This window comes from Vanessa atalanta, chromosome 10 (genome assembly GCF_905147765.1).
Source record: "Vanessa atalanta chromosome 10, ilVanAtal1.2, whole genome shotgun sequence".
In the NCBI taxonomy this organism is placed as follows: Eukaryota; Metazoa; Arthropoda; class Insecta; order Lepidoptera; family Nymphalidae; genus Vanessa; species Vanessa atalanta.
In genome coordinates this window covers 6050505-6627220 of record NC_061880.1, presented here as the reverse complement: position 1 = coordinate 6627220, position 576716 = coordinate 6050505, and the positions used below count along the sequence as shown (strand labels likewise).

Genomic DNA, 576716 nt, shown 5'->3' with positions numbered 1-576716 from the left:
TTGTGAATATTGAGTGAGTGAGGTGTTACGCGGTTGTATAATCAAAATTATTATTATTGAATCTTCCGGTTGTAGCGGAATTGACGCATCCGCTTCACGATGATGGGGACCGCAATTTCCTGAAACATGTCAAGCATTATCATAAATAGCATATCTATAAATAACTGACTTAATACGAAACAGTAAATAATAATAATGTGAATACTTTAGACTGCTTCAATAGTAACAGATCATAATAAATATTTACTATTGATTGGGTAATTGAATGAACTAACAATAAAAAATTATGTAGAAGCATAAAAGGTTTATTTTCATATTAAATTAAAAGTATTTTTCTAGTATCGTCGTGAACAATCGGATGTGTCTTAGTAAACCGCCGGAACTTGCCGGTTCTCCTCGGTAGAATCTACATTCCGAACCGGTGGTAGCTTAACTTAAAATAGTTTGTAAATGACGATTCTAAAGTGCTTGTAAAAGCCTACTTGAATAAAGTATATTTTGATTTGATTTGATTTGTAACTTCGACTAGACTAAAATAACTGTGTTTGTTTGGTCTTCCTCCTTCATCTTTATTTCGGGGAAGGCGCTTCATCAATAACTTATTATTACAAATTACATTCCAGGAATATATTAAGAACTGATATAATATATAGTCGTCCAAATAATATTTATCCCTTGTAACTATTATTGATATAAGTTTGTACGTGCTATAACGGTATGTCTGATGTTCAAACACGTTAAAACCGCTGAATTTATTTAAATGGGCATAGCGATGTATTTAGAGAGTTCTCGACAAAATTAAAAAATATAAAATGTTGTACTGTAATGTGAAACTTCATCGATTGATTGACCAAGAATTTGGAACTTGACCAAGAACGGATAAATTTAGATCACACGCGAATCCAAATCCAATTATGATTATCAAGGGTTTTACTATAACTTTAATCAGACTTAAACTCTCTCCTGTTATCTCAAACGATGTGCTTGAACAGTAATGACGAAACTAACAAAAACTAAGCTACATTATTTGACGCCTGGACTAGACTTTAATAAACATAGTCTATACAAAATTAATTGATGAGAATTCCCAGGCTATAAAACTAGAGTATAAAGTTAATAATTAAATAAACGCTTCGCTACTGAGAAAATACCTTCTTAGTCCTTGAAAGGTTGATTCAACTGCTATTCTAATTATGTTGTAATACATTGTATCCAATATATCTTAGTTTTTTTTTTTTTATTACAGCAAGCATAAGCGTGAGATAATATCTTAGTGTCACAGCTGTAACTTTAAGACATACATTAAATAATATAATTGATTATTATATAATACAGTATTATTCAATAGCTTGGCAGCATTGTTCAAATGCACTATGTATTCCAACCTTAAAATCGTGTGTACCAACTAGAAAGATTGACAAAATGAAATAGTTTTTTTGTCAATGTGCTTTATATGCTATGAATAAAGGACTCGACAGATACAAAGGAGATTTTACTCAATTCAATGACGTTTGTTATTATTAAAAACCTGCCTATCATTATTTAAATAAATATACATCATTATTATAATAAGATATCAGTTTGAGGCGTGATTACATATTTTTAGATAGTGGATGGATTCATGTAATGTTACTTTCGTAATAAACATGTTTCGTACAGCATAAGACAAAGTTCAATCAACTATAAAAGAGTTAAAAAAATTTGAATAAGGTAATACACAGTGTTATATTTATAACGACAATAAATGCAAATAGATTAATCAAAGGCTTAAGAGCAGTAAGCACTTTAAATAATTGAATAGTGAGGGTTTTGCTAAGCTGAAAGAGGACACTCGTTCGCATATAAATTATTTAAGGGAAAAGAGTTTTTTTGTGTACGATTTCGTGGATTTGACTCTGAACCTGTACGAGTAGTACATTGGAAATGTAATTTCATAAGCCTGCACGTGATTAATTATATAATCGTAGTACTAAAGTTCAGTAAGTAACACAGCTGCGGTGTTGAAATAGACTGACGTCTCATCAATAAATCAATAAACTAGACCGTAGTCCAGTGGGTATTTCAGCCGTAGCTGCCATGAATATAAGGTAGCAGTTGTCACATCAATTACCTTAATAAAGATCAACGTTAAAAATATCCAAAGGGACAGACGTATGACATTATAATAAATAATGAAATAACTTATAGTAGTTCAAACATATCTTTAGAAGAATAGACAACTTTATCAGCTTATGTCTACATTAGCATTAGCAGCCCGTAAATGTCCCACTGCTGGGATAAAGGCCTCCTCTCCCTTTGAGGAGAAGGTTTGGAGCATATTCCACCACGCTGCTCCAATGCGGGTTGGCGGAATACACATGTGGCAGAATTTCTTTGAAATTAGACACATGCAGGTTTCCTCACGATGTTTTCCTTCACCGCCGAGCACGAGATGAATTATAAACACAAATTAAGCACATGAAATTTCAGTGGTGCCTGCCTGGTTTGAACCCGATATCATCGGTTAAGATGCACGCGTTCGAACCACTGGGCCATCTCGGCTTATGTCTACAGATTATCAGTAATGATTCCAAACATATTCAAATTAAATTGAATCAAATAATTATCATAATTAAAATATTCTGCGGTATGCCGCACGTACCACTCCAGTGGATTCAATGTAATTTGTTATAAGGACTACACGGTAGTCATTATAACTTTACATTAGAGTCACTTGTTCTTTGTGATACTGATTTTCAAAAAGTATTTATATATTATTTCATTATTAAACTCTGTATTTCACTTATAACTAAGTCTTATTACTATGTAAAACATTTCCTTGTTATTATTATTTAATTTATACTAAAACTCTATTATGATCATAAACCTTAACGTAAGCGGAAGTTCACAATCAAATGGATGGTATTGTTTAAAACAACACTTCTCGTGTAAAATTATCCTTTCACGAAGATTTGGAATGTTACAAACGCAATATTACAGCCCCCACAACTCTCTTCAAAATTCGGTTCGATTGATGAAAGACATGGATTCAAAAACGTCAACTAGTCATAGCTCAGTACGAAACACTTATACAATTCCAGCATCCCGGTAAATATAAAATGAATGTATTATATATGTATCTGCAAAGTTTATACAACTACATACAAATGCAATAACTTCTAACCCCAAAATCATTCCACATCGATTGCACATCAATAACCGAAGGAGGCACCACGAAAGATACTAATGCAGCGACCATATCAAGCTATCAGAGATAACTTTATTCAGTCTAGCGCTCGCACAGTACCTACCTTTTCACTAAATAATATTAAGATGTTTTTTTTTTTTTTATGTTATAGGGGGCAAACGAGAAGGAGGCTCACCTGATGGAAAGTGACTACCACCGCCCATGGACATCTGCAACACCAGGGGGGTTACAGGTGCGTTGCCGGCCTTTAAGAAATAAGTACGCTCTTTTCTTGAAGGTTCCCAAGTCATATCGGTTCGGAAAAACCGCCGGCGAAAGCTGGTTCCACAGAGTGGTCGTGCGAGGCAGAAAATGCCTTAAAAATCGCGCTGTTGTGGATTTAAGAGTTATAATTCTCTTAATGAGATCATTTAGCGTATATAAAATAATTGTATTTTGTTGTTTTAAAAAAGTAAACGTATAGTTAGTCCTGGATTTAGTATTTTATTACCAAATACTTTACATAGGCTTAAAGATTATTTATTCTCATATAGGCAATTACATCACTTACATGAGAACACAATTGAAAAAAATAAAAACAATTTACAAAAATAAAACACAATCATCAAACACAAAGCTATCCATTCTACATACTCAGACAAATATTTTTGTAATAATATGAGACAGTCGGTTTTTGAATATATCGAATGAATCAATATTTTTAATGGCTGAGCGTATCTTGTTATAAAGACGCGCACCATCATATGTTATTGCGGTTTGAACTAACTTTATACGAGTTTTAGGCAAAACAATGAGAGTCGCGCGTCGAGTGCAGGGTCGACCAAATTTTTTTTTAATTAAATTTTAGTTCGGAATGGACATCTTTATTAATAGTTTTACGTATGAATGTGCAGTTGCTGTAATTTATTCATTTTATGCTCATTAATTTAGTTTTGCGATAAAATTGTTTAGATGACATCCAAATCAGTTTTCGAATATTTACTGAACTTGCGACCGTAAATCGTCTTTATTATATATATAAAGGCGAGAGATCACCTTTGTCAGGATTAGCCATGATTTATGACTTCTAGATGCAATTGGATAACAAGATAAAACGTCAAAATCAATTGTTTAATCAATTTGCTTCTTCAAATATAATTAAAATCAGTGTTTAGTCCAAAAATCTAATTAATAGTCTCAATATTCACTTTATATCACAAATGAATCGAAATTAACAAAAACTATCGTAGATTATAAGAAACAATAGCGATTCGTCATATTAGTGGTGCATTTACGATGACGGTTTCTCTTCCCAGTTGAATGCCGCCATTATGTGTGTGTTAACCATCCACACGACGCTCCGCTAGATTTTGACAGTGACGAGTAGTTGTCAAATCTAGTTCCGACGTAATTCAACATATGGCGCTACGCATGCTCCTTCATATATAATACTAAAAATGTAAGGTAAGCATTGTATCCCAATCTAAAACTGCGGGATTTTAGTATTACGGGAGTTTGATGATAATCATTATTATCAAACAATAATGGTTATTATCAAAATCTCATACAGACAGAACAAATATTAAGGATATGTTACAATAAAGATACAGACGTGCATCTTAACCGATAATTGCTGATTCATATCCAGATGAGCACCACTGAATTTTCAAGTGCTTAATTCGTATTTATAATTCATTTCGTGTTCAGCGATGAAGGAAATCAGGAGTCGTCAGGAATAAGTTCCAAATCTTCTCCTCAAAGTCAGAGGAGGCCCCACCTCAGCAATGGGATACTTACAGACTGTTATTTTATGACAAATTAATGTAAAAAAAGAAACAATTAGAATTTATTGGATACAATTTAAGAATGTTTACAAGCGAGTTTTATTTTTAAGAAGGTAAAGTTACGTGAGATGGTTGTTTAAAAATATTTTAAAATGAATGTGAAATAAAAATACGACTTGTGTGGAAATTACGTTGAGACAAAAACTGACAGGTTTTACAAAATGGCGACGATCGACTGCCATACTTTTTGCTTGCTGTCATATTTATGATTCCATAAATTCCTCTTCCAATATCTCATTTGTGAATATTGAGTGAGTGAGGTGTTACGCGGTTGTATAATCAAAATTATTATTATTGAATCTTCCGGTTGTAGCGGAATTGACGCATCCGCTTCACGATGATGGGGACCGCAATTTCCTGAAACATGTCAAGCATTATCATAAATAGCATATCTATAAATAACTGACTTAATACGAAACAGTAAATAATAATAATGTGAATACTTTAGACTGCTTCAATAGTAACAGATCATAATAAATATTTACTATTGATTGGGTAATTGAATGAACTAACAATAAAAAATTATGTAGAAGCATAAAAGGTTTATTTTCATATTAAATTAAAAGTATTTTTCTAGTATCGTCGTGAACAATCGGATGTGTCTTAGTAAACCGCCGGAACTTGCCGGTTCTCCTCGGTAGAATCTACATTCCGAACCGGTGGTAGCTTAACTTAAAATAGTTTGTAAATGACGATTCTAAAGTGCTTGTAAAAGCCTACTTGAATAAAGTATATTTTGATTTGATTTGATTTGTAACTTCGACTAGACTAAAATAACTGTGTTTGTTTGGTCATCCTCCTTCATCTTTATTTCGGGGAAGGCGCTTCATCAATAACTTATTATTACAAATTACATTCCAGGAATATATTAAGAACTGATATAATATATAGTCGTCCAAATAATATTTATCCCTTGTAACTATTATTGATATAAGTTTGTACGTGCTATAACGGTATGTCTGATGTTCAAACACGTTAAAACCGCTGAATTTATTTAAATGGGCATAGCGATGTATTTAGAGAGTTCTCGACAAAATTAAAAAATATAAAATGTTGTACTGTAATGTGAAACTTCATCGATTGATTGACCAAGAATTTGGAACTTGACCAAGAACGGATAAATTTAGATCACACGCGAATCCAAATCCAATTATGATTATCAAGGGTTTTACTATAACTTTAATCAGACTTAAACTCTCTCCTGTTATCTCAAACGATGTGCTTGAACAGTAATGACGAAACTAACAAAAACTAAGCTACATTATTTGACGCCTGGACTAGACTTTAATAAACATAGTCTATACAAAATTAATTGATGAGAATTCCCAGGCTATAAAACTAGAGTATAAAGTTAATAATTAAATAAACGCTTCGCTACTGAGAAAATACCTTCTTAGTCCTTGAAAGGTTGATTCAACTGCTATTCTAATTATGTTGTAATACATTGTATCCAATATATCTTAGTTTTTTTTTTTTTATTACAGCAAGCATAAGCGTGAGATAATATCTTAGTGTCACAGCTGTAACTTTAAGACATACATTAAATAATATAATTGATTATTATATAATACAGTATTATTCAATAGCTTGGCAGCATTGTTCAAATGCACTATGTATTCCAACCTTAAAATCGTGTGTACCAACTAGAAAGATTGACAAAATGAAATAGTTTTTTTGTCAATGTGCTTTATATGCTATGAATAAAGGACTCGACAGATACAAAGGAGATTTTACTCAATTCAATGACGTTTGTTATTATTAAAAACCTGCCTATCATTATTTAAATAAATATACATCATTATTATAATAAGATATCAGTTTGAGGCGTGATTACATATTTTTAGATAGTGGATGGATTCATGTAATGTTACTTTCGTAATAAACATGTTTCGTACAGCATAAGACAAAGTTCAATCAACTATAAAAGAGTTAAAAAAATTTGAATAAGGTAATACACAGTGTTATATTTATAACGACAATAAATGCAAATAGATTAATCAAAGGCTTAAGAGCAGTAAGCACTTTAAATAATTGAATAGTGAGGGTTTTGCTAAGCTGAAAGAGGACACTCGTTCGCATATAAATTATTTAAGGGAAAAGAGTTTTTTTGTGTACGATTTCGTGGATTTGACTCTGAACCTGTACGAGTAGTACATTGGAAATGTAATTTCATAAGCCTGCACGTGATTAATTATATAATCGTAGTACTAAAGTTCAGTAAGTAACACAGCTGCGGTGTTGAAATAGACTGACGTCTCATCAATAAATCAATAAACTAGACCGTAGTCCAGTGGGTATTTCAGCCGTAGCTGCCATGAATATAAGGTAGCAGTTGTCACATCAATTACCTTAATAAAGATCAACGTTAAAAATATCCAAAGGGACAGACGTATGACATTATAATAAATAATGAAATAACTTATAGTAGTTCAAACATATCTTTAGAAGAATAGACAACTTTATCAGCTTATGTCTACATTAGCATTAGCAGCCCGTAAATGTCCCACTGCTGGGATAAAGGCCTCCTCTCCCTTTGAGGAGAAGGTTTGGAGCATATTCCACCACGCTGCTCCAATGCGGGTTGGCGGAATACACATGTGGCAGAATTTCTTTGAAATTAGACACATGCAGGTTTCCTCACGATGTTTTCCTTCACCGCCGAGCACGAGATGAATTATAAACACAAATTAAGCACATGAAATTTCAGTGGTGCCTGCCTGGTTTGAACCCGATATCATCGGTTAAGATGCACGCGTTCGAACCACTGGGCCATCTCGGCTTATGTCTACAGATTATCAGTAATGATTCCAAACATATTCAAATTAAATTGAATCAAATAATTATCATAATTAAAATATTCTGCGGTATGCCGCACGTACCACTCCAGTGGATTCAATGTAATTTGTTATAAGGACTACACGGTAGTCATTATAACTTTACATTAGAGTCACTTGTTCTTTGTGATACTGATTTTCAAAAAGTATTTATATATTATTTCATTATTAAACTCTGTATTTCACTTATAACTAAGTCTTATTACTATGTAAAACATTTCCTTGTTATTATTATTTAATTTATACTAAAACTCTATTATGATCATAAACCTTAACGTAAGCGGAAGTTCACAATCAAATGGATGGTATTGTTTAAAACAACACTTCTCGTGTAAAATTATCCTTTCACGAAGATTTGGAATGTTACAAACGCAATATTACAGCCCCCACAACTCTCTTCAAAATTCGGTTCGATTGATGAAAGACATGGATTCAAAAACGTCAACTAGTCATAGCTCAGTACGAAACACTTATACAATTCCAGCATCCCGGTAAATATAAAATGAATGTATTATATATGTATCTGCAAAGTTTATACAACTACATACAAATGCAATAACTTCTAACCCCAAAATCATTCCACATCGATTGCACATCAATAACCGAAGGAGGCACCACGAAAGATACTAATGCAGCGACCATATCAAGCTATCAGAGATAACTTTATTCAGTCTAGCGCTCGCACAGTACCTACCTTTTCACTAAATAATATTAAGATGTTTTTTTTTTTTTTATGTTATAGGGGGCAAACGAGAAGGAGGCTCACCTGATGGAAAGTGACTACCACCGCCCATGGACATCTGCAACACCAGGGGGGTTACAGGTGCGTTGCCGGCCTTTAAGAAATAAGTACGCTCTTTTCTTGAAGGTTCCCAAGTCATATCGGTTCGGAAAAACCGCCGGCGAAAGCTGGTTCCACAGAGTGGTCGTGCGAGGCAGAAAATGCCTTAAAAATCGCGCTGTTGTGGATTTAAGAGTTATAATTCTCTTAATGAGATCATTTAGCGTATATAAAATAATTGTATTTTGTTGTTTTAAAAAAGTAAACGTATAGTTAGTCCTGGATTTAGTATTTTATTACCAAATACTTTACATAGGCTTAAAGATTATTTATTCTCATATAGGCAATTACATCACTTACATGAGAACACAATTGAAAAAAATAAAAACAATTTACAAAAATAAAACACAATCATCAAACACAAAGCTATCCATTCTACATACTCAGACAAATATTTTTGTAATAATATGAGACAGTCGGTTTTTGAATATATCGAATGAATCAATATTTTTAATGGCTGAGCGTATCTTGTTATAAAGACGCGCACCATCATATGTTATTGCGGTTTGAACTAACTTTATACGAGTTTTAGGCAAAACAATGAGAGTCGCGCGTCGAGTGCAGGGTCGACCAAATTTTTTTTTAATTAAATTTTAGTTCGGAATGGACATCTTTATTAATAGTTTTACGTATGAATGTGCAGTTGCTGTAATTTATTCATTTTATGCTCATTAATTTAGTTTTGCGATAAAATTGTTTAGATGACATCCAAATCAGTTTTCGAATATTTACTGAACTTGCGACCGTAAATCGTCTTTATTATATATATAAAGGCGAGAGATCACCTTTGTCAGGATTAGCCATGATTTATGACTTCTAGATGCAATTGGATAACAAGATAAAACGTCAAAATCAATTGTTTAATCAATTTGCTTCTTCAAATATAATTAAAATCAGTGTTTAGTCCAAAAATCTAATTAATAGTCTCAATATTCACTTTATATCACAAATGAATCGAAATTAACAAAAACTATCGTAGATTATAAGAAACAATAGCGATTCGTCATATTAGTGGTGCATTTACGATGACGGTTTCTCTTCCCAGTTGAATGCCGCCATTATGTGTGTGTTAACCATCCACACGACGCTCCGCTAGATTTTGACAGTGACGAGTAGTTGTCAAATCTAGTTCCGACGTAATTCAACATATGGCGCTACGCATGCTCCTTCATATATAATACTAAAAATGTAAGGTAAGCATTGTATCCCAATCTAAAACTGCGGGATTTTAGTATTACGGGAGTTTGATGATAATCATTATTATCAAACAATAATGGTTATTATCAAAATCTCATACAGACAGAACAAATATTAAGGATATGTTACAATAAAGATACAGACGTGCATCTTAACCGATAATTGCTGATTCATATCCAGATGAGCACCACTGAATTTTCAAGTGCTTAATTCGTATTTATAATTCATTTCGTGTTCAGCGATGAAGGAAATCAGGAGTCGTCAGGAATAAGTTCCAAATCTTCTCCTCAAAGTCAGAGGAGGCCCCACCTCAGCAATGGGATACTTACAGACTGTTATTTTATGACAAATTAATGTAAAAAAAGAAACAATTAGAATTTATTGGATACAATTTAAGAATGTTTACAAGCGAGTTTTATTTTTAAGAAGGTAAAGTTACGTGAGATGGTTGTTTAAAAATATTTTAAAATGAATGTGAAATAAAAATACGACTTGTGTGGAAATTACGTTGAGACAAAAACTGACAGGTTTTACAAAATGGCGACGATCGACTGCCATACTTTTTGCTTGCTGTCATATTTATGATTCCATAAATTCCTCTTCCAATATCTCATTTGTGAATATTGAGTGAGTGAGGTGTTACGCGGTTGTATAATCAAAATTATTATTATTGAATCTTCCGGTTGTAGCGGAATTGACGCATCCGCTTCACGATGATGGGGACCGCAATTTCCTGAAACATGTCAAGCATTATCATAAATAGCATATCTATAAATAACTGACTTAATACGAAACAGTAAATAATAATAATGTGAATACTTTAGACTGCTTCAATAGTAACAGATCATAATAAATATTTACTATTGATTGGGTAATTGAATGAACTGACAATAAAAAATTATGTAGAAGCATAAAAGGTTTATTTTCATATTAAATTAAAAGTATTTTTCTAGTATCGTCGTGAACAATCGGATGTGTCTTAGTAAACCGCCGGAACTTGCCGGTTCTCCTCGGTAGAATCTACATTCCGAACCGGTGGTAGCTTAACTTAAAATAGTTTGTAAATGACGATTCTAAAGTGCTTGTAAAAGCCTACTTGAATAAAGTATATTTTGATTTGATTTGATTTGTAACTTCGACTAGACTAAAATAACTGTGTTTGTTTGGTCATCCTCCTTCATCTTTATTTCGGGGAAGGCGCTTCATCAATAACTTATTATTACAAATTACATTCCAGGAATATATTAAGAACTGATATAATATATAGTCGTCCAAATAATATTTATCCCTTGTAACTATTATTGATATAAGTTTGTACGTGCTATAACGGTATGTCTGATGTTCAAACACGTTAAAACCGCTGAATTTATTTAAATGGGCATAGCGATGTATTTAGAGAGTTCTCGACAAAATTAAAAAATATAAAATGTTGTACTGTAATGTGAAACTTCATCGATTGATTGACCAAGAATTTGGAACTTGACCAAGAACGGATAAATTTAGATCACACGCGAATCCAAATCCAATTATGATTATCAAGGGTTTTACTATAACTTTAATCAGACTTAAACTCTCTCCTGTTATCTCAAACGATGTGCTTGAACAGTAATGACGAAACTAACAAAAACTAAGCTACATTATTTGACGCCTGGACTAGACTTTAATAAACATAGTCTATACAAAATTAATTGATGAGAATTCCCAGGCTATAAAACTAGAGTATAAAGTTAATAATTAAATAAACGCTTCGCTACTGAGAAAATACCTTCTTAGTCCTTGAAAGGTTGATTCAACTGCTATTCTAATTATGTTGTAATACATTGTATCCAATATATCTTAGTTTTTTTTTTTTTATTACAGCAAGCATAAGCGTGAGATAATATCTTAGTGTCACAGCTGTAACTTTAAGACATACATTAAATAATATAATTGATTATTATATAATACAGTATTATTCAATAGCTTGGCAGCATTGTTCAAATGCACTATGTATTCCAACCTTAAAATCGTGTGTACCAACTAGAAAGATTGACAAAATGAAATAGTTTTTTTGTCAATGTGCTTTATATGCTATGAATAAAGGACTCGACAGATACAAAGGAGATTTTACTCAATTCAATGACGTTTGTTATTATTAAAAACCTGCCTATCATTATTTAAATAAATATACATCATTATTATAATAAGATATCAGTTTGAGGCGTGATTACATATTTTTAGATAGTGGATGGATTCATGTAATGTTACTTTCGTAATAAACATGTTTCGTACAGCATAAGACAAAGTTCAATCAACTATAAAAGAGTTAAAAAAATTTGAATAAGGTAATACACAGTGTTATATTTATAACGACAATAAATGCAAATAGATTAATCAAAGGCTTAAGAGCAGTAAGCACTTTAAATAATTGAATAGTGAGGGTTTTGCTAAGCTGAAAGAGGACACTCGTTCGCATATAAATTATTTAAGGGAAAAGAGTTTTTTTGTGTACGATTTCGTGGATTTGACTCTGAACCTGTACGAGTAGTACATTGGAAATGTAATTTCATAAGCCTGCACGTGATTAATTATATAATCGTAGTACTAAAGTTCAGTAAGTAACACAGCTGCGGTGTTGAAATAGACTGACGTCTCATCAATAAATCAATAAACTAGACCGTAGTCCAGTGGGTATTTCAGCCGTAGCTGCCATGAATATAAGGTAGCAGTTGTCACATCAATTACCTTAATAAAGATCAACGTTAAAAATATCCAAAGGGACAGACGTATGACATTATAATAAATAATGAAATAACTTATAGTAGTTCAAACATATCTTTAGAAGAATAGACAACTTTATCAGCTTATGTCTACATTAGCATTAGCAGCCCGTAAATGTCCCACTGCTGGGATAAAGGCCTCCTCTCCCTTTGAGGAGAAGGTTTGGAGCATATTCCACCACGCTGCTCCAATGCGGGTTGGCGGAATACACATGTGGCAGAATTTCTTTGAAATTAGACACATGCAGGTTTCCTCACGATGTTTTCCTTCACCGCCGAGCACGAGATGAATTATAAACACAAATTAAGCACATGAAATTTCAGTGGTGCCTGCCTGGTTTGAACCCGATATCATCGGTTAAGATGCACGCGTTCGAACCACTGGGCCATCTCGGCTTATGTCTACAGATTATCAGTAATGATTCCAAACATATTCAAATTAAATTGAATCAAATAATTATCATAATTAAAATATTCTGCGGTATGCCGCACGTACCACTCCAGTGGATTCAATGTAATTTGTTATAAGGACTACACGGTAGTCATTATAACTTTACATTAGAGTCACTTGTTCTTTGTGATACTGATTTTCAAAAAGTATTTATATATTATTTCATTATTAAACTCTGTATTTCACTTATAACTAAGTCTTATTACTATGTAAAACATTTCCTTGTTATTATTATTTAATTTATACTAAAACTCTATTATGATCATAAACCTTAACGTAAGCGGAAGTTCACAATCAAATGGATGGTATTGTTTAAAACAACACTTCTCGTGTAAAATTATCCTTTCACGAAGATTTGGAATGTTACAAACGCAATATTACAGCCCCCACAACTCTCTTCAAAATTCGGTTCGATTGATGAAAGACATGGATTCAAAAACGTCAACTAGTCATAGCTCAGTACGAAACACTTATACAATTCCAGCATCCCGGTAAATATAAAATGAATGTATTATATATGTATCTGCAAAGTTTATACAACTACATACAAATGCAATAACTTCTAACCCCAAAATCATTCCACATCGATTGCACATCAATAACCGAAGGAGGCACCACGAAAGATACTAATGCAGCGACCATATCAAGCTATCAGAGATAACTTTATTCAGTCTAGCGCTCGCACAGTACCTACCTTTTCACTAAATAATATTAAGATGTTTTTTTTTTTTTTATGTTATAGGGGGCAAACGAGAAGGAGGCTCACCTGATGGAAAGTGACTACCACCGCCCATGGACATCTGCAACACCAGGGGGGTTACAGGTGCGTTGCCGGCCTTTAAGAAATAAGTACGCTCTTTTCTTGAAGGTTCCCAAGTCATATCGGTTCGGAAAAACCGCCGGCGAAAGCTGGTTCCACAGAGTGGTCGTGCGAGGCAGAAAATGCCTTAAAAATCGCGCTGTTGTGGATTTAAGAGTTATAATTCTCTTAATGAGATCATTTAGCGTATATAAAATAATTGTATTTTGTTGTTTTAAAAAAGTAAACGTATAGTTAGTCCTGGATTTAGTATTTTATTACCAAATACTTTACATAGGCTTAAAGATTATTTATTCTCATATAGGCAATTACATCACTTACATGAGAACACAATTGAAAAAAATAAAAACAATTTACAAAAATAAAACACAATCATCAAACACAAAGCTATCCATTCTACATACTCAGACAAATATTTTTGTAATAATATGAGACAGTCGGTTTTTGAATATATCGAATGAATCAATATTTTTAATGGCTGAGCGTATCTTGTTATAAAGACGCGCACCATCATATGTTATTGCGGTTTGAACTAACTTTATACGAGTTTTAGGCAAAACAATGAGAGTCGCGCGTCGAGTGCAGGGTCGACCAAATTTTTTTTTAATTAAATTTTAGTTCGGAATGGACATCTTTATTAATAGTTTTACGTATGAATGTGCAGTTGCTGTAATTTATTCATTTTATGCTCATTAATTTAGTTTTGCGATAAAATTGTTTAGATGACATCCAAATCAGTTTTCGAATATTTACTGAACTTGCGACCGTAAATCGTCTTTCTTCTCCGTATTTTCACATGCAACATGAAAGCTAAAGCTGTCATCTAACTTACCTGTACATGTATATCTTACTTCAATATAACTGAAGGATCTTTAATAAGTATGAATTGTCCCTCATTTTTATTTGATTATTAGGTAGCTATTATATTTTATTATCTTGATATGTCTAAAAGCCATCAATGTAATCCTCAATCATCAGTATCGCCAGAAGGCTACCATTTAACCGTAATTATGACGGTATTTTGCATTTTATTCATTCTTATTTTATGGTATTCGAGGCAATACGCGGCCATTAGTCACATAGCTTTTACGATTTAATTTCACACTTTAATACGATGCCAGATTAAAAATATTCATGTGACCGACATTACGTTGCCACTATACGTCATTGTGAATAATAATTGATATTATTTCAAGATACATTCCAGAACTATGAAAATGTCACCTGGAATCAACGACTTCTTACGCAGACAGACATTTATACACTACATAAATATCATATAACGAAAAAAAAACTCAAACTTATTAATAATTAAATATAAGAAAGCACAAAATAAAAATTACAAATTAAATAAAAGATACGCCAAAGGTACGAACATATCGTGACATATAACTTCAATTCTTAAATTGATATATTCTTAGAGATGTCTGTAAGTAAAGTTATTGTCAAATATATGTTTGTTTATTTACACTATCGCCACGTGTCATTGGTTCTTACTCTGCGTTACCCCATATGTGAGAATAATCATAGTTTGTAGCTGAGACCTAGCCTAGGCTTCAAAGCCTAGCTGTTACATAGTCTCATTCCTATGTGTAAATTATAGCGTTACTGCTTATGGTCAGGCGATGTATACACTAAGTTTTATTTATTCTTTATTTATAGCCAGATTGGGTAAACACTACACTAGTCATCCGGCACTCAAATTTTGTGTTTCCGCTGAAGAGTTTATAGAGGTAATGTACTGGCAGGATTAAGGGAAATGAAATCTTATGATCAGATGGATTATTTGTCCGTTTATTTTACTGTTTAAAAAAAGTTTGTCATAATATTTAAAAACAAACATTCATAGGAGTCCAAACAATAATACGTGACCCTTTGAAAGAAACTATTCTATTTCTTGCCTTATTCGTTTTCAATAATGTTCACGTCTCTACGTATGATTATTTATGAGGTGTTCAGAAGGGCGACTATTGATTATACCTTGACGCGTCTTGACATCGAAGATCTTATTAAATGTCACATTTTTATGAAATATTTTGAACTCAATTCTTTAGCAGGAGATTTCGGTTCGTTCATTAAATTATTGAAATTTTTTTTCTGGGAAGCTTAAATAGTGACGTTTACTAAATCATTCTCGATTTTAATTATTTTAAAATGAACAGCAGAAATGTCTTGAATTTAATTTTTACACCTCATGATTTAACAACTACATAAAAATGTAATTCAACAAGCAATGCGATGTTAAGCGCTTATTTAATAATGTAAAAGATAAAGGTACTCAAAATAAATAACCCATATATTTTTTTTAATACTGACTCAAAATGTATCAAGTAAATATATATGTATGGGTAAGATAATGATAATTAATAACGGACAAACCACTCAGTCACACTCAAACTAATCTTTATTAGTTCAACGACAAATAATTAGAAAATTCCTTCATATTTTAGGTAAATATGTCAAACATGATTTCATCTCAAACAGTCCCCTTCCACTATTTTTAAGCTACTGTGTTTAAGAGAAGAAGAATGATATAAGTAAATCACCTTTTATCCTTGTATATTTTATCCTACAGTTAGTATTCGTACTCATTCACCATGTATCCGCGTAATTTAAAAACAAACTGATATAAGTTATAAAAATTAAAATTTCATCTAATATATAAAACATTGTATATAATACGTGTAACTTCATATAAATTGTTCAATCTGGAAATATGTCTGCGATGTTGAATTTATGGTTCGTTGATTATTCGCTTTCTGTTCCGTCTGAATCTGTAGCGAAATACTTGAAGCGATAAATATACGAGGGCAAATTTATTATGACATCGATATAATAATGTCAGTGAAAGATATTTAACACGTTTATTAAATATAAGTACCTGTATTGATTACACAATCATTGTGAGAGATTTTAATACCTGTTTAATAAAAAGATGTTCAACGTACCAACGATTTAAAAATATAGGTAATAACAGTAAATTTAAGGTGCTTTTAAAGAATGCAACTCCTTTTTTTTCGAATTGGACTTCATGGAGGTTACTTTCTTAGTCGTGTTGATGTTCATGTCTTGCTTCCTGCTGGAGTCTTCCTTTACTATGATTTAGTTCATTTATCTTATTATATTTAGCATCAGGGTTGTAAACCAAAGATAGTCACGGAGCGAAATATCCTATATAAATATGCTACAAAGGTAGTATAGTATATGAAAGAACAATCAATAACCTGGCAAAAAATAACTAGTGCTGTTGAAACTAGTCTCAGTAGTCAGAGATCTCACTAATCGGGGCGTCAATGGGAAAAACCTACAAAGCCCATTCCGTAAAATTAAATTTATAAATAAAAAACAAATCTGTGAATATTTAGTCGTGGTAGAATTGAGTCATGTAACTACGCGAGGGACACGATATTTTAATACCCAAGGTTGGTGGCGCAGTTGGCGATATAAATTTGCGGTTACCATTTCTTACAGTTGTAAAAGTCTATGAACGGGGGAAGACACTTACCATCGAGTGGCCCGTTTATTCCTATATGAAATAATTCCATATATAATAGTTGTATATAACAATTTTGGAATGGTTATTATATTATATTCGTTCTCTCATTACGTCATAAGACTTATACCACTTTAGATATATCTAGGATTGTAATGAAACCTTATTTGTCAATATTGGTTGAGGCACTAACGCTCTAAGTGGGGTAGTCGCAAGTATGCCTCATCTAATATATATATGACAGATCGTTTAATCAACTCGTACGTTAAACACGTATATCGAGTAGGGTTACAAGGACATAAGGACAAGATATCGTATACAAATTACTTGACAACCCTTATCACTTTTGATTAGTTATCTAATTACGTAGTTAACTCTATTAAGCCACTACCCACAAAGGCCCACAGATACGCATAAACATGTTTATCGTGCGGTTGACGAACGGTTAATGACAGTCCTGCATAATTTGTGAATTGACTTAATGCAATGTAAAGCTGACGCGCTGTTGGTAATAACATCTTTAGATGATATTTACAAATATTACTATATAGGTAAAACATAGTACTTTTTACTACATATTCGTATGTAATAATAAAATTGATTCATTAAAATTGAATCTAGTTGAATATTTTTTTTTCTCCTCTATGTACTGATTTTCCTTTTTATACTGTTTGACAGTTACTAAAAAAGTTGGAAATAAGAGTAGATAAAAAAAAATATTCTAAACTTGCAAATTCATAAATATTTTTCTCTACTTTTCAATAATGATCAAGGTCGATGTCATTAGTGCTCTGGGGATAAACTATATTGTTCTTTATAAAGAATTGTGGTAATTCCCCATTATGAGAAATTACTAATACTATTTATCTCTCCAATTAAGCTTAAAGCTTGAAGTAAAGACGGCAACTAGTGGTCGGGATCGATAGTTCGACTTTTTACATACTTACTTTTTTCATACATACATTTCATACAGTTTAAGGGCCGTATGCACCAACCCGCATTGAAGCAGCGTGGTAAAATATGCTACAAACCTTCTCCTCAAAGGAGGCCTTAGCCCAGCTGTGGGAAATTTACAGGCTGTCAATGTTAAGGGCCATAAACTAACTTAACTTCTAATAAACAATTAAAAAAAAAGGCGATGATGACGCGTCCGCTATAGGTATATATATGCATAAGTATATGTCAGCTGGAACATTTAATGTATACAAATTCCTTATGATTTATATTATAAAATAATAGCACAACTTTAAAAAAAAACATTTATTTATTTTTCTTATACAACAAAATCGTGAATTGCATACATACACATATTTAGACATTAAATAAATAAATCAATTACATTGAATACAATAAAAACCACAATGCAATAACTAATACATTAAATTCTCTATATTTTTAATATAATTTAATCTACATTTGAATATAATCTATGGACAATATGGAATATAAATATAAGTACATGACTCCTACTCTGATATTAACAAAACGTTTAGAATATATTAAAATGTATAATTGTATTTCTCCTACATAATTTATTGTATAGTATATTTTATGTACCACTGATTAAAGAGGTAAGTAATCTACTTATAATTTTAAGTACGTTCGAATTATGTCAAGTGAATATTAAAAAATAAAATCTTGTGAATTCTCCATTCACATTTGATAATATCAAATAAAATAAATTTGAATTGTGACAATGATTATTAAATAAATACATAATATATAAAATAATAGATTTCATTATTACAAACGTAAAATTAATTATTTATTTTAAAATTAGCATAACAAAGATATTTGCATATTTGTATACACAAGACGGTCAATCAATATGAGTATTTAATACTCATATTTATGAAAGGCTTTGTATAAAGTATTTGATAGGACGTGTTTAAGGGAGATTATTTGTTGTAGTTAACTCATTTAATTTCATTGTTTATCTTTCAAAGTCGATATTATGTTTTTGAAAATAAATAAAGCACGATGAATGAAATTAAAAAAAAATTCTATCCGATCTATTTGCCGTTTTTAATCGAAATAGTACTGACATAGTTTTAAAGGGATTTTCATCGTGCACTGGAAAAATTTGAATGAACTCCGTTGACATGTGACATTCGAAATTGTATATTTTGTATTTGAAAGACATATTTGGAAAGGTATGTCATCTGTTTTTTTTTAATAATACTTTTAAAGAAAATCTCTGATGTTATTCCTTAATCTGCCAATAATAACTGGGAATCGTTAGAACTAATTCGATATGTCCTGAGCTTATAAGATTAGTCGAAGATAAGTATACCAGCTTTACTCTCAATTTTTTATATTTTCATATATTTTATGACTTTTACGACGATCTTTACAATCTTCCTCAACTTTTCAACAGAATTGCATCTACTGCAATAGTATCTAACTATAACATCACGAAAGTTTTAATGTACATGAAAATAGTATAGTACTGTATATTTTATTGCTAAAAGATTTACAGCACTGTCCAATCTAGAATATTAGTCTAGATAAAACAATACAATATATAGTCAGGTAATTGAATATCTGGTGAGTAGATTAAAGCCTTTAAATCTGGACAAGTCCCAACCAATTTCGTTATTTGGCAATATCAGGAACTGTATTAATATCAATAGTATATAAAATTACTCCAAATTTTTCAAATAAACTCAAATTTCATCCCCTTTTTACAATTTCGAGGATCTGTCTATGCAGTTAGCCATAATCATAATTCAACCCGCGTAGGGGTCACGTCAAATTAAAACTTTGAAACAATCAAAACAATGTCGGAGTTTCTTGTTTTAGATCCGTCTCGTTTAGTAAATTAATTATTTAAATGAATGATGGACAGATTGTTTTTATGAATTTAAATTGGTTACTCTATATATATATATGTGTATATTTATGTAATCAAATTGAACCGTATTTAGTGGCGAGTGAACCACTGTAAGTATAACAATTTGGTTTCCATGGTTGGCACATTGACAGCCAGCGCCAATGTCTACAATTATGCTGACCTTTTACCTTAACGTTAGTATATTTACTTGTCCGCCTACTAATTACAAAATTTAACATAAGTTTTATTGTTCATCTGTAATTTCGAAGCGAACATATTCGACCATATAAGAGAGAGCCGAGATGGCCCAGTGGTTAGAACGCGTACATCGATGATTTCGGTTTCAAGCCCAGGCAGGCACCACTGAATTTTCATGTGCTTAATTTGTATTTATAATTCATCTCATGCTCGGCGGTGAAGGAAAACATCGTGAGGAAATTCTGCCATGTGTGTATTCCACCAACCCGCATTGGAGCAGCGTGGTGGAATATGCTCAAAGCCTTCTCCTCAAAGGGAGATGAGGCCTTACTGGGCCACTACTGGGCGTAGTGGGAAATTGTCATATGGACAAGGTAACAAGAGAGAAAACATATGTTTGTCTGTAAGCGAATTATGAGACAACCAATTTCAATACAAATTAAACATTTAACAAAGTGACGTATTACGCCGCGAGGATAAAGATATAAGAAGAATATAGAAATAAGAAAGTACCTCTTCATTTTACCGCCCAAATTAATAAAATCTAAAACACAAATATTTTTGCATTACTTGGCATGTATTTTTGCAAAGCAGAGCGCAAAATCAATTAAAAAATTATCACTTTATCGCAATCGAACCGAAACGTAGTCGTTGCCGTTCAGCCGTTTTCCATCTCTACTAAGACAACTGCAACTGGAACAGCTTGAACGGAATATAATCGTGATCGTATCAAAAGCGATATAAATCAGTAGAAGCCCTCAGTTATGATAACTCAGTTTAAGAGTTTAAATTTTGTGATGGATTGTCAAAACTTGATCGGAATAGAATCGGGAACCTGTAACCATTATATGTTAGTAGAATAACCAGGCTATGAAATCACCTGTGCCTCTAATGGTACTAGTGAAAACAATCTGTATTAAAGTTTGTGTTATTTTAATTTTATTATATTTATCCATAGAAAAGGAAAACTTGAAGATATTTCGATAAAGAATCGAACACACCTGTGCGACCTAGCGGAGTGAAAGCAAGCCCGACGTCTAATCATCTGTAAAGTTACAGCCACACGGGTGCTGCCAAGCGAGATAACTCACTATACAGAAACGTTGGATTTTGGTTCTTCAGAAACGAAATATTTTCATATTTTTGTTTTTATAAAACTAGCTTCAATTTTTTTCATATTTGAGTTTATATGCTCATTGCAAACAGCAATAATGGTCCCCTTGCAATAGTTCGTGTGTTTAACGCTTATTTAAAATAGTAACCGAATTCAAGTAATCCCTGATTAAAATCAACGTATTTTCTTAACATCTTCAAAAATATTGTAATAAATAGTATATTACAATACGCTTTAAGCGGTTGTTATTATAATGCTGTAATTGTGTTTGTAGGTAATTGTGCAGAATCATCTGGTACTTAGCCACCTATTCATCAGTTAAGATAATATATATTGTATTGTGTTGTTTGAAGGGACAGTGCGCTAGTAATAACAGGTTAAATGGAAACTCAGATCTCGTTGTTAACAGTACGTAGATAATTTAGGTATTCGTACAATACTTACAGATGTGATCACTTACCAGCATGTGACAACTTTTATTCTTAAGATAGGTTCTTACTGATAAAATTATAATAATATAATATGCTTTATTTTAAAAACAAGTCAAGCGGGACAAAAATAATAAACGGTAACATTTAGTTTCTCAAAGCATTATTGTAAATCATTTAAGATAAAACAATTTATTAAAATAAATAGTGGAATGATTTTCAATAACGTATTTCCTCAGTATTTAAACTTTAATTTATTTATGTTATTTTGATATTTATATGTGCTTGCGTTACTTACACATCCTTTGAATCTGTCATAATTTTATACAGTTCATGTTTATTTCGGTCTAAAATATTTTAATGTTAAACATTTTATCTCTTAATCTATATAAAATCCATAACATTTTTAGGACGTATTATTAAGATCCCAGTAATTTTGAAATTAACTCTGTTTAAATAAATAAAAAAATTGTTGCGTTCGACGAATTAGAATTTTTTTTTTTTAATAATCTTTATAAATCAAGTAAACAAAAATAATTCCTGTATTGAATTCAATTTCTATTCAACGATTTTCCAATATTTTATAGCAACAAAATATATTTCAAAACAACGCATATAGTTACCAGAATTGAAAATAAATTGAAATAAATTCCAATTTGTCTAATGGAATTTTGAAAACGAATTTCTAGTTCGTATACTAAAAGCTTTTTTTACGTAAAATAATATATTGTATGTGACAATTCACGTTATATATACTAGGTTGGGTTTTTTCACATTTTTTTTCATCACAATTCCTAAAATTAACAAAGAATTTGTAACTTATATGTAATAGGTATAAGTTTCATCAAACTCTGTCAATTTTTAATTGAAATTAACGAATAATTTTAACAGGTAGGTTATAAACAGTAACAATGTGGAGCGGTGAGGGTTAATTTATTACATCTGCCGCAGCGTATTTCATATTTTATGGAGGTCACGGGTTTGAGGTTACGACCGTAAAATACTATGTTACGCTTCGAAAATGTCACAATATCGGCTTATAAAATACAAACGATCCTCCCTGGCTTGATCGCTAATCAACAATTGAGGTCGTTACACTTTTTTCTATTTAACGAAAAAAAGCCATCTATTTTTACGTAGGTTTTATATTATATCTATTATTTTAGCAAATTTTATATTTTGAATTAAGAACTTACGTCTTTTACTTTTTTTTTAAACCAAATGATTGACAATGAAACAATATTTCGACTATTAATAATTTAAAATAGTATATATGTAGTTGATAAATTAATAAATTTTAACGAAATGTTTGGAAGCAGTAGTAGTAGTACTTTCACTAATTAAATAGGTATTACATCGTACCGCACGACCTTTCCTAATTATGCTTTTAAGCGTCTTTTAATATCTATTAAATTGAGAAAAATAATAAAGTTCAAACGATATTTTTAAAAATGTTATTAATTTAGGAAAAATATTACGTTACGTAAATTAAGCTGAAATCACTTTTAATTATTTGGCTATAGTTTATTTTTTTCTCTTTGCCTTTGTAAATATAAATATAGTTTGTTATGTGTGGATTTTCAATTTGCTTGTGCCCATATCTCGATTATATACCAATATTGTTTTGACAGACGTAAGTGTTTATTATAAACAAAAATGATACTGTTTTTATTCAGTACATAAATTACAAACAATTATAAAAAGTATTGATTCGAATTAAGCCTTCATAAATTGTGTTTTAATTGAAATAATTTTATATAAGTTAAAAAATAAATTTTATTTTTATTAACTTTAAGAATAATATATTTCAATATAAATTAGCATTTTTAATAAGATACTTTGATGTATATTATATTTGGATCTTTAAATGAATGTATATTTTAGCAAAGACTCCGTAAAACTAGCAACCTTAAATTTAAACAGAAGGTAACAAGTTCGGACCGAAAGTACAGAACACTGTGAAGTAACAAGCGTCCATCGAATGACGGTCGAATGATATTATATCAATTGTATATCCATCAATAAGCTTATCCTCAAGAGGGAAGGCCCTTTCCATTTTTTTCTTCTAAATTAACATGCTGTTAGTCATGTATATTTTGAATAATTTCGTATTAGGAAGTAAGAAAAAGTAGTACAATATCCTAAATCCCATTGTCTTTGATGCCAAGGATTAGATCATGGTCTATGCAATTTGACTCTGTCGTAAAAATCACTATATATTGTAAATAGTAATTACAGAAGACTAAGAACTCTTTTGAAATAATTATACATTTAGATATAAATTAATAAAAATGTTCTATGTATGTATGTATGTAATGTATGTATATGTGTGTAAAGTGGGGGATATAATAAAATTATAAGCGAAAGGCTTTTTCACACTATCCTTTAACATTGTATTCAATTCGCGTCGTTGACGTTATTCCCTCTCAAAGAACCTAGAGTCAGTAAGCTAGGTAAGCGGAAACTCTTGAACCAAGAGCGTAGATCATCAGCCTTCTAAAGAGTATATGTTTTGTGTCTTTAGACAACGGTGGAAGATGTAATGTTCGTATTATAATATTTATTCTCACATATATTTAAATCGAATTAATGTTCATTTAGGTGATATATATTGATTGGAAAATAAACCACAAAATCATTTAAAAACACCAATAAAAGTTTTGTGACAGTAAGACATACTTATTTTATTATATATTATCTAATAATTACACAGTGATTATTTATGTTTCATAACTTCGATTTTATCGTATATGGTATAATATTTTTATTTATGTTCATAAAAATACAAGACTAATACTAGTGATTTATAACTACTATTAAATACAATTTATTGTAATGTTAATACTAATAACTCTAACACGAAACAAAATAGCTTAATTCGATTATTAGACGTATTAAAGATATATCAATTTAAATATGTTCAATATGGAGATCAAATTGTTGATCAATGGTACAAGATGGACCATATCAGCTTATGAGTCATCTCTAAAACAGTCTATGCAATTTATAATACATTAGATCAAATATTTATATATAAAAATACTACATAAAACTATGTTCCCATTTCCAGAAATAGTTTTTTTGATAGATTAAATTTTACAAGGAAAAAATGTACGTTAATGATTAACCTTTATGAAGGAATGATTATAATATTTCTTAGTACTAATCACTTAATCTATACTAAGATTATATAATATTTACGGAATATATTTTTATCCAATTAATTACGAAAGCGTTATAGAAAAAAAATGCCGTAACTCAGGCGAATATTTTTTTATAATTACATGGATTTACTTTGAAAATTATCAAAAGCCTGCTTCTAATTCGAATCGTTTATTATCGAGGTACTTACCTACTCTACATTTCATTGATATTAGGAATATTTCTTCAAAGATTTATCATACAGAGTTTAGACACAAGAACGGGGGCGGTTACAGTGCTATTCTGTAAGAACTAACGTTGTATATCGCTTGTGAAATCTTGAAAACCATCTTACGGTGATACGATTTTTTAATATTACAATTGTAATAGACAATATCGCATATCATTTTCTGACATTTGACGATCGTATTCTGCGTTGTTTTTATTCAATTTTCCTTACAAAATAGCTCTTCAGTGTGCTGAAATTTTACATTACATCTTGAAGCTGCACCTATGACTAATAGTAATAAAATATAATTATTACGTATAACTAATAAAATATTACTTCAGTTACACACTACGGAAATCTATACTTTTCCTATATTTTTTTTAGAATTATATATTTTATATATGTATCTACATAGTTATCTATACAGAGATTTCAAATCTAAAGCATTTTGCTAGACATAAATACACTTATATTATATTTAAATAATTAAACACCTATAAATAATAAATTCCATTAAATTGGTACGAATATTGTATAGATAAGAATAGATAAAGATAGATATATATAAAAAGCTTTTTTTCATAAATTGGTCTATTCTGGGACGATTTAAAATTTGTTTGAAGTTTTGTTTTAATCATTTCTATAATTTAATTGCTTAAACATATATAAATAACCAAGATAGCCCTGTGGATTTTAATAAAATATTTCAGATTAAAATCTGGAAAACATCACTGAGTTTTAATCATCTAAATTTGTGCGTATAATGCACCTTGTGCTCGAGAATCACAAGGAAACACATTTGTCTTATAAAATTATTTTACATCGTTCTCTATGCTAAATTAACATTTATGTGTCAATTTAAATTAACATTGATCTTACTAGAAAAAATCAATAGTTCTTTTGTTATATAATAAAGCAATTTGTTTTAAATGTGCAATATAAAATATTTGGTTTATTAGCTTGTGATAATATGATAATTTTATGTTGTTATTAATAAAATTATTTAAAACAAATATTATTAAATTCGTATTTGATATGAAAGAATACTTTTCTTGTATATATCTATTTTAAATATATATCCTGTATTAGTACTACAGTAGTACAGTAGTAATACAAAAGAACAAAAACTCTCATAAATACTATACATATTTGTTGTCGCTCGTAGTTTGTGTTTGTTATCTTACTACTTTGCCATAGAAAATAAATATTCACATGGTAGTCTTTTTTATAATATACTTTTTTTTTTAATTATTTATATTTCGAATTGTCGACAATCAAGTTCTTTCCGACCGACTCGATAAGTAGACTCTGCGCCGAGATATTGGATTACTCTGCTTACTCTGCATCTCTTACCACATTTTTCAGGATCGGACATCCTGTCAAAATTTCAAATTCAATTTAAAAATGTCGGAAAATCCACATATGTGCGATTTTTTCAGGCAATTTTTACCTTGCACAGCAGTATTTCCAAACTGCAAGAACCCTAGAGTTTGCAGATGCGTTGGCTTGCAGATATCCAAGGGTTGTGGCATTTTCCATTAGATTAGAATGAGCCTCCTGCTCATTTGCCAACTATTAAATTCAAAAGTTGATTGATGTCGACTATAAAATGACCGAAACGAGATGAACGAATGCTTTCATTCAAAATGAAATCTTATATAATTTCATTATTAAATATTTCGAGTTTTTATATTGTAAAAGTTTCGTTTCTCACGGAATATTTTCAAAGATTTTTATGTTGCAAATAATATCAATATAAATATATTATTCTAATACTAAAACTATGTAAATAATTTCAAGTTTCGATAAGCACACCAAAACACAATATCCAAATATCACCTATTTATAAAAATATCATGTTACCACGATTTCTATTAAAGCCTGTTCCACGCAGTTACTATGATTCCATTTCTCTGAACCCTGAGATAATTAACCCCAATAGAAACTGAAATAAGCAATAACGTTTGGTGACATTAATATACAGTAAAATGTAACGATATTTTGCCAGTACATAACTTACTTTTCAAATAGATGAATAAAAATGTTGGTATTTGAAGTGAAATAAAATAGGATTTTGTTATGTTTGAAACACCAGTATCAACTATATAGTTACATTTATCATTATCATCGTCATCGCAGCCAGAAGACGTCCACTAGTAGACAAACGTCTCCGCCGAGGACCTCCATAACGGCAATCTTGCGGAAGTTATATTATAATTGTAACTTCCAATAGTTTATTTTTTAAAGCAATCAAAATGTATGAAAAACGCTTAATGAATATAAAAAACCATGAAGATAATGATCTCAAGAGTCAGATTCGAATCACAAATATATAAATTTGGACAACACATAATTTTACAATATTATTAATAATTTGTATATTAAGAATAATCTATTTGTGCTTTTATAATTTTATACAAAATAACATACACTACTACACGCAGTTGTTATAGGATATGTTTACAAAGGTGATTATATCATATTATATTAAAATTGGCCACATATAGTTCTACTATAATTACAGGTATTCGTTGTTACATTCAATTATTCACAGCAAATAATACATCTTACATAGCGCGAAACAATAACTCAAATTGATTATATCACAAAGTTATTATGATCGCTTTGGTAATGAGCACGCACTTATGCACTACTGCAAAAAGCAATGCCAGTTGAATGACGTTCATTTCACGAGCAGTCTTAATTAGAAGTAGTATATTCTGTCTGCCCCTTCGAAGTGCACGTGCTTTTTGCCGTGCGGCGGTAGCACGACCAACAACCATCAGGCTTGACTAACACTATTTCTTCTACTAACATTTTTGATATCATTTTTTGAACCTTCGTCATCACTCTTATCCGGTTCGTTTATTTCTGGAATCTTCATTTTAGTGTCTGGTGCATCTTTATCAGCCTGAGTAAGAACTTCTTGGACGTGGATGGTTAGTTCAGGGCGGACGACTTGGGTGAAAGGTAAGAGTGCGCCAGCTACGTCCATCGTGTTGTTGATATTTCTGTGCCACAGCTCAAGCACGACACTGCGCCGTTGCTACTTGTATCTCGGTGGTCCCAGCCAACCGCAGCCGAATACCTAATTAAAAAAGTTAAAGGTAACCTAGGCAATGGACAAATAACCTTTATACAATATAATTTATTTATTAATTTCTTAATTTATACAATACAATATACAAAATGTATATTATTCATAAATTCGGATTAAAAATAAAAAAGCGATAAATGGATAGAATATCCGTAAAAACAAACCTTCGAAACCGAAGTCTCTACGCAACTTTACTTGATATTCAAATTTATAAAATTATCTTACTTGACAGATCACCAGAGCCGATATTATCATCAGTATCAGAGCGATCACACCCCATACCAAGCCCAGCTGAGTCAACGCAAACACGTACAGAGTGCGGTGGCACCATTTGTTAGGTTCAAATAGAGTTGGTGCAAAATCTGGCCACATGATGTTTAGTATCCAGAAGTTCCCAAAGCCGAACCTGTCGAACAGATAAGTAACTTCAACTCACGCAACATTAATTGGACGTTATTGAAGTAACTTATGAAGATTAATAGTATGTCAATTTATTAGGAAATTTTAAAAAGTGATTTTTTAACTCAAAAAAAAAGCATCTGCCTTTCTTGTAAGCAATATTTGAATGTATTTAATTACAAAAAAAAAACAATGCTATAACTTAAATCAAAACGATTTAAACTTATTTTTAACCGAGTATTGGACTAGAGATTAGAGTAGTAACAAAAATGTAATAAATACATGACTATTAAACTATTCAACAAACTGTCATAAATCTTATTTATTTCTTTTGTATTACTATTATGACGATACTGTTATTTTTAAATTGACTTATTAAAAGATTTAAAGCTCATATAAAAATACATTGAAAAATTTTAAGATATACTTTATAAGACAAAAAGGTTAGGCTTTGTATTTTTTTAATTCAAGGTTATGCATAAATTTAACTTAACTGACATAATTTGTAATAAAAATTATGGATAAGTGTAACTACAGTGTAACTACATCTTGTCGATTGTTCTCGGTTGGTATATTTACATTTAATTCTACACTATAATATGACGATTCAAAAGTGATTTTATGAGCCTACTTGAAAAAGTAATATATTTATTTTAATTGTTCACAGGTTACACAATCATTGATTTCCCGTATAATATCGGCACGTCTATTTGTTTATAGTTAATTACTGTGGCAGCTGCCAGCTGTCATCGCTCGAGGGTCTTCGGCGTGACTGATTTCATTCGCTTCAAATATCGGATTTAGTGATTTAACTAAACAGGTTTAGTTGCCGTGTTGGTTTTAAGGCGATTTCTATTTGATTCGATGATTAAACCTCAGGTAAAGATTATTATTGAACCAATTTATAATTAAAGAACCCTTAATCTCTTGACTATTATTTAGGAGATTGATTGATATGTTATTTTTATGATTTTTATGTCATAATACAAATATTATTTTATCTGAAATTCAATATGAGTTCCAATGAAATTCTCCGATAACTTCCTTTAATATCAGTAATGGGAGAATAAAATATTTATGTTTAGACGTCAATTTGACATATGATTGTACGGTTTCTTATAAATAATCTGTGCCTTTTTGGCACAAATAAAAGCCAAAAGAAAAAAAATATGATAAGAATTGTTACTCTTGCACAGATTCATAATGCCAATCAGTTTTACTACACCATAACTCTAATGTTAAAAACATTTTAGTCTTTTGTAAAATATAATCAATAATCACGTAGAATTGCAATCATAATATCAATTTTTAATATGGAATTATAATTGCATACAATTGCAGTTATAACCAATATACAGAAATATCGAATTACCTATGTATAGTACAAGATACAAATAATAAACACAAGACAGACTATTATAAAGAGTAGCTACAATATTTACACGCAAATTCCAAAGTTGTTGTTGATTTTATCAACTGAAATTGACTAATTAATGTTAAAACAATATAAACATCATTCCCGCAAAATGAATCGCTAACAAACGCGTTCGGATGAGAGCTCCCGAGGGATACCAATTAACATGACACGGTACCGCAAAACAAAAGTATGACTTTGACATGGAACGAATCGGATCCAAAAAGTAACATAGAAAATCAGAAGAAATAATACATGAAAGAGCCGACCTCAAACTTTTCTTGCTTACAATTCATCTTTTTGATGAGTCGGATGAGCTTCTGTCACATGTGTATTAAACCCGCATTGGAGCAATGTTGCGGAGTACGCTCCAAACCTTATCCTCAAGTGGAGAGGAGGCCTAAGCTGAACAGTAAATCATTTAAAGCTGTTACTTTAAGCAAGAAAAAACTTTTACTATTTTATTTATTTAGTACAGTTGTAACTAATAGATTATTACAAAACTCCACTTGGTGATAAGGCTTTGTACAAGCCCGTCTGGGTAGGTACCACTCACTCATCAGATATTCAACCGTCAAACAACAGTACTCAGTATTGTTGTGTTCCAATTTGAAGGGTGAGTGAGCCAGTGTAACTACAGGCATAAGGGACATAACATTTTTGTTCCCAAAGTTGGTGGCGCATTAGCGATGTAAGGAATGGCTATTATTTTTTACAGCGCCATCGTCTATGGGCGGTGGTGACCACTTACCATCAGGTAGCCCATATGCTCGTCCACGAACCTATACCATAAAATATAAATATAAAAAATATAACTTGATAAAACATAAATATTAAAATATTTCTATTATCCTTCATAACATTGCCGAAATATAAGTTTTAAATTTTACATCGAGTTTAAGAAAACCTTCGTATATTTTCAGTCTATTATTTCTCGAAAACTTTTCACGATTTCTATTCACAATAGCCATTAAATTCACTTGAACGTTAAAGGAATATTTTTAAAACTTTGAATGAAATGGTTAAACAGCCTAACTGTACAAAAAAAAAAACTTTAGTTTCAGACTACATTATACCCTCGATTTCGTTTGGAATTAGTAGTTTTGTATGAAAGGGATAATAAAATAGCGAGCTAAACTTCGAATACTAGCTGGCTTACCGGCGAGTAATAATTTTTATAAACATAAGAAACCAACAAATTTACGTAATATGAATCCTATTTCCTACCAAAATTAGTCGAGATGACCCAGTTAATAGGAATCGGCGGGTACGATCTGGATAAGCACCACTAAATTTGCATGTCCCTAAGGAAACCGTATATAGTTTTATCGGATGAAATTATTTCATGCTATTATTCTGATTATCCCGACTGAATGAGACATTTACTGGAGGAAAATAAGAAACCGAGGAGGAGGAGTTAGTATTTATTACTTTAATGTCTGCTTAATGTAAAGTAACCTATACGGATGATTGGCGGGGGTTTCATATTATTTACCTATAGATGAGAAATATAGAAATGAAATAAGAGTAAAAAATGAGGTAGCACTTTTGGTAGTTCTGGGAAAAACTTTACTTTGTTCGGCGGAATAATTTTTCAAGATTATTTTTTATAAATTTGATGACGTATATAATTGTTAATGATCAATTGAGATGAAAAAAATATATGTAAAAACAAGACATGCTCGTAAGTATAATGAACAACTGTTATAAATACAATTATTTATTAATAACCTCTATAAAAATACTTTAATAACAGATAATACTAATAACTAGAAATTTATTTTAAATTCAGATACTTTAAATTCGAAATCTCGTTATTGACGATCGACGGGTTAAAACTACAACAATTACTTAATATTATATGTAATTATTGTAATAAGTTTACTAGCACGAACAAAAGCCATCAATTATTTTTAGATTTAGAGAATAAACTAGAAATTAGACATCCTTTGCAGTTCTAAAAGGAAACTGCTTATATGTAATATTTTGATTTGGATTTTTTATTAAACATACTTATTTTTAGATTTCATATCCCAAACGATTAGTTTACGTGACTATTAAAAATGCGTTGATGGTTGATTTATACCTTTTAATTCCAATAATATAACAAAACTCGTTCTGTAATTACGAATACAATTAAATTTTGTAACTATACCACAAACTCTAAAATCAAAACAAGTAAGATTAATTAAGATATAGAACTATCGACAACTGACGTAGACTTTTACTAAGAAGAACCACGATGAAACCCTATAAAGTTCTATAACTATTGAACCGTATAAGGTACTACTCGTTCCCATTATACACACATTTATTTCATAACTAAACTTACCAACATATAAGAAATATAGTCAGGGTGTAAGCGAGTATCAGCTCGGGGATGCTAGCAGGCGAAGTGGCACTCCTACTAGCAAGCTGAGCCCACAGTAGCCAGAAAATGCCAATACCTCCAGCTGCACCGCCAACAACCATGTACACTGGTATTCGAGGCTCGGCTGGGCAGTCGCGAATGTACTGAACACCTGCATACAAATAAATAAGCTTAAATCACTTTTGCAATTGTTTTTAAAATGTTAAACAGTGCAATAGTAGTAATATCTATTATTATTTTTTTAGTATTAGTAGCCTGTAAATTTCCCACTGCTAGGCTAAAGGCCTCCTCTGCCTTGAGGAGAAGGTTTGGAGCATATTCCACCACGCTGCTCCAATGCGGGTTGGTGGAATACACATGTGGCAGAATTTCGTTGAAATTAGACACATGCAGGTTTCCTCACGATGTTTTCCTTCAGCGAAATCATCGGTTAAGATGAACGCGTTCTAACCACTGGGCCATCTCGGCTCAGTAATATTTATATGAAACAAAATTGAAACGGTGTAACCGACACAAGTTTAATGCCAGTTGATGTCGCTTAGAGAGATTCGAAAAAAGGAAACGATGGCACGGTGTTCCACTTTCACAGTGTCGATGTCCCAATCACAAGTTGTCAAATAGTTTGCAACATGACAATACAAGCATTGAATTTAAAAAAGGAATGCGAATATCATTTAGCGTATCCACAGACGCATAATAGGCGGAGTCGAAATAACAAAAAATTATAAACCAATATTTATATCGTTCTTAACATCTAATAAGATAATATATATTTTATGAGACAATCTTAATTAAATGATCATATCGGTATCTCGGGGAATTATATTGAATTCGACTCGACATATTTACTTGTTCCCAAGATATAATGCGATCAACAAATTTAAAATTATATTGTAATTTAAAATAATAAACGTAAAATATACATAAAATACAAAAAGAAACACCAACAAAAGTCTAATATTCCAAATAGAATTATAAGTGACCACTTTATTTGCTAACATTGTCAAAATATATATTTAAATAGTTTAAATGCTAAAGAATATTATATAGTCCATGTATTTTATTGCATATACAAATGTACATAAATATAGTTATGAATACTTGCATAATACGAGCTTCATTGTGTGATATTTGAGTAGTTTCGTATTCTAGCTGTTCGAAATTTCCATGTATGTAATAATTTTAAGATACCTTTACAAATTAATTCGAGTATTATTTTATATTCAAAATAAATCGAAATATCAGGAAGACAAAAATGTATTGCAATATTCGTTTTTTTCTTCTTTATTTGAAATTTTTATACGAAGGTTCTAGTTCGTAAACAATAGTTTCGGGCCAGACATAGTGTATTATGGTAAGAACTCCTTACGTAAAAACAAATGTACTTCTTAATTGCGAAACATTAAACGTTAGAGATACAACATAGTTCTTAGGCATCATCATAGATGTTAAGCTCAAATAGAGCTTCTATGTTAATAGCTTGGCAAGTAAACTCATCTCAGGAGCAGTCGCAGTAAAAAACTTAAGAATGTTAACTGATGTAGATACGGGCTGCCTGTGTAATTTAGTTGCTTTACATTATAACGACCTCTTAGTTTTCACTGTGAGTTAATGCAGTCGACCTCAATACGTTCATTGTCCTGCGGAATGTCTTTCTAATGACGGAATTTATAATCTGGGCTCTAATCTTTCATCTTTAAAAAAAATACTCAATGTAATTAAAATATTTATTTTATATTAATTCACTATATATTTGATAAAAATAAAAACAAAACAGATTTACCCAAATATAACGTATATTCGATTAACAGAACAAACAGGAACTGACATAATCTTGTAAAGTCTCACTAGAGTCGGCAACTCTTTTGTGCGACAATGTTATGCACTTTTAAATCACCGACAATTACACGCACAAAAGACACAAAAGATGTTTAACCATATGAACTAGAAATTAAGCTGGACTCAGTAGTTAACCCCAATAATGTGTAACAATTCATCATACGTCGTATTGTAGTAAATTGAATAGAACGCGCTTCTCTTTACATCCTGTTACACAACTCGATTCGAATTGTGTGCTGCGAAATTAGTTCAAATGCTGCATACTGATAGCTAAGATGGTACACATCAAAATGAAAGAGACGTACGTGATGAATAAACCCGATACCTTCGGCAGCAGAATATACCTATATTATATTATATATTATTACATATATTATATTGTTTTAAATAATAAACATTACATAAATTATTCAATTACTACCATTTAGATAAATAAAGGAGACGTTTAAACTACGGCTAGTAACAGACAAAAGGTCAATGATATAAATATATATATGTATGCTTTGCGGTATAATAATTAATTAATAAGGTAATAAGGCTTTGTGTACCCGATTATTAATAATTAATAATCGGGTACATAAAGCCTTATTACCCTTGCGTTTATTTCGTAAGAGATCAAATTCTCAATTGACGAAACGTTACGTCTAGAAAAAAAAAAAAAAAATCTTTTTGAGTACAATAAAGCAATCGTACTAAACAATAAAGTATAAATTATAATAAAACTGTCTTTAATTTTACAAAGGATTCGTATAAACAAAATACGGAATATGATATTTAATGTTCTTGTATCATCGAGAGTTAGTTGAGATTTTTCATTAGAAGTAAAATAAAACAGTTTCATTGTCTTGCCAAAATGGAGAGTCGAATTTCAAACGCTTAAAATCCGAGATTGCTAGTGATCTCATTTAAGGTGAACGCAGACTTATAACAATATCTTTTAATATTATTTTTATTTAAGCATTGATATTGTCAAAGTTTAATTTTTAACAAATTATTTGTTTTGAAAATGAAGGTATAGTATATTTGGATTAACTTATTATCAGAAGATGTTTTTTCCATTTGTTTATGAATCATATATTTCAATGTAAATAATAAATAAATGCAATAGTGTTCACACACACACACATACATACATACATACAGTATTCAAATATGTTTATTAAAACAGACACTAACCATTTAGAATCACCAGATGAATTATAACTAATCATATATACTTTAATGTGATACATTTTTTTGTTTGCCTCGAGTTTGAGCTGCTTACAAAATAGCCTTTTCTAACTCAGTTTGCTACAATATTATAAAAGGTAAACTGGTAGGTATTTTAATAAAATCTCTTTCGATTCTTAAAGACAATTAAAATCATGTTACGATGAGTTTTATTATTAAATTCTTTAGTCCTTGAGATTTTTTAATGCAAAATATGTATTAATTTAATATACACTTATTAAATGTATTCTTTGTATAAAAAATAGTAGGTTTACAGGTAGTTTTTTCACTTTTATGATGTTGATATATATTTTAAGTCTTCTTGGTATTCTACGTGGTATATCGAAGTATACATACATTATTACCTTCTAACTTACCATAGTTGTGTTCCTGTTTGAACCAGACACAAGGGACATAACATCTTAGTTTCCAAGGAAGCATTGACGATATTGAGAAACTGAGTTCTAAGTTCAAATTCAGTTAATTCTTTTTTTTTGTTTAATATTTCGAATACAAATACCACCAACGATTATTCACATGCCTTGAATATTAAGAAAATATAATTTATTTTTTAATTTCATAGTACGATTTATATTTTGCGAAATTACTACTTTAAATATGCAAAATCTGACTAAGGGAATGGATTATCATAATTACACTTTCTATTTAAAGTGAGACCTCTACCTTATTATACAAGTCATTAATTTCAAAGGTCTTTTCAATCACAAATCATATATCATGTACTTGGTCCGGAATGTTGATCCTTTTGGTGACTCATCCGTCTTGCCAACTAATTTAATACTACGGGTTTCAAATTATTTTAATATGTATATCAAATTATTATATATATTCGTTTGATAAGTATTTTCATTTAATTTTTTTTTCCTTTATTAGGTCAACATAGAAGCGAGCAAATTGTCGGTGGGTATTTCACAAGCTTGCCCGCTGTCAAAATTATGACAGACGAACTTTGTTTGAACGATTTATAGATGCCTAAAATGTCAACAGAAAAGTCTGTGGGATATGTGCTGCTTTTCGCTGATAAATTACAAATTATATAACTGTATGTCATACTTTAATTTACATATTGATTATTTGGTATTTTTAAATACCTGTTTTTTAAAATGTAACGAAGTAAAAGTTTAAAATATTCCGTCCAATATAAGGGCGCGCAGGTAATTTTTTTTATACATTTTGATCCGTAATACATACGGAGTTAAATGAATTTTAATTACGAGCCCGGATATCGTTAATCTTACATAGCTCATTAATAATTCATTAATTGAAAAAGGACAAGGACGTTTTTCTGAGTTTAAAAAGTAAAATTTTCGTAGTGTTATTTAGCTTGAGATTTTAAAAAAGCATTATATATATGTACGTTGTTCTATGTATAACTTACGTTTAACTTACCATATTTTGATAGATTTGATTATTATAAAATACTACTTTCGCCCACGGCTTTGCCCATATGTATTTATCTTGTGTATGATAATATGAAATGTATGAAATTTCATGATGAACGTTTGAGTTGTTCAGACATCAAAATGTAAAAAACAAATAAACTCAATTATTAATTTATAATATTATTTGCTTCTCCCAATTTTGGTAAATAAAATATATATACACACATCTATTTAATATTAATTTAATATGACTGCGATTTCCAGCTGAGTGAAGGCACATCTCACTCAACCCGTGGGTATCGTAAGCCAACGTACTCGTTGTTAATCAACAAACCGTGCGGTGTCAACCAAACCTAGCTAGCCAACAAAGCTATAAAAAAATCTTGCATTTTTACGAAACAGACTGCCCCGACCTAGGATTAACTGGGATCTTTCTTTCTCTATATTATTGAAATTTTGTCGCAACATAATTAACTAACGTATCGCATACATATAAACGAAATTGATCATTTCTGTAAAATATAATTTGTTAATTTCAGACGATAACTTGGATGTAAACAGATGAAGTTATGTAATAACTGCTACGCGAAACTTGGAACCAACGACTTAACTGTGACTAAGTTATAGATGCAGTATTTAATACAAATATTTAACAATATGTAATATGCTATGTTAAACATAATAACTATTAAGAAAAATGCAGGGCTATTTAAGTTTTAAATCGTTCAAAGCGTACCGTTTTTGACTTCACTACTATGTCACAAGGTTGTAATTAGGAATGATTTATTTATTTATATATTTTGTCTTTGAATTATGTGAATGCATTTAATATTCAAATGTTAAGGAGCTATGGAGAAATGTCAAATAAGAAATAAAAGGAAACAGTGGATAAAGGAAACTGAAATAGCACAAACGTGAGTCTGGTTGAGATGCAAATATATTTCATACTAGCAACCCGACCCGGCTTCGTGCGGATTTAATTTGTTAATACAGAAAATGATATGATATAAAATATTTTTTACCATATAGCACTCGGGAATAATGTAAAAATCTACTAATGACAAAAATATTAGAAATGGATCATTAGTTCCGGAGATTTTTTTTTATTTATTTAAGGTACCCCCTTAAATACAACAAACATATTTTACAGCTTTATAATATTGTTATAGATAATATAATATAATATATGGTAAAAGTAGTAAGGTGTGTAGGACGATGTAAGGATTGGTTAATATTTTTTACAAAGTCAATGTGCATGGTCCACCTAACATCGACAAATAGCAGACCGATCGTCCGGCTACCTATATTTAAAAAAAATAGTAGTAAAAATACTAGCAAAAGTTGAAAATATATCCAAAGCGTTATAATGTAGCTCTATTCGAAAAAAAAAAAAAAAAACATTTTTCCAACAACTTTAAAGATATTCAAATTTAGAATGACGAATATTTGGTTTGCAAAGCATTTCAAAGGCTTAAAGTTTCGACTGTGTAAGATTTATTACAATATAATATTTAAGCTTCGCAAATGTAAGAAGGGTAAGATAATAAGAAACATCAAAGGCTAAGAAAGTAATGCTCTATAAAATGGAGGAAGTGTGTGGAAGGTACAGTATAGATTACAGAAGAGAAAGTGCCAGGAAGTTCCGTTAAAGTAAGCTAAAATATATACCATAAAATCTATTTTAGTACTCTGTTTGAGAATGGTCGAATATATAAAGTCCAAAAGTAAAGCGAATATACAACCTTTTTATAAGTAATAATTCACAATAGCTCGTCCCGATATACTACAACAATGGTAACAATGATTTTGTTCAAACAATTTTAAATGTACTTAATGATTATAAAACCTATCTAATGATCCGCTATGTTTTTATTTGCATCGAAATGATTTTTTATTCTTTTCTCTCATATTTTTAGAAGACCATTGTATAGAAGTTCTTTGAAAACAGTTTTCGGACATGTGGATAAACAAACAGAACTAAATTGTATGATTTCCGTTTATGTCTCTGGCTACGGTACGATGAAAATTAAATTAACTCCCTAATGGGCTTGCAGCGTTAGAGTTAAATTTTCCCGTTCCTAATTATAAATCTTACAAAGTTAAAACTTCATATAATTATTCTTTAGACTACAAAGCAAACACTTTAAATTGGACTCCTAAACATTCATAAGGGATGAATGAAAACAAAGGAAGTAGACATTTTCGAAATTCTTCGTTTTCTGAACTATAAAGCCTCGAACCTTGAAAACCAGGAGTTGTAGGTACGGGCTTGAAAGTTAATTTAACTGTAATGAGCGTTTGCATCACCGACAGGCGTCAAACATCACAGTTCGTCTTAATCAAATACTTATTTTAAATTCTTATACTGATAGGTCTTAGTCAAAAGTTAGTAAGGATTTTTTCTTCGTTACATAGACAACTTTGTAACCTTACAAATATTAACAAACGAAACGGAGTAAAGAGACCGTTAATATTCTACACAAATCAGAAGAAAGAGCAATATACATGTTCACCTTATAAGTACCAATACTTTATAATTCTTTATTACGGTTTCAATGGTGACACTGACTTTCAGGATCCATTCATATTTGTTATAATTTAAATAGTTTATATTAGTTAAACTACCAATATCTATGGGAGAACATGACCAGCTATGGCCCTGCGGCCTGTTTGCTATACAACTTTCCTAAAATAAAAAAAAATACTACATACAATAATTAGAGAAAAACATCACTTTAGGTTGACCCATTATATTTAATTATGTACAAGTTTCAGAATATGTAATTATGTCAAGATTTATATGGTAACTATTTTTAATTTATATTTGTATATATTTAAGCACTTAATATTATGAATTTTTAGAGTTTAGAAATAATAATTATCTAATCAAAAAAAAAAACGTTTCAGCATATCTTACGATATCTTAGTATAAATCCAAAATTTTTATTTTTCCTTTTTATCTGCTTGTAAACCAGACCAATTTTGTTTTTTTTTATCTACTTGTAAACCAGACCAATTTAAAATAATATCACCTCAGTTGAGGCCATCCACTTTTATTTAGATTAAACCAGTAATGTCAATTCCTAATTTAAATAAACGGAAGCTATAATTTTCTTTAGTTATACAAATATTCATACTTACCCATAATTAACATGATCACCGGTAAAGTTGAAAGACAGGCCAGGAATACGGTCATGACAACTGTAACAAAAACAAATTACTTATAATAATTATCCAACTAGAACGAAAAGCATATAATATTATTGCTATTGTTTCTTTTCAGCTTTACATGGACTGTCTTGTAACGAAAGATTATCAACTAACGTCGAAATTTAATATACTTCTATATAAGAACAAAAATGTATATGCCGTATACAAAAATTGATCGTAAATTAAGCAGTCATTCGAATAACTAGAGACTATACCGGCTATTAAATAAAAATACTTATAGTGTATTTATGGTTAATACATAAATTGAAATGTTACTTCTCGTCCATGATGTGATTTTAACGTATGACGAATTTTCCTTGTCATATAAAAGCTATTGTAACGCACTTAAATCCTTCTCCTATTCCACAAAATGTTATTATCGATCACTGGAATCGTGTTCTTCAATCATTAAAACCAAGGAACCGCTCTTCTAAAGAGTGTTGTTCCTTCACGAGTAAGAGCCCGTATTTCAAGGTAACAGCCGTCTTGCACTTTTGAAGATAAATACATAATACAATCCACTGAACTACAATGAATTTAGAAATTATAATGTTTGCTACAGTCTAAAATCCACTCCTAAAAAATGCGTAGAATAAAAAAATGCTTTATTGTTGAACTATTGGTTTTGACTTTCAGATATGCCAAGGTATAATGGCTTAAGTCACGTAATCTCTAGCACACCAGAATCACGATGCGGAGTTTTAGGAAGGCTGGAACTACTTTTATCATGGATAGAACTTATTACTTATTTTGAAGGGATAAGATTTACCTCGGAAGGCAAAATACATTTTTATGGGTACCAAAAATAGCTTTACTTGCACTACTATGAGAAGCCAATTTAATTTTTATACAAGCCTTTTTAAGTACTTTTAGGACTTGACATCAACTTTAAATGCATTTTTTTTTGTTTAGATTTACATCTTTCAAGCACGAACATTGATCAACAAATGCTCGCTGCATATGTCCATATGTAGCCAGAATAAGGAGGGATTATTACAATACTACAATTTTAAAATAAAAAAAGTTTAACCTTTACCATGTAAATTATTATTCATTCATTATGGGGGATAACGGTAAAGTTTAGATAGAAGCAATAAAGGTTGGGAGGAACTATTCAACTTCAAAGCCGTGATTCCAAAGTATTTCCGGTATTCGCGGAAATTAAAACAGACTACCAACCGCTCATATAACGAACACGTGAAGGTTTTAAAAATGTAGATTAGATTTTATATGACAAGTTGTTAGAAACATATATTTTTATTTAGAGTACAGATACAGATTTAGATTTAAGAGTGATTTATTTTTCACGACATGTTTTGTCTTTGGTTCGAAATTAATGTACTGATAATTCTACTTCCATTACTTTTATTATATATGTATGTATGCGGACGTGTATATGACTTATCGTGATTTTTAATGACGTAGCATTGCATAATATAATATAAATAAAACAAGCAAGCAATTACATTAATTTTCTAGAAAGACTACTATTAATTTAATTAGCATAAAGCAATAAAGCGAATTTTATTTTATTTTTTCCGAGAAAACTTGAAAGAATTTGTTTTCAGTAAAATCTAATATGTTGTAATAAAACGGAAATTTAATGATATTATTTAATATATTAACTATTTTTTTTTCCAGACAAGCTAATTTTAAGTTACTGCAGACGACATACGAAACATCGTGATACCATATTCTCAGAATTGACTTTTAAATCAATAGACAGTCCGTGAACTATTGCGAATTAATTAAATTATTTTAGTATGTAAATAACTTACTTGTTCTATTCATAATCTTGGCAGCTCTGCAAATGAAGTCAATTGTACCTGTTGCCTCCATATTTGCATCTTTGAGCTGATAAGCAACAGAACCGTAAGTTGTAAGACCAACTCCCAGGCCCAGACCCAGACCACTTCTTTCGGTGTATTTAGCATGTTCTCCGCATAGTCTTCGTTGCTCATCCCCAGATACCTTTATTGCCAGATAACAAAATATTTGCTGTTAATTATGTAACTTTAAAATTGAATATTTTTTTTTTCTTTTCATTCAATTGATTTAATGTTTCCAGTTCATTAAACATAAAAAATAAAAAATGGAGTTTGTTGTTTTCCTTCAATCAAATAAATAATATAAAGGATATTTTTAAATGTTCATTTTGTCAAGAATTTAAAAAAAGTATACTACATAACATACTTGACTAACAGAACTGGATGCTCGTCGTGAACCAGTGTCAGATAAAGCTGTTGCTCCACTTTGCCGACCACCCATCGATGCTCGATATGGTGACACACTCCGTCCTCTGTTACCTATAATATAAAACGTGTTATTAGAAAGCGAAACTTATCCAGTAATTAGACGACAGACTATTGAACGAGAGATTGTTGGTTCAAATCTGGTGCTAAATTTGAGCTTTTAATTAATCTCGTCTATGTCAACCAGATGAAGCAACGTATTTAAATAAGCTCTAAAGTTTCTGCTTAAGCAGAAGGCTATATTTTGATGGTACAGTTACGGGTTACACTTACTTTTCTTAATTTTATTTAAATAATAAATAAAAAAAACAGACTAAAAGCTTTTTGAATTATTCAGGAAAAACAATGAAATGTGCTTCTTGATGGATTTATAGTACAAGGTAAAATTAATATTAACTCACAGGCACATTGACTATCTTCACTCGCCCGTCGTTCTCTAGACACCAAGGGTTCTTGAAATGTTAGTGTGAGACTTCCTCTGGGGCTGATTCCTCTAGCTGCTTCCACGTCACCAGTAACTAGACTTCCTCTCGCACTCCTCTCTGAAGGAGCAATACTCCCTCTTGGACTTCTTTGTGAATCTGGAATTAAGGAACCCCTTGGACTTCTGTTTAAATCGGGAAGTTCTTTTTTTATCGTATCTGGAATTATACTTCCTCTAGGACTAGTTCGAGGACTTGGTCCTAGTTCTTTTTGAGCCCGAGCAGGGTCAATTTGTATATTGGCAACAGAATGTCGCGGACTACGTCCAACATCTGGAACTAAAGAATTTCTTGGTTGATTCCATGATGTTCCGTCTGGAACTAAGCTTCTTCTAGGACTCCTAGCTGATATATCAGGAGTTAAACTATTTCTTGGACTTCTATTAAAATCTTGAGGATTTAAGCTTAATCTTGATCCGTAAGATTGTTCTACGCTTAAATTATTTCTAGCCGGAGCCAAAGTATTTCTAGTTAATGCTGTTTCTGGCGTAATGGAATTTCTTGCAGATCTTGTCTCTGGTACAAGGGAATGACGGGGGCTTCGATGATATATTTCCAGTGCTGCATCTGGTGCCAAACTCGCTCTAGGGCTTCTTTGAGGTGTTTGTTCTAGTTCATCGTCAGTTTCGGTAGTTGCCAAAGAAGCCCGACGAGAAGATTGAGCTGAAGGTCTTGGAGATCTAGTTTGAGGAGAGGTTGCAGCACTGCGAGACGCTCGGCGTCGACGTGAAGAAGATGTTCTGTGCAACATTGTTTGTAGACTTCAAAAACTTCAAATGTTGCTAAATTTACTTTGTTGGTTATATGCTCTTTGAGGAATCTGTAACAAAACCGTAAATAAATATAAATAAAGCACATAATTTACACAGTAACAGAAACAAAATCATGAAAGTCGATCTCATTTAAACTTGAAAAGAATTTGTATTCAGTTTCGATGTTTACAGATTTATAAGGAAAGTTCTTAAGCCACTTCTAAGGCCTCAATTTAAGTTCTTGGTTTACAAGCGCAACCAATAAATCTAAATTATACTTAAAAACTTCGCTCTTGAGGTAATCGCCCTTAATTTAACGCGAATTCCATCAGGAGCACCTCGAATGTTAGAAGATTTTTTTTATTGCGAACGCTAAACGTGACTTTAATTTTAATACATTTTATAATTAATTTTTGAACAAAATAAAAGTGTGAGTACTAATATTGTTTTTATAAATATATTTTATTTAAGACAGCTTAAGATGAGTAAATAATTAAAAAAACATTTACTGTTTTTTTATTGTCTAGTAGAGAACCTACTAAAAACCGTTAAAAAAGGTATTTATTGAAATGCATTAAAAATCACTAGCATTAATGGCAAAGGCAAAAATATTTCTGTACCTTCTTAACATTATCTTTTAAACAGTATCGACCTAACTTTGAAAATTTATATCTTCATTAACATTCACCAGATACAGAAAAAGCACTACATTTTCGGCCTCACAGTAACAGTTTTTTAATAGCGCACCATAAATCTTTTTCCCCTGATGTTTTAGGGCCGGTACAAATTGAAACGCGACCGCTTTAAGAAAATCTGTATTCCGTTTGTAAAGAAAGATAGAACGGTTAGTTCTGATTAAACTTCCATGTCAGAAGTCGTGGAAAGGTCTCTCGTACTTTTTTCTCTTGCAGAAACAGATTCGCATATAGTTTAGGCATAAACTTAAAGAAATAAGTCTATCGTGCAAAGATAATAAATCTTTCAAAATAACATTTATTTTTATTTCATACTTAAACAATAACTATTATGCTAATCTTATTAATGGTTGTTCTTGGCAAATAGTACATATTCCTCAATATTAAAATGTTGATTCGATTTGATTTCATTTGATTTGATTTGAATAACATGTAACCAATTGTAATTCGTCAAACACTATTCTCAAAAGTAGTTGATTTTACATGCGCAATTGCAACAAAAGTATGTACAGTTACAAAAGTACAGTCGTGAATCATAAAATTCGTTATCAAGCTATTCCTCATTTATTTTAACTGGGTCTGCAAACAGCAGTTACTATTTGGCAGTAGAAGTTTTTTTTTATTATATATCAACTTCGATTCTTACTTAGTCAAATTAATGACATTGAATATTTTAAAATAAACTTCAGGGAACTTGTTCTTTTTAGGAAAGTTTTTTAAGATACATTGATATTAGGCCGTCCGTTTTAGAGCAGCGTCATGGAGGCAAGTCCGTTTAACGTTTTCAAACATTATTATACATGTTAACACTAGATAATTATAGTCTAGTTTATTAAAAACACGTTTACACACGTTAAATATATTAGAGCGCGTGTAGCACAACTATTGTGTACAGAACAGGTGTTTACTAATAACAGATTATTAGACAAAGTCTATCGTGAACTAAATCATATGTTATGTACATATATATATATATATATATATATATATATATATATTTATGTATATAATAAAGTGAAACCAAAACAATGAACAGTCTTTTGTTAGCAGAAGAACAAACAGATTTAAAGTACTTATGTATTTTTAATACATAGAATATTAAAACCATTTTTAATTGGTTCTAACTATTAGTTGTAAGAACATATTTTGATTTAAACTTGAATTTTGTCAATATAATTGCTACACATAATAAAATAAGTCAGAAGATATACTGTAAGTTGTTTTCGAAATATTTCAGTTCCGCGTACATGATATGAGTCCCTTAATATCGATAAAGAGCCTTATCAAGCCCAAACTTAAACAAGATGAATTTCCCTCCAATGTAAAATATATTAAATCGTTCAACATTGTTCTGAGTAGATATTACATTGTTTGAAATTAATCTTACGTACTTTTTTTTCATATATGCAAGCAATGCCGTTGAAATAACTTTACTTTTCAAATGTTGGAAAAGAGTAACTAGAGAGTTTCTTGCTGGTTCTGGTAAAATCTATTTACTTTTCGAACCGGAAACTGAAAATTATGATGATTCTAAAGTGCTTATAAAGACTACTTGAATAAATTATAATACGTTGATTTTAATGAAATAACAAAAGGCTTGAAGTTAATTTCATCGAATTTCCGTTAATTTTTAACGGAAATTTGATTTGAGTTTGTTTATTGTTGAATCATGATGTATTTAATTGGTAATAATAGTAAAGTAGGTTATTATTGTAGAGTCTACGTTTCCTACCGATGCTAGCTTTACGTTTAATTTCTGCAATAATGACGTTCAAATATGTACTTAAACATTTTTGATAAATATTCGATATTTAATTTATTATATAATCCAAGAGTTTCACCAAGATTTCATATAAATAATATGAAATCTGAGTTTAACATTTACATTTTTCATAATTTAATGCGAACGTCACATATGTATTTCTAGTTCAGCATAAAGCTGATCACCATCCAAAAAAAAATCATTTTATCATTATTATCAATGTTCTTTGTAAAATAACAATTTTAATTAAATTTCTTATGTAAATAAGTGAAAAATATAAAGTTATTCGGTTTTATAAGATTAACGAAATAACTGAGTATTTCAACAGATTTCCCAAGTGGATAATTACCTAAAATATCTCCCTGTTGCGCCACGTTGCTCTTTCAGTATTGCTCTAAGTTTATATTGGAAACACCTGATACGATCGTAAACTCCACGTAGGGAAACTATTCTAATAAATTCTATCACTGATTAATTCAAAACTGGTAACGGCACTTAGATTAAAATCTCTTAATATAAAACCTGCAAAAAGAATATATGTATGATATTATGTTCTGCAATAAATTATACAATAAATTAATAAGTCAAATACTACAGAAAGTAAAACAAAAATATATATTTCTATTGAACATTTTTCCCATCCCAAAAAAAGACACAAAAATAATGGGTCTGCCATTCGTCAATAGATCTTTTGGGTGTAATAGATCGTAATAGAAAATAGTGAAAAAAACGCGCCAGCTAGGTCGTTAAAATGGCGCTGGAATATCCTGCTTACGTGATTACGAGGGAAGTGAGACGGAAATTGTGAAACCCGCACGCACTACGCATCCCAGTTTAAATGAGTTTTATGGTAATTCAGTTTGGTCACTACGCCTTCAGGTGATAGTACAGGTATTTAGTAACGCCGATGCCAAAATAGTGACAAATTAGCTAGATTTTTTTAAATTGTAAATCTTCTGTTAGATTATAAAATATTAAATAAATAAAGAAATATTACTTAAATCAAAATTGTGAATTTCAAAATAATAAAATGTTACATTACTATTGCTTCGAAAACTATATTTAGTATCACCAACTTTTCTCACGTGTAATTTTAACTGGACCGGACATAGATTTTGAACATCAGTAAGTGAATGAGCGGTGAGTGAAACCATCATTCTATTCTGTGTTTTAACGATGAATCATTTCAATACCAGCCAAAAATACTTTACGTTTAGGTAATAAATAAAACTGGATTACAATTATTAGAGCATGTACTCTAATGTTTATTACCTCACGTTGAACATGTTATTTTTGTAACTTACAGAAGCAAATACATCCTTTATATATTCCACTGCTGGACAAAGACCTTCTTTCCTTTATAAGGACACGGTTTAAAGCTTACTGGAGTACGTTGGCAAGTGAATACTAAATATTCAGAAAAGTTTCATTTTGAAACCATATTGAAAAGCTAAATAGTCGGTACGGCTTTGTACAAGCCCTTCTGGGAGGGAATCCCATATACTCTTATTAGATATTCTACTCCCAAACAGCAATATTACTATTTCTGTGTTCCGGTTTAAAGGGGCATAACATTTTAGTTCCTTGCAGTAAGAATGTCTGCGGGCGATGGTGACAACTTACTATTATTTGCAAATCTGTTACTTATTTTAAATAAATGAAAAAGTACTAATATAATTATATAGGACAATTGCACACGAAATTTAATCTTCAAACTAAGTAAATGCAGCCTGAAGAGAAAATAGACTTAATTGTAGCACTATATACGTCATTCTTTACTGTTTACATTCGGTGAAATTTTAAGCTGATATTTTGGAATTTATTCTGGATAGCGGAAAAGTTTCCAAAGAGCGTACCAAAACTCTATTTCTCTACTAAAACTTTTCGAAAGTGAAAAGTTTCGGGTCCAACTTGTAATCGAATCGGGTTCGGGAATGTTTCAATAAAAGACAAAAGTCCGAACCCAATCAGATATAATTAATCGAACCTCTCATTAGTTTTCCATTACAAATTGATTACAATTGTAACATAGACAAGTGGAGGGTTTTAGAAAGAAAAGTTCTTAGGGGTACTGTTCGAAATACAAGAACACGAACTATGTTTGTATCGCAGTTATACATAGTAATATATACATATACTAATATTATAAATGCACGCTTTTATCGCTAAACCAATTTAGATAAATTTTTGTATAAAGATGGTTTAGGTCCGGAGAAAAATATAGGCTACTTTTTGTCATTCATTAAAATGAAGTGGCGCTTTGTGCGCTATAGGTATTTTGTTTATAAATTACGGGCGGGTAAAGCCGCAGGTTCAACTATCTATACTAATATTATAAAGAGGAAAACTTTGTTTGTTTAGTTGTAATGAATAGGCCCAAAAACTACTGGACCGATTTAAAAAAATCTTTCAGCATTCGAAAGCTACATTATCCACGAGTAACATAGGCTAAATTTTATTTTGAAAAAAATAGGGTTCCGTAAGATATTTGGGTTTTCGGATTCAAGGTGTAAAAAATCAACCAAAAAAGTTACTTATTTTGCGTGCGTTTAAATGAATAGTTCTAATAGATGATTACAACAATACAGAGGAGTCAGGAATAAATCTTAAATTTTTATATCACTATGTGACCTATATCGTTGCTTAAAATTATTTTCTCCCATATAAATGAATCCAAAATAACCAAGTTCTAAACTATGTAAGACATCATTTGTTTGGTTAGCTGTATAACTCAATCTATGTAAGCCGAACTTAAACTTGCATCTCTAAGTTCGGGAAACAGATAAACTTGAAATGTGTTTAGGAGCAAAAGTTTTACATAAATATTATTCAAAATTCAAGATGCACAATACAGCATTACAAATATTTTGTTTCTACTATTTGAAGTCAATATCAAACTCATAGTAAAATAAAGAACAACACAGATACTATACTATACTTTATGACATTGCTTATTGGTCCTTTTTTATATAAAAAAAATATATCTATAGGCGTTACTTGGGTGTAAATCTACTTACTTCCTTAACTATCATTTATTAACGTAACATATGATTTCATGTGAATCTTTTGGCACGCCTTGGGGGTAAGTCATATGCCGTGACGATAAATGACGTATTAAGGCTTTTATGCCGCCATACATATGCCGTATCTACATAATATATTTTTTTACTAACTATCAATTTTGAAGTTTTGTCAGGCTGCTCGTGACGAACTCATTTTCTTTAAATGGTCTGTTTTTATATGTGCGTACAAGCAAAAAATCGCTAATGAACTTTAAATTAAATACATCGTTTCAAAATCAAAATAGTAGAATACATTTATTTCTATATGTTATAATTTAGAAGACAAAAATTTTAACTCATTGTCGGAGTAAAACAAATTATGTCGCAGATACTGATCTGAAAGAATAGAGATAAACGAGGTTACTTAATTGAGCCTAAAAACTGGAAAGCATTCTATATGAAGTAAGACAAAGACAAATTACGCATCAGTTCTTTCGCTCAGTACTGAAAACTATCAGTTCTTTGAGACATGAAAATCCTTTTTGCGTCGGGAACCGTAACTGACATGACCTTGACTTGACCTTCCTTATGTAACTGGGTAATGTAGTTTCGTATGCAATAGTATGTTATACAATTCAATCAATCCTCATGGACATTATCTGAATTATTTATGATACGTGAATATCGCCCAGTAATTGTCATTAAGAAAGTTTTTAAATAAATAAATATTGGACAACATAACATACATTACACTGATCCCAATGTAAGTAGCTAAAGCACTTGTGTTATGGAAAATCAGAAGTAACGACGGTACCACAAACACCCAGACCCAAGACAACATCGAAAACGAATAAACTTATTCTACGTCGACTCGGCCGGGAATCGAACCCGGGACCTTGGAGTGGCGTACCCATGAAAACCGTTGTACACACTACTCAACCATGGAGATCGTCAATAATCTTGTAATAGTGAAGACGAATAATACATGTATTTTTATAGAAATGTTGACAGAGGAATACCTACCAACTTTTAATAAATTTGCTTGGATGTTTAAAATTCGAATGCAACATTAAAGGATAAGCCGCCTAATTGTATAAATTAGAGTACATCGATTAAATAATGTTAATATCGTTTGTAGGAAATACCAAAATGTTTAAAAATTACAAACACACGTATTTATTATGTTCTGTGAACAAGTGTTACGTAAGTAAGACTATGATATGATAGATAACACTTGGACTAGAATCGAATGCATTTCTACGGATATCTATTATCCAAATATTATCATTAGTGTCCGAATAAATGTATTAAGTCAAAAGCAATGACTAATAAGACGCCATAGTTTAAAAATAACGAATTATTCTTGATTCATATTTTGACTAGTATAAAGCTATACAGCCAAGTGAAGTTTTTTTTCAGACATTAGTTGGCGGACGAGCATATGGACCACCTGATGGTAAATGGTCACCACCGCCCATAGACAAAGGTGCTGTAAGAAATATTAAACATTCCATACATAACCAATGCGCCACCAACCTTGGGAACTAAGATGTGCCTGTAATTACACTGGCTCACTCACCCTTCTAACCCCAACACAACAATACAGTACTGTTATTTGACGGTACAATATCTGATGGGGATTTTTAACTAAATTACATGTGACGTCACTAATAAAGCCTTCTCTTTCAGTCATATTGTAAAATTAATTGTACAAATCGATGCAGTACATCAGATCCGAGTGATTGGATGAATGATTGAATTTCAAATGTGTACACATCGCCTGACCTCCGGAATCCGCAAATAATGACACGAGTTCGTTAACGATCATAATAAATAGCCCTTGTATTTTGAATAATTAACTACCCTTGAATTGAAACATTGATTAATAAGGCGTATTACTAAATAAAATATTATATAAATGATAAAATGTGTGGTATTAGCATTCGTTGATTTTATACAAGTTAATAACAATTAAACTATATTTAAATATTAGTGTAACTTAATAGTGGAACACGGGTAAATATTGAGTTTCTTGTCGGTTCATCTCTGGGAATCTACTTTCCTTAACTATAAATTTAATTTCAGTTCGGATCGTACATTTGTTTAGTGCGGTTGTGTTATTGCGGAGTGTTATCGACGTACTAATTGTTTACTAAGAATCAAGGGCCGTCACGGCGTTATCTACACGTGCGCAGCCGCTGGCGGCTCCCGGCCGTATGGTGCAGTATAATGGAGTTGAATAATAATATTCTAGTCACGGAGAATGTAAACCTTGTTGAAGAGTGCACTATTAGAAACGATAATATTATTATGGATACGGAATTATTACATTCCGATGCTGAATTAACATGTATGGATGATGAGGATAGTAGAAGGGCAAATAAGCGTTTGCGGTCGTCAGACTCAACAAATGAATGGACAACCGTTGATAGGCAAGTAAAAAGAGTACAGACTAGAAAAACAAGATCTCAAACTAATCTTCAAGATGATATTATAGAAATTTGTATATATTCCAAAGAAATATTACCTAAACAATTTCAGATGGCTAAGTTATTGAAAAAAGAAAATATAATGAATATCACTCGAGTTAAATACATTAACCCTTACAAGGTTCTAATTCAATTTAGTAAAGAAGACAGCGCGAATAAACTTATTGATTGCACGACCTTTTTAGAAAGTGGGTGGAGAATTCAAAAGACATATGAAGTAGGATTATCATATGGTATCATTAGGAATGTTGAAATTGAGTTGTCAGAAGATGAGATTAAACAGAATATAAAGACTGAAAATGAGTTAGTATCAGTTAAAAGGCTTATGCGGAGAAATGATAGTGGAACGGGCTGGATTGATAGTGAAACAGTTCGTTTAGGATTTAAAGGTACATTTCTTCCTCAGCACGTATATGTGTATGACATAAGAGTTAAGATAGAACCCTATAAATTTTTTGTTACTCAATGTTCTAAGTGTTGGCGATTTGGTCATAGTAAAAAGATATGTCCAAGTAAGAAAACAGTATGTCCGAAATGTGGTGACAATCATGACAATTGTGAAGCTACAACTTTTAAATGTATTAATTGTTCAGGCCAACATTTAGCTTTGAGTAAATTATGTCCTGTCTATAAAAAAGAAAATAAAATTAGAGAAATTATGTCAGATTTTAATGTCACGTATAAGAAAGCCCTAACAATGTATGTGCCTCCCACTCCACCAGTGAATAAAGTCATTCATCATAAAAGTCCTCTACGAAAATCCAATCTGTCTCCTGCTATTTCGACTGACTCCTTAGCGCCAAGAACCTATGCTGAATGTTTAAAAGTAGGTAATCCCGAATCAACAAAGCCGAGTAATATCTTTAGGAAATCTACGAAAACCAAAAATAAGAAAAGCTACAATAGAGAAAAGGTTAATGATTTTAAGGAAATTGATAGCGAATCGAGTACAGAACATTATCCTCAAGAAAATGAAAAAAACAAAACAGAAGACGTAACCAAATCAAAAATAACATGTTCTGAATTAATTGAAAGGATTGCTGATATTATTTTTATTAAGAAGTATTCGGGAAGAAAGAAGATACAACAAATTTTAACATTAATATTTGAATGGTTTGTAATTATGTTCGGAAGCAAATTATTGAGTTTATCTTTTGTGAAGAACCTACTTTTTAGTAACACAGATGGCTAGTGAAGTTAGAATACAGAGGCTTAACATAATGCAGTGGAATGCGCAAAGCATCAAGAACAAATTGGCAGCAATTAAACAGTTTTTGTATTTAGAGAAAATTCATATTGCTGTTGTTTGCGAAACCTGGTTAGACTGCAATTCAAATTTAAGAATAAGCGGATATAATATTTTTCGAAAAGATAGGGACGATGGTTACGGAGGTATCGCTATTATTACGCATAATTCAGTAAAAGCTAACGTAGTACCAATACTAAATTTCACTAATACGGCCATTGAGTTACTACACTTACAAGTCTATAACTGCTGTGACGTAAAAGATATTATTGCAGTCTATTGTCCTCCCTCTGTCAGAACAAGTCAGAGGGACTGGGAGTTTTTATTTTCATTAGCTAATAAGAATTGTCTTATATTAGGTGATTTCAATGGCCACCACTCGAATTGGTCTAACAGGACGGATATGCGAGGTACTCAAATTTGCGATGCTCTGTTTGATAGTCATTTTGTCACATTGAACAATAAAATGCCGACCCGTTTAAAACTAGTAAATGGCGTATTACAGGAATCTTCCCCAGACTTATCGATAGTTTCTACAGATGTTTCAATAAAATTTGATTGGAATGTTTGTAATGAGACATTGGGAAGCGATCACCTTATTCTGAAAATGTCTATTGGTTTTAATCCATTGTGTAAGCCTATTATACGAAGAAATTTTAAAAAAGCCGATTGGGCTAATTACAAGAACTTTTTAGCTGAAACTTTTTCTAATTGTATACTACCTGAAAATCCTCAGCATGCATACGATCTCTTTATCGCTTGTTTGAATGATTCGGCTGATAAATTTATACCGATGTATAAAATTAATCAAAATCCTAATAATAAATTTACTCTTAAACGCTATTGGAGTGCGGATCTGTCAAAAGTAGTTGCTGAACGTCGTTTAGCTCTCTCGAAATTTCGAAAAAACCCCATTCCAGTTAATTTAGATTTATTACAGGACAAAATAAGGGAATCTCAGAGGTTAATGCGGAGGGCTGAATGTAGATCTTGGCATACTGACTGTGCATCGCTAAACGAAGTTTCAACCTCTAAAGAAATGTGGGATCGTATGCGTTGGTTCAAGGGCTATAAAAGTCAAAAATCACATGTAACTGTAGATTCTGCAAACAAATTTCTCAAAAGTTTTACCCCCGATTATGTTCCTATGCCGGCACCCATATTTGAAATAAATAACCCTCAATTGGAGTGTCCAATCTCAATACAAGAAATATTAAATGTGATGAAGTCTAAAAATACAGCTCCAGGGTGTGATGGCATATCTTATTCTATGATAAGAAATATGCCTAGGAAGGGTTTTCTAATTCTATTACAATTATATAATATGTTTTTATCGCTAAACGTTGTTCCTCATCAATGGCGCAACATAGCTATCGTCCCAATACCAAAACCAGGACGAAATTCGAATTTAAATTCATCCCTAAGACCGATTTCTTTAATATCATGTTTATGTAAAACATTTCACTCTATTTTAAATAAAAGATTGGAATGGTATTTTGAACACAATAAATTATTTTCTGAGTCAACAATTGGATTTCGAAAGACTAGGTCATGCCACGATAATCTTTGTCAATTAGTTTCTAATGTACAAATTGCTTTTTCTAAAAACGAATCAACTATTGCCTGTTTTATAGACCTAACTAATGCGTATAATAATGTCGATATTTATAGTCTCTTAAAACTTCTTCATGATTTTGGTGTTGGAAGTAAAATTTGCAATTACTTGTGGAACTTTTTTAGTGAACGTCGGCTTAAAATTCAAACAAGTGATTGGGAGGTCTCTAGAATGACTTCTTTGGGTTTAGCACAGGGGGACCCTTTGTCACCCCTATTGTTTAATGTGGCAACAATCAATATTTGTCATCAAATTCAAAATGTGAGTATCTCTCAATTTGCTGATGATTTTGTCCTTTATTATTCAAATTCAAACTTAATTTTTGCTCAAAATTTATTACAAACAGCATTAGACTTATTTAAAGATATAGTTAATAGAATTGGTCTTGATATTTCCCCAACTAAAAGTAAAATTTGTTTATTTTCTAAAGGTAAAAGACATGATGTAATAGTTCTCAAAATAGATAATTATAATTTAGAAGTTGTCGAAAATATTAAATATCTCGGGATGTGGCTGAATCGCTCTTTACGATGGACTAAACATATAACGGAAACGACACAAAGGGTTTTACAGTTTCTTAATATATTTAAAGTATTAACAGGATCCAATTGGGGTGTTCATCCTAAACATCTGAGACGTCTGTATATAGCCTTGATTCGAAGCAGGTTAGACTATAGTAGCTTTTTGTATGATAATGCCGCAAAATGTCAACTTAAAAAACTTGATTTAATTCAAAATCGCTCAATGAGAATAATAGGGAACTTTATAAAAACTACTCCTATCCATGTTATGGAGAGTGAGTTATATCTACAACCATTATGCATACGTAGACGTTTCTTAGCAGGAAAATTTTGGCTTAAGTCGAAAGCTCTTAATAACAATTATAATATAAAATTATTAAATGAGTTGTCTCATCTTTGCGAAACTCAACGATATTGGGCAAATAAACGTAAACCGCTTTTAGTTTTGATTCATCAAGAATTAAATTCCTTTCCTATACATCGTAGTAATTTACTTGATATGTTCTCTCTGCAGACGTGGGTAAGTAATGTGAATGTTACCAAGTTTATTAAAAGCGGTATTTCGACAGTTCACGAGGCTAAAAAGAAATACAGCACACAGCAATTAAAATCTTTGGTCGAACATTTTATGAGAAACACCTATAATAATTGTTACGAAATTTTTACTGATGGCTCTAAGGAAAATAATGAGTCGGGAGCTGCATTTTATGATGCACAGAATAATTGTCATATGAAACTTAAAATAGATCAAAATATTTGCATAATGGTTGTAGAATTTGTGGCTATCTTAGAAGCTTTAGCATATATTGATTCTATCGACAGTAATGAATTTGTAGTATTCACCGATTCAAAAAGTGCCCTGCAACATTTGGCTCGTTGTACCTCGACTTATCGAGGCACACCGATAGCTTATAATATTTTAAACCAATTGTTAAAACTAAATTCAGGTGGAAAATCTGTGTATTTACAATGGATTCCATCACATGTTGGTGTTAGGGGCAATGAAACGGTTGATTACTTGGCTAAACAAGCTTGCTTCGAAGGTGAACACATATCTATAACGCCATTTTTTACGGATCTTATTTGGCATATAAAAGTTAAGTGTAATTCTATGTGGACTGAGTATTTTGACAAGCGATCTAAGGAGAAGGGTATTTGGTACAAGACGATGCAGCCTCATCCACTAAAGATATGCTGGTTTGACAACCATAGACTTAGTCGCAGAGATGTAATAACGGCTCTAAGGCTTCGCGCCGGGCACATTCCAACTAATAAATTAGCCTTTCTTATAAAGAAATCGGAAACACAGAATTGCATCCCCTGCGGAGTAGTAGAGGATATTTACCACGTTTTGTTGGAATGTGTTCGGAACGAGGGTCTTAGGATGACTATAGCTACTCAATTTAATATTAATGATTTGAATATAATTGATTGCATGACTTTTTTGGCGTTTCCATTAAGTGCTGAAGCTAGAGCATTGTATAAGTTAGCTAACAAATATTTTAGGTTAAGGAAATAAATATGTAATTTTAAATAACAGAGCGACATAGTCACACATGGTGACAAAGCTCTTTAAATAAAGAAAAAAAAAAAAAAAAAAAAAAAAATAAATTTAATTTAATCTTGTAAAACGACCGCTAAAAAGCTACTCCAAGAGCGTACTTGAATAAAGAATACTTCACTTGGTGGTAGGCCTTTGTGCCCGTCTCGGTAGGTACCACCCCCTCATCAGATATTCCACCGCTAAACAATAGTACTCAGTATTGTTGTGTTCCGGTTAGAATGGTGAGTGAGCCAGTGTACAGGCACAAGGGACATAACATCTTAGTTCCCAAGGATGATGCCGTATTGACGATGTAAGGAGTGGTTAATATTTCTTACGGCGCCATTGTCTATTGACGGTGGTGACCACTAACCGTTCTGTTCAGACAGACTTGTCTTGGTTTTTGCTAAACAAATTGATTGAAAAAAACAAATGCAGTACACATTACTCAAATGACTTTTTGGAGTTATTTTTAAATCGTACAATACAAAGTACATACACAATATAGATTTAGCGAATACATATATTGCTAGTAACGCTTATAATATTAATGTTTTATGTATTAACACATATTCAAGAAATACAACTTCAATGTTATCGATACCAATAATTATTAAACATATAAATAACAATTACCGTTAACATTCTAAAGGAAAACACTTCTTGTTTGTTGTTCTTTGAAATTTTATTGAATTTTGAAAACTTTCCGCCATTAATCAAAGCGAGCTGAATTAATTTGCCACTTCGGATCATTAGCTGCTTTCATTCGGTTTTAAATATAATCCATTATATTATACTCAAGAGTGATAAGGGTTTTGTTTTTGTTTCTTAAATATTATAAAGTATTATATAAATGTTCAAACATTAATAGTACAATTTTGTAAACAGATTTTACCAACATGTACAAATATTGTATATACCTATCTGTATCACAAGAGGAGAAAAGACAATTAATCAACTTTGTCATTGAATTGAGGCATTTGATCGATCTTAAATAACGTAGACTTTTCAATGATTACGATTTCATCTAAAAATAGCATTTTGAATATCGACGAAGTTACTATCCGAACTATGGAGTTAAAATTGTAGGGAATATGAATGATGAAGAAGAAACGTATGGTACTTTAAATAGATTTAAATTAATCAAGAACTATTTGTACCTATTAATCTAGTAGAGTATTAAATTCTGGGGATATACGAGTATACCTTTTCCTTACACAGCTCAGGCTCCACCAACCTTGGGAGCTAAGATGTAATCTCCCTTGTGTCTGTAGTTTTTTGGCTTACTTAACCTTCAAACCGGAACACAAGAATACTAAGTATTGCTGCTTGGCGTTAGAATATCAGTGAGGAGTTCCTCCCATTGGAGTCATTCGAGCTTGCATAGAGCCCTACCACCAAGTAAAGAAACAAATGTTATTTATATTTACTTCCTTTTCGTATATGTATATCCATAGTGCCACGATTATACCTTCATAATCTCAATTATCTGGTTATTCATTGCAACGCGTATTTTTTATTCGATTCCAAGCGTTTTATTCCTTTAAACTTTATTTTAAAAGTATCAGTGTGAACAAAAGCCCGAGCGAGCTCAATAAGACCATTTGAGCGTTCGGAAACTCGTGATAAAGTGAAAAAAAAAGCTTTAGTTGATCAGGGATTTTGTAATTGTTGAAACTACATCGTACATTGTATTGTATCTACCAAATCGACACTTAAATTTTCTGCTGTGAAATTTTATTTTCTGTTATTTTCACTTTCATAATATATCGATAACATTGAAGTTGTATTTCTTTTTATTGAGGTTTTTTGGAAATTGAGATCAATTTATGTAATACATTAATTTATTCCGATGCTGACATTAATATACAGTTACTATATGATAATATTTCTTTGATATAGTATAATAAAAATCAAGTTAAAGCTATCAAATTCACTCATTTTACTATTTCTTAAAAGACACGAATAGTAATTGCATCTTTTATAAATCTGGTTAAATTACTTTTAAGACGAAGTATCCTCGTACTTTTTACAAAGTTTCGGTGTAACTGAATTAATTTTACACGACCTAATTATATTAATACGATGTTCAGTTATACCTAAGTCTGGAGCTGTAGAGGGTTTTTAGAAACTTATATAAATATGAATTACTTATGACCTTACTTTTTTCCTGAATTTGTATCCAAGTTATTCTACCGCAAAACCGCAAAAGCTAAATACCACTGGCTGACTCATGACGAGATCTCCAAAACTATAAAGGTCGGATAACATAGAAAATTTAGCATAGTTACTTATTTCGTGATATAGAGGACGAGGGGTAACTTTGTATAAATTTTACCCATACGAAGTCGAGACGGAAAAGTAGTACTCTATAATGATGTAGTCTTGTTTAAAATTAAAGTGAGCCGTTATCTTACAGGTACAAGAGACATAGCTTCGTGGATTCCGTAATGTAAAGTGAAAGTTAAATACGATGGTGGGCCATTTGGCAATTTATCTTCCTGCCTTCCTGAAAATGACGTACTATAATGAACCCGAGTTTTCTGTAACTAATCGATGAATAAATAACACTCTACCTTTTCCAGCTGTGGCGGATAATTTAATGCTCTAAGTTTATTTCCCAATAACGAAACCGATAAACATTTGTGGGTGAAACTAGATTAGGTAATAAAGGCAAGTCGCCGTTAGAAACAATCCAATCCTTTTCAAGCGAAATGGTATCATAAAATTCGTTTCATTACATCAATCTATATTGTCGCCGTTTTTTTCGTTTTTATTTATCTTACGGTATAATAAAATAGGTATTGAGTTTTTATTTACATTCGAGATTTGTTTTGTAAACAATAGAACTTAGATGGGATCTCTATGTGAACAATTATAATCCCACGAAAATTTTGTACGTATTTTGACCTGCAATCAAAATCTTATATTTTCAAGCAAGCTCTTTGAGCACTTTTGAAAAGTCTTGATACAGAATTAATTGCTAGCTAGTATAATCAATGTTAAATTGAGTTTGTTCTGTTGAAATCTTAACTGCTCTTCCATGCGTGTCTATTATATTAAACACAAAAAAATTGCACGAACACGACTTGTTACTGCGCATAACACTTATTGCTCAATATTAACTATCTCTCTCTCTCTCTCTCTCTTTCTCAGCCGAAGGACGTCCACTGCTGGACATAGGCCTCCTCCAAAGTTCGCCACAAAGACCGATCTTGTGCAGCCCGCTACCAGCGGCTTCCCGCGACCTTCACCAGGTAGTAATATCAATATCAATATGAACTGCAATAACATATTGAGAATCTTTCAATCATGTTTACAATAGAATTATTAAAAAATACTATACATACGCTAGTTTTTATTCGATCCATGTATGTATATGTATTCGTATTATCAAAACGAATTAAAATTTAATTCTAAGATTACATTGTCGTCGGCTTCCTAATTTCGTTCAATATTTTATTTTAATTGTTTGAAAGAATTAGCTTAAAAAAATTGACAAACGATATACTAACTAAATAAACATTTGTAGAAACAAGTAAATGGTCACAAAGTTGAATATCAGCACTGCCCAAATACATTGTACAAAGAATAAATCTTATATTGTTAACGGACATGTCTATAAAAGGATATAAAATGTCCTCTGCACTTGTAATTACACTTTCTTCCTTAAGCTACACCATTGTTTCTATCGGGCTCAATTGGGCATGGCTTTGTATTTGCTAAATTGCTGTAGTAAGACACCAACCTATTATCTAGACACGCGGTAGCGTGTCAAGCCAAGTTCAAGTAAAAGAACTGGCGAGCAGCACTGTGTGTAATATTACACGAACCATTTGGAGCCACTTTTGACCCCCTCAAACTCAAAAACTATTTCACATAAACGTGTCAAATTTGTATTCTCATATATTTAGACTCGCGAGATACATATGTACTTCAAATTTTGGGATTCAAGGATTCTCTCGACAACAATTTTGAAGCATCTTTTTTTATCCCGAGTACAGGAAAGTTTTTGCTGAAAAATAACTAATCAACGTGTGGGTGTGTATCAACCTTCACGCGTCGATATGTAGGAAGTGCACACACCTACATGTTTGTAGTAGGATGTATGTCACATATTCTTATATATTGATAATTCCTAAATATAGTTGTGGGTTTATTTTCATACTGAATATTTTTATTATTATATTTTTAACTTTTAAATACTAAGTATTGTCATTTAAGGTATGTTCATATAATATTCATCTTAGATGATTGTATAGGTACATTATATCATAATATATTTCGTTATATAATTCTATTTTTAACCAACTTGCCAAGATAAAAAGTGAATTCACACTTCACACTGCATAAAATTCACTTCAGAAAATTCACACTGCATGCAATACATAGTCGAGTATCTAAGCGGAACAAGCTTAATAGGAAATGTACTTTTTTCAGATGCAAAGGTATGATAATATAATTTTTTTTTTTTTTTATGGTATAGTTGGCGGATGATCAAATGGGCCACCTGATGGTAAGTTGTCCCCACTGCCCATAGACAATGGCGCTGTAAGAAAAATTAATCATTCCTTACATCTCCAATGCGCCACCAACATTGGGAACTAAGATGTTATATCCCTTATGCCTGTAGTTACACTGGCTAACTCACCCTTTAAACCGAAATACAACAATACTGACTATTGCTTTTGATGGCAGAATATGTAATGTAGTGAGTAGTACCTACTCAGACGGGCTTGCAAAAATCCCTACCACCACCTTAAGTAACCTTACCACCAAGTTTAATTAGGTTGCTAATATGTTTATCGTATAGAAAACAAGCATGAAATTCTAATAAAACAGGCTTCAAAATTTTACAACATATTTGTTTTTACAGCAAAGGTTTAACGTGAAAAGTAATAAACTACGCAAATTATATGGAGATCGGTTTAGTAGTTGGAGAAAGTTAAACAACCTTTCACATCAACGCTGTATACAATAGTAATCAGTTTAAAATAATAATATATAAATTTAGTATTACGTAATATATATAGACAGAAATACGCATATTTGATAACTAAATTAATTAAAAATATAAATACATAATAGCAAATAGAATGAAACTCGACAGATCACGTAATTAGTAAAGACGAAAATTAATTTGGCAAAAAACGTAGCGTTACAAAAGACATAAAAAATAATTAAGCATTCTTATTATGTAGATGAAGACTTCATGTAAATAAATATTATTTACAGTTACTAATTCTTTGAATACGATATTAATAAACAATCGAGAGAATTTGCCACTGCTTCGATTCCCTTATCGATGTAATTTTCGATGGACAATGGACCTTTAAGATAAATATTCCTAAACATAATTACCGCTAGCAAAATAATCAGCTGAAACGCTTTCATTTTTAAATTTAGGTATAAAAATTCTATTAGAATATTTAGCATGTTGGCTCAAAGTAAAACGGTGCTGTTATAATAAAATTAATAAAATGGGCCATTATACACACGCTGAAATATTTTACAGTAATGACCTTTAGCGTACAGTATTTTTATATTACAACGAAATAGCCCACTTAAGAGTAATTGGCCATCTTATTGCTATCTGGCTTATTTGTAATTTGTTTTTTTTTTTAAATCCCTGATCAAAGATATTGTCAATCACACAGACATTTGCAGTATCATACAACTCATATTAGTTTACATAATCATATTAAGCATTAGCACAACCAGAGCCTCTAACGCATACACTTATAAATAACATTCGTACGTATATATATATTTGTTAGTGTGAGTGTCTTTTTTATAGTATAGGTTAACGAACGAGCATATGAGACAACTGATGGTAAGTGGTCACTACCGTCCATAGATAATGGCACTGAAAGAAATATTAACTATTCCTTACATCGCCAATGCGCCCCCAACCTTGGGTACTAAGATGTTATGTCCCTTGTTCCTGTTGTTACTGGCTCACTCACCCTTCAAACCGAAACGCAACAATACTGAGTACTGTTGTTTGGCGGTAGAATATCCGATAAGTGGGTGGTATCTACCCAGACGGGCTTGCACAAAGCCCTACCGAGTGGAGTTGTCTGTTTAAGTTCAAACATCAAAATGGGTTGTAAAATATTTTACAAACAAAATTTAGAACAGTAATATCATCTAAACATTTTCATGAACGTTAATTAAATATTTTTGTGGCTTTCAGGCCACAATAAAAAATATTAACAAGCAAAGTTATAATAACAAAAGCACTGCGCAATGGAAATTATCGTTGTAATTTAGATGTTGTTATACACGCCCCGGTTTACAACGGGTGTAATTTATTAATAAAGAAAATAATACGTTATATATATAATTTATAACCTAAAGAATTTACGAATTATTAATACGAAGTTTTCAATTATTTACCTTGAATCGTTACTGTTAAAATTGGATGAGTTTTGAAAATTTGTCATTTTCATGTCATGAACAGATAACTTTGAAGATATTCAAAACAGAAGTTTTCCTGGCCGATTTTCAGCTATACTGATATCTTAAAACTAAGTTAGTTTACACATGATATAATTTATTTATTAGCATTTGTTTATGATAGATGGATTTGTAGTGTACAACAGGGTGAGTGCGTGAATGTCTCAATAGAGTGTCGACAAGAGTGCGATAATAATCTCTCCAGTGAAAGATGGAACGATAATCCGATAAGATTGAAATTTTAAGATGATTTACGTTTCTTTTTTAATGCATGTAAGCGTAACGCAGCCAATATCCTAATTCTGCAAGCTGAAAATGTCCAGTAAAATCTTCTATTACAATAAAATTAGATACTTATATCACAGTCTGCCTTTATAAAACAGTTTCTAATTTAATAATACAATCATGAGGAAATACTTCTTTGCAAGAAGATAATTGTGTTATATGTTATTAAATATTGAAGTACTTACTGCTTTTCTTGTGAATAAAAATGTATATTGTTATTACTATTCGATTAACTGTGATAATCTCAACATTAAGTCGAGTCGAGAGAAAATTCTTAATTTATATAGTGAGACAGACAGACATGGAAAACTAGAATATTTTTATAAAATCGAGTTTAATGGATATAACTAAATAAATAAAAAGCCAGATAATATTTACAATGATTCCATTTATAAGACTAAGTTTATGTAAAGATCATTAAACATAAATTTCACTTATAAGCATAACATATTACAATATAAATAAATATTACTCATAGCATCAAAGCTAAGTACGTATGATCTGAGTTCCTCTTCTATTTTTAAAATAAAGAAACACTATTACAGGTACTTATATGTTTTTCATTATCTTCATAATCACGGGACGCTTAGAGGAAGACGAAAGACATAATCAAAAGGTTGGATTTCAGACAAACAAAAATGTTTGACAGACATTTTTTTTATAAGAAAATTCGATCTTTTTTTTATTATAACTATTTTTATATCGCAAATAGAGTATGCAAACTAAACATTAAAAATGTTTTTTTTAACTCTGAACTTAAAAGTCGTCAGACGCGTAATACTAGTAGCGAGGGTAGTCCAATAAATCGATACGGAAGGCCATTAGCCTAGAAAACGTTTGTCTTGTAAACATACCGGTAATTACTGTCCTTTAAATATATTGGCTATTATAAAAGAAACACCACCGTATGTTAACAAAAGTTCATATAGCTTTATATAATCAGTGTAACTTAAATAATATAAATCGTTACCTAGTTATTAAATATTTGATAAAATGTGGCAACTCTATCTTAGTTACATCACCGGCTACTTAATAGATTATTATATTTATTGAGAAACAGAAACACTTTTATATTGTATTGAATTGTAAAAAATGTAAATATTTTCATGTCTGGGATAATTATAGCATACCAAAATGTTATAATTATAGCATTGCATCGCATTAAGACACATTACACCACAAGGCTTAAGACAGGAAAATAGAAAAGTAAGTATCAGATATCTTTATTTTTATATACAATTACAGATAACTACTAAAATGACAAAGGAAGTTCACAGATCCAAGGTACTAACCCCAAATCGAGTAAAGCGATTCTAGACCAATAAATTCTCAGTAGTAACCTAAACTTTGGAAGTAGCAGTGTTTACACTCCCTCGCTTAGAAATCACATAATAATAGTTAGTCTCATACAAGGGTCAAGTTAAGTTTGCCAACCCATCAGATTATAGGAGTGAATGAATGAATACAATAATTATAGTGAGTGAATGACTACAGATGTGTTTCAGCACAAAGATGCTGTACTCGTTTGAGCCACAGCCATAACCTCCGTGGCTAAAATCGATCAGGAGGTGATGCCCTCCTATATTTATAACCCTTAACAAAACATTTAACCGTACTAACTCCTGCAATTTTCTCATTACGCTGACACTAAACAAATTCGTTTTGAGAAAATAATACGAATTAGGTTATGTTGAGGAAAATTAACATAATTTTACCTGTCTTTGTGAAGTAAAGGTGGACGAAGTTTTTACGAAGACATTTACTTGAATTACTTAGGGTCAGAACTCAGCAGTCTTTTACCACAACTTCTTAACAAACAGTCTACCAGTAAGTAATTATACTTTATTATCCTGTTATCTGGTGTTCCGTTTTGTGTGGCATGAAATTTTATACTTAAAATTCTTAAGGAAACGTTATTTAGAGAAAACCTAATCGCATTACAGAATAATAGGTAGAAAATATATGAAAAATTGATCATGTAATATTTTGTACTATAAAAGTAAAAAGTAACAGTCTCAAAATGCCCCACAACTGATCTTCAAACTCATTTTCCTTATGGAGAAGGTTATGTGCTTAAACCAACACGCTGCTCCATTGCGGGTTGATGGATACTCATGTGGCTTGTTATTAAAATTAGACATGCAGATTTCCTCACCATGTTTTCCTTCACCGCCGAGCACGACATGAATAATAATCACATAATTAAGCACATAAAAATTCAGTGGGTTTGAATCCGCAATCCGCGTTTAAGATGCACGCATTCTAACCACTGGGCCGTATCCTATAATAGTTTCCAATTTGAATTGACAAAGTTAAAAAAAAAATCAATTATATTGTAAACGACAACAGGAGTCATCTCTTCTTTATATCTTCGATTTACTTTAACCGCAGTACATAAGTTCCGCGGTAGAACCCATTAGCGGTATAAACAAAACAATTATAGCAACGCATCGCAGTGCAAATTGCGAGCATAGTTTCCCGTACATTATCTTAATTGCACTCCCACCACCAGTAAATCCACAGCCGCAACTAATTGAATCGCATTATATATATACGAATTCATACTCGCGACATATTCATGATTTTTTTTAAAGAATTGTACATAATAATTATTAACAATAAGTCTAACTTAAATATATAGAAATATGTAATTAAAAAAATATTATAATAAAAACATCTTTTTATTCTAAGATAAGCCATCATCATCATCGTCATTAATAAACTTCTCTCATTTAAATCTTCTGCCAGATTGTGTTAGTCTAATCCATGGACAACCCACGACTATATTGTGGACCTGTTTTGCTAGACCATATCGTCTTACATTCGTTTAAATACATCCATAGTTCATCACTAAACATTTTCTGTCATCCATATTGGCAATATTGACGTTTAGGTACCTCGTACCTAATAAGTTTTTATAATATGACTCTACGGTGCTTTATATAACTAATGCAGATAGCTTAGAAATAAATTACATGACATAACAAAATTTGGCAAATAATAACTCATAATAATTCAGTACATTTTACGTTCAAATCTACTAACTAATTTAGGCCGCATGAATTACGTTTTAAAATTTTACTACACGCTGTTTCGACTGTAGGTCAACTTTACTGACACTTACTCGACGGCTGTTTTGACCGACAAAAACTTTAGTCCTTTAGTCAAAACCGAATTATGTTTAATACCAATTTGTTAAGCCGTTATTTTAAGCAATATATATTATACATATAAACAACACAGGTTCGTAATCTCTGATGAACATATTTTATTATCCTTTTTGTAACCAATTTTAAAAAGAATTATACAAACCTAGCGACCCGCCCTGGCTTCGAACGGGGCAATTCTGCAACTAAATATACTACAGATTGTCTTACAACGTTCAGAGTTTTTCAGTCGTTAGACAATACACGCCGCTATATCCCTGTGATTTAAATCTAGAATATCTTCGAAAATATTCAATTAAATAATATGCTGTAAAGGGCCATATTGATCTATATTAAATGCATAATGTATTTAAGGTACTTAATTGGATTAGGGTTAATACAGTATTGTTTAAAATCGCTTCGTAAATAATCCATTATTTCTCGTAAAAAGTAAAGGATAAAAAGTAGTTATTGTGGGTTATCCCTAAAAGATAGATATGTACCATCGCGGACTTTTTTGAAAACCTTTTTAAGGTCTACAATACTGTAGTATATTATTTTCATCTATTTCGTAAGGTTCAGCTAGCGTTTGCAATGTAAGCGCAAAGAATAAGTTTATTTACGATACACTTTAGAAACCTCTCAAATTATCAGTGTTTCTCTACTATATTGTGCGTGTATTATACATATAAACCTTCCTCTTGAATCAATCTATCTATTCAAAAAACCGCCTCAGAATGTTGTGTAATTTTAAATATCTAAGCATACATAGGGACAGACAGCGGTAATCGACTTTGTTTTATACTATGTAATGATATTGTCTTAATTAATAATGTGGACCGACTTTTATGATATTTTCAAATTGAACAAGTTATAATAGCTTACAAGAACGTTTGAGCTAGAGGTTTCTTTACAGGATAGGCTTTACGATGAGGGCGGTCTGATTTAAAATGTTAACTACCCGTATTAAGATTTCGTAACTTCTTCTTGTGAATGACATGTCATTTGATCAAAGTGCTTAAAAGATTTTTCTTGCAATAGAAGTAACAAATTAATAATGATTTTATATATTGCCAGTATAAATTGTAAAAAATTAATAATGATTTTATATATTGCCAGTATAAGTTGTAAAAAATTAATAATGATTTTATATATTGCCAGTATAAATTGTAAAAAATTAATAATGATTTTTATATATTGCCAGTATAAATTGTTCTTTAACTTAATTAAAAGTAAAATGAATTCGAAGTTTAAATACACTAGGTGGCAATGTTGTTATTTTTTTCTTAAGATAAATTCCTATTGGTAGAGCCTTAAGAAGCTTAGCCCTTATTCGATAGAAACCATAATCAGTTAATCTGCTGTCCAAATATTAATTATTCAGATCAGTGAGATGGATAAATGAACTGTAAACCACAAAGTATATTTATATTAAATTTTGACTTTAATTAGGGACCTAGTTCCAATTTCTAGGAAAATTATTTAGGTAGAGGAGTTTAATATCTTAGATCTCGTATCTAATAGCGTATTAATAATGGTATTAATTATTTATACCTCTTATAAAACCACTGTGAATGGACAGAGACTTTGCGCCTGAACTCTTTCCAGTCGCGTCGGATATACCGTTCCATGGAATAATGGTAGTGGGGGAATATACAAGTAGGAAGACAATGGAAGGCAAATGTGTGTGCGCACACACTTGTGTGCTATAAATCTGTATACTATTTTTTTTAAATGGTCGTCCTTGCTGAAATTATTATTTAACACTATACATTTCAGTGAGCAAAATAAACTTTTTTTTATTTAACTTCTATTAAGATAAATATTACATAAATAAAATGTAAGATAAATCGAATAAATTGAAGGGGAAGCCTAACGAAGCATAACTGTCAAAAACAGTAAACGTCACAGGAGATATTGCAATGTGTATGATCCAGGGATGTGCTAGGTGTTGTGGAATTGACGACTCGGAATGTTAAGGTTTAAATAGTTAATTTATTTAATAATTAACAATTATAGGTTTGAATACTATTCTGCGTCTTGTCTCGGCCAACCCGATATTCTTTGCGCTGACGGTAATATTTGTAAAAATGTTGTAGGTTAACCGTACACAATGCACAAATGGATGCAAACACCGATGGACTCTCTATTCTACTACAACTCTAAGATGCTATAATAATATATTTAATGCTATTGTTTGATATAGATTAATAGATATTTTTTAAACTAATGAACTTTAATGTAAACTTATAATTAAAACTCTCATGACATATTCTAACGAGATGGAAATCTGATGCGTACAAAAAGTAAACGAAACGTAAATCCTTACGTGCTTCTCGAAACACGGAAGTGTAACAATGTTAACTATATAACTCTAAAATGCTGCTGAAAAATTCCAGACGAAATAAACCCAATTACTTAAATTGGTTATTGTAACTTTGGACCTCTGTAGTCCGAAAATCTAACCACTGACCTACAAAACGGCAAAATCAAGTATGTACTCGTTAAAAATAACAAGCACTGACATTTATCAGCTATATTACTTATTAATATTCTTTTAAAAAGACTTATAACGCGATTCATAGCAATGCAAATTTAATGTGAAGTGCGCATTATCTTAATAGCACTTCGCGTCTGTAAGCCTCATGCTCCGCGGAGCACGGTTGATTGGATTACACTGAAATGTTACGTCATTTATACGGCAACATTTTTTAAAACGTTTAAACTTGACCATTAATGTTGTCAGACACACACTCAATGTACATTTTTATGCGCTAAGAATGTTAACCTCTTTATAATACTGTCGTTGAGATGCTCTACAAAGTGCATGCACTCTTACGTCAAATAAATCTTACAAAATCAATTCAAAGAAAAAGATTTCTAGAATAATGCTTTTTTGAGGAATCCTTTGGCCCAATAGAATTAATATTTCAAGAATCATGTGTTGCGTACTAACGTAGGCACTGTCAATAACAAGTCTCCCAAAATCAATAATTTAAAAAAGATCATCAATCATTTACAGACACGACAGTGTTCCATTTTGTATAAGATATTATTCTATATACCGAAATGAATCATTAATGTTATGTATAAAATTTGTTGAATAAATAGATAATAAATATATTATTATATATTATAATAGAATTAAATTAATTCAAAATAAATCTGTTAAGAACATGTCGAACAGTATGGAACAATGGAAGATTTTATTTTTACTATTTTCGCAATCTCAGTAGCTCAGCCGTACACTCGACCACTTGGACTATTATTGTGGTACCCATTTCTCCTCAATCTTTTCCTCCACAAGTTTTAGGCTTAGCTGAAGGGTAAAATAGAAATAATAATATTATTAATAATACTAATATTATTCTTACCCTCCCTCTCTATACTCTTCAAAATAGTAATGAAATATTTCAAAATTAGAAAATAACTAATTATACACAAAATATTTATTTTAGTTTAAAATATTATATATGTTAATAATATAATAGACGTTTCTAGTATTATACTGAGAATTAGTTCTACTAGTATTTGTATCTAAAGAAAATCATACATTTAGCAAGAATAAATACGTCTTGCTATTATATTAAATGCTAAACAGAGACATCCTAAATACTCTATACATAAGGAAATTTATGATGAAACAATCTTTATTTGTTAAATTGCTTGCAACATCTTAAAATGACGTTTGTGACAGGTTCTAATAAGTAACAGCTGGTAAATGTTCCCTTGCTAGACTTCTTATCTATGTGATTGAGTCTAGAGTTCATTGTCACGTTACTCTAATTCTGGTTGGTGATGGTATTTTACACATGTGACATGAATTATGGCACAAGATTATATGCACAAATTAAGCAAATCAAAATAGATTTGAACCTAAAATCGTCGGTTATGATTCACGTGTTCTCACTACTGGCTGACTTGGTCTTTTTAGTTTTGCGCTATAAAGAACGCTATGTTTTCATTCAATTGGAGTAAGTTGTTAATTATAAAATTTAATTAAGTTTTGATGCATGAAACATATTATGTTTGAAAAATAAAGAAAAACTATTTCAGTGCTTCCTCGCCAACAGGCTTTAAAAACATATTATATTTATACATCACATTAGTTGCATTTTTATATAAAAACACTACAGATGTTGTTACCCTTAATTTTAATTCACTGGCAATAATTTATATTTTTATAGAACAAATTATATCTAATAGAATTAATCATTTAAAACTCTAAATACGATAAGCGTTTACAGATTGTAAAATCGTGTCAGATTTTAGAATAAATTTTATAGTACTAAACAGCTTATATAAATGCACTTGTATGTATTATATATCTAGAGAAATATTTGTTCTGAATCAAACATACTTAGATAATAATAACCCCTAAGCTCATTAATGAAAACGTTAATGATATTAATGTGTCAGAATCTCGTTTTACTTCTACACGTATTATTATGTAGCTAATGATTGTACATAGTTACGTGTTAATGTGTCTGGACAAACAAATGAAATTGTTATTAGTAAAAGAAAGATGTTACAGGTTCCGTCAGATCGCAAATTGGATACGAAGCGCGTTGCTCATTATCATAATTACTTAACGTTACAAGATTATTCAGTTTTTATGATAGAACTCTGTATCAAGTGGAGTTGACTTACTGGAAATAAAATGAGTCCAAACTCTAAAAAGTTACAATTAGAATTAATAGTTTTTTTTTTGTTTTGTTATTCTACTGGCTCACTAGCTCATCAAATTCGAACAGATCTAAATATAGCCTTATTGTGAAGTCACACCGTCTAAGTTAACAAACAATTTCATAAATAAAGTGATGTTGAAAACATTCTGATAACAAATAAAAAATTAATTAGATGACGTAATCTCAAACAATATTACGAGATTTGAAATAGAATTCCAATACTAATATTCCGAGAATTTGAAAATGATTGACCAATCCGACTAGCGGAAAATATTTTACAGTTGGCAGCGTATTGACGATGTCAAAGGCTCAGCCAATGAGCTGGAGTTGCAATTTAAATCGGCAGACGTCAACATTATTCACAGTATCCTCTATTTGATCTTTCTACGGAAAATTGAAGTTAAAATAGATATGACGATTGAGACTCATTGCAAGCAGAGTTTCAGATAGAACGAAAGTAGTATTCTCTTTGTAAAGAAGATGAGAAGTTAGATACGTTCAATACTTTACAAATGTTTGTCATATTTTGCTTTAACGTTTTATCTTCTCCGTACAGCGCAAGTACCTAATGCTGAAAATGACCATTTTGAGTAAGTAATAAATATCATATAACTAGCAAATGTTTTCATGATTTTATATCTTATTACTATTTCAATAAGGTTCTTTGTTCTTCAATCAGATCGTAAGAAGAAGCAATAATACGATACATTAAATTCTCAAATCGAAAATTAAAATCGCTCAGCTTACCTAGCTAGTTGAATTACGAAACAATTAAAACAAACGAAAAGATATAACTTCAAAAATGAAATATAAATAGACCGTCAGAAGACGCCCAGATATGAAACATCGAAATTTATGTTTATTGAAATAAATTGAACAAAACCAATAAATATTGAAGAGAATAATTAAAAAAATCAACTGTCATTACTAAATGAAATATATTTTTCATATTATAATAATATTTAGAAATGAATATACAACATTCTGAGTCGAAACTCAGGCATTACTGCATTGAGTGCTTAATTTGTGCATACAAATTGGTTCTCGTAGTAGTAAAGGAATATATCATGAGGAAATCTGCATACGGCGAATATTTACGAGAGTCCACTAATTTTTATGAGACGAGCGATTGTATTGGACGAGTAAGCTCCGAACCTTCGCCTTGAATAAAACAGGAGGCCTTAGCCCATTAATGTGACTTTATACAGTATATTACAGTACATGCGCAACGCTCAACACGCACGGAGTAGAAATCCCAATAAGAAAGCGTTAAGCTATTTGGTGACACGGCGTACTGTCAAGGATCTCAAGATGTGTCTTAACAAAAATATGTAAGTTCTATCTTACATTGCTCTTTTTCGAATCATTTTGAGTTTATTCGGCTATGACTATTGAAAACATTTTTTTAATAGTGAGTATGTAGATACATAATTTAATATTATCATAGCCTACACACAAAGAAGAGGAACTTCACGACAAATACAGTAATTAAATCATTCAAAACTCTCAACCGCGAATGTATTAGTATAATCGACTTTAAAGCAAAGCCGTGTAAATTACGCACCCCTTATTAAATCTAACTTTGCAATCTCAGTTGAATGTAATTAAGATCCTAGTCAATTTATTATATTACCCTGAGAAATTCTATGTGATCAGAATTATATTATGAATTTGACACTATTACAAGATAAAAGAAATCTATTACATTATTATTATTATTTTTATATTGGACAACATCATATACATTATTCTGATCCCAATGTAAGTAGCTAAACCACTTGTGTTCTAAAAGATCAGGTGTAACGACGGTACCACAAACATCCAGACCCAAGACAACATAGAAAACTAATGAACTTTTTCTAAGTTGACTCGGCTGGGAATCGAACCCGTGACCTGGGAGTGGCGTACCCATGAAAACCGGTCCACACATTACTCGACCACGGACGTCGTCAATATATAGGAACTTTAATAATTAAGGAAATTATTAATACTAATAATAATAGTTAATACTTTAATAAATAAGGAAATTTAATATGTTTGTTATTACGGTAATAATCTATAAAGTTCTGTTTATTCTCTCTTTTAAGGACAAGGATTCAAACATAAGAAGTATTAAGCATCAAATATGAATTAAAAATAGTAACAGTATAAATCTTGACCGCATGGAAAGGTGGAAAATGCCGCAGCATTTCCCCGTTCGAAATTCCGATCCACTGGGCAAAAAACTTCATGGCCTGACTGTTGATACTAAATTGCAATAAGAGATATTAATATTAATTGGCGAGAAGACAGACGATGAATACTGCGGCATTTTAAATTAAAAAGATAAAACTATTAACCGATATTGATACGACTCGCTTAGTATATATATACACAATCTTACTGCAGCATCTGTTCAAGCGATATTTATGCTGCAGACTCTTCTGCTAGTCGCTAATCAAGGAGCGCATTTGAATAGTACTTGCCCAGAGCCGCAACTTTCGGTTAAGTTCCACGTCTAGTTCCTAGTCTAGGTAGACTAACGATTTTTACTTATACCTACTAGTGATACAAAATATCATGATCAAAGTTAGTGAACCTAAAGTAACTCAAAGAGCTAAAATTGTGCGGGCGGATCTATAATACCGAGAAGAAAACTTTTGTTTATTGATTAAAAATTTAAAATGCTCAAGTGGATTCTACTAAACTTTAGAATCGAGGATTTAGAAGATTAATAAACTACCCGTTCGGGATATAGAATCTACCGTTATAAGCCGTCAGGAATCTTTCTAGTTACTATTTAATATATGTGTAGATAATCGTAATTAAATACACTATCACATAAGTTTAAAAAAAAATCATAAGTAATATAAATATACCGTCATTTTAAATTATATTCTCAAAACAACTGTGATAATTTAAGATTTATTCGATCTATGCAAAAAATCTCAGCTGTTACTTTGTGAAAATAGAAAAAAAAAAACATTTAATGATACTAATAATATTTATTTTAATAAAGTCAGAATTTTCTTATCATTTAATTGGTCTTATTCAAAAGGTCAAAGTTCTAATTACTGGCAATCTCATATTCCACAAATAGGCATTCCCACAAGTATTCAAGCTAATAAATAACAATGATATTAAAGAAATATTACAAGATTAATTACAAATAAACCCACCTCTATTATATTACACGTAAGAGTAATAAATATTGTTTTCCGTGCACGTAGAATGCTCGTACATTACCAATGGTATCGCGTCGGACCTCTCGACGAACATTACAAATATGAGCGTCTACTGCGAACATATTTATATCAGGAATTTTTCGAATTAACCCATTAGCAGACGCATATTTGACATATTTCATTATATGCTTTCGGTTAAGATGATACTGTAATTGCATATTTGAAAACCTTATATAGTTTTTTTGTGTAATATGATAACGCATGGTAAATACCTGTAAGTAGTAGAACTTTTGCCTTGATAATTTTGAAATGTAATTTTTTATTTTTTCTTTTGGATGTGACATTGTATCTACTCTTGGTTGTTCTAATGAAAATAAAATAAAATAATGGGTGCCATTATTTTTAATTAAGAAATCGAACTTTACAAAATTAATATATATTTGTAGCGTTGGATTCTGTTGTCAAGCTAGATAAAAACCAATCATATTACCTTGCTATAACAAGGAAAACTCTCTAACTGACGGTATAACCATTTTTAAGCTACTTACTATTAACTTTTTTGTAGATACTTTTCCAATACACTAAATCTATACCAAGTACTTTAACCATATTTTGTAGTTCAGCCTGAGTTTTCCGAAACAGCGGACTGGGGACTGCGACTGTGTTAACATTAATGAGCTCTCATGAAATATACAACGGATAAACACACTACATATAAAACGTTAGTCCGTAATGTAAAAGTTTTATATCGATTGCTTAAAAAATATGAAAATTCAGTTAAAAGATTATTTTTATCGGATTTTGATGAGCGATCAATCTATAAGGTAATCGCTTAAATCATCCTTATGAAGAAACGTTAATTTAATAATTGTAGGAAAATTATGATGACGATAACTTGTAAAACTTTTTCATCAACCTCAAAAATTCGTTCATTTTAATTATTAAAAGATTTTCATTTTCACAAACAGTATTTATCGATCGCAAGGCGTAGTATTTAGCCAATGATTACTAATAAATTGTTTTGAATATTCACTAATAATTTCTAAAATGTTTTTTATTTTACTTAAAAAACTTCGTTCTATTTTAAATTTCATGATTTAATCCTCAAATAATCCTCGTAACGACGTAAGCAATAGATATATATCCTAAAAAAACGGAGGTATAATTTGAATTCGCATTTCTGGAGTATCGTACACGAGGAGTCAATTAAACTTCTCGTCTAATTGTAATTGAATTAAATTTAATTGCCTGTCGTGACAAAACTCGATAATAACGGAACATGCCGTTGGACTTTATTTTTTCATATATTCCCATCCCTAAAGTACGACAGAATTTCTAACTTATCTGCGCCATACAATCCGATTATGAGTTCAAACTATTTACTAACACATACAAATACTAATAAATTATTATTGAATTAGTGGATTCGTCTGTTTGTTCTGCTTACAGGCTTATTATATTATTAGACACGATAAATATACGTATTTTCTCGTAAGATCGAACCGGAAACTTTAGCTTAATTTTTTTATGGAATAGGTAGATGAGCGGGAGAATAGGTCAGCTGATGATAAGTGGTCACCACCGCCCATAGACATTGAGGCTGCAAGAAATAATAACCATTCCTTACATTACACTAATGCTCCACCTTGGGAGCTAAAATGTTATGTCCTATGAGCCTGTAGTTATACTGGCTCGCTCAGCCTTCAAAATAGAACACAACAATACTAAGTATTACTATTTGGCAGTAGAATATCTGATAGGTACCACCCACCTACCCAGACGGGATTGCACAAAGCCATGCCACCAAGTGGTCATAGCCAGCACAGAGTTTATTTTAGACATATTAAAGTCGACGTGACCGATTTCGGAGTAGACTGAAGTGGGAGCTTCTGCAATTATATATATTAATACAGGTGTATGTTCAAATCCCTATCACACAATCGGATGGAATGGCAATCAGACTAGAGAGATTTGAGACGCATATCGCAAACAAAAGTGTAAACATTTGCAACCCGAAATTTTTATTCGATATTTGAATTCATAAATTTGAATTCTGTCCATCAACTTGTAAATAAAGTAACAAAGAAGTTAAAATAAATTCAGAGGGTCGAGATATCTACTTCTCTTTATTCTATTAATATTTTTTACATAAAATAACTTAAGAAATAAAATCGCTCTCTGTACCCAGATAATCCCGTGAGATTTTCGTGGTATTTAACGTGCAAAAAAAAAACGAAAAGTGAAAATTACTGTAATGTATTGGACAACACTAAAAAAAATATTTATTAGTGATCGCCAGATAAGAGTACATACATTCAATATAGTAATATTAATTTTATTAAATATCTAAAAGTATTTTGAGAAGAGAAGCAGTTTTTACTGACAGAAAAATTAAATAGCACTTATTTCAATTAAAGTTTTGTTTATATTTCTTTAAACATAAGAAATTATTGTCGGTTAAAGTCGATAAACCGCATTATCGTAAACATTTTATAAATGTACAAACAGATCGTAAACGGTTTTTTTTGTACGTAACTAACGATTTTCTCTTGGGCTACGTTTGACATGATAAACATTATCTTAAAAGTATATATAGCTTCTATAACCCATGTCTGTCCTGATCTAATCATTCATCATAATTTGAAGGTAAAAAAAATTAAACAAAGATAACTTAAAGGTATAGAATATAAGCATAATTTATTATAATATCAAGCTACGCTACAATTGTACTTTAGGCTTAATTAAAATGGGAAACAGAAAATACATTGCTAGTACACTTATAAAACAAAATTATTATTATCAAGTCTTACCGATAACCTACATTTTTAGTGAAGTTTTTAATATATATTATCACAAGAGAGCATAGGTGGCGTTGCTCCAGGCGGCCGAGTCAAAAGAGATTTTCTAAGAGGGTGATATATTGTGGGTACATAAACATCACCAACAGCCTAAACATGCCATTACGAAAACATTAAAACTACAACATCCAAATCAATGCTTGACAAAATAGAGTAATGGGTACTTGGGCAAAGGCTATACACTTTAAAGCTATACACAACATAAATCCTTCTTTGACCGTCTAAAAGGTTAAAGGCTTTATTGCTTGAATGGTTAAAGTCAAACGTTCAACAAAGAGCGGATATTTGTATGGATTCCAAGAGCTTTGTGAAAATTACAACAACATATACTTGTATGAAAAATATCGTTGAATGTACTCCGTTAACAATGAATTCAACTTCGTATTGAAAGAGGCTTGATTTCTTTTGTTAACCAACTACAATTTTCTGTGAATTTAACCTGGCTTTATTTAATAATTTTTTATATTCATACACAGACTACTACTACTACTAGAAGCATTTGCATATTAAATATAATATAAATATATAAAAATAATTTATATAAAATAAATACGCAAAACAAAATTAAACAATACTCTTGAAACCACGTGCATGTTAAATGGTGGTTATAACTTGATCAAATCATTGTGGCAACTTATTTTATTTATTTCAAATAGGTAGCGTACTGGTAAATAGACATTGCCGCCCACACACATTGGTACTACACTAAACCACCTTACACCAAGTACTACTACTACCACCAAATACAACATTCCTGTTATCAGTAGAGATTAAAACTGTCACTGTAACTGTGATACATTGATGATTGGGTGCATTTATCGATTATATGAACAGGAACACATATAAATTCACGGGTCCACAAAGTTATATGGTATAATTTGAGTGGAAACAAAAAGAAAATTAAACCAATATATGATTGGTCTCGCCATGTCGAACTGACTCATCAAATACGTGCAAATAAAAGAGAAGTGACTTAAAGTAAAGTCAAAAACAGTGATCAATAAAGTTGTCACGACCATGTATGAGAGACCCTTAAGCTGTCATCAATTTCAGAAGACATAATATTGTTTCTGACACTACAAAAGTAAAATCTTACTTATCGTAGGCTGTTCTGAAAAACCCGAAAGAGATTTTCGGTGAATGTTTGAGATATTCTTTATTATTTTTTGGAAAGTTTTTATGATGAAAATACTTGTTGTCTATAAAGCATTCATATAATATAATTATACACTATATTATTAGTACCCGATACGATACTCCATGAAAAAATACTGTGCCGTTGGTGTTTTACTCATAAACATAAGCCTAAACATCGTTTTCCATGTTTCTAACTTAAAACATAACGAACTTCCTTATAAACTTTTATTCTCAATATTGCCTCCTTAAGGTTGAATTTTCGAAATACATACCGTATTCCATATTTCAAACATTGCATCTAAAGGCGAACTTCGATAAAACATTCAAAATTTCATACTCTTGGGTGATGAATTTTTAAAAGCGCTGAAAAAAGCTCACTCTTAATCACAAACATAAACATAAATATGGGTATCCATGTTTCTAACTTTAAAAATAATGAACTTTGATATGAACTTTCATCCTTAATTTCACCTTCTTGGGTGATAAATTTTCAGAAATGCTTTTACAGGTCTCTTTTACTCAAAAACAAAAACTTTAACACCATTTTCATACAAACTTTCATCTCAAATTTAAGACTGTCATTCTGTAAAATCACGATTTAAAAGTGTGTGTAAAATAAAAGCCTACTAGGATAAGGTATATTTTAATTTGTTTGACTAACATTACTTACGTTAAAGTGATCTTTAGTAATTAATCTTGAATAATTAAACGAGAATATTGGGAAATCATCGTCTCCGATTATTTTTTTACGTTATACATCTCCGATCTTTACTATTTGTAATTAATATTGTTGTTTAAATTTTGTTTGCGTGTAATCGTTGCGTGTTTCCCATAGTTTCCTGAAGTCATGCATTATATGAGCGTTGGTTAACCTTTACTTTGTTTATAAACACCCAACTAGACGTTCAATAAATATAAAACCGATAGCCAATTCATTAATGTGTTACTAGGTGTGTCTCGTCAAGTAGGACAATCTTAAATTTACTTTATATTTTTAATTTGCTTTAAATTTTTACAATATATTTTAAGTAGCTAATTTAATGTTTATCCAGCTTATGTTATATTTATAACTCAGGACAACTCATACCCTCATATAGTTCATTTTCTTTGTTTATAATTAGTTACATTTTAACAACGCTTAATTAAAATCAAACTGGAAAGTGGGCTAAAAAATTAAAAGTAAACGATTTTTAATTTAGCTTAAATATCTAAGGGCTATTATATGTACAGTGACTTTCAAGCTAATCATATAAGCTGGCAGGTCAGGAGAGATCAGAGATTCTAAAAACTCAACTGGATAGATAGTAAAATAATACTTCATTACCCCTTGGAATAAATAAAAGAATTTCGATGTTTATTGCAGCGGCAGATAGTACGAGGTCTTGCATCTATAAAACTGTACAGCAGACGTTTTCAAGAAGGAGAAGATTTTCTCGTTTCTGTGGATAGGAATTGTCGCCATTACCGAGTAACAAATCCGAAAACTCTTATACATTTTCATTGCCTCCGATCCTCGCTCGGATATTAATTGTGAAATGCAGAGAGATAATGCAACACCACTGGAACACTTTAAAAAGGGTTTAACCACATCAGTCCTGGTTCCACGTGGAATTAAATGCTGAGTGACGAAAGTGACTACAAAAACGTAATACCCATGTTTTGGTTCTATCTACTGCTCCCACAAATTTACGGTTTGCCATAATGCTTTCATCCCATATTATAACCGCTGTTTCTTGAAATATTTTTGTGCGATCGAAATCGAACAGATTCTTAAACGAGTACAATAAGCCTCATTCCATGGAAGAGTGGTAGTTTCCGCCTAACTTTGAGAGTCTTCTGGTGAACCTAATGATCTTCTATTTAGAGTAAGTCGAAGTCGATTAGCATTTAATCGTGATTGACGTTGGTCTGTTGTTTATTGATACCGTATTTCACTTACGCTTTCTCTCAGCTTATTAATAATGTTCCTCACTCTGACGGGTTCGTTTGTTATTTACGTTAGTTATCTCTAGCTGTTTGTAATCGTTGCCAATGTTCGTATTTTGATACTTGGGAGTTCTGAGGTCGTTGTGATGTCCACGATCGGCTACTGCAGCTAACCTAACCTAGCAACTTCTGGATTGTTCAAATTCGAGAGTCTTTGTCAATAAAGGTGATAAAATATGAGCTTCGCGATCGGCAATCTGTTACGCTCTACGTTCTTCAGACGTCTCCTGAGACCGAGCGTTCGCCATCTGAACTCTCTGAGAGTTTAAGCGAGAGTCGCTGTTGATGAAGGTTTCGGATTACGTGATAATATGTGATATAACCTTCGCAATAGACAGTTAGACGCGCTTCGCGATCTTCGGGAGTCTCCTGAGACCGAGCGTTCGTTTTCCGACATCGCTTAGAACTTAACCAAGATCCTGTATCATTTAAAAGTTCAGACTCGCGAAGGATAAAGATAGAAAGGACGGTTAATCGGCACAAAAGAAGAGTTACAAACGGCGTACGACACTTTTTTGTGAAGCAGTCTTGTCATGCGGACGTTATCTTTGATTGTATCCTAATTTACGTTAATTCGATGTTCTTTGATTGTAGATTTTTTTTCTTTTTGCACTAAATAGTAAACTTTTTATATATTTTATGTACTAGATTGAAAAGTTTTTTTATTATATTTATGTCACGAAATCAATATCTAAGTTATGAATTAAGCATAATATTTCTCATGTCGTACGTAGAGTTTATTGGATTTTTTAGTGAATTCTTTTTTCAAACTTTTCTTACAACTAAGATACTTTATAACTTGTTTCGTTGTTTGTTGTCAAACAACGAAAAAAAATACATTTGACCTCTATGGTTTTGTGTTAAGATACATATATACAAACATGTCGCAAAATATAAATTATTTATATTCTTTATAGTTTGCTTTGAGGTCACAATTTCAAAAGTAATTTAATCAGAAGAAGTATGGGTATATATTTATATAAAAATTTGCAATTAGCGATTCAAAAACAAATACGTGTAATAAGGGGGCTGGTTACGTCGCCACTATTGTACTAGAAGATCGCAAGAAGGTTACCGCTGACTGGTATACCACTGTTTCGCAAGTCAGCATCGGAAAATTAGAAAAATCAATTCAAGGCGTCGTATGATACTGCACTATGACAATGCAAGTGCACACACCGCCCGCCAAATATGTTTTTGGGCACCCAAAATGTCGAAAATTTGGATTATTGCCTTACAGCCCTGACTTAAGTCCTAACAATTTCTTACGTTCTTCAAAATTAAGCAAAGTCTTCGTGGCCAACGTTTCAGCTCACCCAAAGAAGCTGTTGACGCATACAAATCGGCCATTTTGACTACCCCCATTTCGGAGTGGAATAAATGTTTTAAAAACTGGTTTGAACGCATGCAAAAGTGTTTTAATTTTCGCGGAGAATTCTTTAAAAAACAATAATCGGTAATAATATATAAGATTATCTATACTTATTTCAATGACACAACTTATGAGGCAGCCCTCGTAGCCTACTAAATTAAGATAGCGTGGTCAATTCCTCTGAATTTTTAATTTGTCCATGAAACGTCAAGACGTTGAGATACGTTTGGGATATTTGGTAATTGGTTAATGAGGGTTAATTTGTTACTAACTTATGCCCGTAAAACTTTTCCATTATCTTATCACAAAGCCAGCTCACGGGTCATAAAGTTAGTTCTCCTTTCCACCAATAAACGACTTGTTTACGGATCAATACTATGCTTCTTGAGACAACTTGAGAATATTCAAAATCATCTGCAAAAGTAACTACTTTAACTAATTTTATTTCCATTTCCTAGAATGAATGTAAGTACCCGGAGCGTTAATTTTAATTTCAAACTCGCTGTCTGGGCTCAGTGAAGCTTGAAATTTGTCCTTTATAGCGCTAATGTATCACTTATATAATTTACCTGTCTATACGTATCACATAAAATACCTTAAAACATTTTATTTTAATCATAATAAAATAAATTAAATATTTTAAAATAAAAAATCTAGTACCGAATAGGGTACTATAATTATTATGAATCGAATCTCAGAATCTCACATGGTAATTGCATAAAGTTTTTAATGAATCTCACTATAGTAATAAATAATTGGCATCACCTGCTACTTCGTTTGCAAGAAAGTTGAGTTTATAATGCACAACTGTTTGACAAATCGAAAAATTTAATATACCGACACACAAGCTTTCTACTGTTTTATTAGATATATAGATGGGAAAACTGGAAATAAAAATAATAATGAAGCATAATGGATATGAAAAGATATCTCGAAAAAGTGCAAAAATATAGATAACAGCTATTTTATCTTATCTGTGCTAAAGAAAACTATTTTAAATACATAACATGTATATGCAATTCACTTGATTATAGTTCTAGGTTGTTCATATCTCAATAGATTTATTTTATCGTCTAATACCGATTTTCCGTATCATGAATATAGTAATAATATAAATGTATTTAATTAACAAAATAATTGTAATTAAATTATTACTAAAAAGGATAACTACTGAGTTTATTACTATTATTATGGACAGTAGATATATTAACTTGATAATTATTTTAATCTTTTTAATCTCGATTTAAAAGAGTATCGTAGATTATATGCGAGATATAAAGTATATTTAGATTTTTGGTTCCAAAATTACTATTTAGAATCATCGCTAGAGCAATACTTGTGAGCTTTATAGGATGCACGTCTCTGCTGTAAGAGCCCATTAAGTGCTAGATTCTATCAGACCCGTCGTAAGTGGTCGTGTAAGGCATGCACTGCACGTGTGCGGTACATTTAGAACGGCAGAAAATTATGCTATCTTGGAATTTTCGAATATATTGTCAGTGTTGAAAATGGTTAGAATTTTATTAAATGCAATATGTATTTAATTTAAACGTCACATCTATTTATCTTTGAAAACTTAGAAAAGTAAAACTAATTAAAATCAATATTAAATCTAAATGTTACTACTATACGTTTGAGATATACACAATAAACATTCTGACAGATTTTGTCCAACATAAGTACTAAGAATTGATTTATTTTTGTTGACTTAATTTATTGAATTGATTTAATAAAAAAAAATACTATCCTATTTTACAATAATTATGAAATACCAAACAAAAAGTTTTATAGAGCAGAAAATGAAAGCTGTATATAAGAAATGCTTTTACTAAATTCATACATTCATATAATATACGTATAGGTAACGACTCAGTTTTCAATTGATGCTTGCATTCACGTATTAATCATAACCTTACATATCCTAAAAGAACAAATTTTATTTGTGAATAGACTTTGACGTGATACATTATGATAATATTATAATAAAGAAATAAGTTATGTTCTCCGCAGACATCATTACCGTAGACTCTGGACTCGCCGGTGCCGAGTACACCGGAATATACAATACAAAGTAAGTGATACCCATTCTGTCTCTTTTAGGCGTGTAACGGGATTGCATGTGCATGCTACTGTGATGTCCCGATGATCACCTCGTCTCGCCAAGATACAGAGAACCAGCTCCGGTGAGAAAATACGCTTACTGGGTGCAAAAGCAGCGCAAAGCGCCGTCGTCTACTCCTTAAATGTCAGCGTACCGCGACTCCTTTCGACCCAGTGACTCAGAAGGGGACGGGTCACCTCCACTGTAGCCAGTCCTATTGAATGGGACCCCAAATCCTCCTTTTACCTACGAATTAGGGTCCTTGGACCAGAGGTCTAACCCACTAAACCCTCACTGACTCTGGATAGTAAATATTAGCAAGCACCTCCTATAGGTCCCGATCCGGATCACTCGCAAAAATATCGCAGCTGTCGTACTCGCTAGTAACGTGGGAGGGCCGGAAACACCGTGGAGAAAGAGGCGGCCTGAGGCGTCAGCAATGTTGATAATCCTAGGGCTGATTTGGACAAAAAGTTGCCAGAAACTCCGTCAAGGATCAATCTTTGCGCCTTAATAAACGTCTCCTGGATAATAAATATGACCCTCAAGCGCTACCCCGACGTGGACCGGAGAATAGGAAAGACTTCGTTTTTGTGACGAAGATCCTCAAGCCTAGCATCTTGATCCGGTCCACTGTGAACGATGATGCTCTGACGAGTGGATAATTCTTACCCAGGCCGGTTTGCACACAGCTTCACCATAATTTAAATAAACGATCAATGGATTAAAACAATATTTTAAAGCTGTACCAACGGTGACTTTATCATTCAGCTCAATGTAATATCATCAAATCTATTTTTTAAATAATAATAATTAAAGTATAAATAAATACAGGATATGCAACAAACGACCCTAATACTAACATAATTAAACGAAATCCGACTACGAATATTTCCTGAGTCCAGATTCGTTAACTTGAATTAATTTTCGTGTTCATTTTACCAAATTACAAGATTTTTAGCTGACGTTAAATTTAAATACTGATGTAAATGTGGAAGTTAACACTCAAATATATTACCCCACATTTGACCCCACTGATCCATTCCTGGTTTTTAAAAAATAACCTGTAATAGTCGTCAAACACGTCACGCTGCATAAAATGTTGCATCGCATTTATAATATATATTATTGAAGATGGCTATTATTAAGTCCATCTATCAATAAAAATATGTTAAATTCTCAGCCAAAAACAAACACGTTAAATGATAGACTACAATATAAGAAAGTCCGTGTATTTCTGTACGTCTTAATTTTAAGAAATCACGCTATTGTTGTTTATATCTCTAGAAGTAAGTACGTAAATAACCACTGTTTATATATATTTATATATAGCTAGCTACATTAATTGCGATGCAGAAACCCGTCCATATTCTTACGTTTAATGGTCTCATTGATCGTGGGCGTGTCTTCTTATACAATAACACAGGTTACTCTAAGCCGTTTCGTGTTGAGAATTCTTATAAACATGGTATATGTTAATTATGTACGTGTAGTACTTTTTGTTAAATATAACAAACATTACTTATAATGTATAACGTCGCTCATTCTTTAACAGCTAAATGCAATACTGTTTAAAATATAATGACCTTGGTTACGAGAGTATCAAAATCTTAAATTATTAGTTATATTTTCAGCTTTATTGACACTTTCATTTGGCAGGATGTATAGAATAATTGATAAATTAAAGTTTTGTTTAGATTTTAATGTTTCAATTAAAATTTGTTTATTTGACCACCTGAATTGCGCAAGACGGCTGGCAGGAGCTGAATGCTAGTTGCCGAAGAAAGACCACAGTGGCGTGCATTTGGAGAGGCCTATGTCCAGCAGTGGACAAATATGGACTGATGATGATGATGATGACCACCTGAAGGTGCCCATTCATAGTAGTGCCGTAAGACTTTTTAACCATTTCTTGCCTGTGCATCACCGATGCGTCACTGATCTTGGGAAATCAGATGTTATGTTGTGCCTGTATAGTAACATTGGCTTACTTGCCTTTCATACCCTCGAAGAACAATAATAAGTATTGCTACTTAAGGTTGGAATATCTAATGAGCGTGTTGGGCCTATCCAGCCGGGCATGTACAAAGCCCTACCATGTTATAATTTATTAAAGAATTGTCATTGGCAAACCTAACCCTTTACTTCCTATTTTCATTAGGTTGGAATATTAACTTCAGTTCTTATAATTACATTAAATTACGAAATAAAAGTTAGAAAATATCACAAATACGATAATTATTTTAAGTGTTATTGCATAAAAGCGTTTAATGAAGATAAATATACATAAAATAAACAAATAAAATAACCTCCTAGACGTTATCAAAATTTATCACAAGCACATATCATATTTAAAGAAAATTCTGCACAGGCGTTTTTAAAGAGATAAAACCGACTTCGCAAAGTTAATACATCCTTCTTGGGGCACAGTATTCGTTTCAATAATAAGATTACTCAGCTATTTTTATATTGGCCTATTAAAAAATTTAAAGGTCATGTCAAAAAAACATTGATTAATAAGGTATATTACTCAATACAAGACTATATTAAAGATATAAAAGCGTGGACTTAGTATTTATTGATTTCTAGTTAATTTCTAGTTACTTTACTGACATATGCTGTAAACAAAATGTGGGAAAGAGTAACTACTTTCCGGACCAGTAGTAGCTTTATATTTTAATTCAACACTGTAATATGATTTAATATCAAATTCATCCAACTATAATGATAGGGATACCTCATGCTTACCCAGAGAGTTCTTACTGTAGGGGCAAAAAGGAGGTAAAAGAAACAAGCAAGAAATACTGATCGAGAAATGCGTATGAAATATTTTTAATCATTAACTCACATATTTAATAAACGTGTTCTCAAGTAAACCGATTACTTAATGCTATTCAGGCAATTTCTTAGAAACGTTCGTCATTCGAGTCATAGCGAGTATGCCTCTGCTCATAATTTATTCATTTTCCTAATGGATTTTCACGATCATTCAGAAATCATAAACGAACCTAAATTTCTATTATATTAATAAATTTATTCGTTATTATATCGAATTATATAAATACAACTGTTTATTGTATTTTGAAAGATAACAATGTTGTTTGTTTACTAATGGACGGCAAGTTTTTGTAGCGAGAAATACGGTGTCCCACTCTAAATGTACACCGATGCTTTCCCACAAAGTGAAATAATTAATTCATAACCTCTACTAATATATGCAATTCAGTCGACATAAGTTGGTTCGTAACAAATATATGATATGGGGCAAAAACGTTTTTAGTTAAAGCTTCAATACAATTAGATATTCTGGAAATTAAATAAAACGAACAAATTCGATGCAAAAACTCTTTCATGCATTAATTAAAGGATAATCCCCTTTGCCGTGACCGTAATTAACTTAGAGAAATACTTGTAAAACCACAGAGCATACTAATATTATCAGATTTTCGATTTCAGGCCCCTTCTGTTCATTATAGAGACGATTTTGTACGGAGCTAAAATAAAATAAAAAAAAGTAAATATATTTTTATACATACATAAATCCTACATTAATGTATACTCTGTTTTTGTTTTTCTACTATGTTAAGATTCGCAAGCTAGCGCCGTAGTCAATTAACATATTTTTTACCAACAGACAAAAGCCATTCATATTTTTAATGTATTATATTGATTCACATAATTAAATATTGAAAATATACATACATGTGGTAAAGAAAAACACCAATCTAGATATATATATATATATATATATATATATAATTTATTTGTATATACCTACATCAAAATCGATGATCATTCGATGTGTGGATATTTGGTATCTATATATAATAAAGGCAACAAACGTTAAAAAAGTGTGCCATAAGTTTGTTATGGTTGATAAAAAAAATGCCCGAATTTCCTCTGGTGTTTCCTGAACCCATGACTGCATCATTCACTCCACTAGCCAATGTGAAAAATAATCAAATCCACGAGTTAACCATTGAGCTATCTCGGCTCGCATTGAACACTACAAGCAATATATTTTTAAATTACATAGAATCAACTATATAGCACAATAAATGATTAATCTCGTCGGTATTTTCATTTGTAGAAATGTAATCTCGCGTAGGCTAAAAGTTTTTGCTGAACTTTCGTATACCTTCATTAGACGGGTAAGTAATTGGTGTTTTACTCCATACCTTTTTCCCAAATCAAGCCTTCGTAAGGAAATCTTTAACACTCTTATTTATTGAGCTTATTTATATTTGTGCAAGTTAGGACTTTATATTACGCGTGAAGGTTTAATAAGACTTTTTTTATGCTTTTGGTACCTTGTCACTGTTTTGGGGGGAAGATAATAAAGTGGGAAATTAATTCATTTTAGCAAAAGGTGTCCCTTTGCGCAATCTTTATTGAGCAAAGATTGAACAACATAAAATGTACGTTTAAGCTATTTAAGTGAAATAACAATATTTTGATTTTGGTTCAGCGACAGGTCAACAAAACTTTCTCATGATTGTAACATCATTTTATTTTTAGTCATTATTATTATAAAAAGGAAATTATTGTTAGCTTACTTTTTCATACTCGTGTGCTAATACTAAACTGCATTTTTTGTTAATAATAGTGGATTTAATTATTAACAGGACATACTAAGCCTCAATTAAAATACGGTTGTACGAGTTGGAAGTCTTAGGTAATCTCGTTTACTCCAGTGCTGGTAGAAGCAAGCTGTGCTGGCAGGTAAGCAAGTGTATAAAAAAAACATATTACTCAATACAGGTTTTTTTTTTATTTGATAGGTGGCATACGAGCAGGCGGCTCACCTGATGGAAAGTGACTACCACCGCACATCTGCGGACAACAAAACCAAGGACATCGCCTACACCGGGGGCCTTGCAGGTGCGTTGCCGGCCTAAGGAAGAAGTACGCTCTTTTCTTGAAGGTTACCAGATTATATTCATGAGAAATAAACCTAATATACATTTAATTGTAAACCTTAAATTTTTATCAATTTATAAGTTTAACCATATAACGCTACTAACACGACAGAATAAAGCTGGGGTTTGTTATTTGATTATATTTGAACAGGGACGATTTTGTAATCGTAATTTCAATTGTTTACACAATAACGTATCATTGACAGTGGAAAATCCTTTTATATTTAGGAGCTTGATAAAAGCAATCATTATGAACTTTGTGTGATATATGAATTGATTTGACAATTGTTGTGTATGTTTGTTCTGATGTTACACATAATATGAACGTAATTATGTAACATTAGTCATTAATTTTAATTGAAGTTAGAAACTCAGAACAAAGTGAAATTCGAACGATTATTATGATCAATGATGACAGACAAATTAATTAAAAGCACTGTATTATTTTTATATTTTCAATCCATCATTGTCAAATTTAATAATAAAAATATTATTTTTTCTATTTGTAACGTACATTAAATGTATGTTTAAATTAACATCATTAGTTACTACTACTAGTAAAAAATAATTTGAGGTTATTTTTGATCAACATTTATCGTGGGAACCACATATAAACTAGTAACATAAGTAAAAAAATGTTTTCTGCTGTAGGGTCGCTCCGAAGGTTGCGAAACTTTCTACCAATTCCCACTAAAATTTCACTTGAACAGAGCCTCATATTACCAATTCTCGATTATGCTGACAGTTGCTATGTTTGACTTAAAAGAGGAGCAATTAAACAAACTTGAGCGTCTTCTAAATCTTTGCATTCGTTTCATATTTGGTCTTCGTAAATATGATCACATATCCGGCTTTCGCAAAAAGCTCAATTGGCTCCCAATTCGCTATCGCAGGAATACTCATATTTTCCTAATACTCATATTTCCTTTACTCAATTATTTTTCATCCTTCAACTCCGTTCTATTTAAAGGAGAATTTTAAATTTTTATGTACTACTTACTCATAATCGAACGCTTCGTTCTGAAGATAATTTACTTTAAAAAATTCCTCCTCATTCGACTTCATTCTATACAAATTCCTTCACTGTTCAGGCTATTCGTCTGTGGATCTCTCTTCCTGTTGAAATAAGACGTGAACAATCACTTACTACATTTAAAACTATCTTGAAACAATACTATCTTGCACTTTAATGTTGTATTTTGTTCGAGAGAATTTTAGTTTAATTTTATATATAATTTATATCTAAAGAGATACATACATTGTATGCTTGTTAGCTACCAGGTACTGTACATTATTTTATTTAAAATATATTATTATTTCACTATATTGTATTCATATATTATGTTTATATCTGCCTTGTACACCCCTACCTCTTTCTATTTCTATTTCTTTCCTCTATCCTAAGGTTGCCTGGAAGAGATCGTTGTTTAGCAATAAGGCCGCCTCTTGTATGGCCGCATCTTTATGTTTACTGGTGTACAATAATGAGTATTTTGATTTGATTTTAGTTCAAAACTATCCTTTATAAAACAAACTTGTAACCAATAGACGAAGTGATTAATGAGGAAGATTTAGGTGCATAGTATATGAAGGTTCTGTGTAAATTCACCGAAAATTCATTCTCGACGGAATCTAATTGACGTGCGCTGCGTAGAACAATACAGGTATACGTATCATGCTTATAAACCCTTATTCTATCCATGCGAAGCCGGAATGGGTAGCTAACGTACAATAAAATAAGTAAATATATTTGGATTTTTTTCTATAATCAAACCTGTACTGATCGTTGTAAATGTAAATTATACTTACGGAAAAAAATAATAAAGATTTTCATTATTATTAATAGAATTTAGTTTAGTCATCATTTAATGTCACCATTAGCATTAGCATTAGCAGCCTGTAAATTTTCCCACTGCTGAGCTGAAGGCCTCCTCTCCCTTTGAGGAGAAGGTTTGGAGCATATTCCACCACGCTGCTCCAATGCGGGTTGGCGGAATTCACATGTGGCAGAATTTCGTTGAAATTCGCACATGCAGGTTTCCTCACGATGTTTTCCTTCACCGCCGAGCACGAGATGAATTATAAACACAAATTAAGCACATGAAAATTCAGTGGTGCCTGCCTGGGTTTGAACCCGAAATCATCGGTTAAGATGCACGCGTTCTAACCACTGGGCCATCTCCGCTTCTCACCGTTAATGTCACCAATGAATCTTAATAATGAAATGATATCTTCAATGAATGATGAATCATTTTAATGATAATTAATTTATACTTTTTCCAATTTAAAATTACATAATCGTACAATTTAGCGACTCCTAATCTATAATACTAATCGACTAAGTCTGCGTTCGACGTCCGGACGTTTTAATTTACAAAATCATTTTTCAATTCAAACATTAATCTGCGCTTCGGTAAAGTTGTAGACAGTAAATTGGCTATTTCCCGTAAATCACATTTCGGGTTTGAAATGTCGGATATTTGACAATGATTGTTTTTATTTAGTAAACGACTCTACAAAGCAGTTGCTAAGCATGTGTGAAGATGTTCACAATTAATAAAAAAATAAATTCAGATTTTCTTTTAGTATAGATACAAAATGCATTAACGTGAATCTAATCTCTAAAACATTTCATTATACATTTGACAAAAGGATAAGTTCCATTGTTAAAAGACCAAATTACAAAACGAACTATTCATATTTCCTAGTACAAGCCATATTTTTAAAAGCAATGTATTAGTCGATAAATTACAAGAAAAAATCCACCGTTTGCATTTGATCTTTGATATAAATTTACTTTCGTTTTTATTTTTTACAATTTACAAATGTATTACTATTTACTATTTTCGATGTTTGAAAACGTCTTAATAAAATGGAAAAGCTTCCATTTTATTAAGACGCATTTCAGCTACTATTTTTGATTAAATAAATTTTAAACTATTTTTTTAACACAATAGTATGAGTTAATCTCTTAAATCCATTTTTATATTTTTTACGTAAAATATATTCACTGTATCCCATATATCACAGAATAAGAAAATTTGCCCGATTATAAATATAAATTATAACATCAATAATATATAAAACAGACATTAGTGTCACCTCAACTGGAATTACAAAAATTAAATCATATGTTATGTATATTTAGGACTCATCATCATCATCATAATAAGCCTGCATCAGTCCACTGCTGGACATTACCTTCCCTACATCATCGCTCCATCGTGCCACAGGGCGTCCTACACTATGCTTACCGATTCGCGGTCTCCACTCTAGAACCTTTTTGTCCTAACGGCTATCAGTTCTGCGACATATGCGACCACTACCACTTCAGGTGGCTAATCTTCTGAGCTATGTTGACCGCCTTGGTTCTCTGTCGGATCACCTCTTTCCGGATTTGATCCTTCAGAAAAACGCCAAACGTAGGTCTCTCCATAGCCCTCTGAGCGACTTTAAATTTGTGGACCAGTCGCATGGTGAGTGTCCACGCCTCGGTTGCCTAGGTTTTAGGACTCTGTTTTTTTTTTGCTTCAAATTCGTAAAATATATTGAAGAGTCTTAGTAACGTCGTAAAGTTATTAAATAAGATAAAACTTGTGTGATGGGTACGCTTTTTTAATTATATGCATTACTATATGCCTCCCTTTGGCTCGCGTTATAGTTTGTTTTTAGTAAAAAATAAATCATACATTCATTAAATACAACTACGATCTTATTAAGAGTACAGAAACGTAAAAGTATATAAAACAGTACGAAAACACAACTAAATAAATTGATAAAAATCTCAAACAGAAATACATTAATTTATATATTTATGTAGTAGTATCAGCGTTTTTGAATGTGTGCGTGTTTCTAGGTGTTATATTGTGTGTATAAACATGTGTTAAATTTTATATTTACGACTATACAAAACCTACACATTGATTCACTTAGGATTAACGTTCATTGGACCCTCTTCAGACTTCGTGGTTGAAGGTTTATTATAATGACACTTGAATGTCAGGTGTAATCAGAAGCCAACAGGATTTAGAAGTAGAGAAATAATACAACGTGACATTTTTCACTGGTATTGTTTTGCATATTTTTTAGCACAGCGAGTTTTTAATATTAACACAATATTTTATACGAGAGAATGGCATTTATATATTTATTTTAATACGATTTAATGAACACACTAATAAAATAGGGATATCAAAAATAAATTCACCGATTAAGCAAAATCTATACATATAATAAAATTGGAGTGTCTGTTTGTAATATTAAAATAACCCATTTTTACTTAATGCATGTGTATGTATACACGGTATATATACCAAAATAATTTTTTTTTTAATTTTTGTCTTACTGTCTGTTTGTTCTGGCTAATCTCTGAACGGCTGAACCGATTTCGACGGGACTTTCACTGGCAGATAGCGGATATAATTAGGAGTAACTTAAGCTACTTTTATTTTAGAATTATATATATAGAATAAAAATAAAATCACGCTACAATATCCAAATAAATTAAATTCAAATAGCGCTAAGTCACACATTTGGCACACAATTTATAAAACACGTTTTCGCCGTTATCAATACGACACAAAACCTAAATATTTATGTATACTTACTACTATTATGAATATTTTATATGACGTATATACATATATATAAAGGATTATGAAAAATTGCTGAAAATCAAAACCTCTTAAAAGATACCAAGAACGCTAAGGAGCTAAGGCCTATATCAAAGAGAATCGTGGGCACAGAAACTCGATCAATATAAAACTATCAAACTATTCTGTTACAAAGCACTTCAACCAGAACACGCCTCATCGTGTAACCCTGCGTAGTGTTGACACGACACTCGGAGACCCGACCGCAGTATCGTAAATGATCTACGTTAGAGAGTTCCATTGTCGAAACCAAAACCCTTATAAACCTATACTAAACATCTAATATGATTATTATATTATTTGTTTATGTCAAAATGAATACAGTCGGTCAAAAATGATACCAGATGGTATATAGTCAAATATACATAAAGTAATGGCCAAAGATGAAAATCATTACATAAATAAAAATCAAATCAAAATCCATTATTATATAATAATTCAAGAATTATCCATGAATTCACCAAACTATTATATATGTATATATGTATATAGTTATGTATCTATCTTTCAGTGGGCTGTTAAGCCGCGCGTACAATGGACTGAGAATCATTCATCAGCGACAAAACAAAGCTTTCTTAGGACATACATACATTCTTATCTCTAAATGTTCCACAAAGAGAACAATACATCAGCGTGACTGCTTTATTAAGAACTTGAAATGTCTTTTTTTTTTCATTTTCTAAATTAGAATTTCAAATTAAAACTTTCACACGCTGATATGAATTTCAAATTTAAAACTTTTATGCCTCAGAAATGTGTTTTAAAAAATATTATACAACAGAACAATCGGAATTTCTCGTGTTAGTTTGTTAGGTTATTACGAGTATTCTTGACTCTTTTTGCTAGTATCATGTCACATCTACCTAAAACATGTAGTGGAGCAACTTAATAGAAAAGGTTTTAAATCCTTGTTCTTTGAAGAAAGGGAATATTTTGTCCAGCGGTGTGATACTCATGCGCTTTTCCTCCTTTTATTGTTATAGTATTTTATACAGTACATTAAATAAGTAATAAAAAAATCTTCAATTCCTTCCAGGCAATTTATGGGTTTGAATATTTGAAGATTTAAATTAAGGTGGATTGTGTATATATTTATACACATATCAATAACTACATAATAGAACAGAAATAAATACCTACTACAAAATATATTAATAAATCATACTACAAAGTAAATTATAAATATAATTGTGTTCATTTGTTTTGATCGTTACTTTGTTCTGATAAACGTTGAAAATGTAGAGTACACACATAATATCAATTTATTTTTAAGATATCTACGTTATATAAGTATGCAAGAATTGATGTTTAAATAAAATTTTTGACTATACAGTACATTTACAGTACAGTTTTTCTTGTCGAGATATTGCATCTGTTATAAAATCCCATTATGGAATTTCGTACACTTTAAACTTTCGCGATGTATTTTATGTATTGTACCTACGTGGGGCTTAACAGCGGTCATAAGTCATAACTTTTCTTTATTATTGTTATTTTGCTCGACCTTTCGATGGAGAAACTAAATTAATTTATAATTGTTATTTTAGAATGTCATCTCATGAAACTTTGAAAGTAACTGCAAAATACCTCGCTTAATTATAACTCCGACCTTTCTAAAACCAACTTAATTTTTCGATATCGATGGTCGGTGAGACGTAAAACTTTTTTAATTAGCGCAAAGTTAATACAAATGACCTCAACTCTTAGCGGTAAAAACTGCAACTTATGCATAGCAAAAATCCAATTGGAATGATTAATTCTTTATATATAAATACAGTATGCACTAATATATTTTTTCCTTTAGCCCTGTACCCGACAGAATTTTCTATCGGAAAAATTTCTAACGTTTATAATTATACTCATAAATAGAAGCCTAAATATCGCGACCCATGTTTCAAACATTGATACAAGAGGAACTTCTATAAAAACTTTCTCAGCATCACTCTCGTTGGTGAAGAATTTTCAGAAAATTTCCTTTCACAGCTGTCTTATACTCATAAACAGAAACCCAAATACGAAATTTGGAAACTTTGAGAATTACGAACTTCCATACAAATTTTCATCTTAAATTACACTCTCGTAGGTGATGAATTTTCAATAAAATAACTTTAACATCTGTCTAGAGACAGATGAGTTAGAACTCATAACCATAAAAACCGATTTCTATATTCTAACATCAGCAATGACGAATTTCCGTACAAACTTACATCCTTTTTTAGGAGATTAATTTGGAAATATCCTCTTCATCATTCTTAATGAAAATAAAAACAACAAAAAATATCGTAAGAAATTTCAGAGCTAAATTACATCCTGTTCAACCCATTGATGTAGACCGTGCGTTGACAGAAAAATGACTTTGGAGTATAAGCATTATACATCATATTCACTACTGAATTCATAAGGAAAGATACATTTAGTACGTTTATTTATTTAGTAATTTACTAATTGTTCTAATTGTACAAAATTATATCTTTATAAATATAGAATAGAATTTGTTTGTCAAGTCGTTTCTATCTTCACTAAATTCGAAACCATTAGAGACGACTGTCACAAAAAAAAAAAAAATTACGTTCATTCTGCTACGATTGACAGGCCTTTAATTGTAACGTGTTCACTACAGCTTTCAAAACGACGAGCAAATCGTAATCTCTCTCAAAAGAGAGTATTATATTACTTACTAAGAAATAAAAGCGGCTTAGGAGTTACAAAAAATAAAATTCGGTTTATTTCCAGTTAACGATCATCCACTGTAACCATACCAAAGAGTATATAACTAATATTGACTAATAAACAAAAAGCATATACATGAGTGATTTGTTTGGGTATGTAAAACTGTCTTTCACGATTTTTTGGGCAAACGAAAATTTCTAAATTAAAAGCTCCTTGGACAAGCGTTTCTACTGTAGCATATTGCTTCTAATTTGAGATTAAATAATTGTAGGCACGACAGTTAACATTTAAATAACAAATGAAAAATAAAAGGACTTCTTACATCATTAAAGATTTCATTATTTTTGAATCAAAGCAAAAAAATAACCGATCACAGCCATATTTCACTCCTTAACGACATCGTTATTTGAAAATGATATTTTCAAAATCAAACAAACCTTGAGTAAAATCTTATCACAAGTTATATAATAAATAAAGTATAGTCATAAAGTTGCACAAATTTAATTTTGAAATTAAAAGTTTATGAAACTAGCTTTATAGAAGTTATTTTTCATTAATCTAAAATTATTAACTCGAACTGCAGAAATAACTCGCCATCCTTTCTATTATTTCCTTTGTTTCTCTTGTTTAACATCTAACATTGCATCAAATGGAATTTCGCATATTTAAAATTCTATTGAATTTTAAATTGAAAGTCATGTGAAAAGATTCTTATCGTTTAGAAAAAGTAACGAAACGTGACATGGATATCTTATCTTTTAAATATTTATATCTAAATATATATATTACGGTCTAGTACTGTTATCGTTCAAATGACGAATTTAAACTAATTAACGCGCAATATTAGCTTCACTTGTAACTAACTTTGTATGTAAGAAAATCTCGGATTTTTAATTTGACCCACTTCCCGGTCTTCGATTAGAATGAAATTTTGCACACGCTCTGAGTTCTGATGACAATATATGACTAGCTAAGATATGTCATTACAAATCCAACATGGCGGATTGGCTATTTGAAATGCACCCCCATGATATGGGTATTAAATGAAAGGGCATACTTTTGTAATTTTTAGTGCGTGCTAAAACCGTGTTTTTTAGTTTTTTAAACTATTACTTGTGGACAAAATGTTCCTTTTGTAATTTTAGTGCGTGCTAAAAGCGTGTTTTTAGTTTTTTAAACTATTATTTTTTATTATTATTTTTAGACCGCTTGCATACGCCTTATTCAGCGTACAATATTGTCCGCTAATAAAAGCGCTAATATAAGTGTTGCAAATATAATATAATTAAACGCGTTAATCAATATTGATATTTTAAATAGTAAATGATTTACCTTATTTCTTAATTAAATATAAAAAAAAATTGTTACTCTACAATTCATGAGCGCCTGAAATAGTGGCAAGAATGCTAGAAGCATTTCCCAGTTGAATTGCAATTCCGATCTTCTAGGCAAAAAATAAACCAGCCCTCCTGTCACTAGTGGAAGCAATAAGGCGATGTGTTTGATAAGGTTTTTTCTCAATTACTTCAAGGTGCAAATGTTTCAACACCGAATGGGACAAAGACATAATTTGGAATAAGAAACGAATATTTGGATCGTTTGTTTGCTCGAGTTTTTTATACTGGCGGCTCCGCCTCTTAACTCTGTTTTCCTAATATGAGTATATATGTATATATATTAGGTCCTTACATATGAAATTGGCGCTTTGTATGGGAGGAATATAAAGTCATTTTTTTTTGTAAAATATATTTAATTGATCAAAGTATGTTATCTATGTATTGTTATCTATGCACTTTAGCCATCTCATAGGTACATAGTTCATTGATCCCTTTACTAAAAAACCATAGGGGCGAGAATCAATAAATTATTTGAAAGCGGTTTGGACTGCCGCATCGGAGTTGATTTTTTATCCTTGTAAGAAGTTGTCAAAATTCCGGAATAATTGCCAATCAGTTGGAGCAAGGTCCGGGTAGTACGGTGGATGTCACAGACATTCCAATTGTAGCTCATCAAAGTCTCTAACATCTAACTTAATTCATAAATTTTAATTTGGAATTCTTAATCAAAGAAGAGACATTTCAGATCAAAGTGGTCAGTATAACAAAACGCTAATTTTATATCTAAGGACCTATATATATATACTTAAATAAGTCACACAGTAAAATCAGCTACAAAAATACTTATTGCATAAGATCTGTGAAAAACCGAGAATTTGAGTCAATCAGTTACTTCTTATTAACTATTACTTTCGTCAAAAAATCTTACAAAAAAATCTAGTCCTAAATTCAATCATATTTCGTTAAAATATTACAGAAGCTACAATAATCTGGCTGAGCGATACGACAGTCTGTATCAGTAATATGCATGCGTATAGTATTAGATTATGTATTTCAGTTCAGAAGAATGGAATTACCCCTCAAAGTTGTTCATGAAAAATAGCAAATATTAAGTTATGACAAGATTGAATCTTGAATGAATAATTTTATGTTTGTTCTCTAAGGTTGTTCGACATGACAGGAGTTTCAAGAATGTAGGTAGACAAAGAAGATTAGATTTTGAAGGAACAAAAGGATTACATTTAGCTTTAGTAATACTAGATGGCCTATGTACCGGCTGCATTTAGCATTAGCTGCATTGGCATTTTTATATATATTATTATTATTATTATTCGATTTACAATATCAAAAAAATATATTTATTTTTATTTTTGATTAAATGTGTTAAATTAATAGGCTATTACTTTGAAAATATTCTAATACAGCTTGCAAGCAATTAAACTGTACCAAAGATGTAATCTGTTAATAGATGGTACCTCTTTTTCCTAAACATAAATATATATACGCGGCTAATGACTTTCATTCATAGTTTTGTTTATCGGCAAGAATGGATCCAGTAGAGAACAGTAAATGAGATAAAATCATCATCATAAAGACTACTTAAAAGTCCAGTAACAATTAGATTAGTTTTTGCTTGTATCCGGAAACCAAACAAACGAAACGTAAATTATCATAATATTAAAATTATTTGTGGAATTTGTACTATGTTATTGAATGTTGCCGTTGGGTAATATGAATTGGTCTAAATGTCGATTTGGTACAGAGTATCTAACACGTCCCATTTAACACGTGTTGAGGTAGTTCATCAATTATTTCGCAGATTTGTTTTTTGTTTATAATGAATTATTATATATGAAAATATAAGCCAAAAAACAATCTATTCTTTTTTTAATGATTTTCTAGCGAACACTTTTGAATCGTCATTTTAAATATGAAATTGGATTTAAAGCTAACGATCATTTTAATAATGTGAAATAAATCATTCGTTAATAATGCACTTAAACACATATCGCAAAGTGTACGAAGCAAAAAATACATTTGTTGAACGCATACATAAATACTAAAATCATTACTCACACAAACATAGACACATATGATCTTGAAAAAATGATATTTTGCAGATACCTCCGTGGTCGAGTAATGTGTACACCGGTTTTCATGTGTACGCCACTCCGAGGTGCCGGGTTCGATTCCCGGCCGAGTCGACGTAGAAAAAGTTCATTAGTTTTCTATGTTGCCTTGGGTCTGGGTGTTTGTGGTACCGTCGTTACTTCTGATTTTCCATAACACGAGTGCTTTAGCAACTTACGTTGGGATCAGAGTAATGTATGTAATGTTGTCCAATATTTATTTATTTATTTATTAATAAAATTTATTTATTATTTATTTACGCTAGTTTTCTAATTAGTTAAATTAGCTAAGAAACGAAAATCCGTTGTCCTATGTATTATTTATTTATATGTTTTATTTCCGTAGCATTCAAAAAAATTATAAACACAAAGGACTAAAAGTATTATCCTTTTTAATCTCACTCTAATATTCTTGTTTCAAAAGATGGTATAAATAACTTTTCATATTGGCTTAATCATTTATTAATTATTTGTACGAATTCCACGTAAGCGATATCGATCCGATTGAATCGGGTGAGTTGCAGGATTAATATCGGAATGAACGTAATACCTTTTAATTACATCATTCGTATTCATATTAAACCTTAAATTAATATAGAACAGTACATTATGTAGAACTGTTCTGCAGATTTCATTCGGCCACGCAATAATGACAACTAATTATTCAATGAACATACAGAGATTTTTAATGAGAGAAGTTTTAATTAATAAAATATCATATGGAAAAATAACGAAAATATTTAAAAGTCAGATCTTTGAATGTATTATATTAAATGAAGCTGATGGAAAAAATGTATTTGTATATTTTATTTCAAACTTTGTTATTATTTTTGTTAAAAAATATCCGTAACATTTTTTGTTATGACTCTAAAATATTATAAAATATTTTCGTCCTTATTGGGGACGTTACGCCTAATGAAATCGTACAAAATACTTAACGTGTCTTACAAGAATTATCATTTTACAAGGTTAAACATATCTACTACAAGTATCAGCAATAGACTAATAATAACTGAATTTTATATAATCTAAATAATCTAATGACATAATTATACTAATTCTTTACAAATTATTCTGCAAGAAAATCAGCAAATTCGACCTCCCCGTTTCTTATTCTTATTCTTTGTTACGCGATGTCGTTGAATCTTTTTTATTTGACCCTCATTTAATTACGAAGAAAAATATCAGTACTGAAAGTAAAAGGTCAACGACTTCTAAATTTTGCCCTTTTATATTATTTTAAAGAGTATATTATTTTGGTAATTGTAAAATTGTCGTAAGATTTTATTTTAGAAGTATTGGCCTAACGCGAAGTGAGTAAAATTTAAAAAAAGTTAGCCTGTTTTCTAAATATTTCTGTTATTTATATTTGTCGGTCTACACACTTGGTGAAAGGGCTTTATGCAAAGCCCTTACTGGGTACGTCCCACCCACTCATCATATATTTTACCACCAAACGGTAGTATTCATTATTGTTGTATTCCGGTTTGAAGGATGAGTGAGCCAGTGTAACTTCAGGCACAAGGGACATATCATATTAGTTTCTAAAGTTAGTACCTAATCGATCTACCTAAGCGAAGCGAATAAGAAATGGTCAATATCTCTAACAACGCCATCCGCAGACATTTTTAATTTTGCCGTTTCATAGATTCTAGACAATTGTAAAAAATACATTGGTAAAGAAGGCATTTTATTCGATACAAGATTATATTGATGATAAAAAAGCGTGGAGTCAATGCTTGTTGGCTTCTAGGGAGGAGACATAACATACATTTATAATGGTATTTAACTAACATGACTGTATTTTTATATGTTGAAAAAGAGTAACTACTGAGTTTCTTGCCGGTTCTTCTCGGTAGAATCTACATTCCAAGCCGGTGGTAGCTTTACTATAAATAGTTTGTTAAATGACGATTCAAAAGTGCTTAATCCATAATTTGCATCCAGCAGATGACCTGATTATATATGGGTGACCACTTACTATCCTATAGAAGGCCCATTTGCTCGTCCACTTACCTGTATTAAAAAAAACGAAATACAAGACATTTAAATGAACAAATTTATTAAATATATATATTGGTGCAATTTTATTTAAACTGTTCAGGCGACGTGAACGTCGTTAAGTGTTAAACTTATAACAATACTCCAAGGGATAAACATATCGTATTGAACACAGATCTTACATCTTTTAAGACAAACAGTTAACCATTGAGGTATTGATACATTTATTTATGACTTCTTTAAAGATATTATGTCCTGTGTATAAATATTTATATCAAACAGAGGTTAGAATATGTAATGAAATATCAGTGGTTTCAATACAAGTAAAAATTAATGTATGTAAAAACATCGGAAGGAAATCATTTGCTGGATGCAAATCTTTCGCATGTCACCAATCTGCATTAGAGCAGGGTAGTGGAGCATTGGGACGTACAAAAGCTTCTATTTTAATTTTAATTTACTATTATACAAGTAACTAAATTAAATGTATATGTAAACACGAATATGCTTAAGAAAACAAAGTACGGTCGACACAAAAAACAACACGATCGTAACAACACTGTGACTTCAAAAGACGTCTTGACATAGTAACGAGCTGTTATTGTAACTGCTTGTTAAAAGAAGCCGCCTAATGAGCGAGTGTTGAACTGCTAGGCTTGCCTGCCTACCTTGTATAATACATGACCCCTGTAAATTGTCTCGGACGTGAAATAGCAAAGTTAATTAGCAGATTTTACGGATGGGTAGATATCCTACGAGCCCTGGGACTCGACTATCTACTTATTTAAAGTAGTACTTGGCAGCTAAAACTTGTAATACATAAGAGATTTTATTGTCTACTTGCCCAAGGCTTATAAGTGTTTCTATAAAAAATATATATCATCGGATCTCTTGCTAATATAAAGCTAGCTAGTAATAATGCCTCATGCCAAGGTTAGTTTATATTTTTCAATTCTGTGTAGGTTATATAGTCGAGATGGCCCAGTGGACCACCCACTTGTCATATATTTTACCGCAATACTTTGTGTCGTTGTGTTCCGGTTTGAAGGGTGAGTGAGCCAGGGCAACTACAGACACAAGGGACAAAATAACTTCGTTTCCAAGGTTGATGGCGCGTTGGAGGAATAATTAAAATTTCTTATGGTGGCAATGTCTATAGGCAGTGGTGACCATTTACCATCAGGCGGCCTATTTGCCCGTCCACCTATGTATTTCATAAAAATATATTATTATTCATAATATGTAATTAATAATACCAGGTTTTAATGTGAAATGTATCTGAATTTATAAAATACACGAGAATAATTCCATGAGTATAATTCAATTTATTTCACACATGACAAGTGAAGTTATTTTAATAATAATTAATTTATTTTATGAAAATGTATACATTTTTAAGTCGTGTTTATCCGCTGTATAACAAGAGATGTACTCGAAAAATACGCCGCAAATCGAAATTTCAGCTCAGTTTTACTTTTATGTATCAACAAGGGTAAAACGACTATTATGTTCAAATACTTTGCTTAAAAAATATACAAAAGAATACGTTTAACGTATATATATTCATTTAATTGCATTTGTTTCTTGACTTTATGCCACTCGAATAGCTTTTATCGCTAAAGAACGACCATTTCCAGACTACCTTCGTGTTGAGGAAGTAGTCTGCTGTCGGTATTAGTGTACATGATAACTATACTACTGAGTGTATTGCAATTTTTTTTCACTTTTATTTATCGTTAAAACCTCTTTGCGACATCTTTAATAAAAAAAAAAAAACTCCTACTACTTGAATAAAATCTATTTTGAATTTGATATTGATTCTTATTTTATGGAAATAAATGCGTACATTGACAAAGATATTTTCAGTTGAAAGAAAGTCGATTCTTCACTTTCGTTGATCAAATAGTAATAGCCAAACAAATATCCTTATAATAATTTTGGAAATTTAGAAATGTATTTATTAATTTGTACTAAAATCGCGACCCAGTCTTGTAAGAAAATCTAATTATAATTGACATTTTGTACATTTATGAGTGTCGTTCGTTTACAGAAGTACCATCGATTTTCTATTTCCAGACCACTTCTTTGTGTGACGTGTGTCACCATGGAGCTGTGATATCTACATCGTCACTTTTATACACTTGGTCATTTATTATTCACACCTTTGTATACTTCATATTAAGAGAAAATAAAACATCTTCCAATGTGTAATTCAGGCTGTCAAGCAAATATTTATATCTATATATAAAGCTATGAAATTCTAAGAACTAATATTATATTTAAAAATAATAATAACCCATACCATTACCTAGCTCCTACTAGCGCTTGGCTACGGCCCGTGTGTTTAGGATTTAGTTACCTTATAGGAGAGAAAAAGTAAAACAACAATATAATAATAATAAATGAATAGCGTATATTGAGCATACTTTGACGTTTACACTAACCTTATCTAAGTCTACTCTCAGCTTGTCAGTGAGCTAATTACCAATCCCTATCTAAAAATTTTGAAAATAAATAATAAAGCTATCGACTTAACCATCATGATAATGTATTCATTATGTACTATTGTACAAACTAATTTGATCAACATGACGCCTGCAAACTGTAGGATGGAAATAAAGATGCGTCTACATCATAATCTGATATTTTGGTCAAGGCGACTCGTCTCGATAGAAAAAACAGAAAAATACCTAATAACTTTTTACTGGCACAACCCATGGCTTGTACCCAGGTCCTTGGGATCAGCATAAGTTAATATTAATAAAATATTACCTTCTCCAAAACCGTCTGAATGGTTCACTCATCGGTTATTTCATTACTAAGAGCGTGTGGAGTGAAGTGAAGCTGAGTGTGTTGTTTTAATAACAGACACGCTATACTAAATATAAAGCTCCTATAAATTACCATTAGAAACTATGTACGTAAAGTACATCTCTTAATCTCTTTGGTGTTGGATAATTGACCTTAGATAATTTTTATATGTCTAGATACATATCGCTGTACAAAAGATCTATAACAAACTAGCCAACTTTATTGTCTTAGTGTGCGTGACAGATACGTGAAATCAGTGGCCACTTATTGGCCACTATTTTTTTCGACGCGGTCACAGTTTTGCATGTATATCAAAACATATAAATAATCAAAGTAATAAACATTTTTTTCGAATTTTATTCTGCCATACTTAATAATACCTGAAATATTGCCTTCAATTTTCACACTGGAATTCGTTAAGGTATAACGTGTGAGTTTCCTGAATCCTGTCAAATATAACCCTACTCAAGATGGAACCGTCATGATCATTTACTTAAATGACATATAATAAAACGACCTAAACGCCTATATACCTAGTGTATATATTTTACGGGTGTACTTAATGAGATGCTAAAATACTTGACAATTTAAAAGTATTTTTAAAAGTATATTTAATTAAAAACATTTTGATTTCATTTCATTTGCATCTTATGTCGAAGGATCTTTTGGGATTTTCTGACAAGATATATTCAGTAGCATCCCGCATTTTTCGATATGACAATATACTACCATCGTTTATACCTTAACTCGAAATTACTATGTACGCATATACTTGAACTCATTGTCTCCTGTTACAGTTGGGTAGACTTCGTTGACAATGTCTGTCATAGCTAAAAGCGGTTGAAAAATCACCATTAAGTAAGTTACTCGTAGATAGAGCATATTCGTTTAATATCGTTACAGAATGTCATAGTATTTTTTTGGATAAATAAAAAAATACTATCTTTGAGCTTCAAATTACGCGTAAATTTATTCGTTTAACAAAATTATCATAAGAAAAATACAGGTAAGAGGATTAGGATTATGCCTTTATCTCTTATACTAATACATACAAGTAGAAAAGTCGACAATACTAATTCTGTACTATCATATGATGTGCTAATCATTTTGTGTTACATAATCTTCTGGGGATTTATACGACAAATAATATCCTTACGTGTATCCTTATTACGAATACGTGTATAAATTTGTTAATGTTATTAGAGTCGATGTTTAACAATCGTATTCCGCTGATATAGCCCAATATTTAGGCAGGCACCACTAATTTTTCATGTGCTTAATTTGTATTTATAATTCATCTCATGCGGCTAAAGATAACATCGTGACGAAACTTGCATGTGTCTCATTTCAATATAATTCTGCCACTTGCGTATCCGCATTGGAGCAGCGTGCTGAAATTAGCTCCAAACTTTTACAGACTGTTACTTTCTTTTTTTTATTCTATAAGAACAAATTCAAAAGTCTCAAGTTTGTTCTTAAGGATCGATGCAAGATACTATCAAGGAAAATCCTCGTTGAATCGCGTTTCCAATTACGTTGAAAACTAAACCAGCGCATCCAATCCAGCCTTATTTCATCCACCAGTAGACAAAATAATATGTTAATTTAAATTATTTAATTTACTTATAGCCATATTACTCCAAAGTAAAAATGGATAACTTCAATATTTTGAAGCTCATAAAAATCAACGTCAGAAGAATGTCAACATCGTGTTATCAAATTTCTAAATCTGATTTCAAAAAGGTTTCATCTAACGTGACGAGGCAAAAATTTTAATTTTGTTTGGGCAACAAGTTATAATTTTCCAAATAAAAATCAATTGACTCTGTGATTTGCATCTTATTTTATTCACGAATTTAGCGTAATTATGTAACGAAAAACAAATATAATTCTTATATTATATCTGTATTAAAGCGATGCTTCAAGTTCACAAGGATATTAGTATATTGAAAAACTCTAAAATTATTTAAGCTTGCCTGATTGGAACCCGTAATAGTCAATTAAGAAACATATGTTCTGAGCCATTGGGCGTTTTCGACTCATTATATAATACTTTATGCATACTATTATAAGCAACACAAATTGCCTTGCGAAGATTTCAAATCAACCTTGTTTAACTATTCAATTCCTCCCAAAGTTTCTGAAGCAGTTTGGATTTGCGTATAAACTGGGCAGTGAATATATATATATGAGTATCTATGTAGTGTTAGACAAATTGCTCGACACGATACGTTGGCACGTACAAGCTAAGCGCGGATTCGAATATAATTATTAGGTATAGAGCCCATTAATAACAAAATAAGATATTAATTTATAGGAAATTTCTCCTTTTGATTTTTTTTATCCCTTGTAACTTTAAATAAATAATATTGATTTCTGTTTGGCGATAGAATATGTAAACCGTGGGTGGTACTTACCCAGACGCGCTTGCACAAGATATCAGATATACGTATTTTAAATATTATTTCTTACTATTTAATATAACAAATATGTAATTCTTTATAAATATATAATCAAAATGATCGTTGAATTTAATGTAGGGACCCTTTAAATCACCAGGGCGCCTGTGACACCTCATAAAGTGTGACGTAAAATAAATTGACCTGACTTAACCTTAATCACCGTCATTAACTTTGTCTCTTAAGTAATTTTAACGAAACATTTATGTAAATAAAATAAAAGTAAAGTAAAAAAGTAAATTTACCACTTTACGACGTAGACCTCTTTTTCGAATGTTTCGAGCTTTTTCTAGCTAATGTCATATATTTACTATTTATTTACCTTATTGACTATATATATATATTATGAACATACCTCAATCATTTGAATACGTTGCCGTGACGTCATACAACAGCAACTATAAAAATAGTTGCCTATCCGCTCAAGGGGCTTTTGCCCCTCGGCTTTCGTAACGTATAGACGTCGTTTCATGAAGAGCGTGTTAATCATTTTTGCATTCAAATTAACGATTGTTTAAAATTTAAGTTGTAATTTTTGTTTGATTTTAAAATTGTAATAATTTTGTAATTTGTTAATGAATATAAGTCAAAGGTTTGTCTCTTTTTTTAAATAAATAAGTTTGTTTCTCCTAAATATATATTTATATATATAAAGTCAATAAGTAAATTACAATAAAAATATGCTTCTTGCATCCTGAATATGCATTCCTTAATTGAAACTCTAGCAAAAGATAATTATCGATAGAGTCAAGCGCTTTAACTTAATTGGTCTTGTTTTATGGCCAATAACGATAAAAAACTGTCCATATCGTGCAAATAATTATATAAACTATGCTATTAAAAATTCAATTAACTTAAAACGTTATAAAAAATTAATGATATCAAACTTTGCATAAGGTCTACTGTAATATTTTCAGTAGGTATCCATCTGATTAAACGTTTATATAGGTTCGTTCAAAGATGGGTATCTTAGGATTATTTATTAGGATTTTTTTAACCGGAATAAGTTTAGTTCTAACGACGTAACTTATGATATATGTTCTTACTGAGAATGACCTCATTATATATATACTATTTAAGTCAATGATTGTGTATAATAGTTAAATAAAAAATTTACACCATAAGCCCCAAAGCATATCCTGAACGAACAAGGAGGCCCAGCAATGAGTCATTTACAGTTTGTTTCTTTATTCTGCGGCCATTTGTTCCCATATTTTTATAATTAATATATCTTAGACACGTCCCAGGCTATCTCATTGTGAAATTCCTTATGTTCGATTTAATGTAATAAATGTTTTAGTCATGACAAATGTTAATAGAGATTGATAGTTTTGCATAATATTGGATGACTGAATTGGACTCTGAAAAAGTAAGCAAATAAGCAAGCCTTTTGGTAAACAATCGTCCATACACAAAATTGCGGCTGCGTTGTTGGGTTCGCGGAAAGTTAAGACACCAAAATTATAGAGCGGAGGGAAAATTATATAAGGAAGGACATAAATCATATAACAATTTGCAAGTACGCGAGAAGAACCATCGCGATGCACGTACATTCAACGAATGTTAGTCATCTATATGATTATTACGATTATAGCTAGTAGTAACACCATGTATAATAATTTCTAGGAGCTTGAAAACATACTTTACATTGTATAGTATCCTTTATACTAGAAAACAACAACTTCGTTTAAAATGTAGTATTATAAAATAATTACGTATTTATCGTATATGTAGAAAGTAACATGACTAATAACAAACCTGAAATAAAACATTCTTAAGAGGACACCAAATTACTTGACCTTATATCTCACTGCTTGGTAAAAAGTTTGTTTAAAAATAGCGGACATTTCATACAATGTACAAAATCCTAAAAAGACGACTAAATTAACATTTATCCAAGTCAGTATTTCTTGATTAGTTAAAATTATAAGCAAAAATCCATACAAATATTATAAATGCGAAAGTAACTCTGTCTGTTACCTCTTTACGCTTAAACGCTGAACCGATTTGGATTCACCTCTCCAAGAGATCAAAAGTGAAGTGACGGCTTGTGGGATATAAGCAAAATTTATAAATTTCACGCGGGTAAATCTGCAGCTTCAGGTAGTTTTTTAATACACTGTCAAAGGAAATTTAATTACTTTTATACATAATTTATTTTTAAATGTCATATTTTATTATATTTTTATTTTATTAAACGTTTTAATAATTAATATAATTCGAGATATTCTCCAGCATTCAAACACCTTCACCAATTTTTCCTGCGCCTTAAATAACAAGATAAAAATTAAAAAAACAAAAGACCGCCATTACTAACTACGCAATTAGCAGAGATATCAATAACAATTGTAAATGTTTTGATTCACAACTCTCACAGTTGTCCACTATTGTATATCATTTCAAAATATTTACATAAATATTCGCTTATTAATCATAAATACTCTTATTGCACTGATTCCGAATTCGATAATTGAAAATTGCGGTGGTTATTAGATTAAATACATTTAATTAAATAAACAATAAATTAATGATACTCTGGCCTCTCTGCATTTGCCCGCAAAGGTTCCTGTCAACAAAATCAATATTTTTTGCCTGTATACTGTTATCTTTAAATGTGAACGTTTTATGTAGACCCTTGTACCGTGAATCCGGGACGGACAGATTTATAATTTAAAAATACACAATAAACCAAATGATTATTATTGAATAAACTGTTGTTCCTGTGTATATATTGGTACCAACCAGCTGTAATCCATAAATATATATTAATACGAGATTATACGGATGATGGAAAAATGTGTAATTAATATTCTGAGAAGTAATAAATGTTTTTTTTTTATGTACAGTATATTTTTTTATGTATATTTAGATTTATGATTACGTACTCTAATTACGGTAATCCTGTATGTCAAAAGTAAATGTATTTTATTCAAGTAAACTTTACAATAAAACATGTTTGAATTGTTAACAATTCAACTATATCGCATAGCGAGTGGCTTCAAGCGAAAAACAATGGCTATCAATTCGCAGTATATTAAGTATGCTATAGTAGTTGGTGCATATAGTCGTAAAATTTTCACTAGCTGCTCCTTGTAGTTCTGCTCCTCCATTTCGAGCAGCAGTGTGTTATTAAATAGCTAATAGTCGTCGTCAAAGAATTGAGATGATCAAGATATATTAAATTTAAAAAATATGATTCAAATCCGACATCTTTCAGAGACAATCGCGTTCGAACAAAAAAATTAAACAAATTTTGTACAGAATATTAAAGCTAATGTTATTTTATAGAGGTGGTTAATTTTTTTCTTAAATATTTTATTTGTATTATAATTAATATATAATTAAAATTTTATGTATTGTTTTTATGTCTGTAATAAATGTTACTATTAGTATGTATGAATTAGTTGTTAATTTTATTTAAATCCTTCTTGCATGCGTTGTTTACCTACATAGCTTATCATTGTGTTTCAGTAGTTTATAAGTCATAGATGGAAAAATGGTTGTCTGTGATAATAAATAAAGAAACGAAAAAATCATGAGGTTATTGACAATACATGATGTAATTCTGTTTAGCACCAAAGTATATAAATAATAATAAATAAGCATACCAATAGCACAAGTAATAATGTCTTAAACAATAAAACGTAACGGCCAGTTAGAAGGGGATTCACTTTATTACCGTCCAGATAAAATAGTAAATGAAATCCTCTCCCCTCTTACCTTAAATACGAAGCACTATTGTTAAATCTCATAAGATTAAGTAGGTTGTTTATTACAAGTGAGCAATGTATTTTAATTTGTTTGTTAGAGTTTAGCATATTCATGGGAACATTTTTATATATATTGAGATCTTAAGATAAAAAGTACCCCATTAAAGGTATACAGTATGACGTCATTAATGCCGATGCCAAGGAACGATCTTTCTCTTGGTCGGTGTTTGTTCAAAAGAAACCATATTCTAAAAATTATATATTATTTTGAATTAGGAACCTTACAATCCTACATATTGTAGCAATTAGACGCACTAAGACGATACGAAATTACTTGATCTATGAATCCCATTGTTAAATAAACACGCAGACATTTCATACAATCTTCAAAATCTTGAAAAGATGAGTATCCTAACATTTTTTCCAATTTAGCTTAAAAAATTATAAGTTTTTTTTTATAAATTGTCAAAGGAGGTTTAATTACGTTTTAATTACTTTTTAGTTTAATTTGTTTTTAAATGTTTCTTTTAGTTACTTAAATCTTTGTTTTATTGCACGTATCTCAAAAAATTTATAATCTGTTTTTATTAATTTCTAAAAAACTACGGTTAAAATGAATTCAGATTATGTCATGTTAAATCAACTAAATATATCGGTTCTAAAATAAATATACAATACAATGTTACGATTTATTTTAATGAATTTCTCCTTAATACCATAATAAGTCTAACGAAGCGACTTATTGAATTTCTTTTATTAAAATTATTCAAATAAAGCTACGCTGAAATTAGCCAGATTTTTATATTTAGGCCTTTGTAAAAGTTAACTTTTTCGTTTAAGAAAATTTTTCATATAAGAATAAGATAATATTGATACTTTGACGGGTGGTAATTCTGACATACTTTAATTGAATCTTTTAATTGCAACAAAATAAAGCCGATAAAGTTGGCACATGCTGGCTGGCACACCTTTGACCAAATATAAAAAACAGTTATTAAACATTTAGACTGTTTTCGTACTTTTATTTATACGAAATATTAAAAAAAAAAAATAGCTGTTATGGTAACAGAAAAGTATGTATAGATTGTAAATATTTTTTTGTTATATGAACTACAAACTGACAACACCTACAATCTACATATATTGTTGTTTCATGGTTGAGTAACTAATTTTATATATTAGAAAGATTAGATTATAATTAGTTCTTGTTAAGTTAGGATTATACTGACAGGTGAATACTAATTTAGTTTAGAATTAAATCAATTAAATTGACATATTACAAATATAATATGTAAATTTATACTAATATTATAAATGCGAAAGTAACTCTACCTCTAAAATGCTGAACCGATTTTAGATTAAATTTAGTATCGAGATAGTTTGAATCCTAGACATAGGCTACTTTTTTCAATTTACCTCCTGAAGGGGTAAAGTGGGGGGTGACGGTATACATATCGTTAAAACTACAGTTTACCTATAGTCCACAGTCCAAATAAAGGACAAAGCCGTTGGTACAAATATCTCCAGAAGTAATCAGAACCCAAGTTCTCAATAAACGGCTCTTAGTAAACACTCCATTGAACATTTTTAAATTATCTGAATAATCCACGGGCCATTTCCTTAAAAATCTTTTCACGTCATGAGCAACGATTTCGTGGGAAATCTGCCTGATAGTGTATTGTGAGATAAGTGGCTGTAATTTCCTTCACTTGTTTTATTTTATTTAGAGTAGTATTAGTATATAAGATATCTAATCTAATTTTAATTTATAATATGCCTTTTTGTTATTTTATTTTTATTCGTATATGTATGTTTACTACAATATCTTCATATTTATAAAGAACATTGAATCAGTTTCTTTCGAGCCTTTGAGTATGATGAAGGGCTACCCTTTGTCCTTTCAGTGTCAACAAAGACCGACTATTCATTCTTAGGTGCGATAGGAATTTCGATCTAATCTCAGAAGGTCATTACATCATAATTTTATGACAACTCCTTGCAATTTCATGTTAAGTTATTTGGTTGTACTTGCACTAAAAATATGCTTAACTCGCTGTAAAATTCTCCACAAAATCTATGTCCAAAATATACCAAATTTATATTGTATGATGTATTACTCAAAGGTTAGCTGATAGAGATCTCTTATTAGAATAACTGGACTGACAAATGGGTCAACTGATGGTAATTGATCACTACTGCCTATAAACTCAGTTATCAACGTTGGGAACCAAGAAGTGAACGCCTTTGTGCGAGTGAGCCAGTAACAGTAGAGCCAGGAACACATCAATGCTAAGTATTCCTATTTTATTATGATGTACCTCCAATAAGGTTAACTCCTTGTTTACTCATTTATGTGTAATTAATAAATCTACAACAAAAACGTCCACATTATAATTACCTATCGATAGTCAAAAGTCAATTACCTCCTTAGAAAAGTCCTTTTTCGATTTTTTTTAACGATAGGCGGACGAGCAAATAGGCTATCCGGTGTTAAATGGTCACCACTGCCCATAGACAATGGCGCTATAAAAAATATTAACCAATCTTTACCACGACACCAAGCAAATCTGAATAGGAAGTTATGTATATGTATCTCTATAGTTACTAGGTAACACTTTATGAATCTGTGTCAATGTAAAAATAAATGGTGTTTTTACGAGATGCCAATTAGAGGAGGAGGTGAGACTTACATATATGAATAATGTATTATAAGTTTATAGCTAACCGTTATTATCGTATTTCAAACTTAACAAAATAAATAATAAACATTCATTAAATGTATATAAAACAGAACAAATACACTTTTAAACAGTATTATGATAATGTTTTGGCTAGGTTAAGTAGGTACGAATCACTTCACGCGATCATTTCCTTCTTATGTTACTAACTGCTACGAAACAAGACTACATGTAAATAATGGATTATAGAAACTTAATTATTCAATGTTGATTAAAGTTTGAAATGATTTAATATTCAATATATTAATTCTCTATATACTATGTGTTTCTGTGAATTTTTCTTGATTGAATTATATGAATTCTTATTTGGGTTAAAATTGTTCTGTTGTATGAGTTCTTTTTATTTTCACTCCCAAACATTATTTTTTGCTCGGTCTGAAGTGTCATGGCAGAGAATGCTTTTAGGAATGAAATCACATTCGTGCAATATATTTTTCTGTTATGCAAGAAAGATTTTAGTGAATATATTAAGATGTTATTTTTTTTTTGTTATGGAAAATTCGTACTTCGTAATCCACCAAGTTAAAAAAAATAATAAATTTGCTACTCATAGAGATTGTGATTACCCAATTGCAAACATAAAAAAGAAAATAAACTATATAATTTGTATATTCAAATAATACATATCTCCTTACTCTGGGCAAAAATAAACTAGTCCTTCTGTCACAGCGGTGGCAATTTATATATTTAATAAAAAAATTACAATACTACTTCGTTTCAACTGCGAACTTATAATTTGGAATAAGAGTGAAATATTTGCATAATTTGTTCGCTTTTGCAGCCTTTACCGTCGGTGATGGCAAGAGTCCATTATTTTGTTTCATCAAGTAAATCGGAAAAGCCTATCTCAACTATTTGTACAAAATATATCCCTAGAGCACAAACATCGGTGCTCAAAGCACTGCTGTGTTCCTAGTCGGGGACCTATTGTTGGAATTCGAAAGTATTCAGTGTCTAAAAATGTCCCGAGACTTTTGTATGCAACCACTGATCTGAGTCATAAGTTGATAAAGATAAAAACGGGCACTTTTTTTGGACCGGCGTGTCCCAAAGCTTTTATTTGTTAAATTCTTTAGGGATATTGTCATTGCGACGCTTTACCTGCCAGTTTTCTATCGCCTCTGTAACATCTTTGTGATTTGGACTGAATTTCATTTTAGAATTTGTGACACAGAGGCCTGTAGTACTACGTATAGAAATGACGCAAAATGTTCCTCACTTCGATGCCACCATACCGAAAGGGATGCTACATTTAGCTCTGGTCCATGAATACGCATCAGAAATAAAGTTAAAATTTTACCTACATGATTATATTACTGTGTAGTAATGTAATTTGAAAGATTAAACCCTTTACCCCTTGATATTTTTAGTTTTAGTGTTAAGAGATTATATGGGATTGTGTATTATTTAAATAAAAACTGAGGTTAAATATCTAATGTTTACAGTTTAGAGAAAAGTTTATAAATTTCCATCAATTGCTCAATAACACGAAATCCTGCCCAAACGAGTCCGGCTCACACTTAAACGTTTTTATAACAGCGTAACACTGCCTCTATTGTAACCATATACCCAGACAAAGTGTATTTACCCGCATTGGATTACATACATTTATTGTCAAAGTGTTAGTAATACGTGGAAGTAACTAGGAGTATACACATATAACGACGTATATAGAAATCTAATATCCTTGACAGCAGTTGTTTGATATTCTCGTTAAATAATATTTATGTCGGCATGGAGATTTAAAATTTAATAGTAGAAATAAAATAAAAATACAAAACGCAATAAATATAATTCGGAGCGAAATAAGCGTGACATTCGTGATTATGCAATAAATTCCATTACTCGCCCAATCACATTGATCAATGCAAAACTGATTTGCTATCTCTTCCTCTCTCACATAAATACAGTTCTTCTGTCCTTGTTGCGACCCAGAAGCTAAGAAATGTCAGGTGACTAGACCTTGCATTGATTACCATTGCAATTAAACAAGATTTACTTTAAACGTACATAAAATATAGTACAAAGCATTAATACGAAGAATATTATTGTACCTACAGTAAAAATAATCAGTTATGGATCAGTGATAGCGTAGCATTAACGTAAATTAAACAGTGAATCAATCAACTTATGAAGGCTAAATCGATTACTGCAAATACAAACGATAATCAACAATGCCAACAAAACGGTCTACTTAAAACATCACCTGATTAATATATGAACAAAGAACAAATACTTAGAACTTGTTCCAGATATTTATCTACTTTTAAATATATGTATTTTAATTTAAGGATGTGTGTTAGTAGACTGACATTGTATTTGTATTTTTGCTTCAAGTGGTATACAGTTCAAGATACAAACTCAATGTTAGACTCATTATAATCTGTTCATTGTAAACTAACAACCGGTAAATGTCCCACTGTTGGACTATTAAGCTCACTTTCATTTCGGGATGTTTTAGATCATATTCCAGCACGCTGGTTACATATGTCATTCTCATCCAGCACATACAGGTTTCTTTTACGATGATGCAAGAGATCATGAAGATTTTGAATTAAATTAAAAAAAAACAAATGAAAATTTAATAATGCTTGCCTGATATTACACATATAAACTTTCCATATTAAGAGTAGTATTCTTATCACATCTTCGGTCACTACTCATTTATTTCTGTTCTTCAATCAATTCCATCAAGTATATATGCGCACAGATAGATTAAAAATATTTTAAGATTATATATTTTATATTTTTAGGATTATACTTTTAAAACAATACTTTAAAAGCAGACACTGCCAATAGTAGCCAAGGTATTTAAACTATCATCTTTATAAATAGTAAGTAAAACAGTAACAGACTATTAATGTCCCACAACTGGGCAAAATCGTTCTTGCCCTTTTGAGAAGAAGGTTTGGAGCTTACTCCATGGTTTACTCCTCAATGGTGTATGCACGTGGCAAACCTCTAGGTGGGCGTTTGTTATAAATATCATAATCGTTTTAGATATTAAATTTTAACTTTTTATATCACTAATCTTATTCCCATACGTAGAAAATAAATTTCGAGATTCTTATAAAAGCTAGTCATATTTTCAGGATTAAAGGATTGCCCAGTCGTGCCGCAGCTTCATAATCCTCTAATGAAGGATCCTACATGAGGTATTATTGTTCTATCTTCGTAAAACTCAGATATAAAACAGATGGTATTAATATTACAAAAAGAAAACTATACTGTTTCTTATTTAAACATTTTACTTACGTAAGAATTTTTTAATTCATATAAAGATTGTACGCATAGTATTACGTGTACCTTACACTTAACAGTATGTCAAATCCAAAATAAAAATCAGTTTTACATACAGTACAAATATATTATATAATATATTGAACAAAGAAATAAACTTCCACTAAGATACCTGTGTACAAATACAGAAGACAAACACCCGTATAGAAGGAGTTATACAATTGTTTGTCCACAGTGGGAACCGAGTTGACCAACGTACGCAACAAAGTTACAACGATCACTTCACAAACTAATGACAAATATTGATAATTTGATTCTCTAGAGTGAGATTTAATAAAATTAAAGAACTTTTGTATTCCGAATAATAAAACGTTAAACACGTCATTAAATACATGTCTTTAGGAATTAATGTACAAAGTCAATGATTGTCTAAATGCTTAATGTTCAATACGCAGGCCTTTTATTTTTCTATTTTAGGTATGGCTTTTGTAGGTCGATCTGTATGTACCAATCGCTCATCAGTTCCAACGCATTTGAAACATAGCCTTTTAATCCGAGTATGTACCATTTACCCGATCCGATCATCGTATCCATATCGCCTACGAACATCATGATTGATTATGTGGACGGTAGATACTTAATTATGAGGTGCGGTATCGATACGCTGCTCTGTTACCAGATACAACCAGTTCTATGAGTCAGTTATTGTCGAATTGTCAACACATGCACGAGCGAATTCGATACGTCTCTATAATTGTACCACGAAAATAATAAATAAAATTTATAGGTTAAGACCGATGATTGCGGGTTCAAACCCAGGCAAGCAGCACTGAATTTTCATATGTTTCATTTGTGTTTAAGATTCATCTCGTGCTCGGCGGTGAGGAAACCTGCATGTGTCTAATTTCAACTAAATTTTGCCACATGTGTATCCAACAACCCGCATTGAAGCAGCGTGGTGGAATATGTTTCAAACTCCTCAAAGGGAGAGGAGGCCTTAACCCAAAAGTGGGAAATTTACAGGCTATTGATGTAAAAAAAATAAAGAAAAAGATATGCTGAGTGAACCCAGCTAATAAAAACTATTGTAATAGGAATCTGAAATAGCAATTGCATGATGGAAAGCTGACACAGAACTGGACAATTTGATACACGATCATGATATGTTATGAAGTAAACTGAAAGCCTTTCACAATGAAATAAGAACCTTAATATGGGACGACCAATGATACGGTGATCGATTCAAGCAAAGGTGTCTAAACCCGGCTTAAAATCACATAACTTTTAGACAATGAGTGGCAGATGGTGGTTTTCGCTTCAAATTGTGCCGATGTCCAATGACCACTAACATAAAATTGAATTCCTAAAATTACCTTGTAAAGATGTTAATTTTTCCTTCAATATAGTTTACAAAAAGTCAAATTTACGTCAAGTAATGCTGAATGTGATCAAAATGAAGTCCTGCAGTTATAAAGATTATCGCAATGAACATTTTATTTGAGGAGGAGAATACCAAAAATGTAGCTGCTTTTAGTAGAAGTCGACGAGCAAATGTATAAACTAGTCGTAGGAATTGAGAATTTGCTAATTTTGTATCTGAATAGTTATAATCTTCGTGGATGTCATTAAAATGTCTTACGTTTTATATCAGAAAAAAATACAAAATATTCAGAGTATTTGGTAAACGGCACTTTACCCAACCATCAAATAAATTACGTTTCGTCGAACAAATCATTAAGCACTTTGTATAATATAATTAAAAACAAAGTTTTATTTAATCTATTATTAACAAGCAAAGTTAAATGAAAGTTCTATCTATTAAGGAATCAGATGTCCAAATGCCGACACTCTATAGGCATGTATTAAGAAATTCTGATAAAATCCACGTGCTCAAAATATATTAGACCAAGATATTTCCAACCGTCACGGGAGATTTAGTGGGGCTTACTATCGTATAAATCATTGGAAGAATTTATAGGTTTTCGGTATGTACGCTCGAGATATTCAAAGTTTTATACGAGTAAATCTTGATGAAAATTATTTTTGTTCTTTGTTTTTTTTTTAATTTTTTAATTAGGTCACAATGTTAGGTTATGTCTTAATTTGATCTCTACCTATATATGAACGAGGAAGACGTTTACAACTAAATATAATTTAATTTCGAAAAACTCACCAAAAATGTCATTTTAAAATTATAATTCCACTTTTACATAACAGCAAAATTCAACCAGTCTACAAATTTATATGTCCGAGTATCATCTGTGACAGTCCTTGTAAAACGGTAATGAGAGTATCACCGATCAATCTCTACCGTGTCTTCTCCATCCCCCGTGACATTGGCAAAATAATTTGTGCCTTTTTGGCACAAATAAAAGCCAAAAAAAAAAAAAATTCGAGCATAAGTTATAGCTTTGTCAACGTTATGAAAAGGTCTTCAGAAAAACCTACGTAAGTATTTATCTAGTCCCACGCTGATAACTAACGGTAAAATATTACCAGAATTAGATTTATCACCTAAACGAATAATATTTGTAGGCATTTTATAGAAAAAGAGGTTTTAGCTCCTATTTTAAAATCTAATATTTTTTTAAGATAGAGAGCAAGCTCTTAAATGACACAATTGAAGAGAAAATTAATACGACAAATCTTAACTGAATGTCAGAAGTTGAAATAAAAAAAAGGTTCTCTTAATTTTAGGTGTAAGTATCTAGAAAAAATAAGAAATGTAATGATAAAATGGTTAATATGCTTTGCTACACGTCGGCGAATTAGGCTCTTAATATATATAACGGAAAAAATAGCAGAACAAAGGCTTTTAGAGCAGTGACCTTTTATTATTGTCAAACATATTTTGTATACGAAAACTCTCATTGGATAATACGTCTAAGTATGTAATGATTAACATAGTAGAAGGAAAATAAAATCTGAAAATAAGAAGAAGGTTGACAGAATAGATCCAAACCATTTTTTAAGTTTTATTTTCTTAATATTTTAACGTTTACATCTGCATACACTCTTGCTGATCTCAGGGGGTCATCCCAGCGGAAATAGAAGCTATTTCACAAGACATATCACGTCAATTGCTGATAGATTTCAGATATCGTCTAACACTATATTCCAATTGATCGCAATGGAGACCCATTGAGATACGGCTATAATGCATTAAACCGTTTCATATCTAGATTTCTAGATATCACACGTTATAATGTACACTCATAGAACTCTTTTAGTTTATAACTTAACAAAAAAAAAATCCAACGCTTAACATTTAGTTTTTCTTTAAGAAAGTTAAGGTTAAAAGTTAAAGCTAACGGACACATCTTCGCTATATTCTTGCGATTCTCAAGAGAGTAATCCAAACGGAAGTAGAAGCATTCCACAAGACAAGTTACATTGGCTGTTTTCTGATATCACACACAGACAGACTAGTAATGTGGACACATTATAACATGAAATAATCAAACTTCTTGAGACTACACTACCCCGATCGAACAAGGAAACAAGACACTTCTGAATGTTAATACCTTTCTAATGATACATAATTTATTTATATCGGATCAGATACCAGCATCCATGTAAATCAACCACTACTACCTCAAAGCTTTTATTATTATGTAATCTAAAAAAAGAATGATGTGACCCACTATTCTATTGAATAAATATATTATTGATTGATTCATCTGTTTAACGGAGTTTTTTTTACATAAAATTCAACAACCCATTGTTTTAATACTATATACATAGATTACGTGATATTGATTCCGCCGTCAATACTTTATGTATACAAATAAATGGAGCTCAATAAGAACGGTTGAATCGATATATACTCAAAGGTAGAGTTATAGTTCGTTATAAAGTACATATTTAAAAATCATATTGCGCAACAACTACATATATTTTATTGCCACTTTTATTAACATTTTTTTTACGGAGCATCAACGAGGTGCTCTTTTAAGGCCCTTACTCCCTTTTGAGAATAAGCATCGGAACCTAATCTACCACAGTGTCAATTGCAGCTACGTTTGAATTATTCCTCTCCCTATGTATATCAACTCCCTATCCTTTACCGTCGAGTTCGAGATAAATCATAAACACATTAATTTTAACATGCATACTGAGTGATGGAGCTGGAATCATCGATTTAGGTTAGACCACTAGACCATCTCGGCTCGTACCTAATACCTACACAGATATATCAAATCATATTGTATTTGACTATTCCTTTTGTGTGCCTTATGAATACTAGCAACGTCTGACTTCGGCCTACGAGGATAGCAATAAACCTTCGAATTTCATAGTAGGTACCTATACTGTATAGCTGAGACAAGTATACTAGAGATTCTTAGACCATCTCGTCTTAAAAAATATTTTAAGTATATTAATATGTGTTATTTAAAACATATTTTATTAAAAACGAAATAATTAACTTAAAGAAGAACTTAGTAATTTTTGTCATATCTTTACATTACACTTTATTAAATTTAGTTAAAGGGCTGTCTCTTTATCCTGCAGCACAAGTGGATGTGTTTTTAGGTCACCACTTGAAAACATGATTGCTATCTGACCTCTGCACTCCAATGAGGGCAAACTAGCAATTTCTTAAGGTTATCATCAATCTAGTGTTCGCGATCTGATGTTTGACGTTTAGAATGGCGTGGCTTTAATGGAGATTGCAAATGTTAAAATTCAACACATTAATGAGCTGTTTTATTACTTTTTGCTAAAAATTTAGACGAACAATCGTCAGTTTCCATTCGGGTTTTGAATCAAGGTCAAGTCTCTGCTCGGCGAAAAATGTATGTCTGTTATCAAATAACAAAAAACATCGTTTGTTTCAATTTTATATTTATTTTTGTTTCGAGCATAGTTTGAAACTTATTCTTGTACTATATTTTATTAATCTAGCAAATTATGTGATAACGCATGGTAATTATAAGCTAAGAATAATATATAAATTAAGAATATTAACAATTTTATCTTCCTGACCAATTTTAGCTACGGAAGCCATTCAGAAGTTAGCCAACTATGCAGGAAATATTTTAGTGCATGTGTGTGTGTGCACAAACATAAGGAAACCTAAATCTCATGATCCATTTGGAGGCAATCTAGTACAGCGTATGACACGTTTGACACAAACCAGAGAATGTTCAGGCGCACGAGCAACGTACTTACACGCATGGCAATGTAAACTTTGACAGCACTAGGCTGCTTCTGAGAATTTCATGTTAAATCTTATAAACAAGCCACTAGATAACAATGTATTTATAGTTATAACGTTGATATTCACTCATATATAGAAAAATTAACCCACGCGAACCCGTATTTGCGGCGAGTACAACAAATACATTGTTTACAATTACCCAAATTGTGAATAATAATTCAACAAAACCTATACACCGGATATGCTCTGTCCATTAAAATATAAAAAATAATTACTTTAGAGAATAAATACCCTTTTAATTCGCTGTAGGAGATATATGTCATATAATACTTAATAATTCAGCATGTGTTGCAATTATAATAATAGACTTTATTAGACACAACGACAAAAAGACAAAGGAAATTTATTGCTAGTGATGCTAAAGCGGTATCGACAACGATGCGACCCCCGCGCCACCTATTTTGTGTTGTCGATACTGTGCCATAAACATCCACGCGAGGTCAATAAAATAACAAATGCACAAAGCTTGAACTCAATCGGAATACGAACACAAAAAATTGATCAATAATTAATAAATCATTTTTTATTAATTAATTTTCATGTTTTTAACTTAAACGAAAAATATTTTAATTTCATTAAATAGTTGAGACTATTTAATGAAATTAAAATATTCCAATAGAAGTACAAAACAAAAAGCGAAGCAAAGATATAAATATTCTAATAGAGAAAACAAATTACGAGCCTTTCAAAGAAAATGACCTAGATTTCTAAGTTATATTGAAGAAATATAGAGAAATCTGTACTGACCGAGAGAGACAGAATTTAATTATCGAGATTGCAAATAAATAAAACTAAGCAAGAAAGTTTTAGTCGATGGTCCTTTAATTCAATTAAATTCATTGTCATATACAATTTATACAAAAATTCATTGTTGTATATATTTCCAATATAAATTGGAACGCGACTAAACTATAATTGACTAACTGAAGTATAATTTCCTCAGGGACTTAGGCGTAATATTAAAGAGATTGTAGTTTTAATATATTGGTTCTATGAAACAACCCTGATACGTGGCTTCCTTAAATATGAAAAAACATACAATCCACATTAATAAAGATTAAATGGGGTAGTTAGAGACCGATACGTACTTATATATGTCTCAATATTGGTCGCAATTGATTACAATTTATAACCCTGAGGGTGGAAACTCAAAATGGCTTGGTATATTTTTATATACCTAATATCTAGTGGCTAAGTAGAATTTATTTATTTCTTTATGGAACTCAATGTAAGTTTCAAACGATATGATAGTTATCTACGCCTTAAGGTTTAAAACAATAACAGTTATATAATTTTTTTCTTTGTTATTTCATGATCAACTTCCGATTATAGTAGGGATATTAATTTGCGAGATACGAAACGAATTACAAAAAAAAAACGTACCTGAATGACTGTTACTTGTTAATTAACTCATTCGAATAATAATAGTTTATTTACAAATATTTTTGAGTTTTGCCGAACTTTAATGGATTCATGATACAATTAAACGATTATTTTTTTTCAATATAAGTCTTACTATTTAAGCCAATATTTGCTTAATCTAAAATTCTGTTATCTCTCGAAAATCTTATCAAATCTTATAAATATATAAAACGTGTTACCCTTATTCAACAACAAAATTCTAACAATAAAACAATTTAAATATAAAAATAAAAATCATTCGCTTCCTGATACACCTGATATTCCTGATATAATTTTATCGTGGTAAATATGTAGCCTCTCAGCTTATCATTCTTATTTATTTAAATTATAAAATTAAAAAAGTACTGTCCACCCAAATCTAACGGTTACTCAGAAGTACATATATTTAAAAAGTTACGAAACAGCAGCGACTATTTGAAATATCATTAAAACTTAACGAGAAACGCCGAGCGATCGAATTCAAGTACAATGTATCGTATAGATTTCAACCAACCGTATTTTCAATTATATCGACATCAATCTGAACCGGACATTATTTACTTACCATTATCGCCAGCCGATGAAATCAATCAATATGTAATCACATCGATCTGTCCATTTCAAACATTTTAACTATTGTTTTTATGAAAAAAAAGAATCCAAAAAAATATCTTTGTAACAATTTCTCAACACAAACACGTATGGGAAAAGCGATTCTGAAAGAACGTAGCGCTTCACATTTAATGCGTAGACGTCAGCTACGAACGGCCGCTGTAGATACACTGAGCGTCGTGTGCTACGAACTTCTAAGGCTATTATTTATATGTATGATAAGAGTCGTTCGGTTTCTTATTTTTATTTTAGGGTTCTTTAAATCGTTATACATAATATATTAAAGTTTCTTTTATTGCATACATTTTGTGAGATCAATTAAACCCCAGTTTTGGTGTCATGAAATTTTAACATTGGTTTAATCGTTTTTTTTTTATTATTATTAATAAAAAAAACATTATAAAATAGGCATATTACTCAATACAAGGTTATATTAGAGATAAAAAACATGGACTTAGTATTTACTGACTTTTAGGCAGGACATTAAAAAAAAACTATTCTTTACTGATATACTCTGTAATTAAAATGTTCGTATAGAGTAACTACTGTTTCATGCCGGTTCTTCTCGGTAGAATCTACTTTCCTAACCGGTAGTAGCTTTAAATTTAATTCAACAATGAAGCATTCACGATTCAAAAGTGCTATTATGATAGTGTCTAGGGATGAAGGAGGAATATACCATTAAATGGAATTTCGTCAAATTAATTTCTACATTAGGTTTATTATAAATTATTTTATAAAATATAGTTAAATAAATTGTTTGGAGTAGGATCAGCATCTGAAATTAGAAGGAAACTTCGACGATTGTATAGATTTTTCTGCCATTAACAGGTAAGATACGGAGTATGTATATGTTAATTTTCATCACTATTTTACACATTTTATTGTAAATTATTAATAATGATAATTTTACTTAACTTTATCTGTAAAAAAATTACAGATAAATACACTGATATTTTTCTTTTTTGGGAAATTATATTCTAAACCGGTGAAATCTTCAATTTATTAGTATGATATAATATTATATGTCAGTAAAAAGCTATAAAATGAACCTCAAAAGCAATTCCAAGTTTCATAGTTTGTATTCAGCTTATCATTTTCATGCCACGCTAGACTATTACAAGCAGTTTGAAGACACGTCATCTAACAAACTTTTGATGAAGATTTTTAGTAAAGTTATTTTATATGGTATCATTCTCAAAGCTAATAAACTTATTATTTAATCATAAATATTTACGACTTCTTTTTGATTTTACGTTAGAGTTAGGTGGATCTGATGTGGATCGATGTGATTGCTGGTTCATATCCGAACTCAATTTACTTATGCTCAACTTTTATTAATGATGTAATAAAGAAAACAACAATTATAAGTATTCTCAAGCATTGACACTCATAAGTAACAATTAAATTTAAAAAACTGCTTTTCGATTCAACTAGAAAATTAACTTATCATAGGCGGTCGTGAAGTTGGTAACAGTGTATAAGAAAAATGAAATAAAAAAATATATATAGTGACGTGTTTAAAAATGTATTTTTAAATATTTTGAAAAATCCCGCATTTTTTTAATCTTTGGGTAATTTATTAGAAAAGTAGTGATCCTAATATGGAGCAACTTGGAGTACACCGAATTCCGGGCCATTACGGGGCTTACTTTGATACTGACGGGCTGTTACATATTGGGAAATTTTACTTAAATACGACTCAAGTGCTATCCAACTCCTGATATTCTTATGCCTTTAAGCTTTAGTAATAATCTAATCTGTATGTAAGCTGTTTTTAAATATATCCGAGGATATATTTTTCAATTTTATATTAGTATAGTAAAAATAAAGAACTAAATCATAGATAAAATCTAAATAAAATATCAAGAGCCGTATTTATATAAAAATAAACTAGATATTATCAAGTTATTATTAAAAAACTTCATTAGTTTTATCCTTTATTATCGAACAAAGAAGAAATTTTAGACGGGACAGCTAAGTTACCCGGTTGTAGCTATAAGAAAAAGATCTTAAGAAACTTACCATGACTTTTACAGACTTTACGATGGGTATTCAATGTACCTTCAGAAAATAGTTGTATTAACGAAATAAATTCCGCGAAATTTTGTTTTATACATTCCGATCCTTTATCTAATAAAAATAAAAATAGTGTCTGTGAAACCGTCTGAAGTATCGGTTATAGAAATAACAAAACTTAAATGCCATATATTATACCCTATTCAAGTTAGCTTGATCTTTTTGACTGAAGGGCTAGAGATGAGAAACAGAAAATATAACAGTCGATGGAACGATGGAATGCGTAATTCGAATTAGAATTCAATTTTCTTATCTAATATTCTAGAAAGAGTTATACCAGCTAAAGAGACCCCAACCAAAAGGACTCCCGTTAACAATAACTTAACAATGATATTTAATAAGTATTTTTGTAATCGATATTTGTAGAGGTTACTGCCTGTTATTCTCGTCCCTAACGTCCGACCGATGTAACATTATACAAGCGTCTATTATTTTCAGTGCTTCTATTTAAATTTTACTTTGAAGCAATAACATATAATAGAAAAAGTCTTAAAATTTTCGGATAACACTTGAATCTTTAGGAACTTTTGTATTATATGTATTCTTTAAAATATTTTTACAATTTTTAAAATCATTAAATTAAGAAAATAATATGTTCGTCATTGCAAAGTTATGTCGATCAGAAAAATTTACACCTATCAAAAAGATCAAACTATCTTGTACCAGGTATAAAATATATAGTATAAAAGTGTAAAATAAAATGTCCAGAACAAATGATTTGTGTGTTAACAAAAATAATCGCAATCTGTGATTCATTATGACTGTATGAGTTGTTAAATTAAACAGAATTGATCTTTTATTAAGTAAAAATCGAAATGACGTAGATTTTACTTTTGAGCCCATGTCTAATAAATAAAATATTATTATTAGGTTTTGCGATGAAAAAAATACGACACGCGTAAAATTAATATAAATCAACAACTTCGATATTTGACCCGTTTCAAATGAATTGTGTTCTAACAAGTTGACAATTAATTATTACCACATTATACCATTTTAAAATATATCAAATGAAAACAGCCTTTCTTAAAAAGTGAAAGTTTCAATGACCTCAAACATAAAAATATATCTGTACTGAAAATCAGTATTGATTCTTTGCATACTACACATAATTATAATTTCACTTCAGAAATGTTACGAGTTCAATTTTGAGCAGCACTCTTAAGTTTCAAGTACCTAATTTATATTAAAACCGTCTCGTACTCCATGTTTGAAGAAAATATCGTGAGGAATACTGCATGTCTACAAAGAAATTCTAGAATATTTTATATCTGCCAAACCGCAATACAGCGTGGTCAATTAAACTCTGAATCCTCCTTAAAAACAAACTTAGAGGCCCAGCAACGAAATATTTTTATGCAAAAAAATGATGGCTACATTTAAATCAGGTTATTTATATATTTTTTCAATTTGTATTTTTAGTTTACACATTCCAAATAAAAAAGAGATGTTATCGTTTCAAAAAAGGCTTAGTTATATTGTTAGTAAATAAATTATATAATTTAATAGGAAAGAATTTTTAGCAATAAAAAATAAAAAATCATATAATAAAAAAAACCAAAATAGATTTTACTTACAAAAAGGTTCACAGATTAGCCGAATTATATTATTATTTGATGCATTTAGTTAGTTTATAAAACAATATGCTTAAAACGATTAGTTTAATTCAGACTATTTTAGAATAATCAAAGCTACATCTTTTTATTTACTTGATTAATATTATGGAGCCATCATGTTAATAACAAAAGAATGAATATTTCATTCCAACTTAATTTTGTTAGTGTCTACGTTGTATGAATCATCACCAATATCATCATAATTGCATAGTATAAAACGTCGCTTACCGCTGTCTGTCCCTATGTATGCTTAGATCTTTAAAATTACACAACGGATTTTGATGCGGTTTTATTTAATAGCTAAAATGATTCAAGAGGAAGGTTTATATAATACATGCACAATTACTATATTGTGCATGTATTATATAAACCTGAAAAACACTGATCATTTTAGAGGTTTAAAGTGATGTCGTAAATAAAAATTTGATTTTCACTTACAATGCTAACGCTGGCTGAACCCTAAGAGACAGACCAAAATAATGTGTTACAGTGTTATACACCTTAAAAAGGTCTTAAAAAAAGTTCGTGATGGTATATGTCTATCTCTTAGGGATAGCCCACGACAACCATTTTTTAGCCTTTACTTTTTACAAGAAATAATGGCTTATTTTCGAAGCAATTTTAAGCCATACAGCATTAATCCTTATCCAATTAGGTACCTTAAATACATTGTGCATTTAATATAAATCAATAGGACTCTTTATAGCATGTAATTTAAATGAATATTTTCGAAGATATTACAGATATAAAAGACAGATACATAGTGGTTTGTATTTTCTAACAACTGAAAAACTGTGAACGTTAAAGATATTCTGTAGTATATTTAGTGACAGCATTGCACCCATGCGAAGCCGGGGCGGGTCGTTAGTTGTAAATAAAAACAAAAAAATGAAATATTGAAATAACAGTAGAAAAATAATGACTACGACATATGCGGGATCATATTAAATAAATTCAATATGTCTATTTTTAAATTGAATAATTAATTAATGATAATATTTTGGTTGCATCTTTCCTCCCGCTCAAAATTGCCTATTTTAATAAACGAACCTTTTTTTATTAAATGTGAAGTCGACTTTTCAAACCTGGGTTCCAACACCAAGTCAGGCCGAAAACTTAAAACTTTTTTTTCTGTTCAAATTCTAAGTTCCATACCCAAGAAAACATATAAGGCCCTGCACTTGCACTCATTGCATTCGTATCGAATTTGCCGTTCCATTAGATTATGACAGAGAGAGAATAGAGAATACACCCGTGTTTGCACACACAATTGTGCACTTTAATGTCCTGCGTAGTTCGCTCGTCTCCCTTGAGATTACCTGCCATGGTCGAAATCAATCAATATGACATCATCATCATTAATTCAATCTCTTAAATTTTTTTGCTTGAAAACAAAATGGATAAATTTATTCACAATTTAATTTGTGACGTTTTAGTTTTCGCAATGTACATTGTTTGTTGATATTGCCGAAACTCGGATTCGAGATAATGGAAATTCAGATCTGAAACTCAGTAGTAGCGAGTGATTAAAATTAAATCGGTTTCTTGTAACGCAATTTTCTATTTATAGTACAGCATGTTATAACTTACAGGAAAACATAATCAAAGGACTTTAAATGAATTTCGTGGAAATCCAAATTATTATCTTACAAAGGTTTCGTGTCATTCTATTGTAATATTTTAATAGAAGAGGTTACATGATATACATACATTAGCAGCCTGTAAATATCCCACTGCTGGGCTAAGGCCTCCTCTCCCTTTGAGGATAATGTTTGGAGCATATTCCACCACGCTGCTCCAATGCGGGTTGGCGGAAATAATAGTATGGCCATCTCAGCTCTCAAGAAGAGGTTGACGAGATAAAAATATTACTATAATTTTGAAAATGTAAAATAAATTAAATCCGCCTATCTAAGTGGAAATATATTTACTGATAAATACGCGTGAAATTTTAAATCACAAATTATTTATTTGAGGGGAGATATCTCTAGAACAATTTACAGCTGATCTCCGAAATACAGTGAAATGGGGACAATAGTGACAGTCGGCAGAGTTCGCGGCGCGCCACGACAGGAATTGAGAGTTACTAGCTGTCATCGTTGATTTTAATTTACTTTAATTTATCGCAGTGAAATATCGCTGTGCTTAGGCTTAATAATAAAAATAAATTAATAAATTTTATACTGTATTTTTAAAACTAAACATCATCATACTAATATTGTATAGAGCTATGATTTAATATAATTTGCATATTAATTATTTACATTATATAGTTACTGTACAAATCATGACATCACGAGACGCCGATGCGTTAGCCCAGTCTTGGTATCGTTCCCATTTTCGGCGTGAAGCCGTTTTGCAGAAACGACCAAACCAGGGCTGGGACTTGCCACCGATGGGGACCGCAGAATACGGAATGAAGAGTTCCATACCCTGAAGTACCACATCGGCGACAGAGTCAGCAACAACGCTCGGATCATCCGGCGAGAAACAAACCTGCCCCCATGGGTAGGATGCAAAGAAGGAATGGTGGCAAGAATGCTAACAGCATTTTCCCTGTTAGAACGAAACGCTAATCCTATCCTCTGGGCAAAAAAGGCTCATATCATAAAAACATTGATAAATAAGGCCCACTCATACAATAGTATATTAAAGATAAAAAAGCGTGAACATCGTATTTATTCACTTCTAAATAGAATATTTAAAGAAATAATTGTTGTTTACTGACGTACTCTGTAATGAAATGGTGAAAAAAGTAACTACTGAGTTTGACCGGTGATAGCTTAAAATTTTTCAATTCAAAAAATTTAATAATGAATTTTTCGATTTTTGATACATACATTTATTTAGATACATTACATGTAATAGGAGGTATGATTTATTATTCATATTCATTATTTCCAGATTCACGCCAAACTGCTAATCCGATTGATATAAAACACATTATGATTTATGAATAAAGCCTCCGATTAGAATTACAAAATATATTTTTGTTATTCTACTGATATTGTATTCCGTGCAGGTGGAACGGGCAACGTGTTATCTACACAATATTAGCATGGATCGCCTTTATTCACGAATTTTTCAGTCACGAGATTAAAGATAATGGCATATAGGTTATTTTTGTCCAATCGCTAGCATCTCTAATACAAAAAGACAATATTAAATATTTAATTATTAAAATAATAGAGTATCATCAAATTATTCTTAAGAAATCATTAATTTCATATTGTTGTTTTATAGTTCTCCGGGCGGCAATCACTTAGTTTTTGTTTAGATATGTATAAAAGCACTCGAAAATATTAAAAACACATCTTGTTATTTACACAAGGATATTTAGTCTGTTCAAATATATCAAAATATTTTACTACAAACATTTTATTTATTCTATTCAAAAATAATGAACGCAAACGCCGTACCTGTTTTCGAGGAAACCACAAATTAACGGCTAATTTCCGGCGAACCGGACTATGAGTGTGTGAGAATAGATACATACTGTTACTATGAAATTTTATCCTAACAAGTCCTATACAACATAAAAAAAAATTACAAAAATAATTAGATCTTAATCTTGTATGTAATTTACAATTCTATGGAGATCTTTCTTGTTTGATCAAACTACAAGACAGATTATAAGGCGAATACTTTGGCACTAATATTGGAATATCTCTGGTTAAAACACACAAGCACAACCACATACCGAAATTTACTTGACGAAATAACTTACAAATTATTTCAACTAATAATTTTCATTGACCCCAAACTAAGCTACGAGTATCCGTTACATTTTTAATTTTTTTTATTTAATTGTTCACAAGTAGCGGTGAGCCGGTTTGACCTACTTGATAAAATAGAACGAGCAGTTCTGTTTTCAAGCGCTTAAATTTTTTTTTTTCTAAAACAACAATTCTGTCACATGTATTGTGACAACTGTAGACATATTCTGTAAGAAATCACTTCTTACTCATGAAATGTTGACAACCAACGTAACCTTTATATGTTATAAACACTGTCGTCAATGTCGCATACAACTTTTTGATATTTTAATTTGATTATAACTCTACCGTACTTGCAGTTTTTTTCATTACACTGGTTGGTGGATGTGCCCCTGTTGCCCATAGTCACTTGGCTCACCCGTCTAACTGGAACACTTTAGTACTGACTATTGCTGCTTAGCCTTAAAATATATGATGTGTGGATGTTTGATACCTATCCACACGGTCTTGCACAAAGCCCTACCAAGATATTTTTCAGAAACTTTTGTTTTACGTGAAGGTGTAAATATATAAGTATCTGGTTACTTCTTGGAATATATTTACTGTTACGCCACAATTTGTAATTTAACTCCCACGATAAAATAATTCTACCATACACACAGTGACGTAAATATTTGTCTCGTATATACAGTACACACATACATACTATATTTAGTACATAGAAAAAAATATTTGAGGTTAATTAATAGAAACTTGAAAGAAAACTCAAAACTATTCATGTTAGTCAACAATGTGTTGTAGAGTCATTGACCTTACTCTATATATTTCAAACAAAAACAACCCGTTTTCCAGTCACTCGCAGTCTAGACTGGATAATCGACGGCTTTACCCTAATGACTATCACGATTCATATAAATAAATATTTATTGTAAACAATGGTTTTCTTTTAAGGACACAAATAGGGATTTATTTCATATTATTGTTGTAAATAAAAATGGATGGTATATATGTTTGAGATTAATAGGCTCGACACTGAACGATTACATGACATCACTTATATGTGGGTACTTTTTGATGTAGGAGGATTTTATACTGACCACTGTGTTGTAAATTAACAAAAGATGACGGCGATTCACTTGGTGGTAGGGCTTTGTGCAAGCACGTCTGGGTAGGTACCAACCACTCATCAGATATTCTAGCGCCAAATAACAGTACTCTGTATTGTTGTGTTCCGGTTAGAAGGGTGAGTGAGCCAGTGTAATCACAGGCCCAAGGGACATAACATCTTAGTTCCCAAGGTTGGTGGCGCATAGGTGATGTAAAGAATGGTTAATAATTCTTAGAGCGCCTTTGTCTATGAGCAGTTGTTACCACTTTACCATCAGGTGGCACATATGCTCGTCCGCCAACCAATGCAACAAAAAAAAAAGATAAAAAAAAAGATAAAGGAACACGTCAGCTTCTATATCAATAAAACTATCGCCAGGTTAAGAATATATGAAATAAGTTTATAGGTATACTATATATATATACATACTTACACAGGCAATTGATTGATTCCCCATACAAACTTCCATCCCTCTTTTTACCCACCCTAAAGAGATGGTTTTCGCGATAAAAGCTATATTAGCCCTCGGGACTCAAACTATTACCGTAACTAATTTCATCTATATTGGTTCAGCGTTAATAGATAACAAACAAACTTACTTTCGCATTTATAATATTAGTAGATATTATACCGCCAAACATTAATACTTTGTATGACTGCGTTCTGTTTTAAGCCCGTGTACAGTCTACAGACTCGAGTGGTATAAGAAAGTTGAAAGAAAAATTTAAACAACTTCGTCAACTAGTTGAAGCAACTTACAAGCAAGGCTCTTTCATTGAATGTAGATCAACATTATCATACGATTTATTTTATGGAATAGGTGGCAAACGAGCAGAAGGTTCAGCTGACTGAAAAGGACTACCAAGGACCAAACACTTGCAACAGCAGGGAGCCGGCACGTGCGTTGATTTTATGTTAGGAGAAAATAGAAAAATATGATAATATTGTTCAGTAATTGCAGTTACTGAATAAGTTATATGAGGTTCTGAATTTTGGGTGACAACATAGACCGTGGGTTGTATATTCGTAGGCATTTTATTCAACCCAATTACTAAAACCGTTCGTTAAATTTATTCGCCCTAAAGATTAAATATAAGAATTTTGATCAAACACCTACGAGTATAATGTCAGTAAAATTACAAGAGTACGCGAGGGCTGACAATGTTATTAAGTTAGTTAACCCTTTGCGTAGGACTGATAATATTCACGCGACTTGAATTTAAATAGCTCTTTTTACTTTTACCATATAGTATTTAATATAATGTTTTAAATGATAAGCTGAAAACTAGTGTACAATTTAAAACACGAATATTCATTAACGAAGATCGAATTGTTCCAAATTTGAATTACGATTGCCAGATTTTAATTGGAATTATTACATTTGGTGTTGTCAGAGAACTTTTGTACATCATGCTTCATGCATTTGTAAAGTAAGAGCTGGTAAATTTTCGAAAACTAGGCTAAGGCATTTTATCCTCTTGAAAAGATTATGAAATCACGCTGCTCCAAAGTAACCTACATTTGCTGGACGGATACACTTGTTACAGATTTTCATGCAACACTATTCACGATGTTATCTTTCACCGTCTAACATGAGATGAATCAATAATAATTAAGTAAATCAAAATTTACTTCGCGGATTTTGCCTCGTCTTGAACTCACTACCTTCATTTAGGGTTAATCTTAAAATAATTAATTACTTAGCTAAAATTAATTCGAACTAACCTAACCCGACTATCGGGCTATCTGCACAGCGGTTTAACTTTAAACGTGACGTTAACAATTACCGAATTATTTTCTTTGGTCAATCCAGTCTTATGAATTTAGATTAAGAATAATTTTAATTTTCTTTTACAGTTGAATAAATTATAATTAATTAAAGAAACAATATGGAGGTTACACGTTCCATGGCAGAAGAACTGACGAGAAAATAAGTCACTTGTCTATCTTGACCAAAAAAGTCATTCTCTGAATTGCCATTGCGTAGCCAAACATGGGATCTAAATTTGTATGATTCTAAGGATTTGTTCGTTCAACCTCAATAAAAGAAATACAGTTATATGACATTGCAGTTCCGTACTAAATTCAGTGTGTGTAGTGATATGTAAAAAATATTGGAAATCGATAACCAAATCTGAATAGAGAGAATAAATTCACTACTACCTTAATCTACATATATACGGTTTTTTAATTCAAAAGCTTTTAAGCTCTTTTTCCGTGAAAATTGGAATTAATATGTATATTCCGAAATCCAGTCAATAAATGTCATGTTATTTTACAACATAAAATTTAATTAATAAAAAAACGAACGAAATGTTCGAAACGAAATTCTACTGGTTTGAGTGTGTGGATAGTATCTCCTCAGACGGGCTTGCACAAAGCCACCACCGAGTAGATATAGTATTTTAACCTTTCTGACTGATAAAATTACTAGCTAATAAGGCTGCAAGTTGTGAGGTAATAGGCTCGAACCCAGATCGGACCATTTAGAATTATCAGCAGCAGTCCGGAATTAGGATTACTTTGTGTGTAGCATAAACAGGTCGGAAAATATGTAGTCATTATTCCTGCTGTCTGATCACTCTCCGGTTATTGGACTATGCGTTATTGTGCGCTATTATAATGTCTTATTTTTGTTTAGCCTTTGAGCCAAAATCTATTTAGGTAGATAATTCATAATAGTAATTAATAAGAGTTTTAATATAATAAAACTAAGCCATCAAACAAACAAACAAGCGGCTCTTATGTGTGATAACCTCCATCATCGTTTCCTGTCGCAATAATCCCAAGGATCTGGCATACTCAGTCTGTATAATACTGGTTAAATATACCTAAGCGAGAAGACAGTATACACACATGCGAGAAGATTAAGCCGTAAGGGCCGTAAGCCGTAAGTAGTCCTTTCCCTTATAGATAAAGTTTTTTGTAGTAACTGTCTAGAAGTTCTTATCAAGTTAAACTTTAAAAAATGCATTTGTAATATCGGCTAATCGGCTTATATTGTATTGATAATATAACTTTTTACCATGAAATATAAATGTGCAGAGTATGATGAGAAAAAGTAACTACAGAAACCGCACCAAGAAAATCATTGGAACGTTAGCGCCCTCTATCGACGCTCGACGTAGTCAATGATTTACCAGCTGAGCGGCACACTCGACATTTCTCAAGCAGCAGCCGAGCAGTGCGGTTGAATATTAAAACCGACGCGCGTTTCAAATTATAACTAAGATAACGATTTAATATTGTAAACGAGTTGATTAATCTGTGCTTCGTTGCTCCAACGTTACCTATCGACGCCCACTGCTTGAAACTTATCATCTATGGACCATACTGATGAAACTGAGGCTCAACCTCCGTCATATACATAGGTAAATTTTTGTTGTTATTAGCCTTTGTTTATCGGAATCTATTAAATGAAATCAAATAAAAATATCGGTACACCCATAGATAGAAATGACAAAATCAGAACGCAGATAATCTATAAAAAGTACACTCTAAAATACTTAAAGCAAAATAAATAAAAAGTAGTTAAAAATTCTGCCCCTAAATAAAGCATAATTTTCCAGTATCATTTCAAAATACGCATATATTCGTAAAATAAATGTATTTGGAGTACTTGTAAATATTAGATGGCTTCATATTTACAAGTAATTATTTGTTTCACAAAGATTATATTATTTATTGTTCGACTAAACTTGCCGGCCTTGGGGGATAACTTTGCCGAATAAAGGAAGCCTACTATTGATGTAAGATGTCTTTTGTACTTTATATAATTTAATTACTGACTTGTCTATTTAATGATAACATTCAGTACAGTACAGGGTGCGAAATGCGGATTGCAAAATATTTATTTTATCGAAATGGACGTACAGTAGAACGCCGATTAACCGAATCACCAATTTTAATCAAAACGGTCTTAAGAGTAATATAAAAAATTAAAACCAAGTCATTTTTGTTAATTTTTATACTTTATATTTTTGTTAAAACCTGATGAGGTTGCAAATTCCTCTGATCGGGATGTTCAAGCGTGCATTATTATAGAACAGTGTTTATAGTTTATTCTATGCGTGAAAGTTTATTTTTCTTTATTCTATGTCCGATTATCCGAATCGACCCCGGTCCCAATTAATTCGGATAATCGATAGGCGTTCTACTGTAGTGTTGAGATATTTGATTAATCTGGACAATAACGTGTGATGGAACAATGGTACTCATTTCTTAAATGAATGAGTGTATTTCTTAAACTAACTGACTTTTATATACTTTATTCAGTATTATATCAACGTGTTTTAACTTCGATTGTACTTTTTATATTAACGACTAGCCGTATATCCGATAGGATATCACATCAAACATTAAATGCTGTAACAGCAATCTTTTACTCAGAAATAATGTCTAAACACCAATTTCTAACATCAAAAAGGTAAACTTCTATACACTTTCATTTCCAATTTCACCCTCTCATGGGATGAATTCACAGAAAAACTTTATCGATGTTTTACTCATAAATAGAAGCCGATTTATATACATATTTCAAAGATTGAAAAAAGGTAAATATTTTATAGAAATTTTTCCTTTCCAAATGTTTCCCTTTTTGATGAATTAATTAAAATGTTTTCTTACTACGTACCTACGCTGAATGTCAGACAGTCATTTTAATTTTATTGAGTAAATTATAGCTTATTTGAAATTTATTACCGTATTAACAATGCACCAATATAGTAATACCGACATTTTAAATGTAGGTACGTAATTTGTTAAAGTATAACAAAAAACAAAGTTTATCGAAAAGTAAAAAATATTCTCAAATCAAGTGTTATTCATTGAATCCGAAATGGACACGTGAAACGGGCCTTCGTTTTTGTAACCCAATCAAATATCCTTTGACACGGTCGGGTTTCATATGCTCGTAAAAAATCATTGTGAAAAATTTAATTATTTGTTGATTTATTAAATTCACCTTGCTAACGTTTGTTATATTCTGATTATATTAAGTATAATTCTGTAGTAAATGTAGGATTTTGAAAATTACCCTAAGTCGGTACAAATGTTCAGTTAGGTAGGTACATTACGGTAAGTACGCCCCGACCCGCCCTTTAGGGTAGATTCCTTGAACTTTATTGTAATATTATATGTCCATGGTATATATATGTATATAACTATAACAAAAGTGTGTGCAAAATTTCCAGATCAATAGTTTGGTATATTTATAATTGAAACTATTAAATAAAAAAAATATGTGTAATATATAATATCTTTTTTTACATTTCATATCCCACGTACCTAGGTAATATTCTTAAATAAATTATTTTGTTAATATCTTCAATGATTTGCGTATTCAACCTTTATCTTGAAAATCAGAACTCAAATGTTTAGGCACTAATTCCGTGATCAGGGAAAATGTTGTAATTTATAGGATACAAGTTATCTTCCGCGACTCCGCTCGCGTTTTAGGGGTTGGTAATCAGGTATTAGGCATAAAAAGTAGCCCTTGTCCTACCTTGAAGTAGCTTCAAACCAAGAGTTACTTCCGCATTTATAATATGAGTAAAAATAAGATATATAAATAAGTAGTTAAGTTGATTAGTGTTGTATTATAAATAAAGATATATCAATCTACTGTCGTAAAATAGAATTGATAGCAGCTTGGATTTTTTGAATGGTAACATTCTCATGATATTATTATTATTGACAAACATTATATCTTACTACGATCAGAATTATTTTTTAAATTGCATTTTCAACATCTTAGTAGGCTTACAGCTTTTTAGGATGACGCGGGTACTTACTTACCGGACACGTATCATATGCTTCGGCAAGTACTATCTGCACGGGATAGCGCGGCGGGAGGTGTGACCCACATGCCACAAGTGCGATGCGCAAATGGACACGGCGTACCACAGCCCGACTGAGTGTGCTTCGTGGGGGCCCTACCAAATGTCATCAACGCTATGCTCGGCTGCGAGGCGTAACTACAGCTTGTTGCCAGTAATTACATATATTGATTATAACTTTTTTTTGACATGAAGTTGTGTGTTGGGTCGTGTTAAAAACCACTTACATAGGCACTAGGGCCAACTTAGAGCTCTGCATAACAATAGTTGTCATAATACATCTATTTAAACAGGGGTATTATTTTAAAATAAAATTACAATATTTTGAATATCGTATATTTTTGTAGAATTCATACATCCAAAGTATTTTATTTTAAAAAGCCTGTACAAGAATAAGCGTAGAATTTATTGCAGATTCCATTTTGTCCTTTATAAATTACATTGATCTAGAAATAAAATCAATCGAAAGGTATAAATAAAACGCTTGTAAGAGCATTATTTTTAAATTTAATCATAAATCATTTAAAGTTAGGTACAAAATATAACTAGTATGTACAGTATAAAATACATTATGTAAAGTTCGCGTCATATCTTCAATAAAAATATCAGATTAAAATCTAGTTAAGGCAATTCTAGCATCCTGGAAAACAAACATCTATGGTATTGAATGTTGCTATATAGAAATATTAAATTAATAATAGGATTGTCATTATTTAGAAATTACGGAGTTTTTGGAAATTAGCTTTTTGGTAGTTTTAGAGCGACAAAAATATTTTATTATTATACAAATATATTTACACTTGCTATTTTACAATTGCTGTAAAAAAAATCAGTCGGAATTTATTTCATCAGCGACCTGTTGCCATTTCGCAACGAGAGTAGATACAGATTTTTGTTTCATCCCTAACGACGATGATACCTTCATCTGAAACAAATTAAGAACATACACATTAGGAATGCCATTCATCTGCCAACGCTCATCACACATAATAATTACATGTTACGTGAAACCCTGTGCGGACAAAGCTACGCGTTCTGAAAATTTAAATCGTGAGATCGACATTTTGCGTCTTAGTCCAACGTTTTGCACACTGAAATATCGCTGCTCCCTAATAATGTCAATATTTTAATATATAATTTAAAATTTATTCAATCCGTCGTTATAATAAAACAATTTCTAGCAGTTTCATCAAGTTAGGTGACAAAAAACAAAACGGATTATTTTTACCTTGGGCTTCTTTTTGACCACTTTGTTCTCTTTATCCTTGGATTTGTCGCTGATCTCCGGCGGCGGCGGTGGCTCGGGAGAGTTCGGTTCTGTGGAGCCCGAAGTTTTCTCCAGCTCAGCTATATCGTTGTAGAACGATTGCAATTCATCGCCTATTTCTTTCTTTGGTTCTTGCTAAAGTAGAAAAGTTTATATGTAACATATAATAAAATATATAATATTAGTATATTTGATATGGCATTACTTTTTTAATTATTTAGAACATAAGGACACTGTTTTATTTCTATTTGATTGATACGAATAATCTACGTCACATTATTTTGAATAAACGTAATGAGTGTGTCTGTTTTTTGTAAAATATAATCAAATAAGCATCATTAACATAGCAAACCAACTCACGATCCGTGGCGGCGGAGGGGCCTCCGGCGGCACCGGGTCAGTGCCGGGTGGCGGGGGGGTGCTGCGCCAACAGCGCGGGGGGGACGGGGGCGGCGGTGGAGGGTTCACCTCCTGCTATAAATTCATACGATTCACATTTGTAGCATCTGCGTTTCATGGCTTGTGTTAGAAATTTAATTGTACAAAAGGCACGTGCGTCATTTTAATTCACAATCATCATATTTTTACGATTTGTTCTGTTAGATTTATATTTGTATATAACATTTAGTGCACATGCATTATGCCAATGTCAAGTTGTCTGGAAATTTCAGAAGACAATAAGAGCTTATACAAACTTCTAACAGAGTTTGTCAATACAAATTAATAAAATTTTAGTCCTTAAAGTTTACGGTGAACAAAATTATTTATTACATATACATCGCAAATGCAACACCACACTTGGGAGATGACATGTCTCTTGTGCCTGTGCCTGGATCATTCATCCTTCGAACCGGAACACAACAATACTAAGTATTTCTGTTGTGCGGTAGAATATCTGATATCCGAAGCCCTACCACCGAATCAGGTGAGGAAATAGACTTTGATTACTATAATATGCTATGGCTGGGCCGAAATTAGTCAGAAGAATAAAATGACTATAATGAACAACAGAACCAGCATATCTGTGCATACCAATCGTACCTAATATAAATATAATAAGGGTACACACCTTCGGTTCCGTACTTGGGTGAGGTGGTGTGGTACAAATATCCATGTCTGTATTGGCGACAGCTGGGTATTCGTACTGCACGAACCCGTCCGACTCTCGACGGTAGCAGTACCGCCCCTCAGACCTGCAGTCACAAGGGAACAGTAGAAATATTTAGCGCGGAGAAGTTTTTAGTACACCGAGTTCTTTTAAATCTGCGACTGTTTTAAAACGATAAAATAAATCTTACAATATTGTTGTTTAAAAATGTTTTTACATTGAATCCTTGAAGATTGATTTTCTTTTAGATTGCATATTTTACTTTCAAATAAAACACAAACTATTTAATGTTTACTTAAAACAATCGCATATTAAAATCACAAGGCAGTCTTAAAACATACACATGATTGTAACAAAAACTCTTCCATTGTCGATTAAATACTCGTGTGTAATGGAAGAATTCTCGCACGACGTGAATATTATAAAAATTCTGTTCATACTTAATCCCTCTAGTCAGAATTCCAGGTCGTGTCTGCCGCGAAATAATTTAACCTAATTTCCTGAACTATATTTATAAAACTTTCAATTTCCGATTTTTAAAATATCTTTGACCCAACAACACCAAACGCAAAACGTTTGTTTAAACACCAACAAATGTACAACTACTAACATTTTTTCAGTATACACCTGATACGTAATTTTTCTGATATTCGCAGACACAAAATGTAAATCGCCACACTAAAGGCCACCTGGAAAAAGATCAAAGTGTATTACCAAGAAATAAAAATGTTAAATAAATTATTTGCATTCTCACCACGGTCCGCGGCGCGTCGCCTTCTCTTGCCTTCTCTTTCCTTCCTTAAGCTTCTATCTTCTACATTCTTTCTTCCATAAATTTCACTACATATAGCTACATACTTGTATTGGTGTTAAAATGCTTTTGATATAAATTAGATTTTAATAACAATGAACAATCTCCTTAAAAAAAAACTGAATCGCCTACTAAAATTATAATAATGTAATTATTAACTCAGGATGATAAAAAGGTTTAAAGAAACTACGATTATTAATAATGATTTATTAATCTATTAACTATATCAGGTACTTATATATCACAGAAGCAATGAAATACAGGGTGTTACATAAACGCATGAAAAACATATCCCTACCAAATGTTCTCTTTTAAATTATACAATACAAAAACAACAAATGTATATAATAATTGTTATCAGTCTTTAATAACTATACACGTATTCACCAAGTTAAAATAGTAATATTTTCATCATATTAAGCTTACACCACAATAAGTCTGTCAAAAAAAATACACCACGTAACAATTACCTTCAGAGTTCATGGCTGCTAGTCACACCGACACATAATAGATAACATCAATAATTGATATTTTAAAGACTTCGTGAATTCAGAAATTAGATTTTTATAAATATGTATACAAGTGACATTGAAAACATTAGCATCTATTGTAGCTAATATTGTATTTATTAATTAATTTTTTTAGGACTATAGGTTTACCACTTGCGTATAGACGGAATGTCGATGACAATGGGAGAGGACTGAAGGATATTTTTTTAATGTATATGCTTCTTAATCATTAAAGCGATAAAAAAAATCGAAAAAAGTAATAAATGAAAATCAAATAGTTGCGCATCTCGATATTATAATGAGTGATATACAGTGCTCTAAACTAATGTAGTTTATCCAAATATCTTTGGACATAATACACTATATATAAATAGTTTATTTTTAACTCATTTTGAAAGTTGGGCCATTAATTATTTATTTAAACCTCAGCAATTGATAACAAAAATATCAAGTTATCTAGTGAATTGGTGATTGAGGAGTTATAGGACAATCTACACTTACGACTTTTAATTATCATTAGTTGGATATTTAGATGATACTAGTAGATAGTAGTAGGAGTATAAATGGAGGCTGAAAACTAGTTAACTATATTTTAGACGCTCACAATGTTACTTCTTTAGAAAATAAACTCAGTAAATTGGTGATATTAGATATAATAACTGTAGTGATGATTATCACCCTCTGAATTAACAGAATGAAGACAGCTCTAAAGAGCTCTGATAACACATTAAAATCAGGTCAGAATGCATCCCGAATAAGTTTTATAGCAGTAAAGTCATCTGATAACAGCACAGCGACAGTGCATCTATAAAGTTCAGCGAACAACAGTCGGCCATTGACAGCACTGCGTGGTAAAGGACTGAACAGGGGAAACGCGTAATAAAAGATGAATATATCTCATTAATTAATTATTATAAATGGTAGTCTTTGTGATAAGAGTTCAAGGTCATAAATCTATCAAGAATAATGATTATTTAAAAGAAAGATAACTAACGGGGTTCTGTTCAACCGCGAAGCACACTCGTATTTTAAAAATAGTAATGGAGTGGCTGTTATAACAGGAAATATATTATATGAAAATGAAATAATTTCGGCCCTAATAAGGTCGCACCGAACACCATGTCAATTGTACACATTGAATAATGTTAAAATCGCGGTTTTAAAATCATGAAGCAGCGATCCAACGCGGTCGGTGTGACTCACGGCCGTCGGGCGTCAAGACGGGCGGGCGGTTATGTAAGGGACGGGCGTACCTCTGGAAGACGCAGAGCCAGCCGGGCGGCGCGGCGGCCGCCTCGTGCTGCGCCAGCGCGCCCTCCGCGCCGCGCGCCCAGCGCCGCCAGTACGCGCCCGACAGCGCGCCCGCGCGGAACGCCGACACCAGCGTCTGCAACCGCGACCGTGCACGTGTGTTACGACGATTTCGGGGATTTCCCACCAAATTTAGAGGGAATCCAATTGTATAGAGGGTTTTTTAGGGGATAATTAGTAAAAAAATATCCAAACATATTGTATGGAAAGACTATGAGATAGGAGCAAGAAAATGCAAATGAAAGTTAAGAAAAATTAAATTTGAGAAAAGAAAAGTTAAGTTCTTTTCAAATAGGGTTAATAATAAAAACTTTGGGGGAGATTTAATCATTCTAAGGGCACTGGCACTATCTATGATTCACAAGTATCCTATGCACGAAAAGATCCAACTATTTACGATGCAATATAAACATCAAACAACTTAATCCTTTGAAATCGTAATATTGATAATATTCAAAACTTTTTATAATAAAGATATCAATTTATCTATATCTGTTCAACATACCTGATATAATATTCGATAAAAATAGAATTATATACAAAACACAAACCTGCATCTGGATCAACATTTCCTGCAGCGGCGACAACACGCACGGCTGCAACTGATTAAGAAACTTCAACTTGGCTTCCACTAAATCAGTCAAGTCATCTAGGTCTTCATCTTTTTTTTCCTCGTTCAAAGTTTCTCCTTTAGTAAATGTTAGACCATTGCCATAATTTATCATGTTCTTTGGACTACTTCCAGTGTCTTCTTCTTTAGTGAAACCCAAACCGGTTCTTTCATTCGAGAACCCTTCAATAAATTGTGAATATTTCGTTGTATAGACAGGTAGTTCAACTTTCTCCTTTCTCCGATCTGGCAATACTGAATTAGATATCCTCAATTTCTTTCTACCAACATTTTCTATTGGTACATCTAAATTCGTTAAGTAGACATTTTCCTTTTTTTCCTTTTCTACAATGACTGGAGTCTCTGGTTTGATATCTAGTTTACTTTCGTCTATATTAGCAGCGCTTGGAAACAATGACGTTGAAGGTCCATTGGTGTTCGGGAATAGTGCATGAAGTTCTTCTAATGGTGGTGTTCTGTCACCGCTTTTTGGAGAACTGCTTGTACTATTTCTGTTCGATTTCTGCCTTTCATTAATATCTTTTGATTTAACTTTAGGCAATTCCGTTTTCTCGATCTCTTGTAATAAATCGTCAATGTCGAGTTCAGCGGCATTAGATTCACCTCGTGGAGAGGCGTTGTTAGATTTGGTATCGTCTTTTATAATTTTCTGTAGATCGGAAGGCAACTCACCACCGAGTTTCTCCAATAGTTTTGCCTTATCTTTTAATTTTTGCAGGAGACAATTTTCATCTTGACCGTCATCATCGATGGACTTTGATGTTTGAGGAGCATCCTGTTTTGATAGTAGAAACAGAATTTTTATATATACTTTTGCTATAATTATATACATATACATAGTACCTTAATTACATTACTTTTTTACGAAGATACTTAGCCTCTCTTAGTAGTTTAGTTATGTTAAATAATTAAATGATTTTAATATTAAGTAAATTATGTCTATGTGTTTTAAGAACAACAATATAACATATATAATACAGACATACAAATATTAAGATAATATTTTTGAATGTATAGCTTAATAATTATTAAACATCTAATATATACTATACAAATGCACCTCAGATTGAAAACTTTAGCCATCACAACGCTTGATAACATATCCAATTTCACTGAAATCCCTTTTAGTATTGCTAGGACATGAGACACATTTTCTTGTTAAAAAAAATATGGCAAAAGTCCAAAAACAATACAAAGAAAACCATGTGAAAACAAAATCTGGTCGAAATTGATTTCAAATGGTTAATCATTTTACGTTAGCTATTATTTTAATTAAAAAAATATTATTCAAAAATTAAACACATTTATATTTCTAAAAAAGATATGAGTTTCCAGAGCCCTTGGATTGTTATTCTTTGAGCGAATATCAGATTTATTTCTCATCATTGGTGCAAAACGGAATTGAAAAATATTTCACAATCATAACAATGCAAACTTACTTGTTTAACTGTAATATCAACCTTATTTTCTGGTGATTTGAGTTTACTTTCGTTTTGCAATCCCGTTGGTAGTTCCGGACCAATTGGCACAGTGTAATTTTGATTTGGTGGTAATGGTGGACCAAATTCTACTTGTGGTTTAGTTTTCTGTTTCTTCTGCGGATGCTTCGGTAACTTGTTTGGTGGTTTTGGTAGAGGTGGTTTGACTGGTGGAGTCTTCTCTGATTCATCATTGGATTCTGAGTCAGAGTTATGGTAGGATGTGATAAGTTCTATTTTCCTGTAAAAAAATAAAGAAAAAGATGCAAACAAGCTTCTTTGGAATCAAGTCTTGTTAAAAAAATATTAAGCAAACCAATATGCAGTTTGCTTATAAAAATGCGATCTGCTAAACTTCAGTATTTTATGTGTGTTTTTTCTAATAAATTTATCAACTTACTCCTCCTCGTCATCACTAGCAGCTCTTTTCTTGAGACTCTTTGAATTTTTTTCCTTTGTTCCCTTCTCAGGTTTCTTTGTTGTATTGATAGCAGTCTTAGCAATAATCTTGTTTTGTGAATTTTGTTTCTCAGCTAGTGCTTGCTGGTAAAGTTGCCATTCCTCAGCCGACACTTCTGTTGAACCTGTGGTTTTGAAAATAGCTCTTGCATAACAAAATATAATTTATTATGTCATTAACAATTTTATTATTATTGTCTTAACTACTAAGTTAAAAACATTGATTAAAATAATTTCATTATTTTATTCTATTTATGTATGCATTTAATATAATTTATCTTAATTCTATAAGACTGTTAAACCACTTCCTGTAATTTTAATACCTATTGTTAACAAAATTAATTTATTATATACCTGACGCATGTAACTGCTGTTGTGCTAATTTGAGAGCAAGCATGTACTCTGGTGGAGCTTCCCATGTCACTGCATTAGTTTGCTGGTTCCAGTAATATGTGAATCCGCTGTTCTCATCATAGCAAGCGGACCATGCTGTAAGCAATAAGCATGGATCATTATAAAAAAAAATGAATAAAAATAATTCCTCTTTTATGTCATTTGTCATTTATATGTCATATAACACAGAAAGGATTGTAAGTCAGATAAGTTACCAATGTTTTGTTGTACATTTTTTTTAAATATAGACCTCAATACTAACTTAACTCCCCTTAACTCTTTATGGCTGATGTAGGCATTTTAAGACAAAAAATGCTTTTACACTTATATCACTTGTTAAGTAAGCACCTCATCAAACTGGAACTAAGTTATACAAAGTGTAACTTTTTGGCAGTTAAATAGTAGAATTGGTACATATGAACATGGACCTTTACCACCAGTTTTCATTTATAAATAAAAAAAATACTTTATTCAAGTAGGCTTTTACAAGCACTTTTGAATCGTCATTTAACAAACTATATTAAGTGAAGCTACCACCTGTTCTCAATGCAGATTCTGCCGAGAAAAAGGGGCAAAAACTCAGTTGTTACTATTATCTAACATTTAAAATACAAAGTCATGTCAGTTAAACATAACACATATTAACATTTGTATGGAATGAATTGTTTGTATTATAATAAATTTATAGTAAGTTTTTTTTCTCTTAAATTGTGTGTTATTTGAAAAATCATTGTGACCAGTGTATTTATGTTATTTTTATTATTTAATAATGTTGTTTGTAAAGTATATTAATTTTTTTTTATTAAATAACTTCGACATATTTGTTATTTACAATTGTGCACTTTAATACTGCACGTTTCTGAGCATCTAAATTCGTTAAGGGCATTATTATAAGTATTTATTTTGACAACACTTTAATTGTCATGGCTTAAAGTTTTAAATTACTTCTTTATAATAACAAGCAAATATTTATTATATTAAAAGTTGCTATATTTATTATCATTCTGCAGCTAACACATATGCTGAGGCGCAAAATTACTTACGACAGTGCGGTATGGGTGCTGGATGAATGCCGGCAGGTGTGTTCGGAGTTTGATAACTGGATTCATAGCCCGGATAAGTCGCTGGTGTTTTCGCTAGTCTGCTAGTCGCATAATCATTATGTTTTGCAGACAATGGTGATCCTTCATCTATGTCTTCATCCGAATCACCGTAATTGACTAACAGCCCTAGTGGATTTAATTTACTCATTCTCGATACGAGATAGTATTACTGTCATTCACTAAGTTAACGAACTTTAATAGAACGCTGAAATGCAGATTTATTTTTTGTAATTACAAATTGTAAAAATATCTAGCCATTATGCTTAGCGAATAGTTAGACGTGAAATTTGACATTAATGACATTAGCGAATAATGATTAATTCGACGCCATGACGGCTATTTGTATTTGACATATAGCCATTGCGTAGTACAGATAAGGAATTCAACAGTTAATTAAAAACCTTATTTTTTTATATATATTTTTTAAATTCTATTTTAATATATAAACGAAGTTATTTTATGTAAACTGGGTCTGTTTATATTTTTATTAACCCAGAACAATTTTTTGGTGCTAAATATTACATACATTTTATCTAGTTTATCATTATTTTAACCATTGTATTTATAATGAGAACAATTTATATAAACGAGATTGTTTTTTTTACTGCCAAGGTTAAAGGTAATATATATAATAAATAATAATATAAATTGGTAATATGGTATACATGACTGGTGGTCTATCTTGAGATAGGCTTACTCGGCCAAAATCGGAAAGGACGCCATGACTCGTAGATATTTGTCTATTTTAATTTATAAGTAGTATAACTTAACTAAATTTATTTTTTCAACTACGATATTCCTATGTAGTTATGTAAGTTAAATTTGTATTTTTTTATTGTATAGGTGGAAAACGGGCTGTTTGCTTTCCACCCACGGACATCTGCAACACCAGGAGGCTTGCAGATGCGTTACCGGCCTTTAAGAAAGGTGTAGGCTCTTTTTTTTGAGGGTTCACAAATCGTATCGGTTCGGAAAAGCCTTTAGAAATCGCGCTGTTGTGGATTGAGATTATTTAAAAGTTAAAAACTTTATGTAATGACAACTGAATGTAAGGCATCCTACTGCCAATTTTAAATATGCTGTACCAGAGCTGAAGTAATTTTAGCTGAAATAATCTACATTTATCTTCAAATAAGTTTTTGGGCGCCATCAATTAATTAAATAGCAATTTCTTCCAGACGACCTTGTCCTTCATGGTAGAATTGTAGTGTAAGTTGGTAAGGTGGAATCCTCTCGTATTAGACTCAACATTAATAATTTCAATTAATAAGCCTTTGAATCTAAGGTCCACATTATTTAATTAAAATAATAAATATATTTCAAGACCTAATTAATAAGCTTTTACTTAATTTTTAGAAAATATGAACAGATTGAGCGTGTCTGAAAACAAAAAGGGATTTTGTGTAAAAGGATAAGTGAGGATTAAATAAATAAAAAAATTAAATTACGGCTTAAAGAACGGCTATGAGAGTCGTTCATATATTCCAAACAGTGTTTTAAATAGTAGGGTGTATTAGGTCAATCCTAATACACCAGTACTGTTCCTGTGTATGCGAATTAGGAGCCTTAAAGAATAGTACAGCTATTTTTAATACACCTAGGCCAAGCGAATATGACTAATAATAATGTTTAGTAATGATTTATTAGTTTACAAATTACTGTACAATAATTATTAAAAATATTATTACACTGGGAAATACTTTTATCTAATACAATTTTCTAATACAATAATTATTATACTGGTAAATAAAAATTATTTGAAGAACTTTTAATTATTTATTTGTAACTTAATGTGTATTATAACAGGCATGTTTTATTGTACAAATATAAACAATATTATAAATATTTATATCTAACTTATATGATGTTTACTTACATATATTTTACAAGTTGTACCATTCTGCTTAACAATTATATTATATACAGTTTTGTGTTACTTTAACAAGTAATATTGTATTTGAAAATAACATTTCAGTTAAAAAAAATATGATCAAATAAATAGGTCACTTACCTACTTTTTCGATCGTAGGTAAAATATACGTAGGTTATCTACATTCTGTGACATTATATTAAGCTGAAAAGTTCGTTTTATTTATTTGAATGCGATAATCACCAGATCTGTCAGTCCGGTCAAGAAAGATGGTTTGCGTTAAACAGGCTTTTGACTGAGAAATGTTATACTATACAATAACGAGCGATTCAGGTAAAACCGTGCGGTGCAGATAGTAATAGGATAAGAGCGCTTTTTAAAGCTGGATTTAATACGTCATCAGAAACGATTTTTATACGGATTATTTTTTATGATATTAACCATTTATCATTTGATTATTATAAAATAATTATGCAAACATCACATTTTTAATAATAAGGGTAAGTGAAATTCGATTTTGACTTGTTTACCTACAGATACTAACCATACAAGTGTCATTTATTTTAATTCAAAACACCTCAACTATACCTTTATTAAACTTTTTACTTAAATAAATAAGATATATCGTTCTTTGTCAACTCAACTTAATGAAGTAGTCGTATTTAATCAACGACAGCTATTTGCATTATTTTTTGCTGCAATTATTGTGAGGAATGTCAGTGAAAAACTTAAATATATGAAGTCATTATTTGATATTTAATGTTACCGCTTTACAATGCACGGTTCGCAAGTTCCAGGGTTAAGGTATGCCGGATGACAGTGAGGACAAGCGGGATTTTCTCCATAACTAGCCCTACCAGGTCTAGACACTTGAACCTGGAATGACGTATGCGCGTCTTCATCGTCATATCCTGGGTGAGGTCCATCTAATGGAAACACATAATCCGGGACAAAGTATGAACTAATGTTGTACTCAGTATTACTGGGTGTAGGATCGACTATTTTTGGCGTGGATCGAGTTATAACACTAAATGGTCTCTTCCCAGGTTTAACTGGTTTAGGTGTCGTTGTGTTGGTTTCGTTACTTAATTTAGGAGGCTCTAAGTCGAATGCTGGTACAGCCCATTTCCATTCATAGTAAATAGGCGGTCCCATGGTTGTCGATGCCAATTCTGTTATGTCAGTCTTGGGTGGCAAGAGTTCCCTGGATGGTTTTGGTACTTGGACATTAGAAGATTCTATGTTTGCGTCGGAGTTTGACTTTACGTTAACTGAATTAAACCGCGACCCATCAGTAGAGCTCTTCTTTTTATCAGCCTGCAGTACATTGAAATTATTTCCAAAATTCTTGTTTTTGCGCGGAGTCCTATCTTCTTCTGAACTTACCTGACCATCAGGTAAATGGTGATTCAGATCAATAATTTCCGTTTTCGTCATCGTTGTTTTAATTGAGTCTGGAGAGTTCGGATCGAAACGTTTTATGAAATTAAACACGGGGTCTGGAGTGGGCTTAACTCTGATATCTAGTCCTAAATCATCATTTCTTTCAGTTGTAGTTGGTGGCAAAAATGGTGGACTCAAGTCCTGTGATGGTGGATTAATATTTCCACGTGGTCGATTATTAGTAGTTGAAGGTAATTGACCAGGACTTTGTGAAGATATTTTCTTATTACCACCAACGCCTTCATTAAAGTTTAGTCTAACATTGTTAAAATAATTAGAATTCGAAGTACCGGTGTCAATATTAACTGGACGTGGTTTCTTTTTGGTGCTCATTGACCAGGAGGTTGGTGGTCCATACCTTGGTTTGTCACTATCTAAGTCGTTCGAGTTTAAAATTGAATCTGATATTCCAACAATGCTGTTATCAGGATGAATTGGAAACTGAAATATAAAAAATACATTTATTAAAAATATTATCTTGAATATTTAAATCTTTACTACAAAATAACATGCTTTCATCTCTAGGAACCATATTATGCAATTAAGAAAAAGCGTAAAATGTACATAGTTCGCCTTATTGTGTGCAAGGCGCAGAGACCTACTATTATTACTTATTTCCGTTCCTATTCTCAACACAATCTTTAGGTAAAATGGGGGAAATGAGACCATCTGTAAATTGCCTTTATATGGTGTATACATTAAACAAAATTAATAATGTATTTGAAAAATAAATTTTAGGATCGATAAACATTTACTCTTATTTTATATACTATTATAAAAAATATTTCATTCTTTCAAAAAACAATTTGGCAACTAGGGTGTGAAATATAAATATTAATTATCAAATCAGAGATTTTATCATTTTCACCTTAGATTCAGCTTCTCTTAACCCATCGTAGTACTTATCATTCGGAGGCACAGATAGTATATCGGGTCTAGGAGTTCGGAGACGCATCTCCTCGTCAGACACAAACGGCTTGTCCCTTTGACCTGAAGTGAAAAATAGAGCATAAATTTTATTTTAATTATCATAGTTTAGCATACAAATGTATGTGTTTATGCACAACAACAGTTGCCTTAAAAGCTGTGGGTTATTTGTTTTGTTACGACTTGCTTGGTATTGGTATCAAGAGAATTAAGGTTTGTACAACATGCAATAATAACAGTTACAATAATTGTGGATTAAATGAAACTATTTTCATGATCTGAAAAATACCGCCACGACTGCCATCGGTGGGATTTATTTCGCAACGATTTTTAACCTCCGTTGTTCAATTTTTATTCGGACTATGTCGACTCAAATTATTTTTATAATATGGTCTGGTATATATAAGTTTATAAGTTAAAAAAAATAATCTAAAAAGTTTAATCTTTACAATTTGAATGTAATAAGCATAAACTTAAAGTTATGGTATGGTACGTTTAACTTTTACCAGCGAAATACATAATAATAATTATAATGTTCGACAGTTTCTATTGGTCGGGTTTTTTGTGGCTAACATATACGCATTGCATACACAAAAAAAAAATATTTTAGAACCGTAATGCGAATAAAAAATACGATAAAATGATTTGGTAAATTTAAAGTCACGTTTCTATAAAAAATAGTCTCATGAATTAATGAGTCATATAGAATAAATGTGGAAGACTATTTTGGCAAAATATTGACTCATACGATAGCGTTGGGCAATTTTGACGATTCATCAACAATTGCTTTATTACACGTCATTTATAATTCAGAAACTCAACGGTTCTCAACCTTCGCTAACATACGAAACCTACGTTATATTAATAATTGATTATTAAAAATGTATTAATTACAAAAGAAATATTTGAAGCTAATAGCAAATGCTGTCTTTGTAAATACACGCAGGTATTCGTAATGTTATGGCATGTCACACATTGATGCGAAAATTGGAATTTAGGCTTTAAAACTTAGTTATCCATACGCACCGCAAACATTAGATACTACCGAAAATACTATAGCTTTTTAATTTTTTGTAAACGATAATTTATTTAGTAAGTAATTCCAAATACGAAGATACACTACCAATTTCATTACTTAAATGACTAGACTAGACTTATGTAAAAACACGTTCGTAGTCAATTTATTATTATGATAAGTGGAACCTGATTGTTGAAAATGTTGATTTATTAAAAATTGTAAAACCAAAGTTGTTGCTTATGGCATTAGTATCAATATGGTTAAATCTTATATATATTCGGTCATGGTCTCAATTTAAAGAGCGCTATCCGTAGATTTACATAAAATTCATGAGGATTCTTGATTGTAATTTACTAAATTGTTACAATTTAACAAAGAATTAATTTAAGAGAGGTACTGGCCGATTACAAAACGGTACTACGGCTGTGTAAGAAAAAATAATTAAAAACTTAAACAAAATTAAAATAAATTGTTAGCGACAAACTCCAATTCTAACCGAACTAATGTATACCATTTGACATTAAAAATATCATTTAAAAAAGGTTTCATCATTTTAGCGCCACATACAGATAAGTGACTTGCAGTTTATAATGAAATGAAATCAAAACAAAACCTATTTATAGGTATCGAAATTCCTAAAAAACTTCCGAATAAACGCGAAATTTCTCAGTAGACCCACTAGTAATAATAAATACAATTTGAAAGTTTACACATGGTTTACAGTTTATAATTTATTCACGCGCATACATTAGATCTTTCCATAACAGTATGTAAAATGACACTAATTATTAATGTCCATGCACAGCATACAAAGGGCGTATTACGGGAAAGATCAAGGGCAATGAACTAGAGTTTATACATGTAACCATTGAATGGCAAATTATTCTTGGTAATATGTATGAACGTAATTATTACATAAGTGTCTGGCCATTCATACATGTTTTTGCGCGTTGTGCAATCGAGTGTGGTTTTGTGGGTGGACATTGCAGTCAGATCGCTGTGTTTGTTGTTTTTCTAATAACATTCCTAACTGATGTTTGCTTTAGACAATATTCAAGAATTCCTGGTTTTTTTTGTCTATAATTGAAATAAATGTGCGATGACTACATCGAATGAATAACTTAGTGTTGTTTGTGAATCACAGGATTACCGTTGAATATAACTTTACTATAAATTACTATTAATATATGAATATCATGTATGATTTACTAATGGTGGAACAGTAATCAGTAAGGTTTTTTTATATGATATAGGTAAAGGGACGGGCAAATGGGCCACCTTATGGTACGTGGTCACATGGTGGTAGCGCTAGTAGAAATATTAACCACACATTGCCACTGTGCGGAACACTGCTGTTTGGCGATAGAATATCTGATGAGTGCATGGTACCTACGCAGGCGGACTTGCACAAAGCCCTGACACCAAGTGAACGCAACGTAAAACTAACTTTGTAACATTTAAAATAAAAATATTTATAATAGGGTCAAGTATCAATTTGTGTTTCTGTAGTTTAAAATGTTGGACGTCATTTAATCGTCGTCATTAGAAAGAGTAACTGTTGAGTTTCTTCCCAATAGAATCTCCATTCCGAACTGGGAGCAGAGTGTAACATGAAGGTTAAAATTCAGTGGCGCAGCTAGATGGGCAAGGGCCCCGGTGCATAGGAAATAATCGGGCTTTTAACTTATATCGCCCTTCAACATTATGGATAGGAAAAAACTTGTGAGCAGGGTCGTGGTTTTCTATATTCAGGAGCTGGCGAGTTGGCTGACCCGCTCTTTTCAAAACTTGACTTGGTGGTAGGGCTTTGTGCAAGCCCGTCTGGGTAGGTACCACCCACTCATCAGATATTCTACCGCCAAATAACAGTACTCTGTATTGTTGTGTTCCGGCTAGAAGGGTAAGTGAGCCAGTGTAATCACAGGCACAAGGGACATAACATCTTAGTTGCCGAGGTTGGTGGCGCATAGGATATGTAAGGAATGGTTAATATTTCTTACAGCGCCTTTGTCTATGGGCGGTGGTGACCACTTACCATCAGGTGGCCCATATGCTCGTCCGCCAACCAATGCCATAAAAAAAAAAAAAAACTTAGGTTAGAGTCCCAGAGCTCTGGGGCCCTGGTGCACTGCACCTACAGTCTACATGAATAAATGATATTTCAATTTTGATCGCTCGTATGATGTCAGATGATTAGATTGATTGATAGATCGTGGTTATTATTATCGACCATCAGTTAAGAATAGCACCAAATTGAGGCTGTATCGTGGATATACACGAAGACCGACAAGGTTGATAACATGCACTCGCGCCGGCCTTTGTATTGAAGGTAACGAACAATACATGGATTTCGAATTCTGATAGTATTGTATATAGATCGTATTTTTAATTTTATTAACCGATTTTATCCTTGCTTTGATTTTTTTTATAAAATCATCCTTAATAAAATTATTTCGAAATAAGAAGTAAGTGTTTATAATAATATTATTATTAAATGTTTTGTTATTTTTTTATGATTTAAACCTGATGGTAAGTGGTCACCACCCGCTACAGAAATATTAACAACTCCTTACATCGCCCATGCGCCACCAACCTTGTGAAGTTAGATGTTATGTCACTTGTGCAATACAAGTGAGTTACACTGGTTCACTTATGAGTGATTGTTATGTAACCAGACGGGCTTGCACAAAGCCCAACCAATAAGTGGTTTAACTTTAGAAGTTATTAAAGGAAGAATGCTGAACGTTTGGGAAAACTCCGGTTCTACTTATTAATGAATTGAATTACGTAAATGAAACCGAAATGTTTAATATATGATCTTCAAAAAAATACATTTTTATACTAATAATAAGATGGCCGACGGGACCAGGTCCAGTGACTAGTACATGAATCTTAATGAAACAAAAGATTGCGGGTCCAAACCCAATCAATAAATAATGAAATGACCAATGAAATTAAATCATCACTGAGTTTTCATGTGCTTAATTTATCATTATAATTCATCGTTAAGAAACGTGCATGTCTCGGATGTAATCCTATAACATCGTATGAGCAACCCGCTTCGCCACAGTAAAAGTTGAAATAGATAGAAGAAGCCTTTGTTATCTACTGGCTATTATTGCTAACAAGATTGTTTCTACTTACGAGGTATACCATATGGGTACCAAATAATACCAACGTATTATTTAAACAATAGGACTTAACTTGTCACTTCTGAATAGTTCACTCCATTTGAGGCGATAATACCCCAAATCCATCCTATACTAAGCATCTTCAATTACGTGTCTTAGTCTAACATAGGTTATACTAATTACATAAAATACGTACGAACTAATTTGATTAGTGAAAGTCTATGTTTTGCGTAACAACAGTTTATCTCTTACAATAAATTATAGCTATCGTACCACATTTATCTGACTAACCGGCTAGAATAATAACTAGTACTAAGTATAATTTGCCTAACAACAAAAAGGTTTTGCAACTTTGAACAAGTATACAAAAATATACATATAACGGTCCGCTAATAAAATATCAATATTAATAAATGTCTTCTAGGTGGTAGGTATATTAATAGAGATCCTCACACCTTTAAGTGAAACTGTCATCTACTTATCACCTTTACGTGTGTTTGTACAACGCTGAATTGTCACACTTTCTCAAACTTTTTGTCTCACAATTTGACTATCTAAAAGAAATAAAAGCCTTATATATATCTATTTGCTTAGAAATTTTTAGAATTTTTTTAAGAGTAGAGTGAACAGGTTTCTTTTGGATGGGCGTGTACCACCTTCGTCTTCATCTACACTTTCCATCAGGTGCGATGGAAGACAAACGCCTGTTCCACTACAACGATAAAAAAAAGATATATATAATATTTCTTAAAAGTTGTTCCCGAGATTAGCTTCTTAAAAAATTAACGCCAACGTTATTATCGACGATATATTTTTGACGAGTAGTGTGGTCCGCGGTTCGTGGTCCTCCGTGGTCGAGTAGTGTGTACACCGGTTTTCATGGGTACGCCACTCCGAGGTCCCGGGTTCGATTCCCGGCCGAGTCGATGTAGAAAAAGTTCATTAGTTTTCTTTGTTGTCTTGGGTCTGGGTGTTTGTGGTACCGTCGTTACTTCTGATTTCCATAACACAAGTGCTTTAGCAACTTACATTGGAATCAGAGTAATGTATGTGATGTTGTCCAATATTTATTATCGCCCACAAATATTACAGTAAATAAAATATATCTTATTTACGCTTAGATAGAGTTTTTGGAAATACAGGGACAAGTTTCTTATTTTCATATAATTTATTTCTTTCCTTACACAAAAGGATTCGGAATATGAATTTCTTAACAAAGTTTTTCATTGCTCATCGTGATAAGTATGTGAAACGTATTAAATAAGCAAAAGATTTAGTTGGAATAAAGCCTGCCAACTTAACTTTGGTAAATTGAATTAAGGCTGCAGATCTTGAGGCAAAAGCCCCAGGTCGGCCAAAAAAATTTATATTTTTGGTAAAGAAAATTTCAGTAGTAAACTAAAATTTAAAAGTTAGTTAGTTAAAATTTGTATGAAAATACGTAATGCCGTTGATCCTATGCCTAAAATCGCCACGAACGCGTCGAATGACCGGACCATCATATTATGAGTATTGTAATGGAGATTGCATCTATCATTTTTCTTATGTATTGGTTTGGCGGTTGAGCAAATGGGCCAACTAATGGTAAGTGTTTACCACCACCTATTGACAATGACGTGGTAAGAAATAATAACTTGTGAGCTAGATGTTGTCTCTTGTGTCAACAGAATAGTACTAAGTATTGATGTTTGGCGGTAGAATATCTGATAAGTAGGTGGTACGTACCCAGGTGGGCTTGTACAAAGCCACACCATCAAGTATTGCGCTCATTCACGCACTATAAGTTTTTCTACATAGTTTGCTAGTCTCCATTGCAAATAACAAGTAAACTCCTGTCAACTATCTATCATCATTTATTTAAAATAAGTAGAGCCTTACCAATGAGAAGATTAGCGTCATAATCGCTCTCGGAATTGGAGCAGTTGACCATGTACCAATGGTCACAGATGAGCATGCGCTGTTGAAACAACGTCGTGTTTGGACAGGAATAGCTGAACTGCCGACCTAGACCATCGCACATATGGTAGACCTGGTGAAAAGAAAACGTGGAAATTAATCACAAATAAAATATTTTTTCATAAAGTACACATAATGATACAATTTAGGTTTATATAACTCTATATTTCTACAGAAGATTAGTTTACTAATTTTAGTAATATAAAACACCTATTTTTATGAAGATAAATGTCTAATTTGTGCTTGTGTGTGTGATTTTAAATAGTGTGTGAACGTGACTCTATCTAGACAAGAAAACATTTCAAAACATTAAAAATCCTTGTTTCTATATAAACTCGAAACGTCTAAATGTCCGTGCCTACATTGAAACTCAAAAATAACTTATGTCAAATAAGCCGAAGAAAAATATTTACCAAACACCATTTATTTTTGAAGACGGTTTTATTTAAGTTGGAGAAAAAACAATGTTACGTTGTATATATATATATGTCTATAAAGATTTGCGTTAAACACAAGTTTAAATAAGTGTTATAGTTTGTTTATTAAATATGTTTAATTTTTTAATTAATAATTTCTTTATCCCGAACGCGCGGCTTCTATCTCCCCTGATTAATTTATAATATACGTCTATTTGAAAATTACAGTATAACACAAATGGTTGTAATATATCCAGTTAAAAGAAGGATCATTAAGACTGGATCACAATCATTAAAGCTATTAGAGATCCCTTGACCTTACTGAGGACCGTTTCTTTTTGGAACCCTGCTAAAATAATAAAAATATTTTGTTAATATCTCGGTTTAAATAAAATAAAATAGTCATGGCTTAGGATATCATTTAAGAATAGTTGCAGTTCATCAATAATAATTGTATTTAAAGGACTTACAAACAAGAAAAAAAGAATGTGCGCTTCCTTAAAATATTAAAAATGTAACGAGGCCGTCCGTAATCATTTTTTTAAATATCTTTTAAATTGAAAGCAATTGATTCGGCTCCTTGGCCTTTGATTATTTTTATGACACCCAATAGTCTTATTAAATAAGAAACATTTATATTTTGCATAATTATAACTAAGAGACACCCAAAGTTTCGATATACTTATAGTCCTAGATCTAGAGTTCCACGAACAAGCGTCATAAAATAATACACAATCTTTTTTGTTTTAGTATAATAACAAATACTTACTCAATAAATAATAAAACGTAACATTTTAACTTAAGGTGTTAACATCAAATAACAAACTATGAAATATTATTCAAATTTAAAAATAACTAACCTTCAAATTTAAGATAATTGCTAACATAATTTACAACTTAATTACTTTTGAATACCGCATCTATGCATGTATTAACCGTATGTAAACATTTCCGACTATGTTTGTACATAGGTATTACATAACCCATAAAGTGTTTAAGGAAACAAGTATTATGTATTGTATCATACACGGATGATGCGCCTATCATTAAACAGTAATTACTTTTTTACGCTAAATTAATTGTAATGATTTGTAAATCGCATTTTATTCAATTAGTAAACTAACCGCTAAGGTGAAGTCTTATTCAAGGATGTAATAACATGTTTTATTTATTATTTCCAGCAATTTGTTTCATACAATCAATAGTTCTGGTTACCGATAATCCTAAAAAAAATAATTGATTGTTTATGCTTTTTTTTTCGTTTGTCGTCATTGAAGGTGTGATGTAATATACACTTTTGCAGATATAACTAATATGCAAGGTATATATTATGTCGAAGACAATAATGTTAAATTTTTATACAATTATTAGAAGATTTTAACGTTACGCCGATTTTCTTAGATATATTTCCTTTTTCGAACCGGCGGTAAATTAAAAATAATTACGACTAAAGAATATACATAGGTATAGTTTATATATATGTATATAAGGTTTCAAATCTAATCGAAAATATTATGCTAATCACTAATCACAGTGAAACAAGCTGAGTGCTATAATCCATTCTTTGTTAAACATTTATACGATATATATATATATATATAATTATATATATATATATATATATATATATATATATAGTTCGCTAATCTCCGTTGTAAATAGCCGGTAAGCTCCGGTCACCTATCAATCATCATTTATTTAAAATACGAAGAGCCTTACTAATGAGAAGATTAGCGTCATAATCGCTCTCGGAATTGGATTAGTTGACCATGTACCAATCACAGATGAGCATGCGCTGTTAGAACAACTGATTGTTTAAATAATAATATTATAATGTTTTGGTATAAAAAAACTATTTTCAATATTTTTATTTAATGACCTAGGAAGGCGGACGGGCGCATTGGCCACCTTATGGTAAGTGATCACCACCGCCTATAGACCTTTCCGCTTTAAGAAATGTCAACAATGTCTTAGATCGCCAATGCACCACCAACCTTGGTATTGTAATTATACTGGCTCAGTCACCCTTTAAACCGGAACAAAAAAAAACAAAGTATTGCTGTTTGCCGGTAAAATAGGCTGATATGATGAGTGGATGGTACCTACCAACCGGACGGGCTGGCACAAAGCCCTACCACCAAGCTATGAACTTTTTTTTTGTCTCATATTTTAATCTCGAGTCATAATGTTCACTCAGTTACTTATTCAACCTACCTCATTCAATCTTAACAATTCTTGTAAGAATATTAATCCCTCCCCAACATACATATCTCTCAACGATAATAATTGGTTGTCTATGCATTTTTATAGTTTTACTAAACGAAAATTATGTGTGCTTGGAGATGAAACTATCTTCGTTCGCATAGCAAGGCCAAGACAACAATGGAATTTTGTGTTACCACCCACATTAACTATAGTTATTTTATCTTACTGTATTATTTAAGAGCAATATAGTCGATCGCAAGCAGTAGTTACAAAACAAAAGTTGACACTAAATCAAAACAAAACACATAGATTTTTACCATTACTACTGTTGTAACCATCTTCAGTCATAATATTTTTATTGTGAAGCAATCCGCTAACGATCTCATAGTACACGCAACTCATTCGGTGAGAATCAGGTCTAGCGTATTTTTTTAACGACTAACGTAAACGACGTACTTCTACAATAAATTGAAGGTACACAAGAAAATAACGGAATATGACCAATAATGTTATTTGAGTTATAAACTTCTGCGTTAAAAATAGATCTACGTATCATTTTGCTTAAATCAATGTAAAAATGAAAAACTTACAGTAAGTCTTAGATGGAGTTATTATATTACTTTTAAGAGTGTTAATTGTAATTACTCTATCAAATTCCCATTTGACGTATAAGAGAGCTAATTAAATTAACAAAAATCTCGGAAATTACTCAATTAAGTGTCGGTATTAATTGGTTTGTTTTTACCGTTTGCCTTCAAGATAAACAAAGCTAAACAAGTTCACCGTATTTCACACATACAGCGGCTATCCATCTATAAAAAACAATTGACCGCTGAAATTTGTCATTATTTATAAAGCACTCTAATATACAAGTGAATGAGTTCTATCTTTTTCAACTATCTTCTTCACGAACATAAAAAATACAAGCAGTATTTTTAAAATTTTAAAGTATTATTTAGTAGTATTGCAGTCTTAAAAACTACTTGCTTTACGAGTATTGTGCGAGTGAAAAATTACAGATCAAAAATCATTCAATCCAAACGAGCAGACGACACTCGATATTTTCTAATATCAATAGACATGATTCCCAGACATTAATCTGTTATGAAACCGTCTCTATTGAAATGTTTTTACCATAGAAAAGATTACCGCAATCAGGCTCACGATTGGTTCAGAGAGTATATGTTAATTATTCTATTTGAAATAGTACCAAATACACGTCAGTTTTTACTCATTAAATAGAGTATAAAAGTAGGTGCATTATCATAATTAAACTCAATGACTTATATAAAAAACCTCTTATTTCAAGTACTCTATATACACATTTTTCAATACTCATTTTAAGAGATTATAGTAAAGCTATCACCGGTTACAAAAGTTTATTCTACCAACCGAGGAGCCACTCTTCTTAGCAATTAAATAACATACGTAACTTTTGTTATTTGATAAAAGACAATTAATTATACACCCGATTACTGCGGATTTAATGTGAATTTGAATCTTTACTCGAAAGGTTCCTACCCTTTTATATATTATATTATTTATATTTTATGTATAATTTAAATAATTGGCAGCTTTGTTGGTACAGTTTCTTGTAAATAATCTTTAATGATTGCTTATATTATTTTTATTTTTATATATTCGGACTGAGTATATTAGTAGAATTTTCACTCACAATATTCGATTCACTATACATTGAATCTATAATTTTAGTCCTAAAATATCAAAAACAAATATGTTACAATAACAAAAACTGGATTAATCCAGATTAGCGTAAATTACAAACAAATTTTTGAAGACTTCATATTCTTCCTTCAATACCAATCTGATAAATAATTGACCTTACTGAAGTGCGTATAGGTCATGACACAAAAAAGGTATAACATTTAGATCAACGCATTATAAAAAATCGAGCAATGAGTTTCTTTGATATTCAATTTTGTATCATATACCTTAGAAAATAAGATAAATAATTTGCTGTTGTACGTGCGTTGTATTTCAATTATCTTCGACGACGGTATCAAGACGGTATCAATCTTTTTGTTAGAACTCCTAACAAATATCTTCCTCATTCCAAATCCAATGTATTATAATGTTACAAAATTTATGTAAATAAATAATAATTAAATTGTGCTTGCGTCTTCATCCGCGTAGGCTTTGTATATAACGTACCGTATTTAATTTGTTTTTGATTTTGGGAGAGCAACAATTCATATAATTTGTATGTACTCATATCGAAATTATATTTTTTGTGACGTCGGGTCGGATTGTTAGTATAAACAAAAGCTTGAAAGAATTTGGGATATATTTCATACTAACATAATATGTATATTCTGATAAAAATTGTTCGGTAGACACAAATTGAATCGGCTATTTACTAGTACCTACATACATATATCTTAGTTCTCAAAATTGATGGCGCATTAAATATGTAAGCGATTGTTATGTCTCTTATAGTGTCCATAAGCATGGGCAGTGCGAGTATACCTAAATATATTAAATAAAAATGGAAGCGTAAAATGGAACGTAAGCATTATATAGTTTAGGAAGGATAAAAAAAAGTTAAAAGTTAAAGTTGAAGTTAAGCCTAACCTTTTTCCCCCTATAAAAAAAAATAAATACGTCCAATAGTCCAAATTTCAGTTTTCTAGACTATTTCAATAGTTTTGGCTGTGCGTTGAAAGTCAGTCAGGACAAACTATTTTATAAATATACATCTATTTCGCGGATTCTTGTTAGCGATGTGATAATATATTAAAAACAAGTTGATAACAAAAAAAAATCATTCATTTTGTAACTAAACTATCGACGTAAAGTGCTTTGAACTGGTGGCTTAGATTGGTGTTCCACCTTGACCTGAAAGCAAAGCGTTAGGCGACAGCGTGGGCTTGAGGATGGATATCCTGTTATTTACATCTTACTTCATTAACTATTATTGTTATGAGTAAGCTTAGAATAGTTGACTTTACCTTTCGGATAAATATATGAAAATGTAGAGAATAGAGAACATCATTGCAGATATTTGTGTTATTTTGCGAACCACTCGCACAATAACATTGTGGAATTTAAATTTTAAGTATGTTTGCAAGTGCACGCCAAATGTCGTTTCTTCGTATTGAATACTATGTTATAATACATAGAATAAATTTTATAGGTACATAGAATCTTTTTACGATTGTATATCATTACTAAAATTGTACTGTTCAGATTTTTTATAAATATACCCGTCTCTTTCTAGAAATTTCCACAAACGGGCAGCAATTATTTCGAGACCTCGTTTATTTAATGTGAAATTAAAGAAATATCTTTTTGTCAAGTTGCTTGATTTATAAGTTTTAACTCGTGATTTATATTTCGAGAATCAAAATTGACGAACACGTATAATGGTTTGTCGCTTGTCAGAACTTAAATCGAATATTTAAAGATCAACAGTAACCCACAGCTGTTACGTAAGAGAAGCGAAAGTTCAAGGTGAAGTCGATCACTGGATCAGCGGTGTCGGACGCGCTCACTTTCATCTTGGTAGCACGAGATGTAATAGTAATGAGTGTTACCGCATGTATTACCTTGCTCGTATGTTATGTTGACAGTGACGAGTTAATTATTAAAAAGTAATTAATAATATGACTTCTGAATCATCGATTTTGGATAAAAAAAAACTGTAAAGTTATGTAAATGACGCCTGACAACAATTTTTTATATAACTATGGATACTATGTATCACACACACAAACTACAAACACATATACAAACTCTATGACTGACCTATGCACGGTAACTCTATTTCATTAAAACAACACCTCTCGACTCAGAAATACCAGATAAAATTAAAGCTGTCGTATTAGTTTCAAATAACTAAAATATAATTATTATTGTACGAGCAAAATGGAAAAAAAATAAAGATTTTTGACTTTGACTTGATTAACTATTTCATATCCATGGAAGTGTTAAATAATACACGTCATTTCTTATATTTTATTCTCTATATCTATAAAAAGATCTTGGATGGTTTTTGATCGCGCATCAATCAGTAATTGGACAAGATTTTTTTACCATTATCTCACCTTTTTATATATTATTAAAGTAATATGATTCAATCTATAACGTAGCCAGAACCACGCGAAGCCGATCTGCTTGTTTTAATAATTTATTATTCTTGAAAACAAAACAAAATACACGTATTATTTATTGTTCCAAAATTATTTAATTAATCTCTTACAAAAAATCGCCTTTAACACCTTTCCCGATATAGTCTTTAATTTTTAATTTCAAGTGTATATATTTTATATAATTATTTGAATATTAAACAAACCCAAAGTGGAATGTTTTAAGATTTAAGTGACTAATTTTAGTTTTACGTCATTATTCCATGGTATGCCGATGGTAACCCCGCCTGGGTTTTCATGCGCTTAATTTGTGTTTATATGTATGAGGGCGGTGAAGAATTATCGTAAGCAAAATTGGATGTCATATTGGCACATGTGTATTCATCAATCCGCTTTCCGCAATCTACAATCAACAAGAACAGCGTGGGGAAAAAAACTGTAAACCTTCTCCACACGAGAGGACTTACTTACCCAAGCCGTGGGATTGCTACTTTTATTCGCTATATACATAAACACATACTTATTTACAAAGTTATTTTTACTTTAAGAGTTTTTTTCATAATTTCTTAACAATAGGCTAGTTGACAAAATTTGGAAATTAGTTTAAAACTATAGCTTAGCATCTATTTCACCCCAAAAATATACTATTTTAAGAAAAATAGGTTTTTTATGTTAGTATTTTGAGTTTTTAGAAATGAACTTGAAATTGACCGCGAAAAAGGCCAAGACTGTCATGGCGTCTTGAATGACGTCACACCTCGCGAAACAGCCGTGTTTGTGTATGACAGTCAATTGTGTTTTGTAATAAATAAATACTGTATGGTGCCCCAATGTGAAAGTACAATGATAAAAACGCCAGACAAATTATTCATATACGTACCAAACAATAAATAAATACGAATAAAGTGCTTAAAAATGGCATGGAGGCAAGATGCTCTTATTTTGTCAACTAATTCCACAATTTATTTCTGTGAAGATCATTTCGATGTAAGTATTAAATACAACTTTATATATCTAGTTATAAATGTATCGTAAAAGAAATGAATTTAGCAAATATAATATATTACACATAACCTATTTAATGTTAGGACTAGAATAGGACTTTATAATTTGTTTGAGTTAAAATATTATTTTCGTTTTATAAAATGTAATAATTCAAACTCTTCTTATGTTTTTAGTTGCCAAATGATATGACTAATTATACAGAGTATCATATTATGGGTAAAGACACAAGTGCGCATGAAACCAGGTTGTATACCAACGAAGTTCGAATGCCAAGAAGATATATGTTGAAAAAACAAAGTTTGTCAATAATCGCAGAGTGTTTGAAAGATCCAGAACCAAGTAGTACCCCCAGTTTATCTGCCATAATGATAATTGATAGCAACAACGTAGCGTTCTGCGCTTGTTTCGCGAGGTGTGACGTCACGCAACTCTGATTGGTGTTTAATGTCACGTGATTAAATGCCTCATTTTGTCGATTTTATTTTCCAAAAATATAATTAATCTTTTATTATTTTTGTAGAAAAGTTGTTTTTTTATTTACTAATTATCATGGTTAATCATTAGAAACTCAAAGCCATCCGATTTATTATTAGTGGAAACAAGCCTATTGTTATATAGCCCCTTAATATCTTAGAAAAGTATATTAAAACTGAAGAATAAAAAAAAGCATCCAATCCTCCAAGAAGTTGCAACGAATCGACGACTGCAGAGCTATTCTGTGCACAAACTCGAAACTCGATAGAGAAAACGATCGTGAAATGTCGGGAAGTGTTATGCGACATTGACCATATTAATTTTATTATTATATTTGAAGGATAAACGCATATTGTTGTACCTTAGCAAGTCGGAATGACAAGTTCGACGAATAGAAAGTGAGAAAGAAGTTGCCATTTAAAATTTGCTACTTACAACATTCATTTTAAAGCGTGTCTCATCAACGATGCTAGCCACATATTAAGCTGTAACCGTTACAATAAAAGGAAATAGATTGAGCGTTCTGTTTCAATCGCTTACATAAAATTTTGACACAATCTCGTTGTGTGATTTCGTCAACATGAATAAAATTCGCAAGTGGGTCATTTTCTTTTATTGATGTTGCATTTCAATAGGCTCTTGCGATTTGATAAATTTCTATTAAATTAATTAATTATTTTTTTATCCTACGTAGCTATATACGTTTTTTTTTGTTGCGGCAACGATAGGCTGAAGTTCAAATCAACATACGGTATTTTAAATTATATCTATATGAATGGTTTACGTAAGTAGTTTATTGTTACATTACGAAGAATTGCCTCATGGCTTAGGTTTTTTTTTTGTTTCGGTAATATGCCATCCGAATCACAGGTCGTAAAGTGATTGGCATATTAACTTGGACGCGTTGTATGCAAGAATAGTTTAAGACATTTAATAATTATGTAGTATTTGTTAACTTCGCAAGGTATATCGCTAGGTATATAGTACTTTTGTAGAGTACATATTATAAATGTTTGAAATAAAATGTGTTTTTTTAGTAAAACGTAATATCGCTATTAAAACATGATTTGTCTTATAGTTAGACGGGCGGACAAATGGGTCCCCTAATGGTAAATGGTCTTCAACGACCATGGACATTGGTAGCGTAAGAAATATTAGCCGTTTCTTAAAACACCAATGAGCTACCAATTTTGGGACCTAAGATGTTGTGCCCCTTGTGCCTGTAGATGCACTGTATCAATCATCCAAACCAGAACACAACAGCACATAATATTGCTTTTTGCCAGTAGAATATCTAATGAGTGAGTGAATATTTATCCAGGCAAACTTCCACAAAAACCCTTACTCTTATTTGGGATCATTAACGGTTTTTTTTTCTGTACTTTCTAGTTCTGTTAGTACGAATAGTCAGAGTTCGTAGTATGTATTCAATATTTAAAGTGTACATTAGGAACTTACATGTATAACGATAAGAGATAAAGTCCAAGTCTATTTCAAGTACCTACGGATAATTATACTCGTAGTTTTACTTAAACAATAGAAGTGGTAAAATATAGCCACCATAAATACACGCTGGCTTAGGATAATGTCAATCCTGTTTTAATTTAATCATATAAAGAAGCGATCATACACCTTTGGGCAGATGAGAGTAACAACATAATCTTCTGTAAAGTTACGAACACACGAGCGCCCCTAAATAGAACATCCAACTTCCATTTCATTAGTACTAGAAAATTAGCATAAAATTAATAAAAAAAATTAAACAATGACAAATTTTATTTAAAACCCATTCTGCAGTTACCTTTTAATGAACGCTAACATATTAAAATATCAATGTTTATAAATATAACATACGTTCACCAACAGATTTTTTTTTTTAATATTATTCTAACAGATAATATAATAATATATTATCTGTTAGAATTGATAAGTAGTGTGTACCCGTGGCTGTTCTGACAGGCGTCTTGGAATGCGCACGTTTTTAATTAAGTATCGAACTTAATATATTATAATAAGGGCGCTTGCTTAACCCAATTGCAATCTGTTTAATACTTGATAATCTAATATCCAAACATTAGGATCTTACTGGAAGTTTTTTTTATAAAATTTCTTAATTATTAATCCGATTAGATTGAAAACTCCTTTATACTTACTATAAATTACTTGTTTTTGTATTAGGAAAATGTCTTATAAATTTAATTTTAAGAAAATTGGACGTATCCTCGTAATTAGAAAATATGGTCACTGTTTACTTATTAAGGCGACCTTACTTTTTATAATTATTATTGTCTACGCTGAATTACTTTTAATTATATTGAAACATTGGTTTTAAATGAGGTTTATATTTCAACATACTAGATATCGGTGCGACTTTGTTCTATTAAATTATAAGTAAGTATATTGCACAAGTATTTAAAATATAATCAGCAAAATGTTTTTAAATTTATATGGAAATGTTAGGTTTTTTTTGTATTTAAATAATATTAGATTTAGGTATACTTTAATGTGGTATGATTTTTTTATAAGTATTTAATTATTGCAACCAAATAAATTAAAAAACTCTTAATAAAATCGCTGGAAATGTCTAAGTACAAGGCTTCCGGTCAAAAACATTTTGCTACTTGGTGTATGAACGTATATCTGTCTCAAAACTAACTAGTAAAATGCAATAAAATGCTTCCTTAAAAATTAGATTTTTGAATATTTTTGTTAAGTTTTTTATCATTTTTATATGTATACAAATTCACAGATTCAACTTCCACTGGGCTAACTCGCGGGGAACGGCTAGTCAGCAACCAATGAGGAGTAAGGATACAATTATTTCAAATTGATAAAAAATGGATATATGACAAAAAAAACAGTTACAAAATCGTTCCAATAATGGCTGTCGTGTTTGGGCGTACTTATGTTAACCAGCTTAAAATTACGAGAATATGTTTAAACCAAAAAAAAAGATTACACTTGTCAAATAGAAAATATTTTTGATCTGATGATATAACTTTTAATTATTATGAAAACTGTTTTTGTTATAAAACTATTTATAATCAAACACCTTATAACAATTTAATGAATACAAAGTAATGCTACACAATTAATTATATTAAACAACAATAATGCCTACATTCCACCGCAACACACCTTCGATGCTGAGATATAAAATGTCAAACCTCCCGCAACACGAAGATGTTACTCATAAATAAAACGACGTTGATTTTATATTCATGAACATAACAATTAAATTGCACATTAAAAGTAAGCATATTAAAGTATAAATTTGTTCAAGGCATAAATAGCATTCATTTAATCAAAGACGAAATGTTAGAATACAGGTCAAGTTCCTTGAAATAATTGTTACTATTGGTATTAGAAATAAGGTCACGTGTAAAAAAACTAGAACAAGACTCTATTATGAATTTCCTGAATTGTACTCGTTCCCATTTATGGGTCTGTAAACGTACCGAAAAATCAGTTCAACGGTTTTTAAACTACTTTTAGTTAAGGTCAAGGTTAGGACAGATTCATTATGACTACAGAGCAAGTCATCCAGTGAAAATTGTATTAACCGATAAAAATGTTTTATTATTATCATTTTGTTTCCATTATAGGTTTATTATAAGACGTACTTTAAAATAAATTAATTTGTATGAGTACATCAAACTTAAAACTGTATTTTTTTAATTCAATAAGGAAGCATTAACCTTACTAAAAAGCCGGAGATTAGCAGTGAGAATCGCAGCTGCTGGCTATGAAATCAAATTACTATTCAATATATACTTGCTTATTGATTGGTAAAAATCTACCAAAGATTTGGAAAGAAATACTTCAGACCGACGAACGAACTTAGTATCATTCTAAATTGTCCTCTACCCATAGTTTTTAAGTTTTAGATCATGGTTTGAACGTTTGAATTTAAATTTTATTTATGCACATACATCGTGTGTAACTTAAAACTGTGTGTTTTGAAAGAAACATTACATGTAACCTTACATGTAACAGATAATATCATGTGTTAAATTCGTTAGTATTATAAGTATTTGTAAACAGCGTCATATTACCCATAGATAATATCTCTACTATGTGAAGAGTCTATACATGACGATAGCGTGTGAAAACTCCCATTGTTGCAAGTACAAGTTTACGACAGACATAAAATCTCTTGCAAAATTATATGCAACATACAAACTTAACAATACATATAAAGCCTAACAAATATTAGGAAAGCGTACACAAAGATTGGTCATTTTGTTTATTAATAATAATAAACGTATATCGAAAAGAAGACGATCAAATAAACTTCTAGATGATATTTATGTATTTTTCTCTTTTCAAATATGTTAGCATTGTAAGCATTAGCAATACATAATTTCAATGAAATAACTTTGTTTTTAAATTCATGACACTATTTAATTTAATGTTTATTTTAATACTTAATTTAATAATAAAAAAATATATCCCGCTGAGTTTCTTTCGCCGGTTCTTCTCAGGTCTGAGGTGCTAAATTCCGAACCGGTGGTAGATTTTTGACAATCAATAAGCAAGTGTAAACACTTCTATATTGAATAAAGATTTTTGACTTTGACTATTTTAAAATGAATGCCTTGAATTTAAATAAAAAAAAAATGTAATTTGATGTTGCCAATTGTCATATATATATATATATATATATATATATATATAATATGTATAAACTTCCTTCTCGTTTAATAATTCTTTTGTATTTACTGAGATTCATTAATTAAAGATAAAAAAATTACAAGAGATAAAAATATTTTTAACAAAGAGTTTTGGGCTGATTACAAACGGTACAAATTAACGAATCGACTAATCAATCAATCATTAAACCAAAATTTGTTTCTCTAACACTCGTTAATAGCCAATCAGTTAACCCATTCAACAAAATTTGTTAACTAACATTTTTCGTTCTGTTAAATTAGTCAGTCACCCGCTTCTAGTAGAACAATTAAATACATGTTAAGCTGAATAATAGTATGAATAATTATATAAATTATCTATTTTATGGTACAAGTTTTATCAGCCAGTTGGTCAATTAAAATTAAAATTTAATGATAATCACCTTACAACTCTGTACAATATACATCTAAAGGGGAATTAAAACGAAATTAAACAAATTTAACTTATTTATAAATTGCGAGCAAATTTCATTCGGAAGACGGTAACCGCAATTTAGCACTTGACTGTAAATTTGATATAATTCGTACACAATGGCGTCGTGAACATAAACTCCTTGAGAATTGAGGCACTATACAAAATTCCATCATATACATGAGATTGGGAGAGATGACAGTCAATTGTATATGCAAATTGTATATAATAAAATTCCCCCATTACACTTGTACACAAAGACAGTTCTTTCAGACGGTGAATCACAAATTCAACCGCCGAACATCCAATGCGTAGTATTCTTGTGTACCAGTTTAAAGGGTGAGTAAGCCAATGTAACAAGGACAAAGGAACATAAAATCTTAGTTCCCAAGGTTGGTGGCGCATTGTCGACATGAGAAATGGTTAATATTTAAAACAGTGCCCATGCCGTTATGGTGGTGGTGATCACTTACTACCTATGTGCCAATCAAATAAAATAATAATGTGTTTAGCTATTTTCCAAAATATTGAACGAGTTTTATCAAAGTTTAACACAGCCAAACAAATTTTTATATATATGTGTGTGTATAATATAAACAAACACACATTAATTTGTTTAATATTGATAAGTATTATAATGTCAATGGCCATGTTATGCAGATGTCTCATTACAATCAAGTAAGTGTTACCGATTATGGGAAGCAGATCACCTTCAGAATGGGCTAAGGCATTGCATCACACGTTTTATAGTCTTCCATTAAAATAAAAATGCAAAATTGTTTTACTGCTATTACGAAAAAATAACATTCATAAATTATTTAAGGTTAATTGGATAGATCTTCTAAGTTTTTTCATACTTGCTATAATTAGAAATCTATTTTAGCTTGACTTTTTATTCTTACTGCATATTATAATTTAAAACTATAAAGATAATTATAAAATATCTGTTAGAGACTGGATGACCCACGTGGTTAGTTAAAAGTTTAAATTTGGAAAGAACTTTGTTACTTAAAAAATATAGACAAATGGCTACGAAACTTGTGTTTTAAAATAAAAGTACCTTCTTAAAATATGACTATGAAAAAGTACTGAATAAATAATTTTAGAAATAAGCCCAAAATGTTAAGACGACCAATTATTTTGTGTGTATATTATCCAAAATAACGAAGATATTTGCCTTTCGTTCTAATCTAAATCATTTTCTCAAGGGTTATAATTTTATTCACCAATGTAGCAGCAACCTTACCTCACACACTAATATTTATAAAAAGTAATTCTTCATGCGTTACGGTGATTAGCGATGAACTTAATAAGTAATTTCCCGGATAAATAAAATACCTTTTTTAATAGACTTGTTTACACATCTTCGTATAATAATTGATACGGTAAACACAACTAACATTCTTGTTGATTAATTTATAGGTTTTCGATATAATTAATATAAACATTATATTTATATTTTAATAAAATATTACACACACACACTCACAAACACTACACATGCACACAAAGTTTAGAAGCTTTAAAGTATTTATATGATATTCTATGATGATATCACTTTTACAATGTTATTATTATTCTTGTTAACAATTTACATATAATTAACATAGAAGCGCTTGTGTCAATTAATAAAAATATAATCTAATTTTAAAGAATCCTGTTATTGAATAATGTTCAATAGTTTTGTTTTAATATTTAAATTAAAAGAACATTAGTGATTACATAAGTTTTCATCGACCTTATCAATTACCTATCAAGTAACATTAATTCTTTTTTTTTTTTTTGTTTGCTTGTTGGCTTTTATTGCCAAGAGGGCACATATTATTTTACCAATGTCACGTGCGATGGAAAAGACACGACGGAGAGTGAACGGTACGGTTGAGATTTCAGGCTTAATTTAATTTTGAAAGCATAATAGTAGTAGACTCTCTGTTAACTTATAACTTAAAACAACACATTAATAAATAATTGTAACATTAATTCACTAAAATACGTCATATAGGTACGTATGTCACCCGCTTATATCAAATTAAAGTTATTTCAAGTACATACTATTTGAAAACCTTTAAGATCAAAACTACTTTAATAATATTTTCCCCTTATTTTACATTGACTTATATTGTATAGAATTGTATAACATATTATGTAGCTGATACTCCTAACAAACAATGAAATTATTCGGTCATAATAGCTGTAAGTAAAAGGCTATAATATATAAAGTATTTTATAGATTGTAGTCTTTTCATTCTCTTATTAAAGTTATGTATTCATTTAAAAAAATGACTACGGAAAAAGTACTAAATAAAATTATTTTAGAAATAAGCCCAAAATGTTAAGACGACCAATTATTTTGTGTTTATAGTATCCAAAATAACGAAGATATTTGCCCTTCTTTCTAATCCGAAATCTTTTTCTCAGGGGAAATAATTTTATTCACCAATGTAGCATCAACCTTACCTCACGCACTAAAACTTATTTACAAAAAGGAACATAAGTAAGTAGTCTTTAGTGGCAACAAAGTTATAATTTGCGACAGTTATATATACTCAAAATTGGGTCAAATTATCGCTAATTCATCTCATCGTTAGATACAGGTAGTGTCTTACACAAATACAAAACGATGTAACAATGGCTCTAATTGAAAAGCACACAATAGGTCGCTATCTCCAGATCAGCATTTATTAATGGAACATTCAAATTGTGAAACCGAAATTTTGTAAAGTTTAATATGAATCGTAAATTTAGCCTAAGCTTTGCCCGATGTTGATGAATACATTATACTAATTTCATTATTACAGTATTAGATAATGGTATAAAAAGTAAATAAATATTTATGTATAATTAATCATATATAATTAATTTTTAAGGCAAATGATATACTAAATAAAACGTTTTACATGCAAAGCGCTGTTGTACAATACGTTCTTTCGAAGTAAAGTGAAGGGTCGAGTCCATTGATGTTTTTGTTCTGTTAATATGATCAAATAATTATAACCTTTAAAATTATCCCTTTCGCATATATAATTATTAATAATTCGTCTAACATGTTACCAGTATGTTAGTAATATGATAGCTATGACCGTTATATCAGAACGGTTTTAATTGTATATAATTATTTATTTTTTTCGCTCCTTTCTCAAGACTATCGAATATATTTTTTTTTATTTTGCACTGGTATTGAGTACAAATAACCATATCTATCAATACTAAACTCACGATGATTTTTACATTTTATAAATGTAACTTTATTTAATACAAAAAAAGTACTTTCTCTTTCATTTTCAGGATCTTTACGCATATATGTATATACAAATGCGACGGTATTTGAAATATTATTTAAAATTTACTATACATTAATTAATAACTTATAAATCCTTTATTTAAAAAATTGTGTTTGGTAATTACATTTTCTCGTAGTTGCGTAGTCCCGTAATAAGTCAAGTGTTAATAAATAGCAAAGATGCGTTCACTAAATACAAATCAAAACGATTTTGACATAGTTAAGACACGTTCATACATTTCGTGTCTTGTGAAAGATACATAAATAGTAAAACATAATAAAGAAGCCGTCACTATAAATAAACTTTTTGAAAAGATTAATGGTTTTGTTTTTAGATCATGGAATTACTTTTTTATAATATTCCAATGTCATAACAAGATTGGAATAATTTCCGAACAGTCATCACGTTAACAGTCAACGTCCCGCGTATTTCCTTGAAATCTTGTAAAAAATCTTGAAAAATTGTATTGAACAAAAGATTTATTACTCCTCAGAGCCTACAATTGTATGAATTATTTTCCTCTAAGACCAATATTTATTACAATAAATGTGAAAAACATTTCTTTTTTTTCTTGATATGAAAATGAAATTCGCGAATTGGCGACGCGGCGCCTATGACGCGGTTAGTAAGTGGTGATATATCATAATGCCATCATAAATGACTACTGAACATCAGGTAGCTTGTTATATACCTTTAATTACTAAACAAATAAACATTAACGACAAAAGACTTAAAGTTTAAAAACTTTAAGAAGGCCAATAAGATAAAAAGGGGTATCATATTATTCTTGTCGTTTAGAGTGGGCAATAGGCTGTAAATGTTTTGATGTCAAATATATTAAAAGGTTTATTAAAAAAGCGTTATAAAAATATCAAAACATATTCTTTGTTTTTTACATTTGGAAATATGTATATAAATCATAAGACCGATGTTTTTAGAGTACTTCGTAATATCAGTTTCGAATTAATTTGCTGAATGATGGCACGATAAAAATGCTTGTAATGTAATACTTAATTTAAAAAATTCAGAAAAGGTCAACAGTCCATAAATCTATAATTGCTTTTAATTCAATGATTTAATATTTTTGGAAAAATAATACTAATTGAGAAGCAAAATTTATGGTTACAAAATATACATACGTAGTAGTTGTTGGTTATGAAAGACTTCGACGGCGGTTTCGATATTCCCGAAAAATCAGAAAACATTTAGACGGTACGCCATAGTACGCTTCAATACGAACTTTTTTTCTCTCGCATTCGCCGTAAGTAATACGTGATTTAATAATTAGGTACCACTAATTGGTTAAAATTTGACACTAACCAGTTTTGAAACTTTTTGAAAAACGTGTTTAAAACACATCTTTTATGGCTCGATTTTAAATACAAAAAAAGGTTTAATAGTTGCCGAAAAAAAAGAAACGTTTGACAAACGTTGAACGTGAAAACACGGGAAAAAAGTGACGGACCGGTTTTTACTTAAAAAATATTGTTACGAATTGGTAATGGTTATACCAAACAAAAACTAAAAATTGTTTGTTTTCGAAAATTAGAAAATGATAAACGTGATCGAAAATGTCAAAAAATGACGCACACACAAAATCGTAGTGGTTACACAATAAATGCGAATAAATGATAGTAAGCCTGTTGACTCTGATCATCATGGTCTGCAACAGGTGAATTCTTTGTACGCTTCTGTTTCTTCAAAAAATACACACGATGCTACGGTCTATAATCTTATAATATCTCACCTGGCAACCGGTCTCGACGTCTGCGTAATAGCCGGACGCTCGACCTTGACACGTGAATCTTGTCGCCGGACTCTTCACTCGATTACCCGTCTGGAAAAGAAATTATAAATGTGAAAGACTTATAAAAACAAACTGACGTTTTTGTAGACTAGAATTATTGCCTTGTGTATGCATCTATGCAAAACATGAAAAACAAATTTAATTGAAAAGGACAAAACAAAATGACACATGTTCGTTAATAACTTGTAACGTAACAGTTGTTAATGTAATTCTATTTTTTTTTGTTCTTATACACATATATGTTACAAAAAAAAATTAGTAAGAATGTAATAATACTGTAAGTACCTTATTTACATTTTTTCACGTTATACAATATTAATGTAAGAGGTATCTATCGTGTTGTTTTATAAGTAACTTGTTAGTGAAAATATGGATAGTATTACTTAATCTATACTAATAGGTACGTATTATAAATGTAAAAGTAGCTCTTCACACTTAAACCGATTTTGATAAAATTTTGACTTGAGTCCCGAGGAAGGAGATAGGAGATGTATTTCACCACTAGAGGGAGTGAAATACAAAATCTAAATTATTTAAATTTCACACGCGAAGAGCCGGAAGTTCAGTTTCTAGTACACGATAAAAAACTGTCGTCAGTACATACGCTCAAAAATAGAATTCAAATAATCACTTACACTAGATATTTTACAAGCTAAAGTGAAACAAATGTTTTTTTTTTTTATTTTACAATGACAAATAAAACTTATCGAACAAGGGATATTTAAGATTTATGACTCATTAACTTAAAAATCAAAAATACATCAAAATAAATGTTTTAAAAAGAGAAATTCAGGTAAAATTTCTTAAATATAGATAAATTAAGGTCACATAGTTAAATCTCCACGGTTCCGTCGTAATCGGATAAACTGCGAGACTAAATCTATTAATCGGTATAGACATGCATAGGCGAATGCAACACGCCCCGTTACTGCGGCGCAGTTAGATAAAAGAAAGTAAACCTCCTTTGTAATCATGAAACTATCCTTTACGGAAGATTTGTCGGTCATTTTCTACAATCAGCCGACCTGCTCTATATACCAGTAACCGGTCATTATCCGTAACGCCTTCCGTTCGTAATACAGTCACGAGATGCTTACGTAAACACGAGACCAATTCTAAATTAAGGTACAGTTAGAATCGATAAAGTGGGTGACGAGCAGTCTTTTCTTACGAGTACTTTAATTTTGTTGGCTTGAAGTTGCAGAGTTAATAAGTCAAAGGTTACGTAGCGATAGTAGATGGTATCTATATATCTCGTACTACATATTGTACATTAGCTCAGGAAATAAAAATTATAGATTTGAATTAATGAATTAACTATATAATAGTGAGTCTATGTAAGTCTCTTGGTGGTAGGTAGGGCTTTGTGCAAGCCCGTCTGGGTAGGTACCTCATCATATATTTTACCTTGTTATTTTCCGGTTTGAAGAGTGAGTGAGCCAGTGTAACTACAGTGACATAAATTCTTAGTTCCCAAGATTGGTGGTGCAATGGCGATATAAGGAATGATTAATATTTCTTATAGCGCCAATGTCTATGGGTGGTGGTGACCACTTACAATAAGGTGGCCCATATGCTCGTCCCCCAACCTTTATTATAAACAAAAATTAATTGAATCCAAACCAAAGACTGGACCTAACTGGAAAGAGCCTACTAAATTTGCATGTGGTTAATTTATGTCTAAAAATCATCTTGTCTGGTGGTGAACGAAAATATCGTGAGGAAATGTATCACATAAAAATCTGTTATATCTGATCTATCTCTGTTATTCTCCTCAAAAGAGAAAGCTTTTGCCCAACAGTAGGACACAGTATTACTTACCTTACACTCACCTGTTTCGCTGGGCTTAATTTACGGTTTAGCATACCAATGCTAAACATGTTTTGTGTCAATTAAATAAAAGGTAAAATTTGTCGAAGACATTGACCCAAAGTACATAATATAATTTTCATATAGCTACTATATTATTGTAATCAATATCGATAATATTTACAATACCTAGCTTTTTTAATGGTACAATCAAACTTGTATTTTTTAATAATAATTAATTATTTTTTTTGTAGTATTCACTATTTTAAAAATAATTTTAAAATAGTGCACATAATATTATGAACATAATTAAGTTTGTTAAAAGCAAAATTTTGCTTATCAGCTACTACTTCCGTATAGTTTAATTAAGATAAAGTGCTTACTTAAACAAACGTTTTTAAACTTCCACATACATATACACTTCCTGTCTTTATCACCTTGTCACATTAATAATAATATGCAATGTTTCCTCGAGTTATATGAAGGAACGATAAATAATATAAGAATTAATAAAAACTATAAACAGTTGTGAATTAAAATGATTAACTAAATTTTTATGGAGATCTAAGTTTACGTCTAGGATGAAACATACGCAAATTAATCCATCACGCTTTCTTCTTCGGATTGGGGAATATATTAGCCAGAAATAAGAATGTCAATTTGAATATATTTTATTCGAGTGAATTTTACAATTAAGCGTTTATGAATCACCAATATTTTAATTCTACCTCCGTTTTTGGAAAGCAGCCTCTAGAGAAAGGAAATATAAAAAACTCGCTTTCATAAAAAAAAATGTTTTTATAGTATAAAATTTATACTTATATTAATCGTCGGACATTGCAATCTCACCAATATAACATCCTCCTAATAAATGAATATATATAATTATTCGATGAATATAAAATACTACTAGAAATCTAATTAAAAAATATTATTATGTATTGTCGTTTATTTACTCTTATTATCATAAGTATCTTAAAATAAAGCAACAATTCAGTTTTATTAAAAATTAATTAACTCTCGATATTCATTTTCAAAAACAAATATTGTCTTTAGTTATGAAATGTAATGATTTATTTTTTATTTTGGATGAAAATTACGAAATAATAATATAAGAGCAGAGCAGAGATAATGAGGCAAGAAAGAAGCAAGAAGCTTTGTATATAAATTAAGTTAATCAAATGAAACCACGTGAATTTTACTCAACTATGTTGTAGTACATAAATTAACAAAATTTCACATAATTATATAGACAAAGAGTAAATGGCGAAAATCTCAGTCATATGTAACAGCGAAACAAAAAATACTATGAACGTATGCAATACTGAGACAATGGCCGGTAATACTGAATAGAAAACAAACAAGCTTTCAATCAAGATGCATCTGCCCCATTGAATTAATTAGGTTACGTTAAGAAAGAATTGCTTAATTAGTTCTATATAGCTTACTGCCTTCATTAGTTTTGGTCCATTTTTTTTGCAAGATCCTCCTGTCATTTGCTTTACACAAAAAATATATTAAAACTTCATCTACTAAGTTTACGCGTACCTAATATCGTCATAATTTATCTGCCCTTTCATTATCATGTCACGTTTTTTTATACATAATGAAGTTCCAGCCATCTTCAACATGTCAATATTATTTTTGGGATGCTTTAGCTAGTAAGCTGGTTATCATCTTAGGGGTTATTGATACATCTAAATGTGCAATTGATGGTTGTGCTTTAAAAAAATCCTTATTTAATTATAAAATTAACGGCAATATTTTTCTTATCCTTCTATTAATGATTTTTTTATTGAACAAATACCATAATTTCGCTAAGTCATGTAAATTGAAGAATTCGTCAAGGATATTGTTTAAGATGCGGTATATATGGTAATCAGGAAAATATATTATTACTACTTCGCACGGGTGCAATGCTGATATTTAATATACTAAAGATAGAGAGATATTCTTATTTTTCTATAAGAATATCTTACAACGTTCACAGTTTTTCAGTCCTTAGACAATATAAATGGCTTACGACCTTGCGTTTGAAATCTTTAATATCTTCGAAAATATTCATTGAAATAACATGCTGTAAAGGACCATATTTATCTATATTCAATGCAAAATGTATTTAAGGAACATAATTGGATAAGGATTAATGCTGTATTGCTTAAAATCGCTTCGAAAATAGGCCATTATTTCTCGTAAAAAGTAAAGGATAAAAAATAGTTGTTGTGGGTTATTCCTAAGGGATAGACATATACTATCGTGGACTTTTTTGAAGACTTTTTTAAGGTGTACAATAATGTAGTACATTATTTTGAACTATCTCATATGGTTGAGCCAGCATTTGCAATGTAAGCGCATAAAATGTGTTTATTTACGACATCACTTTAGAAACCTCTAAAGTCACCAGTGTTTCTCTACTATATTGTGCATGTATTATACATACAAAACTACCGCTCGAATCGATCTATCAAAAAAAAACACATCAAATTCAGTTGTGAAATTTTAAAGATCTTAGCATACAAAGGGTCAGACGGCGTTAAGCGACTTTGTTTTATACTTTGTAATGATAATGATATCTTAACCTAACTCCGTAGTTGCATGTGTATTCAAATACACATATTAAGAAATGAAGTGCTATAATAAAGGAATTAAATTTTAAGTCTTAATAACATACTCTTACTCATTAAAGGCAAAAACGAATGACTAATATTTGTGTAAGTTATCCGATGTCGCATAAAATCTAAACAAAGCGTAATCTTATAATCGCACTGGTATTCAACAAATATCATTTCAAGATTCAAACTCGTCTTATAACTTGTTTACTTGTTAATCAAAGTGTCATTTATGTTTGTTTTACATTAAACTAGGATATGTATTAAAGATGTTGAGATGAACGTTAAGAACGCTTTTAACTAAAAACAACAAATTATTGTATATTATTTGTACATATTTTACGGATTTGTTGACTGAAAATTCATAAAAGGCATTAAAAGTCGATGCAGAGGAGGGAATCATTTATTTTTGAAAAATTACAAATCTTCTAAAAGAATATAGGAACCAAAATAGTATGTATATATTGAATTAATGTCTACGCTTAACTTCAAAAAACATTAAGAAATAAAACAAGTTATTCAGCTGTTGAAAAGACATGAAATTAAGTAGTATTCGTTTGACTTTTGGACATATGATATAATTAAACAAATTTTATTTTAATTTGATGGAACATCTATATACAGATCTGTATACATACGCAAATTTACCTATGTTAATTAAAATATATTCCAACGAACCGTATCCAATGAAACTGGCTGACACAACCTCTGAGAAATATAAATAGATACAAAATCAAATTAAAACCTAATTTATTTAAGTTTAAATCGTCATGTATCGATTTAATTTGATCGTAAATCCAGCAATTCGGAATTCTATAGAAAAACTAAATACTATACAATGCAGCCAACAACATGAAGAAAATAATATTATATTTTTTTAAATCGGAATATATCAATTACTTAACTAATTAACTTTAGCTTTACATTCTGATATTCGAAAAAAAATATGACACATATTCAAATCGTATTTTATATATCCTTTCTAATCATTTTCTAACAAAATAAATAACCTGTAGTTCCTACCCGGACTTGTCACAAGGTTTAAAGACAACTGACCTACGAATACGAACACATTCTATTCTTGCGTAAATGCTTCTTTACATATAATTATTATGTTAACAAATTGGTACCACCGACCGTTATTTTATGCGAAATCATTCACAATCTCAATATCGTTCATTCTGACAGTTAGAACTGTCTATCGGCTGTTAAAGAAAAAAGTTTTTACTCTCCCTATCAGTAAAGTTGTCCTGTAAGAAGAAACTCGAAATTAACCGCAGAACACGATCGTGAAATTTCAGAAGGTGATATGCGACATTGATAATAAATAATTATAACATCTACACGATATCTATTCAAATGGCGTACCACTGGTCCTTAACATTTCGACTTGGTTGTTGGACTTTACGCAACTGCATCTGTATTGACAGATAATCTACCGCCAAATAGCAATACTTAATATAGTTGTGTTCCAGTTTGAAGACTGAGTGAGCCAGTGTAAATAGAGACACAAGGGATATAACATCTAGTTGCTAAGGTTGGTGGTACATCGGTGATGAAATGGGTGGTTAATATTTGTTACATTGCCAATATCTATGGACGATGGACCACATATAAGGTAACCCATTTGCCAATCAGTATAAATGTTAATTCCGTATACACTGTATTTTGCAAACACATTTATATGTTGATAAAATCAAACTGCAATATCGGTGCTATGTGAAGATACCACGGGCTCGGAATGTAGATTCTATTTAGACGACCCAGTAAATGACTCAGTAGTTATGCTTTAAAACTAGTTTTAATGCAAATTTCGATGAGTTACTGATAAATGTAACATCTCGCATGATAATTAATGAACATAAAGATTACTCAGTTTCAATTTTATAACTTACCTACATGTATTAGTAATAAAATTATTCAAATATTAGTTAGCTTCTTATACGTATTCTGTTAATAGTTTAAAGGTTATTAGTGCATTATATAATTAACTTCCTAATAATTTGTGGAAATCAAACACATACAACAACACATAAACTTAAATTTTCTGTGATAGATATTAAAAAAATCCATTCTGTTCATATATTAAATCGTCAAAGTTTTGAAATAGATTGCTCTTGTTGACACCCACGCAAATGATTTACATTCGAATTGTGTGTTATTTTTTAAATAAAACTTAGGTTATTTATTGGTTTGAATATCATTCTAAGGATTACGAAAAAAAAAATTAAGCTGTTGTTACGAAATTTGAATAAATAAAAATTACAGACTATTACATTATACATTCCATTTATTTTTGCTTTCATAGACTACATTATTTAGAGGACACAAGTAGGTACCTAATAAAGCATTTTTTGTCACAAGCAAATATTAATTTGGAATTTTGAATTAATAGAGATCACTCTTTGTGTGAGTGTGGCCTAGACGAAAGTTCCTTACCCCATATACTGTTCTCTTGCCCCAAACTTCTCCTGTTCCTCGCCCTATTAATGTTGAATGTTTGTTAATGTTTGTGTTTAGTCCATTTTGTAAATTTCTATGTAAAATATTGAACGTAATAAGATTAAGCTGTAAATAGTTTTGTGATTGTTTTTATGTGTTTAAAATTTAAATTGCAATTTTTTTTATGTAATTATTATTATTGTGTTGTTTTAGGTTGTGGGTTTTTTAATTCCGTCTACTATTATTATGCCTTCAAAATTAAATTGAGCCTGTAATCTCGACCGCACCGATCAATCTCTACCGTGTCTTCTCCATCGCACGTGACATTGGAGAAATAATCTGTACCTTTTGGCACAAATAAAAGCCAGAATAAGAAAAAAAAAAATCTGACTTAGATTATTTTGTCATGTTTCACCTTGAACTAAGTAACAGTTTTTACTATAATGAATAGGCATAATATCTTTTAAGTATCTTAAGCTTGGTTACTAAATCTACGGCAACCAATTAATGTGTACCCACCATATTAAAACTAATGTGGGCGTACTATTCCATACTGGGTTTTTTATTACTTTTAATTACTAATTTGTATATTCAATACAAGGCAACATTTCCAATATTTTTTGACATATAGTATTCTAATTATACACGCAATAAATCTGTTACGCGGCTCGATCTATCAACTACATTAAATTTATATTAAGATGCGTATACAATCAGAACTATCGGTTCGGTTAAAAATGTTAACATTAATTCCTTAAGGAAAATGATTTTCTACCCCATCAACAACCATTGACTTCCTCTTACACATTTCCGTCCCTTTTCTATGTATGTAATATGCGCAATTGTAGATGTTCATTGATTGATATTCTGATTTCTTCATTTAACTGACAATTTAATACATATGAAATACTTCTACGTGCAAACGTTTACTGACTTATGTAACTGATAAGGCTACGCATTGCTCAGTTTAATCCCGAGTGAAGCTAATACTATGGACTTTTTCGGTCCAATGTCCAATCAAAAACTCATCTCGATTTCAAGAAAAAAGAAATAAAAAATCGGTTATTTTCTCTAAAAAAACAACAATACAATTCAAGTAGAGTGTCAACCTTTAAATGGGTCTACTTTGCGGAAGAATACAAGTTATTCTATCAAACTTAAGTTTATTTTTAAATTTAATCTATTATGTTTAAGTTTTAAATTTAATCTATTATGTAGTTTATTGCGAAATATTTAATTCCCAAAAGTGTCACAAGGAATCGCCCTCGTTATGTTTGTATGTAACTACTCATCGACACACATCGGGCAAATGATCCAAATCACAACTACTCATCGACATTGCTGCCGTAAGAAATTACAACAATTTATCTCATTACCAATGCACTACCAGCCTTGTGAACTTAGATGTTATATCATCACTCACACTTCAAACCGGAACTAAACAATACCAAGCATTGCTGCTGGTTTTGCCTGCTTTTAAAACCGTTATCTTCGACATGACGCACGTATACTCCTCTACCTGACAACGAGTCAGCGGCTACAGATTTTTAATATTTTTTTTCCCTATATAACCTATTACGGTGTCTTTACATAGTCTGGTTTCGATCCAATATTAAAATTGGGTTAATCTGTTTATGATCATACCGTTAATACAAATGACACACATCGTTCCGCCATATTTGGATGGCAATATTCACGTCAGAACGCTAATTGTAATAGTCAATATAGTAATTTACTATTATATTATAATTACCCAGATACCAAATATAAATATGAACCTTATGAAGACCTACGAAAACCGTTTTATAAATCTGTAAGGCTGGAAGTGTTACATCTATCTTTGAAAGCAAAAGAATATAGTTCTCTCGATTATAAAGAGTTCTACAGTTCTAGAGTTTTGAGCTGACCCTGTTTCTATTGGATGAAGTAAACTATATTTATTGATATTATGTGTTTAACCGAACATTGGCTTCTGAATTATCAGGTCATGTTTAACTTTAGTGGGCACCAGATGGCTAGTTTGTTCAGTAGGAATAAAGCTATACGCGGTGGCTCTTTAATACTTATGAGTAAAAATTTTAAATTTAAGGAACGTAAAGATATTGTGAGCCTTTCTATTGAGCAAACTATAGAAATAGCCTGTGCAGAGCTTGAGCGTGTCATTGTTGTATGCGTATACAGGCCCCCTAGTGGATTATATGAATTGTTTGAAAATGTACTGGAAAATGTTTTATCGAAATTATCTGAATCTAATAAAGAAATTATTGTATGTGGAGATTTTAATATAAATTTACTGCATAATACAACCACAAGTATTAGATTCAGATCATTGTTAAGTTCATATAATCTGGTAAATCTGTTCTTAGAACCAACTAGAATAACAGATTCCACAGCAACTTGCATAGATAACATATTTGCAACCCATATTCCACAAAATAAAATTATAATTAATAAACTAAATTCAGATCATTGTGGACAACAAGCTTTATTTAACTTCCATGTTAAAAAAATAAGCAATTCCGAAAAAATAATGTTTGTTCCTTTGACCACTAGTCGTATTGAGAAGTTTAGAAGTAATATTTTGGCTAATCTACCACACTTATCTTTTAGTGATAACCCCAATGCTTTGTATAATAATCTATTTAAATTAATTAGAAACAAGTTTGATGCAATATTCACTTCTAAAACAGTTAATACAAAAAACTTTTTAAAATTCAATGATTGGGCTACTATTGGAATTCATAAAAGTAGGCAACGAATGTACGAGCTTTACAATGAAAGGACGTACAATCACAGTGCCACTTTTGCCAACTATGTAAGTAACTATTCAAAATTATTTAGAAAAGTGTGCTTTTTGGCAAAGTCTTTAACTATAAAAAATAGAATTAAGAATGCACATGACAAAATAAAAATGACTTGGAAAATTATTAATTGTGAAACTGGTAGAGGTGGCAGTCGCAGCTCCGAATTGAACTTAAATTATAATAATAAAGTCATAAATAGTGAACGGGAAGTTGCTTCAGTTTTTGAACAATTTTTTGCTGACATACCAGTTTCTACAACTAAGTTACTTATTTCTTCTCCAGCAGTTGCCGAATCATTAATGAAAGAAAATGTACGTGAATGCAAATCAAAATTTAATTTTACCCCTGTAAACACCAATGACATAATTTGTACATTTAGGTCATTAGACATTAAGAAAACTGCTGATCTATGGGGTATTTCTGTAAAGGTGATTAATTCAATTATTGATCTAATTGCACCTTATCTTGCGATAATATTCAATGATTGTGTTCAACGTGGTGTATTTCCTGACCTGATGAAACATAGTAAAGTCATTCCAATATTTAAATCTGGTAGCTCTTCAGATCCTAACAATTATAGGCCAATCTCGATACTACCAACCCTCAGCAAAATATTTGAAAAAATTATTTTAAATCAATTATTAGCATATTTCAATAGATACAATCTGCTTCATAGAAAACAATTTGGATTTACGAGGGGTCGCTCGACTACCGACGCAGGTATCGAACTAATAAGAAATATCTATGAAGCCTGGGAGAGGTCGCAGGATGCCTTAGGGATTTTCTGCGACTTATCCAAAGCCTTTGATTGTGTTCAACATGAAACTCTGGTCAGGAAACTATATCACTATGGAATTAGAGAATGTGCACTCGACCTTCTGACTTCTTATCTTAACAATAGAATTCAGAGGGTTGACGTTAAAGGGACAAGGTCTCCTGGGGTCTTAGTTGGTATGGGGGTCCCACAAGGATCAATTCTTGGACCTTTTCTATTCCTCATATATATTAATGACTTGCCCTTTCTTGTTGGGAACAAACATGATATAGTATTGTTTGCTGATGATACCTCTTTGGTTTTTAAAATTAATAGGAAACAGGTACAGTATGACGATGTAAACAATGCTATGTCTGATATAGTACACTGGTTTAGCGTAAATAATCTTAGGCTGAATAATAAAAAAACTAAAATTGTAAAATTTAGCACACCAAACGTGCAAAATGTAAAACCCGATGTACTTATCAATGGGGAATCGATGGATCCAGTTGAAACAACTGAATTTCTTGGCCTTACTCTTGATGCCAAATTACAGTGGCTCCCCCATATAAACGGATTGGCGGGTAGACTGAGTTCTGCGGCATTTGCGGTCAAAAAAATTAGATTATTTACCGATGTTGATACGGCTCGCCTAGTTTATTTCAGTTACTTTCACAGTATAATGTCGTACGGTATTATGCTTTGGGGTAACGCAGCCGCTATCCATACTATATTTGTGCTGCAGAAGAGGGCTATTCGCGCAATCTATAACCTGGGAGCCAAGGAATCTTTGAGGTATAAATTTAAAGAAATTAAGATATTGACTGTTGCTTCTCAATATATATTCTGTAATGTTTTGTATGTACGGAAAAATATTAATGTTTTTATGAGAAAATGTGATTCTCATAACGTTGGTACAAGGAACAAACACAATCTTGTTACTCCTGTTACTCGACTGCATAGAGTCAGTAACTCTTTTGTGGGGCAATGTATACGCTTCTACAACAGGATCCCAGAAAGTGTTCAAAATGCTTCTGTTGCGAAATTTAAAAAAATTGTTAAGGAACGCTTGTGTGCGAAAGGTTACTATACAATTAGTGAGTTTATGTTTGATAGCACACCTTGGGAATGAAACGATCGCCTCCTGGCTGTTTCTACTCATATATAATTATGTATATAATTAATTTGACGTAAAAAAAAAAAAAAGTCCCGCTGAGTTTCTTTCGCCGGTTCTTCTCAGGTCAGGGTGTTTTCTTTTCCGAACCGGTGGTAGTGTTTAACTTGACAATCAATAAGAAAGTGTAATACTTCTATATTGAATAAAGGAATTTGAGTTTGAGTTTGAGTTTGATCACGTTCATTGAGAGACATTTGATTGGTTACAGTTTGCGCGCACCTTTGCTAACCTCTCAATAGAGATCACCGATCAATACCAGCCGAGTCTTGCGCACCACGGTTTTATCAGAAATTCATGCATCGCTCTCACCTTACCGTGGTAACAATCACGCGAGGCAACTTCATATTATATATACGCGGTTATCACAAGCTAAGCACTGTGATACATAACCATACGTGGTAATCACATATTAATTATTGATGATAAAGAAAAAAAAAAATTTTTTTTGAAATAAAAAAGAAATATAGTATCTATCAATCATGATAAGTTTTTGATTTATTTTAATCATTATATCATTCCTTATAATATTTTATTACAAGGAGTCTTATAAGGAGTCTTGTAAGGAAATAATCTTAGTAAAAATTATAGTAGCATTAATTCGTTACATTCAACCTTGTCGGTTAATGGCTCATTAACAGACACGAGAGTACCCAAGGTCAAATATTTGAATAATTATAAATAAATATCCAAAACTCATCTACTAAAACCAATAAATTGAAACTCGTTCCGGGCGACATTGTTAGATGTCTACCCACAGACGACACGTAATTCATTGTAAAATGATTCACGATTTTGTGAAAGACCATTAAAATTTGTAATTATCAAAATTATCGAAAAGTTGATATATGTTAAGTTGGCGGCCCTCATTTTTATTATTTTAAATTTATTACGAATTGAGATGGCCCAGTGAGTTCAAAAACCACAGAGTTTTTGTGCTTATATTGTGTTTAAAAATCTCGTACTCAGTGGTGAAGGTAAACATCGTATTGAAATTGTGTTTGGTGTTATTCTTCCTCATTTGTATCCACCAAACTACATTAGAACAGCGGCGAACCAACCAACAAATTTTCCCTTCAATGATATAGTAGACATTTGAAAAGCGATGGAACATTTGCTGACTGTATAACTTTATTTTTAAATACTTAAGTGTTATTTAATTATATCTAAACATCTCTCTCTCTCTCTCTCTCTCTCTCAATTATTTGGTCCGGTATTCATTATTATATAAAAAACTAATTAAATAATCGGTACCAATAACACCAAATCATTATGTAATATATTTAATATTTAAAATAAATTCATCCTACTTCACAAACCCACGTTAGCCATAAATGAAAATGTGTCGTCAAATACATACATTCAAGTAGGCTTATAACAAAAGTGAGCTCATCTCTAAATATGTTAGTATTTGATTTAGTATAACAAAGTTATATAAGGAATTTATTAGACTAACACACTTCAAAAACCGTGTGCAAGTTATAACCTCCTTGAAACTGGTTTCTGCTGACATAAATATCGTATTCTTTTGCTTGAATAATAAGTATTATTACTAACATTTTTTCTAACATCCTTATAAAAGCCCAAAATACTGTTATAATATAGTAGTTTGCGGTGAAGATATTCGTGAAGATTAAATTTATATGAATGAACAAAAAGGAGGAAGGAAATATGTATATAAGTTTTGAAAAATAATAAACAAAAAATTTTATCAATTGCAAGTGTAAATTCAAGTTTTTGTTTCGAGAGGAAACGAATATTAGCGATAATTAAAGAGTGCTTCATAGTAAAGCCAATTGGATATTGAAAGTTAACCTCAAACAAATATATATCTCTTTGATTAAACTTATGTAGAGTTTTCAGAAATTGTTACAAGGCTCGTTTGGCTAGAACACGTGAATCTTGATTTAAGTGAACTCCTGTTATTGCGGGTTCCTTTCCTTACTGAACTGACTTAATTTTTTTTTTAAAAACATCAAGGTATTATCGATGAAGAAAAACATCTTGTGGAAAACACCATGTATCGAATAGAAGATACTAGAATCGAATACTAGATATTTATCCCCATTGGAGTGGCGTGGTGGAATAAACCGTAAACCTCACATCACGAGGATATTTACCCAGTAATATGGGACATAAAAAACAGTTTTTAAAAAAATAGTTACTATTAAAATACCTTTTTAAACATAGCATAGTTGTAAAAAAACACTAGGTCAATCATAAACAAGGGTCAAAACTTGACCCACTGCTAAACACTCTCACTCGCGTATTGGAAACAATTTACATCTAACCGCTTTTTTTACCCAGTGAGGTCACTTAAAAGATTCGCGTCCAAATAGTTTCAAAAGCGGGGCTAGAAATAGAAACGTTTTAATATCAGTATTATTTGAATATTTCACGTTGATCTATACGGTAAAATATTTCTCTATGAGTTTTAATTTCTATTGTTTTTAATAATGATATAAATAAAGACAATTTCACATTGGACTATTTAAAAATGTATTTGTATTTTTTATTATATATTTAGGCGAAGATAATATTTTAATTCGATTCCTCTATCGTGTGCAGGAAGTAGCTTTTGTATTTTTATTTTAAGAACATAATCTATATTTATAAAATCGTTAGTCATCTAACTTTAAACACACTGCCAGAACTAATGAGTCTAAAAAGCTGAAATGTGGCACATAGATTTATTCTATAACGTACCATCCTATAAAAAAGATTTTTAACATTTAAACTAAAGTTTAAGGGAGGAAAACGGGAGTTACAAGTTACGAAATTTATACCTAAAAAGTCGGGATGGGCTTCTTCTTCTTGCTAGTACTTTTACTAAATAAAAAAGACACAATGCAAAATTACACTGCACTTATCTTTAATAACAAGTTACATGTGAACATATTACGATGTATTGTTAATTTATCACACAATAATTGAAAAGATCGATTGTAAGAATCTTGACAATCGTTCGCAAAAACAGAGGAACTAACTACGTAATTTTCATCTCATAATGTCCCTTCTTTTAATTGTTAGATAATAGGTTTAGGTAAATCAATGAGGTAAAGTTAACAATGTGAAATACCTCAAAAATGTTATTAATAAATACTCATAGTAAAGTAAGCGATGTATGATGAAAATACTACAAACGGTGTCTCTATTTGAACAAGACAAATTTAAAAAATGAGAAAAATACTACAATTGACAATTGTTGTATTTAAAACGCTCGAGGGTAACTAAAATAATGGATACTCAAAACTAAAAACAATCGTACCATCTTTTGTTAATTTGATTGATCTAATAGCCAAATAAATACAATCAAATATTATTGTTCTATACAAAAATCAATCAATTTTGAATTAAATACACAAGAAGAGGTCGTTATTATTATATATGATAATATTGGCGAGTTAACGACTTCGACGTCATTTGGCGTTGTTGTATGCAAAGGCATTTTGCAACACAAATTAACTATTGAATAAAATATTTGTATTAAGAAATAGTAATTATTTATGAGTTTTTGATGTATTTTCTATTTCAGTCTGGCCACGTTCAATGAAAAGGCACTTACATGAAAACATATTGTATCAACATAATTATAACTATGAAGTTATATATATTAAACAAATTAAAAAATAAATAAAATGGGTATTAATATATTAGTTATTTATATATTGTATATAACGCGTACATCTTAATTGAATATTTCTTGTAAGTACCTAATTTGTATAATTCTAATTGGTATGTTTGGCGGTGAATGTAAAAATCTCATGTATCATCCACTTTAAAATACCTGCCTATTAATTCAGGGCATTAGAATTAGATTCCAGTATAAAGGTCCGATTACTATAAATAAAAAAATAACGCTATTTATATAAGAAACAGAAAAAAAATATTTATATGGCTTCGTTTATTGTAACTTAATGATAAATTTAAATTCTATACAATAAAGGGACACAAACACATCCACATCGTGACCGCGTTGAGATGAATCTCTAACTAAAATCCGCGTAATGTCTATGAATAAAACGTTTTAAAGGTCAGTCACTGTAGTATTGATTTGGTTTTTTTAGAAAAGGAACACGTTCTTATTTACCTAAAACTTTATTAAAATTCATGATTAACGTATATACATACACAAAAGTAAAAATCGTAAGTATAATACTACCTGAGCGGCTCGACTTCGTAAGGATAAAATTCGTACAATTTGCTTAAAAGTTGAAATATCCAAAAATTTTAGTTTATGTTTTATTTCATGCTGTTTCTGTGAATATAATAGTCAGGACTAACGAAGTTTTATCCAAAAAAATTGGATACTCTTATACTCTAAGCAAAGCTGAAGGTAGATCGACTGCTGCCTCTATCGGTCATCAAATATTGATTACGTGGACTATCAAATAGTATAGCAGATTCTTGTAAATAAAAAAAGTAATTGATATTCAAAATTGATCATTATACACGATAGATCACGATATTGATATTATAATAGTAATTGTTATGACATTATATATAAATATAATTTATACAAAAAAAATATTTCCTGTTTAATTAAAACTATTCTTCGTTAAATTTAAATGAACACCGTGAAATTGAATTTTTGGAAATCATCAAACTAAATCAGAGTGATGATTCAATAACAATTTGTAGTCATTGTAAGAATGGCTTAAGATAAGAAAAAAATCACGAAACTGCCGATCCATTGACTATAAGCACATTTACATCATTTTGAACGTTCATAATGGTTAACTTTGCCAATTAAAAATTTAAATCTTTTGATAAAAAACATTTATAGATAAGTCATTATATAGATGAATACCAGTTGCACGCGGCTTTGCTCGCGTCGAAGTTGAATATATTTACAGGTTTATTTAAAATATTACCACATCGGTGTGTATTTCACCCCGTTGAGGTAGAATTTCCACAATTCCTTCCTTAGTGAAAGTCTACTCAATAAAACTATCCTACTCATCAAATTTGTTGGACGTAATTTTAATACTTTATGCTCGGCGCTGATGAATCAGTCAGTCAGGACATGTAACTACTGAGTTTTTTTATTCCGAACCGATGACAGCTTTGATTAAAATTATTCTGTATTTTAATGTAAATCTACCGCCAACTCGAAATGTTGATCAACTGAGAAGAACTTATACGAAAGTAAGTAGTTGCTACTTACTGGTAGTAAAATAAAATGATATAAACAAACCTGATTTACTTGATGTTTCTACGCTTATTTACAACAAAAGTGTTACAGTTAAAATCCGGTATAAGATAGATGAAATGTTATTGATATCCACTTCCAAAGCGTTCACTAATACTGTGGCGAATTTCATTCCAATTCGTCGATTTAGCGCCTTAAAGCAACCGTGAAACGCAATTTATATCATAATGGACAATATGTGCATTTATTTCATAATAGTTCGCCTCATGATTTTGACTTACATAACTACAAAATAAATTTAAAATTCACCAAAATAAATTCATACACATATTATGGGAACATATTTTTTTTAAATATTCTTTAGTTTATATTAGGCTCATATATAATGAAGCTGTTTTATTTTGTAAGCTTTCTATATTAATCATATATGAAAATTTTATATATTTATATAGAATATAATTATAATTTTATTTTTGTATCGATTTTGGCGTTGTTAATTTGTTGAATCGAATAACATTCTTATACCCAAAGGCTATACCTATGCTATGCTAATGGTCATAGTATATTTTCTGAATAAAATGGATTTGACGGCAAATTAAAATACGTAAAATTTACTTTTTAACTCGTATGTATGAGCCTAATATGATATGAGATACGTTCAAATTTATAAATCTTGCATGTTCGTACACCTAAAAAACATTTTTTTATTTTTTATTTATATGATAGGTGGCAAAATGAGCAGGAGGCTGCAGGAGCACCTGATGGAAAGTGACTACCACCGCCCATGGACATTTGCAACACCGGGGGGCTTGCAGATGCGTTGCCGGCCTTTAAAGAAGGAGTACGCTCTTTTCTCGAAGGTCCCCAACATTATAATTACCATCGGTTAAAGGTTCGTGAAGCAGCCCATATTTATAAAGACGAACCATATAATTAATCAATACATTTCATATATGCTAGCGTTTGCCAACAGTTTTTTTCGCCTTAGCGAAGACAATGGCAATATTTTTTTTATGGCGTCGCACAATATTATAATGGATAAAAAAATATCATCTGGTTTAGGAGTAATTTTGAAAAAATGGTCTTACTCACTATTCAATCACCTAATTATATTAAATTATACTGAGAAACTATAAACCACAATATAATATTACGAAGAAAATTATCCTGAGTCAACATTGTATTATTTTTAAGTAACAAAGTCATTCTGTTTTACATATTGAATATTTTAAGGAAAATAACATAATATACTAAAATCTTTTCTAGAAGAAAAGTCGAAAAGATAAATTCAGAAGTAGGACGGGAAAAGCCTCAGAAAAATCTTGCTATAATTGTGCTTTTATTTAAAGTTCATTATTGCATTTTATAAGCACTCATTGGTAGGTTGCAAGGTGCCCATTGATGAATGATGATATCTGGGTCTGGGTTTTCAAACCTACACGTTTTTCCGGGAACTGCTCGCAGTTTTTCCCGATGGACAAGTACCGACCCGCACAGTGAATACATAGAATCCATGGAATGCAAATGTTTTCTGACATTCAAAATCAGGCACACTTCAATCTCAAATGTTATGGCCCGTGGGATTAAGAGAGCTTAGTCCCATAGAGCGTAGACATCATTTCTACACGACAGATAATTTTTAGAAGTTCGGCATTGCTTACAAGAACAATTATTTATGCACTCGAGATTATATAATTCGAGACCTTATGACGAAAAATCTAGCCTAACCACTATAGATCAACAAGCAATTACGATTTTAATAAGTAATCAATTCGACAAAAAATTTACACAAAGTTTTTCAACATTCACACACTAGCAATCATTGTGTCAAATTGTCTTTTAAATTGGCATTTACGTCCGCCGACCGTTACATTATAATAGTGAAAATAATGATAGATTATAATATTATTATGAAATGTAATGTCAAAATCGTGTCAAAATACCTATCAGCCGTCAGCTGTCATTGTGACATCCCTATGATCACATGATTAATTTCTTTATCCCATCAAAAACATAAATGTAAAAATGAGAGCCAAGTTAAATATTATGATATATACCTTGGTTGTTGTCTTCAACGACAAAAGAAGTGAGATCTAAATTTGTGCCAAGTTAAATAGTCCTTTCTGAAATTTATTTATAACTACATAAAATATCATTTCTTCTTATAACTTGGGGTAATATATTGTTGCCTAAGGTCTGACTTGGCTAGTTCTTATATGTTTATAAACACAAATTGTAGTTTGTGTTTAGAATAACAAATTATAACTCAAAACATCTAAGAAGAATGGAGGACAGCTCAGTATTGCTTAGTTAGTATTAACGTACATTAAGAGCTGCGATGGTCCAGTCACTAGAAAACATGAATCTTAACCAGATAATGTAAGTTCATATCCAGACAAGTACCATTGAATATTTGCGTGCTTAATTTGTGTTTATAATTCATTTGTAACAGGCTTAGAACTTACGAAGGCTATAATATAATTTGTATATGAGAACTAGCCAAGTCAGACCTTAGGCAACAATATATTACCCCAAGTTATAAGAAGAAATGATATTTTATGTAGTTATAAATAAATTTCAGAAAGGACTATTTAACTTGGCACAAATTTAGATCTCACTTCTTTTGTCGTTGAAGACAACAACCAAGGTATATATCATAATATTTAACTTGGCTCTCATTTTTACATTTATGTTTTTGATGGGATATCACTACTTTTTGTATATAAATTATTAGTAGGTACTTATTAATAACAAAATTAATACCAAATGGTTTTTGTTAAGCTATTCTATTTTCTTATGTTTACGGGCTATAATTGTCTTTTTTTTATACGTTCTTATTTTTCTTGTAGGTACCTCTGAAATGTTCGAGTGAATTGCCCACTCAGTGTCCAGATATTTTTTACGCGTTTTCTGTTTATACTTAATTTGCCCAAGTAGGGTAGGTGGTATAATGTGCGCAGACGGTTGTACTCTACAATAGAGTTCTCTTGTGTCTTGATTTGACTTGGACCTAAATTGATAAGATGTACTCCATCTAAGTTTTTAACTCTAGAGAGGCCAAAGTAAGCCTGCTCTTTACTTAATATAAAGGAGCCTATGTCGAAAAGAGCACCGTCAAGGCGAAGGCCTTGTAATTTGTGTATAGTAGTAGAATATGCTAAGCAAATAGAGAATTGTTTCCTTTGAACATATATGTACATTACTTAATATCTAACTTGGTTTGGCTTCTAGTTCACAAATTAAATTATGTTTAAATTGAATTGTTATTTTACGTGCGCTATTGCTGTTGTCGACGTCCTCAATGTACTTTCTCTATTTTTCCATTGGACCCATTCACCAGTCCTTTGCTGAGATCAGCATGCTCACTCGATACTGTTCTTCCAAGCAATAAGGATCCCCGTTTGTAGCGCTAGAGTACAAACTTAAATCATTCCTGTTACGATATACATACTCTACTACAGTCTCACGAAACCTATTTTATTGTTGTATACTAGTATACTCAAACAAACAATATGCAGTCGAATAGACTAGGCAGCTTCCATCGGAAGGCATTGAAATAATTCTTATGAGCGCGGTTGCCACTCGCTCAGACACGTCCGCATTAAGGTTTAATCGCAACGCTCCTTTCCCGCTGCTCCGGCGTCGCGTCGCGCGCCGTGTACCGAAATGCCTATTATTATTATTTTTTTAAGTATAATGATTTTGCACCATTAATGTGCGCTAAATGCCAGTTAATAACGTAATAAATACGAAAGTCGGCTATACTCATAAGTACTAAAACGGAAATATTTGGATTTAAAAAACTTAAGGGTGGTATTCAACTTGTTATATATTCACGTGAAGACCTTAAAATCCACATTAAGACGGGCTGTCATAAGTTTTGATTGCTGGTTCTTACATCATTTTTTTTATTACAGTTATTATAGGATTATAGGAACTAAGTATATATTAAGTGTTCCTAAGAGACCCAATAAATGAAAAATTATAATAAAATGATAAAAAATTACCAGTTTCAGATTTTTTCCTTTATATTGGCCTAATTATCTACCTGCATGCCAAATTTGAACTTTCTAGGTCACCTGGAAGTAGGATATAGTTTTGATCTATAGGTCAGTCAGTGATAAAAATGACGATTTTTAGACGTTAATATCTAAATAACCATTTGAGATGCGTTTATGAAATTTGGAACACATATGTATCTCGCGAGTCTCAATATATGAGCCAAATTTGACACATTTATGTCAAATACTTTTTGAGTTATGAGGAGGTCAAAAGTGGCTCCAAATGGTTCGTGTAATATTACACACGGTGCTGCACGCCAGTTCTGTTACTAGAACTTGGCTGACACGCTACCGCGTGTCTAGACATCCTAACAAAACTCATTAACAATACACGTGTAAAAATAATATTACACACTTGAATCTGTCTTTTATTTATCTATATTTTACGATTTTTAAATTAAAAGAATAATAAAGTATAACACAACGAATATTTTTAAAAATAATTTAATGCAGACACGGCTTCGTGATAATGGCTATCGTATAAAAGTATATAGTTTTATTATAAATATTTAATTATAATAAAACTATTTTGTAATTTGGCACAAAATTCTTATGGAACGGAGGTAAACACTAAAAAAGTTTTTTTTCTCAAAAGTACATTTCTATAAAATAAAGATTATGGTGATTTATTTCGGTTTATTTGTTGTGTTGTAAAATAAAAAGCTTGCAAAATAAGGTGAGGAATATCAAATATTATGTAGATAAATGTTTATCAAGAACAAATATATTTTTCTTACATAAACATTTACAAAAAAATCCACTTTATTATTATTTATTTACTACACACTAAAATTGCATGCTTATTTGTATACCGACTATTTTGTAAATATTATATATCATGGACAAAAAAGTTAATCCTAAACCACACTTATTAAGATTAATGTCAAAGACTAAATTGTACCTATTCAAGCCACGGACTTCAAAATACAATCGGTTTGTTATTATGTAAGTTTGACCATGTTGCGTAACTAACGTTAAAGTTATTGTAAAAGAGCAGTCCCGCTACTTTGTTCGCTAAATCTTAGTACACAGAGATTAAATATATTATACATTTTCAAATAATCCTCCACAACAAAAGTAAAAATTTTGCTAAATTCGGATACGGTAAGGTACAAGTCATGATCCAACTAGAGGCTGGCATCGCTATGCATACGCAATGGTCTGTTTACCATAGACTTGTAAAAGATCGAGATAATTATAATCTATCTAATGGTTTCCATGTGATGCTGAACATAGACACGCAGACAGGTATTATCGGAATTATATTTTTTATCAGTGCCCATAAAGTTCACGACGATTAATCATTCCAAAGAATATTATGCAAATGAAACTGCAGACAAATCTATTAGTTTTATTATATGAAAGAACGTATCAACAAACTATTTTAATTGAACCTAAGTGAAGCAATATAATTATTTCAAAAGACTATTTAAAAAAGAAACATAAGACGCCTATGTCATGTGTTCTATATGTCATTTTAACAAATAAACTTTTAAGAAAATTTAAACTGTTAAGTGTATACATTAGCATAATTTTCTGTACCGTAGTCGAGTACTAATCACGCAATCCAATAATTAGGTTAGATTTCATTGGTCTTCATGGTCATGATTATATAAAAAAATAAAATGAATCACATCGTGTAATGTCAAATATTATTTTAGTCGTAAATGAAAACAAAGAGCACTCGAACACCACAATTATTATTATTATAATAAATTTAATTGCGATACGAATGTGTCCCAATTGTAGTTCGATAGAAAGGCTAAAGAACGGGTCGCACAGAATGTATTATATCTATTTTTGGTGACATTACTGAATAATTGCGTTCAGCCAGCGTAGATAAATGCCATAAAAAATGCACATTTATTTATTTTTGAAATCACATAAACATTTACATCATCATTGAGGCTTTTTCCATTTATAGTGTATCCAATTGCTAGACGTGGCGACTCTGATATCATTTGTAATGTTTGCATTCAATTTTAAATGATTGAGGCGCCATTTGATTTGATGTCGTCTCTTATAAGAACACAATTGCGTAATCCCTTTACTGAAAAACCATGCTTTGAGTAAAGCTGAACAATTGCCAATTAAAAATTTTTTAGTAATAATTATTGTTTTTTTTTTTATTGAAATATGTACAACATTTACCTACTATAGTTTTAGAATGAGGTTGAATAAAACTACGTAGTTACTACTTGGTTTATAAATTTCAATTAATTATTGTTGAGATTAATCTTTAAACGTACATTGAATATTTTTATACTAGTGTAAATATAGCCTTACATCAAATCGTGCGAACAACAATTCAAATCATTTCAAATAGTATAATATCAAAATTACTCGACAACTGTCCATAATATGATAATTGTGTTATATACGAACGTTTCGAATAATACGTGTTCCTTACATCAATATTTTAATGACTGTAATTATGTTTTATACATTTAATCTCGTAACAGACTTATGAGCCTACTTGAATAAAGAATATTTTAATCTTGTTTATTTTTATTTTAGTATTAGGACTCAGTGGATAGAACACGTTATTCTTCACGGTCTGTACTACACGGAATAAAAGTTCAAATACATATGTAGTATTTTTACACCACTGGCCAAAAAAGGGTGTAATATTTTGTAATTAATGTACCACGAATTCAAAAAGTCTGAACTGATTTGGATATATGGGGTATCGTTAGAATCCTTTCATCCCATATTATACGCTATAAATTAATTAATTCATTAAATCAAGGACAGTCATATTTACTTTAATTAATATTACTCATTTAAATACAATAAACTCCGAATTGTACTTAGCCTCGCCTTTTGTCTAGCTGTAGGATATTTGCGGAATCTCACATACTTGTTTAAAAAAAGCCTGGGAGGAATCAGGTTAAATAATTGTCCTAGAAAAACAGGTGATGTCTAATATCTAAAACACCTATTCGAATTTGTCTTTGTTAAGTGTAACAAAGATTGATTATTACTTGATTACAGATAGAGCCGACACGTGCTAGAATGGAGACCACGCTTAAGTAAATTTAGTGTACGACACCCTGTGGCGACGATGACGGACGATTTAAAAAATATGTCAGGTACAGGATGAACCCGGGCTGTCCAAGATCTTTCGGAGGTTTTCGTCTAGCAGTGGACGGAAAGCGCTGATTTATAAGTAAAATGCATTGATAAACTTCCGAATAGACATCGCGGAAGTCTATGAGACACATTTCAAATATCATCATAGACTTAAGAACAATTAGATACCGTAACCTCTTTGTTGTAACCAAATATCGTCTCTCAGTCTTCCGTGTCGTTAAAATAACCTTTCATTTTGCTAACTTTCATTTTAAGATTTATCACGTTATTTTTTACAGGAAGTAGAAATCGCTTAGTGGCGACTTTAATGATAATAAATTGCACTAGCAACCAGTCCTGGCTTCGCACGGGTGCATATTATTCAAAAAGAAAATGCCATGATCTAAATATAATTGACACCCTACGGCACTTACGTAGCTTCCTACCTGTGATTTTTTTTAGAATTGTATCATTAGTTTCAGATATTACGGCCTACAAATAAACAAATAGACGTTTTATAGGATCATATTATGATGAATATACTTGTGGCTGTAATTACACTGGTTCTCTTGTGTTAATAATATTAGCGGAAGCAATTCAAAGCACCGTTGTAGCATATAGTGAGTAGGAGGTTTATTCTCATACAAACAAATCAAAATTATATTATTTTAGTTGATGATAATAATTACTAGACATATTTATTGCTAGGCTTGGCCATTATTTCGACGCAGGCGATTGTAAAGTTTTTTTTAAGAAACATACATTTTTTTTGTTATTTTTAAAACCACCGATACACCTAACAAATAATATATATATTTTTTTCTATAGAATAGAAGGTTATATTTTCGATTCATTGTATCTTATGTATTATTACTTTTAATGGAATTAGTTATTGACTTCAATAAATATTTATTTTATTTGCATAAAAATATAAATTAAAGTTGAATATTCCAAATACTGTTACATTATTATTCCATTACTATGAAGATGACTTTTTAACGCCACTCTCAATTTACCATTAAATTGAATAATTATATTATAAATCTTTCTCCTAATAATAATTTTCGTAATGCAATAAAAAACGTTTCGAATCTCGATTCCAATCGATTCCACCGATTATATTAAATTATGAAATGTAAGACAGGGGTATATTGTTTATGTTTAGTCTTTTTTTTATAATAACTATTGACTAACGATAACGATTTTAATAGAAAAGAAATTTGCGCTTTATAATATTTTACAATAAATACAGTAACTATTTCGTTTAAGACCGTTCTTCAAGTACTCGATATTCTAAATATTAATTTAGATTAATACAAAATCAATGTTACATAAATTATTTTGTGTTATTATTTATTAGAAGGTCATAAGAAGCAACGTCTGTATATTTAGTCTAATATAAATGAGGTTGCAAGATAACATCTTGGGTAATGTAAATAATATACTTGTTTATTGTTCCATCTCTTTATCAGAGGTCAATAACACGTAACCTCAGTGACAAATATCAATCAAATTGTATGTATAAGTTGTCTTACTAATAAATATTGTTGTAGTAAAAGAATAACTTTACTGATTCCGTCTGGCATGATTAGTTTGACATTGTAAAAAAGAAGATAAAATATTGTACAGGCAAGAACTAAACTATAGTAAGTTAATTTTATTAATATAAATTAACACTCTATAAATATTCCAATATGAAATTGAGTTATTTTATAGAGTGATAGATTATAAGGAATATCGAAAAATATAATTTTTATAAGATTCAACGTATAATTACTGCGTCATAATTACGAACACACGTGTTGACTCCATATATCACCAAAATATATTTATTTGATTATAATTAAACGAAACGGATTTTATAACGAGGCTATTTTTTAATTTTTTTGATTTTATATCTAGACTATTAATACTAATAATTTAAGTCAATTATTCTTAGTTTTATTTTCAAAATATATCCTGTTTTCAAACAAGGCAATTATTAGACTTTATTTGGAATTTAATAATGAATCAACTCAATAGTGGCGAGAGCGTTATTTAATAATTTACCTTAATTTAATTAATTACATTTCGAACAGTCATAGTTATATTAAAACATATATTTTAACGGATTTCAAGTTAAATTAGAAGTATTAAAAAAGATTCTTAATAAGCGAAAGCCAAGAACTATGAATCATCTGAAATGCACACAACCCTTTCGCAATTGAGGTGTGCATTAGATCCTGAATATCTGAAACTTATGGTATTTAAATTAAGAAAAATAACACCTTCTTTTATTTTTAGCTTAGAGCGATATAATTTTATTAAAAATATTACGTATGCATCACTTAAAAAGACACTGAAATTACATGGTTCTGATATGATAATATATGTAATGGTTGAGTTATTCGATACTTTAAGTCGGATTTTCTACTGCTATTTTTATGGTATCGGTAGGCGGACGAGCAAATGGGCCACCTGATGGTTGTGGTCACCACCGCCCATACACAATGGCGTTGTTAGAAATATTAACCATTCCTTACATCACCAATGCGCCACCAACCTTGGGAACTAAGATGTTACATCCCTTATGCCTGTAGTTACACTGGCTCACTCACCCTTCAAACTGGAACACAACAATATTGAGTACTGCTGTTTAGCGTTAGAATATCGGACGAGTAGGTGGTACCCAGGCGGGCTTGCACAAAGCCCTACCACCAAGTAAAACTACTAAAATTAACCTAACACAGTACAGATGAATTTTGTGTAATGATTCAAATGTATAAAATGTTTATTTTTACTAGGTTTTAAGTATTTTTTTCACAAACAAGTAGGTAAATTTGCCGCCTCATGATGAGTAGTTACCATTATTATCACACATACCAGAATTGCGCTGTAAGAAATAGTAATCATTCCCTACATTACTAATAAAACCCACTTAAGAACTAAGATCCCTTGTGCCTTTAGGTACATTGAATTGTCACCATTCAAACCGGCACAAAACAATACTAGGTACTACTGGTTGGTGGTAGAATATTTGATGATTGGCGCAAGCCCTACCATCCAGTAGTCTGAAGTAGTATGATGACTGCCGTTCGCCATCAACGAATAACCTTTCTTTGTCTTTAGTACTGTCACTTCAAAATGTCATATTAACAAGATTTAGAAGCAATATATTTAGCTAATATGAAATTTAATAATATAAAAACAATTTTACTAGCTAATAAAATAAGCTGACTAGATAGATAGGTTACTAATATTCACAAGAGGCAATTTATGTTTCGCCATTCACAATATTGAATTAATAATCCCATCAAAAACATAAATGTAAAAATGAGAGCCAAGTTAAATATTATGATATATACCTTGGTTGTTGTCTTCAACGACAAAAGAAGTGAGATCTAAATTTGTGCCAAGTTAAATAGTCCTTTCTGAAATTTATTTATAACTACATAAAATATCATTTCTTCTTATAACTTGGGGTAATATATTGTTGCCTAAGGTCTGACTTGGCTAGTTCTTATATGTTTATAAACACAAATTGTAGTTTGTGTTTAGAATAACAAATTATAACTCAAAACATCTAAGAAGAATGGAGGACAGCTCAGTATTGCTTAGTTAGTATTAACGTACATTAAGAGCTGCGATGGTCCAGTCACTAGAAAACATGAATCTTAACCAGATAATGTAAGTTCATATCCAGACAAGTACCATTGAATATTTGCGTGCTTAATTTGTGTTTATAATTCATTTGTAACAGGCTTAGAACTTACGAAGGCTATAATATAATTTGTATATGAGAACTAGCCAAGTCAGACCTTAGGCAACAATATATTACCCCAAGTTATAAGAAGAAATGATATTTTATGTAGTTATAAATAAATTTCAGAAAGGACTATTTAACTTGGCACAAATTTAGATCTCACTTCTTTTGTCGTTGAAGACAACAACCAAGGTATATATCATAATATTTAACTTGGCTCTCATTTTTACATTTATGTTTTTGATGGGATATCACTACTTTTTGTATATAAATTATTAGTAGGTACTTATTAATAACAAAATTAATACCAAATGGTTTTTGTTAAGCTATTCTATTTTCTTATGTTTACGGGCTATAATTGTCTTTTTTTTATACGTTCTTATTTTTCTTGTAGGTACCTCTGAAATGTTCGAGTGAATTGCCCACTCAGTGTCCAGATATTTTTTACGCGTTTTCTGTTTATACTTAATTTGCCCAAGTAGGGTAGGTGGTATAATGTGCGCAGACGGTTGTACTCTACAATAGAGTTCTCTTGTGTCTTGATTTGACTTGGACCTAAATTGATAAGATGTACTCCATCTAAGTTTTTAACTCTAGAGAGGCCAAAGTAAGCCTGCTCTTTACTTAATATAAAGGAGCCTATGTCGAAAAGAGCACCGTCAAGGCGAAGGCCTTGTAATTTGTGTATAGTAGTAGAATATGCTAAGCAAATAGAGAATTGTTTCCTTTGAACATATATGTACATTACTTAATATCTAACTTGGTTTGGCTTCTAGTTCACAAATTAAATTATGTTTAAATTGAATTGTTATTTTACGTGCGCTATTGCTGTTGTCGACGTCCTCAATGTACTTTCTCTATTTTTCCATTGGACCCATTCACCAGTCCTTTGCTGAGATCAGCATGCTCACTCGATACTGTTCTTCCAAGCAATAAGGATCCCCGTTTGTAGCGCTAGAGTACAAACTTAAATCATTCCTGTTACGATATACATACTCTACTACAGTCTCACGAAACCTATTTTATTGTTGTATACTAGTATACTCAAACAAACAATATGCAGTCGAATAGACTAGGCAGCTTCCATCGGAAGGCATTGAAATAATTCTTATGAGCGCGGTTGCCACTCGCTCAGACACGTCCGCATTAAGGTTTAATCGCAACGCTCCTTTCCCGCTGCTCCGGCGTCGCGTCGCGCGCCGTGTACCGAAATGCCTATTATTATTATTTTTTTAAGTATAATGATTTTGCACCATTAATGTGCGCTAAATGCCAGTTAATAACGTAATAAATACGAAAGTCGGCTATACTCATAAGTACTAAAACGGAAATATTTGGATTTAAAAAACTTAAGGGTGGTATTCAACTTGTTATATATTCACGTGAAGACCTTAAAATCCACATTAAGACGGGCTGTCATAAGTTTTGATTGCTGGTTCTTACATCATTTTTTTTATTACAGTTATTATAGGATTATAGGAACTAAGTATATATTAAGTGTTCCTAAGAGACCCAATAAATGAAAAATTATAATAAAATGATAAAAAATTACCAGTTTCAGATTTTTTCCTTTATATTGGCCTAATTATCTACCTGCATGCCAAATTTGAACTTTCTAGGTCACCTGGAAGTAGGATATAGTTTTGATCTATAGGTCAGTCAGTGATAAAAATGACGATTTTTAGACGTTAATATCTAAATAACCATTTGAGATGCGTTTATGAAATTTGGAACACATATGTATCTCGCGAGTCTCAATATATGAGCCAAATTTGACACATTTATGTCAAATACTTTTTGAGTTATGAGGAGGTCAAAAGTGGCTCCAAATGGTTCGTGTAATATTACACACGGTGCTGCACGCCAGTTCTGTTACTAGAACTTGGCTGACACGCTACCGCGTGTCTAGATATGAAACAAGCAACGTGTGAGACGATACGTTAATACGAACTTCGGTTTAAGCAACTACAGCGAATTTTTACAATTATTTATTAGACTTTTTTACATAGGTTTTATCGAAGTAAATATTTTTGTGTAACAAGTAATTAGTGTAGTGAAAAATTAATTTCTAATCATCAATAAATAATTTAGATAATCTACACAAACAATCAATATATTTAATAATTGTTTTGTCGGGTGAAATTATTTCAAATGTGTATCTGCCACCAAGCCCGAAGTGAAATAGGTAAGCTCCTCGGTGGGTTATTGTGGGCTTTGATTGGCCAAACCCTTAACATTTACTCTATTTATACTGATCGGATTTTTATGAACAATTTCAACTTAGTTAAGCACATTTTTAAACGAGATAACAAGTTTACAAGTTGTAGTTACAGATAGAATTTTATTTCAATAACAGTGAATTAAACGAAGCTTCTCCGAGCTGGTTCAACTACTATGACCTTGCTGTGGGTCATGTCAATATACCGTAAGAAAGATTTAATATATTGTCGTAATCTTTCCGTGTACTAATTAAGAAGCGACATGCAATCTAAATTCAAACGTATAACAACAATAATATATACATTTTTTTCGTATTCTTCAATTAAACGACAACCCTACAGATACGAAGTACGCAACATAACCCTACGATCTTAATTTATATACTAACAGTATATAATAAGTGTTAGTGCAATCAATCTTATGGTAATTATGTTCAATGAGCGTTAACGGTTGATACGTGTCTCGTTTGTAATAAGTGCTTGCAACATACGTCATAAGGGCTTCCAAGGGTATGAATGACATTCCCGAAATTGCGTGTTCCATCTGCCTAGGTACCTCATAAATATATTTTCCTCGTCAGTTCCCAGAATAATCCAGAAAATACTTTCAAATGCAATTGACCCGGAACGTTTTGGAAATTTATAGTTCAATATCAATTTTCTTACCTTCGCACTAGCAACGAAACAGCATATCAATGTTGCGCACCAAAATAAGAAAACTTTACGTTCCATGTCGACACTACGCGCACTTGATTAGTAACAGTCAAATTTTCATCACTCCGTTATCTGCAATACGAACTTATGACCTGGAAAGTTCTGGCAACTAAAAATTCAAACAACTGTTTATTCAAAACATACATCAAACTGGTTAAACATTAAATAATTTTAAAATGAAAAACAAACGATCCGCTCTTGTTTACTTTTACAAATACAAATACACATAACCTATAATATTTTGTGTATTCATATATTCTATATTAATTAACACCTGGTATTAATTATAGTACGAAATAGTAAAATATACATAAATAGATCACATTAATGCAGTGATAAATTATAAATAATCAACTCGTCATAAATATTTCATTCATAAATATTATAATTGATCTAATTTTAAAAGCATTGTATAAATTTAAACATAAAAAATGATGCCTCTGTTTTATTTACGCTAATTTGATCGACATTAAATGGACATCAATAATAATTTAGCATAAATTTATAATAACTTAAGTAGTTCAACTAAGTTCAATATAAACAAGAATTCCTAACAATAAGGGTGAACTCGTACCTTCACTGAGCTTAACCTTTAATAACGATTACATAAAATTGCTTTAAATATGAGTATTAATATGTGTTAACGGCACTGGAAATATCACTTGTTTGAAGTTTTAACTATAGCATTAAGTGTTTAAATTATCGATGTTCGTTTAATGTATTTTCGCGACGCGTGCGCTTCTATCTTCGATGCGTTAGCGACTGATATTTTATTTAGAATCGGCTATTCAACGCGTTCCCTACTCCGCCTGCGTCCTTGAATGTAGTTTTTAAGTTTGTTCGTGGTTGGGTTAGTGGTTCATCCGCTGTTTCGAATATTAATGGTTATTGTTCGATTATGTCTCATTTTCGTATTACGGATGTTTTTTGGTAAGAATTTGAATTTTTATTGCACTTATTTTTATTAGAACATGATGTATAATATTACTCCATCTTTATTCTTAATATCATGTAAGACCAGTTTAAAATTTATGTCTCTAAGAAATATGGTGCGAATATTCTAGATATTTACATTTAATAGCTTAATTTTGAATTAATACCTTTTTAATGCACATATCATTCTGACATTTTGTTTGATTATTATTTTATGTGAAAAACGACTAAATAGAGTAATTATGAGATAAGTATTCTTAATCCTATTTCGATCGGTGGCTGGTTTAGATAGGTATGTACATATATGAATTGCAATAAAATTCAGATGCAAATCTTGGTAATTCACGAATGATAGTATGGAAGGACCCAATGCCTTTCATCGTAATAATATGTTCGTTTACGACTTATGTTATGAGAGATATGCATGTTTCCAGAGGAATATTTAATGTTTGAACAATTAGCAAATTACATCCTTTTCAAGGTTCTAGACCAAGTTTGGTCGTTTGTTTCACAGCGCAGCTTCATTCCAAATGGGCTACCCACGTTAAAAAAAATCTTTCGACACGTACCGGTTTCATTATTTAATGAAATATATAATAACTGTATGACAATTTTAATAAAACATCTTAACCTTTATAGAAGAAAGCTTTTTATAACAATATTTAAATAATAAAAATTAGTGTTGGCCAAAACAGGAGTTAGGTATATATAAATACCTATATTGAATACTATATATATATTATACCTATATTGAATATGAAAATTCGGTCAAACATTAAGCAATATTTTTTTTGATTGATTTCATTAAATATTGAAAAGAAAAATATTTCAACACATTCAGGTATATCCTGAAATTAGGGTGTTCAAACAAGCAGACACTTTATATAATTTAAGTAGTATAGACTTGTCAATACAGCCAGCAACAAATTATTTATCTTATTAAAATACCTATGTATTTATATTAACCATTACATTATATTTTATTGAAATATCATCAACACCATATAAAGATCGCTATAAAATATTAGAATTGTTAACATATTACTAACACCAGTAATAATCATTTTTCCCACGCGTATTGCCCTTTCCAGACCATTTATAAGAAATTACTAATGGTAAGATTACTGAACACATTTTTTTTTATATAAGGCTCGATTATATTATAGTCTTTTGTTGATAAATTCGGATAGTATGATAATATTGTAAAAAAATATTTCTGCATCCTATTTTTTTTGTTCCATATTTTTTTTTATAAATATAATTTAGCTATAATCAAGGTTCAGGATTCAAGGTGATTTTAGATAAATCCAAATCAAATAAAACAAAAATATTATGTCTGTAATTACATATTTCAGTTTAGTTAATGCATCGTAATTTTTTTTTAAATTGAAAAATTAAATCAAAGAAAAAAAATCACGTGTGTACGCGGGCTTATACTATTTGTTTAATAAAAAATATAAACCGCCTAGTCTGTATTGATAAAATGTCAAAATTATGAAACTATCGAATCTCATGACTTTTCTTCTAATTATTTTTTTATTTAATAATATAAGTAATACAAATTTACGATCTGTCGCGGATCGTGTCGAATTGATGTGCCATCGGACTATGGGTGCAAGCAATTTCAGAATGCTCCTGAGATTGTGACGATACTTTGAGTATATAGTACGCTTTCGCCGGCGGTTTTTCCGAACCGATACGACTTGGGAACCTTCAAGAAAAGAGCGTACTCTTTCCTGAAAGGCCGGCAACGCACCTGCAAGCCCCCCGGTGTTGCAGATGTCCATGGTAGTCACTTTCCATCAGGTGAGCCTCCTGCTCGTTTGCCACCTTTTGACATAAAAAAAAAATATATATATATAGTATACCTTTTGGATTGTTTACTAGTCGTTAAGAACGATCGTGGCCGAAATTCACTGACGGAGATTTGTTCAGGAATTTCTCCCTTTTTATTCAGGAAAAAAAATAAAGGAATGTATGGATGTCCCAGGAATTATATGACAATCATACACAACTATTATTGGTTGATACGTTAACAACTGATCCAATAAAATGCTCTAATCTATGATCAAAACATTGTCCTTTCTTTATTTGGTAAAGGCGATAACTGTCTCATATAATTTGAATACAAAACTCATTGAAGATATAACTTTGTAAATCTTGCCAGAAAGTGTTTTTTTTTTGCGTGGTCTGGGGCTTTAAGCAGACTGAATTAGAATAATTATGCTATAGTGCTATATTGTAAAGATCTAAAGTCAGGAAATAAATTAATTTGCTAGCTTTACAGTCTGTTGAAGAAGGCTGAGTAAAGATGAGTCAACTAGAGCGAATAACGTCAAATCTCTTTTTGAGTTTAAAAGTAATTGAAGACTAATAAAGTCTGTCAGCGCGTACTCATATCACTCGACGGGACATCGGCAGCCGCATAGTTACACCCGTAGTAAAAAACCCGCTATAGTTATTTTATTTCCATCATCTTGTAGGACGTGCTCCAAATGCATGGGTCGGATAATTTTTACTTTTCCGTGTAGAAACCGTATCGGTTTACGGAAAAGTAAAAATTACTAATTATAAATAACCAAGATACGAACTATCGTCACTTCCAATCAAAAGGACCATGTCTAACTAATGAAAAATGAGTGAATATTTAAATTAAATGTTTATTCAAAATAATCAATCTTCATATCCTACGTCATCTAACTTCGTTCATTACCAAAGCTCAATATGACATAGTACTTGACAATGATGACTAAAACTAGATGGAATTTGTCACCCATACTTAGCTACACGACCAAGGGCAGTTCATAGATCAAAGGATCCCTCTGGCGAACAGACAAAAAGTCGAAGCTAATTAAAGTAAATAGTCGCGGGTCAAGGTCTGTATTGCAGATGATTGACAAACAGACAACTAAAGCGTGATTAATGGAAATGTGATTAGGGGACATGTTTACGCACACCGAGTTTTATGTAGTTCTTTTATTTTCATTTTGCGATTACAATATTTTTTTTCTGAGTATACAATCTCTTTTTATGTACATCTAAATTTATATCAATTTAGTAATCAGATTTAGTTGCCAATAGGCAAACTTCTTGCTTCTGTTAAGAATTATACTAATACATACTACTAATTATACTAGACATAATATTCTCAAGGTTAATATTTCTTACAGTAAAAATGACGGGTGGGCGACGGTCACCACTTATCATCAGCCCATTTACCAGTCTGCCTACCAATATGGAATACAATAAAGTACTTAGCTATATCTAATACAATTTGATAATTTTATTAATCATAAGTAAAATTTGCTTTTCATCGCTTATTTGGTCTAAATATGGATTTGTATAAAGTTCTTTTGCAAGCAGTGTGCAAAGACTCTTTATCGGCGAGTGAATCAAAAATATTTGCATAATTATTTAATCATTAACATCGCACTTGACACATATGCACATTTGTAATCGGGGTCTATATTTATAAAACAATTAAATTAATCACTTTTAATAAGTTTTCGAACCGAATGAGGCTCAATCAATTTTCATACTCAAATAGGTACCAGATACTAAATCTATTAATTTTGTATTATTTTTACTTATTTTGTCAACGTACTATACCGCAGTAGGAGTTGGTCAGACCAATCAGGAAATATTCCACATACTCAGCAAGTAACCAATTAAAATGGTGTCGCATACTTGAACATCACACTTGAACCAATGCTATTAAAGGTACGGGGTAACATTTATAGGCAAAGGTGTGTGGTCACACATACCTTCAGGTAGCCCATTTGCTCTTCGATATTTCCAAAAAGAAAATTGAATAAAATACAAGCTATTGTAGCGTTCCCATTTGAAAATTTAGACAAATATTTCTTCGAATTCCAATTGAGAACATCAACAGCGTGTATTTATATTTATTAGCCTTTTGAAATGATTTATAAATTGATCTTATATATTAATAGCGTAAGCCGATTTTTGTCCCAGTGATTATGGGACGATAGCTACACGTAAAAAATCGGTTATGGTTCACAGAGCTCCAGTCGAAGATATACAGAAAAATATAGAGGATTCCTGATTCCTACAATCTAAAAAAGAATTAATTTTGCTGGCCGGTTAGTGTATAAGAAAAAAAATAAAAAACTTAAACAAAAAAGTAATTTGTTATCGACAAATTCCAATTCTTAACAAAACTTATCTAATATATACTATTTGACATTAAATATTAGATTTAAATAAAGTTTCATTTAATTGGCGCCAAATGTAGATAAGTAACTTGCAGTTACAGTTTACACTGAAATGAAATCAAAACAAAAGCTGTTATAGGTTTCGAAATTCCTATTTTTTTTTTTTAATAAAGGCGAAGTTTATACATTATACATCTTTCTTATCTTGTAAAAAAGTTAATACTTTGAAACATCAAATAAAGAATCAGCTGTGAAAAGGGGAATTTAGGATTAGTGTTATTTCTTACTAATATAAGAGACAGTCTCTTTATCTCCATTCTCAATAGTGACCGTCCTTCTATATAACCATATTACGTAAATATTTCAGGGTAATTCAAAAATGGTTATCTTAGATCACTTAGGTAACATTAGACCCAACTGAATTAGGGTTGAGAAACGCATGTTTTCCTAAATGTATTTTGAAAGCTATTTTTTATGCAAGTAGTATGCACTTTAAAAGTAGCCGATATCTGCTCAGCAACAAGCCAGTAACAAAATCATTTTCCTAAAAGCTAAATGAGTTCCATTGGCACAATGAATTTCCATACATTACTAGTTATTTGAACCCGATCAAGATTACCAGTGAACAGTGACAATGATCATTTTAGGAAAATTAGTTGAATTATTTATTGGTTGATTTTCTTAGAAGATATTGTTTTTTTTTTTAATATTTCAACATTCGCTTTATTTATATTTTAATAAAATACTGCATATTAATATTCTGGAAAAAGGCGATAGCAACCCTAGTATGACCACGTCTTACTCAAATGGAAACATGATTTAAAGAGTTTTAATCGCCTAATCAAACGAACAATAATGATTTTATCAATACATTCTTGCTTCGAGCTATGTTATCCATTTGCAAATGGTCGCAAGTAGGAAAGTGGCTGTCTATAATTGTTGAGAAACGATTTTAGATATTAACCGCACACGTTTAAAATAACGATAACGCATATGTATGTGTAATATATGTGTTATCTTCAAACGTAGTGTTATATGAGTAGATTATAAAACTATCCCCCAACTGGGTTAAGTCTCATCAAAGGTTATTCTTTCACCCTGCTCCAATTTGGGTTGGTTGACAAACTTAGGCATATTTTCATGTACCAAATTGTAACGGACTGTACTATACTATTTACATAAATACGTGAGAATGAATTATTGTTATTTTAATACATTTTTATATATATAAAACATAACATCGATCGCAGCGCCACCTACCGGGTTCAATATAAGCCGTCCGTAGACTCAGTTAAGCACATATTCAAATTTAATCAAAATTGGTCAAGTTGTTTTGAAGAGTTTACATACATGCATACATACATACATATATAGAATTATATGTCATATATAGAAACATAAAAACATACATAGAAATAAATTCATGAGATTGCATAGTAAATGTATACATATACATGGAATAATAAATTAATGACATTATATTAAGCTTACCTTTTTTCATACGTTTTTGGTGAAATCGTTCGTGTATTCATGGATATGTTCGTGTATTGGCGAAGAAAATGACGTGCCACTTTTTGATAAAAAATCTCGGCGCCAGCCTTTTTCCATACAAAATTCTATAGATTTAAGGCTGACCTGCGCCGAATGTCATACTCTCGTGAAAGCATATATAGGGGTATGATGCTTGGCAGCTCGGTTCAAATTGGACGCGTGGAGTGTTGCGCTCGCCGCATCGGCCGCGTGCAATAATGCATATCAAATTACATAATAAGAAATGATACTAGGCTGTGCAGCTGTGCGGGTTATACTGCGAGGCTGCTAGCTATGGTTGATTATTCTGAAATATAGGAGTGGCGCAGATCCGTGTGTCGGTGTAGTGCCTACTCATATATTAATGGTGGATGCATGGCAAAATATAATTATAATGAGAATGTGCTTCGTGCACTTTACCTATAAATAATACAAATGATTATTACAAATGACGGTAAGGCAGGCCGTCATATGAATGAGTGTTCTCAATGAGACATTATATTTATTATATAAAAGCGATATAAAGAAGGTCGGGGTTAACCTCGAATAAAATATAATAATGAAATTAATATGATATAGAAACGGTTTGATGGTAGCCGTCTTGCGATAATATCTAATTGAAAAAAAGTATGTACTGGGCGATGCATACTGATAGTAGAGGGTTACCTCGGTGACTATTAATTATGAAATTTAAATCAAGTATATTAACAAATAGCAATAAGGCTATAAATAATGATTGAACTTCTTTCAATAATAATTAATTTGTAAAATAATTAAACATATTGCTTGTCAACTTTGTCTTCCATGTTGCAGATTCTTGTAAACCGTAAGCGGAGCAAGTTGTAGCGATATTATATTGTAAAACTGTGACGATCGACGGATGTAAGTTCGTATAGCGGTCGAAATCAATGATCTTCATGTAAAACTGTGACGATCGACGGATGTAAGTTCGTATAGCGGTCGAAATCAATAATCTTCATGTAAAACTGTGACGATCGACGGATGTAAGTTCGTATAGCGGTCGAAATCAATAATCTTCATGTAAAACTGTGACGATCGACGGATGTAAGTTCGTATAGCGGTCGAAATCAATAATCTTCATGTAAAACTGTGACGATCGACGGATGTAAGTTCGTATAGCGGTCGAAATCAATAATCTTCATGTAAAACTGTGACGATCGACGGATGTAAGTTCGTATAGCGGTCGAAATAAATACTCTTCATGTAAAACTGTGTCGATCGACGGACGTAAGTTCGTAAACCGGTCGTTCTAAAACTCCACAATTATTATCAGTAAACAGATCCAAGTTTGGTATAACTGTTTGATACGATCACGACGACAACGATCTAATGATGTTGATGTTTTAAGATTTTTATTGTTAAATAACAAAACCTTTATAATATATTTGTACTATGCACATGCAAAATGATCACGCACGAGTACTGTACTGAATATACTCTGGTGGATTCTTGATGATTCGACGCGTGGTCTGAGGCTGTGTGGCTCGACCGAGAGTCGCTGCATTAGTGTCCCTCGTGGCGATGTCGTCTTGAATTTGCTTAGGTGATGCAGTTGCGAGGTGTGATGTTACTGTATAACGTCTTTGGCGATACGGTAGTGTCCCTCCTTCTGTTACCAATGAGGCTGCCTACGTGAGATAGTTTCGGGGTTTGAGGTTACTGTATAACGTCTTTGGCGATACGGTAATGTCCCTCACTCTGTCTTACCGGGTTACTAGAGTAGTGTATGTGCTATGTGGTACTGAGCTATGGCTGGTTGACGTTACGATGTCGTTATTGATGTCTCTCATCAATCGGTAGTACCAGAATCACGACCGAATGTTGCAGGGCGTTGCGGAGGCTGTAATAATGCTGAAGTGATACGTTCATGCAGTGAAGGACCCAAATAATGGATTTCATCCAGGCTGGCATCACTATACATATATGGCGCACTAATCGCTTTATACGAGAAGTGTCGTTTGTAGCAAAATGTTCGTCCTTTTAGGGACGCCTCCTTAGCCTAGTGTTAAGGATATTATAAGAAATATTGTAGTAGGACACCTAGTTTAGTAATAAGACTGCGTATATCTCTTTGAAGTTAATTATCACGTGCAAATAATGATCTGAGTTCGAAGCTGGTTTAGGTAATCGACTGTCGGGTGTGTGCCTGTTGTAGAGTTAAGTATATCCACTGTATAGTTATAGATTTAAGTAAAACGTGATACGCGAAGCGTTTATAAGGTTTATAAGCTAGTTAAGAAAACGTTCGATTTAGTTTTAAGTCTTAGTTATAAGTCTTAGATATAAGTCTTAGTTATAAGAAAGAATACGATTATACGTTTATGATACATGATATATATTTTCATACTTTATAACCTACTACGGTAGAAAATATAGCAAATTATGCTAAATCCACTTAAATGATTCCTACGCGGTAATCTATGAGTTTAATTGAATATTATTCCACTATGTTTGGAATTAATACGTATTATCTTACGATAAAACGACACTCTGCGACAGTGGATATAGCAACGAATAACGTTGTGCTTGCATTAGGCCGCCTGATGGTCGTGCACTTGAACTGGTATGAGAAACAGTGATTTAATGCAATGATAATCCAGGGTTAAACCCATTGACTACATATTTCCTCAGCTATGACTGATTGACTATTTATGGGACTTTGATCCTTATTTTTATTATTATTGTTGTAGCATTGGCTACTTTATAAACACCGCAGTTACGACTGTGAAACCCACTGGACCACGGTCTAGTTTGTTGATTTATTTATAAGTCTAGTCGTCGATTTGAATAACATAGTTATTACTGTGCTATCCGCTAGACTACGGTCTTGATTTATTTATAAGACTATTAGTCTTTTATACACCTTAGCTACGGCTGTGATACCTGCTGGACTTTAGTTCTAGTTCATATATTATTTAACAAAGTGTTTGCACACTATAAAATCGCACTTCCCATGTTCGAGGAAGGTTCGCCGATCTATGGTTGGAATCTACAGTTGATGGCGGGCGCGGGGCCATTTCAACCTCCTCCCCCTTTTATATTTTTCAAAAGAGTTAAATATATAAAGATGGGTAGGAGCGACATCCTTCAGCTACTCGTAAGAGGTGTTAAAGGAAATGGGACCGGTATCTCATACTTTCGATTATTATTATTCAAATTAATTAAACAAAATATTTATATTAAAAACGCATTTAAAAGATATACCTGGTTTTATTTGACTCCTCTATAGTCGATTGAACTTATAATCTCTGACGCTCTAAAAGAACACGGTTATTACACAAAGTCAACGTTATATGGATCCTAACTAACTAGACGAAATCACGAGCCAAACCGATATTTAAATATAAGAAATTTAAACGTAAAATTATATTTTAACTAAGTTAGGCAGGGAATAGTCACAAAATGTAGATCTCCTTCACGATGTTTTCCGTCATAATCAAGTCCGAGATAAATTTAAAAAAAGAAATAGGCACGTGTAATCTTAGTAATGCTCGGCTTGAACTCGCTGATCCATCTCGATAGTAAAAGTAGTACAAATTAGATTCCGTCTCATAATTCGATTGTCAGAAAAAAATGTACACAAGCATATCGATTACTATCGCCGATTGACCTCATCTCGATTAAAGCGAACGCGTGTGCATCGCATCGTAATCAATTATAATTGTTTATTCGACGTTACATTGATTGTTTATTCATGCTTAGATTACATAGTTATCAATAAGAAAAAATGTTAATTATAAACTACACGCTTTATTACGTATTGGTATAATAAGAAGTTTAAACTTATTTTATCTCATGATCAAATTGAAATCAAGATTACTAAAAGTATAAAAAGTAAATTAGTAAATATCTAATTACTGATCTCTTGGTTAGGAATAACTAATAGTTGGAATTTAATACGAATTTATTCCATACCGCTTCCTCGAGGCACCATACACTTACTTTAATTATTGCCAGTAAAAAAAAATATTAATTGAAAGACATTTCAGTGGTGAAATATTAAAGTTCAAATAGTCATCGGCGAAGCTGTGTTGTCGTATTCTAATAATAAACGTGGTTGTGTACATAATTATTCATAAACATTAAATATTTGTTACACCACACTTTTGGTTGATGATTGATAGTGATAAGTGAACCATTAAAATAAACTGGCTAGTGATTCAACTAAAAGGGAGTAAAAGGCTAAAGTGTATGTGTGTGTTTTATTTGTCTTGTTATCACTACTAATATATGTCATAATAGTTAGTATAATAGTATACTAACTATTATGACAGAGTCCTTTGGCCCTACTCATACTTAGCATTTTGGCATACTGTTAAATATAATAGATACTAAGGAAGTACACGTAATAGAACCTATTAAAGACTTTGACAGTTAGTCATAGACAATTTTACTACTTCTTAGTGATTTGATCAAATAACAGCCATAAAAAAAGGTTATTAATTGAGAAAGTTTCTATTGTTTTTTTTATATGTATGTATATATATATATATATATATTAATGTTTAATTGGAAAGCCTTATATATAATTATATGCTCTCTTTTGTTACAGTAAAATAAGAGCATGAGGCACAAATGAATACTATCTAGGACGTAGTATGTGAAGTTATCAGTGGCAAAGGAAATTACATAAATTTAAATATATTTATCTTTCATATAAAATATGATTAACCTTAATACGAATGTCTACAGTACGTATAGGCAAGGCATGTGTCTAGTAAAGAAGGAAGAGTCTCTATTTGAGTGGCAAACGATATGGCTAGGACATCTGGAAAGTTTAAATATACTTATATTATTACAATTTAAATGAATAATGACGTATTATACTTGTGAAATGTTGTAAACGACTTACGGTGATACGCCATTTAGATACATGTATCTTATACATTTTATTATTATGTCGGATATCACCATCTGACATAGCACGAGCGGTGAGTTTTTTTCTTACAGAATATCTCTACTGGTGAGAAATATTCATTCGTCCACATTCAGTGAAATTAATCTTCGTTTGATGAATATGTCTGCGAATTCAACAAATAAAAGTTATTATTTTTACCAAATTTCACATGATTTGACACATTTCGTAATATGTCTTAATACACATATATATGTATGACTAAATTATGCCATGTGCCTCTTGACATTTGACCCGAGTGGTCTTAGAGTGGACGTTGCTAAGTTTGTTGCGACAGGATCTCACCAATGAAAACAAATATAAAAATTTATCTTTGTTCATATACAAGTTGTAAAACTAAGCCTCGAACGATTTAAATTCTAAATATGCGATATACAATAGAATAATTATGACAACTAACGTATATAAGGGTCAGTATCGCATAGAACAGTTTTTACATTTAACTTTCAAATCTATCAATGAATTTCGCATTTGTTCCAATGGAATGCATTAGCATGTCATTGCATGTTTTGCAATTTAACTCAGAGCAATTGATTAATTAAGTTTAAACTTATTTCATTTATTTTGAGAACGACCTCAAGTAACCCTTATGGTATGTAGCTTAAAGTCTGCGTCGCGCTTCCGAGCTTTGACAAATTTATTCGGTTCAAATCGAATTATATTGTGTTTTGTAAAAAATTTAATCACACGACATAAGAAACACTTATGTAAAAAAATTGTCAATTGATATTAATACATGTCTACTTCCTTTATCTTACTCGGCGTCGTCGTCGTCATATTCGATTCTTCATAAAGATAAGTTAGTACACTGCGAATAAGATTAATCAAAATGACCTGAATTTGCTCTCAAGCACATATCGCAAAAGCAAATAAAGCCAATTTTTAATAGAACTCATAGAATAAAAAAAATCACGATTTTTCATTACTTACGTTTAACAACTATCCGATACCTTTTTTTCGATTAATAGAATATCTTGCATAGCCTTATTTAATAATTCGTACAACAACTATAAAATAATCTCATTATATAATTAATTTTACTGCTTGCTATCCATATTAAAATACGTGATGTCTGCCTTTTATGAATATATATTTAAGCTGGCTGTGTAGTGAGTCAAGTCAAGTTTGGTCTGATGTTATCGGAAAGTAAGTGAACAGAGCGTTAATGCATTACTTTGTAATAAAGAAACTGCTAAGCCGCATTCGATAGAAACATGCATCATTTTAAGATATCTTATTATAAATATTTAAGATATCATGCAGCTTAAATTATCGAAATCCGTGGTCTCGTATTGAGAAATAAAACTAAATGAATTAACATTTATTGATTATGATTGACGCAAAAAAATGTGCTGAGCATAATGATAATATTTAACCACATACTTGATTAAAAATGATAAAATATAATAGTAAAAAAATAAATCGAATTTAAAAATAAAATCGAACTCAAAAATAAAAAGGTCCTTTGAATACCAATTAAAAGAACAGGTAATCGTATTATTGATGTTGTTTTTATATACTTAAGTATATATTAATTGATTGTGTATATTAAAAGAATACTTCTCACTTACAGTCCACCGAGATAACAATAAACAAAAATAATTCACGACTTGCTTATCGATCAAGGCGGCAGTATATTTACCTGCAGCAATAAATTGATGTATTAAAAATCTCATAGCCTTGGACGAATTGCATAACCAACGTAATCACATGGTACCATCACGACTAGCCGGTGGTGATTCAATAAGCTTTAGCGATAGGTTATTATTTGAGTGAAATTACTCAACAAAAGGTGTTAAATAATGAATACAATTGTGCATCTAATGGATCTGATGAGTGAAATCTCAAATTCAATTCTTAGCTGACACGGGAATACAATTGAATGAATATGACTTTACATCAAAAAGATATAAAATTGAGTTGATAAAACTGAATATAGGCAAAAAAACAACAGTTATTGACAAGAAACAAATTAAAAAAAGGAATCAGTAACGCTATGAAAGGTACATACGTTTGAATAATGAATTATTGTATAATAATAATAATATGAATAGAACCGAAAAGAGAGAAACCAATGAATGGTTACTCTTATTCTGCATGAAAATCAATTAATCCTAATTCCAAGCCTTTGTATTTTGTTGTCATAAAGTACTTGGTTACCATGGCTACCTTAAAAGAACCAATATATAAGCTTGAAGTTTATATATTGCTGAGGGTGAGATTTTGGCATAAAAACCAAAAGAAATAAAACGAGTAATAAAGAGACAAATTGCGTTCTCCGAGTAAAATAATCCGTTTAAATCTCATTGTTGTGTTTTTCACACGCATTGTATCACAAGTGTGCCCACTTATTTGCCAACAATGAGGAATTAAAATTCAAGGTCGCGACAAATTAGTTTAAAACAACTAATTTTTAAAAGGTGATTTTTTATAACCTATTCATACGTACATATTTTGACAAATCTGTAAATTATATTCTTGGTTGTGTTTCGTTTAAAACAGCAAAGAAATATCTTTTAAAAAAAAGGCTTTCCTTGTACATTCGACTGGGTGAGAAAATTAACTGTCAGAGCTTGATATACATTCAATAATCATAACACACTTCTAATTAATTAGAGGAATTTACTTTTATTATTATTTAAACATGGTTCCGGTTTCGTGAGTTTCTTAGAAGGGTCAAATAATATTCCAATCGCCTAAACGACCAGGAAACTACAAACAAAAGCATTTCCAAGGATGTGGCAGTTCAGTTTTTCCCGTGCTCTTTTAAGCTCTATTTACACTGCACGGACACAAAAAAAAAATTAGATAAGTCCATTGATTTTGTAGCTAATATATGCGCTGGCGTAAATGCCCTAATCATTTGCACAATCATGACTTACATATAGAGCAATTAAATAATACTCATATTAACACAGTTGTTAAATATTTTATTTTGAATTTGATTCGATTGTAAACTATTGGAAAATAATGAAATAGATTCACGTTTTTCATTCATTCAGACATGTATTCCGACCTATGGTTTCATTCAGGCTTCTTACATTCTCAAGGTACCTAAATTTTCTATGGGGGATTTTGAATTGAACTATCAATAAAATTGACCCACTTATTGTCTGACAATAGGCAGGTCCAACAAAAGGTTAGCTAACATCCGAAACTAATAAGCGCTTCTGTCAGAGGTCGTATTGCTGGATAATGAAACAATTAAACGATTATTCAATAGATATACTGAAGGCACCATTTATTTCAAACTCCAAGATTGTATTACGAAGAGATCACTTTGGCTTTGATTTAAATGTAAAATTTCTTGGCTACTCTATAAGAAACAAGCTTTGATTTTCCAGAATAAAAGTGACCTTACAGATAGGTACTTCAAGTATTAGTATGACGATGCTTGCGATAGATGACAACTTAGAAAATATATTTTGAAATTCGTCAACAGCAAAATATCATCTTCATTAAATCTATATCTAACGTGAACAGGTGAGAGGTGTAACGTGAACTAACTTACAGGTGAGATAATAAAACAGTAATACACAATGATTTCTATACTTGATTCAAGATGGTGAAATATTTTATATTGAATGGTTACTATAGCTCTGAGACTAGCTCAGAAACTATAAAGTATAGATTTCCTTATTAACGACTTCACCGTTACTTCCGACTTTTGTTATAATGACGTATTGAAAACAAAACTAAATTGCGTAACAGGATTTAATGTACACAATTAAGTCTTTATTTCTGCAAAGGAATTAACTTTGAAAGTCGTCGACAAAACAAGACCTGTAATTATAAATATATAAATAAACATCGACAAAACTAATTGACCTTTTTAACATCTATTTGTCAAGCGATTTTCTATTTTTTTTTGTTTATACTATTGTCGAGCGTTACTGGTTACTTTGGAAATAAGAGTAGAAAAAAAGGTGCTTGAACTTATGACCCGCTATGGTAAAGTACGCGTGAAAAGTTCTACGTCTTCGGAATAATTAAAAATAGTATTTAATTGTTATTATACTAAAATATTAATCTACTTTAGTATTAATAAAATATTATTACCGCTAGTATAACATTCAATCACAGATATAAACATTCGTAACTTAAATTTTTAATAAAATAATCATTGTTAAATAAGGTAGGTGAAGTACTATTTCGAGCAACTTGACACTTAATTGGCGGTTCAGCGAGCAACCTCATCTTGTAGCTTTCATATCACACTGTGCGCGCGCATCATATAAAAACAACTCAATATTCTTTCATAACGCGCTAAAAAAAGTACATAACTTCAAAAAAATCTTAACGTACAAAATTTTGCATAAAAATTTCGATTAGGGTTTATCTATCTCTCTTCATAGGCAAGCGGATTCAGGTTTCATCACAATTCAACATTTAGATAATCTATTACAAGAAAATATTCTGATATTAATTATCTTAATTACATATAAATCACACTGATATACCATATCTTCATATATATTTATTACACCACAAATTATATGGTGCAACATATTGTTCTAATAAGTGCCTACATTCTCAGTGCTCATTGAATATGAAGGTTTAGTTTTTTTTTTAATTTTTTTTTTTTTTTTTTCTCATTGAATATGAAGGTTTAGTTTTTTTTTTAATATTCACTTGCAACCTTTATTCTACTTTGACCAACAGGCATAAATTGTTGAAAGTTATAAAGCATCGGCATTTATTTACATATTATTTAATTCTACATTATATAATGGTAAGCAGGTCTTATAATGTAAGGTTAAGGTAAGTTATTTAAGGTAGTTTATTATTGAAATAAAAAAATATTCCCTCAGATAATATAGCTATAGCCCATACATAAAACATAACATAAACAGCCCGTAAATGTCCCACTGCTGGGATAAAGGCCTCCTCTCCCTTTGAGGAGAAGGTTTGGAGCATATTCCACCACGCTGCTCCAATGCGGGTTGGCGGAATACATATGTGGCTGAATTTCGTTGAAATTAGACACATGCAGGTTTCCTCACGATGTTTTCCTTCACCGCCGAGCACGAGATGAATTATAAACACAAATTAAGCACATGAAATTTCAGTGGTGCCTGCCAGGGTTTGAACCCGAAATCATCGGTTAAGATGCACGCGTTCTAACCACTGGGCCATCTCGGCTCTGTATATATGCTATAGCCCAGTAATGCTTTAAAAATAGTTTTTTCTTCTAAAAGTGATAAGTTACAAATAAAAAAATATGTTGTCGTATAAATGTAGTAAGTACCTACTTATTATAATTTCACAACCTGTGATTGGAAAAAAATTTGAAAAAAAGTTTTAGTTAGTTTCGCGTGATGTGAAAAAAATCAATCCAGTAGGTAAATAAAAGACACTGAATCATTTAAAAATCTGATTTAAGTTATTTTTTTAAATAATAGGTAGGCGGACGGGCTATATATTGGTGGACCACCTTATGTTAAGTGGTCACCATTGCCTATAGATATTCGCGCCGCATGAAATTTTAGCCATTTCTTACATAAGCAAGCTAGAGAACAGATGTATGTAATTTGTAGCACTAATATTATGTAGTACCACTGGCTCACTCACCCTACAAACCGGAACTCAACAATACTAAGTATTGCTGTAATTACCCAGACTGGCTTACACAAAGCCCTACCAACCAACCGAGTATTAATATTACCGCTAAATATTCTTTCAGATGCAAAACAAGCACAATAAATAACAATTATCATAAACGCATTACCATTGAAAGATAATAAATCTCAGAAACATAAATTTGATTTCGGACAAGCGTACGTAACAATACGATTTCGATTTATCGTCAAGGTCAAAGGCTGGTTTTCCACCAAAGGCTGAAAAAGATAGTGATAGTCTGCAAACCGCAATTATAAAATAAGTGTATTTACTACTGTTTATAATAAAGATTCCACGAATAGCTATTACCAAGAGCATACAATTGCGTGCACGGTGTGCATTTTGAGCGTAACAAGTTGTACAATAATATAATCAGAAAAATAAGCTTAGAAAACAATTGCAAATAAGATTATTTTTTATTTGAATAATATTTCTAACTCAGAAGGGGATGCCTTTACAAGATGGTCAGGAAAAGCGTCCATACGTTGAATGTTATATCATTTTAGAAGCTAAAAGCGTGATTGGTTGTTACAACAAAATTTAGAATAATATTTTACTGATCATAAATTACCATTGGCAGATTTTAAATAAGTACATACCTACTAATTTAAAAAATATTTAGATACATATTTATGAAAGTAATGTGCGTTTTCCTTCGTATTCGGTATTTAAAAAATCTAATAAAATTTATCGTTTTAATTTATTTAATACTTACTGTAGTAACCAAATATTTGTGCTGTAAAGAAATATAATTTTAGCCCTTTAATCATAAGATTATTATTGTTTCATTTTTGTTATTATAATACTTAATTATTTATTACTTTTTCATTCAATATTAATTTCGTAAGTCCAAAATCACATTGTGTTGGACTATCTTTTTTAGTAATTAAAGACTTGTGAAATACAAAACTAGTATATAGGATTTACAAAAAATATATATACGGATTAACGCAAATTAGACCGATTAATTATTTAAGATAGATTGTTATCGATATTATGAACGGTCGGTAAGGTTTTGTTTGTTAAAACATTCATCGCAGTGTTTTTTTCTCTTAAACAAATTATTAATATTGCACCACGTCACGGCCATCTGATCCTGTGTAATTTACGTCTCCGTGTTAAGATAATATCGTGATTTATAATCCCTGTTTCTTTATGGCTCATTTAGATGAGGCAGAGCATTCTTTCATGAGTCAAATCATCAATTACTAAAAGCTATAAACGCTTCTCAGATATGTGAAGTTATGGGTTCGATCCTAGATTGTTGGGTTGATTTCGTCGTTTAGTCGTAATTATAATAAATTGTTTGATGAATATATTATCGATGCTCCAAAAGAAAATGTATTTATTATTATGTATGTTGTGTAAAGCTAAACGCAATACGTGCTGAATTCCATAACCAAAGTATGTCCATTTCTATCAGATTATTTTGCATTATAATCCGTTATATTTTTAATTGAGTATTTTTTTTTATTATTTTTTTTAGCATTAGCAGCCCGTAAATGTCCCACTGCTGGGATAAAGGCCTCCTTTCGCTTTGAGGAGAAGGTTTGGAGCATATTCCACCACGCTGCTCCAATGCGGGTTGGCGGAATACACATGTGGCAGAATTTCGTTGAAATTAGACACATGCAGGTTTCCTCACGATGTTTTCCTTCACCGCCGAGCACGAGATGAATTATAAACACAAATTAAGCACATGAAATTTCAGCGGTGCCTGCCTGGGTTTGAACCCGAAATCATCGGTTAAGATGCACGCGTTCTAACCACTGGGCCATCTCGGCTCTGTAATTGAATTGAGTATAACGTTGGTATAAATTACAAAATATATAATAAAAGAATACAAAAAAATCAAGACGAATTTCTACATTCCTTAGAAATAGCCTCCTTTGTCATTTTAAGATCAATATTATCCGCCTCCGACATATATATTATTGAAACCGGATCTAAAATAAAAAAGAAAAATAGCAATTGTACAATTAAGCCGCCGTAAAGTGAGAAAACCTTGGAAATGCAATATTTATGACTTTATTTTTGGATAGTATACCTTGAAACGCACGTACTAGTTTTACTTATAAAACATTTAGAAATCTATAAGACCATTTTTCCCTAGCTACTAAGTCTCTATGTAGAAAAATAAGGACAATAGTAATAAATGAACCATTCCTTAAATTGTTGAGACATCTATAGTAATAAGATTTATAGAGCACGGTTTTTGGTTCTTTTTCCAAAGTAAACTCTAATGTGCATACAACATTTTTGCTCTAAGACAATGAATGACGTAGATAATTTATATCTCAAATCAAATTATTGTCTATTTCAAAGGAAATGAACAATGAACAAATGGAAATGTTTGTTCCCACGTGAGATCTGATAAAAAAGACTCTTGGACAAACGATTTTTGAAATTTATATGAGTAATAATGACAAATTTTGTCATTAGCAATAAAGATTTTTGTCATAAAAATATAATTTAACGTTTATTATTATTTAAACATGTTTATAATGTTGTATAATTTAGAATACAATTAAAATATGAAATACAATTTATATCATATGTGGCAATGGTAGAATATTTTGTTCAATTATATAAAATGCACACAAGATATAAAAAAATACAATTGACTTTTATAAAAGTTTTCATTGTTATGAACTACAAAACGTTCTAAAATTGGCGAATCTCAAATAATGGAAAACTGTGTTTTTCTTATAAATAGAAATAACTTAAAAATTATTAACGAATCTCGTTTTAAGTATTAGGGATAACTTAATACAAAATAGACCCTGAATTGTACATACTTAACATGAATTTAATATGAGAGATTTTTTTATTTTTGCTGGAGTCGTTTTTGGGCCCATCCCATATTGATCGGAGTTTGGTATCGATTTTTAAAAGGCAATGTATCAGAGCGTGTTTAAATGTGAAAACCATTACAAAAGCGCTTGTACAGCACCGTATGTAAGCAACATAACAAAATTAAATATTTACGGGCTCAGTCTAGTTTTGAACCTAGAAACTCGGGATCAGCAGCTTCATTAGCTAGGATCTATGCCATAGGAAGCTAAAAGACTTTTCGTATAAAAAAAAAAATATATACTTAATCTATAAAAGTCACTCCAAAACAATAATAAAAAAATTGGAGGCGCCGGGTATCGATCCCGGTACCTCTCGCATGCTAAGCGAGCGCTCTACCATCTGAGCTACGCCCCCTGTGAGTGAATTGGCGAAATTACCCTTCATATTTGAAAACGAATAAACAAAATATTACACAATTATATTTAGATTATAATTACATAATATGTTATACTTAGATATATTCACTAGCGAAGGCGGGCCCATCCACCTTCAATTATTATTCATTATTATTGAGTGACACTCGTGCTTATAAAATCTACGTGAGATGATTGATTTGAAGAGTAAAGACAGTATAAAATTACAAATAGATTGTATGATTACATTTTTTATCAAGTTTTACGTAGATTGATGCTTATTAGCAAATAGGTATGGGTTATGTAAATGATAACTATCAGATAAGTGTTCTTTTCTTCAAATATGAATTGAAATCAGACCATGTCACTGGCGGACTTTGCGTCTCTTCAAACTTTGCCTATATTTCTATTAAGATTAATAAATTAAAAAGTCAGTATAGTTCAGAAACTTTGCCACAGGTATTTAAAAATAAGGCTTTATTTCGTGTATGTAATTTTTATACTTAAATTTGAAATAGTTTTTAAATATTTTCTATTTTACAGATTCTTTAGCCTATAGAACATTATAATGTAATATATTATTAACGAATGAACTGAAATTGCGGAACGAACGAATTTGCAGTAAATTTCTATCATTATGATTTGAATCGCTCCATTCAAAGATTACGTTTTTTTTAATTTTGTAGTTCAACATACTTTTGTGCCTGTGTTTTTTTTTGAATAAATTTGAAAAAAGTCTAATGGATATTTTTTTATAGGTAATTACCTCTAACTTATTTTTTATTTTATGTTCAAAGGTCTACAAAACAAAATGACAATCAAAAAATACATATGATTACATTTCTTATGATGTAGACACGACATGCGTTTAATAATAGAATAAATTAGCGTCTAGTCCATGACAGCAGCAGAGACCAAGCATACAATTTTCTGCTGACATTAACCTACCATACTTCAGCTGGTCAATTGATTCCTCGCCGCCATAAAGGTGGTTGGCGTCCTTAGGTGCTCGATAAAAGAATCAGCTACAGGCGATTGAAATTAAAAAAATTGTTTGCGGTTTAAATAAAAACTATATAAACAAACAAAAACTATACATAAATTAAAACATTAAATGTTAGATATTTTAATATTGTTTCGTAACTAAAAGCGTGTAAATATTCCAATGCTGTTTCGAGCTTTTCCTCCATGTTTAGTAACTAAACATTAGAATGAAATGTTGCGGGCTTACGCCACCACGCTGCATCAATAAGGGTTGGTGGATAAATGTGGCAGATTCTCATCGACCGCGTGCAGGTTAACTCATGATTTTTATTAAGCATACGGATACAGTCGTGCTTTCCATGAGTTTGAACTCAAAATCATCTGTTAAAATTCACGTCTAATTATTGGGCCATCACGGCTCATTTAAGTCTACTATCATAACCAGTATTTTGATTTTTCTATGTTAAATAACTCTTTATCTACATCAGTAAAATAAATTACATTGGTACTCATCTTACTCACACTCTGGGACGGAGGAAGAAAACAAACGTAGTTTTTTTATTTCAAAAACCTAACCGGCTTTTCCGGACCCCTGGAATGCCCTAAATGTTGTTTGTTTGTTTAGTATTCGTTTTTGATGAAATGGTTTCGGTGTAATATACGGTTTCATGCAGGAAACTATATAATTTATTATTGATTTCATTGCGTCGATCTATTATTAATTTTTACAAATAAATTTATCCTGTAGACAAACGATCTCGTTATGATTTTTTTATAATATCTATGTATAGATTTACACAAAAGAACCTCGGATTGCAAATAGGTACTTTAAAATAATTCACATCAACCTTCCAATGATGATCATTAGATGTAAAATGATGAGTAATTTGTTTTCAAGTGCCTAATCTACTGAAAACGACATAATGAGGGTATCTTTCCAAATAAGAGAATATCATTCAAAATTCAACCATGGACGCATAATTTTAAAGTCAAAATTAGCCTATTACTTTGATGGAATTAAAATAAATAACGCAAGCAAAACTGGACAATAGTACATTCAATTTAAGAGGTGAATTGGTATGTATTTAGTTTTTTTTATATTTGGAAATGATTAAGTCGTTAGGTAATTTGTTGTTTAGCTAGCTAGTAAAGCTGTGGCTACATTATATGTTATTTATACTTTTACATATTGGATATGTAATGATTAAATATTGCTTTTAATTTTTATAACTGTTCTATATTTTTATCACATTATTTTTTTATAGTTTAACAGAGTAAGGACTAATACTTTATATCGTAATGTAATCGATATTTGTAGCAGTTACTGCCTGTTATTCGCGTCCCTATCGTCCGACCGATGTAATATTGTACAAGCGTCTATTATTTTCAGTGCTTCTATTTAAATTTTACTTTGAAGCAATAATATATAACAGAAAAAGTCTTAAAATTTTCGGATAACACTTGAATCTTTAGGAACTTTTGTATTATATGTATTTTTTAAATATTTTTACAATTTTTAAAATAATTCAGTTAAGAAAATAATATGTTGTCATTGCAAAGTTATATCGATCAGAAAAAATTACATCTGTCAAAAAGATCAAGCTATCTTGTACCGGATATAAATGATGACTTTTAGTTGAAAACATAATACGTAAAATTCGTATAATCGAGATGTTTCGATATTAAATCCAACAAATTCAATGACATAACAGTTCAAGGGGCGGCCATGTATGACATTTACGGGTGCGTTCAGAAAGCTGTGTAAAGAATGATTATCGTTTTTTTTTTTCATCACATAAATAGATAAAAACCACATAAAAATATATATGTTTGATAATCACATCGTCTAAAAAAATATTATAGAAAATAAAAGATAGAACGTAGTTGTTTAGTTTAATTCATTTCATCCGAGCGAAGCCGGGTTTTCATCTAGTTATTTATATTAACATTCTTTAAAATTATATAAATAAAAAGTCTTGTGGCATAGCCATTGCAATCGATATTTCGATAATAATAGAGGCATGACTGATTTTTTCAATACATTCGCCCTATATTATGTAGGTACTTCGAAAGATTTGACATTTTAAGAGCACAATGTCGAGATGACACACCCATCAAGATTGAAATACCAAACTTTACGCTAAAAACACTCTTATATTAATATAAAATAAGGTTTTAAATTGCTTACATATTCAGAATCTCCCGGGATATAGCTATATAATACAAATCGTGGTTCTAGAAACTCAACGAATATAAAAAAAAACTGTAATAAAGCTTGTTTATTTAAATAGTTATCATTGGGTAGTAGTAAGTATATTTAATGTTTAGTTAAGTCCTGCGTACCTACATATGTTTTAGTTCGTAAATGTCATAATGGACGATAGACTAACAAATATCAGTCATTAAACGAATATTGCATCAACATTAGACAGTCAGTCACGAAATGTTGAACCGAATACATATTTAATTTAATAATACCTTTGCAATCTCATTTGTTAAAATGATTCCATACATTTATTCACACTTATAATTATACTGCAACTGCAATGCCGTATTTATGCTGTCCCTTAATTCTTAAGCCTACGTCAGATCTCTGGTTATGTTGAATTGAACTTCCATCGGAACATAAAAGTGCTATGTTAGCGCAGTTGGACCATCTTTGAGATGTGGCGCTGTGATAATATTATTATTAATAAAAGTGCGATGAGCTGAAGTTTAAGGAATGGTTGTACAGAAACAATATTTAGGAATATGAGCGAGGTGAATGCTTTCAGTAACAAATGCTACAGTTCCGAATACGCACATTCTGAGGATGCAATTATGCATTACTAGCTACCTGCTCCGACTTCGTACGGATAAAATAAGTTTTTATCTTATGATATAACGGCGACTTTCCTGTGAATAGTAGGTATATCTTTATTCTGTAATCAATCAAAATATACATTATTCAAGTGGGCTTTTACAAGCACTTTAGAATCGTCATTTTACAAAACTGTATTAAGTGAAGCTATTATCATCGAATCGAAATGTAGATTCTACCAAGAAGAACAGGCAAGAGACTCAGTACTCTCAGTAGTTACTTTTCCAACATTTAAAATAGAAAATTATGTTAGTTAAATACAATTATATATATAATATATCCTGTCTGAAAGTCAACAAGAACCTCCTAGCTCCACGCTTTTTTATCATCTATATAATCTTGTGTTGAATAATATGATTTATTTATTAATATACATTAATTTTTATGAATGATTTGAATTTATAAATCGGCTGTGTTAAAAATATATGCGGAATTTTATTATAGAAAAAGGTATCCGACCTTGCCCCAAGAAGAATATGTTGACTTTACGGAGTCGGCAACTTGGCGTTATGAGATTATCCTTACGTCTCGTATACATACAATGATTATCACCGATTTTATCAAAGTGATCAGTACTACTGTGAATATAAATAATATTGTTGTAAATATGTTGTGACTATTCCCACTTTGTTAAAAACATCCCGAAGGGAGTCCGTAGCTCCAGGATTATAAATAGACCGGACTGCTTTCTTTTCTAAAATAAAATAATAATAATTTGTCTGACATCCATGTCAACCGATTACGGCTGGATACCATCGTCGCAATAAAAATGTTGTCGGCTACGTTTGATAATAAAATATATAATAAATATTGGTCAATTTGTGTGTACTGTCATTACGTTTTGTTTAATATTTTGCACTCATTTCAATGTACTTATTTAATGAGAAACGATACATCGCATTTCAAAGATTCATGATGGCAATCTCGTTATTAAATACTTTTATTTTGCCGTAGGCCACGGCCTACAGCCTCGTGGTTTATGGGGCCTTGGGCTTCAAAATTTTAGATCAAAATTAGTCGTATGAAAAATAATGATTGATCCAATTATGAGTTATATGATTTCAAGAACTTTAATGCAGATATTTGTTTCGATTATCTCTATGTTTAGCTTATAAAAAGAACATATCTTATAACACTCTCTAGACTAAAACACAGTCTTTCAGTTAAGTAAATACAATCTCTTCTATTCTTAATAAAAATATAAAGACTTACAAACATACAAGCATCCTAGTAAATAAGTTAAAGGAAATATCCAAATATTATTAAATTATTATTTGAAGTTTGTTAACATGGTCTGGCGCCCAATGCTACTAACAATAATTGCAATCAAATCGCAACGTAATCGTTACCGTTTACCGTTTTCCTGTTCTACTAATTCATCAAGAACGTATTAATGCAAGTAAAGCCCCCGCTGGAAGGATTATGCAGATTTTTAAACTTTGCCAGTTTTATCTATTGTAGCAGAGATATAAAACTGCCAAGATTTGCAAGAAAAAGAAGAAGAATAAGCTAGATTACGATACAAGTATTCAGGAGTTAAGTCAAATGCAAATAGATAACTACTATATTTTAACTATTCATTATTAAGGTAGAGATAAGTATTTTTTATAAATAATAATAAACACATGGTCAATTAGACATACATATACGTGGTCTACATATAATTCCATGTTGTCAATGATATACCACGCAATTTGATTAACCGAAATAGAGACCGTATTGTATTTTCGTGGTCTGAAACTGTATGCTATCGAGGTCCATTATAAACGCAGATCTGACTTAAATTACATGCCTCACCTCAATCACACCAAAATCCTAATTGCCTATTACTGCTAAGTATGATACTTACTGACTAACCCACAACTATGTCAAAACAGTTTATGTATGGTTAATTACAGATCGAGTGGGCGTGACAGATGAAGCTGAGAGATAATCTTTCCTCGGTTGTATTTCAAAGGTCGATCAAGAGATTCTACAGCGAAGACGTATAGCCATCGGCTATTAGAATAAAGCCCATAAGGCTTAAATGGAACTAGTCATATTATAATTATTAAATAAGACTTATTAATATACATATATGTATATTTAGAAATAAAATCGTTGAAGCACGCGAAAAAATGGATCCAGCACCATACATATAGCACTTATTCATCAGTTCTATATTGCGAAATGTTAACGATTATTCCTAATGTCAAATTAATAACTCGAATTTCATTTTTATATAAACTGATTACATTAGTAATTATCAATAATGTTAGTGGTTCATATAATAATTATGTAGGAACAGCAAGATTTATTAACAATGTTAATTTGAACAAACTGAATGAATTTTGAAAATTAAGAGGAGTTCTCGAGTTTAGTTTTTGAGTAGGTATAAATTAGTAAAAGAGTTTTTAGTTATTATGTTTTCTATATTAATAATAATTTTAACGACAGTTATCAATGTGAATTACTTATATTTTCGATTCTAACAATTCAAATGAGTGAGTATTGAGTTATTTTTTATGAAATGTGTAGCAACGATAATGTAAGAGTGTTAAAAAAAAAACAATTATCTCAGACACGCGGTTCATGGCTACGCTATGCGATATACATAGGTTTATATGGGTTAAGTGCATAGGTATTTAAGAGAACAAACAGCATACAAGCCGTGTTGAATAGATGATTTAAATCCATTTCAATGCAGACGTAAGCTGTCAAACTCAATGATATGCTGTGTCAATAGCGAGTGGGTTCGATCTCATTGTAACATCAATGTTTCATATCTGTACCTTTGTCCATTATACGAAAACAAAATCTGTGAGTTATATAAAAAAAAAAAAAAAATTGGTCAAAAAATTATCTGAAATTGGAAACCACTATAATATATTTTTTTGAACCTATGCGAACCTATTTCTAATTTTGATACAAATATTTATACATTTATTATCGATATCATCATTCGTCGGAGATAACGCGATAAGTAAGTAATTTACAAGTAGTAACAAAACTTAATACTTGTTTATATTATAGTATTTTATTTCGAACAGCCTAGTTGGCTGTGGATAATATGTGAAAAAAGTGGATAACCGAAGGTATGGGGCTGAAATCGCAGATTTCTATACTAAAAATAAATATTAGTAGTGTTACACTTTTGTATTTCAAAAATACCATAAAGCTTTTGCTCCAGTGCCTGACTTTCTATCTATCGGATTTTTTGTCATGCCATAAATAGTCCCTTGTGTTTACACACAAATTTTTGTGCATCTATCTACTGCGCAATTGACTACCCTTGGATATTGACTGTCATTGCCTTTATCAGGTCAGGATCGCATCATAATATTTTATGTTAATCTCCACTTATCAGAAACAATTCGTTTTAAAACGTATTTTACTCCTTTCGTATTTCAATGGACACAATCAACGAGTAGATCTAAATCACGAGATAAAACAAGATGCCAGTTACATACTGGGCAGTTACAGTTGCCTGCTGACCCCAGACTCTTGACCTCACGATCCAAAAATACCGACCTTGACGTATCATTATAACATGATTCATAAATCACTCGTGATCTAGAAGGCGCCATATGGACCAAACTTAACTATGATTTTAATATAATACTATTCTATTCCCTTTTGATGGTGTGCTTGAAAAATAAAAATTTGTATTAAGCATATAGACTTTTTTTTAACTGCTTATGTAGTAAAATATTTGTAATTACTTAATATCGTGAATGTCATTGTCTTTTTTTGATAGGGGTTTGTCAAGTCCTACTGGGTAGACAGCACACAATCACTAATTCTACCACTAAAGAACACTACTTAGTATTATTGTGGTTTTTTTTTATTCATTTAATTTAGTATCATTGCAAAGATATTAAACTTAACTTATGCCTTTTCTAGGTTTTATATGGTATCCAGCGAGTATCTTTGGAAAATATCCTGAATTGAATTTGTGCCTTTTCGAAGTTTCATATGGTATTACATACGGTTTCATATTTATTTTGAGAAGTTTTCAAAGTAGTTTTCGGCGCTACATAGTGACTGCTGATTGTTAGTATTTCTTACCAACTAACTAGCCACCAGTACTAGGCCATGGGTAGTGGCCTACATACTATAAATAGATAAAAAATATCTACGTAAAAACGATACAATAACTTAATCCATTAATGCACGAAAACGATTCCAAAGTTATTCCTGGAACGAAATCATGGAATCTGGTTATAGGAATATATTTCTAAGCTTATCATAATATAACCGAACTCCGAGCAATAAAAATATGTGTAATATATCTCGGATATCGGACTAATTTAACTCTAAGAGAGAAGTCGTGTATTTATTTCTCTCATTGATGTTTTCTTAGTCAATCATATATTTAATGAGTTAGACTTACATTTATGTTATAGCAAAAAGCGCTTTACATCACAAAGGTTATAGTTTAAATGACCCTGTGGTCGTGATTAAAATAACAAATAGCCTCAGGTAAATACAGGGGATAGTCAGGAAATAGACGACCCTGAATAAGATGAAACGGCCTAGTATATTGTATAGCATACAATAGCAATTATCTTAACTAACGATCACAGCTTACGCGTTTAATTTATATTTGTAATTCATCTTCTACTCCATGGCTAAGAAAAACATTTGGAGGAAACCTGATGGTGGTTAATTATTACTACGTCCGTCTCACTTGAAACGTGCAGAATTATTCATCGAATCACTTTTCTTAACAGAAGAAGATTAATGGTATTTTACAGTCCTTTATTTAAACGTGGTAATAAATAGCAATAATATAAACCTCACGTCATTAGAGGAGATTGTTTTCGAGTATGATCAATTTTATGCTTCTATAATTAAGATATTTCATATAAGAATAGAATCTAATTTAAATAGAAATTAAGCCTCAAGCATCAATTTAAATGAAGATATAACAAAGACTTTGATTGACATCCATGATCGAATGAAGGTTCTTACTAACAATGAAACTTAAATTTTGAAGAGTAATTTCAAATATTATCTTTAATTATATTAAGGTTACTTGTTCATGAAATTAACGATAATGGATTCAAGATTTCGAAATCGTGTCTTGGAGCAATTATAATTATAATAATACTAAAATTGATGTTTTTCTCCAACATTTATATTTTAGTAGAATAAGTAATACCTCTCATCCGTTTTTCTTCCCCCGAAATGAATGCTTTGTGCTTCCTTTGTTTCAGGTTGAGTGACCTACGAGTGGTATCACTTAAGCCCAGATAGAACACAATTTTACAAATACTGGACTACTGCCAAGTATAAACCAGGCGTGCCCCGCGTTGAATGTGGAGAGGCAGATCCTAATTCGCGAGGTTGGTCGAGACCTCTTCCTACGAGCAAGTGTCTAGTGTCGGCGAAACTCCGCAGTGAATCGGCGTGAGGGCCGTAGCCCCTATGTGAAATCGTTATGGTTCAGAAGGATACGTATGACTCGGGTCCGTGCCGAAGATGGCAAAATTTTATAGCCAGAGCGTAGTGAGCAAGAACCCACATAACCCGGTTCCGTCGAGGAACCTTTCTGAATGTTTCCATTGCGTTAAAAAATAAAATAGATAAAAAACAATTAAGGTCTTATCGTTCGCACAAATACGGATAAGAAAATTTTATTTCCTTAATTTGTGTTTATTATTTATTCGTGGTCGATGAAGGAAAACATCGTGATGGGCAAATGTGTATGCGTCAGATAAAGCTCCGCTTACTTTAACAATAAAGCCCCGGTAATATGTTGAAAAAACGCCTGATTTTGTTTAGAGATTGTACCTACCTAGTACAATTGTTCAATTCTTGTTTACATTTTTTATCGAAATATACATACATTTATCCTGCTATCCGTTATTTGTAAACTTATGATCCTTAAACAGAAAGTCAATGTTAGCTTCGGAATTATGGCTGTTGTTTTTTTTCTATTAGTTAGAAAAACGAATTGTCTCTTAAAAATTGTAACTGACCAAAAGCCGAAATATTTTTCATTGGGAGAAGAGGAGACATTTGGCTAGTAGTGAGACAATGGCGAGCTCAAGTTACAGCTCAAGTCATGTTGCATAGTTGAATTAAATGTAAATCTACCACCGGTTCGGAAAGTATATAAAGTTCGGAAACTCAGTATATAATGCAAACACAGTTGTATTATGTATCTACTCCGCAAAACCCGATGGAATTCGATTTAATTATGCAACCCATCTCAGAATCTTTATTTTATCCAGTACGCCAAAGAACCAGTTGCACACTGGTTTTGTTATTCTTCTAGCCGGAATATATGTAGATACAATACAAAGTAATAATGTTTGTGTTGCAATATAATTAATGGCACAAAACCCTTATTTATTAGGTGAAAAACAAACTTTCCTCACAGTCATAAAACAAAATTACTTTATACAAATTTTATTATAAATAAATATTATTCTAATAATACACTTCAATAAATCTTATCAAATAATAATTTCTATCTATATACTTATAATTGATAACATAATGACTTATTCTGATCATTTTAATTATGTTAGATTAAATATTTTGAAACGAAAAAGAATGCGGAATCGATATGTGACGTCACATATAATAGCCACTGGTCGTCTTTGTTCTGTCGACTTCGTTTCCACGAAATACAACCTACCGATTTACTTACGATTTGTCATTTTATAGCAATTAAATCGAACGTTGCCGTTTAGCTGTTTTAACATAACGATGCAGTTGAGGTACGGTACATTGGGACGGATATTGGGTCAGAATAGAATCAGGAACATGTCGTTACCGTAATAAATTAGTAGAATTGGCCCCTTTTTTAAGGCGTTGTTTTTGTAACAGTTCCAATCTTTCGAATTTTGGATTCTTTTAACAGACTTCAAAAAAGTTGTGAACCGATTTTAATGTTATTTTTTTTATTGCAATAGTCGACTATTGTCACAGTAAATTTGCAGTTACGATAGTAATATCAATGGAAAAGTACGTATACGTCATTTGTTCCCCTGAACAGTACGGACTCAGTTGCACGATCAGCCAGAGTAAAATAAGGCATTATTTAAATGTGAAAGTTGGTTTTAAAAGAAAAACGTAATAATTTTATATGCTGTGTGAAACTTTTAACAATATAATTCAATAATAAATTATTTTTTGAGTTTTTACTTTAGTTTCTCTTGTTAAGAAAATCAATTTGTACTAATAAAACTGTTTTGAAATATAGTTTACTATAAATATATTATTTTATGTCAATTGAACAATTAAATTATCTTATTCTGTATGTATGTACCTACTTAATTTCATTTTACACTTCTTAGGTACATGACACAAGTAAAATAATCCGATGCGCAATAAAAAATCACAGAATGAATATGAAATATTTGGACTTTTTATTAGGTTTTTTTATATCGTTCACCAGTATTTAATATTAATGTAACTATAATTTAGAGGAAATCTTATGATTAATTCTTATGGCTTTTACAATTTGTGAAGCAAAATAAATATATCACCAAGACTTCTGACTGTCTGTGGACGTTGAAAACATGCTATATAGTATTTTTGTTTTTAAGATTATAAGAGTTACAATAACGCCAGATAACGATAACGATAAAGATATAATTGTGAATAACCACGTAGCGGAGATGTTAGTAATCGCTATCAGTTCTTATCTAGATAGCGCGCAGTGCGAGCCGCGCGCTCGAATCGTGAACCATGTGTCCCTACACTTAGTGATATGGTAAATAATTAATTTATTACTTTATTTTCTATATTACTTCAAAGCTTTTAGTTTTCGATGCATTTTATTGTCTTTTCAAAATATGTTAATAAGATATAATTATAAGTTAGCTATCGATCATCTAATGTCTTCAAGATAATTTTTATCTCCAAAACAATGAAAATATAGAAAGAATGTTGCTTTTAATTGTTTCATGGTTAGAATCGTGTATATTTTATTGGTATTTATATATAAATTAATTGTTTTTGTGGTAAACGTAAATGATTATTAATTTACTTTCACATAACGTTCGTAACATTTAACAACTTAATATTTTTATTTGCAGGTAGTGTTAAAGACTTAAGGTAGACATCATGGTAAGTTTTATAATGTTAAAATTTATTTAAACTTTATTTAATATAAATAAATTAAATTTTAATTGCAATAACAAAATCGAATGTAATAAATTATAATAATAATAACATAAGATATTCTGTGTCTCTTTCCGTCATCATTTTTATATTAATCACACGTTGATAATATGTATTGTATTTTTGTATACATCAAATGTATACAAACTGTTATTTTAAACGGTAATTGGAAACTCAGTTTAGTGTTGTAAGTAGTGAAAATTGCAGTACATTTTATGTGATTTTTTTTCTTTTTCGTTATGGAAATGTTTGGATTAAGACTACGTAAATATGTCGTAGATTATTCTACTTATCTTAAAATTCTTGCGATACTTCTATGATTGGGTAATGGGTGATATCATTTTATCGTGACGAATATGTGTAGTTTAAGAACTGGCATGGGAAATAATGTAAACTGATAAAACATTGTTTAAAAATTGTACATAATAACGATTTTATATAAATATTAGTTTTGAACCTTTTATATAAATATGTTATTATAGATGCAATTGATACATAATTATTAGTAAAATAATATTAAAATTTTACATTAATGTTATACATTCGCACAATTTACGTAGCGCCTGTAGTAGAAAACTAGCAATCGCTTTTTTTGTCTTCTATTATTAAAATAACCTAGGAGTTATTACGTGTTGGTTGCTTGGTTGGTTGGTATAAGTATTTACGGAATAAAACAAGAACAAAAATTATAAAGTTATTTTTACATACGAAATGTACCTAAATCAAAAGTTATAGACGAGACAATTCACACGTAAGAAAGCAGCAGTACGATTCTAAGAGAATTCACTTCGTATATTAATCGTGAAATATTCTAAACCTGCTTCCGATGTTAAGCCATAATGATACGTGAATCCTATAATTTCTCACATTTCACGCTCGTGTTCCGCGGTGTGTTTCGAGTTCTTTCTTATAGAATAGCACTAGGTAACTCCATCGGACACTCGTAATATAGTGATCTCTATTGATTTTTTTTTAATATACGCGATACTTAAAAAAATTTGTAGTAACAAAATGAATATTGAAAGATTGGGAATAATGTCAAATAAAAAAATGTTTCCAGGAAATAGAGACGATCATAATCGTGAGCGTATTCAGCGGGGCCTGGCTGATGCTCTTAGTGATGAGCATCGTGCTATGTACCCAAGTCGCCAGTTTGCGCCGTAAGGTTCAAGACCTCAGTGCCAGCGGACGATTACGAGTTCAGTAAGTCAAATGTAACTTAGTTGTACAAATTGTTAGGACTTAAATAAACTTAATTTTTTATATGCGTAAAATTCATGGTAAGTGTTATGTATCACAAATCAATCTACATAAGGAATCAGCTATAATGACATCAGTATCTTGTATTTGGGAAAAACCTTATGCGATTTAATGATCACTTGATAATGAAAAAATTCTAACAAGCGACTTTGCTAATTAACTTCTTATTTAACGTTTTTAACAGAAAATTAAAAATGAGCCAAGATGGAAACCATGCTTTCCACAATCCTGGTTTGACTCCGGACGAGGAGCTGTCGCGTCGAGGCTATTCCATGTACCAGGCGTCGGAAGAGGATATCGAAAGCGGTAGAGGTACAGAACGGTGCGTTGATTTAGTATTGATGAGGCCGACATCTAGTTATAAATTATCTTAATTCTACACGGGTTTGGGCATTCCAAATCAAGAGAGGAAATAGAGATGATGATAGGTCATTTGAATTTGCATTTTATTGAGTGACATAAGTATATATATCAAATCTATGCTTTAGTTATGCTGTTACTAAACAGAACCATGAAAAAAAGTTGCAGTTCAACAATTGATCTAAAATACGATTGAAAATTGTAACTGCTGAAAGGTGAATGACGTTTAGGTAGTTATTGTGTATATGTTTTATAATGAGCAAATTAAATAAAAAGTAAGTATTAACCAATTTTTTATCCAGGCAGACGGGAGGGCACTTTGTAGACGAACTGACGCGTGAATTGGACAACAGACACCAGCGCCAGGCAAACGCTCCACCATTTCTTCTTCAAGGCATTGAAGATAAGAAAAGAAAAACCCCGTCAAATCCATTATCCAACCAAGGGCGACAGAATGACATGAACCCCAACTTCATTTATTAACAAAACCCCTAATAAATGAATTCTTAAATAAAAGTACCCTGGTCAAAAGACGTTGAAAGTTCTAGCAGACTTAAGCACAGAGGACGCACATTGTGCTTATATCGTCTAGAAATTTCATAGTCAAGGGTTTATTTTATTATTGTTACATTATGAGTGAAAATGCAATACTTCTCCATTACTTTTGCTAAAAATGTTTAGGGAAAAGTTAAAATAATATCATTTTGAAGAATTATCATGTTATTTATTAAGATTTAAATTATAACATTATTAAATACATAACGTTTTATTTATCCTTACCTAATACAAAAAATATTTTATTGGAAAAACAGGATATTATATATAGGAAATATGAACTTAATATACTTACACTTAAATAATAAATAAAACGAACAACGTAAAAAAAAACAATAACAACTAAGTTTAAGTCTTATTATGCGTTTATACATTAGTAAAATGTCTTACCGCTACTAATGGCTTCGCACAAGTTAGATACGAATAAATAACTAATCTATAAAAACACTTAGTCCTAAACTAACGTCTAGAGTATCTGTAATGTTGTATTTTTCGCAAATACGGTCCAGTGTGTAAAGAGCTTTGAGTATACCTGCATCTGCCAGAAATGCATCTAGATTTTATGCTATTTCCATTCACTGATCTTACTTTACTCCTGTTTCTGTTTCTCGTATATCGTGCACTTTCGTCATTAAACTTATTTTTAGATTTTGGGCTTGAAAATTCCTTTTCATCTTCCTTGGAATCCCTATTTTTATTCGCTTCGTGGGCGTCTAATATATCTTGAATACTTTTATAAGCCTCGTCTTCTTCAGAATTTGATGCTACGATGTGAGTTTTGTAATGTTTTGTTAAATCATTTTTCTTTTCACTCATTTTCTCTAGATGTTTTAGGTAGCTATAAGTTTCTGGGTCAGTTGATTCACTTATAGGTTTGAAATCTGAAAAGCTTATGAACTGCAACGCAGAAGATGGTTTTGACTTTCCGGTATACAACGATTTCGAGAATAATTTTGCATAAGTATCTCCTAAATCGTAAGGATAATATTCTGAATCTAGAACGTTCTTCCCATTTGATAGATATCTCTCTTTCTTTTCAGAAGCTTCGTGTTGAATTGGTATTTTACTGTCTATGTCGAACTTGATACTCGGTGGGAGAGTCACTCCATATAGTTCCTTATCAGATGTCTTTCCATAAATTTTGTCGAACACTTTGATATCGTCCGACCAGAATTGTGAAATTCCTAAAACAAAATATTTCTATTAAAAAAGGAACTATAACAAAGATATTATAATTTTTACTCAGTAACAGCCTGTAAATGTCGCACTGCTGGGCTAAGGTCTACTCTACGTTTTGAGGAGAAGGTAAGGAGATTCCAATGCTGGTTATTGGATACACATATGGCGAAATTTCATTGAAATAACATGCTAGTTTCTTAACAATGTTTTCCTTCACTGCCGAGCACGGGATGAATTATAAACACCAATGAAATACATAAAAATTCAGCGGTGCTTGCCTGGTTTTGATCTTTATGCTTATCATGTCGTTTAATGCTTCTTGAAAGTAAAATTTATAATAATACAAGTAAAGTTGAGATGGTCGAGAGGTAAGAAAGCGTGCGTCTTAATCACCAGGTTCAAGTATTTATAAAAATTTAGAAAATGATTGTATTTTAATAAAAACCCGTTGAACGTCGTAAAGACGCGATGAGAAGTCGTATTATTATAACGGAAAGTGTATTAATGATTTTATGAGCTATATTAAAAATAAAATCACAATAATGTTGGAAGTTATATAATATTTAAATACCAGGAAATAAGAAATCATTATCCAGCTCATATTAATTTATGAAACCGTACTTTTACCGTGACTTTCAAGAAACTTTTAATAATGTTTACTTTGAATGTAAATTATTACAAATGACTTTCAAATAATACTAAGACGTTTCTAATTTGGCGCTAGTTTAAATGTCAGATGACGCAATATAGAACAACAGTAGAGCTACTCTGTAAGAACAAACTCAGAAATCATTGATCACGGTTATGAAATAAAAAAGATATATAATTAAAGTACTCAGGACACACGAATGAAAATTATTTTGATTCGTGTGTCCTTTAAATGTTATAATTATTAATAGCGTATTACAGTAACTCGGCAGATATTAATAAAGTAAATAAACGAAATATTGTCAATATTTTATTTTGTAAATCCCAAGAGTAAGAAAAAAAGATATTTACAAACCTATCTCCCGTTTTTAATTATCAGTGATATTTTTTATAGTTTTCAATAAGATGTGATAATGTGCAATAAATATGGTAACGAAAACAAACAATTCAAATTAAACAACCAAAAAATGTTTTACACTAGAGAATTAGATCGTGAAATGTCTAACGCAAGTATTTTGACAAAGCATTTTTTTTTCTGTCTCTCATTCCAAATTTAAATTTAATGTTGAACTACTAGTTACGTGAGTGAGTACGTTAATAAGTCTTTTTGGGTTTCTGTTGCTCGATTATATGCAGGCAAAAGATGTTCCTATTTAGTAACTAATCTTGATGAACTAGTTCCTAATTATTTACCTACTTACTCATTTTTTTAACACATTTACGTTATGTTTATTTGTTTTACAAGACATTTGATTAATAAATAATATATAAAATTATTCTTACCTGATGTTTTGCCATAGCCCCCCTGCAAAATTGTCAGAACAATTGTTAGTAATAAAACTGTCCGTCTGAACATCTGCAAGTTTATAGCAAAGGATTGTATTATTATTCCGTTGTACTTTTAAATTATAGCTCGGTAGAGTTGTTCAAAACACTTATTATTTCAAAAAGTATTTTTTGCTATCAAATAAGCCATTGATACATTTTGGAAATATTTTAAATAGGTAAGTGTAAATAATAAAATATATCGCTAAGATATAAACAGTTATATCATTTTTCAGGTATAAAATAATTAATTAGGTACATTAAAACTTTATATTATAGCTAATTTATATTTTTATATAATTTCAATAAATATTTCGTCAAAATTTACGATGAATATTTATATCACTCAAAAAAAATTAAATAAACATTTTAATAAGTTTTTAAAATAATATATGATTTATTAATACTTATCACACTATACTTTATTAAGTATTCACAATATAATTGCATAATACATAACGAAATATTACCTTTAATATGCGTAATCTTTAAAACACTTCACAACCCATCTAAAGCGATGGTTACCGCGCAATGGTAAGCACTGCGATGAAGCATGCAACGAAAACAAACTTATCTTTATAGCCTCGGATGGGGAGAACGAACTAGCTCGACCGACATTGACGGGCTTGCTGCTGCAATTTTCTCTTAATACCTAATTAGAATTATTAAAATTTCAGTGAAAGAGTCGTTACGTTACATCCGGTCAAGTGAGAGGAAGAGTCACGTGGAGAGGTTCTCGTGCTATCACGATAAAAAATACTAAATAAGGATTATTAAAGTCCTCATTCTTCAAATCAATGTTTCTTTTGTAGCATTTAAATTTATATAATTATATTAATTTCAAATATTACTTATAAATGATACTTGGGGGTAGCAAGGTACTCATCACAGATTTTAGCGCCAAACAATTTGAAGTTTAGAGTTGCCCAGCGTATAGGCACAAAATACATTACATCTTAGTTTCCAAGGTTGCTGGCGTATTGTTGATGTAAGGGATGGTTTATATTTCTTACAATGCCACTGTCTATGTAACAACCACTAAAGCCGCTTACCATACCAGGTGGTTGATTTAATCTGCCTATCTATAATCCTATATTATATAATAGACAATAACATATTATGGACCTATGGATGGATGAAGTGTACTATGCGACAAAGATGAGTTATACTTAAATGCATTACATTAACAATCTGTAAATTTCCCACTACTGGGCTAAGCCCTCCTCTCCCTTTGAGGAGAAGGTTTGGAGCATATTCCACCACGCTGCTCCAATGCGAGTTGGTGTAATACGCAGGTGGCAGAATTTTCGTTTCGAAATTAGGTTTCCTCGCGATGTTTTCCTTCACCGCCAAATACGAGATGAATTATAGACACAAATTAAGCACATGAAAATTCAGTGGTGCTTGCCTGGGTTCGAACCCGAAATCATCGGTGAAGATGTACGCGTTCTAACCACTGGGCCATCTCGGCGTCAACGTGCACGCAGAGAAATCGAAAGAGAAAAATCACAGTAGGTAACCATAATCTGATTTTTTTCTAAAAAGGCAATTATTGTATATATCTTAGTTCAATTTATTTGTCACATAGATACTTTTTAAAATCATCAACAAATTAATTTTAATGAATGCATATATGGTGTCTACGGTAAGTTGTATTAACTAGTTTATCCAACTAGAACTAAATAATTTGTTGTATAAAGGCAGTAACTGACAACTTATCTGCGGCGAAAGTCAGGTTCAAAACTCTCGAGCGTCCTAACACTTCCGACTTCCTTTCCTATCAATTACAACTTATAATTACGAGAACTTGATTAGAGCAGGAAATTTTCCTTTAAAATTCCTGTATCTCTCCTAATGGCACTGTTATGAGTTGCAATACAAGTCCGCATCTATTACCCAGGTTAAAAATAAAATATACAGTATAATACACGATATATTATAAATATACAATGGACAAAATCACGCTTTTCTATTTATTTTTATACTTGAAGAAAAGTTTTGGAATACTCATCCAATATAGTCAAGCACCAATAAAGTAAACGATACAGAAAAACAATATTGTACAAAAGTGAAATTAATAAAATTTTATAGCACACAAACCTTCACCTCTCAATTTTACCCCCTACAGGGTTGAAACAAAAAAAGGAGCCTATGTCCTTTCCCGGAACTCAAATAATCAACATAACAAATTTCGTCTAAATCGGTGCATCGGTTTAAGCGTGAAGAGGTTAACAGACAGAGTTACTTTAGTGTTTATAATGTTAGTAGGGATTATCATTATTAGCTTTTAGGCATCTTTAACTATTAATTTATTACATCATACGTATTCATTATTATTATAGAGGTATCCAGCATAGACTTTACTTAACTAATGACACATGTTAAGATTTTCCCATAGACAATTAATTTAATACTTCTATGACTCATTCACAATATAGCTACTCTATATTATAGAGTAGTTTTTTAGTTATAATCTATTACCACCACCACTAATCACCATCCACCTCGGATTAGAGAACTTATACTGAAGACAATTTCTTTAGGTTTGAAAAAAGACGTAACATTTTCTCGTACATTGATTTGATGTACGTATCTCCTGATGTTAACCAGCTTTAGCCTTGTGAACGTACAAAAATCGTTTATTTAGGAAAAATACGTTAGCCATTTTGTACAAAATATCAACCAATGATGAACACAAACCTTCCTTGTTTATTTTACCTTCACTGTTCTTTTAGTAAAACCCCATAAAAATCCATTAAGTAGTTTAGATGAAGTTAGTGCAAATACAGGCTGAAACAGGAAGCGACATTGTATAATACGATTTATTACTATAGATAGATATAGATATGTATTGTAGTTATTAAGAAAGCAGGTAACACATTGGTGCAAAATACTTGGACAGATTAAGTATCACTTTCAATTTCTTGTCCGCAAAGATCGTATATCAGCTTTCTTATAATTTCACTAGAGCAATGTTAGTGCACCGAAAGTGTCGCGGGGCTTAAAAAAAACACCTATCTCATAATGAACTGAAACTTACTTCTTTGTAACATCGCTAATTTATGAAAAAAAACACATGTGTCAGAATAACATACGACATATTCGCATTTTGATGTCTTTCTTCACCGCCATGCATACGACGACCTCCGTGGTCGAGTAGTGTGTACACCGCTTTTCAAAGGTACGCCACTCCGAGGTCCCTGGTTCGATTCCCAACCGAGTCGATGTAGAATAAGTTCATTAGTTTCCTGTGTTGTCTTGGGTCTGGGTGTTTGTGGTACCGTCGTTACTTCTGATTTTCCATAACACAAGTGCTTTAGCTACTTAAATTGGGAACAGAGTAATGTATGTGATGTTGTCAAATGTTTATTATTTATTTATGCACGAAATGTATGAAGCAATAAAGATATTCTATTAAGGTGTGGTACCTTTACAGCTGTTGTAAGTCTACTAGGCTGGACTAAGGCCTCATCTCCTTTTGAAGAGATTTCCAGCTTATTCCACCATCCTCCAATGCGAGTTGGTCGATACAAACGTGACCATCAGACATATGGAGGGTTCTACCGCCAAACAGCTATAGGCACAAGGGAGTTAGGGTTTTATTTTCCAAGGTTGGTGGGGCATTGTCGATGTAGGGACTGAAATGAAAAAAATATTACGGCACCCATATTTATGAGTGATGGTGACTACTCACCATTAGGTGCAAGCGGTTCTTGGACACACAACTTAATTTTCTTTGAACATTTTAGATTCAGCTTATTACAATAATTTGTAATAAAATAATATTCTACACATTAATATTATTTGAATTGTAAATAGTAACTTAGGAACTTTAATCAATGAATAGAAATGAAACAAATGTTACAGTACAAAAAAGTAGTTTATGAGTTTGTACTTTAGTACTCTAATATCACATCACTTTATTATTAATAATTTATTAATAATAATTAAAAAGAATACTAAAAGGTTTTGCCACACTGACATGCGGGGCATAACTTAAAAAAATAAATAACAAAAAAAAATAAAAAACAAAAATGGTGGTCTGTCTCCTTTTTGCAAGAAAAAAAATATTTAAATATTCAAAATTCGAAGGAAGACAGAAAATGGAGCACCCGATAACTATTTCAAATACTGCAAATATACCACACGGTGCGGAATGAGAACGAATGTTATATCTCTTGTTATCTATTATTTTCTACTCGCTTTTGAAGGTATAACAAAGCATCAAAACAAAAATATTTAAAAAATGGCTGTTTTCGCCCATATCTTGGTTAATTTTGTTGTGAACAATCGCTTGTTATATTTCGAGTTTTGTTGCTAATAAGCTATCTTCATACATTATCTAAAAGTACATTTAGCTCATCTTCCTTCTTATACAAAAACAAAAAAATAAATAAAAATCATATTTTCAGTTTGATTTTCTTTACAATACAAAAGTAAGTAATTTATACTTTAACAGAAAGCATAATTTACAATTTTTAAAATTAACTTAAATATTAATTTTTGTGATAAGAAACAAAAATGTACCATTGCTAGTTAAGGACTTCCTTTTGTGTTAAACAGAGAAAACTTAAGCCAGGTTTAAGCATGAAGTATAAAATAATCTTGTGCGCGTCAATTTCTCCTGCATTAGAGCTGTATCAGATTAAACACAAAATTGCACAGGAAGCCTTTACTAGACAGTAGAACTATATATAATGCATTATTCCACATTTGAAATAATTTCAAATTAATAATTAAATAAATACCAGTAAAGTAAAAGATTACCTCAAATGTGTTTCACATTTCTAAGGTACTTTTTACAATATTCTATAGTAGTTTAGTGGTATAGATATGACTATCTATAACACTTGCTTTACAAAAATAACGCCAGTTCTAAATAGATAGAATAAACATGAAACTGATTGTACCAATTATACTTTGAATATTTTTACACATTTTTTTAAATTGAATTACAATAACAAGGCTACCCTCTTAATTTATTATTATTGGTAATAATAATAAAAATAAAAAAGGCAGAATTGCGATTTTTTTATCAAAACTTGAGGTAAAATCTCATTTACACATCATCAAACTGTTGCAGTAACATCTGTCAAATTAAATTTATCATTACAATTTAGATCTAATTTTTTTTATGTAAATTGAACACAGTCACTGATGGTACATCAGTTTGATTTACTAAACATCAGTCTCAGCAATTTGGATTTGAATAGTTGATATATTAGAGCTGTTACCAGTGTCAATATTTATTTTAATATCCTTATTGTCCTTCTTCACTTGTTTTAATTCCTCTGGTTTTAAAAGCTTTACACCTGACTTTCCTTGCAATGTCATGAGATTTTTAATCCATCTCTCATTCTTAATTATTTTGTTGGTCTCAGATATCTCCATTAGTTCCATGTTCAAACCTTTGATATCTTCAACATGTTTCTGAATTAAAAATTCACTATCTTTTGTATTTTTTTTATTTTTTCTCTTTTCTTTCTGAGATGGAATATCATATGATCGTTGTTCCAGCTGACTGTCCTCTGAATCGTAAACTCTATTGATTTTGTCTATTTCAGACCAGCTAGCTGTAGAAATAACAGAACCAGTTGCTACAGGTGAAATGTGGGTTCTTTTTGTTCTTATGGATATGACATCACTCATGTCTTCTTCATTTTCAAACCGTACAAATTGTAGGTCTTCATACCCAAATGGAAATTCACATTCAATATTCTCACACATTAACATTTTTTCATTGAAATTTATGAAAAAAAATCTTATTTCAGAAGAACAAAGTGGACATACCTAAAATAAAAATATTGAGATTTTATACAAAAAATATATATAGAAATATAATTAGTAATTCCGTAATTTAATAACTTACTCTAGGACCTTCCTCTATAATTTGCGTAGATTCTACTTCAGCAGATATTGCCTGCAAATTAAAAACGAAAAACTCATTTTACATTTATCATTTTACCATGTGCGCTACTTAATTTATTTGGAATTTCTACTTACCGGAGAAGGTATTGCTGCAATAGCAACATTTTCCTCCATATTTTGTTTAAATGCAAACTTATAATGTATAGACAATATGTAATTCTAATAATAAAAAATATTCATTTTGTCGACACCAAATTTTGTAGGCAGAAGACACATGGCAATCACTATTGCGCCGGCGCTAACAATCTTCCTTTTAATTTAGAAACAAAAAGTATGTAACCACTTTAGTAAATCAAAGTAGGTAGGTTAGGTTTGTTTTGAATCTCTGACAACTAAAAGTCATATGTCAAATTCAAGTCATTTGTCAATCAATCCGAGATGGATTTGCCATAACATGTGCCAAAATTACGGTGTTGCTATTATTAAAATATGATTTATAAAAGACAATAACAATATATAATATGTTTAAATTCACGATGACTCCCCCAGATTTTTTTTGTCCAAATGGATACAAAGTAAGCTGCTAGAGTTTCTGTTATATTGTAAAATAAAGCATTTGTATATAGTGTACAGATTACCTATTTGCTTATTAGCGTAGGAACGCACATTAAATTAAATGGTGAGGCCCGTCTTTGTGGAATGAATTTATTATATCTAAGACTAGGCTTGGTTTTATTCTTATTTTATACGAATATTGGAATAGTGTTGACTATTTATTAAGGAGATCGAAAAAGACAACACAATATATTTTTTAAATATTATAACGGCGTGTGCAAAATACATGAAAGGGTAAAATAAGGAATAATTTATCAAGAAGTTACATTCACTCCTTTACATTGTCAAATGATCTATAATTCAGTTATTAAAACAAATATAGACTAAACTTCTGCTTTGTTTTTCATGTAACAAATACTTAGTACAATAATATATGACTCAGGGGTGTCGGTATTGTATATTTCTTTCAATAATGAGCATAAATATGTAATGTTCCGCTTTTCAAATCTTCTGAAATTACCATAATAACTTTGGTATTTTTGTAGCCCTTATCAGAAGTCGATTAAAACAACTTAAGTTTTACTACACGAGAACCATACTATGTTTATGGTTCTCTCTGTATTTGTTATTTTATTCAGATCATAAGTTGGCGTGAGGAGATTTTATATACTTTTTTACGAATACAACTGTTAGTGAATGTTCTTCATAGTTCAATATGATTTATTTTTTTATTAATGCAATATTAGGTTTGCATAAATGACATGTGAGTATAAACAGTTGTTTTTCTTATTGCGAAAAAAACTAATTAATTGTCTTGACATATTGAACATTTAGAAACCTTAATAAACTCATTCAGTCTTTTCGTTTAATAATTTGGTGTACTATTCTCTGTGTATTTAGAAATAATCCATAATATATCATATCATCTAAAAAATAACCACAGATAACTTATAGCTTGAAATAGGTCAGAATATCAGAAGAAACCGGCTATATGTTTGAGGTTTCAACAAATACAAATAATCATTTATTACCCAGCAGACTGCAGCGTAGTGAACATCTGTATTTGACTGTACTTTTTATCTCTATATAGCTAATTAAGCTTAAGTTATTTTCCCTCACATATCATATCTAGATTAATAGTAAACAATATCTACTATAGTTATTCTTCCTAAATAATAAATTGCATAATAATGCCGGCCAAAGCAGTGTGCGTTTTAAATGGTGATATAAGTGGCACAGTCTTCTTCGATCAGCAGGTATTTTTGATATAATATATTTGATATGTTATAATTGCTCGTCATGATAACCTTGAGGTTGACGTAATTTCATAGTAAGATATGATGTTACAAGGTAAACTAAAACTATTAAAATAAAGAATGTGTATGATTATTATTGTATGTACATTCAAGTATATACGCATTTTCTAGAAGCTACCGTACGCGTATGAATTGTAGAGATGCTATATATGCAGAGATTTGTAGATAAAATTGCATTCTAATTAACCCCTTTAAAAAATATATTGCTGTAGGTTATGATCACGAATACCGAAATTTACGAATATTTAAAAAAAATGTCTAAGAAATATTTTACAAAAATTTAATGAATTCATCAGTGGTGTATAACTATATACAACTGTTTTCTTAGTTTTTTTTACAATACTTAGTTCCTTTTTGTTTTATTTGTTGAAACAAAATTATTTATAGGTAGTTTTTGTCCAGAGATTGGTAATTGGTTGACACTCGACATTGGTACTATAGACATATTATATTATATGATTAATATAAGTTTTTTCATCCCAGCTGCAAGACCACCATATTAATTTTGATGTTTTGATTATTTCAGGATGACAGTTCCCCTGTTGTAGTTTCTGGAGAAGTCAAGGGACTATCAAAGGTAAATTATTATCTATGCTATCTAAGTATAATATAATTAATCACAGTTATTGATTTAGCTTTCATTATTTCTACTAAATAATTGTATGCTACAATGACTTGCAAATAATGAAAAAATATAGGTAACTTGATATAGAATATTTATGTCTTACTAGATAGTCACTAAAGTGTAATAATAAATCTTATTACTATATAAAACATAATGTTAATATCTTTCAAATATATGTATTTTATAGTACTTTGGTAAATATTGATAAATGTAGAGTAACTAACTGCCCATCTGGACTTAGGTGAAATAAGAATTTGTATTCCTTATGGTAGTACCTATGGGGGCCAATCTAAACCATCTAGGGCCTACTCAAAGACACATAAAAAACTTCATCAAAATCAGCCCAACTGCTTAGGAGAAATGTACATAATAAACAGGAAATAAGATTTATATGTTTAAAGATATAAACAGTAATGAATTTTTTTTGTATTGAAATATTGCATATTAAAACAAAATAAGTAAGCAAGTTCATATGGAACACAAATTACATAAGTTTCTTTTAAAAATATATATATATATCTACGTTTTGTATTATAACAAGTTAGAACTAGTTTTAAAAAACCTTATAATTAAAAATATATTTTTAATTTGTTTTATTATTATACTTATCTGATATGCGTACATGGGTCACCTGACCTTGCTTTCATGATAATGAGTTATTTCATAATAAGTATGCTTGTAGAATTATAGATTGCTTTGTATAATTAAAGGTGTGCTACTTATTGATTTAACTAATGTATAATAACTGATATGCTTCTGAATTACGAAATGAATTTCTTGATAACATTTGTTTATTAATTTGTATAATGAATTTTGGACTTAATAATAATTATCTTTTATTCTTATTAGTTAGTTTTATTAATGCTTTTGTCAGTGGATTATTTTGCATTGTCCTCATTTCATGGATGAGGTATAAGATGTGGTTGCAAAAAAAGAAAACCCTTAGTTGGTTCTTATGTATATACTATAATTAAACCCATGATATTGTTGATTTTTTCCTGTAAAAACCCAAAGTGTGATGAGACACATATTCATAAAGTCAAAGAATCTTATCAGTCATTAATGTTCTTAAGATAATAATTGTCTCAACAAGTATCCTACTAAATATACTAAAAAATAATCCTTGAAATGTATCCAACATTAAGGAGTAATCAAATGTTGGATACATTTCAAAGAATAATGAATCTTTTTACTGGTTTTTTTTTTATACCATAAAATGTAGACTTAAATTATTCCATTACAAATAATATAACTGAATTCCAGGGCAAACATGGCTTCCATGTGCATGAATTTGGTGACAACACAAATGGATGCACATCAGCAGGACCTCACTTCAATCCTTTGAAACAAGAACACGGAGCTCCCAATGCTTCAGTCCGTCATGTTGGAGATCTTGGCAACATTGAAGCTTCTACTGATGGTGGTGTCACAAAGGTAAGATAAAAATTAACACTTTGCTTGAATTAAAACTGATTTAAAAGTATTGCTTGATAGTTAGTGGGTAAAAGTATTGGTGGGGTTGTGTACTATACAAAACCACTAAGATTCAGAAAAATTAGTATTTTGTATGATATGTATAATGAAACATATAACATAGATTGTATTAATGTGGTAACTGAGAGGCTAATTAAATTTCAGTTCTATCTAATGTGATACATTCTATTGAAACTAACTATATTAATTTTAGGTGAACATTCAAGACTCCCAAATCTCACTTGCGGGACCTAACAGTATCATTGGACGCACCTTGGTAGTACACGCCGATCCTGATGATCTTGGTGTTGGGGGCCATGAACTCAGCAAGACCACGGGAAATGCTGGGGCTCGTATTGCTTGTGGAGTGATTGGATTAGCCAAATCTGCTTAAATAGTTGGTAGTCTTCCAATTTTTGCAACTATTTAATCAATACCTGTCCCGTTTAATATCAATGCTAAGTGGGAAATATTAGTACCAATGTCTATATCTTGTTATCATCTTATCACTCAATATTATTGTCTTATTAATATTTAGAGGTATAGAATTATGTAGTGTATAAGATGAGGTTAAAATATTATATTCCAAACTATTTCTCAAAGCCTGTGTAGCATTTCTGAATCAGTGAAAAATGTGATTGTATTGGTTTAATTTTTATTTGGTGCAGGGAATGTTGATATATGAAATATCAAACTGCAGCTTGTTTTGTTTATTAAATAAATACTTATATGACTTGAATTTTTATTTAAGTGTTTTTGATTTTATTAGTAATTTATGCAGAAGGGTTACTTCAAGGTTGTTTAATATTACCATAATTTATACATTGGTTTTAAAATTAAAATAAATTAACCCATAACCTATTATACTTTTAATGAAAAAATCTCAGTATTATTACAACAGTTTACTAATAAAACTCCTTGTTTGTGAGACTATGACTTTTCAGTACCACTGCAGGAAATTTAAACCTACGTAAAAAAAAATGTTACATGAACAACAAGACAATTATGCCTTTCTGAAGTATAAATGCGACTGGAAAATCATTGTCTTACAAATATTCAGAAACATATGACATTAATTCTTGATTTTTAATTGATCAGGTTCCACACAAGTGGAAATGCATAATACAGAAGAAAGCAGTACAATATTTTGACTATTGAAGTATTTATTAACAGCAAAAGCTATAAATTTATTTAATGTTTGTTATCACTAATGAAATTACTTTGAATTGTTCTTGTTATAGAAAGTTCTTAAACTAAGTAGTAAAAGTAATGACCTTATTAAAAATGTATTAAAATTGCATTGGTATGGTATATAGCAACAGAGCATATAAAATCAGCTATTCATGTTTTTCTATGTAGATAAACAAAATAAATACACCAGTTATGAGTTATGAATATTTTAATTGTCCTATTAAATAAATAGCACATCCACCTTCAGAAAAGAAAAAATTACATGAACTATTTTGGGGCTGAAACATTTTAGGGCTACTCGCACTCCACTGCCATAAGCTATCCTCTACACTTTGTATGCTTATTGAAGACCAATAGCCTTTTAGTTCCCGAGATTCAACATAATCTGCCAAGGATTTACATGCATTTGATATTATATTTGGAGTTATAAATCCTTTAATAATTAATAGTGATATTCTAGATGATTGTAATGGTGAATCACATTCAGGCTCACTGTATGAACTAACATAATCCTCCGTCGGACATAAATCTGCTCCATGTGCCAGCATACCAATCCATTCTACAATTCCTTCTATCTCACAATCTATTAAAGTTGGTATTTCTCGGACATCTGGTGTTATTTTTTGCACTTCTAAGCTGTGACATGACACTTCAAAGTTTCTGTCACAGAAATACTTTGCAATTGATGATGGACAAACATTATTCTTATCTGGTTCCCAAGATACATAAAAATTTAATGACTTAATTTTGGATAGGGCTGTTCGGGTTCTTTCTAGATTTTTTATGTCTAATAAGTTAATCTTTACTTGATAATAGTTATGAGGGCATTTACTTCCTTCCAAACCCAATGTTTGATATGTGGATTCGAGAATATTCAATGTTAATACTCCATCAGGGGTTATAGCTGCACAGTTTTGCACTATGCAGTTAACATCTGCTGTAAGACAATATAGTTTTCCCGGTTTTACAAAATTTTGTATAAATGCTGGCTCCACAAATTCTGTTAAAGGACAATTTAACACCTTGTAATAATCAGTATCTTCTAGTAAAATTTCAGTAATTTGTTGCGGCGTATGTAGTTCATCTGCACATGTTACAATCGCACTTTTATAAAAACAGTTTCGTTCAACTGCACTTATCACAGTTTCCAAGTTAGCACATTTCTTATATGAAGTTATTACTTTGGGTGGAGGAAAACTCCAAACTTCGGGACAAAGCATATTTCGGAATAAAGCTGATACAAAATGTTCGAAATAAAATAGTTTTAAAAATTAAACTTAAGAATCAAATAAAGTGCATGCAAGTATGGGCATATTTTGACAACGACACCTGACATTTGTCATTTTCCTGTCATTTGTCATTTTGTTGAATTTGTGTTCCTTTGTATATCAAAAATTATCAAAGAAAGTATTTAGTCTCTAGTAGAAGTAGCTGGTATAAGTGTATTATCTATGTATTTAGTTTTAAAAACTAGATTCAGCCATTTGATTACATAGGTATCTGCTAGTAAAAATAATTTCATAGATCGATCTGTGGGGTATTTCGGTAAAGGTGATAAATTCAATTATCGATGTGATTGCACCTTATGTTGCAATTTTTTTTATTATTAGTTGTAATTATTAGTTGTGTCCAACGTGTTATATTTCCTGACCTGATGAAAAGTCATTCCAATATTTAAATCTAGTAGTTCTTCAGACCCCAAAAACTATAGGCCGAACTCTTTACTACCTACCCTCCGCAAAATATTTTATATAAATTATTAGAATACTTCAACAGACAATCTGAATCAAATCAAATTTGAATTTACGAGGGGTCGCTCGACTACCGACGCAGGTATCATGTTTATTAAGAATATCTATGAAGCCTAGGAGGAGTCACAGAATGCCTTGGGGATTTTCTGTGACTTATCGAAATTCTCAAAATGAAACTATGATCAGGAAACTTTATCACTATTGAATTAGAGAATGTGTGTTTGACCTTATACTTCTTATCTTAACAATAGAATTTTGATTGTTTTTTTTTATTGGGTTGACGTTGACGGAAAAAGGTCTCCTGAGATCACTGTTGGTATGGGTCCTCATATACATAAATTACTTGCCCTTTCTTGTTGGGAACAAACATGCTGTAGTATGATGATGAATTCATGGTTTATCAACCATGGGAACACCCTGGGAATGAAACGATCAATTCCTGGCTATTTCTTTTTTTGATATTGAATATTTGTAAATAATCACAGATTTACAAGAAAAAGACCCGCTGAGCTTTTTCCCCTGCTCTTTTCTGGTAGTAGTAGTAGTATAGTATTTTCTTTTCCGAACTGGTGGTGGTGTATAATTTGACAATCAATAAGTAAGTGTAATGCTTTTATATTGAATAAAATAATTTGATTTGATTTGTTGCTATGCGGTAAATATATGATGAGTGGGTAGTATTACCCAGACGGGCTTGCACAAAAACCTACCACCAGCTAAAGCATACTGTCAAATATATTTACTCTTGTCATAAAATATATATATCCATATCTCATTAACAATAATAATGTTCTTTAATTACATAAGTACATATATGCCTTACATATTTCACAAAAACGAAATAATTGTGGTTTTATCTCTTTATTTATTTTTTGGCATTTCATTTATTTAACTTATATTCCTTTAAATAGTTAGAGATCAGCGCCTGATTTAGGTTCCTAGGACAATTGTGCGGTCACAAGGGAGGAGCCTCTACAATAGAGATTCCGACGAGTTAAGAATTTTATATTATATATGTTTAGATATCTAGACAATAACTGTTAAATTGTAATAAATAATATTACTAATTACTATTTTAAATTACTTCTACAAAGAGTAAATAAATTATGTAACCTGACAGACAGAAAGGAAAACGTTTGAATTAATTTGTAAGATAATAATTAGGACCTTCACTTCTCTGTTGCTCCAAAACATCCACTCCTTTGTGACTCCAGTGCATTCAATCTTAAATCTGGTCCTGATTGATATTAATGAATAAGTTTCATTATATCGTACCAATGTGATTGATAGCGAAAAAAACGATTTAATCGTCATAGTTAACGGACGTAATAAATGTCTATTTTTGCCCATAGTTAAGTTACATTAACTTCGATCACTTGTTAAAAAAAATGTCAAAATACTGGGTATCCCATATTAAAATAACATATCGAACACAAATGGAAACATAATCTATTTATTATTAAAATCAAATTTATTTTATCATCCTCCTGCCCTTATCCCAATTTTATTTGGGGTCGGCGCAGCATGTCTTCTTCTTCCATACTTCTATGTCAGACGTCATCTCACAAGTAAAATTCTTTCCAGCCATATCGTCTTTCCATCCATAGTTTCTTTCGTCGTTCCCTATCTCTATATCCATCCACATCCATGCTCAAGAAAGGTCTTGGAATGGTCTCGAGGAATGCCGACCATGTTGTGAGGAAGGCCTCACAACATGGTCCTCATTCCTTCGCTTAACATGTACATATCTTACGATGCTATGTACATACGACAAAGACATTAAAAAAACTATAATTATCATTGAAACCATTTATTTAATTATAACACAAATCTTGAATTTTAAGTACATAATTAATTGTGATAAATGTTTTTTCTATGCTTGTAGCTGGTCAATGGGTACAGATTTATACAAGGATTCCACACCATGGACAACTTTAGCAACGATGGCATCGACGATTGGTGGTGCTATTTCTTGCATTACATCCTTCCAACTGGTGTTGACGAAATCTAACACTGGCTGAGCTGAAATTTTATCAAAATATTATGTCCCTTTTCTTTTGGAGTTTTAAATGTTTTGCAATTATAAACCATGAATCATTCATTTGAATTTGTTTTTACTAAGTAAAACCAATAATACTAAAAGATATTAAATTATATTCAAACAACTTATTTATTGTGTATCATGAAAATTATACTACTAATCACAACTAGGTAATAACTAATTTAAAATTGTCATAAAATCTTTACTTATATATCTCCGACATATTTTATCAAAATATACAGAAGTATATTCAATACGTTACCAAGGGCTTTGTTTCCGTTAAAAAGATTCTCGAAGTTAAAGGTGGTCCCAGTTAAAACTTCAAAAGTGTAGCTCCACTTGGAAATATGCCAGTGAGGTTTTCCATCTTTACCGTTAACCGTAGAAATGTCGATGACAGCTTTAATCAGCATGTCCTCTAAAATACGTTATTATTTTAAGCAAATATAACATAGAAGGCAATCTATCGGTAGATTTTGTCTGTCATAATTGTTGTATTAAAGTAAGTAAGCCTTTTTCGAAATGCACTACATTCTCTGGTATAAGATATCATATTCTTAAACGATATACACATTGGTTTAGTAGTTTGTTTAGATAAGGAACTCAAAAAAAGTCTCCTATTATTAAAGTATTGTTGTTATAATTTTATTTGCATATACTTACGTATATTAATCTTATATTTGCCATTACCCTGGGCTGTTAAAATTAATAGTTGTCCATCAATGTTGTAGTCTCCTGTGAGTACCAAGTTACATTTTAAGGCAACATGTTGTTTCATTTTAGATGTATCGTATCTGTGTTAACAAAAATAAATTTATTTAAAAAAAAACCCTTCTTTGATCGGAATTTTCAAATTATTCAACTTTGAAGACATTATGTCTTCTCTCAAATACCTACATTTCCTGAAATTGTAACTTAAACTAGCGTCACATTTTAAAATGATCTTCATCTCATACTTTTCCTATGATGGTACTCCAAATGGTTTTAATTACTTCAGTACCTTTATTATATGTCACGATCACAACGATATAATGCTTATCCATATACATACATATATCGATACATTTTCACGTTATTTTTTTAAAGTAAATAAATCATCCCATCATCCATCGATATGTACAAAAATGCAGTCGAATATATAACAAAACAAAATGGGTGAACCATGCAAGTTTAGGTTGTTTTTTTTTTAAATTATACAACTTTATGCTTGAGAATCAATACATATTCTTTTATATATAAAATAGGTAGACCAACAATGAAAATGCCATCTAATGGACTTACCATTGAGTGACCATCGAAAATATATATTAATGCTGTAGGAGTACATTTCCAATGCGCCATCAACTTTGAGGAACTAAGATCTTAAGTACTCTGTGCCTGTACAGTGTGAAGTATTACTGTTTGGCGGTAGAAGTTTTGATGAGTAGGTGGTTCCTACCCAGAAGGACTTGCGTAATGCTTTATCACCAAGTAAATAAATCAAATAATAGATGTATATTATACATAAAATTAACATTAAAATTAATTAAAACTACAAAACTTGGCTTTTCCGAACTATTTTTAAAAACGTGTTATACTGCGCCTCTAGCGTTTGTAAAGCGCGAACTATCTCGTTTAACTCAAAGAAAAGGCGCTCTGAAAGAAATTAGAGTGAGAGTCATAAACGTATTTATTTGTAACATTTGATTATTGCTAAATGTAGTTTGTAGCTCATGCTTGGAATACGAACATCGCTCCGGTAATTATATGTGGTAAATGTCTTAGGTACTATTATACATTAATGATCTATAATAGCCTATTGTCATAATATAATTTTTATTGTATCATTTATTATAACGAAGTAAAAAAAAGTATATAATTTTGTTCTTACCTATTTTATAATTATTTATTATTCAATATCAGTCTGTTACGACAAGCTGGGCAGGAGAAATATCATTAAGGTTGTTTTATTATTAGATTATTAGCGACCCGCCCCGGTTTCGAACGGGTGCAATGCTGATAATAAATATACGAGTACTACAGAATGTCTTATAACGTTTTTTTGAAGAACTTTTTAAGGTGTACAATACTGTAGTACATTATTTTGATCTATCTCGTAGGTCAAAGCGTTTGCAATGCAAGCAAAAAAATGTGTTTATTTATGATATCACTGTATACTATCTTGGAAAGCTCTAAAATTATCAGTATTTCTCTACTATATTGTGCATGTTTTAAACATATAAACCTTCCTTTTGAATCGATATATCTATTAAAAAATACCGCATCAAAATCCGTTGTGTAATTTTAAAGATCTAACCATACATAGACACAAACAGCGGTAAGCGACTTTGTTTTATACTATGTAATGATTTACAAATTATTGTATTGACAAGCTACCTATAAATTAGTCTTAGTTATAACTAGATTTTTTTTAAATAGTCTGTAGTTTTAGTTATTAATTAGTCCTAGTATAGGTAGACGAGTTCAGTGTAAGTTTTGAGTAACTGACATTTATCGATCACTTATACCTACTTACTACAAATATCTATTACTTATATTCTTTATTCAACCTGCTAACATTTATTTCTGCTGTTTTTATTTTACGATAGTATATATTTAACCGCTCCCTTATTATATTTTCCTTTCTATGGACGTAAAGCGTAGACTAATGAAAAATACGGAGGATCAATTGTCATGTTTTTTTGTTCAATGCAGCGAGTATAATATAATATAATTTACTATAAGTTTTCATGGTTCATTATTGGATTTTATAAACGATAAAAATCGTAGGAAATTTAAGAAAATATTTTATTTCCTAGGATCATTTATCTCTATTATTTTGTTTAGTATGGAAATTTTGAATAAACATGGGCTCATTTTAATTTGTGACTTACATATCAAATACTTAAAGTATAAAAGGGTGGTACATATAATATTCTATTTAATTAGAGAATATTTCATAGTAACAAATTGGATATTGAATAGTAATTAATATCATATAAATTCCAAAACAGTAACAGTTTTTAAAGAATTTGCATAAAGCGATTATAGAAATTCCGGGTAAAATAAATCCGATGGTTACTTGTCTATGCTGTCACAGACCAATAATAATAATTCGTATTTAATAAATAAAATATTGTTCACGTATACAGGTAGATATAGCAAAAGGAAAAACTAATATTAATAACGGTAATTTTATTACATTTATTATAATTAACGCATGTCAAGAAAATAATATCGTTATTATGTAGTTGAAATTATAATTGGTCTCGCTTAGAAAATCTTGTCTTTGCACGGCAATCACGTTAAGCATTTAATAAGCAGGTAGCTACTGTTTATTATTTTAAATACACTAAATAAAAATTAGACTTTTCAGTACATATAACTAAAATTTATTGCGAGGTTCTTTGAAGTAGGTTCCAATGGAATCTAAACAGGGGATGAAACTCAATAAATTCATTTTTCTAAATTTTTAAACATAGACATTTGCATTTTTTTTAAAGTAAATATCTAGAAGTAAAGACAACGCAATATCAAAGATTTGGTCAATTTCAATTTAATAAATGGTTATTATTGGATATGTATACACCAATATTCCAGCAATAAGAGGAACAAAGCCAAATAAACAACATTTGACAGAAAATTGACGAGATATCATTGGTTGACAGCTAATTAACAGTAATTTAGCGTTATAGTGTTGTATTATAAATAAAGATATATTAACCATAAACTCTTAGTGCACAATATAGCTGAGTTATTAGCAAATCGGAAAAATACGTAAATCTTAAGTTCGTTTATCTTTATTCCTAATTTTATTGGAATATGCTATATGTTAGTACGAGTTTTCTTTCGAATTATTACGGACATACATATTTATCTTAATCTAACATGCGCGCGAAGGTTGAAAGAAATAGTAATTATGCAATAACTTCAAGGAAAGCAAATCTTATTGTGGAGGAAACATGTAATGCGGATAAACCATCGTCCATTTTTTATAGTATAGTTAGGGCAAATGGGCCTGCAAAGCTGATGGTAACTGATCACCACTGCTCAAAGACTTTGGCGCCGTCAAATTAACCATTACATACATCACCAAGGCGCCACCGACCTTGGGAACTAATATGTTATGTTCCTTTGTGTCTCTACATTAGCTAATTCACCCTTGAATTGAAGGCGGTTGAATTTGTAAGGCAGTGGTAGCGTCCCAGCCAGCCTTGCACAAAGTCCTACCACGAAGAGTGTTAAGTATGCATTGGGATAGTTATATTTCAAAGAAAAGTTCTGAACATTTTGGCTGTGTACGACGTTTGCAGAAATTCAAAATAATAAGGTTGTAGTAATATATCAATACTGATTATTTTATTGTATTAATATTATCCTCTTGCTACCTTAGATCACAGAAATAATTGATCTTTGGTTGTTTTATAAAATACTGCTCTTTCTTCAACGAATAAAGACTAAAACGGTACCAGCCAATCTCAAGATATCTCCCAGAGGATCTTATAATATCACCTGTGCATGATTAAATTCACAAGTTTGTTTGTTAGCAAATAAATACATTCTGTGTAAATTTATAGCTCGATGGGACGACAGTGCGACGTGACCGCAGATAAATCAATCGAAGAACCAACGACTTTACGAGGTTTTGAGATTCGATTTTGAGATTAGGATCCCTTAATTGCGGACTGTTTGAGAAGCAGAAAAACTCAATATTTTTCACCGCCACATATGACGATAAATAAATAATGCAATTAATTATTCTAACCTCACATCTTTTGAAACAGGTTACGCCTGAGAAGATCTCGTAAATTATAAATGATTTTAAAACTTGTAATTAAATGGTATTTTTATAAAGTGCTGGCTCATAATGCGATTATTGCATGTTGCGAGGATAATGACTTTGAATATATATCTCTAAGTCAAACAGATAATACATATTTTTTATATCAACAAAAAACATATGAAAAGTGCCTATGTAAGTATTTTCATTTAAAGATATTACATGTTAAGTACGACGCGATATGTTTCAAGTAAATACCTGCATCCATAGTCTATTTTGAGATTATAAATGTCTATTAGAACTTAACCTGGTTTTAATTGCTGTTTAAATATATGTTTTCAACACACTTAATTTAATACTCAATACATAATTATATATAAAGATAATAATCAATACAGACAATAGGTTGTTGAATGCGGTAATGACAAGTTATAAGGAAAATATGGTTAAAATTTATCGTTTAAATCAACTTTCATTACTGTAATATAATATATGCAAATAGATCACTTATGAGTGTTTTATTATTAGATATTAAATATTAGCTGTCATTTAATATGTAAACTTTTTGATTCTTTATTATTTTTTATTAAAGAGTAACAGGTAAGCCGGAAGTTCGACGAGATTCCGTGTTCTTATTATTTGTTTTATATATATATATATATATATATATATATATATATATATATATATTATCATTTAATGTACAATAAAGTATTAGTAATGTAAAATGTCCACAATTTCCAACTACGCTCATTCGCTATTAGACGGCTAAAAACAGCCTTAACAGATGTACGGACCTGATTACCACTTAGGTGTAAGTTAGGTGTAATTACACTTAACAACAATATCTTGTATAACATTGATGTTGAAAAATGTGGTTTATAAAAAACTTTAAAATAAAACTTACTTGATATTTTCAACACTGCAGTCCTTAAGGCCAGTCAAGGTGGAGTCCTTAAATATAATCTTAAGACCTCCCTGGTCGCTCTTGATGAGCTCTAGCTTCAGTGGATCCATGGGCTGTATACCCATCTGTGGCTCACCCTTGGCAAAGAATGGAATGGCAAGGCTTGCTGAAGATATGATACAGGCAGAATCTTCGGGCTTGCATGGTTTGATGAAGGAAGCTTTGAAAAATGTAAATAATTTTGTACTCAAATCTAAACATTATTTCAAATTTAGAATAATTCCAAATGTTACGTCTCGTATAAAGACAGATAAATGTTTATTTTTTATGAATATTAATTTTATGATATTTTTTGCTCAATGGTTTTTACACTGATAAGTAATTTTATAATTCAAAAGGTTTCCACGCCTTCAGATGTTAAGTATCCTATGACTTATATATAAAATCCATTAATATTGTGGTAAAAACTTGTGTTTTGGTATTTGTCTTATGTACGTTAAAGTTCCGATGTACGTCGATTTATTTTAACGCGAAAATAAGTCTGTCCAATTGTATTTTACCAATTCACATTAAATAATAGACTGTATGTATATGTATTTTAATGAAATTGACATGGAGTTCGATGAAGCATAGGCAGTTCTAAGCTCAAATCGTCTTATACAAAAAAAAATTGTCAGTTAGCACTTAGTATGGAACAATTTCAGTTGCACTTTGGCATTTTTTCTTTGATTAGACTTGGCTCTACTCTTACTAAGTTTTTAGAGAATTGTGTACCTTTAATTGTTCACGCAAAAATTTATAACGTTTTTCCTCCTCTATACATCTAATATAATTTTCATAATCTTTGATAACTTTGGAGAAAAACTAGGTCCGTATGTTTTTATTATAAAGAAATATTGCATACGATATAAGTTTATTAACATCTCGATTTATTTAAAAAGTTCCTCGAGTGCTTTAATTTGTTTTAATTAAAATGAAGAAATACAGTATATATTTCAAGAAAAGCAAAACTTGTAAATCTCGATTAAGGTGTTCTAAATCTAATGAGACTAATCTCGTCTCGTCTCGTCTCAACTAATTTCGTAAAGGTTTAGAGGGGTGAAAATGTAACCCCCCGAGACTATACTTAAAAAAAAAGACACGATACGTGTCGGGACAAGCGGTATAAATAGATAGTATTTTTGAAAATACCTACTCGTGCTGCGAGTCGGTGCATCACAATCTTCTTATATATTGAATTCAATATGTAAAATATATTGGATCAAAATTTAGTTATAGTAAATAAATTATCAAACTGAGAGTGGTCTGTTATTTTGAATACATATTACGCAAAACTACTGGAGCTTCGGGACCGGATTAAATATGTCGGGACAATGCACTTCTCGATGCCTACTCCTCCTGATACTGCCTTTTTTTTAATATAATGCAATTTTATTTATAACTATATAATGAACAATGAATTTATGTAATCTGCCATTTCGAATGGGACAATTTCATTAATTATAAAATTAAAAACTTATTTCACCTGCCTAACCTGCATCGCCTAGAGGTCTCGTTACCTACATTGTCTAATAGATCATAATTAATCCGATCCTTTGGAGCTTATGATTTTCATGAATCGTTTTGTGTTTAGAAACTTACGTTTAGACTTCAAAAACCGATAGTTAAAAAAATATTCGATAGATACAAAATAATATTGTTAATAAACTAAAATATAAAATATTAAATTCTTACCCGAGATCGTGTAAGCGTTTAAGGCAAATATTAAACAGATGATGCCTAGCATTGTAGATATTATTATATACTTGTAATATAGTTAAAGTCCGAGGTAAGGATCTCAACTGTGAATTGAAATGAAGATTGAGGATATTTATATGCGTTAGAATATGACACGTCAGTACAATAATTGTTATATATATATATATAACAATTATTGTATATATATATATATATATATAACACCAAAGAATTATATATATATATCGGAGTCGAAGTAAAAAATATTGACTGTAATGCTTTATTCAATTATAATGTTGATTTTCCCTTTTTTGAGTACGATCATGTGTAATAGTTTTTTTGTGTGTTATTATATCTGAGTTGAATCCTGCATGTTCAGTTTGGACCCAGTTTTTTCTTCAATCTAATTACGGAGACCCTTACGGCCGAGGCGGGTAGTTAGTTTTATAAAATTAAAAGTAAAATTGTTAGAGTCAGCGTTTTGAGGAGAAGGTTACGAGACTATTTTACACGCTCTTAAAAAAGGCATTGAAGGACACACAGGTACTTTATTCGATAGTTTATGGTTTTCTCGCGATATTTTTCAACACTACCGAGCATGATATTAATTATAAAAACAAAAAACACATGAAAAATCAGTAGTGCTTGCCCGGATTTGAACGCATAATCTTCGCTTAAGATTTACTTGTTTCTTCTACTGGGCCACATCAGGTTTAAATTATTAACATTAAAATAGATGTTAAGTGATGGCCAATAGCTCACTTATTCACAAGAAGGTATTTCTATCGCTTTCTTTATTCGCCTTAATAATATGAGTACTGATTTTTCTTTGAAAGTCATGTTTCTGTAGAATATAGACGATACATCGGTTGTATAATTAACCCATACATGTTTCAAACTATAAGTTTATTATGATTGATTTTGGAAATGTATTTTATATTAACATTCTCAACTTTTATTTATTAATAAAATATAATTTTGTATGCAATTTTATAATCCTGTATAACTCCAACTTTTTATTAATTAGTTTTTGTGCTGATTTGTGAACGCTAAGGGCTTAAAGAACTTAACCTTATCTTACCAACGTTGTTATGGTTGATATGTAGCTACCTACTTATTACAAGGTTATATTTAAGTCGTCTGTCGGATTTTAATTTCAACAGTGCGATTCTGTAAGAATTCATATCGCTCTAAACTTTGTATGGGGACAGTTAAAAATGGAATTACGGTGATACTCCATTTTGATATGTGTATCATATCATTTTTAGTTGTTATTATAGAAAATGTTGCATTTATCAATCTGACATGTCATGATCGTTTTAGGAGTGAGTTTCGAGTTTCTTCTTAGAGAATTGAATTACTAGTTTACTTAGCTTCGTGTTTGCCCGTCATGGTAGGTACCACTCACTCATCAGATATTGTATCTCTAAACAGCAGTAGAGTTGTGTTCCAGTTTGAAGGGTGAGTGATCCTATGCAACAACAGGCATTCATATTTCTTATAAAGCCATTGTCTATGGGCGGTAGTATCATGTAGCCCATTCGCACGTCCTACCTATATCATAAAAGAAAAAAAAAGTAATAGCCTCACACGACACGAGCTGTTTACGTGCTTGTATTTTGTTGATAAGATAGATTTCGAGCATCATCTATAACGCTACTTCTCGGCGAAATTATTTAAATGCTTTAAAATATATACCCACAAGATGCTTTCACAGGTATAAACACAAATTTAGCTCATGGAAAAATAAACTTTGTTTGTCTGGGATTGAACCCAAATATAGTTTTGACCTTTTTTTTTTTTTTTTTCTCGCTGGAAAAACGCGTTACGCGCTTCCCCCACGTGATGGAAGGTGGGGGGGTGTGTGGGACTCCCCGGAGCCCTGGACGCCGAGTGCGCCCAGGTACGCCGGGTTTACCCACTAAAAAACCAGCGGTACCCTCTCCGTCTTTCGGCGGGCGCCACGGGATCGCTTGCGCATGCTACCGTGACGCCCTGACGGTCGGCCCGCCTATGCGGGCCTCCAACACCTAGAGGGGGTTCTCGGGATACTGAGACCCCCCCTAGTCCCTGCGACGCCTATTGAGGCGGGGGGAGAAGGTGCGCGTAGCGCTTCTTCCTCCTCCCCGGTCGTCTTCGGCGGAGCGGGTCTGCAGCGGCATCCTCTTCCCGCTCCCGCTCCGCGGCTTCCTTCTGCGACATCACGTTTTCGCAGAAGGAGCGCATCTCCGACCAACACGTCTCACTACCGAGCATTTCATTGACGATGCTCGGCAGCGAGAGGTCTCCGCCCATAGTCGCCGCAAGGGTGTGCCTCTGGGGCCCCCACGCAGCACACTCACTCAGGGTGTGGTGCGCCGTGTCGACTGGCGCACCACACTCGTGGCAGGAGGGTGACACCTCCCGCCGCGCTATCCCGTGCAGGTACTTACCGAAGCATCCGTGCCCGGTAAGTACCTGCGTCATCCTGAAGGTGAGTGTGCCCTTCTTCCTCTCGACCCAGCGACTCAAGTGGGGCCGGATCGCCTCCACTGTCGCCAGGCCCGCCGTGGGTGACCCCAGATCCTCCTGCCATCGGGCGATCAGGGCTCGCTGGGCTAGAGCCCTGATCCGCCCGACCTCCGCCGACCCTGGACGGTCGCCGCGGTTCCTCGCCTCGACCCGGAACCGGTACACTTCCGCGAGCACCTCCGCCTGGAGCTCCCAGGGCGGATCGCCCGCGAGAAGTGTCGCCGCAGCCCACGACACCGTACGGTACCCTCTGATGCCTCTCACCGCTATGACCCTCTGCGGCTTACGCAGCAGGGCCCGGTTGTCAGCGGTGAGGGCGTCGACCCAGATCGGGGCACCGTACAGCGCCATCGACCTCACTACACCGGAATATAGACGCCGGCATAGCGATCCCGGCCCCCCCACATTCGGAAGGAGGCGGCCGAGAGCGGCGGCGGCGTTGATGAGCCTCGGGCCGAGATGGACAAAATGCTGCCCGAAGCTCCATCGACCGTCCAGGATGAGGCCCAGATACTTCATCTGGGCCTGCACCTTGATCACCGTCCCCCGGACGGTGATACTCGCCCCTCGTGGGGGTCCTTGCCGTGGACCGTGGAACAGGAGGGCCTCCGTTTTGGATATGGAGACCCTCAAGCCCAGCATTCCCATACGGTCCACGGTGAGAGCCGTTCCGACCTCGGCGAGGCGTGCCGCCTCCCGAAAGTCCCGCCCAGTCGCCGTGACGAGGGTGTCGTCAGCGTAGCACAACACCCCCATCCCGGGAAGGACGGGAGCTCGCAGGAGCCAGTCGAAACCGACGTTCCACAGGATTGGGCCGAGAACCGACCCCTGTGGAACGCCGCAGCCTACCCGACGCCGGACCAGCCTCCCATCGACCCCCGCCCAGAGGACCTCCCTGTCCTGGAGGTACGCCTCCAGCAGCCTCCTGAAATAGGTCGGCACCCCATGGTATCGGAGTGCCTCCCGTATCGTCTCGAAAGGGAGACTGTTGAAGGCGTTCGCCACGTCGAGCGAAACCGCCAGGACGACTTGCCCCCGGGCCACCGCTTCCGTCGTCCGAGTCTTCAGGGCGTCCAGGGCGTCGACCGTCGACCGGCCCGCCCTGAACCCGTACTGAGCCTCTGAGAGACCCGGACCGACCTCCTCGAGGTGCTGAACGAGACGGGCTGCGAGGACCTTCTCGAAGAGTTTGCCCGTCTCGTTCAGCAGCACTATTGGCCTGTATGCCGAAGGGGAATCCATCGGCCGACCTTCCTTCGGCAACAGGACCAACTTTCCTTCCTTCCAAGGCTTCGGAAACTGCCCGCTGCACAGGCACTCGTCGAACAGCTCCCGAAGCCTTGCACCCAGGAATTCCAGGGCGTCGCACAGAACACGCCCTGGAACCCCGTCCGGACCCGGCGCCGTGTTCTTGGCCCTCAAGCGGCCGAGGGCCATCTCCATCTCCCGCTCCGTGATCAGTGGTGGAGCCACTGCGTCTTCGATCACGGAGCGGGGGGCCATCTGCGGAGGGACATGCTCGCCTGGATGGGGGAAGAGTTCCCCGACCAGGCGCAGGAGGAGTTCCGGCGGCAGCGTCTCAGTGACGGGGGCGCCTTGAGTGCGGAACTTTCCGCGTACGCCGCGGTACGGGCGCCCCCACGGGTCTCGATTGAGACCCGCCAGAAGCTCCTCCCTGGCCTTCTCCTTGGCCTTGCTTATCGCCAGCTGCAGATCTTTTTTCATCTGGCGATAAGCGTCCAGCATCTGTCCCTCCAGGTCCGTGTCGAGGCCGTTGCGCCTTCGACAGCGGACGTAGGCCCTCCGCGCCCGGCAGCACGTCGCCCGAAGGTCGGCGATTTCGGGCGACCACCAATAGACGTGCCGGCGCGGAACCCTGCGCCGGGTCCGAGGCATGGCCGCATCGCAGACCTCCTTGAGCGAACTGCGCATGCGGCCCGCCAGCTCCTCTGCGCTGGCGCCCTCCGTCCTCCCCGCGGAACCCCACCGCTGCACGATGGCGGCCTCCTTGACCAGCTCTCGATCGACCTGGCCGAGAGACCACCTCGGCAGCGTAGTCGGCACCCTCTGGGGTTCCGCCGGCCTGCGAGAGGTGGAGATCTCGAATCGGATGTACCGGTGATCCGATAGAGTCTCCACCTCCTCCTCCACTCTCCAGTCGACCACTCTGCGTGCAACGACGGGGGTGGCGAACGAAACGTCCACCACGGAACCCCCCTGATGTCGCACGCAGGTGTGAACCTGCCCCCTGTTGAGAAGGGACAGGTCGGAGAGCAGGGCCCACACCTGGACGGCCCTCCCTCGCGGATTCGTGGCGGGGTTGCCCCAGGCACGCGACTTTGCGTTTAAGTCGCCGAGAACCAGTATCGGTTTCGGCGACTGCCTGGCCACCGCAGCTCTGACTAAGCCGAGGTAAGTCTCGAACTCAGCCAGGCTGCGATTAGGGGAGAAGTACGTACCGACGACGACGTACTCCCCCCACCCCACCACTACGTAGCCCGAGCCCCTCTCGATGAGTGAGAGGGGGGGGCCCGTTCCGCTCCTCGTGAGAACCGCCACGGTGTCGTCCGAGTCCCCCAGCCAGTGAGGTAGGGGAGGGACGAAGTAGGGCTCACAGGCCACCGCCAGGTCTACCTGCCACTCCGCCATGGACTGCAGCAGAAGGTCCTGCGCTCCGGCGGAGTGGTTCACGTTCGATTGTAGGAAGCTCAGGTGTGCTGGCATACTTGATTCTTCTGAGCTTCCTCCGTAGCCTGGCGGCTTTCCTCGCGCGGGGCGGTCCTGGTTCCTTGGACCGCTTTACCCTTCGTGATGGGGGGGTTGCAATCCCTGGCCCCCATCAGGTGCCCCGAAGGCTTGCCAGCCTCCGCGCAGACCGCGCAGCGCATCTTGGCCGTGCATTCCGCTGACTTGTGGCCGTCCGAGCCACAGCGGTAGCACAGGCCTCCCCTCTCCGCCTTCGACGGGCAGAGCGCCCGTGTATGGCCAAGGCCCATACACTTGTAGCCGCGCATAGGGCGCTGCTCCACGACGGCCACCTTGGCCGAGCTCCACCCGACGAGGAGGCCACCGGCAGCGGCCAGCTTCTTCGCTGCCGTGAGGGGGCAGGTGACGCGGACCATCCCCATATAGCCGGGTCCGCGCTGCATCACTCCGCACTTCACCGCCTCGGAGGAGCAGTCACCGGCGTGCGCGATCGCCGCGGCCAGTTTCTCCAAGGTGACGGAGTCGTCGAGCCCCGTCACCTTCAGGTCGGCCTTCTTGACCGGGCGCACTACGTCAGCGACCCCGTCGAGAACTGTGCGGAGCTTCGCCGCCAACCTATCGGCCTGCTCCGCTTGGGCTTTCGGCAGCTCGAGAGCCCTGGCTCCGGTCGCCGTGCGTCGCACCTTCAGCCCACCGCTGATTCCTAGGTCCTGGAGCTTGACACTTTGCTCCGCTCTCTCCAGGACCTGCGCGTAGGTGACGCCCTTTCCTACTGCTTCCGGCTGCAACGTGAGAACGATTGCAGCCGAGCGAGGGGTGGCCAGCTTCGATTTGGCTGGCTGGGGCGTCTTCGGCGGCGCCTTTGCGGCCGTAGCGTCGGCGGAAGAGGTGGTCTTGCTCCCCTTCCTGCCCTTCTTCACCACCGTGGACCAGGACGTTACCTTGTTCGGTGGTGTCTGGGACGTCGCCGGTGCAACCGGGGCGCTTACCGTCGCACATGGAGGGCCTGCGGTCGGCGATTGTGCCACTGGTGGGGCCGTTTTCCTGGCCTTTTTCGGTATCGCCGGCTGACGGGCCGCCGACGCGTGAGACGGCGTCACCTCTAGCGGTTTATCTGCCGCGGAGGGAGGTCGCTGCATCCTCGCAGGGAGGCGCTCCTCCAGGCCCGCCAATTGGTCCTTCATCGCCGCGCCGATCGACCTGACGATGAAGTCCTTGAGCTCCGCAATCGAAGGAGCGCCTCGCGGGGTGTTGGCCGCCTCGGTCGCCGCTGCCACCGTGGTACGCATCTCCGCGTACTCACGGCGGTGGGCCTTTAGCTCCGCCTTGAGGTTTTCAACCTCCCTGTGCAGGCGGTTGTTATCTGCCCGGAGCCTCCTGCTCTCCTCGGCCTCCGTCCGAGAGGCGAGGGCCTCGACCACACCCTCCAGAGAGGTCGCTGCGTCCTTTAGCTTTTTAATAAACCCTCCTTTCAAGTTGGAGGATTTAAGAGCGACCTCTCGGATCTGGGCCGCATTTCGGCCAGCCTCCGCGCGGAGCTCCTCGGCGCTTAAGTCGGCTGGGTCTGTGATGCTTATTGCGGGGGTCGGCTCGTTGACCACCGGCGCCGCAGCCGGCGCCTTTTTAAAGGCTCGGCTGCGCAGGGTACGCTCGAAGGCGAGTTCCCTGTCTTCCTCCTCTTTCTTTTTTAGTTCAGCCCTAGCTTGGCTGAGCCCGTTCTTTGAGTTGCCGCGGCGGTCGGCAGTGAGTCTCGCCGAGTCGGAGTCCGAGTCGGATTCGTCATGGTCGACGAACCGGACCGAGGCGTCCGACGCTGTCTCCATATCGGAGTCCATATAATTGCTTGAGGCTGCAGATTAATGCGGCGTCCCGCAGGAAGTACTTGGGCCAGGGTGGCTCTAAGGCATCATTATTGATCCTCAGAGCCCGGGCTATCGGATAAGCCGATAAAAAATGTTTGGTTGATTTTTACCCTCCCTGTTCTATATATATATTACATCACAATTTTTCGGTTTTCGACCGATAACTCTCGAACGGATAGGCCGATCCGGGAGATTGAAATGTCAACGGATGCAGAGCAGAGGGCCCCACAATCGCGCCGAACACGGAAAAAAGATCGAAACAATAATAAAAAAGATATAAACGAAAAACTTAAAAATAGCTTAAAAACAGACAAAAACGGGAGATATAAGTAAGTTAAAAGTGGAATAATAATTTTAATAGTGAGAACTGAATGAGGTATTTTTTTCAGATTTTTACGACAAGAAAAGGCTAGTTGACAAAATTTGGAAATTAGTTTAAAACTATAGCTTAGCATCTATTTCACCCCAAAAATATACTATTTTAAGAAAAATACGTTTTTTAAGTTAGTATTTTGAGTTTTTAGAAATGAACTTGAAATTGACCGCGAAAAAGGCCAAGATTGTCATGGCGTCTTGAATGACGTCACACCTCGCGAAACAGCCGTGTTTGTGTATGACAGTCAATTGTGTTTTTTAATAAATAATGAATTCCTCGTATTATAAATACTGTATGGTGCCCCAATGTGAAAGTACAACGATAAAAACGCCAGACAAATTATTCATATACGTACCAAACAATAAATAAATACGAATAAAGTGGTTAAATGGCATGGAGGCAAGATGCTCTTATTTTGTCAACTAATTCCACAATTTATTTCTGTGAAGATCATTTCGATGTAAGTATTAAATACAACTTGATATATCTATTTATAAATGTATAGTAAAAGAAATGAATTTAGCAAATATAATATATCACACATAACCTATAAAATGTTAGGACTAGAATAGGATTTTATGATTTGTTTGAGTTAAAATATTATTTTCGTTTTATAAAATGTAATAATTCAAACGCTTTTTATTTTTTTAGTTGCCAAATGATATGACTAATTATACAGAGTATCATATTATGGGTAAAGACACAAGTGCGCATGAAACCAGGTTGTATACCAACGAAGTTCGAATGCCAAGACGATATATGTTGAAAAAACAAAGTTTGTTAATAATCGCAGAGTGTCTGAAAGATCCAGAACCAAGTAGTACCCCCAGTTTATCTGCCATAATGATAATTGATAGCAACAACGTAGCGTTCCACTCTTGTTTCGCGAGGTGTGACGTCACGCGACTCTGATTGGTGTTTAATGTCACGTGATTAAATGCCTCATTTTGTCGATTTTATTTTCCAAAAATATAATGAATCTTTTATTATTTTTGTAGAAAAGTTGTTTTTTTATTTACTAATTATCATGGTTAATCATTAGAAACTTAAAGCCATCCGATTTATTATTAGTGGAAACAAGCCTAATGGAGAAAAGTTTTGAAAAATGTACTTCCAAATATAGTTTTGACCTAAGTCATATACAGTGATATTACAGCGTCAAATAAATTATATATATTTTTTTTTTTATAGCCTGTGAGGGCAAATGACTCTGCTCCACCTGATGGTAAGTGGTAGTAGAGTCCAAACGCGACGACGGCTAGTGCAGTTGGGAAAGGTGATCTGCTCTAGCCGCCCCCGCCTTGCCGGCCCGCAAGATGCCTCTTCACGCCTCGTTTGAAGGAACCCAGGTCATAAGAGGAGGGGAATACGTGCGCTGGTAAAGAATTCCATGTTTTGGAAGTGCGACAAAGAAAAGAGTTGCCAAATTTCTTTGTACGCGATGGAATTGATGTCACAGTTAGGCGGTGACATCGAGAACCAGCACGCGTGGACTTGTGAAGGAAAGGGGAAGCAGGAATAAGGGAGAATAGTTCCTCTGAGCACTCGCCGTGACACATTCGATAGAAAGCGCTGAGTGCCGCTATCTCTCGACGCAATTGTAAAGGCTCGAGGGTGTTGGTGACCTTTACATCGCCAATAATGCGAACCGCACGTCGCTGCAACCGATCCAAGGCCTCCAGTAGGTACTTAGCGGAGCCATCCCAGAGGTGCGAGCAATATTCAACGCAGGACCGTACCTGTGTTTTATACAGCAGGAGCAGTTGAGCAGGCGTGAAAAAACGCCGCACCTTGTTCAGGACTCCGAGTTTACGTGAGGCTGTTTTTATAACAGCCTCGATGTGATCCTTTGGATTGAGGTCGCACCGAACGTCGATTCCCAGTATGGCGACTTTGCTATGTATCTCCAGCGTAGTGCCACAGAAGGAAGGAGGAGGGGAAAATGGTGACTTTTTCGCTGTGAGAGCGCACACCTGTGTTTTCTTGGCGTTAAACTCAACAAGATTGTCAGAGCCCCATTTGGCGATGAGTCCTAACGTCCTATCGAGTTCAACAACAAGATCCCTCCGTCTCTCCTCAGTTTCCGCCCGTCCAGCCGCTGCGCGTCCGTGGTATTCCCCGTGCACTGTACTGTCATCTGCATGGCAATGTACGTTCCCGAGAGAGAGCATATCATTGATATGCAGAAGAAAGAGCGTGGGGGATATCACAGACCCCTGGGGGACTCCAGCATTCACTACATGGGATTTTGAAGCGCAACCATCAACTAGAACGCGAAGGCTGCGCTTGTGTAGGAAGCTAGCAATCCAGGTGCAGAGCTGAACCGGCAGACCGTATGCCGGCAGCTTGGAGAGAAGACTTCTGTGCCAGACTCTGTCGAAAGCCTTGGAGATATCGAGGCTGACGGCCAACGACTCTCCACGCTTATCGATAGCTTCACCCCAGAGGTGTGTTACGTACGCTAGAAGATCACCTGTGGACCGTTTTGGTCGAAACCCGTACTGACGATCATTAATTAGACAGTGATCTTCTAGGTAATGGATCAGTTGGTTGTTTAAGATCCGTTCCATCACCTTACAAAGAACTGAATATAAAGTTTGATAGGTATAATACACATATATATTTCACAACTTAAACCTATGATCAAAATAAATAAAACAACGTACTGGCAAAATTAGATCGAAACACAGTTTGAGTGTGCAACCGGAGAGGTTAAATGTTTGAAGAGCGTATTTGATTTATTTTTGTTTTATTAAATGTTAAATTTGTGTTATATTAGAACGCATTTATGTAAAATGTAGGCCTATATTATTTGCATATAAACTAAATTCTTTGATTAATGTGTTATTAAGCTATTTGTAATTAATTATAATTTTACGCCCGGTGCCCATGGAAACGACAATACATAAATATTATATATAAAAATACGGTTTTTTTTTATAGTTAAATTATGAATAATAAATAAATAATAACATAATAATAACATTTAAATAATGTATAATTAAAATATTTATAAAACAATTAAAGAAAAAATTATAATAGAAAAAATCAAGAAGTGTTATAAGCGCACCCGTCTCTTAATTTTGAGAAATTTGAGATATTCATTCTTTATATTACGGTGTCAGTACTGTGTCACTTACTTCACAGATATGTGTGAATCGGCCTTAAATGGTCTTCATTAATCAAAGCACTACATACAAAATGTTTTTGTTTAGATAGGGGTATAATAGAGGAATAACTACATTTATTTTGTATGATATTTATTTATTCAATAGATAAGTTTATTGAATTAAAGAACCAACTGTCCGATCGGTACTTTATCGAAGAATTTAATAGTTTCATCAACTATTTGCGATACTATCGTGTTTACTATCGGAGGCGCCACCTCTTGAAATATGTCTTTCCAATTTGTGTTAGCAAACTCGTGTACCGGATCAGCTGTAAAGAAGGTATATTTATTATTTTTTCTTTTTTTTAGTCCTGGTGTCATTGACACCATATCGGCAAATATGCAATGTGAAAACTGTACTGAGGCAACAGGATGAAAAAAGGGAGTCGAGCGATGAAACAAGAGAGGTGGTGTCCACATATATTTTGACCGGGTTATAGTTAGAACAATGATCCAAATAACTACAATTTTATGGCACTATTTTTATAAAAATTATTTATAGGTAGTATGCAGAAAAATGGCACGTGATGGCAAGCGATTAAATCGCCATTAGATATTTCCATTATGAAAAATATAAGTTTTCCTTAATTTTAGGAACCAACACTTATTTGTCCTTCCTTCCTTCAATTTACAATAGAATTTTATTGGCATTTCAATGAATGAGGGGGGACAAATAATACCAGTAAAAAGTAAATTGACGGTACAGTTATATTGAGTAATCTGCTCCTCTTATAGCTTCAAGACTTCGATGTATTGCTTTCTTTTGCATAAGTATGTCACAGAGGTGACTCAAGACGCAGATGTTTAATTAATAAAAATAATACTCACATAGATGTCGGTTCCCATTAAACAAATTCTGGAAATTGAATTGAACCCGGCCCACGACATTAGCAGTTTGCTTGAAACCATTTACCTTCCAGTAACGCTCACCGTCAGACGTTAATTCTTCAATATCCAGCGCCACTTTTACTATAACGTCCTCTAAAATAAGGAACGATAATATAGAACCTTTAGTTTTTATTAAATTATTGTTTCTACAACGAAGGATCCACTTACGTATTTTAATTTTATATTTCCCTTCGCCCTCAATGGGTAATACAAGCAGCTTTCCATTTAAAGAATAATTACCAATCAAAGTCACGGAACATTTCAGATCTATTTCTGTTTTGTGGCTGAAACGTCTGAAAAATAAATAGTTAATAATCACATGAAGGAGCATCAACAAAAAATTAGGTCTCTGTAAAAAATAGTTTTAGACTCAGACTATAGAAATAAGGGCGAGATCCTTGCAATTTAAACGACAAAATACTAGCAATGGTATGGTTACAAAAAAAATTTTGACCATATTGCGTTCTCTATCTAACAGTTTCTTTTGACACTAGTAACAAGCTAATATATTATAGTACCTACCACATTAACTGCTAAAAACTACAAAACAAAATATTACCTATATCGTTTAAGTTAATGATAAATTGCATTTATACCGTAGTCGAACATTAAATTGCTATTTTTAATATATCTATTTTATCTTACGCAAATGGTAATTAATATTTATTTAAGTTTTAATGTGCTGAAATCTTCAACCACACCGTAACACTTTTAGTGTATATAATTCTTTGTCTGTAAATAGTAGTTTAAGTAATGATTAAATTAATATATGTGATTACTCTCAGCGCATGGAGGTATATATAACTTTATTAAATATTATATATTATCATAAATATTGTTCTTACAGAAAATTTGCAAATAGTAATCAACAACGTATCTGTTCGCATTTGTAATGCGATTGAATTCGAAATTTTCGAACTTTTATTACGTGATTTTCTGTTAAATAGAGAAGCTTTATTTCTGAATCACAGTTTGTAATGTGTTCGCACACTTTTGAGTTACAAATCGACTATTTAAAAGAGCGCCTATGAAATGGAAAATATATAATCCTTTTTAACTGATTGTATATATTATATATTATATATAACACTTTTAATATATATTATATTATATATTATTTAATACATAAGCGATAAATATAAATATTATCAAAAATTTTACAATAAAAACATACACGCACTGTGTACTTGTATTTTTTATCATGTTATTAAGTTTTTGCATTACCTTACTGATACCCAACCTTATATTTGGTTGGTATAGAACCGATATTTTGTAGGTGTTGTATGTATACTATGTATAATGTATATATTAAACCAGTATTAAAATTTCTACAACGCTGGAGTCTTGTTGAACACTATAGTTCATACCAACATAATAATAACAAAATAAACGTCTATACCAATATTCAAATTATGTGCGATTGCAAAATCGTTGGATAACATTATATCTAACATAATTTTTACTATTTCAGTAACATAGATTTCGGGTCCAGGTCAGTTAATTTATAGATCAAGGTCTTTTGTTTATGCTATGTGTATCGATTTTTTAACAGATTTTGATAAAGTTTGCCATCCTTTAAAAGGAGGAAAATTTGATAGATAACCTTCGTTGGTTGTCACCTCGAGGTTTTCGAGATAGATGTCAAGCATTAACAATTAAAATATTTTCAAGTAAGCCAGTAAATAAGCCAGTGTACCACATATACCACATCTTGGTCGACTTATGGTTAATTTGCCTTAAAACGAAATCAGTATTTTAGCATTCGTCAAATTATTTCTATGTTGGTAATATTAATTGATCCGACTGTTACAGAATCTTTACATATATACAATAACAAAATGACAAAATACAACGAACATTATTTTACTATAGCTATCTCCAGAGCCATGAGCCGAGATGGCCCAGTGGTTAGAGCGCGTGCATCTTAACCGATGATTTCGGGTTCAAACCCAGACAGGCACCACTGAATCCGCCAACCCGCATTGGAGCAGCGTGGTGGAATATGCTCCAAACCTTCCCCTCAAAAGGGAGAGGAGGCCTTTATCCCAGCAGTGGGACATTTACGGGCGGCTAATGCTAAAAAATCTCCAGAGATAATATTTTGCTTTAAATTATAAGTACCATGGATAATGGACAAAGATCAAATGAGTTAATTTAAATTGCCAATGAATCAGATGTACAACTCTTAACACTCTCACTAACTATATACAACAAAAACTTTTTTGATTTAATGCATCAATTAAACCTATTTATTTAAACTTATTTTTAGACACACGAAACAGGTGGCCACAATTAACAGGTAAATTTATATTTCGCAACATAATTAGTCTTTCAATCAAAAGACTAAATAACTACCTACATCACTAAAAAGATTCTGGAAGTTTAATTTATAACATTTTATTTAATCACTTATGTTCCAAAAAAACCTAAATAAAATAAATATTTCTATTTAAACTAAATAACCTATCGTATTCTTCAAAGCCGTATTTACTGATCGTGTTAAAGGCTGCTGATTTAACGGCGTCGCTTAGTAAAAAGGCTAGGCTGTTAATTGAATGGCTAATAAAGCAAATTGCATAAAACATATACATATATATTCATGCACATTATATTTGTGTATCCATTTATTATTTTTATTTTAGTTTTGTGCTTTACTTTCATTTTATATTTCTGGGTTGTATATTGTTATCTGTTATTAAGATAACAAAATAAATAAGAAAAATCTACTAGATGTCCTAGTTTTGGGCAAAGACAGGAAGAGAATTCATCCCATCGACATAAGTATGATATTTGTCTTTGCCTTAAGCTACAAACGACATGAATATAGAATACTTGAAAAATCAACGCTGTTCGAATGATTAAACCCGTGGTCTGCTATTTAAGTTACGTTCTATTCGTAACAGCTCATTGTCCTCAGATACTTTACGGTTAATATGTACTTACAACTTTTGTACATAGAACATTGTGAGCCATGCTCGCCTGAATCAACAATGGAACATACTACCTATATAAACAATGAAATCATTTTCCTCATATTTTCTAACATAAAAGTACTCTTTAATATATAGCATTTTTGAATAAGGAAACCTACATACGTAAAATTCGTATAATATAACGTTAATTCTAACATAATTTTAGTTAAATCGCTTTTATAAACTACCTAATGAACTAATAATAACTAAGTGAATTAATTAATTATATATATATATTAACAGTAATAAACGCGTGAATAAATATCCATTTAAGTAGTTTAAAGTAAACCATATTTTAAGGATTTACGGTTACTTAAGTCTATCGAGGTCGTTACGACGGAAGTGTCATTACAAGATTAGTGTCGACTCAACAGCCATTTAGAGGATTAACTCGGTGTTTTAAAAAGAACTTTGCAGGAATATTAAAACAATATTATTATTATATATTATCTGTTTACCTATATATGTAAAAGGCATTATCCTCAAAGACTGATTATTAGTAATTAACAGGTTACTTGTTTATGTAGGGTTTGCTTGCGATTGTTATATTAGGTACAAGTATTAATTATTGACTCTATTAAATTAAAATACCTACGTGATATTATCAAGATAATGAATAAGTAATAATATAATTAAAAACAAATTTATATCTTTTTTTTTAAATTAAACAAAAAACAAACGCGACATTGAATACGTCATTTGGGTTATTTACTTATTTATTCAAAACATCAAACGTAAACTATAAACATAAGGAGATTTTAAATTAAGCGACCTGCATTGCGTGATGTATGTACAAGGCTGATATTGCTTAATTGAAATTTTGAGTTATGATCACACAATCTTTAACTTTAAATCAAATTGTTTAATTATATGTCTAGATAAGTGTATATTAATAATGGCGCCACATCACACCTCTTTATATCAAAGGTACAAAAATTTCAAAGATAAAACAAATTATCATAAAAAATCCTACCTCAATTCCAAGACTTTACAATTCCTTAATCCTCTAACAATGGTATTTTTGAATTCCATCTTAAGTCCAGCTTGAACTGCCTTGACTTGCCTCATTGCCATCGGGTCCAGGGAGTTCATGCCCAGGCTCGGGATACCAGCGGCCACTATGGGTAGCGCATGCTGAGATGATAACCTTAGGCATGTTGAATTTGTCGCGTGGCATGGCGTGATAAATGGTGCTAAGGAATGAAAAAATCTCGGACTGTGTCAAAAAATATATATTCTAGATTACTTACAGGAGGACATTTAAATGTTTTTTTTTTTTTTTATTTTTGTTTTTTAAACATTGTTTGATAAGCAGTTGACGACCTCTGTGGTCGAGTAGTGTGTACACCGGTTTTCACCGGACCGGAGTCGATGTAAAAAAAAGTTCATTAGATTTCTATTTTGTCTTTTGTGTTTGTGGTACCGTCGCTACTTCTGATTTTCCATAACACAAGTGCTGTAGCTACGTACATTGGGAACAGAGGAATGTATATAATGTTGTCCAATATTTATTTATTTATAAGCAGTCGTTAAGATACCTGTTACTTCTAGTTTTATTGCAGCTTCGTATAGATTAATAAGATCTTTAGGTAAGGTACAATCATATGGTTATCCACATAACATTAAATTGTAAAATAAAATAATCCATAATATTAAAATATTAATAATAACACCTAACAGCGGAATGTAAATTGTATAGCAACAGAAATATATAATTGAAAAAAGCCACTGATCAATCATTTATTCAACATTCAATATGATAAATGATCATTAGATATACATACATATATTTAGATGAGGTCCATAACTTGTTTAACGTTATCGTTAATATCACCAATTTTCCTTCCTGCGATTTATACCATAGTACATAGGAAATAATATGTTTTGTATATAAGTTTGAATTAAAAGAAAAATATCCTTAAAAAAATTCACCTTAAATATATTTTCTATAAATGACCCAATTTATAATAATGCCGTTGCTGAAACTCATGGATATTTTGAAAAATTTCGTAGAAATAGTATGTACCTGTATACATCATTGTTTAGTAGTATTTTTGGTCATAAACGTACCTACACATATTAAAACATATAAACAATATACTAAAGTATACAAGTGTGAAACATCCACTATTATTATTTTTTTATTTTTATTTAAATGCTTTATTGACCACCATAAAGTTAATGGGACAAAAGGCGGACTTAATGCTTGAAGGCATTCTCTGCCAGTCAACCTTTAGGTCAAACAGAAAAACCATGATATATTCTAATATTCTAAACCATTTGCTGCAAGTATAATAACCCATTAGAGGTTGAATTAAGTTATTAATTAAGCAATGTTAGAGGTCATCGCACTTTGCATCACAGGAATAAAAATTTGATTGAAATCGTGTTTTGTATTTCATAAGCATTTCGGTGTATCTCTTACCAAATGTGTAAAGTCCATTTGCCATTTTAGAAAAAACTACAGTAATACCTACTATTATCAACAGTAGACATCCCGTCGTTGTGTCAAATATATAATATATCAACTTTATATCCAAATAATAAATAATATAACTAGACAAATATCAAAACTCCTACTCTTACTCCTAGTAAATAAACGAAAAAAAAAAATCGTAATTACAAATAGAAACGAAATGTTCATACAATTTTGTTATTACATATATCTATGAAAGGTCGCGGTTCCTGAAACAAATAACTTGAAATTTTCCATCACAATTTCCCGGACTAATCTGTTTTCATTTTATAATTACCATAAATATAATTTACAATAAGCAATTAAGTGTAATATTAAAAGTGTTTAAAAAAGTACAGAAGATTATCAAGGTAACTAAACTATTTATTTACTGGCAAAATCATATTTAAATTTAATGTTTGGAATAACCGGTTTTCTCTTTTTACAATTGATGTCGAGCCGTATTTAGCTATATAGATAAATTAATTTATTTATTTGCAAGTATGGGAAAGAATATAAACAAAAATAGATCAAATTAAAAACAAAGTCTACTTTGTAAAAAAAAGGCTTTGACATAGCATGTCAGCATGTCTTTCTTGTTCTAATTGATGTTGACGGCGTAAAGGTCAGTAGGACCTTTACGCCATCAAATTAAAAAGTAAAGACTCCAACTCGAAAGAGCTACCTCAAGCTCCGAATGATGACTCAGCACGTGTCGTGGAAAATTACCACAACGCTGCTAATTCTGCCTAAGCTCTAGTATTGGTGGACGCATAAAAAGGGCAAATTAAATATTATGAATTAATGAAAAACATTATATCTGAGTAATAGGTATTATATTTAATATGGGTGTATGGAAGAATTAAAACTTTAAGTGTATTTAAAGAAAAAATAACTTTACGATATATTTAATTACATAGTTTAAAATTATCTCTTGAGTTTTGATTTGTAAACTATATTTAGTAATTATACCAACTTAAGCTGATAAGTTTATGTTTTAATAATAAATTTGATCGTAAACTATAATGACTGTTATCTGCATTAACGATGCAACAGACCGGGTCTTTGCCAGAAAATATAAGATGAATAATTCAAATCATAATATAATTAACTATGTAAATGCTTTGGCGAATACTTTTGAATTGTCGTTTCAAAAGATGAAATTGAAGCTACCTCAGGTATCGGAATCATTCTGATAAGAACCGGCACGAAACTCAATCATTAAGTGTTTTCCTATAATTAAGTTACCTACAGAGATACATGTAATCAAATTCACTTGAATTTTTATTTTTCTCATTAGGTAAACGACGAATCTTTACTTTTTAAATATATCTTTGATAATCTTTTATCGAGGAAGAATAGTTTATAGTTAATTGAAGTATTTTTTTAAAATGATATTTAAATTGCAGCATTGGCAATTAGCAAACAATCGCTCATTGCTGCTGCTATTCTCATTGATTGTATTAAACTTAATTTTATTATAGAAGCAATACACCTTGCCCAAGGGAGGATGAATTCACTTTGCGGAGACGGAACTTCTCTTGTTTATATAATGTTTGTCAATGTTTCTATCGAAATAATATATTTTATTGTAAATATAAATTATAAAAATTATACTTAATAGTTAGTGAATGAATTAAAAGCCCGTCTAGGTAGGTACCAGCTAAGAAAACCCATATCCATTAGATATTCTTACGCTAAACAGTACAGTACTAAAGGTACAAGGCACATACCATCTTAGCTCCCAACGTTGGTGCCAATAGGGAATCGTTATTATTTCTTATAGTTCCAATGGCTATAACATGGTGATCACTTACCATCAGGTTGCCCATTTGCCTGTCTGCGTGCCTATATCCCAAACTTTTATTGATAAATGAATAAAACGTTTCTATGTCCGCAGCATTAAAGTTATATACCATAAGATGATATGAATCGTGCATTACCAATATCGGTTAACTATCTTCATCGTGCGTGTCGAGTAACTGAATAAACCAGCTATATAAGATAAATGAAAATTCCACTGGAGCTTTGAACGTGCAGTGATGGCCAACAAAATTTATGATAATGCCTAATGATATGAAATTATACTTATAGCGTTGCTGTTTTATATTAGGTCCGATAAATACAATCGATTGTTCGAAATTCAAGTACGTTTGTTTTTTTAAAATTTCAAGTACCTTTATGTGATCTTAATAGGCTTCAGAACAAAAATGAATATATTGTTACGTATATGTATATTATTTTTATCTTATAAAAAAATATTTAATTGCTGTAATGATTTAGTATTATGCGGATAATTTTAAAATTATCGCTGATCTTTTTTTTACAATTTCTTACCAATATGATCATTTCCAGTACAACTGGTGACTGCGACACAAAACAACAACACAAATACTTTCATTCTAAATCTATTCACAAAATAAGTTAATAACAAAATGAGATACAAATGGTCTGTGGTTAACTTATATAGTTTTTGATAGCATTAATGTGTGGTTAGAAAAAAATCTATTTAATATATACATACATACCGCTTATTATTACTTAATAAATTAGATTTATTAGTTCACATAATACAACTTTACTCAAAATTGAAAATATAGCTGCTGCACAAATCATGACCTCGTGTATACATTCCATGAGAGCTGGCATTTCCCCATTGAATCGCAATAATGATTTCCTGATCAATAAACGAACAAGCCCCCCAGTCACCAGTAAAAGCTATGTGATATCTTTAAGTTTTTACACTATTACTCCAAGGTCCAAGTGTTTCAACTGTAAAGGGCGCGAAAATATTTTCGACGTGTGTCGCTTTAGCATTTCCGCTAAGGTTCCGGGCCGGGCCGGTTTTCTTGATATTTCCTGACGGACTGCCATGATAAAGTGTCATGTGTTAATAACACCTGTAGCGTTTGCCTTATAGTTCCCGTCTTACAGAGTCCAGGGAGTCATCATCCAGGTATTTTGGTTTATTGCATTATTTCTTTCAAGCCATATCTCCCATCAACTAAATATTCCTAACTTTGTTGTATAAGTAAATTAATTCTTAAACTTTATCAGGTGGTGCGTGGTACCTCTTCATATATAAAACAAGCGATATTATTTGTATATATCAAACTGTTTGCATTTCAGAATCAGATTCGGGATAAATATTTATATAGACGCTCGTACATAATATGTTATCATAAATGAAACCTATAAATGTGTCTGGGAACTTCTTTACCTTTGAAAAAATTTAAATTGATTTTAACTCAGAATTAAGGTACATTAAACTAATATAATCAATTAAAACAATTCCTTTTTTGTCAGTTGCACAATTATTGACATAGTAATCTAAAATTATCCTTTGCGCTATGTTCTAGCTTGCGACTATTCAATTGTTAACTTTATAAACAAACTAATAGCGGCTATTGTGGATAACGGAATGAATGTGCCCTGTTAGCACAACTAAAAACCATAATAATAAAAATTGAAAAGATTACAAAATTACATTATCGTCATTTATCGACATCAATTCATCAATTCTAACCAATTGTGTGTGTACGAAATATAAATTGCATGACAAAATACAAACCTTCATCAAGTTCAATTAAATTTATACCATCAATTTCTTGTTTGTTTAATGTTTTCACACAATCATAAAATGAGACCACTGACTATATTGATACATTTTCTTTTAGATTTTTTTTTCTTTGTTACTACGAGTATTTAAAATGGGATGTTTTATGTTCACGAGAACAAGACATTCGTAGATAATGTCGAAATATCGAGCTCCACCAAATAAAAATAAAAAACATGGTAAATATCCCATTTTAAATACTTGTAGGAATACAATTTTTTTTCTTTATGTTTGGTTTTGTTATATAAATTGATAAAAGATCGGTGTTAATTTACTATATACTGCAACTCCTATTAATTATAATTAGTACAATCACTTTATTGTGACTAACTGAATGCTATTATTATTTATCAGGCGCATATTTATTAACGTTTCTAGAAACTTATGTTACTAGTACATTAGAGTAATGAAAGTAAGGGCTATGGGGTAAATCCTCCAATCTACATTTTTACTCATGCACTTATTGACTTATTCACCGTTCCACCCATCCAACGCGTGTTTCTCCTTATCCAAGCTAACATAGTATGACAAATTACGAAAACTAAAACATTCCTAACAATACACTAGCTACTCCCTTGTATATGTTGCAATGATTCTTTTTTAATTTATTTGTAAACTATTATCAGTTAGGACTTGGGCTAAAATATTCTTCGTGTTTACCTATAATATAGATACCAATTATTATGGCGGTAGTTGGTGGATTATTATAGAAGTTGATGGGCATTGAGTGGCTATTTACAAAGTGTATAATATAACAACTTCGGCACAGAAGTATATATATGTATATCGATATTTAAGTGGCATTTTTTTGCTTTATTTTTTTTTGCATTTCATTGTAAAAGTATTTATTTTGCCAATTTCTGTGATAACAAATCATAAATCCAAATCTTTATTTGTCATAACAAGTAGCCTATAACATTTCATAAACACATTTTTATAGTTATTAGAAGATACGAGGCCAAACAAACATTTTACAAACCAAGATATATTGATTATTGGTATATTAATAATATACAAATATATTTTTAAAACGTTATAATTTAAGTTACATGTATATAAATTTAAAGATATAAATTTTCTAATTCAATATTTTCTTGAAAAGGAACCTGTGTCTATTTTGCTATAAATATTTTGCTTCAAAGTTTTTAAATACCTTTCACCAAAATCACTTTTCGTGTTTGTTAAATCTTTAAAAAAATTAAATCATAGCAGCAAAAAAATTGAATCCGCAATCATCGGCTAAGATGCACGCATTCTAACTACTGGACCATCTCGGCTTGGCTCGGAAGACGGTCACTTCGAATAATTAATAAATACCTATTTCATTATGATAAAGGTAAGGTAAGGTCAATTTAGATGATAGAAATGAACCAAAACGCTTTTTTCAATAAAAATCTCCGTAAGTTAAATCCCTGCTTACATTCTATAGGAAAAATATCAAAACTAAACGTAGAACTTTGTGATATGTAAATTGACATTAACTACACACCTAACAAAATAACATATCCACGTTAGCTGGTTTTCAAGGCTTTACGATCGATGTGAGATTTTTTTCAGAAATTTATCATCGCTACTAATATAATATAATTCTTACTATTTTTCTTTCATATCCTTATTTTTTCTATACTTTTTCCTCTATTCGCATTGATGTTCTTAAAAAAACAGTCGACCCGTTTTCTGTGCAAATAACTATTACAAAAATACTTTGTTTCCCTGTTCATGTTTCACAGTCATGTAAGTAGTCTTGCTGGTGATGTTAGCAATATTAAGTCGACGATCATTTGGCGTTAAGAACATTATAAAGGTGAGCTTATAACCAGCTCACAAAATATTCATTTCAATGTATACAAATTCCTAATCAAAGGAGAATGTCTCTTATTGTGTGAGCTATTAAGAATACTAAGAATTTAGAAGCCCTAAATCAGTTTCTTAATTACGTTATCGTTATTAGTCACGCAGATAATATTGTGTAGGTACGTTAACATCATCATGTCACGAAGGCATTGCGACCGAATGTCACGTACGCCTCCAAAGTCGAGTTATTAATGATTATAAATGTTAACTATATTCGACGAATTAATCATTATTTGAATTTATAATTGATTATAACATTAACAATTAAAATAACTGTTAATTTGCGTAATACTCGGTGTTGAAAAATAAAAATAAACTAAGTAAGTAAATGAAAAATGTTCTTAGACTATCCAAGTCGCGTCTTGTCTCGTTTGTCCGTGTCAAATTTTAAGATAACTAATGGTTCTCGGCAATGGAATATTTCATTATTTGTTTCTAGATTTGTTAATATAATACATAGGTATATTTTTCAATTTTATTCAAAAGAGAACATTATATATCATTTTTCTCCCCATTAGTAATTGACTTATACCTTTGTTTGTTTATAATGATATAATTATTTTAAAAAAAGTAATCAATTTTACACATAAGAAGTCGGTACGGTTGGTTAGTGTAACACTCTATATGGGATGACTTTTTCGAGTTTTTAAATGTTGGTTCAAAAAAAGCGCAACTACTGCTACCTTAGGCTATGGCCTACTCGGCCTGTTCAGAAATACATCCATGATTACGCTAAATCGCCGTCAATACTCCCATTCCAATAACGATAGTTTCTGGCGATTAACCAAAAAATATATTTAAAAGTACCAAGATTACTCAGCATTGCTGGTACACACTATGTAAGATTGCTGTAATAATAATTAGATTCTAATTACTTATTAATTTATTTATTATACAAATTGAATAACTTAAAAAATAATATTTGTTTTCGTTAAACATTTCGATTTAATTTACTTCGAGAATGTTTTATGGAGATGTGTTTTGTTGATAGCATACGTGAACTCTGTTCTCAGTGTCAAGGTCTGTAAGACGTTGAACAAGGTTAACCTTTATAAAATGTTATAACCACCTCAGTAACTATACCATATAGTTGCTTTCTGCCTTTGTCTGTATCTCTACTAACTTATTCTCAACCATTCAACAACTTACTTAAAAATATACGTAGGAAATGTTTTTTATTTATTTGATTTGTAGATATTTTTGACTGAACCCTGATGATTTCTTAAACAAAAATTATCGTATGCCTACAAAGCTAACGCTGGATAAACATTAGAGTTCCAGAAAATAGTAGGTCTTAAAAATCCTACAGTAAGCTACATATAGCATGTGTCTTTTCTCTAAGGTACATTCTTTTCTCCAATTATTTATTAGATCCTTGTTCAGATAAAATTAATTTTAATCTGGATTAAATATGGAGTATTTAATTCAGATTAACATTGTGTTTGACACTGTAACATTCGAATACCTTAGAATTTAGTATCGAATCCAAATTATGTGCAACCAAAAAATGGTCTGCTCTAAAGCGGGTAATCGGTTAACCTTGTTTAAAATTAACCAAATTTGAATCTATAAGCCGTGGACAAATTTGTTTCTATGATAATTCATATCCGGTAAATTTGGTTCATTCGGTTCCTTATAGACAAAATTCATGTTTCTCATATAATTATGACATACTTAAATAAATGTTATAAAATAAATTACTTAATATTTTCTTACTAAGTGAAATGTTTGCTGATTAATTGCACGAAACCTGAGACTGGAATTGAACGAAGTGTGATTTTTTTAACCAAGCATGTTTTTTATATTTTTGCGATTTCTGACATAAATTAATATATTATAATCTTTAATTTCCATCACTGATTGGTTTAAATATTACGGAAATAAACTTTATTTTGGTCACACGAAGTTACTTACTTATTATTTATAGCCTATTCCAATGGAAGTAGGAATAAAGATAAACAAACCTTATATTTACGTATTTCATGCGTTTGCTGATAACTCAGCTATATTGTGCCCTATTAAGAGTTTATGATTAATATATCTTTATTAAGCCGAGATGGCCCGGTGGTTAGAACGCGTGCATCTTAACCGATGATTTCAGGTTCAAACCCAGACAGGCACCACTGAATTTTCATGTGCTTAATTTCTGTTTATAATTAATCTCATGCTCGGCGGTGAAGGAAAACATCGTGAATCATTAAACTGAAGTAATGCAGATAATATTTTATATTTAAAAAGAAAAAGCAACTTACTATTAATTAATTATCAAATTTAATAGAAAAGGGACAGAGCAAAATCTTGTTTATCTTCGTATTATAATAAAATATAATATTGTGGAAATATTTTATCGGACGATTTTTTACTTTAATTAATCTTCGAGTTAATTATGAAGTTGATATTTAAGTATTTCTTTACACTTTTTGCCCGTTTTTATGATACATACAGTCAAGATTTTATATCTAGACACGCGGTAGCGTGTCAGCCAAGTTCTAGTAACAGAACTGGCGTGCAGCACCGTGTGTAATATTACACGAACCATTTGGAGCCACTTTTGACCTCCTCATAACTCAAAAACTATTTGACATAAATGTGTCAAATTTGGGTCATATATTGAGACTCGCGAGATACATATGTGTTCCAAATTTCATAAACGCATCTCAAATGGTTATTTAGATATTAACGTCTAAAAATCGTCATTTTTATCACTGACTGACCTATAGATCAAAACTATAACCTACTTCCAGGTGACCTAGAAAGTTCAAATTTGGCATGCAGGTAGATAATTAGGCCAATATAAAGGAAAAAATCTGAAACTGGTAATTTTTTATCATTTTATTATAATTTTTCATTTTATTGGGTCTATAGGAACACTTATATACTTAGTTCCTGTAATAACTGTAATAAAAAAAATGATGTAAGAACCAGCAATCAAAACTTATGACAGCCGGTTTTAATGTGGATTTTAAGGTCTTCACGTGAATATATAACAAGTTGAATACCACCCTTAAGTTTTTTAAATCCAAATATTTCCGTTTTATTACTTATTAGTATAGCCGAGTTTGGTATTTATTACGTTATTAACTAGCATTTAGCGCACATCAATGGTGCAAAATCTATATATATACTTTAAAAAAAAAAAATAAGCGTTTCGGTACACGGCGCGCGACGTGACGCCGAAGCAGCGGGATAGAAGCGTTGCGATTAAACCTTAACGCGGGCGTGTCTGAGCGAGTGGCAACCGCGCTCATAAGAATTATTTCAATGCCTTCCGATGGAAGCTGCCTAGTCTATTCGACTGCATATTTTTTGTTTGAGTATACTAGTATACAACAATAAAATAGGTTTCGTAAGACTGTAGTAGAGTATGTATATCGTAACAGGAATGATTTAAGTTTGTACTCTAGCGCTACAAACGGGGATCCTTATTGCTTGGAAGAACAGTATCGAGTGAGCATGCTGATGTCAGCAAAGGACTGGTGAATGAGTCCAATGGAAAAATAGAGAAAGTACATTGAGGACGTCGACAACAGCAATAGCGCACGTAAAATAACAATTCAATTTAAACATAATTTAATTTGCGAACTAGAAGTCAAACCAAGTTACAGATATTAAGTAATGTACATATATGTTCAAAGGAAACAATTCTCTATTTGCTTAGCATATTCTACTACTATACACAAATCACAAGGCCTTCGCCTTGACGGTGCTCTTTTCGACATAGGCTCCTCTATATTAAGTAAAGAGCAGGCTTACGTTGGCCTCTCTAGAGTTAAAAACTTAGATGGAGTACATCTTATCAATTTAGGTCCAAGTCAAATCAAGACACAAGAGAGCTCTATTGTAGAGTACAACCGTCTGCGCACATTATACCACCCCTGCTTGGGCAATTCACTCGAACATTTCAGAGGTACCTACAAGAAAAATAAGAACGTATCAAAAAAAAGACAATTATACTCCGTAAACATAAGAAAATAGAATAACTTAACAAAAACCATTTGGTATTAATTTTGTTATTAATAAGTACCTACTAATAATTTATATACAAAAAGTAGTGATATCCCATCAAAAACATAAATGTAAAAATGAGAGCCAAGTTAAATATTATGATATATACCTTGGTTGTTCTCTTCAACGACAAAAGAAGTGAGATCTAAATTTGTGCCAAGTTAAATAGTCCTTTCTGAAATTTATTTATAACTACATAAAATATCATTTCTTCTTATAACTTGGGGTAATATATTGTTGCCTAAGGTCTGACTTGGCTAGTTCTCATATACAAATTATATTATAGCCTTCGTAAGTTCTAAGCCTGTTACAAATGAATTATAAACACAAATTAAGCACGCAAATATTCAATGGTACTTGTCTGGATATGAACTCGCAATATCTGGTTAAGATTCATGTTTTCTAGTGACTGGACCATCGCAGCTCTTAATGTACGTTAATACTAACTAAGCAATACTGAGCTGTCCTCCATTCTTCTTAGATGTTCTGAGTTATATTTTGTTATTCTAAACACAAACTACAATTTGTGTTTATAAGCATATAAGAACTAGCCAAGTCAGACCTTAGGCAACAATATATTACCCCAAGTTATAAGAAGAAATGATATTTTATGTAGTTATAAATAAATTTCAGAAAGGACTATTTAACTTGGCACAAATTTAGATCTCACTTCTTTTGTCGTTGAAGAGAACAACCAAGGTATATATCATAATATTTAACTTGGCTCTCATTTTTACATTTATGTTTTTAATGGGATTTATACGACACGACACAAATAAAGGACAAAGAACAATCAAAAACTATTTTTATTATTCATTTGGCTTTCTACGAAATGTTTTGCCATAATTCCCATACAACCTGGGTGACGAGACGTAAAGCGTCAATGTAATTCGTTAATGGCAATCACAAGTATCTACACGACACTTTGTTTATGGTATGAATGATGTATGAGCTTTGGTGTAATAATATGCGCACTCACAAAATTCAGATTTTTCCTTAATTTAATGTCAAATTCATATTTATTAAAATAACAGATCTCAGGATATGCGAGACTTTAAAAGGTAAGTTTTATAAAAATTTTGTTTTTTTTTTTGGCTCTGTAGTCCGTATGTATGTGGCATTTTAAGTCCAAGCGAATAGGTTAATTTTACGAGCTCTTTTAGTAGCAGCTACTCAGTTTCAATTTAAACTATTAAGGGTTAAAATCGGTTCTACTATACAAAGTTCAGTAACTCTTTTTCTAGTTGCAAATAACTATATAATATGTTACTTATTCCTAGTATTATTTTTATTTTGGTTTTTATAATATACTTGACCGAATGCCGGTCTAGAACGGTCGGAACTATAACGGTCTTCAAACTAAGCAGAGCTATATAAATGTCCAAGAAGTTGGCATACAGGTCAGGTTAACAAGACGTAATATTGAAGTAGGGAGATAACAGAAACCCTTTAATAATAATGACACGCCGAGCTTCCGACCGAGAATTCATAAGATAGACGTGACTCGGCGATAAGTACCTAAGTAAGATGATAACGGTCAGGGTCACAAGAAAGAATAGAGAGTTGATAAAAAGTCTTACACGAACAGTTAAGAAGAAAACTCCGACACGAGTAAATCAATCTAGTTTCCATATTTTGTAAAACATCGGAGAACAATATAGGCGCCATAGGTACCTATATATATGAAGAGATGAAACGACTAGGAAGAGACCTATAAAAGGTTGATCAGACAATCTTACTTAATAAAAAAATCACAAGAATTAAAGAAGTTGTATTATGTAGGTACCCATAAACCAGTTTTGGTTTGTAGCTTGTAACTTTAAAAAATACCTGGGTCATCCTCTGAAATACAACTTGTTTGCGTATAAATATTTATTCTAAACTTTTTCCTCTTTTTAAAGAACGTACTTTTGACTTTTACAATCCATTGTGTTTGAAATAACAGTTAAAATTTATCTTATTTTGATTGATGGTTACCAACAATGTCACAGGCTTCTAGGATCATTGAACTACCTACTTATGAAAAAACAAATTGACATTTTTATTTACAAGCATACAGATGTAATATACTTGTTTACATGTGCCTTCTTATACAAGAAGTGCTTAGAATAATTTACTGAGACTATTTTTAAAGGTTAATGTTCATTTTGACCTAAAGTCATAAGTACTCGACGAATAATAAGAATTTAGCGACACCTCATCAATTAAGATCAAAGTCGGTTACTGTTTTAGTCGTTAGGCTCTCAGCATTAAAGTGAAACAGGTCTCGAATATTTGTCAAAAATATCAAGTAACATTTTTTTAAAGGCGAGTGGTAAAGGGTTGGAGGGATGTATGAGGAGAAGGAGTGCTTAATGAGGAGGTGCCTATTCTCGTCTACTATATGAGACCAGCATAACATAGAGCCTAAAGTAATTCATTTGTACACCTTGCAGATATTCATAGTAAAGAAGCGTAATAACCGTGTTCTTAACTATTTGGTAATCATTATTGATTTCCTTAGTTGAAAAGGGAGTGCTTTTGCTATACGAATAAGTGAAAACTTAATCCTTTTTGGAATCGTTGTGGTCATATACAACAAGAGAAACTTATTCAAGCTGCGATCATTTATCGACCCTAACATTTACCGTATTGGACGCCATTCTTTTGTCATTGGTAAAGAAAGGATTTTTATTTGTATATATAATGTAATACATGTATCTATGATCTTTTTATAAATAAAGTCGTGGTCACATTTCTGATGTCATGAGGAATACGCTACTCGTTGTCAGAAGTCGTTAGAATTCGTAAGCCATTTCATTATCTGACATACGATACTAAAGCAAATTAAGATTGAAATCTTTCGTTAAATTCGGTCTCTAACCAGTTCCCTTGAAATATTTTCCTACTCGCTAATCACAAGACATCCAATTAATTCAATTTATTTTTTACTACTCATTTTTAAGAACAGGTTGGCTGGAGCAGTCTTATTACGTGTTGACAGAAGAATAATATATTTTTTACTGCAAACATTTTAATTTATTTAATTTTTAAAATATGTAAAATCAATTAATTGCTGGCAAACAAAAACCTTTGAATATTCATCTCAGGTAACATTAACATTAAAATTTAAATTGCTCAATAAGCAACTGAGTTTGTTAAATTGTAACAATAAGTTCCGAATCATTATGCAACTATATAAATAGTTGTATTTACGATGTTAAAATATATACTGGAGAATTTCTTCCGAAGAATAAACCGCTAGGAAAGTATTTTAAAGTATAAATGAAGTCTCAGACAAATGTAATTAAAATAATATTATTTATTAAAATAGATTTTCTTGGCTAATATAGATTCTAATGAAAATAATGGACTAGTAAAGCAGCACGTTAATACTTATGTAGTTTACATTTTTCAAGCAAGTAAATTCTCATATGATCATTTTTTTGTATTGGTATCTACCAGACAATAAAAAAGAAAATCGGTTGACAAACGAAGAACAAATAGCAGCACTGGACTGTTTTGTTTTTGCCTATTTACACAGGTCTCTAAGACAAACGTGTATAATTATATAATATATTACATTATGTTGCAGAGTCTTCACGTAAGGAAACCAAATAAACCTACAATATTAAATCTCACGGAAAATTTTCGAAAGATTTAATTAATCTAAAGCTCAATTTTTTTGGGCATTATTAATAGCTTAGGTATACCTCACTTTGAGAATATTTATGCACATGCGTAGTAGATGTTTGAATAATAAAATTAACTCTTTTGGATACGATACGATACGATATTTCAAGGATCGTAATAGACTAATTTTAACTTATTACACGTATAAAGGAAAATACATATCATTTGATCAAAATGCTGGATAATTTTGTCTAATTAGCTAATTAGAAACACGGACGTTTCAGTACAATAGCGCTAAGACATATCAGCCTTGGATTCATGTCGTGTTTATGTCGCTTAGTAAAATATTACTTCCCTTAGTATTGCCTGATGAATTTCCCAAAGATATATTAAAAGTATTTAATATAGTAATATAAATATATTAGGGATAACACCACATTCACATAAACCATACGAGCATATGTAAAATATAATTATTTATTACGAATTATATATTTAAATCATTCGAATGAGAGGACCGAAGTTGTTGTGTTGTATTTGTTGTCTGTATTGTATATTTAAATATGAAAAAAAAAAAACATATATAAATTTTAATTTGAACAAAACATAAATAATAATAATAGTAAAAACTAGCCTAATAAATTTAGTACTATATTCCTCAAATGACATTCTAAAATAGATTATCTAGATTTGGATTAACTATAGGCATTCACTGTTCATATAACTAGATACCTAGCATCTCAATTACCAAGTTAATGTTGTTTTATAAGTAAGTGTTGTATTAATCTTTGAACTATTTCGTTATGATTGTCATCGCTTATCCGTTTAAAGCAATTTCGTGTAGCGAAAAAAAACTTTACAATCTATCTCAACGAATTACACGGCACTTGACAGACGTCTTCAAGCACCGTCATTATCCTAATTCAATTTTAAGTAATGACATGACACTGTAATTATACTAAATCAATTCCGCTACAAAGAATATGTCATGCGAATACCTAATCGCATTTTTTAGTCAGTTTCAATTATAAAAAAAATACGTATGAGTAAAAGCATGTTGTATGTGTTGCGCTTGCGATGCTAGAAACAAAATCATCAGATTTGTGTTATATATAAATCTATATTCTTAATTTCGTGTCTGTACGATAGACCCCATCGAAACCTATCCAAGTAAAGATCGTTAAAAAATGATGATTTTTAGTCGACTACATAATCTATAAGTACGTGAAATTCGTATAGTCGAGATGTTTCGATACTTAAACCCATAACATTCAGTGACATATCAGTTCAACGGGCGGCTATGTTTGATTACTAAATGTTTGAAAAAATTATAATTAAACCGTATTTTTTTAGTTCTATTTAGTTTACCCAAGCGAAGCCGGGCTTAATAAATAATTTATAATAGTAAAATATAATTCTTTTCATACAATAAAGTAGCATAAAATATTAATTTTAAAGATATCGATTTGAAAAATCTATTTAGGCTTTTAATTTATACATATAACTAGATGCTACCCGCGGCTTCGCTCGCGTTTTAGGGGTTCGTCGTCACGTGTTAGGCGTATAAAAAGGTTGCTTATGTCTTTCCTTGGAGTTTATACTTGCTTCAAGCAAATTTCATAAAATTCGGTTACGTGAATTAAACGTGAAAGAGCATCAGACAGACAAACAAACAGAGTTATTTTCGCATTTATAATATTAGTATATAAATATATTATATGATTGGCTTTTTACCATATAATATCTAACTTGTACTCATATAACCAAACCTTGTCTTATACCCAATAAAAAGAGCAAGCATAAACCATTTTTTTAAACTTACAAAAGCGTTAATATAATTATTACGAAGATATCACCGTATACTATTATACTTACATAAACATATAAAACACTATCTTATTTCTATGATAATATAATATAATATCTTGTAATATCTATCGATTTTTTTTTCATACCTACATTTTCATCAAAATAAATAAACATTGCATTGACATGGCATTAAAATAATAATAATTTCTATAACGGACTCTAGAAATTACTACATTGACGCTTTCCTAGAAATACATCTTTTCTGTATTATTATACAGCTACTTGTATATAATTAAAAATGTAGATTAAAAATACAAATAGGTGTGACAACTATCTCTATCTCTATTGTTTATTGTTATAATAAAAAATACATCTATGAGACAATGATAATAATATTAGCACTTTGATTTTTTTTTTTGCTGTATTAATTATTGCCTTTGCGCAACATATATAAGTAGGCGTTGAATGGCAGTACCTCAGTCGTTTGACGTCCACGGTTAAAGAAACGTAACAGTTTTATTTATTTTACTATAATATTCATATTTAAATACCAACATCAAAATGCGTGTGTCGTTGTGCTTATTAGCGGTAGCTTATTTTATCGCCGGCGCGTGCGCAGGAAAGCTTCGTGAGTATATTAAGTTTTAAATAGCAATGACTAATCTAAAAATGTCTACATAACTACAATAATTAAACAAATTATCATAAAATTTCCTGATTATTTGTTTATAGTATAATAGTTTTTGGCTATAAATAATTAAAAAAAGTACTTTTGAATCTCTCTATGGAACTTTGTAAGTTTTTGGTCGACTTACAAAAGGAAGTTGTGAATTCAGCCTTAATTTTATTTGTGTGTATGTTTATCAAAATCTTGTGAACCGGTTTTAATAATTTTGATGATGATTGTTTTATTAATTGATATCAATCTATGGTCGAATATTAATTAGGAGAAAGATAAACATTTTAAGATTAAAAATCTATAGCTCTTTTAACTAACAGACCTGAACTTAACCTCCTTTCTTTCTTTATTATATTCTTTATTATTTCTATAATTAATAAAAAACGATGTTTAAAGTAGTTCTTATATCGATATATTTTAAAGGAATTGCAGAATAAGCTATATATATATAATATTTTTTTTTATAAAATATTATATAATTATTTTAATAAATATATTTTAAGGTCTGTGAATAAACTGTAATACATAGGAATGTCAATGTCGCCCCCTGGTACCTTGATACGTTACGAAGGTATTTACTGCGAGATACATGTTTACTGTGCTTTTGACAACACAAAGGCTCCTTGAACATCATGTAATATTAACGGCGCACTGTTTAAGTAGGTCTAGTACGTACATAAACTTGTATTACTGTCATTATTCGGTTTTAGCCTCGTGTATATTTTAATACTCTATGTTCGTTTTAATAACTGTTATCCATCACAGACACAACCCATACGACATAGACTTGTAATCAAAAGCATTCAGATGATACTATAGACAATTGCTACTTTTTATATAGCTAATCATAATCGTAACAAAATTATGCTATATAGTGAGCTACGTACCTTTTAACCTCGTATATATGCGATTTATTTTTTACCTGATCTGATCTTAAAATAAATATATCTTTAATATTATCAAGGCTGATTTATTTAAACGAAATTATATAATTTGAATAAAGTATAAACAAATGGCCATGATTTGTTATCAGTTGTTTCTGATTTTTTTTTTACTTATATTGGATAAAACAATATAATCTATAATAATTAATGAGGAGACATAAAATACTAAGCCAATATACATAAAACATGTATCAGAATATGCAGCGCGTTCTGAAGCAGGTTTTAGTATATAATATTAATATATACGTAAGTAGTTACTAACTGTATCCTCATATAATTTAATTAATATCGTAGACAATAAAGTTTCAATAGGATATTTATGATAAACACGTTCTCACACTATGATTTGACGTATGATTTTCTTCCGGTACGATTTCCTACGATCGTTTTTTTCTCAGACTTTATCTTTTTAGTCTTATATTCACGAAATGTATACTAATATGCAACCTGCAACTATGATCCAAGTGATTTATTTACTGAACAATGGCAACTATGATTGCTTGTTTGAAGTACGTTTTCGAAAGAAATCCTGTAACAATCTTACATGCAAAGTTACGCTTCAGTCGAGCTAAATCAAGCATGAAACATTATGACATATCTGATACAATATTCATATACTACATGTCAACATGTTATGAATAATTGCGAATTTGTTTCGCTCAAATATTTTTTTTAATTAAATAGTTTGGTATCACGAGCTACTATAAACATTCATCTGTTAATATATTTTAGTATTCTAGATAAAAAATATTAGACAATCAAGTGGTTTCTTAGTATAGATTACCAAGTACATAATAATAACAATAAATAATATTTTATCGTGTTCAGTGAATAATTTTAATTAAACGGAATGTTAATTAAGAGGTTCTCGTTTCCCCCCCATTTTTTTAATTATTTTTCATGAATTCACTCTATAAATGTGCTATTGTAAATGCTAGTGGTTCCAGAGATTAAAGCGTTCAACCAAACATACAAACTCTTCAGCTTTATAAAACTGGCATAGATAATAATATTTTTATAAAATAAAAAAAAACAAACAACTGGTTTTTTTAATATGCCGGCTAACGTCTGGCCGAACCTGTTAGTATAATTAAAGTCGGCATCCTGATTCTGATTGATCAGATGTATATGTTATTAGATATAGGATAAATAAATAGCCTTTTATTACATATATACGCCCACGGTATATTCCCCGCGGTCACTTCAAGCGATGATTTATTAAAATAATCTTTTAAACGTGCTGTTTCATTAAAAAACAATGATCGTTTCATCACACATTTTCCTGTAATATTTTAATTTATGAATCTAATGATCAGATAATTTAATAATGAATTACCGCTGTTCGTTTATATATGTGAATATATTCATTTACATAAAGATTCACAGAGGAAATACATGGATAGATTAAATTTGTTTGGTATTAATCTTACTGGCAGCCGGGAGAAACCACTTAATCGTAACCTTTATAGCAAGATGAAAAAGTTTTTCTTGATGTGATATTGATCTCTGTCTGTATTTAATAATAAAGTCATTAAATGCAGACTGAATTTATAGACATGGCGGATGATATACTTAGTCCAGTTCAATTTATCAAATTTGTAACATTTATTACTTATACCTAGAAATTAGTATATCTTCCACGTGTTCTTGTGGAAGTTGATTGTTAAACTTTCATTTGTCTGGACAAAATAATATCTTTCTATTTTAAAAATGCTTTTAATTAGGTACGCTGTTACTAAAGATAAGCGTTAGTAAAATATTTGTAATACTCGAATAACTTGCTAATTACTTAAGATAATGGATTATGAAATTAGTGCACGAACAATACAAAACATGAAACGATTAAAGTAGTAGGTAATTACAATTTCAATAGTAAGAAAACAAATTAATTCGATATTTAAATTAATTTAATTTTTAGGTAGGTACATACCTACGTACTTAATACATTTACTATAGACTATTGAGCCAGGACCTCTTTATACGTTTGTATAGATTTGTGTCTTATATGTAGATGAGATAAATTAAGGAATGCAAATTAATCATTTAAGTAATTATACTTTGACAATAAATCTATTCTAATGAACGAGTATACTTTTTGTAATGCCAACTGAAAACAACTAACTAACCAATATACATAAAAAATATACCGGAGAATATTTTATATGTATAAAATGTATGTCATATAAGCAGCTGCGCTCCGTAATATCAGACTCTTGACGTGACAAGCGTGAATATCATCTTGCTATATTCAAATTTTTTCAGGAAATTATCAAGTTCATGCAAGTAGCTTCGCACATTCATTAAATTATTTTGACGTTATCCGACTACAGCATGAAGTTAGCGGTAAATTCATGTCTAGGTTATAGGAAAGAACTAAAACGCCTAAAAATGCGTTTTCCCAGCGAGCGCAAAAAGCCAACTTTTTGCTCTATCTTTTATGATCTGTCAGTGATTTAATAGTACTAAGGTAACTAGAAGAGTTAAGTCAGTGTGAAAAAAACGTGTCTTACAAAACTTACAACACACAAACTCGGTAACATTTAACAATCGACTTAACTCGTTTATATCGATGATTAATATATTCAATGTTAAACGATAGATGATAATATATTTGCAAATAAGAATACTCTGTAATTGCTATTGTATCGTGTTACATTGTTTCCTTCATCGTGGATTCGCTTCGATGAATTACCTCGATCAAAGGATACTTCATTCGCTTGAAACCTTCTAAATATATTTTTTCAATATATTGAATATATCACTAAAGTTAGTGACGTTTTTTGTGAAAAAAAAATGTATCTGTGTGGTCTATATTTATAAATGTTGTTGTTCAAAATGATTACTTTTATTTTGTTTAAATTATTAAATGATAAAATAATCTATGTATGTACTTAACTAATCATGCAATTATGGAACTGCACTCAATCAAAAACTATAGATATTTATTATAGCGCGATTATATAGTTAATTTTTACTTCAATATTTAACTTAATTTATTTTTTTTTTTGTAAGAAAATCAAAATAAAAATGCTATGTTCTGCGATATACCTATATGTAACGTTATGTAACGTTTTATTAAATAATTTCTTTTTTGAAGATTTCCTTAATAATTTATATTTTTGTTCCTCAGCAACGTTCATCAAAGCCTGTTCAGTATCAGACCCAAAACTCAATCAATGTATAGAGTCCGCTATAACCGTCGCCGGGCCAAAGTTTGCCCAAGGCATCCCAGAACTGGGAATCAAACCCTTAGACCCTGCGGAACTGGGTACAGTGGTTGTGAACAATCCCGCCTTAAAGGTCATCCTCGAAGATACTGTTGTGACTGGATTAGGAGGATTCAAGATTAATTCCTTTAAGTAAGTACAACTATGCTCCATTATTTTTGTAAAGTTGACGAGTAATTTGCCAAATATTAATGAAAGAAAAACAAACAACCAAATACCTTTTCTTTTATACACAACTCAGCGGCTTTCATTCAACCATATTATATTTATAGAGACGTCATATTGAGATAGTTTGGCCTCTAAATAATATGGTATTCATGTTGCGATTGTGTTGTTTGAAATAATACTAATGCATAATATTTCACTTATTCAATTATTGTTTAAAGAATGAACGCGGAAAAGGGGAAAGCTGTCCTGGACTTCACAGCCAACGTGACGTTGAAAGCGCACTACGATATGGACGGAAAGGTGCTTATCGTACCAATCAGGGGCAACGGCCAGGCCAAGATCAAGATCAGTAAGTGTTTTATAAAATTATTTAACATTTCAACTGCTGATAGTAGCGATTGTGTTGCCATACTAGAAATACCAAATTATGACTCAAAGTAATAGTAATCTCAGAAGATAAAATAAAGCAGAAGGTAGTCTACAATAGCTACTCGTCATGGATATTTTTATAAATAGTATGCAGAGACTTCATTTCTTCTGAATGCAACTCCTCACCGGGACCTTTATCTGCCTAGGCACTCTACTGACTTTTGACCTTTATTATAAAGCTAGCTCCCGTTACTTATTAGTGGTTTACCACTTATTTTAATAAGAATGTTATTCCGTACTGTATGATTTACCAATGATAAATATATAAATTTTTTCCAACCGATCTATTCGACGATACTGTGCTAATACATGTTTAAGGCGTTCAACTGTTACAGTTCTCGTTATGTTCCTTGTTTTTAATATTTAAAATGTTTACTGAGATTTATTTATAAATGATAATGATGATAACGTTTTGTGTACATTTTGAAGGCCGAAAAAATATCAGACGGACTGTTGTCGTATTCGTCGTCGTCATACAAAAATTAACATTTATTGAATTAAAATAACACATTGATTGAAATGATATTAACTTGTTTACAGCAAACCTTCGTATTGTGATCAAATACGATTTCAAAACAGTCGACGGTTACTGGACTGTCACCGATCACAAGGACAGTTACAAAATGGACCGAGCACAGTTCAAGTTCACCAACTTATTCAACGGAAACAAGGAGCTCGGTAAGATATTCATTCCCTTTACTTAATTTTTTAACGATGTATTTAAACTTTTAACGATCTTTAAAACTATCAGATTTATTAGCAGGTGGACGTTTGTCCACGTTTGTTTGATTGATCGACTGTGCTCCCACCGGCACTTTAATCTATAAGATATAAACAAATGATTAAAAAAAAGTTAAAGAGAGTCAATGACATGTCGCTATCTAATTTGAACCACAATTATTATTTTCTCGTATAATTATTTCAGTACCTTATAAATAGATATTCGTAGTAATTACTTACTGTTAGTACTAGCATGATTCATTACATACACTGGACTTCTTAGATAAATCAATAACTATTTATTGAATTACGATTTTTATCCTGCTAGGTATTATATTTATAAAACTCCACACATATATTATTATATTACACGCAACCATGCAATTAGACTATAAGCATTAATTATATTTGAATTGATCTCGATGATCTCAAAGAGATAAAATTTTTCTGAAATTAAATCTGTGGTAAGTCTGTTATTTATCAAAGGTGTAAAAGAAGACCTTTACAATATAAAAAAAAGGTAAAATAATTACTGTTATTTTTAAAACGCCGACTCTTGAATGCCGATGACATAAAGATAAAATGTATAGATACAAAGGTATATATAAGGTATAATTGCAGAGAAAATATACTTAATTGTTCTTATAAAATAAAACTGAGTTCCATTTTCTTCAATAAAAAAATACGCTGACAAAAAAATTTGTGTTTATTTGATTTTAAACGGAGTGAAAAGTTAATTTTGTTAAATCAAGGTTAGTGGTATTTGTGTTTTTTATTAATTTTTTTAAACGTAAGAACCTTAAATAATCATTAACCTTTATCATATATGTATCAATAAAATAATTATAGGATACTTAAACAAAAATAAAAGAACAGAGGCCATCAAATCAAAAGGTCGTGGTAAATTTTAAAGTACACTGGAAATATCTTAAAAATTATCTTTATGTTTAAACGTTACACTGTTTATTTGAATAAATATAACATTATTAATCAATAATACTGTCTCATAATTTCAGTATAAATATTTTTAACTTTTGTAAGTTTATATTATAGATTTATCTATTAATCTCTATATATTATCTATGGTCTTTGTTCTTTCCTTTTGGTTAAGTATGTTATAATTATAATTATTTTATTGATGCATAAAGGTTAACGATTGTTAAAGGTCCTTAAGCTTAAACAACTTAAGAATAAATACAAATACCAATAAATATGTATATCTTCTACTTTTATAAGGATACTATGTGTTGAAGTTTTATACTCATTAATCAATACAGTACATGATGACAATAAAGTATTATAACGATTCAGACTACACAAATTACAAACAACTATTTTTCTTTTGTTTTACGCAATCAAAGCATTACGAACCACGTTACATTACAGCTGACACAACAGTAAGATTCCTTAACGAAAACTGGGAAATTATAATGCAAGAAATAGCACCACCAGCCATCGATCAAGTAATTGCAGCGTGCGTCGAAGAAGTTAGGAAACTGTTTCTGGCAGTACCCGCAGATCAATTGCTATCCCAGTGAATGGTGAATTTCAAATTTGTTTTCATTATATTCACCATAATCTAACAATTAATTTTATAGTTTAGAGGGAATTAACTCTTTTTAATATCCAATCCAAACTGCCAACAATGCATAAAACTCAATCTAACCCGATCTATAACTCATTACTAACAACTCTTAGACATTTCATATCAATAAAACTTACTGTAAACTCTTGTAAAACAACATAACTTCCTTTATTTCAATAATAATAACCTTAATTTAAGACATTATACCTGCGGGACTTAATCAAATGTTTTGTGAAGCATCTTGATCTTGTCTTAGAAACCTATTACCAGTAATTATTAACACTATAGTGTAGCAACAAAAGCGAATGCAAATTCCCGGTACTTAGTGCGCACCCGTTTCTCTTTTATACCTCAAAATATATTTTTTTTTTATAATTAATTATTGACGTATAAAAAGGCGTTTCAATTCGCATAACCATGACTTTATATTCGATTTAGTTGCTTCACTATAATGTTCTGCGCGCTCCATCTACCTTTTTGTTTTATAATCTATGATCATCTATCAAAACAAAAGCTTAATATATATTTTTAGCGGACACAATCGACGCGGTGATCAATGAGCACTGGGAGCCGGTGATCAAAGACATCGCACCCACCGCTTTCGACACAATCATCAACGCGTGCGTTAATGAAGCAAAGAAACTATTCGCTTCTATTCCAGCCAACCAACTTCTTCTATCATAAAACATAATATGATAGCGTATTGGTCCAAATAAAAAAAAAATTGAACACTGTTTTTAAATTTACTAAGAATTATTGTGGTTAAGGGTTATAATTTTTATACTAATTGTTGAGAAACGGATATTATTGTTTGTAATACTTGCAACAATTTGATACCAAATGCTTGCTGAATAATATAGTGTTTCTATTAGGTTCCGTTTTATTAAATTAATTTAAACTGTTCTAACAGTTATTAATTAAAAATTAATAATATGAACCCAGTGGCTCAACAATAGAGATGTTGGGACCTAGTTTGAAATATTAAAAATACTAGGACTCGACATCCGAGTTTTAACAGTCATGATTCTATTTATTTGGTTATTTCTAGTAGTACCTATATAAATTATTAATTAAAATTATATTTAAAATTTTGTACGTTATACTAACGTGAATAAATAGTCTTTCTTAACATCCAATACCAAGTTGTGGCAATATTCCGAAACAGTAACGTAATTTCCTAGCGGATTTCATAGGTTGAATGCAATACCTTATTGATTGTTTTTGTACTACCTATAGCCTAGTTAATATGTTGTATGGAAAATAAATCTGTTAAATTGTACGTCACAATTTATTTCTAGTAATAAAACAGATAGCATGTAACATATTTTATGTTACTTACATCTTACTGGAAATAGTTTTATTAGCTCATTAATATTAAAATTATAACCATTTATTACCTTTTCGAACATAAATTAGGTACCAAATTATTGTGAGACAAAACATAGTGAGCACTTTAAATTTTTGATTTATCACAATTGGTGTTGGTATTGTTAAGATAAACTGTAATGACCTTATCCATAGTGAATATTAAACATATTTAATTGATTTGTCATTGTTCAAGAAAAAAAAACAAATTCTGCTATGTTAAATTGTGTCGTATAAATAATATAGTAAGATTCGAATTTAAAATGTATTATTAATATATATTTTGGTTTGAACTGGTAAGACTTCAGTGGAATAAATTCATAATTTGTAGTTTTGTCATAATTTGTACTTTGTTCAAAATGTACATAAATCTATTTGTTTTCAACTTGTTTAAGACTACAATGACCAAGATTTTATTTATCTCTGTTTGCAAACAGTTCAACACTAATGATAAGACATTGTGATAATTATATTTAAGTTAATGATATTAAGAGATATGCAATAAATACAACATTTCATATAATTTCGTTCTGTGTTATTCCTTTAAAATTTTATATAAGTTGCTATATCAATATATAAAACAATTATATATCATATCTTATCTATCTCGATTGACAAATAAATTGAACAAACCTAACATTGATTGCTTCCCATTTTGTTTATGCTTAGTATATCACAGCATCACCTTTTATTAGGAAGACTGGGATAAAGCTTCTTTGAAAGCAAAACTTAGTTTTAATGGCGTGTTCGTTTATATTGTAACTTTTAGTATAGCTAAAACATTATTAAGAATCAATTTCTTCATAAATACATAAACTGGCCTGACCCAATTTATTATAATATTTCGTAAATGTAGTGATTCCAATTCCAGCTGTTTATATTTATAAACAGCTGGAATTGGAATCACTGGAATAATTATTTGAACACTGTGGTTATATGTGGACTAAAAAATATACCATATCGAAAATAATTACAAGGAATACAAAAAAATAAAATAAAAGCAAGGAGTTCATTAAAACATGTTACTTTGCACTTTGATTGATGATGATTGATCAATATGGAGTAAGCTAGTGCTATAAAATACTAAGTCATCATGGTTGTTTCTTATTTATTCAATATAACAATATAATCATCAGAATCTTTATTATACTATGACAAAAACTAAACAATTATAAGATTACTGTGGGAAGCTAGTTGGAATACATCCTTTCATCAACCACACACACACCATAATATCTTACTATTGCTACACCAGAAACAAAGATATATTATTATTATATATTGTAAGATTTAAATATTATTTAATATTTTGTCAGAAGTATAGGCCAATTAATGTAAAAAATAATAGCTACATTGATCTTAAACAATTATAATATCTTTGATTCTAATAAAAGAAAAAAAGGGTATATGGTAAATACATTTTTCTTTAATTAAAATATAAATTAGGAGCTTGTACCTACGCTTTCGCTCACTTGGAGTTCAGTTTGCAAAAATATTTTAAGAGCTTGCTTTGAGCCAAATTTAATTAAAATCAGTTAGATAGACAGTTACTTTTACATTTATAACATGAGTACAGTTTAGAAATGTAAAAATATAATAAAACAAATATTAACAATGAAAACTTTATTAAATGCATGAAAAAACGAAAATGCAAAAAATTGCTATAAAATATAGTTCTTAAATGTTAAAATTAATAAAAATTAAGGCACATTGCTTCATATAGTAGAATTTCATATTCCTGCATCCCACATTATACTTACAGAATAAGTACATATTATAAATATTTTAACGAGGACACATTGCATGGCGGCCTCCATCAACAGGCAAACTTGCCCCAGTAATATTGCTGGCTAGATCACTAGCCAAAAATGCAATGGTTGCAGCTACTTCATCAGGTTTCCCAGGCCTGCCTAAAGCATGAGTTTCTTTCGTCCTCTCTAAAAATGTTGCATATTGCTCATCACTGAGACCTCCTCGTTTCTGAAGCTCAGTCAAAATAACCCCAGGATTGACACAATTTACTCTTACCCCTTTAGCAGCTAGTTCTAATGCTACGCACCTTGTAAACTGGTCAACGGAAGCTTTGGATATATTATAAGCCAAAACTCCAGGGAATGATCGAATTCCATTCACACTGGACACATTTACAATATTGCCCTTAGTTTTAAGTAAATGCGGAACAGCTAACATTGTTAAATAATAAATTGAACGCACGTTAGTGTTCATGAGGCGGTCATATTGGGCCAAAGTCGTGTTCTCAATAGTTCCCGTTTCGATGATGCCGGCATTGTTGATTAAAACATCGATCTTTCCGTAATGATCGACTGTACTTTTAACAATTTTTTCAATGTCATTCTCTTTGGTTAAATCAGCCTGTACGACAAATGTCGATGTTGATTTTTCACAGTCCTTATTAACTTTTTGCAAGTTATCCACATTTCTTCCAGTCAAGGATAACTTGGCGCCGAGTTTAGATAAAAACACAGCAGTTGCAGCACCGATTCCTGAACTAGCGCCAGTAACAATTACTACTTTTCCGGCGAAGTTCATTTTTATTCCACTCCTTAGTTTAAGAACTCTCTAAATATAGTCTTTCCAGTATACTCTTATCAAATGTAAAAATAGATAACAGCTAATATTATGTAAAAATGAAACTTGTTTACATATTACTTCGCATTATGTCAAATGTCAATTTATCATTTTTTTTTTATTATGAATCGCAATGATTTTGCTCCAGACAGCCTATTGTTCCATCTCTCAACATTTTAAATTTAAATGTACATTACATTAATATGACATTTTATTTGAATCTAATTTAGGAAGACTACGGAAACTTGATGATAAGCAGATACTTTCGCCCATAGTTCTCTGCACTGTTAGAGATATAAAATTTGTACCACTAGTTCACTCTCCAGGGACAGTGAGCACCTTGGTACGGTCTCGCGCTTCCATATTACTAATTATAAACATTTTAAAATATTAATAAAATATCTTATAAAGTGGGAAAAGATTATCAAAGAAGCTTTTTTCGCATTTTAAGAGCACTTACATATAATATTACTTACATGAATTATTTGCATCGTTGTGAATAAAAAAAGTTACCAACTACAGGGTAAAGTTTACCTTGTAAATTATTATTTAGGATGTAGGGTGAAAAATTCTGCGATATTTTCATCTAAATCAATCTTATTTCATCTAAATCAAAAGTATCAATTAATTATATCATCTTTATATGATATGCTACGAGTTAATATTTATTTATTTATAATAATATTAATATTTATTTCACAATATTTTTATCGTTGTGAATAAAAAAGTTACCAACTACAGGGTAAAGTTTACCCTGTAGTTAAGTTAGTTTTAAGAAACTTAGTTTTTACTATAGATTTCCTCCTTGTTTAAATTAATAGCAACAACTAGAAACAGATATTAGCCACAATAATGTATACATTTATTAGTTAGAATTGAAACTGCTCTAAAGCTCGCATCTCATGACTTTTGAATTGTCGTTAATTTTCACGGTGTGTTGCAAGGCGGCCTGAATTAAAAACTCGGAGCTGAAACCAAATTAGAATTCGCAATCAGCGTCACCACAGGCTGCTGTGGTACTGTTGCATTACCACCTGCCACGCCGTACCGTACTTTGTTGTGTCATTGCTCCTCTCAAACAACCTCCAAGTTGGATAACTTTGAGAACTAACTTTTTGTTACAGTAACACTTTAGTTACGATACATTTACGAACAGATACGGTTTATGATAAACCGTATCTGTATACATCCAACAGTATACGGTGTATATAGATACATGTCAATTTATATAAACGGATTATACAATATAATTTATTGACATGTATTTAAATGAATATTTATTATTGTTCTTAAACATATCCTATATATACATCGATAGTGTATTCATTTAGTAAAAAGGAATAAGTAATACTAACATTTCTTTCTTAAAATAAATAATGAGGAAAAAAATACCCCAGATAATACTTACACACAAAACCTTGGTAACAGCTACGCAAGACCAATTTGATTTTAAAGAAATAAATGTAAACTATTGTCAGGGAGACAGTTTACTTTAAAATCCGTCAAAAAGATAACAAGAAATATGTAAAAACTATATAATTAATAAAAATATATCACATTATTTTTCAAAATTTTTAGTAAAATACTAGAGTAATGGCAATTGTGAGACCGAATTACTAGCATGATTTAAAATAAATGAAAAATACTGCAATACAATTACTATTTATTAAACTATTTCAGAAAGAAGTAATACACATTCATATTGGTCAAGCTGGAGTTCAAGTTGGAAACGCTTGCTGGGAATTATATTGTCTGGAACATGGCATTAGGCCTGACGGTATACTAGCGCACTCCAATGATATAAGTTCCGGAGCATTTTTTAATCAAACTGGCAGTGGTAAAGTTGTTCCAAGAGTTGTCATGGTTGATTTGGAACCTACACCAATAGGTATTTTAAAAATTACGTAGCATATCATATAAAGATGATATAATTAATTGATACTTTTGATTTAGATGAAATAAGAACGGGAACATATCGCAGACTTTTTCACCCTACATCCTTAATTACCGGTAAAGAAGACGCAGCTAGTAATTTTGCAAGAGGTTATTTCAGCATTGGAAGAGAAATGATTGATTTAGCATTAAACAGAATTCGATTAGTAGCTGAAGAATGTAATTGCTTGCAAGGCTTCATAATATTTAGATCTTTTGGAGGTGGAACTGGATCGGGTTTTACAGCACTTTTACTGGATGGACTGACAAGGGATTACAAAAAACTCTCGAAAATAGAATTCGCAATCTATCCAGCTCCTAAGATATCGCCAATTATTGTAGAACCATATAATGCTGTTTTCACAACGCATGCATGTATGGATACAGAAGATGTGTGCTTTATTTTTGACAATGAAGCATTGTATGACATTTTAGCCCGTCTTTTAGACGTTCCTCGTCCTACTTACACAAATTTAAACAGACTTATTGCCCAGGTAAAGTACTTAACATATTTATATGGTAAATATAAAAAAGCATCCTTTAAGCGTCACGCTGCATTGAGAAGAATGTGATAGTTTGGAGTCCTCACATGTGACAGAATTTTATCCGACACGTTCAGATAATGTCAATATGCTTCTTTTACTGTCGAGTATAAGATAAACTCTGAACACAAATTAAGCAGATGAATTCTTGACGTTTCACATATTTAAATTAAATATATTTTATTATTTTTACAGGTAGTATCCTGTATGACGACGTCATTGAGATTTGAAGGTTCTTTAAATGTGGAATTGGTAGAATTCAGAACAAATTTAATACCTTATCCAAGAATCCATTATCCTTTAGTTACATTCGCCCCGTTCGTTCCGCCGTCTAGATCGATGCACGAAACTATGACCACACAACAGTTGATGATGTCCTGTTTCGAACCTTCCAATCAGATGATCAAATGTGACCCGAGAAATGGAAGCTACATGTCGTGTTGTTTATTATTCAGAGGAGATATTAATCCGAATGATATCAATTCAACTATTACTTACATAAAAAGTTTACGCACTATAAGATTTGTACCTTGGTCACCAACAGGATTTAAGGTTTGGATTTTCGACTATACATAAATAAATATACCTTGGAACCACATTCGTAAAGAATAACAAAACTTCACTATATACATAAATAATTTTCAATTTTTTTTTGTTAATCAATGATTAATCCATTATTATCATCCAACAAACACGTTTAATTTTAAAATATAGTATATAGTATCAATTTAAACGAGCCGAGATGGCCCAGTGGTTAGAACGCGTGCATCTTAACCGATGATTTCGGGTTCAAACCCAGGCAGGCACCACTGAATTTTCATGTGCTTAATTTGTGTTTATAATTCATCTCGTGCTCGGCGGTGAAGGAAAACATCGTGAGGAAACCTGCATGTGTCTAATTTCAACGAAATTCTGCTACATGTGTATTTCACCAATCCGCTTTGGGGCAGCGTGGTGGAATATGCTCCAAACCTTCTCCTCAAAGGAAGAGGAGGCCTTAGCTCAGCAGTGGGAAATTTACAGGCTGCCAATGTATGTAATGTATGTATCAATTTAAAATAAAAATTAAGGTATCCAAACAAGATGATATTATGTTTTTTTTGTTAGTATAGTAAATATGTAAACAAAGAGAATATTTACTTCAAAACAATTTAACTTTCAAATTATTGCAGATTGGTGTAAATTTTCAACCACCAACAACTGTCCCTGGTGGTGATTTAGCTGCGATGCAAAGAGCAGTTGTAATGGTATCCAACTCATCAGCTGTACGTGTCGCTTGGGAGCGTCTTTGTAAAAAATTTTACTTAATGTACGCAAAACGAGCTTTTGTTCATCACTACGTTGGTGAAGGATTAGAAGAAAGAGAATTTAAATATGCATTGCAAAACATCAAAGCGCTTTCAAATGATTACAGAGAATTGGAAACTTAAACATAATATTATATTAACTTCGTAAAGCTTAAGCTCAATTATTGTTTTTGTAGAAGGTTATATGTTTTAGAATTTTTGTCTTTACCTACATGAAAGATTATTTTGTAATTGGAATCAATCATATCCCAGATAAAAAGTAAACTTGTTAATATGCGTGTTACTTTTTTTTAATATATTACCAATTTCTTTTTAGTATCTTTAGAATGACTAAAGGTGGCTAAATTAACTAAATGTGCGGCTTGCGAGCTTTCGAAGAAACTCAAAGATTCGTAACAAAGAACTTTAAGAGATTTGAAAAAAACCTACGGTGCAAAATGTGTCTGCGTTAAAATCAGTTTTACTAAGCTTTTTATTTCGATGTTTCACACCTGGCGTATGACCCGCAAGAAAAGGATCTGAAAACTCTTGTAATCCTATGTTACTAAAGTCCGATATAACAAGAAATCGGGTATAGGGCCAAAGGCTTTAAATGCAGAATTGTATAATTACACACACACACACACTGCCAACTTTCAGACACACTCTTTCATTGTCACATTTTGTTCTTCGTCTCATGTTACTCACATATTTTATTTCACTGTGTTCACAATATTAATTTTCATGTGTAATTGACGTTAGTTAGTCAGGAAACTAACTTATTAAAGTCCAAACGCGAAGACGACCAGTGCAATCAGCAATGAGCTGCACTGGTCGCCTTCGCCCTGCCAGCCCACAAGATGAGGCATCTTGTCACGTTGTTGTGTTCACGCCTTGTGTTCAAGGCAACCAGGTTATAAGAGAAGAGGAACACGTGTTAGAGAATTACATTTTCTGGTGGTGCAACAAAGAAAGGAATTGCCAAATCTCTTCGTGCGCGATGGGATCGATATCACAATTAGGCGGTTACATAGCGAGCCAGCACGCGTAAATTTGTGAAGGAAAGGGGAAGCAGGAATTAGAGAGAATAATTCCTCAGAGCACTCACCGTGATACAGTCAATAGAAAACGCTCAAATTGCCTTAATAAGTCATTTTAACTACTAGTCATTCTAAAGAAGCATATAACGAAATAAAAATATTCATGAAATATAGTAGATATTAGATTTAACACTTACAAATGAATTGACATGTTTTCTTTTCCTTTAGCAGTGGTAAGATCTTAATTTAGGATGAGGGTCGATCTCATCGATAATGGTGAAGTCTTGAATCATATCGTGAGGCACAATAGAAGATCTCTTAAAAATCTTTTTTGGTTATAAAATCCCTCGTCACACTTTTATTGATGTTTTTTGAGTTCTATATAGGTGTTAAAACTCAGGACACTATTACTCATAGTGCAGTTTTTTTTTTCAGTTCTCCCAACTCTACCAACTTTTCGGTAGATCTAAAAATGTACCTACTTTTAAAGTTTCTGTATTTGTACCGAAGTTCTACCTTGACGCGTTATGAAAAAATGTGAAAACTACAAGGAGAAGTTATTCGCTAAGCTGCCAAGTCAAGTCACAAGAAATGGACAACCTCACCTCACCTTACACTTATTTGCAATGTCTACTTTATTAAAAATTTGAATTGTAAACAGTTTCTAATTTATGAGTGACTGTTATAGTAGTTTTTTAATTAATACAACACAACAGTAGAATCAATATAATAGTAGATATCTAAAACAATATAATAAAATTAATGATAAATGCAATATAAAGTTAAAATTTTTATTATTTCAATTCATTTCTTACAACAAATATAACTAAATATCAATTTCGAATTTTAGTTTAATGGCTTTTAATAATTTTGTGTTTATTTTATTATTATTCTATTTTAATAATAAACGTAACGAGACTAATGACATTGACAATTAATGACATTTAACTTTAGCGGAATTCCAACTATTCCCGATTCCGTATTCCGTAATCCGAAAGCGTGTCGCGTGCTATTGGTGCGGACGAAGTCAACATCTGACATTACAGTTGCATCAAGTTGCACAAAAAAAGCAAGAGATAAGAATACTTTAAAAATTTTGCAATATTAAAAATATTTTAATTAACTTTTATTTGGGTGCAAACTTTTAAGAAAAATACTTTTTTTTTATTTGTGAGTGTACTGAAATTAGTACCTATATGGTACGGTTCAACGTTAAATACTTTTACAATCATTTCTGTGAACACCGACAATAATACAAGGTACGTTGAATTATTTATTTAATCGATAAAAATATTGATTATTTATGATACTTATATGTGATAATAATATCAATCCTTATCGGTTATGTTCTGCCAACATTAACTTAACTATAGTGATAAATTAAGCACTTGACTACAAAATATTATTGTAACCTATTTTTTAATTTATAAATATAAAAAATTACTATTCCAGTGACAATGTGGATAACACAAGGATGTCGTTGTATTCAGTCATTGAAAGTGGCTCCAAGTAAGCTGCTGGGATCAAACACAAGTATACACAGCCATTTGGCCTCAAGGAAGTTAATTACATCAGCTAGAACCATAAAAAATAATACAGGATTTAATAAAGGTTTTACTGTAAGTATATGCTTTACCTGAATATATGATTCTATAATTAGACACTGTTGTACTGACATTTTTTAGCACACAGATTCACTCATAAGAGTTATTTATATAAAAGAAAAGCATTTTTATAATAAAGAGCATTCATGAATAAATACACCAATTATATACAATGTTTAAGATTTATTAATAAACCTGATAATTTTTACTTTGATAGGAAATGACATTTTTCTGGCACAATTGCCAGTGTGTGTGTGATGTGTGTGGCCAAACAGAATGCATGTATATATGCCCAATGTAACACATGTTGCTACCTTGAACAAATTCTATGTAAAGTTTTACAAGTAAATACTGAAGTTATAAACTTTGAATAATGAATCAACCTTATTGAAATTAACTTTATTTTCAGCTACGGGACTTGATCAAATCAAATGGCATTATTGCAAGATTCTGCTCTACATCACCTAAGCCAAAACAGAGCAAGGCAGTTGGGTACTGGCTTCTTGGCTGCAGTGGAATGGTGTTTACGGCTGTAGTGCTAGGTATGGTTGCAGGATACTTGACGCTACTATTTTCCATCTATTATATAATTAATATTATTGTCAGTACTACTAATGGCAGCAAATAGGTATATTAAATCTTTATTTTCATGTTATCATTTTTATAGATGTCTATAAGCATCTATGATTAATTTGCAAATGTCTTGGGATGTAGACGAGAGGGGTAATAGTTTATATGCTATGGGAATGTATTGTTTTTTTTTATGATATATTGTTGGTTTATTATATTGCACAATGTACATTTATCCTCCATATGTCCTAGACTTGTAATTTGGTCTTTTGATAGCGATAGTTAATTTATACCATTTAGGTAGGTCTTCTGTCTAGTCTTTATAGTTAATGATCTTATTATACCAAAACTGTTACAATTGGTTACATTATTTTAAAATAATATTATATGTGAAGAAAAAGTATATTATGATCTTTGCTTTAAGATTCTTAAAATCTGTATAAACTATATCGTTCTTAGTTTAATAAGCGAAGATATTAAAAAATATTTATATTGTTTGTTAATCTTTTCTTTTAACTACATTAAGTTAATGAACAATAAAAAATAATAAGCTTTAATTCAGAACTAGTTTAAAATTCACAAATATTTTATTGTTCCTTGAATTTATGACAGTGATTAAATTTAATTAAATATATAACACACTGTATATATATTATGTTAGAAATAATACTAATTTGGGCATAGTTGTTAAAATTAAAATATTGTAATAAAAGTATTTAATACGATTAATATTTTTCTTTTGATTTAACAATCCGATATTGCTTATATTTAATCATTCTTTATGCTCTATATTTTACGTCTTACATTTTTTCAGATAACGGTCTCACATACACATAGGGGCCATTCATTAATTACGTAAGGATGATTTTGTCGATTTTTGACATATACGCCTCCCAAACCCCCTTCCTCTACCTCCATGTAAAGGTAGATAAAATCTCGAACCCTCTTGTTACTTAAGAATTTTACCTGTTTTACTAACACATTATAATTTTAAAGGTGCAATAATCAGAAAAAAGTGTACATTAGAAAAAGAATTATATTCTGCATCCAAAATGGAACTACATTTCTGATATTAAATTTCGATTTTCAAAATATTACGTAACAATCCTCATTTATTAATCCCCATTTTCTCCTCGGAACCCTTGCATAATTAATTAATGGTCTCGTAGCGCATTCTACAACAATGTTCATTGAATTATATATCACAAAAAAACCCATTTATATAAATATTAGGATGGTCATGCTAAAAAAGACATAAACGGGGATGATACACTTACATTAAAATTATTTTTCAAATTGGACTGGTAGTTTTAAATTTTTAAAAAAGTTAAAGGTATAAATCTGTCAGTCTTCTAGAATTTTATTAAAGTAATAAACACAATAAGAGCATTGCATTGCATCACAATGCATCCTTGATTTAGCTAGTAAAAATTGCAAATAATATTTGCACACATGTTTCAATTATTAAAATATATACATATTGCATGTTTAAAAAAATGTCTATCAACTATCAAACTACTGTGTGAATATAAGATTTTGTTAATAGCAATAAAAAATTGTCTGTTCTATAAGGTGGAGTGACACGTTTAACTGAGTCCGGTCTTTCAATGGTGACATGGAAGCTACTAGGAGAAAAGCTTCCTAGAAGTGAAGAAGAATGGCAGACAGAATTTGAGACATATAAGCAATACCCTGAATACAAATAGTAAGTATATACTTATTTTAATCAATTGTATTATACTTTATGTGGTGACGCCATTGTGGTACTGATTTTGATCTAATATTTGAAAACAAATGGAAACTAACCATTCCCCTGCCATATTTAATAAGTTTACCTTCAAGTATACTGAAGTGTTTGTACAAGAAACTGGAGAAGAATGATATATAAGTCTAAATAAATACATTAGGAAAGTTATGTTTTGCAAGAAAAGGCTGCTCACTTATATATACTGCAACAAGTATGACTTTAAACTCTTAATTGGAGCCTACCATGGCATCTAAGATATAATATATCTTATCTGAGAATACACTGGCCCACTCAATCTATATTATTTATGACGGCAATATTATTTGTGACAACAACAACAATTTCTTGATTGTAAAGAAATTAATATCTATTACCATCATACTCAGGGCCCGGGCCCGCTCGAAGCCCAACCAGCGTGTATGTACATTTCGTGTCTTCTAATATTATCCTCCGTTTCCCAGCAAAAACATGAACATTACCCTCTCGGAGTTCAAGTGGATCTGGTACATGGAGTACGCGCACCGCACGTGGGGCCGCGCCATCGGCGCCGCGGTGTTCCTGCCCGCCGCGTGGTTCTGGGCGCGCGGGTACCTGGACCGCGCCATGAAGGTCCGCGTCGGGGCCTACTGCGTGCTCGTGGCCGCGCAAGTGAGTGTGTACTGCGGTATGTCTCGGTAGTGCAGTGTTATAGTTAGTTATCAGTAGAGTATTATTGTGCTATTCGAACTTAAAAACTATGCAATTTACCAAAAAAGTATTGCACACAAATTTACTCTAAATTTTTTTGCAACTACTGTGAGTGGAAAAATTAAATGATTAGATAGTTATGTTAGTCAGACAATAGGTTGCTTCTACTAAATTATATGGAAAAACATTTAAGAAAAAACTATATTCTATATACCGAAATGGATTGCATGATTTTTTAACGTCTGAAAAATAAATTGAAAAATTGTAACAATTTGCAATACTGATATTGATAAAAGCAAAGTTAAAAATGATTTAGCTATTTTTGAATTTTTCGTCTATATTTTCGGCAATTGTAAAACAACCACTTATAAAAGTCCATCATCCGATGTGTCAGTATGATTTCATACCAGTTTCTGTCTTATTGTTACTCATTTGAACACATGGCTTGCCCTTAAAATCCTCTCAATCTTCCAAGTTTATCATGCTTAGAAAGAGGCACAATTTTCATCCCTTTTATATTTTTACACTATATTAGCTATGCTTTATAAGGCCAATAAGTGATAGCGTGCTGATAAGATAATGTTCCTAAAATTATTAAAATGGTTTTATAGTAAATTAAATGTGAAGGCGTAAATTTTACAAATACAATGACAGTGCAATATAATTCGACCAATTTGAAAAACATAACTTTCCATTCAGGGGCTAATGGGCTGGTACATGGTTAAATCCGGTCTTGAAGACAGATTCCAAGGCCCATCAGATGTTCCTAGAGTGTCCCAATATCGTCTGGCCGCTCATCTCAGCTTGGCCTTCATTCTGTACTCTGGCCTCGTCGCCGGATCCCTGAGAATGCTTCGTCCATTCCCTTCGGGCTACACGATTAAGAGAATCAAGGAGTTGAAGAGTCTCACTGCGCTCGCGCACACAGTCAAAGCCATGGTGTTCTTCACTGCCGTTTCGGGTAAGTAGGCTTAGCAGACCTACCTAGCAAGTTGAAAGTTGGGCACAATATACTAGTTCCATATTATAATTAGATATTATGATATTTTACATAAATATCGTGAAAATTAAATATTCTTGGATTATTTTACTATGATGCCTCCGAGTAAAAGTATCGCGGTTCATTTGTCGCCCGTACATTTGACATTTCCTCGTCGTCAGGCGCGTTCGTGGCCGGGCTCGACGCGGGGCTCGTGTACAACTCGTTCCCGAAGATGGGCGACGAGTGGATCCCGAGCGACATCCTGTCGTTCAGCCCGCGCGCGCGCAACGTGACGGAGAACCCCACGACGGTGCAGTTCGACCACCGCGTGCTCGGCACGGGCACGCTGCTGGCGGCCAGCGCCGCGGGGCTGCTCGCCGCGCGCCGCCCGCTGTCGCCCGCCGCGCGCCGCGTCGCGCTCGCCGTCGCCGCCGCCGCCTGGCTGCAGGTCGCCGCCCGAATCTGTACTCTATTCCCATAGGAGAAAGACTCAAATAAACAAACCTTCGATTTATAAATATATATACATCATAAGATTTGCCAGTAACTCTGTGTATTGTGCACTTGATTGAGGATGTCCTGATCGATATCGGGCCCGACGGCCAATCTTAAGTCAGACCAGCCAAATGGGTAGGTCATATTATATTGCACAAGTATGTACCCAAACACATGTGCACTCTATGACCTCGCTCTCATAATCTGATGGAACGGTAAATCTGAGACGAAATGAGTTCAGACGCAGGACCGACTGCTTGACGTGCTGTCCGAAGAATTGGATTTCGAAGTTTACAACAGTTCCAACCTCCAGATTCTTTGACAAAATACATTTTTTTGACAGAAAACTCACAAACTTTTTATGGACTCGATGTGGGATTTAAACCCAGAACCTCAGGATCTTTTGTTTTTATATCTAGCCGCTTTAACAAAACGAGACAGTCACACTTGATTGTTATATCTTCTATCTTCTATTTATAATTATTTTATCAAACTTAACTACTCATATACATATAGGCAAAAACTGTCATTCCAATATCATCTGGCACTTTGATAAGTAACTTTTCTGGAGTTTTAATGCTAGTATTTTGTAAAACTAGACACTACATATTAACGATAGCGATTGTAATTTATTGTTTTCCCATAAAAACACCATATATTTATAATTGTTAACTTTGAATGAGTGTCGGTCGTATATACACCATTGTTGTTTTCATCAATGTGACGTCACCAAAATGACTGACAGCGTTTTTGCGGGAATAAAAAAGGCTTAAAATTTAATTTAATTTTATGGCAAGAAAACGTGTATATTTTACCGAAATATATATTTATTGGCTATTTTTAGGAAAATCAACATTTTTAAGTACTTTTTCAAACATAGTAGACTACCCTATTGTGAAAACTACACCTTGTGCAATTACGATTTTATGCATAGGAAATAAACTCGTCTTGCTTGGAATGATGTGGTCGGACTCAACTATGTACTAATGCATGTCGTCCCGCAGGTGGGCCTGGGTATCACGACGCTGCTGACGTACGTGCCGACGCCGGTGGCCGCCAGCCACCAGGCGGGCTCGCTGGTGCTGCTGACGCTGGCCGTGTGGCTCACGCACGAGATCAAGCTGCTCAAGTACATCCCCAAGTGAGGAGGCACGTTGCGCACGTGGTCAATGCGTTCAGTCGAACTGAAGTACTGTGATTATATCAATACGTGTAAATATCGTTGAAGTTCGGAGAACAGTATTGCAGATTGTAATTTATTTATTCTAAGTAATAAATGTAGTTTATTGTTTTGTTATTTTTGTTTTATTAAAAATGTCCTTACTTATTGCATATATTGTACCTTATTTTTATATGTAATTTTACATACGTAACCTATTTTTTTGTGTTTATAAGTTTTTAAACCGGTGGTATGCAAATGCTATTTGTACATATTTTGTTGACATATACGGTCGGTAATACGTTAACTTATTAACTCTTTCGTGACGTTAAGTAGTGTAAATTCCTAGTATATATAATATCAACATAATTATGACATCCGTAGTGTGTGCACGTATAAATATCCGTTTGTTCATTAATCTTTGCTTTATTAATTAAAATAGATAAACATTATATTTATCTGTTTGTTTATCGTACTCAGGCCAATTATCTAATATTTGATTTATTATCACACTATGTATGTACTTAAGTTTATAAGTTTTCCTAAAATATTTACTCTATAAGTAATTATTATAACAGTTATTCAGCATAACGTACGCTTACACTTTGACGTACTTTCAAATTAATTAAACTAATCAAAGGCAATGAGATTTAGATATTGGATATCATTTTAGTAAATTAATCCGTTAAGAGTCAACTATCTAAATTTCATAATAATAACATCAGAAAAAACAATATTAAATATTACTATTCAGAATAAAATTAAATGATTATTCTGTTAAATGGCTCAGTCTACTGAACACAAATTTAAAACATTTAATAATAATTATGTCCCTTGAAAAAAACCCTTTTTAATATAATAAAGCAATGTAGTTCCCTTATTTTGCAATGTATGAGCATGAGCAATCTGCTCGAATCACTTTAGAAAAACAAGAGTAAAATTTTGACTGCCTACGGTATCTATGAATGACTTTAATGTTCAAACAAACTAAGGATACAGTCTCAAAGTAAATACCAACATTTTAATAATTCTTTATAGGCAACGCCGCTCCGCTGATGACTTGAAAATATGATCAATTGGTACAATTCTTGACAGGTTCCTCACAGTATCATTACAAACAACAAAAGGTAAAAATAAAACATCACGTAAAGTTATTCACAAAGTGGTTTTTATTTGAAAATTTAAAATGCTAATATTGCTTACACACTCTACAGTTGTTTATTTACAAAACGCAGTCGCATTCCGATCACTTCCGTCACACCGAACAAACGTAATAACATAAATTAGTAGTAGTATAGAACATGTTCGATACATAATATGGGTATTCAAACATTTCTAAATTCCAATACGGTGTGACAGAAATGGTAATAATTTAAATTAAACATGAGGTCCGAATTCGTCAAGAGATGGCGCTACTTTAATTAATAAGGCCGTAACTTGTGTTGTATAAATGAAGCGGGTCTCGACCCTTCTATTACAGATAATTACTTTATAAAATAATATTATGATATGCCGAAAAAAATTCAATTTATTGTCCGTTAATCACACGAATCATATAAAATGTATCATCTAATGTCTAAATAGCGCCATCTTTTGTCCAAATTCGATCACGATTGGCGAATAAAATGAAACAAGTTAATTTCAATCCAAAATATACAACATGGTTACGATAAACGTGAATTTGTTATTTAATTAATTATATAATATATCATATAATACGTATCTATCTACAGACTTATAAAATACAGGCATCCGATCAATTATCTTAAAGTTTAACAAATATCAAAAGAAAACGCATTCTTTACTAAATGCAACGAACAGTAGAAGTCTAAAGATCCAACAATATATATTTTTCATATATGTTGTCCAAACTGCAATCAATTTTACAATTTTTCTAGCAAACGCCCTCATTTAACGTTGAAAATTAAATATTTTACGATAATACATATTATGTTATATATATTGGTACGTAAGTTTTGGCTGTATAGGTTGATTTAAAAATTAAAAAAATATATATTTTCAAATTCTGTTGCTCTTCAATTGAGTGAAGATAAAAATAAAAAAGAGCGCAACATAATGGTTTTTTAATGAAAGTAATTTAATAAAATAAAAAAATAAAAAACAACATAATATATATAATAACTCCATACCACGAACAGTGCGTTACAACCTTTAGTAGATCATAACTAATGATAACGATTATTGCAAATAAAAATATGTGATCATTCCAATCAGTGGCTAAAGTTATTTTTTTTTTTTTAATTATAATATTATATACACCTATAAATACTGAGATTTAGATATCGAGCACAATTAAGTATATTATTGATATTAAGGCTCGTTTACAGGGAAATATAGAAAATTTTGGATTGTACCCGTATTTGTTATTCACAACGTCAGTATGATTACAAATAATATGTCAAAACAGGTTGCAATATGTACCAGTCGAGAAATATATATATAATATATTAATATTAAATTGAGCGCGAATAGAACTAGATTTTTTTTAATTTTCTTGCATATTTTCAAATACTTAAAGTATAATGTAAACAAGGGACGTTGGAGTTGCTGTTTATCTATTGCGGGCACCGAGTAAATTGGTGGTAGAGGTGTCGCTTCTACATTTTTAAGGCGATACAAATTTCATATTGCATTAATTAAATAAATCGAATTACTAACGATTCAAGCAGACAATTTTTTTTTTAATTTCAAACGACACAACTTTAAGCTGGCGACTGACCTGAAATGAACGCAATCACAGATGTTCCAATGTTCGTTCGTGCTTTGTACAGCAAACCGAGCCAAATGCGGCGAACACGAGATTTTTCTTCGGATTCTGATCCCTTCCTTCAGGAGTCTTTCATGCTGCCACACGCGTAGTGCTTCGAATTTATATTTAATATCTAAATTACCATCAATTCAAACGTAAATGTACCACGACTGAACACTGCGTTCGTAAAGAGAACGTTACAGTTTTGGTAGCAGTATATATCAGTCGCCAGCTTTAAATTTGTAACTTGTTAGGCACATTAATTTGCGATTTATTTTCGCTCGATGCGCTCACCTATATTGATTACCGAACGAAACTGTTAAAATCATCAGCCTATATAACTTCTAGACTCACTGCCCAAATTATATTTAAACTTGGAACAGGACGCCGGTTTCGAACCTCCTGGAACGCCATTGTAATCCAGCTTTGCGCTTGGTGTACTTAGAAAGAGAAAACATTGCTATAAAACTTTATGAAAATATCAATTAATTTAATTATTTGATTAATTTGAATATTGAAATAACATTTGCTATGGAACAGAATAATAATACTTAAAATATATATAACATTTCTGGATATGGGCAGCAAGTCTTTAAAGCTATAGAGACACTTTTGTCATATTAAATGATAAGAAAAACATTCCCTTATTAGCATCAATCAGATGAAGTAAGATATATATATAACCGTGTGATGTGACGTACACAAATTCAAACCTAAGTTAGAAAAAAAACCCTCGATACGTAGTACATACAACCTAATATATCACTTACAAAAAATTTAAATGCTTTTAAAACTCACAACGTATAATTTAAAACTTATGTAGTTTTATAATATTACAAAAATAATTAAAATAACATTAGATATCTATCAAGCCAAATATAATAATTTTTCGTGATAACAAATAATAAAACGTCGTTGTTGCCAAGATGTATTTTTTTTTACAATTAAATGGCGATGAAACTTAAGACAGATGAATAATTATATAAAAAGTTTTTTTACAGATCTTCAATTTTTGCTTTATTAAATATACTATAAGAATTAAAATATAGTTTTTTTTTTAATACACTGAAAAAAATTATATTTATTATAATTTAATAATTCATGTATACAAACATAAATAAGTTATATTTATGTATAACATAGGTAATGAGAGAAATTAACCTCTTAGCACCATACAGTAATTCCTAAGTCTTGAAAGGAAATGCATTTTTTCGAAATAACTTACATAAAATATAAATAATTTAATAAATCTATGTAATTACATAGATATGTTCCAGAGAATTATTCTAAACCAATACGAAGAGACAGAAAATTATTAAAATTTACCCAGACATTGTATTATAATTTGTCTATTTTTGATATTAATGAATATAATCTTTTGTTATCTATGGTAACCAAGTGTTGTTTATAAATATATTACAGATTATTTATTAATTAAGCCTCTTTTTTATGTTAACACAGATATATATTTTCTAAGCTAGCCTGTTAGCACTAAGTATTTTAAATTATAATAATCTTACATTTATAATCTAAACTTTACAAAAGTGATATCATTGTATATAGAAAATAATAATGGCCTTTTTAGTACATAATATTTATATATAAATGATTATTATTTTTTTTATTTTATTGTAGTATTTTAAATATGTGATATTTTAAGTTTGCAACGTCAAACTTTATTTCTATTTAAAATTGGAACCTAGATAATATAATTTGAGATTATTAACAATTAATAAAGCGCGTTATACTTTCAGTGTTAGAATGAATTCACATATTTAAATTAAATATTAAAAGGCACAAGACAAATTTTATTATATACCTTTGAAATATAGAACCGCTTATATTTAGAAGTTTCAATTCAAAATAATATATCTATTTAACGATATAGTTTCGTTGATGATATGCTATTTTTGAACGTGATAACTGGCATAATTTTAAATAATCATAAAGCTATCACACGTCTTGAAGTAACATCAGTCATACTAAATCAGTTTACAGCAATCATATTTAAGAAATAAAATTTTATTAAAATTTACACATATTACTGGTATAAGTATAAACTAAAGAATGGTAATATATAATATGTGTACCTAACATTTACTAGATAAGGAATAACGAACTCGCTTTTTTATTTCATAGGATAATTTCTTTGGATGCGATGGCAGTAAAATCACAAGGTCGAATTTGAGCGCGATATATATTTGTCAAACGTCCTGAAAGTTACACGCGTTACAATTTTTTAATTGTATAGCCTTCCTAGTACGGTCTCCTTAGTATAAAATCAGCGCAATCACGCATCAGTCAATTCCAACAGCACAGATAGACAAGTAACAATTTTTTTTTCAGACTCGTCAAGTTTAGTATAATTTTATATTATTTAAGCTAACAAGCCAAATTCACTGGACAGAATTTCATGAAACTTGGTATCTATGATATAAATAAAACAATCTTCAGGTACCTCAAAAAACTGAATGATTTATAATGAAGCTATTAACCAAATAAGAATAATGTAATAATCAATTTGTTTTTATATTTATGGTAACATATTATGTTTTTGATATAGTTTTTAGAAATATAAAATGGCCTTTTGGAACTTATAAATTTATAATACACAATCTGATACTTTCATAAATAATAAAAGATACTTATTCAATTACAAATATGGCAGTGAGTTATAACAGTTTTGAACACATAAGAAGTTAAGAAAATTAAGTATTAAAAGTTATTGGTGTTCAAAATCAAGATATTGAAATAACTCATCTATATTTTTATGGTACACTCGATAGTCTATTTTTATTAATTAATGTTCAATATAGCAACAATTTTAAGGTAATTTTAAAATTTATGTTCATGTTTACATGACTTTAGTCACGGACGACCGAAGCTTATCGACAATACAAGCCATATGATTATAGAACTAATATTGACATATTTAAAACAATAATTATAGGTCTCTCTCGCTAATATTGTTCGAAAAAATCATTCGCGACTCGACGATGATATCAACCAATGAGGTCGTTTTATATTTGACGCATGATTGTTGAACTTCCCAATTGGTGGATGAGATCTTGCTCTTTAAAATATTGTATTATTTTATTATTTATAAAAGTGCATGCGAAATAATAATGTATGATAATACATTTAATCTGAAAATCGTTCGATCCAAAATAAAGCATAAATGTCTAATGTCACTTCTTAATCAAAATACGAAATTAGTTATGTCAAAACAGATTCTACGCAGACCCACTCCGATATCAACATTGGTACTTTCACTTCGTACAAAAATACTACATTTTTCGCACTTTTTTAGTTTAATTACCTTTTGGATCTATAATGTCAATGATACACAAACATTCCTTGATAATGTTGAAGTTGAAAAATATATCATAAATATTGTTTCAATAAATACAATTTATTATAAAGGAGAGACTCGTTTAAAATAAATTCCAATCAATTAGTTATTGGACAACATAAACGTTTACCACAAACATGGCGGTGACACATAGAACGTGCAACTAAACAAATAATATTTTTCATGAGAACGTGCGCCCTTTGCATATTTTTAAATTCATCAACCTATGCACTTGTAAATACGATTATTTGATATATTTGATAGTATTTTTCATGGTAATCTTCCTAATTTTTTTTTCAGATTTTAAATTACTCGTTTAGGAATTTAAAATAATTAGATATTATAATTTGAACAAAAAACCTCGGTTTCGTTTCGATTTAATTAGACAAGCGTTTCTTATTTATATTTATACTCAGTTGAAATAAGTCCATTTGCAATAGGCCTCGAATAGGGATAAGTAGAAAATACATGAATTAAATGTTTTATCTTTGCTTCATGCACGCGTGCGCATGTTACGAAAGCGTACATAGTTTTTATCAAATACCCTTATTTTTAGCTTCACTATATTTACAGTTCGGCGACAGTAATAGCTCTACAAACACTACAAATACGATTTAGGTCCTTTATTTACTTTAGTACCCTAAGTATGAAACATATTTCTGATATCATTTTAGTTTTTTTCACATTATTAATTTCATTTTTAAATTCCATCGTATGTCTTGTACAGGTACCTTGAGACGAACAATTTAAATCGCTAGAAATATTCTCGCTATGAATCTATTATTTAAAGTACTTAGTAAAAAAAAAGTTTTTTTTTTAATTGTACTGGTAACATTATATTAACTCGTATCCCGATTTGATAGATTTTAGACGTGATAAATTCTAATAAACGTACTTATACAATAATTATTCGTTTTATTGTTTGTTTAAGCTTTGAAGTAGAAAAAAAATTAACATATAAAACGAGAGACGATATTTAAATAATCACTAATTACTTTTATATACAATTTCAGAAGAAAATGCAATTTGTATAGCTATGTTTAGCGAAACGAGGCAGTGGCGTACGGACGGACATGATCAAATTATATATATAAGTATATAAATTATATATTTATAATTTCCACTTTTACTGCATCTTAGTAATTTGTCTTATATAGCACAAAAAATTAGATTATATGTCTTATTGATACTTGAATATAACTGTTTAAGGGAAACCGGCAAATGTTAAATGTTTGAAAACAAAAGCGTTTAAGTCCAGCGATTTAAATTTTCGTAAAGGATAAATTATGATTTCTACATATTCCGTTAAAGATCCTTCTCATAGTGACTACGGTTAGGGAACATTTAGAATATCAGAGCCAGTCTCGGCTGTGTCGGTCGTGACCACGGTTACGTCACTGAGTTACTTCCTGGATTGATATTTCTGAAAATAAACATAGTTCTATTGGAATATGAATACAATTTATATTCCTACTTTATAGAATTAAAACGTAAAGATAAATGTTAGTTTAAGAATGTGTAAAACGTAAATCAAGTGTATATGTACATTGTTCATGTGTGCATTTTTTGTCATATCAATATGTGGACTGGCAAATGACTACCGAATTTCTTGCCGGTTCTTCTCGGCAGAATCTACATTCCGAACCGGTGGTAGCTTCACTTAATATAGTTTGTTAAATGACGATTCAAAAGTGCTTGTAAAAGCTTACTCGAATAAAGTATATTTTGATTATGATTTTTTGAAATGAGCCACCTGACAGTAGGTGGTCACAACGGCCCATAGACAAAGGTATTGTAAGAAGTATTAATCAACACTCAAATAACCTATTTGGGAGCTAAAATGTAACATCCCGTGTGCCTGTACCTCGGTTCAGTCAACCTTCGTCCTGCTTTTGTTTCACTAATATGCGCGTGTGTGCGTGCGCGTGCGTGTGCGTGCGTGCGTGCGTGTGGCCACTCACCGCCGCGCGACTAGCTGTGCGGCGCGTGCTCGTCGGGCGCCACGATGACCTGCACCACGTATCCGGGCGTCACGCGCGCCTCCTCCACCAGCAGGCGGTCGCCGAGCAGCTTCCCGCCGTAGAACCAGCGCTGCCGCCACGGCTCGATGTTCTCCTGAGCCTGTGAAACCGGGTACTTGTTTAGAGATGTGGAATGATGAATTTCTGCAATAGGTACAGAAATATATGCAACTTAAATATTGATTTAAGTGATGTAGTTACACTGGCAAAGTTTAGTGTAATAGAGTTGTATTATAATTAAATATATATTAATCAAGCACTGTTTGTTGAACATGACATACAAGAGCTATAAGCGAACTGCATGTTTTTCATATCACTACATAATATAAAACAAAGTTGCTTCCCGCTGTCTGTCGTAAAAAACACATTTTTTGAGCTTACATTGAAAGCGCTGGCTGTACCCTACGAAATAGATCAAAGTAATACTACAGTATTGTATGTACGTGTACATTAAAAAGGTCTACAATAAAGTCCGCGATGGTATATGTCTATCTCTTAGGATTAACCAACAATAACCATTTTTTGTCCTTTATTTTTTACGATAAATAATGATGATTTCATTATTTACGAAGCGATTTTAAGCAATACAGCATTAATCGTTATGCAATTAAGTACATTAAATACACTGTGCATTCAATATAGATCAATATGGCTTTTTGCAGCATGTCATTTAAATGAGTATTTTCGAAGATATTACGGTTTTAAAAAGCATGGACTAATGACAAAAAGGCTGTGGACGTTGTATTTAAAGACGTTTCTGTAGTACATTTAGTATCAGCATTACACCCGTGCGTGGTGAGGATAGAAGAGCCGAAATCACTTTAAGGTTTTTACAATAGACGTATTAGATGCGACACCACTAATTAATGTACAAAGCAGAAGCGACACGGGACGTATCAAGGAATGGGGACTCACGTGTAGCTTGGCCTTGCAGTGCGCAATAGTGTGCCTCGAGCAGACGGGCAGGTCGAGGTCGGGGCCGCCGGTGGACAGCCGCAGCCGCAACGCCAGCGCCACGCCGCCCTCCACGGGCTCCGAACACTCAGCCGGCGAGTCGCGCCCGCTCGCCTCCTTCATCATGTTTATAGGAGCCGACAGGCAGTATATCGGAACCTAGAGACGGTCGTCATTTAGTGATTAATTTATCTGTTACTAATTCAAAACACAATATACAACATGATCAACGAACAACAGCGATGTCTATATTTATCACTCTCAGACAAATTGCAGGCTGTTGAACGAGCACTAATTGTGCAACATTGACTTAAAGGGTCAGGATCAGATTGCTAGTTTCACATTGCAGAGTGACCAGTTACAATATTTTAATTCAACATCAATTTCACAAGTGCAACACAGCAAATATAAAACCTTCATTATTACCATTTTAGGCATTTAGCTTTACTGTAATTTCTTTTTTATGAAATAGGTTGTTTGACAAGCAAATGGTTCCTGATGATAAGTGGTCACCATTGCCGATAGACATTGTAAAAATTTTAATCATTCCTTACATCGCCAATGCACCACAAACCTTGGGATCTACAATGTTATGTCATTGTGCCTGTAATTTTACTGGCTCACTGATAATTTTCAAATGGAAACACAACAATACTAAGTATTACTGTTTGCCAGTAGAGTATGTGATCTGTTAGCTATACCTTCCGAACCAGGAAGGTGGGTTAAGCTTCGTCAACACTAGGTGGCCTATTTTCCAGTTTACTTTCCTTCTAAAATGCTGAAAGGTTCTACGGCAAAACAAAATCATAGTTTATTTATTTATATTCTGATTAAAACATTTCTACATAGTTTACTGTGCCGTGAAAAATATTACATACGTAATTTTACTATAGAACAATGTTTACTGCAAGAAATATATTAATAAACAACAAAATGCTTAATTAGTCATTAGGTAATTGTTTGTATAATGCTTATTTAGTAAATAATCTTAAGTGCAAAGTGTGAGTCATATACTAAAAATAATTTATATTTAACTATTTTTTTTTATATATCTAAGTAGTAGTTTGTGCTTATGTTTACATAAATATTATTCTTTAATAATACACTTTTAATGTAGAAACTGTAAATGGTATATAACATATTTACCAAAAATATCGCATATAGCCCAAAAAAACATAAAATATATTTTTTATGTAATTTGAACCGTTTCAATGTAATGTAGATGATTTACTGTATAGATTAAATTATTTGCATTTGGCATAGTTAAAATTTACATCTTGTAGTAGTGATCTTTTCGAAGCACGCAATCAGGCACTTTTTGATGTAAAAAAAATATTATATTATAATATTTTTATTTTTGAACACAAAGTGAGTATTGCAAAACTGCCAACTTGACAATTTACCTGATATCTGGTCCCCCATTCATCATAGCACTCTGTCAGGTAGCCATTTGGCACAGAAACACTAGCACCGTCAAGTATAGCTTGCGCGAGCTGAAAGTCCATGGCTTCAGCGGCAACTGCTGCCGCCCGTAGTGCGTCCCAGATCTCTTTACGACCCTCGAATGCCGGAGCAGTATCCCAAAAATCATCCCTCTTACTCCTCAATTGACCCTCCGTTAACGGCACATCAGATTTCCACCTTATCGTCTCGTGACACAGTGACTGGTTCTTCCGCAATCCGCCTAAAACAAAGACCGCTTTAGTCAGCCCCACTCGCACCTCTCCACGGCGACAGACAGTCGCTGACCTACCCGAATTAGGCCGCGACACCGTTCCCGAAGATTCCTCTATGGGCCCACTCCTGCTTCTAGTTATTCCAATGCAACCGCCCATCGTGATCACATTATACGCTCGCTCATTTATAGGTATTTACAAAAAAATATTAACAAATAACATTTTATCGCCTGTCCGTTCCTGTCAAAAAGATAGCTGTATATGTTTAGATAATGCATCGAATCCATGCAAACGTCATTACTTAATAGTTTGTTAAAAAAAATAAAAAGTAGGTAACTGTTTATTTTCCAATATTTAAAACAATGAATATATAAATTATACCAAAATGTTATTTATATAATGATACTCAATATTTTGAAATAAAGTTTATATTTTCTTATAAAATTAAACTGCAATATTTACAATAACAAAACGTTAAAAATAAAATACTGTCATCTCAAACTTTGATAGTAAAGTTTTCAATATTTAGTCCAATCGAAATAAATGGTAAGCTTGCAATAATTCGGATAGCGCTGAAAATAGGTAGAGTTCATAAGTACACCAGTATAAAAGAAATTTCTAAAGTCTCTACCGTTTCGACTTCCATACCATTACCATTACGTATAATGAACGTCCGATGATGTATACAGGCCGTGCCGTGTCGACTGTATATTTATATTTCGAATGCTTGACATCACGATATCTCCTGAATGGTGATACATAAAAAAAAAGTATGGTTACCATTTTTGTAGATAATTGCATAATCTACAACTTTTGTTATACGTATTTTTGCAATAGCACTTGCCGTTTAATAGAATAAGAGTAATATTCCTTTTCCATTTTGCAATTTCAGCTTTTATTTTGAGCTATATTTTTATGCATCAAAGAGTAATTGAAGATGTCTGTCTTTACCAATGTATTTCCCATGATATAATCTCGGGTTCAGCTACGTTAATAGTAGGGGGTAAATCAAAATGAAATACAGTACATACCTAATATAGATGATACTTTTTAGTATATGTATGTACCTTAAAAGTAACTATTGTGTAATTTGTATAATAAAAAGTATGTACCAGCAATATACTCGTTGGAAATTGAAAGTAATAAGTGATTGGAATTTGGAAATTATAGACACTTAAATAAAAAAAAAAATTACATTTTCGAATTAAAACCTTCATTTTACTAAATATCATTTTCGAGGTTTTTAAAAGTTTATCCTGATTTATGGTTAAGTGTCAACTGACTGTCAAATTGATAATATTACTTATACCTGTCTTCTACCTGTCATAATAATATAAAGATAATCTTAAAAGTAGTTTCTGCGAACAAATAAACATTATTTTTTATTTGATTGTAAATATATTCAAAAGAAACACCAAAAGTATTTTATTTCATTGTTATATTATCAAATTATTTAACTCTATCTAAATATTTTTGTATACGCATGTTATTGGTATAATTTTTAGTAAAATTGTGAGTCACTAATCATTTTAGTCATAATAAAAAATGATAAACGATACCTTTTCTATACAAAAGTATAAAGTAACCACTGTGAGTTATTATTTATTATAATTACTATTAACTTTATCCATATAATGTTATAACTTTTAGTAGTTATCGTGCCTTCAAATGATCAGCCTTATTATGAAGTTTTGTTTTTATTTTATAAAATTTACTCATTTCCAATACACACGTTTCATTAAATTGATATAAATTTTTATCATCCTTATACACATTTATACTGTAATGTCTAATCTTGTTATCATTTAAAATCAGTATACAATATGTAACTCCTTATTAACAGGTCGAGCCAACAGCATATTACATATCAGAGTTTATAACACCCCAGGAAGAGAAGTATATTTTATCAAATATATACTCATCTCCAAAACCAAAATGGACCCAGCTCTCCAACAGGAGATTACAGAATTGGGGTGGAATTCCTCACAGTAAAGGCATGATAGCTGAAGAAATACCACATTGGCTGCAAACATATAATGAAAGAATTCATAATTTAAACTTAATGAATGGTAATAAACCCAACCATGTCCTTGTTAATGAATACTTACCTGATCAAGGCATACTCCCACATCTAGATGGATCATTATTCTACCCTACAATAACAACAATCTCTGCAGGTTCACATACAGTATTAAAATTCTTGCAGCCAATATCAGACGAATGTTCTAAATTAAAACCAGTGTTCTCTTTTCTCTTGGAGCCAAGAAGTTTACTTGTCCTACAGGATAAGTTGTTTAGCTACTATTTGCATAGTATTGACGAAGTGAGTGAAGATTTGTTAAATGATTTTGTAGTGAACCTAAATATGTGTTCTGATAAGTACGTAAAAAATACAAGAGTGGCTCGTGATACAAGGATATCTTTGACAATAAGACATGTGCCTAAAACAACAACTTTCAAAATTAATATTGGTAACAAAAGGTGAATAAAGTCAATTTATGAATGGGTGATAAATATGAAAATTATTGTCCACACATGGGATGAACTTGTGACAGTGTGTGTATATGACTGTATTTAAAAATAATTTCAGTACAGATTTTTAAAAAAATATTCCGTGTTTTTTTACCTTTAAAATAATTCCAATTGATTGTAGTTGCAGGTTGATATGTATTTATTATATATATATATATTTTATTTTATTTAATGATATTATCTATTTCTATACCAAATAACATTAAATTGGCAGTTATTCGATCTAGTAACATAAAATTAAATTCATAAACTTTAATATTTATGATGTTAGTACAAAAGTTAAATGCAGATGAAAAAAGTGCTCCATATATTAATTTTTCATGTCCATCTTGATTAAACTTTTTAACTAAATAAAAATTTTAAATACAATGTGGTACATCTAGTTGGTTATTTTTATTGTGTTGGTTGTTTTTTTTTTATAATGGGTTACACAAAATTATTTTCGAGTATAAATTTGTGGAGGGTAAATTTTGGTAGATTATTTAGGTATTGTAGTAGTGTAGGTCCTACTAGTGAATGTAATACTGCAGCTGAAAAAAAATCAAAGAATGAAGCACAGGACACGAACACTGAAGGAAATAAGGTAATTAAAATAAAATTTTTGTCTCGTAATATTTATAATGATATTTAAAAATGTTTTAACTACTATCCTATTTAAAACCATCAATTTGTAGATATGATTGTCAAATAAATATTATTATGCTACTCAGAGATTTAATCTCACAGAATCAATCCAATAAAAATATTTTCAAGACCATGTCTTTGTGAGGGTTAAGGCTAACTTTGTTGCTCCATCTGAAATTTCCATTTTTATATATTGAACTAAAATCTGGTTACGAAAACAGTGTCTGTGTGTGATTTGTAACAAATTTTATTTCATAAATTTTATTTTATGATGTCTTGACCGATTTCGGCCATGACGGCTAATCTCAAGGGATGCCGGTCAGTGTGCGCGAACACAGGTGCGCTCTCTATTCTCATAATCCGATGGTACGGCAAGTCCGACACGATCGGAAAGAGTTCAGGCACAGGACCAACGGCTACGTGCTTTTCGAGACACATTAGTTCCTACTTTCAGACTCAGGGCTATTTACTGGAAATTTTTCGCTAGAAAAACCTACTAAGTTTTTATCGACCCAACCACTTAGGACCTCTGTATCTGCGGCCTTTTATCTAGACCTAAACTAAGCCAACGAAGTAATCAATTATTTTATAGTAAATTATTAAACCTATGTTAAATTGACAAAAAATAATTAAATCTTGTTTTTTTTTCGATTTGCGGATATTATGTTTAATATTGTTAAAATATTGTATAAATACAACGTACCTGCATGAGACATAAGTAAAATGTTCTTACAATAATTGTAGAGTGGTTTGGTTATCGGGGTGTACGAAGACAAAGATAAGTTCGAGCTGACACCCGTCGCTGAAGAAATCAACCAGAGAAGTGGTGGCAAGATATGCGGATATTTAAACGAGTAAGCTTATATGTTATTACTAGTATTTTAATATGATATTTCATATATTAACTAACCGACGATGATTTTATTAAAATGTCTGTTGCTTCCATTTGTTTGGTTTACTCGAAACGTCGTTTACATTTGTCGTAAACATTTTTTAGCACTCATTAAAAATATCACTGGCAACCGCAATTCAGGTAAATAGTCAATTTCTTAAAATTTACGCCTGCCTCTTACTACGCAGATCCACAGAACTTAAAATATAAGTATATAATTGTTCACTAACGAGTCCACAATATTGTTTGTTTTGACGGATGAAATGGATACTTACATATAATTTATGCTACGATATTCACATTGCCGTCGTACAGATTTAAATAATCTTAACAGACTGTCGTGTCAACTAAAGTTGGGTAAGGCATTCGTTGTGACCGACGTGGTGCCGGAGTTCGGTCCTGTTGCCATTTCTTCTCTGGGCAAGAAGGACCCGGGATACAACAAACTGGAAGAGTTAGATGAGACTCGGGTATGGACAATATAAATACGTATTTTTATTAAATATTTCGATTAAAACGAAAATGTTTTTCTGAAATCTCTAAATTAATGTAAGTTCCAATCTGTACAATTATTTAACACAATTTTCGTAGGTAGGTATCAAATTAAATTATTTTATTAAGACTTTTATAGATATTATCGATTTTGTTAGTTGTATGTATGTGGCTCAGTTTTTATACATATAACCAGAATATACTAAGTTCCTCATGTATGAAATAAATATGAAAATCGAGTCTATATAATTCTGGTTATTTTAAAAGTGTAATATAAATAATCACTGCATTGTGGCAGGAGAACGTGAGGGTGATGGTGGGCGCGGGCGTGCGTGCGCTGTGCGAGCGCGGCTGTGCGCGCGTGTCGGTGTGTGCGGCCGGCGCACCGCACGCCGCCGCAGAGGCTGCGCATCTGGCTGCCTGGCGGTATATGTTGAACCGATATGCGTGAATTTTTTTTTCCCAATTAATAATAAAACACAGATAATCATTATAACTTGATAATGATATATTGTTATTAGGTCGGTCAGCATTCTTGCGTTGCGGTAATTTTCTCAACATTATTTATTACTTAACATCATTAATAATCGCAATGTTTCATTAGATTCGAAGAGTTCAAATCCAGTACTGATCGACATCAAGAGGTTCAATTGTCTCTTCACGGTTCCGAGGGACAAGAGGAATGGGACACTGGTGTAGTGTACGGGCAGTCACAAAACTGGGCTAGATATCTGACCGATATGCCGCCTAATAAAATGACTCCAGTTGATTTCGCCCAGGTAGTAAATGTTAATATTTTCACCTTTACAAAAATATTCTCAACGTGATTTTTTAGATTTCAGTACGAAAAATATATTTCAAATTAACGAACATCCGTTAATTTATATAAAACAGACCGTTATCAAAGTACCGTGATAGGTGGCACTGGATACTCTATGTCCGCTGGGTGTGCACGTGACTGCGCACGAACGTTCGTGGCTGGAGGCGCAGCGTATGCGCGGCGTGCTGGCGGTGGCGGCGGGCTCGTGCGAGGCGCCACTGCTGCTGGAGTGCACGTGGCGCGGAGCCGACAACCCGCCCGTGCTGCTCGCCGCAGACGGTCTTACCTTCGACTGGTGATATGCACTCCTTTCCTAGCCTAGCTAGGCTTTCATGTGTGAAACTGATTTCTGACTGTTTCTTTATCATAATTTCTGTCACTAAAGAAGATATTTCTAAATGGCAAAAAATTCTGTATTTGATATGTATGGTACAATTTTTTTTAATTTTTTAACTAAAAAATTAAAAAGACTTGCGTTTTGAAATGGAATTTAAATGAGATTTCTTTATTTATCTGATTAGCAAAAGACAAACAAACGACTAGCAACTAGCCCCCACTGCTAATGTTATTTTCATCACAAATCTTGACAAAATTATTATAGTTATAATTTGTTAACTAAGTGACAGCTTAGATATTATTTAAAAAAAAAAAAAATTGTACCTTCCAGTGGCGGTTTATGTCTGCGCTCTGCACGCGACATGCACGGCGCACGCAGCGTGGCTGGCGCGGCCGTCGTACTCGCCGTGATGCGGACACTCGCGATCCTCAAGGTTACATCATACTCGTCATGAAATATCTATTTTAATAATATATTCTTCCTTTTATATACTAGCATAGTGAAAGATCTTCTATACTTTAGCTTTTTTGTTCAAGGTGCCGTTACATGTGCGCGCGGTGATCCCGCTGTGCGAGCAACTTGTGAGCGGACACTGCCTCAAGCCGGGAGACGTACTGCCCGCGCTCAACGGCTTACACATGCAGGTCGCTTCCCAATATTCCTGGCAGTAGCATATATTATAGGAAGTAGTTAGTATTAAAAAAGTTAAAAACTAAACAACTGTCCTATCCTATGGACATATAGGTAACACTGACTTTTATAATAGGACTCCAAACAAATTGTTACATGTTTTTATTCGATTTTTTGGGTTCAGCGATTTTTAAAGCCATCAATAATTATGCTAGAAAGTATGAGGGTTTATAGCTAAAAGGCTCCGCATTACAATGACACTATAAATATTTCAAATGCAATTATCAGGTGGAAGACACAGATCTTGAAAGTCAGTTGTTGCTGGCCGACGCACTGGTATACGGACAGGCTATGTACAAACCTGCGCTCGTAATTGACGTCGCCTCTCTCGCACGTATGTAATTGTGTATTGTATAATAAGATTTTTATTTGGCATTTATTTGAGTACATACTTTTTTTTAATTAATATTTATTTATCCAAAAAATAATAACGTACTTGAAGGCGCAGTAACCAAACTATACAGTAAGACATCGCATTACGTAATATTATTTTGAATGCTGTATAATTTTGAACTATAATATTTATAGTATATTTTGGTTTTTAGTTCACCTTAACCGTTATTATATAAATTATGCAAATGCGAACTCGGCTTAAGAAGTTCTTTCCTATTTACAATTTTTGGTTACAGAAGTTAAAAGTAATCAGACGATGAAGTCTGATATATATAGATTATAGATGTTATTTCTTTCATTATTTATGGTTAGTTTAACAAATTGATATATTCTTGTACGTTGTGTTGTCAGCGGTGGGCGCGTCGTGCGCGTGCGCGTGCGTGTTCACGAACAGCGAGCACGTGTGCCGCGGCGCGCGGGACGCAGGTGCGCGCACGGGCGACCGCCTGTGGCGCCTGCCGCTGTGGGACTACTACCGCAGACAAGTGCGAGGTGAGAACACTTGGACACATTACAGTACTGATATCCTGATTGAAATTGCGTCTCGGCAACCAATTATAATGCGCAGGTTCAGATTAATGCAATTGCAGATTCGCAATTATACGTGCTTACCTAGGAACGAGAGGGTATCACTGTCATATTCTTAACCCTGGGCTGCTACTATGAATTTTCGTTAGGTACTATTCAGCATTTCAGAAGTATCACTTAATAAGAAATAAATGTATGTATCTAGATATCTAACCATGAATTGAAATGATTAATGGCGTATATTATTAATCTAAACCTCTAAAGGTGCAGAAACAAAAGTTTCGAAAAAATACGAAGCTTTCAACTCACTCATGGTTACAAGTCTAATTCGACTTTACCGGGGTTTTAATTACAGATGATCCATCTGTTGACTTGCGGAACAAAGGCTCAGGGACAGCTACTATTTGTAAGGGAGCAGCTTTCTTAAAGGTAATGTAATGGTAATGTTTTAGAAAGTAGTAGGCACAGGTATCAATCTTTATAAATGATTTCATTTGTAGGTTCTGTTATCACAATTGTAACAATTGATTTTGATTGATCAGGTCTGCTATTTTCGATTTGTTTTTTAAGTAGGTACATATTAATAAGAGATAATATATATTATTTGCATATAATAAAACTTCCAAGGATATAGTCATAAGTAGTATAGTCTAGTATATTAGATGATAAAGTCGTGAGCTTATGTACGCCAGCACTTCGTGTGCGGCGAGTGGCTGCACGTGGACACGTCGGGCGTCCGAGCGGGGGGCGCCGTGTATCTGCGACCCGGACGCGCTGCCGGCCGACCCGCGCGCACTATAGCCGCGTTCCTGGCCGACACCGCGCTCGCCGACAAGCACACCGATTCACACGCCGACAAACACGCTGACTCACCGCGGGATTCGTGACGTAGCCGGAACGACTAAGCTGTCTAGACGAGTGCACCCCGAGATTATTGTACTGTTTACCTAAATTTCCGGTATTGTCTGTATCGGTTTGCGAATGATCATAGTAATTCATAATTATTAGAATGCAAATTAATGATAGATCGGCCAAAATTATTGCTAATAAAATAATCAGCAGCATTTCTTTTGCCATCATCTACTAGACAAAAAACATTGCACCTTCATACTTATATGTCGAGGGAAATCTGAAATTTGTATATGTACAAGAATCATGTTAATTGATCACTGCGGAATCAAAAATTCTATTCAAAACATTTATTATCTGATATAGATATCTATAAATAGATTCAAATATTTTCTATTTGGTTGTTTCATAGTAAATGTAAATCATTTTGTAAAGTATTCATTTTTATTTAAGTAATAAATAAATTATATAACTAGGCTTTTTTTTAGTTATCTGATTCAAATCCTCATTTAAGTTTATGTATTTCTTATTTCAATAAAGAATAGTAACTTTGTATAGCCGTGGTGGCCTAGTGGTGAAAAGACGTGAATCTTGGCTGATGATTCTAAGTTAAAATATTTGTTTAATTTATGTTTCTAATTCATCTCGTGCTTGGCGGTGAAGGAAACCTGCATGTGGCGGATGAGATTATGCCACGTATACCCACCAACCTACATAGGAGCTCCGAACCTACTCCTTGAGACTTTGCTTTTACTTAGTAGTTATATTTAAAAAAAAAACCCTGGATTGCTGCCGATTGTAAAGAAATAGAGAAGACATTGTGCTTGCGAATTCAGTAGAGCAAGTTTTTTTTTAAATATCTGACTTTTCATTTGTTAATAGTGTTTGTTATTGTGCGGGACAAATTGTCTTTGAGTGTGCAAATGCGATTGGAAAGCAATCAGACACAACCGTAAAAAAGTTTATTGGTATGAATTTCTAGGTCTTTTATGAGGCACGAAAGTGTTAGCACTCCCAAGCTAGATCTCTTACTCCAGATGTGTAAGATAGTGATAAAATTAGTTTTGATTCTCTCTTCATTACTGAATTCAAGTATGAAATGTATATCTATATATATAAAAATGAATTGCTGTTCGTTAGTCTCGCTAAAACTCGAGACCTGCTGGACCGATTTGGCTAATTTTGGTCTTGAATTATTTGTGGAAGTCCAGGGAAGGTTTAGAAGGTGAGTAAGTATGATAATAATGCTAGGAATTTAATAAAAACAACTTTGTTTTTCCTTAGAAATAGGGATGGTCGATTATCATTGATTTTCGATGATCATAGATGTTCGACAATAAAACATAGATGTTTTAAAATTGATTTTGCTTTATTTAAAACATCGTTACATCTATTTCTCAAATTTAATAATTTCTTCCCTTTAGGACGACGCAAAGTTTACAAAAAAACACCGATGTCATCAATTAACATCGATGTTTAGTGCTCAATAAACATTGAGTATCAATGCTCGGTATCGATGTCATTATCGACGCCATAATCATGTTTTTGCAACATGGTAACCAACAAACCAATCAACAAATAGATCGAACCTTTATCGTCGATTGATTCCTCTTATGACAAAGAGTGCATTCTGCATCCTTCTATATCTTATTATACTCTTTGCTTCTATCTTTGTGACGGTTACAACTACGTGCGCGAGAACTTTCTTTACTTCGGTGATCCTTTGCGATGTGCTCTTTTTTTAACCTTTGTGATAATTACACTTTACTGCAAAGTGCGCGAGAATTTTTCTTACTTTGTTTACGATGCTGAGGAGAACATACTTAGGTCGTCGCAGTCAATCAAATATGCGAAGAGCTACTTCACGTGTTAACCGTACTAATGACCAGAAAGACACAGATCGAGAAAATAGTCGTATAAAATTAAATGTTAATAACATAATGAAATTGAGAGATCTCGCAGACTCAGTGCTCCTGTGATTCAGAAAAGATCCTGCATTCCACTGTGATCCAGCAAATAGATTATTGTGCCGACAAATCGTTAAAAATTGGGGAAATGACAATAATTGGTAAATATTGTAAGATGTTACAACACAGTGGTGAATCTGCTGGATTATGTTGTGCTGGAGGCAAAGTAAAATTGCCACAATTGGTCGCACCACCAGATCCCTTACGCTCTTTAGTTTCTGGGATGAGAAATGATTCTAAACACTTCTTGGCCAACATTCAAAAATATAACAACTGTTTCCAGATGACATCATGCCCACTTTCAAGGTATTATACTATAATAGATTTTTATAATATTCAAGTTGGAATTGTATTGGAATATGTATTAGAAATAATTATATACAAATCTTTTAAAATTACCGATACAAGGACAAGTTTATCACTTTTGGGTGCGCTATTACCACTACCAGATGCAGATCATCTATTTTTACAAATTTATTTTATGGGCAATTCAGATGCGGAAGTTGGTAAGCGTTGTGCTCACAATCCAACAGGGAAGAGAACCATTGTCCATGAATTACAATATTTTCTTCATCGGAACAACAATTTAGTAAACATGTTCAAAATAGCATTGGATCGAATGCCATCCGAAAGCCATAATGAAACATGTATCTGAAACACACAGGACTTAAGATATGTTACAATCTCCTTTGATCGTCTGGCAGGGGGAAGATGGATACCATTTTAAAAATTGAGACTGAACGATTGACATACATCCGTTTGAACCAAAGACAGCTTCGATCAGAAAAATACATTAATTATAAATGCTATGAAACAGTTGACCCAAAATTGCATGCAGTAGTTACCAAACACATGATACCCATGTATCTATCTGTATCTAAACTCTGCAAGGTTTTCAACTGTATGGTCGACAGCAAGTGTTCCAAGCGATTCCTAAGAGACCTTATTGCTGAAACTATCACGGGAAATGATAGATACTCATTGTATTGTCAGCGATCAGTTGCGGACAATGGTCGATTGGTAGTTGTGAGGGTAAAAGGACAAAATGTTGATGTAGACAATCGTTGGATTGTGCCATATTCGCCAATATTGTCCAAAGCTTTTGAAACTCACATTAATGTAGAACATTGTAACTCTGTGAAGTCTAAAGTACATATGTAATGTTAGCAAAGGTAGCGATATGGCCGTCTTCGCTATAACCGATGCAAATTATGAAGTATCACAGTACCAGATGGGTCGCTATGTAAGTAGAAACGAAGCAATTTGACGTATCTTTTCATTTGTGATCCAAGAAAGACAAATACAGTAGCCCAAAAAAAATATAATAATAAATTATATATTAATTACATGTGTAAAAAAAAATAAATAATATAACCTCATTTATAACAAGCATTTTTTTATTAATTACGAATTCATATTTTTTGTTTGAAAATTTATTTTATACGAAAGTTTAGCTTTTTTATTTATCGATTATGGCAGTACGAAGTCTGCCGGGTCAGCTAGTCAGTAATAAATAAATAAAAAATACTATAGTACTTACAAAAAATGTTAGGTTATGCGTAAAACGAAATCATTTACTGACATCCGGATATAAATGCTAATGTTGGTAGGTACATTACTTTCTAGAAACTTACAGAAAATGCAAAGATGTTGCCATATGTAAATGATTTCCCGAAAGTTATATATATTTAAATTAAATAGACTTGGATAAAGTCGCTACATCATATAAACAAAATAAGATCGTAAACTATTAAGAAATCGCTAGTACTTCATGAATTCGAAATAAAATAACTTAAAAAATTGCCTAAACTTTACTCAACTAGTAGCTAGCAGTCCGCCAGTCAGACAGTCAATGAAGTGAATTTTAATTCATTAAAATATATTAAAAAACCCTATGTAATCTATACAATTATTAAAAAGTATTTCATTCGTTTTTATAAATGATTTTCTGAACATTTAGAAGGAGTCTGAGAAATAGTTATGGAAACATTGCATTTATATGTCATTTTTCCAGTTTTGACTTCTATTCACGCATTAATTCACGACGTTTCTCGAAAAATATGAATTAGAGTTGTCTGCCGTTAGCCGATATTAGTAAAAGTCTGCTACTTTAATAGCTGTAGAGGTAACATATAAGTTAATATTAGTGTGAAAAATAGTGCTATGCATGGTTAATAGTTAATTTAATAAATAAGATCTTAGTAACAATCGTGAAGCCTTGAACTACATCTATTTGTGGTGATTAAAAAACGCCGATCATTGGTCACCTCGTGTTAACGTTGGGACTTTAAGATGGCCAAATGGGGAGAAGGTGATCCTCGGTGGATCGTGGAAGAACGCCCCGATGCAACAAATGTGAATAATTGGCATTGGACCGAGAAAAACGCAGGACCGTGGTCGAAAGATCAGTTAAAAGAGTTGCTGAATAATTTGAAGATAGCGCAAAATGGCATAGATTGTAAGATAACTGAAGTAGAAAAGATAGATGGTGAGGCCACTGCAAATAATAGGAAAGGGAAATTAATATTCTTTTATGAGTGGGACATAAAATTGAAGTGGGAAGGCTTATTGGCTGGTGCCAAGGATAAAGTGAAGGGAGAGATCCATATCCCGAATTTGTCTGAAGAAAATGATGTCAGTGAAGTAGATGTAAGTAATCATTTTATTTAATGTTTTATGTTAACAGTGTGAATCATATAATCATATCATCATCATTAAGCCTTTGAAATCATAAAAATTAAATTAAAAAGGCACAATTTATTAAAAATTATAAATGAAATAAATCAAAGCAAATTTGAATGTTATAATTTAGATTTATGATACAAACTCTTCAAAATATATATGTCATTATGTAGAAATACTAATATTATAATATATACAAATATGAATTAAAAATAATTACTGTATAAATCTTGTCCATATGGAATGGCAGTAAGTAAGCTAGAATGGTGCTATATTATACAAATATGAATTGTTTATATCTCCATTTTAAACTAATATTTTTCTCATATATTGAAATTTACTTTGCTGCCAGCAAAGCCTTGCCAGCATCTTCTAATAAGAAGGAAAGGAAACTTCTTGTACACTATATATTTAATATGAATAAAAACTACACAGATAAAAAAGAAAAAATATTAAATATTATATTATTATACATGAACCCTAAGCCATAAAAATGTTAAAAAAAATTTTTTTACATCAAATTTAACTCAATGGTTGCATCTCAATGTTAATGAAATTATAGTATGGAATTGTTGGTAACAGAAAATAAGTAGGTTCCAAAACTGCAATTTTGTTATTAGAAATCAAAAAGTTTATTTTCCTCTTTTCAATGGTATAAATATTACTTTCACATAGCTTATATTAAAAAAAATACTTTTGGGTATTTAATTACTCTGAAAGTAAGTGTATATAAAAATTATAACTGGAATTATCAATTTTAAAACTAAACTCAAAATTGTATTTATCACTCAAAATAATATTATATAAGCAGAATAAAAGTTGATAAACTTTGAAAACTTATCGTAGTAAATAGTTAATTTACCATACCATATGAAACAATTGCAAAGGTATAAATTTAGACCCTAGATCCAAGACCTTTCCAATGATATTATATTTAACCAAAGAGAACATTTTATCATATTAAAAATAAACTAAAGACAAAACTTTCTAATCTTAATAATGTAATGATTATATTATGTAATTAAATTTCATGTCATAGATACATCAGTTGATTATGCTTGATGTACAATTAAATAAACATTTTCATGTATTTCATGTATATTGTTACCTGTTTGTTACCTTGGCAAAAATAAAAAATAAAATAAAGTCACGTTGTGCTAAATATTGCAGATATTATGTATAATTTAAATTTGTATTTGCACCTTAATAAGTAAAGTAAAAAAAATAAGACCAAAATATTTTAAAGGGACATTTTAAACATTTCAGATGACTGTCACAATCAAAGGCAGTGGTGACGAAGCACAGAGAGTTAAAGCTTTTATGCATAATGTTGGAAGAGATGAGATTCGTAAGCAATTGAAAGAGTATATAAGAAGCTTGAAAGAGGAATTCTCAAAGGGCTTAATCCTGCCAAAGAAAGGTGAGGCCCCAGTAAAACCAGACAATGTCTCAACCATTACAAGTGGATTCAACAAAAAAATTAACATGGAGCCGGTAGTTACTTCCCAGAATAAACAAGTTGGTTGTAAATTAGACACTAAATCTATTGAATTATCGGAGTCTTTCCAATGTCGAGCTCATGAATTTTATGATGCTATGACACGAATAGAAATGGTGACTGCTTTCACCCAAGGTCATGTGAAGATGGAAGCAGAGAAAGGTGGCAAGTTTTCATTGTTTGGTGGTAATGTTAGTGGAGAATTCCGAGAACTAGTGCCAGGGAAGAAAATTGTACAGTACTGGAGATATAAACAGTGGCCTGATCAACATTTCTCTGAAGTCACTTTTAATATAGAAGAAAAGGTAATGTTTAGTATTCATTTTTTTATTTCAACTTTAAAATAAACCAATATTTAGAAATAACCACAAAGATAACAACAATTTTACAATGTGGTTGTGGTTTATAAATAGTATGAATTTTAATATATTTTTAACTAGTTGATGATTTTATTTAAATAAATGTTTAGATTTCCAATTTTAAAATACGTTTTCCAGCATAAATTAAAAATAATCATTCAATATAGAAGCCCGATGATTGCTAAAATCTATCAGCACTCTTTTACCAAATACTAAAATAGTTACTTTGTTCATTCCAGGATGATCATACGTTAGTAACTCTGAAGCAGGATCTTGTTCCAGCAACAGAGGTTGATCAAACACGTGACAACTGGAGGCGGTATTACTTTGACAGCATTAAGCGGGCATTCGGATTTGGTGCCTTCCTGTGATCTGAAGATGGCTTAGAGAAATTAGGTAGTCATATTTAAGACTTCAAATTGGGTTCGACTTGTAATGCTTAACAATAGAATTATCAAAATTTTTGCAATTTGTAAATAGACATTGAAATTGGATTCCAATGCATATGCTAAATTATTCTAAAACAATTGTTTCGCCTATTTTATTATTTTGTCTGCCTCGTTGGTCTATTAAGACACATCTTATATAAATAAGGCCACAGAACCCGAGGGCCTGGGTTCAAATCCCAAGGCGGGCCAATAAAAAAATATTTTTTTATAGAAAAATACTCAGAAACAGCTGGAAGTTGGAGAATAAAGTGTATATGTGTTTGCGCCCACACTTGTACTTTATAATACGTACTGCATAGTTAGTTGATCTTGTGGAAATCGGTCAGGACGACATCATCATAATCTTCTCTTTAAAAAATATTTTTTACATTAATTTATTAATACTAAACATTTTAGAATACACTTTTTTTTCAGGTTGAATTGTATCACTGCTAACACATTGAAGACAATTTTTATTGGAACATATGCAACATTAATTCGTACACTTAATAAGACTTTGTGATTTGGAATCCATTTTTTTTTCAAAACACACTCGCTTTAGTATTTGTATACATTTAAAGCGTAAAAGAATAGGTATAAACATGTCTCATTGCTTTATTAGCTAATGCATTGTGAAACAGATTAATCTATGGATTTTTCAATAAATTATGTTAGGAAGCAAATGTGGTTTTATTTTTTATTTTTCTAATACCATTATTGAGCATATGTCAGTCATTAATATTGATAGTTACCTGTGTAAATTTGCCTATGATATAATAAATACTCTTATTTTAATTTAAAATCGGCAGACACACTGGTAAACAGGCTACCTGCCGATAAGTGGTCTTTGCCCATAAGCAACCCTCACCAAGCTCGGGAAGTAAGATGTCTTCTTTCTGAAATTACTCTTGGATCTGGCTGGACTGGCTCACTTGTAGTATACACACAGTATACACATTTTATATAGTAAAATCCTAAATATTTTTTGATTTTGAATCATAAAAGCAAATTATTGTTTGTTTAATCTGTATATTACGTGACCTAAAACACGTGGTGTGACGTCATGCAGGCAAAAACTGTCAATTCAGTGTAAGCAGCTGTATCAAGCTGTTCATAGTACATAATTGTAGGGTATGCTATCTACTTTATTTAAATATAAACAGGAAAAAGGGCAAAATATTATTAGATTCTAATAAGGTGATTTTACTCATATTGAATAAATATTAATTAACCTAACATACCTAAATAGAATCGACTTTTAGTAGATAATAATCTCGTTTGCGTGTTTCAACCAAACATTCTTCATCTAATCATCTGGCACTTTGACAAGAACTTTTCTAGAGTTTTAATGCTAGTATTTGTACAACTAGATACTACAAACCCATGAAAGCGATTGAAATTCATTATTTTCCCAAAACCAAATATTTTTAACCGTTAACGTTGAATGAGTACCGGCCGTGCATACACGACTGTTGTTTTTAACAATCTGACGTCATCAAAATTACTGTCAGGGTTTTTGCGGGATTAATATTATGGCAAGAAAGACTGTTTATTTTGCCGAAATGTATTTTTTGTGGATTTTTATTAGGAAAATCAAAATTTTGAAGCGTTTTTTCTAACATAGTACCAACAATTCAACATTTCAAACCCTATTACTTAAAAATATTTTTTTGTAAATTTCAATTTTAAGGAATAGGATAAATGATACTCGAATATTTATATATTTTACTCGTACGAAGTTGAGACAGTAGTAATTGATAAATGGATAAAAAGTCGTGTAAACAGAAACGTTTATATTTGTCGCGTAGTTATTAGCCAATCAGAACTCATTTCAAACAAAAACTCTAGGCTTATTGTTTCGATTAACAGAATGTCCCAATGCGAAATAACCAAAAAGGATAATAAATTTCACTCTTTATCTTCGTAAACATCAAAAAATTTTAATGATCACGCAGATTTTTAACAAAAAGTTTCATTAATAAATAAATTCACAATCCAATCTCATCATCTCTCGATCCTAAAATCGTCTATATGTTATTGGTCAAAGATAATATAAATAATGATGAGCTTCACCGAGCCATGACCGGAGCAATTCTGTGGCGTAACGTACCCAACATTATGAAAAAACGTTGCCCGCAACCTTTGTCATGTCATGTCACTGGCTAGGCTCTGACCTATAGATGACCAAAAAAGGGATTAGTTAGGTAGATTAATAGGTACTTTTAATTGTTGAGAACGCTCAAATGTGGCTTGAAATTATAGTATATTTTCGAACAAGATAAAAAAAAGGATATAGAAGCAACTTCGTTCCTTGTCCGGCCATATTAATGACGACTATCATTACATTTAAAAGTTATAAACGTAACATATTATAAATACGTACAAGAATTGGTGTTATCAGTTGACCTGTAACGAGATCAATAAATTAAGAGTTCCTTATCGACTAGTACTCGTTGTGAAATGATACAGACATGCGGTGTTTATTGTTGCTTTTGTTTTTGGTAAGCTATTTTTATATTAAACAAAACATTGTAATTATATAACATTTATCATTTAAAAATAAATATATATATTTCTACGGGTATATCTAATAGCCAATATTATTACGTAATTAACTATGCTTTCTCAGTGTCTTAATAAAATATTTATTAATAAACTTAGTGTCACTTACAAATAGTTACAATGAAAAGTTTGTTATAATATTTGAAAATATAACATAACTTTTTGTTTACACTGTCTTCGGTAATTCTGGGGAAACAATATTTAGACTAATTTGAATGTAACACAAAAAATCATCCTATGTGTCTTTATTTTTGTACATATCTGTTTTAATTGTTTACGATACGATGTTAAGTAAACATTTTGTACCTACCTACGTCTAAAATTTAGACTGATTTTCTGTTCCTATTTAGAGTTTAGACTCTAAATAGGAACAGTAAATCAGTGTAAACTATAGTTTTGGTAAGGAGGTGGTGGGAAGTATGATTATATGCATGTACACAATGACATAGATATTTTTAACTGACATAAAGTTCTAGAATATTCTTACATGAATAGTTCAGATTGTTATCCGAACCGTTTGATTACTGATTAGTTTAATTGCTGAGTTTAATAGTTCTTCTATTTGGAATCTACATTCCGTGTAGCAACTTTCAATTTGTTTTAAAAATCTTATAAAATTGACTTTCAAATGTGCTCGTTATAGTTTTATATACGTACATATAAAATTCTTTGCTCTAACTGACAATCAAATCACAGCTAAAGCCACTGAGCCTAGAAAGTTTTAATTTGGTTTATTTTACAACATAAGCATGCCTTAATATAGAATTATTGGAAATTTCAATTTTAAGAGGTCTTTTTTAAACCAATTTAAATATCTCTTGAAGCTCAAATTCCGAGATTGAAAATGTCCCGAACTGGTATATTAGCTAACGTTTCTCTGTTCCAAGCGCAGAAATATAAGGGTAGGTACTATAATACAACAACACGACTTGTATTTTGTGTAGTAGACGTAATTATCATCACAAATAACTGTGATATGAAAGCAAATAATTTTGTTTATTTTCAAATTAGATAAATACCTATTATTGATGCTATTTGATCGGTCATTATTCGTACTAAGGTACGAACAAAATTTTTCATTCAACTTCTTTACTACAGTAAAAATCTTGAAACTTAAGTACCTATATAAAGTTTCATGTGCCGTACAATCAAATGCTCTTGATATATTCCGTGACCAGGAGATCAGAGAGATCTTTGTACGAGATCATCGGAGAGGTCTTTGTTAAGCAGTGAAATGCGTTTGGCTGAATCATGATGATGAAGGAATAATCGAGGTCATAGTATTCTTATCACTATTAAGTTATTATCTTGTTAAATTACTAAGTACGATATATTTTAAATATTATTACAAAGTCCTCCTATATCGACCCTACCAATACGCCTTCTAGCCTACTGTAAAATATAATAGAAAATAGTTTTGACATAGTCAATTTTACTACTTTTTACTAATTTGAAATATTCCTAACATTCATGACCCATTTAATTAATCGTTCTACAAATCAAATAAAATGACATATAATTTATTGAAGTAGCCTTTTATAAGCAACTTGAATCGTCATTTTACAGAATAATATTAAATGTTAATATACTATGATTCCAAATTATGTAGATTCTGTCGCGAAGAACCGTCAAGGAATTCAGTAAAGTTACCGCTTTCCAACGTTTTAAATACCTACAATTTGGCTATAGGTTGACATGGCGCGAACAAATACAAGATCTCTTTTTCATTTATTTCATCATTAAAATCCTCAATAAAATCTTAATACCTCTACAGTATTAAGATCTTAGTGATACCTATATGTATTATAAAATTAGGTACATATAATGTTTTTTGTGGTTTATTTTCTAGGTATACGATCAAAGCAACGGAAAATTGTATATAGGTGGTAACCGTTTGGTAAGTATATTTCGCTTATATTTGTAAATATAATTTAAAGCTTTTTCCGAATTAGTTAATTAGTTTAAATAGGTACTAATTTTCACAAAAAATCACAAAATTTTTATCTAATGTACATAAACAATATAATTCTCCTTTTAACTTTATTTAGAAACTTGTCAGTGGATCCTCACAGAGTAAGACAGACATACTTTCAAGCTTATAATATTAATAACATGTATAATTTTATTTCCATTAGTGTCAAAAATGGAGCTGTTTTAATGAGAAACTTAATCTGACTATTTTACCATCAAAAGAGCAGTACGGTGTTTTCTTAAGAAGTAATCTACCTGAAGACTGGCAGAATGTAGTCGATATTGCATTGGATGCTTGTTATGAAAATACACCTAGGACATACAGTAAAGCTTGCCCTGGACAAGCGTTAATACACTGCATTGTAGATCAATTAAATAAGGTACGTTTAGATTTTTAATCAACTTTGGAAAACTTTAGCGGGTGTCGAATATAACGATTGAGGGTTAGGATGGAACATATTGATGAATATATTAGTTCTGATTTGTTTTAACTAGTATACCCATTTTTAGTTCTTTATTTTGTCTTCAAAATCATAGTAAGTAGGTCCAATTGATTTCAGTATAGCTCGTATATCTTAAACGTTAAATTTTCATCCTCCTCGGTCGTGTTTTGTTTTAATTATTTATATATCGTTTAGAATTGTCCTGCTGAATACTGGAAAAAGGAAGATGCCTGCGCCACACTTCAATCACTTGCCGTATCTGACGCTACTTACCTGTTTTCACAGAGGTAAAAAGTACTATTAAATATATTGAAAGACAATATCTAAGTATTTTCTCAGGTCCCTGTGACGATTGTCAAATTTGCATTATATAGATTATGTATTAATCAACACTAATATTAGTTTTTTTTTTAATTTAGAATAAAAATACACGTCTTCCGTATTAAAAAAAGAAATATCTTTAATCCAAAACGTGCAATCCAATACGATTGTCTTATTCAATTATTTGTACCCTTTCAGCCGGTATAATGATTTTGAAAAGAATTTACTTGTTGAAAGAAGACCTGAGATGTTTATGAGAAATGTAAGTGAATTTAACTAATAATAATGATAAATAAAATGTATTATTTTTGTCCTTAGTGGTTTTGAATAATAAATTCGAGAAGTATTTTTATTTTAATTAAGAATTTTGCAGAAGGCATGGTCGAAGGTGCTAGTATTTTGAATAAGGAATCTTTTAAGACATCATTCGTCACCATAGTAAAAATAGAACATCAATATTCTATAATTGAATGTGATGGCTTTGCTTGTTGTAACGAGTTGTCCTTTGAGGACAGATAACTTTGTTTTTATCAATTATTATTCGCAAAAATTTGAAACTAAAGTGTGAAAGGTCTGAAACTAAAAATGTTTTCTTATTTGCAAAATAATGAACGAGACCGCAAATATTTGTTAATTTTGATTCCTCTGATGAGAAACTAAAATCTGAGAGAGCCAGGAACATAATATTTGGTAAACATTCCCATGATATGTACTCCATAAAACTTGTGAATTAAAATATATTTGATGATATTAATCATCATCAGAAGATAGTGATAAATAAGTTTTAATATTTTGTTTCAAGTACTTCAACAACAAATGCTGCGATTTGCCCTCGATGTTCAACAGTACATTAAAGGAATGCGGTTTTAAGAATCTAATCCACTATCATGTATTTATGACACAGAAAAAATACGATCCCTTATCTCATACAACAGAAAAGGTAACAAAATAATCAACTTATTCATATTTCTTTAATCATCACATTGTGTACTAGGGAGCTCAGGTTATTATAGGTAATGTAAAATTAGAATTGACATGAGTCAACATCACGAATTCAGTAATTTATACTGAATTCGTGATAAAAAATACTAAATGGTCTTATTAGGATGGTATAAACGGATACATTTGTTAAGTAACTAAGTCGTAATTTGAAAATAGTATTGTGCCCTTTTGCCCGAATTTCAGTCACAGCAACGAAATCAGGGAACGTGTGCACGAACACAAGGACATTTAGTTTCGTAATTCTCATGTAATCCAATCAAGGGGAGGCCAATACGACCGAAGATATATCAGGCACAGGACCGATGGATTAACGTGCTTTTCGTGTGTGTCACGATATCAATTTCCTAGCTCTAAATTACTAAATCTGCAGACGAAAGAACATATACTTACATTCTATCGACTATTTGTTATATAGTCATTATGTATTAATATTATTAGTTAAACACTATTAAATTTATATTTAATAATATAATTAAAAAAACATACATATATGTTACAGGCAACGCTGGCAACAACTTATTCTGAAAATAAACCAAACATAGACAATTTTATTTTTAATGAATACGAGGAGGTAATTATAAACTATTATTACGCGCTTTTTCTTTTTAGGAAATCGTTAATTTTTCATTATTTAATCATTAAAATATGTAATATACATGTTTTATATGCTGTCAAATATTTTTTAGCCGATCGATCCCTTAGACTGCTGTGATATGAATGGTTTTATACGAAACGAATGGCGATCCGAATGTGATTTTAAATTGAAATGGGATGACGACAACAGATTAACTATTGTTAATAACAGTGAATATATGACTACAACTGAGACACAGAGATCTCTTAAAAATAGGGACGTTCAAATCGTACCTATATCCGTAAGTTGACAAAGGCTTTCAATAAATAAAATATTTTAGAGTAATTTCCTTCTATTTTAAGATTGTTTTTAGTGCGAACAACAAAACTGCGTGTTCAGAAAGCTAAATATTATATCCGAAGGAGTTGTAGATAAGGATGCATTTTCGAAGTTACTGGATAACATGACAAAAATACATCCGGAATGGAGCAAGTCCAAAGCGAGGGTTGTCACTCAATGCTTGAACAAACCGATAATTGGATATGATGCCGATTGCGAAATCAACAAAATATTGGCGTGTACTTTTGATATACTCACTGAGGTAAGTTACAAGGAAATAACAAAATTCTAAATGTCTGAGCTTCTAAGCGAGATCCAAATCATAAAACTTGTAAGTTTTACTAGTGGCGGCGCTTCGGTGTAAGTCTTTTAGGATCGGTGCCACCACTACTCAGCAGTCATTACCAAGGGCGGACCTGGTACCTCGGCTGCCTTATGCCTACGGAATATTGACCCCCTTACTTCCTGAACCTTTTCATTATTGGAAGCTCCATAAAATTATTATACTAATTTTATTAAAAAACTACTACAGGTCTAACTAAATACTAAAGAAAATGATACGATATTAATTTAATTTATACCCTTTTTAGGGCTTACGAATAATTAAGCTTCCTACCAGTAAAAAAAAAACAAAACTGATAAATTTTGTAATTCGTTTCGCAGATTAGCCCCTACATACAAAGAAACAAATTGTACCAATTTAATATTAGTATAGATTATTGTTATACATTGAGTATGTTAAATAATTAAGAGAATAGAAATGAACTTAAATAAACTTTTGTTTCAGAATTGTCCCGTTGTAAATAGTAACGATTCTTGCAAGTAAGTGTTAGTTCAAAATAATTGAAATATATATTTAATTTCTTAACCAATAACAACGTAAGACAAGTAAAATTGAATTAAATAATAAGTTGTAATTAATTCTCTGATTTTCAGACATTCCACTTCAGTGAACGAAGGAGTGATTTGCCAAATAAGCTCTTCAAAATATAGACCAGTAAGTTTGAATCAAGTTTGTCATGGGTTCATATTCTTGAAATAATCGTCAGTGATTAATTACTAATTTTATTTTATGCACAGGTGTGGTGTGTATTTTAAAATGATTTAAAATATTATTTCCATTAGGAATTATAACATAGACGCTTGTCACATCAATAGTCTAAATTAAAAGCGTAGAAGTACAGAGTGCAGAAGGCACTAAATTCTCTGGTATTACTTTGAAAATTTTGTTTTAGTGTTTTTTTTTTCAGTTAGGTTAAAAAATATATGGACTTTTAACGTCTAGACCAGTCGACCAGTTTTACTTAACCGATTGCTAAGCTTGGGAATGGTGACAATTTTATCCAGCGTAGTAAGCAATGTGAACCGCCATATAAAATGTTGGTTTAATAAAAAAACTTTTGTCTGATGTATAGAATTATCATAATTATACTTACGTCTTTTTTCTTCACTAAATATGTCCCTGATTGCGACTACTAAGATTGTTTGCAAAACTTTAATATTATTTTCATAAATGCTTTAAGTAATACAGCTTGAAATTGATACCTTATCTCTGAAATCGACTGAATAGCTGTTTAAAGTTGAAGATGATTCCAATTTACATATATTTTCAATAATTACTTTAACAAATAACCCCTCCGTGTATTTTGTCCAAGTTCTCGTATGGAACGTTTTAAGATGAGGAACAGCATCAGGTTGTACTCCTATTATTAATTTATAATTCAATTATTCAGAGACATCGTCGTCAATTCTGCGACGTACCCAATTTCATACCTTCAAAAATTAGTTCTGAATGTGGAGTTAACATGATCTACAAACTAGATTACGTCCCAGAACCAGCTGCTAAGAGTAAAACTTGGAGCGAGGTTGTGAATGTAAGTATTTTGCTTAGTAGTAGTTAATTGCTTAAGTAAAAGCTTTCTATTTACCAAATATATTATGAAATATTAACCATCGTTTACATATAGTGCGCCATCAACACGTTGTGTACGTGCGTGTACCCGAAGTATCTGTTGTTACATTGGTTTACTCCCCCTTCAAAAAGGTTATTAATGTTCAAAATTTTCAGTGTAAACATTCCACAAAATCATCGACGTGTCTTCTCAAGAAGATGGATGTTCTAAATAAATACGGTTTTATTGATCGTTTTAAGATGAGAAACAGCATCAGATTGTATTCAGAAGATTTTCCTCCCCTATATGAAGATATGTACAAAAATGTTTTTGATACAGCACCGTTATACAGGGACCATTGTAGCACTTCTAAAAAACTTCTAAATTTAATCGATTCTATGTTTACGGTAAGTTTTGTAGCTGTCATCTTATGTTTGTTGTTTGAATTTGTTCTACTAATTCTCAACATTAAAAGGATAATTTGACAAAGAGTTTTTAGACCACTAAGGTTTAAATTTATTTTAATAAATTAGTGGGCATGTAATGTTGGATATTAGTCAATAATAGTAAAAGTCACGCTGCTCCATTGAAGTTTGGTGTTAATACAATGTTTATATTTTGACAGAAGAAGATTTTTTTTTAATGAAATCTACTTGGTCCAAAATTTGTACATTTTTTATTGTTCTATGATAATGATCCTATCACAAAGTTACACAACAACTCACCGACGTCATGACATTGCTAATTATTATTATTATTCAATGAAAACCTATTAATAATTATATGCGTGACATAAGATAATAAATATAGTCTATTCTAATTGAAGAAGGATCGAAGATAAACGAACCTTACATTTACGTATTTTAGGAGATTTGATCTATTACCTCAACTTTATTGGACTCTACTAACAGTTTTTGATTGATGTATATTTATTTATATACCAAAGTTCCGATAACATTTTGGAAATGTTCAAATCGCCATTATTTCCCAAATACATAATGAACGATTCTCATAGATTATTCTAGCTGTCGACCAATGATATCGCGCTAATTTGATGTCAAATGTTGTTAATTTGGCTTTTGTGTTCTTGTGGTTGTAATAGCCCATTTATATTTAATGATTTTATTAACAACGAAACTCAAATTAATTGGTTATTTCAGAGTTGTCCATTTTTAAAATTTAAAAAAGACGAAAAGTGTACAGGTCTCATGAAAAAAATAAGAAGATTGTCGGATTTGGATACATTTAAACGAAGACTTTCCACGTCAGAAGACTATTCGAAAAAAAATCGAATAACTCTAATGAAGAGAACTCCTTTGTATGATTTTGGAATTTTTGCTGGTGGAAACGTTCCTCCGGTAAAAGTGATAGATGTGAAACCAACAGAGAAAATTTTAGTTATTCAACCAGTGTACGCTCGAATGACTGAAGGTCCAGTTTTTATAAATTCCCTTCACAATGATGGCGTTTTCAGATCGTGATCTACAAAAATATCGCTATCTTTTTCTAACGTATACATTTTATGAGATAAAGATAAATGACTACTTTAAATTGACTAGAGATTTGATTATGCGATAAACACGATGTTTTTAGACAATAACCTGAAAAGTATAGGTTTTCTTATGTAATACTTAAAAATAATGTACAATTAGATTAATAAGATTGAAAGAGATACGGATGTCAAGATTGTTTAAGTGATTTATATTTTGTAGAATAAAATATTATAAATACGAAATTTGTTTTCAGTTGCCCTCACTCCTTATTTAGTGAAATTCGTTATATTTTGCAAACATGGTATTCATATTTGATTTATTTAAATGTGTTTAAGTTTTATAAAATAAGAAATAAAACAAATTTTCGAAGCAATATGTGTATTTATAGTTATTATATATACTGTCACAGAAACTATTGTACTTATAATTATTCTTAAAATCCTACATTTTATTACAAGAATCTGTAGCAATGTGGGTCTGCAATATTTTTTCAGTCTTATAAATTTCGAAAAGATTGGTTTATTGTAAATAGTTTCATAAAGAAGTTTTATAAAACATCGATTTCATAAATTCCGTCGAAATCGAGTACGATTAAAATTCGATAAAATATATTGTAATTTCATCCGTAAAATAAATAATTAAAACACGCTATATAATAGTTACAATCAAAACCACACAAGATATTAATTTTGATACCATTTTGTTTTTTCAATACATTAAGCTTTTATTTTGTTTATAATTTTTTTATCTAAAATATAAGTAATAAATTAAAATAAAGCAAGAAAATGGGCATGCGAGTTTTACTCAAGACTATTTTTTTAACAATAATAACAAAAAAATACTAATAATAACGTCTACTTTAAATTCATTCTAATAACTTACGTATATGTAATTCCATATTTCAAAGTCAAATTTAAAATCAAATAAATGAGTTACGAAAAATAAGACAGATAACATAAGGCAAGCCAAAATTTTAGGTTTTATATATTCGAGTCGATAAAAACTAAAATTTCTAAACTATACATTTCCATGTATTAAGATACAATAAGAAATAATACTTACTTATTTACAGAAACATTTTGATCGAGATAATTCTGTTATTGCCTAGTATGCAACTAAAACTAAAATTTGAGAAAACTCAACAGTTATGGTTGTTTAAAAAAAAAAAAACAACTTTTTAATCGCACTTACGCTAACATGAATGTGCCAGCACTAATAATAATAGATCTTACATATACACAAAGAAATATGAATCGAAATATTATTATTTAAAATAAGTAAATTATACAAGCATATAACATATTTCACGCAACGGGATTCAATACGAATTGTATAAGACTTATACATACATATATAGTTCAACAAACGAACGATATTCACAGTACGGACATACATTTTTATTTTTATTTTCAATTTTTAAATCACGTAAATCAAAACCTAAATGCAACAATCACAAAATTTTACTATCGAATTATTTACCACACCATTAAGGAACATCGGAGCCAATACAAACGTCACTGTAGTATCAAGTCTTTATATAATGATAAAGTTTATATAAGTTGATAAATCTGTACGTTATCGGAGCGGAGGAGAAGTTTACGGCATGTTTAGACTTATGCTATCATAGTTTCTCATCGATCGGGTATCGGCGTTTAGATTGTGGGTCCCAGTATTGATCCTCGTCAGGATCTCCTGCTGGAGGGCTTTCAGAGTCCTCATGGCAGACATGTCCGTGGAAGGAGCGAGGAGCAAGGCTCGTCGCGCGTGAGGCAAGGCGTCGGACGGCTTGTTGAGGGCTAAGATGGCGCGAGCCATCGCGTACGAGCACTCGAACGCGTTGGGCCGCAACACGGACGCGCGCGCCGCCAAGTCCAACGCCTCCGAGGGTTCCTGTCGATTCAATAATTCTCTAAATAATTCATTATTCATTCTTAAGTCTAAATAATCAATCAAAAATATATTTGATTATACATCGATTTTTATTGCATAAGTATTTCAATAGATTATAGTTTAGTAGTTGATGTTCTTAAACATATATATGAACAATCTACGTATATAATTGTTTTAGTTTGCAGATATATTTACTAATGCTGTTGGTTTGTATCATCTTTATATTTACCGATTAGTTGAATTTATTTAAACGATACTTACATTAAGTTTCCTCTTACACCTAGACATGTTCAGCAAGAGGTTCGTTTTTAATTGCACGAAGGCAGACACGTGTTCGTGTGGAACAGGTTGAGTGGAAGGCGTCGTTAGGCCCTCGTCGCTGATGAGCGGATTGATCTTCTTGAGTGCGTAGTGGTAGCGGTGAGCGGCTTCGGACGGACGGTTCTTACGGTACAGCATGTTCCCGTCTTCAAGCAACTTGTTTAGGAGTATTAGCCTGAAATTGTTTTTATATTAGTATTAAATAAAATCATGGATATTAATATTTTAATACAATAGAAAAGTGTATAACAACTTAATTTAATAATTTGTGTTGTTTAAAATGACGAATAAAATGAAAACTTACATAAATTCTGGTTTGCCTGTTGCCATTACCCATGTCGTGGGACCGAGTTTAGCCCCTTTTCTCAAAAAGCAATTGACCACCTAGAAATTAACACAAATTTGTAATATAGTAAAACAATATCATTGAACATAGATTTAATAAGAGCACTTATAAAACTGTTGAAATAAACGGTTGGAATTTACGAAAATGTTATACTACTCACAGGAACATTCCGTTGTCCAATAGCTCTGTCTAAAGGTCTCAGTCCGCTATGATCGACTCTCTCCAGAGATGCTCCGCGTTCTAACAAGAGTTCTACTAATTCAGCTGGACCTCCACAAGCGAGGCCTAGTGGTGTTCGTCCGCTTCCATCTGGTTGATCTATAATATTAAAAATATACATATAGTAATTTAATAAGGTATATTTTATGATTACAAAAACATTATTATATTTATTATTTACATCTAATAAAATCAATTTACTCACCGATTGTAGCTCCTTTGTCTAATAACACTTGTATTGTCGGTATTCTTGATCGTAGACTTGCCCACCCTAGCGGCGATATACCGTCAGCATCAACTGCATCTGGATCAGCACCTAAGGAAAAAATAAAATAAGTTACATATCTCACATTCTGTAAATATGCTTTGAATGTAGCACATTGTAAAAAAGCAATGTTCATCAAATGTGAAATTTATGTTAATAGAAATTTTAAACTTACAATGTTCTAAAAGCATTTCTACGACCTCAGCATGACCTTCAGCCGCTGCCAATATTAGAGGGTTTTTTCCTCCAGATCCCATCACGTCTGCTCCAGAATCTAATAATCTCAGTACCAAAGCTGTTCTGCCGTTCTTCGAAGCTAAAGCTAAGGGAGACATTTGTCTTGCGTTTAAAGAGTATGGTGTTGCTCCTCGGATGAGAAGAGCATCAGCGATAGCAGCGTTTCCAGTAGAGCAAGCTGCTGTAAGAGCGGTCTCACCGGTTACAGGGCAGATACCGTCAGGCTGTAAAATATAATTAAGATTAATAACTTTGAACATAATTAAGTCAGTTCATTGACTTGAAAAGTGGTCGATTCTGGAGATTTTAATGGCGTATAACTACTAATATATTTTCTAGGAATATTAATTAAACATGTTGTTAAAATGATTGTGACACTTACAATTAACTCTGCTGTATCCAAAAGATATTCTACTATATCTAAATGCCCATTTTGAGCAGCGGCTATTAGAGCATGCCTAGAACCAGGCACTAATTGTTCAATATTGTCCTCATCTATTTCTATTGAATTCCTGTCCTCTTTTCCTGTCTGGCATCCCAAGAGATATATTACGGTATCTCGATGACCATTTTTAGCTGCATGTACAAGCGGAGTCTGTTCTGCTGTATCGGTGTGACTTAGTGAAGCACCTGTAATATAAATTTAAATATTTAACTTTATGAATGTCTTATAAAACGGATTTTAGTATAAACGATAAAATAGTTTCATCTCCTTACCTGATGCTATTAACATTCTAGCGACATCAGTGTGACCTCTTTGACATGCTAATGATAAAGCTGAACACCCTTGAGAGTTTGTCATTTCCAGATCAGCTCCGAATTCAATGAGTAATCCAACCATTGATATAATTCCTTGATAAGCATACATGCACAATAATGGCGCATTTCCAAGACAATCTGTTATCTGATTTGGCGATCCTCCTGCTAATAGCATTAGACGTGAAACCTTCACATTTGGAGTGTATATATTCCTCAAGTTAGCAACGGCTTCACCGACATTTGCAGAACTCGTAGCGACCATATTGGCTTGCAAATCTCGAGGACATAACCCTAATTGCGCTGGGCCCATGTTTCTGTACATATGAGCTTTTAGAATGTGATGTCCTAATTCCATAGATTTCTCTGGATCTAAAGGAGCCTGCACCCTTGATAGTCTAAAGGCAATACCACAATGTCCAGCTCTTAAGTCACACAAAAATTTGGAGCTTTCATTATCATCGCGACGTATTAACCACTCCCTGAATGATGGATGGAAGAACATATAAGTGTTGTCAATACGCTTTACGAGAAAGTCACTAAGACTTTCAAATCTGTGGCAAAATTCTTCCCATGGTAAGAATGTGTCGACAAGTAAAGAGTTGACCGAATAATAAATTTCTACCAAAGTAAGCGGGTATAAGGCAGCTAAGCAAACACTTAATATGTGTGTCACCTTTTCAAACGACTGTACGGTGGGAAATCTTAAATTGAATTGAAGTAAAAATATTTGTGCTAGTGATATGGGTACAACTTTGTAATTTGTTGATTTCACAACTATGTGGCTTCTTTCAAGAAGATCCAAAATTAGTTTTAAGAACAAGAAAGATCCTTGGCTCAAATGAAGAACGTATTGAGCAAACTTCATAACCGAGTTATGTACGCCTTCAGTTTTTCCCGTTGAACTTTTAATATTTGTCTCTATTATGGGTGCAGCTTGAACTCTTGCGTTGAAGTATTCAAGCAAATCTTTATGTACATTGTCCGATTCGTCCAAACCCAGTCTTGTGTACGGTAATTGTTTCGTTAGTTCAAGAAATTGTGTTCTAATAGTTGCTACAACTTTGAGCCAAGAGGGCATTTCAGGAACGTGTCTTATTAGAAAAGAAGCGATTGTATATCCGTGATCTGGTCTATGATATTCAGCTTCACAGAGACCATCAACAAGAATTATGCTGTTTGTTGAATCTATGCTTCCATTCTTTCGCAAAATTATAAGCGGTTCTATGATTCCTCTCATGAAAGCCAAATCCGGGTCTGCTATGCATTCTTTTAAAGAGAGGCAAGCTAACAGATGCGGTTCGCTCAATAGGTATTCTCTGTACGCTTGCAGCCTTGGTGCTTGGCAAAGTTGTGCTGCAAGTGAGTGGACGAATTCGCCTACTAGGCATGTGCTGTTGTTGTCGGCCTGCGAATAATTGTATACGTTTATGTTAATACATATATTTTGATATTTAAACAACAACAACAACAAAAAATATTTGAATGATATATAAAATGTGCCATACCTGACAGAAATGATATGCGACGACTTGTGATGCTAGATGAGTGACCATTCCTGCTGCAACTTCTTCAGGCAAGACTTCCCTTATATCTGACTGCTCTCTTAGCTCCTCATATTCGAAGTTTCTTTTACGACCAAAGCACGAATATTCCACGAGTTGAAGAATTAACGCTGTCTTTCCTGTGCCTGGGCATCCTGAGATTAGTATACCTGTAATGAAGATTTAGAATTTAAAATCGGGAACTATTGTTAATTAGGAAATTAACTGATATACAATATCTTACCAGAAGAAGTCGACGCCAATGCTTTTTCCATATCTCTTATCAACCAATGTCTTCCAGAAAAGACATTTTCGTTTTCACTCGAAGGCACTTCAAAGAATAATGGTCGTAGAGTCAGTTGAGGTGTGGGATGAACTATAATAATGAAAAAAAACAATGCATTAAAATAACTTTATCCGGAATTATCATTTGTCTTTAATACTTAAATTCTGATTTATATTATAAAATTCGAATAAATTATTGATTTTTTTATAAAATTATATTCATTTTTTGTTTAATATAAACAATCAATATTTTTAGTACCTTTCTTCAATTCTGAAGATGTAGTAGATTGCTTACTGCTGACCCGAGCTGACCGTCTGGCCGCTGTCTTCCTGTTTTTAAAGAAGCCGCTCGACATCCGTGTCAATTCTTCCCGACCATTTTGCAACGCTAAAGGTAAAAACATTATGGAATTAATTATTATTACTTTGAAAAATCGGTATGGCCAAATAATAATACAGGAAGATGAGTTATATTATATTCATATGCATATAATTATTCAAGGAAATTGTAATGTATTGTTGGTATGATTAAAATTTGACTATTTAATGTCAAAGCAAAGACGTCGCAGTACGCGGTTTATAGTTTCGAGGCACGGGTGTACTTTGTATACATGTGCACTCTACCCTTCACGCTCATAGTAGGGATGATAGACATTTTTTAAGAAATCCGCTAGCTATCGAAGAACTTATTTTATGTAACTTTTCTGAAAAAAAAGTCAAGTAAATTTTATATCAACGAACCATTAACAGAGTGCCTTCTGCTGCCAGGACTGGATGATGAACAGTTGCTAGCGGCCGATAAGGACATGGAAGCGAGGGAGCCGAGAGAGTCCCTGCCAATAGGCGTTGCTGCATCCACTTCTGATGAACCCGTTAGCGTTGATACCTTAAAACAAAACTCTGATAAGATTGTTATTGGCAAAGTGTATGGTAGTTGCTCCTTGAGATTTTAATACTACCATCGATTAGTTGTATAAATCGATGTCTACTATTGTGAACTAATTAGAATTAAATTTTGTGAGATTAGTTTAACTATAAGCTGCTGTCAATATTAATCGACAGAATCAGTTATCGGAACACGAGTGAATGTAAATGTACATCACTTGGAAATAATTAGATAAATATAATTGAATACGACCTACTTACTACACTTTTACGTGTGCTGATATACGTGCACGTGTATTTGTCTGTGTAAGTGTGTATATAAACAAAATTAACTCACAGGACTTGTGTTATGGGATGCCAAAGTGTGAGCGTCTAAGGAGGCCAGTGACGTGCAACTATCACGGGATTTGTTCCGGGATCCGCGTCGCTCCCCCAGCAACAAACCCAAACGCATATAGAGATCATTCTGACGCCTTGACTCGTATCCTTGCTTGATATGACCGCCTTCATCATCTGGAAAATATTTTACACGTTATTTCAAGATATTTGATATCGATGACATGCATCACTCACATTCCATGCTGGTGCTGTATTTGTAATGTGTATTATATAACAATATAAAACATTGGATGCGTATTTATACAACACTTTATATATTTTATTGACTTGAACTACGACGTATATGAAATTAAATACTAAAAAAAACTATAATATTATATGCGGCGTGTATATTACATTTTTTTCATAAATCAACACCTCATGCTCAAAATATAATTAAGTGAGACTAGCAACACAAATGAACCAAATTTGCAAATAAAATCATGCAACTATCGAATTGCAATACCTATTTGTATAAAGGTCATCGACATGAACAATTTATTTACAATAAAATACAGTTTTATTATTATTGATATTTATAATATACATATATATATAATAGTTTGTTTCATGTCATTTCCAATAGTAAAGAATATAATATAATTTAGTTTGAAAATATTTTAAATCGAATGCGGCGCAAGAATGTCTGTAAAGCTACTATAATTGCAACGGAATTAAGATATTCAAGTAGATTTCCAGTGACGGATCGTTGGTATCTCTTAGTTGTGAAGTAAGAAACACCACAATTAAATAAATAATAAATTATAGAATACACTTAAAAGCTATAAATGGCTTCAACGCCGTTTATAAGTATTTATTTACAACTTCTAATTAGACGTACCAGTATAAGAATTTATCTGGATTATTTTTACTCGTATTAATAAATAAATTGGATATTGATGCAGTCAATATAATTGCATAGTAATAAAATAAAAATAGAGCTTTACTTGACGGAAGGGCTTTGTGCAAGCCCGTGTGGGTACGTACTGTAGACTTATCATAACAATCATATCATAACACCAATAAGCAATTTTTATTATTGTTGTGTTTTGTTCTGAAGGGTGCTAGTGTAACTACAAGCACAAGGGTCATAGCAACTTAGCTCCAAATATTGGTGGCGCATTGTTAAGGAATGGTTAATATTACTTACAGCGCCAATGTATATGGGGGCGGTCGTGACCACTTACCATCAGGTGGCCCATTTGCCCGCCAACAAATATTATTCAAAAAGTTTATCGTGCTGCCGTCACGCAAATAAAGTTCAATGACCTTTAACTTTCTTAGAGGGAAACTTTTATAAAAAATTAACCTTTTATTGACTGTATAATTATAAGATTTATAAAAAAAAATAATGCGGAAGTGGTTGTACATTCACATGGATTATGAGATATTGTAGCCAACGATTCCCACAGTATTTATTAAGTTATGCTTACTTTCTTATCAACAATATGAGAGAGAACATGAGATTTTATCTATTGTGCGCTAAAGTTTGCAAGAACTAAATTATAATAATACATTAAAGTGTTCTATGAAGTTATTTTATAGAGCATAATAAAATAAATGGTGATTTATACAAGTAATTACATTTTATTTGGAATGATATATTTTTAGACACTGACAATGCAACAACTATAATCCCTCTATATACGGTCCCTAGTGTAATTTGTAATTTTAGTTTAGTCGTAATTTTCCCTAAGAAAATTAAAAGAAACGAGTAACGATACATCATAGTAGGTGTATTTTTTCGTTGTATACAACGAAAAAATCCTTGATATAATTATTTTTAAGTGTGGATATGAAATTTGTGTAAACCAGTTTTATCATATCCCTATTCAATATTCTGATGAAACCTGTAGACCGTAAAATTAAAAACAAGCACTCGTCCATAAAAGTTTGGGATGATTTTGTCGGAGTCTGCGGTGTAAGACGAGACGTGCACCTGTTTATGTGGGAACTGAACGTAGTTCTGCCATTTTAATACGATACCATGTATGGCCATGGAAAAAGCGATACAGATAAAACGAGCAAGCGAAACTGACTGATAAACTTTTGTTTTGTAATTAAAATTTAAGATATTATACTTTAAAGATGGTAGTGAAATATAAGATTTAAAATAAAGTCGATGTAACAATAAAGTTTTCTTTGAAACCATAATTTTACTATAGGTATTAAGATTAAGGTAAACAAAATAATATCTTTTGATAATCATAAAGACTGCATATAAGCTATATTTGATCGCAGATCTTATATTTTAAATAAATCAAAGTTATATATGTACAAAGGCAAACACGCATACACTTAAAAATGCACATAAATTGTAATACTATTCGTTGAATTTGAAGCCTTAAAGTAAATATTATTAGATATTTTTTTGCAACTTGAGTATTATATTGGGTATGATTAAGCATTTGTTGTTTAAATAACGACGTCATCAGTTGAACTATTTCTTGTGTTTAAGTATATTATGCTAACAGGGTACTAATAGATATGTATTAAAAAAATAATAAAAAGGAACAAATAGTTTGAATTTTTTTATATAAATACATAAACACTACGCTATAAATATAACAATAAATAAAAAAAAAACAGTAATATTCGAAATATTTACAATAAATATAATTTTAAAATTATGTAATAGAAACACTACTGGATAACCAAAAACAAAACGATAACATTGCCAACGACAATTTCATGGCTTCAGTCGATGAGGAACGGACTGTGCATCCATTGTTAAACGATTTCCTTTGACCGATTGTTCATGGGAAAGTGTTCGACATATTATCAAAATGTCAAACATAAACGGTTTTACTTACAAATGATATTTAGGGGATAATTAGTTAAAAAATGCTTGAGCTTTTTCTTTCGAATGTCAATTCAACGATGCCAGGCTGTGATGTTCCTAAATCCTCTCCGGCACAAATAAACGACAAAATTAAAAAAAAAAAAAACAGTTCCTAATGTTTTTTTTATTTTGTAGAACAAATGATTGTGTTTATTTTATTAAGAATAATAGATAGGTATTAATTATAGATAGGTATAGATTTAGTTATTAAATATTACTTATTATACAAAATATAAACTTCAAACATATATTTTTTTGTATAATGTAAAGAATATTTATATTCTTAGTTTTAACTTATCTTATATCCTATGATATCACTTACACCGTTGTTTACCTGGAAGAGATCGGTATGTAGTGTTAAGGTCGTCAAAAATGTATGCTACTTTTATTTGGGCCGTATCCATGTTTTGAATTTTTTTTTCTCTTTGTGGTATACAATAAAGTATAAAGTAAAGTATAGCGTATAATATAGTGAAGCAACTAAAAATAATAAATATCGTTACGGAAAATTATCTATTTAATGTTAAAGACGTAGTTTATCTTCTTATCCTTTTCTATATATTTATATTATATATTTTAGTAAGAGAGAGCACAGGTCGTGAGACTTGAGAAATTGCTCGCATAATTTATGGTTTTCGTGAATCAACGAAACATTCGTAGTCATGATTCAAATTAAACGTATAATTAGAATAATAATTGTACGGCGACATTCGAATTATTCGCTGTAGAAAGTTATCTCGAGACATTAAAACGCTCTTTAACTAAATCATTGTACTTAATATTAGTTAGAGAATATAGTATCGTACAGTAGGAAATGCAACTATTGTTATTTTACTTAGTAATAAAGACCTATTTAAGTTTAAAGTTTTTGTTGTTTAGGTACTACCTACTCATCAAACATTCTACCGTTATACAGCAGTACAAGTATTTTTGACTTAAGGTATGAAGGTTGAGTGAGCTATTTTAACCACCACCAATGTTGAGAGAAGTGGTTAATATTTATACGACGCCAATGTCTATGGGTCAGTCAACCACTTATCATTAGGTGACCTATCAAATTATGTATTTTATGGATAAAAATATATCATAAAAATAACTCGTTTGGTCTAGTGACTAGCTAACCGGCTGCAGACCCTGGGATACTGAATTAAAGTCTTGAATTGGATCTATATAAAGTTATTTATCTGTCGAGTAATTCTAAGATGTAGTCTGGAGTTTTTAAGATCCTGAGTAGTTGACTAGACGCCGTCGAAAACAGCCACCATGGCCGGAATCGTAGAAAATAATAACGACTTATTTTATTGTTAACATAGTTAATGATAAGCTTCAATGGTTTATAAAATCATTTTTTATTTAATTTATAACGATATTTTACAAAAACATTTCAAATAGTTTCAATAAAACTGTCGTAATATTTTTAATTAATATTATTACAAACAACGTTTTAACGTCTCATAATGCTAATGATATTATTCAAATAAATGTCTCGCTGTATGTGGGTCAGTTTGTTCGTGACCACGTCAAGTGTAAACTGGAAGTCAACTGTATAAAGATTGCGATAGTATTTGTAACAAAGACAAACATTAAAATATCTAAAGATATATATTACTGTTTCAAATAGGTGTATTATAATCACTTGAATACACTGTTTTGACCAGAGTTCTTGACGGCTCGTAAATATTTTGATGTTTAATAAAATCTATTAAATTATTAAATTGGTCCAGTAGTTTAGCCTTGAAAACACAACAGATAGTTACTTACATATATATGCCCTACGATATTGAAGAGGAATGGCTTTTGGATGCGTTCAATATTAAAAATGGTTCTAATATATATTAAATAATATGCAAGCAAAAAATGAGACCCATCATACACAAGTCAGCTGTTATTGATGTAATATGGTGTTATTGCTGTAACTATTTTTTTTAGAAAATTAATAAGGCAAACAATCGACCCAGATTATGTCTGTAAAATAATTTAGATGATTGTGAAGCGTCTACATTAGACTTTCATATAAACCATTAATATTTTCCAATTGTTTCAATAGATAACTCTAAAAAGCAAGTTACTATGTTATACTTTTTCATCAAAGCTCATATGTATTATGATTAATAAGAACGTCAACGTGTTATTACTTTATATGAAAAATAAGATAATATGTAATATCAAATCACAAGGGCCGCGTTAAACCGATGAAATATAATACTATAATTATATACATTAACTAACCATTGTAACCGAAGTCGTCGAGCGGAACATTTAATTTTGTGGTTCTTAATGAATTATATTTAAAGCGAGTTAAAGGTAATTAAAGGTAACGGTAAATATATACAATCTTGAAAATCTGATTTTGTATTTGCATTAACAGAATTTATTTAAAATATGAGTATAATATTCTAATTTCCTAGCAGCGTTTGCATAAAATGGTCGAAACGGTAAAGTGAAACATGACACGTATTGTTTGATTTATAAATATATTTATAATTTCTTTTTTTAGCATTAATTTCGAAATTAAAATTTGCAATCCCGATCTCGCGGGATTCTAATTTCGCGAGATACCGTTTTTTCGGGATCAATCCCGAAGCTTATTATGACGAGATCCCGTTCGAGATTGACGGGGTTGGATGGCAATTATCAAGACGATCTGGAGCAATGGAAAGGTAACGAGACTTTCCAATTGCCAAGCAAATATCTCGTAATAAAATAAATTAAAATTATATTATATACTAATAAAGAATTGTTTAAAAAAAACTAAATTTTATATTGTTTTCCTTAATTATTTCAATAGTTTGTATTGCATTTAAATACGTAATCAATCTTCATCGAGTACGTAAAGCAATATATTAAATTGAAATGGAAGTTTTATATCAATTATGATTTGATTAATTTTATTACGATAGAATTATGAATACTACAAAGCATTCGTGTATTGTTATTACACATAGGAAATTGAATTGAAATTAATCCTGAATATTACACCATTACTTTGCGAAGATATGTAATGCCACGCGTCTGTGTAGTAATGTACCTACTCCTGAAAAAGTCTTCGATAGTATTCTATATTTAAAAAAATGGTAACTCGTGTATGTACCTATGTGTTATTTTTGCTGAACCATTAAATGTGTGAGAAGATATTGGGATATTGACATTATTCTTGATAAATACAAAAAAATAGGTCCATGACAATAGTCACATCACATTGTATAATTCAATTGTCAGTTGAAAAAGTTATATAATATTTTGAATCAATGAACACAGAATCTAGTATAAATGGCATAAATGGAGTTCGAGTTATTAAAATAGAATTAATTAAACACATCTAGAATCATTAGGAATATGATGATATGCAGTGGATGGAGTGACTTAGAATGTTGGAATGTTTAGTTTAATATAATTTACATTAAATAAAATTTTCGTGGTTTTTTTTACACTTTTGTGAAATGTTTTTTAAATAACTATTCAGGGCCAAGTTTAGGATTTAGGTTTAGTGAATCAGGACAGATTTTAAACAATGATGAAACGTCTACGTTATCTTATCGGATTTTTCTACCGCTGACCAAAATTCAGAACTAAAGGTCATGTGTAAATTAGACAGCCTCTTATTCAATAGCGATACCATTTCAACCATAGTCGCTGTTTCGAGTTTGATGGAGTGACGGACGGGCTCTGTCAAGGCCTCACACGATGTGAGTGCCTACAGTTATTTGATACGCTTGACGGGTCTGTTATTGTTTTCAAAGGTCACAGAAAGTATTACCTATTATCTATGCTAAAATTTCATTTGACAAAGCTTTATAGGCCTGAATACTGTATTGGATTTTATGAGGTTAGGAAACTTCTAAACTACTAAAAATAATTAATTATTATTGTATTCCCCTAAAGTTGTTTTAACAAAAATGTTTTTAAGTTAAACAAAACGGTTGTTTATGTTATGTCATTATAAACATATCGTCATTTGAAACAAATTAATACTTTTGGATTCATTTTTATATCGTGATAAGTTTTATGTAGAAATTAGATTATTTAAAAAATAGTATAGTTTTAAATTATAAAATAAAAAAGGGAATATTTTATAGTTCCAACTTTTACAATTCGAAATCGCAAATAAAGCAATCCAATTCAATCAGGTTGAAATTAAAAAACAAAAACCTTTAAATGTCGTACAAAACGCTTTCATTCCATTATTCGTTCAAACAATCGTTCGTTCTGCATTGGTTATCGTTATAGCTCAGTCCTCAATAAAGATCGACAGTCCGAACAATACCTGCCCACTTAAATTTTACGGGTTACGAGGTCTTGTCTGCAGTTTGACGTGACACTTTAAGTTTCGTTAAAAGAATTGTTACACAATGAGCGTCACAAGAGCAGAGCGGAGAATTATAGCGTACAAGCGGAAGCGGGAGCGGGAGCGATCGCGTCATACGATTTATAAGATAACATCTGAATAATGGACTAGCAATTATAATATCGTCACATGGTTGACAATATACTAACATGGAATTATACTATTAAATGTTGTTATTATAAAACTTTATAAGAAATGATGTTAAAGGTGATAATGTTTGATACAACAATTGCTTTCAATGGTTATGGTATATGGGGTCTCCATATCTATTACTAAAACTAAAATCCAATATGATAATTATTGCAATGTAGAAAATCAAGACACAGCGTGATTTAAAGTACATACACTGCAATCACTTGATCGAAAGATTTAACATACGGAAATTATTTGATTATATGAGATAAATATATTATATTAAAAAATACTACAATAATAATTTGAAAACAGATTTTTTTATACGACAATCCGCTAGCTTATGTTCTTTGCCCTCATTTATAGTCCGTTTTAAATGATGCAAGTTCTACATCTCGTTTTAATGGCTGCTTTCTGACCTTCTGACTTTTCTTCCCATTGACAATTGTACCGTTATATCAAGTCGTGTGTGTTAACACTTGCAACGTTGGTTATTTTTTAATGACGTAATAAATGTCATTGTACTATTGTCTAGATTTTATACGACGCATTTTATAAAACTTTAAAAAGAAACTTACTTTTCTAATACTTCACATAATATTTAAATGAAAACATATTTAAAAAAATATTATATTGTTTTCAATGTTAAATGTTAATTGATTATTTAAGAAATAAGTTTCGATTATTTATTTCCAAAGGTGGTTGAGCTGAAATAAAACAATTTTGATACTCGTAAATTTCTTTTTGTCTAAAGTATCTCATCCTTTAATATTCATTTAATCATTTGATAGATTATTCTCGATCGAAAAGGATTTAAAAAATTATGTTTAAATTTATTATAAATCGTCTAGAATATATAATACGTCTTTCCAATTCTTATCTTCAAGAAACTGGATAGACCTGTGGCCTTTGACTTTGAAAACGAGATTAAGATTATTTACAAACATAAATTAAATAGTTATTTAACTATATCTAGTATTATTGGTATAGAGTTTATTAATGTCGTTTCCAAAGAACTCAAATTGTCTAAAATATGAGTATCTAAAAAAAAAATTGCGTCTTAATCAACTGATCCTTTTCGTGGGTGAAATAAATATTGGAAAATCTTTTAATTGGTAACTGTGACGAGAATTATATTAAAGTCAATTATCACGATATTATTTTGCATCGTCTGATTGACACTCCACGAGGGACCAATGCAGTGAGGGCGTCTTTCACCTTGTTCTATATAACCGAAACGACAAACCCACTCAGCGTGAACAATCCGTCCAACCTTCGCCCACAACAATGCTATTGACCGACAATTTGTCAGATTATGCCGGATTAAATACCTCAATCAAATTGCAAGATAGAGATATAAGTCTCAATGAGGGAAATACATTCCTCTCATTTCATTACTGAAACAAATTGGTAGGAACGCGTACATGCGTTTATATTCTTTGGTACTTGCACCATATCAACATCTTTTCCTTTTTAAGAATTATACTTCGAATAATTCTTAAATGGAATGAGTTTGAAAATAAATTTATCAATATTCATGGAAATAAATCAGCATTCTATGCTAGTTGGATACAAGCTTGATTCTGAGCCACTATGTTTTCTTTTAATTATGCCAAATAGTTTATATAAATTTCTCAATGTAGCAGCTATTTCCTTTAGCTTTACAGTTTTCTAAATCTCTTTGTTATAATACGACAGTTTGGATGTAATAAAAATTTGTTATCTAATTTTGTACATTTGTGAGCATTTATAAAATGTATGATATACTATCCAAATGTATTAAACCGTAACTGGGCAGTGTCGGTAATTAAATTAATTATGAATAATTTAATGCGGATACAGACAAATAGCTTAAATAAGATAACTTAACAAAGAGATATTTTGAGATTAGTTAAGTAGAGAAGTTTTTTTGTGGATAAGAATTCGTTATGTTTATTATTGTCATTTTGTATGCTAATCCAACTTGTTGGGGTCAACGTAATTATAAACATTTATATGGAAAAGATTTAGCAGACTCTTATGCATTTACGCCCGACGCCTGCCAGATGCTGAGCTTGGTGACTAACCTTGACAAGGACCTTGAAAATACTTTTGCTGGAAATGAATGTGCTTAAAAAATACTTAGTCAGTACTCACCACCTTCGCAGGTTGAGACTGTCTGTCGGAACTACAAGGCTATACCATATTGAGTTTAGGATATTCTTAATCAGGAGAATCATATGCCAGGTAAAACTATATATTAATATATGATGAAGCCGTCGACAAGACCTCATTTATAATAAATCCGACATGAAAATGACAACCTTACACTAAAACCCTAATCTTGATAATACCTTTAGCAGTTTAGCCATACATATTGTATGCTAAATCTGTGGTATAAAAGGAGTTAGAAAGGCGACTAAAGTTAACCATAATATCCTCGAATGGCCAGCGACGATGTTCGTAAGCGATAAACTTGTTAACTTTAAACGCAATACATGGCTACTTGTTATGTACGCATTATTCAAAATTGCTCCGAGACAGGAGCAGCCATCTTGTTTCGTCATCACGTTAAATCACATTTAAATTGCCTTTGGAATATATTTCTATTCGGTGGGTATTAAAAATACAAGTATAAAATTAAGGTTAATTTTTGTTTTCAAGATCTTATATACAAGTGATATGAGGTGTAGTTGTAATATGACTGTCGTAAGTGATTTTTAAAATATATGAGGTTCTATGAAACAACTATTATATAAAACAACTATATAAAGATGATACCAAAAACTGTAATTGTCAACCTCTGGAGGTTTAATAAATTTCCAAAAAAAATAAATCTCTCTCAAAGCGTGCCTATCTTCTCTTTATTCTTTTGTAAACATTTCAAAAGTGATAGATCACAAAAGCCTCAAATCATGCGAGGAACGAAAGGTTTTCTAGTGTTGGTAACTGACAAGCAAATGATAAAATTGTCGATTCATTTAACACAACCTATTGATGGCCAATTATATCGATATGTTAACAGTTACAATGAATAAATTAGCATTCGCAGATGGAGATGTAAGCTTGTAAATAAAAAAATAAATAAAAACACGCAAATTAAACACAGATGTAAAACCAAACAAAAAACTGGTTTCGATAAAAAAGCTGTGCATCAAATAACCGAGACGACTGGCAAATGCAAACAGGCAAAAAGATGTGCAAAAATCGAGCGGCCGTGCCCGATTGGGCTCGAAGGAATGTGGATCGAATACCGACAGAGGTATTTGTTTTGCACATAAATAATTAGAACATTGTAGAGCTCGACTTTGACGTCGTATATCTTATTTAAGAAACTTTACATTTTTAAAGTGATAAATCATGATTTAATTAATTAATTTTCTTTGATGTTAATTTATACTTTTTTGATGTTTTAGGAAATAAATTATCGATCAACATTCCTTCAATAGCATTTTACTATTATGTTGCCGTGCCTGTCAATTGGTTGAGTCCGTGAGGAACGGAGGAATGAGCGGACCACAGCGATCTTATTTTATTGAATACAAGACTTGGCCACGCCGCACTTCTGGGACCCTCCTCCGGTAATCCTGTTAAAATACCCAACAAAATAATTCTACATTTATTTGATTATTTGAACTAAAATATTGCAGTAAGCATTTTCATTACTTTATAGTAATTGTGAAGACAATAAAATAAATATGCGTTAAAGATTGTTGTTACACATTTATGAACAGAAATGTTATTCGATTGATTAAGAACAGTAGCACCCGAGCAAGTGTTGTATTGAATTTAAATTATAATTTATTGAGCATGCAGCTGTGATCAAACTGCTTTATATTTCGACGGGACCGGAATGATGTAATTAATGGAAATCGAAAATGTACCAGATAGTGTGATAATGTTCGCCGGCCCGCTGTCTGCGCGGGCAGGATTGCAAAAGTCTGATCTGTACCTAAAGTAATAAATACGCAAGGCAGACAACCGGTCCCTTGCGGAACCCCCTACGTACATCCGGCGGGGACGCGTGGGCTAGGCGCAATTGTCATTCACCATTATTTACGTCTCGAGGAATCCTCGTTTCTATGTTCATAAAAGAATCTAGTCGAAAAGTGAGAGGCTTCGTGAATGAAATTTTAGTTGGTCCAATATATTAATGGAGTAAAGTGCATTGCGTGTTTAGGGCTTACGCAACGCAATGCAATACGGAGGCCACCGTGGTCCCACAGGTATGTAAATGAAAAGATGGCGTGCGATAATAGCTTACCAGAAAGAGGCACGTGGTTTTCATGTGAATGGCGACTGCTACGTTGGCCAAAAGGACTCCGTAATGATTTGGGACTCAGAAAGAATCTTCTCCTCGTGTGCGGTGGTGTGGGACAACTTTGAGCTAAACTCGATGGTTGTTTCGGTGGTTTTGGAAGCCGTGTCGGTGACTGCCACTCCTGATCGACTTGTCGCTGTGGTGATGGTGTATACCTCTCCATGACTTGCCTCCTTCCTTGACTTTTTCTGGCACATATAGGGCAAGATTCGTTTCTGAACATGCAGGAATAGCACCGTTCATGACCGCACGTGTCAATCAACTTTCTCTTTTTACCCTTATCAAAGGGCATATTACAACTTGGACAAGTCGTGCCGCCAGTTTCGCTATCCAATAATTGTCGTAGCGCCGCTAAATCTGGAACAAAAAAAAAACATAAATAAATTATTAGTGTTATGTAGTTAAATATTATTTAAATCAGATGTTTAAGGTAAAGTCTGATGTCATTGTAGAATTTCGTATGGAAATTTATTTAAGCCTGAATATCCTTGTCGTTACCTTGTGGAGGATAATTGCACAATTCATTTTATGCGAGAATGTAGTACAAGCAATTACATATAAATGAACACGTAGAATTAAATGTAGGTGATTTAAACTTGAACAAGATTAATTATAACTTAAAGCATATGTTTTTTTAACTAAAATGTCCGTGATATCTTCAATGTATTATATGGTACTCTGACCATTACATCAGTTTTTAATTAATTCTGATTTATCGACTTGTCCGATTGCAGAGAAATTCGTAATGAACGTCTTCCCAAGATTTATATCAATTTCAAATTAAGCGATCCGTTAATCATTAGCACATAGTAATTAAATTTCAATGTCGCGAATACAAAATATGTAAGTATGTGTTCACTCTTTTTGTAAGTCTTGATTTAAACAGACAAATGACATCGTAAGATTGACGATAGTACGCGCATACGTCGAAGTCTTTAGGTCTTAATCTCTTTTTAAGTATTAGTGCCTTTATATTTGCTAATTTAAAGAAAAAAAGTTTTTATGATACAAAATATAAGAGTTAAAGTTTAACGATCGTCAACTTGATTTATTATTTTCTTGAATGGTCAATTTCTTGTAAACAATATTTTGCATCAGCTGGTTTAAGAGCCCGAGGCACGCTTTCCTTTTCTGACCTTTATGAGAACAATTTTTTGCACAAGCATTAATCTGATCTGAATAAATACGGTCGAATTTAACGCGTATAATTATTGCATTAATCAGAAAACAATGTATAATCAATCAAGTTGTAAAAATTGTATTGTATAATTTTGAAAATTAAAGTTCTTGAAGATGTTGATGATATTTACAAATAATAATCAGTTCTGATGTTCTAAGTAATCATTTGAAAAGACAATGATTTTGTGAGAATACGACTAATGATTTCCGAAGTACATCGTGTGGCTTCAAAGAGAATGTTATTCGTAGGATGTCATCCGTAAAATCGATGATTAGACTTAGAATTTCGTTGGTAATTTAAATTAAGATTTGACTATGTGAAAAGAAACCACATTTTTTTATCTCATTAATGCTTATATAGCTCCATTAATGTCCATAATTCATATCTCTTAACTTACAATAATAACAGTAATTTGGTCGTATTAAAATTTGACGGTACACAATTAACTAGAGTGCTGTTATTTAGTATTTATTAAGACATTATATTCCATACAAAGTTACTTTCTTAAAATTACAACGAATTTAGTTCATATTTATTATTTTTGAACTCTCACAATGATTAAGCATTAAGTGTTTTATTCTCCGAAATTCTATACAAAATGCCTTATTAATGTAATAGCCCATTTCTGTAATGTACTGACGATTGAAAGTCAAATCGAAGAGTTCAATAGCGTCATTCATTATATTAATATCGATTTGCTTGAATTACCTAAATTATTAAGAAAGTAAGTAAAAATAAGAAGCGTGGTTAGGGCACCTTAACTTTATAGCTTTAGAAATGAAGCAATCCACAATATTAAATTTCAGTCGACGTGATTTAGGTGTTTCGAGTTCCATTGAGATTTTTAGATATAGGTGGTAAGAAAATATAATATAAACATACTGTATATATTATTTATCATTTGTAATACATTACCATAAGTCTTAAATACATGTAAAGGCTGAAGACCTAAAAGAATGTCTTGATTCAAGTCCCTGTATGTTCTTGTATAATAATAGGATTCTCCAGGAAGATGGTACTGAGCTGTCCTTGTTATCCATGTAGTAATGAAAAGAGACAGCGAATGCCGCCTTTTGGATAGCTAACGTCTGTCTGGGTCGGCAGACGTTGACTCATTCTTCATTTCAAGGTGAAAAGATTCACTGAATTGAATCTTTGATATGAAAAGGTTCATATTTATTTGAATTTATTGTTTTTTGACGTATTCAATGTTTTGCTTTAAATGGTGCTACTATTTATTTTTGATTAAGCTTTAGATGGACCATATAAGATTTTTTTTGTCATAATGATAAATGAATAGTGTCTACTGAGTTGAGTGATTGCTGTTTGGTTTTTTTTAAATTACTTTACATTTGCATGATCATAGAGGAAAAAAGTAATAACACGTTTCTACGAGACTTAGTAATACCAGTTGATATTAATTCTATCAAATAGTAATTTTATATTTCGTTGCACAAAATTAAATTAAATTTTGAAACATTTGACTATTAAAAAATATTCTATTAAGATTTTAAATTCAGTTGCTCCATCACAACTTATAATAGTATATATAAGTAAACTCGTAAGTCATTTCTGTCTGATCATACATTTAAAAGCTATAAAAGACTCCGACATTCTTTTAGCAACCCGTAAATGTCCCACTGCTGGGATAAAGGCCTCCTCTCCCTTTGAGGAGAAGGTTTGGAGCATATTCCACCACGCTGCTCCAATGCGGGTTGGCGGAATACACATGTGGCAGAATTTCGTTGAAATTAGACACATGCAGGTTTCCTCACGATGTTTTCCTTCACCGCCGAGCACGAGATGAATTATTAACACAAATTAAGCACATGAAATTTCAGTGGTGCCTGCCTGGGTTTGAACCCGAAATCATCGGTTAAGATGCACGCGTTCTAACCACTGGGCCATCTCGGCTCTTTTTACATTCTTATTTTGGTAATATCTTTGTTCGGCGATTATTTTTAGCTTTTATTACCACAGGAGGTCACCTTAATATAGAGTCTAGACTGCGCATGAGCACAAGTGTGTCGGTAAACACAGAAACACTCTCCGTTCTCTCTGACGCTCTAATGATGAATGATCTAATATAATAGAAGCGCAATCTTGCATCGGGAAGAGACCGATACGTAAAATCGTTAGTCCTAAAACGAACGGTTTTACAAGAGAACGAGTGAATAAATCCTGTCAATTTCCAATTTTCATTCGGGCTAATTGTCAATTTTTTTACATAAAAAATCCACTAAATTTATGTTAGTAAATATACAGTTCATGAAAAACATTTTTATCTTATAAATTCGATATTATAATTTGCCAAGCGGACAGAATTGCGAGTATTAGCTAGTTACTAAACATATGGTAAGAACTTACTGCGTAAAATATGTTTGCAGGTGCAATAAATCTTGTTTTGATGTTTTATTACATACAGCTATTATAATAAATAGCCATAAAACGTTCCTAGAACATTGAAACCAATTATATTTAATTTACTTTTAGAACGTGTAAAAAATATTTTGTTTTTATGAGTTATGAGAAGCGTATTTTCATTTGCAACCCAGAGTAGCAATTGCTTTTATTGCATATATTTTTACCACTGAAAATCTATTGCAAGTGTAAATACGTACAAATATAATAACTCAATGTAACAAATATATGACGACGCGTTGATAATTTCAGAGATATAGTATTAATCATAGTTTGATTAATTTTAATGACGGTCGGGTTGATCAATTGTTTGTATCCGTTCTTATAATTATTGTAATTTTTGTGATAACAAATTGTTTATATGTAATCGAATATTTATGTTAAGAGCGGGTAGTCCCGAATGGGGTACTGTGTCATAAAACGTGCTGACATCTGATTCTTTCAACTTGTAACCGTCGCACGAGGCAGACACTTCCAAACTTATTGGCTCTCAATCTAAGATAATCAACCTAACCGTTTTATATTTTGTGTATTTGTACTGAGGAATTAAATAATAGTGTACTACTGAACAGTTTTATTTCTGATATTCCGCCATTATCACGCCCACCATGGAGGATAACAGCCAAGAACATTTTAAAGGCCCTACTGACATATATAATATTCATTTGTTTCGAGTGAGCGAGTGATGTGATGTAAAGTACACAGGAGTAATACGTAGATGGAAGTAGTCAATTATTCTGAGTGAGTACAAACCAAGAGGCTCTATTAGATAGTCAGAATTATAACAATACTCATAAAAGTTTAATACGCTGTACTTTTAATATTAAAGACATGCATTACAAGAATTATGAGGATAATAATTGAATATAATTCAACTTTCACAATATTCTAATTATTAATTTGTAGTGCAAAAACTTTACTGAAAAAGTGATTAAATAATAAATATACAAGTGAATCGAACGTATTTTTATGTTTCATTAAAGAGTACTTGGAAAAGATTGGTGGGATAAGCAACCTGAGGCTAAAATTATAAAAAATACTCAAAAACTTGGAACTATTTTTCATGGCATATAATAATAATTATTCAAAATTACTTGCAATGTTTACTTAAAGGTAATAAGCATGTATTAAGTTATTATAAAACTATTTATGTTTGTAGGTATGGATCATACATAATAATATATCTATAGGATTATTTTCTGGTTTGTCCGTCTGTTGATTAAGGCGTATGTATATGAAATGTTTCAATTTAATGATATGGGCATGTGTCGTCATTTCATCTCATTGTCCTGACTCATGGGTTAATTGGTATTTGCGTAAATGAATAGCTGTTTTAATTATATCATTAGGGATATTACTGTCAGTTAGTCATATCCTAGTGTACTACTAAATTTTTTATAACTTACAGCAGCTAGCTCATATACTTTTGAATTTATCATGATAATTTAAAATGCACTAAAAGTCTAGTAACACACCTAGATTTGAAATAAAATACGGGTTTGATTCTATGTAAACACAACGACTTATTCAATGTTTTTTTAATCTCATTTTGTCCCAATCGATATAGATCAGCAAGACAAAATCGTGATTTTTTCTTATCAAATGTCTCTCTACAGACATTAAATTTTGATATATTATACTCAAGGAATATAAATGTATTACGATCAGGAGTTAAAGTTACAAAGACGCAATATACAGCTGTTATTAGATATTAGGAAAGGCATCAAAACACCCTGTATTATTGCCACTTTAATAAACTAAGTTAGGAATCAGTTTATTAGTTATGTAGTGAATATCAACTCACAAACATGTAGTTTCTCCTACAACCCGGTACCTAGAGCAGAAGAAATATTATTCAAATTTAATTTTTGATTCAAAAATTTTTGTTTAATAATGTACTTAGAAAATAATACGATATTGATTTTATCATAAATCGTCTGTTTATTGTTTTATAATTATCATGATATACTTAATATATATATATGTATATATTTATACGTTGTTTGGTCTTGTTTATATATTGCCGTTACGGAAAAAAAAATCTGCCGAAGCGGATTTCCCGCGAAAGTTGGCGTACTTATCTATAAAATACCGAAAGTTGTCTATGGAGAGGCTGTATATCTCGAAGATGTGTATAATAATATCCACCATATGTATCTTTTATTGCTAGTAAAAGTAGTTAATGGTAGTAAAAGTATAATTTGTCCAACGTGTTTGGAAATATTTATCGATATTTGAAAAGCCCATCACAAAAAAGGCGTAGAGCACTATAAAATATTACCGCGATACGGTATTCATTAAACCACCTAATTGGGCAGTGAGATCTGTATCGCAGTGATTGGTTTATGATATTTGTTTACATATGTGTATTTGAAGACACCGGTAGCTATTAAGATTACATTGTTTTTAGAAAGATTCATAATAAATTATGACAAAAAGGGACTAAATAAGACCTCATTTGACTTTGTCGTTTGTTTTGTGCGTTAGTTTTACTCGGTGGTATGGTTTTGTACAAGTTTGTTTGGTGGGTACCATCCACTCATTAGATATTCTATCGCCAAACAGCAATACTTATTATTGTTGTGTTCCAGTTTGAAGGTTGAATAAGCCCGTGTAGCTACAGGCACAAGCATCTTAGCTCCCTAAGATTGATGGTGTATTGGCGATGTAAGGAATGGTTATTATTTACAACAGCGATGACTATAAGCGGTGGTGACCATTTACCATCAGGTGACTGTTATGCCCCTTCGCCTACCTAGACCATAAAAAAGTCACAGTATGGATTAAATAGCATTAATTTGGGAGCATTATTTATATAACTAATATAGGAGGACGAATTAGGGTTACTAATTTTTCGCGGATATATGACATAATTAATTGAAATAAAAACATATTTTTGATTGTAAACAATTTAAGAATTTGGCGCTATCACAGATATGCTAAATTGATATGTATTTGTTTATTGACAGCTCATTGATTACTTTTTGGTTACTGTGTGTTATCTTTTTCAATAGTAATAAAAGTTTATATTTACATTGTGGCTGAATATTCAATTTTGAGAAAATATTTTTTTATTGGTCTTATATTGATTAAACCTCCACGGAACAGTAACTCGAAGTTACGCAATGCAGTTGTTAAGGTCGATCTTCTTGGACTGTATACTGTCGGACTTGACTACTAAGTTAAATGCGTATGGTTCTAGTTGCTTCCGTTTGATTCAGTATGCTTTACAATTTCGAGCTGAGAAATTATTGAAATACATGGAATTAAGCATCAAGCTGATGCTTAATTATTAATTTATAGTAAATAAATTTTATAAATTTAGAATTAAAAATTTTAAAAGTACTCAAATGTTACTTAGTGGTATGTCTCATACGTTTTCCTAGGTTTTATTACGTTTTACGGTAAGCCATTTTTATAGTCCTATTCATTAAAACTTTGAGCAAAATTTCAAAATCTGTTCAGCGGAATTGTTTAAAGTACAGTCGCTAGATTTGTTCTACACATACTAAGCGAAGTTAAATAAAAGTAAATTGTAAAGTACACTACATCATACATTTCACTCCGTGTAATATTTTGAGATCTGACCTGCGACCTGCAATGGTATTTTATAGGAATACTAAATTATGAAACAACGTATTTGATATTTTGTTTTTCGTACCCACAGGCATTTAGATCTGTGATAATAAAGGCGTAATATTAAATGGGTGTGTTTAAGATCAGCGAGGTTTTGTAACAATACATAATAATATTTTCTATTTGGTATTCTGTTTATAAAAGCATTATGCAGTTAGCTCTAGTAAGTAAGTAAGTCTAGTATCAAATAAAAGTACTAAATCATGGCTAATAACTTGTTTAATATATCACATTTATATAAGAGTAGAGTCTCTATCGAAACGTAATCGGCTTTGAGGTTCTGTAAGTAAATAATATGACAGGCTGTGATGAGGAGATAAAGTGTAGAGCAAAATTTAAACCGGATATATAGATTTAAATAACGGTGTTCTACGAAACTGTCATTCATCGGTACTTTCCTACAATAACAAAACAATACTTCAGACTAATTCGAAATACAAAATTTATAATTTAAATTAAAATAAAATATATATATATATATATATATTTCGATATTATCGAATTTCGATCGCGAGCGAAAGTATCCAATCAAGATTTTCAAATTAAACACAATAATTATTCAAATAAATCAAGCGTAAATAAAATATAAATCGAATATTCCTGTAATACAAGAATAATGACAAAATCGTGTGCGGGCTGAAACGTTATATATTAAAGACACCTGCAAAGTAATCCACTCCCAATTACCCTTTCCAATCGGATGTAAGTACTTTATGAGCAGCGAGTAACATAAATATGAGGGTGAGTGGCCGATTGCAGTGCAGCGAGGTGCATTTCACACTCGACGCGATTAATTCACGCAGAAGCAATCTCGGAATCGTTACCTTGTTGTATTTATAGTTTTGATATTGGGATAAATTAAACTATATGTGTGAAGGATTTAATCTTAACTAGAACTTGTAGTTGTTTTGTTATTAATATGAAATTGCGCATTTGAATTAAATCAAAAATGTATTCCATTTTTATAACGAATTTAAATTTTTTTTTAAGTTCATATTGCCTTACTCTAAAATTCTTTACATCAAAATTGGTCGTTAAAAATTCGATCTTATTTAACTTTTTTGAAACGTAAATGTAACGTAAGATTATATATAATAGATTAGCAATACAGCTGTTTATCGAGCCAATATGATTTTATACAATTGCACTCATTTATTAAATAAAAAATATTATTTTACAGAAGTCTTGGATATCGAAATAAGTATTAAAACCTATGTGATCAAATACATTTGATAAATAAAAGTAATTGCACTAAGTTCTTATTGCGTCAGTGAATCTTCATTTCGAGTCCGTCTCAGTTTTACGATCCAAAAGTGATTGTAATAGTGATTTCATCTTATAATGTTCATTCGTTCCTTTCAAATAAGATGATTATTATTGTAAATATTTTAATTAATAATTACATATGACCTTAATTCGGCTTTTGTCTGTCGACAGGTCTTTTAAGATCGAAAGCTGAGAGAATGCGTTCATGACGTCTGTCAGTTCAGTTAGGTCATGCTAGTCATGACAATAAAAATGAATGGTTGACATAAAGGTTAAAAACAAAGTATGGAGCTTAAAACATTTCGTTCTTTTTGATTTTAAGTAAATATAAGGATTTCATTTTAAATAAATATATTTAAAATTGATTTTATTGTAACTTTACATATTTATATAGATTTTAATGATATTTTCCGTTAATGGGGCAATAAACGATAATAATATGTTTATCGTAAATTCTTCGCCACTTCATTTGCGTCGTCTATTCGATTACGGACCTCTCATTTGCACAGTCTATCAACGGTCCGATAGTACGTATTCCTTTTTGAAACACTTGAAATAAGTATTTCTCATGTTCAAAACAACACAAGTCCAGTGGCAGGAACGCACTGACTAATAAAATGTACAGCCAAGGATATTATAATCGTAAAATTTCAATAAAGCAATACTAGATCGTACAGAAAGATGTGTATTGAAAGGTTTATTTAACTATCGTTGGTTTTGTTAACGTCGTAAACTATAGTTCTGTTCCACGGCCGTATTCTGGGAAGATAGCTATCAGGAGATCGTGACGACAATACGAACATTCGCACGAATTGTTACGAAATCTCATTCGTGATGAGACATCGTGGTGATCCTATCTACGGTGTCGCACACGTTCGACTTTGCTTTTCACTTAATTCTTTAAGAAATTAGTTTTTGATTAACTTTTAATAATATTTTTATATTTTATTTATTCGCATAGATGACACCAATATCTCTAAAGGCAGCAAAGTTTCATTATGGGCGGAGTTTAATTTAAAAATATAGATCCTCGTTTGTTTTTTTTTATTTTGACTACATCAAAAGGATTTATAAGGTGCAAGGCGTAGTGCTTTTGCATAGTCTTCCAGCTAACTTTCATAATTATTCTTGCGTATTTCTTTCCTTTCATTGTATTGATTAGGCAATTACCTTTATGCTTTATTGATTAAGAGATTAACAATAAATCCTTTATCTATCTAGCTATCAAGTATTAAACATGCCAGATTTAATTAAGTAAATATTATAATTTATACTAGATATAAACGAGATCAAACAACAACAGCATACGCGTACCCTCAAAACATTGATATTAATAGAAATTAGATTAAATACAATAAATTCTAAATGCGGAATTAAAATTGTGTACACGTCATCACATATAAGCCATTAGCTTGTCATTGTGTCATCGACGCGATTGACGGACGAGGTGCTGAGCGCTGTCACAACACGGTCGAGTTTACGGTTTAACTTTACACGAGCAGTGAAATCACGTTTGTAAATTATATGTTGAATGTAAACATGGCTTTGACCGTTATTTTATATGGATGTTACTTAATTAACTTTGTTTTCGATTTCTGTCTTCTTTAATTAATATCTATGCCTTGATATATCGGCTGTACTAATAATTTCATTGTATAGAAGGTGAATCGTTATACAAATAAAAGTAGTAAGACCCTGTAAATGTTTCAGTGCTAGACAAAAGTCTCCCCTCTTCTCGAAAAAAGTGTTCGGAGTTCATTATAAATTTAATTAAATTGTACCGGCAAGTTTTCTCACAATGTACTGTAATATACATATCTGTATTACAAAAAGTATTTACCTCGTCTTTGCTTGGATTAGAATCGTCTCAATCTTTGGTTAAAATTAAAGGTAGCATATCTGTAATCTAGTCACTAGTTCATTTCGGTTCTAGTGACACAATAATATGTCTCTTTTTGTCATAAGTAATTCGGCTTTTGATAGAAAAAGACAAAGCATTACAATACTATAAAAATTTACCCTATAAGATGAAATTCATTAAAACGAATATTAATTTTTATGAGACCGACAACAATTTTAGTTGTCATTTAGACCTTCTAGGGATCGGCCAAAAATTAAGTATTTATCACTGAAGTTCGTCCGAAAATAAACCACATGAAAATTAAAAGAAGTAATTTTAAATTTATCCATTTGCAATTAAAAAGAGTTTCAGTTACGATTTATTTAATCTTTATAACGCATTTGAAATAATTGCTTACATTAAACGTAATTACTGTTTACGCCTCATATTTCTGTATTAATCGGTGTCGTTTCTGGTCTAACACGTTTGTAACTTATATTTTATATCTTCAACTTCAATATTCGTGTCGCTGTCAATTGCTCTATAACTATTTTGTATATTAAAGTGGGTATTTTTAAAGTGTTAATAGACGTAATTATGGTGATGTTCTACTGACCTATTTCGGGGGAACCGGCCATTATCAGCTAGACTAGCGAACTAGCGCAGGACATAGTTTACTATGTATATCTCATCTCTTTTCACATAGTCTCATGATTCGATCGACAAATCCGAAACGACTGAAAAAGATTGTTGCAAGGCAAAGCTTTACGAACTTATTCAATTTTAAAATGTAGTACGAGTAAGAATACCAGGCAACCAATACAATTGCTAAATAACTGTCCTCGACGATTTTAAAATTTTCCATAAATTGATTACATAGAAATAGGACCGTTAATTTGCCGATTAATTATTATTTAACATCGCATTTTACTTTTATTCAATTATTTGGTATAAATATATTTACCAAACTACACTATATAAGTTTATGTATGATTAGGATGTATTTTATGATTAAAAGAAGTTAAGTAAGATTTAGAGAACACAGCTCCAAAAGGTGTGTACAGCGTGAGACACAGGAATTATATTTAAATTCATGAAAATTTCCCCACGATCTTGTCCTTCAATATAAAGAACGATTTAAATTATAAACTCAAATTTAGCAAATGAAATGTATGATGAATTTAGTGCTGCTTACTAATGTGAATTCTAACCTCTCGGTTCTTAGGAATGACCTTAGATCCATAATTGCTTTAATATTCTATGTAAATGACGACTACTTCAAGGCTAACCGTACAAAATTTCTCTTTAAAGAATTAGATCGTTTTAGTACCAACATTTTCTGTATTTTACTGCATGATTAATTGCCTGAAAGGAAATAAAATAAACATATAAATTATTAAGATTTATTTTTGTAGATAATGAAGATATGCTAGGGTCTGATTGACAGCTACATGCTATTCCTACACTAATACAGAAACGTACAAAACAGAACATAAATACAAGTGACAGTATTATAATGGAGTTTATGTTCTTGGTGTCTGCGTTGGAATTGTCTATCGTTTTTATTCAAAGTCGATAATAGGCTCATGCCTAGTAGATAATAGGCTCACTTCATAGTGAAGATGATTGTACTTCCTCAGATTCAGAGGCAGGCAAAATACGATGGAAATATACCAGTAATGGATAAGGATTCAACTTGTTGTGCTATAAAAGTTCTTAGCGTTTTACATTTAAAGGTGATTTTGCAAAAGTGTATATAGTACATTGATCTGCATTTAATCTTATGGATAACAAGGTGATCCTTCTATAGACACCTTTATTTCAATTTAAACAGTAATAGATTAGGCTTGAGACATACTTTGATTGATATCAAAATGAAAGACACCATGGATTGTCCACTAAGTACCCTTTTATTGTATAGAAAGGAAGGATCGAGTTTTCAAGATAAAGCAAAAAAATTGCCAATCATTTTATTCTTCGATTAAAAATTATTAAAGTAGTTATCCCTAAAAGCATAAACATTAACATGATTGAAGTGACGTCATATGGAATATAACAGTCTTTTTAAATTCGAATTTGACTTTAAATTATTTGTACCGCCTGTTTTATTATTTTTTATTAATCATAATATAAATATGTCATTTTGTAAAGACACACCTCTATAATGTGTAGTGTTAATCACGAAGTAATGATCAATCTCATTGAAAGTAAATACCATCAATAATAATTTTCGCACATATTAAAAGTATTAAGCTAGCGCGATTAAGGTCATAATTATCAAGACATCGATTAGCAACACAACTAAAAAATATATTACTAATTTAAAGTGGAAATATAGAATAAAATGACAATAGAGTAAGAGATAGGATTAGCACTTATTTAGAGTTGACAGACTTATTCTAAGTATTATAATCAAAATATTTCGCACATCTACTTGTACAGCAAAAGATATAATTTTCTAATGTAGATATGATAATTGCTATTTTCATAAAACAATTATTAATAATGATAATTTCAAGTAATATTTCCTTGAGTTATCATTGTCCTATGTGTACGTTACTAGTGCTGAAGAATTGAATTTAATGTAAAGACATATTTTGAAATGTAATCACAAAGATGTGTCAGAAGCCAGGACGAGTCTTTGGAAGCAAAAACAGTTGGCCAACCTATTTTATAAAAGCTATTCGCAGTGATGCGTTGAATGCAAATTTAAATAAAACCTTCGACTTGATAGTGATCGTTCCAAGTCGATTAACTGTGATTAGCTTCACTTATTTGGTATTTCAGGAAATGTGAGTTTTAGTATGGTAATCAGGAACTGGTATTGTGATTGCCGTTCAGGAATACCATACAATGAATGACCTTGTTTTATCACATTGATTGGATATTCTGTTGTATTGGTATTTTAAGAATTTAATTAGTTTTTTCTTTTTATGAGCTGTTTATTTTACTTTGACATAAATGGACAGCTTCGTTTTTTGTATACATTTTTTAAAACCGTTTTTGCGTTTAAGTTTTTAAGTAGTATATTAATTAACACATAATAAAGTATTAACGTTGTTTAGTAGGTGGTTACTTAAAAAAAATGTGTAGTTTTCTTTCGATTGTGAAATCAATGATGTCAGAAAGAGTTATCAATGATTTAACTAAACATTTATTATTTAGACTGATATGCTGATATTTATTTAAGCTTAAGTAATAGTACCTATTATACATATGATATTGCTGTATTCTATAAACGTTTTAAATTAAATTGACAGAGACTAACTGAGATAAAGAACAGATGTTGAATAGTTGTAACCGGTATCTCAATGTCTCAGCGTCTAATGAGCCCGAGTCTTCTAGCGGAAGTCTAGACTAGATACAATACTAGTATGACGCGTTCCTTATAAGTCATTTGAGATACAAGAAAGTAATTGATAGCAGCCAGTGGACACTTGTCAAGACGTCAAGTTTTTATATCAAGACAATAAGAATCGTCCTCATCGGTTGGGGTTCGATAAAAAGGCAATTACAGATTTATTGGGCACGTTAAATGTTTAATGAAATTCTTCAACGGTTGCTGTTGACGTTTTTCGACGGACTGTTTATTTGAGCCTTTAAATTCATACGTTAATAGTAACGGGAACCGATGTCTTGTTCCTGATTGAAGTATTTACCTGTGAACAAAAAGAAATAACATATTAATTATTATTGTTAAGACGAAGACGAAGTGAAGAAATCGAAACGATTAACATTTAATCATTTTTGGTAATTTCGTATATAGTTATATATAAATTAAGATCTGCTCGCGGCTTCGTCCCCGTGTGAGATGGGCAAGTGCTGCAGGGATGAAGAGCCTCAAGACAAATAAAAAAATACTAATATTTAGATGGAATAGCTATTTCTTACTTAGTTTTGTTCTGTACTATTTATAAGTTATAAGTACTTATTATAAGTACAAGGTTTAATAGTCTAAAGTAGCTTATAAAGTTCATATAGTAACTGCGGACCCCTAATTCTTTAATATTATTAATCTTTTTAACATTACCATATATTTACAAAAAACCTTCTATATTAATAAAGAGAGAGACGGTGTTTACTTCGAAATTGTCGATTTAATCATTTTACATTTACATATTAATAAGAAAACATAAAATTCGACTCGAAATTTACCCCCTGGTTACTTTAATAATCATTGAATAGTTCATTAAATATTGTAATTAAGGGCATTATTTAATACTGTATATGTAATCTGATGATTTTTATACAGTATTAAATAATGACTATTTATAAATATGTCTGGATATACTGTCAAAGCTGAGTACGCGTCGAAGAAAGTAGTGAGTTGTTGGCCACTAAGTGCACGCACACTAATAACGTAGTATGACGTTTGGCGAGTTTCAATCGTAGCCGTCACGCACACCAAGATAATAAAGTTAGCTTGTTTGTTTTAGTGCTTCTATTTTGTTGAACGTGTTTTTTATATAAATATCGATATGTGATAGATTTTAACAGGAAATCGATGCCACACACAACTCTTCATCGCATATAAATAAACATCGTTCATATAAATCAGGCAAAATTATTCATTACCCCTTTCGTTTACCGTAGTCGAGTAAAAAGGATCATCAATATGTATTTCCCAATAACTTCTAACGTTAGATGACACGTACGTAAGATCTGTCAACAATTTACAACGTATTGACGAGTGTGGTGGTTAACGTATTTTAAGTTAGAAAGTAGGACGGATATTATTTATGTTTGTTTCATTGCAGACATTTAGAATAGATGAGAAATAAATCGATAGGTAAATACAACTTTCTCCCCTATAGAACGTGTAATGCTCATGAACATGCAAGCAACGTACAATGTGCATATATCTCCATGCGTAAGGACGTATTTCATAGTGGTGTGCCAAAGATTTTAAATAGGAAAACCATAAGCAATAATTCGAACATGCTGGAGACAAATTACGAATAACAAATTACACATCTTAATCATATGACTCAGTGGAAATATCTGGGTAGGTGCTGTGCTGTAGGATGTTCAGGATTCATAATAGATATGCTTAAATCTTCAAATCTTAAAGTACGATTAAATCTAGCTGGCAGTTGTAGTCATGATTGTGAGGGAGTGATATTGTTTTATTATTTTCATTGTTGCACGTACTGATTTTACACTTTAAATATTTTTTCATTGCAAGATTGTTTTAAGTTATTATTTGTTAGGCCGTGAGCAAGGATGAGATGGGTTTGAATATGATTAGCTTCATCATAAAGACATTGATATTGCGAATAGAACGATTCAATTTTGCTTTAATATTTTATTGTTAATACTTATGTATATAATCAACAGATATATGGTATGATCTTAACAACTGTTTTTCATGTTCTCATTAGCATACTTTCAGGTGAAAGACATGTAAAGGTAGCTTTCATTTTTCCAAATATATTTCATAGTTTAGAGAAAATATATTGAATAACTTGACTGAAATATTTCAATGTTTTAACATACAATGTGTTTCGGTTGTTGCAATAGTTTAGGATGTTTAAACAGTATACGACAGGACAAATCTATTTGACATAGTTTGTGGCTAAAGTAGGTAACTATGCACAGATAACAATCTCGGAAAGGCTTACGTCTACACCGCTTAGATAATCACATTAGCATAATTCAGTGGTGTCTTACCTTACAGAACTGTCCAATGGACTTCGTGACGTTACCAGAAATTTTATCAATTTAACTGGTATTATAATATTAATACGTGTTAATGTTTGGTGAATGGATTTTTGCAATGCCATTGTAATATTTTATAGTTCCAATTGTTGTAGTCATTTGTTACGAAATTTAGAACTAAGAGATTTTTAATGCTTTAGCATGGTTTAATTTAGGTATGTGACGAATATATAATACCGACAAATACGAGAGCTATCGTATTGCATATATGATTCTGGAGATACAAATGATGATATCGTCTCCAAGTTAATTTCATTCGACAAGTAATTATATGATAAGCAACTTATGTATCGATTATCAAATGGTTCAGCAGAGTATTATATTATAAAAGAAGTCGTTTCATAAGCAGACGAATTCTATCAGCCGGCGTACAGCCAGTGCCCGAGCGCGCATTGTCGCGGTAAGTGTTGGTCCGGTGGATGTTGCTGTTGAACCAATGCTGGAGGAAGGTATATTGACCCGCCGGTCAGGGAGACCCGTAGAAACGGTTGTTCCGCTGGCCGCCCGTGGCAGAGTACAGGGGCCCAAGCGTTCCTAACCAGCTCGCGAGGCTGCCCCACCAGGCCACGCATAATCCCGGTGTGGACCGTCGTGCCGGTTGGTGACCGGACGGTGGGGTCCCGGCGGCCACTACCGGGAGGGTTCGGGGGCCCTTCCGCCCGGCGGGTCGGTTTATTTTCTCTTCTGGCAACTTATTGGGGAAACACAGCTCCACACTTTGACCGTCCTTATCGTGGCAATGCATCGCTCGCTTCACGTCTCTTCCTCTTTTTTCCCCCATTCATGACAGTGCATAAAAGAAATGACGGTCGTACAGCGGTGCACACCCCCACCATTCCCACGCTGTTTGAGGTTGAGTTCGTTAACATCCGTGGACTCCACGCTAACCTCAATGCTGTCCACCACCATCTCGAGACAGCACGGCCAGCAATGTTGTTTCTGACGGAGACTCAAATACTCCGTCCTGTCGATACAAGCTACCTTAATTATCCCGGCTACATGCTTGAAGAATCCTTCAAAGCGAAAGCCGGAGTATGCTTGTTCGTCAGGACGGATGTTTGTTGTCACCGTCTGCGCTGCTTGGAGGACCCTTCCTTCTCCCTGTTAGTGGTACGTGTGGACTTGGTTCGTCAGAGTCGGGTCTACGTGTGCCTCTACAGATCCCACAATGGTGACTTGGAGACAAGCCGACTATTTGACCATCTTAGTCGGGTGGCAGATGCTGCGCAAGAGCAGTTTCCTAACGCGGAACTGGTGTTTTTGGGGGACTTTAACGCTCACCATGAATCATGGTTGAAGTCCTCCAAAACTGACCATGCGGGAAGGACTGCCCATGCTTTCGCTCTCACGCATGACTTGACCCAGTTGGTTGATCAGCCCACCAGGATCCCAGACATTGACGGGCAAGCGCCTTCCCTACTGGACCTTCTGCTGACTAGCCACCCGGTGGAATATCAGGTTGAGGTTCGGGCTCCACTTGGTTCTTCGGATCACTGCTTGATATCTACCAAAGTGCCACAGGCCAAGCTGCCGCCACCAACGGTAAGCAAACGTCGCATTTGGCACTATAAGTCGGCAGATTGGGACGGTTTGCGCGATTACTATGCGTCAGTCCCTTGGAAGGAGCGTTGCTTCAGTGAGAATGACCCGACAGCTAGCGCCGCTGCTATTGCTGGTGAGATCCTGTTGGGGATGGAACACTACATTCCTAACTCAGACCTCGCCAGTAAGGGTACGCGTAACCGTTGGTTCACTCGCGAATGTGCCGATGCTGTGTCTTCTAAGCAGGCGGCATATCGCGCGTGGATCAATGGCTGCGTTAGTGGGGCATCTAACATTGACTCACTGAAAGCAACCTACAATAAAACTTCCAAGTCTTGTAGGAAGGCATACACAAGAGCGGATGCACAGCGCATTGCGCGGTTTGGCCATGACCTTATTTCACATCCTAGAGGCTCCCGTAGCTTCTGGCGTCTGACCAAATCTGTGCAAAGCAATTTCTGCCAACCTTCGCTGCCACCGCTCAGGTATCCGGACGGATCGCTAGCTCACAGTCCGCAGGAGAAAGCTGATCTTCTGGCAAAACTCTTTGCGGATAATTCCGTAATCAATGATTGTAGTGCGCTGCCACCAACAATTCCTTCATGTGGCTACACGATGCCTGACATCAAAATCAGGCAACGTGATGTACGTGCAGAGCTACAATCACTTGATGTGCGGAAAGCTAGCGGTCCCGATGGAATACCAGCCATAGTGCTGATGAAGTGTGCAGCGGAGCTGTCTCCTGTGTTAACGCGCCTGTTCCAGCTGTCTCTTTCTACAGGATGTGTGCCGGATTCTTGGAGGGAAGCTAATGTGCAAGCGGTTCCCAAAAAAGGGGATCGATCTGACCCGGCAAATTATCGGCCAATAGCTATCACCTCAGTTCTTTGTAAGGTGATGGAACGGATCTTAAACAACCAACTGATCCATTACCTAGAAGATCACTGTCTAATTAATGATCGTCAGTACGGGTTTCGACCAAAACGGTCCACAGGTGATCTTCTAACGTACGTAACACACCTCTGGGGTGAAGCTATCGATAAGCGTGGAGAGTCGTTGGCCGTCAGCCTCGATATCTCCAAGGCTTTCGACAGAGTCTGGCACAGAAGTCTTCTCTCCAAGCTGCCGGCATACGGTCTGCCGGTTCAGCTCTGCACCTGGATTGCTAGCTTTCTACACAAGCGCAGCCTTCGCGTTCTAGTTGATGGTTGCGCTTCAAAATCCCATGTAGTTAATGCTGGAGTCCCCCAGGGGTCTGTGATATCCCCCACGCTCTTTCTTCTGCATATCAATGATATGCTCTCTCTCGGGAACATACATTGCTATGCAGATGACAGTACAGTGCACGGGGGATACCACGGACGCGCAGCGGCTGGACGGGCGGAAACTGAGGAGAGACGGAGGGATCTTGTTGTTGAACTCGATAGGACGTTAGGACTCATCGCCAAATGGGGCTCTGACAATCTTGTTGAGTTTAACGCCAAGAAAACACAGGTGTGCGCTCTCACAGCGAAAAAGTCACCATTTTCCCCTCCTCCTTCCCTCTGTGGCACTACGCTGGAGATACATAGCAAAGTCGCCATACTGGGAATCGACGTTCGGTGCGACCTCAATCCAAAGGATCACATCGAGGCTGTTATAAAAACAGCCTCACGTAAACTCGGAGTCCTGAACAAGGTGCGGCGTTTTTTCACGCCTGCTCAACTGCTCCTGCTGTATAAAACACAGGTACGGTCCTGCGTTGAATATTGCTCGCACCTCTGGGGTGGCTCCGCTAAGTACCTACTGGAGGCCTTGGATCGGTTGCAGCGACGTGCGGTTCGCATTATTGGCGATGTAAAGGTCACCAACACCCTCGAGCCTTTACAATTGCGTCGAGAGATAGCGGCACTCAGCGCTTTCTATCGAATGTGTCACGGCGAGTGCTCAGAGGAACTATTCTCCCTTATTCCTGCTTCCCCTTTCCTACACAAGTCCACGCGTGCTGGTTCTCGATGTCACCGCCTAACTGTGACATCAATTCCATCGCGTACAAAGAAATTTGGCAACTCTTTTCTTTGTCGCACTTCCAAAACATGGAATTCTTTACCAGTGCACGTATTCCCCTCCTCTTATGACCTGGGTTCCTTCAAACGAGGCGTGAAGAGGCATCTTGCGGGCCGGCAAGGCGGGGGCGGCTAGAGCAGATCACCTTTCCCAACTGCACTAGCCGTCGTCGCGTTTGGACTCTACTACCACTTACCATCAGGTGGAGCAGAGTCATTTGCCCTCCCGGGCTATATAAAAAAAAAAAAAAAATAATAATAAGAATATTAAATATAATGTTAAATGTGTGGAAAGATCAAAACGAATCAACACTAAATGCCATTTACTAATATAATACTATTCAAATAATTACACATACGTTATTCAGTAAGTTTTTTTAATTACAATAGAATTGATATTCTGTAATTTTTTACTCAACTGTTACGATAGAGTAACCCCAATTCAAATAGAAACTTATATTAGATATGTGTATTTAAATTCAAAGGCGTTCGAAATTAAAATGTCAACATCTTAAACTCAGCTGACAGGCACCCTTTATGGCGGAGCTGTTGCACGTTTGCGCAAACTTAGCAACTTAGTACATTGAATTGACTCGACTTGTCTTGAATATGAAGGAAAGTGACTTATTGTTATTGTACAAGACTTATTAGACAAGAGGTACAATTGAGAAAAACTCCTACACTATCTAACTGCTATGAAAATTTGTCATCTATATAATGAAGTCTGTGTTAGGTGCAAGTTGTGTGCTATATAATTTCAAGGGGTTTTCGTTAATATTAAGAAACTTTCTTAAAGTTATAGTCAAGAAATACAATTTTCTAATAAAACCAATAGCTGTCGGTTATCAGGGGCAAAGTAGTAGTAGACTATTTTGATGTTTAATTGTAAATTCAGCATTTATTTTTATCTTTAAATTATAATAAACTCATAAATATTCGGAGATAATTGATCATTAATCCCAATTAATTACTGCTCTTTTTAATCTTTTGTATCGATTTATAATTAATAATTTGCCATATTTTGTCACAATAATATAATTAACATTGACTTTACGTGACGCTTGACGTTAGTTTAAAAATATTTTATTTAGTAATTCACAACTAAAAGCCATTAAATTCAATTCAATTCTTAATTGAATTTAATAATTCGGCAGAGATATTTTTGGCAATTAATATTTTTTTCTAAAAGATTAAATATTATATTTTATTGATATATATAAAATAAGCATATAAAAGGGAATGAAGTCGCCATTTGAATTGAGATACAAACTGTCGTTTCTATTGGCACTCGTGTATGTCCAATGCCTTATGTGACTTGGCGTTGTGTAACGTTAGTACGGAAAAGGAGCTCGGATTATCTTTTTCGTAACACGCATATTTATTGTTATGGGCCGTGAATCACGTTTAATACCAATATCGTGGTAAGCTAGGGTTAGCACATTGTTCCTTTCAAATATATTTTGGTATTTGTAAGAAATTTGTTTTGATAAGCTTAACATTTGTTGAGACGTTAATAATTTTTATTTTAATTATGCAAATGTGTTTTTGATATTTACAGATTATTTCTTTAATGCGAGTAAAATAAAGTCGTCAATTTCCATATTTATTTTAATGTCATTTTATTTTAGATTTGGATTTCTAACGTGACTTAATACAATTAAATATATTTAAATTACAAAACATTCTCTGTTTATAAATTTTGGATCAATAACAGTCACAATTTAAAACGGCGACTTCTTTATTCATTCTTTATTAAAAATTGCGAATTTGATGATGCGTTGGACGCCATTTTGAATAAAAGTGATTTTTGTTAGAACATAATTTAAAAAAAAAATCACTTAAGTGCTGAAGTTATTGTTTCACATCACTCTAAACAGCGTTGATTATTATTACCATTGAATCGATAGATGCTTTAAATAAATATATAAAATATCAAATAACAATTATCGATTTCCGTACAATCACCGAAAAAATCACATCATAATTTTATTGATAATACTTTAACAAAGTATTTTACATAGTATTTTTTTGTTTTGTATAAATTGAAATATTACATCGTTTATAACATTCTCAAAAAGGAATACTTGCATACTGTACGTGGATCATTGACCCGAGCGAATTAACAGCCGGTCTTGATGTTATATTTTGATTATTCCGTGTGATTTATCGAGAATTTCTCGTAACTTTTTAAATCGTCGTATTATGTCGCCAAATTCGAATACGAATACTTACTACTATTACTTATAATATGTATACAGCTAACGATAAATGTTGAATGTTAATTTGACTTACATTGTTAGAACTTCAATATTAAAAAAAAAATGACATTTATAATTACTAAGTTTAGTTTTAAAGGAACTTTGATTCTATTCAAATAATTGTTTGCTTTTTCGATGAGTGAATTAGATTTTAGTACAAGAATGATATTTCAACTTTAATTTTTACGAACAGTCAAACTGAAAAGTTGAATTATAAGAAATAATAACGCCTTCATCCAGAATTATATATTATGTCATATAGTGATTGCAATTAAGAAAATGTTACTTAAACAACACAAATCCCATTTTTTAATTATAATTGAAATAGCGATCAGTATGAAATAGATGGAATCTTTCGATAATATCAGGTCAATTCAGTACCGGCAAATGTAAATAATTAAAAGGTGAAAGTTGTATTAAAGCCAGCGCGTACCGGCGGATTTAATTGGACTCTTTATAATGTAACTTTGTGTTTCAAGCCGAGTTCCGGACACTATCTGGTTGATTTCAATCGCTGCGCCTGCGCCTCCTACGCTAATAGACGTAGTATTTTAAACTTTGTGACATTCGACAAGTAACGCGGCTAACTTAACTATATTATAGCGCAGCTTGTTATCTTGATGTTCTTTAAAACTATTATTTTGACGATATTTTAGAGAAATACAAGTTAAAGACTCTAACGGATCACTTTCGGCGTCAGTCACAAGATTCAACATATTTTTTCAAATAAAAAATTAATACTGCAACTAAAATTATTATTCAGGAAATAAAAAGCAAGCGAATTTTTATCAACTATTTTAATTTGAATTTATTTAGTAATAGCCCGGAGTTAGAGAGTTTATAATGGTCCACCGGGCTCAGACGCATAATTCCATCCCCTCAAATTCTGAGTGAGAAAATACAGACGGAAAAAGAGTTCACGATCGATATCCATCAATATAATATATCCTATGCAATTTCATTGAAGTTGGTAGCTTTGGCCGACTATTGATCAGGATTAAATATTATAGGGCCGTCCAGGTGTGGGCCCTGCTCTCCGACCTGTCCCTTCTCAACAGGGGGCAGGTACACACCTGCGTGCGACATCAGGGGGGTTCCGTGGTGGACGTTTCGTTCGCCACCCCTGTCGTTGCACGCAGAGTGGTCGACTGGAGAGTGGAGGAGGAGGTGGAGACTCTATCGGATCACCGGTACATCCGATTCGAGATCTCCACCTCTCGCAGGCCGGCGGAACCCCAGAGGGTGCCGACTACGCTGCCGAGGTGGTCTCTCGGCCAGGTCGATCGAGAGCTGGTCAAGGAGGCCGCCATCGTGCAGCGGTGGGGTTCCGCAGGGAGGACGGAGGGCGCCAGCGCAGAGGAGCTGGCGGGCCGCATGCGCAGTTCGCTCAAGGAGGTCTGCGATGCGGCCATGCCTCGGACCCGGCGCAGGGTTCCGCGCCGGGTCGCGTAAGCCGCAGTAAGCGCGTAAGCCGCAGAGGGTCATAGCGGTGAGAGGCATCAGAGGGTACCGTACGGTGTCGTGGGCTGCGGCGACACTTCTCGCGGGCGATCCGCCCTGGGAGCTCCAGGCGGAGGTGCTCGCGGAAGTGTACCGGTTCCGGGTCGAGGCGAGGAACCGCGGCGACCGTCCAGGGTCGGCGGAGGTCGGGCGGATCAGGGCTCTAGCCCAGCGAGCCCTGATCGCCCGATGGCAGGAGGATCTGGGGTCACCCACGGCGGGCCTGGCGACAGTGGAGGCGATCCGGCCCCACTTGAGTCGCTGGGTCGAGAGGAAGAAGGGCACACTCACCTTCAGGATGACGCAGGTACTTACCGGGCACGGATGCTTCGGTAAGTACCTGCACGGGATAGCGCGGCGGGAGGTGTCACCCTCCTGCCACGAGTGTGGTGCGCCAGTCGACACGGCGCACCACACCCTGAGTGAGTGTGCTGCGTGGGGGCCCCAGAGGCACACCCTTGCGGCGACTATGGGCGGAGACCTCTCGCTGCCGAGCATCGTCAACGAAATGCTCGGTAGTGAGACGTGTTGGTCGGAGATGCGCTCCTTCTGCGAAAACGTGATGTCGCAGAAGGAAGCCGCGGAGCGGGAGCGGGAAGAGGATGCCGCTGCAGACCCGCTCCGCCGAAGACGACCGGGGAGGAGGAAGAAGCGCTACGCGCACCTTCTCCCCCCGCCTCAATAGGCGTCGCGGGGACTAGGGGGGGTCTCAGTACCCCGAGAACCCCCCCTAGGTGTTGGAGGCCCGCATAGACGGGCCGACCGTCAGGGCGTCACGGTAGCATGCGCAAGCGATCCCGTGGCGCCCGCCGAAAGACGGAGAGGGTACCGCTGGTTTTTTAGTGGGTAAACCCGGCGTACCTGGGCGCACTCGGCGTCCAGGGCTCCGGGGAGTCCCACACACCCCCCCACCTTCCATCACGTGGGGGAAGCGCGTAACGCGTTTTTCCAGCGAGAAAAAAAAAAAAAAAAGGATTAAATATTATGCAGAGGTTAATTTTATTTCTACATAATTATTTTAAATAGCTGTCTTAAATTCAATCAACGTCACTGAGCTGCCTGATGATAATTTCCGAGAAAAAGTAGGTCGCCATTTTGTAAATCAGTTCATTTCAAAATTTACTGTTTAAACCGTAAAGCGATAAGACTTAATTCGAATTGCGGTCAATTTAAAAAAAATATATATTTTGTGTTTTACCAATTGCTTGTAATCGATAAAGTTACTTAAGCTAATTACTTATTATACGTAAGTTTTTTACAATTGTATATGACCTAATTTAATTTAATTATTGAACAAATTCAATTATTTTTAAAACTATAAATTTATTCGTATGTTTAAATTAGCACAGATTTAATTTTTTTTTATTAATTTTCATTTGTCTTGCTCATTTCAATTGAATATTTATAAATATTGGTAGTAATTTAGTGTAATTAAATCTATTAATTTAAATTTAAATTAATTAACATAATCTCATCTTAGATAAATCTTAAGCGTCTGATGTTTAAATCGAAGTAATAATTGAAGATGTTTTATATTAATTAAAATTATATATCTACAACTAAATTAATTTAATAAATAAATTACTGGTGGTTGGCAACACTGTACTAGTCTGTCACTCATCATCAACTCTATGTATTGCTGTATTCTGATATGAATGGTTAGTGAGCTAGTGTGATTTCAGGGACAACGGTCAATGTTTTTTACTAGCATATTATCTTCACTCGTAGATTGAACAAATCTCAGGTTCCTAAATTCTGATAACAGTATCACATTTCAACAATATATCACAACCACACGCATATATCATATTTGGGTTGCAGATAATCACGACAGTGTCTAAAGTTTAGGTATACCAGCTTTACACTACAGTTCCTGTTACTGATTGCTCACGTCACTTATTCACAAACTAAATTAATCCACAAAGGTATAAATATAAATCAAAAAGAACCTACCTTATATCAATAAACATATTTATACCATATACTAGAAGCACGTGGACCTATGTACAAACCAGACGTACATATCAATGAATGAAATGCAAAATTTATCGTTCTATAAATTCACATAGAAATCATTCAATGATTTTTTTCAAATATTTTACATACAAAATCTTATGTGTAAGGAGTCGGATGTGGAGGATATAACGATGCTTGAAATACATCGAACAAAAAACATTCTGAATATGAAAACCTGATCCGAATCGGACGACTGAGATGTTTATGTAATTTATGAACTACAATACTATGATTTTTTTAACACATGTAACATTTGCAGTTAAAAAGCCTTGACCCTTGGATTAATTACATATATATGTATATATATACATCACTGATTTTTTTTTTTGCCAAGAGAATCGGAATAGCAATTCAACCCGGAAACACTGCTTGCATTCTTGCCACCATTCCTGGCGGTCATGATTTGCACATTAGTTATTTTTAATTGCGACCAGTAAGTACCTCTATAATGAAGTATAAATCTCTCAATGTAAAAAAAATATATATTTATTTATATATATTTTTATTATTATTATCTTCTGTTATTTAATTTAACAATTTATTAGCAGTAAAGCAAGCATTCTTTTATATAGAAACTTATTTCCTGAGCCTTTATAAATTGAAAAATTGTAGCAATCGAAAGTTCAAAATGACATGTTACCGAAATTGTTTTTTTTATTTATGTACCAAAAATCTTATACTTAAACGTCTCGTTAACATTGCGTGTCCATTGTTTGTTTGATTTAACTGAATCCGACAGTAATGATAAAATTAACGATATAAAAACGAAATAATTGGTTCAAAAGTCCGAGCACTCGATTCGCCATTCGTCATGATGCTGGAAACAATGTTAATAATTTTCATAATTGTAGCTCTTAGTGGAAAAAGAACCAAATTAGCGTAAGTTAAGAAAGAAATTACGGGGTGTAAATTGTTTTAAAGCGAATATAAATCCCTGACAAATACAAACCAGGACACTTTATATATTTTCAACTCAATGTAGGTGTGATCCTATAAAACGTACAAATAAGTAACACGTGAATTTATTTATTATTCGAATTAAATATATAGTAAACACATTGGTATTTGAAAAGAGAACAAAATATAGTGAAACTATACTATTATACTATTCTTCCTTATACTAGCCTCAATCTTCATAGTTACAGCATCTCGTGGTTTGGTTTAAAAATGTCAATTAAACGTTTTTGTCAAAAGCCCACTAAGATAACGTTTATAATGATTGATTGGTGAAAACCAATAAAATGATTACTTTTAGAAAGCAAGATATTTAAACTTTTTCTGTAATTAAATATATTTTATACAAACGTTTTACCCGTTGGTAATAAATTATGGTACCGTTTAACAATGACAGACATTTGGGTGCGCATGCGCAGTACGCGTTAACTTTATCGATATAATTACGCTTCACATGTTTAATTACACAGGTTTAATGTTTCATTTTGTTAATATATTTCAGAGTTTCACATGTGAAGTGTCACATTATTTAAATAAAATACATTAAAGATCAAACAAAACATTAATATATTTTCGATTTTCGATTAAAATTAGTCGATTTTATTTCTTTCACCGAAACACAAATATAATAAATTATATTTAATAGTAATAATAAAGAAATGCTTACTAATAGAATAAGTAAAAAAATTAGGGAGAGCTTTATTTTTTGGCTGTGTCGTCACGTACCTATATTATATGTTCTTAATCTGTTCATCTCTAGATTATTATTACTCTAAGTGTTGATCAGTATTCTATGTCACGTTTAAATAAATCATCTTGGCATTATCAAATAGGGGGGAACAATTATATACCCCTAATACTTAAACTATTACTTTGGCCAGGGCATCGTTTTATCATAGAGTTAAATTATCTTTAAAATACGATTGAAACAATGTTAAAAAAAAAATGAAAATTATAAATGTTTGTAATAATACCAGTTGTAACCACCAATTGTGGTATATTGTTTGTTCTAGTCGCTTTTGATCGTAAATATTACAAGGGTCTTGAAATAAATAAATTAATAAATGCATCTAAGTAATATTATAAATATATTTTAATTGTACAATATAACAAGCAAATGGCTCGATAGATTCAAATTGGCGTCAAGCTGGATTACATACATCACGGACAAAAAAAAATCACGGCCACAGAAGCAGACGGTTAACAGCCCGTAGAATAAATATATAAATAATTTTATGTCTAAAATAATATTAATTTAAATCAACTAACTGTTACTTTTAACGCCAAATAAGAAATATTGCTCGATTAGCTTCAACATAATAGTTACTGTATTATATTTATTACTGTTTTGACAAATGTACTATTTTCGCCCGCGGCTTCGCGTGAATTAGCTAAATAAGTAGTCTTTATCAAAGCAACATAAATATAAAATAATTCATTATTTCAGCGTCGGGGCTTATAATTTACATAATTGAAATGTTTAAGCCGATGATCGACTTAAAAAGTAACGACGCAAACAATTCGAGAACAATTTTATTTATTTTTTGGTTTTAACACCGTTGTGTTTAATGTAGCTTTTGATTGAAATTGGCTTGATACGTGCGTAATATTTAGTCACAAAGGTGGTAATCTAGGAAATAAATGTTTGTAAGCAATAGGTACTGATATATAGAACAAAAAGCATATTTAATAATAAAAAAATAAGCGGAACAAACAATTTTATGTTTAAGTTAAGCAGAAAATTAATAAAAAAAATAAATATAGAAGCAAATTTTTAGGAATAATAAAAATTGAGGAACAAACGCGTTTTGTATCGGTGTTTTATATCATACATAATCGAATTATTGCATAGCTGTCTTATTAACAGTATCGAATAGCCCTATGTTGATTTTTAATTAAAGGCTAATGGAAAGGGCTAAACATGTAGAAAAGTTATTTAAATTGTAAACAAATGATGTATATTGTACTTTTAAGACACATGTAGTATATTTTACTCTATTCGAAGCTATGGGTGATGAGGTTATTATGGAAATGATGAATGTCACGAAATAGAGGCATCATGACTCACGACATGAACTAGTGTAACTGGGAAAAGCATCTAAGATCAAAATTAAGCCGGGAGAAAGTGAAAGAGTAGCAGTATACAATTTGCTACATTTAATTATCATTATTTTGTACATGTTCTCTTCTCAGCATAAAGCTGATTTAATTTTTTATTTAATTTTTTTAATTTAACGGGCGGGCCCAAGTAAATGGACGGCAGAATGACAGTTTTTTGCATGGTGATATATGTATTTTCAGAATGTTACGGTCATTTTAACTATTATTATTATTTTGATATTGTTGAATATAATAATAATATTGACGGTTTTTTGTTATACTTGATTATGCCGAATGATTTGTCATATGGAATATCTCCCATATATTTCGAATACAGAATAATGCCAAAACAGTGTGATGAAATATTATATAAACTACAGTACAGCTGTTTTTTCTAATAATTAAACTAAAAAAATGCTGGTATTTCGAACAAGATCGATATTTCGTTGATACTAGTCCATTTAATAAACGATATTTTTATTACGTTGTCCATAGTATTTATGGCTTAGACAATATTTAGACAAAGTTCTTATGGCTTGCCTTAGAAGTACATAATATATAATTAAGTTAATTTTCCTAACACATTCATTTCCTAAGTAATTAAATAAGAAAAATACACAGTCAATCTGGCCATTAAAGTAAGCAGGAAGTGTGTAACATAGGTGATAATTACACGTTAGAGTTAGTACTTAAATGAAGTTCTAACCTAACATTATGTCTTAATAACTGATTTTATTATTTGTTAAACATCGATTAGAATTTAATTAAAACGTTTATTCCTTTATTGATCTTATAATCGACAAATGAACTATTTCCACCTTACATTTAGATCAGCATTGATTTATCTCTTTCTTTCTAAGTTTATTTCAGTACTGTGATAAGACCGTCCTAAAAGACTAGCACTCAACTCAAACTTTTACCATCATCGCACTCAAAGAAGATTTTACTCCAAAATTTGATAATAACTGAACTATCCGTGTGCACAAGTAATGATTTAAGAAGTATTTTAGCAATTAAAAGAAGTTCAATTCCTGAAGCCAAAAACTTTAGTACGATAAAGTTGGCTAAATAAAATGTCAAAAATGTACATTCTTTCATGTGGCAATGTGGCCAAGTGTCCTTACAAGTTAAGACAGGCATTTAATCAGGACTTTTAAATAATTGTACTAATTAAAATAACATTCTCTGTTTTGTGACTCGGAATGAATGGAATGGAATGAGAGGTTAGTTTTCGGCTGAGTGTGCGCACGAAATACATTAGTCATACGTGTGTTTTGTCTATGGTCATTATTACTTTTATTTGGGACTTCGAAGAATTCGAGTTATTTATATATAAGACACAAGGTCGGTATTTGATACTAACTGTATAATATATTGTTTGTTATTGTTCTTTACTAAGAAGCGGTCATAACATTAATTTGTATTGAGTACCTGTTTATCTTTAGGTAGGTTTACAGGTACAGGTAAATTTTAAACTAAATAGCTGTAGCTCGCTTTAGTGGGCATGAATCAAGCTTGCGTAATCATTGAGTTTTTGCTTTACAACTTACAGCTTTACTAAAAAATAGTGATATTCTAATTCGCTTAAAAAGCATACCTTTAAGTCAATTTAAATCGGTTTATTAATAATCGATATTTGGACGTTCTATATTAAATAATAAGAAACATAACTAAAAGAAATAAAACTAAACTTACACACAAATTAATCTTTTGTTTTAAAATCGCCATTTGTAAAATTTGAGGATAAACAATTTTTTATATGTATTTAGTTAATAAGATTAATTCTTAAAAACAGCAAATACGAGGCCCGCTTAGGAAGCAAGCGTAAGCTAGGGCAACAAGTTGTAGGTTTTTATGTTGTAGATGTTTTTCCCAGGAGAATATAATAAAATGTATCGTCATATTCAACCGACACACGAGGCGCGGACACAAGCCGCACCTGATCGTAGAGATCTGTCGCTGATATTTTAACACTTTCAAATATAAAGAAAAAAAAAAAAAAACGGAAGTTAATTTCCAATCCATGTATGATTTAATCTAGTTTTTTATTTTCGCGATACTTGCTTAGAAACGTATACATACGTTTCTAAGCAAGTATCGAATAGGGTATTATCTTTTAATTAAAATAAAAACAAGTTATTTCTTTAAACGTTTAAGAAAACGGTGTTAAGTGGAACGGATATAATCAAAATGAATATATAAGGTGCCTGTACTTGAAATGGCTTTGATTAATTTATTTAAATAAGTAAACTTATAAAGAATTTGGAACTTGGACGTATGTGTAATATCGAATTTAAACTTTGTTAGTGTGGGTTTTTTTTTGCTGCATTTTATCTGCTTATTTAAGAGTTAAATCAGACACTTTAACTTGCAATTAAAATAGGTAGATAAAAAAAATGTTCATGTTTTCCACATTTATATTGTACTCATACAATTTATAAAACAATTAATTATCCTTGCCGAATTTAATGAAATAGTATCAGCATACTTTATTTCGTAATAGACAATAAATTCCATAGCATCAATGGGTAGAAACTTATTATTTTATTTTCTGTTGAAAGAAAAATGCACGAATAATAAAAATTGAAAAAGGATATGTTACTTTAATTAAATAATTTAGCTAAAATCTCTGCGTGTTATTATTTCCTCGTCGAGACTGATATTATGATATTAAGATCTTACCACTATAGCTCAAATGTTGATTTCTCATGTAAGGGAGAGGAGCTTAGTTCAGCAATTTTATTTTTAGTTTTAAAACTCAATACAAGATTATATAAAGAATAAAAATCTATAGAGTAAGTATTTTATTAATATCTAAATGTTAATTGGTGTATAATCTTCGAGTTGTTGGTATTTAATGTAGATGATGTTAATGATCAATATGGCACGCAGAAAAAGTTATCGACAAGCTACTGGACGAATGCTATGCAACGTTTATTGGATACGATACGAGTAATTAAAGAAAATTACTGGTTAATAAAAATTGATCTTCATGCTCCAGGCTGCTAAACTACGAGATTCATAACTTTCGAATTAAATATATAAGAATTCCGGAGCAGATGCTATCTCAAGATTTATTGCTTCTTTGCAAAATACCAATTAGTTTATCCGAATATTGAAATAGCGTACCGTCTGCCTGCGGTTATGGTCATGTTTTGATGAGGTTGAAACATATGTATGTCGTATCCAATCTTTTATACTCAAATTGAACATAGTTATAGAGGTACAGGTGTTTAGATTAAAATATATATATTTTTTTAATTTATTACATATCTTATATGTTTTAATACTTGAACTTGGCTGACACGTTACCGCGTGTCTAGATAAATAATAAAGTGGTTATAGTTGAAGAAGTGTTCCAAATGACATCACAAACACATTCATTAGCAACATATAAATAATCGTTTGTCACAAAAAAATAACAGAAAATCGTCTGACGAACTGGTGAAATAGATACTGTAGTCTTTCCATATTTATATATAGAAAATTATAATAAAAATCAAGAAGACAATGCAAAAATCGAAAAACACGGACAATTTGAATGAACAGTGTGATAACTATCGAAAGATATATTATAGAGTATTGTACAAATGTTTGCTCAAAAACAGACGCATTATCTTTCCACTGACTATAAAAGAGTAGTGAGACGTCAATCAGTCAGAACAGAAGAGAGGCGCAGAAGCAATCCAACATGCTTAACGATGAATGAATGAACGATGAACGACGAATGAATCATATATGATTTCATTACAATCTTTTATTTTATCAATTCAAAATTGCAATGTTAATATTATAAGTGATAAAATATATCTAGGATGTGTATCGCTCAATCTTGCTCGAACCACGGCAGAATTTTATCGAATTTGAAAACTAAATTAACTTTAGCGTAGAAAGACGATATAGATTTATTATTCATTTTCATTTAATTCTCAGTTTCATGCGATTAATTTGTATTTATAATTAATCTTGTACCCGGTGTGAAGAAACATGGTCAATAAATCTGCATGCTTTGAACGTGAACATCCACTTATACAATATATGTACATATTACCACGTTGTGGTTACGGAATGCTTTTGTCCAGCAGTGGGATAGTTACGTGCCGCTACTTTACTTTAATATTTTAATTAACGACTCGCAATGTTACCATTTTGTTATTACAGTTTAGTAATTTTTCAAAGGTAACACGAATAAAGTATGTACATTTTGTAGTAAATAAAGTTTTCTTGAAAGCAATATACCACGACGTCGCGAACACATCATGGTCGTTTTCTTAAGAAATATATGAATAAACTTGATACTTGATTGCAAAGATAAGTAAGATTTGCGTCCAAGCGAAGTTGTCCTATATAGAGAACCGAGAACCCTCTACAAGGCATGAAGGCACTGATTCAACAGCCGGTAACTATATACCGCTAGTGATGTGCCTGGCGGGACAAAGGTGTTGAAATATCGATATACTTTGATTGCAATTTTATGTAACTACTAAAATATTTATATAATTAATGAACAGTTAGTGGATTAAAAAATAAGGTTTGGTTCCATGTAATGTGAAATAATATACGTATATTTATCTTATGTTACTTATATATTATAACAACTTTTGTTAATGTCACACTAACATATAGAACAATAAACTACAAAAATAAATACATATTATTGGTAGCCTAATCGTTTTTAAAGCTATTTATATAATTTAGGATCTGCAGATAAACCAGCAACCATTAAAAAAAAAAAAGTTATTTTTTAATTTTATAATATTCCACCATTTTACATGCTGCTTACGCTTACAGTTGTGAAGAAGCTAATAACAAAGTTGGTGGGGAAAGTATAACAAAATTTCAATCACTACCACAAATAATAAGTATAAATATAATTACATTCCATAAGCGTATTATAGATTTAATCACAGACTTAAATCATTAAAAGCTACAAAGTTAGTGAAGAGAATAATTACAGCAAGATGATTTTTTAAGATAACAGTGACATCTAAATTAACGTCAAAGCCGTCTACGTTACGACTGTATTTTTTGTCGATAGTCCGCACATCATTAGTTGCCAGACAGGTATTATTAGGTCTTCCTGCTCTCGATTCGCTACCACGACTATCGTGCATTCAGACAGGTATATTTTCACAAATTCTAAGTTGTTGCGAAAAAAACTATTTTAAATATATATGGCGCCAAATTAATGGAATTTGGAAGTTATTTTATTCTGTTTAGTGTGTAATTATGCTCGGGTTTATGATTTTTAGCCGACTTCAAAAGAAGGAGTTTTAAATTTGGCCTTCTTCTTGTGGGCATCATCGATAGTTTCGCCGACTTCGAACCAATTTTGATAATTAATTTTTGATTCGTTTGGATTCCCTTCTATTTAAATTTATATATGTTTAATTATTTCGTTACCTTCAACAATGCAAGGCAAATTAGTTTAGATGTGAATATCTAATGTATTGAAAATATTTAAAAAAAAAATTAAATTCATTAAACATACAATATTTTGGTCCATCTATTGTAGATTAAGAGAAAAAATGTACTTTCGAATATAAAAATAAAATCAAATTTAATAACTTCAAAATACACACATACACATCTCAATAAATACGATGAGTTGGAGAAGAAGTTATACGGCCAACTAATTTTTTCTTTAACGAAATCATTTACATTTATAATTTATTTAATTAAACGTTAATAAAAAGCGATCGATAATAAATTAAAAGTCCGATACCGCTAATGACGTATTTGATAGCCACACAATATATCTGAATCTGAATACATGCCACAAAACTATTATAAAGTTGTCTGTATAGAGAATTGATATAAAACTTTAGCTTTTCATAAAATAACGTTATGAATATTGCCCGTTGGTAAGATTAAGTATTCTTAGGTTAGGTTAGTGTAATTTTGTACACAGGTCCAAAAACCAATCGTATTACTTTATCTTTGTAATAAAAGACCACATAAGCAAAGACTAAACAAACAAACAACATGACAACAAGTTTAAAAGATTTTATAACTCGCATTTGTAAAACCAATTAGTGTTGTCCCTACACTCCGATAACCGCCGACTACTTAACGCAGTGGCTGTTTTAACAGTTTCTAATAAATAATCATAGTTATGTATCTGATACTGAGGCCACTGAATATTTTCTATAAACTTGTTTTCTTGTTAAGTTTGTTTATTATTTTAAGGCAATTGAATAAATTCGTATGAATATAATATGTATGCTATTATTTTATATATGTTATAAGTTGAATAAATATCAAAATTTCCATCTATATATTTTTTTATTTTTTTAAATAAGAAAACATACATGATTCAAAACATATAACAAAACAAAAGAGTATCAAAAGATTCCATCTTTCAAACTATTATAAAAATATAATAATTTGAAAGATTATAAAGCAATACATTTATTTAAATAAAGTATAAACAGTGCCTTTTTCAATTCTGTACTATCATTCCCATTTTCTCTCCAATTAAGCGTTCAGTTTGTGTTAGAACGGGTATTACTTCAGTCTGAGTAGTCGTTTTCTGCAACTTTTTACATTGTTAGTTGGTCCATGTAACGTTAAGCTATCGAGACTTCCAATTAATTATTAATGTGTCGTTGAAAACTGGGATACAAAGTAACGGTCAATCATTGTAACATTCAACGCGATTTGCGCTTGTGAGTAAAGGATTAACAAAAACCAAGCTGGTCGTTTCTTATGCCATACAGTTATTACTTGGCTTCATACAAGCATAATATTACTCTAGTTACAAACCACGTCAAAAGAAAAAAAAAACAACATATCTTGCATTGTATGTAATGCTGATGCCACACCTGCAATGAGGTTGATAAAAGTTAATAAACAACATGTGACATGGTTCTATTAACATTTTAAATATAAATAGATATCCTTCTACTATTTCCAGGTGGGCGAAGTCCCTTTTCTTGAAGAAATAGGGGTTTAATGACGATATATTAAGAAGAATAATTAAATTACAGACAGATTAGTACAACTGAACTATTAGTCAAAAAATATTTTTGTCTATTGCCTGTAGGTGAAACAGTTTGTAAATATGTAGCGCCAACTTTAGAATATATTGACAACAGCTCTTTATAAATTTTCACTCATTATGCAGGTGTCTTCGAATTTTGTAAGACAAATTTTAAAAATAAATTATCACCAAAAAAAACATTGCGACGAAATTTATGTTGTGGATTTTGGTGCTCGTTAAATGTGTTAAATTGAAAGGATATTTTAAAATCCAACGATGATTTAAACGTTATTTTTTAATTAAAATTCTTTCCATTTTAAAGTAATTTTAATTAGACAAAAAAAAAATCGTTAATCATTTGTTTAAATTTATTTACACATTTAACTGTTTGTGTTATATAATCGTTATTTCAACCTTAAGTTATGCTCATTGTTTTACTGGCATTTATTAAAAAAATACATTTTAAAGTCATGTTTTATTAATCGACAATCGATTACACTCAAGTTAATCAAGTGCGACACTATGTCAAGGTTTTGACAACTTGAAATAGCAATTACTATAAAGTATTTACAATTATATTATTTATTTGTGAGTATCTATCATAAATATAATTTCTAGAAAAATAAGCTTGGTAACATTACGAAAATCTACAGTAAACAAATAAAGAATATAAATTATCATCGGTTTTTATTATTTAGGCTATTATTTGTTCCTTTGGAAATCGTAATTAAACTATCAAGTTATGTTCAATGGAATTCCACAATCAGTAACGATGAGTATTCTTAAACATACATGATTCTCGTATTTGTTCAGTTTCACGGTTTTGCATGAATTATGTTATGATACGGTTTCGATTATTGGGATGAGAGTTTATACATCTTTAGAATTACGTCTTCGTGAGAAATGGTAGAATAAATATGGTAAAATAAATGTGTAAGTTAGTACCTACATATGTTTGATTAACACTTGACAGATTCGTATTGCATTTAGCATTGATGTATGTTAAATAAAATATGAATCTGTTGTGCTATGCCTAGAATTTGGACGCTTTTTTTAATAATGTGACTATAAAAAATATCGATCATCGAATTGTAAGGGGAAAAATTAGTTAGTTTAAATAAGAGCTACTAAAATTAAGGCCATTAGTAAAATTGTTACTATAAAGGGATGATGATATTTATAACCTCAGTTTAAGTATACAACAAGATTTTACAATAAAGCTGATAGCTATTAAAGCAGAATATTTAATTTTATTACAGATTTTATTTAGAATAATACTGGAATATAGATAACATATTTTTAAGAAAATAATAAAAGTTCGTTTTAATTTACTTCATTCAGCCTAAAGGGTGAGTGACCTAATATAAATACAGGGAACAGGAATAAATTTCACGGCTGGCATCACTGTCAAAGTCAATAGGTTGTTTATCTGTATTTGTTAATCTGTGTCACTAAATTGGATATCATTTAAAATGTAGTTAGCTAATGAAATGTAAAAGTTTTATCCGTCATAAAAGTGAAATGAAACACGTGTTAAATAATTATTATAATTGACCGACAGATATATAATTTTTTTTATGTAATACTCAGGGTTTGCGTTACGATATCTAGCTGACATGAAACATGTTTGTCGAAACAAGTCTTTTACTAGGATACATGAAATAAACAATTTAAATAAGTACCTAAGAGTTTTTTGATGTAAATAGAGGTTCGATTAAATACGAATTAGATAAATATTATATTATTAGATTACTTAAAGTTAAAAAATCAGTATGTCCATGCACTGTCGCTATAAATTTAAAATAGTATAAAATATTAGTTTTACACTCAGTTTTGAAATACAACATAGTGGTTATTATATTTAATTAACTTTTAAGTGACAATATATTTTTAGTTTAAAAAAAAAAAAAAAACAAATATCAGGTGTTCAACTTATTTACTTGTGAAATTTCATCATCAGTTACAATATCATACTTTGTATGTCCATCATATTGAAAATAAAAGATTATGTATTATTAATTATTGCTTCGCGTATGCGTTTACAATAATAACCAATAATTGTTTCGTAAATTTAAATGTTTTTACATAACTGTTAAGATTAATGCGTTGAAAGCCAGAAAATGATATATCATTATTTTTACGATCTTACATACGATTTTTTTTTACTTTTCATTTCCATTGTATAATTAATAACTTTCTTAATGTGGATAATACTTGTGTATTAAATTTTTGAATCGCGTAATTTTATGATTGTTTTATACAGTCGTGCGATGTTTATAAACGTGAAAACTACTACTGACTCAACAACCATCAACGTGACAATATATATATCAATTGATGATTTGAACTGCATTAGATATAATTGATTAAGAATATTGTGTATGAAGAGTAGGTACCTTTTACACATTAAAATGTTTACTATTACTTTTGGATTCGTTAAAATATGTGAGGCGTACGTCTTATTTCGTTAACACTGATTAGATTAAAATATGATCGTTTTCTAAGAAATTGACTTGGTTCAATTAGCAGTAACCTTTAATGTTTTATCTCTACCAATATCCACATAAACGTTCTACTTAATTCCCTTAGATCTTATAAAACTTTGCCTTCTTCTGTACAATTATTAGTAGTATAACTCCTATGCCTACATAAAGTATAGGAAATGAGCATGAATTAAAATGGTATAGTATTTTTTATACTAATTCAATCTAATATATAATAAAGGTACCTTTTGGCACTTGCACATGGTTAAAATAAAAACACACACAATGTTTTTTTAACACTTTTTTTTGGCCTGTTTAATACCTATGTTTTCCTATGGCCAGCGTTCACCAGGTAAACGTACGAAATCTGTTTGTTGCATAAAACAACGTCAGTCGTTTTGTACGAAATATTAAAATTTTATTTATTAACTACAAATATATATTAGGTAAAAATTTAGCGGAGATACAGACAAAGGCAGTAAGCGACGTTGTTTTGTATTACTTATATATTGTAAGTTTCTATATTTAAATGACGTCAACTAATAAACAATATTTTAAGTATAGTTTTAATTCGCGTTACATTTGCTAGAGTATATATTGTAGTTATACTACTAATAATTATACAGACTAACACAAAGTTTTATGGGATCTATAATTTTAAATGACTTAAGTCTATCATCACTGTATAACTGTTTTAATAATAAACGTCGGAAAGTCGCCATAAAAACCATAATAAGATATTTTCTGATGACATGTTGAAATTTTACATCCTCTGTAAATTTATGGAGAGTGATCATACAAATTGGTGTAATCGAAAATCTATTTTAAAAACAACATAGAGATTTCTTAAATGAAATTATTAATATTATTATAACGTCATAATCAACGAAGCAAAAAAAAGTTCTAAAATAAAAATCGTAAGGAATGGAAAACCTATCTTCCTAAGTTAGGTTAGGACAATTTAGCTAGGAAAGAAACCATCGCATGCCGTAATGTTTATAAAGGTAAACAAACTAAGTAAGATGTGCTTAAATTAATCAAAATGATACTCTATAAATTTGAAGCAGTTGTTGGGTTTTCTAATGCAATTATCGTAAACTGATTCATATTTTAACATGTGAAATTACACTCCATACGGACTAGATAAAGCAACATCGTCACGTTAAAACGGATTGATGTCTGTTGTTTATAAACAGAAAAAAAAACTTTCAATGAGTACAGTTATAAAAAAAAGATTTTATATTAAACAATCTTATTTATATAATATAATTTACGTAGACGTATATTGAGCCAATTATTGTATGTATAGCAATTGATAATGATTACTTATATACTTGTTCCCGTTTTTTATTTTTAATTGAATAAGTTCTTCAGTGACGTAGGCGCTTGTTAATTGTTAAATGATTAACAGTAAATTAACAGTTCATTAACAATTAGTTAAACATCATTAGATGTTGATTTAGATGCAAGTAATGCAGATCGAGATTTGCATGCATAAATACAAAAAATAAAAGTTTAAATAAGTCTAGGTAACCTAAATGTTTACTCAAATAATTAATTCGTCGTTCACACTAATCCTTTGCACTAGTTACGTTTATTAACATACTAGTAATCTACTCGTATTTAGATTATATATTAAAATACTATGTCAATTAAGTAAATAAAGTTTCTATAAATAAAAGTGTTGGTTAATTTGAAAGTTTTTAGGTTAAGAGATCGAAAGGCTTTAAAGAAGTAGGTCTGATGTGACAGGAAATGTAGTTAATTATTCAATTACTACAATTGTTACCAATTTTGGGTGAGTAAGTGTCTGGTAACAGAAGTTTGGTTATGGTTTTGGTTTGGAATAATAAATCAATGATAATAGCTATACTATGCGTGTTAAAAATAAATTTATAGAAATAAATATAAAATGACACGTAATATTGTTAGAGCAGGACAACTGACTTTTTTTTAGTGTGACAATGATCCAAGATACATGGCTGGGTGGTTTGACGTATGTCAAAACATTAAACGAATGTGTCAATGTCATGAATGTATTTCTTTCGTGTTTCGATATTATTCATTACATTAAATGAGATTTTAAACCGAAAGCTGTAATAAGGGATTTATTTTAATTTTGGTATAATTAATAAGTAACCAGGCCTAGTTGATTTGAGTATCGGAAAATAAGTTATTTATACCAATTACTTAAAGTTATGACTTTCCCATTAGTTTTTGATATTATTGATATATTGATAATTGTTAAATATGACAATACATCATTTAAAATAGATACTTTACGGTGTATAAAATTTATAATTTATAATATATTTATATTTACAGATATTTTAATGGTCGTTTAAATGCGTTAAATGAACTGGCTACTTATCTTTGATATCGCTAGAAGTGAGTTGCATTGCGTAAATTACAAGTTTTAGTGAAATCTTGTTGTGCATTTAGACTGCATTTAACATATTTTTAATGATAATAACACTACTTTAAATGCTGCAGAAATCCAGCTCATTTTAGTGCATAGCTTTAACATTATAATCGTGTACATATGCGTTATAAAACATATTTTTGAAAGGTTACACAATTTCATATGCCAGTCTATCTGTGCAGATACAAGTAAAAAAAGTTTCGGACACTTTTAACCAATTACAGTTCTATATATACGAGAATTGTATACGATAAAAAATCCTATTTCCGAGTAAAGGTCTTAAATAATATATTTTTAATTTAAGGAATTAAAAAAAGGCCTATGAATAAGTCCACAGGCATGAGCACTGTCAGTGCGCAGTTAAACACGTTATCTATAAGTAACGTGTCTTGTCTGTTAATACCCAATAAGACTATGCATAGATTTACTAATAAATGATGTGTAATGTATTGCTGTTGTGACGGATGACTGGTTAGGAACCTATACGGTATCATCACAATATCGAAGATCTCTATCTAATATCGATGTTGGTAATAAGATAACGTTATTAGTATATATATAATTTATATACTAATAAAAAGCAGTAGCGTGATGTGTTTGCTGCCTTGTAGTCGTGATGACCCACTGAGTTTAAAGCTCAGATACAAAGCATCACGTTTTATATGATTCAAGACTGATATTGTTCGAGCGATGAAAGTTGAAATAATATTATGAATACAACTTTGATTACGCTTTGAATATGTTACTATTTTATTTAAAGAATACATACATGTCATTAGACGCTTTACAAAATGTAAACAGTACGTAAACGATTGGGAGTTTTAGTCTACGTTATGTTGTGAATTTTAAATTACATTACGTGCATAAGTAAACATACCCAAAGATATCCCGACTAAGACAACCACAGCTGTAAATTAAGCTATCTGCCACCGAGCCAGGGGGTTTATTTCAGGGTCTTTATTTTTGAAGTTTATTAAAAACAAAAGAAAATTTTATCGTCAAGTTTTTGGGTGGTATACAATAAATACTGCTTACAATGTCCGTGCCTGATGCGTTAACATAAAATAATTTTTATATTAAAAACTTGTATTCAAATTGACAGTACATTCGAGCGTTTTTAACCGAAAACAGCTATCGTTTAAGAAAATTTGCGGACAAATTTATACGAAATTGTTATTAAGAACCTCAATTTGAATATAATCTACGTATTGATGTGACAAGATTCGATATGACCAGTAAAAATAAAAAAAAAACAACCATCGAATTAGCGTTTTCACATTATGTTATGGAATTTTATTGAGTTTTAAGAAAATTTTAAAGCGATACAAATTGCAGTAAATTGATTGTATACTGTTGAATATTTTATTAAGTGTAAAAAAATTTGGTTCTTAAGCTGATCTCAAATAAGATTTAAACGTTTATAAATAATGTTTTATACTAAGATTATTTTAAATTAGATGGATAATCCTCTCAACAAGACTATCTAAAACTACACACGCTGTGCATGCTTCTTCTTAAATGTTAATATGTTGTAATCTTTTACGATTTCCGAATTTGCTGTATCAAAAACCATTGGGCTTATGTAATTTTATCATCATCCAACAGGAAAAAAATATAATTCTTAATAAAATGATGTTCAATTAATATAATACTTATAATTTTATTTCGAAATAATTTCCGTCAATACTTAAGAACACATTTTGTTAATTAGTAAGTAATACGGTAATTATTACTTTACAACATAATTATAATAATTTTATCCATAAGTGGTTTTAAAATGTGCGACGAATTTTAAAGGTACTAAGTGGAAACCGTAAAGCGTGTTGTTCTCCAGGATTGGAGTGAGTATATTACTAATACAAATTCAAGCTACATTAGTTTTTATATTTATCTTTCTTTGAATTATGTAACAGTATTAAGATATTTATATTAATTGTATTGGTTGTAAAATGTTTTTTTTTTTTTTGATTTCTTTGAATACTAGGCGGTAAAGATGCTGTAAAAATAAAGAATTAATATATTATGTTTCTCCATAAAAACGATTGGAACAAATTCGAAAGAATGCTGTAAGTAATGATACTATTAAAATATTTTGTACACCAAGTTAAACAATTTAAAAATCAGGTAAAATATAAATGTTTAAGGGTAAAGATAATCGTGTTACAGTCTACATTAAGTGTTATACATAGTGAAATAAAAACCATATTTTAATATGCAAAAGCACTTAAGGCCGGGTACACACATGACACGACTTTCTCTCCATGTAGGCCACGCTTGTTTACTTAATTTCTGCTCAGCTTGACACTTTCTGAGAATCCTCTCGTGAGTACCAAGCTCATAGAGTTATTTGATGTGGCATGGTTGAATGAAATTACCTGTAACAATGAGAAATATACAATAAGTTTAAAGAATAATACATACTTTATATCAGGTACAGTAATTATTTAAAATATATATTTATTAATTTACACAAGAATTGTTAACATTAAGTCGTTAAATATATACAAATATGAATTAAAACTAGTTACTGTATAAATCTTGACCGCGTGATGTTATATATTAATGTTATAAATACATTATTGAATATAAGCATTAACAGGTGGATAAGTTAAAGATTATTTTTTAGGAAGGCGATCGATCCAACGACAAATTGGGACGGCTTATATAAAAGTGTGTTATACGAACAATAGTGAGCAGTGGCGTAGAGGATCCCTTATCCATCTGATTGAATATGTAAGTATTTAATAATATTTTTAATAATATTAATTAAAATTACAACACAATAATTTGGCGCTTAGTGGTAAACATACGCATAAAAAAAGACAAAGAGAATGGCAATCGACTAGATATGCCTCTCAAATTCACTCGCGTTAACTTTGAATTATACATGCATGTATTATCATTTCAAGTTCATCTAATGATCTAAATCCTTTTACCACGCAGTTCGCCCGATTGGTTGTCATTTATCGTTACAAGTCCGTTCCTTAGGTTCGTAGCGTAAAGTTATAGAGCCTTAATCCACTTCTATAAACGGACTATCTAACGCAAAAACATATCATCTTAAGATAGAGCGTACAAACGTACGAACTTACTAGCTTTCATTATAAATGTACGATTTGTTTAATTCGCGAAATAAATCACACAAAATCTAATATTTATTACAAATCAAAACAAATCTCAAAAACCTGTCCATTCTTACAAAAAAAAATCAAATTAATAAATTGAATAATGATTCTAAAAATAAAACTACAAACGAAATCATAAGTTCCGTTTAACCGACATTATCAAAAGGAGTTAATGCTAATCGTCTTGAGTTATTGCGGGGTCGCCTGCTTTATGTTCAGTAGTATATCATAATGTTAAAAATAAACACATTTGCTTTCTTTGAAGCTTTTTATGGATTTGTTTATGATTAAATGTGTCTTATTAATACCACATATATTTAAACCATCATTTGGCCAGCATGGGGATCAAATTCTAGTGCTTCTTATTCCTTGCAGTTTGATCTTTACTAACTCTTATCGTATCTCATTTGTTTTTACATAGTAATGTACAAGAAAACACATTTTGTTTGACTAGAAAAACAGACCATTAAGTAATCTTTAAAATCAAACATGCATACATTTATAAATACGCATATATAGTGCTAAGTAAATGGAATAAATAGTGACATTTTGTCTTCCGTTAAACTTGTCTAAACAGTAAATACATTAGTAACCAAAACTTGAAGACAATACTTATCAAAATATTCCACATAAAAATAACCTTTATAAATAAGTAACAAGGACTAAAATAGAAATTCGATAACCTTCCCGTGTTAACTTTTCATCTGTTCAAATAGTATCGGGTAGACAAAGTTACAAGAGATATTATTATTGTTAGACAAATAGGACCTTGTCTTTCTGAGTTACCACGACTATATCGTGGAATCTACAACGATTTCATTGTTTTGTTTATAATTTAGGAACTATTATAGATATTTATTTCTGTATACGGTAAAATTAAATACTAGATCTCGTATATAGTACATTTGTACATTTTTGATGCTTGACGGATTAATTATTTTTATTTGAATAACCTTTATCATTATTCCTTATTACAGTTATCAGTTGAAAATAGACTCATATAAAGGTCCGCTATAGCTCCCGGATCTCCGCCTTTCACACGTAGTCTCCCTACCTTCTTCATTTATCGGTTAACATAAACTTTGAATGTAATTTTTAAATGAATACAAAATTATGCTAAAGTTCTCAGTCTTTATCTTGGTTTAATAAATTCCAGATGCCATTACGTTGATAGCTCGTGATACTTTTACCATATCGAATTACACCCTAAAATTTGCTTTCATAAGTGTCGTCGATATCAAAACAATATTGTTACATTTTTATATTTTTTTAATCGTTTATATATGAACGTTCTTGTAAAGTTATTTAATTTAAAATTTCGTAAGAATTCTTCGTAATACATATACATAAAAATAGTGTATATATGTTTTGAAATATAGTCAGTACTATGTCCTAGTCTGTATTATAACTGTCGACTTTAAGACAATGTTAGTAAAACAACACACCAAATATTATTAAAATAATTTTGCATAAGTAGTTTCTAGGTTTAAAATTAATATGTACAAGAAGTTCCTGATATCAAATATTTATATTTTATATATAAAGTACTTTGTCCAATTTCTTTAATATTACTATAATTAATTTTTATTAACACTTTTCGTTATTGAATTCAATTTAATTAATATCAATCTTACTACTTGTAATCAGCCGGTTATCTGTAAGTATACGTGTATTACTAACTAACAGCAATTACAAATATGAACCCTTGCTATAAATAGATCTTACAACCCATCAATTTTAGGTCAGTCTTGATGTTTAATCTCATTAACGGGATGTCTACCGGTAAATTACCTGTTTCATGTCGATTAAATGCATCTGGTCTCGTTCATCATAAGGCTTAAGGCCTAACACGGCCTTATAAGTACATAATAATTTCACACCCACTTCGAACGTGTCATGATTTTAATAAAAACTACTACCGTATCACAACAAATTTGTATCGATTTATTTTTGCTTTAATTGAATGGAAGATTATTGTGAAATTGAAAATTAAAAACATACTAGTTTCCGCAAGCGGATTCGACTTTGTGGTTGGAGTGTTTAGGTACGCTCTGTTCTTTTTGTAACCCTGACAACATGTATGCATAATTTCATGACGATCGCCTGAGTATTATTTTTACCTCATTTAATCTTTTAACTAGTAAGTAGTAGTAGTAGTAATAGAGCAAGTCTGAAAGAGAACACTCACAATAATAAATAATCACGATAAGGCTGCGTACACACGCTTTAAAATTTATATGTTGTTCCTTTGTTAGAAAAAAATAAAAATACAATATATATAAAAATATATACTATAATAAATATATAATACATACAATATGTGAAAATTCTAATCTATTTTTTTAGTATCCTTAAAAATTAAAATAAATTTTATAATATTAGTAAATAACATAAATTGACAAGGAAATAATCGTTCCGTTATACGTTTATTTTGATCAGAGAATGTCGTCTTCTAAAACCACAAATTACTGTTTGAACTATATACAAGGTACCATTACATACGGACAACCAGCAATAACTATCAATCTATTGTATGACCTGAGGCGGACCACCCGACTGTGTTATTTTTGCTGGCCCACTTTTTTTAATAGCTCTAAGTAAGATGTATCTGTAAGGCATAGGGAATTATAATGTCATTTTTTTATTCTTTATTGAGATATATGTATCCTCTTCGGTAGTTTTTTTACTTTTAATTAAATTTACTTCTTGGTGCGTGTGAGTCAACCCTAAAAAAATCATTTCAGTTACTAATTGTATATACTTAGTCAAATTATTGTATTTTGTATACACTTTTCCTATATCAGCTCGTTTTTTTTTCTTAACAATTATTTATTGCTGTTACTTAATAATAATTAAATCAAGCATATAATAACTTTCTATATATTTATTGAAACGAGCACATGTTTATTATAAAAAATAAAGAAATTAATATACGATTTACAAGTATTAGTAAAATATGCACAGACGCTCGCATTACGTTAAATAATAAATAAATTACGATGATCAAAAAACCATAAGAAATCTCTAATAATCTATTCTATTATTACACATGTGAAATGAACTCTGTCCGTATGTGTGCATGACTGTTTGTTTGTCTTTTACTGACAAACCACTTAACCGAATTGGATGAACTTTGTTATGAAGCAAGTTTACACTCCAATGCTACTTTTTATTCCTGACATGCAACCCTTAGAAAACGAGCGAATCCGCGAACGACGACTATAGTTCCATTAAAACAAATACCTATATCAGATTTATATGTATATAAATCGTTTTGTTGGCATAAGATTTTGTAATAAAAAAAAATTATATATCATTGATTTCAATGGCTATGTGATTATGACAACGTAAAAAATATTTTAATAATTATTTACCTCAACGAAAATATACATTAATGAGTATGCAGTACAGTTTATACCGAATTGTAAAAACAAACTCGAAACTAAAAAAAATAAAAAAACTTAAAATCATGAAATGATGAAAAATAATACGTCATGTATTGATTATAATAATTATAGTCCTTAAAGGAACGCTTAAAAATATCGTATCAACGTAAGTCGGTAAACAAATAAAAACACATTACGAGATACGATGTGATTGCTAATAGAATACAAAGCTGGTTCGTATTTGTTAAACTAATAACCAAAAGTCAAGGCGACAATGTTGCATATTCGATTTGATCACCCACAATGTCTCGTTCATAACTTATCAAACCGTATCGCTAAGAGACCATATTAGAATGGATACAACGCATATTATTTTGTTTTAATCATTACCATTAGTTAAGAAATAACGTAAATATCATAAAGAATGTAAGCTTGTATGTCTGTTCCACTTTCACCTGTCAATCATGAAGTGATTGATCTAATGGATGCTATGAAAAAATGTCTTAATTGAGTATAAAACTACGCGAGTGTAAGTAACAGCTTGTTATTAAACTACATACATATATATTCGCACCGTCTATAAGTTTCATATAATTAATGGCATATATGAACTAAATTGGAATATATGAACCAAAGAACATTTACTTATAAATAATTATATCACGCAAAAAATCGCATATCATTTATTCTGACAGTTCTTTGACGACCATTAGCACGATCGGATAAATAATATTTTAAATTCATTACAATTCTATTTTTAAAATATTTTCTTAATTAGAATGCCGATATATTATCGAATACCTATACTGATTTATTAGTAATAATATTAAATTTAATTATGTCGATATCAAGAATGATGTCAAGCGCGGTGTTTTAAAACAGTGAGTTATTAAGTTGATGATATATGTATAGTTATACAAACTTTTTTAAATGGCCTTCTCGTCTCTCCTCTGTAGAATTTGATCACAATGGTCTTCACCTAATCGGGCATAATATTAGCATTTCCGTTGATACGATTGTCAGAATGGATATGGGTACAAGGTTGATCTGTTTTTATTACCGAGCGTTTTAAATTAAACAAAAGAATGTTGATTCATTTAATGGGCCTGATGCTTGTATATTAAACAAAAATACCTTACAAATATATACATAATCTGTATTCAATTTAATTCAATAAATTAATACAATATCATCAAATAAAAATAAATGGTTGCTAAATTTTGATTGACCAATAACAATCACGTAAAAGGAATCGACCCAGAAAATAAATTTTTTGTTTATTCTTACACTAAAACTGCCAAATGAATTCGTTAAGAAACCTGTGTTAGCAGAAAATTTGGACATATGGCCTTGATAATGACAGGAGGCCTTACGTGTTGTGACTTTATAAATGTTTACGTACTCTAAACGGGAAACCTAACACCGCTGTCAAATTTAATCAACTTTTCATTTTGGTCGGTTGCAGTAACTTTGTTTTGTAATGTTAATAATATAGATATTTAATTTTACTCATTCCATTTCAGTGAATGAGTTAAATTAAATATTGCCTTTGGTTAATACACGTAGACAATACTTCGAGAACGTCAATCCATTGTTTTCAAAGCATTTATATTTTGTTCAAGCAAGATATTTACTATTAATCCAAATTTGGTTGAATATTTTCATGATGAACTAAATTTCAATTTAATTGTCTGTTAAGTTTTTTTTTTTTTACTTTAAGCAGAAACCGGCTAGCCACAGCTTGACAGTATCACTTTCAGTTTTCATCATCAACACCGAAACGAAAGCGTTTTATGAACGGCGGTGGGGGTTCCACTACATGCGGTATCTGCTATCCGCCATGTCAAACAGCGTCAACATTATAACGCAATAAATTAATATCTGGCTACCGGCCATTATGATTAAAAATATGATCAGATAAAGTATCTTAGATTAATTTGGGAATTTCTTTTCAAGTACCAAGGCCGATTATAAGTAGAAAGTAAATACGTATGGATTCTTTTTTTACACTAGCGATGTTGCTTTCACTTTTTTGTGAGTTTCAGTTAATAACGTTGCTTGAAATATTAATTAAGAGGTACTGCCAAAATATGACATTGTGTACGATGATTTATTTCCAATGTAATAAAAGTATATGGAAAGAGATAAGACGAGATCTAGAAAAGAGGTGATAGAAATATTTAGCAAAGTTGATAAATTGTATCTATCAGTTACGACACATATGGACGAGTACTATATAATATAAAAAAGCAGAAATGGTTAGGACTATTTTATCCGAATTTCGGGTTTAAATCAGTCTTTCGTATATTACAGATCTACTAAATTATACCAGTAGTAGAATTGATGCCGGGCAAGAACCTTGCAGTGAAAAAGCATGGCATGTGATAATGGGTCGTCACTGTACAGAGCAGTAAAAGCCTGTGAATTTTCAAGAAGTGTGAAGAAGAAAGTTTGGCGCATATTCCACCACACTGCTCCAATGCGGGTTTGTGGATACATATGTGGCAGAATTTCGTTTAAATTAGACACGTGCAGGTTTCCTCACGATTTTTTCCTTCACAGCCGTGCACGAGACGAATTATAAACACAATATAAGCATATGAAAATTCAGTGGTGTTTGTCTAGGTTTGAACTCGCAATCATCAATTAAGATGCATGCGTTCTAACCACTGGGCCATCTCGACTGTCGTTTATGTATGAAGTATTAAACTAATTCCTATTATAGCAAAATAAAAATATTGTAAAACTAAAATCAGATAAGCAAAGTCGTCCTACCTTATAAACGGATGAAGCCTTTGAATCGTACTCAAATCCGATTTACAAGATATGTTTTAATGTGTCACTCAGTAAAATGAGGCCAATCAAAGTCGAGGACAAATCATAAGCAATATGAAACATACACAATCATAATCGTGTTTAAATTGAAAGTGAATCCGATAAAGATATCAATCCAATTGGTTAATATTTAAATGTTCTTTTTTTCTTTTTTTAAGCTGACTAACGGCTTCAATTGTCAGAATTAATACTAATGTAATTGAAAGTGTGCTCGACAATTTTATTGAATCAGTATTAAGTATTTGATATGCATATTATATTTGATACTCAAGTCCGATTCTCGCGACATTTGGATCCAGTAATTAATGACTAATATTGTATAAATTTAAAATTTATTTCGGTTCGTTAGCCGTACTTTATGGAATGCAAATAATTTATATTGTTTAAATTAAAGTTGATTTTATTATAATATAAATCAAAGAAATTGCTTTTCCAACTTGCCTTCTTCCCACACATAGCGCTAACAATGAGAGGTTCCTCTGTCACCTGAATTGGCATTGAGACGGTGAGTCATAAGTAGGCGCCAATTTCAGCGCCACCCGTATACCAACGCAATTCTTTTACACATGGTCATACGAACGTAACATAACCCATAGTCCTAATTCGTCAGAAAATAAGAATGTTTATCCAATGGCAAATGCTCAGGAATGTCAGTATAGTAAATACTGCATCCGTAATTCTTAACATCAGGTGTAAATTGGTTGAAATGATTTATTTGGTGTCGTATAATTATGTAGCTGTAATTATGTTGAAATTTTTTAAATTATGTCTGAATAAGGTATATAGAATAATGAAGAACTTATACGTGTAGTTAAATATATTTTTTATTACAAAAAGCGAAGGGACTAATTAGGTTTATTTGTTTACACCTTACCAAGTACGAAAGCTGTACACATGCATACAAAATACTCTGTATACGAATTAGACAATCGATTTTTTTATCTACATCGTCCAAATTAAATAAATTGATTTTAACCATATTTAAATTCGACAAGATTAAAAATGGTTAGATAATTAATCAGAATATGTAAACGAAAATTTCAAAATCAATAGAACATTAACAACAGCTTGGCTTGAGTCAATTTTCGTTTTCTGAAGGTTTTTAAAATAGGTTCTAGAATCTTCCGTTTAGATGCTGTGATAGATAAAATATATAGAAAGTAAATTTAACACAATAATATTTATTACATTCATTATTTAGTCTATACAATAATATTATGAATTCAGTAACAGTCAGTTCGATTTAAATAAATTATCACTAACTATTATATTTTCTTTCCAAATTATTCATTTATATAAAACGGTGATAGACTGTATAACGTCAAATATAATAATAGTATAAGGATACGACACAGCGGCGAATATTTATCGCAATTGAAATCACATGGAACAATGTTTCAAGCGAATATTAAAATAAAATTTAAACATTCTTTATTGACCGATAAACATATTCTCAGATCATGTTAATGAAACTTATAAATCCTCAAACGAAATGAATAATATTATGACTTATAATTTATTCAAATAAGATATTGTATCCTGTATAAAAGTAATTTATTTCAGATAGTTGTAGTTTAGTTACAATAAATCAAAGCGTAATGACTTTAGAAAACCAATATTTGTTACTTCGTTAGGATTTATAATGAAAATATTTTTATCTTTAATTGCCACTAAATTAAGTAACTTGGAATCGACGTAAGAAAGATAGAAGGATGAGAACCGATGCGTTTTTATTGGTAATGTAATTCATCGTTCGATAATTTTAAAGATAAAAGTCAGTAACGGAATCCGATATTTATAAAACTGTGTTTGTGATATCATGTTTAGTATAATTTTATTTATATCTATTGTAATTATAATGAAATTTGAAATTGTTATGACAATATCATTAGGTAAATTTGGATGAATATGCTTTTGAAACAATATGCTTATAAATATGTTCATTTTATTTCTGTCTTCCAATTTCTTGGCATTTATTATAAGTGACTAAGTTTTATTTTGTTGGTAAATTAACTTACTAAAATTGTATACAGATATTTTACTTAGTCACATACCTAGAATTTTAGTCTTTTCATATTTTAATATAATATTTCGTGATTTACTTTTCCGGCATTAAATAATATACGAAATGATTACATAATACGCGCATCTAACAGGACAGATATGTAGATATGATCTCAATCAGTTATGTCTTAGACGCTACACGATCACTAACGGAAGTACCAGGGATAATACGTAACACATATAAATTACTGAGTGAGAGAGGTCTATTTGTTTTCGAATTCCTATAAATCATTACTCGGTTACTTGGCTACTATTTATTACCACATTTAACATAAAGACTTTCCTTATATCGGAATGCGAACTTAAGAACAAATGGTGACTGTGATCGAGAATGCATGCCATTTCACTTTCTATCTTTTGTACTCATATTATCTTATCGTATTTGTAGTGGACGCATTAAGAAGATCGTCGTAATACTTACAATTTAATTGATTGTGTTAGAAGTAAAAGTTAAAGTTCATGTATTACTTCAATAAAACTTAAGATCCTTTTCTTGTCTCACGTTAAAATATCTGAGATAGATAGAAGACACTTTGCTCTTTGCCAACTAGATCTATAAGCAGCTATAAGTTTTAAAATGTATTTTAGAAGTTCATATGTGGTACATAAATTATATACAAAAATTGCTACTTAACAATTAAGTGCGATAATGAGTGACACGTGTGATGGTGACATTTAAAAAAAAACAATTGAATGTTATATTTAAATAAAAAAAATATTATATGTGCAATGTAACATTAAGCAGGGAAATGCGTTTCTAAGATTTTAAGCGAATTATTCATAGTCCATAACCGTGTGTTAAAATTACACTGTTAATAGTGAGAATTTGTAAATTGAAAATTTGATTCTATGCCATATGATATAAATAACTGTCATGCCTGAGGGTGGCTACTGACCATAATAGTATTATTGAATTTGAATATTATAATTATATTGAAGTTATTAAAATCTTAAAATATAATAGGGACTGCTAGATAGCCGTTTGTTAAAACAATATTTAATGACATAGCTGCTTTATTTATTATATACAAAACATTATGATTAAATTACTTTTCGTTTAAAAAAACAAGACGTAAATCGCACGCCTCGAGGCTCTGTAAATTATATTGACACACGGAAAACTGGTAGAATTCAATTAATTTTTTATGATACAGTATTGTTACTATCCATAAGTCCAGTATGATGATAATTTTTTAAAGATTAAGCAATCTCCGAGTCTAGATTTCGTTGGAGATACCTGTACAGTAAAGTCTTCATAAATGGAATACAATCATTAACTTACTGACATTTAAATGTATTAAATTGTAATAATGTAGTATGTAGGTAATATTAGAAATAATCATTTATTCATTATGATAGTATGGATCTAAGAAGACATGGATGGAGAGTGTGAGGGATATGAGAGAGATGGATGTGAACGATCTGATGACGAATAATAGGGAGGAATGGAAATAAAAAAGATGTTGCACAGACTCCAAATAGTTTTGGACAAGGGCCGGGATAAGTAGATACGTGTCTTTTATAACTTTCAATGTGTGAGTTAAGTGTCAATACAAAACGACTTTGGAAAAAAATAAGTTGCAGGTCAGGTAATAGCTTTTACGTGCGTTCCTAAGCACGGGAATGAACTTCCTAACTTCAGACTCTTATTGAAACTTCTCAAAACTAAACTCGATAAAAATAAAAACGAAAGAAAAGTATACCGTAAATTAGACCCTTTACAATAGAAATGAAACACGTGTGTGACTGAAATGATAGTAATATTTCGATATGAGACCCAATCATAAAATGTAAAATTTTAATTAGTATGTCCGGGATTATAACGATATATGAATTTTACGATTCATTACGTCCAATTTATATGACTAGACTAATACATTTTCCATTGCATTCATTTTAGGAACCGACCTACTTTTATAGAATGATTGATTTTGGTTAATGTGCGCTAACTATGCGCTTTTTTTAACCTAGTCTGTTGGGGCATAAAATCTACGTGAATAAATAAAGACGGAATGTTCTGTGTTGGTTGTAATCTTAAAATTCATTTACCATCCAAGCTTACATGATTTAAATTAACTACATATTACTATGAGCGGGTTAAATCTAATTTGTTATTGTTTTAGGATGTAGATTAAAATATAGGATATACTTTAATAAAAAAAAAAATAGAAGGAGAAATATAATATTTTGAATTATTTCGAATTTATATAAACCATATTACTCAATATAAAAAAAAAAATACATTGCAAGTGGCGCTCTTAAGCATAAAAAATATGTTTTTAAATAAACATTTTTATGCATTTGATTGAGTCGTTAATGACACGAAATATGAAATGGCGGTCAGAGGTTACATTCCAAGTTGAAATTTTAATAATCTTCCCATGGTTAGTAAGATATCTTACTTATACTAATAAATAATATTTAAAATATAAAGATTTATATGTGCAAATATAGGTTATAGATGTCGAACAATTTGTGACTTGCTTTCTGCATTTTTTTATTTAATCTGTGCATACGTTATGTTACGTTATGTTATGTATATATGGTGTTCTTTGCTAGAATGTCTTGTTTTTTATAAGTGGATATTTTAACTTCGCGATTTTGAACTTCGCGATTAAAGCGACATATGGCGCTACCCATAATCATTTTTATCGCTTAGGCAAGATCTATGGTAGTGCTATACATCTATAGTAATATTATATATACTAGCTACCCACCCCGGCTCCACACGGTTGCAATGCTGCCACTAAATATACTACATAATGTGAAATGTTATTACTAATGAAGTTTTGACTAATTTCTGCGTTAAAGCTTCTTTAGTTGTCAAATCGTAATCGAAGGGTAAATGAGCCAGTATAACTACAATCACAAGGGACGTCGAATATTAGTTCCGTAGGTTGGATGTGAATTCGCGATGTCAGGGTTCGTTAATATTGCTTACATTCCTTATGGTGGTTTCCACTTATGACCCATATGTAAGACGGCCTAGCTGCTTAAAATAAAAAAGCTGTCGCAATATTCGTACATTTAACGTTTCATACCATATACCAAAAACATATTAAAAAACAAAGTACTGTATTAGGGTGGCACAAGATGTAATTATATTACGAGTTATGTATAATATAATCTTTCCCTTCCAATAGATAACAATTTCCATATCATTAGTATATCCGGACCTTCGACAACGAACACCAAGACGCTAAATCCGTATTAACATATAATAAAGTTAAACCTGTACGTGTGGGACCGTTTGTATATCTGTTACAAGACTAATATGGCCATTGTCACACTTCTGCGTATTGTGTATTCACGACGATATCAGATGTAGGCAGATACCACGAATTACGATTACTGCGGACAATCGTGATACGAGCGCAAATAGTTATTGTTTCTTTTATTGAGTCGGGAGATGAGCAAATTGGCTATTGAAGGTAGGTGGTCACTTTTGTAAAAGATCTTTAGATATCAGTATCATAAGAATTGTTAACCACTCCTTTAGATTAGAAAAAAAAGTGTTATTCTCCATGTGTCTGTAATTAGACTGGATGTTTCATTCTTAAGCTCGGAACACACTAATTCGAGTTTGACGGCAGAATAAATGAAGAGTGGGTAGTGGTTCAGCGGGATAGCATACACCAGTGATACAAAAAAAGCGTACAAAAATAAAAATAAAATAGGCCTTGATTCTATTGCTATGGAATACTAAAATTTCAGCGTCTTAGCTAACATCAAAGTACTGACTTTTAATGATGTTGAATATGCTTTTGATAGAACATTATATATTTTCAAAATTCAATTATTAAATATTTTACGGTAAGCGCCGTGTTATATTCTACCCACGCATCTAGTAGTGTTTGTGTATCATTTGTATTGTAAGTAATTATTTAACCGTTTCCATAAACTGAGTTTCATCTAACTTATTCATAAATACTAATAAAATATGATATTGCATTTTAATTATGCTAACAAATCACAGAATCAAACACCAAGAAATAAAACTGGACCTAAAATAGGCCTTTACATAAATAACGTTATGTTTTAGAGAGATATGTTTGAGGCACCTGATTTATATTTTTTGTTACTTAGCTATAATACAGTACTGTTACAGTGTGATAAGGTTCGTAGTAATAATATATAGAATAAGCTAGAATAGAAATTATCTTTGCGTTTATTTGGATACCGTCGTAAAATAAGCGAAGGTTCATGTTATATTGGTAATAAAGTATTCTTGTAGATTAATAATTTCTCTCCTTATAGCATTACAAGGTTCTCGTTGTATTTAATTGAATTCTTGTATAATGCAATTAATTTAAAACACAACGTTATAATGTTGAAAGTCCTCGCACCATATTCATGTTACATGTTAGAAAATGCATGTTAGAAAAGGGCAAACCTTTAACCTCTAACTGCAATAACAAGCTAGGCGATGAAAACGAACGAGCAAGATCCTTGATATAAAATACCATTTTGGACTTTATAACTTTGAGATTAGAGCTATTTTCGCAGCGCGCGATTTTCACGTGATAGCGAAATTTTAATATTTTAGATAAATTGTAATCAATTTCATATTATTATTATTATAAATAGAATTTTCCTTGCGGATGTGTGATTTATTATTTTAAAGCGAATGCAATTTGTATAAATTGATAAATTTTCACGGAAATTATGATTAATTGTTATTAAAATTGTAAATTTATTAGATATCAATTGAATATTTTAAATATATAGTTTTAGCTTGATTTATGTTTATCTGATATAAGGTTAAAACCATATTCAAACATACATTTAATATGATACAGAGTATTATAGCTAATATGTTACTAAAGTAGGCTGTCATGATGGTTCAGATAGTAGAAGAAACTCATAGAAACTTGCGTCGGATGATATTTTCCTTCGCGTGGAGCGTCACATTCATCACTATGTGCAGGAGCAAGCGTTATAAGAAAATATTCCAAATAATCTCTTTGAAACGTGAAGAAATTTAAAACCACTGACTAACTATATCCTTACCTTTTTTATTATATTTCTGTACTCTACGTGTATTTACTATGTGTTATACGTAAAGTAAATTAAAAAATAAATATTATAAAATAAGTAGCTTCTATAGTTTTCGCCTCGCTTTAAAGTAGTGATGCGGTGTTAACATTCATTGGAAAGGTCGATGTAAGGTCAAAGTATGTTTGATGTCTGACAGCCGCATAGACGCGCGTTGTTTAAATAAAGCCCGTGTGAGGACTCCCTTTGTAACCCATAAATATAATAGAGTAGTTTGTAAGGGGCATAACGACAGACAAAGTAATATTTACATTGTGTAAATAAAACATTAGTAGTTATGGCTTCTTTTATTGATGAAAAATAAAATAGGTATCATAATATTATATTCCGTGACAATCTTATTTTATTAGGCATGCGTTATCAAACTATTCTATAAAGTAAGGTTTTGTCTGAAGATTTGTAGTAAGTACTTTGATGTGGCAATATGATATTGTAAAAGAGTTCTTTGTAACAATGGCTTATAATGTCGTATTATTTAATAGATAGCAAATCGATGATGACCAGTATTCTATTGATAAATTGGTGAAGTGCAAACAATGATCATGCTATTTATTGTCAATGAACTGTAATTTATTATTGTGTATTTTACTAGAGACTGAAACATGCTGACATGCTGTCAAAAGATAAAATTATCTTAGCTTTAAAATTATATTAGAGTAATAAAAAATCATCAAGTACAGTAAAAATAATTTAATGTTTTTATTTATATTTTAAAACGAACAATTACGTCATAGAGCAACGACAAGATGTTTTAGGGACATTCATGAAGTCATTTCCTTAAAATAAACCTAAAAATCATACATCATGCCTAATTCTATATTTATAATTAAGTTATTTAAGAAATATTTAATAGGGTAGTCGCTTGTATTGTTAAATTGTTACAACAAATAAACGCTTATTAATTTCGTCGAATCTAGATTTCAAAGAAATTGCTATAAGCATTCCAATGTCCATACAGTACAAATGTACCAATAGAATCAATTAGATGTCCAACGATTGCTTTAAGTGCGATCACTTTATACCAATCACAATGTACGCAGAGTAGCGAACTTCATCAGAATAACAATTAAATAATAATATTTATTTATACAAGAGTTAACATTTTATGAACCGTGCATATTAAGTGCAACGACTATATATATAAATAAAAGCTGTGACATTATTGTACGCCATTTCACTATAATGGACATAACTATATATATACAATTATACACATTTAAATTAGTAAAAATAATAGTTTGCATTGATTTTTTAAGCCGTAGCTGCGTCGCGTTTAAATAAATTATAGCACAACGATTGATGACGTACTTGTAAGTATCTAATTGAATATGCATCTCATTTTGAAAATTATCAATAGACAGGACAGTTTTCTAGCGGGATTTATTAATTTAATTGTAAGTAATTAAAAGTTGTACGGTAATTATTAAATACGTTGTAAATTGAGTTTCTTAACGGTATTTCTGGGAAATAGAATATTTCAAGCCGATGGTTTACGTTTACTTGCAAGATAAGACTTGGAAAAATTATGACTAAAATTATTTTCAAGCTAATCACTATATATGATGTTCAATCAATTTCATAGACTAATGTTAAGTGTATCTAAATATTAAACATCAATGCGTACGAAAAAGTATTTATGATTTCATCTGAACCGTAGCTCAGATGTTGTTCCTAGCCTTAGAAGGCTCAGTATTATATTTTTACGATTTGTACATACATTTTTTAAAATAAATTATTAGGTTTTTTAATGCCGATCTAATCAATTTTTTACATGTTACATAATAAATTCTTTTATTTTCTTGTACCTGTCTTTGGTCTGACAGTGAGGTGCGAGCTGAAAAACTTTTTAATTAAAATCAGTTCATTTTTTAGGGCATCAAATACATTCAAAGCAAGGTTCACCTTGAGAACGGTTCTATTCTTACTTAACTTTTTTGGTCTGTGATCGAAATATTAAACAAATTGATCTGTGGAATGCATTATATTCTGTCGCCTATGCATATTGCATTTAATAAAACGACCTTGGCGTCAAAAACCATTGTATTAATATACGACGTAAGTTGTTTTTATAGCCATTTCAATATTTAGGCTAATATTACAACATATTTGAATTACTTACATGCATTTGCTTTTTACTCAATAAAGAACCAAACGAAAATACAATTGAAAATGGTTTAGCATAAATTCTTTTGCATACCTACTGAATGACTGAAAAGAACTTCGTATAAAGATCGTTAAATAAATTTTAGCAATACCTAAGTATATATCATGTTGAAAACGTAACCGTACGTTACGTGTAAATATTTAGAAGAACTTGGCAGGCGAATGATTCGCTTGAAATGAAGACAAACTTAATTTCATTGACGTTTACATTTGATTGATTAAATTAAAAGTGTTCTACATATTCATCAATAATATTTTATGATGGTGAAGTGTTCGTCGTTGATGCACGAAGTTATTAGCCGGCAATGAGTCGCGATCATTCATTGTGAGCGATTGATGCGCCCAACTCATTAGTGGCGCCTTCGCAGGATGTTCTGTGCGAATGTTGATAGCGTAATTACTAAACACACTTCGCCTTGAGTTTATTACGAGAGGATTATAGAAAAAAATCCAATATATATTATATTAATTATTATTTATGGTCAGTATAGGGATATTTATTTCTGTAATATCTTATTGATTGGTGTTATAATTTATTAGGGCAGTACCCACTTATACGACGCCGTAACCCTAGTAGGTATAATAACCCTACAATATATATAGGTATTTATTTATTGAATTGTTTAGCTATTTCATTTCAAATTAAATAAATCTCTTCAAGGCATGGCTTTAATACTAAGTTATCTTTTACATATTTTATATCTTTCTGGTACATTCAATTATAAAATGTTAACTTAAATGTAGTTTATACTAAAATTGTTTGTATTAGTTTACCACGACACTATTTTCGAATTAACTACGTCAGTATAAAAACTATTTATATGATAAAGTTATAATAATATGAAATTCTAATTCATTTAGACGTATTTGTATGCTAATAAAATCAAATAAAACATAATTATATAAATCATATAATTAAACTTTAAAAATCTTATAATGTTAACGACCTTTTTTATGCTATATTTTATTGTATTACAAAATTATTTTTTGCTAAATTAAAATTATACATTTATATGATGTTTCTGGTTTTAACTGTTATCACTATATTATAATCGTATTCATTTGGTTCTGTATAAAAACATCCAAATTTATGTCGCAAAACAGAATTTTAGTGTGACTTTTAAAAGAAAGATGATGACAAAAATGTTAGCTTTGAATTTATTTAAGCTATGATCGAATGTTGTAGGCTCGTGCTTTCTAGAACTTGTTTTTTTTTTCTTATAATGTATATTTTTGTCTCCTTTAATATCCGCACATTTTTGGACCCATACCAATTTTCATGTAATTTTTGTACTTATTTGAATTCCATTGGCTTTTTTCTACTTTTAAATAATAAAATATTTTTTTACTATTATTTTGGTTTATGTTTGTACTTAAAAAACGTTAATAAACGATTATTATTTAGTTACGCAACGATCTCAAACCAACTTAGGGCCTTTACGAGTTTTTTGTTTATAAACACGTGAATATTTAATAAAAAAGTATTTTAATCTTTATTATGATATCTATAATATAGTATCGTTTATCGAATTTATTCATGAAAGGTATTTTATAATGAGATTGAACTATTTTCAAAAACAATAAATCAATTTAATGATTGTATTACATCCAACAAAGGGTTCCTATAAATCTTTGTATGTTTTATCAAATAACTTATTAGAAACAATTCGACGGGTGTCGTTTTCTCAAGAACGGTCGTGACATACCATAAATCTCTCATTTAATTGAGATGGTTGTGATGATAGATAAGCATATCTATATTAATAGATTTGATTGTTTGTTTGTCCCCAATACATTCCTAATAAAGTATTCATCCGATGGTGATGGAACTTTGAGGTACTTTACGTAAATCATCAAAGGACCTGTCCAAAATAAACAATTTTTTTTTTTTTATGTGTTCTTCCTTAAATATAAACTTTTTATGACCCTTAATCTACCCGTACGAGGACCAGATGGGTAGACAGTTTCTAATAAACATGAGTACTTCTCATATATTTCATTATAATTGGAGTTAATTCGATTTTTTCTTGGTATACTTCTCTATTGGGTTGGATACTTCTCTCATTTACACAGATATTTGTTTGCGTAGAATGTACAAATTTTATTTTGATTCTATTGTATTATTCGGATTGTGTTCTCTGATCTTAGAATTGACTGGAATAAAATACTATTTGGCATTGTGTTTTATACAATTTTCAATAAATACATTTATTAGTCGTGTTGTTTATTTGCTTATTGTTAATATTCATTCATACCGTTCCTTTTGAACTCCAGAATATCTCCTCTGGAAAAAATACTTACAAAAGGAACAATTCGTATACGTACATACTTGCTTTATATTTGATACAAAAAATAAGTATTTATTCCATTCTCTTAAAAGTAACTCTATAAAAGGGTTGAATATACTTCTTAAAGGTATTGTGTACAATAGGTATATATGTTTTATACGTAAACACGAACATGCGCATCAGAGCAACGTTACGGGCAAAATGCTTCTTAAATACTGAGACGTTACCTTTTTAAGGTGATCAATTTTCAACGTCGGAACTATCAAATCATATTTATTATACGATAAGCAAGTTGATAGGGATATAATTTGTCACATTTACGACATGGTAGTGTTTGAACGAGTTATCAAAAGAAGCGACGTCTGACGCTATAAATTGTATCCGGTCCGAATTTTATTGAACGAAATTATGTACTTCCGAAACTCTTTACAGCGCTGAGGTGATACATTTACAAATATTAACTCGTTTAATATTTTGGCAAATTTTAAATATAAACCAATTTATAAAAAATTATTATGTTTTTATTTTATTGAAACGACAAAACACTAGAGCTAATTAACTTAATCAATTTGATTCCTTTAAATATAATGAATAAATTCTGAGTGTTAAGATATTACAAAACATAAGTTAAGAAAGTAAAGTTTAGTAAAATATTTAAGATTACATTCTTTCAAATCTTTTCAATCATTCATTCATTAACTAATTGTTATTTTTGCCTGTGATAGTTCTACTGGAGGCGAAAGCGTCACCGTTTGTGCAGGAAAAAGTATGGGATTCAAAAAGTGGGAACATAAAAAGCTCACACGAATAATTGTTTTCTAACTTATATGTATATTGCGATTCAACCAATAAAATGTTGAAAATTTTAGTGTTAAGTTGTTTGTTTGAACTCTACCGACTATTTTTTTATTAATTATGAAATATCTTTATTTACTTTACTTTAAATTAATGCTAAGCAAAGCGAATGGAAAGCAGCTAGTTCAACTGATAAAATTTTAACAATAGAACCAAAAATAAGTATTTGTAACCATTTTAAGATTAACAGTTATTCAAACAGAAAGTGACAAAGCTTAAACTTAACCGATTCAATGTTTGCTTGAACTCGATTTGTTGTTACACTTATTACCTCTGCATGTACTTGTCTAAATGTACACGGGTTTATTAATCTTAAGGTCTAAGTGCATAAGCTCAGAATCGCTTGGATATTTATTCACATAAATAATGGATATCGATTACGTACTCATAGGATATTTTGCTTTCAATATTATCGATTAATATTGAATTGAATTTGTTTGCGTAATTTTAATAGTAATTAATGGTAATGTAGGTGGTAGGTAGGTGGTACCTCATAATTGAATGTATAATACCGAGAAAGAGTTTAAATATCCTTTAAATATGTATAAGCAGATCTAGTTTTAAACGAAACTTCGCTTGCACCAAATTTAAGTTCAATTTGGATCAGTATGTTCGTCAAAATATCTATAACCAACCAACCGACAATGACACTAAGGAGTCTAATTAATCCGTAGCTATATAACATAACTTATACACAGCGTGTCTATCACCTTTCTAAATTGTATAGATATATTTAATATCATGTATATTCTATGAGCGTTTATTATTATTGTCAACTTGAAGTATCGATATTCATACTGTATTATTGACATTAATTCACTTACTTTTCATAGCGTGATAAAACACGATACGCAAATAATTAGCGTAGGTATTATAGGTGGGTTGGATGACTGTTTCTTATTTGGCTCTTTTATATATTTTAACATTCAAATGACATCATAGCACTTCTAATATTCTGTACTCTTTGACTCAGTGCACGGAGTACGTACGCATGACGATACTTTTTGAGATAAGGGCATTCATAAATCTCATAGTTATCGTCTCCGTCTTTATCAGGAGAGAAAGCTGTTCCCAATGAGGCACTTACGTATAAAGCTCGAGATTCATCTAACGTTTTCCAAAAACAGTATAAATATACGCTCTTACAATTTTTCATGCAAGGAGATATTTTGTAGATGAAACAAACATAAATTGTTACTAATTTACTACATTATGAATTATCATATATATACATATTTGAACACTTTCCAAGTCAATACTTTGATCGCCAACCCGGTTAAAAGAACCTACTATTGACTTAAAAATAATGTTAGGATTAGTGTCAAACAAACTATAAAAAATACTATGTATAATCATAGTTTATGAAACAAAAGACAGACGGAGAAAAAGCAATATTATAGTGAAGCAATAAATGCTAATACAAAATCAAAAGCGAATGTAAATTCCCGGTAGTGTATATAGTATTTAACAATTTGATAAGTCAATAATAAATTTATTTATTAAAGTAAAGTATTAACGATAAGACGCGCTTTTTCGCGCTACCGGGATATTTAATTCGCTTTATAATAGTTTTATATTCGTTTAATACGTGCCTTTTGTTTTACAATACATTTCTGTAGACGATTTTATACTATCCACTTAAATATAACTCGCCGCTAGATGGCATTGCAGTACAACAGCATCTATACCGTTTAAGCAATTACCATGATAAATGGAATTGTAGGTAATTGTAGGTATGGTAGGTACGTTTGCCGGGTTTTGCTAGTACCTACCTATGACTTTACTTATTTCTCATATCGCTTAACATTGTATAGAACAAAATTGCTTCTCACCATCCGTATGCATTAGATCTTTTAAACTACGAACGGATTTTAATGCGGTTTTTATCAATAAACACAATTATTTAAGAGAAAAGTGTAAGTAAGAAAAGGGTCTCTCTTATGAAGCCTACGATTAGAGTACGGATGTGATTTCAAATTGACGAATACATTGAACATATCAACACAGGGAATTATATTGAGATATCTAGGATTATAAATTCGAACCAATAATTATATTAGCCTCTTGGTGCTTAGTATATTTCGCTCAAATATATTGTAACATAAAGTAAATAAACTTTAAAATGTAATGGAGCTAAGATATAAACCGGGATTAATCAAAGCTAGTAGCTGCGCACAATAACTTGTTATTTGTAAACCTTATCAGGAACTACGTCTGGAATTAATTAACTATACAGTAATGCTTAAGAATACCACGACTTGCGGATACTCGGATTTTCGTATATAATTCGTTTGATATTCAAATACGCTTATTAATTTTAAAAAAATAGTAAATTCATAGCGTGTAAACATCCCACTGCTGGGCTAAGATCATATATGGGTTTAGAATCCAATGATGCTAGCCTAAATTTGTACCTGTAACCGTCGATGAAGATTCACGCGTCCTAATCACTGGACCATCTCGGCTAAGCCAACATAAATATAGTAAGTAGTTAAATAGATTGTTCATGAAAAAAAACAATCAAAACCTTTCTTTGAATGATTTATATGTAGCAAAAGATCAAGTTTTAAAAATATCAATTTTCTACATTATATTATATTATATATATTCTACATTTTAAACATAAAAATGAACTACTAAAAACACTAGAGACCAGTTCGAGTTGCAACATGTATACCACTGATGGCTCTTATAATGTTGAGGTATACGGACTTCATATTACTATGACATTAAATTGAAATAACAAATTAAATTTAGAATTCAAGTCGCAACTAATACAACGCAAATAATTGTTAATTTATCTTATAATATCAATTTATACGCGCAGGATATCTGTATTCGAAGCGATAATCGTTATTTATACGTAATGCCATTTCTTGGTTCAGTTGAAGGCTGCAAAAAACCGTCAAGTATAAACACTATATAAAATATTGGTTGAGTATAAATTTTTAATCGGGTAATAAATAAATAAAATAATATTTAACAAAAACATAATATATCTAATTAATGTGAATAATAAAATGTTTTACGCGATAATTGATCGATATTGTACTGCAAACGTTAAACCGCCATTTTTTATGACGTCACAGACTTTGATGTCTACAGAAAGTTCGTATCAGTCGTATAGTAATATGCATCTTTTGGTTACGCTGCTGTTAGATAAAAAGTTCCCAATAATTTAATGAATAATTAGAAAATCAATTATTTTAGGTGTATCGCTAATGGCAGCTTTCTAAGCATTTGGCTTTGAATCATTTAACATCCATATCAATATAATATAGATATAATATATCATAGCTAATAATTATATAATTTATTGTTATTATATAAAGCCATTAAGTTTCCGGTTAATTTAGTAGTAAAATAAATGTATTTTGACTTTTGCAATAAACATAAGGCAATACGGTACATTAAATTCATAAGCAATATAAATTCATTATTATTCATTTAAATACATTAAAGGTAAATATTACTGTATCAAGATAGTTTGAAAAGAATATATAAATATAATTTTATGTTTTTCTACGAAACGGATCTCTAGAAGCTCTGCGCAGGCGCACCCAATGTAAACACAGTCCCTACAATGTTTGCCGGGTAGGTATTACTGCATTTCTTTGTAGTATTTTTATTCGAGACTTGTTTTAGGATTTAAATTGTGTGGCGAGGTTTATTTATTACCTCATACTGGGATGATGAAGTTAATATTGTATATGGAACAACCGCGATTCGAAAGTGCATTGAACTTACTTTAAGATTATAATTATGTTTTAAGGGTATTTTTTTATTCAAGTCGTTTCATTCTTTTACCGTATGAAATATTGAATTAAGGTAAATATATAAATATTGGACAACATCGCATACATTACTTAAAATGTAAGTAGCTAAAACACTTGTGTTATGGAAAATCAGAAGTAACGAAGGTACCACAAACACGCAGACCCAAGAAAACAGAAATTTAATGAACTTTTTCTACGTCGACTCGGCCGGGAATCGAACCCGGGACCTCGGAGTGGCGTACCCATAAAAACCGGTGTACACACTACTCGACCACGGAGGTCGTCAAATCATATCATAATCTATTTTATGATATATTTAACTGAATTCAACAGAAATTGAATAAGGTATTGACAAAAAATATAATCTCTAAAATAATGAAAACTAAATATCTCTGAAAGTTTTCCTAATATATCTGAATAAGAATCTTTGTAGCGCATGCGCACAACTGTAGCAAGTTGTTTGTGCAATTTAAATAAGAAAACAAGAAAAAAACATTTAATAATTACAACATAATTACCATTAACCCTTATTATCATGAATTACCCTACTACGCCATCTTTAAATTTCCGCTAAGCAAATCCTGCTAGTTTTTCCTATTCTAGTTAAATTCAACTAGATCCGTCATGTGAACAGGTGTAGCGGCGCCTGCGCAGCCTTCCTTATCGGTGAGCAACAGTTAGTCCTAATTAATCGTGATTACAGTACTGTTGTAACGTGTTTGAATTATTCATTTATACGGACAGACTGCTCCGGTTACTCGAACAGTATAAAAAAAAAAACAAAGTATTATATGATTTTTTTTTGGATGTTTTTTTTTGTCTTTTAAAGATCAACATTGTGTATTTATAATATGGTGTTGAAAGAAATTAATTTATAATGAATGAATAAAAGCAGATGAAGATTAAATTAGATTAGCATAAATAAGAAATATATATTTGATGCGTACTGACTAAATATTGTATTGATTTATAAACTCTTTGATACGCAATAAACAAGAAATCTAAGAATAATTATGTCCTTTATACGATTCGTGATTTAAGGTTAATTTCCAAAATTTTATATCGATTTTTGAGCCCTAATTATTCAGTTCGAAATAAAAGCTGCAAGCTATATTTAAAACTCTGTAGTTACTATTTATAAAGATTGTTGTCCAAGTTTATTCTCATTGGATACGTTTCCATGCTTAGGTCTACTCTCTATCTGTCTAAGCAATCGATAGTCCACTGGATTCAGTCGAATGGTTGACTCTTCTCCATCAACACATATCGTATGAATATTATCAATCATAAAGAATTATCTGTTAAAGTCGGCCAGTTCAACTTTCATCCAACCGATGTTAGAGTATATTTATTTATAAACTTAAGCACGCTTTGACTATACTGTACTAAAATGAAGAATATTTCACAAATTTCCATACAATTTCACTTTCGTGACCGAACGCCATGAGTTTTGTTTGAAAATTGAAAGCGGGAAACAGAAACATGAAGCACATTTGAGATGCTATTTACTGTTATGGGGAACTTAACAAGCGTTAAAAATGAACGATTCACTCAACTGACTTAACGTTAAAAATGGTTTGATATTTGTATTGTTTTTAAATCAAGTTTATGTTTGAGTTGATGACGTCATTGCAAAACATTATCACCATTGGCGAGATCGAATAGAATATACAAGACTTATATAGTATATATAGAATACACTGCAATTCATGTAAGAATTTTATGTCTTTTCAAAAAAGATCTATCTATTTATGCGTAAGTATATGTAATTGTGTAAACACATTCAACAGTTAAGCCCTTTGTGTATTCGTCGATTATGATCTCAGTTGTTGTGCGAGATCATAGGATTAGTTTAAAAGTCACGTAGTAACGAATAACAAGTAATATGTCTTGAAATGCAGCTCAAGTCACACCGTAATCATTTCAAACAGTATGAATAGAGACACGTCAAAACAATCTTAGTAATAAAGTTAAGCATAACCTTCGTTTACGTTATTGTTATTTTAAGTTATTAAGAAAATATCAACCGTAATAAGAATTTAGTATTATTGTAAATAATTTACTTTAGGCATTGGAAAATATTGAAAAGTTAAAATATTTCTATTACGAATGAACACAATATACTAAGTTTCTCGTTAGAGCTTTGTGCCAATCGGTTTAGATATGACATATACTAAAAATATCAATAAAAAGCAATGTGTTACTATTTAAAGAGTGACTTGTATTGACTGTACAATGTATAGCGAACATCATAATAGTTGGTGGTCTGCAGTGGCACTTAAAAACAAACAAAAACAAAAATATTTTTTGTCACGACAACAGCAGCTGTGTTGTTCGCGTGCCTATGTGTCAAATGTTTACAAAAAATGGAATTATCTGAATAACATATATATGCAAATGATAATATTACACTCGCTTAAATCACACGAGCGGTGTGATGTGACGAACGAACCGGTATCGGCGTATGACACTTGCCAAGGCTAGCTCATATAATACTTAGGTCATTATCATACGTCTAGATTGCCATTGTTACAATAATATTACTATTATCGTCGGCGCAAAAACACGCAAAGCGAGACATAAACAGGTTTGATTTTCGTATTCGTTTTTGCAATAATTGTCTGTCAATCTTATACTTTATTATTGTGTCAATTTGTCTGTTATTAATTGACAGGTTAATAAACTTAATTTACAAAAACTATTATAATTATTGTTGAATAATATTATATTTGACATACAGTTATAATACAAATTACACACGTAGAAGTATCACAGTAGTAATGTGAGGACGCAATAACGTGGTATAGTTTAAAAATCAGTGGGCAAACTTATCTATTCTCTTACTCTCATAGTATGATAGAATGATAATCTAACGAAAAAAAGGGTTCATAACGTGATTTCCAGGGCACACTGCCGCCCGGCTTGCGTGCATCTTCGGCCCGCTACCGACAAAAATCTAATATGTAATAAATCTAATATATAAAATCCTACTATATAGAATAATTGGGCTAAATTATAAAGCATTAGGATAAGCCGTTATTCAATTATTAGTATTTAAACAAATTATTTAACTCAAACTCAATATGAGTTACTCAAGAGCAGCACTTAACAAAATAAAAAAACTAATATGAAATCTATACTGAAAGAAAAATTGCCGCAGCGCTAACCAGTTATCCAAATCGTCATATCTCAACGCATGAAACACATACTAAAATTACTTCGTCTAAAACAATAGCCTGTTGAATTTATCTATCTTTGAGATATTGAATCGCAAAAACATTGAATGGATATTATCATCACGAAGCAGTTTCCAAGTAGACCAAATTGAGCATAGAGTTCGTTCGACATGCTTTCACTAACAAAATTACATCCCGCATATATTGGCTATTTGAATGCAATGAGGATTCGATCGTTGTCTGGCAGAGCAATGGCAAACCAATGGCAAATGTCACTGCGCCCATCTGATAGAGAAGAGAAACTGGGGGCGTGGACATGATGAAATCGGCGGAGATAAGAGCGCATTATATTTAGATTGGGGTTTTTTAACTAAGTGTTTAAGCAAGATTGTGAGATTTGAAAATGACCTAATTAATAATAAATTAAAAACAAAATTATACTAATTTAAAAAATATATATTTATTGAAAGCATATTATAGAAACTCAATAGAACTTTAAACCACGAACAAAAAATTGCGATGCAAGCATGCCAGATCTAGAATTTTATCGTCGCTTTATTACCGATAGCTTACAAATGTAAAAATAACATATTTTGCATCATTAATTACCAATGGCGCTGACCATTGTGTGAGATTCTGTGACAAGTAGTAAAAGTCGATGAGTTTGAAAACCGAAATTCGCATTAAAAGCATAAGTCGTCAAAGAAAACTGTCATTTTAACACGCTTAAGAAAATCGGAAAGCGAGTGAGAAATGATTAATCGATTATCATTGTCGATGACTGTCGTTTCGGCAAAACGTTTATCGCGTTAAATACGTTTCGTTTCACTTAACGCGCTAATACGAAAGAATGACTAATTGTAAGACGGCAAATAATACTGAAAATTATTTTCGTAACGGCTATAATCGTTTATTTAGAATCAACTGAATGTATTTAATCAAATCCATGCTATCTAAAGGATGAGGCCTTGAAGTTTGCATGCACGTAAAGTAGAGCGTTTGCGTTTGCCTGATAAACAGGAAACAGAAGAGAACTCGAATAAATTCCTATTTTAGTACCGGTTTTTTTTTGCAAGTTTCATAGAATAACAATGTATTGTCAAAGTTTATTTTCATACGATATTGGTTCAATAATTAAAAACTGTAGGAAATAATTAAATACTTTACGGTATGAATTAATAAAAGAGACTTGAGTGTGACGTCGTCATTAGGGAGGTGGTTTACTTGCTTGGAAATGAGGAACCCTAAAATGGAAACATTAAGTATTTTTTAAACTTTAAAATGTACTATAAATTTCAACCTCCAAAGAGTATTAGTCATGTTACACGAAGACACCACGATTATTATATAAGGTTTTTTATAACCTCAGTAATAAGTTTCTTGTTGAAGAGTTTTGGTTAACAACTCTGATTGGTCGTTAAGTTAATAGGATTGTAATATGTATATCTAATTGGGCATATTGCAATTAAATAGGAAAAAACAAGTCCATCATATTTTTTTAATATCATTCTCTTATTACTAGTGATTATTATTTAAACTAAGAACTGTTTGTAGTGAGCGAATGAACTCACTACAAATATTAATATGAAAGCCTAATCAATTTCTGTTTATTTTTAAATCTTCAATCATGCAAAGACTATCAGTTTCGTAAGGCGTCAGAGGTACTTATTTTATTTGTAGTGTAACAGAGCATGTCATGTCGCTTTCCATTTCATTAATTGATTAATGGTGAGATTTTACGTGTCGACAGAAAGAAAGCGATCGATCTGTACGGCACAGAGATATGTTACATTCGATCGTAGACTGTTCTTCGATCAGTACATAGCTATAGAGCGTGAGTTTAAGTAAGATGACATGGCACAACTGAAACTTGAAATGATTCGAATTATAAATGGTCGATTATTTATTAAACATCAGTATTTAATTTTATGATATTGAATTAAAACAACATCCTGATTTAATTGTATATAGAAATATATATGTATATATACAAATATTAAGGATAAATAGCCTGCAATTAGATACGTTTATGTTTTCGCGGAGTAACTTATTTATCAAGAGAGTGATATTTATTCAAAATATTATATTTATTTGCACAGATTAGAACAACAAATTAATTTACGCGGCTTACAGTAGACTAAACTGGTAGAAATAGTTATCCTCCTCCAAGCGATCTTTCCCTCTTTTTCTTTTTCTCTCTTTCTCTTTCTATTATATACAATTTTAAATAAATTATTTAGTTTTTTTTAATTTTAATAACAATTTTATTTCTTGTTATTTAATTATCCTCAAATATTGTTAATTTATTTCATCGTGCCTGTTATTTATTATATGGCATATTGTGAAAGAACGTCGTTCCAAACGGGTGTCCCGCTGCAACGAAGATTAGAAATTCAAATCGGCTTACCCATAGATCTTATCCTTATGAAATTCGTTGGATCTTAATTTTATAAGTAACAAAATCGACAGCTCAGAAAGTAGATGCGAATTTCTCGCGCTATGAGTCCAATGAACATTGACCCTAACACTTTCTACGCAAAATAACTAGTGATATTGTACAGCCGATACTAATGGAACCAAATGGTTGCTAATACAGCTTTAGTGTTATAACGGATTATTTTGAACATTTCTTTAATCATTCTATTAGATTTTTATCGCTGAGAACATTTGCATTTATTTTAATTTTTAACAGATTCGAAATAACAATTAAAATATAAAATCAAATGCGTTGAAAACGACGATAGTTACCTCTTTCACGCTTATTTCGAACTAATTGCTTTGAATATTTGAAAATAGAAATTCCTATTGGTATATTTATTGTGTGAAATTATACTTCAACACACATATATTTTTATGTAATTGCAATGATAAGTTGCGGAACCGTATTATGTAAATCGAATCACATATGACGCTGTAAGGTCAAGGCTCTAACTGACGATGATTGATGTATCCCAACATAAGAAGCGTGAGGAATTACAGTACAATTACAGTGCGAGGCGATAGTATAATAAATTACACTGCGCACGTCATTAGAGTCACGAACTGTTAAAACCCTCTAAAAAGATTTATGATGCAGCCTTTATCACTAAGGGACTTATGAGAGATTGCTTTAAATACATGAAAAGGTTAATTGAATCACAGTCTAGATATGTCTAGACCTTAGAGATCGTGACTTAAGTTTGTTCTATGTAAGATTACTCGATAGGGAATCACATACGCCTTATACATCTAAAATGCTGTTTTAAAGATCAGTGTTGCTTCGTCCGTAATAGTTTAATGTTGTTTGTTTATAGTGTAGTTATTAAGGATTTTATAGTTTTGGTTACATTCTTAAATACGAGTACATGTATAAAGGAAACGTTAGAGTGATTAGTCGATACTAAAGTGAGCCCTATTGTTATGATATTTTATGAAAAATGATAAAATTTCGTATGCATGCATATATTATGATACGTTTGAAAAATATAAGTTATTATCGCATATATAGCTATATGCAAATGCAATAATGCCCAGGGGCATTCTCTCACAGTCAACCCTAATTTTAACAAAGAATTACACTATATGTAAATTATAGAAAATAAAATAATTAATACATACAAAACGTAAACATAAATTTTATCCGTTTGATGGAAGTTAATTTTATTTAAAAATTATGAATTACTTCGAGGATTTTAATGGGCTTACTGAAATTTTTGATTCATTTCCTGTTTGTTTTATTTAAAATAATAAGAAACTTATAATCATTCACCTCCTACTACATTGAGGTCTTTGCCTCGTTATTAAAACGAAAAAGTTTACTTTCAAGTTAAAACAAATTGCATTATCTAAGTTTTAACAGGTTTTTTTTTAAGTTCTGTTAGTATTTTTTTATTTATAATTGTTTAAAAGACAAAGCGACACGTGTAAATCTAAATTGCCTTGAACTAACCGTAAAAGGAAATTTGGTTGACGCCGTCAAAGCGAAATAAACTCAAAACTAAATTATCAAAAGCAAATACAGCAACGCCACAACTAAGCCTTACAACTTAACTATGAGATAAAAATAAATGTTTTAAGGTTTTTGAAATTAAGTAGACTAACGATGGGAGCGTTATTTTAAGAAGATTTGTTTTTAAGAATTTGAAAATAACTTTTCGGATACGTAATACTATGACTTCCGGTATTTAAATATTAATTATTTATAATACCGGACACAGGGATAGCTGTAATAGTAATAAAATCTGCATGATTACTTTTATATTCATTTTCAATAAAAACATTTATATTTAAACAAAATCTAAGACTATTTATGCAGATTCGTTAAATCCTTATTACGATATGGCAAGTAAAATCGATACTTTTCAAGTTTGGAACAAACAAAATTCAATGGGTATCCATCCTCCTAATTTATGCTCTAACTATGTATATAATATACATAGTTAGAACATAAATAATCCGAACAGACTGAAAAACTTGATATATGAGATTTACCTGAGTCGGTAAATGGATGAAGTATTAACTCTAATATTATTAGAGTTAAATTGAACTAGTAATCAATTTAATAATCCGATTACATTTTTCAAATAATTTTGTATATTAAAATATTTTTTGTAAAATTGAAACGATATATAATCTCGGAATAACCCTTCAAAGATCATAACAATGTTGCTGCATTGTATGTTGGTTTAAGATAACACAAAGAAAACATGGATTTCGTCGCTTTTAGAGATACTAGCGTTTTACTTCAACAGGAGGTTATTTTAGTGCAGTATACATAAATATTTGTTATATATAATAAGTCATACCAAGAGTACCACGAAGAATCTGATGCATTAGAAGAGAATATTACCTGCAAAAGAAAAACAAATTTTAGATCTTGTTTGTTAAATTATACCAATAAACGTAATTGGTATTCTTCTTTTAGAGATATGCTTGATTGTGATCCATCTATAGTAGGACCTTATTAGTGATTCCGGTTATGTATTTAATGTATATGCTTAATATACATGTATGTATGTATTAGGTAGAATCGTTTACAAGTTAAATTAGTATTACAATAAAGAATAAAGGGACGAAAGCGTACCGTATTCAAATGATTGAATAAAGCTAAAAAAGTACCTTAAAATCACGACAACAAATACCAGTATTACAGTTTTACAGATAAATATTATTCGTTAAATAAATAATTAGAAAGTGTTCAAATACACGAACAAACGCGGTAAAACTTTAAAACTAAACTGCCAGTCATAAATGTTTAATAGACAAACGGAATCACAGTTTCGACTATTGATTAGAGTCGGCATTCAGTTAAAAATACATACGAACAAAGAACCGTTATTTCCGTATTGCGACTATTGTTAAAACCTATCAATTTTGAGTCGGAATCGTGCCATGGTGGTTCTATACAATTTTGAGTATCAATATCAAAGGAATTTATTGTTTATAAATAAACTTGTATGGACTCAAATATATGCAATAGAATTTAAAAAAAAACATGTAAGTCACGACTACATGAACTAAATAATTAACAGAGTTTACATTTATTTACAAATATGTATACGGTTCTCTAATAAGTATTTGTTGGTTTGGGATTAATAACAATACGTACCGTCTAATGACTTTCAATCCTAAATACCGTAACAGAGAAAAATGGTGACGATTTGATATTCGTAGGTTCGTGGCTCTGAACTATTATCACATGTTAAGTTTTAGGTCATAGACTTTATACATTAATAAATGTTGTCGGTATACATTAAATATATATTTTATAAATGTGTGAAACATGGTATTATTTTTGTGTTATTCTAAAATGCTCTCGAATCAATAATAAAAGTCAAAATTAAAACATACTTATATAAGTACAATTTTGAATCGTCATATTTTTTGTTCGTCATTGCGAAGATAACCAAGAGGCACCCAATTAAATTATATTGCAGTAAAATTAAACAGATGGTGATGACTTATATGCTACTTATACTAATAGTCAAATATTGTCAGAATTTGTAGTCGAATCTTTTGTCGAACTTTTGAGAAAAGCGCACACACACAAGCAATCAGAGTAAGCAACACTAAGAGTGCTCATATTTTTTAACTGATTGTATAATCCCTTTGAAATTATAGATCTCATTCCCATGTAATTAAATAATACTTACAACAAAACGAACAAAAAGAAAGTATTCATTTAATAAATGTCAAGGGAATTAATAGTTTTTATTGAATTAATCAACCTTTCGCTTAAAGGTTGTTTTAAAATTCATTATGTGAATTTGAAACAATAGACGTATTTTATTAATTACGGGTCCCGTGACTTTTTACGTGAAATTAGTTATGAATTCTGCTCAATATTATCTGGGAACTATATAATTTATCGGGCATGTGTGTTGCAAGCAATGAAACAAATAAAAAATTACAGTGAAATTAAATTAAAATAATATTCGCTTACATAATTGTAGAGTTCACAAAAATCTAATATTGGTCTTATTATATTATAGCTTAGGATTTTTGTTTCAAATAAAACATGAACAGACAATCACCTATAAAGATAGCAGTGTACGTTAACAAGAAACTTGGCTGAATGCAGACAACGAGATGTCTTGGCTCAATACCAAACGTATTATCATATTTGTTAATATCACTAGATGAAAGTCTCAAGTATACATTAACTTGTAAATAAATGATCTATATACACAAGTATCAAAGTTGAAAACAAGTACAAAATTACAAAAACACTTTGTATTTACGTATATAATTGCTGAGCTGCAACTTATCGCACAGAACATTAGTTCGACGCATGCGCCGCTGATAACGGAGGTACAACACTTACTTTACCGCTATATATGGGCATTCCTTTACATACTTCTTTGTAAGTAAATATATGAATAAGTACAAGTGTGTAAACGTAAGATTATTTTTTATGTTTAAGACAATTCTGCTAAATGAACCAAATGTTGACTTTTGTTTTGTTAAAAAAAAAAAAAACCTCGGGTCGGGCCACTAAAAACCTTATGTTTTTCTATCAAGTTAATACCAGAAGCAGACCGAAGTCTAGTTACGTTTCCCATGCCATGGTGATCACGTAAATACGTTTTATACCTGAACTAATTCCGGTCGTGTCTGATTCCTCATCGCATAGGATTTTAAGGCTATTTCCTTGCCTGCATTTGTATTAACGCACACTTGTTTTACGATCCAAAATCTGGCCAAAATCTCATTGACCTTATAATTGGATAACCTATAATAATAACAGATAACAATTTTATTGATATAAACGTTACAATAACTTATACATAAGTGGTCCAGAACTGGCCCGCGGAAAGTCATACCAGAAATAAAAAACTTTAAATGTCAAATGAGATTATTTTTAATTTAATTGCGCATGTGTTTCACTGTACGAAACGCAGATAACATAGGCGAGGTTTCATTTCAAGTATGTTCAGGCGCCGGCGTCAGATACTTTAAACCAATACTATTTATGGCAAGGAATGTCTTAACACAACATATGTGCTATAGACCATATTTAATTAAAATTCAACTTTATTTCCTGTACACTAAGGCTTAAAACATTTGAATATTTAAAACGAATAAAAGATATTAAGATTCGGTAGCGAATTCTAAATGTGCATTTTTAATTCGATCTTATTTTAATATTTTATTTTTGGCGATGAGTAAATTTTCAAGCAACGTTTAAGCTAATTATAATAGTTATTATTTTGAGTAAAATTATAAATAAGTTATCAATTTATTAACATTGTATTTTACTAGGTAATAGGTAGCTGGAGATCATTTCGCTGAAAAATATAATAAAATAAAAATAGTTATACAAAAATAATAATAAATTTTTATTTGACATTCTACAATTTCGCTTATCTAAAAAATAATATATTTAAGCACAAATCAATTAATTTATAAGGACACGACATGCACATGAAAATACTTATAAAATCAATATTATTATATCCCCGAGAAAGGTCAAAACTTGTGTTTCAGGTGAGAGTAAATATGGGACGGCTTGGCAATTCACGACTGTTAAGAAAAATTCTAAGAGCTTTAGTGTACTGTATATCTTGCAATTTCTTACGATATTTCCTTTTATCACTGATAAGATTTCCTTGATACATTTTTGTTATGTACATTGATCATAACTTTATAGCGAAATATAATTAAATATCATTGTCAGAAATTTATTTTCAAATAACGAAAGGACACAAAATAAAGACATGAATAAAGAATATTCTAATATCGTGACAATTTTAACGACGTGTAAGATTTGATTGTTTGAACCCTACATACGTATCGATGGTGATGAGCTTCGTTGAGACTTAGACTACTGGCTGAAATTTTAACCACGCGGGTGGCTCTTATATAGTAGATAATAAGTTCGAATTATATTGAACCCTAAGCCATTGGCGCCATCCAGACGATTGACCGCCAATTGGTAACGATAAAAAACCGATAAGCTGTAACTTTATCGTTATCAACAATAACATAAGATATGAAATTTGATGCGATACTCTTTATTAATTTTTATTACAGTTTAAAAAATATTTAGTAGTGTAATAGTTTATTATTATCTTGTTATAGCGTAGATAATATCTAGGAATTAATCGGTTCAAAATAATTTATTTTTTTGACAGAAACTATAATATAGTAGATCTAGCAAATTATAAAAGAGCAATCCCATCTTAACTCTCGGATTTAAAGTCGACTAATGGAAATTTTATAAAGCGCATCCAATTGAGCACATAAAGTAAAACGTAAGTGTTTTAACCAACCGCATCGTGAAAGAAACCAACTAGGTAACAAAAACATTTCTAGGGTCGGTCAGGCAGGCCGCTATTTATTCCAGATCCTTTCAACACAGTTTGTAATGAAGTAAGGGTATGTGTTGTGTTGATGAGTATTTTATGATTTTTTTATATATAAATATTAGTCAAGATCTTCTAACGCAATGCTATGCTCCTAAAAATACTAGCGATAGAGGTGTCACTTTCACTAGTACCTACATGATCTAATGATACTACGATAAATAATAACAAACTGAGTTTAAATATTAAAGATATTTTGAGTGTTTCAGAAAATTCCTCTAGTTGTACTCTACGGTTCATATTCCCCGAAAATATTCAAGCTAAAGGGAAAAAACTTGGGAAAATTCAGACAAAAAGGAATTAAAAATAATAATCTTTTATCTTTAACGTTCTGGCTTGATAATACGAATATTTATGCAATTTTTTTTTATATCAACATAAGGAACAAAGTATCTGTTTTATAAATTATAAATAGGTGCCTATCGTTTTAAAGATTCTACTGAAACAATTGGCAAAAAACTCAGTCCTTTTTGGAATATATTAACGAGACGACGCATTAATTAAATGTTTAAAAACATTCTTAATAATAAACATAACCATCTAAGCGTTAAGGATTTGAAATCAATTACCATACATCGAGCACATTTGTTCCACATAAACCAAATACTTAATGAGACTTTCAACGGTAATAGAATCTACAATTTGCATTAAAATTTCCGAGTTAAGTGATACAGAAGTAGTTTAATTAATTGTATTTAACCTATAAATAGCCGATTAAGGACTTCTGACAGATATTTTCTAAAGATTATTTTTAAACTGTTATACGATGTCCGACTTTATTCATCTAATGACTTTAACTAACCATGTAAGTGGAGCTTTATTTCGTATCATTTATATATATTTTTGACGTTCTTTTGAATTAATCTCTATCGTCAAAAATATTGTTGTTTTATTATAATAAAACAACAATATTTTTTTAATGTACTTTTAAAAAAATACTAACTTAGCTAAGTCATTGCTTGCCCCTATTATGATATATGAAGTACAGTAAGGAAGACGAAAATTCTATTTTAATAACAAAGCGTACTATTTTAATAGTGCATTAATGTAAATAAGGTGGTATGTAAAATTGTAACAAATATTTTGTGACTATGTAATTATATCGAGGGGCGGAACCTACAGTCCTTTAAATCGACACTACTGTCGATATAACAAAAAAATATTTAACTTTAATAAAACCATCCTAATTATATCCGTCATCCGTATTTTTGTATAAAAAATGTTTATAAGACTATTTGTGAGGGACTATGTAAGAACAAAAACATATCCCTTTAAATGTACAGCAGTTTTTTTTTTAAGTCAGAATTATTTTATGAAATTTTTACCACAACAAATGAAGGCATCCCAAAGTATATTTATATCGTTAGATATAACACCGTGTCTAAAGTCCAAGTAAGTCTCAGATAGAGCTCGTTGTATAATATTCACAAGCATTATGAACGAAACACATATTGATTGATTTATAACTCAACTTGTCCTAATTTGTATGTCAGTATCGTGACCGTTTACAATTAATTATTAATATTAGCGTTGTAAAATTATGACTCATATTCATTCATTTTGTATATCAAAATTTAATTCGGACACACTTGGTTGCTGTCGTAAATTTTATTTTTTTAAAGCATGACATTAGTCTTTTTGTTGGTAAAAAAAAATTTTATTTTATATGTATTTTTAAAGGCAATATTGGCAGTAAGTTTTCACTATTTTCCTTTTTCATGAAGACTTCCACTAATACTGCTGATGCACCACTAATCACAGTTCTTAAATGTTATCTCTTATATATATGTAATTCTACTGGTTCAATCTCTCTTCAAATCAAACCGCAGCTATTTAAACTGTCGATGATAGGCTGCACAGGGCCCTACCACCGGTCAAAGTGTATGGTAATATGTCTTATGTAACACTACTTTCTTCTTGCGGCTTACACTCAGTAACTATTTATATATTAATATAATGGACCCTTTATAGTATACAGTTTTTTTTAATTTTAAGAATATGAAAAGAGCAGTAAACGCTTATTAGATTCCATTAGGAGCAAATTTCTAGCTAATATTAAAAATGCGAAAGTGACTTTGTTTGTTTGTTAAACTTTAACGTCTTAACTGTAGAATCGACCATCATTAAAGTTTTATATATACGTAGGGATATGAAATAGGGGGAAAATAAGGGTACCTAACACCTGTCTCTCCTATGCGGGTGAAGCATTGGTCAGAATTTAATATAATATCAAAAATACTTCCTTATATTACATCGATATATGATTATATAAACAAAGGAATTCAATAATCATTGAACTTTCTCTATCAAATTACTCGGTGTCGATAAACTTAACAGATACTATCGGTAGTGTTCATACGTATTATATTTGGCCATTGTACAAATGAGTGATTTGAATTAATACTTTCTAATTGTTCTCGGTGAAGATAAACTAGAAGCAATTCTATTAATAATTAATTTAGAACTTAAGACCTCATTTTCAAGAGTTTAGACATTATTATAAATTTAAAAAATAAAATCAAATCAACCTTAACATTAAGCAATGTCTATTAAAATCGTCTGTAAAAATAATACAAGGAAATAGTTTTGATGATAGTTGGCGGAACTTTTTTAAAGATTGTTTAAACGCTTGCTTATTTAAATTGTAAGGGATAGAACATATTCTACATAGTTTATGCGACGTGTAAAGCGTTACTATATTATTTTGTTTCATGTTTACATTAACTTATCTTTCATACCCTGCAAAGATAAGTGATTAAATCACCCTTATTGTTTAAGTGAACCGTTAAACAATATTTTGTATAAGGGTGCCCTACACTTTGTTACAAAAAACTTAATTCTGGTAAGAATTTTCGTATACCTACAGAAATAACGTAGTTCCTACATGTTATGTATCGTTCTTGTACAAGGACCGTGAACAGGATCATAACAGGAACCAAAATTTGTGCTTTTTTTGTGTAAGGAGCATTACATTCGACGCCAAACTTAAGACGTGTTTTATTGGGGCTTTTGAATTACGCCTCTTAGACGAACTTCCGTAATCAAAACGAATCATTTCGTGTTGAATTTGTGATTATAGTACCGAAAGAGTAAAAAAAAAACATAATATTTTGAAGATTCAATTTCCTAATTGAACAGCGCCGCCAGGTTTTGTATCGGCTGATAAAATCGTAGATATCGTTTCAGACACTCGTGGCCTCGATAGATAACGTGTTATCAATATTAACGAGTTCTGAGTATTTCACAATTTTCCCTTTTATTCATATTCAGGGGAATTGGCTGACTTGTGTTATAGAACAAAAGTGTCAAGTTCTAGATCATTCGATGCGTTTAAGGAAATGATTTCAAAATTACATTATTTTAACATCATTGTCGTCATTGTCTTATGAATGATTTGAATGCGAAGCAATAAATCATTTGAAGATTTGTGGTCACTTTTGCCTATGACGTTCTTACGACCGTTGTGCTTGTAATTTCGTTGATTTGCCACGCACACATAAACATATCTGTCCACACATCATTAACCATTACATTTGTAGCGTGAAAGTATTTTAACAGAAACCATAATAAATATAGATTGTATAATAATACTCTTTAAGCATCGATTTAAAATAATATCTTCATTCTGCATATATTGTATCAGTAAATTAAATTGATAAATCAAAACGGTCCAAATCATCAAAGACATGTCTTAAATGTTATCGACATTGAACAGATTTAAAATTATTCACAAACAGCATCGAAGTCTCGGTGTTCTCATTCTATTCAATTACTCTTTTATAACATGTGTGCATGTTTGAACATGTAATGTTTGTATTTTTAACGAGACTAGTGGTGCATTTTATTATATTAAGACAATTTATAATTTCGTTGTTACTAAAAACTTGTTTATATACTTATAAGATAATAACTGTCGTTTATGTATGTGTGTGTTAGCAAATTTTATTGTGGACTTAAATATATCTAAGCCGTAAATTAATGTGCTAATGTTATTTCATAAACAGGCATATGCCGTATTATTAGAAAAAATATTTTATTAATTTAACTCGACACTTTATATTTTTTATAAATATAACAAATTTCAAAGTAATTTGTGGTCACACTTATTATTTGCATGGTAACAATTTTATCTATTAAATACTTCATTGATTTGAATAATTTGGCTATTTTGGATCTATTGATTCTTAATTATATATATATTTTAAAATAACTCAGCTAGATTTCAAGCTAGGTTCAACGATCCGTTCGAAATAAAAAAAGATAAATATCAAAGATAAGAAGTTTTATGTCTATCGATAACATATTTTAATTATGCTGTGCAATGCTGTCATACTTTTTTCTTTTAAAAAATTCTCATTAAATCTGAAAATGATTAAGCAATTCAAGATAAAAAATAACTTACTCATGAAACGAAAACGTTCGAAATTACCAAAATTTTTCACTGCTGCGACGGATTTGGTCTCCAATTAATTACTTTTCATTCTCTTTTTAGGAGTCTTTTAAACATAAATTAATGATGTTGATATAAGAATATACGCAAACCATTTTACGGCATAATAAATTATTACTGTGTCGGGTATCATTTAATTAATCAGTACAATACAAAAAGCTATAAAAATAATAATACCGGAAATAAAAAGAAACGATTCCGTAAGTGTTTTACGGAATATGAACCAGCCAATCTTTACTGTATAATATTAAAGATTTTATCTGCCTGAGTTTAAGAAAACCGACAAAATTTGATATCCTTAAATTATGAACTGTTGCAATAATTACAAGTATATCACTCACTTTATTATGATATTTTTATTGTGACACAATACGCAACTGGATACTGTTGAGGATTTCGACTAAACAATTGTTCATTTGTTAGACAATCCTGACCCTGACTAACTTGAGATTGAGAAATTAAAACCTAAATGTTGAGAAATGATGCCTAAAGTCCTCTATAATGAAGTGGCAAGAATATGTTCGTTCAATACAACCTTTATGAACGGACTTTATTGAGTTGTTAGGTTCGTCATTACATTTTATAACCACTTAAACCGCTATAATACAATAGTATGCAATTACATTTTCGAAAGGACAATTAACGTAGAATGAATTTGAAAGTGATACATACATCTATAGACAGAGAAGGTTATGATGCAGACATAAGCAAGTTGTATACCTACAAAAAACATTTCCATACAATATTTAAGAGTTTTTTGTATAACTTTTACTAGATAATAAACCGTTCAACGCACAGACAGGTGGGGGTCGATCGTTTGTAAGTATAAATAATGTTGATGTATAATTTGTTTTGCCTGGAGGAAACTTATCACGGCTTTCCAGACCGAGTTAAACTCGAGAAAGTTCTGTTTCTGCATATCGAATCCATTAAGTTGCGCAAGATTCATTTACGTTGAAAATAGATCCATTTTTGCCTTAAGCGGTATGTGTCTTACCTATGAAACTTATTATATTTGATCTGACGGGATACTAATGTTACAGTACTTTTACGAGTATCGTACTACATATATACACATCATGTATTTGAAATATTTGCTTAACGATATTTTACAGTTAGTTACAGTTTGTTTGTTCTTCTCAGTAGATATAGTATCTTAAATTATTAACTTTTTATAATACGAATTCATTTAAAATGCTTTAGAGTTAATAAAAATATTTTTATCCCAAACTAGAAATAAAATACAAACCTCTTTTGAGTTAAAAAGTCATGCACTAAATTATTAAAGCAAGAAGTATGAATTACTATTGTTGTAACGTGTACAGATAAACAGCACATAAAGGTAAAAACAGTCGTAAACTAGTTTTCTATGTGGAAGGCGTAATCGGCGCTAGAATATCGTGTGTAAATTCAAAAATGGTCGTTGCGTGTGCGCGTTTCGATAATATCGGTACATTTGCTCGATTTGAAAACGCCGACAGCAGTTTAGATTAAAGAGATTCTTTATCTGTTACATTTTTTTTTCAAAATATTCTAAAAATAGCCTTAATAAAATTTTATATTTTCAAGGAAAAACCAATATATTATAAGACCTATCAACCTTCGAGCTTGATGTAATAATAAAGAATTTTGATGTAATAATATAAGAGGTTTATAGAGAATCATTGTGTTATTAACATTCATAAACTTGTTTCTTATCATTGATGGCATCACCTAGAGATATGAAAATTCTTTCTCAGAAATATACGTAACACTTGCTTTAGTTTTGCATTCTTTATATCAACAGTGTTACCATTGATTGTTATCTTAATATTAAAAATAAGCAGCTCGACAAATACCGAGCAAAGACTAGATAAATACACATAACTCTGTTTTAAGTTTTAATACAGTATTGTTTCGATTATCTGATGAGGTGAATATGGTACTTTTAAAGGGTAGTTATAGTAATAGACTATGATTTGACAAGTTGGGCTAAATTTTTATGACGAAATCTCTAGGGAATAATGATCAGATAAAATTGGTCGCCGTAGTGAATCCCGTCTGTCATTTTTTTTCTGAATTTGCGAAATGTATTGTTCCATTTTACTTTTTTTAAAATTAAGTTTTATATTAGTAATTAAGCCCACAAAGTAAAGAACTACTACAATCTAGATTTTTCGCATAAGGTACTTATGCTTACCAAGTATGAAAAATTCGCTTCGCTTGACCCAGAGGTCATCGTGAACATTGCATTAACATCCTGCTACTGCAATTTTGAATAAACTCTTTGTAAGTTTTATGGACGATATGTATTAAAACAATTGTTGCAAAATTGTTGTACATAAAAGCAACATCCGAAATGAGGCATTGTGCTCAAACATATCCTGTGCGAAACAAGTTTAAATTGAATGGGATGCTATTATTCGTGAAAAACTATGTATGTTGCGGTTTTTAAAAGTTGAATCATCAGATAGTTTTAAATGGGTTATTTAAAATGTTCAAATTAAACAAACGATCACACGACAAAGGGCGATATTCATTTTAATATTTAGCAATACAGATAAGTACCTATACAATTAAAGGTGTGAATAAATCTGTCGCATCTATAGTTAAAAGTTTGGAGATACCATGACTATGATCTAGATTCCCGTGATAGAAATGTATCCAACCGATGTAGCTTTCATCATTTTGAAGATTACCATAACCATGACAGTTCTCATGTTTATGGTAATCTTAAGTCATGGTTATGGTAAGATTTCTCAATCTTTTATTTATTTCGCAATGTTTGTTAGTTTGTTTCGGACAAATTTTGCAAGCTAAGTTAGAACCACTTTCTCTTATCCTACAGATAAAAATTTAGAATATAGGTAAATTCCGATGACACTTAACTTTTATGGTGTGTGTAACCCAATGATGAAAAATCTCTCTCCTTAATAACATAGGTACAAAATTTTGTATATAAAATCCTGTAGTCAAAATTCTGTAGTTTATATGTAGAACAGACTTACGGACAAATGCAACCAGAGGGAGATGTAAGTTATTCATAGCACCGTGAATACTCTGACAACCATAGAATTTTCATAAATTCTATGGTTGTCAGGGCATTGCCTAACAATTCACTGACTCACTTATCCTTTAAATCAAAACGCACCAAAACAAAATGATGTCGTGCTGCTTACATAAATTTCTAACACCAGTAGCTACTATTTCATTCTAAAGTAGCTGTCGATACAAGTGTTATTTATATTCAAAATAACATGCAGATAAGTATGCTTATTTGAAAAAGAACTAGCTCAAATAAAATGTTATAACCCAGATAAAAAGGCCAGCGTCAAATTTATAAAATTGCAAAAAATATATATTGAGTTTGCATCAGATTTTGAACATCGGCCATGAATGTTGGGTTACTTGCTTCCTCATTATCCCTTAAAAGTAATACGATACTTGGGAGTTAAGATTTTAATCAGTCAATGGTGCAAGCCAGTTAACTTGCAACTTACCACGTTGAAGCATTGACAGTTTTTGCATGGGGAAGTCAAGTTTGAGCATTGTTTATTTTTATCATCTTTGATTTATCCATATAAGTATACGCATTAATCAATAATCGAATTAACTGCATTGTTATTAAAGTTCTTTTTCAAAGACTACCAACGCATATATTTGCATAATGGAGGAATAAATAAGCGATCCTTTTTTCAATAAGGGACAATGGCCGTTCGGGATATGATCGTGACATAAATGATTACTTTATCCTTTTCGAAATGACTACAATATTTTATGGAAATAAATAAATTTTACGTAATGTTTATTTGTGACTGGAACTGTTTTATACATTTTGCATCCATTTTTGTGTTAACTAATTTTGTGAAACCTTTGTTACTTGAGATTGATTAATATTACTGAAAGTGTTTTTTATTGTTACTAAGTCATATAATATATATACTGACAATTTAGCTAATATTGCTCATAATTTAAGACAGAATCACATTGAAATATAATTAGTATTTATTATAATCGACTTTATATTAAATAAATAAATAAAGATTTATGACGTTCTACATTTCAGTAGTCGTTTCAAAATTTATTTTACTGGTAAAAATACCATTAGGTTGTAAGAGTTTACAATGTTTATATTTGAAACTTAGGTATTTATAGCAATTTTAGGTTAATACTATTACAGATTTTCCTGCCAAACATTCTCATTAAGCGTCTTTAAATGTTTTAAAGATTCTTATTGAATTATTTATTTGGCTCGGGGCCACCAGCTCAAAGCGTTGACCGGCCATCGAAACAGATTGGTTTTCACTCTAGAATATAACATTATTATAGAATAATTCACACGAACGCACAAAAGCTAAATACATGTTCGTATTGGAACATAAATTGGTCAAATTACATTATTTTACAAAGAAAAAGCAAGAGTTTTTGAATCTTATTATAGAACGTAAATAGCACTTAAATCATCTCTATTCAGGTCAAAAATTGTTTTTTGGATTTATGCCGAAATTAATTAAATATTATGTAGTTATGTTAGATACGATAAAATTAAATCGTTAGTTGGTAACTAAAGCGCACATTGAAATTTCTTTCACAACTTAAGATATAATTTTTGTACCTTTGTCAAGCATTATCGTTGCCAAGAATAAGTTTAATAGCCTTTATTTGTGAGCGGAACGCGTTGCTCGTTGGCACGTAGTGACTAGCCATTTGCATCGGACCTTTGTGGTAGGTCACATTAAAGTAAATAAATATGAAGTAAATGTTGAAAATGTAGATAAAGTACGATCAAAGGAATTTAGATAAGGTTATTTATTTCGCAGAAACTACTGACTACTAAATTATTACGTGCGATAAATGTCACCTTTGTTATTGAACTAATTTCGAAAGTCAATAAACCTATTATACCCTATTTGCATTTTATACGAAAGAAAACGACTTCGGATTAGGTGTTTTAGTATACATAATATATAGAAAATACTTACTAAGCAGAATTAAAGAAAACTTGTTATGTACAAAAGAACCTTTTATACATATTGTAAGATGTTTTAAATTTCCAAAAGCACGCAAAAAGACAATTACGTAACGGTGTTACAGTGTGTGGTTCTCAGTAAAAGTTATGTAATGAAAGCATACCTATTTACTCGTAGTTCTAAGTACAACCGACTGCTTTTTAGTGTTCTAAGATTAAGGGAACATTACATTCATTTGTTGTACAATGGTTTTAATCATTTGTAATTAAAAAGACGCTATATTTTATTATGGTCTTTTGTTGTTTTGTTATATGAAAAACGGTAGTAATAATAAAAATGTACTTCTTAAACGCTAGTTAATTATGAGAACAAAATTTTTGCTGTGACGTCATTATAAAAAAAAAATTAAACTACAAATATAAATGTTGGATGTATCCCTTTGTACGGCTTAATAACTAACTTCCTTCCTGCCTGCCGGTTACACATATGTTCACAAGTGGCTTCAAACGGCTTTTTTTTAATAACGAAAGAAATACCATTATGTTTTCATAAAGTTATAAGTAAACGAATCCATCACTAAGAGCAAGAATATTTTATATCTAAGATTATTAGAAGAAGTATTTATTCTTTGATCATCTCAAACGTACTATAAATATCAGATATTCGAAAAGTTTTAGCTTAACGGACATTTTTATAATTTACACAATCTCCTGCAGATTATAATCAGTTAACACATGTATGCATTAAAAAATAGTGTAACCATTTTTAAAACTTAAAAAAGAGGACTTAAAATTCAAATAATTCAGTTTCATTACTATGGTTTTTTTTTTAAATCACATTAATAACAATAGCTTCCATATTACAATTAAGTGGCTTTTCATTAGTTTTTATATGTATTTTTAAGAGTCAAAACAGAAATGGCAAAAGGTATTGCTGTTTTCTTTTCCTGTAACTGTTATGAATATTTCGCCGGAAATATTCAGTCTTAAAAGTTCTTGACACACTTTTACGATAACAGTAGTGAATCGAATCGACAGTGTGTTCATGACAAAAATATTTATCTGTACGTGTAAATATTTATCTGGATGTCGGTTTATCGCCATATTGAAACGCACAAAGCAGGTATATTAGTAAAATGAGTTCTTAAAAGTCTAAAATTTATGCAAGTTAGGCTAAGGCGTATATTTCCTACAAACTAAGACAAATCCGACATAATCCGGTCAGATGGAAATCCTACGTTAAATATCTATTGTATAACGAGTTCATTGCCCGGTTGGAAGTATGCTTGACAAGTACATGTATTTGCACAGATGTTCACAGCTTTTTTTAGTGTATCGCAATTTTGGTGTGAAACGAGGACTATAACTTGCTCTTATAACAACTATAAAACTAAAGTACCTATACATTTTTTCTGTAGCCGTTATCTTGTCCACATACTTTATACCAAATGTGCAATCGTAAAGTAAATAATTCGCATTTTTAATATACAAGCGACCCGCCCGGCTTCGCACGGGTGTAATGCTGATACTAAATATACTACAGAATTTCTTACAACGTTTACAGCTTTTTTGTCTTTAGACAATACAAAGCGCTGTAATGATAAATATCTTCGAAAATATTAATTGAAATTACTTACTGTAAAGGGCCATATTGATGCACAATGTGTTGAAGGTACTTAATTGGATAAGGATTAATGCTGTATCGCCTAAAATCACTTCGAATATAAGCCATTATTTATGGTAAAAAGTAAAGGATAAAAAATATTTTCCTTGAGAGATATATACCATCATCTACTTTTTTGAAGACCTTTTTAAGGTGTACAATGCTGTAGTACATTGTTTTGATCTGTTTACGAGATACTCATAGGGTTCAGCCTGCGTTTGCAATGTAAGCGCAAAAAAATGTGTTTATCTATGACATCACATTTGAAACCTCTAAAATATTCAGTGTTTCTCTACTATATTGTGCATGCATAAATATAAACCTTCCTCTTTAATCAATATATCTATTAAAAAAAACGTATCAAAATCTCTTGTGTAATTTTAAAGACCAAAACATACAAAAGGACAGAAAGCGTTCATTTTTTATAATACTATGTAATGAAGTGGAAAAGTGGAAGGTCTATTATTAACATTTATATATATCAGAACAAACTTTGTTTATTACCCATTTCAACTACTAAAAATATATTTACAATAATAAGTAATAAAATACACTTAAGCAATACAGGGCCTCAAACGATCGCGTGTACAAATTTGGGTACAGACCTCTGAATTTACACGAGCTTTATTTGTGTTTATAATTAATCACTTGATGTGTTTATAATTAATCATATGTATATTTACCATCTCACAAAGCAGCGCGTTGGAATAAGTTCAGAAAAAATTTACAGGTTGTTATTTATCCGTTTTTACTTAAAATGACTACAAGACATACATTTCCGTAACGCGTAACACAAATGGACTGCATTAATGATGAGTATTAAACTTAATACGACTCTCTCTAACAGCAAAAAGAAACTGTTATACAGAAGTAAATTACAAATCAAAAGTCATCTCGCATACCGAAATTACTCTCACCGATTGGGTACAGAGCCTATTCGGGCCAATTAAGCAATGTGCTTTACCCTGGTTGCATCGAAAGTACGGACAAATAATGTATAAGAAGTAATTTCATAACAATATCAACACATGAATATTTATCAATTTCCTTACATTATCATTCTATTCAGGACTATATTCAAAATTTCGAGTCTCTAACTCAACAAGAATTTAGTTAGAAATCAATCATAATATTCCGACTTTACGGACATTTACCCAAAGCGACGTAATACAAATATAGTTAAATATATTATGTATTTACTTTATATAGCAATTACGAAAAGAATTTTAATTGGGACATTGGTTTCATAAAAAAATACTCCCAAAAGTAATAATAAAGTTTCAAGTAAATAACTCCATTTTTAACGACAAGTGAAAACAATATACCTTAATCAATGCTTAAAATTTTTATTAGTAAGATTATTTAGAATATAAACGAGGGACCAACGCACTCTCATTAATTCCTTTTCACAAAAGGTATCGCGATATCAGAAAACGGCGAAACCCTTCATGAATGTCGATGTAAGTGTACACTGGGTTATTTCTCTAAAAAATTGCCTATAAAATTTGGAAACCCTAATGAAATCGCTTTAGATATGAAAAACATTCAAAAATAGCTCTTATTGCCTTTATATAAGACAAAACATGTACAGATTTATGGCGAAACATACATTCTTTTATATAAATTAAATTTAACTTTTTAATAAAACATCAAAGAACGTCACCTTGCTGGGCGGCGATTTTTATGAATGTTCAAACGCTAAATTTATTTCATTGGTTAATTTTATGCATGAGTTTGTTAATTTAATTAAGCTGAAGTTGTTAATTTTTTGTCTATACATAAAGATGTTTTCTGGAAAATAATCAGAGACAAGTAGGCCCTGAGGTTTTAATTTCATACTGAGGTCTACAATTATAATGCTAGTGACTAATACGTTTATTATCAGCGCAAGGGGTAAGAGACTTTAATAGCAAGTTTATTTGCTTAATTGGCCTCACGACTCAGTCAAGCAAGGCACGACCCTCGTGTTTTTTGCAAAACACGCTTCCTCTAGCACCGTGAAGCATGAAATATATTGCGTAATATTATTCACTTGTTTCGCATAATATGACAGTTAGCTTTGAGAGCATGACATCAGACATTTTATTGTAAGCGACTATATTTATATGATAAATATTTAACGAGATATGTTTCGTGAGTTTGTTCGTATTTATTTTGTTTATGTATATAATTCTTTTGCCTTATTGATATTTATATACATATATTTCCTACTAAAACATTGCAATTAGATTTAACAAAAAAGCACTTATTATTTTAATGATTACTTGATATAACATTTCTGAACTATATATTACTTGGTGGTAGGGTTTTGTGCAAGCCCGTCTGGGTAGGTACCACCCACTCATCAGATATTCTACCGCCAAATAACAGTACTCTGTATTGTTGTGTTCCGGTTAGAAGGGTGAGTGAGACAGTGTAATCACAGGCACAAGGGACATAACATCTTAGTTCCCAAGATTGGTGGCGCGTAGCTGATGTAAGGAATGGTTAATATTTCTCACAGCGCTTTTGTCTATGGGCGGTGGTGACCACTTACCATCATGTGGCCCATATGCTCGTCCGCCAACTAATGCCATAAAAAACATTTATCAAAATTTATATGAAAATATGAATAAGATCAGTTACAAACACTCCAGAAATTATAAATTCGATCCTATATTTTAGATAAAAGCAATAAAATCTTGGTAAGAATTTCGTTACTGCGAAAATAAAACTCTTCGAAGGCGTTTCTCTGATTGAAGTATACAAGTGTCCTAACAAACCCTAAGTTACACAATCTCGTTACAGTTAACTGGGAAAGTTGTTACGAAACATATCGAATTAAATGTCAATCTGAACGGTAATTACACGCGCTTTCAATATAAATGGATTATCTGTCACAATTTTAAATGTCACATGTAACAAAAAAACTGTGGCCGAAATTTATGAAATGAAAAGTTTCTTTGTGGAATCTCGTTAATGATTACCAGACAACTAGATAGTTATCAATTATTTATAATAATTATGCTAATTTTATTAGCATCGAACCATTCATTTAGTGAATATATCAAACGAAATTAACCAAAGTCGACGTTAACTGCATATATCTTCGAAGTAAACTCAAATGAATTGAAGACGTCAACTTAGGACCTATCTCTTTTGAATCGAATGGTATTCTCTAAAAACGAATAGAACAAATCTATAGTTTTAATTTACGATGAAGCCTTAATCAAACGTTAGCAAGTAGTATTTTATTTTTAGATATGACTGGGTGGTCGAAGAAAATGCATAAATTAAATCGGCAGCACCATTTCGCGTGTAATTAAGTGTATTTTATTACCCTGTATCTTAATGGAAAGAATAGTTTATGGATTTAAAGCGAAAAGGCGGCAATGAGATATGTGTAAAGCAAGATTAAGCTGAGATTTTAACTTAAAAGTGATTGAAATATTTGGCGTAAAGTTAAAGTACGAACAGATTGAAGGAATGTATACTAAGTCACTTTTATCGTTATACTAATTTACTACTGCTACTACCGTCTACTAGCTTACTGGGAACATTTATCAATGTTTGGAGTTTGAACCTTATTCCACCACCCTGCAGGTTGGTGAACACACGTTTTGTAGATTTTCATTCATATCGTTTTCTTCGTCGCTCACTACGAGATGAATAAAAAGCACAATATAAGCACTTGTCAATTCTGAATCCGCATTTCTCGGTTATAATTTACGTATTCTAAACATGAGTCTACCTAAATTTTGTTACCATCAATGTGTTATTTTGTTTTTTAAACATATGTGTAAAAAACTAACACGAGATAGTTGCTAAAATTGGTGCAAAAACACAATTATATTTAGTATCGCCCATTACTTAAGATAAACATTTTTTTGCAGAAGTTAGAAGTCCAAAATTAAAATATCAAAATGGTCGATTATGATACAAATGTTTAAACATAGAGTTTAAAAGCCAAGAAAATACGACATCGCCGATACCATTAAATTGGATTTAAATATCGGATATCAGCAAACAATAGGCCATTTGCCTGAGCGTACTATCACACAGACAATGGGGTAGCGGTCATCACTAATAGAAATGTTCGCGTCTGGGTTTATGCTTAAACGTTTCCATGCTTTCAAAGTTTGAAGTAACGGAAGGCGTTTATTTTTGCAACGTAGTTACAAAAAGTATTAAAAAACGCACCAGGTGTGTTAGTTAGTTCTATATACAAAACAAATATACAATACATTATATTAATGTTGATTGCTTTTAGAATATAATTATATAATCAACTAATTGCACAAATTCAATTTTGTCGCATCCACAGCACAAGTGCAAAACTCAGAAAAAAAAAACGGATAACATTGTTTCAAAATCAGCTAAGTTTTAAAAAAGTATACAATGTTATGACAATGTTTCAAAGAGAAATGCCGCCACAAATACAATTAGTGGTATTACTCATTGTGTGTAACTTGTTTAAGTTAATATGGTGAGTGACCCAGTGTAATTGCAATCACAACCGCTAAAGCCTCTAAGATCTCATGGTTAGTAGTACATTGACATTTAAATATGTGGTTTATATTTCTTAGTGTCAGTGTGTTTAGACGAAATACCACTAATAAACAAGTACAACAATATATATATATATACCTACTTATGTAAAAGTCACATGCACTATTTAATTTATTTTTAATTAAATATCTAATAGAAATTTTATTGAAAATTTACGAAAATAAATAAAATATAAATTAATATAAAAATGTAAAATAAATATTTATCATTAGGTATGACTCAATCGTTACGATCATAATAGCGTCACTTGTCACTATATTTGTCGCATGTAGGTGTCTCGACTCGCCTTGTTTATATAGTATTTGGTAATCACGATGAATATTGCGATTAGATTAGCATCTTAAAGCACGATCATTTAACATTTCAATTTGTTTCACATTACGGAGGTACTAATTTAGTTAAATTCTTGCAATATTAAAAACAAAATGCTTTATTATTTAAATTTAAACAGTAATAAAAATACTTCGTTGGAGAAGACGGTTTTGAAACCCGTCTAGTCTCGATACATTGAAGATGAGTGTTGATTTGTTCTTGTTGCGATGTTACAACATGTGGGGCAAATGTACAAAATTGATTAACCGCTTCCTGTATTCCGTGAAATTAACGGCACAACATAAGTATCGTATTAATTAACTGGCAATTTACTAGAATGCATCGTCTATAGTCGAAACCGTTAAGCGCGTGGGCTATGTTTCCTAATACATGAATGAAGCGGTCAAAGCGGTCCGCCTACACCATTTATATCAATGAAAAGTTGTAGTATCGCCGGTGTGTCTGCAAATATGGTTACAAAATGCGTCAAACTTCTGTATTGGTTTGTGCTACTTGGTCAATGAGTCGTCTTGACTAATTTCTTTTTCTTTGTGATTTATGTGTGGGTGAATAGTAAACGTTCGAAACAATTGAAAGTGTCATTTTCCTTACTTATTCTTGGTTAACGTAATATCCACGATAAGCTTACGTTAACGATCTAATCGCAATAACATATAATGTTTGACAAACATTTACCAAACGTTTTTTTTATCATATTCTACAATAATATTAAACTATATGTAATAGTAGTTTTAATTATTAATCTGATTAAAAAGCACAAAATTTTATACTAAAATATAAAAAAATATGTATACGAAAGAATTTGTCACCAAAGTTTCTTAAAAAATGATATAATTCACCGACGACGTTCACTTGGTTGCTTACGAAACTGATGCAATTTGTTGAGTTTACCTGAAACAAAATAGCTCTTATTAATTTTGAGTAACAACATTTCTATTTGAACTGAAATATAATGATAATACTAAGGCTCTAATTATTATCGTTACGAGACGACATTACGTCGTGAAGGCTGTCATTTCAAAGCTAGTTAGCGATTCTAATTTGCTGTCTGAACTAGACACTTAAGGGGCAAATCTTGAATTAGAGTAAATAAGTTCGACAAATTACAACAATACAGTTAATGGTCAAACTAAATGTACGTTAGGATATTATCAATTGATGAGAAATAAATTACGAAAGATATAAATAAGGTATAAGAGGTGTCCAGTGATTTGGAAGTATAAGATTTAATTCTGATACAAAAAGCTAAATTGTACACTACAAGTAATGAATTAACTCAGTCGGAGGCAGTGGTAGAATTTTGTTAAAGGAAATATATATTTTACAACTATAAAACTTTATTAGAACCATAAGGAATATAAATCGGATTTGAACTCAAGCGCAAACTAGAAACACATTGACCACTTGTAAGTTTGTAACTTTCACGTGTAAGCGAATCCACCAATCACGATTCTGATCAAATGGACCAAGGTGTTAATCATTTTATTACTGTCTAGAACGCTTAACGGTACTTTGTACCTTTGGCTATATAGAACATGACTTTTATAGTACTTGATGATATTTTTGTTGAAATAAATACAGATAATAAGATTGATAACGATAGTATAAAGAACATTAGATTCAATGTTATTGCTATTATTTATGAGTTCAAAGATATTACTCATACATTATTGAGCAGTTAACATGTTCAGATACTGTGTGTAGATGCGTGTATTTACATTTACTAGCAAAAACTTTGTCTAAATTCTACAATACTTAATAAGAAGTTTAATACGACATTTTTAGATTATAAATAAATATCAAACACCGTTTTGCAGTCAGTAAATCATAAATAAAAACAATCGAACGTCGTAAAAGTTCTACATAATTGCTTTTAGGTTAGTAATTTACTTGAAAATTGTAAGCAAGTAACTGTAGTTGCTAAACGGAATTATATCATACATATGATTCCGTTTTCATTTTTAACGGAATATAAATGCGAAATAAATATATTTAAATACATTCCATAAAAAACTTTTTTATTTTTCACAATTTGAATAGTAAGAATTATAGCAATAAATATCTAAGATCACGACGTAAATAATTCTAATATTAGCTAATTTTATAGATGTCAGTTTACATCTTATCAGCTAAATAAATAAAACATAGAAATCGTTCCGATATATTGGAATAGGCCGTCAGTTAACTGTTTCTGATTTCTCGATACCCTATTGTTGAATTGATTGAAGAAATGATACTCTCTATTGATTACGTTGCTGGAGTATTTGTGATGTAGATCTGTTTTTGAAATGGATACCTTCTAAATTTCTACAATTTCCCAACTATCAGTATTCCCGTTCTTATATTGCTAAATACATCTATATATAAGTGTTATAAACCACTAATAGAAAATTTCTTTAATATTGCTTGTTATAGCAATTAAGTCACAATTCGTGACTTATTATGTATTTTGGTGCTACGCTCGAGGCCTTTAATAAAAGCATATTCTGATGAATGGTATATGATAGCTTAATATAGAGAACGTTTACAAAGTTAGGTTATATAAAATAACAATTTGTTACGAAATATGAGAAATAAAATTAGTTACTGAAAAGTTATTGATTCTAAAGATATGTTTCTTATCATTAGCACAAAAAAACGTATCAGCTGGTCTCGTTTTAAGTTCATACTATATCATCTTAAAAATATTATATATGTGCTATTTGTTTTCGTTTTACTAAATAATTTATTGCAATAGCAACATAATTTAAAGAAAGATATATGGTTTAATGGCATAAAATAATATAATACAGCAATCAAAAGTGTTTAATGAATTAATAACATCAAATTACTTTGGGATTATAGTTCTCAAAATGGCGTTCCGTCTATACGAGACGTCCGTCTATAAATGACACCGTCCGTATAATTGCTTCCGACAATGCTGTAGAACTATAATATTCTAGAGTTTACCAATTACGACAATAGATAAAGCTCATTTCATACTTGAATGCTTCAAATTTTTCCTTTTCTTACAAATACAATGCACTTTATGTTCGTTTTTATTTACATATATATCAATTTGAAGGAGAACTTTCAATCATAAAGTATTCACACCAAAGCAATGTCGTATTATAAGGTATACACGTCGTTCCTGCGTAGAATATAAATGAGCCACAGTAATTACAGGCACACGAGATGCATCTTGTGTCTTAATTAAGGCAATTTGTTTACAATGTTTTGCCCTGCAATAGCGGGATGTATATTATATTTACTTAAAATACCGGAAATTATTATTTAATCATGAGACAGCCGATAGAATAACTCAAGTAAATTTGATTATAAAGAAACATATATTACAGAAGATTTATAGGACATAATCTGTAAATGGATTGAATATTAATCAATTCATTGTTTACAAATAAATGTATGTTTTGATGAAAACGTTATAAAATATATAATAGATAACGACAGATCATAATTAAACATTGAAACTGAGATATATATCAATATAAATGAACACGAAACAAACTTAGTATCTGATCATAAGAATATTAAAGTCAAGCCGAGTAATGAGCGTATCAATCAACGAATTACATCATAGTGGGCACAGCACAGGTACGCTTACGTAATATCAATTGTTATCATTAATAATAACATGTAAGATATAACTGCTCTTGTATGATGTAAGTACCAAGATCTTTTATAGAGTACAACAATTAATTACGCTGGTTAAGTTTTTGTGGGAGTTTAAACGTTACAAGGTTTGTATTGTGTGAGATGACTTTTGGTATGTTGATTATATTTTATTTTGCTGTTAGTTAGAAGTCATTTTTAGGGTACACATGTGTCTGTATGTTTAGTAGGTATTTGAGATACTTATACCTACTTTTTCACATCATGTTATGAACTTTAAAAAATTGTAGCCCTATTTAGTTGGATAACTAAGTAATGGTTAATTTATACAATCGTGTAAAAAATATTACGTAATAATATAATTCTAAGACTAGTAAAGTCATAGACCAAAGTCGAGCAGCGAGATGAATGGAGTCCAGTGTTATTTTGTCTTCATATCAAGAATATTTATAGAAATGGGTAAATGTTCATACTTGTAAAATTATTATTTTTATAAGGGACATTTTTTTTTTAAATGAAAACATGTGATAAAGTTAAGTCTGATCAAAAATTTGATAAGGTATTGCGAAAATAATGAATACACGATACACGTATAAACGATAAGTCCTTTTAAAGAAACATTAATAGGGGATGAGTAGCTTATAAAGTTATTACTTGTTATTTGACCAACATATTAATATGACATCATCCTTAAACTGTAAAAATATTCTCATTTCAATGTAGCCGTCGATATATTATACGCGAAAATCTTAGCAATACAATTCTTTTGATTTTTCGCATCTCGCTTGCCTTTGTTTACTTTTTTAAGCAACGGATTCCGCGGTGTATTTTCGGAATCACTTTCCGATAACCATTTAAGGAATTGAATACCTCATGAATTATCCGCTCGGTAATTTCTTTTCACTTCATTGGTTTGTCGAGATTATGACTTTAGTAAAGTAGAATGATGTAATAAATAAAATCTTTGCAATGTATGGATTAAATTATTATCGTTTGATGCATGACTGATTTGAAATTTATGACATATGAGTAAGTATATTAGCTTTTGATGCGAGAAGCAAAATGACCTGGACCATATTAGGATTTGATTTAATATGTGTTTATGAAAAACTGATATACAAATCGGACTGATCATTTATTAAGATGAACGATGACACGCAAAACATAAAATGCAACTAATACCTATCTTAGCAATACTGCTAAATACACTATGAAATGAGATTTCCAATCGTGTAGAAGCGTGTGCTCGAGGACGATAATGCTCGAGCGCTTTTAGGTTTTTCGTCAACTAAATTAGTGTTTATAATTTATTTCGTGCTCAGTGCTGGCGGAAATTATCGTGAGAAAATCTGCACGTACCTGGTGATCGCACTGTATCGGAGCGTGGTAAAACAATAATTAAATACTATTACTACCTTAAAAGGAGCATTTGGTTAAAAATATATATAACTGTGAACAAATTCGCATAAAAAAAAATTGCGGATTAACAGACACAAATCTATAACTATTATTAAATAATATAATTTAATAATTCAAATTATTTAATAATAAAATAAAATAAAAATTTAGTTTTAAATACCACCAACGACATATCCGGTATAAAACATGATGACTCATGGATTGCAAAGACCACTTATTTTAACAGAAACTTTTCAACCTTTGATTTCTACGCGTCTTGAATTTAGAGCAAGTCCGTGAAGTTCCCAAATATCACATGCAATGAATAACGCATCAAACAATGTAGCTACACTTAAAATAAATCCTAATACAAATTCCAATTTTGTTGATACTCGGAAATACAACAACATACTAAAATGTTATCTAAATTTAACGGAATTACTTGAGCATATCGGGGGTTTATTAAAATATAGTTACAATTAGGATATTCATGTATAAGGTAATAATTATTATTTGATATGTATGTTACATAGAACCTACTTGGAACTTCCATTTTATTAAATTTTTAGGATTACTTCAAATGTAAAATATATGCAAATTATCAACAGAAGGTATATGGCAAAAAATATATACAGATGTAAAAATTGGAATACGTTTAAATTTTGGTTACTTAATGAGTATTATACATTTTAAACATAGGAAAATTAATTCACACAGGCACACAGAAAATGTTCCTCCATTGACTTAGGTTCCGACAATATTTGCAGCATTCCCACGGCCGGTAAAATCTTGGCTATCGCATTCAACGGTCAATCTAATTAACTTGCTCACAATTAAATCCCGTCGCGCTGATTTAATGGTTGATCAACGTTGAACAGTGAATTGATCATGTGAAACTCGGTTAGCCGTAGCAAGTTTTCATTTGGCATTTGAATCGGCTAGTGTCTTTTTCATTCTGTCCCTTTCACTGGCGTTGTTTTATATTATAAAATTATACGTACAATTATATTTACTAATGATTTTAATATAATTTCGTTCAGCGCTGAGTTCTCAATATGATGTATGAAGTGCCCAAGTATTATTCGTTAGGATTTTATCACGGGATCAGTGCATAACAATTTCTAAACTATTTTTACCTTGAACCTTATTACTATGATATCTTCAATTACGACGTACCTTGTTATGGACGTGTTATGCACTCACAGATTCAATTAATCTTAATCATAGATACAAAAGAAATATATTTTTGAATAGACTTCAATCTAATTACATAAATAACAAAGGTCGCCGTGTTAATTACTAAAATTATATTTCATATGAATGATAATTATAATCATCGAGGCATTAAGAATGTTTCGGAAGTCATAAAATTGGTAAACCGTGAAGTATCACATGAGAGTTCCGTTTTTATCCCATGATTAGTATCAGTAGGTATGTTTTATAATTTATATTTCGGTTTGATATATATCCGTGGGCTATTTAGTAAAAATCAGTAAATTTTATCTTTTTTAAATTATCTTACTATAAGGCCTTTTGATAAGTAATTAAGAGTATTTTCAGACAAATCGACTAAGCTTTAATTAGTATAAGATTACTTAATAGTACCTGTGATGAATATATGAACAAATGAAATACCGTTAAAAGTTAAAGAAAACATTACATCTGTAAAGAGAAAAAGTATAACAATACTATATAATTTATCGCTATGGGTTAAAAAATGGTATGGTAAAGATTCAATAGTAATAATTTAAAAAAAGAATCCAAATAATCTTTTACTTTTTTCCTCACTTTACGGCTTACATCTCCTTCATTTATAAATAATATGGCCTTTTTTGAGAGGAGTAGATCAAGAAACAGGAAATTATTTGAACGATACGAATATTAATTTCAACTTATGTTGTAGGAGTTCCTACTGTGCCCTAATGCATAACTCTTGTTAAGTGCATAATTGAACATAACACGAGTATATTATAGCAATAAAAATAACAGTTTATGTTCCTGAGTTATAATTGCTTTATGACCTCTTTTAGCTTACACATAAACTTACATGATGTTAAGAACTATAGAATGATAAAATATTTTATATTGGTAAACGTTTGGATTGAATTATAGAATAAAATTTATATTCTATACTGGTAGTATTTTATTAAATCGAGTCGCAAAGTTTTAAATACATGTACAAAAATCCAGGTACTAAAATACGTTATAGAGAATGCCAAAGAAGCACGGTACGCAATTATTACTCTTATTTCTCAGATAATAAGATCGTCAGTGCAAATACCTGTTCATGCATGCTTGATAAAGATTGCATCAATGTGATCATAAGCTACTTTATTATCTTGCCCTAAAATAAATAACTACAGGAAGTTAAACATCAAAGTACGATAAGGTATTTCGATTGATACGATGCCGAGAAATTTGTACTATAGACTGTTTATGGTAAATATGACATGACGCATAGATATGTAACATGAGATTTAAGTGAAAATTGTTATATAAACAATTTATGTCAAAAGTTATTATACAGATTATGTACAAAATTTATTTATGTACAATTACAACACAATAAAGTAAATCTCGTTAATTTGAACGCTATATATATTAACTATCAAATCGAGCAACAAATACTGAAAATACTATGACTACAATATAAATATCAAATATGATGTATGAATCTGCTATTTTAAAATCATATTATTTTCGATTTAACATATGAATGTTAAATCGAAAATAGTATGTATGTCCTCAACCTGTACAATTTTGCTCCTGAAATTTTGCAACACTGTTTAAGGTAACCATACTTTTTAGAAAATATCTCGATGTTATTGACTTTCAAATATTAAATATTTCATGTTTCGTAAACATGTAAAAATATCATTTTGAGACATAAAAAGAATATTGAAAAAATTACGCTCTATATTTACTTGACGTAGGAAATTCGACGAACGAATGAATGATATGAGATTATAACATCCGTAGTAATAATAATAAAACAGGAGACTGATTCGGTTTAAAAGACCATAGAAAATGGAATGACGAATAAGCAAAGTACAATTATGTTAATAGTTAAACCTCAGGCAGTTTCAAAGTAAAAGATTCCTATTTAGATAGAACTTTACGCAATAAGTCGGTGAAAGCAAAGCAAAATGAAGGGTTTGAGATGCTTAATACTTTATACTTATTACTGAATTTCTCTACTAAAGGTCTGGGAAAATAATTTATTTTGAATAACGATAAAGTCCTTTCACACGAATGCTAGATCGTGGGGAGGCAATGAAATTGGATATCATGCTTGTTAGGAATAATGAAGACACCTTGTATTGAGCACGTGAGCTTTACAGCATAGTTCTTCTACTTTCGAATTTTCCTTAACGTGTACTAAGTATTCGCATGGTCAAGTCTATCAAATTTATGAGACAATTTCACGAGTAAGTTTCTAAATATAGATCTTAATATTATATAACAGAGTAAGAGCAATAAATACGAGAACTTATTGCCGACGCGATGACTTTTGTAGGTCAGTGATTCGATTACTTCTTCTTTTGAATAGGCATCTTACTCTGCTTCCGCTGCTGGAGTGATCTGCAGTGTGAAAGCGCCATTCTATTACTCGTTAACGGTGCATACGTTCAAATGCAATGTCGGCAGTCAATTTATTACGCAAAGGTATCGCTAGTTCATCTGGTATTGCTATTGGAAGTACAAATGGGGGCTTGAGAGACGATCCATTGTAGGTACCAGTTTCAAATACAATGGTTACTTTGATGATACCGTAGGAATGAAACTTCATCAGTACAAGCTATATAAATTGTATTGAGCAATAAGTTTCGAATTCGAATACTTTTTTATGATCATGTTAGGTACATGATAATAAAAACTGTAAAAGCTATTCGTATATTCATATACATATGATAAAATGAAACAACAGCGTTATCCAATTTCACTTTCCAAAATAATTCAAAATCTTCTAATAGTTGCCGCTTTTTAAGTATCAAAATAAAATTTAAATGAGAAAAACAGATCTTATTAAGAACTCATAAATAACAAAATCAAGTTTATCTTACTTTACTTTTCACTTTAGAGTGTGATTTTGGACTTAATCGGATGGCATAATTTCTTTTTGATCACGTTTGAGGTCAAATCGTGAATGACACCGCCAATAAAATCTATGAAGAGGCTTGTTGAAAACGAATTTATTAGCAACAATATGACATTTTAATTGCCAGAAATGAAATATTGGGTGATCACCAATCAATATCTTCAAATTCTTCAAGATGACTAACAGAAATCAAATTATTAATTTATTCTTTAAAGTTAAAATTGTTGAAAGTATTTATTCAAAGACATTTTCCATGTACAATTACGACAAAAATATTTAAATAAAATACTTATATAATAAATCGTTAAAATAAAGATATCTTTTCTATTTATGAAATATTTATTTATATATTATGATCTACCAATACAATTTTAGAAAACTTTGTGCGTTAGATAGCCCATTTAATATAAAGAAGCAAAATTCGACGCAGTTGTAATCAACCGGAGCAGCTAGTGCTGTAATAAACCCACTGTTATTTGACACATGTGTGGAAAGATATAATTTAGCTACCGTTATTAAAAATATTGTTAATGATCTCGTTTATTACAAAAATAATATGTGCAAGATATTAAGTTTCGTGTTTAATATAATCATATGTTACGCCTACGACTAAATCTCTCGGTGGCCTTATAAGTCCAAGTCAAAAAAGCCACGTTTAATTTCCTTAACATGCTTTAGCCGAATAAGGAGGAATTGCAAAAGCTATATAGAAAAACTATCTGTTCTTGTGATTTAATTCAATACGCTTTGTAATATAATAATAAATATATATTTTTTGTTATTACTAAGTAGACTATAGATTATAGATTTTCGATTAAGATACACGTGTTCTAACCACTGGGTCATCTCGCATAAAAGTTGAAAACAAATTCTTGGTAAAACGATTCTTTTACTTGTTTCGAAGAAATGAGCCCCTTAGCTCGAAACCTATAATGTCAGAGGTTTTTTACGTAACACATCATTATGTTCAACTTTCCCGATACGAAAAAATCAATGACCTTTAAATATTGAACGTTACGTCATAAAATCGAGTGACAATTTGGTTTTGTATGGTAAAATATGATATAGTTTCGTCACCTTCGCAGTATACTTGTTCAGTTGCATCATGTAAGTACTTTCAGTTTTCAACTTGAATTTATCAATTTGCGTCGCGTTATTATTATTTTTTGCGATATTTGTAAAATTGATTTAATTTTAATGAGCATATTTTTTGGGGGGTTCCACTTTATTGCTATTAAGTACCAGCTTTAGGATTTCGAAAAATTACGTGACAAACTTAACTAGAAGACACTTAAGAACAGCTGGATTTTAATATAGCTGTGTTTTGATCTATGGTATAAATCGAAATGTATACTAAATCGTTCAAGTAGAATTATAAATAACTTTTTAAGTAAATACTTTTCTAACTATTCAATAGTTTTTTCTAACTATTTCATAGAATAAAAAACCGCAGATTTATCTTTGCAGTAAAATTTATAACCTATGTACATAGATCTATTCCACTACAGCAGTAAATAACACAGTACTCATTTCATAAATTATTAATAGAGAGATCAGAAGAAACAAAATTAAGTTTCATTAATCCTTACTAAATGCGAACCCTTCGATAGACAATCAATGGTTAATTGTCTTCTCCATAAATCTCTAAAGTACAGAACTTATAGCTAAGCAAATTGCTGTATATATGCTATGGAAAACGAGACTCTACACATATAAACACAAGAACGTTTTTATCATGATGAAAAATTTAATAATAAGACAAGAGCTAGCTTTTCGATCTTTGTCCGAAGTTTAATCATAATTAATCCTCAAATTATTATGTATCTTGGACTATGTTGGAAATGTTTTATAGGACGAAATTTCTCTAGCCCACGTTTTCAAGAACCATTATTTTCTTCCACAATTTTATATTATTTTTGTCTAAAGTTGTATTAGAAATTGAAAAAGCTTAGTATTCTTTAAATTAATTCAATTTAAGATCAACAAAAGCGACAATTGTAAAATCAATTTCAATGTTAAATGTAAAAAAAGAATTCGAACGGTATAAAATAAAAGATTTTAGAAATAATCAATTCTATTCTGAGGATGATAAAAGTAACAACAGAATCGAAACCATTTCAATTAGCGTGGGATCCGACTGCTATCACCAAGATATTTAATTTCGTCTGTGGAGCGACAGATGGCATAATGGTTCAAACGTTTGCATGCTATTTGAATATTTATTATTATGCGTTAAAGTTCAATTTTGTTTGTCGTATCGATTTTTGAAACTGCTGGTCTTTTTATGGAGTCCTTTTTTATACCATTAACAGGTAGTGATTCTTGTGATGCAACCAGTATATCTGGACCCTATTGAAAATTTTCTGCGTTTTTAAAGTTGATTTTTGTAGTCGCATATACCTATATTATTGGATTAGGAATATAATTATTTAACCTATTTCAATAAGTTTCGTTTTCAATTTCACTAGCATATTTTTATATGACGTCGTAGTTGTTTGTGTCTTGTTGTACACAGGTGTTTTTAGTGTTAAATGAAATTATATAAATTTATTATTAGTTTTCTTATACATGTTTTTAAATGAAAATTAGCAGCGTTTTATATGCGATGGTAGTAAGAGTACGAATTGCATCCACTAAAAGATAATATCAATGAAGGATCAGGAACACTGGTTTATAATGGTAAAAAATATTTCGTATCTTTCTTGGCCTCGATTTTTGTTTCATTTAATACTACACGAGTGAGCAAGATAGAAGGATCATTCGACACCCACGTATATGATCTTGCATCCCGCTGTTTGTTAATGATTTTGTTTTAATTATTAATATTAATGTATTCAAAATATTTTTTATAATCATTAAATATATGAAACCAACAATCGGTAACATTAAATGACAAACATGCTTTGATGAGTGTCAACTTTGAATGATAATTAGAAATGTGTAATCATAAAACTAATTACCAGATGTATACTCTTATATAATCTTAACCGATGTCTTGTTTCAATGTTCATGACCGTTGTTTAAGACACGCTTGATGATTGAATTGACATTGTCCGTTCATTTATTCTATATATTGTTGTAGTGTAGTAATTGGATACGTAATATTAACATTTGAAGGCGTTTTTATTTCACATTTAATTGTAAAATGAGCAACTAATGTATTTTCATGTTTCTTTTTATTAGTCTCGTGTAACATTTTACGTGAAATTGATACGATAGTAAGGTAATGTTTAGAAGTATAAAACATAAGGACAGAAAGAAGATCTAGAAGTATTTTAACGGCCAAAAAAGACATATTGAAGAGAATCCATAAAAAGATCGAGCAATAGCGATCGATAAAGGAGCAAAAAACTCCGAAACGCGAACTCAAACACCTGTCTCCAACGTTCGAACCGACCCTTCTCTTATTGACCCTTTACATATAAGTTGCGTGTACACAAAAAATATGTTCTTGTATATTAGGTACAACAATTTTAACCGTCTATAGTTAGACTTTCGATCAATGAAGTTGGGTTTCATAACCATGTTATTGAAACGAGACGATATAATATGTACATATTATATTAATACCTAGGTAAATATAAAGTAATTTTAATTTAATAGTTTTAGGTGCGGCTTTTACATGACTACATTCAAACAGAAATACTAAGTATTACATATATTTTCATAATATTTCTGAAATTAAGTATATGTACGTTTATTTTTCCCCGAAATCGCATAATAGATTTAAACATTTTATTAAATTTTAATTATCTATCGTATCAATGTGATATGACTTTTTGACGTCCCATAAATTACTTCATCAGAAACAAGATTTCTATACAACACATCTGAGTTTAGGTTCGTTGAACTACACGCTAATTTAGCGAGCAAACCACCACGTCCAGGTGTGTAATTACACCATTTATAGTTTCTAGTGTTAATTGTTGTGTTATACCGGTTTCTTGTTCTCATATTAAACCTAAATCCTTGTTTGGAAACGAAAAGGTAATTTTGAGTTGTTCCTTCGCCTTATGAGAATATTTACTACTAAAAGTTTCTTGTCGGCTTTTCTATTTAAATTAACAGTGTCAGTAATGTTCATTAAACTTGAACAGTCATTTTACGTCATCAATTTAACTATTTTATTACCTCAGCAACGTAAAAAAATTAAAACTTATTGTCACTTATAATAATCAGAGACTCTTTTTGACTTTAAATGTTCTTCATGTAATGTTCTCTAAACTTCCTTATATTGACAAAGTCGAATTCAGTGAATATAAGATTAGCAAAAACAACAATAGCTAAATGATCACATCTATTCAATACGCATGAAGCCACTTGTATATTTATGTACATTATATGTTCCACGAAACGGTGTTCAAAAAGCATAGTCAATATTAGGGAAACAATTAGTGACTTTTCCATTTTAAACTTCGGGTTGTATTTGTATTTGTTTAGGTGCCCTGTCTTCATTTGCTTCCCTAATTCACCTTAAAACAATAATACTCTGATAGAGAAAATCCTGTACCACAAAGATTTGTTCTTATTCTATTTTTAAATGAAATTCTCTTATTTATTTAACACAAGTTTATATTGGACACTATAGTTGGATTTTTTGTTTAATTGATTTTAATTAATTTTGAACATAAAGCGCCTTTTCGACTTATTCTTTAATCACGTTCTTTATATTAAATACTCAATGTAATAAAAGAGAATCGTTGTACAATCAAAACAAATAAATTCAGAGTAAGCATGATCACGAAACCTTGAAAAAAGTCCATGTGCTAAATTCAAAGACACATCTTTATGTAAAATCTAGCAATCGTATTGATGTCAGCCTGTGCCAAGTAACCTTATAAACGATTATTAATTTGTTTCATAGATATAGATCTGCATTCTTAATATCAACATTTTACATTAATTGTTTTAAGTACATTATATTTTTTGTTGTTACAGGTTAAGTCAGTATAGGATACCAGTACTTGTACTGCTTTCACAATTAGATAATGCTGATTATAAAATATTCTGTTTACATTTTACGGTTGCATCAGAATTATCTACATCTTTACTCTCATGGCATTAAACATACTATCGATCGCTTTATCGAAACCGAGCATGATCGTAAAGTTACTTTTCATCGAGCCGCTATTTTAATTACTTTTAACATTTGGAATTTTTATACCCCAGTCCTTTGCTAAAATATGCACCGCCCGCATTGTATCATGGGGTTAATGATCTATCCATCCTGTCTATGACCTTTGCATTAATTATAAAAATACCTATGATCTTAATCAAAATCTCATTGATAGACCCAAATATTTATTTTTTTGTTTTTATATAAGTATCTAACATTTGGGACTTAGATCTTAGATTTAAGGTTATATTAAAATGAATCTCTTTAGATTGTAAGTATTTCAAATTGCATGTATTAATATATTTCATAAATATTATTTAATTAACGCCTATTCAGTACATTTATTAGTAGCGTTTGGTATCATGTATGTCTTATGTTTTGAATTGTATTATGTTTAAAAATATTGAGAGTTCGATAAAATTAACGAAACGTTATCGTGTACGGAATTAACTCAAACGATTTTCGGTAGTTTAAACTATGGAACTCTTCATCAGTCTCACCTCATTACCCTTCAAAAATCACAAAGGGTAAGTGCTGAATACGTTTACAACGGATCCTTGCAAGTTAATCAGCCGACCACACAAGAGGTTCGCGCCTTTGTCCTATTAAAAAGGGTTATCAAAAAATATAATGTATAAAATGTTTAACGCAATAAAGACCTTGAAATAAGAAGATTAATATGTTAAATATGTTTTAATAATTTAATGATGATTTTAGATTATTATTTGAAGTAACTACGATAACGTATGAAATAAAAATCATAATACATTGAAATGTATTATAAAATATGTTTGATATTGTAGGCTTTGTTAAATAACAATTGCAATATAACAATATCATTAAATAGTAACTATGTTTTCAACGTCGATACATAAATTATACTCCTTAAATGTTAAAGCTAGATTGAATATTCCAATAGTGAACATAATAATCATGGACGTTATCTATGACATGAACATACAAAGATATTGAAATATTGACATAGTTATAGGAGTAGAGGCTACACGGTCGTGCGTACTTGAATGTTGAGTCTAACAAAAATAAAAAATACTTGAACAAATAACCAGCCACTTCCAATTCGAAGTCGGCCGTCTAACATTACGATACGAAACCGACAATGAAGTTTCTCTTCTAGTAAAACCACTTTTATGACAGGTAGCGTAATCTGAACCATTAAATGAATCAAAGAAAACTACTTTTGTGTTACTATCAAAATATCCTCTTAAATCCCATTTGATGTAAGTGAAAGCTTGAAAACGTTTAGCTCGGGATTATGACTCGAATTACGGCAATTTAACCGTATTTTATCCGGCTTTACTTGATCAAATACGTTATTATTTTTATTACCTTATAAAATTGGAAAGCCTTACAAAAGGTCGTCAGGTGTATTCGAATGAACAAACTGTTTTAAAACAACAATTCAATACATATAAAATATTACGTAATTATACAATATTTAATTTAAGTACAACAGCAAAAATCTGTTGGTATTAAAATACTTGTATCAAAGTCATGCACGTTTTGCACAAAATAATAATAAATATTATGCATTCAATCATGATAAGCGACATCAAAAACAGGTTTATACTATCCTTGAATAGTCTGCAAAGCATTCTACTCAGCGAATGCTAAAAAAAGGTAATAAACATTTAAAAGGCGTGAAATTGTACAAATTTAGTTGTAAAATGAACATATAACAGGATCAAGTTGCTCATAATACTTGCAAAACATAAATAAAAACAAGTAAATATACTATATTTAGACGCTGTCTACAAAAAACTCGGATTTAGGAAATAACTTACAGTTATTTCCTAAGAGATTCTGAATATAAATGGATATTTTAGTACGTATGTATTTTTTTAGTTTCACATTATTTATGTGAATTTTGTCTATGCATTAGTTCACAATAATGAATTAAATTGCCAATAAATAAATAAAAGGAATCTATAAAGATTTTAGTAGCTATAAAAATATCTACACACGCAATGGTACGTCTCAATACTCTTAAGGTCATTAACGAGTCCAGACAAACGAGATAGCACCATTTAGATTGTTTATATCATGTATTTAGGTCATCATGTCGTCAGCAGATTTGAAGATTAGGTTTAGTAATAAATAATTTTTGAATAAACTACTTTAAAAAAAGCAAATTTACAAGGATTCACTTAGTGTACGACATGTTTTATTAAATAATCTTGTAAACAAATAGTGTATTAGTATTGTATTATTATTTTGTCGAAAATTTTCCACTTCAATTTTTGACGTTTGCCTTGATCGATCGAGGTTTGTATTCTTAATGGTTTAAATCTATTTTTTTATATAATAATATACATTTTGAGGTTATTGTTAATAGTGCAGCGCATACCGCATAGGCAGACGAACCCACACAGTTACAATATAATGACTCCATCTCAACTATTCTAAAGCTTTGCATTAGACAGAGACAAAAGTACTGGTCCTTTTTAGCCTCTGGGCAATGCAAGAAGATTGCTAGTTTTACTTTTTATATAAATATTCTTTGCTTTTTCTTTAGAGGTAACTTTGTTTGAGTAAGTTTAATAGAAAATGTTGTGTATTCGGTGTCCCATTTTTGTACGGCTGAGTCAGAATATAAAAAATCTTTAAGATTACTCATTGTTTCACTCCTCCGCTTTTCAATAATAAAAAGCATGACATGAAATGTTATGAAATTCCTGTAGAGTAATGAAAATCAATGGAAATATTTAATTTTAATCTTATAGTGTTAAAAATATTTAGTAATAATTGTTATTTTTAAACAAGAGCAATAAGATGACTATTTATTAATAATAAATAAGCAAATGATTTTAAATCTAACATGATATTTGTCTTAAATAATCTACTATTAGATTCGTTATCGAATTTATAAATAACAAATATGGTCTATAATTAACAATGTATCAATAAACTTTATTGTGCAGTAATCAGAACACTTGTCAATTTATTTGTCACTCATTAATAGCTGTCTCGCCACATCTTATCATTTAAGGCACGTAGCTTCCTCGATATTCCTATCAGCTATGCACAAACACCTCTGTAATTCCATGGCATCAAAGTCAATTAACATTCCATATAAACACATTGTGAACAAAATTGAGACACAAAAACTCACCTAGACAGCTGAGATTAATTTTCTCATCCACGGAGTCATTATCATTAAAGTATTCCAGCTTTTTTGAATTCATGTTTCCTGCACTTAGTTAAACATTTCACTTAAAGGTCACACACTTGTCTGGCACTTCACTTACACGCACAATTTTATTCGTTATTATTTAGTTTTACTTAATTCAACTTATTTAATCAAAGTTATTACAACGGATTTTAAAATTTTGTTCGTTGAAAGGCCGGCGCGCGCGCTGACGACCTGCACGGTCCGAATCACCGACGCGAATGAGAATGAATGAGTGACGCATGACGCTACGCACACATACACAGATCGCGCTAATCTGATTAGAGTGCCCTTTGCGATTATTGTTCTATTTTCTATAAACGTGCCATTGTGAATGAAAGAATTATTGTTTTCCTGAACAGCCGCAGTTATACCATAAAAACTATTGTTTTAAAATATATAATATTATTAATTCGTAAGCAGACGAAAGTTTGAATGAATAAGTTTAGCAGTATACTATAGGTAGTTAATTACTTACAGTATATTAACGGAATGAATAATACACTTTCTTACTCACTGCTAATATATAAATTTGGTTTCATTTTGTCAAAACGATACTTTTTTATTTTTTAAATATTAACAAAATTTTCTTTACTCATTCCCTGAAACTATTTTTAACAAAAAGCGTGGTCATGTGATATACAAAACAATGTCATTTATTTTTATAATAATTTATTTTTTGGTACTAAGACTTAGCACTTAAGTTTATATTATGTAGATATATCTCTTAGGTGTATATGATAATTAAAACAATTTACAGTTAATTAGATAATAGTTATTCAAAAGCCTGCCTTCAATTAATTAAAATTTAAGACTAATTAATTAATAGGACCTACTAAGTCAGTTAAGAAAGCGAGACAAATTTAAAATTTTAATGTTAATAAAAATAGTAATACTTTGTAATAGTGGAGTTTACATGTACATACTAGGTACAAATTTTAAAATCGTATTTTGATATTACCTGTTAAACATTATTTGTTTTTTACTTTTGTTTTGATAAAAATGACACTGATTGAGCCGATTCATTCAGCCAATTCGTCCAGAATTTAAAATTTAAGAAATTGTAGTTGGTCTCCTTTTAAATCAAGTCTTCCTAAGGTTGTTTGTACATAGGTGTATGTATAGATATTTAATTACAATAATATATCTTGTAACCCAATGATATTTTTACTAGAACATCATTGTTGTAACCGGTATTTATGAAGTTAATCTAGGAAGACTCCACTTACTCGTTATTTTATTCTACCTTTAAACATTAATACCGTAGTACTATTATTTATTGTGTCAATGAAAGGTCAGTGAGCCAGTGTATTATACCACCTTATCTTTTTAGTTCCATTGCCTCAAGGGGCATTAGGGATTTAAAGAATAGTAGTACAGAACTAATGTCTATAAGTGGTCACCACTTATCAAACACTCCGATTGCTTGTCAGACTAACAAATGAAAAAATAACGATGAAAATACCTAACGAGTTACATTTAAGCGTTATTCATATTCAATCTATATGTCAAAACGTGTGAAAGTCCATGTTTAAAATAAAATTAACCGGTATTGTTACTTCTATAAATAGTAACCATGAGTTAAAGCTTGAAAAATCTGTCAATGAATAGTAGTCTTTAAGTTTAAAGCAATAAATACTATAACGTCTACTTTTACGTTCCTGTACGTGAGGGATGGTATTGTGAATTGATCTGCCACGTTCTGAGAACAATGAGGTACAATGGGTCATACAGAGATACATATCAACCGTTATAGCTCTTATACTATTGTAATAAGAACTATTTTTCAAATCTAGCATGTAATAGGGCCCGACCCTTTCGCAAGTAATAATTTGTGCCACACATTTGCACGCAATCATTTTAATGTTCAGCGTTCGTAATTTAAAAATGCTAATTATGTAGGATAAATTATATTATTTCTACAAAATTACTAGTTCAAACTAGATCATATGTTAATATCGACTATATTTGTGTAAGTTATTTTCTATAATTAAGTATACATAATAATAAAATTAATTTAAATATTTAATTGAAATTAAAATTAGCCTTGTACTGAATGGTTAGTTTTCGTGTCGTTGTCGTTTCTTTTAACAAAAGAAAAGAAAAAGAAGTAAAATAAATGACACAAAATCACCGATTAAGAGGGTTCAGCTAAAAAAAAAACAACTAAATATAAAAAAGGTATTATTTTTTAAGCCATTGAATTCCTTAAGGCATGCCGCATTTTATAATCATCACTAATTAAATATTGAAACTTTTGTCACAAGATAATAATATGATATTCATAATTGATTGGATATCACGTCGTTAATACATAATGGACTACCATAAAAATTTAATCGGTCGAAATAACTCCTTGCTACGAGATTGGAGGTCGAATAAAAAAGAAAAGAAATGTGGATAAAGCCGACTCGTTCCCACACGCGTCCCTTGTTTTTATGACCAAGTGCGGCTTTAGAGTATTTCCCAAACCAATTTCGTCTGACGGAACCAACATATAATTTAGCATTTCATCAATCTTCGGTAATTCGTAAACGACAAAATGAAAACCGGAATATGTTAATATTTGTATTTTCATTTGTAAACCTGTCCGGGCATCAAGATGGGTTTTTATGAAGGTTTTGAACATTTATATACCGAAAATCAGAGTGGACACTATTCAGGTGATCGCTGTTAAAATATAACAGTTCTATCAAACATAATGTACGGCAACTTTCGACCGATTTATTTCTCTCAGTATTGATTCTTATCAGAATAAATGACAGAGTAATTACTTTAAAGCATTTTTGAGACTAAAAAGTGCTGTATAAAAAGTTTAAGCGCAAGTCACTTGGCACAGTGACTTGTGCTTGCCTTGTTGTTGCGGATGGAGACATCCTTAGGGTCACATGCTCGTTTTATTATATTTGTTTATCTAATTCAAAATAATATATACAGCTAGAGAAGCTATCGCATATTTGGGTATAAACACTTTAGTTATTTAACAACTGTTCTGTAAATTACTTTTGTAAAATCCACGAAACTATCTCAGAGCTGTTGATCTCTGGACTAAATTAGTTACGCCAATTGTACTTATAAGACTGACCTAAACCCCTTTACCCTAAATAAAATATTGCATACATCAAGGGAATGTTTTTAAGGGTTGGTGAGCTTGATGAGGGACGCGGGATATTGCAGTGTTTGTTTACGTATTTATTCAAAAACGAATTAAACTAATACGTAATATTACATGAGGTCTGATTATTTGTTTACCCATAGGAACGGAATTTAGATTCAATCAGAGGAAATAATTGGTACAGTAGTACACTATTTTTGAAAAAAATCACATTACAAGACAATCGTGACAGTTCTGTGCAAATTTTAATTTCGCGAAGTTTTGTTTACAGTTTGCAAGAAAACTTAGAAGAATAAAAAAAAATATTACCTAATAATTACATAATAACTATAAATGACGGACTTCTGAGATGAAAAAGTAAAAAAAATGTTAATAGAATTTAAAGTTAATAAATATATATATATTGCGGCTTTTTATTAGGATAATCAACATTTTGAAGTACTTTTTCATTCGCTTTATTTATCATCCAATATAAAAACAACAACCGGTATCAAAAACGCCATTTCAAACCAAGATGTTTAAATATATTAACTAATAATATAAATGCGAAAGTACCTTTGTCTGTCTGTCTGTATGTCTGTGACTCTTTCACGGCCAAACCACAGAACTATTAAATATTTTAATTAAATTATTTTAATTTTTTTTTTATAAATGAACTTTAAAAATCATTTCACAACGCAATTTTTACATTCAAATAGATAAAAAAACAACATCAAAATTGTTGTGATAAACTCTGAACACTTGAGCTTCATATTTAAATATACTATTTATTGAATTTTAGCTTTTTGCATGTAGAATCGAGGTTGGAGGTTGTTATCAATGCAGTGGATGGAAGATAAATTATTAACCGCACCCAATCTGACGGTTTCTTTACGGTCAATCTGATTACTCAAACAGTTTAACTTTCACGATTTCTGCTTTATGATTTTGGCACGTAATATTTTACTATACAGACAACCTGCGACTATGCTTACACTGTGTATTAGGTCAATCACTATTTTGATCAAAGTATTTATTCTTAACTATTATATTCATTCAAATGTATATACTTTCGCTGGCGAATTAGGAACTATACCCTCTTCTCTAGAGTAGGTCTAAAAAATGAGCAATATTATTTTAATTCATGTATGCCCAATTTTTTTTTTCAATATTTTTTTTCTTTTAGGAGAACCCATGAGCAAAGTTAGACAATATCTTATTTATTATTGTTCTGGCTGCCCCGACAGGACCTAAGCTGTTCATATATGCGTTCGCATCAACACATTAAAAATAAAAAATACAAGTTAAAATATATTTGTAATGTGGATACATACATATATACCTATAACGATAACGATTATTATAAGATAGTGATTGCTGTTAAATCGCCATTCGTAGAATAGTTTAAATCGATATAATGACTGACTTTTACGTGTTAATAGTTCGTAATATTACGGCTTCGATTTCCAATAATTGCAAAGGTTCATTTAACCTAGTTTACGAAGTGTCGTTAAGATATTTAATTTTTAAAATTTTATAACTTATAATAATCATTTTAAGATCTACAAGGGTCTCGTGAATTGGCAACTTCTTAATATATTTAATTGCTATGCAATAAAAAGTATAGAGCAAATTTATTATTTCAATTGCACATATAAATGTTTATTTTTGCGCTTGGTAGTGACACTTAGTACGGGCTAATTAAAGATAATTTTTAGTTTAAATACTTTCCTTTTTAATTAAAACTGTATATAATGAATGAATATTATAATTCTCGCAACAAGTTCATGTGACTTGACTTTCAGGTAGGCCTCGTGATCGACTGCTGGTCGACTGTCAAAAGAAAGTTGTTTCGAGTAAATTTGCATGGCTTTTTTTTTAAATAACAAAATAAACTAAATTAAAAAAGTTACTTTTAAATAAAATGTTTTTTTTTCATGTGATATTACAATAATTAATGGATAAATATTTAACTTTCTATGTCACCTTTATATTAAAAAAATGTAAAACTTCTAAGTCAGACATAACTCGTCAAGGCATTTAAAGATCAGAACGGTTGTATCTGGACTTGTGCTTTTTTCATCATTGGTATCCAAACATCTCCAAATAAAGGTACCTCTTTAAAATTCTCCCTTCGTCCGATAGGATGTTCCCCGAACATTCTTAGTCGTCCCATTTTTGGAACATTCTCATTGTTTTTTATTCCATTTTTCAGACAGATTTATTCCATTTGTTATTTGATTCTTGTCGATCTATTACTTTTTTTCTACCATACATAACAGCCCGATGATTATAATTTTTACTTTTTGCTTATCTAATTATGAAGTTAAAGAGAAACATATATTATGCTTGCTTGTATTTCCTACACAAAACAATTATGATCTAGAATATAGTGTGGCTTTAATGATTGAGAAGTAAATTATTAACTACAATTAATAAGTACGTTAGCAAAATCGTATCAATACATTAAAGTCCAAATACTCAATAATTACTGAAATTTATTTTAAACTATCAAAAACAAAAAATAATTGTTCACATTTTCATAATTCCACTCTTAATCTTTTTTAACATAAACATACCATTATCTATTGTATCTGATATATATCTATGTTTATGACGTCATACTTAACATTTTTGGAGATCGCGTTCATAGTAGATTAATTGGTGTGATTGTAACACTACCATTACGTGATATGCATTTTAAAACACTAAAGGGTGAACATTATAAATGTCAGACATAAAAGTGGGGCGGATCGTGAGAGGAATTTAAAAAAATATCCATTAAAATAAGATTAATCTGTAATATAAACGAAACTGGAGTCGAGTTTTAAAGGCACACTAAACATTATACCTAACGGCTTTACTTGTTAAGGTCATCTTAAGCAGAACTAAGTTTTATTATATATTTGCTATTCTAGTGGTTAGAGATTTAGAGGTTAAATACCGAGACGGGGTAAAGACATATATCAACCCGGAATTTGGAAGAAGGTAGTGTCGACACTCTTTGTCTTGGACAGTATCTAAAGTCGTTGGCCTTGCGCCTGAATTCTGATGGTGTTGCATTGTTAACACATCGCATTATGAAGTAGGGAACAGAATGTGTGCGCACACATTTGTGCACTATAAAAACTCCTGCGCAGTGTAAGGATATCATCATCATCATTATTATTATAAATTGTAGAAATAACAGTTGTTAGAAACTTCTCTTCAATCATGCTACATCTTGATATGATATTGTTATAAAAACATTATAAACAATATCAATGTTTTCTAACGTCACAGTTAAAACGCGTGTGTTAGCTCGCATTTTGAAAAAAAGCGATCAGAGATGTGGTCGACGCGATCGTTGACTCTGTGAGTCATCGGCGGTGGCAAAAAGTAGCCAGGTGTTCTAAAATGTCGTTATAAAAAATATTTGTATTGTTAAAATGTTTAATAGCCGTTAAATAAAAAAATTTAAATTGTTGTTCTTTAATTTATGCACATATCAATTTTATTAAATTAGAAAATTTCTTCGTTGTTTGGTACAATTAGAAAATTTAAGAAGTTTTACTTAAAATAACAAGAATTGTCAACCGTCACACAGCACAAGCAGTAACCTATCTATACATACAATAAAATTGGAGTGTCTGTTTGTAATATTAAAATAACTGTCTGTTTGTTCCGGATAATCTCTGGAACGGCTGGACCGATTTTGACGGGACTTTTATTGGCTTTTTTTTTACTTTTATGGCAGATAGCTGATGTAATAAGGAGTACTACTTTTATTTTAGGTACTTTTATTTTAGATTTATATGTAAAATAATTATGAAGTTTATGAAAAAAATAGTATTTTTCTAATCAAACAGTGGGAAGTTCGTTTATTTTTGAAAATATATTTAAAAAAATATGACATTCGCAAACATTTTTTTAACCTGACATAGCTCTACCTTACTAAATCGTATGTCGTATAATTTGTATAAAAAGTAACTGTATATAATATTTTTTAAGTTTATAATTAAAGGTAAGCACCATTTTAACCGCCACATTTTTCTGCGCTTCTAATAAGTAAATTGTTTGCTATATACGGACGTAGCAACCTGTTTTCATTGTTATTCTCTCGGGAGAGAAAATACATATTCTGTACAACACTTGATTTGTTTGAATGAAGTTGTCAGTTTTGAGCGTAAGAAAGTGTTTTGTAAAGTAAAAGTTATTTTTTATATATCATATTAATCGAGATAACATATTTCTATGAAATGTCGTGCAATATCAAGTATACATTATCTAATCAAATTCTCCACTTGTCTTTATAATTTCTCTTGCACGGAATGCACGTATCAAGCAATAACCATCCGAAACGGCTTTGACGTAAATTCTGCTACCATATAACGATTACGTTCCTATTCCTATTCTATATATATACAGGGTTATTGGTAATACGATAGTTAAAAAAATAGATTTTAATTGATACTTTTATTTGAATACATTTTTGAAGTTGCATTTTTGGCTTATTTTGAAAAAATCCAAAGCACGTGATAACTCAAAAATTGTTAACTTTTGTGATCACCCCTATCTTATTCTATCTATTTATTCTATCTTATTCTATATTGAATAAAATTTTTTGACTTTGACTTTGACACCTAACCTAACGAGAATACGTCGAATTACCAAAAACCCTGTATATGGCTGGAAAGAATGTTACTTTGTGAGAGACGTCTGACAGAGAAGTATGGAAGAAGTAGACATGCTGCGACGACTTGGGAAAATTGGGATAATTGCAGGAGGATGATGAGGATGATGATGATGATATATATATATCTCGATTATGATACAATTCCGATTACATACTGATGCAACTTCAATCCAAATGCAACTCGATTTTTGAATTAGTAGGATATAAGTCATGAACATTATCGAGAAGTGATGGAAAATGCTTTTAATAGGAATACTATCTCAGTATGTTGATTTAATGAGCTGTTATTTTTGTATAAATTTTTACCTACCTAATTTATAGACTGAATGAATATTAGATTGCTCTTAGTCAAAACTCATATTTTCTTAGAAAAATATTTATTAACCAAAATTGGTCAATAATAGGATATATGTATTGTATATCTTTTAATTAGACTGTGTTATATTAAGGTGATCTTTGAAGAGAGCAATTTAGAGCTTTTAGTCTGCTGCCAATACTAGGTCCAGGCCGCAAGACTCAGCTATTAAACTATTTATAATTAATTAATAAAGAGTACAAAACAAAGTCGACTGGCCGTATGTCTGGGTATCTGGATAATTATTTTAAACTATTTCATGTGAGTACATGTTCTGCGATGGAATAACATGAGATACTTCGATAATATCTCATTAGTCGAGAGCTTAAGAGACAACCGACTCCAAGGTTCTGGTTGCTAAAAAGTTATTGAATTTTTTTTATGGCATTGGTTGGCGGACTAGCATATGGGCCACCTGATGGTAAGTGGTCACCTCTGCCCATAGACAAAGGCGCTATAAGAAATATTAACCATTCCTTACATCGCCTATGCGCCACCAACCTTGGGAACTAAGGTGTGCCTGTGATTACACAAAAAATTTTGCTCTAAAACATTGACAGAGTAACAGTATAGAAGTCGGTAGTGTTTACACTCCCATGGCTCGGAAAGTGGTCCTGCATCTGACCTCTTTCCCTTCGTGGCATATTTGCCTTCCCATCCGATAATGAGAGTGTACTTGTGTGTGTGCACACACACGTGCATACACTATATCCTCTATTAGTCTCCCTTGAGAATAGCAGCCGTGGTCGAAATAGGTCAAGAGGTTATCATCTTCAACATGTTTAGGAAAAAAAAACAGATATAATATACATGCCGAGATGGCTCAGTAGTTAGAACGCGTGCATCTTAGCCGATGATTTCGGGTTTGAACCCAGACAAGCACCACTTAATTTTCGTGTGCTTAATTTATATTTATAAATAATCACGTGCTCGGCGGTGAAGAAAAACATCGTGAGGAAACCTGCATGTGTCTAATTTCAACGAAATTCTGTCCCATGTGTATTCCACTAACCCGCATTGGAGCAGCGTGGGGAATACGCTCCAAATAAGGCTGTTAATGTAATGTAATATATATACATCATTTTACTACCCTACACCTTTTTTTTATTTTCTAATACAATTATGTCAAGAAATTTTAGGCTATTCGTAACGTTAACCACGTTGGATCTTATGATCGGATTATGTAATTTGAAATCCAGATTTAAAATTGAAAACACCTAGTCTTTGTCCATCTCGACTGTTACTTTGATATACCTCATAAAAACAGACCTTGGTTTCCAATAATTTCCTCGTTCCCTTAATTTTAATGCAATGCGTCTATTTCTGTACATTAATTACGGAAGCGCTGTAAAAATGATAAATATTTATTATTTATAGACGCCTTCCTTGCATCGATGCACATCTGGCTTTTAAGCTTGTGTAGAGACTAGTAACTTCCCGTAGCGGCGCTTTAATCTAAACGTGTTTGAACGTGTTGTAACTTGTCGTCTTACGGTATCGTATTCGGATCTTTGTTATTGCTATATATGTCAATTACTGTATACTTTTTAAGAGTGTTTAATATGCATTGGTATTTATAAAATTGATTTGATTCTAACAGTACATTATACGAATTAACAAAAGATATTAATGTTAATTGATATGATATTAACTAGCAGAAATAGTTGCAGCTGCCACCGAACTATATCGCTTCACTCATTATGTGTTGGTGTTTCTTAAGGCATCATATATAAGGTGAAAAACTAAACCATTCTAGCATCAATATTGTACCTGTCTGTACATCTGTCACAGTAAACTATTTCCGAATCTATTGAAAGATAACTGTTGTTTGGTACTCATATATAGCTTAGAGACTCAATCACGACTATAGCGAAAAAAAACGAACTCTAATTTTAAATGTCGATGTACGGCGTAAATGGTATTTCAAAAAAAAATGTTTTATTTTAAATATAATCGTCATTAGTGCAATGGTTGATGGGCCGACTAGCGAATCCTGACCTCTTGAGCTATTGTCGTCCACAATCCTAAAGTTTAAAGTTTAAATGGAGGGGTAAATAGGAATATTAGTAATTTCTTAGTAGTAAGTATAGTTTCGAACAAAAGCTGGAGAAAAATCCTATAGAGAAAAGTACGAAATTCCCAACACGTGAATACGATTCGTAATATATGATCTATATTTGAGTGTACAAAAGGCATGAGGAAGATAAAGTGACACATCAGGCGATCCGGATTCTGTTTTAAAATATCTTCATGCTTTAAACTACTCGACCACGAAGGTCGTCAAACGTTTAAAAGTAAATATCTTTTTTTTACTATCACTGTATCTTATATAAAATGCGTCCTACATTTATTACATAGCACATTGAACTTCTCCTAATGATCTTGTTCTAAGGTAATGTACATTAGCAAAGATAAACAGTCTTTGAATTCAATTGTTCCGTATAATTAAGTTACTGGACTGTTTCGTCTGTTTTCAGTCATAATGGAAGTTAATTTTGGTAAATGCAACACATCTATTATTACCTAATGTTTTATTCTATGTAAATGGAGACTAAATTAAAATATGTTATAATTAAAATTTATATCTGGTAACTTTCGATATTGATTTTCAATAATTTCCAAGTGTTTTCCTACTAAAAAATTAATAATATAATATTTTGTTTACTTTTTAAATAGTTAAACTACTTAAATATTTTTTTAAAGTGGTTTGTAGTTTTTAAGCATTTATCGGTAAGCCAATAAAAAAATCAGGACTTTTCTGCAACATAAGAGGCGTGTTACAAATTTATAATAAAAATAATAATATGTAGAAGCAAAAAAAGGCGGCTAAGTATGAGTCGGATTTGCTTGGAGAGGTTTCCGCAATATTCCGTTTCCCGTGGGAATTTAATGTCTTAGAATTTGCGTTTATATTATGTTCGAGGCTTGATATTCCATACATATTTTTAACATCTAAAATAGTATATATATACTACTGAAGACCCAGCTTCAAGTAAAAAGGAACGCCAAATAATTAACAATATTTAATATAGTTTACAAAAATTATTTTTCTACTTTTTGTTACAATCATCCATTATCTTCCCCTTTTCAACCCAGATTAACAATTCCCATGTCAAATTCAAAAATATTCTTCTTCTACTTTTATTATAAAAATGTCAAACCAAAGAGTATTCATTACATTTATGTAGTTCTTTGATTGAATATAACTCAATAGCTAAAAGCTATGCAACCTTTTATAATTATTTATAAATATTTTATATAAAATAATTTATAGACTTACAAAATATACTTTATATCATTGACTTTTTATTTATATAGTTATATACTTGCGCTTCCCTACTTTGTAAATGTAATCTTACTTCACCATAGTTTGCCTGTGATCGCTATTACTAGTTAAAAAATATTCATATTCATTTTTTTTACATTATATTTCATATTACTTGGTGAAAAGCCTTTTGGGTACCTACCCTTGGATGGATGGATGGTACCTTTTGGGTAGGTACCATCCATTCATACATATTCTACCGCCTAACAGCAATACTTAGTATTTTTGTGTTCCGGTTAAAAGGGTGAGTGAGCCAGTGTAACTACAGGCGCAAGATACATAATATCTTAGCTCCCAAGATTGCTGGCGCATTGTGTTAATGTAGGATTGATTATTATTTCTTACAGCATCATTGTCTATGGGCGGTGGTGATCACTTACCGTCAGATGACCACAGGCACGTCCGCCTACCTATTACATAAATAAAAATCTTGAAGTGTTTTGTATCACCTACATTAAGGCAAAGTTTACTCATTTGTTTTATGAGATAATAGTTCGACGTTCCACAAAAACTATTTATTTAAAACAAACAAACAATTTGAAAAAAGAACCGGCTCATTCCGCAAGAGCAGCAACTAAGAGCTAGTATTATGTGCAAACAATTTTCCATAGCATTTGCATTAACTACAAACAGCTCGTTCTGATCTGTCACCGTGTAATTATTACCCATTCGGTACATTGAACCTTGTCAATTGATTCTGCGTCTATTCACTGCTTGCTTGTTTTAATTGACGACTGGGCGATAAATGCAACTTTATATCAAATATATCTTTACTGCAATATTATCCAGTTTCTTTTTTTTATGTGAGTTATATAGGCCCAGTGGATAAAAAGGGAATTTTAACCGATGATTCAGAGTTCAAATCCGGGGCAAATGCCGCAAAACTTTTAGGTGAAGGACATCATCGTGTGTCCACAAACCTGCATTAGAGCAGCTTGGTCGAATAAGCTCCAAATCTTTTTCTCAAGAGATAGAAGGTTTATACCTAGCTGTAAGACAATTACAAGCTTTTACTTTCATATTATAGCCATGGGTTCCGCACGCATTGAGAATTTAGTTTACGATACAATTAAGCCACATTATCCTCATCTTCAGTCTACTTTATAATATATTGTTAATAATAATAGCGTTGATATATATCAACGCTATTATTAATTATACGTTAACGCTTGGAGCACCATTTGTACAAAAAAAAGGTACTTTGTGTTTAATGTTTCATGTAGTAATTAAAAAAATAATTAATAACATTTTGTTATAAAATAATAATAATAAAAGGCAATTGATCGACAAAACTAAATATGTATGCAACTGGTTAAAATAACTAAATAACTATTTCCACTAATGCGATAATTGCTTAAGAGAGTTGTCGTAGGACATTATATATAATTATCGATAAGGCTTACTGCAAACGTACAAAACGGCACTTTGAGACATTATTGTCGTATTATTTAATCTTTATGAACGGTATTAATATTTAGTCACATTAAAATTGCAATAGGTAGAGCACTAGTTAAGACTTCAAGTTGGAATATAGTAATAAAAAAAATTGACGATAGATTGATGTTGGATTCGTTGTATGGATTGAAACTGCACAAAGTTCTACCTCCAAGTAACAATGCTGATGTTACACAAAATAATACTTCATTATTTTTTTGACACAATTAAGCGGCTTATAAAATGAGTGTAAGTGGATAGATAAATTTCATAATTTATAACAAAAATAAAACGATAAAACTTTTTAGTTAATAATATGTTTTTTACAACACACCCATACATGCACAAGTCGCGTTATACTAATAATCTCTTATAAGATTTAATGATATTGCGTAATACAATTACAATGTCTGCATCCACCCTTTGATAGAAAGTTGTTACGTTTAGTAAAATACATGTACCGTGCGAACGTTATTATTTATAGCAAAAGCAATGTGTGGAAAGTCTACGAAAGCGGCTACCAGCGGTTAATAGCGGGCAGATTCTTGTCTGAGATATAACAGACTCGGTCTTGTCAAACAAAGTCATTATGCTAAGCTGAGTTTGTGTTTGTTTTAAAACTATAGATCATATTCCAGAATTGCTTATTATCAAATCTCAATTCGATAAACCAATAATTACATATGTAGTGGTTGGCGCAGTGCTTTATTTTATAAACGATTTCAATTACTTCATTACTACAATACAAAACTTTACTTGGTGGTAAGGCTTTGTGCAAGCCCGTCTGGGTAGGTACCACCCAATCATCAGATATTCTGCTGCCAAACAGCAGTACTAGTGTAACTACAGGCACAAGGGACGTAACATCTTAGTTCCCAAGGTTGGTGGCGCATTGGTGATGTAAGGAATGGTTAATATCTCTTACAAAGCCATTGTCTATGGGCGGTGGTGACCACTTACCATCAGGTGGCACATTTGCTCGTCCGCCTACCGATATCATAGAAAATAACAAAACAAAACAAGAAAGAGAACAAATAAATTGTTCATTTCCTTTTGATATATGCAAAATCTACTTATCTGATATAGAACTTTCCAATCATGATAAAACACTTTCTCTAGTCGCAGGGTCTTACAAGCCCATCTGCTTAAGTACAGACTATTTGTTAGTTATTTTAACGCTAAACCATCAATAGTTTGTAGTGCTATGTTTCATCCGAGATTAGATTGACGGCCGATGCTTTGACTATAAAAGGAATTGTTAATATGAACTTATGAATATTATCAGGTGGCCTATAATTTGCCCTTCTGCTTTTGGATTTTAAATAAAAAATACTATCTACATAGATAATTGTGTAAATGGGTTGCAAGAGCAATTCAACTCCTTAACTCAACTATACGTATTGTGTGGTGTGTTTTCCTAGTTTTTCTATGTTTTTAATAACTAAGACAAATCTCTATCGGGTAAGTAATTAATCTGAAAAAGATTGTGGTTGTACGATTTTGTGCAAGCTCGCCTGGGTAGGTACAATCCACTCGTATCATGTTCTGCCGATAAACAAAAATATTTTGTATTATTGTCTTCTGGTTTGGAGAATAAGTATAACTATAGGCACTGGATCAATGCCTATAGGCAATGATGAATACTTACCAAGGGGTGGTCTATTTGCCCGTTCGCCTATCTTTATTATTAAAAAAAAAGAAGAAATAAAACTATCGTCACTAGATATGCTTATTAGGAATAAGTCAATATTGAAAATATTTGTGCATGTCTTTATCAAAATTTAAGTTTTACAGTGAAATTTAATGATATATTTTAACAATAATTATCGTGCTATATATGTATTGTATATCTTGATTCTATATAAATTTCATTTATTTAGTCTATTATTCTAGTCTTAGATTCCAAAAGGAACATTTGATTGTGTATTGATGTTATAGATACTCGTATGCATAGGGAGTGAGGCGCTTATGGAATAGAATGGATAAGTAACTGTTTTTTTTTTATTTTACAAAGACAATAGTAAAAAGATATAAAGTCTATAATTCGGGGATAGAGAAATAATTTAAAAATTACAACATGATTAAAATAATCGGTTTATTTTTAACTTTCACCAATACCAATATAATTACGAGACCTGTTAAAGATTTCATAACATTATTTCGTCTTGTATAAGATCGTAATTTTTTGCCACTATCAAAAAACGACCAATACGAACTTCTCTATACACATATAAAAAAAATATGTAATCGTTGTCTGTATTCAGAGACAGTATTATTATTAAAAAGTTTCCAAACAAAAAAACTAAGATTACAGGTAAAGTAGGAAATTTGTTAGGGAGTTATACTTGGTGATAGGGTATTGCGCAATCGCCAATCAGCAATACTTAGTACGGTTGTGTTCCAGCTTTAAGGGTGAGTGAGTCAGTGTAACTACAGGCACAATTGTCATGGCATATTAGTTTCCGACCGATGTAAGGGATAGTTGATATTGCTAACAGTACCAATATATATGGGCGTTGCCATAAGTCTGCCAGCTCGCCATCTATTTTTAAAAAAGAAGAGGTTATTTAGAATAATTACGTCTAAAGTAAATTCTTTCATAATATAAGCATTATATTAATTTTATGTGTTAAAGTTCTGATATAATTGAAGATTTGTCGATAAGTGACCTGTGAAATTAAAACTTTGGTTAGCTTTTGGGGCAATAAACGACTCTTTACAAGTTTTCAGGATAAACATAGAATTGTCAAAACATTATTGAAAAACCATAGGTTCAGGCAAAGTGAAACATTGTGAGGATACCTGCACTTGTGTGACGTAATTTCGGCTAAATGTTTATTTATCAACCATCCTGCAATTGAGCAGCGATGCCTTGATTAAAAGAACAAGAAAGCGGTTTAATTAGCCTTACCAGACCAGACCAGCTGTGGAATATATATTGTGACAATACTTATAATGATTATCATTAAGAATTAAATTGTTTTGTAAAGCCATATAATCAGGATTTATCGAATTAATAATTATCTTCTAAGACCTGAAATATGCATAATTAAATTTAATATTTTCTAATATACTAACATTTAATTTAAGCGAGACATAACCGTAGGCGGCGTTCATATTATAATTGGTTGGGCTAACTTCTTGCCTTTTACTTTTAAATGATACGGTCGTAATAATATTATTAATTACCAATTAACGACTACTTACAATATAGTGTGTAATTTACAAAATGTTCGTCGATTTAATTATAACTACTGAATTAATTAATGATGTTATTTTTTAATGAACACCTACAATGTTGTGAAGCATAATAAGTAACATTAATAAATTAAATTATAAAAAAGTTAAGTAAAGAAACGGATCGTAAGTTTACCATGTAGAAATAAATGATTCAGTGTGTTTTCCGACAAATGTAGCTATTCTTTGCTCTTTTGAGCAATTATGTGTTACCAAGACCAAGTATCTGCATGGTATGACTTAGGGTTAGGGCTATATTTGTGGTTGAAATTATTTCTGTTAAATTTCTTTGTTTGTACTCTTTTTCTTTCTTATTGATTTTTTTTTTATTAAAATGAATTCCCGTTCCCTTATAATTTTGTGCTTGCAATACTAATTAATTTCGAGTAATCGTTTTCTTACTACTTACTTCTTGTATTATATTAATTATTTATTTGGACGTAAACGTTTCTTTTGTGAGTTCGGAATACAAATGATATCGTCTCATAGTAATGTTCGAAGTTCGGTCCCTCGAAGCCGTATTTTAAGATAGACTAATCAGGGCTATTTTTATACAAATAACGCATTTTTTAATTTGTAAAATTCGAAAATATATCAAGATAGGTATCAATATGGTTTCAACGATACGATTCAATTTGAATTTTATCGTTTGTACTACTCTCACACTACAAAAAGATATGAAAGTACAAAAGTATTTTTTGTTAAAAATCTTACGGAATATTTGTGTGTCATATTTTATGTTTTTATTCTATATATAGTATCATGACCAAGTTGAAAAGCACCCTTTTTATCGTCTAATGACAGTCTGCGTCCAGGCTGTAGATCAGCGTCAGCTATTGGATTAGCGTCCTCATTTTCCCTTCATTTGCATATAGAGTACGGTATAGGTACTCCATAATAGTTTAAGACTTAGCCTAAATCTTAAGAAATTGCGATTTATTATTAAAAAAATGATCACATAATTTTAAATATAAATTTTAAACTTCTAAGGCGCTTTAAAGTAGCTATGCCATTTAATTTTGAGCAACTTATAATTAATCCGGATGAATTATAATAGATTCGAAACAAAAATTTAAATATGTATACAAAAATTTAAATATATAATATGTAAAAAACGTATACAAGTATACGTTTTTTTTTCTCTTTATTACGGAAATTAGGCAGTAATATAAAGTATAAGATTTATTATGTGAAAATCATGTTCAAAACTGAAGTATTCGAACACAGTTTTTGTCTGTGCAAAATGCTGTACGTACTGTTCACATTCAGAAACAAGCACGCACACAATTATACACACACGCACATTGACCTACACACAGTCATATAAATAATTAAATGCTTTTCTTATTCTTAAATACAATACTCCATTAATTTATATAATTAATTTTATGGTATATGGAAGAGACTAGGGGGCACTCCCCTAATTCAAGCACGAAGCAAAAATCATAATTAGAAATCTGTACGAATTGTGCTATTAATTATTATCGGATTAAAATAAGATTTTACTTTATTTACTACAATTAAAGAGATACTTACTCCTACAAGGATAGATATAGTTTTCACCTACACTAATTTTGGAATGGTTCTCTTGATATCACAAATAAAATGAAACTGCTGAAAATGTGCTTTGATATATTTTACATTGACCCACAAAAACGAATAAAATATTTTTCTTCATTAATTCTCCTTTGAAAATTAAAATTCGGTCGCTGTCAATGTCTAAGCTAATCTCCGAAAGCAATAATTCTAAATACCCGCAAGTATCGTCGGTCGCTTGTGCTTTAGTATGGCTATAAGTCAATAGCCAGTCTAGTCTAGACGCGGTAATGACGTCAACCCACTTGTAGGATGGTATTGCTGTCCTACTTTGATCACTATCACTTGGTTACCACTTAACGCGCTCAATGAAAACATTAGCAAAACTATTATCAAGACCTCTGATAGCACTGTTAGAAAAGAGGTATGTTTTGTAAGCTTGTTCTTATTTCCGATGAATTTGAAAATATATAACGCATATATATAAACATTCACACAACGACGCTTCATATACATATCTCTTCTTGATTCAATGTATGTTTGCTTATATTAGTAATTACTACATACATTACATTACATTAGCAGCCTGTAAATTTCTCACTCCTGGGCTAAGGCCTCCTCTCCCTTCGTATTCTACCACGCTGCTCCAATGCGGGTTGGTGACATACACATGTGGCAGAAATTCGTTGAAATTAGACACATGCAGGTTTTCTCGCGATGTTTTCCTTCACCGCCGAGCACGAGATGAATAAACACAAATTTAACACATGAAATTCAGTGGTGCTTGCCTGGGTTTGAACCAGAGGTCATCGGTAAGATGCACGCGTTCTAACCACTGGGCCATCTCGGCTCGGAACGGAGGATCGCTTTTACATAAATGTTACTAACAACAAGATATGAAATTCAAGCCTATAACATCAACAGTCTAAATATTTTTTTTTTTTTTTTTTTTTTTTTTTTTTTTTTTTTTTTTTTTTTTTTTTTTTTTTTTTATGGTATAGGGGGCAAACGAGCAGGAGGCTCACCTGATGGAAAGCGACTACCACCGCCCATGGACATCTGCAACACCAGGGGGGTTACAGGTGCGTTGCCTGTTTGCCCGTTGCGTGCTTTAAGAAATAAGTACGCTCTTTTCTTGAAGGTTCCCAAGTCGTATCGGTTCGGAAAAACCGCCGGCGAAAGCTGGTTCCACAGAGTGGTTGTGCGAGGCAGAAAATGCCTTAAAAATCGCGCTGTTGTGGATTTACGGACATCTAAGTGGTGTGGGTGAAATTTAGAATTTTGTCGAGATGTCCGAAGATGGAATTCAGCTGCCGGGATTAATCCAAACAATTCCTCGGAACACTCCCCGTGGAAAATTCGGTAGAAGATGCAGAGTGATCCAACATCTCTACGCAACGCCAAAGGATCGAGCAGATCAGAAAGGGCTTGATCGTCGATAATTCGAGCTGCTCTACGTTGGATACGGTCAAATGGAAGGAGCTGGTACTGGGGAGCACCCGCCCAGAGGTGAGAGCAGTACTCCATGTGAGGCCGAATTTGCGCCTTGTATAGTCTTAGGCGATGGGCCGACGTGAATAAATTTACCGGCAGATGAAACTGCGAAGCGCAGTTTATTGCTTAACTTTAACCTCCTCCAAAACTCGTTTCATCTTCTCGTATACATTATACATGTATACAAATGTATAAAATATTTATAAAAAAATGATTTAATAGTGTAGAGAGAAGAAAGATAGATGACGACATAGTCGAGTATAATATTATTGTGAGTTAAATATAAATACTGACATAACTGTAATAGTAGCGTTGGAGAAATCTCGGCCATAGTGGAATATTCTAATGTAAAACAGAATTTTATAGTGACCACAGCTTAAAAAACATCTTCCATAGTCCGTAAAGACTGCATTCTTACACGACAGAGAGAGATTATTTACGAAACAAAAAAAAAGACCCGCTGAGTTTCTTTCGCCGGTTCTTCTCAGATCAGGGTGTTTCCTTTTCCGAACCGGTGGTAGTGTTTAATTTGACCATCAATAAGAAAGTGTAATGCTTCTATATTGAATAAAGGAATTTGAGTTTGAGTTTGAGATCAGACGCATGAGTAACTTATTAACTCCAGTTAACTGAGAACTTCTATAAAGAAAAAAATATTTATTTGCCTGATCCAGATTTCGAACTGGGATTGTTAGTAAGTGCAGTTTTATAAGCTAACCACTTAATCGATTAAGTGATGAACTCAATGAAACTCAAATATATTGGATCCGAAAAGCAAAGGAGTTCTCCGTGTTTTCGTAAAAAGAAGAGAACTATTAATAAAGTAGTCTGAAGTTTGGAAGCTAGAAGTGTTAACACTCTCGTTCCTTGGGAAAATTGTCACGGAATATGTCATAAAATTTAAATATCCATGCTTTTTTATGCTTTGGACCAAATAACATAATTGTAATTTTCATTTACTGATAACGCTTGACCGCATATAACCATGATTAAGTATTGAGACAAAGTAATAAGAACAAAAATTAGTCACGACTGCTTGCACAGATATTATTGTCTTTGTTATTTAAATTCGTAGAGACTAGATATGTAAGTACGTATAATGCGTAATTAGAAATACTAATAATAATACTAGTAATAATTAGAATTACTAGTTTTTATCAAAGTAAATGAATAAACATCTCGGCGAATAAAAATTCAGGCTAACTTAAATATAATTTCGGTCCATCACTGGTTGTCAAACTTAATGATAAGTAAGTAGTCATCATTACGTACAACGTTAATAACCACGAGATCGAAGACGTTTGTATTATTTACTATTAATTATTTACTAATCAAATCACAATGTTCAGTTTTGGTACTTAGTCGAGTTAGAGAGGAGTTTATGAATACAAAAGTTTAAGTCTTTACAGTATGGATTATATAAATACAGCTCAGTCCTGCAATACTATTCTGTGAGAACTTAAATAGCCTCACGTTGCGTTTGTAACTATCATAGTCAGTCAGTCTCGCATATCATTTTCTACCAATTTTCGATTATGTTCAAAGATGAGTTTTAAGTATGTTCTTACATAAATCCTCTACCGTTATACGTTTACCCCATTAACACGGAATAGTGACAGTTAATACTATAAAACTGATAACAAGTGAGAAAGGACGCGCCAATCACTGTTCCAATTAGATTCTCTTGTCCAGCGATGATTACTATCGGTTCGTAAGTCGATAGATTTACGATTTCAATGTAGAAATCTAGCATCGTAAATACAGACCAATTAGTATAATTAATTTACATTGACAAATATTGAATTAATTGCGTTTAAACGATGGAATTCGCGATTGTGTATAGAGAATGATAATACATACATTTGAAGTTTAAAATTCATTTAGTTCTAAAGAGGCGACTACGAGCTAGCCTTAAATAACAAAATTATGATATTTTTAATTTTTTAATCATTTGTTAATTTCCATGTTTGTTTTTAGTGTAAGTCGAGCATGTAACCTAATCAATAAAAATATATTTATTTATTTAAAAGTAATTTTAATTTTTTTCTATATCGTGTGTCTAATATTAAAAATATGACGTGTTACTCATTGAAGAAATGATTTGTGCCTATAGGGTATAGGCACAACTAAAAGCCATTAAACTAAAAATTGAATCGATGGCCACAATTATTCTATTGTTATTTATATTAATATATTATAGCATCAACTAGTTTTCTTTTAAATACAAAGATAATCGATTGTTTAAGGTAAATAAAAAAATCACGTCAAACTGATTGGACTCATATTTTTCACGAAGTTATCGTTCGGACTTGTTTATATGGAGCTGTTAGTTAGTAGGGCCGCATTATTTAGTTTTTTGCTCCACCATTAAGCGCATTACATGCATTTAAAACTCGATACACTCATACGATTTCACGTGTGGTCTTGTGATCTTTGCCTTTAAGTCGTATCCGATTTGAAAATCAAAACATCAAAAAAATTTATACTTTTTATCGATGATTCTAACAATTCAATAGTTATTATAACGTTATATTAAGATGTTTTACACGATATTTCTTCTAAATATACTTTATCCCAATAAGTATTATTTAATAATCATATTTTGGTTCAATTTAGACTTCAGAATCCCACCTTTTTATAATTTGCTTTTAGATTATAATAATATTTTTAATATTTAATTTATATCAAATTGGATTTATTCAACGGCAACGTATTCGTTTTTCGATAAATGTTTTCGCCTTTTTTATAGTATTGGTAGCCGGATGGGCAAATGAGCCATCTAATGGTTAAAAGCCCATAGACATTAGTATTGTAAAAAAAATAACCATTCCTTACAAAGCCAATGCACCACATAACTAGGGAGCTAAGTTTTTTTTTCCTTGTGCCTATAGTTACACGGGCTCAATTATTATTCCAATTCTAAGTATTTTTGTTTCGGGGTCGAATATCTTATGAGTAGGTGGTGAACCTACCCAGACGGGCTTTCACAAAACCCTATCATGAAGTCGTCAGAAACTAATTCAGAAAGCAAACAAAACTTGTAAAATCGAATTCATAACGATTGTGGAACTCTACTGATTACTTTGATATTTTTAATATATCTTTAAATACTTAAAAGATTAAGGTATTACGACAATATTTCAAGGGTGAGATCTAAGTCCTTCTAATTCTAAGTGACCTCAGAGTCATTAAGTATGCGAGCTCTGTTAATTATTTTCTACAGGTCTCTGATCTGCCAGTATCTGAAAGATGTAAATCTATCAGATCTTTAGATTTAAATAAAATATTGTCTTGATGTATTAGAAAACATTAAACTGTTGTTTTCGGTCAAATACAAATGTCAATTAGCCAATAAATGTAAAAAATTGACAATTCCAAAAGACTTAAAAAATATAAAGCCATCCGACAATCAGACCAGATAATCGTTATCGTTATAAGGGAAAAATATCGCATGTTTATTAACAGTGATCTTCGTATATCGTGACACTTAAAGTCGTGCACATTTTCTTTCTCCTATTAGTTATAGAGCGGATTTTTTATTCCATCGAAATGAGACCACCTAACAGATAATAGTTTATCGATTCCAGTACAAGCACGTGTCTGAACTGCTTCGTCTTTAACGAGGCAATTGCGATCAATTAAACCTACATTTTCATATAAAAATGGTAACGAATAATTGAATTTTTATTCCTTTAAGAATTAAACGATCAACTTTAAGCTTGAATAAAATTAACTGTTCTAATTTATTTTTTCGTAAAGTGCTTAGGTTAACGGTTAAGTTAAGCGAAGTAGATTATTGATAATAATTCTATGATAGATGCTTGTAACTGGTGGAGCTCGTCTAGGTAGGTTAATAGTATGAAGCATTTATATTGGTTTACATTGAAGGGTGAGTGAGTGTTAGTACAGGAACAAAATAATCTTTCACGAGAGATATAATTAGGAATTATAAGGTCTATGAGTAAAACAGATAAATAGTCTACGTTGTCTATTATTTTATTATTTCGTATTAATTGATTCTTTATCAATATTCTTCACGGCTATAATAATTCAACTAAAATAATGAATTATATAAATGCACCTTTTACTTCAGCCTGTATTATCCCTGAGTTCCCAATTTTTTAAATCAATAATCCAATATTTGTCTTAATTATTTACTATGACGGTTACAATATTTGTCACCCGCTGAATTCGCGTTGAAAGAAGTGCTTGCATCGCTTATCTTCAGTCGATTCCTTTTCTATAATTAATGTAATTGACTTGTTTTCTACTTAAGTATGCTTTCAAAGTATACTTTCAAAGTTTCCAGAATAGAAAGCGTGGCGACTATTTACATCAGTGTCGTTGGCAGATTCAATTAGAGCTTCTCTTAACTTGAATCTATCTATCAAGATAATGTTGTCGAGTAGCGTTATCCATCGTACATTTCTTATAATTTCTTTGTAAATATTTTTAGTGCATTTTCTTTTCAAAGCTAAATAAATTTTGGAGAGAAACGATAGATAAAGCAAATTCAATCCAGACAACTTCATTTGTCTAAATCTATACTACCTTTTTAAATATGTACTGATTATACAAGTATCAACGTAAAAAATTGATAAAATAAATAGTAATATTTAAATAACATTATTTTTTTTCCCGCAACCTATTACATTAAACAATTTCTTGAACTGAATTCTCAATTATTTTTATAGATAGTATTTGCATAAGCAGGTATTTTTTTAAAGAGGTAAGTATTTTTTTGTTCATAAAATAAATATTTTAATTTGATAAGAAGATAAGAGGCCTTTGAGTCTCGACTTGCTTGAAGTCCTTCACATTTAAAGAAATCATTATATTTTTTATTATAATATTATTTTTGGCGTTACTTTTAATGGGATGATAAAATTCCAGCGTCTTAATCTTGTTTAAAATAATTAAAATATATACGAAGCTTAGATTTTTATTCACACTGTGAGAAATGGGGGTGTCGTTACATTTCTCATTATTTTAGGTAAAACTCTACCTAGAGTTCATTGAATCTTCCGTTCGTAACAGTCAGCGGAAATTGTTGAAATACATCGACAGTGACTGAAATGCACTTACGTGTTAGCGAGATGAGTAATCTCAGAACTTCCCATAATATATGCAGTTGACTGTGATTTCGACTTTCAGAAATATCTCCAAAAAGTTGAAGATCGTTATTTATTTTTGTACCTAATGTACAAAAATAAATAACATGCATAGGAGCTAGAATTGCATTTTGTTGGGCCTTTTATTCGTTTATTGGATAGTGATTCCCCTAGATAGGAATTTAAATTAATTATGTTATTATTTATAAAACAAATGTGGATTACAAATTTGGTGCTACAGTAAAAGGTACTTTGTATGGCCTTATGAAGTATGTGTATATTACCTTTCTATAATATTAATAGCGGTGTCATATTATATTCTATACATACTTACTTTTTTTAATTCCTAAAACCAAGATTGTTATATATTTATGAAGACATTGTATTATACCAAACGATGAAACTATAAAATTTTGTTATGTATCAATTTGTAAAATATTATTCAAAATTCAGGTCAAAATCAAGCATTTTTTAAGGTTTTAATTGTTAAAATATGTGTATATTAATATCGTAAGAAACATTTTTGACATTTAAATAAATATTCAGTAAGATCGTTTTACATAAATTTTCACACAAATAAAGATTAGAAAGCGTTAAGGCGATTAGTGAGCAGAGTTCAAATAAAATTTATTAATTCCATTAATTCGGTTAATATCCCATTAGTGTGACATTAACACGTCGATGGGTTAACTTGTAACATAATTTTATGTAATTTATATAAAAAATATCAAAAAGTGTATTCGTAAGCTTCCGAATACATTTGGATATACGATAAAAAAATTGTATACCCTCAAATAGCAAGTTGACTGATAAATAATTTATAGTTTATACCTTGCTTGGTAGTATATTTAATGGTTAGTTTTTAATAAGTTTATAATTATATATTGGATTTCGTTGATATCTAACGATCCTTGATGTGAGCCTTATGCTCACATCAGGGATCGCTGGTTTTGATTTTGATTCCTGGACTCCTGGTTCATTATTTAACAAAATGTATTGAAGCCTGTTCAGTTTTTCATACGTTTTGCTTGTGTTCGATGGATTTGAAACTAGTGCAGTTTATAGCGTTATGCTCGGTATCTTTTATATTATAAGAAAGGAGATTTTCCTTTATCACTAAGCTAATTGTGATTTCACCATTCATTAATATATATACATATATGACTAACCTTGATTCCAAGCAGTGGTTACATTCTCGTGGTAGAAGTACTCGTTCTCCTCTTCATCCGACCACAGCACGCCTTCAATGCTTGACGTATTGCAATTTAAATCCGGACCCTCGACCAATGACCGCCTCGAGAGCTGGTCATAGCTCGGCGGACGAGATAATGAATATGCGGATAGATCGGCTAACGATGAACGGAAATTCTTAACACTTCTACTGTCTATCGGCCGGTAGTAGCGCAACGATCGCGTGTCTTCCGACCTGTTGGATCTCAGTGAGCGACAGTCGTAATTTGGCCCATCATTGGTGATATCACCGAGAGATACTTTGAAATTATTTGACGATATGTCGCCTAAAGGCACTTCACATGATCGTCTTTTCATACTCGTTTTTTGAGATGGAGCTTCTCCCGTCGCTTGCATGTGGCGGCTCACGCCCGCGCTGTGCAGGAATTCATTCGAATTGTACATTTTATACTAACTTAAGCTACTTTTTAGGAACTTATTTTGACTACGCATTTGGAATTATTCGTTCGTTCGTGCGCCTAGTTGTGAAAGTGAATCTGAAACAAGGTAAATTAATAAATTAGGTATTATTTTTGATAAAAACAAGGCATTAATATAAAATTGTTGAAATAATAACACACTTTATAATATTCAACTGACTGATTACGACTAGGGATGGGACGGCAATTCAGATTACGACTAAGAAGCTACGAAGAGTTTTGGAGCAGAACCAACTAACTAGTAACACTAAATACTTGCCTATTGGACCGAGGCTTAAAGCTCAACAGTAATTCACTACAGAAGTAATTCATTACAGTCAAAATAAATTTGTCACTCTAAAAAAACCATGTAGGTATATAAGCAAAAATAACCAAATTATTTTTCTCTTTTTGAAATATGTACATTTTATTTTAAAAATCTAATGCGTCAGCGCCATCTAGTTCTTACTATTGACACTGCGATAAAATGAAAGCTTTCGACTTTATGAGGGCGTTGCTTTGTCTACTTTGATTTAGGACCTTTACTAAGTTGTAACAAAATGAGATAGATGGCGCTATTTAATTGTATATATTTATAAAACAATTATTTTAATATATTTTGTGTATAACTGAAATTAATAAACATAAAAGGTTTTATGTTGTTACAAATACCGAATATAAATCAGTGGGATTTTCGATAAGGGAAATTAAAAGGAAATGAGTATAGCGGTTACCGGTTCTGTACTTTTCCTTTGTTAGAATAGAACCTTTATGAGCAGGAAATGAAATTGCCACGGGCAATTAAATCGTATTGTTTTGTATATTACTGTTGTAACGATGTTTACAGAATTCGTTATTATTTTTTATGACAGAATTCAATTGCTTGATAAATTTATTACAGAATAGTCGTCGACCGCGTTTTCGCTCACGTTTCAAGGATTGGTCACCAGGTGCCGTGAAAGAGCAATAGATACAGATAGACTAAAGTACATTTTGCATTTATAATATTAGTATAGATTATATAATAATTATTGTTATTAGTCTTACTACTGTTAGTTGCGCGTTTCATCTACTTCTAGATAAGTAATAAGTGTATAGATTTTTTTTATTACCAAGTTAGGGTTTAAAATTAGTGGCACACATTAAGAGCACGTCCCACTGGTGGCTTCTTCCAGCACAATACTCATTATTTTACTAAGAGACATTCAATTCACTTTCTGTTTCTGTTTCAGATTAAACTGTGCACCGGGTAATTAAAAATTAGAGACACAAGAGACACAACATGCTATCCATGGTTGGCAACGTATTTAAAATGGTTTATATTTATATAATGTCATTGACCCCACAGACAGTAATCATATTAATATTATCATCACATCGCTCTACTCGTATAAATGTGTTATATATCATATTAGCATACTTGGTGGCAGGGCCGTGTGCAAGCCCGTCTGGGTAGGTATCACCAGATATTTTACCGCAAACAGTAATACAATAACAGGTTTGAAGGGTGAATGAGCCAGTGTAACTACAGGCACAATTGACATCAGGGCCGGACCGTAAGCTTAGGGGGCCCTCGGCTAACATTACTTATGGGTCCACCTAAAACATATCTGAACGTAGACTTTAATTAAATTAATTGAATCTGTTTGAATTTTTGCAGGACTCGGCTGCAAACCATACGATCTATTTAATTTAATAAACTTACGGATTATTTCTCATTATTGTCTATTTTTGACTTTGACTTGACTTAGCTTAGGCCCTCTTGAATTTACGGGGCCCTGGGCTGAAGCCCATAAAGCCATATGGTAGATCCGGCCCTGATTGACATAACATCTTAGCTCCTAAGGTTGTTGGCGCATTGGTGTAATGTAAGGAGTGACTATTATTTCTTACAGCGTCAATGTCTATGGGCGGTGGTGACCACTTATCATCAGGTGCCCACCTGTTATTATTAGTCCGTCCGCCTTCCTACTACTTAAAAAAATAAAAAAAATAAACGACCCCTTTGTGACGTTACATATGAAACCGTCGCGATTTAAATCAATATTGAAATCTTCTCATCTCGCTTAAAAACGTTTTACATAAACAAGGATGTTTATAAAACAACAGTTAATCAATTTTTGATTACGTTATATAATAAATATAATATAATATATTTATATTATAATAAAAATAATATATTTATATATATATTATATTTATATTATAATAAATATAATATAATATATAACTAATGTTCTCTATGTATAATAAACACTATAAAAAAACATTTATATAATGTATCAGTATGATATATTATATCATAAAATATCATGCTTTTCAACGATTCATTAATTTGTTCACTATTTACTATTTATACTGAAATATATACTCTTTCATTATATAAAAGCAACAACAAAAGCAATTCGACAACAAAGCTATGACATTTAAGCGTAGTGTAATTACAAGTGACCGCTGTTTAAGTTGCTAGCGTTATAAAGTTGGTTAATTAAGAGGATTGTGAGATTTTCAAGTTGCAAGCTGCTTATAAATACGACAATAAAAACAAAAAAAAACGTATATTTTATGAAGGAAACAGTTGCTGCTTATTATTTTATTTAGCAAATTGCATACTGAAAAAGGGCTTAATTAGTAAAATAGCTTATTGAAATTGAATTGTTAATTATATTCGGACATTTGGAAATTAAAATAACTTTATGAATTTTTTACATAAGTATAATTATAGAGTAGGGGCTGGATGGTTCAGTGGCGGAAGCTTGTGAATCTTAACTGAAGATTGTGGGTTTATACCCGGCCACTGTTTTCATGCAATCATCGTATTATTACAAGTTTATATTTAACTAGCTGGTGCCCGCGACTTCGTCTACGCAGGATTAGTATTTGGAGTAGCTTATATTAGCGTGGCGTAGAAAAGAACTAACATTATGACATAAATATTTTTTGAGTCGCATTTGAACGCCTGCAGTTCCCGTTAAAAGTCGCATTTTCAATGACGATCAACAAATCGCAGGGTCAAACCTTAAAGGTAGCAGGCATACATTTAGGCACGCCATGTTTTTCTCACGGTCAGCTCTATGTGGCTTGCTCACGTGTTTCCAAAGCAAAAAATCTGCATGTTTATGCTGAAGGAAAAAAAATCGTTAAATATAGTTTATAAGAGCATACTGCAGTAGCTAGATAACTATAGGCCTATGATCAGGGTTCTGCAGTGCCTAATTACCGTATATTTATAATATTGCCAATTTTCTTATGTTAAAATATTGTCAAGCAGTTATATTTTTCAAATGCGACTCAAAAAATATTTATGTCATAATGTTAGTTCTTTTCTACGCCACGCTAATATAAGCTACTCCAAATACTAATCCTGCGTAGACGAAGTCGCGGGCACCAGCTAGTATCTTTATAAATTGTAGCCTATGTGTTATTCTGATGTATAAGCTATATTATTGGAAAGTTTAATCGAAATCCATTCAGTAGTTTTTGCGTGAAAGAGTAACAAACATCCATCCACACATACAAACTTTCACGTTTATAATATTAGTAGGATTTGCAATGTTTCCTCCATTCCCTCCTAATCCTACGGAGTTAAAATCGTAAGTATATGTTGAATGAGTTCCGATGATTATGCATTTTTATGGTTATCATGACCTGATTCGACACCCAATATATGTGTATATAAAGGTCTTTTGAAATTAATTTATTTTTTAATCCAGACTCAAGCTGTCACAACTGAATTTTGGGACATTGAATGAACTATGGGTATGAACTATGATTATACCCATAGTTCATTCAATGCCTTATAATAATAATAGTTCATTTAATGTTATATAATAACATAGTGATGATTAATAACTACAAGATATATCATTTCACTCGTTTGTAAAGCTGAATAAAGTAATAAATTGAAGTTAAGTATGCATAAGATTTTTATGAGAAGTAACTTATTTTTGAGTTAATAGACAAAAAATCCTGAAGCTATATCAAAAAAAAAATATACATATTTTATCTTAGTAAGTTGGTTATAAAATTACTTCGAAACACAATTTTTAAAGCTCATATCAACAAGTCCGACTAACTTTGCAAATCGTGACTACCGTTTAAATAGCTCGGTTACGTTATTACAAGTAGTTAATTAGCGGAACTATAACTATGTTTTTACCTGAAGAGTATTCAAAGAGTTTTCTAGGACTGCAATATTTTAATTACTTCTTTATATTTAAATTAGTTTAAACCATTTGTTTTGTTTAAATTGGAAAAAAAAATCGTATCTATTTTGTTTTTGAAATTGATGTTTTGTCGTTTTGATAAACATCTTAATTGTACTAACAAATTTGAATGCGATGGTATATTATTGATTTATTGTGATTATATTAAAAGTTAATATTTATTTATTTATTTATTAAGGACCATCAGCAGTCACTACACTTACACATATTATACATAAAAACATATTTATACTAAATATAAAGTGTGCGACTCTTTAAGACGGCCACAACATGCATTTTTAGGTACAATACACTGGTATATTTTTTACAAAAATAATTTTATAATACTAAAATACTAGATAATCTACTACTAACTCGATTAAATAAAGCAATAAATATTATAATTAACAAGTTCAGTAATATAATTGATCACATTGATAACATACAACAAAATAAAATAAATTCAATTAAAAAATTAAGAGAATTAGTAAATAGTAATAACTTAAGAATTTGAATTAATTAATAAATTGAATATTAAATTTAAAAATAATAAATATATTTAAAATATAATTTGTCTAATGTATTTTATAAATTTTTTTAACCATATTTTACTCGTTTGGGTCTACGAACATGACTTGAGTTCGTTCGATTTTATTCAAATAATACTTTATTTTAGTTTTATTTTTTATATAACGTTGATGACCACTATGAAATATTATATATTATCAGTCGTATAAATTGATCAGTCAGGGTTTTGATTTTCATATCCATAGTCCATCCATCCATTCATATAGTACACATTTAAATAGCTTAAGTTTAGCTTGTACGAGTGACAGTAAATGGAGAGGAGGACAAATGGAGGACAACGTACACTGATGGGCAAAGGCCTTGAACAGTTGAAGTTTATTGCACAACGTTGTTTTGCTGTGGAGTTGTGAATATATGTACGAGTCTCTGTACCAAAATGCATCCGTAACATGCAAGTTATTTCATTGCTCTTCATTCAAAACCGACCTGCTCGGAAACCGTATTTCGATTAAAGTTCATCTATAATTGACTTTATAGATTCTATAAAAGATGTCGAATCATTCATTGCTTAAGTTTGGATATTAGCCACGATTTAGATTGTATGTCAGTTGGATAGTTTACGCATGGACAGTTTTCCAGTACAAAGAATTCGATAGGAAATATCTGCATTGCATCAATACATAGACGGTAAAAGTTGGACATGAAATTGCTACTAAAAATTCGACAAGCATAAAAATTTAAAATCGTATGCATGCGACAATTACCAGGGGTATTCGCTGAAAGTTTCAGCTTTAAATTGTGGCTAGTGTTAGTTTTCAAAACTCCGCGGTTCGTTTCCTGTTGAATTTATTTCCTCGGCTTCGGAACGTGAGGCTGTATCAGAAATATCTGACATTGATATCGGAAATTATTAGTTTTTCTCGTTCGAGTTGGATATGAGCTGTTCGAAACATATTTTGAGCATATCATACGTTAAAATCTCTCTATCTGTATAAATATTGAAACAAAAAATATATTTTTACATCTTTGGCGTAAATAAATAAGTTACCGAATAGATGTACGGATGTCTCAATCATTGACGACCAATCAATGTCGACCTCCGTGCTCGAGTAGTGTGTACAAAGGTTTTCATGGGTACGCCACTCCGAGGTTCCGGGTCCGAGTCCCGGCAGAGTCGACGTAGAAAAAGCTAATTAGGTTTCTATATTGTCTTGGATCTGGGTGTTTATGGTACCGTCGTTACTTCCGATTTCCATAACACAAGTGCTTTAGCTACTTAAATTGGGATCAGAGTAATGTATGTGATGTTGTCCAATATTTATTTATTATTTATTATACATAGGTTATACCACTTGAGGAGTTATTTAGAGTTCATATCTCCTTTGCTAATAATTTTTATAAACAATGTACGTAAAAAGATTTAATGTTGCAAATTACGCTGAAGATAAATAATAATAATAACAAATATATATCTATACATATAATAAAATTGGTTTGTAATATTAAAATAACCGTGTAATACTAAATGCATATGTATGTATACACGGTACATATGCCTAAATAACATATTTTGTCTGTGTTACAATTTTTGTCTGTCTGTCTGTTTGTTCCGGGTAATGTCTGGAACGACTAGACCGATTTTGACGGGACTTTCACTGGCAGATAGTTGATGTAATAAGGAGTAACTTAGGCTACTTTTATTTTAGAATTATATGTAAAATAATAATAAAGTCACGCTTTTATATTAAATTCAAACGCACACGAAGTCGCGGGCACAGCTAGTTGTAAATAAAATAAAATGAATAGAATTTGTGTTTTATGCCTTTTTTTCAATAGAAAAATATACAAGTATTTGTACATCAGAATATAGCATTAAATTATTTTCGTTGATTTTATTTCATTTTGATAATGCGTATATTAATATTCACTTGTTTAACAAAGGAAGGATGGAGACACGGTGCTTTGTGTTTGAGATCTAAGCGTTTGGCTTTAGAACAATAACATAGGAAAATCGGCTTATCAAAAGCCATCTTGAATTGTATTTCAAATATCATTTCTGATGAAAATCACTATGTCCTAAGTATAAAACTGGTTTGTAATTAATTTGAGTTTGATCAAAGATTTTAACTATTCATTTGATCTCGCATGTGCGCTCCAGTGCGGTTTGGTGGATTCATAATATGTGACAAAATTTCATTGAAATTTAGACACATACAGGTTTTCTCACGATTAGTTCTTTCACCGCCGAGTACGAGATGAATTATAAGCACAAATTAAGCATATGAAAATTTAGTGGTGTTTGCCTGGGTTTGAACCCGCAATCATTGGTTAAGATGTACGCGTTCTAACTACTGGGCTATCTCGACTCTCCCTGATAGTGAGTGGTGAGAAATATTATTCATCCCTTAAATAGCCAATCTTAGGAACTAAGATGGTATGTCCCTTGTGCCTGTAGTTAAATTGGCTCATTTCAACCGCAACACACCAATGCTAAGCAATGCTGTTTCGCGGTAGAATAACTGATGCGTGGGTGGTAGGTACTTACCCAGGCGGGCTTGTTCTAAGTATAATGTAGTAGTAGCACCTAAAATACCTTAAAGTGCCTAATTGACTAAAAGGTTTTAATTTTATATAAGACACCTGTCCTGACTTCGTATGGAAAAAACAATTGTATTTATTCCAGATCGCAGCGCCACTTACAATAGCGCCGAGTAAAATCTAAGCCACCCAGAGACCCAGTCAAGTACAAACAAAAAATATCATCGAAAGTCTAACCGTCTAGGAGTTCAGTTACAAAAAGACGTACCTAATATATATATATATATATTGCTATACTTTTATTTATATATTTTCAAAATGATATTGTTATATTTTATAATATTGATGTAACAAAGAAGTACGCGTTAAACAAAAATCAATTCAAGTGATTTTTGTTTACTGCATATATTTTCTAATTTCCTTTTCAATTGGGAAAAGCATTCAGAGTCGACGATTGTTCCTCGCTGCGGTGATCAAAGCGAACTGAATGACGTACTGCTGTGTTCTGACGTCAAAGCAGTCTAAAGAATAATTACACTCATTGATTCAAACCTTTCGATGTGTGGGTATGACATAATGAAGGGGTATTTGATTAATTACTAATTGTAGTTTTGTGCGGAATTATTTTCATTGAGTTTGGAGTTTAATTTATTTATGTAAACAGCATAGGTTTAACAATTGACAGCAAATTAGCAATTTATGATGTCCTTCCTGTATTATTGTATCTATTGGAGAGGCTACTACTGCTGTCTATCTTATCTATAATATGCATTATAGAATAAGTAGGTGTTACCGCTTGTATAAAATAATCAAATTTTAAAATCCATATTGGAAAGTTGCAAAGGCTGTAACCAGAGCCAACAGCCCTTTGGGAATCTCGACCTGGATGTTATTCATCTAAACTACGCGTTCGTTGCTGGCTACATTACTTGTAGTATAATATTTAAATTTTTAAATTGTACTTGATGTAAGTCTGTATTTAAAATTTTATTCACATTTATTTATATTAAAATTTTACCTTTATTATATTTTTATATTTAAAGGCAGCAGGTCTTCAAAACGAACGTATCTTGTCCCAAAATTCAATAAATCTTTGTCCAAATGTCAGCTGAAAATATTTCATATGTTGTTAAAGTTTCTACGAGTGTTAGTAAAGGTCTGTTTAGTAAGTTCCACCAACTGAGAAGAGAAGATATTTAAATATCACTTAGACGCGGGAATTGTTTTCGTAGTCAGGTTTTATGGGATGTCCACTGGCTCACTTATAGCGAGTACAGTTACAGGTATTATTGATAATATATAATATTAGTTTTTACATTAAACTGTGGCTTTAATGTATCTGATTTCTCTATTTTTCTTCCTTATTTTGTGCATTTTATAATGAAATTACTGTCAATTTACACAACTATTTAGTAGCCTTTGTAGTTCGATTTGCTGAGCGTAATTATTATATACTGTATATTTATTAAAGTAATTAAAAAATGTGAACATTCATATATTTTTACAACATAATATAAAACTTAACTAAATTTCATTTTAATGTTCTGTGCTGAGAACGTATTACGAATTTATAAATTTTCAATGAATAGAATATACCGCCTTCAAATGTTTCTGGAAAATTTGTGTGTTCGTTGTTTGAGATAGATATGTTACGTTGCAATGATCAAAGCATGTCCATACGGTGCGGGTGCCGTCCGAAATCAAAGCTATGAACTACAATTACATTCAATGTTGAATGTCTAGATTTAGGTGATTTAAATTCCAGGCGCCTTAATCATAAATTCAACTTTACCAAACACATATTTTGATGCATCGGATGTATTGAAATAGTTGAATAATCTGGACATTTAACTAGATTCGGTATGTTTATTTAGTGATGTTACTATTCATGATAAAGACCGTAAAGTGTTTTTGCAATTTAATTAATGATGAAATTCATTAAATGTACACCTTTGGTTAGTTTTTCAATGAAGTCGTTAAGGATATGATGTGATTGAGAAAGATTATTTGTTTTTACAGAAAATCATATCGCCGCTTATCAAATGGTATCATATTTGTACCCATCTATACGTGTATACATCTTGACCTTTGCTATAAGTAGTAAAAAAACGTTAACCTTTAAATATTCAACAGTCATTCCTTTTATTTTTGAGGGATTGTTCATAATTACGATAATTTATATAATGAAATGGTCATTACTAAAAAAAAGATAAAATAATATAGTATTCGCTATCTGGATAATATATAATGACGGGATGATAAAATAAATAATGAACTAAAAGCGGCTATTCTATAAATAACCCTTTCAGGTAAAGTGAGTTGGCTGATTCGGAATTCCTATAAATTAAATATAAGCAAACCAAATAATGAAGTAAGCTCCGAAAACTTTTGGGGTAACGCCCTGACTTATTGTCGAACATAAATTACACCAAGTTTTGACGATAAATTTCGCCGAGCTGATCTGAGGATATAGATAATTTAGAGGCGACTTAATTGTGTTAAATGATGAAAAAATCTATTTTAAAATAATCGATTTAGAGAAATTTCGGTTAAATTCGTACCAACTCGTACTGTAGGATATAATGTTCATAATGATTTATTTATTTAATTCACGAGTCTCCAACAAAAGATACACACACACACACTAAATACATAATCTTAAAATTAAACAATATAAGGGTTACAAGTCGTGTGCTCCTTTAATTAGGTATAGGAGACCACACACACACAGAATGCACTAAGCTTAAGCAAAAATAATGTGTTTTGAATTAAAGCAACCATTATCACTTTATTATTTGGTATTATAACCAAGAATATTATTATTATTGATTAGACATTTTTAATTTACGCGGTAGTTATTTTATAGATTAATAATTGGTGTCTGCACCTTATATGTCTAAGGTTGGACAAAATCAACGTATCTCATTTACTATTTTAATCATCTACAAATTTACAGATCATCTAAAATCACACTCGCCTTCTGCAAGAATATTTCAAATGGCCATACGAATACGAATACATTTCAGCTTGAGTGTTATATCGGTGATTAATGAGCTGTCAGTTCTCGTTACCACAAATATCTACTAATGATCGTTATCGTTTTGTATGATATACATTTTAACCAATGGGTCTAATATATATTATTCATAATTAAAATCCTATTAAAGTCAAAGAGTTTAGCGTAATATTTGTTCAAAACTGTGCATAAAAATGACATTTGGAAAAGTGATTTGAATAGTTGCAATTCATAGCTTTGAATTCGTCCAACACCCGCACCGTATCGACCTGCTTTGATAATTGTCAATAGATCAGCTTCAATATACGAATACTAGCTTACAAATTTTGCTAATCAAGGTATCATAATAATAATAATTACAGCATATTTACAATGCAAATATTAAATCAATTTTGAAGTAATTTTTAAATTAGTATTTTGTTAGAAAATCATATTTATCATTCTTCAAATTAGTAATTATTATCAAGTTATTATGGTAGTATTTAATATGCCTGGCGTGACCGCCATATTACTATTGAATTTTAGGAATATTGATAAATAATATACATACAGTGTTTAATTAGTGGAAAGTACTAATGAGGTTCTTCTCGGATAAATTTCGATTCCGATCCGGTAGCTTTACATTGAATATAATTTTGTCAAACGAGGTTTCGAAAATGTTTGCAAGAGCCTGCTCAAGTAAAGTATCTTTCAATGTGGTTTTTTATAATAAATAGGTTTCGGACAGACTACGGTTTCCATCATCATAGAAGGCGAATCTGTTTAAAACTGATTTAGTACATACGTAGATTTTGGTATATTTTTAAAAAGTATCAAGATTACATAGATTACTTGCATTCATTATAATATAAGACGAGATACAATAAATTAATATTTTGTCACTTCTGGTTTACGCGTATCTTTGATTTTTTGTGTAGGAAACACTCAACAATGTTAAGTGTGAGCGTGAAGGCGCGGGTTTAAATTTCTCATTGTGAATTGAATAAATGAAATAGATGATTCAATCAAAGTAAAATCAGTTGAAATTCGAAGGAATATATAAAGTAAAAATATATGGAACAGGTTTAAGCAGGTCATTCGATTGAATAATAATTAATCCTCTGAAAGTCTTACACTTTTACGAATTATTGCCCACTACCAGTATGGTAGTGTGTAGCAATTGTTTTTTTACTCGAATGTGAAAAATAAAATCAATGCATTTCATCATTTTTGAATCAAAAATCTGACGCAAGTTTCTTGCAGATTTGGAAAATTTTGCTCTAATTGATGGTACCAACCATCAACCGTAAAGTAGAGTAAGTCAGTGCAATGACAGGCATAAGGGACATATCTCTTAAGGTTGGTATCGCAGTAGAGATGTTATGAAGGGAAATTGTTTCTCTTTGAAATTGTTTCTCAGATTCTGATATATTGGTAATAAATCGTTACATGCAACGTAATTGTCCCAATGTACAGAACTAGTAAATTTCAACCGGAGATTGTGGCTTTTAGTCCGGCAACCACTGAGTTTTTATATCCTTAATACGTCGTAAATAAATGAGTTATATCTGCAAATATGTAGGTTGAAAATTTCCGAATGAGTATCCACCAATCATCGTTGGAGCGTGGTGGAATAGTTACAATTTATTCGCTAAAATATAGACGAGGCCTGAGGCCAGCAGTGGGACGTTTACAGGCTGTTATTAAACAATCTAATAGGAACACTGTAGGCATATCAAAGTCAAGCTCGTTATTAAATTAAATCCTCCGTAATATTACCCACAAATCAGAGCCGCGTGGCTAAGTCTCGCCTTGGTATTAATTTTGTGACGGGCATAATAAACAGCAAGATGATTCTATCTTTTATTTATTGTTATATATTATAAAAATTATGCTTTTTTGATAAATTATTTATTTCTGATTAAAGTTTGTCATATTTACAATTATTTTATTTAAATTTTATTGCACTGTCGCAGTTGTATCCTATGATTCAATTAAATATTGCGTATCTTTTACAAATATTGTATTACTAATATTGTATATTTATGCGATTGTTTTGATGGTACTAAATCACGCCAGAAGAACTGAATGGATCTGAAAGGAATTTCGCAGATAGATAGATTATACACTAGAATAACACATAGAACACTTTTAATCCCAGATAAATCTATCTAAATCTGAACCTACCTTAACATGCGGGTGAGATTACGGGCGGAAATTAGTCTGATAAAAATTAGCAGCGTAAGAAATATTCAAAATAAAAATCATATACAATAAAGATATATTATACTAACTATTTTTTAAGCATGCTGCACTGACCCCAAATAAAACTGGGATAAGGGCAGGAGGATGATACTTTTTGTCAGATATGCACCTAAGAGAAAAAGATTTCATCCATACCAATGTGCCACTAACCATGTACATGATGTAACGAGTATGTCTATTGTAATGTAATTTGGAATGAATGGGTCTGATATCGATCAAATCGCAGTCTCGGAATTTGATATATCCGTAGACCATCTATAGCTCATAATGTATGAATATATTATGTATATTTATATTTCACTAAATATGTTCAGAATTATCAGATTTTTTTCAATTTAAAAAGTTTAAGAAAACTTATTTGGCTAAGCCCTCTCTAGTTTATTCTGTAGTCACTGCGATGAGTAAGTTACGCGCAAGCAAATAGACAAAAAAACGCGAGAGCTTCCACATTTATTACTAATAAAATAACGCTTTCCCATACAAGCATTTATCTTCTATTTATCCCGCCTAGTGGCTTAATTTTTTATTCGATTAAAACGCTGATACTAGATCCGTTACAGATATATTTTATTCAAAAAATTATAACTACTATACAAACTATTGTTTCCAAATTTATAAATTAAGCAATGATGTTTACAATTTCATAACATACTATTATTTACGAACAAAAGTCAAAACATAAATTTCATTATAGTTTACATATAGCTTAAAAATAACTAATGTCTATCTCCTCTTTAACCCGCTTACGAGACGAATTTTAGAAGGAAATGTATCAATATTGACGTAGGTTATATTAAGCATTCTTATAAACTCATGTGCTCAGGTTGCCTAGAACATATTGTTGTATCCAAGATAAGACCACTTCTTATAAATCTTCCTTGTCTGTTATTGTTAGTTTTATTGGTGTACAATAAAGTGTGTTTATAGGACGCGAATGTGTCTACCCACGGGCGAAGTAGGGCGTTGTATGTACTGACACATCAACTCATCAGACTATTTTTTGTAGATTTTAAGACTCAAAGAATTCGAACTTTTTAAACCAAAGCGTAAACAAAATCTTTTAAGCCCGTAAAACAAATATCGTAATATCTTTCAACATACTTGGGAAGATAGAGGTTGCAATGAATAATAAAGTAGCACTCGGGAAGAGCTGGAAATCTTAATGAAATGTCAGTTTACGTAGGAAGAGTGTAAGACACTAAGATTTGAGAATTGTTGACTACTAATTTAATATCAAGTTTCTATTTTTTTTGCATACTTTTTATTTATTTAAGAAAGATTTACTGATTAAATTTGTAGGAACTTTAATTAATGATATGGTTCCTCTTTTAAATTTTTTTTTAAATGAAAATAATGAGTCGCTTTGTACTGTAAATGGAACATAAATAAAATATATATTTATTAAATGACTCTTAAATATCATTTTTAAAAAGAAGCTCGTTAATGTACTGAATGTTTTGTAATACCTCGTCATCTACGTGTCTACTACACATAACAATTATGGCAAGTCAAATCACCCAGATCATTTAAAAATTTATTTAGTTCCGTAAAATGTGTAAAACTTTGTCCAAATAAAGTTTTTACTATTTTTATTTATAAATTTTCATCGTAGTTAATCTTAATACACACGCTCTCCATCTTTCAGCTTATTCGTTTCCAAGCTTTTAGCGGCGCCAGATAAATCAAAATTTCGTTACGTTTTACGTAAAACTGAACTCAGCAATATTTTTCATAAGATTCTGTTCTATTTCTGGCTAATGCTACTATGTATCACATGAAAGTATGTTCACATAGTTTATATATATATTATTAACGTTATAAGAAGTAGAGATTTGTCGATTTGTTTTCCGGTTTCACGCAGAAATAACTTACCCGGTTGACGTAATCTTGACACTATGATAGTTTATAGAGAAGTATAATATATACATTTATAGGTACTAAAACTTGGCTAGAGAATGCAGAGACCTCGAGAGCTTACAGATAAAGTCCCACAGTGTCATTGTATAGATATGGGCTAATTACATTGATTTATTTATCTGATTTTTACTTTATTCAAAATAGACAAAGTTTGATTTAATAAGTAACGAATGCATTCAATTATTGTAATTATAACCGATATTTTCACTTAACGAGTATTCGATGTTTCATAAACATAAATTAACTTAAAAAAATAAAATAAATGAATTATATTAATACCCTTGCGTTGCTCGAATTGAACTCGCAATTTTTGCTGAGCTTCCCCAGCTTGGCTATAATTCAAGCATTATCTAAATGCATTTTACATACATTACCAGCCTGTAAATTTCCCACTGCTGGGCTAAGGCCTACTCTCCCTTTGAGGAGAAGGTTTGGAGCATATTCCACCACGCTGCTCCAATGCGGGTTGGTGGAATACACATGTCGCAGAATTTTGTTGAAATTAGACACATGCAGGTTTCCTCACGATGTTTTCCTTCACCGCTGAGCACGAGATGAATTATAAACACAAATTATCGAAATAGCATTCAGCTTATTTTCAGTTAGTATATTTGCTAAAAAAAAACCTTTTTATGAAAGGAAAACTATCTCATCACATCTCGAAACTCTCAAGTAATCCTTTGAAATAATACATACGATAAACGTCTGAAATACTAACCCTACAACTTGACATTTCTCAAGATCTACCATTCCACCTAAAAAGGATCGGCTCTTATTGCTTTAAATTTCGTAAAGGAATGCAAATATTCAACATGCCTCGGTTAACGCATGTACAGAATTCTTGGAACTCCAAACACACAAGATTTCAGCGCATTCCGGACCCTATTCAGCCTGTCCTCTGCCGAATGCCTGAAGTTTATAATTATAAGATTTCTTGGAAATTACTAGTCGGGAACTAATTATATTGTACGCAGATAATGAAAGGACATAGGTGTGTGTAGCTATGAGAATAAATTTGTTTGAAAATCTTTAGTTATTTTATTTAAGTTTGTTTTTATTAAACCCAGTAATATTATTATTATAATGTTATAGAAATATTTTTATTTTTATTTTCAAAATTCATTTTACTATATGTATTCTACGATTTTAACATATTTGTGAAGTTGGTGGAAGTATGGGTGTTGTATGTAATTTATGTACTTTGTGGTTCGTCCTTTTCGACTTCCCTTTTTAACACGCTTATATTAGCTTCACTTGTAACTATGTATGTAAGAAAATCTTGGAATCTTAATTTGACCCACTTCCGGGCCTTCGATTAGAATGAAATTTTGCACTCGCTTTGAGTTCTGATGACAATACATGACTAGCTAAGAAACGTCGTTACAAATCTAATATGGCGGCCTACCCAAGATGGCGGACTGGCTGTTTGAAATCATGATATGGATATCAAATGCAAGGGTTGCTTTTGTAATTTTTAGTGCGTGCTAATACCGCGTTTTTTAGTTCTTTAAACTATTGTTTTTGGACAAAACGCTCCATTTGTAATTTTTAGTGCGTGCTAAGCTTTTAGCACGCACACGCTTGTGTTTTTTAGTTTTTTAAACTATTATTGTTATTATTTTTAAATTAATACTATTTCGGTTAAATATGGAATTGAATATTCATTACATTTGACGTTTATATTTTGAAATTATTTATGATTATTGTTAGGAATAATGTGAATATATTATTATATGACGAATTCGTTTATTTTGTAGACGTTTTGATATTTTGTTTACAATAGTCTAATTAATTTATTTGTATAGCTCAACATTTGCATATTGAGTATGAATAAACACAATAAATATTTGAATGCCGAGCTAGGAATTTAAACAGTCTAAACATAAATTAGTTTTTGTTTTTTGATTTCAAATTTAGTCAATTAATAAACAAAAAAAAAATGAAAACTATTCATAAACATTAGGCGAGCATGTCTTTCTTCCTCTAAAGATATGTCGTATAACATAAAATAAAAATACAAATAAATGAAGAAGAAATGTAGGCTGTGTTTAGTAATTTAAACAAACGTCCTCGACTCTCCATACATCTAGTATCTGTTAAAATCAAACCCCATTTAGGTTATTTAAGGTAACATGTCGCTGATGGCAGTTTTCGAACGCTACTAGAAATGCCTAGCCACGCTTCGGAGCGTATAATTAATTACCTTGTAAATCAATTTAGTCGATACTTTTAAACGGTTTCCGCCGATATTACGAAGAAAAACAAAATTATAGTTCGCTAAGCAATACGTATGATTTTTATTTAAATGGAAATAGTATGAAAGTTAATTTATGAGCAGCTTATTTTCTTGTTTTATTAAGTTTTGAATTAAATAGACAATACTATCCGTAAGAAAAACAAAGTGTTCTTTGAATATAATAATAACCAGATATTAATACTTCATATATAGCTATTGTTATACGTTATTAGGTTCAATTAAATTAATTATTCATATTATAAATAAGTAAATGTAAATAAATATTGGACAACATCACATATATTACTCTGATTCCAATGTAAGTAGCTAAAGCACTTGTGTTGCGGAAAATCAGAAGTAACGACAGTACCACATACACCCAGACCCAAGACAACATAAAAAACCAATGAACTTTTTCTACATCGACTCGGCGGGAATCGAACCTGGGACCTCGGAGTGGCGTACCCATGAAAACCGGTGTACACAGAACTCGACCACGGAGGTCGTTAAATTAATTATAACTAAGTTAGTCAAATGTGTGTCAAATAAAATAGTTGTCTGAATGCTTAGTGTTTCTTAAAACCCAAATATCTATGCGCGGTGTGTCTTAACATCAGATGGCACATTTGCCTAACCAACAATTTATAAAAAAAAAATTGTAAGAACGGGAATTGTATTTCATTTGTAATACATCTAACACTTATAACAATATTATATGCATCTTATGGTAAGCTTACCAATTCGTTTGAAGCCTAAGTTTTTCAAGTAAGAAAGATTATTCAATAGTCAATTGAATCGTAATTTGGAAATTATTTATTCCACAGTATATAGCGTCTTCTGAAAATTTTAATTACGTTATATTAAAAATAGAATTATTTCATTTAAATAAACTAAACAATTAAAATATTATGGAGTTAAATTCAGATCGATGTATGTACTATTTGTGAATCTTATAAACGTGTTGGTGTGGGTGAAATTAATGTCGTGACGAACCAACATACATATGTAATGGTGTGTTTTCAAATTTATAAATAATAATATTAAATGCAATTGCAAATATTACCGAATTGTAATTTTGAAACAAAACTGTTATATTGAAACGAATCGGAGCTTAAAAGTACTTTCTGGAAGCGCAAAAACGCTGAAGTCACAATGTGGAAGTGTTTGTTTTGGGAAATGGGAGAGATGGCTTAGTGTGTGCTGGTAATAGGAAATTATTTGACGATAATACCCATCTTCCGATTATGCTCGTACTATTTCAACTCGAAATTGATAAAATATAATATTTTTGTAGTATCGAAAAATAACGTGCAAGATTAAACATAAAAAGTAAAAAGCAAGTAAAGGAGAATTTCCCGCAGTTGAGCAAACGGATATAATATATATAATCTACTTTTCACGCCAGTTGTTGTATTATGTTTAATTTATTGACTTGATAAACATCGTTTTTTCTCTTTCTCTTATGACTAGTTTTACATTAGTACGAAAGAAACAAAGCATTTTATAACTTTACATCCGATCTACTTTTATTAGGAAAAAGACTGGAGAGTATTCGTATACATAGGCTTAATTAAATCGTTATGTACTTCATCTCAAAAGCATTGGAGCAGCGTAGTATTAAGGTAGAAACCTTATTATTACATTGAATTTAACATTGTAAAATGTCAATTTAAAAGTACTCATTAAATAAATATTTGACAACAACATTACTCTGATCCCAATGTAAGTAGCTAAAGCAATGAGTAAATAAAGTAAGGAGTACCTACTTGACTAAGGTATATGGATTTTATTTTGGTTGCTTCTTTTCCTCTTCTGGGTTAGATATTGAGTTTTAGTGTATATTTCACGATGCTCCAATGTGAGTTGGTGGGTACATACGTAAAATTGCATCCAACACATGCAGTGTTACTAACGAAGTTTTCCTTTATCGCGGAACACGTGAAAACTTAAAGGTGACTGCCCGATTTTAAAACTGAAAGCTTTTATAAGCGAAGCCAATCACTAATTCCTAGTGTTTATACCTAATTATTAAGGTATTTAAGGTAATTTCAATGCATAAAAATATAATTTTAAAAAAATATCACATAACTGTTTCTTTCAAATCTTTTAAATAAAATAGTGTAAATCATAGAATTTAACAAATAGATAGATAACATTGTCTTTATGCTAGTGAACGTGTAAGATGTATGAATATATAGGTATAACTGTTACAACCTGCGACATAACTCTTTCATTTGAAGCAGCTTAATATAATGTACAAATTTTCTGTTTAATTATACTAATCGCTGTAAAATGATAATGACAATCTTATTAGACTATATGTATTAAGGAAAAGGTAAAAGGTTTAGTTTTTGTTCCTTGAGTAATACATTAATGATTTTTTGTATTTATACAAACAAATGCATACAAAGTAACGTGATAAATTATATAACCTAAGATGGCGAATTCAAAACCTGTCAAGAGCTTTTGCCCATTTTAATCATGATTTATTTTATAAAATAATTATTTGATTTGATTATTTATTGAATCGAAATTAGTATTATAGTTGTAGTTGGATTTTTTTTACATAGCCCGAGTTTTTGTGATTTTATGTTTTAGTTTAACACTCATTTATCCTACAACCAAATATCAGTACTTTGTCTTGTTCTCTCGTGTTCCAGTTAGAAGTATGATTGCTCCAATAATTTCGGCCCATATGGCCGAACATATTACTTTAGTTCCAGTCTGACTGCACATTTGCGGCGTAAAGAATGGTTTATACAACTTATATTTTGTCAATGTTTATGGGTCCGCCCATTTATCATCAGGTAACTTATTTCCCGAGTTGCTTTAACAATGTAACTAAAAAAAAAATCACATTTTAACCACACTTTTCAGCTTTCGGCTTTTACCGATATAATCGGATTCTTGGTAGGGGCGTCGAAATCGATTCCTTATAGTAATGCCGTTGGCAGTCTCTCAATCACGCTCGACGCTTCCTTCGCATAATTTTCTCGGCTGTGCCCAACAAATAACATTAAAAATCAACATTTATTCGAGCGGAAAATCAACTTCTGTTCTCAATGGAAAAAGGGGAATTTCATTTTGAAGCCTTAACGTACATTTGTGATGGTTCCGTATCTAATCGTTTTTTAGAATTTGCTTGTTTCATTTTTCTTAAAAATTAAATGGGATTCCTATGAACGCTTTTATCTTCTTTTTACTCCACAAATCTCATTGAAATAATGTACAAAAATGTTACCATCAATATCATTAAATATAACAAACTAATATACATATATTTTGAAACATTTTATTGAATATAAAAGCGCAGTGACATCCTGTTACTTTTGTTCAATGTTGAATGGGATCACAGCAAAATATACTTACTATAACCCTACCCTATTAAATAAAAATGATTCGACAAAGTCGATAACACAATCCGCCTGTATATCCTTATTTTTCGAAGGAGGCTAAAAATAATAAGCGTCGAACCAATACGACGTGTGTTCTTTACATAGTTTTAAGAGTACTATATTATCTCTTGAAATCTAGGGGCTTGATAAGGTCGTTAAACCTGAAACCTGGGTTCGAACTTCAGGTGGACATATAAAAAGTTATGGGGCTTTTCTGTCGAAAAAATGTTAGTTTTTACTGAGCTGGAGGTGTGTACACTCCTTGGAACGCTCATTGGTGTGTTCCTCCTTGTACCTTAGAAAGCACGTAAAACCGTTAGTCCTGCACTTGAACCGGTCGTGTTGAATTTGCCGTTCCATTGGATTATGAAAGTGAGGAAATATCGAGTGCATTTAAGTATTCGCACAAACATGAGCTTTATAATATACGCGCGTATCTGCGTACCTACGTAGTAGGCTGGTCTTCCTTGAGATTGCTACCGTAGTCAAATTCTAAGGACGACATCAGAATATACTTTATATGGGGATTACCTTGCTTGAATTATTTAAAGACAATCTTAAATCTCAAAAAAGTACCGTGGAATAGGCAAAAAAGAATCAACAATACGAAACAATTCCTATCTGTCAAACTCCTTTGTTACAAAGGATTATTGGGTGGGAACTTTCTGGATTATGGAACTATTACGTGTGCCGATAGCAATTGATACGTCTTTAAATTAAAAGTAACGAATGGTAATATTTTATTTAAATCTCTAGTTGTAAAAAACTTAGAAACAAAAATAGTTTGTATAATATTTACTCAAATATTTTGTTAATATAACTGTATATACGCTTAACATAAATATTTTTTTCTTTTTACTTTCCAAATATATTACCTATCATGATATATGTGCCTGACTAATTCATCTTATATAAAGTTAAAAATTCATCAAAATCAAAATATACTTTATTCAAGTAGGCTTTTATAAGCACTTTTGAATAGACAATTAACAAACTATATTAAGTGAAGCTACCACCGGTTCGGAATGCAGATACTACCGAGAAGAACAGTTAAATGCAATTATATACCTATAATATGTATATACAATATACATACAATCTGCCTGGAAGTCAATAAGTATTATTCCATCCTTTTTTATCCTTTATATAATCCTGTATTGAATAATATGCCTACATTACCAATGTGTTTTTTACAAATAATTTGAATTTATGAACCGTCAAAGTTAAAATTATCTGCTTCCTTAATTTAATAATAAGTTCATAACTTATGTTCACGAAATAGAATCCATTTTGTATTGGCATGCGGCTTACTGCAGAACCTTCAGTTGTCGACGATTCGAAATGTTTTGCAAGAACTTTTCCAACAATGAGTCATACACATTGTTTTGTGTCTGGAAAAACTTACAAAAAAGTATGTCTGTATTTTAACCTATTTCTAATTGCCGTATTGGATATTTTACACAATTAATTTCGTTGATATTCCAATAATTGTGCCTTACTTTATCTAATTAGGTATCCAAAATTGCTGGTGATTGCTAAAGTCTTCACTAGTTGTAAAATGAAATCTTTGTATCTTATTGTATTGTGAGAAACAACGCCATTTTCATATTATCTGTACAACCAAAGAAGACTTACTTCAACAAACGTTAGTTACTCTATACAATTTTGTAAATGTATTATACGAGTAAATAGACTTTTCAATAGAATTGACATTCCAAGTAGGTCTTTACTAGTATACTCAAACTTGTAGGTATACTCTTTTCAAAGGTTCGTAATGAAATATAAAGTTAAGTGATAGCCTTTATATCCCACTGCTGGGCTCAGGTCTTTTTGAGAAAAAGGTTTGGAAAAGGTTTCTACTTTAATACTATGCTGCTCCAATGTGTTGACATAAAGCACATAACGATTTAATTAAGCCTATGTATACGAATACTTTCCAGTCTTTTTCTAATAAAAGTTGATCGGATGTAAACTTACAAAATGGTTTGTTTCTTTCGTAAAAACTAATGTAAAACTAGTCATAAGAGAAAGAGAAAAAACGATGTTTATTAAGTCACCTGCATCCGTAAACGTATGTATATAAAATTCATAGCGGCTTACATTAGATTGGGAGTATACTTTTACTTTAAGTCATTGAACACATGCTATCAATTAGTGTACATCTTACCAGAATGAGATAAAAAACGCCACGTGCTTGTCACGTGCTCTCACCCCTTATTTAAGTTTAAATGATGATAGATTTATGATTTTATGTCAAGATTTTTTACTGTGATTTGTTAATAGATATTCTTATGTTTGTGTGTTTGTTATAGTTGTTTTTATCTCATCATATCGATACTAAATATGTCAATTTCAGTATTACGAAAAATAATTACGAGATTTCAAGCTTGCTTCGACTCGACAAAACGGTTAGTAAAAGACCATTTGAATAAGTTACAGTTTGAATTTGAAGTAAGCTACTAGAATGATTTTTGTCTACCATTTTGAAAAAGTAAAACTCTAACTTGTGAAAGCAAACATTGACAATAAGTATTCTAAATATTCTCTGCTATGAATCATGCTTATCTAATGCCCTTCGTACTCAGTGGCTATTTGCGTCCTTATATTTTCGGAGCGGAAACATCCCATCCGTTTGCAGGGGGTCCGAGGGCGACGCTCTGATGTTAATGTCTAGCTGTCGTATTTGTTCGCTTCCATCTCGGAAATTGAAGTATGTATTTTGGCTTGCCTTAATCTCTTTTCGGTGAAATTTATTTCATCATGAATTAAAGTTAATGGTCAATGTTTGTCCAAATTAGTGAATCTAAAATTAAATAGTAATAATAGTTTAAAAAACTAAAAGACACGCTTTTAGCACGCACTAAAAATTACAAATGAAGCGTTTTGTCCAAAAATAATAGTTTAAAAATGTTTTTAACACCATCTTGGATGTCCGCCATGTTGGATTTAAGTCACATGACTATTTTTTTCGTATTCCTGACAGCAAACCCTTTCATTTGATACCCATATAATGGGGATGCATTTCAAATAGCCTTTCCGCCATCTTGGACGTCCGCCATATCGGATTTAAGTCACGTGACTATTTTTTTCATATTCCTGACAGCAAACCCTTTCATTTGATGTCCATATCATATGGATATGGGTGGATTTCAAACAGCCAGTCCGCCATCTTGGCGCCATATTGGATTTATAATGACATTTCTTAGCTAGTCATGTATTGTCATCAGAACTCAGAGCGTGTGCAAAATTTTATCCTAATCGAAGACCGGGAAGTGGGTCAAATTGTATCTTAATTCATCAAAATTAATCTTGGTATCTTACCAAGATTTTATTACATAGATTTTCTTACATACACGTGAAGCTAATAAAAAGCGCGTAAAAAATATGTTCTTTCCACTTTCGACACACGCTTCTTATTTACAAATGTGACCTTTGATATTTATAGGGTGAATTATAACTTTACAATTAAACCACGAACGATACTAACCTGTTTAAATGAGCCGATCTATAGTTTTCAATTTAAATTTGTATAAAAAGTAATGCTCAACTTTGATACAGTTTATGTGATTAGAATACCATCTCAGTTGTGAAAATATTTTATTGGATCGTAAATTACAAATTAGCAATCCGTTAGCTTGCGGTATTCAATTCGATTCCAATTTCAAAATACTGATCAAGTTTGCGCGGGAGCAAATGAAGGGAAACATGGCGGTCCCGCTTCCGTTGCTTCACTTCCCGTGACGTCACCGCCTCCACGCCATTAGTCACACCGTCAGGATGTAATATTCAAATATATCTTATTTTCATTTCCGATTTTATATACACTACTAGTTTGTGCTCGAAGCTTTCACAAGTGAGTATTCGATTTAGATATAATATTACTTTTTTATAAATATTACTATCGTAATTAAATAACTATGTGGCAGTAGAGTTTTTGAGCTTATTACGTCATATTGAATTTCTTTTCTTTGACAATTCATATTTAGACAACTGCGTAGCTTTCTTTGGCAGTATCAGATGATCAGGATATGTAGTAGGTATTCTTCTTATCTATTTCCTAACATTTCTTTTAGATTCATTTGAATTATCGAATAAAAAGTATTTTATTAAAATCTATTTACTTTGAAAATTGTTCGGTGTGATGAAAGTTCAGACTCGACGTTCGATTGTAAGCAATCTGATTTGCTTTTTTAAGAACTGACTGCAAACATTTTATTCATTGGATTTTTTCTTTCATTTACAGAAAAGAAATGGTTGCAGAAACAGAAATATTCCATCAATGATAAAAAAATTTAGAATATCGGGAATATCAAACACATGGCGGAATATTTAATTTTAACAACTACTTATATAAGTTACTTATATAGAAACGTGATAAACAAAAATATATAACTTGTCAGAAGCACAATAAAAAAATATATCTTATATTACATACGGGCAATGTAAACATTTAAAGTACTGTTACAACTGAAGACTCATATATTGAAAAATATTGTTTTCTTCTTTATGAGTAAAAAATCTCTGCACCTAAAGACATTAACATGCAAAACACTTAAAACATTAACAGATAAAATTTCATGGGTACTTCTCCGAACTTCGAATGGGAATATATTATAAATCAAAGAAATTCTGGACCAAAAATTATTTTCTTTTTTAAGTAAAATTCAATAAAAAGAAATCATAAGAAGTGAAAAATCCAGGAGTAAAAATCGGAAATCAATAATATACAACAATCTTCAACAACAACAACCAAACATTTAACTTGAAATTAAATAAACCATAGTAAAAGATACGTATTTATTTTTCTTATTAAATGGTAAAGATTTCATTGTATTTATATTACAATTAAATTAGCATTACTGTTGTTGTTTCGTAATAGTTATTTAAGTAATATTATAAAATGTATTTATAAAAAGAACGTCCATTTGTAAAATATGCTGTGTAACATTCTCAGTAAATTAATAGGAAAGATATACACATTGTTAAAACTTTCTGAGAATACAATTCATTGTAATGGTGCAAAACGTATATCTATTTGAAAACTAACATACTATTATACATAAAACGAAAATAGACAAAAAAAATGGATAGAAGGATGAATGTCTTCTGTTACCAGACGCAGCAATGAATTAGAAATTCAACACATTTCTCACAAAACGTCTTGCCGCTTGGATTCTTCTTGCTCATTTAAAAGCACCCTTCCGAAGCCAGAGGAACAGATAGTGGAATTTCGTCATCTCATTTAGAAATCAGAGCAAGTACGAAAGACCTGGGGTACAAAAGAATAGGTCGCATAGCGCATGTAAATTGAACAATTCAAAGATTCGATCCGATCTTATTCTAATACAAGACTTTGCCGACGAGTTTGTTTCAAATTGTATCCTTAGTAAAAAACATAATACACATGTATAAACACAGTACAACTATTAAAGATATTATTAAGGATTCAAGCAATAAGAAAACAAAAACGACATATATAGAACGACACATATATTGATAATATATATAGGTCATAAGGAATACCTTATGACCTATGTCATCAATATATATAATGTTCAATTCCAATGACTTTTGATTCATTAGCTGAAATTGATCGAAGTTCAGTTATAAAAGTAAAAATGACCTTTAATGAAGCAGATTTAAGTTTCACTTTAATCCATAGCCATAAATAATAATAATACCTAATCTAATAGAATATACATAGAATTAAATATTTTTGACTTTGTTAACAAAAATAAATATATGCATACCCATATTATTCTTATAAAGGGAAATCTTTGATAATGTACCTTTATTGTAGCTGGAAATTGAAAACTGTGAAAATGTTGCATAAACGTTACCCTTCAAAAGCGAAATAAAAATAATAAAAAAAAACGATGACAAATCGGAGGCAGTTTTTAAACATCTTTTCGCAGTTAGTAACAGATCGTATTTTTGATCTAGGTCGTTAGTCTGATGGTAGAAAGTTTATATGAAGTTAGTGATGGAAAAAATATGAGCAGTGGACAACAGATGTCGAAGGCTAGATTTCATACGATCCTTTATTAATGGATGCAGGGATATGAAATGGAGGGTATTTCTTTATGAAATAAGTGCGTGTTTTAATAAAATATGTTGACTACGTTGATAGATTTTAAAATCGATTATAATAGTTTTAAAATCGAATAATCGCCGCGACCGAAATCTGATATCTCAGTCCAATGTTGGTCGCGACGCCTATTCTTTTCGCTATTAACAAAGAATAGTCAACTGCGCATATGCACTCTCGTAATCCGATGGGATGGCGAATCCGACTCGACCGGTAGGAGTTCATGCTCCTGATCGATTACTTTACGTCTTTTACTAAACTTCGTAATGCTATAGAGAATTTTATCAACTGAAAACGCAGTCTTTGTTATGTCGATATACGGTTTGAACTGTGGATCTGCAATCGTATTAAATATATAAAGTTAGCCAGAACAATTGGATAGGTACGATGTATTCGTTTTTCTTTACGACTAAAAGCACATGTGTAATAGTAATCAAGCATAATGATAAATTGATGTTTTGACCAGATATCAACACGGAATTTTTACACTATACATTTTTTACAATAGGCCAACTCTGTTACTTAACAAACACAACTTTTTGAAACATAACTGATTTGATTTCTTAAAATAAGGTAATTGTTTTACGAGTTTATAGTTAAATTTTTATTTTACGCGTGTGTCATATTGCAGGCAATTTTCAAAGCTAGATATGAAATGAAAAATCTTTGAAAAGGTCTTTGAAAATCAGGAAGACGTCTCTATTTGATTTAAAAGATTTTCAATGATACGACTCGGTGTTTTGACTGAATAGAAAATTTTGATGTAAAATAATTTATCTGTCTATTTTAATGTGGTTTGAAATAAGGAAAAGGTTTATTTCCTATTTCCTTCGCGAAATCATACAATTTATAATATCATAATTTTTCTTATCTGTAATGAATGATAAAGCTTTTGTTAAAAATAATTATTGCAGCAAAAAATTACCATATAAAAATAAAAAATAAAAACGAATTATGTTTATCGGTATATCGTAAAAAATGAGTTATTATTATTGACTTTTATAGCAAATACTATAAAAATATTAGAGCTATTTTCATAAAGTATAAACGGCAAAGATAAAACAATGTTCATTCATAGTTACTTTTTATTTTGTTACTGGAAATTGCTATTCGAACCATCCGATTTGGATTAATTTAGGTCAATATTAGCAAGGGCGCATATAATATAGAAAAAAATGTTTGGCCATGCAGTATGATCTTATATAGCACTAGGCTGGTTTCATCCGCGGATCATTTGCTCGTACATTGACGACCTAATAACGCTTCTAATGTGATAATGCTTGTAATTCAAACCACTAGATTGTTGAACAACATATATTGACCCGAAATCATAACATAAAAATGTAAAAAACGAAAAAAAAAAATCCTTTAAAGATCACAAAGGGCTTATCAGTTCAAAATACGGTTGTCACGTGCCCTTATGCTCAGTGATCGCATGCCAAATCGGTTATCGGGTTCGGGATCAAGCGAAATGCGTAAATTTGCTACGTGCTCCGAAACAGTAGGCGTTTTTATTTTCTTTCTTAGTTTTGGGTTCATTGGCACTTGGGTAAAACCTCCTTTTTCAAATATATTATAATGTATAGCTAAATGCAAGTATCTTGAGGAAATCATATTATATAATATATATTTTATATAAAAAAAATGGATGATAACAAAATCTAATTTAGGTAGAGAATCCATTTTATATAATTTCGCCGCCGGTTTCGTATGCGATTTCGTTGTGTAAGTTTTAGGTATAAAATATGTATGTTTTATGCTCTCTTAGGGTTAAAGCTTGCTTCATACTAAATTCAGTCAAATATGGTTCCGTGGTTAAGCCGTAAAAGCGTAGTAGCCAGAAAGATAGACAGAGAATTAGTATAAATACTTTGAAAAGCAAGGTCCAGATTTTTATTGAATAGTGATTATAAATCACGCGGATATTTTGCAATACAATCAGCTTAACAAGTCATATCCCTAACTATTCACTATTATTGTTAGCTTAAGTTCAGTTTAGCGCTCAATTTGCATGGACGCTAACAGATTATTTATTCACGATGTGAAAGTAGATGCGTTTGCGTATACGCTTGTTTGAAACTTAAACGCGGGAACAAATACCGAATCGGAACAGAGCATGGTGCAAACATGCGTAAAACGCGTGAACAGATGCGAAAACCACACACATTCGCGTACGCGCTGCTTTATGTTCTAGGCACGAATGTGGAGCCCGCATAAAAACTTAATTGCACCATTGATCAAGGTCATGTTTTTTATCATAACTTTTACTTAGATTTTCTAATGAACATTGTACTCCTGATGTATTCTGGCGACACTGTTTTTTTTTCTTCATAGGAAATATGCAATTATCGGTACGCATGAACAAATACCGGATCAGAACAGAAAGCATGATGCAAAAATGCATAAAACACTAGAAAAGTTTATTCTTGTCAAGTTTGAATGTCAATTATTCACCCTTTTTGACAAATTCGATATGACTTTGGACTATTCTCCTTTAAAAGTTCGTAATTAAAAACCTTAGATCTTTCGAAGAACAGACTCAAATAAGGAATACTGTAATATTAAGCATAGTAAATTATTATTCATACATGTTATTGTAAACAAAATAGTGACAGAACTTATATACTCTTTGAATTATGGGAGATAATTTATCGCCATCATATCTGTTGTCATGATTGATCGATTGATGATGTTAACTCTGAGTCTTAGGTCATATAAGATGGTAGATCAAAGACAAATAACGAACAAATTTAGCTGAAAACAGAATTTAGCGACGAAAATTTTTAAGGGGAAATTACAAAGAAGCATTCGTGATAGAAAAAATATACTAAAGTAATTTTCAGGGCATTGAAACGTAATACGATATATATGTTTTATTACGTGGAGATTTTAGGTGTGAACAATGAATGTATATATGATGCAATGTGGAAGGCAGTAAAAAATTTGACTAGGAAGAAAAATAAACACACTCCAAAGAAAAAGGATAAGGGCAGGCGAATAACGATAGATGATAATACTTGTGACAATGGCCGTACTATAAAAACGAAATAAAAATTGAACGGAACCTTAAAATAAACATTATCGCGCTATACAAAGTTGTTTAAAAATACACTTCGCTTGTTTTGAATTGAATACAGTTTCTGAATATTAAAAAGGCTGGAGTGCGGAGTTTTTTTTTCATTAAAATAGTCGAGTGATTCTGTTACATCAAGCTGTTGATTTTTTTAATGTATACAAAACCAGTTCGTAATTTAGTTTGCGCTGAATTTGGAATTATAAAACTATCCATGAACGTAAAAATAATCTACTTCAACAAATACGTCTTGTGGATTACTTTTTAACCGAAAAAATAAATGAATTACATGAGTGAGATTAATATCGCTATATTAATATGTTATGTCAGTATATTAATCAGGTAAACTCATAAGCTTGTAATAATTTGCAAGCTGGTATATTCAACTTGAAATTAAAACGTAATAAGCACCATAGTCTTTAGTATAATTAACGGCCATTTGAAACTAATTGGATCCTGTCTCTGACGTAAATTGCATGTAATTAAAAGCATAATACAAGCTATGACGCAGTACAGCTAATACGATACAAGCTCTATTGGGTCACTTAAATATCCTTTGCATTTATTACTTAATTAGGACTTTTCTATTGCGTATATATTATAATTTTAATAAAAGCATGCAATTACAGTAATATAAGAAAATATTGTAAATATTATGTGCTGAAAATTAAAATTAAATGCTTAATACTTTTTGTTTCCTTTCGTTTGAATTCCGAGTAATCTTGTTAAATTACAGAAGTTAACAAGTTGACTTATCTTTAAAAAGATAAATTGCTCAGCGATGAAGCAAGTCCACAACCCCGGGTCAACATGTTAATAATATATTTAATTTTCTAATAAACACAAATTTGAAAGCGATTGTTTAATTTTATTAGTAAAACTTCTTTTAGAAAAATGTATATCTGAAAAAAATTTAATTGAAAGATATTTATTTAAAAAAAAAATATTAATTTTAAACTAGAATCCGAGCCAATCCCAAAAGTACTCGTAAAAAGTTTATTTTAATAAAAATATTTTTTTTTGACCGATAACATGTTTTTTTTTCTTTTCAATTTTCACAAAAATGTTTACATTAACGACTAGCTATCCGAGTTAGTTTTAATACGAAAAAAATATTTTATGTAATAATATTTCACAGTATATCAATATTAGCTTACATCACAATACCCGTGCTGCACAATATCCTCAGCTGCTGTTTCTAAAAGCTACTAATATTAAGAATAAATATCATTGTAAAAAAAAAAAAAAATATATATATTTAACAATTATTTGAAGTATTGAACTCATTCTAGGTTGTAATTATATTACACACTAACATGAGTGAATTATTCGCTAATGTACATGAGTAAGTAATAATTAATTTTGTTCATTTTAATTTCGGAGCAAAATTGTAGTAAAAATTAAGCTACGGATGTTTCTGAATCATTTATAATGCAGAAGTGTATTGTGTGTATGTATGAAAATGTAAATATATAAGATTCTTTAACGAGTAGAATACGAAAATGTATTTAAACTGTTGGAAATATTTACACTCATATCACGATAATAGTCAAAAGCGAGTGAAACTACAAAGCACTGCTACTTATTACGAATTTTATAAATCAAAACCGATAAGCACTTTATATGCTAGTATAAGTTTTATTTAAATTAGTTTAGTATTATTTTCAGTTAGGCATTACAAAATTAGTACATCGATGTAATGATGATTTCACATTACATATGATTACTATGTTTGAACAAACGAATACTAATAATATTTTATGAAAATGCTAAACTTCTGAAGATTTCCCGTCAACTCACGCTTTTCCTAATTGTTGGCTCATTAACGCGTTATATTTGAAAAGTTAATTTCACTTTAAAATTATCTTCCAAGATAAACGTTTGAACAGAAATGAAGATCGTAGAGAGCGCTTAAGCTACATTGTATTTATATTTTTGTAAAACCATTTAATGCCTGTGAATAATATAGTATTAGCAGTTAAAAATTATTTTTCGATAATTTCCTTTGAGATCGAAATTTGAATAATTTGTATGTAAGAATTAGACTCAGATGTTTTTAATTTACTAAATAAAACAAAATGAACTGAACTGCAAACACGTATATCAGACAAATAAAACAATAGAGATTAATAATTAAATATTCCCAAAACATTAACTTCTATATTATCTTAAAATAAGAACTACACTTTAAGGAATACTTTGTATTAAGAGGTACTAAACTATAATAATTATTAATTAATTTATTGTTATATAAAATAATCATTAAGATTTTATAACTTAAGTTACACGGCGGCAACGATATTTAAATATTAATAATATCAGACCTGTTTATATGAAAAGTTAGGACATTATATAGTGCGCAATGCCTGGCTTAAATCTTCGACAGATTTTAGACGTGCAGCTTTTGATCTCAATCTTTTGATTAAAAGTTATGTAATACTTCTAAATACGGACACCATTTTCGCCATTTATAATAATTATTAAGATATTTCGTAAGGAATTTTATTACAAACCGAATTCCACCGAAGCCGTGGATCCAGCCAATATATAATAAAATGAATTAAAAGTAAGCGGTTCTATGAGTCCACGAGAAGCTGAAAGTACACAACAAATTTAAACCAGCTATGATAAAACAACGCTTCCTAACCATTCATCAAACTTTCGAGTTCCAAATTTATAGGGTGCTATTTTTGGAACGATAATCCTAATATAATCACTGTCATGTATTTTTAGCTTAGCCACACCTGGTTCCAATGTACAATCATCGTAAAACTTCGTTCAACCCTAACTTTTGGATATTGAGGTGAATGACACCCACGAGATAAACAAACGCAAGAAGAAAATAATCAGACAAAATACGGAAGGATACCATTAGTATCTGATTAGTTAATCAATAGACAAGCAAATACAGCCAAAATGGCCGGGCTAATAAATAAAGCGGATTTTAAATTAAGAACGGTAAGTAAGTTTTTAAAATAAGTAAAAAACAAAGAGTTTTTAATGTGTTAATAATATGACTCGCGTTCGACAGCGTGAATGATCTTTGTGGTTAACTTTACATATATCTGAAATGTTTCAAAACTTGCTCCTTATATGATAGGGTCTCCGATCTAGAGATTGGACTGGTAACTTTTAAATTGACGAAAACTTCTTGCTTTGCTATTAGCATCGAGATGTCTTTTTTTATGATATAGGTTGGCGGACGAGCAAATGGGCCACCTAGTGATATAAGTGCTGTAAGAAATATTAACCATTCCTTTCATCGCCAATGCGCCACCTACCTTGGGAACTAAGATGCTATGTACCTTGTGCCTGTAGTTACACTGGCTCACTCACCCTTCAAACCGGAACACAACAATACTGAGTACTGCTGTTTGGCGGTAGGATATATGATGATGTCTGTAACAGTTATTTCATAGAAAAATGATTTTTTTTTACCGTACATAAGTAATCACAATGATTCCTTATTTCAAGTTGGCATATGTTTAGTTCGTTAAATTCATTAAAGAAAATTTAATAAGTTTAGTTTAAAATTTTGTCCATTTAAATACAATAATTTTTAATTTTTTCTATAATACTAATAAATAATTGTTTTCAGTACATACACATAATCTTTAATAACTATAATTAGACATTAAACGACACATTTTCTGTCATAATTTATGTATCTTATTCCACTTTGTGCTTCATTATATATTTAAATGTAAACTTGACATAAGAGATGAAACAGAAGTTTCGTATCAAATAATATGGTAGTTGACTTTACATAATTTGTATAACGAATTCGAAGCAATATTACAAGACAATATTTTATGTTTTGACAGATGGATATAACTCAGCCGTCACCGCCCATTAAAATATACTCTGGAGATAAGAAACATCTACATTTAGACGCCGCAACCCCAGATGGTAAAAGTTTTCATCACAATAAACTACGGTTGCTTCTATGTCTTAAACTTTTAGCGACACAAGCATAAACCGAAAACATTTTAAAAGAAAACAAATGTAACATAACAAACATCGTTATAATTTTTAAATGTATGTATGTAAATAAAGTGAAGTACTGTCGAACCAACTAACCAAATATTGAAACCCATCAAATATATACTCCAAACCTTCTCAAAGGGAAAGAAGGCTTTAGCCTAGCAGGGGGTAATTCGAAGGCCGTTAATGTAAAATTTTCAAAATAAAAATCAAATGATACCATTTAGACTGTTAAAATCATCTCTAAATCGTAAGCTTACAAAATTAAATTTAATCTCATGCTACCGCCAGTCGGTAAAGTAGATTTTACCGATAATAACCAACAGGAAACTCAGAAGTTACTCCTTTTCATTGATTATTTTATACATAATATAATTTTATGATTCATAAGGTAAGATAAAATTTAATTACTACGGTTTTATTTATATTAAAAATATCTCTGGAAGTTTAAATCGCTTCCAGTTTAAAACAACGATATGTTTCAGCCTTTGTCCCATCCTAGCCCCTAAGTTGAGGGTGAATGACTTGCATTAATGCATTATGGATGAGTGTAGGTAAACAAAGGGCTTGATTCATCCATACAGCAGAATGAAGAGTATTTGAGATTAAAATAGATTTAATGAGTATTTGTAGTTCGGTATATCCTTTCATCGCAAATGCTTGTAATAAAATTTATCCTCAAAAGGCATCTGCCAGGACACACATTATAAACTATTTACTCCAGCTTATTAACAGACAGTCACAAGGACTTCAAATAATTACGATCAAAATGAGAAGAAAAATTAATTAAAATAGACGATACTAAGCTATGAAAAAAAAATCAAATGTATGCAAGAGTGCCTTTATTCAAATGAAACGATTCCACTTTAACTCCGTCCAAGCGTCGCTGACGAGTTTATCCATATTTACCAAGATTTGAGGACTTAATACGAGCAGGAGTAGCATGTACTATCAATGTTTCCCTTTCATTGAGTTTTACTGCGGGATAAGGGCCCACGCTCGGTTGGAAGTCAATTGCCTTTAACAATAATCCGTATTGCGAAATTATATTTTTCGATGATATAAATACTGCGAAATTTTTTGAAAATATTATACGTAGATTTCATCATTGAAAAAGTTATGAAAAAATAATATATTTTTTATAAAATATTAAATATTCAATCAATCAATACATCGACCATTTAAGTTACCGCCAAGATGTTTATTAACTTTTATTTAACGCAAAGAGTACTATTAGTAGTGACACCATTTATTTCTAGGTAGAGAGTATTTATTGGTAAATAAATAGGTCTAATAAATACTAACCAATAAATCGTAAAATTTATATTTTATAATAAAAAGCTGAATTAATATTTTATTGAATACAATACTGTAAATAACTTATCATTTAAAAAGTTAAAATATGTTATATATACTATTCAGAATTGTAATAGACAAATATATTGTATCAATAAATTAATAAGAAGTATGTTTATCTATGAACAGCAACAACTGGATTAATTTTAATGGAAACGGAAATACCAAGTGATAAAGTTATTAATGGATCGGATTAAACTGGATTGCAGTTCAAATGATATCGAATAAAACATATTCAATAACAATTAAACATCGAATTTCATTTTTATATCTTGAATTAATTGTTAGTTTTAATTTATTAATTTATTTCATCTTGAGAATGAGGTTAACCTTACCTGAGTAACCTTTGGCACCTTTAGTAAAAAATTTATAACATCATAATGCCGTTAATATTAATTCAAAATTAGTTCAACAATGGTCATTGTGAGAGTTGGTAAACTTCTCTGATAAATTTTATTGACACAGTCTCTTCAGAACCCTTTTAGCTTCATTCTCAAGATGAAATAAGCGGTCTCAATTGTACAGACTTTAACGTGGATTTAAAAATAGTGAAAGCGACAAAATATGTTTGTGTTTACGAGTATATTTAATTAATAAAAACTAATGATGTAATAGATTAAGAATAAAATCAATTTATATAGGGATGTAAAGTGAGAATAATAATAACATCAAAGGTAACAATCTATACTAGTATTATAAATGTGACTAACTCTATTTGTCTATCTATCGCCCTTTCACTACCAAACCAATGAACCGGATTTGATGAAATTTGATACGAATAAAACTTGAACTCCAAGGAAGGACATAGGTTACTTTTTTGCCTAACACGTGACAACCAACCCCTAAAACGCGACCGATGCCACAGGCGACAACTAGTATAATATATATAGTGACAATTGTTAAAAAATGTGCGGTGATTGTGATATGCTTTATAAACCTAATTGATAGCAGTATCCCGTTTCAAGCAAAAATATCTTTCAACAAGCGCGACGCCAATTTTTTTTTTTATTATATCATAGAATTATTTTACAAAGGCCAAACATTCTAAGCGTCAAAGAGTTTTATTAAAAACATTTGAATATAGATTTAAGAGTTTATGCCGCCGAGAAGCTAAGACTCTGAAATATTAAATTGTAGGGATTACATATATAATAGTGTTTTAAAGTCGCTACTCGTAATATAAGTACAATTTGTGAGCCGTTTCTAGTTTGCTTTACTCAGAGATCTCAGTATACACTCGTTCCCTTATTAAAGGGCGAATTATTTATGTGGGCAGTTCTCTTACAGCGTGTATTTAATTTTCTACCTCCGCACCTGTGGCTTTGTTTATTTCGCAAATTTTGTAACTGAATGTATGTTTCTAAATTGTTTGGGATGAAATTTTGCTTATTCCCACAGTTCATGAAGAAATTACAAAGAATGTAGGCTCTAGTGAATTGCGGGAATCCAAAACAGTTTACGTGGATTTGAAGATTTTATACGATGAGGAATCTTTTTAGATTTTTTTTTTAATTTCAATTATGAAAATTGAAATTTATTTATGTGTTTTAGGATTTTAACATTTAAAGCGTTATATGTTTGTAATTTTAAATTCATAGGAATGTGAGTTTATAAAATATAGTCAACTAAACGTATTTTTGAAAACGAAATCTGCTGCTCTACAAAATTTGCCTAGGCAGGTAGCGCATCACGGTGAAAGTAAGCATAGTGGTTTTAAGCCAACAATCAGGTGGCAAGTCCCGGGAACTGCTCAGTGTTTCTCTCTCTGCCACAAAGGCTATACTAAGAAAGTTCGTTTTTCTTAGAAAAACTCGTAAATTGAAGAAGTATTTTTTTAATATCAAAGGCCGAAGTTTGACATTAAAAAAACCTTTCAACTTTAAAGATCTTCAAATTCCAAATTCATACATTGCTACAAAAGCTATTTGAAATATAAATTTCAAATGAAATAGTTACTTTGATCTTTTACATAAAATAACTCTATTTTAAATAGATTTAACTAATTTAGTATACTACTCGTACGATATATATGTCAAAAGATTTAAAAAAAAATATCTTTGATCCTTACTTTTCTTTTTATGAATAAATCTTAATAACAATAATATCAAATGTTTATTTGATATCTGACTAATACAACAACAACAATAATATTTTCTAAAAAAATGTATTCTTATTTGAATAAGCAAAGCAGAATGTGAATCAGAAAAACAGAATTGAAATTAATAAAAAAATCTTTAAAAAAAAAAGAATGGCATAAAATATGTCGATGGTCGAGGCATCTGACGGTAAGTGGTCATCAGCGCCCTCTTAGAAATACATTGCGCTGTCATCATATTGGCGTTGTAAGAGATATGAACAACAATACGGAGTAATATGTTATATCCCTTGTGCCTTTGGTTACACTGGCTCACTCACATTCAAACAGTAAGATAACAATATAACTTATTAATATAACACAAAGTTTAATCTAGTAGAATCAGCTAAGATGGGTGAATATTAGTTATAAAGGGTAACTTATAACAAAGTACAGACAACATAAAAATGCATATTAGAACAAAAATCTCGGACACGTATGTTCCTCAATTGGTCCAGGTTTGTGTAGTTTAATATATAGACTCATCTTAACTCTCATTTTAAATCGAATGAATTACGTTCAAATTTCGACAAATGAGCGACCATTACTTCGATTAAAAAGTGTTTCAATATTTATTTTAAGCGTTTTATTATAATTATGATTGTTTAATCATTTAGACGCCCTAATTAAAACTCCACCCTTAGAACCACCAAAATTAAGTGAAAACATTGAAGCGCTTTTATTTGTGTTGTACTAAATTAAATATAAGTACCTTTACGGGACCCAGTGGACAGGCTGAGTTTTTCGTTTGTGTTTATAATTTATCTCGTGCTCGGCGATGAATTATAATATCGTGACGAAATATGCATATGTAGAGTGAAGTTCTACCTCATATTTATGATACTAGTTTTCGCTCGCAGTTTCACTCGCGTGTTTTGTGTCGTTAGGTTTTTGGTATAAAAGAGTGTCCTTCTTTGGTATTCAAGCTTGTTTCATACGAAAATTTATCGAATTTGGTTCAGTGTTGTAGCCATGAAAACGTAACATATTAGTACCAACTTCAGGCATGGCGATCGTTCTAAAAGGACACTAACCAACTGCAAGGACATAATATTATAGTGTACGAGTGTGATCGCAAACCGTACCGTAACCGTAGAGTTCAGGACCAACGGCTCCTGTATTTATTCTACAATTATTATTGTGTGTATTTTTTATTTCTTGAATTTCAAGAGCAACTTTTTGTATTGTATTGTATATATTGGTTTGAATTAAATGCCTAATTAAGTCTTTTGTTCTAGATATTAAAATGGTGAAAAGTGTATCGAAATCCTAAGAAACTATATGTACAATGTACATGATCTAATTTTTAACATTAATAATAATAGTATATTTTAATGTTACGACTTTTTAATATTTTCTTAATAGCACATTTGGTTTTTAAAAATCACTTGTCGAAAAAATATATTAAAAAAAGTCTAGAAAATCGAATAGATTATAATTCTTAACGAAATATTTATTTATCTTCTTATTCTAGGAACCCATGTTTAGACCTGTCTTGGGCAGACTAATTTGAATTACGGGCAAAACCTTTGTAAAAAGGATTACAATTTATTTCAACATTATAGATCTTAAAATGTTTTTTGTGTATTTGTAGCGAAAATGTTCTTGTTTCAGATGATTCCTATTTTAAATATTTTAACAAATTGAACTTGATAATTAGTATAAATATTTTTTTAGTGAAACGCTTGTTAATTTAAAATGCAGAATAAAATTAATAGAACGATGCACTCTAACCAGTTTCTAGAGGAGATTGATATGTTGTACTTTGAACGATAATGGATTAAAGCTTAGCGTTATAGCATAACGTCATAAAATGAAATACAAAAAAAGGATATTACTGATCTGGTCCAGTACAATTTTTTATCCATAACGGTTGGGTCTATAGACTTACTTGAATTTAAAAAATAAAAATGCTTGTAAAGTTTATATTCGATGCATTAGCGAGTTGATAATTAATGTCAACGTACAATAGGTGGCACACGAATCATTTTAAACAACATTTCTCAAAAAATATGTGCTTAGATTTTATCTCACGATCGGTGTTGAAGAAAAAATGGTGAGGAAAATCGATTTTGAAATGGTGGCTTTACCTAGTCTATTATATACATATATCAAAGATCAAATGTCAGTATTTTAGATAAACTTCGCATCGTACTCAAGCAAGACAGATAATTCAAATAAGAATGACTTGCGTAGATTCACAAGCCATTACCCTACCCTGGGGTAATATCGTACTTTATATTCTAAGATCGTTGGACTTCTGTACTTAGGGCTGACAGATTTCAAAAATCAAGGCATCAAGACGGCCTTGTAAATTGTGATATATTAGGTATATTTCTTGTAGTATCGATACGTATTATTGAATGTGTTCAACTGAAAGTTAAGTAAAGATGTGAATATATTAAATGTATACGTCTATTGCGACTTATATTTTAAAAAGTAAAGTTTAAGTGATTTTATAATTAAATTTTAAAAATATAAAAAAATACTTCATTCGAGAAAAGCTCTTATAAGAATTTTTGAATCGTCATTTTAAAAAAATAAGATTCACGGAGTCAGTTTAACCTATTTATCGGTACATTCTGTGTTCAAAAGACCCTAGACTTGAGAATATCGGGATATACCCAGCGAGTCCCGACAATCTTGCAACAGTCGCATTTAGATAAGTGTCCTACTTATCTGATAATTTTATTCTAGTCTCGTCTAATATAAAAACGTTTCTGTGAGCTGTAGTTGCGAAAGTAAATTTAGTACAAACGTTGTTTGATTTACGTGAGTTTAAATTTGCATTTTTATATATATCAAATTATAAGCAAACTCAAAATATATTATAATATTATACATTATTAAGAATGATTTACAAATCTCTGTCTCTTTCTCTCGTACATTTATTATTTCCATCTGATGGTGGGGTCTGCCTTCTTAGTCTTATGCTTCCACTTCGCTCTATTTGACGTATCGTTTTCAGTAATATAGCAGGAACTAAGAGCTTTACTGACCACATTTGTCCATTTGGTTTTAGGACACCCTCTGGGTCTTGGCCCTGTAACGTTAAGATTGGTCACTATATTTCTTATGTACTCTGTAGATCTTCTTCTGATGTGCCCTGTGCGCAGCCTGCTTTTTTGGAGGTTGTCGGCGATGTCACGTACTCTCAGACGATTATTACGATATAAATTAAACGTGAAAATAGATCCGGATCGAATTGCGCCCTAAAAAAATGAGATGAGATTATTAAATGATGATCTGTTTCATAAATAATCATATCACATTATATAATAATAATAACTTCTAATTATATGAATGCTAACTGTACGCTTATGTATTGTAAAGGTAATATTTTATGCATGAATAAATAAATGCAAATATAGGTATTAATCTAACGCAAAGCACACATATCTGGTATCTGGCTATATAATAGCCCGTTCAACCCAACATTTCAGATTTATAATGAAAAATATATTACATATAGACTTTTCTAACCTATTCGTTTAATTCGACTGGAAGTTACGTGATTCGAAACAAATTATTTTTATTTTAAAACAGTTTGTTGTGGCTCGCCCACGCTTGACCGAGTTCTCCATTTCCTAACTGTGTCAATTGGCTAGCGAAAAAAACCGAAATGGCTGCCAAGTTTGCCAATTTTTTTTCATTTTTCATTCTAGGGTTGACACGACGCGCAGATTTCATGGTAAAAAGACTAATTTCAGGATTATTTTTTCAGCGACACAAAAGCCTTTTGATGTTTGATAAAAGTAACAAATCACATGTATATAGATCGATTAACTAACAAAGGCGCGTCCGTCTTAGTTAAATTAGTTAATTTTTAATAAAATAAACATTAACAAATATATCATTATTTGTATCGAACATCACTTTTACTATACGAACGCCGATACAGTAACAGGTAATCATCGACTCATCACTTATTCTATCCTTCAAAAACAAAACACGGTATTGTTCTGATTCAATTTTAATGCTGAGTGTGCCAGTCTAAATTCGATAGATTGGTGACTCATAAACAAGGTAAGGAATGGTTTATATTTCTTACAGTGCCAATGTTTATGGGTGATGGTGATCACTTACCATTAGATAGCCCAGAGACAGTACACTTACTAATTAAAACAAATAAAACTTTTTGTTTTCAGTACATATTACAAAGTAGTTATAGTGTAGCTTCGAGTATGTGGTAGCCCTACTAAGTCTAGTCTGTAGCACAGCTTACTGAGATAGTTTAATGGTTTCAAGGCTAAGTTTTTATTGGAACATATACTTGATACATTTTAATACAAACACAATAAAAAAATTAAATATTTTGTATAATAATGAAAAAATATTTTTTTTTTTATACAACATATATGATTTATTTTTATTAAATAAATATTGAATAAATAGTTATATTCTGATAGTATTATGATTTCGTTATTATTATCATTATCCTCATCATTATGTCAGTTGGAATATGTCCTCTGCTGGACAAAAACCACCCAAAAGCAATTCCACGACGTGGTCTTGACTTGGCCTACGCTGCGTCATCCTTTTCGTGGGCACCTTTAGGTCCCAGCGGTTATCAATTTTTCATAAATGTTAAAATATATGTTATTATTATGAAAAAATATAATATTGAATTTTTTTTTGTATTTATTTATGAGACATTATAGAGACAGGTTTTAATAGTTTAACGCGTAATGTCAACCGAAAAAACTGGGTTTAAGCCCAGGCAAGCAGTGCTCAATTTGTATTGATAATTTTCATACTCCGCCGAGTAAAGGGTAATGTGAGAAAATCTAGACGTGTTGGAAAAAACTCCGTCATATGTGTAGCGACTAACTTGAATTCGAGTATAAGCTTCCAATTTCAAATTTCACTGAAAAGCAGAAGAGGCCTTACCTAGTTACTAATTTTATATTTGGTGCTGTTGCTTATATATATTAGACATATATTTTTAATTTACTTTTACATATTAGGCGGAGTTTGTACAAGCATGATTATTGTTACTATTAAATAGTTTGTATTGTCGTGTTACGGTTTGAAAAGTGAGTGTGAATAATTATAATTTTAGATATCATGAAAGGAAGATTTTTGTCAGTGTCAACAATTACTTGTGGTCACCAATACATCGAAGCTAATTTAGTTCGAGGCTCGTCTCGTTCGACGAACGTGGAACATCTTGACATTAAAATATAATAAAAAATATAGCTCTTATCTGTACAAGTTATGAAATTTTATTCACACCAAGCGTCCAAATGTATTAAAGAAATCCGTTTTCAAAGCCCGTCTCAAGAAATATTTGGACAATAAACTTTCTTTTGAATCATGATGCGGAACCAAATTGCCACTACAAGCACCTCATTATTCCCGCAGAACCATAATGATCCCAGTCTATTTGAATCTCACTTATTTATTTGGGTCACACCGTTGTGTTTAGTAAACAAAACAGGCTTTGACGGATTACATATTATTACTAGCAAATTGCCTCGTTAGTTTAGTGATGAGTTTTTCGGCTGTTGATTAAGAAATTCGAAGTTTAAATCACGGGTAAGACCAAAAATATTTGAGAAAAAGTCATCATCATCCTCAATGATATTGTTATATCCTATCATATGTTTTGAATTTGTATACATTTTTGTGACATGCGAAGCAAAAGAGTAATTGTGTTCTTTTGTATATATACCCTATTGTTAAGGGTATATCAAAACAAGTAGTATCGCGGAAATCATTATTTGACCCAAAATCTGTTATTTCCATGAAATCTTAAATTAACTTAATTATATATTTTTAATATTGTCCAATAATTTTTCTCTTATTGTGTTAAAATATTTGAGTGCATTTTATGTTTTATTAATCGGTGGAAACTTCGCTGGATAATGTGATATTTAAATTGTATTATGTAATTAGATTATATTTTATATCTGTTTGTTTCCATAAATAAATAAATAAAATGTAAAATAATAAAATTATTTGTGCATATATTTAAAGCAAGTAATACGTTTTTAGTAGGGGTCGTTCAACAGATAAAATATATTCTATTCATGGGTACATGACAATATGATATTGGCATATTCCGTGATTGGCTCCTCACGAAACGGCTTTATATCGCTTTAATAAATCTTTATGAGTAATTTCCCGCAATGCGTAGAACCTATTAAACTTTATTTTCACGCCATATTTACGATTAGCTTACTATAATTTTAAAGAACTATATATCAAACACAACTTCGACGCAGTTCGCGTCGGTAAGCCAAAGTGTATGTATAGATTACATTCGGATTTACAATATATTAACAAAATCGAGGTCGATTCGAGACCTAATTACTCTTTCGTCGGAATAGTTTTTGATTCACTTCATGATAAAATATTTAAAATATGAGCGTATCAGCTTGATTACAGGACATTGTAACCTACTTTCAACTTAAAGAATAGAAAAAAGCATAAAAATCACGTTACGCCCACGGTCTTATTCAGAGTTACGACTTTAAAATATTTACCCTCGTAATAACGTATAATCATCATTTATCCATATATAAAAACTTTTTTTAAAGTGTGGATATTATAAATATGTACAATTCGAGGTGAAGAATGCTAGCAGTATTAACTCGATGAATCGCAATTCCGAACATTTGAATGAACTGTACCAGGTCCCCTGTCACCATTGAAGACAGAGTGTTATATTTTTTATAAAAGTTTCAACTGCAAATGGAACAAATTGAAATCAAAGATGAAATATTTACAATGTTGTTAGCTTAAGCAGTCCGCGGAGGCTCCGGCTTTTAACATTTTTTATTGATATAAGATTTAACGAATGTGTCGTCGTCTGTAACGTTTCAGATTAATAAATATATGTTTATTATTACAAAATAATTTTTCAAGGTCGAAGGATTTGTTATACCAACCATCTGTCATTCAGTTATATTCTACAGCAAAGCTAATATATTTGAGTGTGTCTTGGGGAATTATAAATTAATGTACCACATATATTATTCCAATAAATATCAGCCAACGTACTAGTTTCTATCAATTCATAACATATTTGTTGCTTCTGCGTTATCGTCATATTATATCTATTTACTATGCGATATCAATCAGTCACCATCCTCCTGCTCTTATCCCAATTTTACTTGGGGTCGGTGCAGCATGTCTTCTTCTTCCATACTACATACATTATTCTATTTGACGTCATCTCAAAAGTAACATTCTTTCCAGCCATATCCAAGAAACGATGGGTTTCTTTGGTCGTCCCCTTCCTCTATATCCATCCACGTCCATGCTCAACATCTTCCTCATAACAATTAAAATTAAAATATTATTAAATTAAAATCAAAGATTAATTAATAAGAAGGAATCTCGTTTGTATATTTGACTTTGTGACTTAGACCCTTTTTGAAGTAACGAATATTCTCAGCTAGGAACCCGGGAAGATATTTCGGTCAATGAAAGGAATTTAACGTCTGATTTTTATACTAGATGACTCGTATACCGTTGAGCTATTGAGACTATTAGAACTCAGAAACAAAATACAACCTTGCCATGATATTAATGTCCGTCCGTAAATCACTATAATAAGCAGATTGTTGTACATTAAGGAAATAAATATGTGTTACACAAATAGCGTTCATGATTACAGGTTTTTGTCTTCATTATTCAGCATCTTAGTACAGGGCTAGAATAGGTTGCGGCACGCAAGCCTGTATTTCTTGGATACAGCATATATTAGTAAGCGTAGGTGAAAAATACACCCCACGAACTTAATTAATTAATTAATTTTTTTTTCGTTATTTAAACGAAATTGAATTTTCCTTGCACTTAACATATTGTTTTTTGAGTTAGTGTTTTATCGTTACACCTTTGATTTATGTAATCATTATTACTGTACTGGTTAACTGCATTATTGTCTTAAATTGTCCAATTGTAAATGAGTACTAAATAAGGTACTCATTTATTATTATCTCATTTAAAAATGATTGCTATAGAGCTAACTTTTGGAAATCCATGTTATACCTTTGAGGAGGATTGACGAGAATATGTAGGTGTGTGTAATTATACATAACTGTTAGTTTTTTGTTTATTCCGCCACATATTTTTGCAAACAAATTTCATGTAGATTCCAAGGCATTTATTTTCCGGAAAGTAATAGGATATTCACATTATACAATAACCTATAAATTTTTCATAAAATTCGATATTAAATGTTGATGAATAATATATTGAAGAACGACAATGGGAAATTCATATTTTGACAAACCACTATTTTTAAATGTCCTTGTATGGTTTCATGAGCCTGATTCCTATTGGGATATTTTCACCATAACGATTTTGCCCTTTAGTTTCTAATGTATAATCTAGTTTGCCTGTATATTAAGTACATAGATTTATTAAATTTGTTTTTAATTATAAGCTGAAAATCATTTAGGACTTTCTATTAATTACACAACAAATATATATGTGACAGGAAATAAATCACAAACACAGAAAACAAAAATACAACTTTTCAATTTTCAAAAAGCGTTGATTACAAACTATCGGAGTAAGTCAATCTAATTACAAATGACGCATGAGCCTAAATGTATACTTTGAGAAATTTCGTAGCAAGTTGTACAGTACTATTTAACTATAAAAAAGTAACCGCAGCAATAAAGCCACATATACCTTCAAACTTTTCTTAAGTTGGATACTTCAGTACATCTCTATTTATATTTATAAGAGAATACAACTTTAAAATTCTCATACTAAACAAAAGAAGAAAATATACTGAAACGTTTAAAGAGCTGATTAAAACTGAAAATTGCTGTTAATTCTATCTTTCTTAGCCTTTTATTGAAGCGGAATCTACGGTTGTATTACAAAAGTGCGATGTGTTTTGAACATACCAAACTCAAAAAGGCAGAGGCGAAAACGTCTTGGATCAATAAATATATAGTTACATAATAAAAAAAAAAAACTGGAAAGGCTGTGCCGTACCAGCAATATTATTAAGACTGCTACGACTGTGCTACGATTAATAATATTGCCTACAGATTCATAGACAAACGAATATATGTCATTAGATACAAACAGATTATTTTTAAAATACTTTTGTTTTCAATATTCATGTGATAGAAGATCTAATTGATAATTGTTATGTAATATAAATTTAAAAAATTACGAATAGATTATTTTGTTTCAAAAGGTATTCTATCATCTATGAACTAATTAATAATGTAATATTATATTGTTACGTGTCTCCAATTGTTTTTAATGTGGCCAAAAAACAGTTACGACGTTATTTAGGGTTTGTTATAAAATCAAATACATTTTCCTACAAAAAAGCTACTTACTATAATTATTGTATTTATTCATAATGAAATAACTCCTTGTCAAGGGCACAATCATCCTATATCCTTTCCTTTAAATATATGTATCTACGCCGACGTAATCTTAAAAGAGAACAAAGTTAGTTGAGCGTCGTAAAGGCACAATTATGTAAATGGCGAATTTCTTATTGGTGGTATTATTTTGCTTCACATATTTCGGGGGTCCAATCCACTTGACTGCAAAAGTACTTTTGACCCAACATCTGAAGTCATTTTATATCGCAATTATAGTGATTCGACGAAAATTCAATTGACCGAGTACACTATTAACTTTGATAAATGAAACCATTAATTTATATGTTAAAAACAAAAGGTCCATACTTATGAGTAAGGGTTTATCGGCGATGCTTATGTTTTCATGATTACTATTATTTACTTCATGTACGTATTGTGGGTAATTGGCAAATTAAAATTTGGATGCTAAATAATACCAAATGAATATTATTTTTATTAGTGATAGGGCTTCGGGAAATGCCGTTAAAGGCCAAAGTCTAATGCAAAATATTAAATTGTGTCTGATTGAAAGGTTGAAGCCAATATTACTGTATTACAGTGACGAAGTTTTTTTTAATATTGTCAAATTACGTTCAAGGTTTAATGTTTCTTCATAAGTTGATCTAAATGTATGTAACTAACTAGGTTTCTAGTACTCTAACATTTTGTCTACTTGATATACATATATGTTTACAGATGTTTATAAATTTGTAATTTATGTTGTGAACACATACGCCTAAGAAATAATGAAGTAAATCAATGTGTTTTCTATGCCTTTATTTTCGTTCCGACAAAAATTACGTTTATGAATATAAAGAGAATAATAACGCATTTTTCTTCAAAGATACCTACTATCACAAGCAGAATGCCCGAGGGACGTCAAAGAGATTATTGTACATCAAGTGCTCGAGCGAGTCTCTGAGGAACGTCGGGAGATGAGCTCTGTATTAATAATTAATAGCTGGCTCGCTTTCACAACATCATGTAATAAATTTATAAACTAAGATTTTGATGTTATTTGAGCTGTGTAAATACGGATATCAAATGGACGATATATTTTAAGACAGATTACCAAATACTAACTACTATTGATAATGGTTTTGCGTGTACTTGCCACTTCATATGATTATTTTAAAGACTGTTATTAGGGAAATATTATTAGGGATGTAACTAACTAGTGACAAGGCAAAAATCTACCACCGGTTCGGTAAAAACGAAAAAACAGACGTGCATGTTTACGTACGTTTATAAAATGTTATCGTTATAAATAAAGTATCTATGACATCATGATGGTGACTTCGATAGGAAAACTCACTCATTTATTCGCAATAATAAAAAAATTTATGAAAGTCATTGTGCAGATAACCAATTATTTATAATATTTTTTTTATCAGTATAAATTTAATTAGATGCTTTATAATGGCGACTTCTTGAAAATTATATTAATCTTCGGACGGAACAATTTAAGATCACAAAGTAACAACAAAAAGGTTTCTAATTAACTTTGAAATACGGTATCCGAAGCAGTATTGAAAATTGAGGTCGTATCAAATATCAAACCTACTGTTTGTAAAACGTAATTAAAATTTCAAGGCGCGTTCCATTGACAGCGGCTTTTATGGTAGTCCTTGTAAAAAAGTCTTGACTAACATATTAAATGATTAAGAGATTATTAGAGCCAAGATGGCATATAGGCATAGTGGGGTAAGAACTACTTTATCTTAAGCGAGGTTTGCTGTATCAAGATCAGGCAATTGCCGTTGATTTTTTATATGCTTAATTTATGTTTATGGTGTATCTCGTGATCTGTGAGTGCTTATCTTGGGTGATATGCTGTCACTCGCAGTGGGAAACATAATTTTATCGCAGATTTTTTCAAACTTTTCAATTAAATTATTGTCAAAAGTAATACTAACTTCTCTTAACGACAAGTTGCTAAAAATTGGCATTAAATCGACTTGCTCACTTAATGTTCGAAAGTAAACTGAACTTTAAATTTGGCTACTTGATGTATGTATAGAGCCGCCTCGTTGATCTAGTTGCTCGCTTATAAGGCTGCGTATTTTGAGGAAGTGAGTTCAACTTGCGGATAGGGCCAATAAAAAATCAAACTTTTCTGTTTCGTAGAGTTTATCGTTTCATGCTATCGGTTCTCCGAATGACTTCACTCCGGTAGTATAGAATTGACGGATTATGAAAGCGCACTTGTACACTATAGGGAGGATTACGCGTAAATAATATTTAACTTTTGATACAATTTCTGTTGGAAATTACTAATTTCCAATAGAAATAAAGATTTCCCCTTGGAGATAGATACCTGGATTGCCTGGTATATTTTAATTTCTTTCAAAGTGTAAGTTTAAAATAGAGATTTTATTTAAAATGTCGTTAACCAACTTTTTTGTGCTAAACAATATTACAAAACTTGCAACTTGTATCATAGTAATCTCAATGGGAATAAAACGTTCGTCTTTAGGTCATCGCAGGTAAATATATAATTATATTTATTTGCATAGTTCTTCTCAGACTTGAGATATTTTAGGTCAGTGGTACATTATTGAAAATTAATAAAATATGGGTACATAAAATGCCATAGACTGAAAAACTAACAAGCATTTTTTTTAAATTAGTATTAGCAATGCCCCGTTCAAATTTATTACTAATATTTCTATTTACCCTTCCAATTGAACAAATAGATTGTACTTGGAGTTGTGACGGCAATAGCCCAAAGGCTCAGGTTCAACCTTGCGACTCTTCACATTGCTAGACGGCCTATAAACCATTGTGTTATTAACGTTTATATATCATAACAAAATACTAAATTATCAACCGTGACTCACTCACGATTTACACTTATTTTAAATATATCAACAAAACACTGAAGAATTATGCTAATTTCAACCTAAAGTGATATAAAATATTTGAAGTAATATTGAGTCATATACAGATTGGGATGGAAGTAAGGAATTTACGCTATCGGAACGCTGAGACGAAAATGCGGCTCGCGAGACACATTTAGTTAAGATTAACGTTCCTTGTTTTATATTACGCTATTTCAATTGTCTCTCGAGGGCATTTAGTACCATATCAAGTTGTATGTTGAGAAATAATAGGTAATTTACAAAGTTTATGGTCAAATTTGGTCGAAATGGTGAAATTACATACAGATCAAATACAAATTAAAGTATTATTATTGCTAATCACAGTATTATTAGTTTGCTGAAAATAACATATAGTCCAGTCATTATATACATTTGGAAATGAAAATGAAATTTTGGATATTACGCGGTTTGGGGTTGTCGTCTAGAAAAGCTTAACTTTAAATTGTCGACCAAAAAAGTCTTGTACAATTACCACCATCTTGAAAAATTTCCATATACCTTTCCTTCTATTATAAAATCTATATAAAAAGCTATTACATAAAATAAATAAACAAAAACTTACAGCTGATATTGTCCTGGTTTAAAGTATAAATCTTCTCTGTCCCTGAAACAAAAAATAATTCTTAATTAACGGACGGCTTTTGTTTTCAGCGGCTCCATGCCAAATTTCATTGTAACATTTTATCCATTTATATCCTTAAAACGAGGTACCTAATTTAAAATAAGATTTAAGGATCTATAAGCACTATCATAAATTAAAACAGTATAATGTGATTTATATTTTTAAACATACTTCATTGGTTATTTTTTGTGCTAAGTTCGTATTTATGTATGTCTCGTGGAAGAAATCGTCGTGAAGTCTGAATACAATAATTTTCAGTGATTGAAATAGCAATAGATGATAATATGTAGTCATTGCTAATATAAGCAAACATACATTAAATATAGAAGAGATATATGAAAAGTCGTAAAATAAATTCGGCCCATTTGAATACAATGGATCGCCTGGAAAATTCACCACTTGGTCCACTGAAGTCTTCTTTTTAGATTTTAAGGAATTTGCGAATGTTTCACCTAATAACAGAATGCATGTGATAATTACGAATTGTATATATGGCGATTAATAAAAAAAAAATATTGTTATTTTACAAAAAATAATATATTTTAATTTGTAGTCTGCCAATGATTTTATTCGTTTTAAGAATAATATAAATTTTTGGTTTCCTCAAAACATTGAGTACACTTATCCTTACTTCGGCAAAAGACGCGACTTTGGATTTAAAACGTTTCCACGTTAATCCCTCGCGACTGTGTCTCTCACGATACAAGCACTTCTTTTTATTTTGTAGACGATTTATCTTGGTATATTATTCATATTGAGGTATTATTATATTTTATATTGATAATTGTGTCTTCTTTTGTCTGAACATATACGGCATAAAACCACATCTATTTTATTGGAATAATACTCTGTATAGTAAGAACTCATTATTATTTCTGGTAAATAACATTAGAGAATAAAGTAAGATTAAAACAAATGATAAATAAATGGGACATTTTATTGAATATAAGATTATATTAAGCCCTGTAATTTTTTAATTTTTAAATGACGATTTAAAAATGCTTGTAATAGCTTTAAAAAAAAAAAGTATTGTTTCTGAATGCCTTCGATTAAAAATACTTTGGTTAGTTATGTGTAGGTTGATAAAAGTGAAGGCTAAGGGAAGGGAAAGTGAAATACATTCTGGTACTGAATTGGCTTTTCCTTAATAAAAATTAAATGTCTAAAACCGAAGCTATTCGATTACCAGATGACCTATTTGTGTGTCTGTTTTATTTATGAATAAATAAATAATTTCAAAAAACAGCAACAACTCTGAATTTAAATCATTTCAATAAGTAGAAATCACGAGTGCGTCAAAAAGTTTTATTTTATTAAAAAACATTTTTGTAGCTCGAATTTTAAATGAAAACGATAAAACTTCTCTTGTGTAACAGGAGGAAATAAAAAATATACACTTTGACAGGGATATGAAAACGGGGACGAAATTGATTACAGTAATGACGATAACGGAATACGTAATAATGATATTTTCCTGTAGAGTGATAACAGCTGCGTTAATATTGCAACCGGTTTAATAGAATAGATTTTAATTTTTATGTTTTAACTTTTTAATTAATACATTTCTATACATTTTAATATAACCTGTTCTTAAAGTCTATAGGCCGAATTATTTCGGCAGATAATTATATATATTAATTATTTTTACTGTCTCGTTGATTTGATCGCAATCTTGCTAGGTTATAGAATCGCTAATGATTTTATGGCATATTTCCTTATTTTGTGTCATATTGAACTTTTCACAATTTTTTCCTGGTTCACCTCTAAGTCACAAACCAATTTTTATTTTTTAGATGTAATAAGTACCCTTATATAAGTCAGTCAGGCCTTTTAAATGCAATGCAATTTAAATATCAGAAATATTGTATATAATATTTGTATAATTTCACTAATATCATTTAAAAATAAAAATACATTTCGATGCTATAAGCTAATAGGCTTAAAATATACGAAGAAAAGGAATTAATTCAAAGGATCATTTAGAAGCATTTCCTTAATCTTGATAAATGTAAAACGTGCTCAATCCTTAACTTATAATAGATATACCCTTTCAACTGTTTGCAATAAATAGAAACCATTGAGATTATACTATATATAAAGTTGGATGATCTTGTCTGATGAACAACAGCGGAAGAAGAACCGTTACTCGAGTAAAGAAGAGTCTAAAGCAAAGACTAAAGAGTAAACTAAATACATCAAGTAGTAGAAGTAACACTTCAGTAAGTAGGTTGGTAAGATTTACATTATTGTGTTATATCATGAAATATTATATAATCAAAACGGTTCGATTGATGGACGATAATAAAGAGAAAATATCATATAATCTTTTTTTAACTTTTATGCATTAGCTTGTAATTTATTTGATTGAGTTAAAACGTTTTACAGTTATCGTGGCGCGTGAGTCGAATCGTAAAGTTAAATTGTCGCGTGGAATTCGCATTCGGATTTACAAGTTAAAATATGAATATTATTTCCTATGAAAAAAAAATTACACCTGAATCGTTCAAGATTTATTAAATAAAATGCAGGAAGATAAGAGACAATGATCGGAAAGAGAGGAAACTAAACTACTGGACTGAAGTTGGACATGGTTCTAAAACTGTTTTTAAATGAAACGCTTCGAGATAGAGATTCAAAAAGATTGTTGTCAATGTGAATCTAAAGTTTTTATAAAAACTTCAGATTTTTCAAAACTTGTCGCTTTAAACATCGTGAAGGGCTAAAGGTTTTTTTTTCAAATATATAATTATAATACTATTTTTTTATTATTTTGATCAGCTTATTTAGTTGAGGATGTAGAGTCAGTGTAATAACCAAGAGCTATGAGCTTTGTGAGACTTGTAGTGAGCACTCAACGCTTTTGCGTCCGAATTGTGCAATTCATCAGTCAACTTTTATTTGATTTGTGGTTTTATATTTTAAATCGATTTATTAAATTGTTTCTTTCGTAAATAATTTAAAACACCAGAGAACGATTTGAAAATATTTCATCGTTCATTATTTGTTTGTGAATATTAATAAATTAATAATTATGTGATTTAGTTTTATATAAAATATGTAGTTAACGTGTAATTGAAATAATGATTATTTTGCATCATTATTATTATCAAATGTAAATTCTTGAATATTATTTATAGTAACTTTATTGTTATAATAAGCCGATATTGCTATTAGAGAATAGTCAGGCGGGTCCTATGCATTATTAGGCCGGTCTAATTCTTATAACAGTTATTATAATTTAACATCGGAAAGTAACTTGGGATAGTTATAGATATAACAATATTTTTTCATAGGCTTGTTAAGTTATTCAATAAATGCTTAAGAAATTCATTGGAATATGTAATGCTACTTTGAAGTGCAAAAATAGCTAACATTATCGTGGCACTATTATACCCATACAATGCAATACGTACAATAAATCCACGAACTTTGGGAAGCTGAATACCTATTCGTGAAAATGAGCATAATATAAACTCTGAAGATGTTGTCAGACTTTAAAAACATGTTTTAAGATACCAGCGATATATTTCTTGCTAAAATAAAATAAATTAAATTAACGAAACACCTTAATTGATATTTTTCATATTATAATGTAAATCAAGAGGTATATTATTTTTTGAATTAAAATCTGTTATTTAGAACATTTTAAAATTATCTGAAAATTGTAAATTTCATAACTACATTTTCCTTATCGGCGACCGTCAGTTCGTTGGAAAATTTCATTTGTCAAGTACCACTGTGACAAGCAGTCGATTGCAACGATTCATTGGCTGCCATGTATTGAAATGAAAAATATAAAGCTATATTGCCGATTTAAAAATCTATTAAATTATCAAAAACGTTACGTAAAATTTGTTAGCGAGTAGCCCTAGCCTCCAATACGGTGTTACGTCATAGGATGTCATGATTAATTATATCACATTATTATAAGTAATGATTATAATCAAAAATATTTATTTTACATTATTATGTACTTATAAAATTATTTTTGTATTTAGTTGTTTAATCATTTGTTAAGCTTTAATTAATACTATTCTATTTGGCACACTATTTAATACTGACACAAATATATATATGTACATACGTTTTGTTAAAAAGATTGATCTGTTTGATTGCAAGGTATTAAAATTATTTGTTGTATTAATTATTATAAAACGTGATTTATTTTTTGTCTTTTTAAGCTACAGAAATTATAAATTGTTTAATATTTCGTATTCATACGATAGCTTGAAAATATTTTAGTGAAATGAAAATAGAATAAATGACGTTATTACACTGCCAATTAAAGTATGACTACGAGTTCAAATGTTTGTTATGGCTAGACCTTATTATTGAGTCATTTAAGTCGTTCACATAATTTATATTGAAACTGACTAATGTAAATTTGTTTAAATAATTTATGAGATATTATCGACTACTTTTTCTTTTTTTTTTTAATTATATAATATAATATAATATAATATAATATAATATAATATAATATAATATAATATAATATAATATAATATAATATAATATAATATAATATAATATAATATAATATAATATAATATAATATAATATAATATAATATAATATAATATAATATAATATAATATAATATAACATAGGAATCCATTATTTATGAACCAGCTTGTAAATTGCTTTGCCATATACACTGGTACTTAAGACGTCTGGTACTTAACGTCCTACACCCCTAGTGCACCACCAATCTTGAAATCTAAGATATGAACCATGCGCCGTTTGTGACAGTAATTGCATTAACTGATTCATAATTTAAACCCAAACAAAGGAATAGTAAATATTGACATTTGGTGGTTAAGTTAACGATAGTACCCAGCCAGGCGTACCAGCACAAAGTCCTATCAACGGTAGACACATACACAAACTCTATGTGCATAAAAGTGAAAAAAAAAACCACAAGCATAAAGATATACCAACGCGAAGCTAAAAGAAATACTAAATGAAAAGCGTAAACATACTGATTACTTGGAAAATAAAGAACGACGCTAATTTAATAAAACTCTCAGTTTCGAATTTGAAGTTCCCTTTTATATTTAAAATGTCTTATAAATAATTTGATTGCCTCTAACGAGTTTTATCCATTGTAAGAAAGACGGTAGAAATTGGGTTGCTCAGACTTATAAATAATGCATTAGCTTACGTTCAGCTACCTAACCCCTTCACGAGGGCTATTTGTCTCTTCTGACGAAGGCAGCTCTTGCTTATGAAATAGGAAATAGTAGCGGAGTTTGCTTTAAAGTGGTAAGATGCCAATGAACGGCAAATGCTTATTGCATAAGACATCGCTTAGATTCGGCGCCTTAAAGCGTCTTGATATACTATGGTACTTAGTAACTATTAACATTTACTCTGCATATATGTGAAAAAACCTTAAAGAAATATTTACACACACTTCACGAGAGTTAAATTACAAAATTGATGAAGTTAATTATACATAAAGACAATATAACGCTAGCAAACAGATGCTTCATTTTGTTTTATTAAATATTTTATGACGTAGGATAAGTGTTTGTTTAATTAATTTCAAAATAAAACTAATAAAAATGAATATACTTGCTGTTTTACTGAAAAAAAAAAAACAAAAAATGAAATGTTTTGTTTTATATGCACATTATTCTTATTAAAATTATTTGTTATAAAACATCTAAGACTAAACTACCACTATATGTATGTTTTTTCATGTCACAAACGGAAACTGGCAAATAAGCTATCTAATGGTAAGTGGTCACTGGCCATAGACATTGGTATTATAAGAATTATTAATCATTCTTAATATTATCAATGTGCTACCAACCTTGACATCTAAGATGTATTTTATATTTATACTGGCTCAGTGCTCTTCTAATTCGAAACCAACATTACTAAACGTAGCTAGTTTGCAATAGAATATTTGATGAGTGGGTGGTACCTTACCAGACGGGCTTATACAAAGCCCTATCACCTAGTAAAAATGTTTCAGCGTTTATTTCTCATTTATATAGTTAATCATTTATATAAAAATTGACAAATTTGTTATTGTTAAATGTAACCCAAAAACGTTACATCCGGTACTTGGATGTATAGTGACTTTTTAGGAAAATATTTACAGCTTGTAACATAATTTCTGTACACGTGCAAAACATGGAAATATAAAAATAACTTGTTTTTTTGTGCTTGTATAAATATCCTTTGTTTTTATGGGTGGGTAAGTAAGGTACAGTTAAGTAGGTGTAAAAATTATATGCAAAATGCTTCAGATAATCCAGCTAGGTTTTAATTGGTCAGCTCATTTTTGGAATGCAATATATTATTTCTTAATCATCTCATATACACTTCATATGGTAACTAATCATTATCAATACATATAATAAAATTGGAGTGTCTGTTGTAATATTAAAATAAAGGCTTCTTACTAAATGCATACTATGTATGTACGGTACATATAACAAAAAAAACATTATTTTCAATTTTTGTTTGTGTGTTTGTTTCAGCTAATCTCTAGAACGGCTGGACCGATTTTGATGGGACTTTCACTGGAAGATATATATTATAATAAATAGCTAATATATTAAGGAGTTAGGCTACAACAACTTTTTGTTAAGCTCAAACGCGAACGAAGTCGCGGGCACAGCTATTTAATGAATAAGATTGAAAAGTACAAGATGTTATGTTAGTTATCGTAGTATTTGTTCACATTTGAGTCGTCTTCTAATCCGCAATATCAAAATAATAATAATGACATACAATATTATCATATAAATATACAGTATGAAAAAATAGTCCAATATGAAATTATCAGACCATTAATGTTCCAACCAATTTGCTTATCCTTTATCGTCGTATAATAAAATCTAACAAAGTCATTGTAAATTTAGAAAGGAATTTTTCTTACGAGAGAAACCGCCGAGGACAAAATCCGAAAGCTAAATTTCATTTTCATTCCCCGTCGTGCGTGATCATTGCCGTGGCTCATTCGCGTGCCTACTCATTCCTTTGCCAAGTCATTCTCGTGCCGTTCATTTTCAAGGGACGCATAAGGTTTAATAGTATGGAAATGAGAGCGCATTGAATACAACTTAGCTTCGGGAGCATCTTTTGTTCTAATCGAGTTGAAACGTGATAAGATATTTCTTGAAATATATGTATATGTAGATTGTGGATGGATAAAGTTCTTATCTAATACATATCATTATAGAAATTAAATGTTTAAATCGCTGGTAAAGTCTTTGCATTAAATCATGTGGAACTTGAATGACGTAAAGATATTTGCTTTGGATGTACCACCAAACTTTATTTTGATTTAAATTTGAAAATGTATCGATAAAAATTTAGATTCACAAAAATCTACTCATAGCAATCTTTATATTATATAGATGATAAAAAAGCGTGGAGTTAGTGCTTGTTGACTTCCAGGCAGAAGACCAAACATACCTATATAATTGTATTAAACTAACATCACTGTATTTTTAGATGTTGAATAAGAGTAATTATTGAGTTTCTTGCCGGTTTTTCTCGTAGAATCTACATTCCGAACCGGTGGTAGCTTCACTTTAAATAGTTTGTTAAATGACCATTCAAAAGTGCTTGTAAAAGCCTACTTGTAAAGTATATTTTGATTTGATTTGATTTAAATATTTTAAAAGCTTTTAAAGCAACATTGTCTTAAAAACGAACAACAATACAGCATATATTTATTTTTAGTGAATAGCAATTTGTAAGTATAATAACATGATGAAACATTCTAGGACGTAAAGAGGCATCACTATACCATATACCCATTACTGAGTAATGCTATACTAAAAACATGTATGATATGGCTTAAATTATGATAATCAAGTTTCCTTCTTACTCGTACTTAAATAAGGTTCATACTTGTTTGTATGTATTCGTTGTTGGTATGTGGGTGTTTTGTTTATTACGCGACTTCAAAGGCTCTGTTAACAGAATGTAAACAAAGTATATACATGTCGCTTAATTTTCTAATTTCTTCTGAACGTGTCGCTCACACATCAAAAGTTCTCGTTTTGTTGGCTGTTGAATTCTATGTCATTTGGTGCGGAAGATCTAAGGGTGAAATTCATTTCCATTTGCGGGAAAGGGCTGTCGATTGCTTGACGCTTTGAATGGCTACATTACAGTGACGAAATATTTGCTAACACAATTTGCTAGACTAAGTAAGAATTGTTTTCACTGTTTTCTATTTGTTGTCTAAGTTTCTTTGGTTTTATTTTAGTTACATCCATTAAATCAAAAAAACAAGGGGGCTAAGCTTAGATTTTGTGTCTAATTAATAAGATAAAAGTATTTTTTCCTTGAATGGAATATTTATTAACTGATATTAATTAATATAATAGATAATTTAAGTTTGTAAAATCATTACGATTTTTTTTTATTTTATAAAGTAAATTCATACTTAAGATACAGTAGGTCATAAACGTAATAAAGTTATGACAATACAGTAATTATATTTAATATATTTTTTAATATACCTCTTATTTGTTTGTTTTTGTATGGGAAATAAATACCAATAATCAAATTAATTACAACTGTAACAGCTACTCTTCCCATTGCCAACAATTGCCGTTTCTAGTGGTGGAGCCGAGATGGCCCAGTGGTTAGAACGCGTGAATATTAACCGATGATTTCAGGTTCAAACTCAGGCAAGCACCACCAAATTTGTATGTGCTTAATTTGTGTTTATAATTCATCTCGTGCGCGGTGGTCAAGGAAAACGTCGTGAGGTAACTTGCTCGTGTCTTATTTCAACGAAATTCTGCTACAATGTATTCCACCAACCCGCATTGGAGCAGCGTGGTGGTATATGCTCCAAACCTTCTCCTCAAAGGTAGAGGTGGCCTAAGCCCAGCAGTAGGAATATACAGACTGCTAATGTTATGTTATGTGTGTACAATACAGTACAATAAAATAACAGTGAATAAGTAACAAGTAAAATTGCAAATTATTTATAGTTTAATTTATGTTTATTATGTTCTCGTTAAAGCAATATATTCACGCTAATTGATAACAAATCTTTAGATTACGAAAAATTAAAAAAGCACCATAAATCAGCAAGCGAGATGAATAAATGGATAAAGTTGCCAACTTAATCCACGGTCAACTTTGAGTAAACAATTAAAACGTTAATAATTCATCTGCCCGACCAATTAGTGTCGGTGAAACAAATTTGGGCAACGGATGAACGAATTTTGTCAACGGCCCCAAAACTCTGCTGCAATGACGAATTAGTGACGTAATGTGTGTGACGCATTGACGTGGTTTCGTATCGGATATATCATTATATCAGGCATATCAAAATATACACAATATCACGTTAATCAATTACGATTTCATTTGTCACGACATACGATATTAAAGAATAGTCACTATATAATATACTAGCGACCCGCCCCGGCTTCGCACGGGTACAATGCTGCTACTATATACAACGTTCACAGTTTTTCAGTCATTAGACAATACAAACTGCTATGTGCCTGCGTTTTAAATCTGTAATATCTTCGAAAATATTCATTTAAATCACATGCTGTAACTGGCTAATGATCTATATTAAATGCACAATGTATTTAAGTACTTAAATTGATAAGGATTACTGCTGTATTGCTTAAAATCTCTTCGAAAATAAGCCATTATTTCTCGTAAAAAGCAAAGTATAAAAATAGTTATTGCGGGTTATCCATAAGAGATAGACATATACTATCACAGACTTTTTTGAAGATCTTTTTAAGGTGTACATTACAGTAGCACATTATTTTGATGGTTGAGCCAGCATTTGTAATGTAAGCGCAAAAAATGTGTTTATTAACGACGTCACTTTGGAATCCTCTAAAATTAGCAGTGTTTCTCCAGTATATTGTGCAGGTATTATACAAATAAACCTACCGCTTGAATCAATCTATCTATTAAAAAAACCGCATCAAATTCCGTTGTGTAATTTTAAAGATCTAAGCATGCATAGGATCAGACAGCGGTAAGTGACTTTGTTTTATACTATGTAATGATAATTTTCAAAGACCATGAAAGACAAAGTATTATTTTATTGAAGATTATAATATTCTAAATCAAAAATAAGAAGCTTGGAGGATAGTCATATATAAGAATATTTTATAATTAACTCAAATGAATGCTAAAATTCATGAGAAGGTTTCTCGGAAGAATCCGTATAATAACGATGTTCGCTTTACACAGAACTATCGATAAAAAAATTGTAAAGTAAATATTTAATATCTTTGGATGTATTTATGTATTCATTCAAAAAATATTGATAATATTAATTTTAATTTGTTAAACGGATATGATGGTTTTTATTCTAATTAAAGTTCAATAATGTTGAAATTTTAAAATTAAAACAATTTAATAATTATTAAAAAATCAATCTTGCGATTCAACGGGGAAATAAGAACTAAGCAGAAATATTCACTTTTATATAATTTTGGTTTACTAACAGACTAATAAAACAAAACTACTAACAAAACAGACTTTATATAATTTTTTTTTGGTTAAATGAAATATGGACCGAAGATACTAAATCTTTAAAGAATAAAATTTATTACAATAATAAACATTTTCACTGGATTCAGTAATATGTTTCATAATAAAATATTTGATGATAAAAAATGAAAGCATCAAGATGCTTTTCGAATGGTTAGATGGTATATATTATTAGGTAGAAAAAGAGCTAGTATTATTAATATAGGAATAAAATTATAAAAACTTGAAATGAATATACACATACATATATGTTTGTTTCTTTGTGTTCATGGCTTGTTGAATCGTTGTTGTTTATTATTATTATTGTTATTATTGTTTCAGTTTATTTTGTAAGAGGATATGATTGTGATGAAAAATTTCAAGATATAAATCACTGTTTTACCAATATATAAATATATACAATCTAATCATTCGTAAAAAATATCCTTTTCTGTAATTAACAAATTCATACTAATTCTAAAAAAAATATTTTTGATTTTTTTTATAATTTATTTTAATTTCGAGAGAGCGTTCTGTGGTCTGATAACGCTAGTCATCAATACTGAACGCTGCAAAATGTCACCAATCTATTGCGTCGGTCCATGTCGCTTAGCCTGCCAAAGCGTTTGATATATACTGTCCAAACAAATTTGTGACTAAATCACTACATTCTATAAAATGAAATATCCGAACGCACCTTTATATTTTTAAATAAAAAATACACTGAGATAGACATTGACGAATGAATGACATTTTTATAATAAATGAATAAATATATTGTAATAAATTTATTGGACGGATATTAATTAATTTGGTTGTGACATATTTTGATACTAATTGTTAAGTTCAAGAGTATAATTTTAATAAGTCTTTTGTATTTTATTTTAACAAAATAATAGAAAATAAAGCGCGTTACAGTTATATAAATAGTAATATAATAAAAAAAGTATTTAAATGAAATATGAGATCCACTTGGATAAATACTTGTTTGCTTGCTACTTTATTAAAAGCACATATATCCAGAAGTGATATTCAGAGGAGAATTTGATTGTAGTACGGCGGCGTAACTTCGATTAAACTGAATTCAGATAGGCTAAGTGTTATTAATATCCTCTCATGCTGAGTTAGACATATCAATATTGTCTCATGTGATTTGTTCTTCACTTTTATTTGCTTTAGTCATAAAACATCAATCTATACCCATGCGATATCATATTGAAATAGCTACCATGTTATGAAAAATTTAACCCTGATTGAAAATTCAAGTATGACAAAGTTTGCGTAGCGTGGCTCGCTAGTGTATAAAGCTATCCATATTGGATGCTTCGAAATATCGGCAATCTATTCCATGGGGTCATAACGTGTTGTCTGCAAAAGCGTTTTATATACGCAGTCTGACCAAACATACGAAGTAATTTTAGGTTAGTCGTTATTATTTCATACTTTTTGAGACTATATGTTTGACTGTAGGTTTGCCTAATTACGAAAATTATATAATATACTTAAACTAATTTAAAAGGTTGTTATGTAAGCCTGTGAATGTCCCACGGTTGCTAGAGCCTACATTTCCTTAATGGGGAGATTTTGGAGGTCACTCTCTGATTCAATGCGGGTACATACATACACGTGTTAATATTTTGTTGATCGATGATCAGTTTCGTTTATAGGTAAAATCCGTAACACTAATATAATAAATAAAATAATGTTCAGATTTATTTAGTCTTGTATTTAATTTTTATTTATCCTTAGATTTTAATACAGTAATTCTAATATTACATTGTCTATAAGTTTTATAGTCAAAGTCATTTGTTAGCGGCATATTGGATACAGTTTGTTTCGTAAACGTTGAGCATGGATTTGTGACTGCGATGCAATTTCGGCTGGATTTCCTAAATCCTTACCGTGAAATGCAATCGAATACTTGCTATGTTCCGCTGATATTGACAACACAAATGAAATGTTATAAGAAACAAACAATACAATAACATAAAGTAAGCATTGTATTTATTGTTATTGTATGCTTATTCATAAGATACCAAAGTTACCTTTTTGTTCATTTTTTCCGTAAAAAGTTTTTTTTTGGTATAAATACATAAAAAAATAATTATACCTACATTGGTAAGCGAACGAGCAAATGGGATACTCGGGATGGCGATGTAGACAATTTTAACCATTCCCTACATCGCTAATAAGCCACCAACCTTCAATGCAACTATTAATACAATTATATTATGTCCCTTATGCATTTATGCACTGGAACATAACAATAATAAATAGGTATAACTGTTTGCCGGTGATTTGGTGTTACCTACCCAAACGGGCAACAAAGACCTATAACAAATATTTACACTTTATCGTAATTAATTATAAATATTGCTTGCAGATGTTTATATAAACACTGTTTTCTTATATTTGATATTCGAAAGAAGAAGACAATTTTTTTTGTTTAAGTAAAATAAATTTTCATTTGTATAGTTACATTATTTATAATTTAAATCAATCTACTTGGTTACGTCAGGAAAAAATTGACGCATGTGTACGGATATGTCGATCAAACCGCAGGCGTCCAGTGTGGTGGAATTAGCACCAAGTCTTATACTTATCAAGAAGAGGTTCTTACAAAATCAATTATTTATTTTAACTATAATGTCATAATGGAGTTTGAATACCTCAAAGGATATCAAACGAGATTACTTCTTGATTGATAAACTATCCAATATTATCAGCCTATACATATTCAAACTAGACTGTCATGCCCACTTCAGGTTTATAAAGGCGCTACGATATCCGGTACCTATGGTAC

At 31.3% G+C, this 576716-nt stretch overlaps 22 protein-coding genes and 1 non-coding gene across 31 annotated transcripts; 10 read left to right on the top strand and 13 right to left on the bottom strand.

Moving 5' to 3' along the window:
- Positions 1 to 27977: 27977 nt before the first annotated feature.
- LOC125067022 lies at positions 27978 to 123762 on the bottom strand. Its single transcript, XM_047675392.1, has 8 exons — positions 123699 to 123762; positions 42944 to 43844; positions 42484 to 42596; positions 42069 to 42261; positions 40222 to 40281; positions 32591 to 32780; positions 28671 to 28851; positions 27978 to 28436 (listed from the first exon to the last, which is right to left on the bottom strand). The coding sequence occupies exons 2-8, from the start codon at positions 43773 to 43775 to the stop codon at positions 28395 to 28397; spliced, it is 1611 nt and encodes a 536-aa protein (XP_047531348.1). The 5' UTR covers positions 43776 to 43844; positions 123699 to 123762; the 3' UTR covers positions 27978 to 28394.
- Positions 51348 to 52916, top strand: LOC125067076. Its single transcript, XM_047675455.1, has one exon. The coding sequence runs from the start codon at positions 51465 to 51467 to the stop codon at positions 52914 to 52916; it is 1452 nt and encodes a 483-aa protein (XP_047531411.1). The 5' UTR covers positions 51348 to 51464.
- A 14834-nt stretch (positions 123763 to 138596) lies between the features above and the next one.
- On the bottom strand, positions 138597 to 147466 carry LOC125066813 (formin-binding protein 4-like). 2 transcript variants are annotated; one of them, XM_047675095.1, is made up of 10 exons: positions 147112 to 147466; positions 146030 to 146164; positions 145617 to 145800; positions 145178 to 145457; positions 143659 to 144513; positions 143050 to 143183; positions 140438 to 140561; positions 139729 to 139842; positions 139330 to 139503; positions 138597 to 139026 (listed from the first exon to the last, which is right to left on the bottom strand). In XM_047675095.1, the coding sequence occupies exons 1-10, from the start codon at positions 147317 to 147319 to the stop codon at positions 138931 to 138933; spliced, it is 2304 nt and encodes a 767-aa protein (XP_047531051.1). In that variant the 5' UTR covers positions 147320 to 147466; the 3' UTR covers positions 138597 to 138930. The 2 variants fall into 2 exon arrangements, with proteins under 2 accessions (XP_047531051.1, XP_047531052.1); XM_047675096.1 differs by having other exon boundaries at positions 139729 to 139839.
- Positions 147467 to 149040: 1574 nt separating this feature from the next.
- On the bottom strand, positions 149041 to 207214 carry LOC125066914. Of its 5 annotated transcripts, none has more exons than XM_047675237.1 (6): positions 207040 to 207214; positions 206418 to 206590; positions 175854 to 175943; positions 157439 to 157589; positions 151353 to 151474; positions 149041 to 150925 (listed from the first exon to the last, which is right to left on the bottom strand). In XM_047675237.1, exons 2-6 carry the CDS (start codon positions 206481 to 206483, stop codon positions 149804 to 149806), a joined length of 1551 nt encoding a protein of 516 aa, XP_047531193.1. In that variant the 5' UTR covers positions 206484 to 206590; positions 207040 to 207214; the 3' UTR covers positions 149041 to 149803. The 5 variants fall into 5 exon arrangements, with proteins under 5 accessions (XP_047531193.1, XP_047531192.1, XP_047531194.1 ...); XM_047675236.1 differs by having other exon boundaries at positions 206418 to 206574; XM_047675238.1 differs by having other exon boundaries at positions 206418 to 206567.
- Positions 207215 to 226795: 19581 nt separating this feature from the next.
- Positions 226796 to 226868, bottom strand: Trnaa-agc. The gene has a single exon. It is a non-coding gene; the product is annotated as a tRNA-Ala (tRNA).
- An 11485-nt stretch (positions 226869 to 238353) lies between these two features.
- LOC125066838 lies at positions 238354 to 241191 on the top strand. The gene is made up of 5 exons (XM_047675124.1): positions 238354 to 238419; positions 238745 to 238775; positions 239890 to 240032; positions 240274 to 240411; positions 240752 to 241191. Exons 2-5 carry the CDS (start codon positions 238773 to 238775, stop codon positions 240930 to 240932), a joined length of 465 nt encoding a protein of 154 aa, XP_047531080.1. The 5' UTR covers positions 238354 to 238419; positions 238745 to 238772; the 3' UTR covers positions 240933 to 241191.
- A 227-nt stretch (positions 241192 to 241418) lies between these two features.
- On the bottom strand, positions 241419 to 244159 carry LOC125066966. The gene is made up of 3 exons (XM_047675302.1): positions 244127 to 244159; positions 243615 to 243687; positions 241419 to 242188 (listed from the first exon to the last, which is right to left on the bottom strand). The coding sequence occupies exons 2-3, from the start codon at positions 243685 to 243687 to the stop codon at positions 241464 to 241466; spliced, it is 798 nt and encodes a 265-aa protein (XP_047531258.1). The 5' UTR covers positions 244127 to 244159; the 3' UTR covers positions 241419 to 241463.
- Positions 244160 to 247531: 3372 nt separating this feature from the next.
- On the bottom strand, positions 247532 to 249900 carry LOC125067035. Its single transcript, XM_047675412.1, has 3 exons — positions 249660 to 249900; positions 249526 to 249576; positions 247532 to 249446 (listed from the first exon to the last, which is right to left on the bottom strand). Exons 1-3 carry the CDS (start codon positions 249696 to 249698, stop codon positions 248835 to 248837), a joined length of 702 nt encoding a protein of 233 aa, XP_047531368.1. The 5' UTR covers positions 249699 to 249900; the 3' UTR covers positions 247532 to 248834.
- A 1192-nt stretch (positions 249901 to 251092) lies between these two features.
- Positions 251093 to 254238, top strand: LOC125067036 (superoxide dismutase [Cu-Zn]). Its single transcript, XM_047675413.1, has 4 exons — positions 251093 to 251335; positions 251922 to 251972; positions 253284 to 253454; positions 253708 to 254238. The coding sequence occupies exons 1-4, from the start codon at positions 251270 to 251272 to the stop codon at positions 253885 to 253887; spliced, it is 468 nt and encodes a 155-aa protein (XP_047531369.1). The 5' UTR covers positions 251093 to 251269; the 3' UTR covers positions 253888 to 254238.
- Positions 254239 to 254360: 122 nt separating this feature from the next.
- LOC125067033 lies at positions 254361 to 255992 on the bottom strand. Its single transcript, XM_047675410.1, has one exon. The coding sequence runs from the start codon at positions 255902 to 255904 to the stop codon at positions 254882 to 254884; it is 1023 nt and encodes a 340-aa protein (XP_047531366.1). The 5' UTR covers positions 255905 to 255992; the 3' UTR covers positions 254361 to 254881.
- Positions 255993 to 258256: 2264 nt separating this feature from the next.
- LOC125067034 (protein takeout-like) lies at positions 258257 to 265987 on the bottom strand. The gene is made up of 5 exons (XM_047675411.1): positions 265877 to 265987; positions 264143 to 264362; positions 259140 to 259270; positions 258739 to 258894; positions 258257 to 258457 (listed from the first exon to the last, which is right to left on the bottom strand). Exons 1-5 carry the CDS (start codon positions 265926 to 265928, stop codon positions 258309 to 258311), a joined length of 708 nt encoding a protein of 235 aa, XP_047531367.1. The 5' UTR covers positions 265929 to 265987; the 3' UTR covers positions 258257 to 258308.
- Positions 265988 to 267035: 1048 nt separating this feature from the next.
- Positions 267036 to 272919, bottom strand: LOC125067074. The gene is made up of 2 exons (XM_047675454.1): positions 271194 to 272919; positions 267036 to 267049 (listed from the first exon to the last, which is right to left on the bottom strand). Exons 1-2 carry the CDS (start codon positions 272917 to 272919, stop codon positions 267036 to 267038), a joined length of 1740 nt encoding a protein of 579 aa, XP_047531410.1.
- Positions 272920 to 276623: 3704 nt separating this feature from the next.
- On the bottom strand, positions 276624 to 282813 carry LOC125067073 (protein takeout-like). The gene is made up of 5 exons (XM_047675453.1): positions 282789 to 282813; positions 281337 to 281556; positions 277560 to 277684; positions 277332 to 277484; positions 276624 to 276772 (listed from the first exon to the last, which is right to left on the bottom strand). The coding sequence occupies exons 1-5, from the start codon at positions 282811 to 282813 to the stop codon at positions 276624 to 276626; spliced, it is 672 nt and encodes a 223-aa protein (XP_047531409.1).
- Positions 282814 to 298198: 15385 nt separating this feature from the next.
- Positions 298199 to 306200, top strand: LOC125066679 (circadian clock-controlled protein daywake-like). Its single transcript, XM_047674891.1, has 6 exons — positions 298199 to 298342; positions 302468 to 302696; positions 302951 to 303081; positions 303702 to 303839; positions 305268 to 305422; positions 305999 to 306200. The coding sequence occupies exons 1-5, from the start codon at positions 298276 to 298278 to the stop codon at positions 305417 to 305419; spliced, it is 717 nt and encodes a 238-aa protein (XP_047530847.1). The 5' UTR covers positions 298199 to 298275; the 3' UTR covers positions 305420 to 305422; positions 305999 to 306200.
- A 2256-nt stretch (positions 306201 to 308456) lies between these two features.
- On the bottom strand, positions 308457 to 309504 carry LOC125066678 (3-oxoacyl-[acyl-carrier-protein] reductase FabG-like). The gene has a single exon (XM_047674890.1). The coding sequence runs from the start codon at positions 309379 to 309381 to the stop codon at positions 308617 to 308619; it is 765 nt and encodes a 254-aa protein (XP_047530846.1). The 5' UTR covers positions 309382 to 309504; the 3' UTR covers positions 308457 to 308616.
- A 1499-nt stretch (positions 309505 to 311003) lies between these two features.
- On the top strand, positions 311004 to 313350 carry LOC125066676 (tubulin alpha chain-like). Its single transcript, XM_047674887.1, has 5 exons — positions 311004 to 311022; positions 311101 to 311308; positions 311374 to 311846; positions 312090 to 312446; positions 313067 to 313350. Exons 1-5 carry the CDS (start codon positions 311014 to 311016, stop codon positions 313322 to 313324), a joined length of 1305 nt encoding a protein of 434 aa, XP_047530843.1. The 5' UTR covers positions 311004 to 311013; the 3' UTR covers positions 313325 to 313350.
- Positions 313351 to 315212: 1862 nt separating this feature from the next.
- LOC125066677 (cytochrome c oxidase assembly protein COX15 homolog) lies at positions 315213 to 321600 on the top strand. The gene is made up of 8 exons (XM_047674888.1): positions 315213 to 315479; positions 315673 to 315839; positions 316234 to 316366; positions 317967 to 318099; positions 318603 to 318789; positions 319528 to 319789; positions 319990 to 320258; positions 321310 to 321600. Exons 2-8 carry the CDS (start codon positions 315678 to 315680, stop codon positions 321448 to 321450), a joined length of 1287 nt encoding a protein of 428 aa, XP_047530844.1. The 5' UTR covers positions 315213 to 315479; positions 315673 to 315677; the 3' UTR covers positions 321451 to 321600.
- A 4491-nt stretch (positions 321601 to 326091) lies between these two features.
- Positions 326092 to 332480, bottom strand: LOC125066680 (ubiquitin domain-containing protein 2). Its single transcript, XM_047674892.1, has 5 exons — positions 332315 to 332480; positions 331965 to 332245; positions 330523 to 330720; positions 329548 to 329707; positions 326092 to 329009 (listed from the first exon to the last, which is right to left on the bottom strand). The coding sequence occupies exons 1-4, from the start codon at positions 332394 to 332396 to the stop codon at positions 329558 to 329560; spliced, it is 711 nt and encodes a 236-aa protein (XP_047530848.1). The 5' UTR covers positions 332397 to 332480; the 3' UTR covers positions 326092 to 329009; positions 329548 to 329557.
- Positions 332481 to 333689: 1209 nt separating this feature from the next.
- Positions 333690 to 334839, top strand: LOC125066681 (alpha-ketoglutarate-dependent dioxygenase alkB homolog 6). The gene is made up of 2 exons (XM_047674893.1): positions 333690 to 333827; positions 334081 to 334839. The coding sequence occupies exons 1-2, from the start codon at positions 333783 to 333785 to the stop codon at positions 334720 to 334722; spliced, it is 687 nt and encodes a 228-aa protein (XP_047530849.1). The 5' UTR covers positions 333690 to 333782; the 3' UTR covers positions 334723 to 334839.
- A 347-nt stretch (positions 334840 to 335186) lies between these two features.
- On the top strand, positions 335187 to 340838 carry LOC125066743 (cytosol aminopeptidase-like). The gene is made up of 12 exons (XM_047674988.1): positions 335187 to 335352; positions 336138 to 336247; positions 336620 to 336755; positions 337076 to 337203; positions 337382 to 337556; positions 337696 to 337892; positions 338265 to 338367; positions 338471 to 338578; positions 338853 to 338958; positions 339369 to 339509; positions 339901 to 339974; positions 340238 to 340838. The coding sequence occupies exons 1-12, from the start codon at positions 335191 to 335193 to the stop codon at positions 340430 to 340432; spliced, it is 1635 nt and encodes a 544-aa protein (XP_047530944.1). The 5' UTR covers positions 335187 to 335190; the 3' UTR covers positions 340433 to 340838.
- A 3544-nt stretch (positions 340839 to 344382) lies between these two features.
- Positions 344383 to 348011, top strand: LOC125066978 (activator of 90 kDa heat shock protein ATPase homolog 1). Its single transcript, XM_047675319.1, has 4 exons — positions 344383 to 345010; positions 346310 to 346846; positions 347140 to 347296; positions 347764 to 348011. The coding sequence occupies exons 1-3, from the start codon at positions 344654 to 344656 to the stop codon at positions 347269 to 347271; spliced, it is 1026 nt and encodes a 341-aa protein (XP_047531275.1). The 5' UTR covers positions 344383 to 344653; the 3' UTR covers positions 347272 to 347296; positions 347764 to 348011.
- A 1720-nt stretch (positions 348012 to 349731) lies between these two features.
- LOC125067110 lies at positions 349732 to 358167 on the top strand. Its single transcript, XM_047675494.1, has 14 exons — positions 349732 to 349829; positions 351740 to 351787; positions 352026 to 352241; positions 352500 to 352591; positions 352824 to 352887; positions 353428 to 353565; positions 354127 to 354198; positions 354314 to 354502; positions 354575 to 354802; positions 355328 to 355362; positions 355477 to 355537; positions 356274 to 356414; positions 356609 to 356839; positions 357593 to 358167. Exons 1-14 carry the CDS (start codon positions 349800 to 349802, stop codon positions 357911 to 357913), a joined length of 1866 nt encoding a protein of 621 aa, XP_047531450.1. The 5' UTR covers positions 349732 to 349799; the 3' UTR covers positions 357914 to 358167.
- A 507-nt stretch (positions 358168 to 358674) lies between these two features.
- Positions 358675 to 563382, bottom strand: LOC125067109 (protein TANC2). 4 transcript variants are annotated; one of them, XM_047675490.1, is made up of 17 exons: positions 563366 to 563382; positions 513384 to 513941; positions 376614 to 377027; positions 375823 to 375936; positions 365011 to 365186; positions 364530 to 364674; positions 364048 to 364176; positions 363748 to 363879; positions 363468 to 363673; positions 361921 to 363367; positions 361586 to 361833; positions 361142 to 361427; positions 360907 to 361017; positions 360643 to 360800; positions 360441 to 360520; positions 360077 to 360311; positions 358675 to 359815 (listed from the first exon to the last, which is right to left on the bottom strand). In XM_047675490.1, exons 2-17 carry the CDS (start codon positions 513847 to 513849, stop codon positions 359522 to 359524), a joined length of 4641 nt encoding a protein of 1546 aa, XP_047531446.1. In that variant the 5' UTR covers positions 513850 to 513941; positions 563366 to 563382; the 3' UTR covers positions 358675 to 359521. The 4 variants fall into 4 exon arrangements, with proteins under 4 accessions (XP_047531446.1, XP_047531447.1, XP_047531448.1 ...); XM_047675493.1 differs by lacking the exons at positions 513384 to 513941; positions 563366 to 563382 and adding exons at positions 382076 to 382105; positions 487897 to 487949 and having other exon boundaries at positions 358682 to 359815; XM_047675491.1 differs by lacking the exon at positions 375823 to 375936 and having other exon boundaries at positions 358679 to 359815; positions 563366 to 563381.
- Between the last annotated feature and the right edge of the window lie 13334 nt (positions 563383 to 576716).

Coding starts and splice junctions, on each gene's coding strand:
- LOC125066678 (XM_047674890.1), bottom strand. CDS start 309,381: ATGAACTTCGCCGGAAAAGTAGTAATTGTTACTGGCGCTAGTTCAGGA.
- LOC125066680 (XM_047674892.1), bottom strand. CDS start 332,396: ATGGGCGGTTGCATTGGAATAACTAGAAGCAGGAGTGGGCCCATAGAG. Junction 332,246..332,314: donor GGTGTCGCGGCCTAATTCGG/GTAGGTCAGCGA, acceptor TCTTTGTTTTAG/GCGGATTGCGGAAGAACCAG. Junction 329,708..330,522: donor ACTGCAAGGCCAAGCTACAC/GTGAGTCCCCAT, acceptor CCGGTTTCACAG/GCTCAGGAGAACATCGAGCC.
- LOC125067073 (XM_047675453.1), bottom strand. CDS start 282,813: ATGGCAAATGGACTTTACACATTTG. Junction 277,685..281,336: donor TGTAAAGTCTTGGAATTGAG/GTAGGATTTTTT, acceptor TTTATTTTTCAG/ACGTTTCAGCCACAAAACAG. Junction 276,773..277,331: donor TAATGGGAACCGACATCTAT/GTGAGTATTATT, acceptor CCTTCTTTACAG/CTGATCCGGTACACGAGTTT.
- LOC125067035 (XM_047675412.1), bottom strand. CDS start 249,698: ATGGAGGAAAATGTTGCTATTGCAGCAATACCTTCTCCG. Junction 249,577..249,659: donor TTGCAGCAATACCTTCTCCG/GTAAGTAGAAAT, acceptor TTTAATTTGCAG/GCAATATCTGCTGAAGTAGA. Junction 249,447..249,525: donor TTATAGAGGAAGGTCCTAGA/GTAAGTTATTAA, acceptor TTTTTATTTTAG/GTATGTCCACTTTGTTCTTC.
- LOC125067110 (XM_047675494.1), top strand. CDS start 349,800: ATGCGGTGTTTATTGTTGCTTTTGTTTTTG. Junction 354,503..354,574: donor TTCAAATCGTACCTATATCC/GTAAGTTGACAA, acceptor GATTGTTTTTAG/TGCGAACAACAAAACTGCGT. Junction 355,363..355,476: donor AATAGTAACGATTCTTGCAA/GTAAGTGTTAGT, acceptor TCTGATTTTCAG/ACATTCCACTTCAGTGAACG.
- LOC125066743 (XM_047674988.1), top strand. CDS start 335,191: ATGGGTTACACAAAATTATTTTCGAGTATAAATTTGTGGAGGGTAAAT. Junction 337,557..337,695: donor CTCCAGTTGATTTCGCCCAG/GTAGTAAATGTT, acceptor GTACCGTGATAG/GTGGCACTGGATACTCTATG. Junction 339,510..339,900: donor CTACCGCAGACAAGTGCGAG/GTGAGAACACTT, acceptor TTTTAATTACAG/ATGATCCATCTGTTGACTTG.
- LOC125066681 (XM_047674893.1), top strand. CDS start 333,783: ATGATAAACGATACCTTTTCTATACAAAAGTATAAAGTAACCACT. Junction 333,828..334,080: donor AAAAGTATAAAGTAACCACT/GTGAGTTATTAT, acceptor CCTTATTAACAG/GTCGAGCCAACAGCATATTA.
- LOC125067076 (XM_047675455.1), top strand. CDS start 51,465: ATGGAGTTGAATAATAATATTCTAGTCACGGAGAATGTAAACCTTGTT.
- LOC125067034 (XM_047675411.1), bottom strand. CDS start 265,928: ATGCTAGGCATCATCTGTTTAATATTTGCCTTAAACGCTTACACGATC. Junction 264,363..265,876: donor AAACGCTTACACGATCTCGG/GTAAGAATTTAA, acceptor CATTTTTCAAAG/CTTCCTTCATCAAACCATGC. Junction 258,458..258,738: donor TAACGGAAACAAAGCCCTTG/GTAACGTATTGA, acceptor ATAAAATTTCAG/CTCAGCCAGTGTTAGATTTC.
- LOC125067033 (XM_047675410.1), bottom strand. CDS start 255,904: ATGCTTTGTCCCGAAGTTTGGAGTTTTCCTCCACCCAAAGTAATAACT.
- LOC125066677 (XM_047674888.1), top strand. CDS start 315,678: ATGTGGATAACACAAGGATGTCGTTGTATTCAGTCATTGAAAGTGGCT. Junction 315,840..316,233: donor GATTTAATAAAGGTTTTACT/GTAAGTATATGC, acceptor CTTTATTTTCAG/CTACGGGACTTGATCAAATC. Junction 318,790..319,527: donor GCGTGCTCGTGGCCGCGCAA/GTGAGTGTGTAC, acceptor CTTTCCATTCAG/GGGCTAATGGGCTGGTACAT.
- LOC125066978 (XM_047675319.1), top strand. CDS start 344,654: ATGGCCAAATGGGGAGAAGGTGATCCTCGGTGGATCGTGGAAGAACGC. Junction 345,011..346,309: donor ATGATGTCAGTGAAGTAGAT/GTAAGTAATCAT, acceptor TAAACATTTCAG/ATGACTGTCACAATCAAAGG. Junction 346,847..347,139: donor CTTTTAATATAGAAGAAAAG/GTAATGTTTAGT, acceptor TGTTCATTCCAG/GATGATCATACGTTAGTAAC.
- LOC125067036 (XM_047675413.1), top strand. CDS start 251,270: ATGCCGGCCAAAGCAGTGTGCGTTTTAAATGGTGATATAAGTGGCACA. Junction 251,336..251,921: donor CAGTCTTCTTCGATCAGCAG/GTATTTTTGATA, acceptor TGATTATTTCAG/GATGACAGTTCCCCTGTTGT. Junction 251,973..253,283: donor AAGTCAAGGGACTATCAAAG/GTAAATTATTAT, acceptor ACTGAATTCCAG/GGCAAACATGGCTTCCATGT.
- LOC125066813 (XM_047675095.1), bottom strand. CDS start 147,319: ATGAGTAAATTAAATCCACTAGGGCTGTTAGTCAATTACGGTGATTCG. Junction 146,165..147,111: donor AGCACCCATACCGCACTGTC/GTAAGTAATTTT, acceptor TATTGCTTACAG/CATGGTCCGCTTGCTATGAT. Junction 145,458..145,616: donor GCTAGTGATGACGAGGAGGA/GTAAGTTGATAA, acceptor ATTTTTTTACAG/GAAAATAGAACTTATCACAT.
- LOC125067022 (XM_047675392.1), bottom strand. CDS start 43,775: ATGTTGCACAGAACATCTTCTTCACGTCGACGCCGAGCGTCTCGCAGT. Junction 42,597..42,943: donor TGAAGATAGTCAATGTGCCT/GTGAGTTAATAT, acceptor TTTATATTATAG/GTAACAGAGGACGGAGTGTG. Junction 28,852..32,590: donor ACTATATTTCTTATATGTTG/GTAAGTTTAGTT, acceptor TCTGTTCGACAG/GTTCGGCTTTGGGAACTTCT.
- LOC125066679 (XM_047674891.1), top strand. CDS start 298,276: ATGCGTGTGTCGTTGTGCTTATTAGCGGTAGCTTATTTTATCGCCGGC. Junction 298,343..302,467: donor CGCGTGCGCAGGAAAGCTTC/GTGAGTATATTA, acceptor TTTGTTCCTCAG/CAACGTTCATCAAAGCCTGT. Junction 303,082..303,701: donor CCAGGCCAAGATCAAGATCA/GTAAGTGTTTTA, acceptor ACTTGTTTACAG/CAAACCTTCGTATTGTGATC.
- LOC125066914 (XM_047675237.1), bottom strand. CDS start 206,483: ATGGAACGTAAAGTTTTCTTATTTTGGTGCGCAACATTGATATGCTGT. Junction 175,944..206,417: donor GTTTCGTTGCTAGTGCGAAG/GTAAGAAAATTG, acceptor TTTCTTTTCCAG/ACGGGTAATCGAGTGAAGAG. Junction 157,590..175,853: donor ACGTCGAGACCGGTTGCCAG/GTGAGATATTAT, acceptor TCTTTTCACCAG/GTCTACCATATGTGCGATGG.
- LOC125066838 (XM_047675124.1), top strand. Junction 240,033..240,273: donor AGCGGACGATTACGAGTTCA/GTAAGTCAAATG, acceptor CGTTTTTAACAG/AAAATTAAAAATGAGCCAAG. Junction 240,412..240,751: donor AGCGGTAGAGGTACAGAACG/GTGCGTTGATTT, acceptor TTTTTTATCCAG/GCAGACGGGAGGGCACTTTG.
- LOC125066966 (XM_047675302.1), bottom strand. CDS start 243,687: ATGTTCAGACGGACAGTTTTATTACTAACAATTGTTCTGACAATTTTG. Junction 242,189..243,614: donor GGGCTATGGCAAAACATCAG/GTAAGAATAATT, acceptor ATTTTGTTTTAG/GAATTTCACAATTCTGGTCG.
- LOC125067109 (XM_047675490.1), bottom strand. CDS start 513,849: ATGTACAATTCGAATGAATTCCTGCACAGCGCGGGCGTGAGCCGCCAC. Junction 361,834..361,920: donor TAGAATGTTAATAGCATCAG/GTAAGGAGATGA, acceptor TTTATATTACAG/GTGCTTCACTAAGTCACACC. Junction 361,018..361,141: donor AGAAATGCTTTTAGAACATT/GTAAGTTTAAAA, acceptor TTTTTTCCTTAG/GTGCTGATCCAGATGCAGTT.
- LOC125067074 (XM_047675454.1), bottom strand. CDS start 272,919: ATGGAGACAGCGTCGGACGCCTCGGTCCGGTTCGTCGACCATGACGAA.
- LOC125066676 (XM_047674887.1), top strand. Junction 311,309..311,373: donor TTTGGAACCTACACCAATAG/GTATTTTAAAAA, acceptor CTTTTGATTTAG/ATGAAATAAGAACGGGAACA. Junction 311,847..312,089: donor TAAACAGACTTATTGCCCAG/GTAAAGTACTTA, acceptor TTATTTTTACAG/GTAGTATCCTGTATGACGAC.